The sequence below is a fragment of the Heptranchias perlo genome, chromosome 9, assembly GCF_035084215.1.
Source record: "Heptranchias perlo isolate sHepPer1 chromosome 9, sHepPer1.hap1, whole genome shotgun sequence".
NCBI lineage: Eukaryota > Metazoa > Chordata > Chondrichthyes > Hexanchiformes > Hexanchidae > Heptranchias > Heptranchias perlo.
This window is the reverse complement of record NC_090333.1, coordinates 12,698,411-13,203,739: the sequence shown is the minus strand read 5'-3', so window position 1 is coordinate 13,203,739 and position 505,329 is coordinate 12,698,411. Positions and strand designations below refer to the sequence as shown.

At 44.6% G+C, this 505,329-nt stretch overlaps 4 protein-coding genes across 9 annotated transcripts; 2 read left to right on the top strand and 2 right to left on the bottom strand.

Annotated features, from left to right (window-relative positions):
• The first annotated feature begins 37,674 nt into the window (after positions 1-37,674).
• On the top strand, positions 37,675-157,320 carry st6galnac5a (ST6 (alpha-N-acetyl-neuraminyl-2,3-beta-galactosyl-1,3)-N-acetylgalactosaminide alpha-2,6-sialyltransferase 5a). The gene is made up of 9 exons (XM_067990918.1): positions 37,675-37,765; positions 54,198-54,356; positions 58,204-58,326; positions 73,836-73,965; positions 89,033-89,222; positions 92,052-92,246; positions 116,106-116,515; positions 134,844-134,951; positions 156,434-157,320. The coding sequence occupies exons 1-9, from the start codon at positions 37,675-37,677 to the stop codon at positions 156,666-156,668; spliced, it is 1,641 nt and encodes a 546-aa protein (XP_067847019.1). The 3' UTR covers positions 156,669-157,320.
• Positions 157,321-169,567: 12,247 nt separating this feature from the next.
• pigk (phosphatidylinositol glycan anchor biosynthesis, class K) lies at positions 169,568-271,517 on the bottom strand. Its single transcript, XM_067989868.1, has 11 exons — positions 271,378-271,517; positions 260,999-261,052; positions 259,703-259,794; positions 258,512-258,647; positions 257,368-257,479; positions 256,351-256,447; positions 253,429-253,546; positions 251,533-251,643; positions 240,389-240,561; positions 218,111-218,186; positions 169,568-174,820 (listed from the first exon to the last, which is right to left on the bottom strand). The coding sequence occupies exons 1-11, from the start codon at positions 271,483-271,485 to the stop codon at positions 174,704-174,706; spliced, it is 1,194 nt and encodes a 397-aa protein (XP_067845969.1). The 5' UTR covers positions 271,486-271,517; the 3' UTR covers positions 169,568-174,703.
• Positions 271,518-287,905: 16,388 nt separating this feature from the next.
• ak5 (adenylate kinase 5) lies at positions 287,906-372,974 on the top strand. Its single transcript, XM_067989647.1, has 14 exons — positions 287,906-288,060; positions 301,552-301,738; positions 303,296-303,463; positions 305,051-305,223; positions 306,172-306,285; positions 316,674-316,865; positions 337,603-337,693; positions 338,830-338,906; positions 343,516-343,558; positions 347,628-347,663; positions 349,266-349,429; positions 350,905-351,003; positions 361,392-361,592; positions 372,525-372,974. Exons 1-14 carry the CDS (start codon positions 288,001-288,003, stop codon positions 372,642-372,644), a joined length of 1,725 nt encoding a protein of 574 aa, XP_067845748.1. The 5' UTR covers positions 287,906-288,000; the 3' UTR covers positions 372,645-372,974.
• An 11,143-nt stretch (positions 372,975-384,117) lies between these two features.
• On the bottom strand, positions 384,118-491,471 carry zzz3 (zinc finger, ZZ-type containing 3). Of its 6 annotated transcripts, XM_067989861.1 has the most exons (14): positions 491,379-491,409; positions 472,700-472,800; positions 460,436-460,495; positions 438,115-439,676; positions 414,547-414,685; positions 410,970-411,117; positions 410,452-410,582; positions 406,101-406,172; positions 405,152-405,253; positions 403,463-403,558; positions 400,946-401,101; positions 389,401-389,535; positions 387,935-388,035; positions 384,118-385,633 (listed from the first exon to the last, which is right to left on the bottom strand). In XM_067989861.1, the coding sequence occupies exons 4-14, from the start codon at positions 439,611-439,613 to the stop codon at positions 385,489-385,491; spliced, it is 2,724 nt and encodes a 907-aa protein (XP_067845962.1). In that variant the 5' UTR covers positions 439,614-439,676; positions 460,436-460,495; positions 472,700-472,800; positions 491,379-491,409; the 3' UTR covers positions 384,118-385,488. The 6 variants fall into 6 exon arrangements, with proteins under 6 accessions (XP_067845962.1, XP_067845963.1, XP_067845967.1 ...); XM_067989862.1 differs by lacking the exon at positions 472,700-472,800 and having other exon boundaries at positions 491,379-491,451; XM_067989866.1 differs by lacking the exon at positions 460,436-460,495.
• Positions 491,472-505,329: the final 13,858 nt, after the last annotated feature.

The window sequence follows — 505,329 nt, the reverse complement described above, 5'->3', positions numbered from 1 at the left end:
ATATCCCCTTGCAGGTTTTTTATGTCCTCCTCACTCTCTACTTTCCCTCCCATCTTTGTATCATCTGCAAATTTTGATATGTTGCACTCGGTCCCCTCCTCCAAATCGTTAATATAGATTGTAAAGAGTTGGGGACCCAGCACCGACCCCTGTGGAACACCACTGGTTACTGGTTGCCAGTCCGAAAATGAACCATTTATCCCAACTCTCTGCTTCCTGTTTGATAACCAATCCTCCACCCATGCCAGAATATTACCCCCAATCCCGTGATTTTTTATCTTAAGTAATAATCTTTTATGTGGCACCTTGTCGAATGCCTTCTGGAAGTCTAAATACACTACGTCCACTGGTTCCCCTTTATCCACCCTATACGTTATATCCTCGAAGAACTCAAGCAAATTTGTCAGACATGACTTCCCCTTCATAAAGCCATGCTGACTTTGTCCTATTAAATTATGCTTATCTAAATGTTCCGTTACTGTCTCCTTAATAATAGACTCCAAAATTTTACCCACCACAGATGTTAAGCTAACTGGCCTATAATTTCCAGCCTTCTGCCTACTACCCTTTTTAAATAACGGTGTTACATTAGCAGTTTTCCAATCTGCCGGGACCTCTCCTGAGTCCAGGGAATTTTGGAAAACTATCACCAAAGCATCCACAATCCCTACTGCCACTTCCCTCAAGACCCTAGGATGGAAGCCATCAGGTCCAGGGGATTTATCCGCCTTGAGTCCCATTATTTTACTGAGTACCATCTCTTGAGTGATTTTAATCGTATTTAGCTCCTCCCCCCCGAGAGTCCCCTGTTTGTCCAGTGTTGGGATATTCTTAGTGTCCTCTACTGTAAAGACTGAAACAAAATATTTGTTCAGCATTTTTGCCATCTCCATGTTTCCCACCATTAATTTCCCGGTCTCATCCTCTAAGGGACCTATGTTTGCCTTAGCCACCCTTTTTCTTTTTATATAACTATAGAAACTCTTGCTATCTGTTTTTATATTTTTTGCTAATTTCTTTTCATAATCTAACTTCCCTTTCTTAATCAATCCTTTAGTTACTTTTTGCTGTCTTTTGAAGAATTCCCAATCTTCTATCCTCCCACTAAGTTTGGCTACCTTATATGTCCTTGTTTTTAGTCGGATACTATCCTTGATTTCTTTACTTAGCCACGGGTGGCTGTCATTTCTTTTACACCCTTTTTTCCTCAGTGGAATATATTTATTTTGAAAGTTGTAAAATAACTCCCTAAATGAACACCACTGCTCATGTACCGTCTTACCCTTTAATCTATTTTCCCAGTCCACTTTAATCAATTCCGCTCTCATACCATCATAGTCTCCTTTATTCAAGCTCAGTACGCTTGTTTGAGAATCAACCTTCTCACCCTCTAATTGGATATGGAATTCAACCATGTTGTGGTCGCTCGTTCCAAGGGGATCCTTAACTAGGACATTATTAATTAATCCTGACTCATTACACAGGACCAGGTCCAAGGTTGCCTGCCCCCTTGTAGGATCAGTTACATACTGCTCAAGAAATCCATCCCTGATGCACTCAATGAACTCGTCCTCAAGGCTGCTCTGCCCAATTTGATTTGTCCAGTTAATATGATAATTAAAATCCCCCATAATTATGGCTGTTCCCTTATTACATGCCCCGACTATCTCCTGATTAATACTTCTTCCAGCAGAGTTGCAACTATTAGGAGGCCTATATACTACGCCCACTAATGTTTTTTTTCCCTTATTATTCCTTATCTCCACCCAAACTGTTTCATTATCTTGATGCTTTGTCCCAATATCATTTCTCTGTATTACAGTGATTTCTTCCTTTATTAACATAGCCACCCCACCTCCCCTTCCTTCCTGCCTGTCCTTCCTGATTGTTAAATACCCTGGCATATTTAATTCCCAGTCGTTGTCACCCTGCAGCCATGTTTCTGTAATGGCCACAAGATCATACCCATACGTAGTTATTTGTGCCGTTAACTCGTCCATTTTATTACGAATGCTACGTGCATTCAGATAAAGAACTTTCAAATCTGTTTTGTGACGCTTAGTTCCTGCTTTTTCCTTTTTTAACACTTTACCTATTACTCCATACCTTCTGTCCCTTCCTGTTACGCTTTCCTCTCTCTCCCTGCTCAGGTTCCCAACCCCCTGCCACTTTAGTTTAAACCCTCCAAGTTGTAAGGGGTTTCTTTTTTTACTGTTTCTCGGGCTTATAATAGGTCAGCCAGTTATGTTTTCCTGAGCTGCCCTGCCCGCAGTGCGGTTGCGAATCGCTTACCCCTTCCTGATTCTGAGCTGAGGACTTATCGAGTGGTAACAAAGACAGACAAACAGACCAGTGGATTGGTACAAGGAAAAACAATGTTTATTAATAAGAAAACTAAAACTACAAGGTAAACAGTATAATACAGAAGATAAAGAAATCGCTATGGATGTAATACAGTCTTACACTTATCGGGTTGAAAGAAACGGACACATCGAGGGAAAATTCTAAAATCACAAGTTTAGCAATATCCCTTAACCCCCAACCTTACACTTATGCTAGGTTGTCTTGTGGCGGCCAGAAAATTAATGCTCACCGGTGAAAACAGATGAAAAGGCCTGGCCCCTGTGCCTGCTGCTGCCGTCGACATGTGGTTGCGAGGTTTACTGGATGGCTTCCTTCTTAGTTGCTAGCAGACAGACAGGATAGGGCCAAGAGGCGAAGAGAACAGCTCCAGAGAGATATCCTGGGCAGCCCCAGTTATACCCTCTTGGTAACAGGTTTTTTCATACCTTATCAGCTTGCTTCATTGTTTGATTTAAGCACGAAACGTAAGACAAAGGACCCCATCTCTGGCCCATTTACATTAATGGCCATTTCCTGTATCGATCTGTTCGCTAACTGCTTTACCATTGTTCCGAATGTACCTTGATGGTTCACCTTTTGTCCTGCGATCACTTCCTGCTCGAATTTTGATGTGTTGGCCGGCCATGTTGATAGCTTGCCTCAGGGCTAGAATGCAGCTGCATTGTTTAAAGAAACCTGTCTGAGACACGAAGCCTGCCAAGTTGTTGAGAATGCAATTTCAAATCTGCCGGTCCTCGGCCATGTGTCTGACTGCAGCCATTTTGAGAGACCTTGGATTTTTAAAACAGTCACACCAGGGTTTCTTTAATAACTCCAATAAATCTTCGGGGTGGGGGGAACATGTGAAATTTTGCGAATCCCTTCACTCCCCCCTGTGGATACTTAAACTTGCTTGAAGTGTCCATGCAAGGTGAGCAAAGATTTCTGACCGTCGCAAACAACCTTCCCCTTTATTTACCTATCCCTAATCCCTCGACACATACATTCCCTTACTTGGAGAGAACCCCAGTGTATGGCAGGCATTCGGATAGAAAACAAGGTTGAATTACAACAATCCCAGCACGGAGGGGTCCAAATACCCCTGCACCACTTGGGATGAAACAGTATTTCGCATACTATACAACACAACAATGAACAATCTTTATTCAAAATAACATCAAAACGTAAACTTACTTTATTGAAAACAACAAACGGAAGGGACCATCTTTATTAAAATAATGAAACAGGCTGCCATCACTCGCAAGGGATGCGTCCCCGAACTCACGCGGGTGTTTCGTCTACCCGAGCATACTGGTCCTTCCATACCCTTTGTGTTCTAACTACTACCTCGAGACCCCTATTCTTACACTGGACGCAAACCAGGTAGAGGACGATCCCGAGCTGACAGATTACTAGCACGTGTGATGCCAGACGAATCCAGGAGGGGACCTCTATATTCTCAAAGATGTCCCACCAGGGTGGGGTCGTAATACTCAGAATATCGGCCCCTATCTGGACAGTCTTCTGTTCCAGCGTGTAAAAGTGTTTTTGGGACACCCCTACTGCTTTTAATAATTTAACGAGGTGTTCTGGGAGAGGGGGGATCTGATAGCCAAAGTGGGCTACATACTTTTGGAGGTTGGTGAAATTCTCTTTCACAGTGAGGTGAACAGTGGATGGTTCAGGGATGGGGACAATTCGTGTCTGTGCCACTTGAACTTCTGCCTCGGGTTTAAAGCAGAAACTGCTGTCACTCACCGCGCACCAGCTGTGCTGGCCGTGCTGGTAGTGAGACGCTGCTGTGGTGATGCAATATGTCCCACCTCCTATATACGCCACCTGTGGGGGAACATGGCCTTGTGCCATGGCATCCATGGTGCAGTTTATAGGCTTCGCATCAGCAGCTCTGAACCCGCACTGCGGTTTTGAATAGGCGTTCAAGTGCTGGGGACACAGGATTATGTGTGATCCCCGGCTCTGGCACCCCGAGAGGTCAGTACCCGTCATACCATGCTCCCACTTTATGACGTAGGGCGGGACCGCTGTGAAACGAACGTGTGCACCCCCCTGAATGACACCAATGTTCTCCACCCTGTACACCGGCTTAAATTGCATTTTTAAACCATTAATCTGGGTCTGCAGCTCGATGTCATCTAAGCTGTTGATGACAGGAGACCCCGTGTTAAAACCAGTTAAGACATCGTTAAAAACACCCCTTCTTTGTCTCCCAATCCCGTCCAAAAGCTCGTGGGTGTTTAGTCTGGTTCTGTCACCATCTGAAAAATCAAACTGATAAAATTTAACATCTGGCCGGGCCCCATACAGGCTGCCTGGCTTGGGTGAAGTGTGAGCGGGTCCCTCGACCTCGGCTCACGTAGACAATACTGGAACGGTTCCATCTTAAAATTACATTACGGTTCCACACCTTATAATAAACCTATACATCTTAACTTAAAACTACAAACTTAACTGCTAAAGTTATATACATCCGCCGCCCGTCTCCGAGCGGCCAGCTCAAATTCTGTCAGGACTGCTGCAGGCTGCTCCCTGCGGCTTGGCTGTCCTGAGCTTTACTTCCGGTCCCTCACAGCCCGCGACTGCTGGCTGAGGACCTTTGTCTTTCGACTTAACTTTAGCACGGGAGGTAGCCCTTTTAAACTGGGGAGCCGGCGACCATGTCTTCCTAGGCTGGGGTGTCCGAGGGGACCTCCTTGGAAGTGTTGTTGGTGGGGCTACCCTGGCGAGCGGACCCTTGCTGTGGGTCGCAGCCCTCGCTGGCTGGGGACTTTTCCCCTGTGGCTCCTCCCTTCCCAAGTCTGAGCTGGGGACAGGCAACCCTTCGCTGCCTGCTGCCGGAGGCTGAGAGTCTTCCTCTCCAGGTTCAAAACCTAGGTCGGGGGCGGGGCTACCTGCCTCGGGCTCATCCTCCTCCCCACCTGAGTCCCAGAAGAGAGGGGGAGTGGTTTGGACAGGGGTCTGGGTGACTGCTCCCCTGACTGCACCTGCAGGTGCTGCCTGTGAGCGACCTGCTGGGAGCTGGGGATTTCTAACCTCGGTTTGGATCCCAGCTGCCTGCTTTTTCGCCTCCACAGTACTGGGAACTGGTAGCTCTTTGACCGCTTCCCTCCTAGCCTTGTCTATGGCTCGTTCCCCTGCGCGGACGGTCAGGCCCAGGAATTTAACTTCCTGCTGGCCGATCTGCGCTTTCTTCTCTAGTCATAGCGGGGCATCATCAGGGGGGGCTGAGGGAGCTACCACACCGGTAGTGGCTGCTATTCTTCCCTGGCTGGCCATAAAAGATCGCATGGCCTCAAAAAAATGACTCCATGGCAGCGGGGGCAATCCCTGCCTCTGCCTCCCCCGTCGCTGCCTTTTGGGCTGGGGCGGTGGGATTCTTTCCCTTAGTATCCTTCCAGGGGTTTTTACAATCTTTGCGCCAGTGGCCGTTCTTCCCGCACCCAAAGCAGTTTAACTTAGCCTGGGCGGGACGATTCCCTTCCTGGTGCCATTCCCTTTTATGCTGGGCCCCTGATTTAACCTCGTGGACTTTCCCCTTGGGTTGGGGCGTCTCGATACCCCTGATATTTTTAAATGCTATCGTGAGCTGGCGGATCACCGTTTCCTCGGTGGTCTGGGGGCTACGGGGGTCAAACCAGGCCGCAGCTCGTGTTCGAATTTGGGGCAGGCAGTTTGTCATGAGACAGCGGAGCCAGTGGGCTAATTGATCTCTGTTCAGGAGTGTCCGCCCTGGCATTCCCGGGCATGCGCTCCGGTAGACTGGCCACAGCCTGTCTGCGAAAGCCTGTGGGGACTCCCCAGGGAGCTGTACCGTTTTTCCCACCCGGGCGAACGGACTCCCATCATTTAGTCCCATGGCCTCCAATATCTCATCCTTTAACTCCTCGTAATCTTTCTGCCCCCTTTTGCACTCATCTGATAAGGTTTGGAGGAGGTCACCCCCCAGAGAAAACAGCAGCATTTTTGCTTGTTCTGCTTCATCGCAGTCATTAACGCACGCTGCCTGCTCTATCTCACGGAAGTGTAGAGAGGGGTCTCCCCTCACTGTAAGCTTAGGGATATGGCTAACCATGGCCCTGAGCTGTGGGGTGCCATGCGGCACTACAAACTGGTTCTGGATGGCCCCTAGGTCCTCGCCATCGGCGGGCGGGCTGTACCTCTGTTGTCGGAGGGGGTACACTGGTCCCGGTCCTGGTCTATCTGCCAGGAATTGCTGGGTCTCCCCTAATGCTTCATCCTCCACCCCCCCTTGCTGCCAGACCTCCTGAAAACTCGGGGCTATGGGTGATGGCCGTGAAGCCTCTGGTTCCCTAACCAGTGTCGTTCTGGGAGCTGCCTCTGGGACTTCCCTGCTTGGGTTGCCGGTAAAATCCGACTGGCCCGCCTTCGGGCTAAGGAGGCATACCATGCCCTTCGCCCTCGCTAAGGCCATGCCCAAACGTTCTATTTCTTGCCTGCAGGGGCGATGATCTGCGTCCTCAAACCCCTGGGCGCAGGCCAGCTTATATGCTGCCTTTACCTCACCTACTTTCTCCTCCTGCTCTTTTAATTCTTGCGTGAGGCTGTGGATCTTATCCATTAACCTAGCCTCACTGCCTCTCGCCTCTCTGACCTGGTATTCCAGGTGTTCCATTCGACCTCTAGCGCTACTTTTGAGCTCAGCGATCTGGTATTCCAGGCGCTCTACCTTTGCCTGGTGGTCCCTTGCCATCTGCGCCCTTTCTTGGCTTATTGCCTGGAGCGCTGCTACCCCTTGCTCTTCGGCTGCTGTCTTTTCCTGCAGCTCTAGGGTCAACTGTTTAATCTTGGCTGCTCGCGCTGCTACAGCACGGTCTAGTACAAAGACCTGCTTTTTAAAACACAAGAGCCAGACCGCCTTCTCAATACCTTTCTTATACTGTTTACTTGCTGTCCACTGGATGGCTGCATCTATGGGACGCTCGGCCTTTAACATATCGCCCACCCACTTTTTCGCGATATTTACCTTGCCGCACACATAGGCAGACAACCTTATCTCCATTGCGGATTCCTCCTCCGCACCACTGTCTGTCTTGTTACACACTTTCGCCTCAGCTCCTGCCTGACTCGCCATTTCTGTAAGGGGTTTCTTTTTTTACTGTTTCTCGGGCTTATAATAGGTCAGCCAGTTATGTTTTCCTGAGCTGCCCTGCCCGCAGTGCGGTTGCGAATCGCTTACCCCTTCCTGATTCTGAGCTGAGGACTTATCGAGTGGTAACAAAGACAGACAAACAGACCAGTGGATTGGTACAAGGAAAAACAATGTTTATTAATAAGAAAACTAAAACTACAAGGTAAACAGTATAATACAGAAGATAAAGAAATCGCTATGGATGTAATACAGTCTTACACTTATCGGGTTGAAAGAAACGGACACATCGAGGGAAAATTCTAAAATCACAAGTTTAGCAATATCCCTTAACCCCCAACCTTACACTTATGCTAGGTTGTCTTGTGGCGGCCAGAAAATTAATGCTCACCGGTGAAAACAGATGAAAAGGCCTGGCCCCTGTGCCTGCTGCTGCCGTCGACATGTGGTTGCGAGGTTTACTGGATGGCTTCCTTCTTAGTTGCTAGCAGACAGACAGGATAGGGCCAAGAGGCGAAGAGAACAGCTCCAGAGAGATATCCTGGGCAGCCCCAGTTATACCCTCTTGGTAACAGGTTTTTTCATACCTTATCAGCTTGCTTCATTGTTTGATTTAAGCACGAAACGTAAGACAAAGGACCCCATCTCTGGCCCATTTACATTAATGGCCATTTCCTGTATCGATCTGTTCGCTAACTGCTTTACCATTGTTCCGAATGTACCTTGATGGTTCACCTTTTGTCCTGCGATCACTTCCTGCTCGAATTTTGATGTGTTGGCCGGCCATGTTGATAGCTTGCCTCAGGGCTAGAATGCAGCTGCATTGTTTAAAGAAACCTGTCTGAGACACGAAGCCTGCCAAGTTGTTGAGAATGCAATTTCAAATCTGCCGGTCCTCGGCCATGTGTCTGACTGCAGCCATTTTGAGAGACCTTGGATTTTTAAAACAGTCACACCAGGGTTTCTTTAATAACTCCAATAAATCTTCGGGGTGGGGGGAACATGTGAAATTTTGCGAATCCCTTCAAAGTTCGCTGACAATACAAAGCTAGGTGGAAAAGTAAGCTGTGAGGAGGACACAAACAGTCTGCAAAGGGATATCTCAATACCATATTCCCGCTCTCTCCCTATAGCCCTTGATGATGCCTTTTGTGTCTAGAAATCTATCTAGCTCCTTCTTAAATATATTCAGTGTCTTGGCCTCCATAGCCTTCCGTGGTAGAGAATTCCACAGTTTCACTACCCTCTGAGTGAAGAAATTTCTCCTCATCTCAGTCCTAAATGTCCTACCCCGTATCCTGAGACTGTGACCCCTCATTCTGGACCCCCGAGCCAGGGGAAACATCCTCCCTGCATCCAGTCTAGCCCTGTTAGAGTTTTATACGTTTCAATGAGATCCCCTCTCATTCTTCTAAACTCTAGTGAATACAGGCCAAGTCGACCCAATCTCTCCTCATACGACAGTCCTGCTATCCCAGGAATCAGTCTGCTGAACCTTCACTGCACTCCCTTTATGGCAAGTATATCCTTTCTTAGGTAAGGAAACCAAAACTGCACACAATACTCCCGGTGCGGTCTCACTAAGGCCCTGTATAATTGCAGTAAGTCATCCTTGCCCACTCACTCAATTTGTCTAAATCGCCTTGAAGCCTCTTTGCATCCTTCTCACAACTCACGATCCCACCAATTTTGTGTCATCAGCAAACTTGGAAATATTACATTTGGTTCCCTCATCCAAATCATTGATATATATTGTGAATAGCTGGGGCCCAAGCACTGATCCCTGCGGTTACCCCACTAGTCACTGCCTGCCATCCTGAAAAGGACCCATTTATTCCTACTCTCTGTTTCCTGTCTGTTAACCAATTTTCAATCCATGGGCCTAAACTCTCTGGAGTTTCGAAGAATGAGAGGTGATCTCATTGAAACATATAAGATTCTGAGAGGGCTTGACCGGGTAGATGCTGAGAGGTTGTTTCCCCTGGCTGAAGAGTTTAGAACTAGGGGGCATAGTTGCAGGATAAGGGGTCGGCCATTTAAGACTGAGAAGAGGAGGAATTTCTTCACTCAGAGAGTTGTGAATCTTTGGAATTCTCTATCCCAGAGAGCTGTGGATGCTGTGTCATTGATTATATTCAAGGCTGCGATAGTTGGATTATTGAACTCTCGGGGAATCAAAGGGATATGGGGATCAGGCAGGAAACTGGAGTTGAGGTTGAAGATCAGCCATGATCTTATTGAATGGCGGAGCAGGCTCGAGGGACCATAAGGCCTACTCCTGCTCCTATTTCTTATGTTCTTATTGATGTCAAGGGCAGTCACTCTCACCTCACCTCTGGAATTCAGCTCCTTTGTCCATGTTTGGACCAAGGCTGTAATGAGGTCTGGAGCCGAGTGGTTCTGGCTGAACCCAAACTGAGCATCGGTGAGCAGGTTCGATTGATAGCACTGTCGACAACACCTTCCATCACTTTGCTGATGATTGAGAGTAAGCTGATGGGGCGGTAATTAGCTTTACAGCCAATGAAGTACTTTTGAAGTGTGGTCATTGTTGTAAAGTAGGAAACGCGACAGCCAATTTGTGCACAGCAAGCACTTTGCAACAGAGGGTCAGGGAGAGGTGAATCAGTCAGGATTCCTGCTCCGGATCATTATCTGTGGATCACTGCTGGAAAATGCACAGGGAGAGAAAAGGATCAGGTTTAGACTAGGCTTGTATTCCCTCGTGTATAGATGATTTGAAAAATGGTTACTTGGGTTTAGATACTGGAAGGTACGGGACTCCCAGTCCGAACTCAACTCTCTTAGCAGAGGAAGGGTGTCCCCCTGTTAAGTTGTCAGGTCTGTGCTGAGTTAACTGGGCTAAATCAGCGAGGCAGTATAATTTATCACAATGCATAAAAAACAGCCTGCAGTATTTCTTGATGTAAATGCTGAATTTTAATTGCTGACTTAAGACACTATTTTATCTCATAATATTAAAAAAAATACTGCTCAGAACATTATATATGTTGAGCGCTGCTGAGAGCATGTTTTCTGCACGACATTTGAGGCAGGAAGTCATATTTTGCTTTTTACGGAAACAAATATTTTTCCGAATTGACATTTTGAAAAAACTGCTGAACAGCCAGGAACATTAAAATGTGAAGAAAGTCCAGATAAAGTAAAGTGTCGTGAGAAGAAATGGAAAACTTGTAATCATATACTTTAGAAACGCCCAGCACTCTCGTCTCTGAGTCAGAAGGCTGTGGGTTCAAGTCCACAACTCCAGGGACTTGAGTACAGTATCTAGGCTGACACTCCAGTGCAGTACTGAGGGAGTGCTGCGCTGTCGGAGGTGCAGTCTTTAGGATGATACGTTAAACCAAGGCCCTAACTGCACTCTCAGGTGGATATAAAAGATCCCATAGCCCTATTTCGAAGAAGAGCAGGAGTTTCCCCCCTAGTGTCCTGGCCAATATTTTTCCCTCAACTAACATCACTAATACAGATAACCTGGTCAATATCTCATTGCTGTTTATAGGACTTTGCTGTGTGCAAATTGGCTGCCGTGTTTCCTACATTACAACAGTGACTACACTTCAAAAAAGTACTTAATTGCCTGTAAAGCACTTTAGCATGTCCTGACGTTATGAACGGTGCTGTAAAAATGCAAGTCTTTTTCTTTTATTGGCAAAAGTTCAGTGTACATCATTTGAACAATGGGAACGAGTGCCGACCGAGGGAGTTAGTGTTTATCAATTATCCGATAAAGACTATTTTATTCTCTAGAGATGAGGAAGTTGGAATGTGATCTGACCGAGGTGCTTAAAATAATGAAGGAAGTTGTAGAGAGGAAACTCTTACAATCTCATAGGGGAATCCAAGACAAAGGGGAACCAGAATCTTAGAATTCGAGCCAAAAGCAAATCCAGGAAAAGTTTCTTCACGTAAAGGGTTGGGAGAATATGGAAACCATTGCCTCGGGTGGCTGTCGATGCAGAATCATTTAAAAGGGAAATAGCCTCCTGGGAAGTAAGGGTGTTGAGAGAGATGGAGGAAGGGCAGAGAATTGGGATTAACAAGATTAAGAGCTGCCGTGACAGATAAAGTGGTGGAGTAGCTTCGGTGGGCCTTTTTTAAAAAATTCATTCTCGGGACGTGGGCATCGTTGCCAAGGCTGGCATTTATTGCCCATCTCCAGTTACCCAGAAGAAAGTGGTGGTGAGCCTTCTTCTTGAACCGCTGCAATCGTTGTGGTGAAGGTGCCTCCCACGGTGCAATTATGTGCTGGCCAACATTCCTGCCTCAAACGATCACCACCAAAAAACTGATCAACTGCTCATTCATCTCATTGCTGTTTGTGGGATCTTACTGTGCGCTAAGCAACCGCCGTGCATAACAATAGTGACCGCACTTCAAATAATTGTTTCCGGGGCACGCTATATAAATGCAAGCCTTTCTAATATTTCACGAGTTCTATTATGAGCTGTACATCGTTAATGTAAATTTTAAGCATTTGAAACTTTTGATAAATTATCTGTATTACCCTCGGCAATTTTCAGCAGCCTTAAATTGTTACAGCTTTTCTTCTTCAGACTTACCAGGTGATAACTATTTCATTTTAAATTTTAATACAACAGCCTTCAGGTTGATATATTGTTAATTGTTTTTAATTTTGTACAGTACATCATCTAATTTTTCTGTCCTGTGTTTTAATAACTCCAATTTTCCTTCCCGATCCACTTGTCTAATTTTTGGTATGTGTGTGCCTGCTAAAGATTGTGCCTGTCAGTTTTTTATTGAAATAATAAAAAAGTTGAAAAGGTAAATTGTGTTTAAATATTTCAGGCAATTTTTTTTTTGGTCTCAGTCGTTTTTTTATTTTGCAGTTACCAAAGATGCAGTTTTTACTCGTTGAGTTATAAATACCAAACATCATAGGACAAATCAACAACATTTGTGGTCTGTCAATACTCCCTTTTTACAAGAAAAGTTGCATTGCTTTTAGTGTGACTCACCTCTGCTGCTCAGAAGAGAAGGAAGAAAGCGTAGTTTAAACCATCTTAGTTACCCAGATAGGCTCAAAGAGCTGGGTCTCTACAATTTAGAGAAGGGTAGACTCAGGGCTGATCTGATCGAAGTTAATAACAATAACAACTTGCATTTTTATAGCGCCTTTAACGTAATAAAACGTCCCAAGGCTCTTCACAGGAGCGTAATCAGGCAAAAAAAAATTGTCACTGAGCCAAAGAAGGAGTGTGTGTCAGTGAACTATTCGACTGCAAAGGGCATCACAGCCCAGCTTGGTACTGCTCTCACCCAGCGTCCCCACCTGCTCACTTTTCCAGCAGGGGTCACCAGCTGATACTCTGCTCACTAAGAGGCACTGAGGAGCATCTTTCTGTCACCCTGACTGAGATAACCTAAACAGGTATCAAACTTTGGACCCTCTGGTCTGTATGGGTCAACGCCTTTACCAACTGAGCCCTTTGAGGGAGCTCAGAATGAAGAAAAAAAACATTTTTTTTTAATGCCCCTATGATTTTTTTTCCTCCTGGGTTGCTCGAAGCAGTATCTGGGAGATCAATCTTTAATTCCTGAAGCCTCCAGGGTAATTCTGGAGGGTCGACAACCCCAAGGCATTCTACGTCCTTTATTCAAGCTTTGCAAAGGCGGACCCATTGAAACCTACACTGCCTGGCTGTGTTCTGTAAAACTGAGATATCTGTTCAATAGCATTCTGTAAAGTAACAAGAATGTCTTGACTTTATGGGTTGATAGATGTTCTGCGAATGGACAGACCATAATTCAACACTCTCGGCTTTGAAATAGATTGGCTTAAGTATGATTGCCACAAGAAACAAAATTCTCTCTGTCCTATCTCATTTTGATTGAAATACTGTATCATCATGGACAGATACTCGGAAGAACTCCTCCAAGCTGGATGTGAGGTGTTGCTTTTATTCATTTGTTTCTTATATTTCCTGCCGCAGATGTATTGTTGCTATGGCAGCACTTACACCATGGAGATCACAGAAGATGTGAAACTGTGTCTGTTCCTTGATTTCCAATTTCAACAACAACAACTTGTATTTACATAGCGCCTTTAGTAATTAAAAAATCAAATGTCGCAGGACAAATTGCGAACATTTGCGGTCTGTCAATACTCCCTTTTTGCAAGAGAAGTTGTGTTGCTTTTGGTGTGACTCATCCCTGCTGCTCAGAAGAGAAGGAAGTGCAGTTTAAAACATCTTAGTTACCCAGATAGGCTCAAATAGCTGGGTCTCTACAATTTACAGAAGGGTAAACTCAGGGCTGATCTGATCGAAGTTTATAACAAAAACAACAATTTGCATTTATACAGCGGCTTTAACATAATAAAACGTCCCAAGGCGCTTCACAGGAGTGTTATCAAACAAAATTTGACACCGAGCCACATAAGGAGATATTAGGACAGGTGATGAAAAGCTTGCTCAAAGAGGTGCGTTTTAAGGAGCGTCTTTAAGGAGGAGAGGCGGAGAGGTTTAGGGAGGGAATTCCAAAGCTTAGAGACTAGTCGGTACGGCCGCCAACGGTGGGGTGAATGAAATCGGGAATGGACAAGAGGCCTGAATTGGAGAGATGCAGAGATCTCGGAGGGTTGTAGGTCTGGAGGAAGTTACACAGATAAGGAGGTCATGGACGGGTTTGAATTTACTTTCAAAATCACTAAAGATGCATCTACGTAGGACGTGCTGGACCAGGCTGGTTTTGAACAGAAGTGAGCGACAGGGCAGAGGCAGAAACTGTGCACAAACCCCAGTTTGTTTCCCATCAATCGCATTGAAAATCAACTGCAGCTCCCCCTGGTGGCCCAGCCTGTTACGGTTCGGATTTTCCTCGTGTTTGGGAAATGAATGACGAGAAGAATCGTCAGTGAAGGAACAGCTGGCAGCAGCCGATGACCAATCTGAACAAAGGCTGATGCTTTTCCTGTTGGAGGAAAAACCTGAAAGCCTGCGATATCGCAGACTCTCCCAACAGCTCAATACCGGGCGACGCTCGCTGGAACCAATCCTGAGGCCTTCCACGGTCAGTGGGCATCGTTAACTTCATCATTGACCGCGAGATTGTGATCTCGTTTTATTCACTTTAATTGGACTATCTGCAAGCTTGGTTTATTAGTGGGGCCATGGTCAGGTTGAGGGGGCGCTCGTGGTGCTGTTTTCGGTCCCCGTGACACTGGGTCAAAATCGCCAATGACCCCCTGTGTGACTGTGACCGTGGTAAACTATCCCTCCTCATCCTTCTCGACCCATCTACAGCCTTTCACAAGGTCGATCACACCATCCTCCTCCAATGCCTCTCCTCCGTCGTCCAGCTGAGTGGGATTGCCCTCGCCTGGTTCCATTCTTATCTATCCAGTTATAGCCAGAGAATATCCTGCAATGGCTTCTCTTCCCACTCCCGCGTTGACAGGGTTCAGACGGAAGGGGTATAGTTTGAGACCAGGTGAAATAAATTGGTGGACTACCCTTCAGGTTATAAAAAGGGAGAGGTTTGCGACTAAGAGAAATAAATTAGTGGACGGTCTCTCGGTCACAAGTTGAGCCCAGGAGGACGGCGCCATGGCTGAAGAGTTAGTCAGTATTATTCAGAAATACGTGCACAAGAAGCTAGGAGCGTGCAAATCATTAGTATCTGAGGTAGACCTTCTGGGACAGATGTCAGAATTGCACAAAAGGTCACGGAAGGAAAAGAAAATTACACAGTGTGATTGGAAAGCCTTGATTATTCTGTGACAAACGCAGAAAATAACCAAATTAAAAGAATTGTAAACAATTTTACAACACCAAGTTATAGTCCAACAATTTTTTTTTTAATCCCACAAGCTTTCGGAGGCTTCCTCCTTCCTCAGGTGGTGTGGAAATGACATTTTCGAATCCTTCGCATTTTAAAATCACAGAACAATGCCTGGTGATTACTGCCCGTTGCCAAGGCAATCACAGTGAGCAGACAGAAAGGTGTCACCTAAAAAGGCCACCGAATATACAAACCCCAAAAAACAAAAAAAAAGAGAGAGAGATAAGGAAGACAGTCAATGACCCGTTATATTAAAAACAGATAACATTTGTTCGCTGGTGGGGTTACGTGTAGTGTGACATGAACCCAAGATCCCGGTTGAGGCCGTCCTCATGGGTGCGGAACTTGGCTATCAATTTCTGCTCGACGATTTTGCGTTGTCGTGTGTCTCGAAGGCCGCCTTGGAGTATGCTTACCCGAAGGTCGGTGGATGAATGTCCATGACTGCTGAAGTGTTCCCCGACTGGGAGGGAACCCTCCTGTTTGGCGATTGTTGCGCGGTGTCCGTTCATCCGTTGTCGCAGTGTCTGCATGGTCTCGCCAATGTACCATGCTCCGGGGCATCCTTTCCTGCAACGTATGAGGTAGACAACGTTGGCCGAGTCACAGGAGTATGAACCGTGCACCTGGTGGGTGGTGTCCTCTCGTGTGATGGTGGTATCTGTGTCGATGATCTGGCATGTCTTGCAGAGGTTACCGTGGCAGGGTTGTGTGGTGTCGTGGACGCTGTTCTCCTGAAGGCTGGGTAATTTGCTGCGAACGATGGTTTGTTTGAGGTTGGGTGGCTGTTTAAAGGCGAGTAGTGGAGGTGTGGGGATGGCCATAGCGAGGTGTTCGTCATCATTGATGACATGTTGAAGGCTGCGGAGAACATGGCGTAGTTTCTCCGCTCCAGGGAAGTACTGGACGACGAAGGGTACTCTGTTGGTTGCATCCCGTGTTAGTCTTCTGAGGAGGTCTACGCGATTTTTCGCTGTGGCCCGTCGGAACTGTCGATCGATGAGTCAAGCATCATATCCCGTTCTTACTAGGGCGTCTTTCAGCGTCTGTAGGTGTCCAACGCGTTCCTCCTCGTCTGAGCAGACCCTGTGTATTCGCAGGGCCTGTCCATAGGGGATGGCCTCTTTGACGTGGTTAGGGTGGAAGCTGGAAAAGTGGAGCATCGTGAGGTTGTCCATGGGCTTGCGGTAGAGTGAGGTGCTGAGGTGCCCGTCTTTGATGGAGATTCGTGTGTCCAAGAAAGAAACTGATTCTGAGGAGTAGTCCATGGTGAGCTTGATGGTGGGATGGAACTTGTTGATGTTATCGTGTAGTCTCTTTAGTGATTCCTCACCGTGGGTCCATAGAAAGAAAATGTCGTCGATGTATCTGGTGTATAGTGTTGGTTGGAGGTCCTGTGCAGTGAAGAAGTCCTGCTCGAACTTGTGCATGAAAATGTTGGCGTATTGGGGTGCGAATTTGGTCCCCATGGCTGTTCCGTGTGTTTGGGTAAAGAACTGGTTATTGAAGGTGAAGACATTGTGATCCAGGATGAAGCGGATGAGTTGTAGGATGGTGTCTGGAGATTGGCTGTTGTTGGTGTTGAGTATTGATGCTGTCGCAGCGATGCCGTCATCGTGGGGGATACTGGTATAGAGTGCCGAGACGTCCATCGTGGTGAGAAGTGTTCCTGGTTCAACAGGTCCGTGGGTACTGAGTTTTTGTAGAAAGTCTGTAGTGTCGCGACAGAAGCTGGGGGTTCCCTGCACGATGGGTTTCAGGATGCCCTCGATGTATCCAGAGAGGTTCTCACACAGGGTTCCATTGCCTGATACGATAGGACGTCCGGGTGTGTTGGCTTTGTGTATCTTTGGGAGGCAGTAGAAGTCTCCCACGCGGGGAGTACGTGGTATGAGAGTGCGTACGATGTTTTGAAGGTCTGGATCGAAGGTCTTGATCAGTTTGTTGAGCTGATGGGTGTGTTCTTTGGTCGGGTCTGCGGGTAACCGTCTGTAATGTTCCTGGTTGTCCAGTTGTCGGTATGCTTCTTTGCAATAGTCCGTTCTGTTCTGTATGACTATGGCTCCTACTTTGTCCGCTGGTTTGATGACGATGTTGCGGTTGGTCTTGAGAGCTTTGATGGCGTTGCGTTGTGCTCGGGTGACATTCTGGACTGTCTTCCGAGTGCGGCTGATGAATCTGGCATAGACGCATTTCCTGACAGCTTGAGCATACATGTCAAGCTTAGGGCAGCAACCCTCTGGAGGAGTCCAGTGAGACTCTTTCCTCTTCGGTTGCTGTATCGCGGATCCCTCTGTCTGCTGTTCCGGATCGTTGATTGTCTCATTGGGTTCGCTGCTGAAATTTTGTGGTTTGTGGTAGAAAGAAGAGTTAGAAGAAGAGTTAGAAGGTCAAAAAGGAGTGGCGGAGACGAATAAGAGTAGGTTGAGCAAGATTGAGAAGAAGTTAGAGGGCAAAAACCAGCATTGCGAGTCTCTGCCTGGATCACTATCTTATTTACGGGTTGAGATTAGTGATAAGATCTGAAAATTGATGCATGTGCGAGGCAGAGCTGGGAGAAAGGAAAGGGCTGGTAGAACGGGACCAAAGGAAAACCAATGACCTGGGCGCTGCCCTAAGAGGTGTTCATAAGCAACAAGTGGAGGGCCAGAAAATTGCTGGAAAGGGAGACAATCGTGAGATGTGTCAAAAACAGATTCGGGAATTGAAAGATCAGTTGAAGCAATGACGGGGTCTTATGTCCGCTGTATCTGGGCAACGGGTTGCGGAACAGGAAGATTCAGCAGGAGAAGTAGAGTGCAACGATCTCACATGGGCTGCGTGGGAACATGAACATAAATGTGAAGCACAGGGCGACCTGGATGAGGCCGGTGGAGGCGTGGACTTAGAGGATAAAGGGGTAATGATGCCCCAAAGAAAGACGCAAGAGGGGAGGATGTGGGAAGCACCACAGTATCATTTGACGCTCTTCAATTAAAAGAGATAGCCCAGAATATCCCATAGATTAAGCCTAGGGAGGACCCGAGTCCTAGTGTAACCACAATAGAACAAGTAGCTGACCTACAAAATTGCAATGAGGGGGAAAGGGTGAAATTGGTATTCCACGTGTGTCATCCAGACGTGATTAAGACTTTTTTTTAATTCATTCATGGGATGTGGGCGTCGCTGGCGAGGCCAGCATTTATTGCTCATCCCGCCTCAGTTAGGAAAGGCTCTGGTACCTGGAGAGGGGTGGAAGAGGCAGTGTGGAAAGTCACTGGCCATGGGTTGGCATCCAATCGTAATTCCCTAAAAGGCCTGCTGGAATGCAAGCAGGAGGCCAGTGAGCATCCGAATGTGTTTGCAGACCGATTATGGAATCATAATCAGGCGCGATCGTGATAGTGACAATCGTTCTGAAGTAAAGCAGTGGACTCAACCTGATTGGGGCCGTGCATGACAGATATAATGCAATTAATGATGATTACCATCCCACCAATGAAAACCACAGTGAGGAGTGGGTAAGGGGGTGGATGAACCAGAAGTGGGAACAAGTAAAATTCCAAAAGGCAAAGATCCATGTGATCCAACCCCCAGGTGAACGTCCCACTCCCCCCTCCCCCCAACATGGAGGAACAAATGGCGCCCCGTCCAGCATTCCCCTAAAACCCAGACTCAGTCAGCTCCAGAGTGTTGGAACTGTGGGCAAATTGGCAGGGAACTCCTTCTCCATGGAAGTAGCTACCAACGATGAATCGCTGTCTGTGGTCGTTCTGCAGGAAAGACATGGGACATTGGTTCCTGTGGCATATGCATCCCACGGCCTATCGCCTGTGGAACAGACGTATAATGCATGTGAGTGACACCTACTGGCTGTGTACTGGGCCACTAACAAGTTTGCATACATTACTGGTTTGGAGGAGGTGCTCCTCCTCACTGCTCATACTCCTACTGAAATGTTACTGTCCGGGTTGTTGCGGGACGGGTCGGTATCCAGTAATAGGATTACGCGATGGACGTTAGGTTTGCAGGAACGGCCACCCCCTTGTATTTAGCGGCCGGCCTTCTGATACCAGGGAAACCCCATGAGTGCACTTTGGTGATACCAGAACCGGGTAAAGGGCGGTTTGGCACCCATCCTATACCTGACTCACTGCACGTCTTTGCGGGTGGGTCTAGTATCCTTACACCAGAGGGTCCTGTGTCAGGATTTGGAGGTTAGGGCATAGGAAAATCGGTTAAATTGTTGGGAGGCCGATCGGCACAGCACGCTGAACTGGTGGCAGTAGCCAACGCCCTCCAAATGCCAGCCGGGATAAAGCCTCTAACTACTTTCTCTGATAGTCACTTCACCTGTCTATCTCTGACCGATTATCTACCCATCTGGGAAAAAAGAGGCTTTGCCTCTGCAGATGGCAAACTACTCCCTACGGCTGGATTATTGCAATATATACTTAGCCCATCGAGGGAGCGGCAACATCCTGTAGCCATAGTGAAGGTTAAAGCACATTCCTTAAGCACTCCCTGGGCAGATGAGAACTGAAAGGCTGATGAAATGGCCAGAAGCTTCCAGGAGAGGAATGGACAGCCCCGACCGTGGCTAGGGCTCCCATGGCTCCGGTGCAGTCCACTTGTCGGAATAACCCGACATTGGTGGAAGTGCAGAGCCAGGACCCTTGGACTGAAGCAATCAGGCAAGCCATGAAGGGCACAATGCCATGGTCCCCAGGGTCTCCCAAAAACAGGGAGGACATCGCATGCGAACCAGATCAATTATTCCAAAACCTGGTGATAATCCCCCACTCTCTATGGGCCAAAATTGTCCAATGGGCACATGTCTCCAGTGGACATCAGAAGGGAGAGAGTCTAACACAGAGATTACTCCAAAATATGTGGTACCTAACATAAGGCAAATGGTGGACAAAGTGGTGGATCTGTGTATTGTCTGTGCCCACTATGATCCAGGCCCAAAAATTAATGTCCCGCCAGGCCACATAAAAGCCACAGGACCCCTGACTATACTGGACCCCTGCCTCGTGCCTCTAGGGGCAAAGCGTTTGCCCTGGTAGTAGTAGATCGTTTTTCAAAATGGGTAGAAGTTTTCCCGGTCACCAAGGCCACTGCAAATCAAACTGCAAGAGTCCTGATTGAGCATGTTTTCACCCGGTGGGACCTGCCAAATAATATCAAATCTGATCAAGGTTCCCATTTTACAGGGTCAGGCGATGAAACAAACTCTTAAGTTGTTGGAGATTAATTCACGTTTCCTCATTCCGTATAAACCCCCAAGCAGCAGGAATAGTGGAACGAGTGAACCGAAGCCTTAAAAATCTGTTAGTGAAAGCCCTCACTGATTCAGGGAAGGAGTGGGACCGTCTGCTAACCCTCCTTCTAAGGGCTATTAGGGCAACTCCCTCCAAGAACACAGGGTTTAACCCCTACAAAATTACGAATGAGAAGCGGCTGCCAGAAGTGTGGGTGGCTGGTTGTCTGTCCGGCCCCCCAGGTGGAAGGAGTCCACATGGATCAAAGAATGCAATTGCACCAAAACCGTCTGGAGCAGGTGCAGCGATCCACAGCCCATAACTTGGGTATGGCCAGAATAGGATCCTCTGGGTGTTTGTCAGCCGACTCTGAAGATTATGAGGTGGGAGACCAGGTGATGGCCTGGGTCAATCGTCAAGAGGGGAAATGGAACCCAAAGTTCGAGGGTCCTTACCCGATCATTGACAAATTACATCCACAAGTGTACAAAATACACTGTCAAGGATCGAAGTGGAAAAATGGGGACCGGTGGATCCATGTTAACCAGCTGAAACTGTATAAAGGTCCTGTGCCTAAGGGACAAGTAGATAGCTTAAAGATTATCATGCTGGATAATGCCGATGAATGGTGGCCACATGGTGAACTAATGGCCGTTACCGACAGGGAGCTGCGGCCCGTCCAACTAGCCGGCCTGGGTGGGCACGGTCCATGGCTATACGGCCCCGGGACCCTCTCCCTCACCCCGGTTATCCTCACACTGGCCAAAACAGGGTAGGAGACAAGGCCAGAAGAAACAGCAAACAAACTGATAGGTAACCAGATACTGTGTTTGATCATTTCCCAGGTATGGCGAGACTCGTTGGGTGGATGCGTGTGATAATCGAGTTGGGCTTGCCTCAAATGTGTCACTCAGCGGTGATTAAGGGTTAGTGCCGGCATGGCCCTCAAGATAAACGGTATAAATATAATCAGACGAGAGAAGAAGGGTGAGAGAAATCGCGGAACGACTGAGTCGACGATGTAACTGCCACTGGGAGGTGACAAGCCCTGGTTATGTGGAAGGAGTGTTGTATGGGAATCGAACTATTGGCGCGCTCATGGAGGAAGGGAGGGGGATTTGGGGTAAAATGCATCTGTAACGGGAATGGAACAGCGGTGGGGATCCGGTGTGGGTGGTTTCAAGACCAATTTGGCATGTTTGCCCCTCCTGTAGGGGTCGTCGGGGTGCCCTACAAGGGGAAAATATCCCGACAACCTGATGGAAAGAATGGCCTGGTACCATTTCAGACGTTAAACTGGCCCCAGTTCTGGAATAGGCACAGTGGTAACGTCCGTTGCGAAACGGGTGATGACAGTGCCTATGGCAGCTCTCGTGTGAGGTTAGAGGCCATCGGGAAACCAGGTAAAAATGCTGCCGGGAGTTCGGGTCCCCCTTGTCCCATGTTACTCCTCAATCCACAAACAAATGGTTTAGAAGTGATGGAATCAGGAGATTCGTTATATAATGATGTGCGCTTTGGAATTGTTCCGGTTGTTTTTAATTTAAACTCTCTGCATACGCCTGATGGATTGTGCCACAGTAGCTCCCTTAATTTGTTTCACCTCATGTTGAAGGAAGTGGCAGGAGACTCACAGTTGAGGAACCAAAGGACAGATTGGAGGAGCCCTGACCCAAACATGGGTGAAGGGCCGAAGGCCCGTCGCAAACGAAGAGGTCGAGCCGAATGGGTGGGGATAGGAGCCACCTCCGGCGTGGCCGGCCTGAATCGTATAGATGTCGAATCTATGTGGCACCATGACGAAGTCATGCGGAGGCAACTAAAGGGGCTTTTAACCAAATTAAATGGGGACCTAATCCACGAACAAGGGGAAACTCTGTTAACCACCCAAGAGATAGTGGTGGCCGTGCAGTCCATCTCGGATGAGGTCAATGAGATTATTGGGGAAAACAACCAGGAGTATGTGCAGCAGAACATCTCCGAAGCAGTCACCTGTAGTACGTATGGAAACTTTGCACTTACCTTACTACAAAAAGGATTGCCTGACCTCGATTCTAATCGTATCCCTGCCTTTGTCAAGAATCACCATTTGACCACCTGGTTAGGGGCCAATAAGACAGAGGAAGAATATAAACGCATCAGATGGCACGGCCTGGCCTTTTTTGCCCCTCGGGCCCACTCTCTGGGCAGCGATTGCTAAGTCCCGGTGATATTGACAGTCCCGATCATTGTGAACTCTACAGCCCCCTCCTGTACAGTTGTATCCATGGGAGTCATTGAACATTCCGATGACGATACTATCTTTAAGGAATTTCGGGACCATCCTCGATCTTTGATTATCGAAAAGGGCACGTGGTTAGCCCCAGACCTAGAGTGTTGCCAACAAGTTGGAGACGGGTGGGTGTGTAGGTGTGATGTGTACCAGCACGCTACAACCGCGTGTGGCTTCACATTGGACGAGCGGTCTCCAAACTGCACGGTCGCCGTAAGCCGATGGAGTCCTGGCCAGGCGAGAGCTGCCTTACATGGGCAGGGGGAAGGTACTGCGTTACAACCAGGGCCTCACACCTACATCATGGGAAAACCCTTTGCCCCATTGATACTCCTATGCTCTGTCTCTCCCCAGTTGAACCAGTCATGGTTGGAGGTAAGACGTTATTACCAGTTCACCTGCACAACGTTACAGAAATACAGTTGGAGCTGCCCCTTCATGAGGAAGCTGTAAGGTCGGTGGTCCACCTCGGCCGCCCAAACCCCACCCTATCTCTTAGTCTGAAGTCAATCCTTCAACGTACAGCTACCTCACAAGAATATTTGGTCCGTATGCAACAGGATAATAAAGATAGCAAGAAAGGAATCAAAACCTTAGGAGGCCACAAATGGTGGGACGTGGTATATAATGTGGGGCAATCCGTCTGGGCTCGTATGCTGTCTTATGCTTTCTTGGTTGTTCAATTCGTGTTGACCATTACTGTCATTATTGCTTTGATATATATACGCGGTATGTGCCGCAGGTTGGAGAATCAGCTGCAGGTCCAGCAGACTCTGCCTATTTATGTGGGCCTCATGAGTATGCAGAGCTTCCACGCAATTAGCAAAATCCACAAAATTATTAGTAAATAAGTTAGTGCTGTGTGATCTGTAAGTTTGTAGACTCAAGGTGATCAGGCTGTGGAGTGAACACAATTGGAGAGGAAAGAAACAAAAAAAAATGAACCAGAGTTTAATACTAAGGTTCATTTGAAGGAAATGTTAGAATTTGCTTTATGTCCCGTCAAAGTTAATCACATCTCGATGTGATTACCAGATAAGGATATGAGTTAGCTGGATCAATGGAGGCCAGCCAGTCATTGCATTATCTATCCCAGGGCATCTCCTGTCCCTTTATATTGCCAGGCAGGCGACATCAGATTAAACTGATTAGCAATTAAACTGTCAACATGGCCATTATGTCGAGATCCGGAGGAACCTCACTTCAATATACATTCTGGGCATCATGTGAGATGACTCACATTAAAGGGGAAGGTTTTGGACATGTAAGGGCAAGATATAAGAACAAGTAGCAGGCTTTTCGGAGTTAAGCTGACAGGATGGGCGGAAGTCCAACCTACACAAGCCAGGCTGAATCACCTTGGGTCTGCAGGAAGCCAGGTTGTATGAGTTTATTGTATAACCATAATAGTTATTATACTATTAGTGTCTGAGTAATAAACTTGCATTTGGACAATACGCTTGAGCCTGAATCACGAGGAATCATTTAATTGAGTTTAAGAGGTCTCCTTACATTAACACTCTGCTAAAGTATTGGGGAAATAGAATGTTGTATGACCATTACTATCACCAACGATAGGCTTGTTTAAAACAAAGTTATTCTGAATGTTGCATTTATTGAAACTGGCCTTTTTAATGGGGGAGAGAGAAAGATGTCATACAGTAACATGGATGAATATCAAATAACCAGCCAATGACAGCCATGGGAATTGACTGGCACATCTGTGTATGCAGGTATCTCTGGGAGTACCAGAGGGAATCAGTTGGAATGCAATGGAGAATAAATAAAGGCAATTCTCCTGAATAGTCAGAATTTGTTATACCTTTTCTAATTGTTACAAAGCCCACTCATATTTATACAGGCCATATTTCTGCTGAGAAGGATTGCTAGCATGCTTATTATTCCTCTGCTGCAGCAGGTTGGCAAATGTATTCCTTGACCTCTGAACCAATGCTACTGTGTCCCTGGAGAGAGCCTTTGGGCTTAGTGGTAGCGTTCCCACCTCTGAGAGTAGGAAGGTACAGCTGTTCAAATCCTGCTCCAGGCAGTTCCACTGCATTGGGACCAGAGTTTTGGTTCTGAATTCTGGGTTTACATCTATCAGGATGCTTGAGCCCAATGGGTGTGGATGCCCCTCCCCCTCATCATTGGGGTTGTGGAAGTTCATAAAATCCTCCTGCTGTATAGGACTAACCATCCTATTGGCTGGCATAAAGATGGTAACAACTGTGGAAGGAGCATTCATGTTGCAGCCTGAGAGACTGAGAATCCTTCCACTACCTCATACTATTCTCCTAAGGAAACAAGTGTGAAGATGCAAAAACAACAACTGTAACAGTGTCATTATACTGAACTTGACCATGTCAATGCTGAGGGGCTGGTTGGCCCAAGATAGCAGGTGGCCCTTTACTTTGTGTGTGAACTCTGCTAATGGTCATTATTTCTAGATGATGTATGTTTTCAAATCCCTCCCTGGCCTCGCCCCTCTCTATCTCCGTAACCTCCTCCAGCCTTATATCCCTCCAATAACTCTGCATTCCTCCAATTCTGGCCTCTTGCGCATTCACAATTTCCTTCACTGCACCATTGGCGGCCGTACCTTCAGCTGCCTAGGCCCTAAGCTCTGGAATTCCCTCCCTAAACCTTTCACCTATCTACGTCTCCTCTAAAGTACTCCTTAAAACCTACCTCTTTGACCAAACTTTGGTCATCTGTCTTAATATCTCGTTATGTACCTCGGTGTCAAATTCTGTCTGACAATCCCTCCTGTGAAACGCCTTAGGACGTTGTACTACGTTAAAGGCACAATATAATTAAAGTTGTTGTTGATGGATGTGACATTATGCTTCTTTAATCTGGATCCTTTAAACAAAATATTCCATGGATATATGCCTCCAGCCTCTGTTGATGCATCCATCAGAAAAGAGATGTATCTCCTCTTTGTCTGTTTTTGTACTGTCAATCCGCCTACCATTAAAAAGTATAATGGAGTTCACCAGCTGATTGGAACCTCTTGTCAAAAGGGTGAGTATTTGAGAGAGCAAGATCAGATTGAGTGGGATGCATGAAAAGTCTGGTATTGTGGACACACAAACAATTGAAGTTTATAGCCCCTACACGCAATGGAGGAAAGATAGTGGAGGAGAGCCTCCTGTGGGATCTTCTCCCCCACTTCAAAGATCTTCGACATAATGTAGAAGCCCAGAAAGTATTCAACTGGGATTCAAGTCCTACATCTCTCAGGAAGAATGCACCTAAAAACACAATTTGAAGAAGGACCCAATTTGCATCTATGTGCATTTGAATCTAACATTGTGCTGCCTGGTATGATGGTGTCCTTATATGCTGTGTCGAAGTAGGTCTTTACTTGGCATATTTCTCCTCAATAGATGGGCAGACCCCATCAAAAATACATTTTGTATGAGACCATGTGACCAGGGTACAGTAGCCTAGTGGTTGTGGTACTAAACTAGCAGCCTAGGGATTGTGAGTTCAAATCCCACCAGGGCAAGATGTGGAACAGAATTTGTGGGTTAGCACCATTAATGTCATTCAGGGAATTGAGCTTGCTACCCCTACCTGGTCCTGCCTACATGGTGTGACTCCTGTCCCACACTAACTGATGCTTAATGCCAAGGATGGACAATAAATATACCGACAACCCAAGAACCAAGATCCCAAACATATATGTTTTAAAAAAGCAGAGTCTGGTGTCTATGATAATTGGTTTGCATAGAGGCAAACAGATGTTGCTGAACCTCTATGCCTCCAACTAGTAAAGCAGCCAATTAACCATGGCCAGCACAATGCTAGCAATGCATTCATACATTTTTTTTATTCGTTCATGGGATGTGGGCGTCGCTGGCAAGACCGGCATTTATTGCCCATCCCTAATTGCCCTTGAGAAGATGATGGTGAGCCGCCTTCTTGAACTGCTGCAGTCCGTGTGGTGAAGGTTTTTGGCTGTTTTCTATTGACCAGACCTGTGGTTGGCCGTTCTCTATTGACCAGACCTGTGGTTGGCCGTTCTCTATTGACCAGACCCGTGGTTCTCAGTTCTCCATTGACCAGACCCGTGGTTCACAGTTCTCCATTGACCAGACCTGTGGTTCTCAGTTCTCTATTGACCAGACCCGTGGTTCACAGTTCTCTATTGACCAGACCTGTGGTTCACAGTTCTCTATTGACCAAACCCGTGGTTCACAGTTCTCCATTGACCAGACCCGTGGTTCACAGTTCTCTATTGACCAGACCTGTGGTTGGCCGTTCTCTATTGACCAGACCCGTGGTTCACAGTTCTCTATTGACCAAACCCGTGGTTCACAGTTCTCCATTGACCAGACCCGTGGTTCACAGTTCTCTATTGACCAGACCTGTGGTTGGCCGTTCTCTATTGACCAGACCTGTGGTTCACAGTTCTCCATTGACCAGACCCGTGGTTCACAGTTCTCTATTGACCAGACCCGTGGTTCACAGTTCTCCATTGACCAGACCCGTGGTTCTCAGTTCTCTATTGACCAGACCCGTGGTTCACAGTTTTCTATTGACCAGACCCGTGGTTCTCAGTTCTCTATTGACCAGACCTGTGGTTCACAGTTCTCTATTGCCCAGACCCGTGGTTCACAGTTCTCTATTGACCAGACCCATGGTTCACAGTTCTCTATTGACCAGACCCATGGTTCACAGTTCTCTATTGACCAGACCCGTGGTTCACAGTTCTCCATTGACCAGACCCGTGGTTCACAGTTCTCTATTGACCAGACCCGTGGTTGGCCGTTCTCTATTGACCAGACCCGTGGTTCACGGTTCTCTATTGACCAGACCAGTGGTTCACAGTTCTCTATTGACCAGACCCGTGGTTGGCTGTTCTCCATTGACCAGACCTGTGGTTCACAGTTCTCCATTGACCAGACCTGTGGTTCTCAGTTCTCTATTGACCAGACCCGTGGTTCACAGTTCTCCATTGACCAGACCCGTGGTTCACAGTTCTCTATTGACCAGACCCGTGGTTGGCCGTTCTCTATTGACCAGACCCGTGGTTCACGGTTCTCTATTGACCAGACCTGTGGTTCACAGTTCTCTATTGCCCAGACCCGTGGTTCACAGTTCTCTATTGACCAGACCCATGGTTCACAGTTCTCTATTGACCAGACCCATGGTTCACAGTTCTCTATTGACCAGACCCGTGGTTCACAGTTCTCCATTGACCAGACCCGTGGTTCACAGTTCTCTATTGACCAGACCCGTGGTTGGCCGTTCTCTATTGACCAGACCCGTGGTTCACGGTTCTCTATTGACCAGACCGGTGGTTCACAGTTCTCTATTGACCAGACCCGTGGTTGGCTGTTCTCCATTGACCAGACCTGTGGTTCACAGTTCTCCATTGACCAGACCTGTGGTTCTCAGTTCTCTATTGACCAGACCCGTGGTTCACAGTTCTCCATTGACCAGACCCGTGGTTCACAGTTCTCTATTGACCAGACCCGTGGTTGGCCGTTCTCTATTGACCAGACCCGTGGTTCACGGTTCTCTATTGACCAGACTGGTGGTTCACAGTTCTCTATTGACCAGACCCGTGGTTGGCTGTTCTCCATTGACCAGACCTGTGGTTCACAGTTCTCCATTGACCAGACCTGTGGTTCTCAGTTCTCTATTGCCCAGACCTGTGGTTCACAGTTCTCTATTGACCAGACCCATGGTTCACAGTTCTCTATTGACCAGACCCATGGTTCACAGTTCTCTATTGACCAGACCCGTGGTTCACAGTTCTCCATTGACCAGACCCGTGGTTCACAGTTCTCTATTGACCAGACCCGTGGTTGGCCGTTCTCTATTGACCAGACCCGTGGTTCACGGTTCTCTATTGACCAGACCGGTGGTTCACAGTTCTCTATTGACCAGACCCGTGGTTGGCTGTTCTCCATTGACCAGACCTGTGGTTCACAGTTCTCCATTGACCAGACCTGTGGTTCACAGTTCTCTATTGCCCAGACCTGTGGTTCACAGTTCTCTATTGACCAGACCCGTGGTTGGCCGTTCTCTATTGACCAGACCCGTGGTTCACGGTTCTCTATTGACCAGACCTGTGGTTCACAGTTCTCTATTGACCAGACCTGTGGTTCACAGTTCTCCATTGACCAGACCCGTGGATGGCCGTTCTCTATTGACCAGACCCGTGGTTCACGGTTCTCTATTGACCAGACCTGTGGTTCACAGTTCTCTATTGACCAGACCCGTGGTTGGCCGTTCTCTATTGACCAGACCCGTGGTTGGCTGTTCTCCATTGACCAGACCTGTGGTTCACAGTTCTCCATTGCCCAGACCTGTGGTTCACAGTTCTCTATTGACCAGACCCGTGGTTCACAGTTCTCCATTGACCAGACCCGTGGTTCACAGTTCTCCATTGACCAGACCTGTGGTTCACAGTTCTCCATTGACCAGACCCGTGGTTCACAGTTCTCTATTGACCAGACCTGTGGTTCACAGTTCTCTATTGACCAGACCCGTGGTTGGCCATTCTCTATTGACCAGACCCGTGGTTCACAGTTCTCTATTGACCAGACCCGTGGTTCACAGTTCTCTATTGACCAGACCTGTGGTTCACAGTTCTCTATTGACTAGACCTGTGGTTCACAGTTCTCTATTGACCAGACCCGTGGTTCACAGTTCTCCATTGACCAGACCCGTGGTTCACAGTTCTCTATTGACCAGACCCGTGGTTCACAGTTCTCTATTGTCCAGCTAGTGATTATTCTCCTTGGGAGAGGGAGGAAAACAAAGGCAAGTAGGGTCTCTTTGGATTGAGGTGGCTCCAAGGTGACACAACTGGCAATGACAAGTTTCGGGATCAAGTCAACCGTCTGTGGCAGATTCAATAATCTGATATGAGCATGCAAACTTAACAGTGCGTCAGCAGATAAGGCTAGAGGTTGCAAAAATATTAAAAAGACAGCACTAAAGGCTTTGTGAATTGACAGCTCAAATAGAAATAAATATGTACGATCTGATAGCCATTGCAGAGACATGGCTGTAAGATGACAAAGGCTGGAACCTGAACATTCAAGGGTACTTGACATTTCGGAAGGATGGGGAGCTAGGAAAAGATGGAGGGGTAGCTCTGTTAATTAAGGATGACATGAGTATAATAGAGAGAAATTACCTTAGTTCTAAACACCAAGATGTAGAATCAGTTTGGGTAGAGATAAGAAATAGTAAAGGCAAGAAGTCACTTGTGGGAGTAGTTTATAGGCCCCCTAACAGTAACCCCCACACTGTAGGACAGGGTATACAGGAAGATTGTGTATACAGGGGGTTTGTGAGAAAGGAACAGCGATAATCATGGGTGATTTCAATCTACGTATAGTTTGGAAGAATCTGATTTGAAAAGGTAGCCTGAAAGATGAGTTCATAGAGTGCTTCAGGACAATTTCTTAGAGCAGCACATTCTAGAGCTAACCAGAGAGCAGGCTATTCTAGATCTGGTAATGTGTAATGAGACAGGATCAATTAATGACCTCATTGTAAAGGAGCCTCTAGGTAGCAGTGATCACAATATGATTGAACTTCACATTCAGTTTGAGGGAGAGAAGAGTAAATCTAAGACTAGTGTTTTAAACTTAAATAAGGGCAATTATGAAGGCATGAAGACAGAGCTGGCTAAAGTGAACTGGGAACTTAGGTTAAGGGATCTGTCAGTAGACATGTAGTGGCAGGCATTTAATGAGATATTTCATAACACTCAGCAAAGATATATTCCAGTGAGAAAGGAAGACTCTAGGGGAAGGACATACCATCCGTGGCTAACTAAGTAAATTAAAGATAGTATCAAATTGAAAGAAAAAGCATACAATTCCGCGAAGTTTAGTGGCAGGTAAGAAGATTGGACTGAATATAAAAAACAGCAAAGAATGACTAAAAGAATAATAAGGAGGGAGAAATTCAAGTACGAGAGAAAGCTAGCTAGAAATATAAAAACAGATAGTAAGAGTTTCTACAGGTATTTAAAAAGGAAAAGAGTAAGTAAAGTGAGTGTTGGTCCTCTAGAGAGAGTCTGGGGAATTAATAATGGAGAATAAGGAAATGGCGGGTGAATTGAACAGATATTTTGCATCTGTCTTCACTGTAGAGGATACAAATAACATGCCAGAAATAATTGTGAATCAAGTGGTGAAAGGGAGGGAGGAACTCAAAACATTTACAATCACCAGGGAAAGGGTTTTGAAAAAATTCTTAGAACTAAAAGCTGACAAGTCCCCAGGTCCTGACGGACTTCATCCTAGGGTCTTAAAAGAAGTGGCTGCAGAGATAGTAGATGCATTGGTATTAATTTTCCAAAATTCCCTAGATTCTGGAAGGGTTCCATCAGATTGGAAAAAAGTGAATGTAACTCCTCTATTCAAGAAAGGAGGGAGATAGAAAGCAGGAAACTACAGGCCAGTTAGCTTAACATCTGTCATAGGGAAAATGCTAGAATCTATTATTAAGGAGGTTATAGCAGGGCACTTAGAAAATCTCAATGCAATCAGGCAACGTCAACATGGCTTTGTAAAGGGAAATCGTGTTTGACTAATTTATTAGAGTTCTTTGAGGAAGTAACAAGCAAGTGGATAAAGGGGATCCTGTGGATGTGGTGTACTTGGATTTCCAGAAGGCTTTTGACAAGGTGCCACATCAAAGGCTACTACACGAAACAAGAGCTCAATTGCTAAATTTAAATGTGAGATAGATAGCTTTTTGGCAACCAAAGGTATTAAGGGATATGGGCCAAAGGCAGGTATATGGAGTTAGATCACAGATCAGCCATGATCTTATCAAATGGCGGAGCAGGCACAAGGGGCTGAATGGCCTACTCCTGTTCCTATGTTCCTATGGTGTAGGGGGTAACATATTAGCATGGATAAAGGATTGGTTAGCTAACAGGAAACAGAGAGTAGGCATAAATGGGTCATTTTCAGGTTGGCAAGATGTAATGAGTGGAGTGCCACAGGGATCAGTGCTTGGGCCTCAACTATTTACAATCTGTATCAATGATTTGGATGAAGGGACCGAATGTATGGTTGCTAAATTTGCTGATGACACAAAGATAGGTAGGAAAGTAAGTTGTGAAGAGGACATAAGGAGTCTGCAAAGGGATATAGATAGGTTAAGTGAGTGGGCAAAAATTTGGCAGATGGAGTGTAATGTGGGAAAATGTGAACTTGTCACTTTGGCAGGAGGAATAGAAAAGCAGTATATTATTTAAATGGGGAGAGATTGCAGAACTCTGAGGTACAGAGGGATCTGGATGTCCTAGTACATGAATCACAAAAAGTTAGTATGCAGGTACAGCAAGTGATTAGGAAGGCAAATGGAATTTTGTCATTTGTTGCAAGGGGAATGGAATATAAAAGTAGAGATGTTTTGCTACAGTTGTACAGGGCATTGGTGAGACCACATCTAGAATACTGTGTGCAGTTTTGGTCTTCTTATTTAAAAAAAGGGCTTAATTACTTTGGAGGGGGTTCAGAGAAGGTTCACTCAACTGATTCCTGGGATGAGGGGGTTATCTTATGAGGAAAGGTTGGACAAGTTGGGTCTGTATACATTGGAGTCTAGAAGAATGAGAGGTGATCTTATTGAAACATACAAGATCCTGAGGGAATTAGAAGGGGTAGATGCTGAGAGGATGTTTCCCCTTGTGAGAGAGACTAGAACTAGGGGCAACAGTTTAAAAATAAGGGGTCTCCCGTTTAAGACGGAGATGAAGAGAAATTTTTTCTCTCAGAGGGTCGTGAGTCCGTGGAAGTCCCTTCCCCAGAGAGCGGTGGAGGCAGGGTCATTGAATATTTTTAAGGCTGAGTTAGATAGATTCCTGATTAACAAGGGAGTCAAAGGTTATAGTAGGTAGATGGGAAAGTAGGGTTGAGGTCACAATCAGATCAGCCATGATCTTATCAAATGGCAGAGCAGGCTCGAGGGGCCGAATGGCCTACTCCTGCTCTTAATTCATATGTTTGTATGTACCTGAACTAGACCTGTCACCGGAGGGTGGCATTCTTCCCACTTGGCATCAAATGATCCTGCAAACCAATCACCTAGCTGGATAAAGAGCGGGAAGCTTACCTGTGCTCTGGACTGGTAGGCTGTATGGTTTTAGTTGGTTAAAGTCCAGCTCACACTTAGGGGTTCCTGTGCTTACAGGCTCCCAACCTGCGTCAAATCAGAGAGATGGAACTAATGGGTTGAATGACCTGCAAACTGCAAATAACATAAGAGATCAGCAGTGAGGTGATGGTGAGACATAAAAAGAATAAAAAGTGAGAAAGACTGGAGCACGTAATCCAGGCTGACAATTCAGTGCAGTACTGAGGGAGTGCAGCACTGTTGGAGGCGCCGTCTTTCAAATGAGACCTTAAACTGAGGCCCCCTTCTCCCTCTCAGGTGGACGTAAAAGATCCCACGGCACTATTTCAAAAGAGGAACAAGGGAGCTCTCCATAGTGTCCTGAGCAATATTTATCCCTCAACCAACATCACTAAAAAAAACAGGTTATCAGGTTGTTATCTCATTACTGTCTGTTGGACCTTGCAGTGAGTAAATTGGCCACTGCGTTCCCTACATTACAACAGTATCGACACTTCAAAAAGTACTTCATTCAATGTAAAATATGTTGGGACATCCCGAGGTCGTGAAAGGCGTTATATCAATTCAAGTTCTTTCATTCGTTCCTTCTTTCCTGAGTTCAGCGCTGCTGGCTATGGAAGCAGAATCTTACAGCACAGGAGGAGGCCATTCGGCCCATCGGGGCTGTTGCGTTGGGATGGGCTCCACTTTAAACTGGGCTGGGACCAGTGTCCCGGCGAATCGAATAACTGGGGCTGTAGATAGGGCTTTAAACTAAAAAGGAGGGAGAAGGGGTCAGGCGAGGGGAAATGTAGAAATCTAATGAGAAAATTTAAAGCAACAGAGCAGTGTAGTGATTTGGGTAAAGATAAGCAGAGTGTGGCAGGAAGGGATAGAGTTTACCGGTAATAGTGCATCAGCAAATAAGGTCAAAGCAGGGAAAAATGGTAAAAAGTTAAAATTAAAGGCTCTTTATCTGAATGCACGGAGCATTCGTAACAAGATAGATGAATTAGTTGCACAAATAGAGATAAATGGGTTTGATCCAATAGCTATTACAGAGTTGACCAAGGTTGGGAACTAAATATTCCAGGGTACTTGGTGATTCGAAACAACAGAGTGGAAAAGGAGTGGGGTAGCCCTGATAATAATGTATGACATAAGGACAGTGGTGAGAAAGGATCTTGGCTCAGAGCATCAGGAAGTAGAATCAGTATGGGTGAAAATAAGAAATAACAAGAGGCAGAGAACACTGGTGGGAGTAGTTAATAGGTCCCCTAATAGTGTCTATACCATTGGACAGAGTACTAATCAAGAAATAAAGAAATAATAGGAGATTGTAACAAAGGCAATGCAATAATAGTGGGGGATTTTAAACTGCAAATAGACTGGACAAATCAAATTGGCAAAGGTAGTCTGGAGGATGAGGTCATGGAATGTATTTGGGATGGAACAATATGTCATGGAACCAATCAGGGAACCGGCTATTTTAGATTTGTACTGTGTAATGAGACAGGGTTAATTAGTAATCTCACAGTAAAGGATCCTCTGGGGAAGAGTGATCATAATATGATAGAATTTCACATTGAGTTTGAGAGTGACATACTTAAGTCTGAAACTAGAGTCTTAAACTGACAACCCTGGTGGAACAACATTCCTGCCAACCATGGGCGGTCTGCTAGGGCTCCCATTGGGCATTGAACATGACTGGGAGCGTGCAGAGAGGCCACGCCCAGCAGGTCAAGCTGCGAAGAGACGGAGGACGAGGAGGTGCAGGGCACTGAGCAGGAGACCCTGCCCAATGAGAGCCTTCAGGGATCAATTCTCTTACCTCAACATGACCGAGGAGGATTGCATCCGACGCCTAAGGTTCACCAAGGAAGCCGTCACCGAGATCTGTCAACTTGTGTGGCCACAACTGCAGCCTCAGAGCAGGGCGAGGACAGCATTGCCTGTGGCTGTGAAGGTCACCGTGGTGCTGAATTTCTACAGCTAAGGAGCATTTCAGGCCTCTGCTGGCGACATGTGCAACATCTCGCAGTATGCAGTGCACTGCTGCATAAGGGAGGTCACAGATGCACTGTACCAGATGAGGAACAGGTTCATCACCTTCCCTCTCGACAGACACAATCAGAACAAGCAAGCACGGGGGTTCGCCCACATTGCTGGCTTCCCCATGGTGCAGGGCGCCATGGACTGCACACATATTGCCCTGCGTGCCCCGCACATCAACTCAGCTGTCTTCGTCAACCGAAAGGGCTTCCACTCCCTCAACGTGCAGCTGGTGTGTGACCACACGCATCGTATCTTGGAGGTCGATGCCCGCTACCCTGGGAGTAGTCACAACGCCTTCGTCATGCGGCAGTCCAACGTGCCAGCTATCTTTCATCCGACTCGCCAAGTCAAAGGCTGGCTACTAGGCGACAAGGGCTAGCCCCTCATATCGTGGCTCATGACACCGGTCAGGAATCCACGCACACGTGCAAAGCAGACCTATAATGAGAGCCATGCTGCCACACACAGCATCGTGGAGCACACTATAGGCCTCCTCAAACAACGCTTCCGCTGCCTAAACCGGTCTGGAGGAGCCCTGCAGCACTCCCCTGAGCAGGTGGGTAGATTTGTGGTGATCTGCTGCAAGCTGCACAACCTCGCCATCATGAGGGACCAGCCTTTGCCACCAATGACTGCAGAAGATCCTGAGCCAGAGGTGGAGGAGGAGGAGGCTGAGGAGGAAGAGACGGAGGAGCAGGAGGAGGAAGAGGCTGAGGAGGAGCAGGAGGAGAGGGTGGAGCCGGAAGAGGTGGTGGAGGAAGACGCAAGGGTGCAACAGGAACCACATGCCTTGTCTGCAAGGGCTGTGCCTGCTCGCCTGATCCGTGCCCGCTATCAATAATTGGAACTACGTCCCCCAACACACCAACAGTCCTACGTCCCCCACCTTTCCCCTCCCACAAGACAATCAAATCGCCCTCCATCAGATTACACATTGGTGTCCCTCTCAGCTCATTGCATGAACAAAAACCACCACCAAATGCAAAATCAAACTATGGATTAATAAATGAAAATATGCAAACATAACAGAACTATTCACCCTTGTGCATTCCCTTAGTGCCTGTTGTCCGTGTGCCTTTACCTATCCTAGTGCTCCTACGAGGTGCTTCCCCAGTGGCTGGAGCATGGGTGGTGGAAGGCTGCTGGCTTTCAATGGAGGAACTTACAGATGGTCTTGGAGAACATCCTCGAGCAGCTCTGGGCCTGGAGGTCCTGCCTTCAGACTGCACCATCTCAGCTTGGGCTGCAGCAGTCTGGCCTGGCTGGCTGATAGGCAACAACAGGGGCACTGGTGGAGCAGCAGGGGTGGGAGCAGGAATGCTGTCGTCCTGAGAGAGGACAGCAGGTCCGACTGCCATGGCGCCACTGCCACTCTCCCGGGGCGACGCCTCAGCACTCCTGGTGATCGGCAGGAGAACGGATTGCTGGAGAGCTGTGATGCCCTGGAAGCTCCATTCCACAGTGGTCCCCAGAGCCACGATAGCAGCAGTCTGAGCTTCCAATGCAGCAGTCAGACCTTGGATGGCAGATGTTTGTGCTGCAATGGATGATGTGACATCAGTCATCAGACGCTGCATCATGGTGGGTTCCACAGGTGCGCTGATGGAGGTGACCACCCATTCCATGTTGGAAAGGATGGGCTCCAAGCTCTGCGCAAAGCCCTGCGCCAAGTTGGAGCTGGACTCCTCCATGCCCCTTCTCATTATGCTCAGGCTTTCTGGCAGGTTTTCCAGTGCTCCAAGCATTTGTTGGTGTATGCCCATCAGCCGTCTTCTGCAGCCTGGCCCATCGAAGTCCTCATCTGACTCCTCTGTAGCAGAACGAGTGAGCAACCTCGCCCTCCGGCGAGTTGGCTCCTGTGGTATCCATTCCCTCCGCCCCGGCTCCTGCGCACTTGTGCTCGGTGTCTCACCACGTGCAGATCCCTCCTCTAACCTAACCTCTAAAGGACGCCCAGTGTCAGACTCTGAGCTGGTGGAAGCAAGTGTCAGATCAAATGACGGTGTGGCTTCAGTATCCTCCTCCTCCCCCTCCTTCTCCTCCTCCTCCTCCTCCTCCTCAGGTGCCGCCACGTGTTCTTGGGTATCTGCAATGACATAGGGAAACAGGTTGAGTTGTGGAGTGGGGAGAAGAGCAAGTTCGAGGTGCGTGCTGGCAGCATGTGCATCACGTGAGTCAGAAAAGATTATGGGAGGAGGGAGATGTGGAAAAGGAGAAGGAGCATTAGATATGCAGAGATCCCCTTGAACGGGACCTCCAGCGAGGCACGTTGTAACGGCTGCAGCGACGGCCCGCCCAATGATCCTGAGCACCATCTCCTCTGGGGGGGTGAAGACATCTAGTCGTGCCCGTCCAGCCTCAGGTCCCTCCTGCTGGCAGGTGTTATACGCCGCCTTCTCCTGCAAGGCAGAGGACAGTGTGTGAGTGAGTGTCCTGCAAGGTGTGTGGGTGAATGCCTGTCATGGTCGAATAGCTGCCAGTTCGTGTGACTTGAGTGGTGGTTGTGTGGCCTGCAAGTGTGGTATTATGTGTGGTTGAGATGCAGCATTGCGTATGGATGGCAGTGTTTGTTGGTGGGTGGGTGGGTGACGGGAGGTTTGTGCATGGAGTATTGGTGCAGTTGGTAGGATGTACCACTTGACACTTGCATTCACTCACCTTGACTACTCGTGTCAAATCATTAAATTTCTTGCGGCACTGCACCCGCGTGCATGGTGCAATGCTCCTCGCATTCACCTCCTGTGCCACGGCCCGCCAATGCCTACGCAGCCGTAGTCAAGAAGGTCACCGGCCACCCTGCGGGTACATGCCTGCCGTCCTTTGGTCCACACCTTCCACCAGGGCCTCCAGAGCATCATCTGAGAATCTTGGTGCCCGCTCTCTTGCTGGTGCAGCTACTCGTGATGCCATTCTCCCTTCTCCTACTTGGCTGTGTATCTGCCATTGGAAATGCGCCTGCGCCTTTAAGTAGTGCAGGCAGCTGATGACGTGCGCTGTGCACGTCCCATTTCCAACTTCCTCATTCTTCGTGCAGCCTCTCAGCAGCGAGGGCTACGCTTGCTGCACGGAGATTTCATGGTAAGTATCAGGCAGCACAAAGTTCACGTGCTTAAGTGAGTGAGCAGGAAGGTGACAGATGGAGTATAATGTGGGGAAACGTGAGGTTATTCACTTTGGTAGGAAGAATAGAAAAACAATATTTTTTAAATGGTGAGAAACTATTAAATGTTGGTGTTCAGAGAGATTTGGGTGTCCTCGTACAAGAAACCAAAAAGTTAACATGCAGGTACAGCAAGCAACTAGGAAGGCAATTGACATGTCGGCCTTTATTGCAAGGGGATTGAAGTACAAGAGTAAGGAAGTCTTGCTGCAATTGTGGTATGACTTCACCTGGAGTACTGTGTATAGCTTTGGTCTCCTTATCTAAGGAAGGATAGACTTACCTTAGAGGCGGTGCAACGAAGGTTCACTAGATTGATTCCTGGGATGAGAGGGTTGTCCCATGAGGAGAGATTGAGTAGAATGGGCCTATACTCTCTGGAGTTTAAAAGAATGAGAGGTGATCTCATTGAAACATATAAGATACCGAGGGGGCTTGACAGGGTAGATGCTGAGAGGTTGTTTCCCCTGGCTGAAGAGTTTAGAACTAGGGGGCATAGTCGCAGGATAAGGGGTCGGCCATTTAAGACTGAGATGAGGAGGAATTTCTTCACTCAGAGGGTTGTGAATCTTTGAAATTTTCTACCCCAGAGGGCTGAGTTGTTAAGTATATTCAAGGCTGAGATGGATAGATTTTTGGACTCCAGGGGAATCAAGGAATATGGGAATCGTACGGGAAAGTGGAGTTAAGGTCGAAGATCAGCCATGATCTTATTGAATGGCGGAGCAGGCTCGAGGGGCCATATGGCCTACTCCTGCTCCTATTTCTTATGTTCTTATGTTCTTATCATGCCTGTGCCGGCTTTTTGAAAGAGTTATCCAATTGGTCCCACTTCCTCTGCTCTTTAGCCCTCCAAATTTCTCCTTTTCAAGTATATGTCCAATTCTTTTTCGAAAGTTACTAATGAATCTTCTTCCACTGGCTTTCAGGCAGATCATTACAACTCGCTGCGTAAAAAACATTCTCCTCATCTCCCCTCTGGTTCTTGGAAATACATCGCAGTTCCTTCATCGTCACTGGGTCAAAATCCTGGAACTCCCTACCTAACAGCACTGTGGGAGAACCTTCACCACACGGACTGTAACGGTTCAAGAAGGCGGCTCACCACCACCTTCTCAAGGGCAATTAGGGATGGGCAATAAATGCTGGCCTCGCCAGCACCGCGTAAATCCCATGAACAAATAAACAAAAAACTTTTGCCAATTATCTTAAATCTGTATCCTCTGGTTACCGACCCTCCTGCCAGTGGAAATAGTTTCTCCCTATCTACTCTATCAAAACCCTTCATAATTTTGAGCACCTCTACTAAATCTCCCCATAACCATTTCTGCTCTAAGGAGAAGAATCCGGGCTTCTCCAGTCTCTCCGCATAACTGAAGTCCCTCATCCCTGGCACCATTCGAGTAAATCTCCTCTGCACCCTCTCCATGGCCTTGACACCCTTCCTAAAGTGCGGTGGCCAGACTTGGACACGATACTCCAGCTGAGGCCTAACCAGTGATTTATAACATCAATTTACCTACGAATTAAACAATCTAAGACAAGAGGCCACGAGCTGAAGATAAGCACTAGATAAGTGAAGAGGGGAAACAAAAAGAGATATTTTCATACCGAGGGTTTCCAGAATAAGGAATGCTTTGCTACTGGATAATCACTTGAAGAATATAAAACGGTGCGGGGAGAAAAGAAGACATTGGATTCATTTGGGGAGAAAATGCGTGTAAACTGTGTAAAATCAGGCCGGAAGAGGAGCCTAAGTTCAGCATAGGCAAGTTGGGCTGAATAGCCTCTCCCTTTGCTAACATTTCTGTTTCAGTTAATGGTTAACTCTCAGCATAATTTGTATTCTATATCCAAGCATTCTATTAACCTTTTTATCGCTTCACCACATTTTACGATAAGACTATGGAACATTCGTAAGTATTCGCCCTCAGGCTGTGGTACTCAATTATCAAACAATATTTGCACAAAATGCATTAAATACATCAAAAAACATATAGTATGTGATAGATTGTTTAATATTTCCTCTGAGTAACATCCATGAATATTTACTAAATCTACTTTATAATGAATCCATTTATATTTGCAATATCTAGCGCACTCATTACCTCCAAAGGCACTGTTCAAATTGTTGATTACAGAAAATTAATTATATAGGACTGAAAAATAAAGAAGCATTTTAGTTGGGTTGAAAAAGTATAGTGAGAAAAGGGGGAGGGATTAGGGTTACAGATACACCAAGTCAGAGAGGCAGAGTTAATGGGTCAAATAACCTGTAAACTGCTTAGTAGAAGACTATTATAGGGCTTAAATGACCAGCACTAAGGTGATGGTGAGACAGAAGAAGGATAAAAAGTGAGAGAGACTCGAGGACATAATCTAGGCTGACACTACAGCGCAGAACTGAGGGAGTGCTGCACTGTTGTAGGTGCCGTCTTTCGGATGAGATGTTAAACCGAGGCCCCATCTGCCTTCTCAGATGAACGTAAAAGATCCCAAGGCACTATTTCGAAGAAGAGCAGGGCAGCTTTCTCTGTTGTCCTGGTCAATATTTATCCTTCAACTGACATCACTAAAACAGATTATCTGGCCATTATCACATTGATGTTTGTGGGAGCTTGCTGTGCGCAAATTGGCTGCTGCGTTTTTTTATATTGCAACAGTGACTACACTTCAAAAGTATTTAATTGGCTCTAAAGCACTTTGGGACATCCTGAAGTCAGGAAAGGTGCTATATAAATACAAGCTCTTTTTCTCTCTTTTTCAAAAAGGCAGAAAATAGAGATAGGGAAAACAAAAGACAAGTTGCAAAAGCAGAACATCTAAAATTAAAACAGAAAACAGGATGGTGGGTGAGCAGGACTTGGTGCTGGATAAGATATTAGCAGCAGAGTTCTGGATGAGCAGACATTTACAGAGAGTGCAGGATGGGAGTCTGGCTGGGAGAGCATTGGAATAGTTAGATCTGGAGGTGACAAAGACATGGATGAGGGTTTCAGCGGTAGATGGACTGAGGCAGGCAATGTTACAGAGATGGGAGTAGGTGGTCTTTGTACTAGAGAGTATATGAAGAAAGAAGTTGCATTTATATAGCGACTTTCACGACCTCAGGATGTCCCAAAGCGCTTTACAGACAATGTACATTTAAAGTGCAGTCACTGTTTTAATGTAGAAAAATGGCATAGAATTGCATTGAATGTACAGCACAGAAACAGGCCATTCGGCCCAACAGGTCCATGTGGGTGTTTATTATAGGGTTCCACATGAGCCTTCTCCCTCCCTACTATATTCAACCCTTTATTCCTTTCTCCCTCATGTATTTATCCAGCCTCCCCTTAAATGCATCTATGCTATTCACCTCAATCACTCCTTATGGTAGCGAGTTCCACATTCTAACCAGTCTCTGGGTACAGAAGTTATGGGATCGGAAGCTCAGCTTGGGGTCGGATACGAGAGTGAGATTGCAAACAGTCTAGTTCAGCCTGAGACAACGGCCAGGGAGGGGGATGGAAGATTACAGAGTCATGGCATGGTCCGAAGACCATGATTTCAGTCTTCCCAACATCTAACTGGAGGAATCTGTGCTTCACAAACAAGCAATCTGACAACACAGAGGCAGTGGAGGGGTTGAGAGGTAACTTGGCATTCTCTAGGTGCAAGCTTCCACTATACGTTTTCACATCAGGATCCACAGGAAGATGCGGGGGGGGCGGGGGGGGGGGTCCCTTAGTACTACACTGAAGTATCAGCCTAGATTGTGTGGTTAAGGCCTGGAGTCGGGCTTGAACCCACAACCTTCTGGCAAGAATGTTGCCTAAGGAGCCAAACTGAGACTCCAGTCCGTAATTCAACTGAGGGGTTCTCACTAGATTATTTTGGATTAAAAAAAAGGCCCATTTGATCTTATCCTTCTGAATTTCTCCTTACTTGGCTTATTAGTATGTTATTTCTCTTCCTGTATACTAATGAAACGTGTGTTCTACAATAAGAAAGAAAAACTTGCATTTATATAGTGCCTTTCACAACCTCAAGGCGTCTCAAAGCGCTTTACAGCCAATGAAATACTTTTGAAGTGTAATCACTGTTGTAATGTAGGAAACGCGGCAGCCAATTTGCGCTCAACAAGCTCCCACAAACAGCAATGAGATAATGAACAGATCATCTGTTTTAGTGATGTTAGTTGAAGGATAAATATTGTCCAGGATACCAGGGAGAAAGCCCCTACTCTTCATTAAAATAGTGCCTTGGGACCTTTTACATCCACCTGAGAGGGCAGATGTGGTCTTGGTTATCGTCTCATCCGAAAGACGGCAACGCTGACAGTGTAGTGTCCCCTCAGTACTGCACTGGAGTGTCAGCCTAAATCTTGTGTACAAGTCTCTGGAGTGGGACTTGAATCCACAACCTTCTAACTCAGCAGTGAAAGTGCTACCAACTGAACCAGGACTGACAACTCTGATAGCAGTGTTTTCCTTTTGAGTAGCTATTGTTGCTTTTTGAAAACTAAAACAGAATATCACATGGAAGTGAATCACTTCTTTGATGGTCTCTGGAAGTGTGTTAATATTTACAGAAGTTCCAACACAGAGAAATTTGAAAATCACTACATGTCTCACCCGAGTATCAACCCTGTTATCTCCCAAAATCTACAACTGCATATTTCCCAGCGAAGTTACATGGAAAACCTGCCTAATTTATTTTTCCCCTTCCCTAACCCAAGTGTTCAAAATTATGAAGAGTAAATAAGGAGAAAATGTTTCCACTGGCAGGAGGGTCGGTAACCAGAGATAATTGGCTAAAGAAGCAGAGGGGAGATAAGGAGATAAACATTTTACGCAGCAAGTTGTTATGATCTGGAATGCTCTTCCTGAAAGGGTGATGGAAGCAGATTCAATAGTAACTTTCAAAAGGGAATTGGATAAATACTTAAAAAGGAAAAATTTACATTGAATTACATTGGATTACATCGAAACTAGAGCACAGAAACAGGCCATTCAGCCCAATTGCACAGTGTTCAGTTCTATTTGCATCCCCTCAAATAATGAAGCAGTCCGTGCCTGCATGCAGCAAGACCTGGACAACATCCAGGCTTGGGCTCATAAGTAGCAAGTAACATTCGCACCACACAAGTGCCAGGCAATGACCATCTCCAACAAGAGAGAGAGTCTAACCACCTCCCCTTGGCATTCAACGGCATTACCATCGCCGAATCCCCCACCATCAACATCCTGGGGGTCACCATTGAACAGAAACTTAACTAGACCAACCACATAAATACTGTGGCTACAAGAGCAGGTCAGAGGCTGGGTATTCTGCGGCAAATGACTCACCTTCTGACTCCCCAAAGCCTTTCCACCATTTACAAGGCACAAGTGTGATGGAATACTCTCCACTTGCCTGGATGAGTGCAGCTCCAACAACACTCAAGAAGCTCGACACCATCCAAGACAAAGCAGCCCGCTTGATTGGCACCCCATCCACCACCCTAAACATTCACTTCCTTCACCACCGGTGCACCGTGGCTGCAGTGTGCACCATCCACAGGATGCACTGCAACAACTCGCCAAGGCTTCTTCGACAGCACCTCCCAAACCCGCGACCTCTACCACCTAGAAGGACAAGGCCAGCAGGCATATGGGAACAACACCACCTGCACGTTACCCTCCAAGTCACACACCATCATCCTGACTTGGAAATATATCACCGTTCCTTCATCGTCGCTGGGTCAAAATCCTGGAACTCCCTACCTGACAGCACTGTGGGAGAACCTTCACCACACGGACTGCAGCGGTTCAAGAAGGCAGCTCACCACCACCTTCTCAAGGGCAATTAGGGATGGGCAATAAATGCTGGCCACATTGCATGAATGAATAAAAAAAATGTTTAAAACTGGTCTATGCCGGCATGCCAGCTGACACCTGTAACCACAAACTCCTCCAGTCCTACATTCCCCCCACCCCATCCTCCTGAATTCTCCATTCCTCTCATGTATCCCCCCATCTCCGGGCCCTACCATTGATGACAGAGCTTTCAGCCACCTAGGTCTGAACTGGTCTGCTCTCCCACCTTTCTCTCTCACTTCTTTATGCATCTTCTTTAAAACCCATCTCTTTGATGAAGCTTCTAGTCACCCCTTCTAATCTCTCTTTTCTTGGCTTGGCATCTACTCTCTTGACATCTTCTTGTGAAGGGCCTTGACGCGTTCCTGGTGCTATATAAATGCAAGTTAGTGTTTGTTGAACTAATGGGGAAGCTTCAGACAACTTTTCTTTATGAGTGATTTCTGACATTTGTCTTCTAACGAATGATTCATATGTTGACTTCAGCAATGATCGATGATCCTGTAATTCATTTTACTCCTCAAGTAAATTAAAAAAACAACATTAATCTGACGATGGCACACATGCTACTTCTAAAATTAAGTTACTGCAGTTTTATATTGGAAGCATTGGCTCAGAGATAATAACAAGTTGTAATGAAGACATTACTCTCCATGAAATGGAACTGAAATAATAAGATTTACCCACAGAATTCTTGTCAAAATCTGACTACAAGGAACATGTGTTCTGTGAACGTGTCAGAGCCAGTGGTAGTGTGTGCTCGCACTTTAGTTGTCTGATGTTAAGTTGTTAAGGTGTCAGCCTCAGCTCAGTTGGTAGCACTCTCACCTCCGACTCAGAAGGTTGTGGATTTAAGTCCCACTCCAGTGATTTGAGCACAAAATCTAGGCTGACACTCCAGTGCAGTACTGCAGTGCTGCGTTGTCGGAGGTGCCATCCTTTGGATGAGACTTTAAACCGAGGCCCTGTCTGCCCTCTCAGGTGAACGTAAATGATCCCACGACACTATTTGAAGAAGAGCAGGGGAGTTCTCCCCGGTGTTTTGGCCAATATTTATCCCTCAACCAACATCACTAAAACAGATTATCTGGTCATTATCGCATTGCTGTTTGTGGGACCTTTCTGTGCGCAAATTGGCTGCTGTGTTTCCTACATTACAACAGCGACTACACTTTGAAAGTAAGTCATTGGCTTTATAAGCGCTTTGGGACGTCCTGAGGTCATGAAAGGTGCTCTGTAAAAGCAAGTCTTTCTTTCTTTTGATGCAATTTTGGCAGCCTCTGATCAACAAAGGGCCATCTAACGAGTGCCCAGAAGAGTTTTAGTGGACTATCAAAAAAGGGCTTGCGTTCCAATCAACTTACCTTTGGAGACTTTATTTAAACATAATTACACTTCGCCAAGGAATGGGTAATGCCTGGCCCAAATGGCTATGGACCGCAGAACAGAGGTCGGTCAAAAGACTTGACGCTGTCAGCCTTAGGGAATTTGGTGAATGGACAAATGACAAGCAAGTTACAGAGACAGACGGGGAAGATGTGAGACTGGTGAAGTCTGAATCCTAACATAGGGAAGCTGGAAGAGTTTAGTACCATTAGCAGATGCAGTGTTGAAATGGTTCGGTTTCCTGTATTTTAAACAGCTTCCGTAATGAGGCCCTTTGGGAGAAACGTCATATTGGCTGACATCTAAGGTCAGAAATAGTGCCAGCATGAATATTTCAGGCGGTTAAAGATTATGTTTACTTTTCTTTAGTTTTTTTAAGACGCTGTGTTAAAGCATTCCCTTCCTGACGATGATCTTAGCCAATTCCAAGTCAACTTAATGAACTTGGATTGAATAAACCCAGTGTTTTCGAAATCATTTGTTGAACATTTAAGTCGGGTGCCATGGGCTCTTAAAACAAAGATGGTTAAGGTAACCTAATGTAACTGAGGCACACTTTCAACAGGTTCATTTGGGCTAATAACCAAGTGGCCAAATTCTAATTTACAATTTGATTCCAAATGTAAGTACATTTGAGTTGGATTATTAACAATATTATTGCCATAAAATTTAGATCACTTTTAACTGAAATAAGATTAGAATGAAGTAATAATAACCATCTATACATCAGGAGGCAAATTGGTACATAGTTCAGTCGGAAATCTATAAAGTCCTTGGACACTGTGCAACTGGGAATAGACTGGTAAAGGAACTGCTGCAACATTTGTTAGGTTTACCCTAGAATCATAGAATTTTACGGCACAGAAGGAGGTCATTCAGCCCATCATGCCTGTGCCAGCTCTGTGAACAAGCTATCCGCTTAGTTCCATTCCCCTGTCCTATCCCCATATCCTTTTAAACTTTTCTTTTCAAAATATTTATCCACTTCCCCTTCGAAAGTTATTACCCATTCTGGTTCCACCACTGTTTGTGGTGAGGCATTCAATGGGAAACATAGGAAATATAGGAACAGGAGTAGGCCATTCAGCCCCTCGTGCCTGCTACGCCATGGCTGATCTGTGATCTAACTCCATATACTTGCCTTTGGCACATATCCCTTAATACCTTTGGTTGCCAAAAAGCCAAACAAACTTCTGCATGTTTTTTATTTAAAGTCTCCTACCCTCTCCCTTTGTTCTTTTGGTAATTATCTTTTATTTATGCCCTCTAGCTAATATGTCAACAACTCGTGAAAGTAATTTTCCCATATTTACCTGATCAAAACGTCTCATAATTTTGAATCGGTTTATCAGATCTCCTCTTCATTTTCCTTGTTCTAACAAAAAGAGCCCCAGTTTCTCTAGCCTAACTAAACCCCCTCATTCGTGGTGAACTCCTCGTGAATTTGTATTCTCTACTGCCGTGGTAGGTTAGAGTGAAGATTGTGGCTTACAATTGAATCCATCACATGGCATCTGATCCATTGTTGAACTTAGACGGGGCGAGGTGGCCTTCTGGAAGGCCTTGGGCTTCTTGACCTTAGTGCATTATGGAGTCAAACTTCAGAGATTTGCTGGCATTTTTGCGCTGGTACACTCTCCAATCTTCAAAAGCGAGACGGGCCTTGGTCTTTTATCATTCAGGATTTCCTATGTTTCCTACGTAGACTTACATCGAGTTACATCAAAACTACAGCACAGAAATAGGCCATTCGGCCCAATGGTCTATGCGGCATTTATGCTCCACACGAGCCTCCTCCCTCCCTACTTCATCTAACCCTATCAGGATACCCTTTTATTCCTTTCTCCCTCTTGTGCTTATCTAGCTTCCCCTTAAATGCATCTATGTTATTTGCTTCAACTGCTCCTTGTAGTAGCACGTTCCACATTCTTACCACTCTTTGAATAAAGAAGTTTCTCCTGAATTCCCTATTGGATTTGTTAGCAACTATTTTATATTTATGACCACTAGTTTTGGACTCTCCCACAAGTGGAAACATTTTCTCTACATCTATCCTATCAAACCCTTTCATTATTTTAAAGACCTCTATCAGGTCACCCTCAGTCTTCTCTTTTCTAGAGAAAAGAGTTGCAGCCTGTTCAGCCTTTCCTGATAAGGATAGCCTCTCAGTTCTGGTATCATCCTTGTGAATCTTTTTTCACCCTCTCCAATGCCACTATACAATTTCGATAATATGGAGACCAGAACTGTGCACAATACTCCATATGTGGTGTAGCCAAGGTTCTATACTAGTTTAACATAACTTCTTTACTTTTAAATTCTATTTCTCTAGAAATGACCCCTAGTGCTTTAGTGTCGTCCACAAATTTTGAAATTGTACTTCCGATTCCTGAATCCAAATCGTTAATGTAAATTGTGAACAATAGTGGTCCCAGCACCGATCCCTGTGGAACACCACTTTCCATCTTTTGCCGGTCTGAGTGGCTAACCCCTACTCTCTGTTTTCTGTTTTGTAGCCAGTTTGCTATCCATTCTGCTACCTGTCCCCTGACTCCACATGCTCTGACCTTAGCCATGAGTCTACATTACGGGACCTTATCAAAGGCCTTTTGAAAATCCAAATATATTACATCTACTACATTACCCTTGTCTACTCTTTCTGTTACTTCTTCAAAGAATTCAATAAGGTTGGTCAAGCACGACTTTCCCTTCTGAAAGATTGCAGTTATACGGGTGCTTTTGAAGGTTGGAGAGTGTAGCAGCGCAAAAATGGCAGTATAACTCTGAAGTCAGGTTCTGATCTGACTCAGTAGCACACTAAGGTCAAGAAGTTCAAGACCTCCCAGGTGGCCATTCTCGCCCCACTCGGTTCTTGATACTCTGTGGAGCTGGATGTAAAGCTAGGTTTATAAAGTGCTCAGGCTGGACTGGTCTCCTCACCACTTTAATAACTTACCGGAGAGTCTTTTCAATGTTAGGGGAAGACTGATCCTTCCAATCATGCTTCCCTAACATTAAAAAAATAGCCACTGGGGGAGAAGAGCTGTGTGCTTGTTTGCGTTCTCTGCTGGTGAGCAATTTGAAGCCCAAAGTATAACGGGTCTTTTTGGCCGCTCTTTGTATTCTACAGTTTGACTCAGTTGGTAGCATTCTAACCTCTGAGTCGGAAGGTTGTGAGTTCAAGCACATTATCTAGGCTGACACTTCAGCGCCCTACTGAGGGAGCACTGGAATGTCGGAGGTGCTATCTTTCGGATGAGTAATTGTGTTGAGGTTCTTTCTGCCGACTCAGATGGTCATATAAGATCCCATGGCAGTATTTGAAGAAGGGTACTGAGTTCCACTGGTATCCCTTAATCAAAACTATCAAAACGCAGACTTGCCTGGTCATTCATTGACTTGCTGTTTGTGGGACTTTGCTGTGTGCAATCTGACTGACTTGTTTGCCCACATAGGAACAGTGACTGAACTTTAAATGTAATCCACTTGTTGTAAAGCGCTTTGGGATGTCCTGAGGGAATGATGAGTCTCTGCATGAATGCAAGTTCTTTCTTGGCAGCGATTGCCCCTTGACCAACAGAGGATTATGAGTGCAGCCTCAGTGAGCCTTCCTACAAACTGAGGCTCCATCACTTTTACCCTTTTGGAAACACATCTCCAGATGACTTGAGCTTGGAACAGGTTGGAACACACTTGAACACAAGGATCAGAATTTTAAATTTGAGGCCTTGGTGGACCAGGATCCAATGTAGATCAGCAAGCAGAGGGGTGATGGGGGACTTGGTGTGATTTAGGATAAGGGCAGCAGAGTTTTGGATGAGCTAAAGTGGAATATGGGAGGCCAACCAGGAGAGTATTGGAATAGTCAAGTCTGGAGGTAACAAAAGCATGGATGAGGGTTTCAGCAGCTGATGGGCTGAGACAGGGACAGAGACTAGCGATATTACAGAGTTGGAAGTAGGCAGTCTTGATGATGGAGAGGATATGGGGTCAGAAGCTCAGCTGAGGGTCAATTCAGATACCGAGGTTGCGAACAGTCTGATTCAGCCTGATTTCGCAATAGCTTTTATCTATTAATGGGAAAATGACTGAGGAGAGAAGAAAATAGCACTAATTCTAAAAAGGTACAGCAGTACAATAAAGTGCAGGGGAATTCTATACTTATACAAGTGAGCATATCTTGAAAAATTCTACAAACCATTTAATATGGATCCGATCGTCTCAAGTTGCCCACAATAGCAGCAGCCACATTTACAAATTACATTTAGATGTCATATATTACAAGAATTATACTTTAATATTTTAGGTCAGCTTCATGAATTTGGCATCAAGTTCATTCTTGATGGCCGCAGGGGCAATTGATGCTGTGAATATTGTTCAGAAATTCAGTGCGCAGCAGCAGCAGAAATATAATCCCACCCACACTGCACACCAGGGCGAGGAAGGATTACTGCGGGGTTAACTTCATTAGCAAAAGATTGGAACCAATTTGTTGCTATGAAACAAGACCCTGCTTATAGCTAAAGTTGTGTTAAGCAATCGCCATGGATCGAGGTCATATTTTGAAACTGTAAATATGAGAAGTTTCATAGAATTATAAAATGATGCAGCACAGAAGAAGGTCATTCAGCCCATTGTGCCTGTGTCGTCTCTTTGGTAGAGCTATTCAATTAGGCCCACTCCCCTGCTCTTTCCCCAGAGCTATATTATTTTTTCCCTTCAAGTATTTATCCAATTCCCTTTTGAAAGTTATTATTGAATCTGCTTCCACCTTTCAGGCAGTGCATTCCAGATCATAACAACTTGCTGCATAAAAAAGAACATTCCTCGTGTTCCGTCTGGTTCTTTTGCCAATCATCTTAAATCTGTGTCCTCTGGTTACCGACCCTTCTGCCACTGGAAACAGTTTGTCCTTATTTACTCTATCAAAACCTTTCATGATTTTGAACACCTCTATCAAATCACCTCTTAACCTCTCTTAACCTAAGGAGAACAACCCCAGCTTCTCCAGTCTCTCCACATAACTGAAGTCCCTCATATCTGGTATCATTCTAGTAAATCTCTTCTGCACCCTCTCTAAGGTCTTGACATTCTTCCTAAAGTGTGGTGTCCAGAATTGAACACAATACTCCAGCTGAGGCCTAACCTGTGTTTTATAAAGGTTTAGCATAACTTCCTTGCGTTTGTACTCTATGCCTCTATTAATAAAGCCAAGGATCCCATATGCTTTTTTAACTGTCTTCTAAACTTGTCCTGCCAGTTTCAAAGACTTGTGTGCATACACCCCCAGGACTCTCTGTTCCTGCACCCCCTTTAAAATTGTACCATTTAGTTTAAATGAACTAATTCAAAAACGCGTGGAGGTGTTGGACAAGGAAAGACTATAAACCATCCGGCTGGTCCCATAAGATAGCGGCCTAGAAATTGGAGTGCACAGCACCCATTTTTTAGGCAGAAAATGGGCTCCGAAGGGTCTAATAGGACCTCCCAACCTCCCAAATTTCAAGGCTAATGTGTTTAATTGCCAGGCTTGAACCCATGATCTTTGGATTATAGAGGCAAGAGCATTACCAGCTGAGCCAAGACTGACACAAACAGTACACTGAACTCTACTTTGTGTCAGGAGCAAGTGGCTAGTGTTACAACAATCATACAATGCCAAGAACAATTCCAAATGCAACGAATGGAAAGAAAGGAGATGCAACGCATAGGTTTAATTAAAATAGATCATCAGAAAATTCAGAGTAAGAAAAGACCATCAACCCCATTCCATCTGAAGTCCACGTCTAATTATACTTTCATCAGACTCCTCCCTCCTCCCCTGCACTACCCCCCCCCCCAGTCCACCATTAACTCCTGCTTTGCCCTACTTAATCCCCTACTTTCAAAGAGCCAGAACAGGCACAGCGGGCTGAATGGCCTCCTTCTGTACTGTATAATTCTATGCTTTAGTGGACTCTAATTTCCTTCCCCTACCTCCCTTGATTCAAGCAGTCAGCCAATGACCTCTGCTATGGGAAGGTGGGAAGTGTTTCTTGAATGTTGGCAAGGCTGTCAGAGGGAGGCAGAGAGCAAATCTGAACTGCACCCCACTGTGAAGGATGAAGGGGAGAATTTCCAAGGAGTCACGCTGAGTCCTCGAGGCACCTGTCAAAAGGGCAGTGCAAGATTGGTGTTGGCAGAGAGTTTGGAGCAGGTCCAGAAAATGGTGTATAGCACATTTTTAAAAAAGGGGGATAAATTAAAGTCAAATATAAATGCAGACTGCAGTGGAATAAAAAAAAAGCTTACGTTAATATTGCACTTTATCAAATCTACCTAATGTCTCAAAGCGCTTCACATACAATGAACTACCTTGAAGTGCAGCGATTTATGTAGGCAAATGTGCACAGTAAGAGCACAAAAACAAGATTGAATCTGGTTTTTTTTATGGTGTTTGTTACATTTTTGTCTCTTTTCCACCCTTCTACAATCTGGACTGCACTGCCTGAAAGGGTGGTGGAAGCAGATTCAATAGTAGGTAATTGAATATATACTTGAAAAGGAAAAATTTGCAAGACTATGGGAAAAGAACAGGGGGAATGGGACTATTCGGATAGTTCTTTCAAAGAGCTAGCACAGGCCTAATGGGCCAAATGGCCTCTATCTGTATGATTCTATGATTGTATTCTAGATTATTTTGGCTCCTGCATCTTCGATCACTCTCGGTCATTCCATACATTTGAGATGTAGGTAAGCTTTCCATAATACACCCAGGACAAAAAAACCATGTCTGTTAATTACTTTTAGCTACTGGTCTTATCCGATTGTAAGATCTGCCTCACCTTCAACGAGTGAATAGAACACCACTCCTTCTGACCTCATTTTAAGTTTAAGACTACTAAGCAAATTCATTTAACACAAGACAAACAATTGAATAAATAGCAGACACAGAGTACAGTTATATATTTACATTAAACGTCCTTCCACCTAACTCAAGTGGAAAAGCAATAAAAGGATCACAACTCTAAGTGCAAAGGTAACCCTTTATAAATAACTTTTATATTACAGTCTTTCTTTTCAACAACAACAACTTGCATTTATGTTGCACCTTTATTGTAGTTAAAACATTCCAAGGTGCTTCACAGGAGCGTAATCAGACTAAATTTAATACCGAGTTACATAAGAACATAAGAAATAGGAGCAGGAGTGGGCCAATCGGCCCCTCGAGCCTGCTCCGCCATTCAATAAGATCATGGCTGATCTGGTCCTAACCTCAAATCTAAAATCATGTCCAATTTCCTGCCCGCTCCCCGTAACCCCTAATTCCCTTTACTTCTAGGAAACTGTCTATTTCTGTTTCTGTTTTAAATTTATTTAATGATGTAGCTAAAGAGATATTAGGACAGGTGACCAAAAGCTTGGTCAAAGAGGTAGGTTTTAAGGAGCATTTTAAAGGAGGAGAGAAAGGTAGAGAGACGGAGAGGTTTAGGGAGGGAATTCCAGAACTTGGGGCCTAGGCAGCTGAATGCACGGCCGCCAATGGTGGAGAGATTAAAATCGGAGATGCGCAGTAGGCCAGAATTGGAGAAGCGCAGAGATCTCAGAGGGTTGTAGGGCTGGAGCGAGGTGACAGAGATGGGGAGGGGCGAGACCATGGAAGGATTTGAACACAAGGATGAGAATTTTTAAAATCGAGGCGTTTTCGGACCGGGAGCCAGTTTAGGTCAGCGGGCACAGGGGTGATGGATGGACGGGACTGGGTGCGAGTTAGGATATGGGCGGCAGAGTTTTGGATGAGCTCACGTTTACTGAGGGTGCAAGGTGGGAGGCCGGCCTGGAGAGCATCGGAGTTTATTTATTTATCATTGCAGGAGTCGATACAAATCTAGACTATCTGTCAGAAGTTTCAAACTGATCGGTTCCTTCTGTCAGATTTTCATATTGATTCTCCTTCTTGATTTCAGAAATGTTCAGACTGACTCTCAGATTCAAATAGAACAACTACTTTTTATATCTCAGAAATAATTAGCTGAACTTCCTGAATTGGACAGTTCCTTTTTTAGATCTGAACAATCAGTTATATATAAACTGAAGTGATCACACAGCCTTGTTTAAGTTTGAATTATTCCTCCCTCAAGTCTGTAAATTACAAAAAACTGCGACATTGTATATTGAGTTAAGTTTGGTACAAAAATTTGAACTGCAGCCAGTTTTTCTTAAACTACTTCATTGGCTGCAAAGCACTTTGGGACGTCCTGAGGTCGTGACAAGGGCTATATAAATGCAAGTTTTTCTTTCTTTTTGCTTAAAATCGAGTGTTGTGTGAAGAAATCTCTGGGCTTTGGGATATTGGACTGTGGGAGCCGGTAAATTTTAATGATTCAATGCTGTCTAAAATAAGGTACTCAGGCAATAACCTCACATAACCTCATCACAATTACCAACAGATTGCAGCACATCATGCTCCTGAGATGATAAACACAAGGGCAGGCTGCATCTGGGCCAGAAACCACTGCAAGACTACCTCGTGAGAATTTCTAAACTGGCTTTGATATCCTTCATTAGGGACGGCAGTGTGCTTCCTTGTATTCAACTGGGCTTTATATGCAATTTAATAACAACAACTTGCATTTATATAGCGCCTTTAACATAGGAAAACATCCCAAGGTGCTTCACAGGAGTGTTATCAGACAAAATTCGACAAAATATTGGGATAGGTGACCAAAAGCTTGGTCAAAGAAGTAAGTTTTAAGGAGCAATGTGAAGGAGGGGAGAAGGGTAGAGAGGCAAAGAGGTTTAGGGAGGGAATTCCAGAGCTTAGAGTCGAGACGGCTGAAACTTGACTCCAATGTGTCCATTCCACTAGAGCAAGTGCAGTGGAATGGAACTCCTGTGAGCCCAAACCGAAGGCCACTGTCTCCTCGTCTCAAAGCCGGGGAGCACGGTTGTTTATGTGTTCAGGACATGGTCGACCTGTGGGCCTGTAGGGGAGCTCCAGAGTCACCCATCTCCGATCTAGAGGCAGGTATTGCAACGGCCCACAATCATTTTGACAGGTTAACCCAGATACCCCATCTTGGCCAAAGACACAAAAGTTGTCAATACCCCTTCGGCTCCTAAAGAAAGAGAAAAAGAAAGAACTTGCATTTATATAGGGCCTTTCATGACCTCATAAAGCCCATTAAGTACTTTTGAAATGTAGTCTCTGTTGTGATGTAGGGAAACAAGGCAGCCAATTTGTACGCAGCAAGGTCCCACAAACAGCAATAAGATAATGACCAGATAATCTGTTTTAGTCGGTTGAGGAGTAAATATTGGCCAGGACCAGGGACAACTCCCCTGCTCTTCTTCGAAATAGTGCCATGGGACCTTTTATGTCCACCCTTGAGAGCAGACAGGGCTTCCATTTAACGTCTCAGCTGAAAGACAGCACCTCTGACCACGCAGCACTCCCTCAGTACTGCACTTGAGTGTCAAACTGGAATATGTGCACAAGTCTCTGGTTCTGATTCAGAGCTTTCACTGAGCCAAAGCTGACACCAGGGTATCTTATTATAGGTAATCGTGTGGGTTTGAGCGCCTTTGCTTGGAAATCTTTTATGGGGCTTTCCCAATGGCCTCCAAAGAACGCATGCCAGCTCCTGGTTCCACCGAGACTTTACAAGGGCCCCTAAGCTTATTTCTTGTGCCTCAGTTCTCTGGGTTTAATTGAGTGGGGTGTGTCCCTACAGGGGAGAATTTGCCTTTTTCCACTCAACCAGAATTTACTGTGAATTTTACAGAATCTGGTCTCTGTTGGACGATCTGCCCATTCTCCTCCCTAGATTTGATTCGCAATTTTGGGGCCTTGAAGTTTCAAAGACCGATTTAGTCAAAGAATTCCAGGCCTCCTATGTGTATGATCCAAGGAAAGAAAGCAACTGGATCCATCTCCAGACTCCAGACTAGGAGCATGACCATGAACCCTACTTTTAACATTAGCTGCTTTAAAACATGATTTTTATTTCTAAATGTTAGCTGGATGTCTGACATATGTGGAAATCGGTCACCATGTTTAACCATCTCCAAACCAAATGACTGAGAAATTACTGAATGGGGCTTCTGCCTGGCTAATGGGAGTGCATTACCATCCCCATAGGGACACACCCCACTTAATTAGGAACATAGCAACAGGAGTAGGCCATTCAGCCACTCAAGCAGATTCCAGCATTCAATTAGATCATGGCTGATCTGTATCTTAACTCCATTTACTCACCTTGGTTCTATATCCCTTAATACCCTTGTCTAACAAAAATCTATGAATCTTAGTTTTGAAATTTTTAATTGACCCCCAGCCTCAACAGCTTTTTGGGGGAGAGAGTTCCAGATTTCCACTCCCCTTTGTGTGAAGAAGTGCTTCCTGACATCACCCCTGAATGGCCTAGCTCTAATTTTAGGGTTATACCCCTTTATTCTGGACTCCCCCACCAGAGGAAATAGTTTCTCTCTATCTATGCTACCAAATCCTTTAATCATCAAAATTAGATCACCTCTTAATCTTCTATACTCGAGGGAATACAAGCCGAGGCCAGTTAAACCCAAAAAGCTCAGGCGACAGGTGGAGATCAAAGTTTAGGGACAACAAGGAGTGTGTAGGGGTACTGCGGATGTTTCTAATAAGCTTCTCGCTGCTTGTTCAGCTAAAACCATCCTACTCAATGACAATGTAGCCACTACTTTGTTTTCCAGAGATGAGATTCATACGAACATATGTAAATGACTGGCAGGAAGAGACCAGCTGGTCCATCAAGCCTGCCTCACACTCATGATGGCTGGAGCATCATGACTAGACATTTCCTACACCTCACCCCCTCTCCCCTCCCCCCCCCTCCCACCCCCGCATCCATGTAATCTCCTGAGAGAGGCAAAAAAACACAAAAACCCAGGGCCAATGAGGGAAAAAATACTCTGGAAAATTCCTCTCCAACTCCCCCAGGTGATCGAAATCAGTCCAGGAGATCACATTTTTTAAAATTCGTTCATGGGATGTGGGCGTCGCTGGCGAGGCCGGCATTTATTGCCCATCCCTAATTGCCCTTGAGAAGGTGGTGGTGAGCCACCTTCTTGAACCGCTGCAGTCCGTGTGGTGAAGGTTCTCCCACAGTGCTGTTAGGAAGGGAGTTCCAGGATTTTGACCCAGCGACGATGAAGGAACGGCGATATATTTCCATGTCGGGATGGTGTGTGACTTGGAGGGGAACGTGCAGGTGGTGTTGTTCCCATGTGCCTGCTGCCCTTGTCCTTCTAGGTGGTAGAGGTCGCGGGTTTGGGAGGTGCTGTCGAAGAAGCCTTGGCGAGTTGCTGCAGTGCATCCTGTGGATGGTACACACTGCAGCCACTATGTGCCGATGGTGGAGGGAGTGAATGTTTAGGGTGGTGGATGGGGTGCCAATCAAGCGGGCTGCTTTGTCCTGGATGGTGTCGAGCTTCTTGAGTGTTGTTGGAGCTGCACTCATCCAGGCAATTGGAGAGTATTCCATCATGTTCCTGACGTGTGCCTTGTAGATGATGGAAAGGCTTTGGGGAGTCAGAAGGTGAGTCACACGCCACAGAATAGCCAGCCTCTGACCTGCTCTTGTTGCCACAGTATTTATGTGAATTGACCAGTTACATTTCTGGTCAATGGTAACCCCCAGGATGTTGATGGTGAGGGATTTGGTGATCGTAATGCCGTTGAATGCCAAGTGGAGGTGGTTAGACTCTCCCTTGTTGAAGATGGTCATTGCCTGGCACTTGTGTGGTGCGAATGTTACTTGCTACTTATCAGCCCAAGCATGGATGTTGTCCAGGTCTTGCTGCATGCGGGCATGGACTGTTTCATTATCTGAGGGCTTGCGAATGGAACTGAACACTGTGCAATCATCAGCGAACATCCCCATTTCTAACCTTATGATGGAGGGAAGGTCATTGATGAAGCAGCTGAAGATGGTTGGGCCTAGGACACTGCCCTGAGGAACTCCTGCAGCAATGTCCTGGGGCTGAGATGATTGGCTTCCAACAACCACTACCATCTTCCTTTGTGCTAGGTATGACTCCAGCCACTGGAGATTTTCCCCTGATTCCCATTGACTTCAATTTTACTAGGGCTCCTTGGTGCCACACTCGGTCAAATGTTGCTTTGATGTCAAGGGCAGTCACTCTCAACTCATCTCTGGAATTCAGCTCTTTTGTCCATGTTTGGACCAAGGCTGTAATGAGGTCTGGAGCTGAGTGGTCTTGGCGGAACCCAAACTGAGCATCGGTGAGCAGGTTATTGGTGAGTAAGTGCCGCTTGATAGCATTGTCAACGACACCTTCCATCACTTTGCTAATTATTGAGAGTAGACCGATGGGGCGGTAATTGGCCGGATTGGATTTGTTGTGGAATCGCTTAGCTCTGTCTATAGCATGTTGCTTCCACTGTTTAGAATGCATGTAGTCCTGTGTTGTAGCTTCACCAGGTTGGCACCTCATTTTTAAGTACGACTGGTGCTGCTCCTGGCATGCTCTTCTACACTCCTCTTTGAACCAGGGTTGATCCCCTGGCTTGTTGGTAATGGTGGAGTGAGGAATATGCCGGGCCATGAGGTTACAGATTGCGCTGGAATACAATTCTGCTGCTGCACATGGACCATGTGATATCTGTATAAAGCCACTTACCATCTTGTATGATGCCATCTTTGCCCCAATGAAGAATCGGTCCAGCTCCCTTTTGAAGGCATGCAGAGAGTCACGACCCACCACACCAGCTGGCAATGCAGTCCAGACGCTCACTACTCTCTGGAAAAAGAAGAACCATCTAACATCCAGTCTATTCTTACTCTTGTGAGCTTAAACAAATTTCAAAAAGCTAGTTGCAGTTTTAGCATCTCACCTGAAGGACATCACTTTCATCAATGCAGCACACCTTGACTGGAATGTTGAGCTGGACTATGAGACTCAGATCCTGGAGTGGAGCTTGAACCCACAACCGCAAGGTGAGTGAATTGCCAACTGAGTGGAGCTCCTGCCAGTTTGGCTCCAGTGAGTTTGATTCAGAAAGCACTGCCGAGGGTAGAGAAGATGAACCACATGGCTTAATTTCAAACAGCTTTGAATGTGATCAGCCTTTTCATATTCATCTGTTATTCTCCCTTATGTGATATTACAAGCTTCAATGCTGATTGTATTTGTGACTAACATGCAAAATATGATACTTTAACGTATCGTGTTAAACTGGACAGATTTGTAGTGAAGTTAATTCGTGATGTTAGTATAAATGCTGTCTCTGGGCTGCTTTAGCCATTTTAGTCTTTTTCTAGATGCTGCTTACTGCAGTGTGTAAGAGGAGTTCCTGGATTCAATATAACCATGATTAGACGGTAACACATTTTAAACAATTTGAAACTGAACAGTGCTTAGTGGATAGCACTCTCACTTCTGAGTCAGAGGTTCTGGGTACAAGCCCCACTCCAGAGGCTTGAACACATAATCTCGGCTGACACTTCAATGCAGTACTGAGGGAGTGCTGCGCTGTTGGAGATGCCGTCGTACGGACGAGACATTAAACCGAGGCCCCGCCTACCCTCTCAGGTGGACGTAAAAGATCCCATGGCATTATTTCGAAGAAGAGCTGGGGAGTTCTCCCCGGTGTCCTGGCCAAAATTTATCCCTCATCCAAAATCACTAAAGCAGGTTATCTGGTGATTATCACACTGCTGTTTGTGGGAGCTTGCTGTGTGCAAATTAGCTGCCGCATTTCCTGCATTACCACAGTGACTACACTTCAAAAGTACTTCATTGGCTGTGAAACACTTTGGGACATCCTGAGGTCATGAAAAATGCTATATAAATGCAATCCTTCCTTCCCTCCTATACAACTGATACTAGACGGTAATGCATTTCAAATAGTTTCTACGGCCCCTGTGACAAGATACAATACTCTTCTACTTTCCTGTAGAGACTTCATCAGAGGTTACATGTTTCATTTTGTAGTGCAGCAAATTGGGTGTATAACAATTGGCATGAAGTCAAAACCTAAACTGCCGCCAGTAATGTACCTCCTTGGAATCAGCCCTCAATGGAAATAGGCAGAAAATCTTTTTAACCGAGCAGTATAAATTGCAGGTATGGGAATAGGGATCCCGGTGAGATGTTTAACTGATCTCCCCCTCTGCCAAGTTCAGGTGGACGTTGAAGATCCCACATTGCTATTCGAAAAGGGACTGAGTTCTGCCAGCATCCTGGTCGATACATTTTTAAAAATTAGCTCTCAGGATGTTGGCATTGCTGGCATTTATTGCCCAACCCTAGTTACCCTGAGAATGTGGTGGTGGGACTTCTTCTTGGACTCAGTGGTTTGATATAACTGGGTGGCTTGCTAGGACACTTCAGAGTCAACCACATTGGTGTGGTTCTGGAGTCACATATAGGCCAGACTGGGTAAGGACAGCAGGTTTCCTTCCCTAAAGGACATCAGTGAACCACTTGGGTTTTTACGACAATCCCACAGCTTCATCGTCACTTTTATTTCCAGATATTTTAAACTGAATTCAGATTCTCAAACTGCCAACGTGGGATTTGAACTCATACTCTCATGGATTATTAGTCCAAGGCCTCTGGATTACCAGTCCAATAACATAACCACTACCGCAAAGCACCTTGAGACATTTTGACATGCAATAAGGTGTGATTTTATGGGATACTATCTTGGTTTCAGGCGCTTCACTGAAAAAATGCACAATTTGCCATCTAATCCATTTGTTTTAGTTGTCAGTGTGTGAATTCCTGACTTGAGGGACTGCACGGGAACAAGTGATAAAACCAAGATTCATGCTGACAAATATGAAAAATCACTTTGCATCAAGCACATATAAATTCAAGACAACAATAAGTCAACGTAGAGACCAGACCACTGATCGCACTCAGACTAATCCAAAAAGATTGATCGAAGTATGTTGTGAGGTTAAGAGTCTGATCGCTGTTAGAAATCTTAAAACATTTCAATTTTTTTTTGTTATGAAGCTGAAAAGAAAATAACAACAACAACTCGCCTCTACATAGTGTCTTTAAAGCAGTAAAATGGCCCAAGGTGCACAGGAGCATTATCAGACAATGATTTACACCCAGCCAAAGGAGGAGACATTAGGACGCGTTACCAAACACTTGGTCAAAGAGGTAAGTTTTAAACAGCATCTTAAAAGAGGCGAGAGAGGCGGAGAGGTTTAGGGAAGGAATTCCAGAGCTTCGGGTCTAGATTGCTGAAGGCACGGCCACCAATGGCGGGGCAAAGGAAGTGGGGGATGCACAAGAGGTCAGAGTTGGAGGAGCGCAGAGATCGCGGAGGGTTGTAGGGCTGGAGGAAGTTACAGAGATAGGGAGGAGCGAGGCCATGGAGGGATTTGAACACAAGGATAAGAACTTTAAAATCGAGGCGTTGGTGAAAAATTGAACATGTTGGCGGCACTGAAACATTTAACATGAGTTTTCGTCTGGCAGGCAGATTTACTGACAATCCTGGGACTGGCACAAGCAGACAGCATCAAAAGAAATTCCCACTATCATTTGCAATCTGTAAATTTAAACATGTAACTAAGCTGTAACTAAGGTGTCAGCTGTAGCTCTGTGGGTGGCACTCATGCCTCTGAGTCATTGGAGGTTGTGGGTTCAAGACTTTCTCCAGAAAATCAAGTACAAAATCTAGGCTGACACTTTGTCTTTTAGATAAGACATTAAACTGAGGCCCTTATCTGCCCTCTCAGGTGGACATAAAAGATCCCAAAGAGCAGGGGAGTTCTCCCTGGTGTCCTGGCCAACATTTATCCCCCAGCAAACACCTGAAACAGGTTTTCTGATCATTTATCTAGTTGCTGTTTGTGGGACCTTGCTGTGCGCAAATTGGCCTCCGTGCTTCCTACATTACAACAGTGACACTTCAAAAAAAAAGTACACAATTGTCTGTAAATTGCTTTTGGAAGTTCTGAAGTCATGAAAGGCACGATATAAATGCAATTCCTTTCTTTTTTCTGTTAACTTGCCCAGGAAAGATTTTACATTTTTTTTTACTGCTGGGAAACAGCAGGCAAGCAGTCTGCACACGCAGTAAGCAAATTGGCTTTAAATGAAAGCAGTGGGTTTTTTTTTAACTGGTTAATCTTCTGCTGTATACCACTAGAGTCACTTCCCACTGCAAACCAGGCCCCACCCCGGGCTGTGATTGTGTCCACAAGGATTGAATTTATCCATGAGCTAGACATAAGAGCAGATTTTCACAGGCTGATCTGCACTATTGACCCTGACATTAAAACTGTTACGTGGCTCCGTGATAAAATATTATGTGCGATTGCTTCACAGAGATGGAAAATCATAACTGGGTTAGTAATTTAACTGTTATTGTAGAAGACACTTTACAGCCTTCTGGCATCAATATCGAGTTTAACAACTTTAGATCACAACCACCGGTCCCAAATTCTCTTATACATTCTGTTGCCATTTACAGCTCTCCTAGACCCATCTTTCGTTCCTTTACTTGTTCCATGAAGGGTTTAGATAAAGTAAGTAAAGAGAAGCTGTTCCCATTGGCAGAAGGGTCGAGAACCAGAGGACACGGATTTAAGGTGATTGGCAAAAGAACCAAACGGGACGTGAGGAAAAGCTTTTTTACGCAGCGAGTAGTTATGATCTGGAATGCGCTGCCTGAAAGGGTGGTGGAAGCAGATTCAATCGTGGCTTTCAAAAAGGAACTGGATAAATAATTGAAGGGGAAAAAATTGCAGGGTTATGGGGAAAAAGCGGGGGAATGGGACTAACTGGATTACTCTTACAAAGAGCCGGCATGGGCTTGATGGGCCGAACGGCCTCCTTTTGCGCTATAACCATTCTGTGATTACCACCCTCTTTGCCTTGCACTATCATCCCTTTTGTCATTTAATCACTCCTGCCCTCCACCCTATCACAGACCTTCCCCTTTTGTTCTTCCCCCCCCCCCACCACCCCCATCTTGAGCTCTGTATTCGCTTAAAAACTATTAATCTCTATCATCTTCCAGTTCTGATGAAAGCTCACATCAACTCTGTTTCTCTCTGCGCAGATGCTACCTGACCGGCTGAGTGTTTACCAGCACTTTTTGTTTTTAATTTCTGATTTCCAGCCTCCGCAGAATTTTGCTTTTAAGAATATAAGAAATAGGAGCAGGAGTAGGCCATACGATCCCTCGAGCCTGTTCCGCCATTCAATCAGATCATGGCTGATCTTCGACCTCAACTCCACTTTCCCGCCCGATCCCCATATCCCTTGATTCCTTTAGTGTCCAAAAATCTATCGATCTCAGTCTTGAATATACTCAACGACTGAATTCTAAGTGTTGGATAATAAGTTTTGCCATTTATCTAGTTACATAGGAACATAGGAACAGGAGTAGGCCATTCAGCCCCTCGTGCCTGCTCCGCCATTTGATAAGATCATGGCTGATCTGTGATCTAACTCCATATACCTGCCTTTGTCAATTACCTTAAATCTGTGTCCCCTGGTTACTGACCCTCTTGCCATTAGTTTAATGAGAGTGAGCTGGGCTGTCCTATTGCAAGATAAGAGCCACTGGGCGTAGAGACAACTAGCAAAGTCGGAAACGTGTTGTGAAACTCGAGTTTCCGATTTTGCGAGAAACACTGAGCATTGGGAACTGGATGGTGCAGTGGCCTTTCACCTCTGGGACCTGGCTTCAATCCAGCCCAGACTGAGGGGAGCACAGTCTCCCATATCTGATAGCTGTGTTATATGAGGTGGAGCAGTCCAATTCAGTCCCTGGAGAACATGGACCAACAGCACAAAACTGTCCCTATGTGGAGAGATCGGACAAGCTGGGATTATTCTCCTTAGAGCAGAGAAGGTTATGGAGAGATTTAATAAAGGTAATCAGAATTATGAGGGGTTTTGACAGAGTAAACAGGGAGAAACTGTTTCCACCGGCAAGAGGGTCGGTAACGAGGGGACACAGATTTAAGGTAATCGACAAAAGAACCAGGGGGAGATGAGGAGAATTTTTTTAACGCAGCGAGTTGTTATGATCTGGAATGCACTGCCTGAAAGGGTGGTGGAAGCAGATTCAATAGTAACTTTCAAAAGGGAATTGGACGAATACTTAAAGGGGAAAAAATTGAAGGGCAGTGGGGAAAGAGTAGGGGAGTGGGACTAATTGGATAGCTCTTTCAAAGAGCCAGCACAGGCACAATGGGCCGAATGGCCTCCTTCTCTGCTGTAAGATTCTATGAATTCAGCATTGAATGGAAATGACACTTGAATAGACATGGGACAGCTGGTGTGAGAAACGCAAACAACGGCACATACAGTGCAGTAAAGGGGTGGTTCTGAGGTTGAGACTGAAATATGTCTTTGGGACAGGATCAATGGAACTTTACTCTGTATCTCGCTGTGCTTTGTCTGAAATGGGAAGGGTTCCACTTCCCCAACACCAATAGGGTTCAACCTGAGCACAAAGTCATCAAAAAGGCTAATGCAATGTTGGCCTTTATCTCAAGGGGACTGGATTACAAAAGGGCAGGAAATTATGCTTCAGTTGTACAGAGCCTTGGTCAGATCCCATCTGGAGCACTGGGTTCAGTTCTGGGCACAACGTTTCAGGAAGGATATATTGGCCTTGGAGAGGGTGCCGCGCAGATTCACCAGAATGACACTGGGGCTTAGAGGGTTAAATTATGAGGACAGGTTGCATAAACTTGGCTTGTATCCCCCTGAGTTTACAAGATTGAGGGGTGACAGGGTAGTTGGAAAGAAACTATTTCCTCTGGTGGGGGTGTCAATAATGAGGGGGCCTAATTTTAGAATTAGAACTAGGCCTTTCAGAAGGGAAACCAGGAAGCACTTTTTCGCACAAAGATTTGTAGATATCTGGAACTCACTCCCCCAAAAGGTTGTGATGTGGAGATGCCGGTGATGGACTGGGGTTGACAATTGTAAACAATTTTACAACACCAAGTTATAGTCCAGCAATTTTATTTTAAATTCACAAGCTTTCGGAGGCTTCCCCCTTCGTCAGGTGCACATCGTTCACCTGACGAAGGGGGAAGCCTCCGAAAGCTTGTGAATTTAAAATAAAATTGCTGGACTATAACTTGGTGTTGTAAAATTGTTTACAATCCCCAAAAGGTTGTGGATGCTGGGGGACGATTGGAGCCTTCACGACTGAGATAGATAGATTTTTGTTGGGTAAGGGTATCAAGGGATGTGGAGCAAAGGCAGGAAAATTGAGTTGAGGTGGAGATCCAATTGAAAGGCAAAGTAGGACCAAGGGGCCGAGTGGCCGACTCCTGTTCCTAATTTTACTAAAGAAATGCTGAGCAGAGGAGTTTGCACCAACACATTCTCGATGTTACTGCACACGGCAAGCAGAGACATCTTGTCGAAGGGGAGGTTAGAAAGGGTTAATGTACTGGGGCGATGAGCCTCAATTGATTGACTCATTCCTGACTTCTCTTATGTTCTAGTGTCATTCAAGCTTAATAGTGGAGGCAGCCAGCACAGATCTCTGCATGGGTAATTCTAATCTGCATTAGCACCCGGCAGAAAGGATTTTTATAAAGTACATTTGGTCTTTCATTCTAAATTTCTACAAGCCATTGTTATCCTGCCGCACAGATTTAATTGTTCGCTCTGATTTCATTATAAATAATAAAAAGGCGATTTCCCCTCATTTGAAATATATTAAATTTCATACTATGGGCGGTGTGGAGATAGTGAAGAGACTGTAGCTAGACAATACATGTATAATCTGTAGTATTAATCTACATCTACATCACTGTCATACAGGCCTGATTGTGCTCTGGGTTAATTGCCTTGTAACAGTCACCGCACTCCAAAGGTAATTCATGGTGTGAAGTGCTGTTGGATGTTTTAACAACACAATAAGGTGCGATAGAACTGAATATTTTAAGGGGAGGAGAAAGCGTTTGATTTGATAGAACATATATCACATCCATAGAACTGCACAACGCACTTCACAGACAACAGCGAGTGCTTTTAAATGGCACTCGCTCTTGTTGTAACTTAGGCAACCAATGGGCGCACAGCAAAGTCCCACACGCACAACATTGGGATGAATGACAAGATTGTCTTTTTTAATGGATCGTGGTTCGGGGGGGGGGGGTCTGAAGATTGGGAGGGGAGAGATCATATCGCGGGGGGGGGGGGGGGTCTGAAGATCGCAGGGGGTCTGAAGATCGCGGGGGAGAGATCGTATCATGGGGGAGAGAAGATTGTATTGTGGGGGAGAGATCGTATCACGGAGGGAGAGATCGTATCACGGGGGAGAGAAGATTGTATTGTGGGGGAGAGATCGTATCACGGAGGGAGAGATCGTATCACGGGGGCTCTGAAGATTGCGGGGGGTGAGGTCATATCGTGAGGGGAGAGATCGTAACACGGGGAGAGATCGTATCCCGGGGCTCTGAAGATCGCAGGGGGAGAGGTCATATCGTGGGGGGAGAGATCATATCGTGAGGGGAGAGATCATATCGTGGGGGGAGAGATCATATCGTGAGGGGAGAGATCATATCATGAGGGGAGAGGTCATTTCATGAGGGGAGAGATTGTATCGTGAGGGGAGAGATCATTTCATGAGGGGAGAGATTGTATCGTGAGGGGAGAGATCATTTCATGAGGGGAGAGATTGTATCGTGAGGGGAGAGATCATTTCGTGAGGGGAGAGGTCATTTCATGAGAGGAGAGATTGTATCATGAGGGGAGAGATCATTTTGTGAGGGGAGAGATCGTAACACGGGGAGAGATCGTATCCCGGGGCTCTGAAGATCGCAGGGGGAGAGGTCATATCGTGGGGGGAGAGATCATATCGTGAGGGGAGAGATCATATCGTGGGGGGAGAGATCATATCGTGAGGGGAGAGATCATATCATGAGGGGAGAGGTCATTTCATGAGGGGAGAGATTGTATCGTGAGGGGAGAGATCATTTCGTGAGGGGAGAGATCATTTCGTGAGGGGAGAGGTCATTTCATGAGAGGAGAGATTGTATCATGAGAGGAGAGATCATTTTGTGAGGGGAGAGATTGTATCATGAGGGGAGAGATCATTTTGTGAGGGGGGAGATCATATCATGAGGGGAGAGATCGTATCGCGGGGGAGAGATCATATCACGGGGGGAGAGATTGTATCACGGGGGAGAGATCGTATCACGGAGGGGAGAGATTGTATCGCGGGGGAGAGATCGTATCACGGGGGAGAGATTGTATCACGGGGGGAGAGATTGTATCGCGGGGGAGAGATTGTATCACGGGGGAGAGATCGTATCACGGGGGGAGAGATTGTATCGCGGGGGAGAGATTGTATCACGGGGGGAGAGATCGTATCACGGGGGAGAGATCGTATCGCGGGGGAGAGATTGTATCACGGGGGGAGAGATTGTATCACGGGGGAGAGATTGTATCGCGGGGGGAGAGATCGTATCGCGGGGGGAGAGATCGTATCGCGGGGGAGAGATTGTATTGTGGGGAGAGATCGTATCGCGGGGGGAGAGATTGTATCGCGGGGGAGAGATTGTATCGTGGGGAGAGATCGTATCGCGGGGGAGAGATTGTATCGTGGGGAGAGATCGTATCGCGGGGGAGAGATTGTATCACGGGGGGAGAGATCGTATCGCGGGGGAGAGATCGTATCGCGGGGGAGAGATTGTATCATGGGGAGAGATCGTATCGCAGGGGAGAGATTGTATCGCGGGGGGTTGATCGTATCGCGGGGGAGAAATTGTATCGCGGGGGGAGAGATTGTATCGCGGGGGGAGAGATCATATCTTGGGGGAGAGATTGTATCGTGGGGAGAGATCGTATCGCGGGGGGAGAGATCGTAACATGGGGGAGAGATCTTATCGCGGGGGAGAGATCTTATCGGGGGGGAGAGATCGTATCGCGGGGAAGAGTAGATCATACCGTGAGGAGAGAGATCATATCGCAGGGGGTCTGAAGTTCGCGGGGGTGAGATCGTATCACGGGGGAGAGATCGTATCATGGGGAGAGATCCTATCATGTGGGGGGAGAGAAGATCGTATCACGGGGAGAGATCGTATCATGTGGGGGGAGAGAAGATCGTATCGCGGGGGAGAGATCGTATCGCGGCGGGAGAGATCATATCACGGGGAGAGATCGTATCGCGGGGGGAGAGATCAAATCACGGGGAGAGATCGTATTGCGGGGGGAGAGATCGTATCATGTGGGGGGAGAGAAGATCGTATCGCGGGGGAGAGAACATATCACGGGGAGAGATCGTATCGCGGGGGGAGAGATCAAATCACGGGGAGAGATCGTATCGCGGGGGGAGAGATCGTATCATGTGGGGGGAGAGAAGATCGTATCGCGGGGGAGAGATCGTATCGCGGGGAGAGATCGTATCGCGGGGGGGAGAGATCGTATCGCGGGGGGAGAGATCGTATCGAGGGGGAGAGATCGTATCGCGGGGGGAGAGATCGTATCATGTGGGGGGAGAGATCGTATCATGTGGGGGGAGAGATCGTATCACGGGGGGGAGAGATCGTATCGCGGGGAGAGATCGTATCACGGGGGGAGAGATCGTATCACGGGGGAGAGTAGATCATACCGTGAGGGTAGAGATCATATCGCAGGGGGTCTGAAGATCGCGGGGGAGAGATTGTATCACGGGGAGAGATTGTATCACGGGGGGAGAGAAGATCATATCATGGGGGGGAAGATCGTATCGCGGGGGTCTGAAGATTGCAGGGAAGAAATCATATCATGGGGGAGAGATCATATCATGGGGAGAGTAGATCATATCTGGGGGAGAGATCGTATTGCGCGGGAGAGATCGTATCGCGGGGGAGAGATCGTATCACGGGAGGTGGTCTGTAGATCGCAGGAAAAGATCGTATCGCGGGAAAAGAGATCGTATCGCGGGGGGAGAGATCATATCATGAGGGGAGAGGTCATTTCATGAGGGGAGAGATTGTATCGTGAGGGGAGAGATCATTTCGTGAGGGGAGAGATCATTTCGTGAGGGGAGAGATTGTATCATGAGGGGAGAGATCATTTTGTGAGGGGAGAGATCGTATCATGAGGGGAGAGATCGTATCGCGGGGGAGAGATCATATCACGGGGGGAGAGATTGTATCGCGGGGGAGAGATTGTATCACGGGGGGAGAGATTGTATCGCGGGGGAGAGATTGTATCACGGGGGAGAGATCGTATCACGGGGGGAGAGATTGTATCACGGGGGGAGAGATTGTATCACAGGGGAGAGATTGTATCGCGGGGGGAGAGATCGTATCGCGGGGGAGAGATCGTATCACGGGGGAGAGATTGTATCGCGGGGGAGAGATCGTATCGCGGGGGAGAGATTGTATCGCGGGGGGGAGATCGTATCGCGGGGGAGAAATTGTATCGCGGGGGGAGAGATTGTATCGCGGGGGGAGAGATCGTATCATGGGGGAGAGATTGTATCGTGGGGAGAGATCGTATCGCGGGGGGAGAGATCGTATCATGGGGGAGAGATCTTATCGCGGGGGAGAGATCTTATCGGGGGGGAGAGATCGTATCGCGGGGAAGAGTAGATCATACCGTGAGGAGAGAGATCATATCGTAGGGGGTCTGAAGTTCGCGGGGGAGAGATCGTATCACGGGGGAGAGATCGTGTCGCGGGGAGAGAGATCGTATCACGGGGAGAGATCGTATCATGGGGAGAGATCCTATCATGTGGGGGGGAGAGAAGATCGTATCACGGGGAGAGATCGTATCATGTGGGGGGAAAGAAGATCGTATCGCGGGGGAGAGATCGTATCGCGGCGGGAGAGATCATATCACGGGGAGAGATCGTATCGCGGGGGGAGAGATCATATCACGGGAAGAGATCGTATCGCGGGGGGAGAGATCGTATCATGTGGGGGGAGAGAAGATCGTATCACGGGGGAGAGATCGTATCGCGGGGAGAGATTGTATCACGGGGGGGAGAGATCGTATCGCGGGGGGAGAGATCGTATCGAGGGGGGAGAGATCGTATCACGGGGGGAGAGATCGTATCACGGGGGGAGAGATCGTATCGCGGGGGAGAGATCGTATCGCGGGGGAGAGATCGTATCACGGGGGAGAGATTGTATTGTGGGGAGAGATCGTATCGCGGGGGAGAGATTGTATCACGGGGGAGAGATCGTATCGCGGGGGAGAGATTGTATCGCGGGGGGGAGATCGTATCGCGGGGGAGAAATTGTATCGCGGGGGGAGAGATTGTATCGCGCGGGGAGAGATTGTATCGCGAGGGGAGAGATCGTATCGCGGGGGAGAGATTGTATCGCGGGGGAGAGATCTTATCGCGGGGGGAGAGATCGTATCATGGGGGAGAGATTGTATCGTGGGGAGAGATTGTATCGCGGGGGGAGAGATCGTATCACGGGGGAGAGATTGTATCACGGGGGAGAGATCTTATCGCGGGGGAGAGATCGTATCGCGGGGGAGAGTAGATCATACCGTGAGGAGAGAGATCATATCGCAGGGGGTCTGAAGTTCGCGGGGGAGATATCGTATCACAGGGGAGAGATCGTGTCGCGGGGAGAGAGATCGTATCACGGGGAGAGATCGTATCATGGGGAGAGATCCTATCATGTGGGGGGAGAGAAGATCGTATCACGGGGAGAGATCGTATCATGTGGGGGGAGAGTAGATCATATCGCGGGGGAGAGATCATATCACGGGGAGAGATCGTATCGCGGGGGGAGAGATCATATCACGGGGAGAGATCGTATCGCGGGGGGAGAGATCGTATCATGTGGGGGGAGAGAAGATCGTATCACGGGGGAGAGATCGTATCGCGGGGAGAGATTGTATCACGGGGGGAGAGATCGTATCACGGGGGGAGAGATCGTATCGCGGGGGGAGAGATCGTATCGCGGGGGAGAGATCGTATCACGGGGGAGAGATCGTATCGCGGGGAGAGATCGTATCGCGGGGAGAGATCGTATCGCGGGGGAGAGATCGTATCGCGGGGGAGAGATCGTATCGCGGGGGAGAGATCTTATCGCGGGGGAGAGATCGTATCGCGGGGGAGAGTAGATCATACCGTGAGGAGAGAGATCATATCGCAGGGGGTCTGAAGTTCGCGGGGGAGAGATCGTATCACAGGGGAGAGATCGTGTCGCGGGGAGAGAGATCGTATCACGGGGAGAGATCGTATCATGTGGGGGGAGAGAAGATCGTATCACGGGGAGAGATCGTATCATGTGGGGGGAGAGAAGATCGTATTGCGGGGGAGAGATCATATCACGGGGAGAGATCGTATCGCGGGGGGAGAGATCAAATCACGGGGAGAGATCGTATCGCGGGGGGAGAGATCGTATCATGTGGGGGGAGAGAAGATCGTATCACGGGGGAGAGATCGTATCGCGGGGAGAGATCATATCGCGGGGGAGAGATCGTATCACGGGGGGGAGAGATCGTATCGCGGGGAGAGATCGTATCACGGGGGGAGAGATCGTATCGCGGGGAGAGATCGTATCACGGGGGGAGAGATCGTATCACGGGGGAGAGTAGATCATACCGTGAGGGTAGAGATCATATCGCAGGGGGTCTGAAGATCGCAGGGGAGAGATTGTATCACGGGGAGAGATTGTATCACGGGGGGAGAGAAGATCATATCATGGGGGGGAAGATCGTATCGCGGGGGTCTGAAGATTGCAGGGAAGAAATCATATCGTGGGGGAGAGATCATATCATGGGGAGAGTAGATCATATCGGGGGGAGAGATCGTATTGCGCGGAGAGATCGTATCACGGGGGGGAGAAATTATATTGCGGGGAGAGTAGATCGTATCGTGGGGGGAGAGATCGTATCGCGGGGGAGAGATCGTATCGCGGGGGAGAGATCGTATCACGGGAGGTGGTCTGTAGATCGCAGGAAGAGATCGTATCGCGGGAAGAGAGATCGTATCACGGGGGGAGAGATCGTATCACGGAGGAGGGATCGTATCATGGGGGACAGATCGAATCGCGGAAGGGCATTCTGAAGATCACAGCAGGTTTGCTTGGAAGAGGTCCGGTGGGGTGGGGGGAGTACTCCTGCTCCTCCTGACCCACAAGCAGTGCTGGAAAAGCATTATCCGCTGGATCCGGCAGTCCTCAACTCCCTTTAGCTGCCGGGTTTCCCGTGGAGGCATTATATCCAAATCGCAGACAATATCTGAGGCACACAGCCTCATTAACATATTATAAAGATTGACCCGCCTCTCGAGAGCAGGTTACTCCCCTGCCCCTGCAATCCACCCCAGTTAAACCGGAAGTAGGTGCGTTCGCGATGGATTGGGTTGAGTTTCCCATTTTTAACAGGTTAACCCCCACCAACTCCCGACCCTCTCCCGCCTGTCCTGGGGGGGAGGCTTAATATTACCCCCATAGTGTCCATTTACACACTCCAATATTCTATTTGCTTTGCCAATTACTGCTGTGTTAATGTTAACAATTCTTTCCAACGCATGGTCAACTAGCACACGGAAACCTTTCCCCCTGCTACCCTCTAATTTATGATATGTTCTTCCTTGTGTAATCGAATTTCCTATTTTAAGCACCAATGTGAATTGCCCAGCCTTTCTCAATGTTAGAAGCACGATAAATCGAACAAGTCATCGGCAGCATGCAGGCTAATAATAAATCTCCACTCGTGAAGCTCGGGAGCATTATATTTGTTCGTGAATTATCTGCGTAGATTCACTCTAGGAATATTTCTAACAGTTGTGAGGAGAAATTCCCGTAGAGGAGAGGAGCAGAGGGACAGATACACAAATCACTAAAAATAGCAACGCAGGTTAATAAGTTACACCCATCAGGAAAGATTGAGTTAGGGCTCTTTTCTCTCGAAGACTGAGGAGTGACCTGATAGAGGTCTTTAAGATTATGAAAGGGTTTGATAGGGTAGACGTAGAGAAGATGTTTTCAGTTGCAGGGGAGACCAGAACTAGGGGCTGTAAATATAAGATAGTCACTAATAAATCCAACAGGGAATTCAGGAGAAACCTCTTTACCCAGAGAGTGTTTAGAATGTGGAGTCATTTAGACTTTTATTATCCAAGCAGTATGTGGCCCCCTTATTCTTCCTACCAAAATATAATACCACTTATCTATATTGAAATTCATTTGCCAATTACACGCCGATTCTGCAAATTTTTAAACGTCTTCCTGTATTTTGTTGCAGTCCTCCTCGGTATTAACTATTCCCCCCAATTTGGTGTTGGCCGCAAATCTTGAAATTGTACTTCCGATTACAAATCGTTTATGTAAATGTTAAACAACAATGGTCCCAGCACCAATCCTTGTGGAACATCACTTCCTATCTTTTGCCAGTCTGACCTTTAACCCCTACTCTCTGTTTTCTGTTTTTGTAACCAGCTTGCTATCCATTCTGCTACTTGTCCCCTGACTCCACATGCTCTGACCTTAGTCATGAGTCTACTATCTGGTACCTTATCGAAGGCCTTTTGAAAATCCAAATTTATTACATCTACTGCATTACCCTTTTCTATCCTTTCAGTTACTTCTTCAAAGAATTCAATAAGGTTGGTCAAGCATAACTTTCCCTTTTGGAATCCGTGCTGAATGTTCTTTATTATATTTTCAGATTCTAGATGTTTTTCTATTACATCTTTGAGTGAGGATTCCATTATCTTTCCTACCACTGACGTTAAGCTAATTGGTCTATAGTTCCCTGGACTGGTTCTATCTCCCTTTTTAAATATAGGAATCACATTAGCTGTCCGCCAGTCCTCTGGCACTATTCCCTTTTCTAATGAATTTTTATATATATGACATAGTGCCTCTGCTATCTCTTCCCTAACTTCTTTTAATATGTGCGGATGCAATCCAGCCAGACCAAGTGTTTTATCCTCTCTAAGTCTGATTAGTTTATCAATCATCTTCCCCTTTCTATGTTATTCTATCTTGGGACAATTTAACTGGACTACAAAACTAAAGGGGTTCCTATTAATTTATTCTCGGCTGAAAAGAAATAGTACAGTTCCAGGTGTGAAAGAAAGGAAGACTTGCATTTATATAGCGCCTTTCACGGCCTCAGAACGTCTCAAAATGCTTTACAGCCAACCAAATACTTTTTTGAAGTGTAGTCACTGCTGTAATGTAGGAAACACAGCAGCCAATTTGCGCACAGCAAGGTCCCACAAACAGCAATGAGATAATGACCATATTATGGGATAAATATTAGCCAGGACACCGGGGAGAACTCCCCTGTTCTTCTTCGAAATAGTGCCCTGGGATCTTTCACGTCCACCTGAGAGAGCAGACGGGGCCTTGGTTTAACGTCTCATCCAAAAGACAGCACCTCTATCAGTGCAGCACTACAATGAAGCATCAGCCTGAATTTTTGTGCTCAAGCCTCTGGAGTGGGGCTCGAACCCACATCTTCTGATTCAGAGAGTGAGAGTGATACCTACTGAGACACAGCTAACACCTAAAAACTCTTCTGAACATTGTTTTGGAAGTTCTGAACCGCAATGAAACCCATGCACTGAATCGGAGGCAATTCAAAAAGCTGATTGAAGACTCAGTGATGAGAATCTCCCTTCAGACCCCGTGCATCACTGGGCAATGCACTGGCTTCCTGGAGGAAAAGTAATGGCTTGTTTTCTCTCAATTGATCCTGGCAAAGCAGTCATGGAAGGAAAGGGCAAAGAGTAATCCGTATTGCTTCTCCAGCAGACGTGTTGCTGCATGCGAACAATATAAAACATAGAGCTGAAAGGGAAAGATGAACTTAGCGATAAAGCATTAAACATTGTGTTTAAAACTACTACGTAGTTTGCAGCCTTCCGGTCTTAACATTGGGCCAGATTTTCCTGTAGCAGGACATCTAACGGTGCCTGCCGATAGTTAGACTTACTCCTGCACCCTTCAGCTCAAAAAAATTTTGCTCACAAAGTTGCTGAAAGTGCGAGCTGATAACGGGGCAGCGAGGGAAACAGGGTATCTGGGACCTGAGTGAAGAGGGCCAGCAACAGGGTATCTCCGTAAGCAAACAGGTTGAAGCATTGAGAAATAAACACAGGAAGGACTGAGAGGGAGGGTGAGTTAAAGTGGGTGAATTCAATGTCAAATCAGGTACAGAAAGAGAAATAAAGAGAGGGGAAGAAAGATTGGATTAAGAGAGAGAGAAAAAAGAGACAGAGGGGAAAAGTAAGTTATAAAATTTATAATTTGACATTTTTTAAATCTCCCTGAAAAAGTCAAAACCTGAAGGAAGGAGATTCCACACTTGTAATAGTTCATTTTTGATGCCAGAGAGGTTGATTGGCAATAATTAACAATTATCACATCATTAAAAGGGTAGTTACACTTGTAATTATTAGCCCTAAATATCTGCGGCAAGTTTAGTTTGTATCCACCGTGCAAGTTCAGCAACTTCATGCCGTTCAATGCATGTCAATGGTGAGGCAGACAGTGAGATGCTATTTTCACAGAGCTAACACTAGAGCTGCGCACTTCGGACAGTCACTTTTGGATATCCGCGTTTAACCGCACATCTGCTCCTCGTCTGAAGTCGCTGTACCATTTACCCATAAATAACGGCGAGCGCCATTAGCCACACCGTTATTTTGACAGTAAAATCTGGCCCATTGAGTTTAACAACTTGAAATCTTAACCACTGCTCTCATTTTCTCTTGGGCATTCTATAACCATTTACACCTCCATCTGTTGTTTCCTTGTTTATCCCAATATCATCTCCTTTTGCCTTGCATCGCCATCCTTTATGACATTTAATCACTCCTGCCCTCCGCCATATCACAGACCTGCCCCTTTTGATCCTCCCCCCACCCCCCACTTTTTCCCTGGCTATGTACTTGCTTAAAAGCTGTTCGTCTCTAACATCTTCCAGTTCTGGCGAAAGGTCATCGACCTGAAACATTAACTCTGTTTCTTTCTCCCCAGATGCTGCCTGACCTGCTGAGTGTTTCCAGCATTTTTTGCTTTTATTTCAGATTTCCAGCATCTGCAGTATTTTGCTTTTGTCTTATGAAAAAGCGAGTTTGCATTTATAAACAAACTGAAGCTGTTTCAGACTCTGCTGCGAGGAGGTGAACCGAGACACTTCCCAACATTATGATCTGGAATGCACTGCCTGAAAGGGCGGTGGACGCAGACTCAATAGTAACTTTCAAAAGGGAATTGGATAAATACTTGAAAAGGAAAACTTGCAGGGCTATGGGGGAGTGGGACAACAACAGCAACAAAAGCCAATTAAGTACTTTTGAAGTGTAGTCACTGTTGTAATGTAGCCAACACAGCAGCCAATTTCCACACAGCAAGATCCCACAAACAACAAGGAGATAATGGCCAGATAATCTGTGTTTGGTAATGCTGGTTGAACAGATAATCTGTAAAGCGCTTTGGGACATCCTGAGGTTGTGAAAGGCGCTATATAAATGCAAATTCTTTTCTTTCTTTCGGTCCTTTCTTTCCAATGTGTTTTTATTGCCAGACTGAGATGATCTTTTAGAAAAATGTAACAGATTCGCACTTCTCTATTTAGCAGTTTGCAGATCGTTCGATCTATTAGCGTCCTCTCTGGTGACTGGACTATCTGTTGTCTCTTTTCCTCCTCCCTCCTTCCTCTTTAATTTTTCTTCCACCCGACACAGGGGGTTTGCTTACCTTTCGGTCTTCATTTCTGATGAAGGGCTCGGGCTCGAAACATTGACCCGTCTTTTACTCTTTGCAGATGCCGAGGGACTTGCTGCATCCCTTCCAGCATTTTCTGTTTTTACTTTGGGCTTTTAAAAGCCTTTAGACTGTATGAGTGGACGGGGAGCCAAGCGAAAACGACAGACAAGAAACGACCAGCTGGTCCATCAATAACAACAGCAACGTATATTTATAAATCCTTACCTAAGAAAGGATATACTTGCCATAGAGGGAGTGCAGCGAAGGTTCACCAGACTGATCCCTGGGATGGCAGGACTGTCGTATGAAGAGAGATTGGGTCGACTCGGCCTGTATTCACTCGAGTTTAGAAGAATGAGAGGGGATCTCATTGAAACGTATAAAATTCTGACAGGTCAAGACAGACTGGATGCAGGGAGGATGTTTCCCCTGGCTGGGGGGGTCCACGAGGGGTCACAGTCTCAGGATATGGAGTAGGACATTTAGGACTGAGATGAGGAGAAATTTCTTCACTCAGAGGGTGGTGAACCTGTGGAATTCTCAAACACAGAAGGCTGTGGAGGCCAAGTCACTGAATATATTTAAGAAGAAGCTAGATAGATTTCTACAAAAGGCATCAAGGGGTATGGGGAGAGAGTGGGAATATGGTATTGAGATAGAGGATCAGCCATGATGATATTGAATGGCGGAGCAGGCTCGAAGGGCCGAACGGCCTACTCCTGCTCCTATTTTCTATGTTTCTATGTTTCTAAAGTGCCTTTAACATAGTAAAAAGTTCCCAAGACGCTTCACAGGAGTGATTGTCAAACAAAATTTGGCACCGAGCCACATAAAGAGATATTAGGGCAGGTGGTTTGGTCACAGAGGTAGGTTTTAAGGAGTGTCTTATAGGAGGAGAGAGACAAAGAGGTTTAATGAGGGAATTCCAGAACTTAGAGCCTAGACGGCTGAAGTCACGGCCACCAATGGTGGGGCGAAGGAAATCGGGGATGCGCAGGAGGACAGAATTGGAGGAGCGCAGAGATCTGAGGGGGTTTCAGGACCGAAGGAGGTTACAGAGATAGGGAGGTCATCCGATACTGTCAAGGTGTAACTTACGCACGCCGTGAGTGCTCTCATTGTTCTTCGGGCGCTGTATTGCGCAGCCTACTCAATACCAACCAACAAAAAGAACTGCGAACGCTGGAAATCTGAAATAAAAAGAGAGAAGGCTCGACAAGTCTGAAATGGGGAAAAGGGATCCCTTCTGTCTCCATTCCAGTTCAGACAAACAGTATTTTTGTAGCAAAACGTTGCAGGTGCTTCGCTGGGCGGTGGAGAGGAAGCGAGGATTGGACATCACGTTGGAGTTGGGAGAAGAGTTCCGGGCGGGGGGGCGGGGGGTGGTGAGGGGGTGAGAGGGCGACCAAAGGCATGAGTGAAGGGGTCAGTTCGGAAGAGGCTCTTAAAAGTGGGTAAAGATGTGGCAAGACAGAGGGCTTTAGGAAAGGAGTTCCAGAGTGCCAGAGCTGTAATGGCTGGCGGATCTGCTATTGATGGTGAAGTGAAGGGTAATTAACATAAGGAGCTCAGCAGTGGATTTTGAGGAGAACAAGAAATCCCTACAATGAGGAGTTGATTCTCTTTGTTTTCAAACTCTATAATTTTAAACCAGCAAAATTTAAACTGTCATGGGTAACAAATGAGGTGCAAGTTTACAAAGGGGATTAAACAATCAAAAGAATTTCCAAAAAGGTCAGAGATAACAAATTAATCTGGGTAATTACTGGGTAATTATCTGTCGACTCATTCCCTTAGTGAAATTATCCAAGGAAGGAACAATCAGTAATGAAACTATCACTGATCAATAGAGGGACATTTTATCACATTATCATGTCGGTGGGGTTCTCAGGACAACTCCCTAACGATTAAGGCTGAAGTTATAATGCCACAGTTGCATTGCGGTGAAGCACATTAACGTCTCTGTGTTTAGACGGGATTCCTTTACACAGAGAATAGTGAGAATGTGGAACTCGTTGCCACCAGGAGTGGTTGAAGCAGGCAGCGTTGATGCATTTAAGGAGAGGCTTGGTGCATGCACGAGGGAGAAGGGAGTAGAGGGCTATGGGGGGCGGGGGGGGAGAGGAGGAGGCTCGCGTGGAGTATAAACACCGACATAAACCAGTTGGCACGAATGGCCTGTTACTGTGCTGTAGATTCTGGGTAAAAGTGGAGAGGCAGAGGATTTTAAAGGGAGGATTGCAGAGTGCAAGGTCGAGACAGATAAAGACTCTGTCGCCAATGGTTGGGTAAAGCAAGGAGGGGGGGTTGCACCTATGACCAAATATAGAGGAACAAAGAGTGTGGGACAGGGTACAGGCAGCTCAGTTTTGAACAAGTTGGAGAAAATGGAGGGCAGGAGGCTGGTAAGGAGGACATTGTAGAAATAGTGTCTAGAGGTGATTGTAGCACGGATAGGAGCTTCATTGGCAGTAAGGGGAGGTGGTGTGAAGGTCTTGGACTTCTTCACCTTAGTGCATTACTTCATATAGACTGAGCAAACTAACTTGGCAAAAATAGTTTGGAGGACGAGTTTGTGGAATGCATTCGAGACAGTTTTCTAGAACAATATGTTGAGAAACCAACTAGGGAACAGGCTATTTTAGATCTAGTATTGTATAATGAGACAGGGTTAATTAGTAATCGTATAGTTAAGGATCCTCTGGGCCAGAGTGATCATAATATGATAGAATTTCATATTGAATTTGGGAGCGATGTAGTTAAGTCCAAAACTAGGGTCATAAATTTATTCAAAGCCAATTGGGTAGATATGAGGGGCGAGTTGGCTAAGGTAGATTGGGAAATTAGGTTAAAAGATATGATGGTAGATAAGCAATGGCAAACATTTAAAGAAATAAAACATAATTCTCAACAAATATACATTCCATTGAGGAATAAAAACTCCACAGGAAATGTGATCCAACCGTGGCTAACTAGAGAAGTTAAGGATAGCATTAGATTAAAAGAAGAGGCTTACAATGTTGCCAAAAAGAGTAGTAAGCCTGAGGATTGGGAGGGTTTTAGAAATCAGCAAAAGATGACCAAAAAATTGATAAAGAGGGAGAAAACTGAATACGAGAGTAAACTAGCAAGAAAAATAAAAACAGATTGTAAGAGTTTCTACAACTACGTAAAAAGAAAGAGAGTAGCAAAAGTAAACGTGGGTCCCTTAGAGGCAGAAACAGGAGAAATTACAATGGGGAATAAGGAAATGACAGAGACATTAATCAAATATTTTGTATCTGTCTTCACAGTAGAAGACACAAAAAACATACAGGAAAGAATGGGAACCAAGGATTTAATGAGAGTGAGGAACTTAATGTAATTAATATTACTAAAGAAAAAGTTCTGGCGAAATTAAAGGGACTAAAAGCTGACCAATCCCCTGGACCTGATGGCCTACATCCTAGGGTTTTAAAGAGGTGGCTGCAGAGATAGTGGATGCATTGGTTTTGATCTTCCAGAATTCCCTAGATTCTAGAACGGTCCCCGTGGATTGGAAGGTAGCAAATGTAACCCTGCTATTCACGAAAAGAGGGAGAGAGAAAACGGGGAACTATAGGCCAGCTAGCCTGACATCAGTAGTAGGAAAAATGCTGGAACCTATTATTAAGGACATAGTAACATGGCACTTAGAAAATCATTATATGATAAGGCGGAGTCAACATGATTTTATGAATGGGAACTCATGTTTGACAAATCTATTAGAGTTTTTTGAGGATGTAACTAGTAGGGTAGATAAAGGGGAACCAGTGGATGTAGTATATTTGGATTTTCAAAAGGCATTTGATAAGGTGCCACACAAGAGGTTGTTACACAAGATAACGGCTCATGGGATTGGGGGTAATATATTAACATGGATAGAGGATTGGTTAACGGATCGAAAACAGAAAGTAGGAATAAACGGGTCATTTTCGGGTTGTCAGGTTGTAACTAGTGGGGTGCCGTAAGGATCAGTGCTTGGGCCTCAATGACTTAGATGAGGGGACCGAGTGTAATGTATCCAAGTTTGCTGATGATACAAAGCTAAGTGGGAATGTAAGCCGTGAGGAGGACGCAAAGAGGCTGGAAAGGGATATGGACAGGTTAAGTGAGTGGACAAGAAGGTGGCAGATGGAGTATAATGTGGGGAAATGTGAAATTATCCACTTTGATAGGAATAGAAAAGCAGGATTTTTTTAAAAGGTGAGAGTCTAAGAAATGTTGGTTGTCAGAGTGATTTGGGTGTCCGTGTACACGAATCACAGAAAGGTAAAATGCAGGTACAGAAAGCAATCAGAAAGGAAAATGGTATGTTAGCCTTTAATGCAAGGGGCTTGAAATATAAGGGTAAGGAGCTCTTGGTGCAATTATATAGGGCTCTGATGAGACCACACCTGAAGTACTGTGCACCAGTTTTGGTCTCCTTTCCCAAGGAACCATAGAAAAGATACAGAACAGAAGGGGGGCATTCGGCCCATCATCTCCGCGCCGGCTCGAAGAACAACCAGGTGCCCGTTCTAATTCCACCTTCCAGCACCCAGTCCGTAGCCCTGCAACTTACAGCACTTTAGGTGCAGGTCCAGGTACTTTTTAAAAGAGTTGACGGTCCCTGCCTCTACCACCAATTTGGGCAGCGAATTCCATACACCCACCACCCTCTGGGTAAAAAAGTTTTTTCTCATGTCCCCTCTAAACCTTCTGCCAATCAGCTTAAATCTATGTCCTCTAGTTCTTGATCTCTCAGCTAGGAGAAACAAATACTTCATGTCTACTCTACCTGGGCCCCTCATAATTTTGTACACCTCAATCAAGTTACCCCTCAGCCTCCTCTGCTCCAAGGAAAAAAACCCCAGCCTGTCCAATCTCTCCTCGTAGCTGCAATTTTCAAGCCCTGGCAACATTCTTGTAAATCTTCTCTGCACTCTCTCCAGATCAATTACATCCTTCCTGTAATGTGGTGACCAGAAATGCGCACAATACTCCAGTTGTGGCCTTACCAGCATTTTATACAGTTCCATCATTACATCCCTGCTTTTGTATTCTACACCTCGGCTAATAACGGAGAGCATTCCGTATGCCTTCTTCACAACCTTATCTACCTCTACCCCTCTCAATATATTCCCATTTACTGCGCATTCCCTTTTACTGTTTGCCCTCCCTAAGTGCATTACCTCACACTTCTCCAGGTTGAACTCCATTTGCCACTTTTCCGGCCACTCCACCAAACCATTGATACCTTCTTGGAGTCTGCAGCTATCCTCTTCACTATCAACTACTCTGCAAATTTTCCAATCATGCCCCCTACATTCAAGTCCAAATCATTAATATATACCACAAACAGCAAGGGACCCAACACTGAGCCCTGTGGCACACCATTGGAAATGGATTTCCATTCGCAAAGACATCCATCGACTTTTACCCATTGTTTCCTGTTACTGAGCCAATTTTGGATCCAATTCGCCGCATTTCCCTGTATCCCATGGGCTTTTACCTTTCTGACCAGTGTGTCATGTGGGACCTTGTCAAATGCCTTACTAAAATCCATGTAGACAACATCCACTGCACTACCCTCATCAATCCTCCTTGTCACTTCCTCAAAGAATTTAATCAGATTTGTAAGGCATGACCTTCCCTGAACAAATCCATGCTGACTATCCCTGATTAAACCATGCCTTTCCAAGTGACAGTTTATCCTATCTCTCAGTATTGATTCTAATAGTTTGCCCACCACCGAGGTAAGACTGACCGGCCTATAATTGTTCGGCCTTTCCCTCGTACCCTTTTTAAACAATGGTACTACGTTTGCAGTCTTCCAGTCCTCCGGTACTTCCCCTGTATCTAGTGAGGATTGGAAAATGATCCTCAGAGCATCCTCTATTTCCTCCCTGGCTTCCTTCAATAGCCTAGGAAACAATCCATCCGGCCCCGGTGACTTATCAACTTTCAAGGATTCCAGTCCCTCTAATACTTCCTATCCCGTAATGTTTACCTTATCCAATATTTCACACCTCTCCTCTTTAACTACAACGTCCGGATCATCCCTTTCCTTTGTGAATATGGAGACAAAATATTCATTTAAAACCCTACCCACATCCTCTGCCTCGACACACAAGTTACCCTTATCGTCCCTGATAGGTCCCACCTTTTCCTTGGCTATCCTCTTGTTCTTAATGTACTGATAAAACATCTTTGGGTTTTCTTTAATCTTACTAGCTAATATTTTTTCATGCCCTCTCTTTGCTTTCCTCATTTCCTTTTTTACGTCATCCCTGTACTTTCTATACTCACCTAGGCTTTCTGCAGTATTTAGTTTTCGGTGACAGTCATAAGCTTTCTTTTTCTGCTTTATCTTGCCCCGCAAACTTCTAGACAACCAGGGGGCTCTAAATTTGGCAGTGCCACCCTTTTTCTTTGAGGGGACGATATACTTACCTTAAAGGGGGTGCAATGAAGATTCACTAGATTGATTCCTCGGATGAGAGGGTTGTCCTATGAGGAGAGATTGAGAAAAATGGGCCTATATTTGCTGGAATTTAGAAGAATGAATGGTGATCTCATTAAAACATATAAAATTCTTAGCGGGCTTGACAGGGTAGATGCTGAGAGGCTGTTTCCCTTGGCTGAAGAGTCTAGAACTAGGGGTCATAGTCTCAAGATAAGAGGTCAGCCATTTAGGACTGAGATGAGGAAACAATTCTTCACTCAGAGGGTTGTGAATCTTTGGAATTCTCTACCCCAGAGGGCTGAGGATACTCAGTCGTTGAGTATATTCAAGATTGAGATCGATAGATTTTTAGACACTACGGGAATCAAGGGATTTGGGAATAGGGCAGGAAAGTGGAGTTGAGGTAGAAGATCAGCCATGATGTCATTCAATGGCAGAGCAGGCTTGAGGGACTGTATAACTTACTTCTGCTCCTATTTCTTATGTTCTTATGTCCCTAAGCAATTTAGAGCCAATAAAGTACTTTTGAAGTGTAGTCACTGTTATAATGTAGAAAATGCAGCAGCCAATTTGCAGACAGCAAGATCCCACAAAAAAAGCAATGTGATAATGACCAGATCATCTGTTTTAGTGATGTTGGTTGAGGAACAAATATTGGACACCAGGTAGAACTCCCCTACTCTTCTTTGCAATAGTGCCATGGGATCTTTTATATCCACTTGAGAGGGAAGACAGGGCCTCATTTAACATCTCATCTGAAAGACAGCACCTCTGACAGTGCAGTGATCCCTCAGCACTACACTGGATTATCAGCCTGGGTTTTAGGCTTCAAGTCTCTGAAGTGGGACTTAAACCCACAACCTTCTGAGTCAGAGTCAAGAGTGCTACTGACTGAGCTGGTACCTAATTATGACTTTGGCCAGGGTGGTCTTGGTTCTGAGAGCAGGACAGCAGCCAGACTGAAGGGTGTTGAACTGGGAGTTTTGGGAGAGGTATAGAGCTAGGAGACAACACATTCGGGGCTAGCAAACCGTAAAGCAAAATATTACGGTCTGAAGCTATGTTTAGAATGACTGTTGGTTAAAACAGAGAGCCACAGCCTGGTTTGTGTGCATTAGTTTGTGTAATAGGGTCAGCTAAATATAAATTTTTAGATTACGTGATCCTGGGCTTTATAAATAGACGCATAGAGTAGAAAAGCATGAAAGTTATGTTGAACCTTTATAAAACTCTGGTTTGGCCACAACTGGAGTATTGTGTCCAATTCTAGGCACCGCACTTTAGGAAGGATGTGAAGGCCTTAGAGAGGTTGCAGAAAAGATTTACTAGAATGGTTCCAGGGATGAGGGATTTCAGTTACGCAGATAGACTGGAGAAGCTGGGGTTGTTCTCCTTACAGCAGAGAAAGTTGAGAGGAGATTTGATAGAGGTGTTCAAAATCATGAGGGGTTTAGATAAAGTAAATAAAGAGAAACTGTTCCCATTGGCAGAAGGGTCGAGAACCAGAGGACACAGATTTAAGGTGATTGGCAAAAGAACCATAGGCGATGTGAGGAGAAACTTTTTTACGCAGCGAGTAGTTATGATCTGGAATGCGCTGCCTGAAAGGGTGGTGGAAGTAGATTCAATCATGGCTTTCAAAAAGAAATTGGATAAATATTTGAAGGGAAAAAATTTGGAGGGCTATGGGGAAAGAGCGGGGGAATAGGACTGACTGGATTGCTCTTACAAAGGGCTGGCACGGGTTCGATGGGCCAAATAGCCTCTGTCTGTGCTGTAACAATTCTATGATTCTATGCTTCTATAATATCTGTAGCTGTTTTCTGAGGCAAATACCCATTCCCTATTGTATGTGTTCCAGCCACAGGCTGACTCATACCTAAATGTTCGTGTGTGAGAGAGAGAAAGAAGTGCGTACGTGTATTTAAAAAGAATAAACAGAAAAACAACTCAGGCTATGAGGGTAAAAGACCAAAATCCTGGCTTTGTAGTGTAAAGTGTCTTCACCAATGCCAATATCACAATCGGAGGTTAATTACTGATTTATGTAACCGCGTGAGAGGAATACATTTATTTATTTCTTTATATTTCCCTCTACCGAGTAAGGAACATGTTACTTTGGTGTCAGCTGTGGGTAGCCCTCTTGATACTGAATCAGATAATTGTGGGTTCAAATCCCACTTCAGTGCAGTATTAATCGAGTGCTGCTCCGTTGGAGGTGCTGCCTTTTGGATGAGATGTTAAAATGAGGCCCTGTTTGCCTTCTCAGGTAGATGTAAAAGATACCAGGGTACTATTTGATGAAAGAATGGGAAAGTTCTCCCCAGTGTCCTGGCCAATATTTATCTCTCAACCAACATCACTTAAAAAACACAGATTAACTAGTCATTATCACGTTGCTGTTTGTGGGACCTTGCTGTGTGCAAATTGGCTGCTGTGTTTCTTACATTACAACAGTGACTATGCTTCAAAAAGTATTTCATTGGCTGTAAAGTGCTTTGGGACGTCCTGAAGTCATGAAAGTTGCTACATAAATTCAAGTCTTTCTTCTTTACTTATTTTCCAGGAACCAATGAAAATACAATGGACCCGAAATTTCTTTGCATTTCCAGCGGATTCCCGCCTTAACTCTGACAGGGGGTCCCGTTGATCGGCAGCAAACTCCGTGCCTATGCTGGGTCCCGGATTTAAACTGGAGTTTCCGATTGGTCTAGTAAAGGGCGAAGCCTTCACCTGCCACTCATGAGGCCAATCACCAGGGACGGTGATCCCTCATGTCGGGGGTCCCCATGATCTCAGCTCAGAAGGAGGTCGGCATTTCTTTGGAGGTCTAGCGCCCTCTTCCGTGACAGATGTTGGGGGCCACGCAGGGGTGGGTGGGAGGTGTTCAGGTCCGGGAAGTGGCCTGGACCCCCGAAGATTTAAGTACATCATTTTTTTTCCCAATTTTAAATGCAGGCCCCAGACAAAGACGACGCAAAGGGCCGAAAATAATTGCCCCCAGCCTGGGCAGAAAGGCCTCGCTTTGTGGCATCCTGGCCGGAGCCCAATATGTGCCCATAGTGGTGTGGGTGCCGTCGCCTTTATTTAAATGTGGTGACCTCCCACTGATCCTGTATGCTCCAGCAGAGTCAACACTGGAGGTCACCAGAAGGCATGGTCCCGGCATGAATGCCAGGATAGCAGCCTGAATACTTTTGGGAGCAATAACTTTCAATGCACCAGTGACATAACATCTTTACCAACTCAGGTATTTTATATGTATATATAGATGTCACAAGTGGCTTTGGTGCTTCCGGGCTAAGCCGGGCACAGATCAGTTAGGGCTCTTGTTCCTAATTGTTACCCCTTCACTCCTGCTGGACATGTGAGGACCAGGTTGAGGAGGACTCCCACGGTTGAATACACTCACTAGGCTCACGCATGATGTCCTGCCCACTTGGGTGAGGTAGAAAAGCATTTGTGGAACCCCAGTAGTGCCATCAGGGGAAGGAGGCAGGGCGAAAAATTGGTCAAAAAAAGAGAAGAGCTTTAAGCTTCCAACTGCTGCCATTACATCCAGCAACCCACATAGCAGTAGGAGAGCAACCCTTACCTTTTGAGCTCTGAGCCAATTATCTGTTCCATAGATTAAATTACAGTATTCTGTGACCGTTGATGATAAATTCACAGCTTCAGAATGTGATAATTAACTTCTTCATAATGTCAACCTCGGCATGGTGGGTAGAACTCTTGCCTCCTGAGTCAGATAGGCTGTAGGTTTAAGTCCCACTCCGGAGATTTGAGCCTCATAATCTAGGTTCACACTCCCAATACAGTACTGATGGGAGTGCTGCACTGTCAGATGGTGCTGTCTTTTGGATGAGATGTTAAAGTGAGGCCCTGTCTGCCCTCTCAGGTAAATGTAAAAGATCTCAAGGCACTATGCAATGAAGAGCAGGGGAGTTCTCCCTGGTGTCCTGGCTAATATTTATCCCTCAATCAAAAAACAGATGATCTGGTCACTATCTCATTGCTGTTTATGGGACCTTGCTGTGCGCAAATTGGCTGCCACGTTTCCTACATTGCAATAGTGACTACACTTCCAATAGTACTTAATGGCTATAAAGCACTTTGGGATGTCCTGAGGTCATGAAATGTGCTGCATAAACGCAAGTTCTTTCTTTTCTTTCTTCTTTTACTAAAGCTGGAACTGATTCCAATTGATTTACACTAAAGAGTTAGACTGCGTGATTCATTCCAGAGCCAACCGATAGAATAAATGGGACACTGTGCCACTCACGCTGTTACAGATGTTCTAGTCATATCTCACAAGAACATATGAATGCGTGGAACAAGAATATCCATTTAGCTGAATTGATCTATCCCTATCTTGCAGGACGACGATGCAACGCCATCTGTTGTTGCCTGATCACTTGAAACTTCCTTCCCATTAATCACCATCATGCCAGATTTAAGCACTTGCCTTCCTGCATTTTGCTGTAGGTATTAGTCTTGGCTTAGTGAGGTAGCATGCTTGCTTCTGAGTCAGGTGGTTATGAGTTCAAATCCTACTCCAGAGACTTTAAGCAAAAAATCTGCACTTTGGAATAAGAGTAGGCTATTCATTTAGATCATGGTTGATCTGTACCTCAATTCCATTTACCTGCCTTTGCTCCATGTCCCTTGATACCCTTATCTAACAAAAATCTATCCACCTCAGTCTTGAAAGCTCCAATTGACCCAGCAGCCACAAGCTTTTGGGGAGTGAGTTCTAGATTTCTACTACACTTTGTGCAAAAAAGTACTTTCTGGTTTCCCTCCTAAAGGCCTAACTCCAATTTTAAGATTATGTCCCTGGTTTTTGACCCCACCCCCATCGGAGGAATTAGTTTCTCTGTTGAATCCTTTTAACATTTTAAACACCTCGATCAGATCACTCCTCAATCTTTTATACTCCAGGGAATACAGGCCAAGTTTATGCAACCTGTCCTCATAATTTAACCCTCTAAGCCCCAGTATCACTCTGGTGAATCTGCGCTGCACCCCCTCCAAGGACAATAAATCCTTCCTGAGGTGCGGTGCCCAAATCTAAACCCAAATCTGACCAAGGCGCTGTTCAACTAAAGCTTCACTTCCTCCCCTTTGTAATCCGGCCTCCAAAAGAAAAGAGATGTTGGATGAAGTTTAATGTGGAGAAATGTGAGGTGTTGCATTTTGCAAGTAAGATAAAGGAGAGACATATAAACTAAATGGTGAAAACATATAAACTAAATGGTGAAAACATATAAACTAAATGGTGAAAGGGGTAGAAGCAGGGAGACTTAGAGATGCAGAGTCACAACTCTTTAAATGTAGGAGGAAAAGTTGATAAAACTCTAAAAAAAAATTAGGTGCATAGGATCCTAGCTTGTATAAATAAGGGCATAGAGTACCAGAGAAAAAGAGGTAATGCTAAACCCATACGAATCATTCGATAGGCTACAGTCGGAACATTGTGCCAAGTTTTGGGTGAGGTTCTGTACGACGGATTTCAAGGCCATGGAAAGAGTGCAGAAGAAATTCACAAAAAGACAATTCCCCCAAACCCTCTAGTGTAGCCGGAGCGATATGACCATAAATAAATGTACATGTCATAACCTTGTACTGCTGTGTAACGTCATAAATTCTTCCAGTCTTGCCATGGTAACAGCTTGCTATAATGGACTATCATTGTAGGCCGGTGAGATTCTGCTAAGTTGGCCAGTATGTTGTTGTACTGTTATGCATTTTTCCTAGGATGGAAACATTACTGGAAGGTAAAACTGTTACTGTTATCAGGGTGAAGTGTACTGTTAGTGTTATCAGGGTGAAGTGTACTGTTTCTGTTATCAGGGTGAAGTGTACTGTTTCTGTTATCAGGGTGAAGTGTACTGTTACTGTTATCAGGGTGAAGTGTACTGTTACTGTTATCAGGGTGAAGTGTACTGTTACTGTTATCAGGGTGAAGTGTACTGTTTCTGTTATCAGGGTGAAGTGTACTGTTACTGTTATCAGGGTGAAGTGTACTGTTTCTGTTATCAGGGTGAAGTGTACTGTTACTGTTATCAGGGTGAAGTGTACTGTTACTGTTATCAGGGTGAAGTGTACTGTTTCTGTTATCAGGGTGAAGTGTACTGTTACTGTTATCAGGGTGAAGTGTACTGTTACTGTTATCAGGGTGAAGTGTACTGTTACTGTTATCAGGGTGAAGTGTACTGTTACTGTTATCAGGGTGAAGTGTACTGTTACTGTTATCAGGGTGAAGTGTACTGTTACTGTTATCAGGGTGAAGTGTACTGTTACTGTTATCAGGGTGAAGTGTACTGTTTCTGTTATCAGGGTGAAGTGTACTGTTACTGTTATCAGGGTGAAGTGTACTGTTACTGTTATCAGGGTGAAGTGTACTGTTACTGTTATCAGGGTGAAGTGTACTGTTACTGTTATCAGGGTGAAGTGTACTGTTTCTGTTATCAGGGTGAAGTGTACTGTTTCTGTTATCAGGGTGAAGTGTACTGTTTCTGTTATCAGGGTGAAGTGTACTGTTTCTGTTATCAGGGTGAAGTGTACTGTTACTGTTATCAGGGTGAAGTGTACTGTTACTGTTATCAGGGTGAAGTGTACTGTTACTGTTATCAGGGTGAAGTGTACTGTTACTGTTATCAGGGTGAAGTGTACTGTTACTGTTATCAGGGTGAAATGTACTGTTACTGTTATCAGGGTGAAGTGTACTGTTACTGTTATCAGGGTGAAGTGTACTGTTACTGTTATCAGGGTGAAGTGTACTGTTTCTGTTATCAGGGTGAAGTGTACTGTTTCTGTTATCAGGATAGCTTTGTTAAAGCTGCAATGTCTGTGTGTGTGTAGTTCTATTCCCGGATTGAGGTTACTGTTAATTCTTTCTCTATTTTGCAGTGCTGTTCAATAAAGGTATTAAACAAAATTGTTGTTGTGAGTTTGATTACCTGGCGTCGGAAACCCCAACACCTCCAACTGGTCAACACCTCCAATTTAATATTCTCATCCTCGCGTTTAAATCCCTTCATGGCTTCGTCCCTCCCTATCTCTGTGACCTCCTTCAAAAATAGAGCCCCCACCCCCCCCCCCCCCCAAGAACTCTGCGTTCCTCTGACTCTGGCCTCTTGTACCTCCCCTCCCTTCACCTACAATTGGAGGTCGTGCCTTCAGCTGTCTAGACTCTAAGCTCTGGAATTCCCTCCCTAAACATCTCCACCTCTCCATATCCCCTTCCTCCTTTAAGACCCACCCCAGACCAAGTTTTTGGTTATCCCTCTGAACATCTCCTTCTTTGGTTTGGTGTCCATTTTTCTCTGATTATCGGATTTTTTTCTACGTTATGGGCATTATATAAACGCAAGTCGTTGCTGTTGAGGAGAGACCAGAGAAAATGGGGCTCTTTTCACCAGAACAGAGAAGATTAAGAGGAGATCCAATAAAGGAGTTCAAAATTATAAGGGATTTTCATGAGGCAAATAGGAAAAAACTATTTCCACTGGTCAGTGGGTCGTTAGTTAGAGGGCATAAATATATAATCATCATCCAAAGAACGAGAGGTAGGAGAATTTTTTTTAAGCAGGGGTTGGTTAAGACATGGAGTTTTCTATCAGGAACACAGGTGAAAGCAGAATCCTTAACAGCTTTTAAAAGAGAAGTTGGTAAATATTTAGAAACAAATGAATTAAAGGGGTATAAGGAAAGGGCAGGGGAATGGGATGCCCAGAGATTTCAGAAAGCCGGCACGGGTGCAATGGACCGGACGGCCTCTTTCTATGCTGCAAAATGTTATGATTCTAACAATGTTCTCTTGTTACTCTGATTGTCATGGTATTTTACCACTGCACAATTCAGATGCAATTTTCAAATACCATCCACAATTTTATAAGAAAAAACCTTGTAGTCTGATAGGCAATCTCTCTCTCACCACCTGCCTCAAACTTCTCTCTCTCTCTCTATTTTAAGAAATAAAGTCTTGCATTTATAAAGTGCCTTTCAGGACGTCCCAAACCGCTTTACAGCCAATGAAGTATTTTTGAAGTTTAGTAACTGTTGCAGTGCAGGGAATGTGCAGCCAATTTGCGCACAGCAAGGTCCCACAAACAGCAATGTGATAATGACCAGATAACCTGTTTGAGTGATGTTGGTTGAGGAATAAATATCCGTCCAGGACACTGGGGAGAACCCCCCAGCTTTTCTTTGAAATAGTGCTGTGGGATGTTTTATGTCCCAACCTGAGAGGCAGACAGGGCCTTGGTTTAATGTCTCATCCAAAAGATGAGTAAAGAATGCAATTAACCTGGAATGATTGCAATTAGTTGTAAGGCAGATCACTGACTGTAAAGGAATAATAATGGAACAATGCTGAGATCAGAGCTGCTTCTCTCTGTCATCTTTCAGCATCACATGACCCCTTAATACACATTTTGGGCCATCTAGTGATCTATTTTAATAGATCAGACAACTTTCTTACACTTGCCTCTCTCCTCAGTAGATGATCTGAATGTTCAGTACCAGGCTGACAAATTCCCACTGGGCCTTTTATTAAAGATAATTTGATTGCTCACAGGCAAAGGAAAGGTTGGAGGTTTAGAGAGGATTTGAAGCAGCACTGGTTTTGATAATTAAAAGACTTGCATTTATACATCTCTTTATCACCTCTCCCTGAAGCAATTCGAAGCATTTCAGGTACAATGAGTTACTTTGCAACGCAGTGGTCGTTATATAGCGAAATGTTGGTTCACTTGTCTTTGTGTTGTGTTTTAACGTTAAATCAAATTTTCTACTTTTGGAGTGGTAACAAGATTATTTTCCTTTGTTTTACACCAGAGAGCCGTCGCTTCTGCTTCTTTGTTTTATCTTTTAAAAAAATAATAAAACGTCCATGATTAAACCAAGGTAGGCAATACTGACCCGATAGTGTGGGAAGGGACGGGGGAATCTAACAACTTTATTGGCAAGTCTTATAAGGCAGCCGGGCGCTGGGACCCAGCGGAGTCCGCTCGACTCTCCAAGTCTAGAGGGTTGAGTGCAGCACGAAGCGTAGAGATGCTGCTGGAGAGAGAGACACACAGAGAGAGAGAGGGAGGGAGGGAAGGAAGGAACAGTGTGAGATTCCCAGTCAGTAAAAGAGCAGCGTGCTGTCCATCGCATCGAGGGCAACATTTGCAGAATGAGCGTATGATTCCTTGCATATTCCCTGCCTAAGAACCAGCTGATGGAGAGGTACAGATAGAGAGATGGGATCAAAACCCAGGAGCTGGGCAAAGCAGCATAATGAAGAAGCTGGTGGTAATTTATATATATCTATCTATCTATATATTAAACTAGTTGTTAATTGCACTTTGGATGCAAATTGCTCATTTCCACTGCGTGCATTTGCAGGTCAGAATATAGAGCGTGTTAAATTAGTGAATCCAAATTAAACTTTTAATATAAATGATTATTTAAACAGTTACGATAGTGTGCAAAAAGAAATTGCCTCTTAAAATACTTTCATGGGATTTTCTTTTGCATATACTAAACTGATTTTTTTTTTGCATTTGTGTGTTTGTTTGTTTAGCGACATCTAATCGTAGTGTTATTGGGCATTTCCACGTGTGGGACACTGCTGGTTCTCTACACTTCCAATAGTGATCGCAGTGCTGGCTCCCTGGTGTCATTTAGCGCAGGGGGGACGAGGCGAGACACACACGGGCGCCCAGAGCCCCGTCCACCGCCAGTGCTAACGGGATACATCAATTTCATCGACCGCAAGGTAATCGGGGAAAGACATCCGGCTCGGTTCGGGCTGGCCTGTGTCATGTACAGTTCGTTTTTAAACAAGAAATACAACCCATTTACTAGAATGGTATCAGGGGATGAGGGACTTCAGTTATGTGGAGAGATTAGAGAAGCTGGGTTTTTTCTTCTTAGAGCAGAGAAGGTTAAAGGGAGATTTAATAGAGGGGTTTTGGTAGAGTAAATAAGGAGAAACTGTTTCCACTGGCAGGAAGGTCGGTAACCAGAGGACACAGATTTAAGATAATTGGCAGAAGAACCAGAGGGGAGATGAGGAGAATTTTTTTTTTACAGCAGCGAGTGGTAATGATCTGGAATGCACTGCCTGAGAGGGGAAATGGAAACAGATTCAACAGTAACTTTCGAAAGGGAACCGGATAATTACTCGAAAAGGAAACATTTGCAGGGCTACGGGGAAAGAGCTGGGGGAGTGGGGCTAATTGGATAGCTCGTTCAAAGATCCGGCACAGACACGATGGGTGGAATGGGGGAACTGCTGAATAAACCAGGAAGGCTTGTCTCCAATATTCCCCCCACTCTGTGCATTAATGTCACCAATGTTACAATAACTAAATTATTACACAATAATGACACAATCTTATTTATGTCACAGTAGCAACAACAACTTGTTTTGTAACTTGGTTGTATACTATTAAATGTTTTTCCTTTGACAGGGTCCCCCAGGAGCGCGTCAGTATTTTCAGGGGGCCCCCAGGAGCGCGTCAGTATTTTCAGGGGGCCCCCGGGAGCGCGTCAGTATTTTCAGGGGGCCCCCGGGAGCGCGTCAGTATTTTCAGGGGGCCCCCGGGAGCGCGTCAGTATTTTCAGGGGGCCCCCGGGGGCGCGTCAGTATTTTCAGGGGGCCCCCGGGGGCGCGTCAGTATTTTCAGGGGTCCCCCGGGAGCGCGTCAGTATTTTCAGGGGGCCCCCAGGAGCGCGTCAGTATTTTCAGGGGGCCCCCAGGAGCGCGTCAGTATTTTCAGGGGGCCCCCAGGAGCGCGTCAGTATTTTCAGGGGGCCCCCAGGAGCACGTCAGTATTTTCAGGGGGCCCCCGGGGGCGCGTCAGTATTTTCAGGGGGCCCCCGGGGGCGCGTCAGTATTTTCAGGGGGCCCCCGGGGGCGCGTCAGTATTTTCAGGGGGCCCCCGGGAGCGCGTCAGTATTTTCAGGGGGCCCCCGGGGGCGCGTCAGTATTTTCAGGGGGCCCCCGGGGGCGCGTCAGTATTTTCAGGGGGCCCCCGGGGGCGCGTCAGTATTTTCAGGGGGCGCGTCAGTATTTTCAGGGGGCCCCCGGGGGCGCGTCAGTATTTTCAGGGGGCCCCCGGGGGCGCGTCAGTATTTTCAGGGGGCCCCCGGGGGCGCGTCAGTATTTTCAGGGGGCCCCCGGGGGCGCGTCAGTATTTTCAGGGGGCCCCCGGGGGCGCGTCAGTATTTTCAGGGGGCCCCCGGGGGCGCGTCAGTATTTTCAGGGGGCCCCCGGGGGCGCGTCAGTATTTTCAGGGGGCCCCCGGGGGCGCGTCAGTATTTTCAGGGGGCCCCCGGGGGCGCGTCAGTATTTTCAGGGGCAAGAACCAGAGGACATAGATTTAAGGCGATTGGTTCTTTTGCCAAAGGTGACAAGAAGAAAAACTTTTTTACACAGCGAGTGGTTAGAATCTGGAATGCACTGTCCGAGGGGGTGGTGGAGGTAGATTCAATCGTGGCCTTCAAAAGGGAATTTGATAAGTACTCAAAGGGAAAAAATTTGCAGGGCTACTGGGAAAAGGCAGGGGAGTGGGACTAGCTGGATTGTTCTTGCAGAGAGCTGGCACGGACTCAACAGGCCGAATGGCCTCCTTCCATGCTGTAACCATTCTATTCTTCTATCATAAGGCAGAGTCCCAGGTGTGCGTCACTATTTGCGGGGAGTTCCCCGAGAGCGCGTCCGCGTTTGCGGGGAGGTCCCCGAGAGCGCGTCCGCGTTTGCGGGGAGGTCCCCGAGAGCGCGTCCGCGTTTGCGGGGAGGTCCCCGAGAGCGCGTCCGCGTTTGCGGGGAGGTCCCCGAGAGCGCGTCCGCGTTTGCGGGGAGGTCCCCGAGAGCGCGTCCGCGTTTGCGGGGAGGTCCCCGAGAGCGCGTCCGCGTTTGCGGGGAGGTCCCCGAGAGCGCGTCCGCGTTTGCGGGGAGGTCCCCGAGAGCGCGTCCGCGTTTGCGGGGAGGTCCCCGAGAGCGCGTCCGCGTTTGCGGGGAGGTCCCCGAGAGCGCGTCCGCGTTTGCGGGGAGGTCCCCGAGAGCGCGTCCGCGTTTGCGGGGAGGTCCCCGAGAGCGCGTCCGCGTTTGCGGGGAGGTCCCCGAGAGCGCGTCCGCGTTTGCGGGGAGGTCCCCGAGAGCGCGTCCGCGTTTGCGGGGAGGTCCCCGGGTATGTCATTATTTACAAGCAATGGTGTCCCTGGGAGTCGGTGTTTGTAGGAGCCCCCACCCCCTCCCCAATACATGCACATAACTTTGAAAGCCACTGGCTTAAACAGTGAGTGTCGGCGGGGTATTCAACTGTGGAGGGCATCATAGCGGAGGCTGATTCTATTGTCACCCGTGCCCATATGTGTACAGTTTGCAGTAGGGATAACAGGTTAAGCATCAGGACCAACCTATCATTAAATCCCCAGCCCAAGAACACTGACTCATGTAGTAGCCCATCCTCAATTCTTTTTCACTCTCCTCTGCTAAGATGCCAAAACTGGTTCATGCAGAGAGCAGGTGACTTGTTGTGACAAAATTGCTAAGTGTTGCAGTATCTCTTGGGTGAGTTGTCACTAGGCTGGCATTGCCTTACCCCAAATGCTGCTCACTCTCTGCACTTGATCGTTCACCCCTGTTTTTCTACTCTGCGAGTGCTGGTGATCCTGTGCTAGCTCTGTCCCAGTGACTACAGGTATCAGCCATATTAGCTCTCTCGCCTCTGAAACAGAAGGGTTCAGGTCCCATTCCAGAGCACAAAACCTAGGCAGGTGCTCCAGTGCTAATGACCAAATAATACGTTTAAGTGATGTTGGTTGAGGGATAAATATTGGCCAGGACACCAGGGAGGACTCTCCTGCACTTCTTCGGATAATGCAGTGGGATCTTTTACATCCACCCAAGAGGGCAGACAGGGTTTAAACATCTCATCCAAAAGTCAGCACCTTTGACAATGCAGCACTCCCTCCGTACTACACTGGAGTGTCAGCCTAGGTTACATGCTCAAGTCTCTGGAGTGGGACATGAACCCACGCCCTTCTGACTCTGAGGCCCAAGTGCTACCAATGAGTCACAGCTGACCCTACTCTACTTGACCCCAACAGTGTGCTTTAGCTGCAACCTCTGACGAGTGCCCCGATACACTCGTGTGTCATTTTTCCATATGCCACACTATCCATGGCTGAGTCTGATTGCTGAATTAGGGGCAGTCTCCTGATGTGGGCTCGTGCCCATTAGGCACTGGACGGAGGCTGTTCAAACTCATTTCACGGCCAGCAGACACCAGAGACTTTCATCCCATTGGTCTTGAGTTGGATTCAAACCCAGGCCAGCGTCTGACCTCAGCGACACCTCAACTCAATATTAAAATCTCTTGCGCAAAAGTAATTGCTTTTTTTTTTAATTGCAATCTCCCCAAATTGTAGGGATTATACTAATGGATGTACAGTGCATGCTTGTTAATGAAGTACCCCCTACATTATAATAAAGCATCAGAAGGGAAGGACGGGATTCCAAACACCTCACTTGTCTTTGATCATAGGAACATAGGAATTGCTAGAGGAAGAAAGATCAAGGTCCATCTAGTTCACCTTCTACCACCCTGGTAGTTGTTTGATACAATAATAATGGAGTTGTTGACTAATCACAGCAATCAATCGCCATCAATTTGTCTACAACAGACCCCGACATGACACGAGCAAAACTTCAGTGGAGGAGAGCTTCGGCAACCAAAGGTCCAAATTCACCTGTTTCTCCCAAACATTCTACACTTACCACATTCACGTCTCAAATTACTCATATGCCATATCCCAAAATATTTCTTTCAAAAAATAATCTAATCTAGTTTGCATTTCAATGAATCAATACGAACTGCTTTCACCGTCTCCCTAGGGAGCCTGTTCCATAGATTGACCACTCACTCACTGTAATATTATATCCGGAGATTAGCTTTAGCATTTACCCCCTTTCAAGTGCAGGCCGTATCCTCTGGTTCTTACTGTTCTGGACAAGGTGAAATAGCTTGTCATGGTCTGAATTATCTAGTCCCTTTAGAATCCTCAAAAACAGCAATCACATCACCAGCGAGCACGTTTCTGTTTTGTATTACAGTCACTGTTACCTGCCTTTACGTCTGGGACCAACACATCTAAGGTACATGCTTCTTATGTTAAAAAGTAAAGCACGTGCCCAGCAATTTGCACTACCAGGAGTTATTCCTGCACTTCCCCACGGAGACCAATGCTAATTGACACAAGAGCATTTTCGCCTGCTTTGATAGAGGAATCTTCATTAACATATTCATCAAGGTCTGTTTAAGGATTTGTTTTGATCTAGACATCACAATTGAGATCATGTGTACATTCATGTGGCGCTGACCCAGCGGTATAATTTCAACCAAGACCAACTTCTCCAATTTGACTGGGATACAAAATAATTACTAAAACCTTTGAAAAATTAAAAAATACAGGCTTTTTAAACAAAAAGTACCGAATGCCCTCAGATTGTCGCTCCGAAGCAAGAGGTTTAAGTGTTCTTGCTTATTGTAAAAGGCCTGGGTGGCACTGTAAGTCGTGTAGATGGGAGCAGAAAGTTACAAAGGGAATTATAGAATAAGTGAGTGGGCAAAACCTTGGCAGATGGAGATCAATGTGGGGAAGTGTGAGGTCATCCACTTTGGACCTAAGAAAGATAGGTCAGAGTATTTTTTAAATGGTGAGAAGTTAGGAACTGTGGAGGAGCAGAGAGAGTTAGGGGTCCATGGACAGAAATCACTAAAAGCTACTGGACAGGTACAAAAAATAATTTAAAAAGCTAATGGAATATTAGCCTTTATGTCAAGGGGGCTGGAATACAAAGGGGTGGAAGTTATGCTACAGTGGAATAAAGCTCTGGTTAGACCGTATAGGGTAATGCGATCAGTTCTGGGCACCGCACCTCAGGAAGGATATATTGGCCTCGGAGGGGGTGCAGCGCAGATTCACCAGAATGATACCGGGGTTAAAAGGGTTAAATTATGAGGACAGGTTGCATGGTCTAGGTTTCTATTGCCTTGAGTATAGAAGATTAAGGGGTGATCTAATTGAGGTGTTTATGATTATTAAAGGATTTGATAGGGTAGATAGAGAGAAACTATATCCTTTGGTGTGGGAGTACATAGGGGGCATAACCTTAAAATTAGAGCGACATCGTTCAGAGGTGATTTCAGGAAGCATTTCTTCATACAAAGGGTAGTGGAAATCTGGAACTCTCTCCCCTCAAAAAGCTGTTGAGACTTGGGGTCAATTGAACATTTCAAAACTGATGATCAATCTAATTGAATGACTAAAAGGGTTGAGGAGCTGATTGGCCTACTCATGTTCCTATGCGCTCCCTGCGAGCGTTACTTCCCGCTGGGACCAATAGCTCATGGAATCGCTGCTGGTATACGTTGAATAAAGCTCTTCGTCTCTCCCCGCTGCCCTCCAAAAAAAAAATTCCCACACATGACAGATTGCTGAAGGAAACTTTCAGAAACGCTCTTTAATTAGAAGGCAACAATGGACTCTGATCCGAACACTGCGCCATTATAATGGGTCAGTTGTCGTACTCGCGCCTCTGAGTCAGAAGGTCGTGGGTCCCGCTCTCGAGACCTGAGCATATAATGCAGGCGGACACTCCAGTACAGTACTGAGGGAGTGCTGCATTGTCGGAGGTGCCGCCATTTGGATGAGACGTTAAACCGAGGCCCCATCTGCCTTCTCAGATGGATGTAAAAGATCCCATGACACTGTTTCGAAGAAGAGATGAGGAGTTCTCCCCAGTGTCCTGGCCAGCGTTTATCCCTCGAAAAGCACTAAAATGGATGATTATTGTCATTATCACATTACTGTTTGTGGGATCTTGCTGTGCTCAAATTGGCTACCGCATTACCTTACATTACAAAAGCGACTACACTTCAAAAGGGAACAATAGACCACTTAGCTTAATGTCGGTGGTAGGAAAGATAATGGAATCTTTACTCAAAGAAGTAATAGAAAAACATCTAGAAAACAAAAAATAACAAAAAGTAGTCAGCACGGATTTCAGAAGGGAAAGTCATGCTTGACCAACCTTATTGAATTCTTTGAAGAAGTAACAGAAACAGTAGACGAGGGTAATGTAGTAGATGTAAAATATTTCGATTTTCAACAGGTCTTCAATAAGGAACCGCATTATAGACTCATGACTAAGGTCAGAGCATGTGGAGTCAGGGGACAGGTAGCAGAATGGATAGCAAGCTGGTTACAAAACACAAAACAGAGAGCAGGGATTGAGGGTAGCTATTCAGACTGGCAAAAGGTGAGAAGTGGTATTCCACAGGGATCGGTGCTGGAACCACTGTAATTTACAGTTTACATTGGCGATTTGCACTCAGGAATCGGAAGTACAATTTCAAAATTTGCGGACTGCATGCAGTTGAGGAGTGTAGTTAATACAAAGGAAGAATCCATCAAGATGCAAGAAGGCATTAATAAACTTGCAGAATGGGCGTGTAATTGGCAAATTAATTTCAATGCAGATAAGTATGAAGTATGGATTTTGGTAGGAAGAATAAGGAGGCGACATACTGCTCGAATAATAAGAGTCTAAACGGGATAGAGGAGCAAAGAGATTTAAGGGTACAGATACACAAATCACTAAAAGTAGCGATGTAGGTTAAAAAAGGCCATAAAAAGGCAAACCAAGCACTGGGGTTCATTTCTAGAGGGATAGAATTGAAAAGCAGAGAACCGATGGCAGACTTGATGGGCCGAATGGCCTCCTTCCATGCTGTAACCTTTCTATGATTCTATGTTAAACCTGTATAGAACCTTGGTTAGACCACACTTGGAGTACTGTGCACTGTGCTGGTCTCTATAATTATACAAAGGATATATAGGCACTGGAGAGGGGGCAAAAAAGATTCACAAGGATGATACCAGAACTGAGAGGATATACCTATCAGGAAAGACTAAACAGGCTGGGACTCTTTGCCCTAGAAAAGAGAAGTCTAAGGGGTGGCCTGATTGAGGTCTTTATGATAATGAAAGGCTTTGATAGGGTAGATGTAGAGAAAATGTTTCTACTTGTGGGGGAGTCCAAAACTAGAGATCATAAATATAAGATAGTCGCTAATAAATCCAAAAAGGAATTCAGGAGAAACTTCTTTACCCAAAGAGCGGTGAGAATGTGGAACGTGCTAGCACAAGGAGTAGATGAGGCAAATTGCATAGATGCATTTAAGGGGAATCTAGATAAGCACATGAGGGTGAAAGGAATGGAAGGGTATGCTGATAGGATTAGATGAAGTGGGGGGGAGGATGCTCATTTGGAGCATAAAGACCGGCGTAGACCATTTGGGCCGAATGGCCTGTTTCTGTGCTGTAGACTCAATGTAACTCGATGTAAGTACTTCATTGGCTGTAAAGCGCGTTGGGACGTTCTGAGGTTGTGAAAGTCGCTATATAAAGGCAAGTCTTTCTTTTGCACATTCCTGTTTATCACAGTTTGGTGGTGTGCATGTTACATAGATTTACATAGAATTTTACAGCACGGAAACAGGCCATTCGGCATGCTCATACTCCACATGAGGCTCCTCCCACCTTACTTCATCTTACCCTATCAACATATCATTAAAGTGTCATAGAAGTTATATCTGTTATATAAGGTTTTTTAAATATCAACGATTTGTGATCGCAGGAAAGGTTTAGATGAAGAAATCACATTGACTCATTGAGTTCCCTTGCAGCTTGCACCGCCTGACGTTTCTGTCTGATGACGCTCCTATGAAGCACCTTGGAACGATTTTCTACATTAAAGGCGCTATATAAATGCAAGTTATTGCCTCTTACTTTTCATCTGCTACACTCCACTCGATTTATAACCTAGCTAAAAATCTGACAGTCGGGAGTTGCTGCACTGAACCATTCCCTCATTTACTTAAAAATGGCTGGTCTGTCTCATCCATGTTAAACTGTTCAGAAGGTTATTTTGGGGCATTTACGTTTGCCTCCTCGCACCTTTCAAACTGGAAACCTTTGAATAAGTCTGTGCATGGCTGCAAATGACCAAAGAAAGATTTACGTTTATGCAGCACGGTTTATCGTCTCAGAAACTACTGCAGAAGTGCAGTCACTTATGTAGACACATGCAAGCAGCCATTTTGAGCACAGTAAGATCCCACAAACAGCGATGCGATGAATGAATCTGATTTTGTATGGTGTCAGTTGAGGGAAGAATGCTGGCCTGGACTCGGGGACAAGTCCTGGCTCGTCGTGTTGTCCGCCTCACCAACCCAAAGAGTAATGCAGGACCTCAGATTAACGTCTATTCTGCAGGGCCAACTTATTTTAGTTGCGGGTTGTACATTAAGGACTGGGACGCAGGCTATTAGTTTTATTTTGGAAACTCTTTGTATGGGGGCCATAGAGCAGTTACAGAGATGGTCAAAACAGAGGCTGGTCTTGAGTGCAAGGCCATTAATAGACGCTATACAACTTCACCCGCACATGTGTAGGGGTTTGTAGCATCTCTCTACTGACCTCTTAGGCCTAACAGGGTAATTTACTAGGCAAAGTGGACAAGGTGAATAGGTTTAAGAGGCAATTCAATTAATTTCAGGAGACAGGAGGGGGATAGAGATAGAGGAGGGCTTCATCTCTGAAATGGGGACGGGTTTGGTTGGAATATTTTGTATCCACCTGAACAGGCAGGCGGAGGCCTCAGTTTAATATCTCATCTGAATGGCACCAGCTCCGATAACGCAGCACCCCATCTGTACTGGAGTGTTAGCCTAGATTACTTACACATTGTGAGGCTTCAACCCATTAAGTTCCGACTCAGAGGTGAGACTGCTACCAACTGAACCACACTAATTTGCTTCATGGCTCTTTCGTGTTCCTAAAATTTCTTAGGTGATAACTTAACCCCAACCTAAAGTGGAGATTATCAGCCGAAATGTTGACCTGGCCAACTGAGAGCAGTCGTGAACTGATTTCCAATTATGCTGTTTTAAGTGATGTGTGGAAACAAAGTTCATGCTGTCACTTCATTCCCTGCAGCAGACTGTACATCTAGAAGTAATGACGTACTTTAGGAAAGATGGAGAGGGCACAGGATGATACCAGTGATGAGAGGCTTTAGTTATGAGGAGGGGACACTCGAAAAATTTGGACTCTTCTCACTAGAACAGAGAAGAGGTCTTCAAATTTCTGAGGAATTTTGATGAGGTGAAAGGGGTATGAGGAGAGTGGATGGGAATGGGAATAGGAGGTTGGCTCTTTCAAATAGCCAGCACAGGTGCGATGGGCTGAATGGCCACCTCCTCTGCTGTAAATTGCTGTGATTCTATAAGAAAAGCCAAAAATGAGAAGAAGGATAATGAAAGCACATATATCCTAACCATTCAGGCTCTTCAGAGTGGGAAAATGGAGAGGCCCAGGGATGCTGATATACAGATCTTAAAAGGTGGGAGTGCATGTAGGGAAGACATATGGGATTTTGTGTTTTATACAAGGTGCATTAAATATAAAAGCAAGGAAGTACAAGACATTGGTTAGGCCACACAGTTGGAGTATTGTGTACAGTTCTGGGCACCCCATTATAGGAAGGAGATTGGAACCATAGAAAAGGTACAGTGAAGTTTCACTAGAATGAAAGGATTTGAAAGGGTAAATAAGCAAAATAAAATTCCACTGGCTGGTGAATCAGTAACGAGGAGCATTGACTCAGGATTATCATCAGAAGAATGATTTTCATCAGAAGAATGCAGGGGAAACATAGAGATGTTTTCACACAGTGGGTTATTGAACAGGTTAATAAACTAATTTAAGTTATTAAATTTAATAAACTAACAGCAGTTTTACGCTCCCAGCTTTTCCTTTAATTTTACACAATTCCCTAACTCAGAAGGAAAAAAGAAGCTGTAAAACTTACCAGCCAAAAACCCAGAAATATTGGAGAACCAAGGGTCTGGCGAGAATGAGGAACTGAAGGAAATTAGTATTAGTAAAAAAAATAGTACTAGAGAAATTAATGGGACTGAAAGTCGATAAATCCCAAGGGCCTGATGATCTACAGCCCAGGGTTTTGAAAGAGGTGGCTGTAGAGATAGTGGTTGTCATCTTCCAAAATTCTATAGATTCTGGAATGGTTCCTGCAGATTGGAGGGTAGCAAATGTAACCCCACTATTTAAGAAAGGAGGGGGAGAGAAAACAGGGAACTACAGACCTGTTAGCCTGACATCAGTAGTAGGGAAAGTGCTAGAATCTATTATAAAGGATGTGATAACAGGACACTTAGAAAATAATAATAGGATTTGGCAGAGTCAACATGGATTTATGAAAGGGAAATCATGTTTGACAGACCTATGGGAGTTCTTTTAAGGATGTAACTAGTAGAATAGATAAGGGGGAACCAGTGGATATGGTGTATTTAGATTTTCAGAAGGTTTTCGATAAGGTCCCACACAAGAGGTTGGTGAGCAAAGTTAGAGGACATGGAATTGGGGGTAATATACTGGCATGGTTTGAGAATTGATTAACAGACAGAAATCAGAGAGTAGGAATAAATGGGTCTTTTTCAGGTTGGCAGGCAGTGACTAGTGGGGTAACCGCAGGGATTGGTGCCTGCGCCCCAGCTATTCACAATATATATCAGTGATTTGGATGAGGGGACCAAATGTAATATTACCAAGTTTGCTGATGACACAAAACTAGGTGGGAATGTGAGTTGTGAGGAGGATGCAAAGAGGCTTCAAGGGGATATAGACAGGCTAAGTGAGTGGGCAAGAACATGGCAGATGGAATATAATGTGGGAAAAATGTGAAGTTATCCACTTTGGTAGGACAAACAGAAATGCAGAGTATTTTTTAAATGATTAGAGATTGGGAAATGTTGATGTTCAAAGGGACCTGGGTGTCCTTGTACATGAGTCACTGAAAGCTAACATGCAGGTGCAGCAAGCAATTAGGAAGGCAAATGGTATGTTGGCCTTTATTACAAGAGGATTTGAGTACAGGAGTAAAGATGTCTTACTGCAATTATATAGGGCCTTGATGAGACATGGAGTTTTGTGGACAATTTTGGTTTCCTTACGTAAAAAAGGATATACTTGCCATAGAGGGAGTGCAACAAAGGTTCACCAGACTGATTCCTGGGATGGTGGGATTGTCATATGAGGAGAGATTCTCTAGAGTTTAGAAGAAATGAGAGATGATCTCATTGAAACTTGCAAAATTCTTACAGGGCTCGACAGGGTAGATGCAGGGAGGATGTTTCCCCTGGCTGGGGAATCTAGAATTAGGGGTCACAGTCTCAGAATAAAGGGTAGGCCATTTAGGATTGAGAGGAGGAAAACTTTCTTCACTCAGAGGGTGGTGAATCTTTGGAATTCTCTACCCCAGAGGGCTGAGGAGGCTCAGTCATTGAGTACATTCAAAACAGAGATCGATAGGTTTCTAGGTATTAAGGGCATCAAGGGATATGGGGATAGTGCAGGAAAATGGTGTTCAGGTAGAAGATCAGCCATGATCTTGTTGAATGGCGGAGCAGGCTAGAGGGGCCTGATGGCCAACTCTGGCTGCTATTTCTTATGTTTTTATGTTCTTACAAGGGGATATTGAAGCAGAGACATCATATTATTGAAAAGGGAATTGGATAAGGATTGGAAAAGGAAGAATATAAAAGGTTATGGGGGGTGGGGGGGAAGAACAGGGTTTTAGGATTAGAGTAGACGGCTCCAATTGAAGAGCTGGCACAGGCACGATGGGCTGAATGGCCTCCTGTGCTGTAAATTGCATGGGCCTGAAATTCCGAGGGTGGCGCCTTAGTGGAGCAAGTGTTGCCGAGTGGACTGCTAACTCAATACGGAGACCCCTGTCCCAAATCCCAGGGGTGGGTTAGTTTAAATGACCAGGGTGGGGCGCTAACTCTGGCATCTTGTGAATCCCACCCCCCCCCCCCCGCACCTTCGCCCCACTATTGGCTGCCGTACCTTCAGCCATCTGGGCCCCACACTCTGGAATTCTCTCCCCAAACCTTTCTGCCTTTCCACTTCCCTCTCCTCCTCTTAAGACCCTCCTTAAAACCCACTCCACTTTTGTTCACCCCTCCCAATATTTTCTTCTTCAGTTTTGCACCCAATTTTTTCCTCACTACTCCAAGAAGTGCCTTGGGACATTTTTCTACTTTGAAGGCGCTATATAAATGCAAGTTGTTGCAGTATTTTCTTCAGTGAGGACAAAGGGCTCGATTTTCGCACCCTCGAGCGGGTGCGTTCGTGGCGGGGGGGGGGGGGGCTGTGAAAATCGGGGATTCCCGGGGCGGGTCCGGAGCCCGGCTCCAACCCGCCTACTTCCGGGTTCCCCAGTGACGCGCTGACATGCGCGTGCAGCCCCAGCATGTGGGACTCCCGCCGGCAATTAAAGCCATTTACAGACCTGATTGACCTGATATTTTAGGAGGGGTGGGATTTTGAAATGAACTGGGACTGTTTCCCGTACTGGGGGAAACACTCCCAGTTCAAATGGACGTATTGCAGCCATCAGCCTGTGGCAGCTGTGAAGGTCCATTTGACAGGTGGGACAGAGGGAGACCCTCACTCATTGCAGGAGGCCACTCTGTCACTTTGGACAAAGTTTGGCCTCCACCACCCTCCTCCTGACAAGAAAATTCACAAACTTGCACACTTACCCCGGTTTCCAGATCCCGGACCCCCTCAAACGTACATCTTCCGGATGGGGGCCGCTGTAGCTGCAGTCATGACCTCCTTGGAGGGCGAACAGCATCACCAGCCTCGCCGGCCTCGCCGTCCACCTCTGACACGTGGAGCTCCACAACACAGTGCTGTGACACATCCACCTGCGCAGCAGGAGGGAGGGCAACCGCAGAGAGAGATGTGTCGCAGAGGGCACTACCCTCGCCACAGGGTCTACAGACCGAGGCTCAGCCTCCTGGACCTCTCTGAGCAGCAGTGCACACGAAGGCTCAGAGTCACTCGACATGTAGTCGTGGACATCTGCAGCCTCCTTCATGTCGAGCTGCTCCCAGCTGGCCCAAGCACCATCTTCTTACCTTTCGCTGTCAAAGTCACCACTGCCCTCAACAACTTCTCCTCCGCATCCTTCCAGGGTGCCACCGGGGACATCACCGACGTCTCTCAGTCGTCTGCACAAAAGAGCCCTGCAAATACACCTACACCCACTCTGCAGTGACGCAATGGGTGGCATCAGTTGTGTGTCTTCATGGTGATCCTCAGGAAAGGGTGTTATTGCACAAACCAGACAAGATTCGCAAAGTCGTGGCAGTAGTGGTGCCAATATAATATGTTATGTGAGTTGATCAGAAATTAAATATAGGTAAGCACCATGACAAACCCTCAAACACCCTTGTGCAGCCCCTTCATGCTCATGATACGTTTACCTTACACTTCCTACTGCACATATCTGATGCATGCTCTGTGGCTGCAGCACAGGTAGTGGCAGGTTGAGTGAGGCTGACCGTGAAAGAAATGCATGAGAGGGTGAGTATGAGATAGAGCCATGAGATTGTATGAGGATTGGGTTGAGTGGTAGTGGTGGGATGAGTACTGGCGAGGTGAGTGAGTGCAGGTAAGATGAGGATGAGATTTGAGTGGGTGTGAGGGGTGATGTGACAGAGTAGTGTTGGCAGTGCAGAAGGAGATGTGGGGTGGGGGCGGTGATGTGGCAGCCGGAGTGTAGGGGAATGAGTAAGTGTACTCACTTTGGCTGACCTACTTAGGTCATTGGAGCGCCTCCTGCACTGTATGCAGGTACGCGATATGTTGGTGGTGCAGGTGACCTCCTCTGCCACCTCGAGCCAGGCCTTCTTGGTGGCAGAGACAGGCCGCTTCCTCCCCCCCTGCCGGGGGGGGAAGATCTCTGTCCTCCTCCTCCTCCTCACCCCATCCAATAATACCTAGAGTGAGGCATCATTAAACCTGGGAGCAGCCTTCCCCCTGGGCTGTAATTTGGATTTGCTGTAATTTTTCCTATTTCCTGCAGCATCAGTCAGTGGAGGACTGCCCCTTTAAATAGGGCTCCTCCAGCTGACAGTCTATGCTGCGCATGCACAGTCCGCCCGCTGCGCAGCTTTCCAGCGCGAAACCCGGAAGCAAAGGTAAGTGGATCCAATTAGCCTGTGATTCCGTGTGGAGCAACCCGATTTAACTGGGCGCATTACCCACGCGTCCAGTTGACTCCCCCGCTGCTAACCGGCCGCCCTCCTAATATCGGGCCCAAAAACTCAGAACAAAATTTGTGATGACGACTAAGAACAAAGTTCGAGATAAAGAGACGGGAATAAAATTAAAATCCTTTATCTGACTGAAACCGGCACTGGTCGGTAGTTCACAGCTTTTTAGAACAGATGTTGGAAATCAAACTGGACAAGTTAAGTCTCCATTATTATCAAGGCCCCAGTTTCTTGTGGCCTTGTGAGGAATGTAACAATGGCCCAGAATTTGCTGGAATGGGACATATCACGGTGTGCCTGTTTGTTAGATATTTTTCTTGCCCTTCAGCTCAAATTTTTTGGGCCTTAAGTTGCTGGAAATGCGAGCTGATAACGGTGAGGTCAACAGGGCATCTGGGATCTTGGTGAACGATGGGCCCAACATTCTATCTCCTTAACAAATGAGATTTGAAGATAAAGAAACAGAGGAACGACGGAGAAGAGGATAGGATGAATTCGTGTCAAATTAGATATAGAAAGAGAAATAGAGGGAAAGAAAGATTGGATTAAGAGAAATTTTAAATTTTAAAAACCTCCAGGAACAATTTGCTACCTATAGTTTCAATTGTTCCTTTTCTGGGCCCGAGAGTTTGAGTGGATTTGCAGGAACATAAATCTCCTCATTAAAAGGGTCCTTACGCCGTTGAGTACCAGCCCTAACTTTCTGCGGCGAGTTTAATTTGTTTTAACAGTGCAGAAACAGCAATTTCTTGAAACTCACGGGGAGGTTGAGGGCGAGCTGCCGTTTTTGCGAAGCTGACGGTGGAACGGGGCAAATCGTCCAGCAACTTGTGGCAATTCACAACTCATGGGGTATCTCTTCCTCGCCACAAATTGCTGGGTTATTTACACACCAATAACGGCATGGTTAAAAACGCTGTTATTTTCCTAGCAAATTCTGGGCCAATATTTGGGGGTATTTTACTTTGAAAGAAACCCTGGTAGGGAGGGTGGAGCCCTGAAAGGACAAGGGCAAAAAGACGGAAAGCGAAAACTGAAATATTTTTTTTCCAAATTAGAATATTTGGCGACGGATGACTAAGCTGATGAGGTGATTTTACAAAATCAGACTCCTGCTCATAACAGATAAGAATTGACAGCGAGCGGCTGTCTGACCCTGCGATATGCACAAGGCTTTCAGGAGCGTGATTTTGTAAAGTTGACCCCATAAAACTTGAACTAAATTTCTTCTGAAGGCTACAAATAAATTTTGAGGTCCAGAGACGAGAGTAAAACTTTTAACATTATTTCCAGGACTGTGCCAACATTACAGAAACATTAGACAACCAATCTCCTATTGCAGTTGCAGTTTGGTCAATAGACTGTATCCTCTTCATGTCGTTCTTTGACAACCTTTCTGGCAGTTGTACATTAACGAGATGTATTTGCTTTTTCCTCTCTTTTTCTGTCCTTTGTCTCCTCGTATTCTTTCTTTCCTGTGATTGCTTTCCATTTTTGAAACATCGCTCTCTTTGATCAATTTTTTTTTTTATCCTGTCATGGAATTCAATAAAATCCCTGCTGATTCTAATCTTATAGGGTTTGTGTAATGGATTACTTTTTAATCGCAGGGACCTTAGCTCGCTGGTAGCACTCTCGCCTCTGAAGTCAGACGATTGTAGTTTTAAGTCCCACTCCAGACTTGAGCACATAATCTAGGCTGACACTCCAGTGTGGAACTGAGGGAGGTGCCATCTTTCAGATGAAACATTAAACTGAGGCTCTGTCTGCCCTCTTAGGTGGATGTAAAAGATCCCATGGCACTATTTGAAGAAGACTAAGGGCGATCTCATGGTATCCTGGCCAATATTTATCCCTCAACCAACAAAAACCGATTATCTGGTAATTTAACTCATTGTTTTGTGGGACCTTGCCCTGTACAAATTAGTTGCTGCATTTCCCTACATTATAACAGTGACTACACTTCAAAATTACTTCATTGGCTGTAAAGCGCTTTGGAACGACCTGAGGTCATGAAAGGCGCAATATAAATCTTCTCTCTCTCTCTCTTTCTTTCACTTTCTCTTTCTCCGTTGTATTTTGTTCTTTTTCTTTCTTCCTTGTATAGAGTAGGTGGATTAATAGCAGGTGGTGTTGTATAGGGTCCTTCTTTCTATCTTTTCTTTTCCTTTCCTTCCTTCCTCAGTCTCTGCTTCAAACTGGGAGAGACACCCACTGGTAAAACAGCCGATTGTCTCAACCTCGAACCAGCCCTCGATTGCAGTGACTTCATTACATCGTCCCCTTCCATTTGCCTGTCAAGCTACAAATGAATGTTTTCCACTGATTGGAAGTCAAAGTACACCTCGAGCCAAGGGCCAGTGACGATTGAAGACCCTGGAAAGGTTTCACGCACGATGAATACATTTTAAGCTAGACCAGCTACAGCTGTCATTACAGTAACTAAACTAACCTGGTTCAGTTCACGTTAATGAGAGGGGTGAAATTATGTTCAGATATGTGTTTACCGCACTTAAATGTGTGGAGTGTAATTCATAACAACAACAACTTGCAACAACGTCGTAAAACGTCCCAAGGTGCTTCACAGGAGTGATTATCAAACAAAATTTGACACTGAGCCACATAAGGAGATATTAGGACAGGTGACCAAAAGCCTGGTCAAAGAGGTAGGTTTTAAGGAGCATCTTAAAGGAGGAGAGAGAGGTGGAGAGGTTTAGGGAGGGAATTCCAGAGCTTAGGGCCTAGGCAGCTGAAGGCACGGCCGCCAATGGTGGAGCAATTAAAATCAGGGATGCGCAAGAGGCCGGAATTGGAGGAGCGCAGAGATCTATGGGTTGAGCTAAGAAATAAAATAGGGGCAGTCACACTACTAGGAGTGTACTATAGATCCCCGAATAGCGAAAGGGAGATAGAAGAACAAATATGTAGGCAAATTTCTGAGTGCAAAAATAAGAGGGCAATAATAGTAGGGGACTTCAACTACCCTAACATCAGCTGGGATTCAAACAGTGTGAGGGGCACAGAGGGCGCAAAATTCTTGATCGGTGTCCAGGAGAACTTTTTTAGCCAGTGCGTGACAAGCCCAACAAGAGGGGATGCAATTCTCGATTTAGTCCTGGGAAATGAAGATGGGCAAGTGGGTGAAGTGACAGTGGATGACCATATTGGGGATAGTGACCACAATTCAGTTAGTTTTAGCATTATTATGGAAAAGGACAGAGTTATATCAAGAGTAAACGTTTTAAATTGGGTAAAGACAAATTTTACAGATCTAAGAGGTGATTTAACAGAAGTGGACTGGACACAACTACTTTAGGAGAAATCAGTGGCAAGCCAGTGGGAGGCACTAAAAAGTGAAATTCTACAGGTACAATGCAGACACATCCCCTCAAAGAAAAAGGGTGGCTCTGCCAAATTTAGAGACCCCTGGTTGTCTAGGAGTATATGGGACAAGGTAAAGCAGAAAAAGAAAGCTTATGACTGTCACAGAAAACTAAATACTGCAGAAAGCTGAGAGGAGTATAGAAAGTGCAGGGATGACGTAAAAAAGGAAATAGGGAAAGCAAAGAGAGGGCACGATAAAATATTAGCTAGTAAGATTAAAGAAAACCCAAAGATGTTTTATCATCTTCAGCTGCTTCATCGATGACCTTCCCGCCATCATAAGGTCAGAAATGGGGATGTTCGCTGATGATTGCACAGTGTTCAGTTCCATTCGCAAACCCTCAAATAATGAAGCAGTCCGAGCCCGCATGCAGCAAGACCTGGACAACATCCAGGCTTGGGCTGATAAGTGGCAAGTAACATTCGCACCAGACAAGTGCCAGGCAATGACCATCTCCAACAAGAGAGAGTCTAACCATCTCCCCATGACATTCAACGGCATTACCATCGCCGAATCCCCCACCATCAACATTCTGGGGGTCACCATTGACCAGAAACTTAACTGGACCAGCCACATAAATACTGTGGCTACAAGAGCAGGTCAGAGGCTGGGTATTCTGCGGCGAGTGACTCACCTCCTGACTCCCCAGAGCCTTTCCACCATCTACAAGGCACAAGTCAGGAGTGTTATGGAATACTCTCCACTTGCCTGGATGAGTGCAGCTCCAACAACACTCAAGAAGCTCGACACCATCCAGAACAAAGCAGCCTGCTTGATTGGCACCCCATCCACCACCCTAAACATTCACTCCCTTCACCACCGGTGCACCGTGGCTCCAGTGTGTACCATCCACAGGAAGCACTGCAGCATCTCGCCAAGGCTTCTTCGACAGCACCTCCCAAACACGCGACCTCTACCACCTAGAAGGACAAGAGCAGCAGGCACATGGGAACAACACCACCTGCACGTTCCCCTCCAACTCACACACCATCCCTACTTGGAAATATATTGCCGTTCCTTCATTGTCGCTGGGTCAAAATCCTGAAACTCCCTTCCTAACAGCACTGTGGGAGAACCTTCACCACACGGACTGCATCGTTTCAAGAAGGTGGCTCACCACCACCTTCTCAAGGGCAATTAGGGATGGGCAGTAAATGCCGGCCTTGCCAGCGACGCCCACATCCCATGAACGAATAAAAAAATAGTACATTAAGAACAAGAGGATAGCTAAGGAAAAGATGGGACCTATCAGGGATGATAAGGGTAACTTGTGTGTAGAAGCAGAGGATGTGGGTAGGGTTTTAAATGAATATTTTGTCTCCAAATTCACAAAGGAAAAGGATGATCCAGACGTAGTAGTTGAAGAGGAGAGGTGTGAAATATTGGATAAGGTAAACATTACGAGAGAGGAAGTATAGAGGGACTGGAATCCTTGAAAGTTGATAAGTCACCAGGGCCGGATGGATTGTTTCCTAGGCTTTTGAAGGAAGCCAGGGAGGAAATAGCGGATGCTCTGAGGATCATTTTCCAATCCTCACTAGATACAGGGGAAGTATCAGAAGACTGGAAGACTGCAAACGTAATACCATTGTTTAAAAAGGGTATGAGGGAAAGGCCGAACAATTATAGGCCGGTCAGTCTTACCTTGGTGGTGGGCAAACTATTAGAATCAATGCTGAGAGATAGGGATAAACTGTCACTTGGAAAGGCATGGTTTAATCAGGGATGGTCAGCATGGATTTGTTCAGGGAAGGCCATGCCTTACAAATCTGTTTAAATTCTTTGAGGAAATGACAAGGAGGATTGATGAGAGTAGTACAGTGCATGTTGTCTACATGGATTTTAGTAAGGCATTTGACAAGATCCCACATGGCAGACTTTTCAGAAAGGTAAAAGCCCATGGGATACAGGGAAATGTGGCGAATTGGATCCAAAATTGGCTCAGTAACAGGAAACAAAGGGTAAAAGTCGATGGATGTCTTTGCGAATGGAAATCCGTTTCCATTGGTGTACCACAGGATTCAGTGTTGGGTCCCTTGCTGTTTGTGGTATATATTAATGATTTGGACTTGAATGTAGGAGGCATGATTGGCAAATTTGCAGACGACACAAAAATTGGCCTTGGATAGTGAAGAGGATAGCTGTGGACTCCAAGAAGATATCAATGGGCTGGTGGAGTGGGCGGAAAAGTGGCAAATGGAGTTCAACCCGGAGAAGTGTGAGGAAATGCACTTAGGGAGGGCAAACAGTAAAAGGGAATATGCAGTAAACAGGAATATATTGAGAGGGGTAGAGGAAGTGAGAGACCTTGGAGAGCATGTGCACAGGTCCCTGAAGGTGGCAGTACAGGTAGATAAGGTTGTGACGAAGGCATACGGAATGTTCTCCGTTATTAGCCAAGCTATAGAATACAAAAGCAGGGATGTAATGATGGAACTGTATAAAATGTTGGTAAGGCCACAGCTGGAGTATTGTGCACAGTTCTGGTCACCACATTACAGGAAGGACGTAATTGCTGTGGAGAGAGTGCAGAGAAGATTTACAAGAATGTTGCCAGGGCTTGAAAATTGCAGCGACGAGGAGAGATTGGACAGGCTGGGGTTGTTTTCCTTGGAGCAGAGGAGGCTGAGGGGAGACTTGATTGGGGTGTACAAAATTATGAGGGGCCCAGATAGAGTAGACAGGAAGTACCTGTTTCCCCTAGTGGAGAGTTCAAGAACTAGAGGACATAGATTTAAGCTGATTGGCAGAAGTATTAGGGGGGAAATGAGGAAAAACTTTTTTACCCAGAGGGTGGTGGGTTTTTGGAATTCGCTGCCCGAATTGGTGGTAGAGGCAGGGACCCTCAACTCTTTTAAAAAGTACCTGGATCTGGACCTAAAGTGCTGCAGGGCTATGGACCAGGTGCTGGAAGGTGGAATTAGAATGGGCACTTGGTTGTTCTTCGAGGCGGCGCGGACATGATGGGCCGAATGGCCCCCTTCTGTGCTGTATCTTTTCTATGATTCTATGGTTCTATCTTGGAGGGTTATAGGGCTGAAGGAGGTTAAAGAGATAGGGAGGGGTGAGGCCATGGAGGGATTTGAAAGCAAGGATGAAAATTTTAAAATCGAGGCATTCCTGGACCGGGAGCCAACGTAGGTCAGCAAACACAGGGGTGATGGAAGAATGGGACTTGGTGCGAGTTAGGATGAGGGCAGCTGAGTTTTGGATGAGCTCAAGTTTATGGAGGGTGGAAGATGGGAGGCCAGCCAGGAGAGCATTGGAATAACCCAGTCTGGGGGTAACGAAGATACGGATGAGGGTTTCAGCAGCAGATAAGCTGAGGCAGGGGCAGAGACGGGCGATGTTACGGAGGTGGAAGTAGACCGCCTTCGTGATGGAGCAGGTTGTGGTCGGAAGCTCATCTCAGGTTCAAATAGGACGCCAAGATTGCGAACGGTCTGGTTCAGCCTCAGAGAATGTCCAGGGAGAGGGATGGAGTCGGTGGCTAGGGAACGGAGTTTGCAGCTGGGACCAAAGACAGTGGCTTCGATCTTCCCAATATTTAGTTGGAGGAAATTTTTGCTCATCCAGCACTGGATGTCAGACAAGCAGTATGTCAAAAGAGAGACAGTGGTGGGGTCGAGGGAGGTGGTGGTGAGGTAGAGCTGGGTGTCGTCAGTGTACACGTGGAATCTGAGGTCATGTTTTCGGATGATGTCGCCGAGGGGCAGCATGTAGATGCGAAATAGGAGGGGGGTCAAGGGTAGATCCTTGAGGGGACTCCATAGGTAACAGTGCAGGAGCGGGAAGAGAAGCCATTGCAAGTGATTTTCATTCAATATATTGCCTTGTCACCCTTGCTCTGTGTGAAATGTCGTTGGTAGAATTGTCTCAGCTTAGCGTTTTCTCAATGACGGGCACAATACATCAAAGTTACTTGCAATTGCTGAGAGGGAATTGAATGTAAATATTGCATTAAGAATTTCCATTTAGGAATCATGAATACTTTTTTTTTAACTTGAATCATAAATTGCATGCCAAGTTTGTCTCTAAAAATTTATTGAACATCTAGCTTTACGAGATTTACCAGAATGGTCCCAGGGATGAGGGACTTCAGTTACGTGGAGAGACTGGAGAAGCTGGGCTTGTTCTCCTTAGAACAGAGAAGGTTAAGGGGAGATTTAGTAGAGGCGTTCAAAATTATGAAAGCTTTTGATAGAGTAGATGGGGAGAAACTGTTTCCACTGGCAGGAAGGTCGGTAACCAGAGGATACAGATTTAAGGTAATTAGCAAAAGAACCAGAGGGGAGCTGAGGAGAATTTTTTGTTTACACAGTGAGTTGTTATGATCTGGATTGCACTGCCTGAAAGGGTGGTGGAAGCAGATTCAGTAGTAGCTTTCAAAAGGGAGTTGGATATATACTTGGAAAAGGAGAAATTTGCAGTGCTATAGGGAAAGAGAGGGTTGGGGGAAGGGAGTCTATTTTGATAGCTCTTTCAAAGAGCCAGTACAGGCATGATGGGCCGAATGGCCTCCTCCTGTGCTGTATGATTCTAGCTGCCTTGGATTGAAACAGCTGCCCCTTTTTCGCTGACTGCTCTGGGTTTTAGTGTGCCTCAGAGTTCTGTAGTACCCAGTGTATGATACACATAAACCATAATAGATAAGACATTACAACAGCTGTTGAATGTGTGGTAGGATTAGTTTGGGCAAGCGTTTGCACATTTTCAGTGATTTAGGCCAGTTGAATCAGGTTCCTGGTGCGTACAGTGCCAAGCTGGCACTGCTTAGCAGTCTCACTCGTGCTGCGTTTTACAGTAGGATCTGTAGTGAAGCAGTTTGGATTCACACCAATGCTATAATTCTAGTATAAAAAACTTGAGCTCATCCAAAACTCTGTATCCTGACTCACACCAAATCCCATTCTCCCATCACCCCTGTGCCCACTGACCTATATTGGCTCCCGGTCCAGCAACGGCTCGAATTTAAAACCCTCATCTTCGTGTTCAAATCCCTCCATGGCCTCACCCCTCCCTATCTCTGTAACCTCCTCCAGCCCTACAACCCTTCGAGATCTCTGTGTTCCTCCAATTCTGGCCTCTTGCGCATCCCCGATTTCCTTCGCCCCACCATAGGCGGCTGTGCCTTCAGCCATCTAGGCCCCAAGCTCTGGAATTTCCTCTCCGCTATTGTGGAGAGTGTGCATGGCGCCTTTCCCTCGCAAAGATGGCATCTGTACCTCAATCATTCTCTTTCTCAACGATAGCCTCCGGGGTTCAGCGTCTGTGTCCAGCTGAGCAGAGCTTGGAGAGGAGTGCACCTCCTGACGTGGACTCTCCACAGCTGCCCCTGCCACCAGCGTCTGCTCGTGCACGCTTGTGAGTGGTGAATCACCAGATGACAACCCAATTCCACCGTTCCCCCCCTCCTCCCCTTTAACCAGTACCCACAATGCTGCCTCCTCTCTCGATGGCCGAGTTTGCCCCTGCATAGGTGCAGGTGGAGCAGTCTTTGTGGGGGGGGGCCCTCACGGGCTCCAAAACTCAGAGGTCGTAGGCCGAAAGCATCTCAGCAGTCAGGTCAAGAACTACCTCTGCTGAAGCCACAGGGGATGCAGCACGTAGAAGCAGTAGCAAGAGAAAGGCTAAGCAATTGTATTTCACCAAGGGTAGGCACAAGGGTGTTTGATCAGCTGTCATCTTGTTAATTTATATATATTTTTTTGTTATGGCACATTAAATTTAATAATTATCACCACCACTGCCACGTCTTGGTCGTTATTGAGTCCCTTTTGTGAATTCGTCCTTTCATGTGCTTCATCATGAACGCCAAGACATGATGCCACCCTTGGGTGCGCATAGAATGGGTGTATGCGTGGTTGAAGGACTGATTTGTGCAAGCGGAGGTGGGAGGGGTGGGTGTTGTTGGTGTTTGTGGTTGTTCCAGGCGGCCTGAGTATTTGAAAGCCTTCAATTTGCACGTCTCATTATGAGAACCTGTTAGAGATGAGAGTGTTGTTATTTTCCTTTCTTGTTCCAGGGTCTGCAGGTGCACTGTAAGGACTGCGCTCTGGTCACTAGCTCCGGACACCTGATCGGGAGCCGGCGAGGCGCCGAGATCGACCGCGCGGAGTGCGTCATAAGGATGAACGACGCACCGACGCGGGGCTACCAGGAGGACGTGGGCCAAAGGACCAGCCTCCGGGTGGTGGCTCACTCCAGCATCCAGCGGCTCCTGCAGAAGGGCGGCGAGCTGCTCAACGCCAGCCGGGACGCGGCCTTCATCTTCTGGGGCCCCAGCAGCTGCATGAGGAGGGACGGCAAGGGGCGGCTTTACAACCACCTGCTGCTCATCCACCGCATCCTGCCCAGGCTGAAGCTGCACACCATCACGCGGCAGAAGATGCTGCACTTTGATGAACTCTTCGAGAGAGAGACCGGGAAGGACAGGTACAGGGGCGGGGAGGGTTGGGTGGGGGGGGGAGGATTGTTGAAGCCCGCGATCTGCCGTGCAAATCTGGAAGTCCCGTTCACCCATCACCCTCCTGTGCGCAACGACCTATACCGGCTCCTGGTCCGGCAACACCTCGATTTTAAAGTTCTCATCCTCGTGTTCAAACCCCTCCCTATCTCTGTAACCTCCTCTAGTCCTACAGCCCTCTGAGATCTCCGTGCTCCTCCAATTCTGGCCTCGTGCGCATCCCCGATTTTCATCGCTCCACCATTGGCGGCCGTGCCTTCAGCTGCCTAGGCCCTAAGCTCTGGAATTCCCTCCCTAAACCTCTCCGCCTCTCTCTCCTCCTTTAAGAAGCTCCTTAAAACCTACCTCTTTGACCAAGCTTTTGGTCACCTGTCCTAATATCTCCTTAAGTGGCTCAGTGTCAAATTTTGTTTGATAATCGCTGCTGTGAAGCACCTTGGGATGTTTTTACTAAGTTAACGGTGCTAGATAATTGCAAGTTGTTGTTGTTGAAGAAGGATATTAAAGGGGTACAGGGAAAGAGCAGAATAATGGGAGTGGAGTAGGAAGCTTTGATGCATAGGGATGATAGGCTGAATGGCCTCCCTCTGTGCTGAAACCTGTGCATTTTCCGACTGGGTAACCAGTCACCTGGCACCAATCATCAACGGCCAAACAACATGTGACCAACGAGCCCAGGCATCTTACCTGCGGCACTCAGGCCTGCGTCTCACCTGCGGCACTCAGAACTGCGCCTTACCTACGGCACTCAAGCCTGCGTCTTTGCTGCGGCACTCTGGCCTCCCAGCCCCTTCCAAGCTCTGACCATCTGACCCTAGAAGGCCAGGCAACTAGGTTTCCATTTGAGCTCATAACTCTTGCTTGCTGGGTTGCCCTCTTTCAATCTTGCAGGCCTGGAGGGTTTGAAGAGGGCTGTTCTTAATGATGTTGCTTCAATTGTGAAACAGAACACCAAGATCTGTTAGCATCAGAGGGTTAAATTACGAGGACAGCTTGCATAGACTAGGCTTGTATTCCCTCGAGTGTAGAAGATTAAGGGGTGATCTAATCAAGGTGTTTAAGATGACTCAAGGATTCAATAGGGTAGATAGAGAGAAACTATTTCCTCTGGTGGGTGAGTCCAGAACACGTGGGCATAAAAGAGTAGTGGAAATCTGGAACTCTCTCTCCTCCAAAAAGCTGTTGAGGCTGGGGGTCAATAGAAAACTTCAAAACTGAGATTGACAATTTTTTGTTAGGTATGGGGATTAAGGGATGTGGAACCAAGGCGGGTAAAAGGAGTTTAGATAAAGATCAGCCACGATCTAATTGAATGTTGGAACAGGCTCGAGGGGCTGAATGGCCTGTTCCTATGATCCGATCAGCAACTCCAAGAATGCAGATTAACAAGAATATGGGTTTAAGCTCTAACTGTGTCCCCCGAGTCTCAATAGTACGACCCGTGAGAATAAAAGGTTGGACATCCCTGGATTAACCCATTAACAGGGGTACTGGCTTTACTGTAACTGAACAAATTTGTTTTTATTACGCAGGATGGGGGGAGGGATTTTATTTACTGACATTCCACAATTCTGCTCACCTTCTCAAGAAAGAAAGAACTCGCCTTTATATAGAGCCTTTCACATCCTCGGACATCCCAAAGCACTTCACGCCAATTAGTTATTTTTTGAAGTATAGTCATTGTTATGTAGGCAAACGCCGCAGCCAACTTGAGCACAGCAAAATCCATCAGGCCACAATGAGACAAATGACCAGGTAATCTGTGTTTGCTGATGTTGATTGAGGGATGAATATTGGCCAGGACACTGAGAGAACTCCCCTGCTCTGTTTCGAATAGTGCCATGGGATCTTCATACATCCGCCTAAACAGGCAGACGTTAGTTTAACGGCTCATCCGAAAGACGGCATCTCCGACAGTGCAGCACTTCCTCGGTACTTGTCAGCCTAGATTATGTGCTCAAGTCTCTGGAGTGGAACTTGAACCCACAACCTTCTGACTCAGAGCCAGAGTTCCCTGTCCATTGATTGTAGTTATGCCGCAGCTGATACCGAAGCAATATTTCAGTGAGCGAGTGGTCAATCTATGGAACAGGCTCCCTCGGGAGACGGTGGAAACAGTATTGATTCGTTCAAATGCAAATTAGATTAGATTTCTTTCAGAAAATAACATTTTGGGATACAGTACATGAGTAATTTGAGACACAACATGAGGAAACTGTCCATGCTTGGGAGAAATGGGTGACTTTGGACTTATGGTTCCCAAAGCTCTCGTCAACAAAAGCAACAATAACTTGCAATTTTATAGCAGGTTTGATGTAGTAAAATGTCCCAAGGTGCTTCACGGGAGCATTATCAAACATAGAGCTACATAAGGCGATATTAGGACAGGTGACCAAAAGCTTAGTCAAAGAGGTAGGTTTTAAGGAGCGTCTTAAAAGAGGAGAGAGAGGCGGTGAGGTTTAGGGAGGGAATTCCAGAGCTTGGGGCCTAGGCAGCTGAAGGCATGGCCACCACTGGTGGAGCTGGAGACCTGGAAGAGGTTATAGAGGTAAGGAGGGGCGAGGCCATGGAGGGATTTGAAAACAAGGATGAGAATTTTAAAATCGAGGCCTTGCCGCATCGGGAACCACCAGGTCAGTGAGCACTGGGGTGATGGGTGAACAGGACTTGGCATAAGTTAGGATATGAGCAGAGGGGTTTACGTCGCATCATGGCACAGAGATTTAGGGAGGGAATTCCAAAGCTTAGGGCCTAGGCGACTGAACAATGATGGAGCGATGAAAATTGGGGTTGCGCAAGAGGCCAGAATTGGAGGAACGCAGAGATCTCGTGGGGTTGTAGGGCTAAAGGTATTTACAGAGGTAGGGAGGGGCGAGGCCATGGATGGATTTGAAAACAAGGATGAGAACTTTAAAATCGAGGTGTTGCTGGACTAGGAGCCACTGTAGGTCAGCAGGCACAAGAGATGATGGGTAAACAGGACTTGGTGCGAGTTAGGATACGGGCAGCAGAGTTTTGAATGAAAGTGGAGCCCAGGAGGCGGTCCTCCCAAGTTTGCACTCCATTTAAAGAATCAGGCCCTCATACCTTACAGCCCAACTGCACCACAGATGACACCTGACGGCATATGTAAAAAAAAAAGGAGGGAGAATGACGCACAGGACGAAGCAGTAATTAGGGAGCAAGACTTGGAACTGTGAGCTGGGGACAGTTTCAAAAGGCTTCTGCGTCATGGTCTTAAACAAAGAGCGAGTGAGGAACATCGCCCACAGCCCATGTTCTATTGTAGCACACTTGCTGGGGTGCCAAGTTCCCATGACAACAGAGTAATCTTTACTTCAGAAAAAGTGTTTTGAGTAGGAAGTGATGATGCTCACCAGATTTAATTAAGAACATAGCTGAGCACCCATTGACCCGATGGTGACCAAAATATCCAAGGCTACGCCTTTTCTCATTTCATAAAAAATATCTTGGGCAAGTTTACAGTGACGAATGTTCTCAACTGCAGGAAAATTGCCAATGAGCAGATCTTATTTCTTAAGTTATTCTCAAAGAATTAGTTGGGGTCTAAGTTACGATTCTGTTGTTGTCCATATTTGGCTGCTGCTTTTAAGGACACTTAAGGATTGGGTTAAGGAAAGGAGAAAACCCTCCAGGAAACCCGAAAGTTTTCCCGAGACCCCTGTTGGAAATGTGCGTGTGTGGAGATTGGACGAGGAGAGGATTGGCCTCGGCCAAGGTGTCCTCTTCCTCCTCCCCCCTCATTGACCGGTGACCTATCGACACTCGGTGTCCAGGCTCATGCTCACTTGTAAGGAATCTTACAACACCAGGATATAGTCCAACAGTTTTATTTGAAAATCACAAGCTTTCGGAGGCTTTCTCCTTCGTCAGCATCCCACTCACCTGACAAAGGAGAAAGCCTCCGAAAGCTTGTGATTTCAAATAAAACTGTTGGACTATAACCTGGTGTTGTAAGATTCCTCACATTTGTCCACCCCAGTCCATCACCTGCATCTCCACATCATGCTTACTTGGGTGAAGGCGAGTTTTTGGCTAAAGAAATTGGAACATAGGAACAGGAGTAGGCCATTCAGCCCCTAGAGCCCGTTCCACCATTCAATTAGATCACAGCTGATCTGTATCCGAAATCCATTTACCCGCCTTGGTTTCATATCCCTTAATCCTTACCTAACAAATTCTAAAAATCTCAGTTTTGAAATTTTCATTCGACCCCCAGCCTCAACAGCTTTTTGGGGGAGAGAGTTCCAGATTTCCACTGCCCTTTATGTGAAGAAGTGCTTCCGAGCATCATATATGAATTTGTAGCTTAATGTCTGCCAGCACATTCTTACTGGGTCATTGTTTTATTTATTTTGTACCATCTGTATAGTATGCAAAAACAAAGACTCAAAAAATCCTATTCTCATGAAATGTATCTACGTGCTGAGTTCATGGAAATAATTATTTGTTAAAATGTAACATTCAGAATCTATTTTATTCTGTGCACATTAATGTATTTGGAAATTGATATTAATCAATGGAAGCTGAGGGGGAGGTAAGTGAGTGAATGCATATATAAACATAAATATATAAAATTGCAATGACCTGATGGGACAAACTACAGCCAATGTGATATCAACTACCAGGTGTACATAGGAACATAGGAACAGGAGTAGGCCATTCAGCCCCTCGTGCATGCTCCGCCATTTGATAAGATCATGGCTGATCTGTGATCTAACTCCATATACCTGCCTTTGGCCCATATCCATTAATACCTTTGGTTGCCAAAAAGCTATCTATCTCAGATTTAAATTTAGCAATTGAGCTCACATCAATTGCCGTTTGCGGAAGAGAGTTCCAAACTTCTACAACTTAGCAAAGTTGGGAAAGAACGGGGAAATAGGACTAACTGGATAGCTCTTACAAAGAACCGGCACGGGCTCGATGGGCCGAATGGCCTCCTCCTGTGCTGTAACCATTCTGTGATTCTATTCTATGCTATCACTGCTGTATGGCCTACTTCTAATGTTAAGGTGATGCCCCCTTGTTCTGGACTTTCCCACCAGAGGAAATAGTTTCTCTCTATCTACCCTATCAAATCTTTTAATCATTTTAAACACCTCTATCAGATCATCCCTTAATCTTCTATACTCAAAGGAATATAAGCCTAGACCACGCAATCTGTCCTCATAATTTACCCCTTTTGGCCTCGGTATCATTCTGGTGAATCTGCGCTGCACCCTCTCTAAGGCCAATATAGTTTTACTAAGGTGCGGTGCCCAGAACTTTTCTTTTTATTCGTTCATGGGATGTGGGCGTCGCTGGCAAGGCCAACATTTATTGCCCATCCCTAATTGCCCTCGAGAAGGTGGTGGCGAGCCGCCTTCTTGAACCGCTGCAGTCCGTGTGGTGAAGGTTCTCCCACAGTGCTGTTAGGTAGGGAGTTCCAGGATTTTGACCCAGCGACAATGAAGGAACGGCGATATATTTCCAAGTCCGGATGGTGTGTGACTTGGAGGGGAACGTGCAGGTGGTGTTGTTCCCATGTGCCTGCTGCTCTTGTCCTTCTAGGTGGTAGAGGTCGTGGGTTTAGGAGGTGCTATCGAAGAAGCCTTGGCGAGTTGCTGCAGTGCATCCTGTGGATGATACACACTGCAGTCACGGTGCACCGGTGGTGAAGGGAGTGAATGTTTAGGGTGGTGGATAGGGTGCCAATAAAGCGGACTGCTTTGTCCTGGATGGTGTCGAGTTTCTTGAGTGTTGTTGGAGCTGCACTCATCCAGGCAAGTGGAGAGTATTCCATCACACTCCTGACTTGTGCCTTGTAGATGGTGGAAAGGCTTTGGGGAGTCAGGAGGTGAGTGACTCGCCGCAGAATACCCAGCCTCTGACCTGCTCTTGTAGCCACAGTATTTATGTGGCTGTTCCAGTTAAGCTTCTGGTCAATGGTGACCCCCAGAATGTTGATGGTGGGGGATTCAGTGATGCTATGTCAAGGGGAGGTGGTTAGACTCTCTTTTGTTGAAGATGGTCATTGCCTGGAATTTGTCTTCTGCCAATGGGAACAGTTTCCCTTTATTTACTTTATCTAAACCCTTCATGATTTTGAACACTTGTATCAAATCTTCTCTCCACCCTCCCTGCTCAAAGGAGAACAACCCCAGCTTCTAGGAACATAGGAACAGGAGTAGGCCTTTCAGCCCCTCATGCCTGCTCCACCATTTGATAAGATCATGGCTGATCTGTGATCGAACTCCATATACCCGCCTTTGGCCCATATCCCTTAATACCTTTGGTTGCCAAAAAGCTATCTATCTCACATTTAAATTTAGCAATTGAGCTAGTATCAATTGCCGTTTGCGGAAGAGAGTTCCAAACTTCGACCACCCTTTGTGTGTAGAAATGTTTTCTAATCTCACTCCTGAAAGGTCTGGCTCTAATTTTTAAGACTGTGCCCCCTGCTCCTAGAATCCCCAACCAGCGGAAATAGTTACTCTCTATCCACCCTATCTGTTCCCCTTAATATCTTATAAACTTCGATCAGATCACCCCTTAACCTTCTAAACTCTAGAGAATACAACCCCAATTTGTGTAATCTCTCCTTGTAACTTAACTCTTGAAGTCTGGGTATCATTCTAGTAAACCTATGCTGCACTCCCTCCAAGGCCAATATGTCCTTCCGAAAATGCGGTGCCCAGAACTGCTCACAGTACTCCAGGTGCAGTCTAACCAGGGTTTTGTATAGCTATAGCTATTTGTATAGTTTTGTAAGGCTTCTCCAGACGTAACTGAAATCCCTCATCCCTGGAACCATTCTAGTAAATCTTTTCTGCACCCTCTCTAAGGCCTTCACATCCTTCCTAAAGTGCAGTGTCCAGAATTGAACACAATACTCCAGTTGTGGCCGAACCAATGTTTTATAAAGATTCAACATAACTTCCTTGCTTTTGAACTCTTTGGGCTCGATATTACCAGGGCGGTGGGTTCGCGGCGGGGGGTAGATTGGGCGCGTGGGTAACGCGCCCGGTGAAATCAGTCTGCCCCGCCCGCAATCACAGGCTGATTGGATCCACTTACCTCTTGTTCCGGGTTCCCCGCTGCTGAGCTGCGCGTCGGGCGGTCAGCGCATGTGCAGTAAGGTCTGTCAGCTGGAGGAGCTCTATTTAAAGGGGCAGTCCTCCACTGACTCATGCTGCAAGAAATAGGAAAAATTACAGCATGGAGCAGCCCAGGGGGAAGGCTGCTCCCAGGTTTAATGATGCCTCACTCCAGGTATTATTGGATGGGGTGAGGAGAAGGCGGAGGACAGAGATCTTTCCCCTGGCGGGCGGGAGGAAGCGGCCTGCCTCTGCCACCAAGAAGGCCTGGCTCGAGGTGGCAGAGGAGGTCACCTGCACCACCAACATATCGCCCACCTGCATACAATGCAGGAGGCGCTGCAATGACCGAAGTAGGTCAGCCAAAGTGAGTACACTTACTCATTCCCCTACACTCCGTCTGCCACATCACCGCCCCCACCCCACATCTCCTTCTGCACTGCCAACACTACTCTGTCACATCACCCCTCACACCCACTCAAAGCTCATCCTCATCTTTCCTGCACTTACTCACCTCGCCAGTACTCATCCCACCACTACCACTCAACCCAATCCTCATACAATCTCATGGCTCTATCTCATACTCACCCTCATGCATCTCTTTCATGGTCAGCCTCACTCAACCTGCCACTACCTGTGCTGCAGCCACAGGGCATGCATCAGATATGTGCAGTAGGAAGGGTAAGGCAAACGTATCATGAGCATGAAGGGGATGCACAAGGGTGTTTGAGGGTTTGTCGTGGTTTTTACTTATATTTAATTTCTGATCAACTCACATTGCATATTATATTGGCACCACTACTGCCATGTCTTTGCAAATCTTGTCTGGTTTGTGCAATAATGCCCTTTCCTGAGGATCACAATGAAGACCCACAACTGATGCCACCCATTGTGTCACTGCAGAGTGGGTGTAGGTGTATTTGCAGGGCTCTTTTGTGCAGACGACTGAGAGACGTCGGCGATGTCCCCGGTGGCACCCTGGAAGGATGCGGAGGAGAGGTTGTTGAGGGCAGTGGTGACTTTGACAGCGACAGGGAAGAAGATGGTGTTCGGGCCAGCCAGGAGCAGCTCGGCATGAAGGAGGCTGCAGATGTCCATGACTACATGTCGAGTGACTCTGAGCCTTCGTGTGCACTGCTGCTCAGAGAGGTCCAGGAAGCTGAGCCTCGGTCTGTGGACCCTGTGGCGAGGGTAGTGCCCTCTGCGACGCATCTCTCTCTGCGGTTGCCGTCCCTCCTGCTGTGCAGGTGGATGTGTCACAACACTGTGTTGTGGGACTCCACGTGTCAGAGGTGGACGGCGTGGCCGGCGAGGCTGGTGATGCTGTTCGCCCTCCGAGGAGGTCATGACTGCAGCTACGGCGGCCCCCATCCGGAAGGTGTACATCTGAGGGGGTCCGCAAGGTAGGTACATGTCTTTGGACCCCGGGGTAAGTGTGCAAGTTGGTGAATTTTGTTGTGAGGAGGGTGGTGGAGGCCAAACTTTGTCCAAAGTGACAGACTGGCCTCCTGCAATGAGTGAGGGTCTCCCCCCACCACCTGTCAAATGGACCTTTGCAGCTGCCACAGGCTGATAGCTGCAACACGTCCATTTGAACTGGGAGTGTTTCCCCAGTACGGGAAACAGTCTCAGTCAGTTGCAAAATCCCACCCCTGCTAAAATAACAGGTCAATCAGGTCTGTGAACAACCTGAAGTACCTGTTCAAGTACTTTAAGTGGCACCCTGCCGGCTTTAATTGCCGGCGGGAGTCCCACATGCGGGGGCTGCGTGCGCATGTGAGCGCGTCAGTGGGGAACCCGGAAGTGGGCGGGTTAGAGCCGGGCTCCCGACCCACCCCGGGAATCCCCGATTTTCGCAGCCCCCCCCCCACCACGAACACCCCCAATCGCGGTTGCGAAAATCCAGCCCTTTGCCTCTATTTATAAAACCCAGGACCCTGTATGCTTTTATAACCGCTTTCTCAACCTGTTCTGCATCTTCAAAGATTTGTGCACATATACCCCCAGGTCTCTCTGTTCCTGCACCCCCTTTAGAATTGTATCCTATAGTTTATATTGCCTCTCCTCGTTCTTCCTGCCAGAATGTATCACTTTGCACTTCTCTGCGTTAAATTTCACCTGTCATGTGTCCACCCGTTCCACCAACCTGTCTATGTCCTCTTAAAGTCTATCACTATCCTCCTCACTGTTCACTACACCTCCAAGTTTAATGTCATTTGCACATTTTGAAATTGTGCCCTGTACACCCAAGTCCAAGTCATTAATGTATATCAAGAAAAGCAACGGTCCTAGTACTACCCCTGGGGAATACCACTGTATACATTCCTCCAGTCCAAAAAACAACCGTTCACCACTATTTGCTTGCATTCAATAAAGAAGAAAGACTTTCATTAATAGAGCGCCTTTTACAACCTCAGAACATCCCAAAGCACTTTACAGCCAGTGAAGTACTTTTGAAGTGTAGTCACTGTTGTAATATGGGAAACATGGCATGAAATTTGCGCACAACAAGGTCCCACAAACAGCGATGTGATAATGACCAGGTAATCTCTTTTAGTGATGTTGATTGAGGGATAAATATTGGCCAGGACACTGGTGAGAACTCCCCTGCTCTTCTTCAAAATAATGCCGTAGGATCTTTTATGAGAGGGCAAATGGGACCTCGGTTTAATATCGCATCCGAAAGATGGCACCTCCGACAATGCAGCCCTTCCTTAATGCTGCACTCGAATGTCTGAATTTTGTGTTCATGTCGCTGGAGTGGCACTGAGCTGACACCGTGTATTTAGAGGGGTCCTTGGGAATGGTCAGTGTTTGCAGCCCCCCACCCACCACACACACATCGAGTCAAATCGAAACTACAGCACAGAAACAGGCCATTCGGCCCAACTGGTCTATGTTGCCGTTTATGCTCCACAAGCCTGCTCCCTCCCTACTTCATCTAACCATATCAGCATACCCTTCTATTCCTTTTTCCCCCATGTGCTTATCTAGCTTCCCCTTAAATGTATCTATGCTAGTTGATTCAATTACTCCTTCTAGTGGCACGTTCCACATTCTTACCACTCTTTGGGTAAAGAAGTTTCTCCTGAATTCCCTATTGGATTTATTAACGACTATTTCACATTTATGACCTCTAGTTTTGGACTGCCCACAAGTGGAAACATTTTCTCTATGTCTGCCCAATCAAACCCTTTCATAACCTTAAAGACCTCTATCAGGTCACCCCTCAGCCTTCTATTTTCTAGAGAAAAGAGCCCCAGCTGGCTCAGCCTTCCGTGATAAGTATATCCTCTCAGTTCTGGTATCATCCTTGTGAATCTTTATTGCACCCTTTCTAATGCGACTACATCCTTTCTATAACATGGAGACCAGAACTGTGCACAATACTCCAAATGGTCTAACCAAGGTTTTATACAAGTTTAACATAACTTCTCTGCTTTTCAATTCTAACTCTCTAGAAATGAACCCCAGTGCTTGATTTGCCTTTTTTATGGCCTTATTAGCCTGCATCGTTACTTTTAGTGATTTGTGTATCCGTTCTCAACATCCCTTTGCTCCTCTATCCAATTAGACTCTTATTATCTAAGCAGTATGTGGCCTCCTTATTCTTCCTACCAAAATGCACCACCTCACACTTATCTATATTGAAATTCATTTGCCAATTACACGCCCATTCTGCAAGTTTATGAATGTCCTCTTGCATTTTGACGCATTCTTCCTTTGTTTTAACTACACCCCCCAATTTGGTGTCATCTGCAAATTTTGAAATTCCGATTCCTGAATCCAAATCGTTAATATAAATTGTGAACGACAGTGGTCCTAGCACTAATCCCTGTGGAACACCACATCCCATCTTTTGCCAGTTTGAGTAGCTACCCTTAACGACAACTCTCTGTTTTCTGTTTTGTAGCCAACTTGCTATCCATTCTGCTAAGAGGTCCCCTGACTCCACATGATCTGACCGTAGTCATGAGTCTACAATGCGGTACCTTATCGAAGGGCTTTTGAAAATCCAAATATATTACATCTACTACATTACCCTTGTCTACTCTTTCTGTTACTCCTTCAAAGAATTCAATAAGGTTGGTCAAGCATGACTTTTCCTTCTGAAATCCATGCTGACTACTCTTTATTATATTTTCGTTCTCTAGATGTTTTTCTATTACATCTTAGATTTAAAAAATTCCATTATCTTTCCTACCACCATCTATTTATAAAGCCCAGGATCCCGTATACTTTTTTAACCATTTTTTCTACCTGTCCTGCCACCTTCAACGATTTGTGTACATATATCCCCAGGTTTCTCTGTTCCTAAACTAATTGGTCTATAGTTCCCTGGACTTGTTCTGTCTCCCTTTTTAAATATAGGAATAACATTAGCTGTCCGCCAGTCCTCTGGCACTATTCCCTTTTCTAATGAATTTTTATATATATGTCATAGTGCCTCTGCTATCTCTTCCCTAACTTCTTTTAATATGTGTGGATGCAATCCATCCGGACCAGGAGTTGTACCTCCCTTAGTTTGATTAGTTTATCAATTATCTCCCCCCTTTCTATCTTAAATGATTTTATGTCTTTTTTTGATCTCTTCTTCCAATGTCATGCCCACCATGTTAGTCTCCCTGGTAAATACTGAAGCAAAGTAACTGTTCAATATTTCCGTCATTTCGCCGTCATTACCTGTGAGTTTATCTTGTGCATCCCTCAGTGGCTCGATCCCTATTCTGATTTTTCTTTTCTTATTTATGTGTCTGTAAAATACTTTACTATTTCTTTTTATATTCCTTGATAATTTAATTTCATAGTTCCTCTTTGCTTTTTCCTAACTTCTTCAAATTCCCTTTTGTCATCCTTTCTTTTACTATCTATAAACTTAGAGTGTGCCTTTTTCTTTAGTTTCAATTTTACCCTTATCTCTTTATTCATCCATGGTGTTTCATAATTGGCTGGTTTGTTCTTACTTTTTAGAGGAATATATTTCTCCTGAACTCTGCCACCGTTTTAAATATTTCCCACTGCTGCTCCATTTCTTTGTCAAAATTTTTTTCCAGTTTACCATCCCTAGTTCCATTCTCATCCCCTCAAAATTAGCTTTTTTCTAATTTATTACTTTGGCCTTTGTCTGACTTGTACCTTTCGCAATCATTATTTTAAACCTTATTGTATTATGATCGCTATTGCCTAGATGATCCCCTACGCTTATTTCTCTTATTTGCTCATGCACACACACATATATTCGAAAACCGCTATACTACAGAGTGCTTCACACCTGCCACCTTCAAAGTACTTGGGACATTACATCTGAGTTATACTGCCACTCCTTACTCTGAATCACTTCATATAATACAACAGCACTGATAATCGTGCACACTTCCTCACCTGCGTTGGGAATCATTAATCTCTAGCATTAATCTCTTCCCCGCTGCTGCAGCTCCTTCCCTATTAATGACATATATCTGTGTTGGAATAGATTATTCCTTGGTCAGCAGTAACTTAGAATCATAGAAAGGTTACAGCACAGAAGGAGGCCATTCGGCCCATCGAGTCTGTGCTGGCCCTATGCAATATCAGTCCAGCTAGTCCCATTCCCCCGCCCTATCCCCGTACCCCTGCAAATCTTTTTACTTTCAAGTACTTATTGAGTTCCCATTTGAAGGCCATGATTCAATCTGCTTCCACCACCCCCTCAGGCAGTGCATTCCAGATCCTAACCAGTTGCTGTGTAAAAAAGTTTTTCCTTATGTCACCTTTGGTTCTTTTGCCAATCACCTTAAATCTATGCCCTCTGGTTCTTGACCCTTCTTCCAATGGGAACAGTTTCTCTCTATCTACTCTGTCTAGACCCTTCATGATTTTAAATACCTCTATCAAATCTCCTCCCAACCATCTCTGCACTAAGGAGAACAACCCCAGTTTCTCCAGTCTATCCACGTAACTAAAATCCCTCATCCCTGGAATCATGCTAGTAAATCTCTTCTGCACCCTCTCTAAGGCCTTCACATCTTTCCTAAAGTGTGGTGCCCAGAATTGGACACAATACTCCAGTTGTGGCCGAACCAGTGTTTGATAAAGGTTCATCATAACTTCCGTACTTTTGTACTCTATGCCTCTATTTATAAAGCCCAGGATCCCGTATACTTTTTAAACCGTTTTTTCTACCTGTCCTGCCACCTTCAACGATTTGTGTACATGTATCCCCAGGTTTCTCTGTCCCTGTACCACTTTTAGAATTGTGCCCTCTAGTTTATATTGCCTCTCCTCGTTCTCCCTACCGAAATTATCACTTTGCATTTTTCTGCGTTAAATTTCATCTGCCACATGTCCGCCCATGCCACCAGCCTGTCTATATTCCCTTGAAGTCTATCACTATTCTCCTCAATGTTCACTACCCTTCCAAGTTTTGTGTCATCTGCAAATTTGGAAATTGTGCCCTGTACACCCAAGTCCAAGTCATTAATATATATCACGAAAAGCAGTGGTCCCAGCACCGACCCCTAGGGAACACCACTGTACACCTCCCTCCACCACTACTGTCTGTTTCCTGTCACTTAGCCAATTCTGTTTCCATGTTGCTACTACCCCCTTTATTTCATGTGCCGCAATCTTGATGATAAGCCTACCATGCGGTACTTTATCAAATGTCTTTTGAAAGTCCATATACAGCACATCAGCTGCATTGCCCTCATCTACCCTCTCTGTTACCTCATCAAAAAACTCGATCAGGTTAGTTAAACACGACTTGCCTTTAACAAATCCGTGCTGGCTTTCCCTAATCAATCCACACTCGTCCAAGCGACTGTTAATTCTGTCCCGGATTATCGTTTCTAAAAGTTTCCCCACCACCGAGGTTAAACTGACTGGCCTGTAGTTGCTGGGTTTATCCTGAGAATCCCTACGTGGTCAGTTTTCGGTAAAATATTAAAATGCCTACGTGGCAAAGAAGCAGAATGCAAAATGGTTAGAAAGGGTTAATTAGTTAGTAACTGAGATTGGTACAGGTGGCCTGGCCTCCTGCTGGGCCATATGTTTGCGTAGTCAGCAGGTTTGCATTGTCTCATCAATGTAGAGTCTTTGATGTGATTCAAGGACTGGTCTGAATGTCTCCATGCTTATGGCAGATCAATATAGGTAACGAGTTTAGCCAAAGTTGAAAGACATTCCAGGTTGGGAGATAAGGAACAGAAGGAACAGGGAAGAACATTCCAGGTTGGAAGGTGAGGAAGTATCCCCTTTGATGTCTAACAGCAACATGGTCAGCACATGGACGATCTATGATTGGCCGGCAATAATGTAACCTCGCATGGCAACCTGTGCCTGGCTTATGATTGGTGTTGACTCTTGTGTTAATGATGTTCCAACCCCTATCGATCTGTATAAAGGTATGAGTTTTTGTCTTTGTCTTTGTCTCCTTATTCTGTTAGAATCGTTCGGATTCTCTCAGGAATCTGAATTGAAGCTACAGACTAAGACCTGCTATTAAAGTTGTGATGAACTTTAAAATGTATTCGACTTCAGTTTTTACTGAACCAGACTGAGGGGAAAGAATCCGGATCGTCAATCCTTGCTCCCTTTTTTGAACATGAGGGTAACATTTCCAATTCTCTAGTCCTCTGGCACCAACCCCGTATCTAAGGATGTTTGGAAAATTATGGCCAGCACCTCCGTAATTTCCGCCCTTACTTCCCTCAGCAACCTAGGATGCATCCCATCCGGACCAGGTGACTTACCTACTTTAAGTACAGCTAGCCTTTCCAGTACCTCCTCTACATCAATTTTTAGCCCATCCAATATCTCAACTATATCTTCCTTTACTGAGACTCTGGCAGCATCTTCTTCCTTGGTAAAGACAGATGCAAGTGCTCATTTTAGTACCTCGACCGTGCCCTTTGCCTCCATGAGTAGATCTCCTTTATGGTCCCTAATTGGCCTCACCCCTCCTCTTACTACCTGTTTACTATTTATATGCCTGTTGAAGACTTTTGGATTCTCTTCTATGTTGGCCACCAATCTATTCTCATATTCTCTTTGCCCCTCTTATTTCCTTTTTCACTTCCCCTCTGAACTTTCTATATTCAGCCTGGTTCTCACTTGTATTATCAACTTGACATCTGTCATATGCCCCTTTTTTCCACTTCATCTTACTCTCTATCTCTTTTGTCATCCAGGGTGCTCTGGCTTTGGTTTCTCCCCTCATGGGATTGCACCTTGACTGTACCCAAACCATCTCCTCTTTAAAGGCCGCCCACTGTTCAATTACAGTTTTGCCTGCCAATCTTTGGTTCCAATTTACCCGGGCCAGGTCTGTTCTCATCCCACTGAAATTGGCCCTCCTCCAATTGAGTATTTTTACTTTAGAGTGGTCCATGTCCTTTTCCATAGCTATTCCTCCCTAAATGCTCCCCCTCTGGCACTTGCTCCACTTGGCTCGCCTCATTCCCTAGAACCAAGACCAGCAATGCCTCCTTCCTCGTTGGGCCGGAAGCGTGCTGGTCAAGAAAGTTAACCTGAACACATTTCAAAAATTCCTCTATCTCTTTGCCCCTTATATTATTACTATCCCAGTCTATATTAGGATAGTTGAAGTCCCCCATTATCACGATTCTACAGCTTTTGCACCTCTCTGTAATTTTCCTTCCCACTAGTTGGTGGCCTATAAAATGCACCCAGTAGTGTAATGGCACCTCTATTGTTTCTTTATTCTACCGTTCTTCATTTTATCTTCTTGTTCCCTCGATATCATTTCATTAACGCTGTATTTCAAATCGTTAACTGAGCAAATATAGTTCATTGCAAGTCAGGATAATTGCCTGTCAGTAAAATAATAGACTAAAGCGACTTTTGAAATACCCCTGCTCAATGTAATTCTAAAAGAAAGAATATAGAAAGACTTGCATTTATACAGCACCTTTCACAACCTCAGGATGACCAAAAGCACTTCACAACCAATGAAGTATTTTTTTGAACTATATTCACTGCTGTAATGTAAGCAATGCAGCAGCCAATTTGCACACTGTGTTGCACTCTTGCCTCTGAGTCAGAAGGTTGAAGCCCCCTCCAGAGACTTGAGCATAAAATCTAGGCTGACATTCCAGCGCAATACTGTGGGAGTGCAGCGTTGTCGGTAGGTGCTGTCTTTTGGATGAGACATTAAACCAACGTCTCCGCTCTTAGGTAGACATAAAAAGATCCCATGACACTATTTCGAAGAAGAGCAGAGGAGTGCTCCCTGGTGTCCTGGCCAATATTTATCTCTCTACCAGCATCACTAAATCAGATTATCTGGTCATTATCTCATTGCTGTTTGTGGGACCTTGCTGAGGGCAAATTGGCTGCTGCATTACAAGAGAGACTACACGTCAAAAAGTATTTCATTGGCTGTAAAGTGCTTTGCGAGGTGCTGAGGTTGTGGAAGGCGCTGTATTTGTTTTTGTGCAAGTCTTTGTTTTTACTTTCTAGGCTTGAAAAGCAAACATGGTTTTCTCTCTCTTTTTTATTCCTTAAATAAGTTTCCCGTTGTTGTTAGCCATCTCTGTACAGGTTATTTTTACTCATTGCATGTTAGACGTTTTAATACAGCGTGGCCTAGATTTTCTGGTGGTAACCTCGATTGAAGCATATGGGAAAAATATGCCGTCAAAATCAGTGGAAACTCTAGGCTAGTGTTTCTTTTTAATTTATTCTTTCTTGTAAACGTTTTGACACATTTACACAAGAGGGAGGGTAGGGAGGAAACACTTAGAATCAGGATCTCAGTAATTGTGGGTGGTTGAGATTTTCTTAAGCTACCGAGTTGCTGCACCCAATTGTTCGATACACGCGCGGTGGTGGGCGAGATTTAGGCTGCTGTGTCATCTTGAACTGTGTCAGTCGTGGCTCAGTTGGTAGCACTCCTGAGTCTGAAGGTTATGAATTCAAGTCCCACTCCAGAGACTTGAGCACATAATCTAGGCTGAAACTCCAGTGCAGTACTGAGGGAGTGCTGCACTGTTGGAGGTGCCGTCTTTTGGACGTCCCAAAGCGCTTCATTGCCAATGGAGTACTTTTGAAGTGTCGACACTGTTGTAATGTAGGACACGTGGCAGCCAATTTGCGCACAGCAAGGTCCCATGAGCAGCCATGTGATAAGAATCTAATTGGTCCAAGGGCATTGTGATGGCCAAGTTTTTGCTCTATTGTTCTTGTTAACCACTTTTCATTGGGTTGCTGCTGCATGCTAATGTCTTCTTATTGCTATACTGCTAATGAGCCTTTTTGTTACTGGCAAGGTTATTATTTTTTTGCCCATCCCTTAGTTGCTCTTAGAAGGTGATGGTGGGCCTCCTTCGAGTGATTATTTTTTAGCTCCTATTATCCAGTGTCTATTTTTGATGCCACACTTAGTAATGGCTGACTCACCACCATGACAGAAATAAAGACTTGCATTTATACGATGTCTTTCACAATCTCAGGACGTTCCAAAGCGCTTTACAGTGGCCTTGAATCCACAACCTTCAGACTCAAGAGGCGAGAGAGCTACTGTCTGAGCCACGACTGACACAGTTCAAGATGACACAGCAGCCTAAATCTCGCCCACCACCAACGCGTATCGAACAATTGGGTGCAGGAACTCGGTAGCTTAAGAAAATCTCATCCACCCACAATTACTGAGATCCTGATCCTAAGTGTTTGAAGTGTAGTCACTGTTGTAATGTAGGAAACGTGGCAGCTAATTTGAGCACAGCAAGGTCTCATAAACGGCAATGAGATAATGACCAGATAATCTGATATAGTTATGTTGGTAGAGGGATAAATATTGACCAGGACACCGGGGAGCTCTCCCTTTCTCTTCTTCAAAATAGTGCCTGAGAAGGCAGATGGGCCCTCGGTTTATCGCCTCATCCAAAAGACGGCACCTCCGATATTTCCTCAGTACTGCACTGGAGTGTCAGCCTAGTATTTGTGCTCAAGTCTCTGGAGTAGGACTCTGAACTCACAACCTTCTGACTCAGAGGCAAGAGTGCTACCCTCTAAACCACGGCTGACACTATAGGATCTAATATTTCCAGAAGTCCAAGCCTACCAGCTTCCCTTGCTTTGTCCTGCTGTTTCTTCAACGAGCACACCCAGGGTCCTAGTTTCACCCACCCTGTAAAGTGTAAATGCTTTTGTCACTGTGGTGATATGAAAGAACAAAATGTTTGTTTTTTTTTTCTAGGAGAACCTCCAATTCGTGGTTAAGTACCGGATGGTTCACCATGATCATCGCTCTTGAACTTTGCGACAGAATTGACGTCTATGGCATGGTCCCTCCTACCCTCTGCAGGTAGGTGCCAGCTGTTGTTGTTTATTTCGCGGTGTGAGAGAGGGGTGTGAGTTGACTCCTTGTACTTTCCCCCAAGCGGTCGATCACGATGCGCGAGCCCTGAAGTTGGAGGGCACCACCACTGAGTTCGACCCTGCCCTCACCCATCCGCTGCACTTTTCAGCAGATGTTATTTGGATATCGATCAGAAACTGATTTCACCCCTCGATGGGGGGACTGGGACAAATCGTGGATCTCATATCTCAACCCCAACGAACCCAGCATAGACTGCGAATCAAACCTGGGACCTTCTAGTCTGTTTTTCTTAAATTAATCATTTTCGGAACGTGGGCATCGCTAGCAAAGCCAGCATTTATTACCCATCCCCACTTGCCCTTGAGAAGGTGTTGGTGAGCCGCCTTCTTGAACTGCTGCAGTCCGTGTGCTGAAGGTTCTCCCACAGTGCTGTTATGTAGGGAATTCCAGGATTTTCACCTTATGACAATGAAGGAACAACTATACTTTTTTTTTATTCGTTCTTGGGATGTGGGCATCACTGGCGAGTCCGGCATTTATTGCCCATCCCTAATTGCCCTTGAGAAGGTGGCGGTGAGCTGCCTTCTTGAACCGCTGCAGTCCGTGTGCTGAAGGTTCTCCCACAGTGCTGTTAGGAAGGGAGTTCCAGGATTTTGACCCAGCGACAATGAAGGAACGGCGATATATTTCCAAGTCGGGATGGTGTGTGACTTGGAGGGGAACGTGCAGGTGGTGTTGTTCCCACGTACCTGCTGCTCTTGTCCTTCTAGGTGGTAGAGGTCGCGGGTTTGGGAGGTGCTGTCGAAGAAGCCTTGGCGAGTTGCTGCAGTGCATCCTGTGGATGATACACACTGCAGCCACTGTGCGCCGGTGGTGAAGGGAGTGAATGTTTAGGGTGGTGGATGGGGTGCCAATCAAGTGGGCTGCTTTGTGTTGGATGGTGTTGAGCTTCTTGAGTGTTGTTGGAGCTGCACTCATCCAGGCAAGTGGAGAGTATTCCATCACACTCCTGACTTGTGCCCTGTAGATGGTGGAAAGGCTTTGGGGAGTCAGGAGGTGAGTCACTCGCCGTAGAATACCCAGCCTCTGACCTGCTCTTGTAGTCACAGTATTTATATATGTCCAAGTCGGGATGGTGTGTGACTTGGAGGGGAACTGATTCGGTGTTTGGAAATTGTTTGGTCTTGCATTCACCCTTGATTGCATCCAACAAGCGAAAGAAAAGGAAAAAAAAACTTGCATTTATATAGCACCTTTCTGACCTCAGGGTGTCCCAAAGTGCTTTACAGTCACTTTAGAAGTGTAGTCACTGTTGTAATGCAGGAAACACAGCAGCCAATTTGCACAGAGCAAGATTCTATAAACAGCAGTGTGATAATGACCAGATAATCTGTTTTAATGATGTAGCCAGAGGCATAAATGTTGGGCAGATAGGGCCTCACTTAACATCTCATCCAAATGACTGCACATCTGACAGTGCAGCACTCCCTTGCTTCTGCACTGCAGTGTCAGCCTAAATTACATGCTCAAGTCTCTGAAGTGGGGCTTGAACTGACAACCTTCTGAGTCAGAGGCAAGAATGCTACCCCGTGAGCCAAGGTTGCTGGTCTATCAAACTGTAACAACAGAATTGAGTTTGGCAAGTGTAATCAGATTCTTACGCTTAATTAAACCAAGTATACTTAAAAAAAAACATTTCTAGATGGCCATCGTTACAGAATTTGACCACAAATAACTAAGGAACCCGTTACCGAGACACTCCAAAGTGAAATGATCTACGGTACAGATCAGAATATTTAAAAGATTTTATTAATGTTTTCAGAGCTCGATCGGCATACTGGAAGGTGCCACGTAGAAGGATTCAGATTTACATATGCTCTAATTGGCAGTTTTCATCCTTAATTGTCGAGAAAGCATGGGGACAACTCATAATGCCTGACTGGTGTGACAGCTTTCACATTAATACAACTCCTGCAGGTTTCACCCTGTCATCACTCAACTTACTTGAATGGAATTTTTTTTTAAAGTGCACATTTAAACCCTTTATCAGAACAAAGCAGGCAACATTTTGCAATCATTTGTACCGGAGGCAGGAGTGTTTAATTAAATAATAAGTCATGTTACTCCCCTGTGTTTAGATCATAAAGTAGGGTTTTATAGAAATATATTAATTCATTAGGACCAAGTCTGCAGTGTTTAGTTAATATCGATGCAGAAGGAACTTTAAAGACATTTAGCACTTAATTGGAAATGTATCTTTAAACCAGTTTTCTCTCCTGACAATGATTACAAAGAAACAGGCCTTTTGGCCCAACAGGTCCACGCCGGTGTTTAAGTTCCACACGAGCCTCCTCCCGCCCGACTTCATGTAACCCTACCAGCATCTCCTTCTATTCCTTTCTCCCTCATGTGTTTATCTAGCTTCCCCTTAAATGCATCTATGCTATTCGCTTCAACTACTCTTTGCGGTAGCGAGTTCCACATTCTAACCACTCTCTGGGTAAAGAAGTTTCTCCTGAATTCCCTATTGGATTTATTAGTGACTATCTTATAAATATGGCCCCTAGTTCTGGTCTCCCCCTTAAGTGGAAACATCTTCTCTATATTTACCCTATCAAACCCTTTCATAATCTTAAAGACCTCTATCAGGTCACCCCTCGGTCTTCTCTTTTTCAGAGAAAAGAGCCCCAGTGTTCTCAATCTTTTTTTTTTCAAAATATACTTTATTCCATAAAATCTAAAGCTACAGACGGTTTACACACAGTTCAAATAAAGGGCACAAAAAGCAGTACAGCGCTTCAAAGCAATACAGTGCAAATCATATACACTATGATCATTGTTAACAGTTTTAAAATACAGTACATATATTCAAATACATTCTGTACAATACAGGGTGGAATGGCTTTATACGGCCTTTCCCCATAGAACATTTGCATAGGTCGCACCTCGCTTCACTGCGTCCCGCAGCACGTACTCCTGCACCTTGGAGCGTGTTAGTTGGCAACACTCGGTCATGGACAGCTCCTTCAGTTGGAAGACCAGCATGTTTTGGGCGGACCAAAGGGCCACCTTCACCGAGTTGGTGGTCTTCCAGGCACAAGTGATATCTGTCTCGGTGTGCATCCCGGGGAACAGCCTGTAGACCACAGCATCCTGTGTTACCGAACTGTTGGGAATGAACCAGGACAGATACCAACACATCTCTCGCCACACCTTCTGCGCAGAGGATCAGCCCATCAGGAGGTGGACGATGGTCTCCTCCCTGCCACAGCCTTGAGGGCAGCTCGCGGTGGTGCTGAGATTCCGTGTGTGTTGGAAGGACCACACTGGGAGGACCTTTCTCACCACCATCCAGGCTACATCCTGGTGCCTGTCGGTCAGTTCCGATGACAAGACGTTCTGCCAAATGGCATCAGCCGTCTGGTCGGTGAAGAAACCGATCAAGTCCACCCTCTCCGTTCCTTGCAGGACTCATAGAACATTTCATGTCGACCACTGTCTGACGGCCTTGTGGTCGAAGGGGTTCCTCCTCTGGAACTTCCAATCTTTCCTGATAGGTAGAACTTCTCAGTTCTGATATCATCTGAGTAAATCTTTTTTGCACCTTCTCCAGTACCTCGATATCCTTTTTAAAATATGGAGACCAGAACTGTTAACAGTACTCCACAAGTGTGGTCTAACCAAGGTTCTATACATCTTGGTTATGAAGATTTCATAAACACATAAAATCTGGAGAGAGAGAGAGAGAGAGAGAAAAGGCCATTTGGCCCACGATGCCCACTCCACCAGGAGCCCAAGTATCGTTATTCAGTCGCGGACCTCTCCCCCCACTCCCCAGCACCCATCAATCCACTACTTCAAGGAACATTGACTTCTTTACCTCAAAAGTCTCTAGTGCCGCTAATACCTTTCCAAATTTCAACCACCGCCCCCATCAGATATCGATCCAGCTCCGAGATAAAGGTGTCAGTTCATCCTAAATCAGGTAACTTCTCCAGGAGTCTTTTCTACAGCAGTTATACAGGGGTGATTCTTTATTTAGGGGTCTGTTCTATAGGGGTGATTCTTTACCTTGGGTTCTGTTCGATAGGAGTGATTCTTTATCTCGGATTCTGTTCTATAGGAGGGATTCTTTATCTCGGACTCTGTTCTATCGGGGTGATTCTTTATCTAGGATTCTGTTCTATAGGGGTGATTCTTTATCTAGCATTCCGTTCTATAGGAGGGATTCTTTATCTCGGATTCTGTTCTATCGGGGTGATTCTTTATCTCGGATTCTGTTCTATCGGGGTGATTCTTTATCTAGGATTCTGTTCTATCGGGGTGATTCTTTATCTCGGATTCTGTTCTATCGGGGTGATTCATTATCTAGGATTCTGTTCTATAGGGGTGATTCTTTATCGAGGATTCTGTGCAATAGGGGTGATTCTTTATCTAGGATTCGGTTCTATCGGGGTGATTCATTATCTAGGATTCTGTTCTATAGGGGTGATTCTTTATCTAGGATTCTGTTCTATAGGAGTGATTCTATATCTAGGGGTCTATTCTATAGGAGTGATTCTTTATCGAGGAGGCTGTTCTATAGGGGTGATTCTTTATCGAGGATTCTGTTCTATAGGAGTGATTCTTTATATAGGATTCTGTTCTATAGGGGTGATTCTTTACAAAGGATTCTGTTCTATAGGGGTGATTCTTTATCTAGGATTCTGTTCTATAGGAGTGATTCTTTATCTAGGATTCTGTTCTATAGGGGTGATTCTTTATCTCGGATTCTGTTCTATCGGGGTGATTCTTTATCTAGGATTCTGTTCTATCGGGGTGATTCATTATCTAGGATTCTGTTCTATAGGGGTGATTCTTTATCGAGGATTCTGTGCAATAGGGGTGATTCTTTATCTAGGATTCGGTTCTATCGGGGTGATTCATTATCTAGGATTCTGTTCTATAGGGGTGATTCTTTATCTAGGATTCTGTTCTATAGGAGTGATTCTATATCTAGGGGTCTATTCTATAGGAGTGATTCTTTATCGAGGAGGCTGTTCTATAGGGGTGATTCTTTATCGAGGATTCTGTTCTATAGGAGTGATTCTTTATATAGGATTCTGTTCTATAGGGGTGATTCTTTACAAAGGATTCTGTTCTATAGGAGTGATTCTTTATCTAGGATTCTGTTCTATAGGGGTGATTCTTTATCTAGGATTCTGTTCTGTAGGAGGGATTCTTTATCGAGGATTCTGTTCTATAGGGGTGATTCTTTATCTAGGATTCTGTTCTATAGGGGTGATTCTTTATCTAGGATTCTGTTCTGCAGGAGGGATTCTTTATCTAGGTTTCTGTTCTGTAGGAGGGATTCTTTATCTAGGATTCTGTTCTATATGGGTGATTCTTTATCTAGGTTTCTGTTCTATAGGGGTGATTCTTTATCTAGGATTCTGTTGTATAGGAGGGATTCTTGATATAGGATTCTGTTCTATAGAGGTGATTCTTTATATAGGATTCTGTTCTTTCGGGGTGATTCTTTATCTCGGATTCTGTTCTATAGGAGTGATTCTTTATCTAGGATTCTGTTCTATAGAGGTGATTCTTTATATAGGATTCTGTTCTATAGGAGTGATTCTTTATCTAGGTTTCTGTTCAATAGGAGGGATTCTTTATCTAGGATTCTGTTCTATCGGGGTGATTCTTTATCTAGGATTCTGTTCTATAGGGGTGATTCTTTATCTAGGATTCTGTTCTATAGGGGTGATTCTTTATCTAGGATTCTGTTCTATAGGAGTGATTCTTTATCTAGGATTCTGTTCTATAGGGGTGATTCTTTATCTCGGATTCTGTTCTATAGGAGTGATTCTTTATCTAGGATTCTGTTCTATAGGAGTGATTCTTTATCTAGGATTCTGTTCTATAGGGGTGATTCTTTATCTAGGATTCTGTTCTATAGGAATGATTCTTTATCTAGGATTCTGTTCTATAGGGGTGATTCTTTATCTAGGATTCTGTTCTCTTGGAGTGATTCTTTATCTAGGATTCTGTTCTATAGGGGTGATTCTTTATCTTGGATTCTGTTCTATAGGGGTGATTCTTTATCTAGGATTCTGTTCTATAAGGGTGATTCTTTATCTAGGATTCTGTTCGATAGGGGTGATTCTTTATCTAGGATTCTGTTCTATAGGGGTGATTCTTTATCTAGGATTCTGTTCTATCGGGGTGATTCTTTATCTAGGATTCTGTTCTATAGGGGTGATTCTTTATCTAGGATTCTGTTCTATAGGAGTGATTCTTTATCTAGGATTCTGTTCTTCAGGAGTGATTCTTTATCTAGGATTCTGTTCTATAGGGGTGATTCTTTATCTAGGATTCTGTTCTATAGGGGTGATTCTTTATCTCGGATTCTGTTCTATAGGAGTGATTCTTTATCTAGGATTCTGTTCTATAGGAGTGATTCTTTATCTAGGATTCTGTTCTATAGGGGTGATTCTTTATCTAGGATTCTGTTCTATAGGAATGATTCTTTATCTAGGATTCTGTTCTATAGGGGTGATTCTTTATCTCGGATTCTGTTCTCTTGGAGTGATTCTTTATCTAGGATTCTGTTCTATAGGGGTGATTCTTTATCTTGGATTCTGTTCTATAGGGGTGATTCTTTATCTAGGATTCTGTTCTTTTGGAGTGATTCTTTATCTTGGATTCTGTTCTATAGGGGTGATTCTTTATCTAGGATTCTGTTCTATAGGGGTGATTCTTTATCTAGGATTCTGTTCTATAGGGGTGATTCTTTATCTCGGATTCTGTTCTATAGGGGTGATTCTTTATCTAGGATTCTGTTCTATAGGGGTGATTCTTTATGTTGGATTCTGTTCTATAGGGGTGATTCTTTATCTAGGATTCTGTTCTATAGGGGTGATTCTTTATCTAGGATTCTGTTCTATCGGGGTGATTCATTATCTAGGATTCTGTTCTATAGGGGTGATTCTTTATCGAGGATTCTGTGCAATAGGGGTGATTCTTTATCTAGGATTCGGTTCTATCGGGGTGATTCATTATCTAGGATTCTGTTCTATAGGGGTGATTCTTTATCTAGGATTCTGTTCTATAGGAGTGATTCTATATCTAGGGGTCTATTCTATAGGAGTGATTCTTTATCGAGGAGGCTGTTCTATAGGGGTGATTCTTTATCGAGGATTCTGTTCTATAGGAGTGATTCTTTATATAGGATTCTGTTCTATAGGGGTGATTCTTTACAAAGGATTCTGTTCTATAGGAGTGATTCTTTATCTAGGATTCTGTTCTATAGGGGTGATTCTTTATCTAGGATTCTGTTCTGTAGGAGGGATTCTTTATCGAGGATTCTGTTCTATAGGGGTGATTCTTTATCTAGGATTCTGTTCTATAGGGGTGATTCTTTATCTAGGATTCTGTTCTGCAGGAGGGATTCTTTATCTAGGTTTCTGTTCTGTAGGAGGGATTCTTTATCTAGGATTCTGTTCTATATGGGTGATTCTTTATCTAGGTTTCTGTTCTATAGGGGTGATTCTTTATCTAGGATTCTGTTGTATAGGAGGGATTCTTGATATAGGATTCTGTTCTATAGAGGTGATTCTTTATATAGGATTCTGTTCTTTCGGGGTGATTCTTTATCTCGGATTCTGTTCTATAGGAGTGATTCTTTATCTAGGATTCTGTTCTATAGAGGTGATTCTTTATATAGGATTCTGTTCTATAGGAGTGATTCTTTATCTAGGTTTCTGTTCAATAGGAGGGATTCTTTATCTAGGATTCTGTTCTATCGGGGTGATTCTTTATCTAGGATTCTGTTCTATAGGGGTGATTCTTTATCTAGGATTCTGTTCTATAGGGGTGATTCTTTATCTAGGATTCTGTTCTATAGGAGTGATTCTTTATCTAGGATTCTGTTCTATAGGGGTGATTCTTTATCTCGGATTCTGTTCTATAGGAGTGATTCTTTATCTAGGATTCTGTTCTATAGGAGTGATTCTTTATCTAGGATTCTGTTCTATAGGGGTGATTCTTTATCTAGGATTCTGTTCTATAGGAATGATTCTTTATCTAGGATTCTGTTCTATAGGGGTGATTCTTTATCTAGGATTCTGTTCTATAGGAATGATTCTTTATCTAGGATTCTGTTCTATAGGGGTGATTCTTTATCTAGGATTCTGTTCTATAGGAGTGATTCTTTATCTAGGATTCTGTTCTATAGGGGTGATTCTTTATCTCGGATTCTGTTCTATAGGAGTGATTCTTTATCTAGGATTCTGTTCTATAGGAGTGATTCTTTATCTAGGATTCTGTTCTATAGGGGTGATTCTTTATCTAGGATTCTGTTCTATAGGAATGATTCTTTATCTAGGATTCTGTTCTATAGGGGTGATTCTTTATCTTGGATTCTGTTCTATAGGGGTGATTCTTTATCTAGGATTCTGTTCTATAAGGGTGATTCTTTATCTAGGATTCTGTTCGATAGGGGTGATTCTTTATCTAGGATTCTGTTCTATAGGGGTGATTCTTTATCTAGGATTCTGTTCTATCGGGGTGATTCTTTATCTAGGATTCTGTTCTATAGGGGTGATTCTTTATCTAGGATTCTGTTCTATAGGAGTGATTCTTTATCTAGGATTCTGTTCTTCAGGAGTGATTCTTTATCTAGGATTCTGTTCTATAGGGGTGATTCTTTATCTAGGATTCTGTTCTATAGGGGTGATTCTTTATCTCGGATTCTGTTCTATAGGAGTGATTCTTTATCTAGGATTCTGTTCTATAGGAGTGATTCTTTATCTAGGATTCTGTTCTATAGGGGTGATTCTTTATCTAGGATTCTGTTCTATAGGAATGATTCTTTATCTAGGATTCTGTTCTATAGGGGTGATTCTTTATCTCGGATTCTGTTCTCTTGGAGTGATTCTTTATCTAGGATTCTGTTCTATAGGGGTGATTCTTTATCTTGGATTCTGTTCTATAGGGGTGATTCTTTATCTAGGATTCTGTTCTGTCGGGGTGATTCTTTATCTAGGATTCTGTTCGATAGGGGTGATTCTTTATCTAGGATTCTGTTCTGTCGGGGTGATTCTTTATCTAGGATTCTGTTCTATCGGGGTGATTCTTTATCTAGGATTCTGTTCTTTTGGAGTGATTCTTTATCTTGGATTCTGTTCTATAGGGGTGATTCTTTATCTAGGATTCTGTTCTTTTGGAGTGATTCTTTATCTTGGATTCTGTTCTATAGGGGTGATTCTTTATCTAGGATTCTGTTCTATAGGGGTGATTCTTTATCTAGGATTCTGTTCTATAGGGGTGATTCTTTATCTCGGATTCTGTTCTATAGGGGTGATTCTTTATCTAGGATTCTGTTCTATAGGGGTGATTCTTTATGTTGGATTCTGTTCTATAGGGGTGATTCTTTATCTAGGATTCTGTTCTATAGGGGTGATTCTTTATCTAGGATTCTGTTCTCCTGGAGTGATTCTTTATCTAGGATTCTGTTCTCTTGGGGTGATTCTTTATCTAGGATTCTGTTCTATAGGGGTGATTCTTTATCTAGGATTCTGTTCTCTTGGAGTGATTCTTTATCTAGGATTCTGTTCTATAGGGGTGATTCTTTATCTAGGATTCTGTTCTATAGAGGTGATTCTTTATCTAGGATTCTGTTCTATAGGGGTGATTCTTTATCTAGGATTCTGTTCTATAGGGGTGATTCTTTATCTAGGATTCTGTTCTATAGGGGTGATTCTTTATCTAGGATTCTGTTCGATAGGAGTGATTCTTTATCTAGGTTTCTGTTCTATAGGGGTGATTCTTTATCTAGGATTCTGTTCTATAGGGGTGATTCTTTATCTAGGATTCTGTTCTATAGGGGTGATTCTTTATCTAGGATTCTGTTCTATAGGAGTGATTCTTTATGTAGGATTCTGTTCTATAGGGGTGATTCTTTATCTAGGATTCTGTTCTATAGGGGTGATTCTTTATCTAGGATTCTGTTCTATAGGAGTGATTCTTTATCTAGGATTCTGTTCTATAGGGGTGATTCTTTATCGAGGTTTCTGTTCTATAGGAGTGATTCTTTATCTAGGTTTCTGTTCTATAGGGGTGATTCTTTATCTAGAGGTGTGTTCTATAGGGGTGATTCTTTATCTCGGATTCTGTTCTCTCGGAGTGATTCTATATCTGGGGTGTGTTCTATAGGGGTGATTCATTATCTAGGATTCTGTTCTATAGGGGTGATTCTTTATCTAGGATTCTGTTCTGTAGGGGTGATTCTTTATCTAGGATTCTGTTCTATAGGAGTGATTCTTTATCTAGGATTCTGTTCTATAGGGGTGATTCTTTATATAGGATTCTGTTCTGTAGGAGGGATTCTTTATCTAGGATTCTGTTCTATCGGGGTGATTCTTTATCTAGGATTCTGTTCTGTAGGGGTGATTCTTTATCTAGGATTCTGTTCTATAGGAGTGATTCTTTATCTAGGATTCTGTTCTATAGGGGTGATTCTTTATATAGGATTCTGTTCTGTAGGAGGGATTCTTTATCTAGGATTCTGTTCTATAGGGGTGATTCTTTATCTAGGATTCTGTTCTGTAGGGGTGATTCTTTATCTAGGATTCTGTTCTGTAGGGGTGATTCTTTATCTAGGATTCTGTTCTGCAGGAGGGATTCTTTATCTAGGATTCTGTTCTATCGGGGTGATTCTTTATCTAGGATTCTGTTCTATAGGAGTGATTCTTTATCTAGGATTCTGTTCTATAGGAGTGATTCTTTATCTAGGATTCTGTTCTATAGGAGTGATTCTTTATCTAGGATTCTGTTCTATAGGAGTGATTCTTTATCTAGGTTTCTGTTCTATAGGAGTGATTCTTTATCTAGGATTCTGTTCTATAGGAGTGATTCTTTATCTAGGATTCTGTTCTATAGGAGTGATTCTTTATCTGGGATTCTGTTCTATAGGGGTGATTCTTTATCTAGGATTCTGTTCTATCGGGGTGATTCTTTATCAAGGATTCTGTTCTATAGGAGTGATTCTTTATCTAGGATTCTGTTCTGTAGGGGTGATTCTTTATCGAGGATTCTGTGCAATAGGGGTGATTCTTTATCTAGGATTCTGTTCTATAGGAGTGATTCTTTATCAAGGATTCTGTTCTATAGGAGTGATTCTTTATCTAGGATTCTGTGCTATAGGAGTGATTCTTTATCTAGGATTCTGTGCTATAGGGGTGATTCTTTATCTAGGATTCTGTTCTATAGGGGTGATTCTTTATCTAGGATTCTGTTCTATAGGAGTGATTCTTTATCTAGGATTCTGTTCTATAGGGGTGATTCTTTATCTAGGATTCTGTTCTATAGGGGTGATTCTTTATCTAGGATTCTGTTCTATAGGAGTGATTCTTTATCTAGGATTCTGTTCTATAGGGGTGATTCTTTATCTCGGATTCTGTTCTATAGGAGTGATTCTTTATCTAGGATTCTGTTCTATAGGGGTGATTCTTTATCTAGGTTTCTGTTCTATAGGGGTGATTCTTTATCTAGGGGTGTGTTCTATAGGGGTGATTCTTTATCTAGGGGTGTGTTCTATAGGAGTGATTCTTTATCTAGGATTCTGTTCTATAGGGGTGATTCTTTATCTCGGATTCTGTTCTATAGGAGTGATTCTATATCTGGGGTGTGTTCTGTAGGGGTGATTCTTTATCTAGGATTCTGTTCTGTAGGGGTGATTCTTTATCTCGGATTCTGTTCTGTAGGGGTGATTCTTTATCTGGGATTCTGTTCTGTAGGAGGGATTCTTTATCTAGGATTCTGTTCTATTGGGGTGATTCTTTGTCTAGGATTCTGTTCTATAGGAGGGATTCTTTATCTAGGATTCTGTTCTATAGGAGTGATTCTTTATCTACGATTCTGTTCTATCGGGGTGATTCTTTATCTCGGATTCTGTTCTTTTGGAGTGATTCTTTATCTTGGATTCTGTTCTATAGGGGTGATTCTTTATCTAGGATTCTGTTCTATAGTGGTGATTCTTTATCTAGGATTCTGTTCTATAGGGGTGATTCTTTATCTAGGATTCTGTGTTATAGGGGTGATTCTTTATCTAGGATTCTGTTCTATAGGGGTGATTCTTTATCTTGGATTCTGTTCTATAGGGGTGATTCTTTATCTAGGATTCTGTTCTATAGGGGTGATTCTTTATCTAGGATTCTGTTCTATAGGGGTGATTCTTTATCTTGGATTCTGTTCTATAGGGGTGATTCTTTATCTCGGATTCTGTTCTATAGGGGTGATTCTTTATCTCGGATTCTGTTCTATAGGGGTGATTCTTTATCTCGGATTCTGTTCTATAGGGGTGATTCTTTATCGAGGATTCTGTTCTATCGGGGTGATTCTTTATCTAGGATTCTGTTCTATAGGAGGGATTCTTTATCTAGGATTCTGTTCTATCGGGGTGATTCTTTATCTAGGATTCTGTTCTATAGGGGTGATTCTTTATCGAGGATTCTGTTCTATCGGGGTGATTCTTTATCTAGGATTCTGTTCTATAGGAGTGATTCTTTATCTAGGATTCTGTTCTATAGAGGTGATTCTTTATCGAGGATTCTGTTCTATCGGGGTGATTCTTTATCTAGGATTCTGTTCTATAGGGGTGATTCTTTATCGAGGATTCTGTTCTATCGGGGTGATTCTTTATCTAGGATTCTGTTCTATAGAGGTGATTCTTTATCGAGGATTCTGTGCTATAGGGGTGATTCTTGATCTCGGATTCTGTGCTATAGGAGTGATTCTTTATCTCGGATTCTGTGCTATAGGGATGATTCTTTATCGAGGATTCTGTTCTATCGGGGTGATTCTTTATCTAGGATTCTGTTCTATAGGAGTGATTCTTTATCGAGGATTCTGTTCTATCGGGGTGATTCTTTATCTAGGATTCTGTTCTATAGAGGTGATTCTTTATCGAGGATTCTGTGCTATAGGGGTGATTCTTGATCTCGGATTCTGTGCTATAGGAGTGATTCTTTATCTTGGATTCTGTTCTATAGGGGTGATTCTTTATCGAGGATTCTGTTCTATCGGGGTGATTCTTTATCTAGGATTCTGTTCTATAGGAGTGATTCTTTATCGAGGATTCTGTTCTATCGGGGTGATTCTTTATCTAGGATTCTGTTCTATAGAGGTGATTCTTTATCGAGGATTCTGTGCTATAGGGGTGATTCTTTATCTAGGATTCTGTTCTATAGGAGTGATTCTTTATCTAGAATTCTGTGCTATAGGAGTGATTCTTTATCTAGGATTCTGTGCTATAGGAGTGATTCTTTATCTAGGATTCTGTGCTATAGGGGTGATTCTTTGTCTAGGATTCTGTTCTATAGGGTTGATTCTTTATCGAGGATTCTGTGCTATAGGGGTGATTCTTTATCTAGGATTCTGTTCTATAGGAGTGATTCTTTATCTAGGATTCTGTTCTCTTGGAGTGATTCTTTATCTAGGATTCTGTTCTATAGGGGTGATTCTTTATCTAGGATTCTGTTCTATAGGGGTGATTCTTTATATAGGATTCTGTTCTATCGGGCTGATTCTTTATATAGGATTCTGTTCTTTTGGGGTGATTCTTTATATAGGATTCTGTTCTATTGGAGTGATTCTTTATCTAGGATTCTGTTCTATAGGGGTGATTCTTTCTATAGGATTCTGTTCTTTTGGGGTGATTCTTTATATAGGATTCTGTTCTATAGGAGTGATTCTTTATCTAGGATTCTGTTCTATAGGGGTGATTCTTTATCTAGGATTCTGTTCTATAGGAGTGATTCTTTATCTCGGATTCTGTTCTATAGGGGTGATTCTTTATCTCGGATTCTGTTCTGTAGGGGTGATTCTTTATCTAGGATTCTATTCTATAGGGGTGATTCTTTATCTCGGATTCTGTTCTATAGGGGTGATTCTATATCTAGGGGTGTGTTCTATAGGGGTGATTCTTTATATAGGATTCTGTTCTATAGGAGTGATTCTTTATCTAGGATTCTGTTCTATAGGGGTGATTCTTTATCTCGGATTCTGTTCTATAGGGGTGATTCTATATCTAGGGGTGTGTTCTTTTGGGGTGATTCTTTATCTAGGATTCTGTTCTATAGGGGTGGTTCTATATCTAGGGGTGTGTTCTTTTGGGGTGATTCTTTATCTAGGATTCTGCTCTGTAGGAGGGATTCTTTATCTAGGATTCTGTTCTGTAGGAGGGATTCTTTATCTAGGAGTTTGTTCTATAGGGGTGATTCTTTATCTAGGTTTCTGTTCTTTAGGGGTGATTCTATATCTAGGGGTCTGTTCTATCGGAGTGATTCTTTATCTAGGAGTTTGTTCTGTAGGGGTTATCCTTTTATCTAGGAGTCTGCACTCCCGATAAGAGACACTCCCCACTCTGAGAACTGGATCAGGGAAGCCCCGTCGTATGTAAACCACAGGGTTACTGCATCACAGATGCCGACCTCCTGTCGTTCCTTCACCACGTAGCCATTCTTCACGGGCGAGCTCAAGGTGTGAGAACAAAAAAAATCCTTTTTGCATACCCCGCTGCCATGTGTGACTCTTAAGGATATGGTTATGCGTACACTAGGTGTTAGCCCAGGCTCAGCGGTAGCACTCTTGCCTCTCAGTCAGAAGGTCGTAGGTTCAAGCCCCAATCCAGAAACTTGAGCACATAATCCTGACTGACATTTCTGTACAGTGCTGAGGGAGTGCTGCACTGTCGAAGGCGCTATCTTTCAGATGAGACGTTACATTGGAGCCCATCTACCCTCTCAGGTGGACCTAAAAGATTCCATGGCACTGTTTTGAAGAAGAGCAGGGGACATCTCCTGGCCAATATTTATCCCTCAACTAACACCTAACAACATATCTAGTCATTATCACATTGCTGTTTGTGGGACCTTGCTGTGGGCAAATTGGTTGCTGCGTTTCCTACATTATAACAGTGACTACACTTCAAAAGTACTTCATTGGCTGTAACGTGTTTTGGGATGTCGTGTGACCATGAAAGGCGCTATAGAAATGCAAGTTCTTTTTTAAAGGACACAAGAGCTGGATTACACTGTTGGAAGGTTGGAACTGCTGGCAGCAGCTAAAGTCCACGAAGCACAACACATAATTCTGAGAAAATTCATAGTGGTAGGATCTCTGTGTAAATCGGCAATAATAATATGATGAAACAAGAAAAGCAACGAAGGAAGCCCAACCAGCAAACACCTTAATATCTGGAATAAAGACAAAGCCTATTAACATTATCAACTGAAGAAAGAACTTGCATTTATATAGCGCCTTTCACATCCTTTGGATTTTTGGTAACCAATGCATTATTTCTTGAAGTGCAGTCACTGTTGTAATGTAGGAAACGCGGCAGCCAATTTGTGCACAGCAAGGTCCCACAAACAGCAAATGTGATAAATGACAAGATAATCTCCTTTTGATGGTGTCGGTTGACGGACGAATCTTGGCCAAGACAGTTCTGTGGGATATTTTGCATCCTCCTGAGCAGGCACAGCCTCAATTTACCCATAGAATCATACAGCACAGAAGGAGGCCATTCGGCCGATCATACCTGTGCTGGCTCTTTGAAAGAGCTATCCAATTAGTCCCGCTCTCCTGCTCTTTCTCCATAGTCCTCCATTTTTTTCCCCTTCATGTATTTATCCAATTCCTTTTTGAAAGCTACTATTGAATCTGCTGCCACCACCCTTTCAGGCAGTGCATTCCAGATCATAACAACTCGCTGCATAAAAAAAATTCTCCTCATCTCCTCTCTGGTTCTTTTGCCAATTACCTTAAATCTGTGTCCGCTGGTTACCGACCCTCCTGCCAGTGGAAACAGTTTCTCCCTATTTACTCTATCAAAACCCCTCATCCTAACATCTCATCCAAAAGACGGCATCTCTGACAGTGCAGCACTCCCTCAGTACTGCACTGAAGCGTCAGCCTAGTTTATGTAGTCAAGTCCTGGAACAGCTTGATCTCACAACTTTCTGTCTCAGAGGCAAGAGTAATAACAGCTGAGCTAAGTTAAGACTGACGAAACATTATAAAAAAAATGTTTTAAACAAAAAAATGTCCATGTAAATTCTAGGTGGCCTTTTGATTCACTAAAGTCTTCCATTGTGGAGAGATTAAAAAAACAATAGAAGGTAGACAGGTGAATAGCAGAAGGCAAATCAAAATACAAACTTGTAGCAGTCCCCTGTAAACGTCCGTGATGAAAGCATTTCCATAATATGGATGTGAATTCCAAGTTAGTCACAAGTATTGATCGGCAGACTGTAGACTTCTGCCACATAACAACATAACCACCTGGAGACTGTCTTTTTAGAAGTTTTTGAGCCGTTCTTGCCCACTTTAGAGAACCAACAAGTGTACGGATTGCCTGAAACCTCCAACGTGAAAAGTGTGATATTTAAGAGCTCTTTTTGTTTCTAGATTTATACGGTTTATGTTTCTGGCTTAGCTTCAAGTTGTGACATAGAACAGGAGCGCACAAGAGGTTCATTGATCAAGGTGGAGGAACAAGATCCCAGAAATTACAGAATCAAGCCCAAACTGAAGGGGGGTGATTCATTCATTTTCGGGATGTGGACCTCGCTGGCAAGACCGGTGTTAATTGCCCGTCCCTGGTTGTCCTGAGATACAACTGAGTGGCTCACCAGGCCACTTTAAAGGGCAGTTAAGAATCAACCACGTTGGTGTGGGACTAGAGTCATATGGGAGACTGGGTAAGGACGGCAGGTTTCCCCCCTTCAAAGATACTCACTGACTGTAAAGCGCTTTGGGATGTCCTGCGGTCTTGAAAGGCACTGTAAAAACGCAAGTTCGTTCTTTCTTTGACAGCCTGTCAAGCAAACAATGAATTAAAGCTGCTACTGAAGGCTCCACTGGGTATAGCATTTATTAGCCGAGCCTCTTATGTTCTAAGGTCCTACGTGCGGTCCCGTCAGTGGGTCTTTTAGTGAGGATGATACAGGTAGCATTAGGAGTTAGTAGGAATGTAGTGTTAGTAGGGGACAGTATAGTCAGGGGGATAGACACAGTTCTCTGCAGCCAGGAACGAGAGACAGGAAGGCTGTGTTGCCTGCCTGGTGCCAGGATTCGGGACATCTGCTCTGGGCTGGAGAGGAACTTGCAGCGGGAAGGGGAGGATCCAGCTGTTGTGGTCCACGTGGGTACCAACGACTTAGGTAGGACGAGGGAAGAGGTTCTGCTTAGGGAGTATGAGCAGCGAGGAGCTAAATTAAAAAGCAGAACCTCAAAGGTAATAATCTCTGGATTATTACCTGAGCCACGAGCAAATTGGCACAGGGTAAATAAGATTAGAGAGTTAAATTCGTGGCTCAAAGATTGCTGTGGGAGAAATGGGTTTCGATTCATGGGGCACTGGCACCAGTACTGGGGAAAGTGGGAGCTGTACTGTTGGGACGGCCTTCATCTGAACCGTGCTGGGGCCAGTGTTCTGGCAAATCATATAACTAGGGCAGTAGAAAAATTCAAACTAAATAATGGGGGCGAGGGATCAAGTAAGGGAAGATGTGATAAATTAAAGAAAGAAGACAAGGCAAGAGAGCAAGGTAGCAATAAGGGAAATGATAATCAGAGAGTGGCAGGAAGGGACAGAGCATGCAAACTTAAGAATGTGCCAGCAGATAAGACTAGAGGTTGCAAAAATAGTAAAAAGACAGCACTAAAGGCTTTGTATCTGATTGCACGTAGCATTCGTAACAAAATGGATGAATTGACAGCTCAAATAGAAATAAATATGTACATATACAGAGCTGTCAATACAGAGACATGGCTGCAAGATGACAAAGGCTGGAACCTGAACATTCAAGGGTACTTGACATTTCGGAAGGAGAGGAAGCTAGGAAAAGGTGGAGGGAGGGGTAGCTCTGTTAATTAAGGATGACATGAGTATAATAGAGAGAAATGACCTTAGTTCTAAAGGCCAAAATGTAGAATCAGTTTGGGTAGAGATAAGAAATAGTAAAGGCAAGAAGTCACTTGTGGGAGTAGTTTATAGGCCCCCTAACAGTAACCACACTGTAGGACAGGGTATACAGGAAGAAATAATGGGGGCTTGTGAGAAAGGAACAGCGATAATCATGGGTGATTTTAATCTACATATAAATTGGAAGAATCTGATTGACAAAGGTAGCCTGGAAGATGAGTTCATAGAGTGCTTTCAGGACAGTTTCTTAAAGCAGCACATTCTATAGCCAACCAGAGAGCAGGCTATTCTAGATCTGGTAATGTGTAAAGAGACAGGATTAATTAATGACCTCCACTGTAAAGGAGCCTCTAGGTAGCAATGATCACAATATGATTGAATTTCACATTTAGTTTGAGGAAGAGAAGAGTAAATCTAAGACTAGTGTTTTAAACTTAAATAAGGGCAATTATGAGGGCATGAAGACAGAGCTGGCTAAAGTGAACTGGGAACTTAGGTTAAGGGATCTGTCAGTAGAGATGCAGTGGCAGGCATTTAATGAGATATTTCATAACACTCAGCAAAGATACATTCCAGTGAGAAAGAAAGACTCTAGGGGAAGGACGTACCATCCGTGGCTAACTAAGGAAGTTAAAGATAGTATCAAATTGAAAGAAAAAGCCTACAATTCCGCGAAGATTAGCGGCAGGTCAGAAGATTGGTCAGAATATAAAAAACAGCAAAGAATGACTAAAAGAATAAAAGAGAAATTAAAGTACAAGAGAAAGCTAGCTAGAAATATAAAAACAGATAATAAGAGTTTCGACAGGTATTTAAAAAGGAAAAGAGTAAGTAAAGTGAGCGTTGGTCCTCTAGAGAGAGTCTGGGAAATTAATAATGGAGAATAAGGAAATGGCGAATGAATTGAACAGATATTTTGCGTCCATCTTCACTGTAGAGGATACAAATAACATGCCAGAAATATTTGTGAATCGAGGTGAAAGGGAGGGAGGAACTTAAAACATTTACAATCTCCGGGGAAAGGGTTTTGAAAAAATTATTAGAACTAAAAGCTGACAAGTCCCCAGGTCCTGACGGACTTCATCCTAGGGTCTTAAAAGAAGTGGCTACAGAGATAGTAGATGCATTGGTATTAATTTTCCAAAATTCCCTAGATTCTGGAAGGGGCCCATCAGATTGGAAAAAAGTGAATGTAACTCCTCTATTCAAGAAAGGAGGGGACTGAAAGCAGAAAACTACAGGCCAGTTAACTTAACATCTGTCATAGGGAAAATGCTAGAATCTATTATTAAGGAGGTTATAGCAGGGCACTTAGAAAATCTCAATGAAATCAGGCAGAGTCAACACGGCTTTGTGAAAGGGAAATCGTGTTTGACAAATTTATTAGAGTTCTTTGAGGAAGTAACAAGCAATGTGGATAAAGGGGATCCTGTGGATGTGGTGTACTTGGATTTCTAGAACTCTTTTGACAAGGTGCCACATCAAAGGCTACTACACGAAACAAGAGCTCATGGTGTAGGGGGCAACATATTAGCATGGAGAAAGGATTGGTTAGCTAACAGGAAACAGAGAGTAGGCATAAATGGGTCATTTTCAGGTTGGCAAGATGTAAAGAGTGGAGTGCCACAGGGATCAATGCTTGGGCCTCTACTATTTACAATCTATATCAATGATTTGGATGAAGGGACCGAATGTATGGTTGCTAAATTAGCTGATGGCACAAAGATAGGTAGGAAAGTAAGTTGTGAAGAGGACATAAGGAGTCTGCAAAGGGATAGAGATAGGTTAAGTGAGTGGACAAAAATTTGGCAGATGGAGTATAATGTGGGAAAATGTGAACTTGTCCACTTTGGCAGGAGGAATAGAAAACTAGTATATTATTTAAATGGAGAGAGATTGCAGAACTCTGAGGTACAGAGGGATCTGGGTGTCCTAGTACATGAATCACAAAAAGTTAGTATGCAGGTACAGCAAGTGATTAGGAAGGCAAATGGAATGTTGTCATTTATTGCAAGGGGAATGGAATATAAAAGTAGAGATGTTTTGCTACAGTTGAACAGGGAATTGGTGAGATCACATCTAGAATACTGTGTGCAGTTTTAGTCTCCTTATTTAAAAAAGGACATAATTGCTTTGGAGGCGGTTCAGAGAAGGTTCACTCAACTGATTCCTGGGATGAGGGGGTTATCATATGAGGAAAGGTTGGACAAGTTGGGCCTGTATACACTGGAGTGTAGAAGAATGAGAGGTGATCTTATTGAAACATACAAGATCCTGAGGGGACTAGAAGGGGTAGATGCTGAGAGGATGTTTCCCTTGTGGGAGAGACTAGAACTAGGAGCCACAGTTTAAAAATAAGGGGTCTCCCATTTAAGATGGAGAGGAGGAGAATTTTTTTCTCTCAGAGGGTCATGAATCTGTGGAACTCCCTTCCCCAGAGAGCGGTGGAGGCAGGGTCATTGAATATTTTTAAGGCTGAGTTAGATAGATTCCTGATTAACAAGGGAGTCAAAGGTTATAGTAGGTAGATGGGAAAGTAGGGTTGAGGTCACAATCAGATCAGCCATGATCTTATCAAATGGCAGAGCAGGCTCGAGGGGCCGAATGGCCTACTCCTGCTCTTAATTCATATTTAGAAGTCCCAATTTAAGGAGGGAATAATCAGACAAGGTTCCCCATTCTGAGGAGATCCAGTGACCTCCCCTCATGGAACGAAACAAAGACTTAAATTTATATAACGCATGTTCCCAACCTCAGGACATCACAAAGCACTTTACAGCCAATGAAGTACTTTTGAAGTGTAGTCACTGTTATTATGTCGGAAACACAGCAGCTAATTTGCGCACAGCAAGCTCCCACAAACAACAATGTGATAATGACCAGGTAATCTGATTTAGTGATGAAGTTTGAGGGATAAATATTGTCCAGGACACCAGGGAGAACTCCTCTGCTCCTCTATCAAATAGTGCCTTGGGATCTTTTACATCCACCTGAGAGGGCTGACGGGTCCTCGGTTTAACTTCTCATCCAAAGGACGGTACCTCCGACAATGCAGCACTCCCTCAGTACTAGCAACTCTCTGGAGTGGGACTTGAACCCACGACATGCTGACTCAGAGGCGAGAGTGCTGCCCACTGAGCCACGGCTGACACCGTGGAAAGTGGACGTTGGTGCGTGATGCTGCGATGGCCCTCACGGTGCAATATACTCAATAACGCATGGCCACTTGGGCAAGGTTCTAGAGGGCAGCCGGCCCCAGCATAGAGTCGGCGTCTTCGGGAGAGGAGGAAAGCTGAATTAAAATGTTCTTGGCTGGCTTAACAACGTACAAAGCAACTTTGACGCAGAAAGAAAGAACTTGCATTTACATAGCACCTTTCACGAACTCCGGACGTCCCAAAGCGATTTACAGCCAATGAAGTACTTTTTGACGTGTAGTCACTGTCGTAATGTAGGGAGCTGGTGTAAACCTACAGGATTACTGTTTCTTCTTATTCAGGGATCCCACTCAGCGTTCGGTTCCATACCATTACTACGAGCCTTCGGGTATTGACGAGTGCACGATGTACATCTCGCACGAGCTCGGGCGCAAGGGGAGCCACCATCGGTTCATCACGGAGAAGCAGGTGTTCGCCAGGTGGGCAAGGAAGCACAGCATGCACTTCCACCAGCCAGAGTGGGGGCCGGAGTCGGTGGCCGCCAATCACACGGAGAGCGAGGCCAGGCGGAGATGAGGGAACCCAAGGGTGACCAACCAGCAGAGCCGCGGAGCTCGAGGGGACTGCCTTCTATTTATTTATTTATTTATTTTAAAGATCGACGTCCCGTGAAAGAAAGAAAGGAAAGAACTCGCATTTATATAGTGCCTTTCACAACCGCAGGACGTCCCAAAGTGCTTCACAGCCAGTGAAGTACTTTGGAAGTGTAGTCACTGTTGTGATGTAGGAAAATAACTGAGGAGAGTACCGGATAGCTGCTTCTGCAGGTCACTCGGTTCCGATCGCACACCCCTCCCAGCAAACGGAGCGAAGGGATCCACGAGGCAGGGATCTGTTCAGACCTGGGCAAACAGTGACCGTTTGTTTTTTGAGGAAAAGAGAGTAAACGACGTTTGATTTGTTAATACCCATTTTGTTAATCCTGCAGCCACTACAATCCTTGCAGTTTTTTTATATATATATATATATACACACATTTGTCACAGTCCCTTCGCAATCACTGACCTGTAATATTATTTGTATTGAAGGTAATTTATTATCCCACTGGGCTGGAACGTGTCACTTTTGAACTTTTGCTGACATTTTAACCAAATACCGCAGGCAATCTTCCTGTGTGCCGAGGATTCCTTGCACTGTGAGAATGTACTGGCGGAAAAATAAAGGTACGTGGGGAGAAACTTGGCTTCGACGGCTACTGTTTTGAGGTTAGGAACATTAGGAACAGGAGTAGGTCATTCAGCCCATCGAGCCTGTTCCGCCATTCACGGCTGATCTGTATCTTAACTCCATTTACCCATTTTGGTTCCATATCCTTTACTATCCTTGCCTAACAAAAATCTATCAATCTCAGTATTGAAATTTTCAATTGACCCCCAGCCTCAACAGCTTTTTGGGGAGAGAGTTCCAGATTTCCACTCCCCTTTGTGTGAAGAAGTGCTTCCTGATATCACCCCTGAACAGCCTAGCTCTAATATTAAGGCTATGCCCCCCTTGTTCTGGACTCCCCCACCAGAGGAAATAGTTTCTCTCTATCCACCCTATCAAATCATTTAATCATCTTAAACACCTCAATTAGATCACCCCTTAATCTTCTACACTCCAGGGAATACAAGCCCAGTCTATGCAACCTGTCCTCGTAATTTAACCCTTTTAACTCTGGTATCATTCTGCACTGCATCACCCCTCTGAGGGCCATTTATCCTTCGTGAGGTGCGGTGCCCAGAACTGAATGCAGTAGTTCAGATGAGGTCTGACGAAAGCATAACTTCCACCCCCTTGTCTTCTGGTCCCCTCGAGATAGAGTCCAACATTCCGTTAAACCTTTTTAATTATCTAATTATTTGTAGGAGTCTCTACCACGTGGCACAGATCCCCGAGTGCTGCAATGGCCAAACCACGGAGAAGGCCAGAGCTGCAGTATCGGCAGCCGGAAAGGGGAGAGAGGCCTGGAAAGGGAGAGAGGCCCGAGAGAGGCCTGGAAAGGGAGAGAGGCCCGAGAGAAGCCTGGAAAGGGAGAGAGGCCCGGGAGAAGCCTGGAAAGGGAGAGAGGCCTGGGAGGGGCCTTGAAAGGGAGAGAGGCCCGAGAGGGGCCTGGAAAGGGAGAGAGGCCCGAGAGGGGCCTGGAAAGGGAGAGAGGCCCGAGAGGGGCCTGGAAAGGGAGAGAGGCCCGAGAGGGGCCTGGAAAGGGAGAGAGGCCCGAGAGAAGCCTGGAAAGGGAGAGAGGCCCGAGAGAAGCCTGGAAAGGGAGAGAGGCCCGCGAGGGGCCTGGAAAGGGAGAGAGGCCCGAGAGGGGCCTGGAAAGGGAGAGAGGCCCGAGAGAAGCCTGGAAAGGGAGAGAGGCCCGAGAGGGGCCTGGAAAGGGAGAGAGGCCCGAGAGGAGCCTGGAAAGGGAGAGAGGCCCAGGAGGGGCCTGGAAAGGGAGAGAGGCCCGAGAGGGGCCTGGAAAGGGAGAGAGACCCGAGAGAAGCCTGGAAAGGGAGAGAGGCCCGGGAGGGGCCTGGAAAGGGAGAGAGGCCCGAGAGAGGCCTGGAAAGGGAGAGAGGCCCGAGAGGGGCCTGGAAAGGGAGAGAGGCCCGAGAGGGGCCTGGAAAGGGAGAGAGGCCCGAGAGGGGCCTGGAAAGGGAGAGAGGCCCGAGAGGGGCCTGGAAAGGGAGAGAGGCCCGAGAGGGGCCTGGAAAGGGAGAGAGGCCCGAGAGGGGCCTGGAAAGGGAGAGAGGCCCGAGAGGGGCCTGGAAAGGGAGAGAGGCCCGAGAGAGGCCTGGAAAGGGAGAGGGGCCTGGTGAAGGAGAGAGATTTGGAAGAGGCCTGGCGAGGGAGAGAGGCCTGGAAAGGGAGAGAGGCCCGGGAAGGAAGAGAGGCCTGGAAAGGGAGAGAGGCCGGAGAAGACCCTGGAAAGGGAGAGAGGTCCGGAAGAGGCCTGGAAAGGGAGAGAGCCCTGTGTCAGCTGATCTCAGCACAGGCTAGCAGTAACTAGGGAAGCCAGGGTTCCTGCTCCCGATTGGCATCCAGTCACCCCCACCCTACAGACATGTAGACATCAGCTGAGATAGAGTGTGGTGCTCGGCTGTGATGTCCCCCTTCGGTCAAATATCCAGCTGACCTTCACAGATGAATAATGGCCACGTTCGGGCAGCTGGTGCCTGTGGAACCCCAATAAGGAGCTGGCGACTTCAGCAACGGCGGGGGAGAAAATGGGCGAGGAGAGTTTTTTAAAAAAGCAAATAAACGAGATATTATCATGAGGTTGTTAGGACTGTTTTTCCTCTTGATGCTTAAACTGTAATAAACAACAAACGGTGATCTCGGTGTGTTCGACAGATCGCAACCGCCAGCTGCTGTTTATATTCAGCAAATAACAGTGAGTAAAATTCCAAATCCGTTCATGTGCAGTAACATAGCTCATCGCAAGGTGCTAATTGTTACAATCATGCATCTAATGTCATCTCATTGACTTTCAGGGCCCTGTTTCAGCGCACAGTGCTCCAGTTCTCCCTGAGCTGCAGGAATTATATATTCCGGATAAGCTAGCGAAGATGTTGTCCTATTAATCAGCAGCCACCTTTGCCCAGCGATGTACGTTTGATTGCAGTGTGAGATGCAAATCGTGAACCAGGTGCAGGCCCTTCACATTAAGATGGATCTATACCTTCACGGGAGAGTCTCTCGCTCCCTCTCTCTCCGGCCAGGGCACAAGGCTCTGTTGGCGGAGGAACCATGTGACTGATCCGAAGGACCTGGCTTCGATTCCCGGTCTGGATTGAGTTAGCTGATCTCAGCCAGAGTGCAGTTGTACAGTGACTCCCCACCCACTAACCCACACTCACTGCCAATGTAACTCTATGCTGGTATCAGGACCGGTGCAGTGACCCTGGTATTTAATGGTTGTGGCATGTTTATCCCAGCAGACTGCTTTTTCAAATTACTTTGTCACATTGTGCTAAATTCTACTTGCTGAATGTCTCCCAAAAACATACACGAGCTGAATCCTCTTTAGAATTCATTGTGAAGGACATGGAGTGGTAGAAGAAGGGGAGGAGATAGAGGAGGGGGTGGAGATAGAGGAGGGGGTGGAGATAGAGGAGAGGGTGGAGATAGAGGAGAGGGTGGAGATAGAGGAGAGGGTGGAGATAGAGGAGAGGGTGGAGATAGAGGAGAGGGTGGAGATAGAGAGGTGGTGGAGATAGAGGAGGGGGTGGAGATAGAGGAGAGGGTGGAGATAGAGGAGGGGGTGGAGATAGAGGAGAGGGTGGAGATAGAGGAGGGGGTGGAGATAGAGGAGGGGGTGGAGATAGAGGAGAGGGTGGAGATAGAGGAGGGGGTGGAGATAGAGGAGGGGGTGGAGATAGAGGAGGGGGTGGAGATAGAGGAGGGGGTGGAGATAGAGGAGAGGGTGGAGATAGAGGAGAGGGTGGAGATAGAGGAGAGGGTGGAGATAGAGGAGGGGGTGGAGATAGAGGAGGGGGTGGAGATAGAGGAGGGGGTGGAGATAGAGGAGAGGGTGGAGATAGAGGAGAGGGTGGAGATAGAGAGGTGGTGGAGATAGATATAGGAAGGGGGAGGAGATCGGGAGCAGATAGAGGAGAAGGGAAGGAGTTAGAGAAGGGAAGATACAGGATATAGAGGAAGGGGGATAGAATTACATAGAATGTAACACACAGAAGCAGGCCATACGGCCCAACAGGTCCATGCCGGTGTTTATGCTCCACACGAGCCTCCTCCCTCCCTGGAGATAGATGAGAGGTAGAGAAGAGGGGAGGAGATAGAGGAGAGGAGAGGAGAAGGAGATAGAGGAGGGGGAGGAGATAGAGGAGAGGGGAGGAAATAGAGGAGAAGGGAGAAGGAGACAGAAGAAAGATGGAAAATCACGGTTATAGAGGAAGGGGAGGAGACAGGAGAGGGGAAGGAAATAGAATCATAAAATGATAGAGCACAGGAGACCATTCAGCCCATTGTACCTGTGTCAGCTCTTTGAAAGAGCTATCCAATTATTCCCACTCTGCAGCCCTTTCCCCATAGCCCTGCAAATTTTTCCCCTTCAAGTGTTCATCCAATTCCCTTTTGAAAGTTACTATTGAATCTTCTTCCACCACCCTTTCAGGCAGCGCATTCCAGATCATAACAACTCACTGCGTAAAAAAAAATTCTCCTCATCTTACCTCTGATTACCTTAAATTTGTATCCTCTGATTACCAGCCTTTCTGCCACTGGAAGTAGTTTCTCCTTATTTACTCTATCAAAACCCTTCATGATTTTGAAACCTCTATCAAATCTCCCCTTAACCTCCTCAGCTCTAAGGAGAACAATCCCAACTTCTCCAGTTTCTCCACATAATTGAAGTCCCTCATCCCTGGTACCATTCTGGGAAATCTCCTCTGCGCCGTCTCTAAGATATATAAAGCTAGAGAGAGAGAGGGGATAGAGAGTAGGGGGAATAGATAGAGAAGAGGAGAGGAGGCAGTCTAGCACCATTTGGGTTTGACATCACATGCAGTATAATTCCAGTGGGTGTCAAACTGAGTTCACAGAGAGATTGTTTGTTTGGTCAATTTTTTGTGGAATGTACTGGGGGAGAGAGGAGCAGAGAGATCCGTTCACCCCTGAGCTCACTGACCTTCATTGGATTAGGGAACAGCAACGCCTCGAATTTAAAATTCTCATCCTGGTGTTCAAATCCCTCCAAGGCCTCATCCCTCCCTGTCTCATTAACCTCCTCACCGTATCTCTGGCGGGAGATCAGCGTAACCCCTGGAGAAACGGCAAGAGATCCTCTGAGGAAATTCGAGCTGCAAAGCGCTTAAACTTATTAATTTTTTAAGTAGGAAGCGAGAAGCTTGCTATCGGAACGTCAAGCAAAAAAAAAATGGGCCTGTGTAAGAGTGTACAATGGGGAACAACAGCAATTTGCATTTATATAGCGTCTTGAACATTGTCAAACATCTCAAGGTGCTTCACAAGAGCGTAATCAGACAAAATTTGAGACCGAGCCACATAAAGAGACATTGGGACATGTGACCAAAAACTTGGTCAAAGAGGTAGGTTTTAAGGAGCGACTTAAAGGTGGAGAGAGAGGTAGAGTGGCAGGAAGGTTTAAGGAGGGAATTCCAGAGCTTAGGGCCTAGGCAGCTGAAGGGACGGCCACCAATGGTGGGGCGAAGGAAATCAGGGATGCACAAGAGGCCAGAATTGGAGGAACGCAGAGGTCTCAGAGGTTTGTAGGGCTGGAGGAGGTTACAGAGATAGGGAGGGGTTGAGGCCATGGAGGGATTTGAACACAAGGATGGAAATTTTAAGATCGAGGCATTGCTGGACCGGGAGCCAATGTAGGTCAGTGAGCACAGTGGTGATAGGTGAACGGGATTTGGTGCGAGATAGGATACAGGAGAGTGGAAGGTGAGAGGCCAGCCAGCAGAGCATTGGAATAGTCGAGTCTGGAGGTAACAAAGGCATGGATGAGGGTTTCAACAGCAGATAGATTGAGGCAGGGGGCAGAGACAGGCTATATTACGGACGTGAAAGTAGGCCATCGTGGTGATGGAGAGGATATGGAGTCGGAAGCTCAGTTCAGTCATATAGGATGCCGAGGTTGTAAACAGTCTGGTTCAACCTCAGACAGTGGCCAGGGAGAGGGTTGGAATCGATGGCTGGGGAATGGAGATTGTGGCAGGGACCGAAGACAACGGCTTTGTTCTCCCCAATATTTAGAGGGAATTTCTGCTCATTCAATAGTGGACGTCAGAAAAGCAGTGTGACAAATCAGAGACAGTGGAGGTGTCGAGGGAGGAGGTGGTGAGGTAGAGCCGGGTGTCGTCAGCGTATATGTGGAACCTGATGTCGCCGAGGGGCAGGATGTAGATGAGAAATGGGAGGGGATCAAGGATGAATGCAGTGCACGTGGGTTATCAGAAGAAGTGGGATTGAGGGCCTGATTTTGGAGGCAGAGGCGGTTGAATTTACATATGGGCGGGCTTCCATCTTCTGAAGTGTGTCAGGGTGATCTGTCCCAGGCAGGGCAAGGACAGGTCACTTAATCCGACACGCACACCTCAAAAAAAATTGATAGGTTCTACCGCCGTAGGCTGGACAACCTTCTCTTGCTGATCTCCTCTAACCTTCCAAATTAAATGTTCAGCAGGTGCGCCATCTGTGACAATCTAAATAAGGCTGCTCTCTCTCTCTGTAAGAGCAGCTAGCGTCTTTAAGCACATAGAGGCACTGGAGAAGGTGCAAGAAAGATTTACGAGGATGATACCAGAACTTAGACGGTATAACTATCAGGGAAGACTGAACAGGCTGGAGGTCTTTTCTCTAGAAAGGAGAAGGCGACCTGATAGCGGTCTTTAAAATTATGAAGCGTACATTGAGTTACATCAAAACTACAGCACAGAAACAGGCCATTCAGCCCAACTGGTCTATGCCGGCGTTTATGCTCCACATGAGCCTCCTCCCTCCTTACTTCATCTAATCCTATCAGGGTAGATGTAGAGAAGGTGTTTCCACTTAGGGGGGAGTTCAAAACTAGGAGGCATAAATATGATAAATCCAAAAATGAATTCAGGAGAAACTTCTTTACTCAGAGAGTGGTTAGAATGTGGAACTCACTACCACAAGGAGTGGTTCAATCAAATAGCATAGATGCCTTTAAGGGACAACTAGGTAAGCACATGAGGGGGAAAGGAATAGAAGAATACGTTGATAGGGTGAGATGAAGTAGGGGTGGGACGCGGCTCGTTTGGAACATAAACGCTGGCAGAGACCTTTTGGGCTGAATGGCCTGTTTCTGTGCTGTAATTTCTATGTAGTTCTAGTTTGATTCAAATGCTAAATCTCATATTTTGATTGAAACTGGAGGAGGCTAATGTATCAACAGAATGGACGGAGAAACGAGTTCAGTGAGGGCCAGTAAACAACACCATGCCACTTAATCAATGCCTATCCTGCAGTCGCAGCCCAAGAGTTTTCGCTATCACTGTTACACCTGACGAAAGCCAATATATCTGGAGAGAAAGAAGTCGAACCGTATTAATCTCTTATTTTATTGGAGTTCTGACAGTGGTAAATAAAGCTTCTCTTTACTTAAGTGCCTCCTTGCTAATCAACTCAGCAAGCCCAGCGCTAACACAAGGAGAGAGAAAAAAATCACACGGAAAAAAACAACTGTCAAAATACTTACATTAGGATTTCTTTTTGTACACTGGATTTATTAATGTCCAAAGCAAAACTCCCAATACTGAAGTGTGAGACTGCAGTAAGTGTCACAACACTAACTAAAGTCTCAGATGTTAAACTTGGTAGCACTCTTGCCTCTGAGTCAGAAGGCTGCAGATTCAAGTCCCACTCCAGAGACTTGAGCACGCAATCTAGGCTGACACCTCAGTGCAGTACTGAGGGAGCACTACTGTACTGTCGGAGGTACTGTCGTTCGGATGAGACATTAGGCCGAGGCCCTGTCTGTCCTCTCGGGTGGGTGTAAAAGATCCCATGGCACTATTTTGAAGAAGAGCATGGGAGTTCTCCCCAGCGTCCTGGTCAATATTTACCCCTCAACAAACATCACTAAAAAATGCTTTGGGACGTCCTGAGGTCATGAAAGATGCAATATGAATGTAAGTCCTTTTCTTTTAACACATTACGTGGAGCGGGGGGAGTCCCATTTGACATCTTCCTGGGAGTCTGACCTGAAGTTACATTTGTCACAAAACAAATGCTACTTTTGTGCAAGATTCAACATGTAAGGTTCAAGGAATGCTGTCAAACCATATTAGCCCATATCATCTCTCTTAAGAAACAGCCCAAAGTATTTCACACACACAACAAATGACTTTGCAGTGCAAGGACAGTTGTTACACGGGCAAAGGCTTTGGCGACGTCTGAAGCAATAATACAGTACAGGAGGAGGTCATTCGGCCCATCCTATCTGTATTGGCTCTGCTGGAGCAATCCAAAACTGATTCCCCCTGCCCTTCTCTCTGCCTGTAATCCTGCAACTTCAGTCTCAAGTATTTATCCAATTTTCCCTTAAAAGGTGAAATAGTCTCTGGTACAATGACTCACTGTGCAAAGCATTCCATGTTCCACCAGCCTTCTACATCAAGAAATTTCTCCTGACCTCTCTCCTCACTCTCTTAGTGACAAAGAAATTGTTGACCCCTTGTCACTGACTCCCCAACCTGAGGAAATAGTCTTTCCCTGTTCACCCTATAAAAATTCTTCATGAATATTAAAACCCTCTATTAAATCTCTAAGCCTTTGCTGCTCCAGTGGAAATAGTCCCAGTATCCCAAGTATTTCCTCATAATTGTAATACCCATCCCTGGCATCATCCTGCAGGGTCTACGTTGATGGCTTTGATGTCATTTCTATAAACTGTAGAGTGTACTTTTTAAAGATGTCCTTACCAATGTTTTGTACCAATTTATCATTACTTCCTAACTCTTCTATTCCATCCCCCTCTCAATAAAACCCAAAATGCTTTTGGCCTTTTTGTTGGCGTTATCTGCTCATATTTTCAGGGAATTATACATTTGAACTGCTAGGTCTTTCCAAAGGTCAGGTAGTAATTTATTACCAGGCCTTCTGATATAACAAAATACAGTACCATTAAATATGGACTAGGATGTTGAGTTAAGGGCCTTTTTTTAATTATTCATTCTTGGCATGTGGGCATCATTGTCAAGGCTGGCATTTGTTGCCCATCCCTAGTTGGCCTTGAGAAGGTGGTGGTGAGCTGCCTTCTTGAACCCCTGCAGTCCGTGTGGTGAAGGTTCTCCCACAGTGCTGTTAGGTAGGGAGTTCCAGGATTTTGACCCAGCAACGATGAAGGAATGGCGATATATTTCCAAGTCAGGATGGTGTGTGACTTGGAGGGGAACTTGGAGGTGGTGGTGTTCCCATGCGCCTGCTGCCCTTGTCCTTCTAGGTGGTTGAGGTCGCGGGTTTGGGAGGTGCTGTCAAAGAGGCCTTGGCGAGTTGCTGCAGTGCATCCCGTAGATGGTACACACTGCAGCCGGTGGACCGGTGGTGAAGGGAGTCGATGTTTAAGGTGGTGGATGGGGTGCCAATCAAGCGGGCTGCTTTGTCCTGGATGGTGTCGAGCATCTCGAGTGTTGTTGCAGCTGCACCCATCCAGGCAATTGCTTCATGCTGCAGTACTGTAGCCTGCATCTGGTTCTCAATGCTCAAAAAAAAAGACCTTGGCAAGATGGAGCTACTGACTGCAGCTGTGGTGCTCTGAGATGAACAATCTGCCCAAAGTACCTGGAGACAAGCCCTATGTGGTTGGAGGGCCCTTTTGAACATAAATCCTGCATCCCAGGGTGTCCATACCTTTTGAATCTCACTCTGGTGATTCAGGATGAGCCTTGTGGGTAACTGACTCCCTGTAAGGATGACGATTCAGTCAACAGGCAGCATGTGAAGTCAGCCAATCAGGGGTGCGTCCTATTCAACCACCCGAACCAAAAGGATTGACCCGAAAGCTTCCTTACATCAGACCACACGCAGCACCATTTGCCCAAAAGGACAAGGGCATGAGAAACCCATTAAATATGAAAGGCTGGTGCAATATCTGACTCTACCTGAGCAACTGGGGCCCTCGAGAAAAACAGCATTTAAATCCTATGCCACCCAGGCGTTCGTCAGCTCAGTAAAATCAACACTTGTTTCCTTCCAAATACTCGCAGGATGGATATATTGAAAGATAAAAGACTTGCATTTATATAGCGCCTTTCATGATCTCAGGACATCCCAAAGTGCTTCACAGTCAATGAAGGACTTTTGAAGTGTAGTCACTGTTGTAATGTAGGAAATGCAGCAGTCAGTCTGCACACAGTACGATCCCACAAACAGCAATGTGATAATGGCCAGATCATCTATTTTAGTGATGTTGCTTGAGGGATAAATGTTGTCCAGGGCACTGGGGGAGAACTCCCCTGCTCTTCTTCGAAATAGTGTCATGGGATCTTTTACGTCCACCTGAGAGCATAGACAGGGCCTCAGTTTAATGTCTTAAATGAAAGATGGCACTTCCGACAGTGCAGCACTCCCTCAGTACTGCACTGAAGTGTCAGCCTGGGATTTTGTGCTTAGGTCTCTGAGATTTGAACCCACAACTGCCTGACTCAGAGACGAGAGCGCTACCACTGAGCCACGGCTAACACCCATAATGGGATGCGGACAGAAGTTATCTGCATGCAATGCTGTTGCTGTTGTCAGGTTTAAAGTGGCCATCAGTAGCTGTTGCACACATTTGTGCACTTGTCTAGGTACTTAGAGAGCACTGAAGTGAAGACTAAAAGCACTGCCCCCAATTAAGGATTCACATTCTACCCGACAATGAACTTATGCTAAAAGAATGCTAAATTATCATGATTATTGCTGATCCATAATATATGAAGTAACAGGAAAATCAGAGCGGGGACAGGTCAAGCCAATGTACTGAACTGGAACTCTGACTAGTCAGTCACTGCTTAAATCGACACGGTACATAGAACACGGTGCCTATTAGGTTATGTAGGTATTTAAGGGATAGTTGCATCATACAGCGCTCCTAACAGAGAGTGGCACTCGGAGAAAATGCATTTCAGGAAATTCCAGGCATCCAGCCTGGGATTCTCTGTCCGTTTGAGCAGCTTGGCACCTGTGGAAACCCCAGCGAGGATTCGGGGGGGGGGGGGGGTGGAGAATTGGGAAGAAACTAAATAAAATAAATTTTAAAACATCTCAAATTTGGTTGATCGTGGTATGACTGGGGTCAGTGGAAATCTATAGTGAAGGAATTTCTTTGAGAATCAAAGGTCTTAAAACTTTCAAATAAGTAAATACGTACGACTTGTATTTCTATAGCGAGCCTCGAATGCATCCCCTCTGCCTTGGTCCCACCACAGACAGCCATGCATTCAGTCACCTATGCCCCATGCTCATTAATTCCCTTGCTAATCCCGTCCATCTCTCCACCCTCCTCTCCTCCTATAAGACGCTCCTGAAAACCCTCCCTTGACCGATCTTTTGGTTACACCTCCTGATCTCTCCTTTACCTAAGTGTCCATTTTTTTTGTGTCTGATTACGCCTCTGTGATGCGCCTTGGGGCGTTACCCTACGTTAAAGCTGCCATATTAATGAAAGTTACTGTATAGAAACCGGCTACTGCCCAGTTAGAACCCGTACTGGTGGCCTCGGACAGGTAGCTATATAGTAAATGCATCTTAAGATCCACTCAGACATCGCACATTGGATTTACGTCTGACTGCATATTTCCTATGTTTTAGGTCATTGTGCCGAATTTGAAGTTTAGCTAGACAGTGAATATTGACCAAGGTCAATGCAAAGTCACCGGCCTGAGAGTCACAATGGCGGCCACTGTTATTGTCATGAATGAAGTGACAGCTTGGTTCAGTTGGTAGTACGCTCGTGCTGCAGACTAGGGGTTTGAGCTCTAAGACAGACCTTGCAGTGCAGCGCTGCAATGTGAGGGCCAGCAACCCATCAGCATGGGTGCTCTACCAGTGTCCTGACCAACACTCCTCCTTTAACAAAAAACAAATTAACTGGTCATTGCAGTGTTGGCTCAGAATGCCTGCTATGTTTGCCCGTATAACGACAGTAATTTCAAGGCTGCGGGGAGAGAGCAGGGCAGTGGCAAAAGATTTTGATTGCTCTAGCAAAGAGCTGCCACAGGCCCAATGGCTGCCTCCTATACTGTAAACTTCAATGGTTTTAATTCGTTGCAAGTAAAGGGCTTTGAGACAGGCCTCGATCCTGCCCTCTCTCAACCTGTGCACGCACTTTTCAGCAGATATTTTTTGGTTACCCCACGAACCCAGCAAAGACTGTGAATCAAGCCTAGGACCTTCTGGTCTGTTTTGTTTTTAATTCGTTCTCGGGACGTGGGCATCTCAAGTTGCCCAAAGAAAGCGGTAGTGGGCCTTCTTCTAGAACGGCTGAGAAATTTTGATACAACTGGACAGCTCGCTAGGTCACCTCAGAGGGCGGTTAAGAGTCAACCACATTGATGTGAGACTGGAGTCACATATACGCCTGGACCGGGTAAGGACGGCAGGTTTCCTTCCCTAAAGGACATTAGTGAACCTGTTGGGTTTTTACAACAATCCGACAGCTTTGTGGTCACTTTTACTTTTTTTTAAGAAAAACTGAATTTAAATTCTGAAATGGTGAAGAGACCTATAAATACAACTCTTAATGTGTGACACTTATACTATGGACTGATTGAAGACTCACTGTTATACACAGAATAGCAGTGACTAGATGCACTGAATCGTTGCTACATCGCAGAGCTGTGTAGCAGATATATGGATAAAACAGCCCTTTTCAAGATTGCTACGTTAAATGAATAAATCATTTGTACAAATACGATAGTTAATTAAGATGTCACTTGTTAAATAAATTAATCTAGTAGCAATTTTCATAGCTGCAAGTGCTTTTATTATCGTCAAGATATGGTACATCAGTTTTATTTCTAAGTAAACATATTTTAGGTCTGAGGGGAAAGAAAGATTCCTCTACACTTCACCGAGCACCACAACAGAAACAAACTTTCACACAGATTTCCATCGTCATGTACGTCACTGGTTTGTGTTTATCCGGGCACCGTAAACCAATGGTTCAAAGGTCAAGGAGGATTGGCACTGCAGACCGGTTACCAAATCCTCTTAGGAACAGGAGTAGGCCATTCAGCCCCTCGAGCCTGTTCAGCCATTCTATTAGATCACGGCTCATCTGCACTTGAATTCCATTTACCCGCCTTTGCTTCATTTCCCTTGATTCCCTTACCGAACAAAAATCCCTTGATACCCTTACATTCGCAAGATAGGTTAGCTGAAGAAGGCTCTTCGGCCCAATTGATCTCACCCCTCCAGAATATCAATCGTGCCATCTCCCCATTACAGCATCCAGCTCGATCTCCCGTAAGCGCAGTCTCCTGGCCTCAAAAACCCCCCACCCCACCCCACTCTTTCCCCTCAACAACAGGTAGAAATTGGTCTTGAGAAAGAAATCTTCAAACTCTCAATTCTCAAGGCTGCAGTGGCCAAGTAATCCATAAAGTTAAAGAAACAATGAATTTAAGTTCAATTGAATTTTTCTTCACTCAACTGTTGCTGCCTAAATCCTTATTTAAACCTGAAGCAAGTCAAAAATACTTGGAAAACACTTCGAACTAGACACACAGCATGGCCATTTCTAACAATCGGGGAAAAGTGGAGCATGTTTCCCTATGTTTGCTATTTTTAGTGAAAAAAAAGACAAGTAGGAGAATAGATGGAGAGTGCAGAGAGGGGTTAGGAGAGTTGTTGGAGCATGGATGCTTTACCATAGGAACAGTTGAGGCAGAGACCGTTGCATCTTTTAAGGAAAGAGTAGAAAAATATTTCAAGAGGAATTTACAGAGCAATGGGGAAAGATCCACGCAATTAGTTTTGATGTCTTCTAGTAAAGACTTGGCACAGAAATGATGGGCCGAATGGCCTCCTTCTGTGCTGTAAACTTCTAAGGGTCGGACATCTTAGGGATGGACATCTTCACGGAATGGTCAATAGCAAGAAGAGTCTCTGGGTACATAGGAACAGGAGTAGGCCATTCAGCCACTGTCCCAGGGCAGTGTCCTAGGCCCAACCATCTTCAGCTGCTTCATCAATGACCTTCCCTCCATCAGAAGGTCAGAAATGGGGGTGTTCGCTGATGATTGCACAGTGTTCAGTTCCATTCGCAACCCCTCAGATAATGAAGCAGTCCGTGCTTGCATGCAGCAAGACCTGGACAACATCCAGGCTTGGGCTGATAAGTGGCAAGTAACATTCACGCCAGACAAGTGCCAGGCAATGACCACCTCCAACAAGAGAGAGTCTAACCACCTCCCCTTGACATTTAACGGCCTTACCATCACCGAATCCCCCACCATCAACATCCTGGGGGGGTCACCATTGACCAGAAACTTGGCTGGACCAGCCACATAAACACTGTGGCTACAAGAGCAGGTCAGAGGCTCAGTATTCTGCGGCGAGTGACTCACCTCCTGACTCCCCAAAGCCTTTCCACCATCTACAAGGCACAAGTCAGGAGTGTGATGGAATACTCTCCACTTGCCTGGATGAGTGCAGCTCCAACAACACTCAAGAAGTTCGACACCATCCAGGACAAAGCAGCCCGCTTGATCGGCACCCCATCCACCAACCCTAAACATTCACTCCCTCCACCACCGGCGCACAGTGGCTGCAGTGTGTACCATCCACAGGATGCACTGCAGCAACTCCCCAAGGCTTCATCGACAGCACCTCCCAAACCCGCGACCTCTACCACCTAGGACAAGGGCAGCAGGCACATGGGAACAACACCACCTGCACGTTCCCTTCCAAGTCACACACCATCCCAACTTGGAAATATATCGCCATTCCTTCATCGTCGCTGGGTCAAAATCCTGGAACTCCCTACCTAACAGCACTGTGGGAGTACCTTCACCACACGGACTGCAGCGGCTCACCACCACCTTCTCAAGGGCAATTAGGGATGGGCAATAAATGCTGGCTTTGCCAGCGACGCCCACAGCCCATGAACGAATAAAAAAAAAGCCCCTCAAGCCTATTCTGCCATTCAATTTGATCATGGCTGATCTGCATCTCAACTCCATTTACCTGCTTTTGTTCCGTATCCTTTGTAGAGGCAAAAACTCAGGAAGTTTTCAAGAAGCGGTTAAATGCTCTAATTGAATAGTGGAAACAGGCTCAAGGGGCTGAATGGCCTACGCCTTTTCCTATGTACATGCTATGAGGGGATGACCATGGATGTCCATGGAAGGTCGAATGCCTCCCTGATTTCTACTGTGTGAGGTTTGCGAGAGTGAAATGCATTAGCTGCTTTAAGTGTCAGCTGTGACTCAGTAGTAGCACTCCCGCCTCTGAGTCAGAAGGTTGTGGGATCAAGCCCTTGAGCACATAATCTAGGCTGACACTTCAGTGCAGTACTGAGGGAGTCCTGCACTGTCAGAGGTGCCGCCTTTCGGATGAGACGTTAAACAGAGACCCCGATTGCCCTCTCAGATGGCTGTAAAATATCCCCTGGCACTATTTCGAAGAAGAGCAGGGGAGTTCTTCCGTTGTCCAGACCAACATTTATCCTTCAACCAACATCACTAAAACAGATTATCTGTTGTGGGACCTTGCTGTGTGCAAATTGGCTGCGACGTTTCCTACATTATAACAGTGACTACGACAAAAGTACTTCATTGGCTGTAAAGCACTTTGGGACATCCTGAAAGGCGTTATACATATGCAAGTCTTTTTTTCTTTATTTGCACATCCACTTTACCATATGCTCCGTAGATGTATTTTACTGCACTCCCAATATTCTGTAAACCCTACTGGAGCTGCTCCCCGTAGCTGAACAGTCCCTGCACCATATTAGGGGGTAAGGCCGTGGTCTCCACTTGTGCTTCTCAACCAGGTGAGTTTTCAGTCTTGGGGTGGGTGGCACGGGACTCCCAACAGGTGGTGTGATAAATCGGAGAGAACATTGACCCGAGGTACTTGCGCATGTTCTTAGAGGCTGTTTACACAGCGGCATTTACAAAGGTCAAGGAGTGGATTAGACACTATTCTCCCAGGTGAAGGTTCACACCTGTACGTAGAGGAGAAAAACTAAAACACGGGATAATCATAACCATTGCGCTAAATTAAAAAAAACAAATGCCGATTTAAGTAGACTGTCACCTTCCACAGAAAGAAACGTGTTTGAAGAGACTGGAGAAGCTGGGATTGTTCTCCTTCGAGCAGAGAAGGTCAAGGGGAAATTTAATTGAGGTGTTCAAAATTGTGAAGGGTTTTGATAGAGTGAATAAGGAGAAACTGTATCCACTGGCAGAATGGTCGGTAACCAGAGGGCACAGATTTAAGGTAACTGTCAAAAGAACCAGAGGGAAGAGGAGGAGAATTTTTTTTGAAGCAGCGAGTTATGATGATCTGGAATGCACTGCCTGAAAGGGTGGAGTAAGTAGATTCAATAGTAACTTTCAAAAGGGAATTGGATAAATACTTGAAGGGAAAAAAAATTGCAGAGATATGGGGACAGAGCAGGGGAGTGGGACTGAATGGATAGTTCTTTCAAAGGGCCGGCACAGGCATGGTGGGCCGAATAGCCTCCTTCTGTGCTGTAAAATTCGATGATTCTAAAACATACCGTTAATGGGATTTAAATAAAACAAAGTTGAACAGAGCCTGAGAAAGAAAGAACTGCATTTATATAAAGTCATATCACATCCAACAAACAAACTGCATTTTCTGTTATGTAGGTAAATGTGGCAGCCAATCTATGTGCGACAAGGTCCCAGAAATAGCAAATGAGATAAATGATCTGTTAATCTGTGTTTTGGTGGTATTGTTTGAGAATGGGATATTGGCCGGGACACCTGCTCTTCATTGAATAGCACCGTGGGATCTTTAACAACTACCTGAGAGAGCAGATTGAGCCTCGGTTTAACGTCTCATCTGAAAGACGACATCTCTGGACACTGCAATGCTTCCTCAGTACTGCACTGGAGCGTCAGCCTAGATGATGTGCCCAAGAAACCCCAGCTCCTGATTCAGAGGCGAGAGTGTCACCAACTCAAGGGATATGAGGATCGGGCGGGTAAGTGGATTTGAGGTAGAAGATCAGCCATGATCTTATTGAATGGCGGAGCAGGCTCGAGGGGCCATATGGCCTACTCCTGCTCCTATTTCTTATGTTCTTATGTTGGCACTTATTTCAAATATTTGCAAAAGCATAACTTGCAAAACTGGAAGTGACTCAGTATCCATGGCCCACGGAACACAGGAGGCGTCAGAGAGCTCTGCCCTGGTGAAATGACTACATAGCCCAGGAAACAGCATGGTCATAAGTGAGGTCTGATTAAAACAGACAAAAATTAAATCATGCAGACTTCCGTCATTACCTTCGATTCTTAATCATGATTTTTGCATTTTGAGAGGTCGGGACAGAAATTAAATCTTGTGGGAAATATTGCTGCATTATTTGTCAGATGCTTCAGAATAAATTTTATTTCCATAGCCAACTTATTATTAACCTACATTCAAAGCTTTTTTTTTTCCGTCTTCTAGAAGAAACTTCAGTAGAACAAATGCAATGTTCTTGCATTGGCATCTTTCGCCTTGTACCAATGCTACAGTTCATGGTGTAAATGGAGCCCAAATCCAGAGTCAGGGCCCGACTTAACACCGGAGATAAATGGAGCGAGACTCCCTGGAGGCGAAAGTCTCATTCTGCTACAGTCAGTTCGGGACTTTACACCCAATTTGCACTCCATAAGTTTAGCTTCCCCCCGACTCTAGACCCATAAAGTAACTGCACCCTCAAACTCGCCCCATTCCCGTTATTTCCACCTTCCCACTCTTTTGCCTTCAAGCCACATTCCAAAAAAAAAATCCCCTCATGAAGATTGATTACAAATAATTTACAGCAGTGCATCGCGTTGACAGACTCTGGTGCTCCAATCCTTCTCCAAGGGCCAAAGAATCGGATCCTCTTATTGCCAGCTCAATAAAACCTCTCAGAATATATGCTTGAGGTGCTTCAGTCCATAGCTTTTGAAGAAGACCAGAAGGATCAGCGTCCAGAGGCCCAGGATAAATCCGTTCGGAGGGTGCCAGTCTTTCTGCTTTGGTTTCTGTAAAAGAAGTCAGCACAAATTATCAACCGGCCTAGCGTTAGCATTTAAAAAACACACTTGTGAAGGATTTGGGACTTTTCAATATGGAATTCTAACATCGGCTTTTAAGGAAAACTAAAAGGATGGGGGCTAGGAACCCTGGAGTACTTGCTAAAAGAGCACAATTTGGTTAAAATTATTAATGTAAGGAATCTTACAACACCAGGTTATAGTCCAACAGTTTCTAGAAGAAACTTCAGTAGAACAAATGCAATGTTCTTGCATTGGCATCTTTCGCCTTGCACCAATGCTACAGTTCATGGTGTAAATGGAGCCCAAATCCAGAGTCAGGGCCCGACTTAACACCGGAGATAAATGGAGCGAGACTCCCTGGAGGCGAAAGTCTCATTCTGCTACAGTCAGTTCGGGACTTTACACCCAATTTACACTCCATAACCTGGTGTTGTAAGATTCCTTACATTTGTACACCCCAGTCCATCACCGCGGTGGCATCACCACACCATAAAATTATTAACAAAGGGATAGAATACAGAACTGTTAAACTTGACCGAAATCAGAAGGCATGCTGGGAAGCTTGACCAAGTTGGTAAAGGTATCGTGGATTATTATTGCTTCAGGTTGTTGAAGAGAGACCTAATTGTTGTTGTAAGATTTGCTCTACTTTTGGGGAGATAAAACCAAGGTTAGAGATACAGCTTTACAACATTGATTTCAGTAACTTCAGATCATAACCATTGCTCCCATTTTTTTGTACAGCAGGTGCTGGTAATGGTTCTGCTGTTGCCCATTTGCAGCTCCTATAGAACCATCTTTTGTTTCTTTACTTGTCCCATTACCACCCTTTTCTTCCTTGGCTCCATCATCCCTTTTGTCATTTAATCACTCCTGTCCTCCACTCTATCACTGACCTTCCTTTTTGCTCTTCCCTCTCCCCCCTCACTTCTTTCCCAGCCTCTGTACTTGCTTATAAACTGTTAAATCTTTCACTTCTTCCCGTTCTGATGAAAGGTCAGCGACCTGAAATGTTAATTCTGTTTCTCTCTCCACAGATGCCGCCTGACCCGCTGAGTATTTCCAGCATTTTCTGTTTATATTTCAGATTTGCAGCAGTATTTTGCTTTTGTGTTAGAGGTACAGCTGCCTGGATGGACCTTGGGAAAACTGTCATACACATCAGAAGTTGTTTTTGCAGCAGCAGCAACGGTACAAAAACATCAATCAATTTTTAAAGAGATTTCAAGGAGACCGAATCAGGAGCAGTTCAAAGGAGACAGCAATGAAGAATTAACCCCTCAGTCTCCCGGAAGGAAGGAGTGATCACCTTTGTTTCTGAGTTGTAACCTCCTCCAGCTCTACAACCCTCCGAGATCTCTGCGCTCCTGCAATTCTGGCCTCTTGCGCATCCCCGATTTTCATCACTCCACCATTGGTGGCCGTGCCTTCAGCTGCCTGGGCTGTAAGGAATTCCCTCCCTAAACCTCTCTGCCTCTCTCTCCTCCCTTATGACGCTCCTTAGACACTACCTCTTTGACCAAGTCACCTGTCCTAATATCTCATGTGGCCCGGTGTCAAATTTTGTCTGATAACACTCCTGTGAAGCACCTTGGGACTTTTCACTACATTAAAAACACTGTATAAATACAAGTTGTTGTGCATCCCCGGATGAGGTTGTGAGCATCTTTATCTGTAAAACTGTTGTGACTTAATATCAACAAAACCAATTATTTGGAAGAGTTTTCAGCCTAGGTTGATTCTTGCCTCTCAATACCTAAAGAGTTAAAAAAAAACATAAAATCGCTTACAGTTCAGGCAGAAAAAATATGAGGAGATTGTTTTATGCATGCTCACTGGGTTAGCTCAGCCACCGAATCCAGCAAGTCAGCGTGTGCCATTTGAAATGATAGCATCGAACTCATTGGAGTCCAATCTAGTCTGTGTACAGCTGGCTGCGACACACAATTTGACCATATTCGACGGAAGATCGCTCTTTAAAACGCTGCGTCTGCTCGGCAAGGTGTACAGAATTTTTTTTTTTTTTTGCAAATGCATTTTAAATCCTACTGTGGGATTAAATTGAACTTCAGCTCCAATTATGCAGCAGCAGCCACCTGTTTTCATTGCAACGCTTCACACTTCAAATATTTTTGAAAATGGTGCATGTATTTATATATATACACTTTTTTTTAAATCGGAAGTCACAGGCTATTAAAATTCTGATGGGATAGCCAGTCTCAAACAGTAATCTATATTGTGCGACTGCTGCATTTAAAATCTTCCAATTAACATGCGAGTCCACTGTGCAGGTTGCATTGCACTTTTCATCATCCACTTTGTCCCATCAATCATACCATTTATTAACATCAGATGTGCGCTCCCCTATAAGTGCCACCTGACCTCAGTGACAAATTGCCTCTACCTTTGGCCATTTTGCTGCTAAGCATCTTCACATGATGCAGCCTAAACAATCTAATCGAGGACCTTTTAATCCGTCCCAGTCTCTTAGCTGTTCCTCCGGAAGGATTCAAATGTTTTCCTTTCAATCACTGGGCGCACATCAGTGAGCTCAATCACTTCAGCAGGAGGCATCGCAGCTGACGCTAAGCTGATTTTTGGCTAATGAAAGAAAGCACTTGCATTTATATCGCACCTTTCACAACCTCAGGTCGTCCCAAAGTGCTTTACAGCCAATGAAATTCTTCTTGAAGTGTAGTTACTGTTGTAATGCAGGGAAAGGCAGCAGCCAATTTACGCACAGCAAGCTCGCACAAACATGCAGTAACAACCAGATAATCTGTTTTTAGTGATGTTGGTTGAGGAATAAATATTGGCCAGGCTGCGCTGCCTCAGTACTGCACTAGATTTTGAGCTCGAGTCTCTGGAGTGGGACTTGAACCCACAAGCTTCTGACTCAGAGGTGAGAGTGCTACCCACTGAGCCACAGTTGACAGAGTTAGGGAGGGATAAGGCCACAAAAAGATTTCAACAGAGAATGAGGATTTGAAATTCGAGGCACTGGGGACCACGAGCCAGGATACGGACAGCAGAGTTTTGAAGGAGCTGAGGTTTACAGAGGGCGGAGGATAGGAGGCCGGCCAGGAGCACATTGAAATAGTTATTATGGAGGTGACAAAAGCAGGTGGGCTGAGGTAGGGGCGGAGGAAGGCTATGTTACGGAGGTGGAAGTAGGCGGTCTATATGATGGAATGATGGACAGGATATGGGGGGCAAGGGTGTGCATTTTGTGGCGGGGACCGAACGCGACGGCAATGAATATTGCAGTGTAAAACAATTTAACATATAGTACTTTTTGCAGGAATATTTCAAAGATTGTAATTTTATCCGATATATCTGTGGAACAGCGTGTATTCCAATAGTTCAGCTCTATGTATTTCCACTGAGAAAGCAAATCTTTCCTCTGCCACTTCACTTAAAATATATCGCCTCAACATGTCATTGAGGCAAATGGTATAGATGCATTTAAGGGGGACGCTAGATAAGTACATGAGGGAGAAATTAACAGAACGATATGCTGATAGGGTTAGATGAAGTAGGGGTGGGAGGAGGCTCGTGTGGAGCATAAACACCAGCACAGACCTGTTGGGCCGAACGGTCTGTTTCTGTGCTGTACATTCTGTGTAATGTCATTGTCCATTCAGTGGTTTCATACATACGTCAAAAAGGTAATGGGGATGTTGGGCTTCATCACAAGAGGTACAGGATCTGAAAGGAAGGGTGTACATGGTGCGGCTCAGACCTCATTTGGAGTTTTGTGTTTGGCTTTGAACACAAAGGAAGCAGACACACGAAGGTCCATCAATGATTCACCAGGGGTGGAAATTATGCTCTGGTCAGATCCCATCTAGAGTACTGCATTCAGTTCTGGGCATCACACCTCAGGAAGAACATATTGGCCTTGGAGGGGGTGCAGCGCAGATTCGCCAGAATTATATCAGGGCTAAAAGGGTTAAATTATGGGGGCAGACTGTAAAGACTAAGCTTGTATTCTCTCGAGCATAGAAGATTAAGGGGTGATCTAATTGAGGTGTTTAACATGATTAAAAGGAGTTGATAGGGTAGATAGAGAAGAACCATTTCCTCCGCTGGAGAAGTCAAGAACAAGTAGGCACAACCTTAAAATTAGAGCTAGGCCGTTCACACAAAGGGGCATGACAGAATAAACATGTTCCCACAAAGAAAAAGGGTGGGACTGCCAAATCTAGAGCCTCCTGAGGTAGGGGTGGAAGAAGGCTGAGCTAAGGAACAAAAAAGGGGGCAGTCACACAACTGGGAGTGTACTATAGACCCCCAAACAGTCAGAGGGAAATAGAAGAGCAAATATGCAAGCAAATTTCTGAGAAGTGCAAAAACAGTAGGGCAGTAATAGTAGGGGATTTCAACTACCCGAATATTAACTGGGACACAAATAGTGTGAAGGGTATAGAGGGCACAAAATTCTTAAATTGCATTCGGGAGAACTTTTTTAGCCAGTACGTAGCAAGCCCAACAAGAGAGGGGGCAGTTCTGGATTTAGTTTTAGAAAATGAGACTGGGCAGTGGATGGAGTATCAGTGGGAGAGCATTTTGGTGGTAGTGATCATAATTCAGTTAGTTTTAGCATTGTTATGGAAAAGGACAGAGATAGAACAGGAGTTAAAGTTCTCAAATGGGGAAAGGCCAATTTTACTGAGCTGAGAAGTGATTTAGCAAAAGTGGACTTGAAACAGCTACTTGAAGGTAAATCAATGTCAGAGCAGCGGGAGGCATTCAAGGGGGAGATTCAAAGGGTTCAGAGTAAACATGTTCCCACAAAGAAAAAGGGTGGAGCTGCCAAATCTAGAGCCCCCTGGGTGACAAGGAGCATACAGGAGAAGATAAGGCAAAAAAGGAAAGCTTATGTCAGACACCGAGAACACAATACTGCAGAAAGCCTAGAGGAGTATAAAAAGTGGAGGGGTGAAATTAAAAAAGGAAATTAGGAAAGCAGAGAGGGCATGAAAAAATATTGGCAAGCAAAATCAAGGAAAACTCAAAGATGTTTTATAAATACATTAAGAGCAAGAGGATAACTAAGGAAAGAGTAGAGCCTATTAAAAACCAAAAAGGTAACATATGTGTTGAGGCGGAAGATGTTGGTATGGTTCTTAATGAATATTTTGCGTCTGTCTTCGCAAAAGAGAGGGATGATGCAGACATTGTAGGTGAGGAGGAGGAGTGTGAAATATTGGATGGGATAAACATAGTGAGAGAGGAAGTATTAAGGGGATTAGCATCTTTGAAAGTAGATAAATCACCAGGGCCAGATGAAATGTATCCCAGGTTGTTAAAAGAAGCAAGGAAGGAAATAACAGAGGCTCTGAACATCATTTTCTAATCCTCAATGGATACAGGCATGGTGCCAGAGGATTGGAGGACTGCTAACGTTGTGCCATTGTTTAAAAATGTAAGGAATCTTACAACACCAGGTCCAACTGTTTTATTTGAAAATCACAAGCTTTCGGAGGCTTTCTCCTTCGTCAGGTGAGCGAGTGTGGGATTCCATGGAAGATTACCGCATTTATATTCAGAGAACAATACCTGGTGATTACAGATAATCTTTCCAACCGCCCGTTGTCAAGGCAATCAATGTGTTCAGACAGAGTGATGTTACCTACAGGACCACCGAATACACAAACGGCCAGAACACAAAACAGAGAGAGAGAGGGAGAGAAACATCCGAAAGGAAGAGAAAGACAGAGAATGACCCGTTGTGTTAAAAACAGATAACTTTTTTTTCCGCTGGTGGGGTTACGTGTAGCGTGACATGAACCCAAGATCCCGGTTGAGGCCGTCCTCATGGGTGCGGAACTTGGCTATCAATTTCTGTTCGACGATTTTGCGTTGTCGTGTGTCTCGAAGGGCGCCTTGGAGAATGCTTACCCGAAGATCGGTGGCTGAATGTCCTTGACTGTTGAAGTGTTCCCCGACTGGGAGGGAACCCTCCTGTCTGGCGATTGTTGCGCGGTGTCCGTTCATCCGTTGTCGCAGTGTCTGCATGGTCTCGCCAATGTACCATGCTCCGGGGCATCCTTTCCTGCAACGTATGAGGTAGACAACGTTGGCCGAGTCACAGGAGTATGAACCATGTACCTGGTGGGTGGTGTCCTCTTGTGTGATGGTGGTGTCTGTGTCGATGATCTGGCATGTCTTGCAGAGGTTGCCGTGGCAGGGTTGTGTGGTGTCGTGGACGCTGTTCTCCTGAAAGCTGGGTAATTTGCTGCGAACAATGGTCTGTTTGAGGTTGGGTGGCTGTTTGAAGGCGAGTAGTGGAGGTGTGGGGATGGCCTTAGCGAGGTGTTCGTCGTCATCGATGACATGCTGAAGGCTGCGGAGAACATGGCGTAGTTTCTCCCCTCCGGGGAAGTACTGGACGACGAAGGGTACTCTGTTCGTTGCGTCCCGTGTTAGTCTCCCGAGGAGGTCTATGCGATTTTTCGCTGTGGCCCGTCGGAACTGTCGATCGACGAGTCGAGCGTCATATCCCATTCTTACGAGGGCGTCTTTCAGCGCCTGTAGGTGTCCATCGCGTTCCTCCTCGTCTGAGGCCGTTTGTGTATTCGGTGGTCCTGTAGGTAACATCACTCTGTCTGAACACTTTGATTGCCTTGACAACGGGCAGTTGGAAAAATTATCTGTAGTCACCAGGTATTGTTCTCTGAATATAAATGCGGTAACCTTCCATGGAATCCCACACTCGCTCACCTGACGAAGGAGAAAGCCTCCGAAAGCTTGTGATTTTCAAATAAAACAGTTGGACTATAACCTGGTGTTGTAAGATTCCTTACATTTGTCGACCCCAGTCCATCACCGGCATCTCCACATCATTGCTTAAAAAGGGAGCGAGGGATAGACCGAGTAATTATAGGCCAGTCAGTCTAACCTCAGTGGTGGGCAAGTAATTGGAATCAATTCTGAGGGACAAGATAAACAGTCATTTAGAAAGGCACGGGTTAATCAAGGACAGTCAGCATGGATTTGTTAAGGGAAGGTCATGTCTGACTAACATGATTGAATTTTTTGAGGAGGTAACAAGTAGGGTTGATGAAGGTAGTGCTTTTGATGTAGTCTACATGGATTTTAGCAAGGCTTTTGACAAGGTCCCACATGGCAGACTGGTCAAAAAAGTACAAGCCCATGGGATCCAAGGGAGAGTGGCAAGTTGGATCCAAAATTGTCTCAGTGGCAGGAAGCAAAGGGTAATGGTCGACGGGTGTTTTTGTGACTGGAAGGCTGTTTCCAGTGGGGTTCCGCAGGGCTCAGTACTAGGTCGCTTGCTTTTTGTGATATATATTAATGATTTGGACTTAAATGTAGGAGGCATGATTAAGAAGTTTGCAGATGATACAAAAATTGGCCATGTGGTTGACAGTGAGGAGGAAAGCTGTGGACTGCAGGAAGATATCAATAGAAATATAGAAAGTAGGAGCAGGAATAGGCCATTCGGCCCTTCAAGCTGGACTAGTCAGGTGGGCAGAAAAGTGGCAAATGGAATTCAATCCAGAGAAGTGTGAGGTAATGCATTGGGGGAGGGCAAACAAGGCAAGGGAGTAAATGGGTGGGTAGAGGAAATGAAAGGTGTAGAGGAAGTGAGGGACCTTGGAGTGCATGTCCACAGATCCCTGAAGGTAGCAGGATAGGTAGATAAGGTGGTTCAGAAGGCATATGGAATTACTTTCCTTTATTAGCCGAGGCTTAGAATATAAGACCAGGGAGGTTTTGCTGGAACTGTATAAAACACTGGTTAGGCCACAGCTTGAGTACTGTGTACAGTTCTGGTCACCACATTACAGAAAGGATGTAATTGCACTAGAGAGGGTACAGAGGAGATTTACGAGGATGTTGCCAGGACTGGAGAATTTTAGCTATGAGGAAAGATGGGATAGGCCGGCTTTGTTCTCTTTGGAACAGAGGAGGCGGAGGAGAGATTTAATTGAGGGGTACAAAATTCTGAGGGGCCTGGATAGAGTGGATAGGAAGGACCTATTTCCCTTAGGAGATCAATAACCATGGGGGCACAGATTTAAAGCGATTGCTAGAAGGATTAGAGGGGAGCTGAGGAAAGATTTTTTCATTCAGAGGGTGGTGTGGGTCTGGAACTCACTGCCTGAAAGGGTGGTGGAGGCAGAAACCCTCAACTCATTTAAAAAGTACCTGGATGTGCACCTGAAGTGCCGTGACCTACAGGGCTACGGACCAAATGCTGGAAAGTGAGATTAGGCTGGGCGGCTCATTTTCGGCTGGTGCGGACACGATGGGCCGAATGGTCTCCTTTTGTGCCATAAATTTTCTGTGATTCTATTCTATGATTCTAAGTCTCTCCCCAAAAAGCTGCTGTGGCTGGGGTTCAACTGAAAATTTTAAAACTGGAGATTGATATCTTTTTGTTAGGCAAAGGTATTAAGGGTTACGGAACCAAAGGGGGTAAATGGAGTTGAGATACAAATCAGCGATAATCTAGACCTAGACCCATTTTTTTTTAATACTTTCCTTGTAGGTCCTCCTCCTGATCCGACAAGGAATGTTTCGGCCCTCCCCTACCCCTGGTCCCCCCCATCTTCCCTCCTTACCTTACCTTCAGTGCCGACTAACAGCTTCCTGCTGCCTAACCTTATTTTTAAGAAGTGTTTTGGTAGGTGTACCGTATCTAAAACTCAGGTGAGGAAATATGTAAAGTCATAATTCTAAATTGCCATGCAAGAGACTGCGGCGGGCATCATTTGCAGCCAACTTTTTGGAGGCAACGTGAGGAATGACAATGTGGGAGCTCCATTTGCAGCAAGAGGAGGTTGTGAGGCCAAGGATATCAATGGGCGGAGAGAAGAACCAAGGACCCAAAAGGCAAGAGCTTTCTGTTGGCTAGACTTCTGAGAGATGTGAAAATTACATCTTTGAGTAACTGGAAGATGATTTGCATAGCCTGCAGGACATGGAGGAGATCCAAGATATAGTGTTTCAGCCACTGCACTGAAGAGAGGATTGCGGGTTTCCTGCAGGAGGGTGGGCAATCTGAAGTTGATGAACGTAGAGAGCTCAATCACCGGGGAGTGGATCGGCTTGGATAATGAGCTCGCTGATAAGGAGGAACAGAATGGGAGCCATGGGAGGCTGCTGAATTAATGGAAAGAGTCAGGAGATGAAATATCATCCACAGCACAGAGTCAACTACACAGCCATGAGCATAGTTTTAGTGAGAGGCTGTGTGATGGTAACGTGCTCGGTAGTGAATGGTGCCAGTCCCAGGCGAAGACTTGTTGATACCCAAAACAGGCAGACAAGCAAGTCAGACATGTGTTTGGTTTATTCACAACTTCCTACTTCTACCAACAAGAACTAAACCGTACTAGGTGTCAGCCATGGCTCAATGGGTAGCACCCTCGCCTCTGAGTCAGAAGGTCGTGGATTGAAGACCCATTCCAGAGATTTGAGCACAAAACAGAGGCTGACACTCCAATGCAGTACTGAGGGAGTGCTGCATTGTTTGAGGTGCCGTCTTTCAGGTGAGATGTTAAACCGAGGCCCCATCTGTTCTCTCAGGTGGCCATAAAAGGTCCCATGGGCACTATTTGAAGAAAAGCAGGGGTGTTCTCCCATGTGTCCTGACCAATATTTATCTCTCAATCGACATCACTAAAAAACAGATTAGCAATTATTACTTAATTGGCTGTAACGCGCTTTGGAACGCCTTGAGGTCATGAAAGGCGCTAAATGAGTGCAAGTTCTTTCTTTCAAGTTAAAAGTCCTCGTCTGCAAATCTCTCTATTGATTCATCCCACCCTACTTCTGCAACCAGATCCTACCTTGTAGTCCCTTCCAAAACCTTCGATCCTCCAGCTCTGGCCCAGCCTTCTGGGCAGTCTCCCTTTTCCCCACCACTGGTCTTCAGCCATCTCAGCCTTATCTCCAGAACTCCCTCCCTAAACCTCTCTGCCTCTCCACTTCTTTCTCCACCCTTAAAAACCTGCTTGAAGCCCAACTGTTGTAATGCAAGAAATGTGGCAGCCAATTTGCACACAGCAAGATCCCACAAACAGCAATGTGATAATAGTGAGAGAATCTGTTTTAGGTGTTGGTTGAGGGATAAATATTGGCCAGGACACTAGAAGAACTCCCCTACTCCTCTTCAAATAGTGCCATAGGATCTTTTACATCCAGCTGAGAGGGCAGACGGTGTCTCGGTTTAACGTCACATCCGAAAGACGGCACCTCCGACATAGCAGCACTCCCTCACTGCTGCACCGGAGTGTCAGCCTGGATTTTGGGGCTCAACTCCCTAGAGAGGGACTTGAACCCACAACCTACTGACTCAGAGGAGAGAGAGTGATACCACTGAGCCACAGCTGACACACCAATGTTTCACTGTAGGTAAGCTGATGCTACCTTTTGGAGTTTAGAATAAGAGGGTGGGGGTCTATATAAATGTGTCCACCCGCATACAAAAAATGCAACAGTGGAACTTGCCCAGCTATTCTACTGTTAATAAGAATGCAATAAACTTTAACCAGCATGAGAGAATACCACTGATCACTGTTCTCTCAAATTGTGCATCCCATCAATTTCTCACAGCACGTCCCACACTGCGCTTGCAGTAAGAGTAAAGTGTTTGATTTGTTTGCTCAGCAGGTCTTACTCTTACTGCTTCCAAGAAATAAATCAAAAATGACTCGCAAACAGCAGGGACCCAGCCCAGTTTTCCAATCAATTGCGCTCGTCAGATGTATCAGAGAATTAACACGACACAATTATACAAACCCTCAACTATCTGGAATAGATTCTCTTTTAAATTCATTCTCAGCTTGTGGGCGTCACTGGCAAGGCCAACATTTATTGCCCATCCCTAGTTGCCCTGAGAACATGATATACAACTGAGAGCCAATTCAAAGGGTAGTTAAGAGTCAACCGCATTGGGGTGGGACTGGAGTCACATATAGACCAGACCGAGTAAGGACAGCAGGTTTCCTTCCCTAAAAGGACATTAGTGAACCTGTTGGGTTTTTACGACAACCCGACAGCTTCATGGTCACTTGTTCAAAACTGGTGGGTTTTGAACTCGCACCCTCTGGATTACTAGTCCAGTCGCATGACCACTACACTACCATACCCTGACATGGCCTCTGAAATTCTCTACACCTTCATTTTGAAAACGTTTATTTAATTGGGTCAGTGCTCTGGGCAAAATATATCAGATGGATATGATACCAGTAATAGCTGCCTCCTATCCTCTCTCTAATTATATGTTTCCACATTAAATCTCTTTTTATTCTCCCTTTTGTTTGCTTCCCGGCAATAACTGTTAATTCAAATGCTCTCTGAGGGCCAGGTGACAATCTCAAGATGCTTGACCTGATTGGTTAAAATAATCACTCAGCTTCACAAAATTCCAAGCTCTCCCTTGGTTTCTTCCGATTGGATCCAGCCAATCCTTTTCTACAATTTGTATTTTTAAGACATTGGCATTGAGTTTCGGGAGACAGGAACAGGGGTAGGCCATTCAGCGCCTTTCGGGCCTGCCTGATCATGGCTGATCTGTACCTCAACTCCATTTACCTGCCTTTGCTCCATAAGCCTGATCTAACAAAAATCTCAGTCTTGAAAATTTCAATTGACCCCCAGCATCCATAGCCTTTTTGGAGAGCGAGTTCCAGATTTCCACTGTATTTTGTGTGAAAAAGTGCTTCTTGATTTCACTGCTAAATGGCCTCGCTCTAAGTTTAAGATTATGTCCTCTTGTTCTGCATTCCCTTATCAGAGGAAATAGATTCTCTGTATCGACCCTATCGCATCCTTTTATCATTTTAAACACCTCGATTAGATCACCCCCTCGATTTCTAAACTCAAGGGAATACAAGCCGAGTTTATGCAACCTGTCCTCATAATTTAACCCTCTAAGGCCTGGCATCATTCTGGTTAACCTATGCTGTACCTCCTCCATGGCCAATATATCCTTCCTGAGGTTCAGTGCCCAAAACTGAACGTAGTACTCCAGATGGGGTTTGACCAAAAGCATCACTTCCTCACTTTTGTATTCAAACCCCCTGGAGACAAAGGCCAACATTCCATTAGCCTTTTTGATTACTTTTTGTACCTGTGCATTAGCTTCTAGTGATTCGTATACATGGACACGTAAATCCCTTTGCTCCTCCACAGCTCCTAGTCTCTCACCATTAAAAAAAATTCTGATTTGTCTTTCTCAGACCCAAAGTGATGACCTCACACTTCCCTAAATTGAACTCCATCTGCCATGCTTAGTCTGTCTCTGTCCCTTTGTAACTTCCTGCTCCCATCTACACAGTTTACTGTGCCTCCTAACTTACTGTCATCTGCAAACTTGGATTGACAACTCCCTAGTCCCAGTACAGATCCCTGGGGAACACCATTTGTCACATCCTAACAGTCAGAGAATCCTCACAACTAATTACCAACCCATGTCACAAGGTTACCTCCATTTCCATGCACTCTCATTTTTGCTAATAATCTCTTGTGCAGAACCTTATCAAATGCCTTCTGGAAGTCTATATAGACAACATTCATGGACCCCCGCCTATCCACCATGCTATGACTTCAAAAAAATTGAACTAGATTAGTCAGACATCCACTGCTGATCTCGCAAGCCTCATACTAAAACAGATGGTGAGAGAACTTCCACATTTGTGGGACACCCTGACTCCTTCAGAGACGCAGCGACAATTCTCTTATTTCCCTGTCAGAATTTAGTATAATAATTCTGGGATAGACAAATAGAATTGGCCAAGTTCTAGGATACAAGTTTGTCAAAGTAGAACAGTGGGCATCCCACGTGACAGTACAGAGCGCGGATAGAATCTGGGGAGGAGGTGTTCCCGACCATTCGATAAGTCAGTCGCTCTCCAATAGTACAAATCTCAAAATTGTCAATTTTCAAAGGGCAGACTGGAAAGAACTTCTTCCTGGGTTACCAGGATATAGGGTGTTTGACAACCCTGCTTCATGCCTGTGAAAGTTGGACAACATATTCATGCTACATTAAGAAACTGAATCACTTTCACCTAAGCTGCCTGAGATGATTAATAAGGATCAGATGGCAAGACCAGATCCCTGACACCAAAGTTAACAAAAGCTGACATGACACGGATGTTCTAATCACAAAGGCACAGCGACGATGGTCGGGTCATATGGTGCGAATATGCTGATGAACAAACGCCACCTCTCTCGCCTCCGAGTCAGAAGGTTGTAGGTTCAAGTCCAACGCCCTTTACGGCACGTTGACAACTGGGAAGCGATTTTGTGGCGCTCAGCATTAGAGATATAATGACTGCTTAAAAGCGACTCTGAAACAGTGCAAAATTAACATCCATAAATGGAAACAACTTGCCCTAGAGAAACCATCCATGAAGGCACCTCTTATTATGAAATCAGTCGCATTGCTGATGCTGAATGTAAAGACCAGCTGAGGAAGTCTCGCCTGAAAAATTAAGATCCCTCAACCTGGTGTATCCGGGATCCAACGTTCAAATCTGTGGCACTCATTCCAAACAAAAATAGTCCTCATCAGTCACCAAAGAAGTCTGTGCAGAAAATGAGATGATATTCCGGCTGTCTTTTTCGATATCGAAGAATGAAGGACAAGGGCAACGACCTGGAGCAGACTCAATCTGGGTGTCAGCCCGTGGCTCAGTGGGTAGTTCTCTCCTCTGAGTCAGAAAGTTGTGGGTTCAAGTCCAACTCCAGAGACTGAGCACAAAATCTATTGTAAACAATTTTACAACACCAAGTTATAGTCCAGCAATTTTATTTTAAATTCACAAGCTTTCGGAGGCTTCCTCCTTCCTCAGGTGAACTAAATGAAATCCTCGAAATGAAATCGCATTTATAATTCACAGAACAATGCTTGGTGATTACAGACAGTTTTCTCAACTGCCCGTTGCCAAGGCAATCAGTGTGCAGACAGACAGGTGTTACCTGCAAGGTCTCAGAATATACAAATCACCAAAAAAAAAAAAAAAAAAAGAGATAGAGAGGTAGAAACATAGAAAAGACAGCAACTGACCCGTTATATTAAAAACAGATAACATTTGTTCGCTGGTGGGGTAACGTGTAGCGTGACATGAACCCAAGATCCCGGTTGAGGCCGTCCTCATGGGTGCGGAACTTGGCTATCAATTTCTGCTCGGCGATTTTGCGTTGTCGTGTGTCTCGAAGGCCGCCTTGGAGTACGCTTACCCGAAGGTCGGTGGATGAATGTCCATGACTGCTGAAGTGTTCCCCGACTGGGAGGGAACCCTCCTGTTTGGCGATTGTTGCGCGGTATCCGTTCATCCGTTGTCGCAGCGTCTGCATGGTCTCGCCAATGTACCATGCTCTGGGGCATCCTTTCCTGCAACGTATGAGGTAGACAACGTTGGCCGAGTCACAGGAGTATGAACCATGCACCTGGTGGGTGGTGTCCTCTCGTGTGATGGTGTTATCTGTGTCGATGATCTGGCATGTCTTGCAGAGGTTACCGTGGCAGGGTTGTGTGGTGTCGTGGACGCTAGCTTTCAAGAGAACAGCGTCCACGACACCACACAACCCTGCCACGGTAACCTCTGCAAGACATGCCAGATCATCGACACAGATACCACCATCACACGAGAGGACACCACCCACCAGGTGCATGGTTCATACTCCTGTGACTCGGCCAACGTTGTCTACCTCATACGTTGCAGGAAAGGATGCCCCAGAGCATGGTACATTGGCGAGACCATGCAGACGCTGCGACAACGGATGAACGGACACCGCGCAACAATCGCCAAACAGAAGGGTTCCCTCCCAGTCGGGGAACACTTCAGCAGTCATGGACATTCATCCACCGACCTTCGGGTAAGCGTACTCCAAGGCGGCCTTCGAGACACAAGACAACGCAAAATCGCCAAGCAGAAATTGATAGCCAGGTTCCGCACCCATGAGGACGGCCTCAACCGGGATCTTGGGTTCATGTCACGCTACACATTACCCCACCAGCGAACAAATGTTATCTGTTTTTAATATAACGGGTCAGTTGCTGTCTTTTCTATGTTTCTACCTCTCTAGCTCTGTTTTTTTTGTTTGTTTTTTTTTGGTGATTTGTATATTCTGAGACCTTGCAGGTAACACCTGTCTGTCTGCACACTGATTGCCTTGGCAACGGGCAGTTGAAAAAACTGTCTGTAATCACCAAGCATTGTTCTGTGAATTATAAATGCGATTTCATTTCGAGGATTTCATTTCGTTCACCTGAGGAAGGAGGAAGCCTCCGAAAGCTTGTGAATTTAAAATAAAATTGCTGGACTATAACTTGGTGTTGTAAAATTGTTTACAATTGTTAACCCCAGTCCATCACCGGCATCTCCACATCACAAAATCTAGACTGACACTCCTAGTGCAGCACTGAGGGAGTGCTATTTTGAAGAAGAGCAAGGGAGTTCTCTCCCGTGTCCTGGTCAATATTTATCCCTCAACCAACATCGCTAAAACAGATTATCTGAGCATTATCACATTGCTGTTTGTGGGATCCATGCCTTTGTTACCTCTAGTCTTGACTATTCCAATGCTCTTCTGGCCGGCCTCCCATCTTTCATCCTCCATAAAATCGAGCTCATCCAAAACTCTGCTGCCCGTATCCTAACTCGTATCAAGTCCCGTTCACCCAACACCCCTGTGCCTGCTGACCTACAATGGCTCCCGATCAGGAATGCCTCGATTTTCAAATTCTCATCCTTGTTTTCAAATCTCTCCATGGCCTCGCCCCTCCCTATCTCTATAACCTCCTCCGGCCCTACAACCCTCCGAGATCTCTGCGCTCCTCCAATTCTTGCCTCTTGCGCATTCCCAATTTTAATTGCTCCACCAGTGGCAGCCGTGCCTTCAGCTGCCTAGGACCTACGCTTTGGAATTCCCTCCCTAAACCTCTCCGCCTCTCTCTCCTCCTTTAAGATGCTCCTTAAAACCTACCTCTTTGACCAAGCTTTTGGTCACCTGTCCTAATATCTCTTTATGTGGTTTGGTGTCAGAATTTGTTTGAAAATCACTCCTGTGAAACGCCTTGGTACTTTTTAATACGTTAAAGGTGCTGAGGAAATACAAGTTGCTTTGTTGCTGTGCTCAAATTGGCTGCCGCGTTTCTTACATTACAACTGCGGCTCACTTCAAAAGTACTTCATTTGCTGTAAAGCACTATGGGACATCCTGAGGTCGTGAAAGGCACGATCTTAATGCAAGTCTCTCTTTTAAGGGAGAATTAGAAAATTGAAGAGGAGATATTAAAGGGCAAGGGAAATGGGATTATAATAGACAGCTCTGAGTGTGGGAGCTCGCACCAAACTTCATCTCCAAAATTTAAGATTTTCTATCTTTTTTTTGTTTTGCTTTAATTTTTCTATGCAAAATTAAAGCACATGGGATTGGTGGTAATATACTGGTATGGATTGAAAATTGGATAACAGTCAGGAAACAGAGAGTAGGAATAAATGGGTCTTTTTCAGGGTAGCAGGCTACTAGTACTAGTGGGATACCGCAGGGATCAGTGCTTGATCCCCAGCTATTCACAATATATATCAATGATTTGGATGAGGGAACCAAATGTAATATTTTCAAGTTTGCTGACGACACAAAACTAGGTGGGATCGTGAGTTGTGAGGAGGATGCAAAGAGGCTTCAAGGTGATTTAGACAAGTTGAGTGAGTGGGCAAATACATGGCAGATGCAGTATAATGTGGATAAATGTGAAGTTATCCACTTTGAAAGGAAAAACAGAAAGGCAGAGTATTATTTAAATGGTGATGGATTGGGAAATGTTGTTGTACAAAGGGACCTGGATGCTCTTGTACACCAGTCACTGAAAGCAAACATACAGGTGCAGCAAGCAATTAGGAAGGCAAATGGTATGTTGGCCTTCATTGCCAGAGGATTTGAGTACAGGTGCAAGGATGTCTTACTGCAGTTATACAGGGCCTTGGTGAGACCACACCTGGAGTATTGTGTGCAGTTTTGGTCTCCTTACCTAAGAAAGGATATACTTGCCATAGAGGGAGTGCAGCGAAGGTTCACCAGACTGATTCCTGGGATGGCAGGACTGTCATATGAGGAGAGACTGGGTCGACTCGGCCTGTATTCACTCAAGTTTAGATGAGAGGGGATCTCATTGAAACATATAAAATTCTAACAGGGCTAGACAGATTGGATGCAGGGAGGATGTTTCCCCTGGCCGGGGTTGGGGGGTCCAGAACGAGGGGTCACAGTCTCAGGATACAGAGTAGGACATTTAGGACTGAGATGAGGAGAAATTTCTTCACACAGAGGGTGGTGAGCCTGTGGAATTCTCTACCACAGAAGGCTGTGGAGGCCAAGTCACTGAATATATTTAAGAAGGAACTAGATAGATTCTAGACACAAAGCATCAAGGGGTATGGGGAGAGAGTGGGAATATGGTATTGAAATAGAGGATCAGCCATGATCATATTGAACGGCAGAGCAGGCTCGAGGGGCCAAATGGCCTACTCCTGCTCCTATTTTCTATGGTTCTATGTTTCTTTAATAGGAATAGAATTCAAAAGCAGATAAGTTATTTTAATCTTGTATAGAACCTTGGTTAGACCGCACTTGGAGTACTGTGCATAATTCTGGTCTCCATATTACAAAAAGGATACAGAGGCACTGGAGAAAGTGGAAAAAGGATGATATCAGAACTGAGAGTTTATAACTAACTGGAAAGACTGAACAGGCTGGGGCTCTTTTCTCCAGAAAAAAGGCAGAGGGTATCCTGTTAGAGGTCTTTAAAATTATGACGGGGTTCGATAGGGTAGACATAGAGATGATGTTTCCACTTGTGGGGGAGTCTAAAACTAGTGTCCATAAATATAAGACAGTCAGTAATAAATCCAATAAAGAATTCAGGAGAAACATCTTTACTCAGAGAGTGGTGAGAATGTGGAGTTCACTATCACAAGGAGCAGTTGAGGCGACTAGCATAGATAAACACATGAGGGAGAAAGGAATAGAAGGATATGCTGATAGAGTTAGATGAAGTAAGGTGGGAGGAAGCTCATGTGGAGCATAAACATTGGCATTGACCTTTTGGGCCGAATGGCCTGTTTTTGTACTGTAAATTCTTTGTAATTTTGCAGTAACAGGGACTATTCGGGGGAACTGGGATGAACAGTATGAGCAAATACAACCCTGGCCATCCAGAAAAAATACATGCGGATCATCTCCATCTGCACGGATTCCATTTGCTCCTGACCGATTCTTCATAGCAGTCACGTCGAAGACCGTAAAGCAGTCTCGTCTGTCCTCACAGTCACAGGCAACACTGTGGTGGAGCTGTCTTCTAGGTCCCAGCACTACTTAAAATATTCCCTGGCTGCGGCGACAGCGGAAAGTGCAGTTAATCATCCCTCCAAATTATGTATTCAACTCCCTACTATCAAAAACCTTCAGCTCAAAATTGAATACAATCCCCAGTGGCTCCAAATGGAGCGTCGCATTTTTCTGGCTGTTAATGGTTTTTAAACTAGGTGATCTCAACCAAATTTTGTGCCCTACTGTCTACTAACTAACTGATTCCATTTGCAACACCCAGCATGGTCACATGCAAATCAAGCTGAGCATCAGCAGCACATCTCTTTTATTCTCTCTCATTTAGGTCCTCATTGATTTTCAAGACCGTAAAGAAACCCCAGGGGCCCTTATTCTGAAGCAGATTTGTGATGAGCACGACTCCTGTAAAACTCAAAGGAAAGCAGTAGCGTGCGAGCTGGACGATATGTATTGTCCTCGCTACTTTAAACATACATACAAACATTTCACAATCGCAAATATAATATTTTTTGATATTTTCAGAACGTGGTTGGTGGGGTGGGATGATTTTAGGATCCGAGATAAGCTGGCTAAAAGAGAATCCAGGAAAAACTCCTTCACGCAAAGGGTTGGGAAGATAAGAAAGATAGATTTGCATTTATATGGTGCCTTTCACGACCTCAGGATGTCCCAAAGCACTTTACAGCCAATGAAGTACTTTTGAAGTGTAGTCACTGTTGCAATGTAAGAAATGCAGCAGCCAATTTGTGCACAGCAAGGTCCTACAAACATCAATGTGATAATGACCAGATAATCTGTTTTAATGATGTTGGTTGAGGGATAAACATTGGCCGTGACACTGGGGAGAATTCTTCTGCTCTTCTTCGAAACAATGCCACGCGATCTTTTACGTCCACCTGAGGGGAGACAGGGCCGCGGTTTAACGTCTCATTCGAAAGACAGCACCTCCAACAGTGCAGCATTCCCTCAGTACTGCACTGAAGTGTCAGCCTAGGGTTTGTGCTCAAGTCTCCGGAACAGGGCTTGAATCCACAACCTTCTGACTCAGAGGCAGGAGAACTACTAACTGAGCCACGGCTGACACCCAACAGATAGGAACTTACTTGAGAAGTAAGAATGTTAAAGGACATGGAGAAAGGGTTGGGGGAAGTGGAATTAAGAAGATATGGAGCATGTATGACAATGTAGTACTTCCTCAGTACTGCATATGAGTGCCGGCTTAGCTCAAGTCCTGGAGTGGGGCTTGAACCCATGACCTTCTGATCCAGAGGTGACTGTACTACCAGCTGAGCCTGTTGTTTTGGATTTGCTTCAGGTGTCTGTTCACATGTTGTTGCATGCAAGGCAAGGACAAGTGCGGCTCTATGGATAGCATAATCACCTCCAAGTCAGAAGGTTGTGGGTTCAAGTCCCAGTCCAGACACTTGAGCCCATAACCCAGGCTGACTCTTCAGTGCAGCACTGAGAGGATGTTACACTGTCGGAGCTGCCGTCTATCGGATGAGACATTAAACCTCTCTGGTGGACGTAAAGGATCCCATGGCACTATTTCGAAAAGCAGGGGTGTTATCCCCGGTGTCCTGGCCAATATTTATCCCTCAACCAACATCACTAAAACAGATTATGTAGTCATCCAATTGTTGTTTGTGAGAGCTTGCTGTACCCAAATTGACTGCAGCGTTTCCTACATTACAAGTGACTATACCTCTAAAGTACTTCATTGGCTGTAAAGTGCTTTGGGACATCCTACGGTTGTGAAAGGTGCTATATAAATGCAAGTCGTTCTTTCTTTTAGTTTAACAAGGTGTTCATATTGTACCAGGATCATCGAATAGACCAAATGACCAAAGGTGCTCCATGCACAACCTGTATCTATTCTTTGCTAACAGGATATCCATGGGAACATAAAACCCCATCAGCACTTATTCAATGCAAAACAGACATTTAGGCCAAGCAGATGGGATATGGCATATGGGATCTTTGGCTTTATAAACAGAAGCACAGAGTACAAAAACAAGGAAGTCATGCTAAACATTTATAAATTACTGGTTACACTTCAACTGGAGAATTGTGTCCAATTCTAGGCACCACACTTCAGGAAGTGTCAAGGCCTTGGAGAGAGTGCAAAGGAGATTTACTAGAATGGTACCAGGGATGAGGGACTTGAGTTATGTGGAGTCACTAGAGAAGCTGAGATTGTTGTTCTTACAGCAGAGATGGCTAAGGGGAGATTTGATAGAGGTGTTCTAAATTATATGGGTTATTGATAGAGTAGATAGGGAGAAACTTATTCCATTGGCAGAAGGGTCGGTAACCAGAGGTCACAGATTTAAGGTAATCGGCAAAGGAACCAGATGGGAGAGGAGGAGAAATAGTTTTACGCAGCAAGTTATGATTTGGAATGAACTGTCTGAAAGGGTGGTGGAAGCAGGTTCAATTGTAACTTTCAAAAGGGAATTTTAAAGCATGATGGGCCGAATGGCTTCCTTCTGTGCTGTATGATTCTACAGCATTGGCTTGCAGGATTATCTGGAGCCGTGTGGGAAGAATCCCAGCTCTCATTGGCAGGTCTACCACTCCAAGTCCCTTTTAATGAGCCTGGTTCGTCAATCATCAAAAGCACCTTGGAGCACTGAGGCTGCTTGGCTCAAGTCTACCCCAGAAGGTTGACTCATTTGTAGTCTTCCCATTGCCAGGTGCATCACCTTAGAGCCATCTTGACCTCAAAGAGAAGTTACTTACCTTTCGTTTCGCCCCACCCTCCCAAGAAGGATGTCCACTGGTTGTCATTAAACAAGTAGCAAGCATGGGATTGAGCCCTCAGCAAGCGCACACCGTGCTCAAGAGGAAACGGGAGAATAGTAGACATACTGAATAAGTTAGCAGTGAAGGACATTGAAGCAAATAATGCGAATGGGTTCAAGCAACAGCGAGATCTGTCTCATGAAAGTTGATTACGGGGTCTGGTGAGAAGGTGGAAAGATAGGGTTGACGTCAATCAAAATGGGGTGGGCTTGATGGGCTAAATGTCCTGAGCTTGCTATGCTGTCCTAGTTCTGCTCCTTCAACCCAAACCAATATTGATTGAGTGTGGAGCTTAGATCTCTAGAGCAGGAAGTGGGCTCTCAGTGACTCAATAAATCCAATACCTTAGCCAACACTTCAGCAACATCAATATTTGCCTTAATAATTGAGGATAGCCATTGTGTGCTTTTGGCAGAATACTCTTCCCATTACAGAAGACTACATATATATGTCTACAGTACTACACTCCAGTATGACTTTGCCTTCTGTTTGACTTTGTGCGATCTTGCTGTGCGCAAATTGTCTGCCACGTTTCCTACATTACAAAAGTGATTTCAAAAGTATTTCACTGGCTGTAAAGCGCTTTGGGACACCCTGAGATCGTGAAAGGCACTATAATTGCAAGATCTTTCTTTTTGAGGCATGCTCCTGCAGGAAGTATTACAAGGTAGGAGCCAGCTAACTGATTGATTTTCATTCTCTCTCTTGCTCTCTGCTAAAGCAGCTTAAATGCCAGAAATGACAAAATCCAAATTCATCAGAATCTAGCTGTGATGTTCCTCATTAGTTGCTCTGCCCCCAATTTTATTTTTTTTTAAACTCAGTTACCAGACTCAGTGCTGCTTGCTCCAGAAACAAATCGCAGCGGCTCCAAGTCTTAAAAACATTCGGATGCCCTTTTTGAATGTTACAGATTGGATGAGTGACCTTGTACTGAGACGAGATCAATAGCGAGCAAGGGGAAAAAGAAACTAAATCATCCATCCTACCTTTCCTGAGGCACTTCTGCTAAAATCACCAGTCAACATTTTGAAAAAGAGCCTGCCAGAAAGTTTACAGAACTGTGGCAGCAGGCCATCAAATCCCAAGATCCTTTCAAATGTCAAACGGCTTACATTATAGAGGATCTAAACAACCTGCCCGGCAGCTCCCTGTGCTCTACCGGGATTGGTTTTATGACTATGCATTTAGCTCTGCCTTTGATGGCCCATGGTCAACTTTGTGGATTTATAAATCAGAGAAACCGTGAAATCCATCCTCTGACACATGATACGTGCACGTCTGTGGGGTGCCCTGAATCTCTTGAATACTGTTAATCTTCCTCAGTACTTCCACTTCTGGTTTACCGGACATATCTCCATCAATATTTGTCTATTCAAAACGGTGGGTGACCGCAACATTCTAGAGATATAGCTGCAGCCTGTCTGGTTCCGTGCAATGCAGTACAGTCCCCACCTAGAGTTGTCAACTCTGGTTGGACATATTCCTGGAGGTGTCATCACAAGACCTCCTGCCTCTGACACTCCCGCCATTGGTCGCCAGACACATCTATACTTGCGTACTTCGAAAGAATGCTATGGGGTCTTTAACGTCGACCCTCTCAGAACTCGAAGAACGACTCTCCTGCATATTCCAAACAAATGACCCTCCCCCACCTCAACATGGGCTATGCCACAATGACCAACCCCCTCTCCCCACCCCCCCCAAATATTGGGCAATGCCACAATGACTTTTGCAACTACCCAGCTGTTACTGATCACCTCACCAGTTCCCCTCACCCGATTCTCAACATCCGCACACTTCTTGAGGCCTTTCGAAGAATAAATTGAGTTTGGATCCAATCAATTTTTCTTTCAACAGCTACAAACAAATATTTGCTAGAATTTATGGCTCTGGTCATCAGAGCAATTGAGTGGGAGGAGATTTGGCAAACTGGCACAGTCTGTATCCCTGAGTAATAGAATGAAAAACAAGTTTACATTTCGTACAGAACTCCATCAACCCATTGATCGCTTTACTTGTTGGAAACCAAGTCTTTCTTCTGGGAGTGGCCAGTCCTATACGATCAATAGATTTTAGTTAGGTAAAGTTATCAAGGGATGTGGAGCAAAGGTGGATAAATGGAGTTAAAGTATAGATCAGCCATGATCTAATTGAATGGTGGAGCAGCTTGAGGGGCTGAATGGCCTACTCCTGTTCCCACAGGCCTCCTAGGCTATGGTCATCACTATGACCTATTACGACAGAGAGATTGCCATCCTCATGATTTACTATATAGAGTGGGCACAATGTACATTACCTACGCAGTGGAGATTGACTTAGAATCATAGAATGGTTACAGCACAGGAGGCCGCCATTTGGCCCGTCCAGCCCGTGCCGGCTCTCTGCAAGAGCAATCCAGCTAGACCCACTCCAGCGCCGGTTCCCTGTAGCCCTGCAAATTTTTTCCCTTTAAAGTACTTATCCAATTCCCTTTTCAAAGCCACAAATGAATCTGCCTCCACCGCCCTTTCAGGCAACGCATTCCAGATCATAAGAACTCACTGCATTAAAAGGTTTCTCCTCATGTCGCCTTTGCTTCTTTTGCCAATCACCTTAAATCTGTGTCTTCTGGTTCTCGACCCTTCTGCCAATGGGAACAGTTTCTCTCCACTCTGTCTAGACCCCTCGTGATTTTGAACACCTCTATCAAATCTCCTCGCAACCTTTTCTGCTCTAAGGAGAACAACCCCAGCTTCTCCAGTCTATCCACGTAACTGAAGTCCATCATCCCTGGAATCATTCTGGTAAATCTTTTCTGCAACCTCTCTAAGGCCTTCACATCCTTCCTAAAGTACAGTGCCCAGAATTGGACACAATACTCCAGTTGTGGCCGAACCAGTGCTTTATAAACTCATCATAACTCTATTTATAAAGCCCAGGATCCCGTATGCTTTTTTTAAAAACCGCTTTCTCAACCTGCCCTGCCACCTTCAATGACCTGTGCGCATTTACCCCCAGGTCTCTGTTTCTGCACCCCCTTTAGAATTGTACCCTTTAGTTTATATTGCCTCTCCTCATTCTTCCTACCAAAATGTATCACTTCGCACTTCTCTGCATTCAATTTCATCTGCCATGTGTCTGCCCATTCCACCAGCCTATGTTCACTGGAAGTCAATCACTATCCTTCTTACTGTTCACTACACTTCCAAGTTTTGTATCATCTGCAAATTTTGAATTGTGCTCTGTATACCAAAGTCCAAGTCATTAATATATATCAAGAAAAGCAGTGGTCCTCACACCGACCCCTGGGGAACACCACTGTATACATTCCTCCAGGCCGAAAAGCAACCGACCACCACTATTCTGTTTCCTGTCATTTAGCCAATTTCGTATCCATGCTGCCACTGCCCCTTTTATTCCATGGGCTTCAACTTTGCTGACAAGCCTATCATGTGGCACTTTATCAAACTACTTTTGGAAGTCCAGATACACATCAACCGTATTGCCCTCATCAACCCTCTCTGTTATCTCATCAAAAAACTCAATCACGATTTGCCATTAACAAATCCGTGCTGGCTTTCCTTAACTAATCTACACATGTCCAAGTGACTGTTAATTTTGTCTCGGATTATCGTTTCTAAAAGCTACCCCACCATCGAGGTTAAACTGACTGGCCGGTAGTTGCCGGGGTTTATCCTTACACCCTTTTTTGAACAAAGGTGTAACAACTGCAATTCTCCAGTCCTCTGGCACCACCCCCATATCTAAAGATGATTGGAAGATTACGGCCAGCGCCTCCGCAATTTCCACCCTTACTTCCCTCAGCAACCTAGGATGCATCCCATCTGGACCTGGTGACTTATCTACTTTAAGTACAGCTAGCCTTTCTAGTACCACCTCTCTCAATTTTTAGCCCATCCAGTATCTCAAATACCTCCTCTTTTACCGTGACTTTGGCAGCACCTTCTTCTTTGGTAAAGACAGATGCAAAGTCCTCATTTAGTACCTCAGCCATGCCCCTCTGCCTCCATGAGTAGGTCTCCTTTTTGGTCCCTAATCGGCCCCACCCCTCCTCTTACTGCCCGTTTACTATTTATATGCCTATAGAAGACTTATGGATTCCCTTTTATGTTAGGTGCCAGTCTATTCGCATGCTCTCTCTTTGCCCCTCTTATTTCCTTTTTCACTTCCCCTCCGAACTTTCTATATTCAGCTTGGTTCTCACTTGTATTATCAACCTGACATCTATCATACCCATTAGAAAGCCAATGAGCCTCCCCATCAACAACTTATATTTCTATAGTGACTTTAACGTAGTAAAACATGCAAGGCGCTTCACAGGAGCATTATCAGACAAAAGTTTGACACGGAGCCACATGATGCGATATTAGGACACGTGACCAAAAGCTTGGGTCAAGGAGATAGATTTTAAGGAGCGGCGTAAAGGAGGAGGGAGAGGTAGAGCGACCGGAGAGGTTTAGGGAGGGAATTCTAGAGCTGAGGGCCTAGGCAGCTTAAGGCACAGTCGCTAATGGTGGGGTGACCGAAATCGGGGACGCGCAAGAGGCCAGAATTGGAGGACCACACAGATTTCGGAGGGTTGTAGGGCTGGAGGAGGTTACAGAGATAGGGAGGGGCTAGGCCACAGAGAGATGTGAACATAAGAATGGGAATTTAAAATTCGACTGGGAACGGTATGTAGGCAGTCATTGCTTGATTCCCTCTCCTTTGATAAACCATCGCAATGGAACTAATTACATATGCTAACTGCTTGAGGCAGAACCCCTTCTCATAGTTAATTTAAAAAAATGCAATCCTACCACAGCTGTAAAGATTAATTAACACTCTCAGCCCACTGATCCTGAGCTTTATGTTTCTAAACTATTCAGTGGCCCACATTCTCCAATACAAAAGCGTCTCATTTCACAATTCCTTTAGTCTCCTTGCTGCTCCAAATCCTTTATGCCATCCTCTTTCAACTTTTTAAAGAGTGGGAAGACTGTCCTCTCTTACGGCTCGGCTCGTTAGTTCAAGCACAGTATATATCTGACCAATGCGACTGATCTGAATTATACATGTACCCTGTAACAAAAGATCCCACAGCACCATTCCAAGAAGAGCGCGATTCTCCCGGTACCCTGGCCAACATTTATCTCGCAACCAACATTACGAAAAACAGGTTATGAGGCCATTTATCTCAATGGTGCTTGTAGGACCTTGCTGTGCACAAATTGGTTGCCATGTTTGCCTACATAACAACTGTAACTACACTTCAGAAAGTAATTCAACGGCTGTGATGCACTTTGAGTGTTGGAGGAGGGTTAAATGTATGTGCATTCTTACTGATAATTTACTCCTCAGATGAATAGGGCTCGCAACATTGAATGGCTTTATTAAGTATTCAGTGATTATACATACACTTGAAGCAGTAGTAACCACAATACCTTGCGAGTTTAATCGGAGGACTCAAATGCGAAAGGCGCTATATAAATGCAAGTTTGTTCTTTCTTTCTGGGAAAAAGAGTGTGGATATACACTTGTTCTTGCAAGTACGCTCAAAAAACAATGAAGCAATTTTTTAAAAATAATAAATCGTATGCAGCTCCTAAGACAAAAGTTGCTAGCTATTTTGTGCCATAAGTAACACACATTGATTAATAAATGGTATAGATAAGGTAAACCAAGAATATTATTTCAAATTAAGTCAATGAAACATAACAAAATAGGGCATCATTGGATATTAAAGAGTGAGAAATGTTTGGAATAATCTACCAGATGGAGTAATGGAGGCAAAATCAACAACAACTTACAATTATATAGCGCCTTTAACATAGTAAAACATCCCAAGATGCTTTACAGGAGCGATTATCAAACAAAAATTTGACACCAAACCACATAAGGAGATATTAGGACAGGTAAGATCGGTTTTAAGGAGCATCTTAAAGGAGGAGAGGGAGGTAAGCAAGGCGGAGAGGTTTAGGGAGGGAATTTCAGAGTTTAAGACCTAGACGGCTGAAGGCACGGCCACCAATAGTGCAGCGATGAAAATGGGGGATGCACGAGGCCACAATTGGAGGCAGTAGACTACATCACCAGGCGACCAGCCTTCACACAACTTAACGCCAAGCATGCGTTTCCTGCATCAATTCAGAAATCACAGAGGACAATGAGGATATTCAAAATACAACTGGATGCTACAGCGGGAGAGTGAGGATACTACCCTTTAGGCACCCATACCTCCTATAATTCCACCGCTGACGGATAAGCTTTCGGCCACCTGAGTCCTGTGCTCTGGAATTCCTTCCCCAAGTATCTCCACTTCACTCTCTATCTTTAAAAATGTTCTCACCTTTTCAGCCAAGCTTTCACCTCACTTAACTCTCTTGCTTCTGTGCCCATTCCTTTTATCTCTTTTCTTTTCCCTTCCCTCTCTGCATACCATCTTGGGACGTTTCCTTATTTAAGTGCATGTTGCCATTGTTGTAAAGGAATGAGCTCTGATGGGGCCAAACTTTTGTAATTCACCGCTATTCTTGCTGAAGTCACTCATTTGAATACCAACTTTTATTTGCAGCTTTCACACATTGTTTGAAACATGCAATTTCACTCCCCACTCCTCCACACCCCCCCCCCAACCCTATCCCCTTAATCACCTCTGATTGTTCTAAACAAGTGAACACTTTACTGGTCCAGGAAAGGTGACAATCATTCTAAAATCTGATAAGCCAACTTTTCTGAAGTAGAAAATAATTGTATTGTACTTTCCAATTTCTAGCACAAGTTGCTGGCAAAGTTTATATAAAGAAAGACTTGCATTTATATAGTGCCTTTCACAACCTCAGGACGTCCCAAAATGAAGTACTTTTAAAGTGTAGTCACTTTTCTAATGTAGGGAAATGCAGTAGCGAATCTTTGCAGAGCAAGGTCCCACAAACAGCAATGCGATGACGACAACATAATCTGCTTTTCGTGTTGGTTAAGGGGTAAATATTGGCCAGGACACCAGGGAGAACTCCCCTGCTCTTATACAAAAAACACCATGGGGCCTTTTAAACCCACCTGAGGGGGCAGGCAGGGCCTCAGTTTAACGTCTCATCCGAAAGACGGCACCTCCAACAATGCAGCACTCCCTCAGTGGTGTCAGCCTAAATTTTGTGCTCAAGTCTCTGGAGTGGGACTTGAACCCACAAACTTCTGACTCATAGGCAAGAGTTCTACCACTTAAAGAATACTTTAAAAGCACTGGGAATACATTTCGTTTCACATAATTGTAGAGCCGTCTACTGACATGGCAACACTGATTTTCTCTTTGACTGTAATAACTTCAAATTATTAAATTAAACCTCACCAATTTGCCTATGCAACTACCAATCATGAAATTGGGTACAACCAGATGAGACTCGAGGGGGGTAATTTTAACCCCCAAGAATGGGTGGGCTGGGGGCGGGTGGGCAGTAAAAATAGTTCATTTTTTGAGCGAGGCCGCATCACTGCACCAACACACCCCGCTTCCAGGTTTAACCCAGGTGCGTTAGGATGCAACAGAAACCTGGAAGTGCCCACTTAAAGCCGGAGGGCCGATACTTAACGGAGCAATGTACCTCATTGCGATACTTGAGGCACTTAATTTTTTGTATATTAGAAACGTCAAACAAATTTAACCGTACCTGTATGGGTTTCCCATCGCTTCCGATTCACGTCGGGTGAAAGCAGGCGAGAAGGGCCGGATCCATGAGGTGAGTGCCTTTTTGCACTGCTTGTGGGCCTCCCGGAGGAGCAGGAGTGCTTCATCCAGGCCCAACAAGCTCATCTGGTGCGATCGGACCCCTCCGCGATCAGCTGCTGCTCACCTCCTTGGTGGACCCCACCCCTACAATTCCTTCCAGATCTCACGATCGATCTCTCCCTCCCTCCTCTCCGATTCGTGGCTCCTTTCCATCCCGACAAGCAGCCAGCCTGTCTCAATCTGACTGCCTGGCGCGTGGGAAACCCGGAAGCACAAATACTTCCCTTCAATTGAATTGCAATCGCAGACTGTGACACACTCATTTGGCTTCCAGGTTCCCCAAGTGAATATCTCCGGACGCGCGGGGTTCCCGCCTCCAAGCAAAAAAATCATGCCTGCCAGCAGGCCTTTGATCTTCTGCTATATCTGCAAACCACAAATTAAATTTCATGTATGGCATTCCGCCAGCATTGCACGGTCTCAACAGAAATTTATTTTTCTGCTCAATGAGGCAAGGAATGTTAGTTCTGGAGAATGGAACACTTTCCATTTCAGGCACCCATTGTTGACATCAAACACCGCCAGGACAAGGACAGCAATGTTAGATGCGTAATGAAGCTCTTTCTACTCATCCCCAACAATGTGCCCCAGGCCCAACCTCAGCAGTCCTTCAGTGTGATATTTTCTTCAATTCCCACACCAGCCATTCTGTGGCCCCTCGGTGCAAGTTTGCCAATTTAGTGCAGCATTAGGGACAGCACACCCTCACAGTACTGCACTGAAGTGTCAGCCTGAATTTTGTGCTCAATTCTCTGGAGTGGGACGTGAACCACAACCTTCTAACTCAGAGGTGTGAGCGCTACCACTGAGCCATGGCTGACAGCATTAGCAGCAAAAATTGTTTATGACAAGTAAATCCTAATCCTAATCACTGGTCACTCTTGGGAAAATAGTTCCCCATATAATTCCACCCGCCCCCTCCCTCCTCACTGGTTCTACAGGTACCCTTACCACTCTCCACGTATGAGCAATGGGTTCGCTGCATCACCAAGCCCTGCCCTGCACTCTCTGCAACACCCCCAGCAATGATCAGCAGACCATGATCAGAAGCTGCAACCCCGGAGTGTCAGCCTAGAATTTGTGCTCAAGTGTCTGGAATGGGACTTGAACCTACGACCTTTTGACTCAGAGGTGAGAGTGCTACCAACTGAGTCAAGGCCGCCTACTTCCATCTCCGTAACATCGCCCGTCTCCGTCCCTGCCCCAGCTCATCTATGCCTTTGTTATCTCCAGACTCAACTATTCCAATGCTCTCCTGGTAGGCCATCCACCTACCACCCTCCGTAACCTTGAGCTCATCCAAAACTCTGCTGTCCGTATCCTAACTTGCACCAGGTCCCGGTTCATCTATCACCCCTGTGCTCGCTGACCTACACTGGCTCCCGGTCTGGCAATGCCTCGATTTTAAAATTCTCATCCTTGTGTTCAAATCCCTCCGTGGCCTCACCCCTCCCTATCTCTGTGACCTCCTCCAACCCTCCGAGATCTCTGCGCTCCTCCAATTCTGGACTCTTGCGCAACCCCCGTTGGCGGCCGTGCTTTCAGCTGCCTAGGCTCTAGGCTCTGAAATTCCCTCCCTAAACCTCTCCACCTCTCTACCGCTCTCTCCTTCTATAAAATCGCTCCTTAAAACCTACCTCTTCGACCAAGCTTTTGGTTACCTGTACTAAGGCTCGGTGTCAATTTTTTTCTGATAACGCTCCTATGAAGTGCCTTGGGACATTTTCACTACGTTAAAGGCGCTATATAAATGCAAGCTGTTATTGACTTGGGGGAAAAAGTCCCAGCTAGGAACTCTATCTAACGAGCCCTACTTGTGTGCGCATGGGTGGGTGACACGTGAGGACTTGGACTTGTGTCCCCACCCCGTGTTTGAATAACCTGCCTACACTTGCGCACAAAGAACGGCCATGCGAGCGGAGGCAGCGTCTGTGGAACAAAGTCCCACCGTGAGTCAACACCTTCCAGGAAAACAACGTGACATTCCGAGCCTGTATTGGTCACGCGATCCGTTTACTAAACCGGCACAGAACAAAGAGCGTGTAAAAAAAAAACAGCAGACCATATTTTCCCGGCTGCTTGCTACTCAAACTGAAAAAAAGCATGCAAGCCTACCCTTTCCCACAGGTGTCTGTCGGATGCATTTTTAATTGACACGAAACAGGGCCCAGGGTGATTTCATACACAACCGAATGCTTATAAATCTTTTTGCCGTCAGTGATATCTAACTACACAGGCTTGTATTCACAATAACTTTTAAAACCAGCCTCAAGCAATGATAATGACAAATGTGAATGTAATTTGCTGCTGCTAAAATTCTAATGCAATATGAAAGCAAAGTTGCGATCCTACTAATCTATCATTAAAAAAAATCGGTATTATTTCACAGTTGACAATTTAATAGTAATTATCTTTTTTTCTTCTTGTTAAGCGACGACTGCCCAAGGCAGTTTGGGGAATTGGCAGTTAATTGCAATATAATTAGCTATTTAGACGAAAGCTAAATTCTGACATGGTAAGCACCATTCTTTTTAACCCGCTGACAACTTCAATTGCAACCTGCAGGCTGTCAAGAAATAATTAAAGAACCTGAACTTGCTGTTGTCCTTTGCAGATACCATAGCTCTGATTGTGTCCTTAATACAATGGAACCTACATTATCCACCAGAATCTCCGTGAGACAAGGTCTTGCGCGAAATTAATAAATCTGTATTTTTGTTGTGCATTTCTTCGTTACATTTCTCTTGTGCATCCCCATTGTCCTTCGCCCCACCTCTGGCGACTGTGCCTTCAGCCGCCTCGGCCCTATTATTTGCTCCCTGAACGTCTACTTCGCTCTCCTCCTTTAAAACGCTCCTTAAAACCTACCTCTTTGACCACCTATCCCAATATCTACTTACGTGGCTCGGTGTCAACTTTTGTCTGATAACGCTCCCGTGAAGCGCCTTGGGACGTTTTACTATGTTAAAGGCGCTATATCAGTGTACGTTGTTCTTGTTGTTTGATGTTTCAGTGGACTAGCAACCCGGGGGGGGGTCGTGAATTCAAATACCACGTGGCAAGCTACAAAAACTGAATTCAATATATCTGATAATTTTTGAGCAGATACCAGAGAAATGACCATGAAAGTTGTTTTTCTTTTGTAAAAAAAAAACCCAATCGGTTCACTCATGTATGTGCTTCAGGGAAGGGAGGCTTACCACCCCTACCTGGTCTGGCCTACACATGACTTCAGTCCCACCATCTGCGGTTGATTCTTTGGTCGAGAAAGCCTGTCGTCAGGTGTCAGGGAAATAAACGCTGCCTTTCCAGCTTCAACCACATCGTGAGAACAAATAAAAGAAATCTCCTTTCTTGGTGAATAAAAGTACATAAAGTCTCTTATTTGCAGTGTATTTGTCCAATCCCGTGCCATATATTTAAGACCAGAGTTCAGGGACTCCAGGTTGGGGAGGAGTTCACAAGACAGATTCTAAAGCAACTGCTTCAGCCTCAGCTCAGTAGTCACACCTTCGCCTCTGAGTCAGATGGTTGTGTGTTCAAGCCCCACTCCAGAGACTTGAGCACATAACTTCAGTGCAGTACTGAGGGAGTGCTGCACTGTCGGAGGTGCCGTCTTTCGGATGAGAGGTTAAACCGAGGCCCCATCTGGTTGACGCAAAAGATCCCATGGCACTATTTGAAGAAGAGTTGGGGAGCTTTCCCTAATGTCTGGCCAATATTTATCCCTCAACCAACATCACCAGAACAGATTATCCAGTTATTTCTTTCATTGCTGTTTGTGGGACCTTGCTGTGCGCAAATTGACTGCTGCGTTTCTTACATTGCAACAGTGACTACACTTCAAAAGTACTTAATTGGCTGTAAAGTGTTTTGGGACATCCTGAAGGAAGGTAGGAAGGAAATAAAAAGAAAGGGGATAGACAAAACTTGCATTTATATAGCGTCTTTCACAACGTCGCAAACTGCTGTACAGCCAATGAAGTACTTTTGAAGTGTAGTCACTGTTGTAACGTAGGAAACGTGGCAGCCAGAGAGTCATACAGCTCCATCGCTTTCCATTATTAATGAATCAACATTAATGCGATGAACTGAACTTAAGATTGAAGAAAACCTTCAGCCTGGAGGTGCCATGGAATGCAATTATATTCAACTGTCAAAACAGTCCCCAAATCTTATTAAATTCATTCACCCCTTCCAATTTTTACAGACATTTCTCTAAAGGCATCATTTCAAACCATTACGCAACCATTTCTGAAGGAGAGGCTGGCTTCTCCTAATATCAAAATTATTCTTAGGAGCAAAAGACAGTAAAGGATTAGCTGAATTTAGAACTTGGAATCAAATAATTCTGTGGGGTCGCCCAACATCCCCAAGATACAGTCCGGCAGATTAAATGTGATCAATTATCACAGGAGCTCTCAAGAAATTCATTACATTCTCCCAAAAGGGAAGAGCTTAAAGTCACTCCAACATCAAGTGCTTGGGTAACCTTTACATTTCTGGGATCACGAATCAGCCCTCAATCAAACCTATCGTTAAATTTAATGGGGATTGGATCAATTTAACAAAAAAATTAAAATGCTTTCAATTACAGAGCATCGAAAATCTCAAAGCACTTCACACAATGACCTACTTTGAAACGCAATGACTGGTGTTATGTTGGCAAACAAGGCAGCCATTCTGCACTAGCACAGCCCCATGAACAGCGGTGAGATAAATGACTGTTTTTGGTGGTGTTTGGTTAAGGGAGGAACCATGGCCAGAACACAGAGAACACCCTGCTCTTCTTTAGCACCTGAACAGCTTACAAATAATGAAGGGTCAAAAGCAAAATACTGCAGATGCTGGAAATCTGAAATAAAAACAGAAAATGCTGGAAATACTCAGCAAGTCAGGCAGCATCTGTGGAGAGAGAAACAGAGTTAACGTTTCAGGTCGATGAAATTTCGTCAGAACTGGAAGAAGTTGAAGATTTAACAGTTTTTAAGCAAGTACAGAGCCAGGGAAAGGGCGGGGGGGGGGGGGGGGGGGGGAGAAAGGGGAGGGGAGGAAAGAGCAAAAGCGAAGGTGTCTGATAGAATGGAGGGCGGGAAGTGATTAAATGACAAGAGGGATGATGGTGCAAGGCAAGGAGGGTGGTAACGGGACAAGTAAAGAAGCAAAAGATGGGTCTAGAGGAGTTGTAAATGGCAACAGCAGAACCATTACCAGCACCTGCTGTCCAAAAAAATAGGGGCAATGGTGATGATCCGAAGTTATTAAAATCAACGTTGAGCCCCGGAAAGTCGTAAAGTGCCCAATTGAAAGATGAGGTGCTGTTCCTCGAGTTTCCATTGAGCTTCATTGAAACAGGGTAGGAGGCCGAAGACAGAGAGGTCAGAGTGGGAGTGGGTCGGGGAATTAAAATGGCAAGCGACCGGCAGGTCAGGGTCACGCTTGTGGACTGAGCGGAAGTGTTCTGCAAAGCGATCACCCAGTCTGCATTTGGTCTTCCCAATGTAGAGGAGACCGCATCGTGAGCTCCGCTGATAGGGTAGATAGAGAGAAACTATTTCCTCTGGTAGGGCAGTCCAGAACAAGAAGGCATAATCTTAAAATGAGAGCTAGGCCATTCAGGGGTGCTGTCAGGAACCACCACTTCACACAAACGGGAGTGGAAATCTGGAACTCTTCGCCTCCCCACCCCCCCCCCCCCCCAAAAGCTGTTGAGGCTGGGGGTCAGTTGAAAATTTCAGTGCTGAGATTGATAGATTATTAGGTAAGGGTATTAAGGGATATGGAACCAAGGCGGGTAAATGGAGTTAAGATACAGATAAGCCATGATCTAATTGAATGGCAGAACAGGCTCAAGGGCCTGAATGGCCTACTCCTGTTCCTAACTATCTTCCTCAGACCTGGAACAGGGTTCAAACCCGCAGCTTTCTGACTCGAGTCGAGAGAACAACTGGCTGAGCTTATAATTTACATCGTGGCCAGGAATTTTCTCGGAGCTGCTCCCACTCCGCCACCATAACTTCGCCAGCGGAGCGGGTGTGGCTCCGAGGGAATTCCCGGCCATGGTGTAAATTTTAAGCGTCATCCCAGCTCAGGGCACCAAGAGTCAAACCGCAACGCGTAGGACTGGAGTCATGTGTAGGCCCAGACCGGGTATGGGTGGGAGGTCCCCACCCTAAAAGGAGATTACTGCACTATTGGATTTTTCTGACAAGCCAGCAGCTTTCGTGGTTATTTCCTCAGTGCATCAGATAAGGAGACTTCCTTTGAGAAGAGTTTGTTTTTATTCGTTCATGGGATGTGGGCGTCGCTGGCAAGGCCAGCATTTATTGCCCATCCCTAATTGCCCTTGAGAAGGTGGTGGTGAGCCATCTTCTCGAACCGCTGCAGTCCGTGTGGTGACGGTTCTCCCACAGTGCTGTTAGGTAGGGAGTTCCAGGATTTTGACCCAGCGACGATGAAGGAACGGCGATATATTTCCAAGTCGGGATGGTGTGTGACTTGCAGGGGAACATGCAGGTGGTGTTGTTCCCATGTGCCTGCTGCCCTTGTCCTTCTAGGTGGTAGAGGTCGCGGGTTTGGGAGGTGTAGTCGAAGTAGCCTTGGCGAGGTGCTGCAGTGCATCCTATGGATGGTACACACTGCAGCCACTGTGCGTCGGCGATGAAGGGAATGAATGTTTAGGATGGTGGATGGGGTGCCAATCAAGCGGGCTGCTTTGTCCTAGATGGTGTCAAGCTTCTCGAGTGTTGTTGGAGCTGCACTCATCCAGGCAAGTGGAGAGTATTCCATCACACTCCTGACTTGTGCCTTGTAGATAGTGGAAAGGCTTTGGGGAGTCAGGAGGTGAGTCACTTGCCGCAGAATACCCAGCCTCTGACCTGCTCTTGTAGAAGGTCGGAGGCTGGGGAAATTATATCTCGGGGACCCAGTGCCAGCATCATGTTAACATGCAGGTCAGGTGATAACAGTCAGATGCAGAGTAACGAAAGATGGAGGTGAATTTGCACTTATGCAATCTTGTCTCTTATGTGCAAACTACTGCACGTGGAAAGAAAAGGGGCAACATAACCACTCCATGAACAGTGTGGAAATACCGAAATTAGCTGGGACAGGATTGCCAGGACAGTTCAAGGCAAATATTTAAATCCAATTTTAATAGATGTAGAGAAGGCAGTTTGGTCCACCAATCGCCCATTCTTGGATATGTACTTAAAAAGGAAAAAATTGCAGGGCTATGGGGAAAGAGCAGGGGGAGTGGGACTAATTGGATAGCTCTTTCAAAGAGCCGGCACAGGCACAATGGGCTGAATGGCCTCCTTCTGTGCTGCAAGATTATATGACTGTTACCGCGCTGAGGCGCGTCCACGACAGGTTAGAATCACAGAATCACAGAAAAGTTACAGCAAGGAAGGAGGCCATTCAGCCCATCACGTCCATGCCAGCTCGATGCAAGAGCAATCCAGCTAGTCCCACTCACCCGCCTGACCCCTGTAGCCCTGCAAATTTTTTCCCTTCAAGTACTTATCCAGTTCCCTTTTAAAGGCCATGATTGAATCTGCCTCCACCACCCCCTTGGACAGTGCATTCCAGATCTTAACCACTCGCTGTGTAAAAAAGTTTTTCCTCATATCACCTTTGGTTCTTTTGCCAATCACCTTAAATCTACATCCTCTGGTTCTTGAACCTTCCGCCAATGGGAACAATTTCTCTCTATCTATTCTGTCTAGACCCTTCATGATTTTAAATATCTCTATCAAATCTCCTCTCAACCTTCTCTGTTCCAAAGAAAACAACCCCAGCTTCTTCAGTCTATCCACGTAACTCACGTAAAGTCCCTCATCCCTGGAATTATTCTAGTAAATCTTTTCTGCACCCTCTCTAAGGCCTTCACATCTTTCCTAAAGTGCGGTGCCCAGAACTGGACACAATACTCCAGCTGTGATCGAACCAGTGTTTTATAAAGGTTCATCATGACTTCCTTGCTTTTGTACTCTATGCCTCTATTTATAAGTAGTGTAGATGAAAACATAAAATTACGAAAGGATATTGATAGATTAGGTGAATGGGCAAAACTGTGGCAAATGGAATTCGATGTAGACAAATGTGAGGTCATCCACTTTGGATCAAAAAAGGACAGAACAGGGTACTTTCTAAATGGTAAAAAGTTAAAAACAGTGGATGTCCAAAGGGACCTAGGGGTTCAGGTACATAGATCATTGAAGTGTCATGAACAGGTGAAGAAAATAATCAATAAGGCTAATGGAATGCTGGCCTTTATATCTAGAGGACTGGAGTACAAGGGGGCAGAAGTTATGCTGCAGCTATACAAAACCCTGGTTAGACCACACCTGGAGTACTGTGATACTGTGAGCAGTTCTGGGCACCGCACCTTCGGAAGGACATATTGGCCTTGGCGGGAGTGCAGCGTAGGTTTACTAGAATGATACCCAGACTTCAAGGGTTAAGTTAAGAGGAGAGATTACACAAATTGGGGTTGTATTCTCTGGAGTTTTGAAGGTTAAGTGGTGATCTGATTGAAGTTTATAAGATATTAAGGGGAACGGATAGGGTGGATAGAGAGAAACTATTTCCGCTGGTTGGGGATTCTAGGAGTAGGGGGCACAGTCGAAAAATTAGAGCCAGACCTTTCAGGAGTGAGATTAGAAAACATTTCTACACACAAAGGGTGGTAGAAGTTTGGAACTCTCTTCTGCAAACAGCAATTGATACTAGCTCAATTGCTAAATTTAAATCTGAGATAGATAGCTTTTTGGCAATCAATGGTATTTAGGGATATGGGCCAAAGGTGGGTATATGGAGTTAGATCACAGATCAGCCATGATCTTATCAAATGGCGGAGCAGGCACGAGGGGCTGAATGGCCTACTCCTGTTCCTATGTTCCTATAAAGCCCAGGATCCCATATGTTTTTTTAACCGCTTTCTCAATCTGCCCTGCCACTTTCAAAAATTTGTGCACATATACCCCTTTATTCCATGTGCTTCAATCTTGATGACAAGCCTATTATGTGGCACTTTATCATACGCCTTTTGAAAGTCCATATCCACCACATCAACCTCATTGCCCTCATCGACCCTCTCTGTTACCTCATGAAAAAACTCAATCAAGGTGGTTAAACACGATTTGCCTTTAACAAATCCATGCTGGCTTTCCTTAATCAATCCACATTTGTCCAAGTAACTGCTAATTCTGTCCTAGATTATCATTTCTAAGAATTTCCCCACCACCAAGGTTAAACTGACTGGCCTGTAGTTGCTGGGTTTATCCTTGCACCCTTTTTTGAACAAGGGTGTAACACTTGCAATTCTCCAGTCCTCTGGCACCACCCCCGTACCCAAGGATGTTTGGAAGATTATGGCCAGTACTTCCACAATTTCCACCCTTACTTCCCTCAGCAACTTAGGATGCATCCCATCTGGACCGGGTGACTTATCTACTTTAAGTACAGCCAACCTTTCTTGTACCTCCTCTTTATTAATTTTTAGCCCATCCAGTATCTCAACCACATCTTTCTTTACTGAGACTCTGGCAGCATCTTCTTCCTTGGTAAAGACAGATGCAAAGTACTCATTTAGTACCTCAGCCATGCCCTCTGCCTCCATGAGTAGATCTTTTTGGTCCCTGATCAGCCCCACCCCTCCTCTTAATACCTGTTTACATGCCTGTAGAAGACTTTTGGATTCCCTTTTATGTTAGTTGCCAGTCTATTCTCATACTCTCTCTTTGCCCCTCTTATTTCCTTTTTCACTTCCCCTCTGAACTTTCTATATTCAGTCTGGTTCTCACTTGTGTTATCAACCTGACATCTGTCATATGCCCCTTTTTTCTGCTTCGTCTTACTCCCTATCTCTTGTCATCCAGGGAGCTCTGGCTATAATTGCCCTACCTTTCTCCCTCGTGGGAACGTACCAAGACTGTACATGAGCCATCTCCTCCTTAAAGGCTGCCCATTGTTCAATTACAATTTTGTCTGCCTATGTTTGATTCCAATTTACCTGAGCCAGATCAGTTCTCATCCCACTGAAATTGGCCCAACTCCAATTGAGTATTTTTACTTTAGAGTGGTCTATGTCCTTTACCATAGCTTTTCTAAACCTTATGATACTTGGGCTATAAAAACAACAGCGTAAACTTAAGTAGGCCTGCCAGCACATGGAACAAGTCAATTTAAATGCAGAGCCAGTGTAAGCCCACTAACAACTGAACAGTTCTTAACTGCGTGCAAGCCTGTCTAACGTGGCTACTCAAATGGAAAGAGAACAGCAGCCCATCGCAGCATGCAAAAATGTAATGACTAATCTCTAAATGTGAGCAGTACTATCCCTCTTGGTTGAAATACAATTATTAATACAATACAGTCCCCACTGTTTCTGGCGGGACCATGTGCATGAACGCAATTTGCCCGTTATACACAATGGTTGGTATAATGGGATAGCGCTGTGTAACAAGAATGTTGGTGTCGCTGATTTATCATAGGTGTTGACTTGACAGTGAAAGCTCCAAACTGATGTATAACCACTGGGAATTAAATTACTTTTATTATTTGAATTTGTTTGGGTGGTGCTTTTTTTTAAAAAAATCAGCCTGAGTTAGTTGTATATACGTGCAGGCTATTGACACGGAACAGCAGTGGCTCAGTGGCAGCACTTTTATCTCCGAGTCAAAAGGTTATGGGTTCAAGCCCCACTCCAAAGACTAGAGCACAAAAGTCTAGGCTCAAACTCCAGTGTAGTACTAACAGAGTGCCGTCTTCCAGATGAGATGTTCAACCGAGGCCCCGTCTGCCCTCTTAGATGCATGTAAAAGATCCCATGGCAGAGGAGCTGTGGAGTTCTCATGGTATCCTGGCCAATATTTATCCCTCAACATCACTAAAACAGATTATCTGGTCATTTGTCACATTGCTATTTGTGGGACCTTACTGCACACAAATTGGGTGCGACGTTTCCTACATTACAACAGTGATTATACTTAAAAGTGAATCATAGGATGATACAGCACAAAAAGGAGGCCATTTGGCCCATCGTGCCTGTGCCAGCTCTTTGAAAGAGCTATCCAATTACTTCCATTGCCCTGCCCTGACCCCATTGTCGTGAAAATTTTTCCCCTTCAAGTATTTATCCAATTCCCTTTTGAAAGTTATTTTTGAATCTGCTTCCACCATCATACAGTGCAGTCCAAATCATAACAACTCACTGCGTAAAAAAATTCTCCTCATCTCCCCTCTGGTTCTTTTGCCAATTACCTTAAATCTGTGTCCTCTGGTTACCGACCCTCCTGCCACTGGAAAGTGTTTCTCCTTATTTACTCTATCAAAACCCTTCATGATTTTGAACAGCTCTATCAAATCTCCCCTTAACCTTCTCTGCTCTAAGGAGAACAACCCCAGCTTCTCTAGTCTTTCCGCATAACTGAAGTCCTGCATCCCTGGTACCATTCTAGTAAATCTCCTCTGTTTAAAAAGCCAAGGATCCCAAGTGCTTTTTTTTCAAAAAAACAGCCTTCTAACTTGTCCTGCCACCTTCAAAGATTTGCGTGCACACCCCCCCAGCTCTCTCTGTTCCTGCACCGCCTTTTAGTTTATATTGCCATTGGCTGTAAAGCGCTTTGGAAGTCCTGAGGTCGTGAAAGGTCTTTCTTTTCTGTTAACAAAATAATGCTAACTTTGAACTATTATCATGTGCAGTAACTGAACACGATAGCTCTAGCTCTAACCTTGATAAATCTGATCGACTCTGTGCTAATAGCTGACTTGTGAACCCTGGTCATTAGTGAGTAAGCAAAGCTGTTTCTGCCCAAAATAAACAGAGCACTTATGACGCTATAACAGGCAACTTTGATTTTTGACGTTGGCTAATGGCTATCGTTTTTTGGCTGATATAAACGACTGCCTGTTTTAAGTGTGGCGGACTGTATTAAACTATTGAAGTCTTGGTACATCCTTTAAGAATGACATTAATCGCTGGAGGTCCAGTCGACCTTTGGCTCAATAACAATTTTTTGTAAGCAGCCCTCCTGTCAAACGAATTGAGTGCCCCTGCTGCGGGCCCTTTAACCTGCTAGCACATCAAAAGCCATAGCCAGATGCAACATTTGCTGGCTGCTTTTTAAGATTCCAGAAGCAGAGTTGCAACTTTGACACCGGTCAACCCTGATACACATTTTAATGCCATCTCCAATTCCCTGCGCGACACAGCAGAGTCGCAGCCAGACCGCTATTTCACGCGGCTTTGCAATCCATTACTATCTTCACTCTTGCTTATGAAAATATATTGACAACTCGCCTGTTCTGCTGTTCATTTCATTTACCGGATGATCCAGCCGTGAAGAGTGAATTTTAAGTAAGTGACATTTACAGCGGGTTAGGTCACTGGAAGCTCCGAGAACCTCTGGGAGTTTCTGTCACACAAGACGTCTCAGATTTTCAATCTTCCACTTGCTAGGCGCATAAATTATTTTCCCTAAGGTGAAACTGTCAGTCAAAGACCCAGAAACCCCTGGAGTCAACAGTTTCAAGTAAAAGCTAAAGATTCAACACATACTTTACATCAACCAACACCAATCTCGTGGACAGTAAAATCTATATCCCTTCTTGCGCCATTACCTTTTTGAAAGAAAGACTTGCATTTACAGAGCACCTTGTCACATCTCAGAGAAATGTCCAAAAGCTCTTCACATACAAATGAATTACTGCGAAGTGGAGTGACTGTAGTTATGTAGGCAACTCCCTCTGCTCTTCTTGAAAACCTCCCAACCTCGTGCTTCCCCCACTGTTCCATGCTGGTCAGGGCTTGGTCCTGACTCCTCACTTCCCTGCGCTCGCTGAAGCAAAGTTTCACTCACTGGTACTTTTTGATTCATCCACATTTAGTCAATCGGATGTTTGGTTGGTAATTTGACAGAGAAGTAGTTATTTGAGCCAATCGTAATTCTTTGTCCGACAAACATGTGATACGTTGGCGGTGCGGCTGAACGTGGCTTACACTAGTGCATCATCCAAATGTTTTAAAAGTGCTTCACAGTGACTGTCATGTTGGCATAAGTGGTAGAAATTCTGCACCAGCAAATATCCCACAGACAAGGATTGGATGAACGACCAGTTAATCTGTTATGAGTGATGTTGCCTGAGGGAGGAATGCTAGCCAGGACACTGGGACAACTCCCTGCTCTTCTTCAAACTGTGGCAGCAATAACTTGGTGTCAGCTGTGGCTCAGTGGTAGCACCCACGCCTCTGAGTCAGAAAGCTGTGGGATCAAGCCCGGCTCAAGAGGCTTAAGCACATAATCTAGGCTGATACTCCAGTGCAGTGCTGAGGGAGTGCTGCACTGTCGGAGGTGCCATCTTTTGGAAGAGACGACAAACCAAGACCCTGTCTGCCCTCTCAGGTGGACGTAAAAGATCCCATGGCACTATTTCGAAGAAGAGCAGGGGAGTTCTTCCCGGTGTCCTGGACAAAATTTATCCCTCAACCAACATCACTAAAACAGATGATCTGGTCATTATCACGTTGCTGTTTGTAGGACCTTGCTGTGCAAATTGGCTGCCACATTGCCTACAACAGTATCTACATTTCAAAAGTACTTCATTAGTTGTAAAGCACTGTGGAATGTCCCGAGGTGGTGAAAGGCACTGTATAAATGCAAGTCTTTCTTTTCTTTAACTTGCATTTATATAGCACCTTTAACATAGTAAAACATCCCAAGGCTCTTCGCAGGAGCATAATCAGACAAAAATTGACATGAGATTCTCTGGCTACGACTGGATAGGTAAGAATGGAACCAGGCGAGGGCAGTCCCACTCAGCTGGATGATGGAGGAGGGGTGTTGGAGGTGGATGGTGTGGTTAACCTTATCAAAGGATGCAGACAGGTCGAGAAGGATGAGGCGGGATAGTGCACCACGGTCACAGTCACGTAGGATGTCATTTGTGACTTTGATGAGGGCCGTTTTAGCTCTGTGGCAGCGATGAAAATCTGATTGGAGAGGTTCAAACATGGAGTTGCAGGAAAAAGATGGGCACGGATTTGGGAGGTGACAATATGTTCAAGGACTTTGGAGAGGAAAGGGAGGTTGGAGATGGGGCAGTAGTTTGCAAGGACAGAGGGGATCTATAAAATTCCCCAGAACCAGTGGAACAGGCAGACGAGACCTCCTTTCTAGCTCCGTCTCTGGATCCATCGTGAGGTTAAAAAAAAAAATCACACAGATATAGTATTCTGAACCCATCTATCACAAACTACCTAGATAAGTACGTACATGATGTGTTGAAACAGAATCCTTTTAAAGAATGGATGGGCCCTGGAGTTAAATCAACTACTACTGCGTTTAAAAGTGAAGGTTTAATCATACCTGATGTATTATCTGTGCCACAGCGAGCTGATCCACATGTTTCAGTGCTTGAGCTGTCTGGCTTTCTGGGATATGGCTAAAAATAAACACAGAAATATTACAATTGTTCATTAATAAACTGCTGCAGCAATTAAAGCCCTTGTTTAAAAAAAATCGTAAATGTAGTTCCACGTGTGAGCAGTCTCGAGCCATTCCCCAATGGACAAGGCCCAAAACGCAAAATGGTTTCTAATTTGCAATTAATTGGTAACGTCGCTCAAGTGAAGCCACAAGACAGCTGATGTGGGATAGGGGGAAAATGCCATTCTAGTGCTGCAGGGGGAGTGCTCTGGGGGTACGGCATAGAGATATTTTTGGGCAGTGAAGAGGGAATTTTACTCTGCATCTGGAAGTGCCTGATGGGGCAAGTGCAGAGGGAACTCTCTTCTGTATCCAAGGAAATGGTCCCCAGCAGTCAGGTAAGCGTGTCAGGGGGTGGGGAAGGGAGGGGGTAGTCAGGTTGCCAGGGGAGAGGGTGGGAAGCCTGGGGCAGGGGAGGTCCAAGGTTTCCTTGTGGGGCCCGGAGGAGCACTCCTGCTTTTTGTGGCCTGCAAGAAAATCTTTTTTTTAAAAATTACATTTACTTACTTTCTTGGCCCTCTTATGGACCTGTATCCCTGGCGAGGCCGGCATCAGGCGCCAAACATACGTTAAAATATTATTGGGTTTGAATGACATCATCAGACCCTGACTGTTACATATCAACAAGGACCTCGCCTGCCTAAGTAGACATTGGTGCAGTGAGCAGGACGCTGCTCCAATCTTAAACCCCGGATGCCCCATTTTAAACGGGCGCACGATGGTGGGGGGGGGGGGGGGGTTTAAAGCCGGGTCTGGGGTGTCCCATGAGTTCCATTCTCTAGCAACAACATCCATCTCTTTGACCAGCACAAAATTCCTCAGAAATTTAACAATTTTTCTTTGCTTTAAAAAGGAATATTGCACAAAATGTAGAAATCAAAGCGGAGAACTTACGGGCTGTGTCTATTTATAGCAAATTCAGTATGGAAAGAATGTAATTATATTTCTGTGCCATGCAGAAACGTACAGGCATTCTCTTAAGGTTAAGGCAAAGAGGAGCTAGCAGGGAAGTAATTACGTTGATCCATTGCAAGTGCCATTAGTCGGATATTTTCTCACTATTTAGTTTCTAGTTCGGTTTGCACTGCAAAAACTGCAGCTGCAGGAAGGGAAGATATCAGTGCAGCTGCTGCACACCCAAGGTTGGTGGTTCGAAATGAGCTCTCCGTAAGATCCACTGACCCCACCACCTCCACCTCCCCCGCCACTTCCTATTATATGTGCAAACCCAGGACTGAGAGAATCAATTCTCTTCAACCACTGGCCCCGCTGTTTAAGATCAGAAACTGGTTTCTTCCAAATGCGTATTCAGGAGTTGCTATCATTTAATTCCACCTTTGAACTTTCCCTTTTTAAAAAAAGATAGATAGATGCTTGTTAGCAAATCTCCGCAGATAATTAAATCATTCTTCTTGTCGCATGCAGCACGCGACCTGTTTCGCGCTGCTTTATAAACCTATCGAGTGAATCAACATTATTCATGATCCATCCTGCTGGATTTTTTAACTGGAGCTTATTACCTAGTCCCACAAGCTCACGCATTATCTAGTTACCGTGACTGATGGGAGAACCGTACACTTTATAAAAAAAAACCACACACACAACACACCCTTTTCAGCAGGCCGTCTTTGGTTCCGTCCCCTCAGATAAGCTACGTTTATTTCTGCGCTTGTTCCTGGGGTCCTGTTTCCGGGACCACCACGAAACGCATGGGCAGAAGTAAAAGAGCTTTATCGGAAGGTGGACCGCCGTGAGTTCCTCTCCCGCTTCCAGGCGGCGAGGTGGGAGCGGGTCTCCATCGTGCTGGCAGGCTTCACTGCGAATCGTGGAGACACAGGAGTATGAACACGGGTAGGGATCCTCGTGTATTTCACAGAAGCTCTCTCACTTAACGCAATAGAACATTCAAAGGCCTGCATTATAATGGGTCTATGATCCCAACTGCTCCCAAAACCTGAGCCCTTTACACTACAACAACAACTTGCATTCATATAACATCTTTAACATCCCAAGACGCTTCACAGGAGAGTTATCAGGCACAATCTGACACCGAGCCACGAAAGGAGATATTACGACAGGTGACCAAAAACTTGGTCAAAGAGGGAGGCTTTAAGGAGTGACTGAAAGGAGTAGAGGCAGAGGCAGAGGGAGATCAGGGAGGGAATTCCAGAGCTTAGGACCGAGACAGCTGAAGACACGGCCGCCAATGTTGGGGCGAAGGAAGCAGAAGATGCACAAGAGGCCAGAATTGGAGGAACGCAGAGTTCTCAGAGGGATGTAGGGCTGGAGGAGGTTACAGAGATAGGGAGGGGCGAGGCCATGGAGGGATTTGAACACGAGGATGTGAATTATAAATTCGAGGCAACAGAGCACTATTGATGAAAGCAGTCCCAGGAAAAGTGCCTGCAGACTAAAGTTCATTATTGATTCCTTGCTCATAGAGAACTAAACTGATTGCCCTTCAAAAACCATCCATCCCCTGATGAGATTTTCTGTACAGTTCCCAATAGGTGTTATGAAGCTGGATTACTAATTAATGTATTTGTTTTTGTTCTAAACTGTCAATAAATGTTATGGTGTCTAGGTAAAGAATAATGGATACTATAAGAGCAACAGATGAGGTCATAAACTAAGACAGCAATGCTCAAAATGAGTACTGCAGCCAGGTGTATATATCAAAGTAACAACAGGGGGAAACAACAGCTCAATCAAAAGCCAAAAGATGCTGAAGATCTGCTTCAAAATCACCTTAGAAACAGTTGACAGAAATCACCTTGATATTGTAAAAGATCGCAGGTCAAAGTATCAAAACTGCTCAAGAGCATCCCTGAGCCACACAACGTATAATTCACAGAAAACACTTTTTACTTCACGGCCTTACGATAAATGGGCAAGACGTGAAAGTCTCCATGCCCAACACTGTGTGGCGCTTCTGAGTAAATAAATGAACTCAGTGTCCACACGATCCTGCAGTACTAGCACGAAACACAGAAGACAACAATCATGAGCTGAATTGAAGATCGAAATAGTCTGTGCAGAAGTTTTTTTTGCAAGACACGCTCTGAGGGTAGCACTCGTGGCTCGGAGTCAGAAGGTCACGGGTTCAAATCCAGGCTGACACTCCAGTGCAGTACTGAGGAAGCGCTGCACCGTCAGAGGTCGTCTTTCGGATGAGACGTTAATCCGAGGCCCCATTTGCTCTCTCAGGCGGAAGTAAAAGATCCCATGACGCTATTCGAAGAGGAGCAGGGGAATTCCCTCGGTGTTCTGGTCAATATTTATCCCTCAATCATGACTAAAAACAGATTATCTGATCATTATCACATTGCTGTGTGAAGGACCTTGCCGTGTGCAAATTGGCTGCTGTGTTTCCTACATTACAACAATGACTACACTTCAAATGTACTTCATTGGCTGTGGTTGACACACAACGTTCTCAGAGTCCTGCAAGGAACGATCGGTTTCTTCCCCGACCAGAGGTTCGATGCCATTTGGCAGAACGTCTCGTCGAAGGAACTGACCAACAGGCACCAGGATGCAGCCTGGATGGTGGTGAGAAAGGCCCTCCCCTGTGCAGTCCTTCCAACACACACGGAATCTCAGCACCACTGCAAGCTGCCCTCAAGGCTGTGGCGGGGAGGAGCCCGTCGTCCACCTCCTGATGGGCTGCTCCTTCGCACAGAGTGTGTGGAGAGAGATACATTGGTATCTGTCCCGGTTCATCCCAAATAGTTCGGTAACACAGGACACTGTGCTCTACGGACTGTTCCCTGGGACGCACACCGAGACAGATATCACCTGCGGCTGGAAGTCCATCAACTCGGTGAAGGAGGCCCTTTGGTCCTCCTGGAACCTGCTGGTCTTCTAGCTGAAGGAGCTGTCCATGACCGAGTGTTGCCACCTGGCACACTCCGAGGTACATGCTGTGGGACACACTGAAGCGAGGTACGACCAACGTAAAGGCTCTATGGGGCAAGGCCACCGTTTAGAGCCTCCTGCCATTGTATACCAAGGGGCTGGAATCAGGGAAAAATCCTCTCAGGCGGAATGTAAAATGATAAATGAACGAAACAAAATGTACTGTATCTAACCGGTAACGACTGTAATGCAATGAGGCACCCTAGGGTGCCATGAACTGTATGTACAATGTATGGTGCGTAACTGCATTGATTGTACCGGGGATGTTGAACTGTACTGTATGTACCGTTGCAAATTGTATGACCTGTATTGTATTGTTTGAAGCATGACTTGAAATTGTATTGTATGTATCTTTACAAATTTCATGAGTAAAATTTATTTTGAAATCTAAAAGAAGGCTGCAAAGTGCTTTGGGACGTCCTGAGGTCATGAAAGGCACCATATAAATGCAAGTCTTTCTTTCTTTATACAATCACTTTCCCCACAATCATCTACCCTGGCTGCCCATTATCCACCAGGACTGCCAAGCAACAATCCATGATTTCAGCTCTGACTTCCCACCACTAAACGTCCCTTACATATTGCTGCACCTGAAAGGCGAGCCTCATGCTGGAAAAGAACCTGTGGTCAGTGGTCGGCAGAAGATGGCAGCAGCTCATTAGGAGCCTACCATAGACCCGGTTAGGAAATTCACTGAGCGGCAGGAGACAGAGAGTAGGGATAATGAGCAGGATGTGACTAGTGCTGTCCCACAGGAATCTGTGTTGGGGCCTCAACTATTCACTGTATTTATTAACGACTTAGATGAGGGGATAGAGAACCACATATCCAAGTTTGCCGATGACACAAAGATAGGCAGCATTGTAAGCAGTGTAGATGGAAGCATAAAATGAGAGAGATTTTAATAGATTAAGTGAATGGGCAAAACTGTGGCAAATGGATTTCAATGTCGGCAAGTGTGAGGCCATCCACTTTGGACCCAAAAAGGATAGATTAGAGTATTTTCTAAATGGTGAAAAGCTCGAAACAGTGGAGGTCAAAAGAGACTTAGGGGTTCATGTATATTGATCATTAAAATGACATGCACAGGTGCAGAAAATAATCAAAAAGGCTAACAGAATGCTGGACTTTATATTTAGAGGATTAGAATACAAGGGGGTAGAAGTTATGCTACAGCTGTACAAAGCCCTGGTCAGACCATACCTGGAGTACTGTGTTCAGCTCTGGGCACAGTACCTTAGGAAGGATATATTGGCCTTGGAGGGAGTGCAGCGCAGATTTACTAGAATGATACCTGGACTCCAAGGGTTAAACTAAGAGATTACAAAAAAAAAATAGGGTTGTATTCCCTGGAAATTAGAAGATTAAAGGGTGATTTGATCAAAGTTTTTTTTTTAAGATATTAAGGGGAGCTGATAGTGTAGATAAAGAGAAACTATTTCTGCCAGTTGGGGAGTCTGGGACTAGGGGACGTAGCCTAAAAATTAGAGCCAGGACTTTCAGGAGTGAAGTTAGGAAACACTTCTACAGGCAGGGAGGGTGGTAGAAGTTTGGAACTCTCTTCTGCAAATGGCAGTTGATGCTAGCTCAATTGTTAATTTTAAATCTGAGATTGACAGATTTTTGTCAACCAAAGGTATTAAGGGATACGGAGCTAAGGCTGGGGGGGGGGGGGGGGGGGAATGGAATTAGGTCACAGATCAGCCATGACCTCACTGAATGGCGGAACAGGCTGGAGGGGCGAAATGTTCCTATGTACCAACATTAATGAAGCTCTATGCGAAAATATAAATTGAAGTTCTCCAAGTACTGGCCTCTCTTCCAAGGAAGACAGATGAACCCGAGCAGATGTATCTACTAATCTTCATATAAACTCCACATTATAGTAATTAGAATTAAATGAAGAGCATCTGGCAAGTCATTTAATACACCATTTTGTCTTGGAAATGCATCTACATTTCTAGACATGGATAGAATATCAATCATATTGCATAATTTATGGGATTTTAATGTTTCCTTTTTTTCTCCTCTCTCCAAGGTGTCAACTCCTTTCTGGCATGGATCCAGGGTCACCCTCCAGCACCCCATTCGAGGGTCAATCTTCTTGCGTGATCCTAGACAGAGTATACTGGGAGGTTATTCAGCCGCTGGGGGCATCACATATTAATCTAATTCGCTGGCCGCATGCACAATCTCAGCAGCTGGGGGCGGGGGGGGGGAGCCGCTGGTATCAGTCAGGAGTGGAAACCTTGGCTGATGTTCCCTTCATTACTTCGGGGCGTCAAGTCAAACGGACCTTGCCTACCAGCCTCTGGCTGCGATCAGCTGATTCAGCGCAGACAAGAGATCGAACCCAGTCAGCAACTCACTGCCTTAATCAGCTGAGCCATTAGGAGGGCCCACAATATTTCCGTTTAACAGTATATCGCTAAGAAGGAATGCAACGGGAATATTCAGTGGCGGTACATCATTGGAGAACCGATAGTTCCTCAGTAATCGTGGTGGGTGAAGGACATCAAGGATGTGGATGTTTGTTTCTGTGGACGGCGTGGGGGGGGGGGGGTCTATATTAGGGAGAGAGAGAAAAAAAGAGAAAAGAGAGAGAAAGAAAGAGAGAGAGAGAGAGAAAGAAAGAGAGAGAGAGAAAGAAAGAGAGAGAGAGAAAGAAAGAGAGAGAGAGAAAGAAAGAGAGAGAGAGAAAGAAAGAGAGAGAGAGAAAGAAAAAGAGAGAGAGAAAGAAAAAGAGAGAGAGAAAGAAAAAGAGAGAGAGAAAGAAAAAGAGAGAGAGAGAAAAAGAGAGAAAAGAGGGAGAGAGATCGCCTCTGAGCCCGAAGGTCGTGGGTTCAAGTCCCACTTCAGAGACTTGTGCACAAAATCTAGGCTGACAGTCCGGGAGTGCAGCACTGTCGGAGGTGCTGTCCTTCGGATGAGACATTAAACCAAGTCCCTCTTAGTTGGTCGAAAAAGATTCCACGGCACTATTTTGAAGAAGAGGAGCAGGGTAGTTCTCCCCAGTGTCCTGGCCAAAATTTATCCCTCAACCAACATCACTAAAAACAGATTATCTGGTCATTATCACAATGCAGTTTGTGGGAGCTTGCAATTTGGTTGCCATGTTTCTTACACTGCAACAGTAGCTACATTTCAAAGGTGCTTCATTGGTTCTAAAGCCCTTTGGGATGTCCTGAGGTGGTGAAAGGCACTATATAAATGCAAGTCTGTCTTTCTTTTTTTACAATTACCTGGATTTGCCTACTTAGACAATTTCCCTGCAAGGAACACTTCAGCAATGGCCTTAACAGGGGCAGGCCAAGCTAAACTCAGCTCAATCCTAGCAGATAAACATCACAGCCACACTCCACATGAAACTAGCTGGGAGCAATGCCTTGGGAGATCCACTAGTATGCTTGTTATGAAAATTGATATGATAGTTGTCTCAAATACTTGGATAAAGTAACGCAAAACAAATGCGCTTGAATTACTACTTCACAACATGATCAAGTAAAATGTCTTCAACATTTACATAAAGGATTCAAAACTAAGCAATGATTTGATAAACAGGCCACCATCAGGCCCAATAAATCACCAGCTCTGTAGGTGAGTGAGTTATAGGCCTGACTCATAAAATGGTCCGTTTCCTGGGAAACCATTGCTCTCCATTATGCATAATAAACAGCAATGTAATCTCAATGCCAGCTTATTTTAGAAAAAATGTATTTTCTTAAAAACATAAATCTTTTTGAGTCCACTTACTGAGAAGCCTACGCGTGCGTGTGATATGCCAGAGAGAGGTCTTTAAAATTATGAAGGGGTTTGATAGGGTAGACATAGAGATGTTTCCACTTGTGTGGGAGTCCAAAACTATGGGCCATAAATATAAGGTAGTCACTAATAAATCCAATAAGAAATTCAGGAGAAACTTCTTTACTCAGACAGTGGTGAGAATGTGGAACTCGCTATCACATAGTGGTTGAGACGAATAGCATAGATGCATTTACGGGCAAGCTAGTATTACTCAGTATTACAGCACAGAAACAGGCCATTCAGCCCAACAGGTCTATGACGTTTTTTATGCTCCACACAAGCATCTCCCACTTTATTTCATCTCACCCTATCAACATATCCTTCTATTCTTTTCTCCCTCATGTACTTATCTCTAAATCTATCCTATTGAACCACTTCACAATTTTAAAGACTTGATCAGGTCACCTCTCAGCTTTCTCTTTTCTAGTGAAAAAGAGTCCCAGCCTGTTCAATTTTTCCTGGTAGTTATAACCTCTACCAAAACTTGGTATCATCCTTGTAAATCTTTTTTGCACCTAATCCAATGCTTCTATATCCATTTTGTAATATGGAGACCAGAACTTTTTTTTTTATTATTCGTTCATGGGATGTGGGCGTCGCTGGCGAGGCCGGCATTTATTGCCCATCCCTAATTGCCCTCGAGAAGGTGGTGGTGAGCCACCTTCTTGAACCGCTGCAGTCCGTGTAGTGACGGTTCTCCCACTGTGCTGTTAGGAAGGGAGTTCCAGATTTTGACCCAGCGACAATGAAGGAACGGCGATATATTTCCAAGTCGGGTTGGTGTGTGACTTGGAGGGGAACGTGCAGGTGGTGTTGTTCCCATGTGTGTGCTGCTCTTGTCCTTCTAGGTGGTAGAGGTCGCGGGTTTGGGAGGTGCTGTCAAAGAAGCCTTGGCGAGTTGCTGCAGTGCACAATACTCTGAAAACATGGTTTAACCGAGGTTCCATACAAATTTAACATTAACTTCTCTGCTTTTGAATTCTATTCCTCTAGAAATGAACCCCAGTGCTTTGTTTGCATATTATAATAGCTTTGTTAACCTGTCTTGCTACTTTTAGTGATTTGTGTATCTGTAACCCCCAGATCCCTTTGCTCCTCTACCCCATTTAGACTCATATTTTCCAAGGAGTAGGTGGCCTCCTTATTCCTCCTACCAAAATCCACCACCTCACATTCATCGATATTGGAATTAATTTGCCATTTACACAAGTGCATGAGGGAGAAAGGAATAGATGGATACATGATAGGTTGAGATGAAGTAAATAGAATGGGAGGAGGCTCTGTGAAACAAACACCAGCACAGACCGAATGGCCTGTTTCGGTCTGTAAATTCTATGTAATTCTCTGCCTCATGTTACATTTGCCCAGAGTTTCTGCCGTGTCTACTGAGATTGAGATTGACGTTATGGGCAAAATTGCTCTTGATCAGGAACTGGGCAAGGCGTGGTGGGTGAAGTTGAGAAGGCTGTTCAAAAAGCATACGGGCTCCTTTGCCTCTATTAATAGAGGCAGAGAGCACAAAAGCAAGAAATTTATGCTAAACCTTTATAAAACACTGGTTAGGCCTCAGCTGGAGTAAATGTGAGCAATTCTGGGCACTGCACTTTAGGAAGGATGTCAAGGCCTTGGGGAGGGTGCAGAGGAGATTTGCCAGAATGGTACCAGGGACAAGGAACTTCAGTTATGTTAGAGAAACTGGGACTGTTCTTCTTAGAACAGAGAAGGTTAAGGGGAGATTTAATAGAGGTGTTCAAAAATCATGAAGGTGATTTTCTAGAGTAAATAAGGAGAAACTGTTTCCACTAGCTGTAAGGTCATCCGTGGGACACGGATTTAAGGTAATTGGCAGAAGAACCAAGGGGGAGATGAGGAGAAATTTTTGGAGTTATGATCCAGAATGCCCTGTCTGAAAGGGTGGTGGAAGCAGATTCAATAGTAACTTTCAAAAAGGAATTGGATATATGCACGAGAAGGAGAATATTGTAGGGCTATGGGGAACGAGCATGGGAGTGGGAATAATTGGATAGCTCTTTCAAAAAGGCGGCACAGACATGATGGGCTGAATGGCCTCCTTCGGTGCTGCAAGATTCTACGATTGTAAGGTGTGTACAGGATGGGAGTAAAGGGACTGCTTTGTTCAGGGAAAAGGAGTAGCTCCCCAGGGCTCACAGTTGGTAAAGGAAACCTATTGTTAATCGTCCAAACCAGAAGAAGGTCAATCTTCAGGTTCAATTTGCAGTCTGCGCCAAGTTAGCTGAATTCAGCCAGGGGCTGTAAGGTGCGATGGTTGATCATAGAAATTTACAGCACAGAAGGAGGCCATTCGGCCCACTGTGTCTGTGCTGGCCGAAAAAGAGCTAACCAGCCTAATCCCACTTTCTAGCTCTTGGTCCGTAGCCCTGTTGGTTATGGCACTTCAAGTGTACTTTTTAAATGCAATGAAGGTTTCTGCCTCTACCACCCTTTCAGGCAGTGAATTCCAGAAACCCACCACCCTCTGGGTGAAAAAATTCTCTTCAGCTCCCCTCTAATCCTTCTACCAATTACTTTAAATCTATGCCCCCTGGTTATTGACCTCTCTGCTAAGGGAAATATGTCTTTCCTATCCACTCTATCTAGGCCCCTCATAATTTTATATACCTCAATTAAATCTCCCCTCAGCCTCCTCTGTTCCAAAGAAAACAACCCCAGCCTATCCAATCTTTCCTGATTTCAGAGTCCCCTGGGCTATAGGGAGGAGGGAATGACCCCAAGGTTTCCCCGCTCTTGATCTCCATCCATTGGCATTCCGTTGGAAAGCACACGAGTCTCAGCTTGTACAAGAAGAACGGCCAGTACCGCAAGGGTGACCAGCACATTCAGGAGACAAGGGTGCAAATCTGGCCCCCCCAAAAAATTGAGGTTTAATTTAAAAGGAATACAAAGGGTTGGAAGTTATGTTACCGTTGTATAATGCTCTGGTTAGACCACATCTGGAGTACTGTGCTCAGTTCTGGGCACCGCATCTCAGGAAGGATATATTGGCCTTGGAGGGGATGTAGCGCAGATACACCAGAATTATACCAGAACTCGGAGGGCTATATTATGAGCACAGGTTGCATAGACTAGGCTTGTATTCCCTTATAAGCGTAACAAAATGTACTGTATCTGTAACCAGTAATTAATGTAATGCAATAAGGCACCCAAGGGTGCCATGAACTGGTATTTACAATGTATGGTGAGTAACTGTTGATTGTACTGGGGTTTTGTACCGTTACAAATTGTATGACCTGTATTGTATTGTTTGAAGCGTTACTTGAATTGCATTGTATGTACCTTTACAAATTTTATGAATAAAGTTTATTTTGAAATTTAAAAAAAAAATTCCCTTGAGAATAGGAGATTAAGGGGCGAACTAATTAAGGCGTTTAAGTTGATAGGGTAGATAGAGAGAAACTATTTCCTCTGGTGGGAGAGTCCAAAACAAGGGGGCATATCCTTAAAATTAGAACTAGGCCGTTCAGGAGTGATGTCAGGAAGCAATTCTTCACACAAAGGGCAGTGGAAATCTGGAACACTCCCCCAAAAAGCTGTTGAGGGTCAACTGAAAATTTCAAAACCGAGTTTAATAGGTTTTTGTTAGGCAAGGGTATTAAAGGTTACGGAATCAAGGCAGATAAACGGAGTTAAGATACAGATCAGCCGTGATCTAGTCGAATAAAGGAACAGGCTCGAAGGGCTGAATGGCCTACTGTCATCAATCAGGAAAGAAAAACAGCTGCAAATATCAAACTGCTGAGGCTTCACGCACAAGCCATGCAATTGTATTTTTTGACATGTGACGACACATACTCGTCATATTCTGGCAGCCCAGTGGCTCAGTTGGTAGCACTCTTGCCTCCAGATCAGAAGGTAATGGGGGTTCAAGTCCCGCTCCGGGAATACAGCGCACTGTCAAGACTGACACTCCATCACAGCACTGAGGGAGTGCTGCACTGTCGGAGTTACCAATATGTGAAACCAAGACCCCCGTCTACCTCTTCAGGTGGTTGAGGTGGATGATAAAGACCCCGTGGCGCTGTTCAAAGAGGGGCAAGGAGGTCTACCCGTGTCCTGCCCAACATTCCTCCCTCAACCAACACCATCAAAAATCAGATTAACTGGTCATTCATCTCACTGTGGCCTGTTCTAGTGCTAGCTCTTCAGCCTGCTCTTCTCCACCCCCCCCCCCTCAAATGATCTGTACCCTTTTAAAAGGATCCCTCTTCAAATCCTTATCCAACTCCATTTTAAATGGCATTATGGTCTCTACATCAATAGCCATTAGTGGCAAAGCATCCCATGTTTTCTGGGGTCAAGTGACTCCGGCCCAGCCCTCAGGCCAGTTTGAGATCAAGGCCCCTCTACCCCCTCCCTCCTTTGCTATTATGATCTGAAGTTGCCACTCCAGAACACACAGCGCATCTCTTCATTATTGATGTGAGTGGACCTGCCGAGCAGGGAGGGAGGCAGGTTTCTGCAGTGAAAGAAAATTAAGTCTTTTTTTAAAAAAAAATCACAATTGCTTTTTAATCTGCCCAGTTCAGAGAACATGCAAGGAAATGGGACCAGAGGGCATCGATTTAAAGGAGTGAAAAAATGAATTTAAAAACAGGTATTAGGAGGAAGCTCTTTACTCAGAGATTAATAAAGGTTTGGAATAATCTACCTGGCAGGCTAATGGGAGACAAAAACACTAGGTGTTCCAAGCATTGATGTAATGCTCCTAATCTCTCTATCTCTGTAAACTCCTCCAGCCCTACAAAACCTGCACAAACTCTGTGTTCCTCCAACTCTGGCCTCTTGCGCATCCCCCACTTCCTTCGCCGCACCTTCAGCCGTCTAAGCTCTGGAATTCCCTCCCTAAAGCGCTCCGTCTCTCTTTCCTCCTTTAAGACGCTCCTTAAAACCTACCTTTTTGACCCAGTTTTTAGTCACCTGTCCTAATATCTCCCTCCTTTGGCTCGGTGTCAATTTTTGTCCAATTACGCTCCTGTGAAGCGCCTTGGGACGTTTTACTACGTTAAAGGCGCTATATAAAAGCAAGTTGATCCGAGGCAGATGACCTTTAGTGGACCAAATGGCTTTTTCTTGTCTTTAACTCCTCATGCTCTGATGTTTGGAGTCCTGTTCCAATGGCTTGTACAATGAGGAATCACTATGAAAGGTTAGCCTGGAAAGACACAGTAGCCGATAAAAAGGGGTGATGAGGCCACCTAATGGATAGCAGATGTAAGCACACTATTATTTGGTGCACTTTGTAAAGGTCCCTTTTTTAAAAAAAAAGTTTGTCTAATATAAAAACAGATGACTTAAATTCAAGGCAGCAAATATCTTAGACCATCACTGGAATCCAGAAATTAAGGCAGCATTTCCATTTCCTGTTGATGTCTAGACAATTAGACAGTATGAAAATTACATCAGTGTTTTCATCTAATAACACAGAATCATGCAGCATAGCAGGAGGCCATTCAGCCCATCGTGCCTTTGAAAGAGCTATCCAAATTAGTCCCACTCTCCTGCTCTTTCCTCGTGGCTCTGCAAATCTTATCCAATTCCCTTTTGAACGTTGCTATTGAATCTGCTTCCACCAACCTTTCAGGCAGTGCATTCCAGATCATAACATCTCACTGCACAAAGAACTTTCTCCTCATCTCCCCTCTGGTTTGTTTGCCTTAAATTTGTGATCTGTGGCCCTCCTGCCAGTAGAAACAGTTTCTCCTTATTTATTAATCTATCAAAAGCCCCTCATAATTTTGAACACCTCTATTAAATCTACAGTTTAACAGATAAGCAATTGCAGTTAGATTTTAATTTGTGATACCTTTAACCAGTTTAGATTTTCACAAATAAAAACAGAAAATGCTGGAAATACTCAGCAAGTCAGGCAGCATCTGTGGAGAAAGAAACAGAGTTAATGTTTCAGGTCGATGACCTTTCGTCAGAACTGGAAGAAGTTAAAGATTTAACAGTTTTTAAGCAAGTACAGAGCCAGGGAAAGGTGGGGAAGTAGACAAAAGAACAAAAGGGAAGGTCTGTGATAGGGTAGAGGGCAGGAGTGATTAAATGACAAAAGCGATGATGGTGCAAGGCAAGGCGAGTGCTAATGGGACAAGTAAAGAAACAAAAGATGGGTCTAATGGAGCTGTAAATGGCAACAGCAGAACCATTACCAGCACCTGCTGTACAAAAAAAAACAGGAGCAGTGGTCATGATCTGAAATTATTGAAGTCGATGTTGAATCCAGAAGGTTGTAAAGTGCCCAATTGAAAGATGAGGTGCTGTTCTGTGAGCTTCATTAGAACTATTGTAAACAATTTTACAACACCAAGTTATAGTCCAGCAATTTTATTTTAAATTCACAAGCTTTCGGAGGCTACCGCCTTCGTCAGGTGAACGAAGGAGGTAGCCTGACGAAGGAGGTAGCCTCCGAAAGCTTGTGAATTTAAAATAAAATTGCTGGACTATAACTTGGTGTTGTAAAATTGTTTACAATTGTCAACCCCAGTCCATCACCGGCATCTCCACATCATTAGAACAGTTTAAGAGGCCGAGGTCAGAGTGGGAGTGGGATGGAGAATTAAAATGGCAAGATGGTCAGGGTCACGCTTGCAGACTGAATGGAGGTGTTCAGCAAAGCGATCACCAATCGGCATTTGGTCTCCCTAATGTAGAGGAGGCCGCATTTTCAGCAGCGAATACAGTATACTAAATTGAAAGAAGTACATGTAAATCGCTGTTTCACCTGGAAGGAGGAGTGTTTGGGGCCCCTCGACGGTGGGAAGGGAGGAGGTGAAAGGGCAGGTGTTGCATATCCTGTGCTCGCACGGGAAGGGGAGCAGGTGTGAGAAGAGTGGACCAGGGTGTCGAGGAGAGAACAGACCCTTCTGAATGCTGAAAGGGGAAGGAAGGGGACAATGTGTTTGGTGGTGGGATCGCACTGGAGGTGGCGGAAATGGCAGAGTATAATACGTTGAATGTGGAGGCTGGTGGGGTGGAAGGTGAGGACAAGGGGGACCCTATAATAGTTCTGGGAAGGGGGGGGGTGGGGGGAAGAGGGGTAAGAGCAGAAGTGCGGGAAATGGGACGGGCACAGTCAAGGGCCCCGTCAACTACAGTGGAGGGGAATCCTCAGGTGAGGAAAAAGGAAGACATATCGGAAGCACCGGTTGGAAAATGGCATCATAGAACAGATGCGACGGAGAACAGACACACCCTGGTCCACTCTTCCATCACCCCTAACACCCGCTCCCCTTCCCATGGCATCTTCCAGTGCAAGCACAGGAGATGCAACACCTGCCCTTTCACCTTTCCCACTGCTCACATTTTTTTGGACAGCAGGTGCTGGTAATGGTTCTGCTGTTACCATTTACAGCTCCTCTGGACCCATCTTTTGTTTCTTTACTTGTCCCATTACCACTCTCCTTGCCTTGCACCATCATCCCTGCCCTCCACCTTATCAGACCTTCCCTTTTATTCTTTCCTCCCCTCACTCCCTTACCCTTGCTCTGTACTTGCTTAAAAACTGTTAAACCTTTAGCTTCTTCCAGTTCTGATGAAAGGCTAAACGTTAACTCTGTTTCTTTCTCCACAGATGCTGCCGGACTCGCTGAGTATTTCCAGCATTTTCTGTTTTTATTGCAGATTTCCAGCATCCGCAGTATTTTGCTTTTGATTTTGATTTTCACCGACAGCTGTTTTGTTGATCCATTCAGCTGCCTTCATTGTTTTTGTAACGAAATTCAGAGTAAAATTTGCATGTTTTTCATAAAAACAAACAAGTGTTTACAGTAGGGATCCTGCATGCCACAGGTACTTGAAAGCAGTCATGCTGATTTATATAATGCCTATCACAACCTCAGGGCATCCCAAAGCACTTTGCAGCCAATGAAGTAGTTTTGAAATATAGCCACTGTTGTAATATAGGAAACATGGCAACCAATTTGCACAAAGCAAGCTCCCACAAACAGCAATGTCATAATCACCAGATAATCTGTTTTAGTGATGTTGGTTGAGGGATAAATATTGGCTGGAACATCAGGGAAAACGCTCCTACTCTTCTTTGAAATAGTGCCGTGGAATCTTTTACATCCACCTGAGGGGGCAGATGGGGCCTCGGTTTAATGTCTCTTCCGAAAGACGGCACCTTCCACGTTGCAGCACTAGAATGTCAGCCTTGATTTTGTGCCCAAATCTCTGGAGTGGAATTTGAACCCACAATCTTTTGACTCAGAGGCGAGAGTGCTACCCACTGAGCCACAGCTGACACCGTGCTACTATGCCCACTTAAAACATGCAAATGGTACTAGGCTTTCTCTGTTGTGTCTACTTTTCCAAATGAGAGTGCCTTTACCAAATTGTTTTGACAATAAAGTTTTGTTTCAAAATCAATGAAACGCACTGAAGCACCTGAAGCTCAAAGATCGCAGATGTAATAACCCAAAGATTTGAAACATTCTTTGCCAAAGCACATAAACAGGATATATCTGTATGAGTTGTTAATTAATTTCAGAAAAGATCAATGAAAATCCACACCATGGGCACAGATTACAATGTGGGGTCTTCTTGGGACGAAATGGTTCGACAGAGAATCCCATCCATAAATATAAGTTTGCTACACTTCAAAAATACTTCACTGGCTGTGAAGCGATTTGGGACGTCCTGAAAACAAGAAAGGCGCTACATAAATGCAAGTCTTTCTTTCAAGGACAGTTTTCTGTGGAAGTTAATTCAGAATTTGAATTCTGTTATATATGCTTATATTATTGCTCGGCAGTTGTACTGTTCTATTTACGTTGCTTTCTGTATTAAGCAATATGTTATTTGAGTTGAGAAAATAAAATTCCCTTGTTCTATGCAGAAAAACTGTTTCTTAGAGGGTGTGCATGGGATATGAATCTCCTAAGGGAGGCTCAGCAAAAAAAAAGTTTGGGAACCTCTAAATGGACTAATTAGCTAAAAGTGAAATAAGGAAGAATGACCTCTACAAATAGTGCAGGGAGAAAAGGGGAAGGTGTTCACTGGGACAAACACAGGAACGCACAGAAAGAGGTTAAAGGGGTGGTCTGAGGGGTAAGAGGGGGATTTGGAAAAGAGAATAGCCGCAGATACCTAATGGTAGCAAGACATTCTTCCGGTACATCAGTAGTAAGAGGGCAGTCAGAGAAGAGGTGAGCGCTATAAAAAATAAACGAGCTTGTAACAGGAGGATGAATGCAAAATAGTTAACAATCCTCAATAATTAATACCTCTAAGTATTCACAAAGAAAGGCATGAACAACATGCTCTCCCCCCAAGCAGAGAGAACCTACGTAGAATTAATGATGAAAGTCCTGGACAGGTGAAACCAGCTCAAACCAAATAAATCCCTGGGGATAGATAGTATTTATCCCAGAGCACCAAGAGAGACAAGGCAGGAGATTTCGGAAACAATGACTGCCGTTAGGAGAGTCGCTGGACACTGGGTACATAGTCAATAGATCGGAAACGGGGTAATTGATGTCCATTTTCAAAACAGGTGACAAAATAGACACTACATTCCCATTTGTCTTTCTTTAATCCTGAAATTGATCCGGTCACTTGCCATTTTAATTTTCCGTCCCACTCTGACCTCGGCCTCCAACACTGTTCCAGTGAAGCTCAACAGAAGCTCGAGGAACAGCACCTCATCTTTCGGATGGGCACTTAACAACCTTCCGGACTCAACACTGAGTTCAACAATTTCAAATCATAACCACTGCTCCCATTTTCTCAGACAGCAGGTGCTGGCAATGGTTCTGCTGTTGCCATTTACAGCTCCTCTAGACCCATCTTCTGTTTCTTTACTTGTTCCATTACCACCTTCCTTGCCTTGCACCATCATCCCTTTTGTCATTTAATAAGTCCTGCCCTCCACCCTATCACAGACCTTCCCCTTTGACCTTTCCTCCCCCTTCTTTCCCTGGTTCTGCACTTGTTTATAAACTGTTAAATCTCTAACATCTTCCAGTTCTGACGCAAAGTCATTGACACTATCCACTCCACTTTCATTGTCCACTATCCACTCCACTTTCAAGGAGCTATGAACCTGTACTCCTAGATCTCTTTGTTCTATAACTCTCCCCAATGCCCTACCATTGACGGAGTAGGTCCTGGCCCGATTCGATCTACCAAAATGCATCACCTCACATTTATCTAAATTAAACTCCATCTGCCATTCATCGGCCCACTGGTCCAATTTATCAAGATCCCGTTGCAATCCTAGATAACCTTCTTCACTGTCCACAATGCCACCAATCTTGGTGTCATCCGCAGTATTTTGCTTTTGTGAAATAACTGAATTGATTATCAGGCGTAAGCTTAAGAAATATCTATTTATAACAGCCTAGTAAAAAACAATTCTAGATTTAGAAACTCAATGCAAATTAGTTACACGCGCAGATATCATCACACTGGGAGAGGCAGTTGATTTGCAAAATGCAGCTCAAATTACAAGATGAGTTGGACAAAATATTTAAGTGGGCAGAGAAATAACACATGAAATTTAATGTGGGCAATTGTATTCCATAAACGGTATTGAAATAGCTAATGAAGTTGTAAGAGACTTACAGGTCCTAGCAGTCTCAATGTTAAACATTGTCCAACCAATTCACAGCAACAAAGCTAAAAGAATGTTAAACATAACCAAAAACTAGAGTAACAGACAGAAATACTCTCATCTGTAACATTAACAGACTACAAAATTCTCAGTCGTAACAACGTAACAGACAGAAATATTTGCACCCATAATACTGTAACCGGTCTGGCCTATATGTGACTCCAGACCCACAGCAATGTGGTTGATTCTTAATTGCCCTCTGAAATGGCCGAGCAAGCCACTCAGTTGTACAATCTCGCTAAAAAAAAGTCATAAGAATAAAACCGGACGGACCACTAGGCACCGGACACGACAATGGCAAACCAAGCCCAGTCGATCCTGCAAAGTCCTCCTCACTAACATCTGGGGACTTGTGCCAAAATTGGGAGAGCTGTCCCACAAACCAGTCAAGCAACAGCCTGACATAGCCATACTTAGAGAATCATACCCTTCAGCCAACATCCCAGACTCTTCCATCACCATCCCTGGGTATGTCCTGTCCCACCGGCAGGACAGACCCACCAGAGGTGGCGGTACAGTGATAAACAGTCAGGAGGGAGTGGCCCTGGGAGTCCTCAACATTGACTCTGGACCCCATGAAATCTCATGGCATCAGGTCAAACATGGGCAAGGAAACCTCCTGCTGATTACCACCTACCGCCCTTCCCTCAGCTGATGAATCAGTCCTCCTCCATGTTGAACACCACTTGGAGGAAGCACTGAGGGTAGCAAGGGCACAGAATGTACTCTGGGTGGAGGACTTCAATGTCCATCAACAAGAGTGGCTCGGTAGCACCACTGCTGACCGAGTCCTGAAAGACATAGCTGCCCAGACTGGGCCTGCGGCAAGTGGTGAGCGAACCAACACGAGGGAAAAAACTTACTTGACCTCGTCCTCACCAATCTACCTGTCGCAGGTGCATCTGTCCATGACAGTATTGGTAGGAGTGACCACCGCACAGTCCTCATACAGACGAAGTCCCGTCTTCGCACTGAGGACACCATCCAACGTGTTGTGTGGCACTACCACCGTGCTAAATGGGATAGATTCAGAACAGATCGAGCAGCTCAAAACTGGGCATCCATGAGATGCTGTGGGCCATCAGCAGCGGCAGAATTGTATTTCAGCACAATCTGTAACCTCATGGCCCGGCATATTCCTCACACAACCATTACCAACAAGCCAGGGGATCAACCCTAGTTCAATGAGAAGTGTAGAAGAGCATGCCAGGAGCAGCACCAAGCGTACCGAAAAATGAGGTGCCAACCTGGTGAAGCGACAACTCAGGACTACATGCATGCTAAACAGCGGAAGCAACATGCTATAGACAGAGCTAAGCAATTCCACAACCAACGGATCAGATCAAAGCTCTGCAGTCCTGCCACATCCAGTCGTGAATGGTGGTGGACAATTAAACAACTAATGGGAGGAGGAGGCTCTGTAAACATCCCCATCCTCAATGATGGCAGAGTCCAGCACGTGAATGCAAAAGACAAGGCTGAAGCATTTGCAACCTTCTTCAGCCTGAAGTGCCGAGTGGATGATCCATCTCGGCTTCCTCCCGAGATCCCCACCATCACAGAAGCCAGTCTTCAGCCAATTCGATTCACTCCACGTGATATCAAGAAACGGTTGAGCGCATTGGATACAGCAAAGGCTATGTGCCCCGACAACATCCTGGCTGTAGTGCTGAAGACTTGTGCTCCAAAACTAGTTGCGTCTCTAGCCAAGCTGTTTCAGTACAGCTACAACACTGGCATCTACCCGACAATGTGGAAAATTGCCCAGGTATGTCCTGTCCACAAAAAGCAGGACAAATCCAATCCGGCCAATTACCGCCCCATCAGTCTACTCTCAATCATCAGCAAAGTGATGGAAGATGTCGTCGACAATGCTATCAAGCCGCACTTACTCACCAATAACCTGCTCACCGATGCTCAGTTTAGGTTCCGCCAGGACCACTCAGCTCCAGACCTCATTACAGCCTTGGTGCAAACATGGACAAAAGAGCTGAATTCCAGAGGTGAGGTGAGAGTGACTGCCCTTGACATCAAGGCAGCATTTGACCGAGTGTGGCACCAAGGAGCCCTAGTAAAATTGAAGTCAATGGGACTCAGGGGGAAAACTCTCCAGTGGCTGGAGTCATACCTAGCACAAACGAATATGGTAGTGGTTGTTGGAGGCCAATCATCTCAGCCCCAGGACATTGCTGCAGGAGTTCCTCAGGGCAGTGTCCAAGGCCCAACCATCTTCAGCTGCTTCATCAATGATCTTCCCTCCATCATAAGGTCAGAAATGGGGATGTTCACTGATGATTGCACAGTGTTCAGTTCCATTCGCAACCCCTCAAATCATGAAGCAGTCCAAGCCCACATGCAGCAAGACCTGGTCAACATCCAGGCTTGGGCTCATAAGTGGCAAGTAGCATTCGCGCCAGATAAGTGTCTGGCAATGACCATCTCCAACTAGAGAGTGTCCAACCATCTCCCCTTGGCATTCAACAGCATTACCATCGCCGAATCCCCCACCATCAACATCCTGGGGGGGTCACCATTGACCAGAAACTGAACTGGACCAGCCATATAAATACTGTGGCTACAAGAGCAGGTCAGAGGCTGGCTATTCTGCGGCGAGTGACTCACCTCCTGACTCCCCAAAGCCTTTCCACCATCTACAAGGCACAAGTCAGGAGTGTGATGGAATACTCTCCACTTGCCTGGATGAGTGCAGCTCCAACAACACTCAAGAAGCTCGACACCATCCAGGACAAAGCAGTCCGCTTGATTGGCACCCCATCCACCACCCTAAACATTCACTCACTTCATCACCGGCGCACAGTGGCTGCAGTGTGTACCATCCACAGGATGCACTGCAGCAACTCGCCAAGGCTTCTTCGACAGCACCTCCCAAACCCGCGACCTCTCCCACCTAGGACAAGAGCAGCAGGCACATGGGAACAACACCACCTGCACGTTCCCCTTCAAGTCACACACCATCCCGACTTGGAAATATATCGCCGTTCCTTCATCGTCGCTGGGTCAAAATCCTGGAACTCCCTTCCTAACAGCACTGTGGGAGAACCGTCACTACACGGACTGCAGCGGTTCAAGGCGGCGGCTCACCACCACCTTCTCAAGGGCAATTAGGGATGGGCAATAAATGCTGGCCTCGCCAGCGACGCCCACATCCCATGAATGAATAAAAAAGACAAATATTTGCACCCATAATACTGTAACAGATTGAAATTTGTTTTCTCATGTTTACAATAGCGTCACACTAGAGGGAGCTGTATACAGTTTTACACACTGTATCTGACGATCTGCTTCTAAAAGCCAACTATTAAATAAAAGTATTAAATAAAACTTCTTTCGCTAGTCACATAAAAGCTTCCATACAAGCTCTCTCAAGGGTACTGTTAAAACAGGCACTGCTGACGGAACCAGATTATCCAGAGTTAAAGCAGGGTCAACTCATCTACATATAGTCAGCCGTGGCTCGGTTGGTAGTCAGAAGGTCGTGGGTTCGAGTCCCACTCCGGACACTTGAGCATATAATCTAGGCTGCCACTTCAGTGCAGGGAGTGCTGCACTGTCGGAGGTGCCATCTTTCGGATGAGATGTTAAACTGAGGCCCCGTCTGCCCTCTCAGGTGGACGTAAAAGACCCATGGCATTATTTTGAAGAGGAGCAGGGGTGTTAACCTGCTGACTCAAATGCAAGAGATCACCAACCGAGCCATTAGTTAAATTAAGCTCTGCAGAATCTCATCCCAGACAACTGCCATGACATACACAAGCGTTCACCTCAGTTCGGTTTCGGTGTCATTCGGGGTCAACTGGACGACGTCGGCCGTTATTTCCACCTTGCGCACGCTGCCGAAGAAATCTGTAATGAGAACGCTGCTGGGGTTCCTCTGAAACAGGTCGGTCCTGTGCCCCGGGGTAGAAACGCACAGACTCGTGGGGCAGACCTTGAACTGCAAGGTAAGAGAAGCCAACGGTGAACAGAGAGGCAAGAAGCTCCTCGCAAAGACATTAGAAAAAAAAAAGGGAAGTTGTCAAAGGCTTACAAGTACACAGGAAACGCAGCTCATAATTGGCCCTGGAATTTCCTGAATCGGCGTAACCGGTATAAATATGTCGATATTCCTGTCGGCGAGTTACGCCGAGCATAGGAACAGGAGTAGGCCATTCAGCCCCTCAAGCCTGTTCCACCATTCAATTAGATCATGGCTGACCTGTATCTCAACTCCATTTACCCACCTTTGCTCCATATCCCTTGATACCCCTACATAATAAAAATCTGTCAACATCAGTCTTGAAAATGCCAAGTGACCCAGCATCCAGAGCCTTCTGGGGGAGCAAGTTCCAGAATTTTACAACTGAGTGAAAAAGTGCTTCCCGACTTCCCTCATAAATGTCTTAGCTCTAATTTTCAGGTTACGCCCCCATGTTCTGGATCTCCCCCACGAGAGGAAATAGTTTCCCTGTATCTACCCTATTGAATTCCTTTTATCATTTTAAACACCTCAATCAGGTCACCCCTCAACTTCTGAACTCAAGGGAATACAAGCCAAGTTTATTCAACCTGTCTTTATAATTTAACCCTTTAAGCCCTGGTATAATTCTGGTGAATCTGCGCTACACCCCGTTCGAAGGCCAATATTTGTATAACCTGAGGTGCAGTGCCCAAAACTGAACGCAGTACTCCAGATGGGGTCTGACCAAGGCTCTGTGCAGCTGAAGCATATCTTCCTCACTGTTGGATTCCAACCCACCTGAGATAAAGGCCTAATGAGATTCTCTCCTGAGAATCTCATTAGCATACACCAGAACTTTAAAAAAAGTGTAAAACAAGTAGAAATCACAGTATACAATCAGGGCCTGAGGAAAGCACTGAACTTATGCCATATTCCTTCTTTAAATTGCTTTTTATGCATGAAAATTAACGTTTGAGGTCATCAAACCATCATTGATGTATATTAAGTACAGTATGTTTGAGAAAGGCAATTGTGGGAGTTTTTCAATTTTTAACACAAATAATTCTGATGCCAAAGATACAGAAAATAGAATGTAGGTCTCAGTGAGGAATGGGAAAAAAAAAAAAAAATCACCATAAAACGCCAGGAAAATGACTCAGGGTCCTGTTGCGCCTGAAGTTTTAGGTGCAAATTTACACCCCATTCAGAACTGGCATAAATTCAGGAAGTTCGCATGAGTAGCACTTTTGCTGAGGGTTGATGGACAATGGAGGGTTGAGGGAGAGGTTTTGCGGAATCGGCATAAAAGATCAAGGAAATTTGAGTGCAGCATAAAAACGGGCACCAGTCACTTATGCCCAAAATTTCCTTGATTTCGTGCACCGAAAATCGGCATTACATCGTACTTACGCCATAGCTAGTTTTCAACAAGTTCCGGGCCAATGTATACATAAATATATCTAGTATATATACTAGACATGTCAGCTTGGCTCAATAGGTAGCACTCTCCCCTCCAAGTCAGAAGGTTCTGTGTTCAAATCCCACCCCAGGACCTGAGTGTGTAATCTAAGCTCACACTTCAGAGATCTTACCTTTCAAAGGAGAAGTTCAATCAAGGCACTGTCTGCCTCTTCCAATGCGTCAGAACATGAAGAAGCCCAGGGCACTATTTAAAGAGCAGGGAGTTCTAGCATTCTGGCCAACATTCCTTCCCAAACCATCATAAAGAACAGATTATTCCCTCAGTGATTGCTGTTTCTGGGACCCTGCAGTTTGCAAAATGGCTGCCACAATTGCCTACATAATAAGTAAAAGATCCCATGGCACATTTCGAAGAAGAGCAGGGGAGTTCTCCCCAGAGTCCTGGCCAATATTTACCCCTTAACCATCATTATTAAAAAACAGATTATCTTGTCATTTATCTCATTACTGTTTGTGGGACCTTGCTGTGCGTAAATTGGCTGCCGCGTTTCCTACTTGATAACAGTGACTTCAAAATGTACTTCATTGACTGTAAAGCGCTTTGGGACGTCCTGAGGTTGTGAAAGGTGCTATATAAATCCAGATCTTTCTTTATTGAACCTCAAAGTATATGAAGTGCTTTGAGGCATTTCTGAGAAAGTCTCATTTAAATGCAAGATCTTCTATTTAAATATTGCACTTTTAATAGCTTTTAAAAATCCAAATAGGCTAGTTATATATAATTTACAGATCAATAAAGCATCATCGCCCCAAAAATCTTCCAAAGAGAAGCCACTGCTTTGATCCATGGTCTTTGATTCAATAAAATATCAAAACCAATCCTGCTCTGAAAGGTCCATTTCACAGTCAGTCACTTCAATTCAAAAGGACCTTTCAAAGTCTCCTGCCCAAACTGCTTACACATTCCTTTTCATCTAAACTAGCTGGTAAATATGACTATTGTCTTTCCTTTAGAAATTTATCACTAGCTCTGCCAATGGCTGGCTCAATTGGTAAAGGCAACCTGTAACTGAGCCATAGAGACAATGCTCCAGCTCCAATTCCCAGTCTGTGCTGAGTTAGATGATCTCAGGAGCGAGGCCAGAATTCACCTCAGCATACCAAGGTGACGGAGGGAGAAAACCGGTCAGGGATCTCCCGAGAGAGAGAGAGAGAGAGAGAGAGAGAGAGAGAGAGAGAGAGAGAAAATGAGAATGCATGTGTCGAACACAAATGGGCTTTTTTTGCTCCCTACAAGGTCAACCATCACTCACCATCTAAGCTCGTACAAGGCCGCATGGAGGGGTGTGGGGGGCAAAAAGAGGGACTGACCTAGAGGGTACTGAAATGTCCCGTCATGAACCATCACCATTGATCTCTGTCAGGCCTGAAATGTCTCCCCGGCCAATACCTTACAGTTATTTGTGCATTAAGAACTGGTTTGAAAACAGTCAAATGTTGATGATTTTGCTGATTAGCAGCCATTTCCACACTTCAAACAAAGAAAACATGTTCTACTCCAAGTAAACCAGCAGTACAGCACTACTGCGGTCACAATATGAAAAGCAAAGGAGCAAAAAATAAAGAACTTGCTTTTCTATAGCAGCTTTCATATCCTCAGGAGGTCCCAATGCGCTTTACAGCCAATGAGCTACTTACTGAAGTGCAGTCACTATTCTTGTATAGGCCAACGAGGCAGTCAATTTGCACACGGCAAGGCTCCATGAACAGTAAATTAGATAAATGAGCAGTTAATCTGTTTTTGGTGGTGTTATTTGAAGGAGGAATGTTGACTGGGACACCTAATGGTGTATACATTCAGGTGTTTAAGATGATTAAGGGATTTGATAGAGTTGATAGAGAAACTATTTCCTCTGGTGGTGGGAAGTCCAGAAGAAGAGGGCATAACCTCAAAATTAGAGCTAGGCCGTTCAGAGGTGATGTCAGGAAATACTTCTTCACACAAAGGGCAGCTGAAACCTGGAATTCTCTCCCCCAAAAAGCTGTTGAGGCTGGGGGTCAATTGAAAATTTCAAAACTGAGATCGATAGATTTTTGTTAGGTAAGGGTATTAAGGGATATGGAGCAAAGGCGGGTAAATGGAATTAAGATATAGATCAGCCATGATCTAATTGAATAGCAGAACAGGCTCGAGGGGCTGAATGGTGTACTCCTGTTCCTATACAGTTCGCATACAGCACTGTTGCTCTCCTAATGAAGCACTGCTTCGCTTGCAGGTGAGAATTTGAAGGTGCGATCTGATGGACACCTTCATAATTATGAAGGGCTACGAGAAGGTGAATAGTGGTACATCATGTACTCAGGTCAGCAAAACAGTAATGAACAGAATTAAACTGGAAGGTATGAAAGCAAAATTCTAATACGCAAAGGGTGTTCAGAAGGTGAAATTCTCTGCCACAAACCATTGTAGAAGCACAGTCCATAAATTCTTTAAAAAGGGAATAAGATAATGGCCCAAAAGAGAGAAATATTAATTGCTTTGGGGAGCCGAATTAGACTAAGCGGCCAGTGGAGAAAAACAATGGCTTAGGCTTGATGGGCTGAATGGCCTGTTTTTCCTGCTGTAACACTGTGATTCTAATGGATTATTTATAAGCTGGAAACTCTCATGGTACGTATTAAACACTCCCAACACCTTCTGAACTCAATGAAATATCATGTGGGGTTAAGCCAGCTCTCCAGGTCCTTCAAATTCCAATGTAAAAAATGATTAAGAACGGCCACTGTGGTATTTAATGCGGTTAAAGGCTTGGATTGCAAAAGCCAAAATGTAGGAGGCAGGGAAGACTGAACGAGGTGATGAGATCCACAGTTTTGAGGTCCTGGGAAAGAATGAGTTAGAGTTGGACACATTGTGAGTCTTGATCCCAACACCATGAAATCAATTTTTTTTTTGCAAAAGATCCATTATAGTCAGTCTATTTCATAGAATCATAGAGCACAGGAGGCGGCCATTTGGCCCATCGTGCCTGTGCTGGCTCTTTGAAAGAGCTATCCAATTAGCCCCACTCCCCTGCTCTTTCCCCATAGCCCTGCAATTTTTTCCACTAAGTAATTATCCAATTCCCTATTGAAAGTTACCACCGAATCTACTTCTACCACCTTTCAAGCAGTGCATTCCAGATCGTAACAACTTGCTGCCTATTTAACTGGTAAATGGAGTGCTCAACTAAATTAATCCAAATTACTTTAGTGGATGTCAGCGGAACCATTTAATGCCTAACAGTGAAAATTAGGAACACCCAAGGGACTCAGGTGTCCTTCATTTGCACATGACCTTATTTTCAAAATAGCCAGTGTATGTAGAGTAAACCGGATGAGCCAAATATCCTGGGATTGGCTGTATCTCCTGCAGCATTCCTTTTATCACCCTTACCTGGGATTGTGCCAACAGGGTGTGATTTCAGTTCATTTTCTGTTTGTTGAGTTTCCCAGTTCATTGCCATCCCAGGGTTCTTTTCCATTGAGGGAGGGATGTCCTAATCCTGGGATCTGTTACGTTGGCAGCCTGCACAGGGTGAAGTGGCTGCTGTACCTGGGAGATCCCAGCCAAATTGGGGGGGGGGGGTGGAATTAACATCCTGCCGACCCCTGTCCGGGACCCCCTTCCTCCGTGTGCTGCAGTTGCTAATTTTTGTAGTGCTGGGAGGTAGATAGGGGACTGTTAGCAGCTAATCAGTACCTGACGTACTGGTGGAGTGAGATGTGGTGTTGCCCGGTGCAGTTCCCGGCTTTTGTGGAATGGGGAGCATTCATTCCCAAAGATCGAGCGGTTTCTCTGCCACTGTGGATGCTGGGTAAAGCTCGCAATTCCACAAAAGCCGTTTCTTTCACCCATGTTTTAAGTTGCAAATGGACTTGGTGCATTGAAGGCATTCAATAGTTTGTAATTTGTGAATGCCAGTGGTTTCAAGGTGCAGCTTGTATCTATTACAATGCAAGTTATTTGGGACGGTCAATAAGTGTCCATTTTTTGGGGATGTCCGTGGCTATTCATGAAAAATGGGACAGAACCGCAGAATGTCGTTCCAGAAACACTGGTAGAAATCCTGGAATCCTGTGTCATAAAGTCAGAATTTAACTTATCCGGTCACGGTGAACCGGTGCGCTGCTCATCGCGCAAATCACCACAATAAAGACCTCAAATTTAATAAAATTCTCCTCCCACTGTGGTTCAGTCTGTAACTCGGTCAAACGCAACAGAAAGTCCCAGTTATCATACCGTTAGCTGATCTCAGCCCAGGTGGCAGCAAGGGGGCTAGATGGCTGTGGGGGGGGGGGGGGGGGGGGGGAGGGAGGAAATCAGTCACCCAATTTCTATCCAATGACCCCCTGCTGGAAGGTGCGTGTGCATGGACATCAGGTAGGATTGGGCTCAGCTGTGCTACCCCTTCACTACTAAATAGTCTGGGGGCACTCACTCTCCAGAATAGGCACATGAGCAAATAATCAGTGGATGCCCGGCGACAGTGGAACAGTATCATAACAAGGACTCAGCCCCTTCAGGAGCAGAAATCACTGACTCACATAGCACAGAAGGAGGGCATTCGGCCCATCGTGCCTGTGCCGGCTCTTTTAAATAACTATCCAATTAATCCCACTCCCCCTGCTCTTTCCCCAAAGCCCTGCAAATTTTTCCTTTTCAAGTATATTCCCTTTTGAAAGTTACTATTGAATCTGCTTCCCCCACCCTTTCAGGCAGTGCATTCCAGATCATAACAACTCGCTGTGTAAAAAAAAAATTCTCATCTCCCCTCTAGTTCTTTTGTCAATTACCTTAAATCTGTGTCCTCCAGTTACCGACTCTCCTGCCAGTGGAAACAGTTTATTCTATCGATTCTATTAGAACCTTTCATAAATGGAAAACGGAGAAAACTAACTAAAAGGAATGAATCATGGAAGAATATCTAGGAATGCATTTGATAACAACAGAGTAAGAAAAATCTAGTGATTTGGCTTTTCAGGTTTCAAGTGCAATATTTATAGCAAAAGCTGGATAGGTGCAATGAGAGGAACAGGCTCGAGGGGCTGAATGGCCTACTCCTGTTTCTGTGAGAGGAAGTTGAAAACGAGAAAGGATTTCTACCTCAGGTATTAACTTGTCATTTTAGGAGCTAAGTACATTACTTCAGTACAGTAAAATAAAAAGGAACAACTGCAAATCTGAAATAAATACAGAAAGTGCTGGAAATACATAGCAGACTGAAGATTTCACACACAAAAGGTCATAATCTGTCTCTTCTCTTTACCGATTAACAACTGACCTCCTGTGTAATTCCAACATTTTCTACTCCAGTGCAGTACTGAGTTATGCTGCACTGTCAGAGGTGCTGTTTTTTCAGATGAGATTTTGAACTGAGGGCCTGCTGCCTTCTCAGGTGGATGTAAAAGATCCCATGGCAATATTCAAAGAAGAGCAGGAGAGTTCCGATGTCCTGGCCAATATTTATCCCTCAACAAACACCACCAAAAATAGATTACTGATCGTTTATCTAATTTGTTGCTTATGGGACCTGGTTATGTGCAACTTGGCATTTGCCATTCATAATAATGACTAATTTTCAAAGCACTTCATTACCTGTGAAGTGCTTTGGGACTTGCCATGGGTGAGAGAGGCTCTATATGAATGCAAATTCTTTCCTATTGTACATCTGCAGCATTTTGTATTTATTTCATACATCCAAGATTTGCAACGTTTTTTTTTTAAATCGCTCTCATAACACCCGCTCCCTTAAGGGAGCTGTGAAATTATTCATGTGCTGCCAACGACCTGAGGTCTCCTTAATTAATAAGATGCAGAAATCACTCCTAGACCTGCTGATTTTCAGTGTCAGGTACTTCACAAAAACTTCATACTGATAAAAATCTTTATTTTATCTACGTTTCCCCCAACTTCCTCACCTGGGACCTCAAATCTTCATTAATTAGCTTAATTCAACTGGCAAATCGAGCCACTTTCATATTTGGGCACAGTTTTAACTCGGATACCAAGGAAACAGTTACCAGTCAGCATTTTCTTGACTAGATTCGATTCTCTTATCTTGGCAGTAGATTTGTAACCAGTGAAAAGCTTGATCTACAAGTCTGCCACTCGAATACGCGAGCCGGATTTATCAGGAAAGGTGGTTGCTTGGAATCAGAAATAAAACGAGCGCTGGTATAAAAGCATGTGTGGTCTCCAAAACGACTCGTGTGTGTGCAGTGCTCCTCATGTGAAACAAATGTTTCAGAGCACCTGACGATGCATCAGCAGTTGGTCGTGTTTCAAGTCAGCAAACAATATCTTTCAATCTTTCTTTGTGGGTTTCTTCTATGTGCTGTGTTTTTTCGCTTAAAGATAGCTTTTTTTTAAATGTAAGAAAGATACCACACTTAAAATGACCTCTAGAGCTATCTGCTGGGAGTTAGCTTCTTTTCTTTTGGGTCAGCACAAAGCACAGTCAAGACAATACAGTTTGTCGCTGATGGGAGGGTTACACTTGGGCAATTGGGTCACCAAGCACTCAGAATTACAGCACTGAAGTATTACAAGACATGCTACTACACGAACGAGTGGTAGATTCCTGGAATAATGCTCAATTCTACGTCGTGCATTCAAGCCCCATTCTTTAGATTTGAGCACCTAATCCAGGCTGCCACTGCAGTGCAGTACTGAGGGAGCGCTGCACTGACGGAGCTGCCACCTTTCGGATGAGACTTTAAACCGTCTGCCCTCTCAGGTGGATGTAAAAGATCTCTTATTTGATTGTAAAGTACTTTGGGACGACCTGAGGTTGCGAAAGGTTGAGATATAAATATAAATCTTTTCATTTCATTTCCCATTCCCGCTCCTTCATTACACACAAAAAAAACACGCAATATGGGCATTCTCCATCCAATTCCTATGAATCCACTGTATAAAACTACCACTAACTCGACACTAAACTGGCAATCTCGCTCAGAAGGCTCAAGGTGGCTAATGCAGGAAATGCAAAAATGTCACAGTGGTGCGGTAGGGGGCATTCTGGAGTTTGGGGCTGAGAGACTTTCTTGAGGCAGAATAGAGGTCGCTATAATCTGCATCAAACCTTAAGAGTATTTGATGCCAACACTGGTGGTCGAAAATGGAAAGGGCGCCCGTTCCCCAGCACTAACATCTCTCACCGTGAGCACAACATTAATAAAATCTATCGCTGTGTCTATAGCCTTATTAACACAGGGACTGAAACCAGCTAATTAAACCAGAGCTCAGTTATTAAGTTTAATCCACAGTCTACATTTCATCAAGTTTTTAAATCACCTATTATTGTGAATACTAATTGAGAATTTTAATGACAGAAACCTTGCCAGTAAAATCCCACTGAAAGGCATTAATATTTCAGGCTTTCTATGTATTAGCTTTCAAAATCTTTTATAGATATACGCATTAACTGAATTACGTGAGGATGAGAAGGTTGCCTGGGGTGGGAAATCACTTCAATAAAAAGAAAGACTTGTATTTATATCGTGCCTTTCGCAACCTTAGGCCAGCCCAAAGCTCTTTACAGCCAAAGGAGTACATTTGAAATGTAGTCGCAGTTGTAATGTAGGAAATAATAATATAATGTTCTGTAGCAGAAAAATGGATGCTCGTGGAGTTCAGGGAATCAGGTGGCTTTAACACAGGAAGCTGTATGAAGCTGCAAATAGGAGGCTGGAATATGACAGCCGGGCTAATGAATCACAGGCCAAACAGGATACATTTCAAACATTGAAAAAAAGGAAAGAGATTTGCATTTGTACAACGCCTCATCACATCTCTCGGAAACGTCGCCAATTAGTTCATTGTATGTGAAATGCTTTGAGGACAGTGACTATTATTGTGTTGATATAACTATGTTACACACAGCAATATCCCAGCAATGAGATGAATGACCTGTTTCTCCCGGTAGTGTGCGAGGAAGAAATGTTTGACCAGGAGAACTCTGTGCTCTATTTTGGGATACAGTACGTGAGTAATTTGTGACATGACCTGTAGTAAGTGTAGCATTCCTGGGAGGAACAGGTGACTTTGGACCTATGGTTCCATTACTGGGGAATTCCCTTGTCTCGTGTCTGGGTCTGTTGTAGACAAATTGATGGAGATTGATTGCTGTGATTAGTCAACAACTCCATTATCGTTGTATCATGCGACTAGCAGGGTGGTAGAAGGTGAACTAGATGGACCTTGGTCTTTTTCCGTCTGACAATTCCTATGTTCTTCAAATAATGCCACAGGATCTTTTAACATCCACCTTAACAGGAAGAGGGCATTGGAGGACTGTCCACCCGCCGCCGCCCCCCACCCCACCCAACCCACCCCTTGGCATTGCAGTGCTACCTTAGATTATGCACTCCAGTCCTGGAGTAGCGCTCAACCCCACAACCTAACTCAGAAGCGAGCGGTCTTTCAACTAAACTAAGCTAACACAATTGCGGAGGAATTAGGGAGTGACCAGGTGGTCTGTCAGGACTGGCCCCTGGAACCTGACTGTTTGGTTAACCAATCTGTGTAGTCATCAAGAAAAGAACAATTTCTACAGCGCTGTTTCAAAAATATTGTATACTTGAAACGGAAACATTTGCAGGGATGTAGGGAAAGTACAAGGGAGTGGGACTAATTGGATAGCTCTTTCAAAGAGCCGGCACAGGCACGATGGGCCGGATGGCCTCCTTCTGTGCTGTATGATTCTAACTTTGGCATTGCTGTACTACTGTAATATTCCTCAGCAGAATTCTCTCCCTGCCCACGCCTGCTTCCCTCCTCCCCTGAAACCAACAGTAGCTAGTGGCACAGTTTCATGGGCAGCTGCAGTCCTCCACTACTTTGCCATTTTTTTTAATGAGGCTAGAGATCTCTGACACTGCTCGCCAGCACTCCCCCCACCACCACCCCCCCCCCAACCCACCAAAGTGAATGAGTGTAAAATCCCGGTCTCAGCGTTAGAATTCTATTCTCATCACCGAGCCCAAGCGTATACACATGGAAAGATAGAAAAACGACCGACTTGTATTTATAGAGCGCCTTTCATGACCTCAGGACGCCCCGCAGTGCTTTACAGCCAATGAAGTACGTTTTGAAGTGCAGTCACAGTTGTAATGTAGGAAACGCGGCAGCCAATTTGCACACAGCAAGGTCCCACAAACAGCAATGGCATAATGACCAGTTTCTGTGATGATGGTTGAGGGATAAATATTGGCCAGGACACTGGGGAGAACTCTTCTTTGAATAGTGCCATGGGATCTTTAACGTCCACCTGAGGGGCAGACAGGGCCTCAATGTCTTATCCAAAAGACGGCACCTTCAACAGTGCAGCACTCCCTCAGTACTGCATTAGAGTGTCAGCCTACCTTATGTGATCAAGTCTCTGGAATGGGACTTGAACCCACGACCTTCTGACTCAGAAGCGAGTGCGCTACCCTCTGAGCCACGGCTGACACCATCATAGGAATAACCCACCACAAACTCCCTGCATTAAGGTTACTTACCAAGTCATTCATGTTATTTTGACTAGCTGGGCGAATATCTTCTAAAAACTCAAGGAGATAGTACGTGTATCTGTCCATCAGATGGACCCCAATGGCGAGATCTGGCTGGTGCTAATAGAAAGGCAGATAAAACGTTAAATAGTCCGTGGGGAAAGAAGTGAGATTTCTGTCAGTATGAAAGCCTGTGAGATAACTAGATTATTTAGAATCAGTGTCACCCTTCAACGAAGAAGAATCAAACTGTTCACAAACTAATACACCATTGCAGTCCTGGCGAACTAACCAGCCCCTGCTGACAGTGATTGCTGAAACCATCCAGAAATTATGCCAGGGATGCCAGCCTTCCCCTCCCACTTGTCTAACCCCTTAAAATGTCTTTATTCTCTCTGCAGTCTTTCTTCGAGCAAAAGGCAGGTTGCCCCACCCCGACCCGAGTCATACTCCTCTCCGTAACTGCTACTGGTGCTTCCCCAAGTGGACCTGTATCACACCTTTGAGACAGCACAGTACCCGCCTACAGGTCTGGCATCAAGTGCTGGATAAGCCGAAATTTCCGACAGCTTAAAAGTGAAGACAGCACTCTTATGTCCCTGGCTTTGACTCCATCAACCTGCCTGAGACTGAACCAGATGTTGTGCAAGCATAGGCTGTTATGTTGTGTCAAACATCTGGCGCAAAACCACTCACATCTCCATCTCATTTCCCCACTGCCTAGTTTGTGCACTCATCCCCTCGAAGATCATTTTTTCCCAAATGTTCTCACCAGCCCTTCCACCTTTCCACTCTTCGCTAACTTTAGTTCACCTCCTTGGGCCTACACAAAATCCCCCCCACCTCCCACCCATCCCCCATCCTTGCCAGATTCTAAGGATCCCTGCGGCTCAGTCTTCAAATCCTTCGCTAGCCTCACTCCATCATCTGGGAAATCTTGCACCCTAACCCATTTCCTTCTATCCCTCTTACTATTGATTTCTCCCTGTTCCACCTTCAGTTATTAAATATTTCAGTCTCTACAACCCTTTAGAACTTTCTTCCAAAACTATTCTGTCTTCAAAGTCTCCTGAAAAACCTCTCTCCTAAAGTCTTCCACCACTACCTCAAAAGATTCATTTCACTTCCTGATCAGTATCCATCTCTCTCCACTTCTCAAGCACAAGTATAGATTATGCGGTTAAGTCTCTAGAGTGGGGCTTGAGCCTCTGACTCAGAGGCAAAATTGCTACCAACTGAGCCAAAGCTGACAGCATCCAAAGAGAGAATAGACAGGTTAACATTTTGGGTGCAGATCCCTCATCAGACTAGAAGATTTACCTTTTAGTTTCCAGCTCTAATAATAAAGGACTTGCATTTATATTGTGCTTTTCACGACCTCAGAATGTCTCAAAGTGCTTTACAGCCAATTAAGTTCTTTTGAAGTGTAGTGACTGTTGTAATGTAGGAAACGCAGTAGCCAATTTGCACACAGCAAGCTCCCACAAACAGCGATGAGACAATGATCAGATAATCTGCTTTTTAGTGATGCTGGTTGAGGGATAAATATTGGCCAGGACACCGGGGAGAACTCCCCTGCTCATCTTCAAATAGTGCCATGGGATCTTTTACATCCACCGGAGAAGTTTAACGTCTCATCCGAAAGACTGCACCTCCGACAGTGCAGCATTCCCTCAGTACTGCACAGGAGTGTCAGCCTAGATTATGTGCTCATCACTGGAGAGAGGCTGAAACCTAGGACCTTCTGACTCAGATGCAAGACTGCTAGCAGAGCCACAGCCAACACCTTAAGAGTCGAAACCAGAAACGTCTGTCTTTTCTCTCTTCAGATGCATACTTTCTCCATTTCCTGTTCTATACATATTATCATCATCAATCATATATTCAACAGAGCTGCAAACTTACAGAAAGGGAGTCCTCCCCAATCTGGCTGCTGGCCAGAGCCATAATGTTAGGAGAGTAGAATTTTTCGTACATGGAGGCCCCCTGGCAAGTGTCAATGATGAAAAGCAACTCGTGGTACCTGGAGAAAGCAAATGCTCATCAGCCTTACAGCAAATACGCTGCCTCTTTTCATTATGTACGTCAAACAAGTCTCCGCAGGCCCTCCTCTTTCTTAGAGCATTGAAACAGAAAAGAAAATAGCCGATGGCTCTCCAGTGATGCAGATACGTCTGCTCACTAGATGTACTCAGAAAGACTTACATTTATACAGCGCCTTTCAAGAGCTCAGGACGTTCCAAACTGCTTTACAGCCAATGAAGTACTTTTTAGAAGTGAAGTCACTGTAGGAATCCAAAATTGGCTCAGTGGCAGGAGGCAAAGGGTAATGGTCAACGGGTGTTTTTGTGACTGGAAGGCTGTTTCCAGCGGGGTTCCACAGGGTTCAGTATTAGGTCCCTTGCTTTTTGTGGTATATATTAATGATTTAGACTTAAATGTAAGAGCCATGATTAAGAAGTTTGCAGATGATATAAAAATTGGCCGTGTCGTTGATAGTGAGGAGGAAAGCTGTAAACTGCAGGAAGATATCAATGGACTGGTCAGGTGGGCAGAAAAGTGGCAAATGGAATTCAATCCAGAGAAGTGTGAGGTAATGCATTTGGGGAGAGCAAACAAGGCAAGGGAATCCACAATAAATGGGAGGATACTGAGAGTTGTAGAGGAACAGAGAGACCTTGGAGTGCATGTCCACAGATCCCTGAAGGTAGCAGGACAGATAGATAAGGTGGTTAAAAAGGCATATGGAATACTTTCCTTTATTAGCCAAGGCATAGAATATAAGAGCAGGGAGGTTATGCTAGAACTGTATAAAACACTAGTTAGGCCACAGCTTGAGTACTGCGTACAATTCTGAGCACCGCATTACAGGAAAAATGTGATTGTACTAGAGACGGTACAGAGGAGGTTTACGAAGATGTTGCAAGGACTGGAGAATTTCAGCTGCGTGGAAAGATTGGATAGGCTGGGGTTGTTATCTTTGGAACAGAAGAGGCTGAGGGGTGATTTAATTGAGGTATATAAAATTATGATGAGCCTAGATAGAGTGGATAGGAAGGACCTATTTCCCTTAGCAGAGGGGTCAGTGACCAGGGGGCATAGATTTAAAATAATTGGTAGCAGGATTAGAGGGGAGCGGAGGAGAAATCTTTTCGCCCAGAGGACGGTGGGGGTCTGGAACTCACTGCCTGAAAGGGTGGTAGAGGCAGAAACCCTCAACTCATTTAAAAAGTACTTGGATGTGCTCTTGAAATGCCGTAACCTACAGGGCTACGGACCAAGTGTTGGAAAATGGGATTAAACTGGATAGCTCTTTCTCGGCCGGCATGTACACGATGGGCCGAATGGCCGCCTTCTGTGCCATAACTTTCTCCGATTCTAAGTGCAGTAGCCAATCTGTGCACAAACAGCACTGAAATAAATGACCACATCATCTATCTTATGTGTTGGTTGAGGGATAAATATTGGCCAGGGCATTAGGGAGAACATCCCTGCTCTTCTTCGAATAGTATCATGGGATCTTTTATGTCTGCCTGAGAACACAGATGGGGCCTCAGTTTAATGTCTAATCCAAAAAGGCAGCACCTCTGACCAGTGCAGCTCCACCTCAGTACTGCACTGGAGTGTCAGCCTGGATTATGTGCTCAAATCTCTAGAGCGGGACTTGAACCTACAACCTTCTGACTCAGAGCAAGAGTGCCTCACTGTTGTAATGTAGCCATGGCTGACTCATACAACTCACCCTGTACACGGTCAGTGTTAATTTAGTCCTTGAATAATTTTAATTTTATTTTCGTATCTGGACCTCACGTTTTAGTCTTATTTATTCATAGAAGCCGATTCCCCGATCAGGCACTCACAGGGAGCGCTGGCTGAGAAATTGCAGCTCGATGCCCCTGGTTTGCTATTAACTTAAATGGATGGAAAATGCGATTTCCCTGCGAGCACTCCCATCGAGAATGCCTGATCGGGAAACCAGCTCCACAATCTTCAGAAGAAATGCCACCGTTGGTTTTCATCAACTTTTTTTTAGCTCCCAAACTTTAGTCAGTACCTTCAGCTTGGGGAAAAAATTTTAGTCAGAAATTTGAGGTTTTGATTTCACCCGAGACTTTTCACAAGTCTTTTCAAAGTTTCAGTCGCCATTATTGTTTCACTCTGCTCATAGCTCACAAGGGCAGAAGTGATGAAAAAAAATTAAAACCTGGGTTTCGATGAAAACTTTTACTCATCTATTTCAACCACCAACATCTGGTCCAAAAGTTGTGGACGACTGACCAGTATTTGATTCTGGAATTAATCAAAGCTAAAATGTTGGTCCATCCCGAAGGCTCATCTGGTGGCTCCATTTTAGTTTTAGTCATCGTATGAAAATTTAGATCGGATTTTAATTAAGTGACGAAAATACATTTAATTGTGATGAACGACCATTTATCTTCTCATTTTAACCGACTAACAGTACACATTCGAGAGAGAGGAAGGGCCAACTATTCCTGTTAAACTGTAGATTCTATTTGCCTCTCGACAGGACACGGGTTGGTAGGAGTGTGTGGTACACAGATGATTCCTTGACCCTGCACTCACAGTGGAGAGCAGCGCCCGCACGCAGCGCATCTGAGAAAACCGGACGTAGATAATGGGCGACTTTCTGCTCGTCAAAAATTAACAGCTGTAAAAACAATCATGGACTGCAATGTCCGCGATAGCAGGGGATGTGATACCCGCGAACACCGTGCTCCCTGGCAGTGCCCGATTGTGGAATCACTCCTCATACGTCTATCCAGCCTAGAATGGCGTATTCAGCCAGCAGCGCACCCAATCTTTTACCTTCTTTTTTGCCACATCTGCTCAAATGCATCTCCAAGTTCAACATTTGTAATTTCTTCGGAATCCTGGAATTTTAGGAACCCATTACCGCCGTGCCCTTTAATTTTAAAAGAAAATTGATAATCACACATATAATAAGGAAATGCACGTAAAAGCCATTGTCTGTTGGCAGCACTCTTGCTTCTAGGTCAGAAGGTTGCGGGAGCAAGCCCAACATCAGGACTTGAGTACGCAATCTGAGCTGACACTACAGTGCAGTATTGCTGGAATGCTGCACTGTCGGAGGTGCTTTTTAGATGAGACGTTAACCTGAACAGGGAGACCAGGATTTTAGTTTGACAGTGAAAGCTTAATAGGAAGAAAGCGGTGTTGGTATTGAGAGGAGAACAAGTTTGCTGAAAGGATCTTAGTCATCCAAACCAATCTAGTGATAATGATCTCTTTATTTTCTCTCCTCAGTTTATTATATAACAGTCTCTCTTTTTTTGAAACCAGCAGCAAGAAAGAAAGCGCTTGCATTAATATAGTGCTTTTGATAGCCTCAGGACTTCAAAAAGTGTTTTGCCACCAATTATGGACAAATGGGATTCTGTTGAGTTCAGCATATGCTATTGTACTGCTATATTGTAAAAGACTTGAAAGGCTTGCATTTATATAGCGCCTTTCATGACCGCAGGACGTATTAAAGTGCTTTACAGCCAACAAACCACTTTTTGAAGTGTAGTCACTTTTATAATGTAGGAAACGCAGCAGCCAAAATGATGCGCAGCAAGGTCCCACAAACAGCAATGTGACAGTGTGCATGAACAGAACAATCTTGTGTCATAGTTGAGCAAAGCCACATCACAAATGCTAACGAGTTACATATAAATACAGCTAGGATAGCCGCAGTTTCTTAAAGCAGACTCAAGAAGATAGAGCACTGAAACCGCTGTACTTCTGTTCATGGATTGAACTGGCAACCTCTAGATTACTAAGTCCAATATGCACGAGCCCCCCTCCACCCATCGTACCTACCAGTCATATAGATGAGAATGTTACTTCTATCATCTGAAAGTAGGCGTTTGGATCGGGGAGTGCTGGGAGGAAGACGGCCTGTTAACACCCGTAAGAAGTTCTCAACAGTAACCTGAGAATAAAGCAGAAATAATTGATGCCAACATTCCTCCTTCAACCAACACCACCAGAAACAAATTAACCCGTGATTGCTCTCACTATTGTTTGTAGGATCTGGCTGCTGCATTTGCCCACATCGCAAAGTAAATCATTGAATGTAAATTGCTTTTAGACATTTGAGAAATGTGATAATGTGCAAATAAGTGCTATTCTTTTTACTGTAAGTAAATTTGGGGTGACAGAGGTCAGTGTTGGGCACCTGGTGTCAGCATCAAACACTCCCAGGTCAGGTGCAGCACAGCCAGATGCAGAGTGAAGCTCCCTTTACTCTACCCCAACAATGTCCCCCCGCCCACCCCCTCAGAGAGGCCCCTTCCCCCCCCGCCCACCCCATCAGAGAGGCCCCTTCCCCCCCCCCGCCCACCCCAGAGAGGCCCCTTCCCCCCCCCGTCCACCCACTCAGAGCGGCCCCTTCCCCCCCCGTCCACCCACTCAGAGCGGCCCCTTCCCCCCACCCCGCCCACCCACCCCATCTGAGAGGCCCCTTCCCCCCCCCGCCCACCCCCTCAGAGAGGCCTCAATGACAGACAGGAAAAGACCCTCTAGTCAATCCAGCCTCTCCCTCACAACTGTGATGCCTTGTGCATTACAATATAGACACTCCCCACCGCACCCGCCATAATCTGCTGGGAGCGGCAAAAAACTGGTTTAAAAGCTCAGGCCTATTGAGATGTGGGGGTGGGGGTAGAGGGAGGGCGGGAGAGAGAGAGAGAGGTGAAATCTGGAAAATTCCTCTCCGACCACTTTAGGCTACCTTTTGTACTGGGTGATCTCCACCCCAGCAACTGGTGCAGCTTAGAGCAATTTAGCAAACTGCCCAAACCCATTTCGCACATGGCCCATACAGTCGTGGCTCGATTGGAACCCAAAGGTGAAACTCCAGTGTCTAACCCACTGTGCCACCTAGTGGTATAATTTTATTCTATTACTGAATAAGCCAAAAATGCAATTTTACTCCAGCAAACGATACAATGAGCTCTCCTACCTCATAGCCCCGGTAGTCGACTTCGACATTGTCTCCGTAAACATTCAGCTCCATGTTCTTGTGGCTGAAGACGGTGGCGGGTTTGGGATTTCGAGGGTTACACGCCATGTCATCCGCAAGCATCAACACAATGTGACTGAAATAAAAAAAGATTTTGGCTGGACACTGAGTTCAGTGAAAATTCACAGGCACAATATGCTACAGGAAAATTCTTGCCTAGCAAACACGTTCAACTGTTGCACGGTAAAGCTTTGTGCGATACTCTTCATTCATCACCTTTGAGCTGCGCACTGGTGGTAAAAGAGCTTGTCACTGGTAGTGGCAGCAGGAGGAGTCATTTGAGAGGATGAATTACAAGTATCATAATTGAATCAGGAGTACGTGGGTTCAAGCCCCACTTCACAGAGAGCACTACATTGTTGGAGGGACTGCCTTTCGGATGAGATGTTAAACCAAAGTCCCACCCGTAAAAGATCCCATGGCACTAATTGATTGAAGAGCAGGGAGTTCTCCTGGTGCCTTGGCCAACATTCCTCCCTCAACCAACAGCATCAAAAACAGATTACCTGGTTACTTATCTCGGTGCTGTTGGTGGGATTTATCGTCTGCAAATTGGCTGCTGTGTTTGCCTCCGTAACTACACTTCAAAAACCAAGAGAAAGAACTTGCATTTATATGGCGCCTTTCACAACCTCAGGATGTCCCAAAGCGCTTTACAGCCAATGCAGTACTTTTGAAATGTAGTCACTGTGTAATGTAGGAAACACAGCAGCTGATTTGCGCACAGCAAGGTCCTAAAAAAGGCAATGTGATAATGACCAGATAATTTGTTTTTAAGTGATGTTGGTTGAGGGATAAATTTGGCCGGGAGGGGCAGGAAGAGGGAAGTGGAAAGGGTCAAAATTGCTGGGGGGAAAATTTTGAACAAAGTTGCATTTATTTAGCATCTACATCTCTCAAGGCAACCCAAACTGCTTAACATACAAAGAATTGCTGTGAAGTGCAGTCATGGTTGTTAAATAAGTGAAGCAAATAATCTTAATGAGAAGAAAAACAAACACAGGTGCACATCCAACACCAGACTGTACTGTGCATTTACAACTCTGTCTAATGTCTCCCATTTTCACAGTTTTTTGCCTCCAGATTGAAGAACAAGTTGGGCGGTACAACAACTACTATAGTTTTTCTTACCTGTCTGGGATCCCTAGTCTCTTGACGCTCCTATAAATTGACAAGGTATTGGCAACATGACGATAGTTGAACCAGAATCTGGACGTGCACACCTTGGGAGTAAAATCAGAAGAGCAGAGCAATTAACGGCACATCACAGCCGGTCCATCAAGTTCTGACGAGGTGCGATATCTCACGCAGCAAATTAAGCTCCTAAAGCAACTGTAAAATTATCAGCAAGAATTTTACAGCAGGGGATATTTCAACTAGCAGCTGGACGAGGCATCCGTTGAGACTGCTAAATTTATAGTTCAGAGAGAGTAGCCATTCTAATACTAAGAAAGGCCTAACAAAAGAAATTCAATTGAATGTTCTGAAGAACCAGAATACAGCTGAGGGCTTGAGAGCACATAACCATGGGCAAAGAGGAGAAAGGAAAAAGGGGAAGGTGGAAATCAGGCTGGGGAGAAGGGGGGGAAGCCTGGCTGGGCAGACAAGAGGCAAGAGGGTGCCGGCTTCCACCTTTTTTGCTCTGATTACTAGGTCAGTACCTCTGAGACTGAGGCAGTGTAGAGGGAGCTTTATATCACACAAACTATACTACACCTGACCTGGGAGCACTTGACAGAGCAATGTAGAGGGAGCTTTATATTGCATCTCATCGTGCTGCTCCCTGACCTGGGTTTGCTTGTTAGGACACTGTAGAGGGAGCTTTACTCTGCTTCAAACCATTATACTTGACCAGAGAGTACTTGATGTGGACACCAGGGTGCTGGAAACAGATAGTCCTCCAATCCCCAGCACTAGCATCTCTCACCTCATTCAACAAGAACAATTTGCATTTATATAGCGCCTTTAATGCAGTAAAATGACCCAAGGCGCTTCACAGGAGCGTAATCAGACAAAAATTGGCATCGAGCCCAAGGAGACGACATTAGGACAGGTGACCAAAAGCTTTATCAAAGAAATAGGCTTTAAGCAGCGTCCTAAAAGGAGGAGGGGGAGGTGGAGAGGTTTCAGGCGGGAATTCCAGAGCTTAGGGTCTAGATAGCTGAAGGCACGGCTGCCAACGGTTGGGGGAAGGAAACTGGGGATGTGCAAGAGACCAGGATTGGAAGAGTGCAAAGCACTCAGTTACAGGGCTGGAGGAGGTTACAGAGATAGGGAGGGGCGAGGCCATGGAAGGATTTGAAAACAAGCATGAGAATTTAATTCATATATTAAAAAAAGTCTGAAAACAAGCACAAGGCATTGGGACATGCTACAATGACCAATGTAAAACTGCTGCGAGCTTTCCAGTAGTTTATTAAATCTCACCAGTACAGCCCAATTGTTCGTGTGACCACTTCTGAAGAACTGCTTTACTCGAGGCTGTATGAACAAAAAAAATTTATTAGGAAATAAACTCAACTACTAACAGAAAGCTTAGCATTACCTGTGGTTTGTTTGCTTCTGTTTAATCTTACATTTGCTGGTCACAAACAGTCAGACATTCATGTTTCAATCAGAACTTTTCAAACTTTCAATTACTTTCATTTACGTTTGGGAGCGTCACTGATGGTCTGTAGTTAAGCAACTCCACCTATGTGATGAAAACCGGACAGGGCTGAGATGTTCTTACAGGTGCCATGGATGCCGGTCGGCCTTTGGTACCTTGTCTCAGCTGCTAACCTTCACGTATGAGCCTTAACCAGAAGTGTCAGCAGGTTGTTGACTCATGGGGAGTGCAGAGTGTGCTGTCTCATAGGCAGGCAGACACAGGCAGGCATAATTTCCATCAAGTAATTTCATTGGATAGCAATCAGGAGCAGGATCCCTGGCTGATTTCCCACCCCCACCAAATCAAAGGGACTATGGAGAAAATTATACTGTCCCTATCGCATGGCTCAGCTAATCACGGCCTTCACCAGCTGCCCCATCAGGGAAGCCTCCTCAATGGCTTTCATTCGGGATTCCCTTCTGTGTTGAGTAGTGTATCGTTAATGCCAGAGTCTCAGGTGAAGCAGGGCATTTTGAGACACCTCAGGCTGAACTAAAATGTACCATCTGGTGGCCTCGGACTGAAATAACTTGGGAGGAATTCCAAAAGAAAAGCTGGTCTTTATTTCCTTAAATATTTGACTTCAGTGAATAGAATTTTGTACTTTCAAACTGACAGGACGCGGCCACTTACGCCTCAGTTGTGGTCAACCTTAGCAAAGCTAGGCCTTCTGAGCTTGGTGCTTCCAGCGTGCAAAGATTTGGCTACAGCTGGAGAAGCAAGAGATTTAAAACATACTCACGTCTGGCTGGGATTTAACCACAATTAAAGCAAATCATTTCTCGAAACAACAAAAAATTGCAAGAGCCAGTTTTGCTGTCCCCTTAAGTCAACACTTGATGCGTAGTGCAAGTATCTCTCTCCTCCTCGATCCTACAGACCATGTACGCTGACACCATGGGCACTCTTTCTCTCGTCACCCCTCGTGCTCCTGCAGCGTCCACACCTACAGCCCCCAGCCTCCCCCTGCTCAAAGGGGCATTTTCGCTGTTCGCCCAACCTCCTTGCGAAATTACAGTGCTCAAGCAGCAAGTCTCTCTACGTGCAGCAAGCGTAGAAATTCAGGTGGTTTGTCACAGGATGGCACGACATGCTGAGTCATTACCACAACCAAATAGAGAATGTGGCTGGGGAATTGGAAGTCTGACATGCAAAGTGCAGGGACAGGAGACATAGTGGCTTTTTTTTTAATTCATTCTGGGGATGTGGGCGCCGCTGGCAAGACTGGCATTTATTGCCCATCCCTAGTTGCCACGAGACAGTGGTGGGTCGCCGTGTTGAAACACTGCAGTCCCTGTGATAAAGGCATTCTTTGTAGCAGTTTGATAAAGCTGAGTGGCATTGATATAGCTCCTCTAAAATAGTAAAACTGTCAGTTTGAAAGTACAAAATTCTATTCACTGAAGTCAAATGTTTATGGAAATAAAGGCGCTTCGCAGGAGCGTTATCAAACAAATATTTGACACCGAGCCAAAGGAGGAGACATTAGGACAGGCTTGGTCAAATAGGTAGGTTTTAAGGAGGGTCTTAAAAGGATGAGAGGTGGAGGGGTTTAGGGAGGGAATTCCACAGCTTTTATCATCAATGAAGATTTGCCTTGGCAACTCATAATAAGCTCACACCTGAGATTCCATCAAGAAAGCACTAAAATACAAAGCTCGTTTTGCCAGAACAGCATCTATTATGCTTCAAACGGATCTCGAAAATCTACGCTTAAAATAAATTAGGGTCACTGCAACTAGACGTATCTGAGCCTCATCATTTTCCTAGAAATTAGATTCAGAATTTAATTCCTGGGTGGGGGGGTCGTGTCCCAGTTGATCCACTACCTCATTTGTATGGTGGCAATTTGATTAACTCCAGCCAGCTGTGCTCTCTCCAGTAATTACTACAGATTGCTTAAACCTTCTGTGCAAATCCAATTAGGTCCCTTACAATACATCTCTATAACTCCACTCTTTAATAAGTAAATTATTTTTAAACTTTTCTTCACTATCCATGTCCCTGGAGCGACTCACATTATCAAATTATACTTACCGGAGTGGGGGTGATAATTAGAATGGAACATTACAAACGGTCTCACACTAAACATGCTGTGTGCTAACGAGTTCACCATTTTGTGTTCTTCTGCAGTTTTAGAAGGTCAATTAATTTCAGCGACTACAACTTTGCAAGTGTTTTCATATAATCATTCTCAAGAGGTCTTCAATATTCATCCTGCTCCCACTCAATTCGTTCCAGTTGTCTCACTGTCATTTAAAACAAATTCCAGGCAGTCCAGTGGTAATTTTTCTTCAACATGAGGGATGTCGGCTCTACGGAGTCTAACCTTTTCTATTTTGGCCAACACTGTCAGCAGCAAACACTCCCAGGGCAGATACAACATGGGTTAGACAGAGAGCAAAGTTCCCTCCACACCATCTCATCAAACACTCCCAGGACAGGTACAACACGGGCTAGATACAGAGCAAAGTTCCCTCTACACCATCTCGTCAAACACTCCAAGGGCAGGTACAATACAGGTTAGATACAGAGCAAAGCTCCTTCTACACCATCTCAAACACTCCCAGGGCAGGTACAACACGGGCTAGATACAGAGCAAAGTTCCCTCTACACCATCTCATCAAACACTCCCAGGACTGGTACAATACAGGTTAGATAAAGAGCAAAGCTCCCTCTACACCATCCCATCAAACACTCCCAGGGCAGGTACAACACGGGTTAGATACAGGATAAAGCCCCCTCTACAGTGTTCAATCAAACATTCCCAGGGGAGGTACAACATGAGTTAGATACAGAGTTAAGCTCCCTCTACAGTGTCCCATTAGCCCTGCAATATTTTCCTTTTCAAGTATAAATCCAATTCCTTTTTGAAAGTTACTATTGAATCTGCTTCCACCACCCTTTCAGGCAGTGCATTCCAGATCATAACAACTCACTGCCTAAAATAATTTCTCATCTCCACTTCGGTTCTTCTGCCGATTACATTAAATCTGTGTCCTCTGGTTACCAACTCTCCTGCCAGCAGACACAGCTTTTCCTCATCTACTCTATCAAAACCCCTCATAATTTTGAACACCTCTGCCAAATCTCCCCTTAAGCTTCTCTGTTCAGAGAACAATTCTAGCTTCTCTAACCTCTCCACATAACTGAAGTCCCTCATCCCTGTACCATTCTGGTAAATCTCCTCTACACTCTCTCCAAGGCCTTGACATCCTTCCTGAAGTGTGGTGCCGAGAATTGAACACAATACTCCAGCTGAGGGCTAACCAGTGATTTATAAAGATTTACCATAACTTCCTTGCTTTTGTACTCTATGCCTCTATTTATAAAGGCAAGGATCCATATGCTTTTTTAACAGCCTTTTCAACTTGTCCTGCCACCTACAAAGACTTGTCCACCCTCAGGTCTCTCTGTTCCTACACCCTCTTTAAAATTGTACCATTTCATTTATATTGCCTCTCATTCTTCCTACCAAAATGTATCACTTCACACTTCTCTGCATTAAATTTCATCTGCCATCTTCAGCCAGAAGTGCCGAGTGGATGATCCATCTCGGCCTCCTCCCGATATCCCCACCATCACAGAAGCCAGTCTTCAGTCAATTCAATTCACTCCACGTGATATCAAGAAACGGCTGAGTGCACTGGATACAGCAAAGGCTATGGGCCCCGACAACATCCGGCTGTAGTGCTGAAGACTTGTGCTCCAGAACTAGCCACATCTCTAGCCAAACTGTTCCAGTACAGCTGGAACACTGGCATCTACCTGACAATATAGAAAATTGCCCAGGTATGTCCTGTCCACAAAAAGCAGGACAAATCCAATCCGGCCAATTACCACCCCATCAGTCTACTCTCAATCAGCAAAGCGATGGACAATGTGGTCGACAGTGCTATCAAGCGGCACTTACTCACCAATAACTTGCTCATCGATGCTCAGTTTGGATTCCGCCAGGACCACTCGGCTCCAAACCTCATTACAGCCTTGGTCCAAACATGGACAAAAGAACTGAATTCCAGAGGTGAGGTGAGAGTGACTGTACTTGACATCAAGGCAGCATTTGACAGAGTGTGGCACCAAGGAGCCCTTGTAAAATTGAAGTCAATGGGAATCGGGGGGGGAAAACTCTCCAGTGGTTGGAGTCATACCTAGCACAAAGGAAGATGGTAGTGGTTGTTGGAGGCCAATCTTCTCAGCCCCAAGACACTGCTGCAGGAGTTCCTCAGGGCAGTGTCCTAGGCCCAACCATCTTCAGCTGCTTTATCAATGATCTTCCCTCCATCATAAGGTCAGAAATGGGGATGTTCGCTGATGATTGCACAGTGTTCAGTTCCATTCGCATCCCCTCAGATAATGAAGCAGTCCGTGCCCGCATGCAGCAAGACCTGGACAACATCCAGGCATGAGCTCATAAGTGCCGGGCAATGACCATTTCCAACAAGAGAGAGTTTAACCACCTCTCCTTGACATTCAACGGCATTACCATCACTGAGTCCCCCACCATCAACATCCTGGGGGTCACCATTGACCAGAAACATATCTGGACCAGCCACATAAATACTGTGGCTACAAGAGCAGGTCAGAGGCTGGGTATTCTGCAGCGAGTGACTCACCTCCTGTCTCCCCAAAGCCTTTCCACCATCTACAAGGCATAAGTCAGGATCGTGATGGAATACTCTCCACTTGCCTGGATGAGTGCAGATCCAACAACACTCAAGAAGCTTGACACCATCCAGGACAAAGCAGCCCGCTTGATTGGCACCCCATCCATCACCGGCACACTGTGGCCGCAGTGTGTACCACCCACAGGATACACTGCAGCAACTTGCCAAGGCTGCTTTGACAGCACCTCCCAAATCCGCAACCTCTACCACCTAGAAGGACAAGGGCAGCAGGCACATGGGAACAACACCACCTGCACGTTCCCCTCCAAGTCACACACCATCCCGATTTGGAAATATATCGCCATTCTTTCATCGTCGCTGGTTCAAAATCCTGGAACTCCCTCCCTAACAGCACTATGGGAGAACCTTCACCACACGGACTGCAGCGGTTCAAGAAGACGGCTCATCACCACCTTCTCAAGGGCAATTAGGGATGGGCAATAAATGCTGGCCTTGCCAGCGACGTCCACATCCCATGAACGAATAAAAAAAAAATATTTCACCAGTCTGTCTGTCCTCCTGAAGTCTGCTACTTTCCTCCTCAATGTTTACCGTTCAGAGTGTCAGCTGCAAACTTTGAAATTATCCCCTGTGTACCCAAGTCCAGATCATTAACATCAAAAAGGGCTGTGGTCCCAATACTGACCCCTGGGAAGCTGGGATTGTTCTCCTTCGAGATTTAACAGGGGTGTTTAAAATTATGAGGGGCATTGATATAACAAATAAGGAGAAACTGTTCCCACTGGGAACAAATGAAGCAGAGAGGAGATGATGAGAATTTTTTTTTAATGCAGTCAGTTATGATCTGGAATGCACTGCCTGAAAGGGTGATGGAAGCAGATTCAACAGTAACTTTCAAAAAGGAATGGATAAATACTTGAAAATGGAAAATTTTCAGGGCTCTGGGGAAAGAGAGGAGTGGGACTAATTAGACAGCTCTTTCAAAGTGCCAGCACAGACATGATGGGTCGAATCACCTTCTGTGTTGTATGATTTTATGATAACTATCTGAATATTGTACATGCTTGCTTTTAATGAAAGGTTGTGCCATGTGTAGATACCAGCACCAGAGAGGGGCTGCGAATTCTGTACTGAGGGCAGAGTAACTACACAGAGACTACGACAGGCAATTTTCCAAACCTTTCTTTTTCATTTGGCGTGTATAATTTGTATTTTTCTTTTTGCGCTTACCGAGGTGGAAGGTGCCAGTGGTAAAGAATGCCACCCTTTTCATTTTGGGCACCTTGTGCCACCTTCCAGCAGATCAATTGCAGAACAGTGTAAGAATCCCTCTACCCAGACCTATCTGCAGAAAAGCCCCCACCAGTGCATTAGTGTGTCGCTCCTTCTTGTGGTCTCCGAGTGAGATTTCTTAACATGGGGAAGTTTTATGCTGGAGGGTATGTTCAGGAGAAACTGGGTTGGCTTTTTATTTATTTCATCTCAGGTTGTGGGTGGCATTGGCTCATCCGCATTTATTGCCCATCCCCAGTTGTCCTGATTGTTTTTACAACTGAGTGGCTTGCTAGGTCACCTCAGAGGGCATTAAGAGTCAACCAAGTAGTGTGGGATCTGGAGTCGCATGTAGGTCAGAACAGGTAGAAATGGCAGGTTCCCTTCCCTGAAGGACAGTGGTAAACCAGTTGGGTTTTAATGACAAACTGCAGCTTTCATTGTCATTTTATTCCGGTACCAGCCCACAAATTACCAGATTTAATGGGATTTGAACTCACGATCTCTGGGTTGCTTGTCCAGTCCCAGTGGTTCTGGTCACATAGGACTCTTGCAGCCAGCAGACAGAGGAAACTTCCATCTCACTGGTCTGGAATTTTCCAGATTGTTAGTTTTAAAGCTAAAGAACAGGGGAATGGCACTAATTGGATAGCTCTTTCAAAGAGCCAGCACAGACATGATGGGCTGAATGGCCTCCTTCTGTGCTGAATAATTCTATGATAGTCTCTCCACATAACTGAAGTCCCTGATCACTGATACCATTCTAGAAAATCTCCTCTGCACCCTCTCTAAGGCCTTGACATCCATCCATGCCCAGAATTGGACACAATACTCTAGCTTAGGTCTACCCAGTGATTTATAAAGATTTAGCATAATTTCCTTGCTTTTGTACTCTATCCAGATATGGATACTGTGGATTTGGCAAGACATAGGCAATTAAGTTTCATAAATGTCACATTGGCTCAGAGGCAGCACTCATTTCTGAGTCAGAATATCATGGATTCACGTCTCACTCGGGACTCGAGCACAGAATCTAGGTTGACACTTCAGTGCTGCGCTGTCGGAGGTTCCGTCCTTCGAATAAGATGTTAAACTGCCCCCTCAGATGGATGTAAAAGATTCCATGATACTATTCAAAGAAGATCAGGGAGCTCTGAGTACGCTGGCTATCTTACATCCCTCAACATAGGACTTGCTAGACGAATAGGGACCAAGGTCCAACTAGTTCATCTTCAACCATCCTGCACAATACAACGACAATGGAGTTGTTGACTAATCGTAGCAATGAATCTCTATCAATTAGTCTACAACAGACCCAGACTGACAGATTAACTAGTTAATCATTTCATTTAATGTCCGTTGGACCACATTGTGCAAAAATTGGCTGCCACGTACTCCTATAAAATGACAGCACCCCAAAAGTAATTCATTGGATGTTAAGCATTTCAAGGTGTCCTGAGGAAGTGAAAGGTACTATATCAATGCAAGTCCTTTCTTTCCCTCAAGTAGTTTAATTTGCCCAGATTTCACCCAATTTTTATTTGAATTAGACGTTCAATATCATATTCACCAACACCTTGCACCTTTAATCCAACAAGAACATCCCAAGGCGCTTCACAGAAGGGTTATCAGGCAAACGGGTAGATAATAGATGGGGTGACAAAAAGCTTGGTCAAAGGGGTGGGCTTTAAGGAGGCTCTTAAAGGAAGAGAGGAAGGTGGAGGTGTTTCGGGAGGGAATTCCAGAGTGAAGAGATGTCTGTACTAACACAATCAGAACACAGTCACAGTTATATATTTTACACCAGGCAGCAGGAGGAACAGTTTGCTGTGACGTCACCAGCACCACTTTGGAATCTGCACAATGAGTTTGTTCACCTTAAATTATTTTAACCATTGCTGTTTTAACTAAATGGATGGCAACAGTCAGAGAAACAGGTTAAAGTGGGATACGAGGGTGGAAGAAATCTTAGCTGAGATGATATACATCTCACAAGGAGGCCATTTGGCCCATCGTGTCTGTGCCGGCTGAAAAAGAGCTATTCAGCTTAATCCCACTTTCGAGCACTTGGTCCATAGCCTTGTAGATTACGGCACTTCAATTGGTCATCCAAGTACTTTTTAAATGAGTTGAGGGTTTCTGCCTCTACCACTCTTTTAGGCAGTGAGTTCCAGATCCCCACCACCCTCTGGGTGAAAACATTTCTCCTCAGCTCCCTTCTCATCCTTCTACCAATTACTTTAAATCTATGCCCTCTGGTCACTGACCCCTCTGCTAAGGGAAAAAGGTCCTTCCTATCCATTCTATCTAGTCCCATCATAATTTTATACACCTCAATTAAATCATCCCTCAGCCTCCTGTTCCAAAGAAAACAACCCCAGCCTTTCCAATCTTTTCTCATAGCTAAAATTCTCCAGTCCTGGCGACATCCTCGTAAATCTCCTCTGTACCCTCTCTAGTGCAATCACATCTTTCCTGTAATGTGGTGACCAGAACTGTACACAGTACTCAAGCTGTGGCCTAAGAAGTGTTTTGTACAGTTCTAGCGTAACCTTCCTGCTCTTATATTCTATGCCTCGGCTAATAATGGCGAGTATCCCCTATGCCTTCTTAACCACCTTATCTACCTGCCCTGCTGCCTTTAGGGATCTGTGGACATGCACTCCAAGGTCCTTTTTTCCTCTACACCTCTCAGTATTCTTCCATTTATTGTGTACTCCTTTGCCTTGTTTGCTCTCCCCAAATGCATTACCTCACACTTCGCTGTTCTGAATTCCATTTTCCACCTTTCTGCCCACCTGACCAGTCCACTGATATCTTCCTGCAGTCTACAGCTTTCCTCCTTACCATCAACCACACAGCCAATTTTTGTGTCATCTGCCAACTTCTTAATCATGCCCCCTTCGTTGAAGTCCAAATTATTTATATATACACACACCACAAAAAGCAAGGGATCTAGTACTGAACCGTACAGAACCCCACTGCCTTCCAGTCACAAAAACACCTTTGCTTCCTGCCACTGAGCCAATTTTGGATCCAACTTGCCACTCTCCCTTGGATCCCATGGACTTTTACTATGATGGATAAACAGTTCTGGGATATGGTTCATTTCCCACATGGAGCACTGGACAGCATTTTGTTCTGCTCGCAGATGCGATATAAACTGCACCCACCGGGTCCTCCTCACACAGACTTGCCAATCTTTGCTTATTAGCAGCAGCAACAATTTTTTTTGACAAGCAACCTATCCTGATCCCAGGCCATGCTTGAAAAAATAATTTCCCTATCAGCCCCCTCCCTCCTTCCTCTCTGGTTCTACAGGCGCTCTCACCACTCTCCTTGTATGAGCAATGGGCTATTCAACTCTACAGTGCATCACTACAAAAGCTCGACACCATCCAGGACAAAGCAGCCCGCTTGATCGGCACCCCATCCACCACCCTAAACATTCACTCCCTTCACCACCGGCGCACAGTGTCTGCAGTGTGTACCATCCACAGGATGCACTGCAGCAACTCGCCAAGGCTTCTTCGACAACACCTCCCAAACCCGCGACCTCTACCACCTAGAAGGACAAGAGCAGCAGGCACATGGGAACAACACCACCTGCATGTTCCCCTCCAAGTCACACACCATCACGACTTGGAAATATATCGCCGTTCCTTCATCATCGCTGGGTCAAAATCCTGGAACTCCCTACCTAACAGCACTGTGGGAGAACCGTCACCACACGGACTGCAGCGGTTCAAGAAGGCGGCTCACCACCACCTTCTCGAGGGCAATTAGGGATGGGCAATAAATACCGGCCTCGCCAGCGACGCCCACATCCCGTGAACGAATTTTTAAAAAATCAGCCCCCTCCCTCCTCTCTGGTTCTACAGGCGCTCGCACCACTCTCCGTTTATGAGCAATGGGCTATTCAACTCTACAGTGCATCACTACAAATCCCCGACCTGTCGTCTTCCCAACACTCCAGCAGGGTGATCAGGAGCAACAATCCTGAAGTTAATACCTTCCCACAACCGTCTCCACACCCACCAAACCCACCAGGGGCACTGAGGCCAAACGTGGCCCCACCCTCACCTGACCCAGGCTATCAACGAACCCGAACCAACAGGCCGGGAATGGAGGCCGGAGCTTCCCAGTCCGTGTGGCCCAGGCACTCACCACATTCGGCCGTTCCTGCCGCACAAGGCCCAGAATCGCCGGCCCTTCGGCGAAAACTAACCCCGCAGGCCCGGTGTGGCGCTTCCTACCTGCACTCCTTCCGTTCCAGAAGCGATGCGGCTGACGAGCGAGCCCAGCACAATCCCCAGGCTCCACAGGTAGAACGGCGGCCTCAACCCGGCTCTGGGGGCCGCCATCTTTACCGGAAGTAGAACCGACGCCCTACGATCGTCCGGCGACCTCCGCCGCACGCAGACTTCAGTTCCGCGCTGCCTGCGGGCCTCACCCACTCATTCACTCTGTTCCCATTGACATTTAATATCCTTTTAACCGCATAATTTGTACTTCAATATTAACAATCGAATTCCTTTGCTGTGAAGTGTACTTAGCTGAATCTATATTGGAAGGAATCTTACAACACCAGGTTATAGTCCAACAGTTTTATTTGAAAAAACCGTTGGACTATAACCTGGTGTTGTAAGACTCCTTACATTTGTCCACCCCAGTCCATCACCGGCATCTCCACATCATGGAATCTATATTGGGCCAGATTTTGCTGTCAAAATAATGGTGAGGCTAATGACGCTTGCGATTATTTATGTGCAAATGGTACAGCCGTCTAGGCCCTAAGGTCTGGAATTCCCTCCCTAAACCTTCCCGCCTCTCTACCTCTCCTCCTTTAAGACGCTCCCGAAAACCTACCTCTTTGACCAAGATAAAGATTGTGAGAGCGTCATCATCACAAGGACTACAGTGGCTGAAGGAGAAGACCCACAGCACCTTCTCAGGGCCACCAGGAATGTGCAATAAATGTGGCATCACCCACATTGTGAGAACAAATTTGAAAAAACAATGGCCATGAAGCCACACTGTAGGATACCAGTGGAGTGACCCCCTCAACACATCCTGTTCAAATTCCTCCTCTCCCTGATCCAAATGTTTAAAATAAATGATTTAAGGTCTTTACTAAAAGCACGTTGAGTACTCATACAATGGAATCGCACAGGATCATTTCAAGGCCACTGTTAGTCCTGATGGCAACAATAACAAGTACGGTGTAACATAGGGATGGAATCACATCAAAGTCATCGAATTCTTCATTGGATAAACTAGATGTCTGGCAAGGGCCTGTCGGTTCATGTACAGAGATGAGACTGAAGAAGCCAATTTGACCAGTAAAACTGGGCTCATGTGAGAGAGGATTAAAAAATCACCATCGTCCCCCAGCAGTAAAACTTCCTGCACTGTAGCAGGACCAAACATAATAGAACAAGCAATCAAATGCAAAATACTGTGGATGCTGAAAATCTGTTTTTATAATAGAACATGGAGTTGTGATCACCAACGGCTTGTGGTGGAAGGAAGGAAATGAAGATGCAGCTCCTCGGTGTAAAAATCCTTGACTGTCATAGTTATTGGATCCCTAAAGATCACCAGGGTGATCTTCCACAGCCATACCACACACAGTATCCGAGGAACATAAGAGATAGGAGCAGGAGTAGGCCATTCGGCCCCTCGAGCCTGCTCCATCATTCAATGAGATCATGGCTGATCTGATTTTGGCCTCAACTCCACTTTCCCGCCTGTTCCCCACATCCTTTGACTCCCTTTCTGATCAAAAATTTGTCTAACTCAGCCTTGAATGTATCCAGTGACTCAGCCTCCACAGCTCTTTGGGGCAAAGAATTCCAAAGGTTCACAACCCTCTGAGAAAAGAAATTTCTCCTCATCTCCGTCTTAAACGGGCGATCCCTTATTCTGAGACTATGCCCCCTAGTTCTAGATTCCCCCATGAGAAGCCCCAGGTCTGGACGAGATTATCCTAGCGAAGACGCGGGGAGTACTTCATTTTTTTCTCCCAGTCCGTTTACCACCTCCGATATTTTTGTAACTAAAAGTGTTCAAAGAAAATGAAGAAAAAAATCAACTAACTTTTTTTTAATGTCCCCTATGATATTTTTCTCTTGGGGTTCGCTCACAGCAGTGTCCGGGCGATTAATCTTTAATTCCTGAAGACTCCGGGGTAATCCGGGATCAATAAGAAACGTACTCAAATGGATCTTAACCACCGCTCCCATTTTCTCTCGGACAGCGGGTGCTGGTAATGGAGGAAGGCTGCACCGGAGCCACTGGGAATGGAGGAGGCGTGGGCTGGTGCTTGGGATGGGGATCCCCTATCGGTACACAGCCGGCGGGATGGACCGCACCCCCTGGGATCTACCCGCCTTTCTTCAGCCACATTCCCGGCCCGCAGGAGCCTTCTCCTCTTGGCCAGATTTTCCAAGCTTCTCTCTCCCTCTGTTATGCTGTAACCACTTACACCTTCCTCTGGACCCATTTTTTGTTTCTATATTTGTCTCATACCATCTGATTTTGCCTTGCACCATCACCCTCTCTCATATTCCCTCCATGTGCCCCCCACCCCACTTTTCCTCAGTCTGCATTTGCTTAAAAGCTGGTAATCTCTTAACACCTTCCAGATCTGACGAAAGGTCATCGACCTGAAACGTTAACTCTCTTTCTCTCTCCACAGATACTGTGGATCCACAGTATTTTCCTTTAGTCCTACTAAAATGGGATTTCATGCCCAGTGCCAACATCCCTCATTTTAATCAGCACAACATTTTTTTAAAAGCAGGTTTATACACAGCACACTGAGGAAATCTTCTCCTGTTGTCGCTTAATTTCACAATCCCAGTCGAACTCCCGGTATTGTATGCTACTTGGAATAATGTATTTACATACTTATTCCTTTCGATGAAAACCAAACGTTCCCTTCTACTTTTAAACCACACCCAGTGGTTGCATGTTGAATAGCCTGAGGCAGAACTGCCACCCACCTCGTCCGAAGCCTTACGCACCAGATAATAGGACCATTGTTTTATCTGTCATTATATCTGGAAGCACAAGAGAAAAATCGGGACAGATGGGTTGAAAAAGGCCCCAAGTGAGTGGATAAGGGTGACCCAGTAGACATTTTTTACCTGGCCTTTCAAAAAGCCTCCAATAAGAGGCTTCTGGACAAGATAGAATCTTATGAAATTAGTGGTAATCTGTTGCAGTGGATTGAGAATTGGCTGAATGCCAGTAGACAATGGATCATAGAATCATAGAATGGTTAAAGCACAGGAGGAGGCCTTTCGGCCCGTCAAGCCCGTGCCGGCTCTCTGCAAGAGCATTCCAGCTAGTCCCACTTCCCCGCCCTTTTCCCGTAGACCTGCAAATTTTTCCCCTTCAAGTACTTATCCAATTCCCTTTTGAAAGCCACGATTGAATCTGCCTCCACCACACTTCCAAGCAGTTAATTCCAGTTCATAACCACTCGCAGAGTAAAAAAAGTTTTCCTCACGTCGTCTTTGGTTCTTTTGTCAATCACCTTAAATCTGTGTCCTCTAGCTCTCAACCCTTCTGCCAATGGGAACAGTTTCTCTCTATCTACTCTGTCTAGATCCCTCATGATTTTGAACACCTCTATCAAATCTCCTCGCAACCTTCTCTGCTCTAAGGAGAACAACCCCAGTTTCTCCAGTCCATCCACGTAACTGAAGTCCCTCATTCCTGGAATCATTCTAGTAAATCTTTTCTGCACCTTCTCCAAGGCCTAAACATCCTTCCTAAAGTGCGATGCCCAGAACTAGACACAATACTCCAGTTGTGGCCAAACCAGTGTTTCATAAAGGTTCATCATGACTTCCTTGCTTTTGTAATCTATGCCTCTATTTATAAAGCCTAGGATCCTGTATGCTTTTTTAACCGCTTTCTCAACCTGCCCTGCCATCTTCAATGATTTGTGCACATATGCCCCCAGATCTCTCTGTTCCTGTGCCCCTTTTAGAATTGTACCCTTTAGTTTATATTGCCTCTCCTTGTTCTTCCTACCAAAATATATCACTTTGCACTTCTCTACGTTAAATTTCATCTGCCATGTGAGTGCCCATTCCACCAACCTGTCTATGTCCCCTTGAAGTCTATCATTATCCTCCTCACTGTTCACTACACTTCCAACTTTTGTGTCACCTGTGTTGGCCAGGGGCTACAGAAACTACTGAGTTTATTCCGAACTGCTGACACACAGGCAAAAGCAACTTTTGAATTGAAGTAACCTGAGTTCAGTCGCTGGCCTGAGCTGGCTGGAACCGGTTTGAATTAGCTAAGTTTTGTGAAAGACAAAGGAGATGTGATAAGACACAAGTCCTTATTTAGAAAAGGAGTAATGAGGTAATGCTACCTAAGTCCTTGGGACAGAGCCAATGAGGAGAAGACACAGACTAGGCGAGAAAGCCTAAACCAACGGGAGAGAGAGACAGCACAGCTTGAAGAGGTAAGATTCGGAATAAGAATGAAGAATCTCGGCGTGGAGCCAGAGCGAAGACTCAGGAGACCAACCATCGCGGAAGTGGAAGGACCTACGTCAGGGACGTAGAGACAACGTCGAGAGAGAGAGAACGGAACGCCTGGCCAGCGTCAGCTCTCCTTTTCGGGTATTATCCTTTATATTCTGTGACCACTCAGGGAGTGTCAGAGAAACCTAGTGGGTGTGCGTTTAGATCCTAGTTTGGGTGTAAAACTGTATAACCTGGTGTAAACTGCATGTCTATATCTAACCAGACGTATAGCGTTTAGATCCTAGTTTGGGTATAAAACTGTATAACCTGGTGCAAACTGCATGTCTATATCTAACCAGACGTATAGCGTTTAGATCCTAGTTTGGGTATAAAACTGTATAACCTGGTGCAAACTGCATGTCTATATCTAACCAGACGTATAAGCTATATGTATATGATCTAACGACGTGAATAAAGCAAATTGAGAGTTAAGAGAGAATTGACCCTTCTCTTTGTACTAAGTCAATAACCGTAACCGGTGACCTCCGGTCAACACCTGCAAATTTGGAAATTGTGCCCTGTACACCCAAGTCCAACTCATTAATATATATCAAGAAAAGCAGTGGTCCTAGTTCCGACCCCTGGGGAACACAACTGTACACCTCCCTCCAATCTGAAAAACAACCATTCACTACTCTCTGTTTCCTGTCACTTAGCCAATTTCATATCCATGCTGCCACTGCCCCTTTTATTCCATGGGCTTCAACTTTGCTGCCAAGCCTATTATGTGGCACTTTATCAAATGCCTTTTGGAAGTCCATATACACCACATCAGCCGTATTGCCCTCATCAACCCTCTCTGTTACCTCATCAAAAAACTCTATCTAGTTAGTTAAACATGATTTGCCTTTAACAAATCCATGCTGACTTTCCTTAATTAATCCACCCTCGTCCAAGTCACTGTTAATTTTGTCCCGGATTATCATTTCTAAAAGTTTCCCCACCACCGAGGTTAAACTGACTGGCCTGTAGTTGCTGGGTTTATCCTTACACCCTTTTTTGAACAAGGGTATAACATTTACAATTCTCCAGTCCTCTGGCACCACTCCCGTATCTAAGGATGTTTATAAGATTATGGTCAGTACCTCCACAATTTCCACCCTTACTTCCCTCAGCAACCTAGGATGCACCTCATCCGGACCGGGTGACTTATCTACTTTAAGTACAGCTAGCCTTTCTTGTACCTCCTCTTTATCAATTTTTAGCCCATCCAGTATCTACCTCCTCTTTTACCGTGACTTTGGCAGCATCTTCTTCCTTGATAAAGACAGATACAAAGTACTCATTTAGTACCTCAGCCATGCCCTCTGCTTCCATGCGTAGATCTCCTTTTTGGTCCCTAATCGGCCCCACCCCTATTCTTACTGCCCGTTTACTATTCATATGCCTATAGAAGACTTTTGGATTCCCTTTTATGTTGGCCACCAGTCTATTTTCATACTCTCTCTTTGCCCCTCTATTTCCTTTTTCACTTCCCCTCTGAACTTTCTATATTCAGCCTGGTTCTCACTTATATTATCAAACTGACATCAGTCATACGCCCCCTTTTTCTGCTTCATCTTACTCTATCTCTTTCATCATCCAGGGAGCTCTGGCTTTGGTTGCCCTACCTTTATCCCGTGTGGGAATGTACCTAGACTGTACCCAAACCATTTCCACTTTAAAGGCCACCCATTGTTCGATTACAGTTTTGCCTGCCAATCTTTGATGCCAATTTATCCGGGCCAGATCCGTTCTCAACCCACTGAAATTGGCCCTCCTCCCATTAAGTATTTTTACTCTAGATTGCTCCTTGTTCTTTTCCACAGCTAATCTAAACCTTATGATACTGTGATCACTGTTCCCTGAATGTTCCCCCATTGACTCTTGCTCCACTTGACCCACCTCATTCCCCAGAACCAGACCCAGCAATGCCTCCTTTCTTATTGGGCCAGAAATGTTCTGATCAAGAAAGTTCTCCTGAACACACTCAGAAATTCTTCCCCCTCTCTGCCTTTTACACTATTACTATCTTGGATAGTGGTCAATGTATTTGGATCTGCTTGGAGACCGGTTAGCAGTGATGACCCACAGGGGACAATGTTAGGACATTTCCTATTTACTATTTTCATTAATAAAGAAGGAAAGAACTTGCCTTTGTATAATGACCTAGATGTAGGTGTTGGGGAAATGATCCGCAGGATTGCAGACAACATCAAGACGTGTGCGAGTGTTAGGACTGTAGAGGCTGCTCGACTACTGCAAGCTGATCTCGATGTGTTGGGAGAATGGGCCAGTGTTTGGCAAATGACGTTTAACTGAGAAAAGTATAGTGTTATGCATTTATGCAGGTCTAATGCTAAATACACATATGCTCTACAAGGAACAGAATTCAAGCCAAAAAACTATTGTGCAATGTTCTCTAAAGGTTCATGACCAATTGTAAGGAAATATAGGTTTTAAAAGGTATTTAGGGGAGCTAGGCTGAACTGAAGGGGTTAAATAGTCAAAGCTCTGGTTGAAATTGCTGTGTCAGCAGATAGAATTCTTTTGAATGAACTTGCTAAGGCTGCAGGATGACTAAAAGCCCATGAGCATCCTGTTATTGCAAACTAGGTGGGGGGATGAACACAATGGTATTTTCACTCCACGATGGTATCTTCACTCCTTCAGACATACTAGAATGCTGAAGCTAGCTAGAACTCCCGTTAGCTTCAAGGTCTATAGGCTGATCCATCAATGCAGGAACTAAAGAACATTGTGCTAAGAATAAGGAGAGATAAGGGGATTCCAAGGTCTTGTCCCATAGTACGTGTTGTTTTGCGAAATACGTGATTGGATATATTTTACTGCAGTTCCGTTCTTTTGGGGTATAACTGGAGGAGTCTGAGACATTGTTAGTGTAGATGCAAGAGGAGCGAGAAGCGGACACACCTTCTACCCAGAATGGAACGGGTAATATAATTCTTTGTTCTGTACTGATAACCACTGCTTAGACACTTGAATGTGTTGATCCTTGTGTGAAGTTAATAAAGTATCACTACATCCAATTGGAGTCAGGTCAAATCTTGCCAAGAAACAGGCGACTGCGGCAGGACCTGACATATAGTGATATTTGTTTTCTTTGAACGAAGTCCCAGGGCTGACCTATTTGATCAATACATCAGTTTGGGTAGGAAACCTTAGGGGCATGCAGGAGACTTGCATTACCTGCCAGTAGTCAACGTGTTCCATAATGGCCAGCTGCATGGAGGTAGAAAATGCATTATTAAAGCAACTAGAGTATCTTTTCGTAGCGGAATTATTGTCTATGATGGGGAATAATGAGGAAAAAAACCTATAAAAAGGTGGTTAATTATGTCTGGAAACAAGTGGACGAGAAAAAGATTAAAATGGAGAAAGGTGGGCAGTTGTTGGTCTCTGCTGCATATTTCTGTGCGCATCAGGGCGACCAAATAAGAGGCGACCTGGAAAAAGAGCTTTGCCAGGTAAAACAAGAAGTCAATAGGTCACAGGACCTATCAGTAATGTTACAACAACAGCATAATAGTAGTTGTACCACTGCTGCACTCACGGTTAGGGCACAAGGAAATAAGGAGGAAATCAGGAAGTTAGAGAAGGAGAATGTGATTTGAGGCAAGAATTGGAGAACGTGAGGGGAGCCCTTAAAGAAATAATGGATCAACCAAACAGGGAGGCCGATCACACTTAAAGCAGACTTATAGTCTACGAGTTACAAGGTAAACTGGGACGCCAATCCACTATAGTGTCGTCTATCACTACGGGGAGTCCAGGGGACGATACAGACTGGGATCAACTAGATAGGGAGGCTGCGTGTTGTCACAATCCGGACCGTGGCAATTGGGAATGTCCTGTGACTGTGATTGTAACCCGGACAACAACCCCCCAGGGAGGAGGAGCAGTCATACTGGTCCAGGAATCCGTCCCTTTTAAACCTGACTCAGCCCAGGCGTCGGCGAAGGAATTGGGACTCATCAGGGACGGAGACAATCCTATAGTGGTCACTCGAGCCTGGGGAGATTTTAAAAGAGCTCACACCGAACTAGAAGATGCGGACCTTAAACGGGTGCTGCTGACCACTGTAGAACCTAAATTTTAAAAAATGCATCCTGGCAGCTGGTGGCTGTCAATTCGGATGCCCTACTAGCAGAGGAGAAGAAGAAAACTTTTAAACAGGAGAGCCAACACAAGCCTGGTAAAAGGTCTTTCCCATGAGAGATTTTAAATTGGTTCAGAATTGAGTTAAGTAGGAAACATTGGAGGTTGAAAATGGAGTGCAGAGATAAAGGATAAATGATTTAAAACAGGAGAAAGGAGACAAGGGAAGATTCTGTCTCTCCTCTTCTGTTACAAAATGGAGAATTTTCTTTAGTTTGAGTGTTTTTAGTCCCTGCAAGACTCTGAAAGAGTGTTTGTGAGGTGTGAAAGTTTGCTGTTGGCTGCTCTGCCCCAGAGCATGGTACATCAGCGAGACCATGCAGACACTGCGACAACGGATGAACGGACACCGCACAACAATCGCCAGACAGGAGGGTTCCCTCCCAGCCGGGGAACACTTCAGCAGTCATGGACATTCAGCCTCCGATCTTCGGGTAAGCATTCTCCAAGGCGGCCTTCGAGACACACGACAACGCAAAATCGTCGAGCAGAAATTGATAGCCAAGTTCCGCACCCATGAGGACGGCCTCAACTGGAATCTTGGGTTCATGTCACGTTACATGTAACCCTACCAGGGGGGAAAAATAAGTTATCTGTTTTTAATACAACTGGCCATTCTTTGTCTCTCTCTCTCTGTCTTTGTAATCTGACCGCTTGCGTATTCAGTGGTCTTAGGTGTAATGTTCCCCTGTCTGAACACCATCCATGCAGAGGTGTGATAACAGGCAGTTGGAAAGATTATCTGTAATCACCAGGCATTGTTCTCTGACTATATATGCGGTGCTTTGATGGAAACCTTCACACACCTGACGAAGGACGAAAGCTCCGAAAGCTTGTGATTTTCAAATAAAACTGTTGGACTATAACCTGGTGTTGTAAGATTCCTTACAATTTTCATAGCTTGTTATAGGAGAAAGGGAGAGGACCACAAGCTACAGAATGTGTTCTTTTGATTTCGGTGTACTGTCTTTTTAAAAAGCCTGTCCTCATTGTGAGTGTTTTCTTTTCGCTGTTGTGGGCCATGCCCCTTTTTAATGCTCGTTATGTGTTTTCCTCTTTTGTGTAATGTTACAAAGATTTTTGTTTAGCTGTGAAATCAGTTTTATTCAGTATTTTTACATTTTCTTGGAAAAGTGTGCCCAAAGAAAGAACAAAATGAAAGATGATGTAATTTTCTGAGTTTTAGTAAAGCATGTGCTATATTGATAACTTTATGTGCTCTGTCTTGTGGTTCAGTTTAAGATATTGCTGAATGAAATTGGAGTTATTGAGGTTAATTAATCTATTAATTTGTGAAAACCAGACTTTTATTGTGGTCACAGTGAAATTCTGGTTACGGTAATTTATGTGATGATTTCTAATTCCAGATATGAAATTAACATTTATATAACAAATTGGCATTTTGAATTTCTTAAATGCTTAATGATTTGAAGTAAATGTTGAGTGATTTGAAGTTTAAGTTGTGTTGAGTATTGGTGAGTGTGAATTGATGTGTTAAAATATTAGGACATTTTGAAGTAGTTCTATTTGTTTAATCATGTTTTATGGTATACTGGAATGTGATAGCTGTTAGCAAACTGACCCTTTAATCTTGTGATTGATGGTGATCAAACCAAAGTGACCATGAAGAAGGAAAAAAGAATGGTTAAAGGATCTCCGCTAACTCTGTGATAACAATCTGGAGTAGTTTCATAGAATGCTTAGGGTTAATAGAAGGAAATACTATTGATTTTCTGCTGTTTATAATGGATTTTCAATTACTAAGAATGGATAAAAATTGGTAAATCTTTTGTGCCTTCATGGCTCATGCTTTGAAAATTGGAAGTTAGAGAAGCTGATATTTATTATCCAGAGTTTAATTGTATTAGGATCTTTGTGCAAGTTATCACTGTTAGAAAAGCACAAAGACTTTTTGGAAAAAGATCCATTTCAACTTCTTTAGAGCACTTTTTGTTTTAATGGAATTACAGCTAATAAAAACTATTGTGATTGACTCCTCCCCATCCCCTGAACTTCCAGCATGTTAATCTGCTGACTTAAGAGGAGTTTTACTGTTGCTTAATGAGAGAGAGGGAGAAAACTTGGGAGAATGGTTTCCCCATGTACTTCTGGCGCAGTGCTTTGGTCAAGCATATAACATTTTTAAGTTTCTTAATTTAATTGGATATTTCCCCACGGTGATAGAAGGAAATCGTGAATTGACAAATTAACCCCTTGGGCTCTCAAGAAGAGCCATAGTGGATTTCCTGTTATTCTTTTCTTTTGCACAGGGAACTATGGTTTTCGGGACCGCATAAGTGTTAATGGTGCAGGATTACCAAGAGTAGTTCTTCGACATACAAGTGGCTTCACAAAGTTACGGAGCAACCTTTGCTGGAGGAATGATGGTGCAGGATATGGTCCAGTGGTGTGAAGAATTTAAGACCTAAACTGCAGACATCGGCAGATATTCAATATCACAGCGTGGTGACGGTTTGGACTGAAACTTTGCCTCTCAATGGCTCGGTTTTAACCCATTCATGGTTATTTATTGTCTTCCGAGACAGAGTGCTCGAGGGGACGGGGGAAATATGGGTTACATCCAAAAGTAATTACAAGCACTTCTGTCTCTACTGTAAAACCACCAAGGCTGGGCGTAATTTGTTTCTGAAATTGGAATTGATAAGTTAAATTGAAGTGAGTTGCTGTTCAAGCACTCGAGAAGGGAAAATTTACCTGTAGATTAAGGGGATAATCAAATTATATTTTAAAATAAAAGAAGTCTAAATGGTTCCTGTCCAATGCTGTGTATCAAGGAAGAAAGTATTTTGGGGGAAATAAAATTGTACATTGACAAATTCTGTCAGTCCAACAATTGGGAAATGAAAAGCGGTCCAAGAACAATTTAAGTAAAATAAACCAAAAATGTATTGATTTTGGACCAGACTGTAAATATTGAATTGGACAGTAAAGCTCCTCCATGAATGAGATGAAATGGTAATAGAATGGGATGTGTAAAATTGGATGAGAGGAAGTGATTGAGAATATAAGATAGAGACAGGGAAATTACACCACCAAATGGGAATTTCTCTAAAGTCATCACCCTGGGTGATTATGGGTAAATGAATCACCTGGGCATGATTTACCAAAAGATATCAATCTGGTCTAAATGTACAATCTAGTGAAAGTCAGGGAAATGTAGTTGAGAACAGTAAATTGATAGCTTTCTCATGGAGATATTTGTCTATTCTGAACAATGAGAAAACTGCATTTGATAGCCTGGCCACTATCCGAGACATCGAGACCCTGCAGGGGGGAGATAAGCGAAAACCTCCAGACACCCCCCGATCTTTTGATAAGATAACCTGAAAGCCCAAGAATGGCTACTGTGGACATGAAAGATACAAATGTTGCCATCAATTGGAAACAGAGGCCAGGATGAAGATCATCATTACAAAGGCCTATGGTCTGATGAGCTATTGGAACCATTCTTCAAACAGAGCAGTTGCTCTTACAGGATTGAATCTTACTGGACATATGACGTGTGCCATGGAAAATACATTCGGAAATACCATAAGGAGAAAGAAACTGGCCAGCAGAAAGTTAATATCCAAGAACATTACCTGTGATATGTTGCCTGTGAGGCAACTAGTATGCAGGAATACATGATGAAGATGTATTGAAGAACGGGTCTCAGACATGCTCAGTTACTTGTCAACAGCATGACATGAAATGGTTAATGTGGCTCAGGAGAGTGAGAAAACCTTTTAAGCAAGGCACTGACACATGCTCCATAGAGAAACCGACTAATTAATGAAACAATCAGAAAACACCGGTACCAATCAGAGGGATTGAAATTAAAGAAAAGAGGGACATAGTAATTTGGATTTCCAAAATTCAGGTATAGGTTCCTTTCAGTTAATAATGAAATTGAGAGAACTGAGCAAAAATATCAACAAGATGGATATTAGTACAAGGAGAGCTGGAGAATCTTTTAGGTCCATGATTTCTTGATAATATGGTACACTGTAGTTTCTGTACAGTGTATTATGATTTTCTTTGTCTATATCACGACGTGTGACATTAACCAAATGAAACTTAGGAGCAATATGTATACTTCTACATGTGTTTATGTGATAAAATGTAACTCAAGATGATCTTAGACAAGATCAAGAAGAGTTACAGGATAACATTAGATGAGGCCATGTGCCTGTTGAAGATTACAATTGAAAGACTGAAATGAAACAACGCAATGTTGACACTGAAAAGGGGACATCTACCCTTTCAAATTATGAATGATGGGAGGTAGCATACAACGTTGGGCAGAATCCATGGGTAAAATTACTCTCATATGGCTTTGTGCTCGTCCAAGGGATCATGATAGTCATTTTAATCATACTACTGAGATGTGTGAAGCGAACCTTGAAGAAAGTTAACCGTAGACAGCAGACCTTAGAAACCATAGCTTTGCTCAGAAGTAACTCGGATTGGTGTGAGGACTTGAGAGCCAGACTCTCTCGGCCTCAAAGTGGGGACTGTAAGGAAATATAGGTTTTAAAAGGTATTTAGGGGAGCTAGGCTTAACTGAAAGGGTTAAATAGTCAAATCTCTGGTTGCTGTGTCAGCAGATAGACTCCTTTTGAATTAACTTGCTAAGGCTGCAGGATGACTAACAGCCCATGAGCATCCTGTTATTGCAAACTAGGGGGGGATGAACCCAATGGTATTTTCACTCATAATGGTATCTTCACTCCTTCAGACATACTAGAATGCTGAAGCTAGCTAGAACTCCCGTTAGCTTCAAGGTCTATAGGCTGATCCATCAATGCAGGAACTAAGGAACATTGTGCTAAGAATAAGGAGAGATAAGGGGATTCCAAGTCTTGCCCCATCTGGACAAGTACGCGTTCTTTTGGGAAATACGTGATTGGATATATTTTACTACAGTTCCGTTCCATTTGGGTATAACTGGAGGAGTCTGAGACTTTGTTAGTGTAGAAGCAAGAGGAGCGAGAAGCGGACACACCTTCTACCCAGAACGGAACGGATAATATAATTCTTTGTTCTGTACTGATAACCACTGCTTAGACACTTGCATGTGTTGATCCTTGTGTGAAGTTAATAAAGTATCACTACATCCAATTGGAGTCAGGTCGAATCTTTCCAAGGCAATGATATGAGGGATGAGGGACCTCAATTATGTGGCGAGACTGGAGAAACTGGGGTTGTTCTCCTTAGAACAGAGAAGGTTAAAGGGAGATTTGATAGAGGTGTTCAAAATTATGAATGGTTTTGATAGAGTAAATAAGGAGAAACTGTTTCCAGTGGCAGAAGGGGCGGTAATCAGAGGTCACAGATTTAAGGTGATTGGCAAAAGAGCCAGAGGCGACATGAGGAAACATTTTTTTACGCAGCGAGTTGTAATGATCTGGAATGCACTGCCTGAAAGGGTGATGGAAACAGATTCAATAGTAACTTTCAAAAGGGAATTGGATAAACACTTGACAGGAAAAAAATTACAGGGCTATGGGGAAAGAGCAGAGAATGGGACTAATTGGATAGCTCTGTCAAAGAGCCAGCACGGGGACGATGGGCCAAATGGTCCCTTCCTGCACTGCACCTACTATGATACTATGAATGCCGTGAAGCTATGGCTAAAGCAAGCAGGGTTCTAGGATGTATTCACAGGAGAATTCAATACAAAACAAAACAGGTTCATAGCTCCTTGAAAGTGGAGTCACAGGTGGATAGGGTGGTGAAGAAGGCATTCAGCATGCTTGGTTTCATTGGTCAGAACATTGAATACAGGAGTTGGGATGTTTTGTTGAAGTTGTACAGGACATTAGTAAGGCCACACTTGGAATACTGTGTACAGTTCTGGTCACCCTATTATAGAAAGGATATTATTAAACTAGAAAGAGTGCAGAAAAGATTTACTAGGATGCTACCGGGACTTGATGGTTTGACTTATAGGGAGAGGTTGGATAGACTGAGACTTTTTTCCCTAGAGAGTAAGAGGTTAAGGGGTGATCTTATAGAAGTCTATAAAATAATGAGGGGCATAGATAAGGTAGATAGTCAAAATCTTTTCCCAAAGGTAGGGGAGTCTATATCGAGGGGACATAGATTTAAGGTGAGAGGGGAGAGATACAAAAAGGTCCAGAGGGGCAATTTTTTCACTCAAAGGGTGGTGAGTGTCTGGAACGAGCTGCCAGAGGCAGTAGTAGAGGCGGGTACAATTTTGTCTTTTAAAACGCATTTGGATAGTTACATGGGTAAGATGGGTATAGAGGGATATGGGCCAAGTGCAGGCAATTGGGACTAGCTTAGTGGTATAAACTGGGCGACATGGACATGTTGGGCCGAAGGGCCTGTTTCCATGTTGTAAACTTCTATGACTCTAACACATTTTGTATATTTTGTACAAGCCCTTGGTTAGGCCTTAGTTAGAATACTGTGTCCAATTTTAGTATCCTCCCATAGTGGGGGATATTGAGGGTTTGGAAAGGGTGCAGAGGAGGGCCATGAGATTAATTCCCAGTTAAAAATATCTTAGTTACTCAGATAGGCTCAAAGAGCTGGGTCTGTATATTCAGAAAAGCATAAGCTCAGGGGCACTTTGATCGAGGTTTATAAAATAATGAAGGGAGTAGATTGTTTTCATGTGGGCTAATAATTTAGATTAGGGAGGACCAGGGGGTCATGGTTCCAAGTTATGTAAGAACAGGACTAGGTTGGATGTTGGGCAGTACTTCTTTTCCCAGAGAATAATGGACCTGAGAACAGGTTGCTGTGCCTTTAAATGCTGATTCATTGCATTCCATCAAGAGAGAGCTGGATCAAGAGAGTTTCTGACTGGGGTGGAGATCACCTTGTACAAGAGGTAGGTATCCCATAATATAAATCAGGGTCAATGTGATCTCTGGGATTAATTTCGATCACCTAAAGGGGTCGGAGAGGAATTTTCTAGATTTTTTTTCTCTAATTGGCCTGGGTTTTTAATCTCTTTTTTTTTCCTCTCCCAGAAGATCAAATGGCTCCAGGTGGGGAGGGAATGTTTGTATCATGATTCATGCGGCATCACAATTGTATAGAACAGGCTATAGATGGACCTCGTCTTTCATTGTCCGTCATTTTTGCACGTTCCCATGAAGTGTACCAATACAACCATTTCAAGGTTCGACTTCATTTTTAAAGAAAGACTCTGATTTTGGATTCGAACGTAAATAAACAGGATTCTAATGGATCCATCAAAAGTTCAAACAACAGAAAAACATCGCAAATGTTTGGAAACCTGAAATAAAACCATAAAATTCAGAAATACACAGGTCAGCCAGCAGCTGTAAAAGTGAAAAAAAGCACAGGATAAAACCAGTTCTGATAAAGCTCTGATTCTCTTGTGCAGCCCCCCACCCATTTCCTTCTCTCCACCATTGGCGGCAGTGCCTCCAGCTGCCTAGGCCCTAAGCTCTGGAACTCCCTCCCTTAGCCTCTCCACCTCTCTTGCCTCCTTTAAATCGTTCCTTAAAACCTGTCCTAATATCACTTTACGTGGCTCAGTGTCACATTTTGGCTGATATCGCTGCTGTGAAGCACCTTAGGACAATTTACTACGTTAAAGGCGCTATATAAATGCAAGTTGTTGTGTCAAATAATTTTGGGTAGCGACAGAATGTATAATTGGGGGAGTATTTAATCTGTAATTAAACCCTGTGAATAAACTGTAATTAAATACCCCAGGACGACATAACCAGGGCTGATCTCAGGGAGGGTTGATTAAAGAAAAATTCATTCTTTTAAAAAACAATTTTAATTATTAGTTTGGGCTTAATGTAGGCAAACCGTCACCACAATTCTTCAGAGATCGCTGCTATGAACTGGGTCACAATAATTATCCGACATTGTAACGTCAAAAATAAAAGCTGTACGGTTGTTGTCGAGAGGCCAGCAACTGTCAGTCTACAAGAATATTTCCATTTGCAAATCAAAAGGGGCTGTTCCAGTTCCTTCACACGGTTGAGCTGGGGGGGGGGGAGGGAGGTTAGTATAAAAGGATGTGCAGAAACATCCGACGAAGCAAATCAGTGGGAAGGAGGAAGCAGGTTGTGGGAAGAGTTTAGCTGCTTCGCAACTGCGGCTCAGTCCCTCTCACCGCACATCACAGGTGGAGCAACACCGCTTCAGGGAGCCATGAGCACAGCCGAGGCGAAGGACTATCTCTCCAAGAGGCACATCCCCCAGCTGTTTGAGGTGAGCTATAGCTGTGTTGGGTGGGTGGGCTGGTTCTGATCTTACCACAAAGTGATGGCTTTTAACTCCCGCCTATTCTAAAAATTAAAGTTCAATCTCCAGCAACTCTGAACTCAAACTGAACGGGGTCGGTGGCTAAGATCCTGTCTCATTGAACATTTTATGAATCGTGACTTTATTTTCGGTCTGCAGTTTCCTTATTTCGGGATTTCGTGGTATTTTTTTTAAAAAGACACTTGCAGACAAGTAAAGTTCGCAATATGCGATTTTGTAATTAACAAATGTAATTAACACCGTTAATGACACCTGATGTAATTTCAGATTTGACGGAGGGGGACATGAAGCTGCAATCAGGATTTGGACGCTGCTGTTTGGTCACTTTGGGAGGGAGGTGGGGCGGGGGGGATGTTGTTTTATACCCGTTCTTCACAGGGGAAGTTGGGCCGGGAACTGATGTTTCTGCACTGCACATTTGGAAGTTGGGGTGAGGTGGGGGAGGGGTTCTGTGTGGAGTAGCTTCCATTGATTGCATTCCAGGCATTGGTTGGCACTATGTGGGGAACGTCAATGGTTAGCAGGTAAAAGAAAGAACTTTTTTTTTTATTCATTCATGGGATGTGAGTGTTGCTGGTGAGGCTGGCATTTATTGCCCATCCCTAATTGCCCTTGAGAAGGTGGTGGTGAGCTGCCTTCTTGAACCCTGCAGTCCATGTGGTGAAGGTTCTCCCACCTATTTATAGGATGCATTTATATAGCACCTTTCATGACCTCAGGATGTCCCAAAGTGCTTTACAGCCAATGAAGTACTTTTGAAGTGTAGTCACTGTAATGTAGGAAACAAAGTTAGTGATTGAGGGATAAATATTGACCAGAACACTGGGAGAACTCCCCTGCTCCTTGTTGACCGGATGTAGGATCTTCTATGTCTGGGAGGGCAGATGGGGCCATGGTTTAACATCACAAGTAAAAGGCAGCACCTCTGATAGTGCAGAGCTCCCTCAGTATTGCACTGGAGTGTCAGCCTAGATTTTTTTTGTGCTCAAGTCTCTGGAGTGAGATTTGAACCATGACTTTCCCTCTCTGAGGTGAGAGTGTGACCCACTGAGCCACAGGTAGCACCTAGGCCTCAAGATCACCGATACAGGTGACCGTCCAAGTGTTCAAAATCAACCCCCCTTGTTCCAGTGCGGATGTTGCAAGGATGTAAAAATTGTATAGACCGTGCACTCATTTCAATGTTGTAACTAAGAAATTGAAAGGGGCTTGCAAACCAGAACAGAAAATTAGATGGGTGTTTAATGGGTGGAGCTATGGTGGAAGCAGTCTCCAGCCCCTCTCTACAACTGGTTACAACAACTTCCATCGATATTGTGCCTTTAATGTAGAACAGAGGTCTCAAGGCACTTCACTTTGATGTAATCAAAAAAATGTACTCCAAACCAAAGAAGGAAATATAAGGAGGTGGGGGTTAGGAGTGCTTAATGAGGTGGGTTCTTAAGAGTCTTAAAGGAGGTGGCAAGGTTTAGGGAGGGAGTACCAGAGCTTTAAGCCTAGACACCTAGGCACTGCTGCCAATGGTTGGGAGAAGGGGGGGTGCACAAGGGCAGAGTCAGAGGAATGGAGAAATGGGGTGGGTTTTGTAGGGCTGGAGGAGGTTCGAGGTAGGGAGGGGGTGAGGCAATGAAGAGATTTGAACACCAGGATGGGAATTTTAAATTTGAGGTGTTGGGGGGGGCGTCAGTGAGCATGGGGTGATGGGTAAATGGGTCTAGGTGTGAGATGCACCCACTTTACACCAGTTTATCTGTAAAATCATCTCTAGGGATTACTGAGTTCTGATTAGAAACGTGAAAAACTAGGGCTGCGTTCATTAGAGCAGGGAAAGTAAGGGAGATCCAACGGTAACGTAAGACTGTCCTGAAGAGTTTGAGAGAACATAAGAAATAAGAGCAGGAGTAGGCCCCTCGATCCCACTCCGCCATTTGGTAAGGTCATGGCTGATCTTCGTCCTCAACTCCACTTTACCATCCTTTCCCCATATCCCTTGATTCCACTAGAGTCCAAAAATCTATCAATCTCTGCCTTGAGTATACCCAACGACTGAGCATCCACAGCCCTCTGGGGTAGAGAATTCCAAAGATTCACAACCCTCTGAATGAAGAAATTCCTCCTTATCTCAGTCCTAAATGTCTGACCCCTTATCCTGAGACTATGCCATCTCTGGTTCTAGACTCTCCAGCCAAGGAAAACAGCCTCTCAATATCTACCCTATCAAGCCCTCTCAGAATCTTATATGTTTCAATGAGATCATCTCTCATTATTCTTAGCTCCAGAGAGTATAGGCCCATTCTACTCAATCTCTCCTCATAGGACAACCCTCTCAGCCCAGGAATCAATCTATTGAACCTTTGTTGCACTGCCTCAAAGGCAAAATATCCTTACTAAGGTAAGGAGGCCAAAACTGTACAAAGTACTCCAGGTGTGGTCTCACTAAGGCCCTACACAATTGTAGCAAGACTTCCTTACTCTTGTACTTGAACCCCCTTGCAATAAAGGCCAACATACCATTTGCCTTCCTAATTGCTTGCTGTACATGCATGTTAACTTTCTATGTTTCATGTACAAGGACACCAAGTCTCTCTGAACACCAACATTTAATAGTTTCTCACCATTTAAAAAATATTTTGTTTTTCTATTCTTCCTACCAAAGTGAATAACCTCACATTTCCCCACATTATACTCCATCTTGCCCATTCAATTAAACTGTCTACATCTCTTTGCATCCTCCTTACAACTTACTTTCCCAATTAGCTTTGTATTGTCAGCAAACTTGGATACAATTCACTCAGTCCCTTCATCTAAGCCATTAATATAGATTGTAAATATCTGAGGCCCAAGCACTGATCCTGTGGCACTCCACTAGTTACAGGCCTGCCAACCTGAAAATCACCCGTTTATTCCTACTCACTGTTTTCTGACCGTTAACCAATCCTCTGTACATGCTAATATATTACCTCCAACGCCATGAGCCCTTATCTTGTGTAAAATCTCCACGTGATATCAAGAACCGGCTGAGTGCACTGGATACAGCAAAGACTATGGGCCCCGACAACATCCCAGCTGTAGTGCTGAAGTCTTGTGCTCCAGAACTAGCTGCGCCTCTAGCCAAGCTGTTCCAGTACAGCTACAACACTGGCATCTACCCGACAATGTGGAAAATTGCCCAGGTATGTCCTGTCCACAAAAAGCAGGACAAATCCAATCCAGCCAATTACCGCCCCATCAGTCTACTCTCAATCATCAGCAAAGTGATGGAAGGTGTCGTCGACAGTGCTATCAAGCGGCACTTACTCACCAATAACCTGCTCACCAATGCTCAGTTTAGGTTCCGTCAGGACCACTCGACTCCAGACTTCATTACAGCCTTGGTCCAAACATGGACAAAAGAGCTGAATTCCAGAGCTGAGGTGAGAGTGACTGCCCTTGATATCAAGGCAGCATTTGACCGAGTGTGGCACCAAGGAGCCCTAGTAAAATTGGAGTCAATGGGAATCAGGGGGAAAACTCTCCAGTGGCTGGAGTCATACCTAGCACAAAGGAAGATGGTAGTGGTTGTTGGAGGCCAATCATCTCAGCCCCAGGGCATTGCTGCAAGAGTTCCTCAGGGCAGTGTCCTAGGCCCAACCATCTTCAGCTGCTTCATTAATGATCTTCCCTCCATCATAAGGTCAGAAATGGGGATGTTCGCTGATGACTGCACAGTGTTCAGTTCCATTCGCAATCCCTCAAATAATGAAGCAGTCCGAGCCCGTATGCAGCAAGACCTGGACAACATCCAGGCTTGGGCTCGTAAGTGGCAAGTAACATAAGTGCCAGGCAATGAACATCTCCAACAAGAGAGAGTCTAACCACCTCCCCTTGGCATTCAACGGCATTACCATCGCCGAATCTCCCACCATCAACATCCTGGGGGGGGGTCACCATTGACCAGAAACTTAACTGGACCAGCCATATAAATACTGTGGCTACGAGCGCAGGTCAGAGTCTGGGTATTCTGCAGTGAGTGACTCACCTCCTGACTCCCCAAAGCCTTTCCACCATCTACAAGGCACAAGTCAGGAGTGTGATGGAATACTCCCCACTTGCTTGGATGAGTGCAGCTCCAACAACACTCGAAGCTCGACACCATCCAAGGCAAAGCAGCCCGCTTGATTGGCACCGCATCCACCACCCTAAACATTCACTCCCTTCACCACCGGTGCACAGTGGCTGCAGTGTGTACCATCCAGAGGATGCACTGCAGCAACTCGCCAAGGCTTCTTCGACAGCTTCTCCCAAACCCCCGATCTCTACCACCTAGGAGGACAAGAGCAGCAGGTACATGGGAACAACACCACCTGCACATTCCCCTCCAAGTCATACACCATCCCGATTTGGAAATATATCGCTGTTCCTTCATCGTCGCTGGGTCAAAATCCTGGAACTCCCTTCCTAACAGCACTGTGGGAGAACCTTCACCACACGGACTGCAGTGGTTCAAGGCAGCTCATCACCACCACCTTCTCGAGGGCAATTAGGGATGGGCAATAAATGGTGGCCTTGCCAGTGACGCCCACATCCCATGAACGAATAAAAAAAAACAATGATAAGGGCTCATGGGGTTAGGGGTAATATATTAGCATGGATAGAGGAGAGGGTAAATAGTGAAAGATTGGAGTAGAATTTCCACAGGCATTCTTCCCATCACCTGCAGAAATGGCGTAAACAGCTGTTTCTACAGGATTTTTCCACGGCTCCAGTGGGAGATGAGGAAACGCCCCCCCCCTCCCCCGACCATGGGAATTACACTGCATTATCCCTACTAGTCGGTGAATCGGGTGATAAACTCGGGATTAATACTCTCAGGATGTTGGAAAAAATGTTTTCACACAAAGTGTCATAAGATGATTTAAAGGATTTGATAGGGTAGATGGAGAGAAACTGCTTCCTCTGGTGGGAGAGTCCAGAACAAGGGGGCATCACCTTAATATTAGAGCTAGGCCTTTCAGGGGTGATGTCAGGAAGCGCTTCTTCACACAAAACGAGGTGGAAATTTGGAACTCTTTTCCCCCAAAAAGGATGTTGAGGCTGGGGGGCAATTGAAAATTTCAAAAACTGAGATTGCCACAAGTAGCCATTGGAGCCTAGTCAATCATGACATTTAAAGGGGGAAAAAAATCTTAGGATCTAAGGAAAGAGTAGTGGAACAGGATTGGAGTGGCTGGCTGCGAGTAGAGCTCGGACTAGCATTGCAAGGATGGGCCTACTGGCCTAATGCTGAAATTTCTATGGTAATACCAGCAGCCCCGTGTCCCTATCACCTCCGTTTAAAGATACATTAATAGTTTCTGACAGGTGCTGATTTGTGCAATGATCTCCATGCCAATCCACAGGGAAATCACAGAAATGTCAGGAAAATGTCTCCTCATATGTCACCACTGTACACAATGCAGCATGAACTTTTTGGGAATCATTAGTGGGATGAAACGTGAGGTGAAAGTGATCAGGAGAGGAGCAGCAGCTGATTGCAGGAACTTTTAAAATCCGACCGGTTGGCTCTGTTCAGTGCCCGTGATGTGTTGTTTATACGTTGAACTGAAGAAAGAAACCCAAATCCACAAGAAGCTGGAGAAAACCTTGATCTTACTCTGTAGCAAAGCTTAAAGTATTTATATGACAGTTTTTTTGTCCACAATTCTAATGGAATTTAAAGTCCCCAAGACTTCCCTTTTCCTGCTGCAAGCTTCAGGCCATTAAAATTCAAGCATAGTGCCACCAAATCACTGATTCGCCTCATCTTCTCTTGGCCTTGGTGTCCTGCACCATGGGCCTTGGCCTTTTCCCTTCAGTGTTTCTCAAAAAAATGTTTGTAGGCACATCAGTTGGCAACTGTAAACACTGAGAGAAAATGCTTCTGTTTAAATAGGAGGCGATGGCATTTTATATAGCCCCGTTTAACATAGTAAAATGTCGCAAGGCACTTCACAAGAGCGAAATCAGCCAACGATCAGCACTGAGCCAAAGAAGAAGACATTAGGACGAATGACCATAAGCTTAAGGAGGGTCTTCAAGGAAGAGAGAATTCCAAAGCTTAGGGCCAGACGGCTGAAGGCACTGCCACCTGTGGTGGGGCTAATTGCATGTTTGTGCCTTAATATTGCATCGTGTAATATTACTTTGTGTAACTTCAGAGTTGAGTGAACAGAGCTAAACATAAATTGAATTCCCTGTGTTATTTATTAAATAATTTCACTGCCGGTCACTTTTGAAGTTGGTGGGGAGGTAATTATCAATGTACAGATGATGACTGAGGCTGTACCTTTAAAGTAGGACCATCACACATCTAATGGGTGGCAGATCTTGAATCTCCTGGTGTGGTATCACCTATGCCTGCTGGACAGGGCTGTTTCCCAGTGTCCTCAGGCAGTTGCCTGATCATCTCTCCCTCTTCTTCCCCTGCGCACTCCCGCCGCCCCATTTACTCTTGAACTTTATCTTCCCTCCCCTTTCTGGTTCTTCAGCTCTTTGTCCAACTTTCCCAGTACAGTTCCCACCTACTAAAACGTCCACATTTAAAATAGGCAGTCACTTAGTTTGGCTAAAAAGCGACAATGCAAATAGCTAATGTCAATTTCAAAGTTGCCAGTTACAGCATCTTAAGCGCTCCAATTATTTTGGCAAAGAAACAGCATTGCTTACTCATTATTTAGCACCTCATTACACCGAGCTATTTCTTGTTGCCTTTCTCGCTCTTGTTTTTATTTATGTTTCAGCTATCTTTAGTGGTGTGAATTTTAACTGCCTCTCTCTGGAGGTACACGATCTCATTTCCTGTGCATTAGTATGTGAAGCAAGCCAGGGTGTGTGCTCTGGGTTAAAGTCCTTTGTCAAAGATCTCCACTCTATGGCTCAGTGTATTAGTATACAAAACCTATTGTGCCACTGGGAAGGTTCCAAAAAATGTACGGCTCCACAATAATGAAACGCCACGAATGAATAAAAGAGATAAGGGTAAAATTGAAACTAAAGAAAAAGGCACACATAGACAATAAAGGAGAGGATGACAAAAGGGAATACGAAGAGGTTAGGAAGAAGTCAAAAAAGCAGAGAGGAACAACGAGATTAAATTATCAAGGAATATAAAAAGAAACAGTATATTCTACAGACACATAAATAACAAAAGAAAAATCAGGATAGGGATAGGGCCACTAAGGGATGCACAAGATAAACTCACAGGTAACGACAGCGAAATGGCAGAAATATTGAATAATTACTTTGCCTCCGTTTTTACCAGGGAGACTTAACCAGGTGGGCAGGACATTAGAAGAAGAGATTGAAAAAGATATTAAAACATTTAAGATAGAAAGGGGGGAGATAATTGATAAATTAGTCAAACTTAGGGAGGATAAGACCTCTGGTCCGGATGGATCGCATCTGTGAATATTAAAATATGTTAGGGAGGAGATAGCAGAGATACTATTACATATATTAAAGAAATTCATTAGAAAAGGGAATAGTGCCAGAGGACTGGCGGACAGGTAATGTTATTTCTATATTTAAAAAGAGAGATAGAACAACTCCAGGGAATTATAGACCAGTTAGCTTAATGTCGGTGGAAGGAAAGATAATGGACTCTTTACTCAAAGATGAAATAGAAAAACATCTAGAGAATGAAAATATAATAAAGAATAATCAGCCTGGATTTCAGAAGGGAAAGTCATGCTTGACCAATGTTATTGAATTCTTTGAAGAAGTAACAAAGAGTAGACAAGGGTAATGTAGTAGATGTAATATATCTGGATTTTCAAAAGGCCGTTGATAAGGTACCACATTGTAGACTCATGGTTAAGGTCAGCGAATGTGAAGTCAGGGAACAGGTAGTAGAATGGATAGCAAGTTGGCTACAAAATATAAAACAGAGAGTAGGGATTAAGGGTAGCTACTCAGGCTGACAAAAGCTGGTGTTCCACAGGGATCAGTGCTGGCACCATTGTTGTTCAGTTTACTTTAACTATTTGGATTTGGGAATCCAATGTACAATTTCAAAATTTGGGGACGACACCAAATTGGGGGATACAGTTAATACAAAGGAAGAATGCGTCAAAATGCAAGTCATTAATAAACTTGCAGAATGGGCGTATAATTGGCAAATGAATTTCAATACAGATAAGTGTGAGGTGGTGCATTTTGGTAGGAAGAATAAGGAGGCCACATATTGCTTGGATAATAAGAGTCTAAATGGGGTAGAGGAGCAAAGGGATCTCGGGGTACAGATACACAAATCACTAAAAGTAGCAACGCGGGTTAATAAGGCCATAAAAAAAGCAAAGCAAGCACTGGGGTTCATTTCTAGAGGGATAGAATTGAAAAGTAAAGGAGTTATGTAAAACTTGTATAGACCACACTTGAAGTATTGTGCACAGTTCTGGTCTCTATTATAGAAAGGATATCGTGGCATTGGAGAGGGTGCAAAAAAGATTCACAAGGATGATACCAGAACTGAAAGGATAGACTTATCAAGAAAGACTGAACAGGCTGGGGCTCTTTTCCCTAGAAAAGAGAAGGCTGAGGCGTGACCTGATGGAGGTCTTCAAGATAATGATAGGATTTAATAGTGTAGACGTAGAGAAGATGTTTCCACTTGTGGGGGAGTCCAAAACTAGAGGTCATAAATATAAAATAATCGCTGTTAAATCCAATAGGGAATTCAAGAGAAACTTCTTTACCCAAAGAGTGGTGAGAATGTGGAATGCGCTATCACAAGGAATAGTTGAGGCAAACAGCATTGATGCATTTAAGGGGACACTAGATAAGCACATGAGGGAGAAAGGAATAGAAGGGTATCCTGATAGGGTTAGATGAAGTAGGGAGGGAGGAGGTTCGCGTGGAACACAAACGCCGGCATAGACCAGTTAGGCTGAATGGCCTGTTTCTGTGCTGTAATTTTGATGTAACTGAAATGATTTTCAATGTTATTAACACTACCCTGTTATACCGTATGGCGGGCAAATTGCATTCGCACAATCGCACCCACAATGAGCGGTGGGGACAGTACCTCAGGGCACCTATGGAACTCCCTACCTCCCTCGGTCTCCCCTTCCTCCTTGGCTTTTAAAACCCAAGTTGTTTTTTTTTTGTCACCTCACCACTACCTCCTGGTTTAACTAACCTTCTCTGCCACTCGTTCCGAGCTCGGTGGTGTACTGCACGTCAGGCTCTGGCCCTTCACCTGGGAGTCGCAGTAACAGATACTTTAGGTGAAGTACTCGGTTTCTGCAGACCCTTCTGGAGGCAGAGCCCCCATGTGGTCACTAGGGGTCCTGACACCATAAATCCGTTCACAAAGACTTCCTCTGTTCTCCATTGTGTAGCAAAATTGTAAGTGTGTTCTTTTTCAACGCCTATGTGATTTTGCTGGGTTCTCCCCTCTTCCTTCATAGCTCAGTCCATTCTCACTAGAGATCAGCCTTGTGGCTCTTCTCTACTGCCTCTGGCACTTAAATGTCTCCCCTGTATCTCGGTGACCGTACGTGGACACAGGTGTGGTCTGACCACAACAACAACTTGCATTTATATATCGTCTTTATCATAGTAAAACGTCCTAAGGCACATTACAGGAGCCTAATCAGGCATAAATTGGCACTGAGCCAAAGAAGGAGACATTAGGGCAGGTGGAAACAGTTTCTCCCTCTCTGCTCTATCAAAACCCCTCATAATCTTGAACACCTCAAAAAAACGTGGTCAGAGGTAGGTTTTAAGGAGCGTTTTACAGGAGGAGAGAGGTGGAGACATTTAGGGAAGGGATTCGAGCTTGGGGGCCTAGTCGGCTGAAGACACGGCCGCCAATGGTGGAGTGATGAAATCGGGTATGCACAAGAGGTAAGAATTGGAGGAGCATAGAGATCTCTGAGGGTTGTAGGGCTGGAGGGGGTTACAGAGATAGGGAGGGGGCGAGTGATTTGAACACAAGGATGTGAATTTTAAAATAATGTATAATGAACACTAGAGGGCCTCCTACTGGGAGTAAGCATATTGTAGCAATTTCATTCCGGGGTCTCCTCTTCTCTTCTACTTTACATTATATCTAGAAGAGAATGTTCGAGAGTCCAAAGTAAAAGCAGCCTTTGTATTACCACACCAACTTTGGTGTTTATTCAGACATAACATTATGGATAATAATTATTGTCAATCTGTAATACACAGCTGATCCCTTGGCATCAGGGAAGGGACAAGACAATTGGGTTTATTCAGTGCATCCAGCATTGTCATTGGGGAATCCATGCTTGCAGGGGTCGCAAGTTGGAAATAGGGCTACAATATTGTAGCCCCATTCTCTGCGTCCCACCCTGATACCTGAAGGCATCAGTTATGTGGAGTGACTAGAGAAGCTGGGATTGTTCACCTTAGAACAGAGAAGATTAAGGGGAGATTTAATAGAGGTGTTGAAAATCATGAAGGGTTTTGATAGAATAGATAGGGAGAAACCATTTCCACCGGCAGGTAACTAGAGGATGCAGAATTAAAAGAACCAGAGGGTAGATGAGGAGAATTTTTTTTTAAGCAGCGGGTTGTTATGATCTGGAATGCACTGTCTGAAAGGGTGATGGAAGCAGATTCAATAGTAACTTTCGAAAGGGAATTGGATAAATACGTGAAAACTAAAAATTTGCAGGGCTATGGGGAAAGAGCAGGGGAGTGGGACTAATTGGACCCGGCACAGACACTATGGGCTGAGTGGCCTCCTTCTGTGCTGTATGATTCTAACAGTGACAGGACTGCAGAATTACCCCTGATGGCTAATTGTAAGTGAACGGGACATTAAACTGTTTTTATTTTCTCTCTTTTCAGATTGAGGCTGGCTTGCTGTGTACTTGCAGCATTTTCTGTTTCTTTCAGATACTTGATATTCACTTATTGATGATCTGTGAAAAGCTGTCTGTTCTCAAAATTGCATTCCTTTGTGCTTTTTTTTCCCCACAGTGCAGATACTTGTGCCCAGTTAGTCATTTCTTTCTGTGCTTATCATGGTGAGGGACGTTAGTGTTGGGATTGGTGCCAAGAGCAAAGTATTTCATGTTATGTTTTCTACATTGTTTCTGCATTTCTGTCTTTGTTCCAGACAGTGGTGTGTCGGTGTTTGCAGGGGGGGGTCCCCGGGAGTGTGTCGGTGTTTGCAGGAGGGGTCCCCGGGAGTGTGTCGGTGTTTGCAGGAGGGGTCCCCGGGAGTGTGTCGGTGTTTGCAGGGGGGGGGTCCCCGGGAGTGTGTCGGTGTTTGCAGGGGGGGGGGTCCCCGGGACTGTGTCGGTGTTTGCAGGGGGGGGGGTCCCCGGGAGTGTGTCGGTGTTTGCAGAGGGCGGTCCCCGGGAGTGTGTCGGTGTTTGCAGAGGGCGGTCCCCGGGAGTGTGTCGGTGTTTGCGGGGGGGGTCCCTGGGAGTGTGTCGGTGTTTGCAGGAGGGGTCCCCGGGAGTGTGTCGGTGTTTGCGGGGGGGGTCCCCGGGAGTGTGTCGGTGTTTGCAGGAGGGGTCCCAGGGAGTGTGTCGGTGTTTGCAGGAGGGGTCCCCGGGAGTGTGTCGGTGTTTGCGGGGGGGGTCCCCGGGAGTGTGTCGGTGTTTGCAGGGGGGGGTCCCCGGGAGTGTGTCGGTGTTTGCAGGAGGGGTCCCCGGGAGTGTGTCGGTGTTTGCAGAGGGCGGTCCCCGGGAGTGTGTCAGTGTTTGCAAGGGGGGGGTCCCCGGGAGTGTGTCGGTGTTTGCAGGAGGGGTCCCCGGGAGTGTGTCGGTGTTTGCAGGAGGGGTCCCCGGGAGTGTGTCGGTGTTTGCAGGAGGGGTCCCCGGGAGTGTGTCGGTGTTTGCAGGAGGGGTCCCCGGGAGTGTGTCGGTGTTTGCAAGGGGGGGGTCCCCGGGAGTGTGTCGGTGTTTGCAAGGGGGGGGGTCCCCGGGAGTGTGTCGGTGTTTGCAAGGGGTGGGGGGGGGTCCCCGGGAGTGTGTCGGTGTTTGCAAGGGGGGGGTCCCCGGGAGTGTGTCGGTGTTTGCGGGGGGGGGTCCCCGGGAGTGTGTCGGTGTTTGCAAGGGGTGGGGGGGGGTCCCCGGGAGCGTGTCGGTGTTTGCAGGGGGGGGTCCCCGGGAGTGTGTCGGTGTTTGCAGGAGGGGTCCCCGGGAGTGTGTCGGTGTTTGCAGGGGGGGGTCCCCGGGAGTGTGTCGGTGTTTGCAGGAGGGGGGTCCCCGGGAGTGTGTCGGTGTTTGCAGGAGGGGTCCCCAGGAGTGTGTCGGTGTTTGCAGGAGGGGTCCCCGGGAGTGTGTCGGTGTTTGCAGAGGGGGGTCCCCGGGAGTGTGTCGGTGTTTGCAGAGGGCGGTCCCCGGGAGTGTGTCGGTGTTTGCAGGAGGGGTCCCCAGGAGTGTGTCGGTGTTTGCAGGGGGGGGTCCCCGGGAGTGTGTCGGTGTTTGCAGGAGGGGTCCCCGGGAGTGTGTCGGTGTTTGCAGGGGGGGGTCCCCGGGAGTGTGTCGGTGTTTGCAGGGGGGGGTCCCCGGGAGTGTGTCAGTGTTTGCAGGAGGGGTCCCCGGGAGTGTGTCGGTGTTTGCAGAGGGCGGTCCCCGGGAGTGTGTCGGTGTTTGCAGGAGGGGGGGTCCCCGGGAGTGTGTCGGTGTTTGCAGGAGGGGGGGTCCCCGGGAGTGTGTCGGTGTTTGCAGGAGGGGTCCCCGGGAGTGTGTCGTTGTTTGCAGGAGGGGGGGTCCCCGGGAGTGTGTCGGTGTTTGCAAGGGGGGGGGTCTCCGGGAGTGTGTCGGTGTTTGCAAGGGGGGGGGTCCCCGGGAGTGTGTCGGTGTTTGCAGGAGGGGTCCCCGGGAGTGTGTCGGTGTTTGCAGGAGGGGTCCCCGGGAGTGTGTCGGTGTTTGCAGGGGGGGTCCCCGGGAGTGTGTCAGTGTTTGCAAGGGGGGGGTCCCCGGGAGTGTGTCGGTGTTTGCAGGGGGGGTCCCCGGGAGTGTGTCAGTGTTTGCAAGGGGGGGGTCCCCGGGAGTGTGTCGGTGTTTGCAAGGGGGGGGGTCCCCGGGAGTGTGTCGGTGTTTGCAAGGGGGGGGTCCCCGGGAGTGTGTCGGTGTTTGCAAGGGGGGGGTCCCCGGGAGTGTGTCGGTGTTTGCAAGGGGGGGGTCCCCGGGAGTGTGTCGGTGTTTGCAGGAGGGGTCCCCGGGAGTGTGTCGGTGTTTGCAGGAGGGGTCCCCGGGAGTGTGTCGGTGTTTGCAAGGGGGGGGTCCCCAGGAGTGTGTCGGTGTTTGCAGGAGGGGGGGTCCCCGGGAGTGTGTCGGTGTTTGCAGGAGGGGGGGTCCCCGGGAGTGTGTCGGTGTTTGCAGGGGGGTCCCCAAAAACAAAAGTTCAAAAACCATTGCTGTACAATGTTTCCTGTGGTAAAGTCCAGTGTTACTGATGGGAATTCAGTGGAATATTCTGGCTCTTTCTGTGCAGAGCATGCTCACAGGGTTGATGTACTACAGGCCGGACGACCCTGTTGATTACTTGGAAAGCTGCCTGAAGAAAGTGAAGGAGCTGGGCGGATCAGACAGAGTGAGATGGGACACCTTCGTGGCCCAGGAGAAGAGAACATTGCCTCCTCTAAACGGTGGCCAGGCCAGGAGATCGTTCATCAGGAACGGTAAATGATCTGCTTTCACCCTCTCGGGGTGGGAAACCATCCAAACCTATTCACTTGGGATTTAGCAACTCTCCAGCAGATAGTTTGTCCACGCTCAGAAATATGGTTAGCGTACCATTACCCACTGGTGTCAGCCGTGGCTCAGTTGGTACGACTTTCGCCTCTTGATGTCAGAAGGTTGTGAGCTCAAGTCTCACTTGAGCACATAATCTAGGTCGACACTCCCGTTGCTGTACTGAAGGAGTGCTGTACTGTCGGAGGTGCCGTCTCTCGGATGAGACATTAAACCCTCTCAGGTAGATGTAAAAGATCCCATGGGACTATTTCGAAGAAAAGCAAGGGAGTTCTCCCCAGTGTCCTGGCCAATATTTATCCCTCAACCAACATCAATTTTAAAAAAAACAGATTACCTGGTCATTATAACATCGCCGTTTGTGGGAGCTTGCTGTGCGCAAATTGGCTGTTGCATTTGCTACACCACAACAGTGGCTACACTTCAAAAGTACTTCATTAGCTGTAAAATGCTTTGGGACGTCATGAGGTTGTGAAAAGCACTATAGAAATGCAAGTCTTGGTGTGCGAAACCGTCCCCTTTATTGAACCCTGAGTGGACCATGAGGGGGGGCATAAAACATAGCCATGGTGGGGATAAAGTGTAGCGATCTACATTCTGCTTGCTTCACTTTGCTGTGAAACCAGGAGTTAAGGCCGCATTCTCTCCAACCAAAACGCCCAGTTTCTTCTCTCTGACATCATTTTATTTTTTTACATAGAATCTGCAGCACAGGCTCAGGCCATTTGGCCTAACTGGTCTATGCCGATGTTTATATTCCACACGAGCCTTCTGCCACTGTATTTGCCTTTTCCCAACCTGACCCCAAAATCCCTCTATTCACTTCAATTTGGATTTGGAGACAAGCGGTCACTAAAAGATTAAGGAGAGAGGTTGGGAGAAATTTCTATCGGGAGAGAGTTGTTAGAGCTTGGAATGAATCACCAATAGATTAATGACCAATTAACCTCTTTTTGATGGTGTTGTTTGAAGGCCAGGACCTTGAGAGAATTCCCTGCTCCTCTTCAGATAGTGGGATAGATGAATGGGATTTTTAACTTCTGCTGAAGCACTGAAATTGGCAGATGGGGCCTCAGTTTAACGTCTCATCCGAAAGATGGCACCTCCGGCAGTGCAGCATTCCCTCAGTACTGCACCCGAGTGTCAGCCTGGATTATGTGCTTGAGCCTCTGGAGTGGGACTTGAACCCGTGACCTCCTGAGCCAGACAATGGTGCGATCGACCAAGCCAAGCTGACACATCAGAATGAATGCATGAAGCTACACCAGCAAAATCAACTCCAGATTCACCAAGAAAAAATCAATGAGAACAGAGAGCATTTTGAAAGCAAGTTTTCTTTCTTCACATGTGGAAAAAAAATTGTTTGAAGAGGGGTGATAAGAGTTGAAAGGATCATTAAATGTCAAGAGCTTGTGATGAATTGATTAATGAAGAGGTACAGAGGATTGTTACTTACATGTCCTTTCCTGCTGTTCTGATTGCAGTTCTGCCAGACAGTCCCAATTTCCCTTACCGACGCTATGACCGTCTGCCTCCCATTCATCAATTCTCCATTGAGAGCGATACAGATCTGTCTGAAACTGCCGAACTCATTGAAGAATACATGGTGTTCGACCCAACCAAAGCTCGGCCATGGATCATACTGCTCATAGGTAACACTGGGCGTCTAGCGTATCGTTGGGATGAAGGGGAAAAGGACAAGAGTTTTAAAAAAAAATTAATTCTAAGGATATGGGTGTTGCTGGGTCTTTTTCTTGTACTGGTTTGATACAACTGTGTGGCTTTGGAGGCCACGTCAGAGTCAACCATGTTGGTGTGGGACTGGACTTGGGGTAAGGATAGCAGGTTTCCTTCCCCAAAGGGCATTAGTGAATCAGTTGGGTTTTTATGATAAAAAGTTAGTATTAGTAAAAGTGACCATGAAGCTATCAGATTATCTTAAGGTGTTTTTTTTAAAACTGAATTCAAATTGCTATGGTGGGATTTGAACTCGCGTTTTACTGGATTACTAGTCGAGTAGCATGACCACTACACTACCCCAATGTGCAGCAGGAGCTTGCAGTATATGTGGCCCGCTTTGGACCCCACCTTTAGTGGAGTTTTAGCAGGTCCTTTGCCGGTTGATACAGAAAAGCAGCCAGTCACAAATCAAGCAGAGGAGAGATAAAGACTCCAGTGCAACCTATTGCAAGGGACTCTCTGCACACAGCTTTCTCCGCAGGGTCCAAGAGAGTCAATGTTTTGAGGGGAGGGGAGTGGAGGGCAAGAGAGAGAGGAAAACGCTGCCACAACAAAAGATTGAATGGAAGCTTGTGAACCGAGATCTGCACAAGCATCCAAGTTGTGTGTAAGGTTCCACTTTGCCTGACTAAACAGGGAGTGATATGCAGCCAGCAACTGCCAGGTCATGTCACTTTAAGCAGGTACCAGTCTCAAACTGTAACCTACAGTATAACATTATGACCCTTTTTATAAATTTAAAGAGATGTTTTTATTGAGCTGTGGAGAGGTTACACACTTTAAGTCATGAGAATTTGTAAGGGGTGACCCCCCCCGGTCCAAGATGGGAAGTTAAATTCCTGGGGAGCGTGGGTTGGAAATGGGTCTGTAACTTTGTATCCTTAATTCAAACCCCATGCTCCCAGCACACAGCTCTCTGCTGGGAACTTGGATCACAGAATCACCACTGTAGATCCACACAGTAATTGATTGCATGGCCTTAAACTCTAACATGGAAAGGTATTAGCTGTGGCTCAATTGGTAGCCCTCTTGCCTTGGCATTAGAAGGTTTGTAGGTTCAAGTCCTACTCCAGAGACTTGAACAAATAAGCCAGTCTGATACCTCAGTGCAGTACTGAGGGAGTGCTGCACGGTTGGAGGTGCCATCTTTTGGATGAGACATTAAATCGAGGCCCCGTCTGCCCTCTCTGGTGGACTTGAGATTCCACGGCACTATTTTGAAGGCGAGTCGGGGAATTCTCCCTGGTGTCCTGCTTGATATTCATCCCTCAACCAACATCACTAAAAACAGATTATCTGGTCGTTATCATATTGCTGTTTGTGGGATCTTGCTGTGCGCAAATTGGCTGTCGTGTTTCCTAAATTGCAACAGTAAGTACACTTCAAAAGTACTTAATTGGCTGTAAAGCACTTTGGGATGTCCTGAGATTTTGACAAGCGCTGTATAAATGCAAACCTTTCTTTCTTTGACCCAATATTCCTGTCTGTTCCTCTTCCAGGTGGTCCCGGCAGTGGGAAGGGGACACAGAGTCTGAAGATCGCTCAGCGTTACCACTTTGAATACATTTCGGTGGGAGACCTTCTCAGAAGGAAAATGATCCGCAATGCAACTTGCAATCGGAAGTGGAGCTTAATTGCCAAAATTATCACCAACGGGGAATTAGCACCGCAGGTAAAAGCCCAAATCTAAACAACGGCTTTTGTGTCAAAAAAAACAATGGCTTTGGAGTCCAGTGACTCTTGTTATGTAGTTATTCTGCACCAGTAACATTCCTCGGGCAAAACCAACCCATTCAAAGGGCTTTGGGCAGTCTTAATCCAGTCCCCAGTGGGCCCTTTGACGTAGGGCCCTTACAGTCAGCAGAGAGAGGAGACTTTCATCCCATCAGTCTGGATGTGGGTCCCCCACCAGTCACCCTCAGTCATTGAGTGAGGTTGCCAATCAGCGTCAGCCATGGTTCAACTCTCACCTCTGTCAGAAGGTCGTGGATTCAAGTCCTATTCCAGAGCACAAAATCTAGGCTGACGTTCCCGGGCAGTACTGAGCGAGTGCTGCACTGTCGGAGGTGCTGTCTTTCGGATGAGACGTTAAACCGAGGCCCCGTCTGCCCTCACAGATGAACGTAAAAGATCCCATGGCACTATTTCAAAGACGAGCAAAGGTGTTCTCCTCTGTGTCCTGGCCAATATTTATCCCTCAACCAAATCACTAAAACAGATGATTTGGTCTTTATCACATTGCTGTTTGTGGAATCTTGCTGTGTGCAAATTGGCTGCCGCATTTCCTACATTATAACAGTTCACAAGTACTTCACTGGCTGTATAGTGCTTTGGGACGACCTGAGGTCATGGAAGGTGCTATAAAAATGCAAGTCTTTTTTTAAAAAAAAGTGTAACAGAGGGGCAATAAATGCAATGAAAATGTTAACTCTAGCATTTTACTTTTATAATTTTTGTACAACCGTACATTAAATAATTATTGCATGTAATGGGGAGTGGCACAGGTCAAGATTCTATAACTGAAGAACTCTACCTCATTACGATCTTGACTTTTAACGTTCTTATGGACAACACAAGGATATTTTGATGGATTGTCATCTGATGTGTATTTCCTTTGAAGGAAACGACTATCACTGAGATCAAACAGCGTTTAATGCAGCTCCCGGATGCCCAAGGGATTGTCATCGATGGATTCCCGAGAGACGTTGCCCAGGTGTTGTCCTTTGAGGACCAGGTATGGAACCCCTCCTGTGTACGGCTCTCCTTTCAGGGGCCTTGCCCGGGACTATAGACTATACATTATGCCGTGGCTGCTCTGAGTGTGTGCTCTGATTCTCCATCCACCTGATAATAAGGCTCACCAGCTACATCTCCATTTGTTATGGTCCCCCATTAGTGTCGCCAACCTTCCAGGATTGTCCTGGAGTCTCTAGGAATTAAAGATTGATCTCCTGTACACTGCTGCATGCAAACACCTGGGGGTGGGGGGGAAAGATCATAAGGGGCATTAACAAAAATGTTTTTTTTTTCATTTTCATTGAACACTTTTTTGTTTATTAGTAATAAAAATATGGGGGGGGGATGTGGGGAAAGGCTGTTTGGGCTTGGAGGTGGGCAGTCATGTGACCAAACCTGCAGGAATACGTCCAACTAGAGTTGGCAACTCTATCCCCCCTTGGAAGACCCCCCCACCCCCGCCCCTGCCAGTTGTCATTGTCTTGATGTGGGGTGGAGGTGGGCTTGTTGCCAGAACTTGCACAGCTGGAGGCCCACTCGTCCTTTTGCAACCGATTAAATTAACAGATTCGACCCTGCACCCGCCCCCTCTCCACCGCAGCTACGTTGACTGGCCATAGGGCACAGGTTCCAGCAACAGGCCTATCGCCCAGTTCAGACAATATTAACACTCTCTGGCCTGCTACCCGGGTATGGGTTTAAGTTGAGTAGCAGAAGGACTTCGGACTACAGCCAATGATGACTAGGCTTGTCTCCGCCCCTGCCTCAGCTCATCTGCTACTGAAACCCTCATCCATGCTTTTGTTACCTCCATACTGGACTATTCCAATGCTCTCCTGACCAGCCTCCCATCTTCCACCCTCCATAAACTTGAGCTCATCCAAAACTCTGCTGCCCGTATCCTAACTCACACCAAGTCCCGTTCACTCTTCACCGCTCCACTCGCTGATCTACATTGGCTCCCGGTCCGTCAGTGCCTTGATTTTAAAGTTCTCATCATTGTTATTCAAATCCCTCCATGGCCTCGCCCCTCCCTCTCTGTAACCTCCTCCAGCCCTATCGCCCTCCACGATCTCTGCGCTCCTCCAATTCTGGCCTTTTGTGCATTGCTGATTTTAATCGCTCCACCATGGGCGGCCGTGCATTCCGCTGCCTGGGCCCTAAGTTCTGGAATTCCCTCCCTAATCCTCTCTGCCTCTCCACCTCTTTACCTCTCTCCTCCTTCAAGATGCTCCTTAAAACCTACCTCTTTGACCAAGCATTTGGCCACCTGTCCTAATATCTCCTTATGTGGCTCAGTGTCAAATTTTGTTTGATAGCGTGCCTGTGAATCGCCCTGGGACGTTTTACTATGTTAAATGCGCTATATAAATGCAAGTCGTTATTGAGAAAGTGGAACAAACCTAGTCTTGGGCTTGGAGAACGAAACCCTTAAGGGTAAATCTAAATTTTCCCCTGGAAGTGCAAGGTTTTTGGGAGATGGGGTGTGTCCCAAGGTGACAGGGTCATTTGACTAATCGAGGGTGGGGAGACTTGCTGTTTATGGTGCTACCGGGGTGCCCCCTCCCCAACCCAAAACAAGGGCAATGGAATTTCAGAGCGCCATCTTGCATTGTGGGCCGCACAATATGCAAAACTGGCTGGATTTCTGGAGGAGCTTGAATTCCGCCAAGTCCCGCCTTTAAATGTGATGTCACAACGGAGGGGGATATGGATGGAAGCCGTTCTCCCTCCCACCGATGGGATTTCTGAGCCCAGGAAGGGAAAGAAACCAATTCAGCCCCAATTTACCTCCCCTCACTTCCCAGAATGCGCTCTCAGGCCAGAATTTCTAGGCCCAGCTCTCACCCGTTACACGTTCAGTCCTTCATATAATGTGCCCGATCCCTGTGGAAACGTAACCCAGCACAGAGACCACACCTTGAGGAGGAGAGAAAAGGGGGCAACACGCTAACGTTTCTCGGAAAACTTTCAGAGTTTGAGGAAATTACAAAAGCCGGATGGTTGAGCGTATGTGACATATCTTCTGATCAGCTTTAAAAATACAACTTGCATTTATATAGTGCCTTTTAACGTAGTAAAATGTCCCAAGGCACGTCACAGGAGCAATTTTATCAGACAAAATTTGACACCGAGTTACATAAGGAGATGTTAGGACAGGTGACCAAAAGCTTGGTCAAAGAGGTAGGTTTTAAGGAGCATCTTAAAGGAGGAGATAGAGGTTTAGGGAGGGAATTCCAGACCTTGGGGCCAAGGCAGCTGAAAGCATGGCCGTCAAAGGTGGAGCGATGAAAATCGGGGATGAGCAAGATGCCAAAATTGGGGGAGCGCCTGAATCTTCCACCTGTGGGACCGAGGCAGATCCGATCAAATCAGGAACTGTAAGAACGAAGTTTAAACGCTGTATAGGGTTCGTTCTACGGTCGCGGTCTTATGTGGCAGCCGTGGCTCAGTGGTAGCACTCTCTTGAGTCTGAAGGTTTTGGGTTCAAGACCCACTCCAGATACATAAACACAAAATCCAGGCCGACACTCCAGTGCAGTGCTGAGGGAGTGCTGCACTGTCGGAGGTGCCGTCTTTCGGATGAGACATTAAACCGAGGCTCCATCAGGCCTTTCAGGTGGACGTAAAAGATCCCATGGCACTATTTTGGAGAAGAGCAGGGGAGTTCTCCCCGGCGTCCTGGCCAATATTTATCCCTCAACCACATCACTTTTAAAAAAAAAAAGCAGATTTGGCCATTGCTGTGCGCAATTTGGCTGCTGCATTTCCTACATTACAACAGTGACTGCACTTCAAAGCTGCTTCGTTGGTTGTAAAGCATTTTGGGATGTTTTGAAAGGCGCTATATAAATGCAAGTCTTTTTCGTTTCTTTTCGGGGGAGCCAAGTTCAGGGGTCGGAGGTAGGGCCACTATATTCCATCCCCGATCCTCTCTCCTACCTTCCGTGCGAGCAGGGCTGCCCAGTTGGGAATCATGCAATCGCCCCTTGTATGCGGACTGCCGTCTGTGATTATTACATGCTGCTCTCCGATAAAGATTATTATTCACAATATAAATAACCCCATGTTTCTAGGTGTTTGCTCTGGTTTTGGCTCAGTTCCGTGACAGCAGCAGCTGTTGGTGTGAACAGTTTAATGCCCTCGACGCCTCATGATATTTCCACAAGACTGATGAGGAGGAGGAGGAGATCATTAGTGCAGGATTATAGAGAAGTAACTTGTAGTTCATTGCCAGAAATCTCAATGTCCCTGTAGGTACAATTCAGGCTGCAGTTATTCTGAGACTGTTGCTGCACCATCAATTTGATTCATACTGCCTGGCTGGGATTTTGAGTCTTGTGGATGTAAAAGATCCCATGGCACTATTTCAAAGAAGAGTTCTCCCCGGTGTCCTGGAAAATATTTATCCATCAACCATCATCTCCTGAATAAAACAGATTATCCGGTCATTATCACATCGCTGTTTGTGGGACCTTGCTGTGCGCAAATTAGCTGCTGCGTTTCTTACATTACAACAGTGACTAAACTTCAAAATGTACTTCATTGGTTGCAAAGCGCTTTGGAACGTCCTGAGGTCGTGAAAGGTGCTATATAAATGCAAGTTCTTTCTTTTCTTGTGATCAGAAGGAGTGTGAGTGAAAGTGAAAGATAGTATAAAACTAAAAGAAAGGGCTTGTAGAGATCCGGCAGACTGGGAGAGATGTAAGGGATACAAAGAACGTCGTAAGAGCTGCAAAAAGGGAATACCAGAAAAAACGTATGAGGGATATCAAGGACAACACTAAAGGTTTTTACAAATGTATTCAGAGAAAGAGGGTGGCTAAAAGTAATGTGGGCCCCTTAAAATCAGACGCAGGTGATACTGTAATTGGAAATCAGGAAATGGCAGACTTGCTAAATACTTACTTTGTAACGGTCTTCACAGTAGAGGGTGAGGATAAAGTACCAGAGATACGAGGAATACTAAAACTTACTAGATTTAATATAAGGTTTTTTTCAAATGGTAAAGGAGAAAATAACTCGACTGAAGATGGACAAATCTCCAGGACCTGATGGTTCCCACCCCAGGGTTTTAGAAGAAGTGGGTAAGGAAATTGTAGATGCTTTAAGTCATGATCTTCCAAAACTCTTGATTCAGGAATTGTCCCTTTGGATTGGCAAACTGCTCATGTCACTCCATTATTTGAGAAGGGTAGGAGAGATAAACTAGGAAATTTTAGGCCTATTAGTCTAACATCTGTTTGTGGGGAAGTTACTTGAATCTGTTACTGGGGACAGTGTGATTGAGCACGTGGGCAAACATGAACTGATCAGAGAGAGCCAGGATTTGTAAAGGATCAGTCATGTCTAATATAGAAAGTTACGGCACAGAAGGAGGCCATTCGGCCCATCGTGTCAGTGCCAGCCGAAAAAAAGAGCTATCCAGCTTAATCCCACTTTCCAGTACTTGGTCCATAGCCCTAGTGCATTTCAGGTGCACATCCAGGTACTTTTTAAATGGGTTGAGGGTTTCTGCCTCTACCACCCTTTCAGGCAGTGAGTTCCAGACCCCCACCATCCTCTGGGTGAAAACATTTCTGTAAGCCCCCTGGTCACTGACCCCTCTGCCAAGAGAAATAAGTCCTCCCTATCTGCTCCACAATCTAGTCCCGTCATAATTTTATATATCTCAATTAAATCTCCCCTCAGCCTCCTCTGTTCCAAAGAAAACAACCCCAGCCTATCCAATCTTTTCTCATAGCTAAAATTCTCCAGCCCTGACAACATCCTCGTAAATCTCCTCTGTACCCTCTCTAGTGCAACCACATCTTTCCTGTAATGTGGTGACCAGAACTGTACGCAGTACTCAAGCTGTGGCATAACCAATGTTTTATACAGTTCTAGCATAACCTCCCTGCTCTTATATTCTATGTCTCAGCTAAAAAGGAAAGTATCCTGTATGCCTTTTTAACCACCTTATCTACCTGATCTGGTACCATCAGGGATCTGTGGACATGTATTCCAAGGTCCCTCACTTCCTCTACACCTCTCAGTATCCTCCCATTTATTGTGTACTCCCTTGCCTTGTTTGTCCTCCCCAAATGCATTAACTCGCACTTCTCTGGATTAAATTCCATTTGAACTTAATTGAATTTTTTGATGAGGCAACTAATGTGGTAGATAAGGGAGTGTCTATGGATGTTATTTATATGGACTTCCAAACAAGAGACTGATAACAAAAATGAGAGCACAAGGAATTAGAGGCAACCCATTGACATGGATAGGGAATTGGTTATCAGGTAAGAGACAGAGTATGTACTCCAATTGGTAGGATGTGACTAGTGGTGTCCCTCAGGGATCTGTACTGGGGCCACAGCTTAGATGAAGGAATAGAGAGTCATATGTACAAGTTTGCTGATGACCCCAAGATAGGTGGCACAGTAAATAGTGTAGATGGGAGCAGAAAGTTGAAAAGTCATTGATAGATTAAGTGAGTGGGCAAAACTATGGCAAATGGAGTTCAAAGTGGGGAAGTGTGAGGTCATCCACTTTGGACCCAAGAAAGATATTTTCTAAGTGGTGAGAAGTTAGAAACTGTGCAGGAGCAGGGAGATTTAGAGATCAAAGTACAGAAATCACTAAAAGCTAGTGGACAGGTACAAAAAATAATTTAAAAGGTTAATAGAATGTTGGCCTTTATCACAAGGGGGCTGGAATACAAAAGGGTGGAAGTTATGTTAGTTATATAAAGCTCTGGTTACACTTCGTAACAATTGTTTACAAACCGGGGGGCTTGCTAGGCCACTTCAGAGAATATTACACTTACTCACCAATAACCTGCTCACCGATGCTCAGTTTGGGTTCCGCCAGGACCACTCGGCTCCAGACCTCATTACAGCCTTGGTCTAAACACAGACAAAAGAGCTGAATTCCAGAGGTGAGGTGAGAGTGACTGCCCTTGACATCAAGGCAGCATTTGACCGAGTGTGGCACCAAGGAGCCCTAGACAAATTGAAGTCAATGGGAATCGGGAAAAACTCTCCAGTGGCTGGTGTCGTACCATTTCTGGACACTACATCTCAGGAAGGATATATTGGCCTTGGAGGAGATGCAGTACAGAATGGTACTGGGACTAAAAGGGTTAAATTATGAGGATAGACTAGGCTTGTATTCCTTTGAGTACAGAAGATTAAGGAGTGATCTAATTGTGGTGTTTAAGATGATTAAAGGAGATGATAAGGTAGATAGAGAGAAACTTTCCTCTGGTGGGAGAGTCAAGAACAAGGGGGGATAATCTTAAAATTAGAGCTAGGTCATTCAGGGGTGTGTGCGTGTGTCCGCTCTCTTAAACACTCCAGTCAGCCTCGCTAAAGCTCATGGGTTGTCCAGGGATGTCGGACAGTCTCCCTGAGCCCACTGGAGCCATACTTCATTCGATGTCGGACAGCAGGGGTTTTGAGACCAGCTCCTGATGGAAGGGGGTAGATCCCATGCTGTTCCCCTCCAGAGTGAGAGCAGGTTCTAGGTCTATAGTTATACTGTCACTTCATCGCTGAAACCATTTCAAAACCGTACAAGTGGCAGTATAACCACACCCCTAATCTGTGTGTGAAAGTGATATTTCAACAAAAGCTTTCTGCCAATTTTTTTAAATTGTTCTCAGCAAGGCCTGCATTTATTGCCCATCCCTGGTTGCCCTCAGAAGGTGCTGATGGGCCTTCTTCTTGGGCAGCTGCAGTGTAGCGGTATGATACGACTGAGTGGCTTGCTAGGCCACTTCAGAGGGCAGTGAAGAGTCAACCACACTGGTGTGGAACTGTAGTCACATATAGGCCAGACGACAGGTTTCCTTCCCTAAAGCGATATTGAATGCGTGTTCTCTGGATTATTCATCCAGGCCTCTGGCTTACTGGTCCATTAATAGAACCACTACACTACCATACCCTTTGGTGGTGGGTCATTTCCTTGCAGTTCTTGTGGTGATGGTGCTCAACTTCGTAACAATTGTTTACAAACTGGGGGGCTTGCTAGGCCACTTCAGAGAATATTACACTTACTCACCAATAACCTGCTCACCGATGCTCAGTTTGGGTTCCGCCAGGACCACTCGGCTCCAGACCTCATTACAGCCTTGGTCCAAACACGGACAAAAGAGCTGAATTCCAGAGGTGAGGTGAGAGTGACTGCCCTTGACATCAAGACAGCATTTGACCGAGTGTGGCACCAAGGAGCTCAAGTAAAACTGAAGACAGTGGGAATCGGGGAAAACTCTCCAGTGGCTGGTGTCGTACCTAACGCAAAGAAAGATGGTAGTGGTTGTTGGAGGCCAATCATCTTAGCCCCAGGACATGGCTGCAGGAGTTCCTCAGGGCAGTGTCTTTGGCCCAACCATCTTCAGCTGCTTCATCAATGATCTTCCCTCCATCAAAAGGTCAGAAATGGGGATGTTTGCTGACGATTGCACAGTATTCGGTTCCATTCGCAACCCCTCAGATAATGAAGCAGTCCGTGCCGGCATGGAGCAAGACCTGGACAATATCCAGGCTTGGGCTGATAAGTGGCAAGTAACATTCGCGTCAGACAAGTGCCAGGCAATGACCATCTCCAACAAGAGAGAGTCTAACCACCTCCCCTTGACATTCAAAGGCATTACCAGCCCCGAATCACCCATCATCAACATCCTGGGGGTCACCATTGACCAGAAACTTAACTGGACCAGCCATATAAATACTGTGGCTACAAGAGCAGGTCAGAGACTGGGTATTCTGCGGCGAGTGACTCACCTCCTGACTCCCCAAAGCCTTTCCACCATCTACAAGGCACAAGTCAGGAGTGTGATGGAATACTCTCCACTTGCTTGGATGAATGCAGCTCCAACAACACTCATGAAGCTCGACACCATCCAGGACAAAGCAGCCCGCTTGATTGGCACCCCATCCACCACCCTTAACATTCACTCCCTTCACCACTGGCGCACAGTGGCTGCAGTGTGCACCATCCAGAGGATGCACTGCAGCAACTCGCCAAGGCTTCTTCGACAGCACCTCCCAAACCCACGACCTCTACCACCTAGAAGGACAAGAGCAGCAGGTACATGGGAACAACACCACCTGCATGTTCCCCCCCAAGTCACGCACCATCCCGACTTGGAAATATATCGCCGTTCCTTCATTGTCGCTGGGTCAAAATCCTGGAACTCCCTTCCTAACAGCACTGTGGGAGAACCTTCACCACACGGACTGCAGCGGTTCAAGAAGATGGCTCACCACCACCTTCTCGAGGGCAATTAGGGATGGGCAATAAATGCTGGCCTTGCCAGTGACGCCCACATCCCATGAACAAATAAAAAAAATTAAGAGGCAGCCTCGTAGAGTGGGACTCGAGTCACACGTAGGCCGGATTGGGTGGAGGTGGCAGGCTTCTTCCATCATTTTATTTACAATCTCACGAGCTTTTCCGGCAACCAAAAGGCCCAGCAGGCATGGTTCTGTTGCTACAAACCACGAATATCGGAGTAACTCGTTAATAAATCATTGCGGGGAGGGAGTTAAACATGGGTCTGGTTGAGTCGTGTAAATTCTGTGCAGTGAACTGTATGTTTTTACAAATCAGGAATCCCAAATGAAATATTTTTGTGTTGAAATATAGATTCCATTCAAATAGATTCTGTAAATCATAGAATCATAGAAGTTTACAACATGGAAACAGGCCCTTCGGCCCAACATGTCCATGTCACCCAGTTTATACCACTAAGCTAGTCCCAATTGCCTGCACTTGGCCCATATCCCTCCATACCCATCTTACCCATGTAACTGTCCAAATGCTTTTTAAAAGACAAAATTGTACCCGCCTCTACTACTGCCTCTGGCAGCTCGTTCCAGACACTCACCACCCTTTGAGTGAAAAAATTGTCCCTCTGGACCCTTTTGTATCTCTCCCCTCTCACCTTAAATCTATGCCCCCTCATTATAGACTCCCCTACCTTTGGGAAAAGATTTTGACTATCTACCTTATCTATGCCCCTCATTATTTTATAGACTTCTATAAGATCAATCTTTAACTATCCTACTTTGTTGTGGATCAGCGAACACATCTTAGTCTTGGGAGTTATGATGACTCCTGTGTTTTTAATATTATTTCTTGCTCCGGTTCCTAATGACCCAGAATTAAAAGAAAAAAGAGAGAACTTCCATTTATATAGCACCTTTCACGACCTTAGTATGTCCTAAAGCATTTCACTACCAATGAAGTACCTTTTTTAAAAAAAATGTAAGCAACGCGCTAGTCAATTTGCGCACAGCAAGATCCCACAAACAACAATACTATAAATGACCAGACCATCCGTTTTAAGCATTGGTTGAGGGATAAATGTTTTCAAACAACTTTACATTCAGCTGCTTAACATCTGATTATAACCTCCGTCCTGCAGACTCACCTGCTCCTCCACTCTGGATCCAGCCGGTTGCTTCAAATTGAATCATTGATTCACATGTTAAGAGAAAATCTGTAAATTCTCGTCCTCAAACCGATACATCATCACTGCTGCATCTAATTCAGGAAATCAGTTGCACATCTCATTCCATACTAGATCATTAGGAACCTATTGCGTCATTAGAACTCTCCCAGTCACGAATGTGCAACTTCTAATTCAGGAAACAAGTCTTTTTAAAGCTTCACTGTTTACTAAAAGTAAATAACACATTGTTGTGTGCATATTGATAAATTGCTCTGACTGCATAGCAAAAGAACCAGGGGGGAGATGAGGAGAACTTTTTTTTTTATACACAGCGAGTTATTTTGATCTGGAATGCACTGCCTGAAGGGAATTGGATATATACTTGAAAAGGAAAAATTTGCAGGGTGATGGGGAAAAAGGAAGAGGAAGGGGACTAATTGGATTGCTCTTTCCAAGAGCCGGCACAGGCAGGATGGGCCGAATGGCCTCCTTCTGTGCTGTGAGATTCTGTGATTGTGTGTAGAAGATTGAGGGGTGATCTGATCGAGGTGTTTCGAATGTTAAAAAGATTCGAAAGGCTAGATACAGAGAAATTATTTCCTCTGGTGGGGGAATCCAGAACGAGGGGACAGAATCTTATAATTAGAACCAGGAGAGAAATCACTTTTTCACACAAAGGGGTGGTGGAAATGTGGAATTCTCTCCCCCAAAAGGCTGTGGATACTGGGACAATTGGAGCTTTCAAGATTAAGTTAGGTAGATTCTTGTTGGGTAAGGGATATGGAGCTAAGGTGGGTAAATGGAGTTGAGGTACAGATCAACCATGATCTAATTGACAGGCTTGAGGGGCTGAGTGGCCTGCTGTGTTCCTATGATTCTATAATTAGGCCCTTAATCTTTCTTTCTTTCTTTCTCTCTCTCTCTCTCTCTCTAATCTCGTTCAACAGATCTGCACCCCAGATTTAGTGGTCTTCCTTGCATGCGCCAATCACCAATTGAAAGAAAGGCTGGAAAAGCGGGCAGCGCAGCAAGGTCGCCCTGACGACAATCCTAAAGCCATCCAGAGACGACTGACCACCTTCAAGCAAAACACCATCCCATTGGTCAAGTACTTCCAGGAAAGGGGTTTGATTGTTACAGTAAGTGTTTGTTTCAAACGGTCCTCTTATCTTTTGAAAGGAATACGATACCTACATTATCGTTCCTAAGCTAATATAATTTTGACTTTTCACATCAATTTTGTGTTATGCGCTGTTAACATCTCATTTTCTGAAGCTTTCATGGAACTGCCTACGGAAATGAACACACTTCCAGTAATCCATGCCCCAAAATAAGAGTCGTAACTACACTCTGCTCCTCTCTGTTGTAGCTTTTCATGTTTAGTCAATATCCACTGCTCCTCTCACCTTTTCTTCTCTCCTTCCTTCTAAGCTCCAACAATGTCCTCCTCCCTCGATCCTCATTGTGTTGAAAACGAGATTTGTAACATGTTCTAAAGTGGTTTAAAACCCAAGCTTGTCGTCACTTAACCACTAGCTCTTCATTTATCTCCTCTTTTCATTTCAACCTTGATGATATCTTGAAATCATAGAATCATACAGCACAGAAGGGGCTCCTTCTGTGCTGTATCATTCTATGAGGCCATTCGGCCCATCATGCCAGTGCTGGCTCTTTGAAAGAGCTATCCATTTCAAAATGTGATCAAATATCCCACTCTGGAAAGCAAAACAATCTGTCATAAGACTAGGGAAAGGATTAAATGGTAAGATTTTTAATGGAGTAGAGGGACCTCAGTGTGCAGGTCATTGAAGGTGGGGTTTCAAAGTAGATTAGGCCAGAAGAAAGGCCAAAGGAATCCTTGGTTTTGTATCTAGAGGCATACAATACAAAAGCAAGGGGTTTATGTTGGATTTGCACAGGATCTTAGTTAGGCCACAGTTGGAGTATTTTTGCAGTTTTGGGCACTTCACGATAGGAAGGTTAGAAAGGCTTGCATTTATATAGCGCCTTTCACAGCCTCGGGACTTTCCAACTCGCTTTACAGCCAACGAAGCACTTTTAATGTGTAGGAAACACGGCAGCCAAATAAGGTCCTGCAAACAGAAAATGAGATGAATGACCAGATAATCTGTTGGTTGAGGGAAGAATGTTGGCCAGGACACCATGGGGAGAACTCCGCTACTCTTCTTTGAATAGTGCTATGGGATTTTTTTGCATCTACTTGAGAGGCCAAATGGGGCCTTGGTTTAATGTCTCATCTCATCCAAAAGATGGCACCTCCGACGTTCAGCACTTCCTCAGTACTACACCGGAATGTCAGCCTAGATTTTTGTGCTCGAGTTTCTGGGGTGGGACTTGAACCCACATAAGAGCAATGGAAAAGGTGCAGCACAGATTGACTGGGATGTCATCAGGGATGAAGGGTTACAGTAATGAAGAGGGACTGAAGAAGTTAGGGTTTCTTTCACTGGAGCTGAGAAGTTCAAGAGGGGACCTGATGGAGGTCTTCAAAATCACAAAGGGTTTTGATAAGGTCAATAGTGAGAAATTGTTTCCACTGAGACAGAAATGAGAGGGCACAAATTTAAAATAATCATAACCAGAATTAAAGGGCGGTTAGAAAAAAAGAGGATGGTGAATTCTGTGTCACAAACCTCTTAAAACATAGTTAGATAGTTGCTCGTGAAAAGGGAAATATTAAATGGTATGAGGACAGACCAGTGGACTGGAGTTAGTCAAGGTGGTTCATGTAGAGAAAAACAATGGGTCGAATGGTCTATTTGTGTTGGCCTATTCTATGATCACCATGCAAATAATATAGGAACATAGGATCATTAGGAACAGGAGTAGGCCATCCAGCCTCTCGAGCCTGCTCTGCCATTCAATTAGATCATTGTTGATCTGTACCTCAACTCCACTTACTCGCCTTTGCTCTACATCCCTTGATACCCTTACCTAATAAAAATCTATCGGTCTTAGTCTTGAAAGCTCCAATTGTCCCCCAGCATCCAGAGCCTTTTGAGGGAAGAGAGTTCCCGATTTCTACTACCCTTTGTGTAGAAAAAGTGCTTCCTGGTTTCGCTCCTGAATAAGTATTGGAAAACCCTGGACATGCAGAAGACAATGCTTCAAATCTAATACAGGAGGCAAAATCTTACAACACATAAGCACCTGAAATTTCTAAGGGGTTTCTTCCGCTCTCCCACCACAACTCTAGCGAAAGATCAGTGGGATCCCTGGAGAAATAACGAAAACCGTCCTGTTTCTGCCCTTTCTCTGGTTTCTGCCGACATTCCGCTGCAGTAGATCAGGAAAGCCAATAAAATTCTCCCGCAAGAGTTTAAGAACTGTCAAACAGACTTTAGCTGGTACTATCGCTATAAGAGCAAAAAAAAACCAACCGAGGTATCACTGAACAATCATTACAGGAATCGGACACTCCAGCCAGACTTTATATATGTATACGCATGAATTGAGACGTAATGCGTTCAACAACTACCACATGGATTTATATAGTGCCTTAAAGGTAGTAAGATGTCCCAAGGCACTTCATAGGAGCGATTATCAAACAAAATTTGACACCAAGCCAAAGAAGAAGACGTTAGGACAGGTGACTTGGTCAAAGAGTTAGGTTTAAAGGAACATCTTTAAAGGAGGAGAGAGAGGTTTAAGGAGGGAATTCCAGAGCTTGGTGCTTAGACAGCTGAAGGCACAGCCACCAATGGTGGGGCAAAGAAAGTGGGAGATGGACAAGAGGCCAGAATTGGAGGAGCGCAGAGATCTCGGAGGGTTGGAGGAGGTTACAGAGGTAGGGAGGGGCGAGGCCAAATTTGAACACGAGGATGAGAATTTTAAAATGGACACATTCGGGGACCGGGAGCCAATGCAGGTCACTCAGCATATTGCACGCACCAGACAGTGATGAGCTACATCGGCTGTTGCCAGAAGCTTTGGTTAAGATTAGTGAGGCTGGAATGAAGCAATTACTGCTCAGCATGTCACTTAATCAGCAAAAATAGGGAAAAGGACATCAAGTTCCCACTGACACATATTACTGAAAAGTGCAATTTTTTTTTTTTGCTCAGTGTAATGGAAAATAGTTTTGATAATCCAACAATCCTGAATGTGAATGTCAATGGTACTTAAAGCAAACTTTAAATCGAGTAAGGGAATGGAATATTGGTTGAGATCGCGGACATCAAGTAAGGACGGGGCCAGTCTTGGCAGTGACTCCCTCCACGGTCAAATACCTCACCGACACTGACAGTCCGTCTGAGCATCAGAGTCATGACATTTTAACTCAGCAATTTCAACAAAGATTTTGGAATTTTATATCCCCTTATCACACTTCTCAGAATCATCCCAAAGTATTTCAAGATGGGTGGTTATGTTACTCAACTAGTAATCCCAAGACCTGGGCTAATAATTCAGTAGGTGGTGAGTTCAAATCCCCACCATAGCAGTTTGAGAACTTGAATTTTTAGTTTTAAAAATCTGGAAATAAAAGTAAAAGTGATCATGAAGCTGTCGGATAAAGGTTCGCTAAAGTCCTTTAGGGAAGGAAACCTGCCGTCCTTACCCGGTCTGGCCTATATTTGGTTGACTCTTAACTACCCTCTGAAGTGGCCTAGCAAGCCACTCAGTTGTCAGGACAACCAGGGACGGGCAATAAGTCCCTATAGAATGAATTTTTAAAAGGCATAAAGAAAGAATAGCGCCTTACACGACCTCAGGACATCCCAAAACACTTCACAGCCAATTAAGTACTTTTGAAGTGTAGTCACTGTTGTAATGTAGGAAATGCGGTAGCCAATTTGCGCACAGCAAGGTCCCACAAACAGCAATGTGATAATGACCAGATAATCTGTTTTTTAGGCGTTAGCCGAGGGATGAATTCCAGGACATTGGGGAGAACTCCCCTGCTCTTCTTCAACATAGTGCCATGGGATCGTTTACATCCACCTGAGAGGGCAGACAGGGCCTCGGTTTGATGTCTCATCCAAAAGACAGCAACTCCTACAGTGCAGCACTCCCTCAGTACTGCACTGGAGCATCAGCCTAGATTTTGAGCTCAAGTTTCTAGAGAGTGGGACTTGAACCCTCAACCTTCTAACTCAGAAGCAAGCATGCTACCCACTGAGCTATAGCTGACACACAACAAATTGCTGCAAAGCGCAGTGACTGTTATTCTGCGGGTGATAGGGGAGAGCAGTGTTTGAACTGGGAGGAAAAAACAATAAGAAGAAGGTGCTCGTATGTCTAGCTGGCACAAACTTACCACAGTTAGAAGGTTAGCAATGGCTTGGAGCATTTAAGTGGATGAAGCTAATAAGATGCAATAATGTGACTTGTAATTTAAATAGTGCCGCGTGTATTGCACTCAGCAGTGGCTGCAAAGCAAATTATAAAGTTCTTTTGAGCAGTGTTGCATATTCAATAGGTAATCATGAGAGGAGTGCAATAAGTGAGAAGGAGCCACTTAGGATTAGACAGTCGACCTTTCAAGGAGACGACACCAATCCCTGAATAACAAAGACTTTATGAGAATGCAGAACAAACAGCTTGTAGTTAACAATGGAGGAATCAAACAAATACTTTGACATTGGTCTCTCTTAATATTGATTACCGCCAGACAAAGACACTCCATACGGATACATCAAGTGTTCGTAGTATTAGATCAAAGCAAAAGAATGTTGCCAACAAAGGTTTGGTGCAGGCTAATCTGGCCTCTCGCGCATCCCCGATTTTCAGCGCTCCATCATTGGCGGCCGTGCCTTCAGCTGCCTAGGCCCTAAACTCTGGAATTCCCTCGCTAAAACTCTCTGCCTCTCTACCTCTCGCCTCCTTTTAAGGCGCTCCTTAAAACCAAGCCTTGGGTCACCTGTTCTAATACCTGAGGAGATTGATTGAATTGAACATGTAGGTACAGGAGGGATATAAACAGTATGGCTTTGGTTTTGCCATTATTCAGCAGAAGGAAATGTTGGCTTGCTGTCAGCCAGGCAATTGATAAGTGTAGCAATACTTTTTGGATTGGCAGAGGTATAGAGCTGTGTGTTGAACATGTAGAAGGAACCTACATGCTTCTGGATGCTGTTGTCCAGGGATTCATGAGGAGCACTAGGGGAAAGCAAGTCGTTGTTGTATTTGTCTGGCCGTGGCATCAAAATCGCAGTCAATTTTTTTAAAACATGAGTTTGAATTCTGATCAATTCCAGTCAGTGGAGTAAATTAAATTTGGATGATTTTTGATAACACCAGAGGCCTTTCCCAAGCCATGTGCAATCTGATCTCTGGAGCCTGAAAGTGTATTAGTGCAGAGTAATTTCCCAGCAGTAATAAACTGCTCTGTGTCGTGAGAGTCTTAATTTATGCACTTTTCGATTAGTTTTTAAATTAATTCTCTTTATATGGGCATTGCTGGCAAGAATGGTATGTATTGCCCATCACTGGTTGCTGAGAAGGTGGTGATACAACTGAGTATCTGACTAGGCAGCTAAGAGTCAACCACGTTGGTGTGGGGCTGGAGTCACATATAGGCCAGACCGGGTAAGGACGGCATGTGTCCACTCTGTTCCCTTTATCTCCCTTTTACTTATAGAATCATAGAATCAAAGTTACAACATGGAAACAGGCCCTTCGGCCCAACATGTCCATGTCGCCCAGTTTATACCTCTAAGCTAGTCCCAATTGCCTGCACTTGGCCCATATCCCTCTATACCCAGCTTACCCATGTAACTGTCCAAATGCTTTTTAAAAGACAAAATTGTACCCGCCTCTACTACTGCCTCTGGCAGCTCGTTCCAGACACTCACCACCCTTTGAGTGAAAAAATTGCCCCTCTGGACCCTTTTGTATCTCTCCCCTCTCACCTTAAATCTATGTCCCCTCGTTATAGACTCCCCTACCTTTGGGAAAAGATTTTGACTATCTACCTTATCTATGCCCCTCATTATTTTATAGACTTCTATAAGATCACCCCTTAACCTCCTACTTTCCAGGGAAAAAAGTCCCAGTCTATCTAACCTCTTCCTATAAGTCAAACCATCAAGTCCCGGTAGCATCCTAGTAAATCTTTTCTGCACTCTTTCTAGTTTAATAATATCCTTTCTATAATAGGGTGACCAGAACTGTACACAGTATTCCAAGTGTAGCCTTACTAATGTCCTGTACAACTTCAACAAGACATCCCAACTCCTGTATTCAATGTTCTGACCAATGAAACCAAGCATGCCGAATGCCTTCTTCACCACCCTATCCACCTGTGACTCCACTTTCAAGGAGCTATGAACCTGTACTCCCAGATCTCTTTGCTCTATAACTCTCCCCACACCCTACCATTAACGGAGTAGGTCCTGGCCCGATTTGATCTACCAAAATGCATCACCTCACATTTATCTAAATTAAACTCCATCTGCCATTCATCGGCCCACTGGCCCAATTTATCAAGGTCCCGTTGCAATCCTAGATAACCTTCTTCACTGTCCACAATGCCACCAATCTTGGTGTCATCTGCAAACTTACTAACCATGCCTCCTAAATTCTCATCCAAATCATTAATATAAATAACAAATAACAGCGGACCCAGCACCGATCCCTGAGGCACACCGCTGGACACAGGCCTCCAGTTTGAAAAACAACCCTCTACAACCATCTTCTGTCGTCAAGCCAATTTTGTATCCAATTGGCTACCTCACCTTGGATCCCATGAGATTTAACCTTATGTAACAACCTACCATGCGGTACCTTGTCAAAGGCTTTGCTGAAATCCATGTAGACCACGTCTACTGCACAGCCCTCATCTATCTTCTTGGTTACCCCTTCAAAAAACTCAATCAAATTCGTGAGACATGATTTTCCTCTCACAAAACCATGCTGACACTACAGATGTCAGGCTCACCGGTCTGTAGTTCCCAGGCTTTTCCCTGCCGCCCTTCTTAAACAAAGGCACAACATTTGCTACCCTCCAATCTTCAGGCACCTCACCTGTAGCTGTCGATGATTCAAATATCTCTGCTAGGGGACCCGCAATTTCCTCTCTAACCTCCCATAACGTCCTGGGATACATTTCATCAGGTCCCGGAGATTTATCTGCCTTGATGCGCGTTAAGACTTCCAGCACCTCCCTCTCTGTAATATGTACACTCCTCAAGACATCACTATTTATTTCCCCAAGTTCCCTAACATCCATGCCTTTCTCAACCGTAAATACCGATGTGAAATATTCATTCAGGATCTCACCCATCTCTTGTGGTTCTGCACATAGATGACCTTGTTGATCCTTAAGAGGCCCTACTCTCTCCCTAGTTACTCTTTTGCCCTTTATGTATTTGTAGAAGCTCTTTGGATTCTCCTTTGCCTTATCTGCCAAAGCAATCTCATGTCCCCTTTTTGCCCTCCTGATTTCTCTCTTAACTCTACTCCGGCAATCTCTATACTCTTCAAGGGATCCACTTGATCCCAGCTGCCTATGCATGTCATATGCCTCCTTCTTCTTTTTGACTACGGCCTCAATCTCCCGAGTCATCCAAGGTTCCCTACTTCTACCAGCCTTGCCCTTCACTTTATAAGGAATGTGCTTACCCTGAACCCTGGTTAACACACTTTTGAAAGCCTCCCACTTACCAGACGTCCCTTTGCCTGCCAACAGACTCTCCCAATCAACTTCTGAAAGTTCCTGTCTAATACCATCAAAATTGGCCTTTCCCCAATTTAGAATTTTAACTTTTGGGCCAGACCTATCATTCTCCATAGCTATCTTAAAACTTCAACCGCAACAATAACAACTTGCATTTATATAGTGCCTTTAACGTAGGAAAACGTCCCAAGGCTCTTCACAGGAGCGTTACCAGATAAAATTTAACAACTAGCCACATAAGGAGACATTAGGACAGGTGGCCAAAAGCTTGGTCAAAGAGATCGGTTTTAAGGAGTGTCTTGAAGGAGGACAGAGAGAATTAGGGAGGAAATTTCAGAGCTTAGGGCCTAGACAGCTGAATGCAGGCCATCAGTGGAGGGGCAAAAAAAATCGGGGATGCGCAAGAGGCCAGAATTGGCCTATGTACCCTGTTCTTAAATGTTGACATGGTCTCGGCTTCAGTCACTAACTCTGATAGTGCATTCCACAGCCTCAACACTGCTTTAATAAAAAAAAAAGTTTCTCCTGCTCTCTGTCCTCGATCTCTTGCATTTAATCTTGTATCTATATCTTGATACTTGAGTCTCTTAATTGGCAAGTGAGCTATTTGCTAATCTTAAGATTCTAGGTTACCTGGGGCCTGTGCTATTTTAGTTGTAGATTAACCTAATTATAATTTGGGATGATGTGGCTTGGGAGCAATCATCTCATTTGCATTAATAAGCAGTTAGATAGTTTCCTCCTGATCTCCGTTTGAGTGAAGCTAAGGAAATAACTGTATGAAATACAGTTGTTCAGAGTGCTTCCCATCCAAATAGCAGTCATGATGGGACAGCTTTGACGGGACTCGGGTTAGATTCTTCTGCTTGAGAGACCACTCCATAGTTCAGTTACCCATATTGAGGTGCAGTCTGGTAAGATGCCAAAGTTTGGTAATGGACGAACATCACGTCATCGAATTCTACCAACATTAACATAATGTGGAGATGCCGGTGATGGCCTGGGGTTGACAAATGTAAGGAATCTTACAACACCAGGTTATAGTCCAACAGTTGGACTATAACCTGATGTTGTAAGATTCCTTACATTTGTCAACATTAACATAAAGAGCAGGAAAGTCTTGAAGGAATACTCATAGAATCATACAGCACAGAAGGAGGCCGTTCTGCCCATCATGCTTGTGCTGGCTGTTTTGAAAGAGCTATCCAATTAGTGCCACTCCCCTGCTTTTTCCCCATAGCCCTGTAATTCTTCATTTTCAATCATATACCCAATTCCCTTTTGAAAGTTACTATTGAATCTGCTTCCACCACTCTTTCAGGCAGTGCATTCCAGATCACAACAACTCACTGCGTATATAAAAAAAAATCTCCTCATCTCCTCTCTGGTTCTTTTGCCAATTATCTTCAATCTGTGTCCTCTGGTTACCAACTCTCCTGCCAGTGGAAACAATTTCTCCCCATCTATCCCGAGGGACAGGATAAACTGTCACTTAGAAAGGCACGGATTAATCAAGGACAGTCAGCACGGATTTGTTAAGGGGAGGTCATGGCTGACTAACTTGATTGAATTTTTCAAGCTGGTGACCAGGAGGATCGATGAGGGTAGTGCGCTTGATGTAGTCTACGTGGATTTTAGCAAGGCTTTTGACAACGTCCCACATGGCAGATTGTTCAGAAAAGTAAAGGCCCATGGGATCCAAGGGAATGTGGCAAATTGGATCCAAAATTGGCTCAGTGGCAGGAAGTAAAGGGTAATGGTCGACGGGTGTTTTTGCGACTGGAAGGCTGTTTCCAGTGGGGTGTCGCAGGGCTCGGTACTAGGTCCTTTGCTTTTTGTGGTATACATTAACAATTTGGACTTAAACGTAGGGGGCATGATTAAGAAATTTGCGGATGACACAAAGATAGGCTGTGTGGTTGATAGTGAGGAGGAAAGCTGTAGACTGCAGGAAGATATCAATGGACTGGTCAGATGAGCAGAAAAGTGTCAATTGGAGTTCAATCCTGAGAAATGTGAGGTAATGCATTTGGGGAGAGCAAACAAGGCAAGAGAATACACAATAAATGGGAGGATACTGAGGGGTGTAGAAGAAGTGAGGGACTTTGGAGTGCATGTCCACAGATCCCTGAAGATAGCAGGATAGGTAGATAAGGTGGTTAAGAAGGCATATAGAATGCTTTCCTTTATAAGCCGAGGCATAGAATATAAAAGCTGGGATGTTATGCTGGAACTGTATAAAACACTAGTTAGGCCACAGCTTGAGTATTGCGCACAGTTTTGGTCACCACATTATAGGAAGGATGTAATTGCACTAGAGAGGGTGCAGAGGAGATTTACAAGGATGTTGCCAGGGCTGGGGAATTTTAGCTATGATGACAGATTTGATAGGCTGGGGTTGTTTTCCTTGGAACAGAGGAGGCTGAGGAGTGATTTGATTGAGGTGTATAAAATTATGAGGGGCCTAGATAGAGTGGATAGGAAGGACCTACTTCCCTTAGCGGAGAGGTCAATAACCAGGGAGCATAGATTTAAAGTGATTGGTTGAAGGATTAGAGCTGAAATGCGGACAAAAAAATTTCACCCAGAGTGTGGTGGGGGTCTGGGACTCACTGCCTGACAGGGTGGTAGAGGCAGAAACCCTCAACTCATTTAAAAAATACCTGGATGTGTACCTGAAGAGCCGTGACCTACAGGGCTACGGACCAAAAGCAGGAAAGTGGGATTAGGCTGAGTGGCTCGTTTCTCAACTGGCGCAGACACGATGGGCCGAATGGCCTCCTTCTGTGCCATAAATTTTCCATGATTCTATACTCTATCAAAACTCTTCTTGAGGAGGGAATCTCTTAATACAAAGCACAAAATGTACCGGATGTAATTGTTTCCCTGGCTATAGCCTTGAAAGGTAGAGGAAAAAACCAATTCTGGCAATAAATTAGCATCTATTTTTATTTTTCAGTGGGTCTCCCGTGGAATTGCTCAGAGTAATTCAGACGATGTACTGTTTTAGAAGCAGGGGAGTAATGCATGTGGTGTTAGTTAGTTGGCAAGGCACATCTCTGTCCCTTTAAGACTGCAAAGTCTAATTGTTATGTGAACAGAGCCTCGGCTCAGAGTTTAATTGTTGTTCGGTCAGGGAACTATGACCAAACAACAATCAGCTTCAGGCTCCAGCTGAGAAGCACAAAGCATTTTAAAATTGCACACCTGAAAAAGTGCACGCTGATATACCGTTTTTAAAATATAATCTAGACGATGCGATTGGAATATTTTGCTAATTTAAGGTTAGGGTGTCATTGCCACTTCAGAGGGCAGTTAAGAGTCAACCACATTGGCGTGGGACTGGTGTTACATATAGGTCAAACTTCGTAAGGACAGCAGGTTTCTTTCCCCAAAGGAACATTGGTTGGGCTTTTACTGATACCAGTTATTTATTACCAGATTATTTTTTTAAACTGCCATGGTGGGATTTGAACACATATTGATTGAATTTTTTGAGGTGGTAACAGGGAGGGTAGATGAGGGTAGTGCATTTGATGTAGTGTAAATGGATTTTAGCAAGGCTTTTGACAAGGTCCCACATGGTACACTGGTCAAAAAAGTACAAGCCCATGGGATCCAAGGAAAAGTGGCAAGTTGGATCCAAAATTGGCTGATTGGCAGAAAGCAAAGGGTAATGGTCGACAGGTGTTTTTGTGACTGGAAGATGTTTCCAGTGGGGTTCCGCAGGGCTCAGTACTAGATCTCTTGCTTTTTGTGATATATATTAATGATTTGGACTTAAATGTAGGGGGCATGATTAAAAAGTTTGCAGATGATACAAAGATTGGCCGTGTGGTTGATAGTGAGGAGGAAAGCTGTAGACTGCAGGAAGGTATCAATGGACTGGTCAGGTGGGCAGAAAAGTGGCAAATGGAATTTAATTCAGAGAAATGTGAGGTAATGCAGTTGGGGAGGGTAAACAAGGCAAGGGAGAACACAATAAATGGGAGGATACTGAGAGGTGTAGAAGAAGTGAGGGACCTTGGAGTGCATATCCACAGATCCCTGAAGGTAGCAAGACAGGTAGATAAGATGGTTAAGGAGGCATACGGGATACTTTCCTTTATTAGCCGAGGCATAGAATATAAGAGCAGGAAGGTTTTACTGGAACTGTATAAAGCACTAGTTAAGCCACAGCTCGAGTACTGTGTACAGTTCTGGTCACCACATTTCAGGAAAGATGTGATTGCAGTAGAGAGGGTAGAGAGGAGATTCACGAGGATCTTGCCAGGACTGGAGAATTTTAGCTATGAGGAAAGATTGGATAGACTGGGGTTGTTTTCCTTAGAACAGAGATGTGTTTTAATTGAGGTGTACAAAATTTTGAGGGGCCTGGATAGAGTGGATAGGAAGGACCTATTTCTCTTAGCAGAAAGGTCAATAACCAGGGGGCATAGATTTAAAGTGATTGGTAGAAGGATTAGAGGGGAGCTGAGGAAATTTTTTTTCACTGAGTGGTAGGGGTCTGGAACTCACTGCCTGAAAGGGTGGTAGAGGCAGAAACCCTCATCTCATTTAAAAAGTACCTGGATGTGCACCTGAAGTGCCGTAACCTACAGGGCTATGGACCAAGTGCTGGAAAGTGAGATTAGGCTGGGTGGCTCTCTTTTCGGCCGGCTCAGCCACGATAGGCCGAATGGCCTCCTTCTGTGCCGTAAATTTTCTGTGATTCTATAGATTACTGGTCCAGGCCTCTGGATTACTAATCCAGTAACATAATCACTCCATTACCATGCCTGTAAAGTATATGACCCAGTTTGTGCTGGAGTAAAGCCAAGACCTCTTTGCTGTGCATTAATTGTCATAATGCAACAATACAAAAGCAAATTATGTAGTGATATTACTTCCACTCTTTATCATGGATTAATGCTGAACAATAACTGCATTGTCTCTCCGAACTGATTCTTAATGAATCGTGAAATCAGTTTTCATTTGGCTGTACATAAATTAACAAGAAATGTGCTGCTGAATATCCAGTTATTGATTTTAATTGCAATTAAAGCTTGCCATTAGCAAAAAGTTATTGAACACTCAACTGTGTCGCTCATCACTACATACCAACTGTGCACACTGAATTATTTTTAGGACTTCCCCAACAGGGGTTGAAGAACTGATCAGTAGAGGCCAGGAATGGCCTAGGCGCAATTTCCCAAGTCTGTGTGAAGTTATTTGATCCCAGCAGACGGGCACTTTAATTAGGCTCAGAAACCTTGGGCTATAAAAGCCAGAAAAGGGGGAGTGAAAGGGGTCATGTATGGACATTGGGTAAGAACAGGATCGGGCTGGTCTTTGTGATGCCCCTGTGGTCAATTAGCCTGTTGACCATCACTGGGCTCGTGTATGAAGAATGGACGAGGTATCATTGGGGCTGCTAGCGACTGTAAGCCTTGAGTCAGCGCTTTTGGAGGCGGGGAGGAGAATTGGAGATACCATAGAACCATAGAAAAGATACAGCACAGAAGAGGGCAATTCGGCCCATCGTGTCCGCGCCAGCTCGAAGAACAGCTGCCCATCCTAATCCCACCTTCCAGCACCCGGTCCGTAGCCCTGCAGCTTACAGCACTTTAGGTCCAGGTCCAGGTACTTTTAAAAAGAGTTGAGGGTCCCTGCCTTTACCACCAATTCGGGCAGCGAATTCCATACACCCACCACCCTCTGGGTAAAAAAGTTTTTCCTCAGGTCCCCTCTAATCCTTCCACCAATCAGCTTCAATCTATGTCCTGTAGTTCTTGAACTCTCCACTAGGGGAAACAGGTATTTCCTGTCTACTCTATCTGGGCCCCTCATAATTTTGTACACAAATACTGACTGATCAATTAGGGATGGTGCTTTGGTCCAATGTGTTCAGTTCTCATACTTAGCTTTGCACCAAGGAGTAGCATTTTAAATCTTAGCACAGGCTTAAAATCTTAATTCAGATTTAGAGCAGGTTCACTAGAGTGATACCAGGGCTAAAAGGGTTAAATTATGAGGAACAGATGCATAGACTAGGCTTGTATTGCCTCGAGTATAGAAAATTATGGGGTGATCTATTTGAGGTGTTTAAGATGATTAAAGGATTTGATAGGGCAGATACAGAGAACGTATTTTATCTGGTGGGAGAGTCCAATACAAGGGCGCATAACCTTAAAATTAGAGCTAGGCCGTTCAGGGGTGATGTCAGGAAACACTTCTTCACACAAAGGGGAGTGGAAATCTGGAACTCTCTCCCCCAAAAAGCTGTTGAGGCTGGGGGTCAATTGAAAATTTCAAAACTGAGATTGATAGATTTTTGTTAAGTAAGGGTATTAAGGGTTACGGAACCAAGGCAGGTAAATGGAGTTAAGATACAGATCAGTCGTGATCTAATTGAATGTTGGAACAGGCTCGAGGGACAGAATGGCCTACTCCTGTTCCTATGCTCCTAAGATGTAAAAATGTATTGGGGTCATACAAGTACTTCATGCGGTCATGCCAAATTCCCTGAAGTGCTAACCCATACATTGCAGAACACAATTTGATCCGAAAACATTTGGTATTCATTTGCGGATTTTCCCCATTACTGTCGCAATTATGGGTTGTTAATCCTTCAACAATAACTTCCACTTGATTCTAGCCTGAGTGGTTATAAAATAACAAGCTTTTAATAGATTGACTCACAACAGATATTTTTATAATACAACTGTCTACTGATTAAATTAAATGCCAAGCAATCAATACAACCTGATCCGACCTTGAATTCAGGGTGATCAGACCTGACCTTCAGACTGCCTCTGGCAATGGACTTCCAACTGTCCCTCTAAGAGTTCTAACTTTGGGAGGTAGCATGTCGTGTCTTTATACTATTCAGCTGCGTTGTTCTGCATTTATGCACCTCGGTCCTTACCTCCTGTTTGTGAACTATCTTACTTTGCTGACTCTGTCAAAAACAACCAAAGACGGTTAGTGTGGCTACCTTATCCCTTATCTCTGCTGCATAAACAGTTTGTTCCACGTCAGCCTTGAAAATGGCTCCTGCAATGTCTCTTGTTTACGTAGCCTTCCACTGTTATCCGGTCTTAGTATGTGGTTTCTTTAGCCAGCTTTAGCTTGTTTTGGTGTAAACTACCTTCTGATGTTATAGCAACTAGAAATGGGCCATCTCTCGACCTTTGTGTGTTAATAGTTCTAAAGTTTCACCATTCTCTGTCTTTTACAAACTGTCTTTGTTCATACACACCGAGACACATCTTCGCCCCCTTCCTAGTAACATCCGCCCTCTTGCTAAGATGCTTGGGAGCTTTATGCGAGATGGGATATTTGACCATGCTTGTTTCAAATCATATCCTTAGTGTTTGTGTGAGATCAGCATTAACCAGGAATCTTACTACTGTGTGCAGTTCAAAATGCATAATTTTTCAGCTATAATATATTTGAATTTGTCACAACTCAGTGGGTAACAATAATGACAACACCTGCTCTTCCTACTTCCTCCTATGGTGGCACGTTACTTCGAAAATGGCTTTGGAGAGGGTGCAGAGAAGATTTACTAAAACGGTACCGCGGATGAGGGACTTCAGTTAGGTGGAGATGAGAGAAGCTGGGGTTGTTCTCCTTGGAGCAGCGAAGGTTAAGGGGAGATTTGATAGAGGGGTTCAAAATGATGAAGGGTTTTGATACAGTAGATAGGGAGAAACTGTTTCCACTGGCTGGAGGCTCGGTAACTAGAGGACACAGATTTAAGATAATTAGCAGAAGTACCAGAGGGGAGATGAGGAAAAATTCTTTTACGCAGCAAGTTATTATGATCTGGAATGCACTGCTTGAAAGGGTAGTAGAAGCATATTCAGTAGGGAATTGGATATATACTTGAAAAGGAAACATTTGCAGGGCTATGGGGAAAGAGCGATGAAGTGGGACTAATTGGATAGTTCGTTCAAAGAGCTGGCATAGGAACGATGGGCCGAATGACCGCCTTCCATGCTCTATGGCTCTATGATTCTATGAGCTAACCTAGGAGTGTTTGATGGGACAGTGTAAAGGGAGCTTTAGAACCATAGAAAAGATACAGCACAGAAGGGAGCCATTCGGCCCATCGTGTCCGCGCTGGCTCGAAGAACAACCAGGTGCCCATTCTAATCCCACCTTCCAGCACCCAGTACGTAGCCCTGCAGCTTACAGAACTTTAGGTCCAGGTCCAGGTACTTTTTAAAAGAGTTGACGGTCCCTGCCTCTACCACCAATTCGGGCAGCGAATTCCAAAAACCCACCACCCTCTGGGTAAAAATGTTTTTCCTCATGTCCCCTCTAATCCTTTCGTCAATCAGCTTAAATCTATGTCCTCTAGTTCTTGAACTCTCCACTAGGGGAAACAGGTACTTCTCGTCTACTCTATCTGGACCCCTCATAATTTGGCACACCTCAATCAAGTCTCCCCTCAGCCTCCTCTGCTCCAAGGAAAACAACCCCAGCCTATCCAATCTCTCCTCGTAGCTGCAATTTTCAAGCCCTGGCAACATTCTTGTAAATCTTCTCTGCACTCTCTGCAGAACAATTACGTCCTTCCTGTAATGTGGTGACCAGAACTGCGCACAATACTCCAGCTGTGGCCTTACCAGCGTTTTATACAGTTCCATCATTACATCCCTGCTTTTGTATTCTATACCACAGCTAATAACGGCGAGCATTCCGTATGCCTTCTTCACAACCTTATCTACCTGTACTGCCACCTTCAGGGACCTGTGCACATGCACTCCAAGGTCGCTCACTTCCTCTACCCCTCTCAATATATTCCCATTCACTGCGTATTCCCTTTTACTGTTTGCCCTCCCTAAGTGCATTACCTCACACTTCTCTGGGTTGAACTCCATTTGCCACTTTTCCGCTCACTCCACCAACCTATTGATATCTTCTTGGAGTCCACAGCTATCCTCTTCACTATCAACTACACGGCCAATTTTTGTGTCGTCTGCAACTTTGCCAATTATGCCCCCTACATTCAAGTCTAAATCATTAATATATACCACAAACAGCAAGGCACCCAACACTGAGCCCTGTGGCACACCACTGGAAATGGATTTCCATTCGCAAAGACATGCATCGACTTTTACCCTTTGTTTCCTGTTACTGAGCCAATTTTGGATCCAATTCACCGCATTTCCCTGTATCCCATGGGCTTTTACCTTTCTGACCAGTCTGCCATGTGGGACCTTGTCAAATGCCTTACTAAAATCCATGTAGACAACATGCACTGTACTACCCTCGTCAATCCTCCTTGTCACTTCCTCAAAGAATTTAATCAGATTTGTAAGGCATGACCTTCCCTGAACAAATCCATGCTGACTATCCCTGATCAAACCATGCCTTTCCAAGTGACAGTTTATCCTATCTCTCAGTATTGATTCTAATAGTTTGCCCACCACCGAGGTAAGACTGACCGGCCTATAATTGTTCGGCCTTTCCCTCATACCCTTTTTAAACAATGGTACTACGTTTGCAGTCTTCCAGTCCTCCGGTACTTCCCCTGTATCTAGTGAGGATTGGAAAATGATCCTCAGAGCATCCGCTATTTCCTCCCTGGCTTCCTTCAATAGCCTAGGAAACAATCCATCCGGCCCTGGTGACTTATCAACTTTCCAGGATTCCAGTCCCTCTAATACTTCCTCTCTCATAATGTTTACCTTATCCAATAATTCACATCTCTCCTCTTTAACTATTACGTCTAGATCATCCCTTTCCTTTGTGAATACGGAGTTAAATTTTCATTTAAAACCCTACCCACATCCTCTGCTTCTACACACAAGTTACCCTTATCATTCCTGATAAGTCCCACCTTGTCCTCAGCTATCCTCTTGTTCTTGTACTGATAAAACATCTTTGGGTTTTCTTTCATCTTACTAGCTAATATTTTTTCATGCCCTCTCTTTGCTCTCCTTATTTCCTTTTTTATGTCATCCCTGTACTTTCTATACTCCTTTAGGCTTTCTGCAGTATTTAGTTTCCGTGACAGTCATAGGAATATAGGAACAGGAGTAGGCCATTCAGCCCCTCGTGCCTGCTCCGCCATTTGATAAGATCATGGCTGATCTGTGATCTAACTCCATATAGCCGCCTTTGGCCCATATCCCTTAATACCTTTGGTTGCCAAAAAGCTATCTATCTCACATTTAAATTTAGCAATTGAGCTAGTATCTTCTACCACCCTTTGTGTGTAGAAATGTTTTCTAATCTCACTCCTGAAAGGTCTGGCTCTAATTTTTAGACTGTGCCCCCTACTTCTAGAATCCCCAACCAGCGGAAATAGTTTCTCTCTATCCACCCTATCTGTTCCCCTTAATATATCTTATAGTCATAAGCTTTCTTTTTCTGCTTTATCTTGCCCCGTATACTTCCAGACAACCAGGGGACTCTAGATTTGGCAGTACCACCCTTTTTCTTTGAGAGGACGAGTCTGCATTGTACCTGTAGAATTTCGCTTTTTAGTGCCTCCCGCTGGCTTGCCACTGATTTCTCCTCAAGTATTTGTGTCCAGTCCACTTCTGCCAAATCACCTCTTAGTTCTGTAAAATTTGCCTTCCCCCAATTTAAAACGTTTACTCCTGATTTAACTCTGTCCTTTTCCATAATAATGCTAAAACTAACTGAATTGTGGTCACCCACTGTCACTTCACCCACTTGCCCATCTTCATTTCCCAGGACTAAATCTAGAATTGCATCCCCTCTTGTTGGGCTTGTCACAAACTGACTAAAAAAGTTCTCCTGGATACCGATCAAGAATTTTGCGCCCTCTATGCCCCTCACACTGTTTGAATCCCAGTTGATGTTAGGGTAGTTGAAGTCCCCTACTATTATTGCCCTCTTATTTTTGCACTCAGAAATTTGCCTACATATTTGTTCTTCTATCTCCCTTTCGCTATTTGGGGGTCTATAGTACACTCCTAGTGGTGTTACTACCCCTTTTTTATTTCTTAGCTCAACCCATATGACCTCGATTGATGATCCATTTAGCATATTATCCCTTCTCACAACTGTAATTGATTCTTTAACCAATATGCTACCCCTCCTCCTTTTTTATCACCCACTCCAACCTGCCTAAAAACTCTATATCCAGGGATATTAAGCTGCCAATTATCCCCCTCTTTAAGCTAGGTTTCCATTATAGCAATGATATCATGCTGCCATGTGTCTGTCTATGTCCTTAGCTCATCTGCTTTGTTTGTAATACTCCTTGCATTGAAGTATATACCCTTTAACCCCAACAAATTCCTGTGCTGAACACTATTTAACCTTTGCTTCTTTTTCCTTTCTAAGTCGCTAATTATGTCACTAACTGGTTTTCTATTTCCCGTTTCCTGGTCTGAATTTGTCCTATCCGTACCTGCCCTTTGGTTCCCATCCCCCTGCCATACTAGTTTAAACCCTCCCCAACAGAACTAGCAAATGCTCCCACGAGGATAGTAGTCCCGGTTCTGTTTGGGTGCAACCCGTCCAGCTTGTACAGGTTCCGCCGTTCCCAGAATCGGTCCCAATGCCTCAGGAATTTAAACCCCTCCCTCCTACACCATCTCTCAAGCTACGCATTTATCTGGTCTGTTCTCCTATTTCTGTTCTCACTAGCACGTGGCACTGGGAGTAATCCTGAGATTACTACCTTAGAGGTCCTGCTTTTTAATTTATTTCCTAACTCCCTATAGTCTGCTTGCAGGACCTTATCCCTTTTTTTACCAATGTCGTTGGTACCGATATGGACCACGACCTCTGGCTGTTCACCCTCCCCCTTCAGAATGTCCTGCAGCCGCTCCGTGACATCCTTGACCGTAGCACCAGGGAGGCAACATACCATCCTGGAGTCACGTCTGTGGCCGCAGAAACGTCTTTCTGTTCCCTTTTCGATGGAATCCCCTATCACTATTGCTCTCCCATTCTTTTTCCTCCCCTTCTGTGCAGCTGAGTCACTCGTAGTGCCACAGTCTTAGCTCTTGCTGCATTCCCCTGATAAGCCATCTCCCCCAACAATATCCAAAGCGGAATATCTGTTTGAGAACGAGATGGCCCTCCCTCTACTCCCTTTACTCTGTATCTAACCCGTGCTGTACCTTCCCTGGGAGTGCTTGATGGAACGGTGTAAAATGAGCTTTACTCTGTATATAACTCGTCCTGTACTGAACTGGTTAGATCACAGTTGGAGTACTGTGTACAGTTTTGGGATCTCCATTATAGAAAGGAAAATGGAACCACAGAAAATATAAAGCTAGGATGTTACTCAGGATTAGAAGATCTGGTGACGATGAGAATTTTGAAAACTAAACCACTCATCACCGGCGCTGAGCAGGTTAAAGGGAGATCTAATAGAAGTGTTCAAAGTTCTGAAAGGGTTTGAGAGAGGAAATAGTGATGGATTATTTCCTCTGATCGGTGAATCAGACATCAAGTCAGATTTGGTGCGACTGGTGGAGGAGGTGAAAAGAAACGTTTTAACACAGTTGATAATTAAAATACAAAGTTGACTCTATAAACAGCATTTGAGGGAATGAGATCAACACTTAATGAAGAAAACACTAAAGGGTACGGGGAAAGAGCAGGGAAGTGAGATTAGAATAGAGAGTTCTGATGTGGATCTGGCACCAGCAGAAACGTAATAGGACAAATGGCCTCCTTCCTGGCTAACATTTCAATAATTCTATGCTTGTGATTCAGGATTGTTTTGGTCAATTAAGTTGATTCTGACAGGACAGTACTCACAAATCTAATGTCAATTTACATAACCCAACAAGCTAGATAACTGGCTAAACACAAATGAAAGGCCGTGTCTACTACATCATTACTAGCATTAGTCTTCTCTAGTCTGAAACCCTGGGTGGTAGAGATGGATGCATAAACAAGACAATGTCTGGCATGATTCATTTAAGCATCTGTGTTACACGGTGGCATTGAAATGTGGAACTTAGCTCCCAGTACAAGATCACCGACATTATTAAATATGGAACTTAGCTCCCAGTACAAGTTCACCGACATGATTAAATATGGAACTTAGCTCCCAGTACAAGATCACCGACATTATTAAATATGGAACTTAGCTCCCAGTACAAGTTCACCGACATTATTAAATATGGAATTTGGTTCCCAGTACAAGATCACCGATGTTATGAAAATGGAACTTAACTCCCAGCACAAGATCACTGACATTGTTAAATATGGAATGTAGCCGATGACATGACTTTTTTCCAATTTCTACTCAGCTGGATGCAGACCGAGATGAAGAGGAGGTGTTTTACGATATATCTGTGGCAGTCGACAACAAGCTGTTTCCTACCAAGGAGCCCGTGGCAGGTATGCTAGAAGTCCTGGGCACCAATTTTGTATTCATACTGGAGGGTGGGAGATGGAGGAGGTGGGCAGTTGATGAGAGACATGAGATATTTGTTGACAGTCACGAAGCCTGGGTCTCAAATAATATTATCAGCTTCACTCCTCAGTAACAAAATAATATTCAACAACACAGGAGAGGTCGCATGACTTTTCCATGATGCGTCCTGGAGAAACTTGGGCTTTCCAGCCTCAAAAGGAGGTGACTGAGAGGGGATCTCAGAGAGGTCGATTAAGGTATGGAAAAGGTAGACCCAAATAATGACACCAAACTGGATTGCCCGAGTAGGACATGGGGACACAGGTTCAAATTAACAAGAGCCAAGTTTAGGACCGATACCAGGAAGTTTTTCCACACATCGATCAACGCTTGGAATGGACTTCTGGCAGAGTAGTGGAGGTGAAAACAACTTGATACCTTAGCGGTGGGAGAGGCTGTAGGGTCTTTCTGGATGGGTGAACTTAATGTGGGCCAAACAGCCTTCCTTGTCCGTATTCATCTTCTGATCTTGGAGCTCTTCAAATGTGTCTCCTCTCCCAAAGGCATGGATTCCCTCACTGGGATACAGTTGCATGGGCACTGGTTGCCCGAGTTCCTGTTGGAGTGCAAACCTGTCACTGACTGATGGCAGGCTATCCAACCATCTAGTGCATCACAGCTGAGTCCAACCCTGTAATGGTTACTGGGTAGCAGTCAGGTTCAGGAACCCTGACTGGTTTTCTGTCCTCTAATTTAGGACAGTTGTGAAGGAAAGCTGGCACAGGCACGATGGGCCGAATGGCGGCCTCCTGTGCAGTAAGATTCTATGAAAAAAAGAACTTACATTTAGATAGCTCCTTTCCGGACGTCCCAAAGCGCTTTACAGCCAATGAAGTACTTTTTGAAGTGTAGTCGCTGTTGTAATGTAGGAAATGCGAGACCCAATTTACACACAGCAAGGTCTGGGAAGCGCTTTGGGACGTTGTGAAAGGCGCTATATAAATGCAAGTTTTCTTTCTTTTACCTTGAGACACTTCTGGATTTCGATAGGAGTCTGGTTTCTCTTTGTTCGTGAGTTCTTTCCCTATTTTCTGACATCTTATTTCCTCAAACATACCAGGCCCCAGTGAACTCGACCTCAGCTTGCTCGTGGATTCCACAGATGCTATTGGTATTGAGTCGGACTCTGAAGATCAGGTGATAAGATTCGGTTGTATCTTTTTCTTTCCCCCTCCTTCCTTTCATATCCTGAATCCCACGTTTGTAAAGTAATCTTCATAGCTGCATATTTTCTAGATTGTTCCTGGGTAGAATGTTTACAAACAAATTCATAAACTAATTCCTGTAATGTTGTCCCTAAGTATAGTATTTCTTGTAACATGCCAATGTGATTGTTGCGCTGAAAATATTTATATTACTTTTTAAAATTTGATCAACTTTATTTCTGGGTAACCAGAGGCAGCTTTTGTTTTGCTTTTAATGCTAAAGTGATGAAGTTTGGTCAACACTCATCATAATTCAATATCCTCACAGAGTGAGGATAAGTGTCACTTGTTAAACATTTATGTTGTGTGGCCTCGATGGGGTTAAAGTAGTCAATCACGCACTATGGGGTGCGGTAGTGGAGAGTAAGTGTACACCACTGTACCCTCTGCTCTTCACCCGTTTCCCCCCCCTCCCCACCCTTTACCCCAGCCTCTACCAATGCCTCTCTCCCATTGCTCTTTATTCTCCCCCTCTCTTCCTCTGCCTCCTTCTACTCCTCAGACATTCCCCCCTCGCAGCCTCTAAAACCTTCTCATTCTTTACCGACACATGGTCCTCTCTTTAATCTTCCGTGTTCTCCCCGAGCCTCTGCCTCTTTCCCTTTACTCCCCTCACCTCCACCTCCCTCTCTCTGCTCCTCATTCTCCTCCTTTCCTGGCCTCCATCTCCATCCCTTTGCTCCTTCCCCCATCCCTTGGCCTCTACCTCCATTTGCTCATCACTCTTTTCCCTCTGATCCATCCTTTCCCAGTGACCCAGTTTCCTCTCCTTAGACTTTTGCCAGTTGGGATTACAGTATGAAAGGACAGTCTTATCCAACCGTTGCACAAATCAGTCTCTGCCATAACCGCAATGTAAACCCTTTCATGTTTCCTCAAAACACAGTGTTCTATTTCCATCGACCCCCGGCCACTGGGAGCTAGAATTCTATTATTTTCACACCTTTCTAAAAGGCGACTGGGAAAACCCAAGCGTTAACATTGCTAATTCCAACCAAATCCCTCCCCTCACTGAACACTGGCTCCAAACACCACTGTGAGGCTGGTCTCCGTGACATTAACAACGCTACCTGCGTCAATGGAAATTTTTTTTGCTGAAGTGCGTGTGTAAAAAAAAATTTGAAATGTCACTTGACTTCTATTACCACTGAGTCCGACTGTGAGAAATATGGCAGCTAATGCAGAATGCTAAAGACTATTAAAATCATCTGTGTGAGTGGATGAAAGCATCTCTCATTATCCCTGTTCTTTTTTTTTTCTTTACGTTCTTGTCTCAGAGCCTGTCAAAGGCTTGTATTCAGATGAGTAAAGCATTTTTAAGAAATTGTCCCTTTTCAGAATTGAATTAATTTTCTACTGAAAGCTCCTTTTGTTGCACAATTCTGTGTGCATGCCCTAATAGGCTAAATCAGTGCGCTTCAAACTTTGATGTATCGGGGATTCCCTGCAGACCATAGCGTCTTACAGCACAGAAGGAGGCCATTCAGCCCATCGTGCTTGTGCCAGCTCTTTGAAAGAGCTATCCAATTAGCCCCACTCCCCATCTCTTTCCCCATAGCCCTGCATTTTTTTCTTTTCAAGTACTGTATTTATCCAATTCCCTTTTGAAAGTTATTATTGAATCTGCTTCCACCGCCCTTTCCAGATCATAACAGCTTGCTGCGTTTAAAAAAAATTCTCCTCATCTCCTCTCTGATTCTTTTGCCAATTATCTTAAATCTGTATCCTCTGGTTACCGACCCTCCTCCCAGTGGAAACAGTTTCTCCCCATCTACTCTATCAAAACCCCTCATGATTTTGAACACCTCAATTATAACACGCTCCCAACCAACCCCTTATCCTAAAACTTACAAAAGGACGCCTTGTGACCCGACCCCCTCTGGGAATGCCATGTCCTCGGTTATGTATCAGCGGGAGACTGAAATTAAACTACAGTGGGTTTATTCGTCATTAGACATTCATATAATTGACATGGCCATTTTGTGTTTCATTGATTATCTGGTCATATATCTCATTGCTGTTTGTGTGTCCAAATTGGTTGCGGCATTTCCCACATTGCAACAGTGAATACACTTTTACAAAAGTACTTCATTGGTTGAAAGACGCTATATAAATGTCTTTCTTTTCTGCCTCGTCTCTCAGTTGTATTTCTGCTCGCCTGTATAGGTACCTGAGGACACTCTGGGTGTCACTCGTGAACCCTCCCATTCAGCACATTGCACCTGTGCCAGTAACCCTTCAACTGGAGCTGCCTACTCTAACCTCATTACCCTGCCCTTTCTCTGTATACTTTTTATATTCTTCCTTTTCAAATCCTTCCTCAAATCCCTTTGAAATGATACAAAAGCAAAATACCGCAGATGCTGGAAATCTGAAATAAAAGCAGAAAATGCTCAGCAAGTCAGGCAGCATCTGTGGAGAGAGAAACAGCGTTAATGTTTCACCTGTTTCTCTTTTAAATGATGGTATAGTCTCTGCCTAAATAGTTACTTATGTTAAAGCAGTCTATGTTCTAAAGACCCCCTGTGTGAACAAAGTCTCTGACTTTGCCCCTCCATTCTTCCAGTGATAATCCTGAGTCTTTGCCCCCTTGTTACCCATTTGCTATTTACCCTCTCAAAACCTTTCATAATCCTAAAGCCCTCTATTAGACCTCTCCCCCCTCCCAACCTTCTCTATTCCAGTGAAGAGAAGCCCCAAATTTTCCAGTCTTTCTTCATAACTACAATTTCTCATTTCTAGTGAATCTTCACTGTCCCCTTTCCATGGCTCTAATATCCTGCCCGGAATGGAATGTTTTTTAAAACTGGAATGTTTTTATTTTACAGAACAAATGATTATAGTGTGCTGCAGGACTGACCATTACTGTGCTATTAGTCCCTTGAGTGGTCAGGAACTTTATATTCCAAAATATTGGTCTACAAATCCAGAATTTGCACCCATGAGATAAGCCCATTGGACCCATTGCACCTGTCCGACTGTTCATTCACTCTAATCCCACAATATAAAAAAGAAAAAATCTGCTAATTTCCTTCCCACATCTCCTGAAGGTTCCAATTCTGACTGGCGTCCATGTTTTCTACAGGCTCTGGTACCTCTCCCAAATGGCCATCTTTGGCGATCTCTACCGTCCCCGCCCAGCGTCCACCAACCCTCACTCCCTCTCCACCCAGCTTCCTCCCCCTTCACCGCCCGGCGTTCCCCCCCCGCCCCCCCAGGCCCGGCATCCACCCTCCCTTCCCCCCCTCCCCGCCCAGCGTCCACCACCCCCCTCCCCGCCCAGCGTCCACCACCCCCCTCCCCGCCCAGCGTCCACCACCCCCCTCCCCGCCCAGCGTCCACCACCCCCCTCCCCGCCCAGCGTCCACCACCCCCCTCCCCGCCCAGCGTCCACCACCCCCCTCCCCGCCCAGCGTCCACCACCCCCCTCCCCGCCCAGCGTCCACCACCCCCCTCCCCGCCCAGCGTCCACCACCCCCCTCCCCGCCCAGCGTCCACCACCCCCCTCCCCGCCCAGCGTCCACCACCCCCCTCCCCGCCCAGCGTCCACCACCCCCCTCCCCGCCCAGCGTCCACCACCCCCCTCCCCGCCCAGCGTCCACCACCCCCCTCCCCGCCCAGCGTCCACCACCCCCCTCCCCGCCCAGCGTCCACCACCCCCCTCCCCGCCCAGCGTCCACCACCCCCCTCCCCGCCCAGCGTCCACCACCCCCCTCCCCGCCCAGCGTCCACCACCCCCCTCCCCGCCCAGCGTCCACCACCCCCCTCCCCGCCCAGCGTCCACCACCCCCCCCCCCTCCCCGCCCAGCGTCCACCACCCCCCCCCCCCTCCCCGCCCAGCGTCCACCACCCCCCCCCCCTCCCCGCCCAGCGTCCACCACCCCCCCCCCCTCCCCGCCCAGCGTCCACCACCCCCCCCCCCTCCCCGCCCAGCGTCCACCACACCCCCCCCTCCCCGCCCAGCGTCCACCACACCCCCCCCTCCCCGCCCAGCGTCCACCACCCGCCCGGCTTCCACTCTCCCACCCCACCACCCAGCATCCATCCCCCTCCCCGCTCGGTGTCCACCTCCCCGCCCGGCGTCCCTAAACAAAAAGAACTGTTGCTCATTCTTTGTGTGAAGACATCATGAAGACATGGAATGGAGGCAAAACAAAACTGGAATCTTTTGAGAAACAGTCGGGTGCTTGATTCTATAGTTCTTTATACACAAAGTGGGTCAGGATCTCCTGATGGCTTTCATGCCATGAAAGAAACCTGTGGTTGTTTTTGTTTGCTGCACCACAAAAATGATCCTTCCCCAAACTCTTGGTTCAAATACATCGCAATGATCCTGTATCTATTCGCAGTATTACCTACACTCCGATTTGATTGGGGCATTGTGATACTCAGGCCTTTGCTTAAAGCCAGTGCTTGCTTCAACTAAAACTACGTGATTGATAAATGATAGCCCCCTATAATTATACTTACGCGACTCAAAACCTGTGTAGCAACCATCTACTTTCAATTAAGATTTTCCATTTTACCTTTGCATTTGGCAGATGGATGACCGGTTCACAGCATCTGAAGATACCAAAACGGAAGGTTAGTATTGACTCTAACTTAGAATCGCAGGTGAAGGGCCAAGGCTTATAGTGCAGGACACCACCCAGCTCGTAGGAGAGAAGATGAGGCACATTAGGAAGGTGACCCAAGTTTGGGTTTTAAAAGATTGTAAGTGGAAGAGAAGACAGAGGGAGGTGAGGAGTTCCACAGTTTTGAGGTCTTGGGTAGAAGGAGATCAAAGTAAAAGAAACATAGATTGTTACAGTGCAGAAACTGGTCATTCACCCATTAAATCTGCATTGATGTTTCTCTCCACATGACCCACGTGGTCTAATCCCACCCTCCTGCTCACTCCCCATGCCAACTATCTAATTCACTTTTAAAAGAATTCATGGACTCTGCCTCAACAATGCTTTGTAGCAGAGAACTTTGCGGAAAGGTTGGCAGAAATCTGGAACGCGCTCTCTCCCCTCCCCCCGACCCCACCGCCCCCACCACCACCACCACCAAAAGGCTGTTGGATGTTGGGTCAACTGAAACTCTCAAGGCTGAGATAGATAGATTTTTGTTAGGTCGGAGTATCAAGAGATATGGAGCAAAGGCAGGTAAATGGGGTTGAGGTTCAGATCGACCATGATCTAACTGAATGGTGGAACAGGCTCGATGTTCCTTTGTTCATTAGTTCCTATGTAGAACTCCAGGTTCTAACTACTCTCTGTGTAAAGACATTTTTGGTAACCTCCCCTTTAATTACTCTTGTGATTATCTTAAATTCCTGCCCTCTTACCCTTCATACACCATACTGTATGTTGAGTCTTAATTTTAACACAGTCAGGATGTAGGGACAAGGGGGACCGTGTAGAATGGGACGGATTTTATTGTTGCTGCACCTTAATTTATCGGATTGCCTGCGGGTGACGCATGGAGGAAAATCGAGTGGGAGGATCATAGGTCAGTAACAGAGCCCGACCAGTTTTCCTCTGTGCACTGCAACAAGGTGGTCCAATATGTCCAGGCACAATAGCAGGAGAATCTGCCCCTATATGTACTGTATGGTTTTGGAACAAGATTCTTTGTCTGTTTGTCCTAGCAAATGTTTCTTTGTAATGAGGAACAGGCTGTAGTTGTGGGTTTTGACATGAAAAAAGAAAGACTTGCATAGAATTACAGCACAGAAACAGGCCATTCGGCCCAACAGGTCTATGCTGTTGTATATGCTCCACATGAGCCTCCTCTCATGTTACTTCATTTCACCCTGTCAACATATCCTTCTATTCCTTTCTCCCCCATGTACTTATCTAGCTTCCCCTTACTTGCATTTATATAGTGCCTTTCATGACCTCAGGACATCCCAAAGCACTTTGCAGCCAATGAAGTACTTTTGAAGTGTAGTAACTATTGTAATGTAGGAAACAGGATAGCCAATTTGCACACTGCAAGGGTCCCACAAACAGCAATGAGATAAATGATCAGAGCATCTGTTAATGATGTTGGTAGAGGATAAATATTGTCCAGGACACTGGGAGAACTCCCCTGCTTTTCGAAATAACGCCAAGGGATCTTTTATGTCCACCTAAGAGGTCAGATAGAGCCTCGGTTTAATGTCTCATCTGAACGACCTCCAACAGTGCAGCACCCCCTCAGTAACTGCACTGGAGTATCAGCCTAGATTTTGTGCTCAAGTCTCTGGTGGAGTGGGAATTGAACCCGCAACCTTCTGACTCAGAAGACAAAAGTGCTATCACTGAGCCATAGCTGATGAGAAGACCTGCATTGACTAAGGGACAGAAAGCAGAGAGTAAAGGTGAACGGTTGTTTTTCAGATTGGAGGGAAGTATTCAGTGGTGTTCCCCAGAGGTCGATATTAGGACCACTGCTCTTTTTGATCTATATCAATGACCTGAACTTAGGTATAGAGGGTATAATTTCAAAGTTTGCAGATGACACGAAACTCAGGAATGTAGTAAACAATGTGGAGGATAGTAACAGACTTCAGGGGGACATAGACAGACTGGTGAAATGGGCAGACACATGGCAGAGGAAATTTAACGCAGAGAAGTGTGAAGTGATACATTTTGGTAGGAAGAATGAGGAGAGGCAATATAAACTAAATGGTACAATTTTAAATGGATTGCAGGAACAGAGATACCTGGGAGTGTATGTACACAAATCTTTGACGGTGGCAGGACAAGTTGAGAAAGCAATTTGAAAAAAGCATATAGGATCCAGGGCTTTATTAATAGAGGAATAGAGTACAAAAGCAAGGCAGATATACTAAACCTTCATAAAACACAGGTTAGGCCTCAGCTGGAGTATTGTGTTCAATTCTGGGCACCACCCATTAGGAACGGCCTTTGAGAGGGTGCGGAAGAGATTTACTAGAATGGTACCAGGGATGAGGGACTTCAGTTATGCGGAGAGACTGGAGAAGCTGGGGTTGTCTTTCTTAGAACAGAGAAGGTTAAGGGGAGATTTGATAGAGGTGTTCAAAATCATGAACGGTTTTGATGGAGTAAATAGGGAGAAACTGTTTCCAGTGGCAGAAGGGTCGGTAACCAGAGGACACAGATTTAAGGTGATTGGCAAAAGAACCAGAGGCGACATGAGGAAACATTTTTTAACGTAACGAGTTGTTATGATCTGGAATGCACTGCCTGAAAGGGTGGTGGAAGCAGATTCAATAGTAACTTTCAAAAAGGAATTGGATAAATACTTGAAGGGGAAAAAAATTACAGGGCTATGGGGAAAGAGCGGGGAATGGGACTAATTGGATAGCTCTTTCAAAGAGCCAGCACAGGCACAATGGGCCGAATGGCCTCCTTTTGGGGTGTAACATACTGTGATACTATTTAAATAGCACTTGATCACATCTCTCCAAAATGTCCCAAAGTGCTTGACCTACAATAAATTACTTTGAAGTCCACTGACTGTCATGTAGGCAATTGCGGCAGCACAGCTAGATCCCAATCATGAGGTGACTGACCAGCGGGATGACCAATGTGGTGCCAAAATGCTGCTTTGGGTTTATACTGCAGTGTTATCAATCTCCTATGAGATGCTACGATGGAGTTTAACTCAGCAGGGGTTTACCCTAGCAAGTTCTTGCCCAGTGGTTCTCACATAGAATTAATCTGGCACAAATTTGGCAGCATAAATAGAATAACATATTGCCATACCGAACAGAACAACGCCATTTGGCCCATCGTGCCGATGCCAGCTCTTTGCCACGCCGATCCAAAATTAATCCCACCGCCCTGCTCCCTCCCCATATCTTCCTCTGCTTCACATTTGTTGAATAATAATTGGAAAAATTCTCTCACCATAACCACTGAGGTTAGGAGCCCGCGTATTTGTCTTTTATGACTAAGCTATTGAGGAACTTTAGCAATACAACGACAGTCTGTTAATAGCTGATTAACAGCACACACGATGGGATAAAATAAGCGCGGTCACCTTTGATTATTGGATTATACTGCGCCTGTAGCTCAGTATGCAAGAACAAGAATGGGTCATTCAGCCTTTCGAGCCTGTTTCGCCATTCAGTTAGATCAGGGCTGATCTGAATCTTAACTCCATTTAACAGCCTTGCTTCCATAGCCTATAACCCTTACCTAACAAAAATCTATCAATCTCAGTCTTGAAAGCTTCAATTGACTCCCAGCCGCAATAGCTTTCCAGATTTCCACCACCCTTTGTGTGAAGAAGTGTTTCCTGACATCACCCCTGAATGACCTAGCTCTAATTTTAAGGTTATGCCCCCTTGTTCTGGACTCCCCCACCAGATGAAATAGTTTCTCTCTATCCAACCTGTCAAATCCTTTAATCATTTTAAACATCTCAATTAGATCACCCCTTAATCTTCTATACTCAAGGGAATACAAGCCTGGTAAAAATGGTTTGATGTGTCACTTATCAGAAATTTGGCACTAAATTGCCACCTTGAACAGAAGTATGATTAATATAAAAGTATTCAAATCGAGCCACTTTTCTCCTGCTCTGTTTGATGCCTTGGCCACAAAAACTGAAATATGAAGAAAGCTCAGAAACACAGCTTCTGTGATATGTTTGCTAACTGTCTTTTTTTTAAAAATAATTTCCATTTTTGCAGAAAGTTTGAAGAAAGCCAAGATCATCTTTGTTGTCGGTAAGCAGCATTTACAGCAGGCGCGGCCAATGGGCCTCTCCTGACTCTCATGTGACTCGTCCGTTGCCGGATCATGGCTATTTGTACCTACCAACACATTCCTGATGTGAGAGGTGCAGACTACACCAGGGTTACAATCAACCATTATAACAAAAAGAACGAACTTGACTTTATATAGCGCCTTTCACAACTTCAAGGTGTTCCAAAGAGCTTTACAGCCAATTAAGTATTTTTTTGAACTGTGTGCACTGTTGTAATGTGGGGAATTCAGCAGCCAATTTGCGCACAGCAAGATCCCACAAACAACAATGTGATAATGACCAGATAATCTGTTTTTTTTTAGTGATGTTTGAAGGATAAATATTGACCAGGACGCCAGGCAGAACTCCCCTGGTCGTCTTCGAAAAAGCGCTGTGGGACCTTTTATGTCCACCTGAGAGGGCAGATGGGGCCTCGGTTTAATGTCATGTCCGAAAGACCTCCTTCCATTCTGAACTCCAATAAACAATATATTTTGAATTAATTGGAATGTAAACTATTAAATTTGACCTGAATGCAGCACCATATCAGGTGGCATGGCCTGCCATGTACATTTGGCTCTTAAGTATTGGGAGCCTATCAAAGGAGCTAACGATTGCTACTACCACAAGCGGGTAACTGTAGGAGGTTGCTGGCCTCTGCACTAGAACAGAAGCCTCAGCTTGTGAAATTGGGATTGGAGGCAAGAGTGAGGGAGGGAATGACGCTATATAAATGCAAGTGCATTCATTGCACTCCTAGGAACGAATGTGTTAACAAGTTTGTCTGTCTGCTATTTTAACCAACACCCCCCCCCCCCCCCCCCAGAAACCGGTTAACACCTTCAGTGAAACAACAGACGGTTTCACATGAATACAGTGACATGTTCATTACTTACACAGCAGTGTGGCTCTGAGGGTTATAACATTTCTATCAGTATCACAGCAGGTTTTGCTCCAGACTACATTAGTGGAAGCACAGCAAGCAGTGAGTATCCATCATTTTATCATTTTGTGTCCGGGATTACATCTTTCAGCTTGGTCATTGCTGTAAAGAATGGTGACCCTGCAGACATCTGGTTAACAGCCTTGAAGAATAAGATTATTGCACACAACATTCATTTTGTTGACTTGCATCCTCTTTCTGAATTCTATAAACAAATTAGGATTAATTCTGGGTACATTTCAGGAAACCACTTCACTTGCAGCAAGGTCTCGAATAAATCTGAGCCGGCAATGCTTATATGAAACCGTAGCTAACTCCCACAACCTTTTTGGAAAGACGTTTCTGCCAATGTGAGATAATTGGCACTCTTCCCCACATAGGAATTGCTGGAAGATAAAAGTCCATCTAGTTCACCTTCTACCGGCCCTGGTAGTCGCATGATACAACGGAAACTAATCATAGCTATCAATCTCCATCAATTCGTCTAGAACAGACTCAGACATGAGGCGAGGAAAACCTCTGGTGGAGAGCTTTGGGAACCATAGGTCCAAAGTCACCTGTTCCTCCCAAGCATTCTACACTTAGCACATGTCATGTCTCAAATTATGAACATACTGAATCCCAACATGTTATTTTAAGGTGGTCCAGGCTCAGGGAAAGGTACTCAGTGCGAGAGGATAGCAGCAGAGTTTGGGTTCACCCACCTATCCGCAGGAGACATTCTACGTAACAAGATGGCAGTCGGCGCAGAAAGGAGTCAAGAGATTCAGGAAACCATGGAGCGTGGGGAGCTGATACCAGAGGTGGGTAAAATCAGGCTTTCCCGAAACAGCACACATTACAAAATAATAACTTAAGCCTAAACATTTTGAAATAGAATGGATGAAGATTTATTTTTAAATTTAAAGCTCGACATTTTTTTTCGAAGATTAAATAGGCCATTCACACTCCGCAAGTTTAGCGTCGGTGTGAAGTTGAGACAACTAAACTTGGGAGTGTAAATTGGGTGTGAAGGCTAACTGACTGAGAAGCAAATTAGAGTGAGGCTCTGTCCTTGGTATTTAATTTCACTTGGTCCCAATATCAGGTCGGGCCTTCACTCTGGATTCAGGCAGTGTCAGTGCAAAGCAAGACCACTTCCCACCAATGCTAATACTGCAGTGTGAATACACCCCCGGTGTTTTAAAAGGTTGCGATAGATTACAGCACATGTAAGTGGTGATAGCTTTCTAATCTAAAACTACTTACTTAATCTCAATGGTCGAGTGAGTCAATACAGAGTTTGGTGTCGTTCTGAGACGTACAGATCAGAAGCATTTAGGTATGGTTCCTGACTTGTGCTGCATTGTTGGAGCATAGGAACAGGAGAAGGCCATTCAGCCCTTCGAGCCCGTTCTGCAATTCAATTAAATCATGGCTGATCTGTAGCTTAACTCCATTTACCCCCCCTTGGTTCCATATCCCTTAATAACCTTACCTAACAAAAATTTATCAATCTCAGTTTTGAAATTTTCAACAGACTACAGCTTTTTGGGGGAGAGTTTTCCAGATTTCCACTGCCCTTTGTGTGAAGAAGTGTTTCCTGACATCACTCCTGAACGGCCTAGCTCTAATTTTAAGGTTATTCCCCCCCTTGTTCTGGACTCTCCCACCAGAGGAGATAGTTTCTCTCTACCTACCCTATAAAATCCTTTAATCATCTTAAACACCTCAATTAATTCACCCTTTAATTGTCTGTACTCGAGGGAATACAAGTCTAGCCTTTGCAACGAGGTGCCATCTTTTCATGAGATGTTAAACTTTGAGAACCTGTCCAACTGGTCAGGTTGAATTTTTTGAGGAGGTCACTAACCTGGTGGTTGGGGGAGTGTCTCCAGATGCTATCTATATGGACTTCCAGAAGGCATCTGTTGATCTCATCTAGGGCAGTAGAGGGTGCCAAATTTGACCTCAACACTCCTAGGCAAGGGAGGGAGTAAATCAGCCAAGGTCCCTGTTCTTGAATCGAGCTCCCATGTAGATGTTGGTTGAGAACATGATTAGGCTTGGCTATGAGGCGCACCATGATCAAATGGCCTGCTGATACTGTGCAGACACATATATGGTGAGTTGGCAGCTCCCATAGAACCGGAGAGGAGGGCAGGAAATGAGGGTGGGGAGAGAAATTACTTTACAAGCAGAGAATTCTTTTCACCAACTGTCGTTGAATTCCTGTGAAGTTAGTCCCGTGTTCACAACCACTGACTCTTTACCCTCTGCTTTTTTTTTTGTTCTGGAGATACTGAAAAAAGCCATGGCTTCTAGCATGGACACCAGTGGGTTTCTAATTGATGGCTATCCTTGGGAAGTGAGGCAGGCAGAAGAATTCGAGAAGAAGGTGAGTAGGTACAACTGGCCATTCCCACCAAATGGGAGCAGGGAAGGGGCTACACAAGTATTCAATGGAATCATTCAAAATGGTGGTGGAAGATTGCTCTGGGCAACATGTGTAGCAACACGTGAATGCTCTTCATGAAGATTTCCTCTGGTTGGTATTCCTAACAAAATCATAACCAGAACACTAACCTTTTTTTATTATTTGTTCTTGGGAGGGTCACATTTATCACCCATACCTAATGGCCCTGAGAGCATTAAGAGGCAATCATGTAGAGTGGGACTGGAGTCATTTGTAGGGCTGCTTCCCCTGAAGGACATTAGTGAATCCATTGGGTTTTCATGGTCACTTTTCTTGGTACCCACAAATTACCAGATTTATTGAATTCGACTTCAAAACTTGCCGTAGCTGGATTTGAACTCACGACCTCTGGTACCACAACCACTACACTAGCATACCCGGTAACGGCACATGTTGCGTGCAGCATCCAAAGCAATTCTTAAGCCACTGTGTTTCTCATGTAAGAGATTAATTTATACTTCAAAACTGTGATGGAAAAAAAAATAATGGCAGTGGATTAATGGATAAAGGTTTTAGTTGTGGCTCAGTCGGTAGCACTATTGCCTCGGAATCTGAATGCTATGGGTTCAAGTCGCACTCCAGATACTTCAGCATATAATGTAGGCCAACGCTTCAGTGCAGTACTGAGGGAGTGCGGCACTGCCAGAGGTGCTGTCTTTCTGATGAGACATTAAACCAAGGCCCCATCTAGCCTCTCAGGTGGACGTAAAAGATCCCACGGCCCTATTTCGAAGAAGAGCAGGGGAGTTCTCCCCGGTGTCCTGGCCAATATTTACCCTCAACCTACATCACTAAAAATGATTATCTGGTCATCATCACAATGCTATTTGTGGGATCTTGCTGTGCGCAAATTGGCTGCTGCGTTTCCCTACACTACAACAGTGACTATACTTCAAAAGTACTTTATTGGCTGTAAAGCGCTTTGGAATGTCTGGAGGTCGTGAAAAGTGCTATATGAATGCAAGTTCTTTTCTTTTGCATTAGCATCCCCACTGTAACACTGCCTGATCTCCCCCTTTGGCACTGGTAGGCTCCCTCTTACCAGCTAATCCCGCCGGGAGCCTACTATGCATGGGAAATGACCCCTGACCTAGAAATATGGGTCGGCACTGGCACGGAGTCAGAACACCGTCATTGAGGAGAATCCTGTCCTAGATGTGGGGGATATTTGGCCCATACAGCTCGTCAGCAACAACAACTTACATTTATATAGCATCTTTAACGTGTTAAAACCACCCAAGGCATTTCACAGCAGAGTTGTCAATACAAAATTTGACACCGAGCCAAATATGGAGATATTAGGACAGGTGACCAAAATCTTGGTCAAAGAAGTAGGTTTTAAGGAGTGTCTTGAGGGAGGTGAGAGAGGTTTAGGGAAGGAATTTCAGATCTTAGGGCCTAGACAGCTGAAGGCATGGTAGTCAATGGTGGAGCAAAGGAAATTGGGGATGCCCGAGAGGCCAGAATTGGAGGAACGCAGAGATTGTCGGAGATTGGAGGAGGTTACAGGCCATAGAGTGATTTGAACGCCAGAATGAGAATTTTAAATTCGAGGTGTTGCTAGACCGGGGTCTCGAGGGTCAGCAAGCACAGGGGCGATGCGTGAATGGGACTTGGTACGAGTTAGGATACGGGCAGCAGAGTTTTGGATGAGCTCAAGTTTACGGAGGGTGGAAGCTGGGAGGCCGGCCAGGAGGGCATTGGAATAGTCCTTCCATAGAAACCTAAGGGAGGGTTAGTGAAGGGCAATCAGCCAGGGTTCCTGCTCCTGGTCACTATCCAGTAACTTGTATGGACATCAGGGCACGACAATATTATGCACCCTGCAGTTGAATAGCATGCCGACGCTCGCTGTCTCGCCTTGCAGCTAATGAAAGAGCAATTAGGTGAATTATTGGGAGAGACATGGCAGCTGTGTAACTGTATCCAAACTAGGAGATGAGAGGAGAAAAAAGTTTGATGAGAAAAGAGGGACCCCCCTCAATTCTGTGCTTTTAAAATTACTGGGCTTTAATGGTAGAAGCTGTATTGCTTCCATTAATCCTACTGGGATTTATTTTTCATGGATTGTTCTACACAGCCAAATGAAAATCCCTACAGAGGTGGGTTTTATACAGGATGCTTGTGCCACAAATTAATAGAACAAGCAAACACATACATACATACCCACACTAACACACACACACACACACATACCCACACATTAACACACACATACATACATACCCACACATTAACACACACATACATACATACCCACACATTAACACACACATACATACATACCCACACATTAACACACACACATACATACCCACACATTAACACACACATACATACATACCCACACATTAACACACACATACATATATACCCACACATTAACACACACACACATACATACCCACACATTAACACACACATACATACATACCCACACATTAACACACACATACATATATACCCACACATTAACACACACATACATACATACCCACACATTAACACACACACATACATACCCACACATTAACACACACATACATACATACCCACACATTAACACACACATACATATATACCCACACATTAACACACACACATACATACATACCCACACATTAACACACACATACATATATACCCACACATTAACACACACACATACATACATACCCACACATTAACACACACATACATACATACCCACACATTAACACACACATACATACATACCCACACATTAACACACACATACATACATACCCACACATTAACACACACACATACATACCCACACATTAACACACACACATACATACATACCCACACATTAACACACACATACATACATACCCACACATTAACACACACATACATACATACCCACACATTAACACACACATACATATATACCCACACATTAACACACACATACATACATACCCACACATTAACACACACACACATACATACCCACACATTAACACACACACACATACATACCCACACATTAACACACACATACATACCCACACATTAACACACACATACATATATACCCACACATTAACACACACATACATATATACCCACACATTAACACACACATACATATATACCCACACATTAACACACACACATACATATATACCCACACATTAACACACACACATACGTAAATACCCACACATTGACACACACACATACGTAAATACCCACACATTAACACACACATACATACCCACACATTAACACACACACATACGTAAATACCCACACATTAACACACACACATACGTAAATACCCACACATTGACACACACATACATACATACCCACACATTAACACACACACATACATACATACCCACACATTAACACACACATACATATATACCCACACATTAACACACACATACATATATACCCACACATTAACACACACACATACATACATACCCACACATTAACACACACATACATATATACCCACACATTAATACACACACATACATACATACCCACACATTAACACACACATACATACATACCCACACATACGTAAATACCCACACATTGACACACACATACATACATACCCACACATTAACACACATACGTAAATACCCACACATTAACACACACATACATACCCACACATTAACACACACACATACGTAAATACCCACACATTAACACACACATACATACCCACACATTAACACACACATACATATATACCCACACATTAACACACACATACATATATACCCACACATTAACACACACATACATATATACCCACACATTAACACACACACATACATATATACCCACACATTAACACACACACATACGTAAATACCCACACATTAACACACACACATACGTAAATACCCACACATTGACACACACACATACGTAAATACCCACACATTAACACACACATACATACCCACACATTAACACACACACATACGTAAATACCCACACATTGACACACACATACATACATACCCACACATTAACACACACACATACATACATACCCACACATTAACACACACATACATATATACCCACACATTAACACACACATACATATATACCCACACATTAACACACACACATACATACATACCCACACATTAACACACACATACATATATACCCACACATTAATACACACACATACATACATACCCACACATTAACACACACATACATACATACCCACACATACGTAAATACCCACACATTGACACACACATACATACATACCCACACATTAACACACATACGTAAATACCCACACATTAACACACACATACATACCCACACATTAACACACACACATACGTAAATACCCACACATTAACACACACACATACGTAAATACCCACACATTGACACACACATACATATATACCCACACATTAACACACACACATACACACACACCCACACATTAACACACACATACATACATACCCACACATACGTAAATACTCACACATTGACACACATACATATATACCCGCACATTAACACACACATACATATATACCCACACATTAACACACACACACATACATACCCACACATTAACACACATACATACATACCCACACATTAACACATACATATATACCCACACATTGACACACACATACGTAAATACCCACACATTGACACACACATACGTAAATACCCACACATTATCAAATGAATACTGATGCTGCACACAACATTCTTTTAACTGTACAAGAGGGTTTTTCTTCAATTGCCACTATTTGAGTTTTTACCAATAATTAAAGGGCCAAAATAAATCCTGGAAAAAAAGCAAAATGTGCAGCTCTAATTTTGATTAATAAAAGCAGTGTAACTGTATCCTTGGAGAAGCTGCAGTGGGTGTGTCGTATATTTACGCTTCACCTAGTTTGTCATTTTCACCCCCCCAAAAAAGGGGGTAAATTCAACAGTCTAATGTGCAAAGCAACTGGCAGCAAACTGAGACATTTTTATGAACAGCGATCTTGATTTGGCTTTTTAAAACAAGGCTAACAAAACCCGATTTCCACCCCCACCCCCCACAATATCCAGGATTGGACAACTTCACAGCAGGTTCAGCGTGTAGGCTGCAGGTTCCTGCCTTCATTACCAAGTGCAGATGTGTCAGTGACGGGGATGAAAGGCCTATAATTGAGACGGAAGCTGTTCAAATCGACACTCAGATCATATTCCGACAATACTGCATATCAAACTGAGCTTTCCAATTTTAATAACTGCTGTCATACGTCCGATAGATCATGACTGTAAATTCCGTGCAGGTCTGCATTACCAGCAGTGGCTCAGTGGGAGCACACTCGCCTCTGAGTCAGAAGATTGTGGGTTAAGCCCCACTCCATAGACTTGAGCACAAAATATAAGCTGACATGCCAGTGCATAGGAACATAGGAACAGGAGTAGGCCATTCAGCCCCTCGTGCCTGCTCGGCCATTTGATAGGATTATGGCTGATCTGTGATCTAACTCCATATACCTGCCATTGGCCCGTATCCCTTAATACCTTTGGTTGCCAAAAAGCTATCTATCTCACATTTAAATTTAGCAATTGAGCTAGTATCAATTGCCGTTTGCGGAAGAGAGTTCCAAACTTCTACCACCCTTTGTGTGTAGAAATGTTTTCTAATCTCACTCCTGAAAGGTCTGGCTCTAATTTTTAGACTGTGCCCCCTACTCCTAAAATCCCCAACCAATGGAAATAGTTTCTCTCTATCCACCCTATCCGTTACCCTTAATATCTTATAAACTACAATCAGATCACCCCTAACCTTCGAAACTCCTCGTAACTTAACCCTTGAAGTCCGGGTATCATTCTAGTAAACCTACGCTGCACTCCCTCCAAAGCCAATATGTCCTTCCGAAGGTGCGGTGCCCAGAACTGCTCACAGTACTCCAGGTGCGGTCTAACCAGGGTTTTGTATAGCTGCAGCATAACTTCTGCCCCCTTGTACTCTAGTCCTCCAGATATAAAGGCCAGCATTCCATTAGCCTTATTGATTATTTTCTGCACCTGTTCATGACACTTCAATGATCTATGTACCTGAACCCCTAAGTCCCTTTGGACATCCACTGTTTTTAACTTTTTACCATTTAGAAAGTACCCTGTTCTATCCTTTTTTGATCCAAAGTGGATGACCTCACATTTGTCTACATTGAATTCCATTTGCCACAGTTTTGCCCATGCACCTAATCTATCAATATCCCTTTGTAATTTTATGTTTTCATCTACACTGCTTACAATGCCACCAATCTTTGTGTCATCGGCAAACTCAGATATGAGACTTTCTATGCCTTCATCTCAGTCGTTAATAAATATTGTGAAAGGCCCCAAGACAGTTCCCTGCGGGACTCCACTAGTCACATCCTGTCAATGTGAGTACCTACCCATTATCCCTACTCTCTGTCGACTTTCGCTCAGCCAACTTCCTAACCAAGTCCGTACTTTTCCCTCGATTCCATGGGCTTCTATCTTAGCTAACAGTCTCTTATGTGTGACCTTATCAAATGCCTTCTGGAAGTCCGTATAAATAACATCCATTGACATTCCCCTGTCCACTACTTTAGTCACCTCTTCAAAAAATTCAGTCAGGTTTGTCAGGCACGACCTACCTTTCACAAATCCATGCTGGCTCTCTCTGATTAACTGAAAATTCTCGAGGTTTCAGTCACCCTATCCTTAATTATAGACTCCAGCAATTTCCCCACAACAGATGTTAGGCTAACTGGTCTATAATTCCCTGGTTTCCCTCTCTCTCCTTTCTTAAAAAACAGAGTGATATGTGCAATTTTCCAATCCAAAGGGACAGTTCCTGAATCTAGAGAATTTTGAAAGATTATAGTTAGGGCATCTGCAATCTGCTCACCTACTTCCTTTAAAACCCTGGGATGGAAACCATCTGGTCCTGGGGATTTGTCACTCTTTAGTGCTATTATTTTCTTCATTACTGTTGCTTTACTTATATTAATTTTATCGAGTCCCTGTCCCCAATTCAATATTAGTTTTCTTGGGATTTCCGGCATGCTATCCTCTTTTTCTACTGTAAATACTGACGCAAAGTAATTGTTCACCATGTCCGCCATTTCCCCATTGTCAATGACAATATCCCCACTTTCAGTTTTTAAGGGGCCAACACTGCTCCTGACCACCCTCTTTTTCCTAATATAACTATAAAAGTTCTTCGTATTGGTTTTGATATCCCTTGCAAGTTTCTTTTCATACTCTCTTTTTGTAGCTCTTACTATCTGTTTTGTGACCCTTTGTTGATCTTTGTATCTTTCCCATTCGCCAGGATCTGTGCCATTTTTTGCCTTTTTGTATGTCCTTTCCTTAAGTCTTATACTGTCCCTTACCTCTTTAGTTGTCCATGGCTGTTTTTTTTGGCAAGTAGAGTTCTTGCCCCTCAGGGGTATAAACCGGTTCTGTATCACATTAAATGTTTCTTTAAACATTTCCCACTGATCATCAGTCGTTTTACCCATTAACAGATTTGCCCAGTTTACTGTGGACAGTCTCTGTCTCATCCCTTTGAAGTCGGCCTTACCCAAGTCTAGAATCTTAGCAGCTGACTCACTTTTTTTCCTTTCAAACACTACATTGAACTCGATCATGTTATGATCGCAATTGGATAGATGTTCACGCACAGTTAAGCCATTAACTAAATCTGGTTCATTACTCATTACTAAATCTAGTATGGCTTGCCCCCTTGTTGCCTCCAGGACATACTGCTGTAGAAAACTATCCCGAACACACTCAAGAAATTCACTACCTTTCCGACAGTTGCTAGTCTGCTTTTCCCAATCTATGTGAAGGTTAAAGTCCCCCATTAAGACCACTATGCCTTTCTTACATGCTTGTCTAATCTCTGCATTTATACAATCTAGCACTTCAGAGCTGCTGCTAGGGGTCCTATACACAATTCCCACTATAGTCTTAGATCCTTTCCTATTTCTCAATTCAACCCATAAGGTCTCTGTTGGCTGCTTACCTCTCGTTATATCCTCCTTTATCATTGAAGTGATTTCATCTCTAATCATTAAGGCTACTCCTCCCCCTCTTCCATTTTCCCTGTCTCTCCTGTAGATCTTATAACCCGGTATATTTAGTTCCCAATCCTGACCATCCTGCAGCCATGTCTCAGTGATAGCTATCATGTCATACACTCCAATTTGAATTTCAACCTGTAGTTCATTTAATTTATTCCTTATACTCTGTGCATTTGTATATAGAACTCTTAGTTGGGCCACACACCCTAGCCTGACCTTCAGCTTTGATGCTGGATTAATTGCCTTACACCTTCTAGTTTTCACTTTATCTGTAGTGTCTAAAGTACACTTTCTTTCTGCTGCTCCAAGCTTTTCCCTTTCACTTGTTCTTGAACAACTGTTTGTACTACTTGTATCGTAAATTTCCCCTGGGTCTTCCCCTCTCTTGCTGCTCTCAACTTTACTCCCTTCTGACTCCCTGCTCAGGTTCCCATCCCCCTGCCACTCTAGTTTAAACCTTCCCCAAAAGCACTAGCAAACACCCCTGCGAGGACATTGGTCCCGGTCCTGCTCGGGTGTAACCCGTCCCACTTGTACAGGTCCCACCTTCCCCAGAACCGGTCCCAATGTCCCAGGAATCTAAATCCCTCCCTCCTACACCACCCCTGCAGCCACGCATTCATCCTGTCTATTCTCCTGTTCCTATACTCACTAGCACGTGGCACTGGTAGTAATCCTGAGATCACTACCTTTGAAGTCCTGCTTTTTAATTTATCTCCTAACTCCTTAAATTCACCTTACAGGACCTCATCCCTTTTTTTACCTATGTCGTTGGTACCAATATGGACCACGACTACTGGCTGTTCACCCTCCCCCTCCAGAATGTCCTGCAGCCGCTCCGCAACATCCTTGACCCTAGCACCAGGGAGGCAACATACCATCCTGGAGTCACGTTTGCGGCCACAGAAACGCCTATCTGTTCCCCTTACAATTGAATCCCCTATCACTATAGCCCTGCCACTCTTCTTCCTCCCCTCCTGTGCAGCAGAGCCACCCGTGGTGCCCCGAACCTGGCTCTTGCTGCTTTCCCCTGATAAGCCATCTCCCCCAACAGTATCCAAAGCAGAATATCTGTTTGAGAGGGAGATGGCCCCAGGGGACTCCTGCTCTACCTGCCTAGTCCTTTTATTCTGTCTGGTGGTCACCCATTTCCTTTCTGCCTGTGTAATCTTTACCTGCTGTGTGACCACCTCACTGAACGTGCTATCCACGATAGTCTCAGCATCGCGGATGCTCCACAGCGAATCCACCCGCAGCTCCAGCTCCGAAATACGGTTAACCAGTAGCTGCAGGTGAACACACTCCCTGCACACATGGTCGCCAGGGACACTGGTAGTGTCCATGACTTCCCACATAGTGCAGGAGGAGCATATCACGGGTGCGAGCTGTGCTGCCATGACTTGCCTTAGATTTACACTGCGTTCACCTCTCAGACTCTCCTCCTGCTCTCGGACTCTCCTTTTACACTGTGCTCATCTCTCGGACTCTCCTGCCTCACCTGTGATGTCGCACAGTAGTTTTCTCTTGTTGCAGGTCTGCTGCTGCTTTTATTCCCCACCCAGGTCCACCGCTGCTCTGCGGAAAAAGTTAGGAAAAGCAAGGCAAAGCAGCACCTCCTTCCCCCACTTCACCGGACTCCCACACGCACCAAACTCTGAGCTGTTCACTCTGTGCCCCGTTGCACGAACAGGCTCCTGTATTTCTACAGTTTGTGACTCAGATGAGTCAGGCCTGCCCCACCTTCAGGAACCAGTTTAATCCAGCTAACCAATTAACTTACTACAGCAGCTCTCTCTGCTGAAGCCTGACAGAAACTTAAAAATTTAAACTTTAAAATTGAACTTAAACAGTTGATAGCAATTTATACTAGATTTTAAAGAGATTAACCCTTAAACTCCCACACTCACCAAACTCTCAGCTGTTCACTCTGTGCAGTCAGAGGTGCCTTCTTTCAGATAAGACATTAAACTGAGGCCCTCAACCAACATGACTAATAACAGATTATCTGGTCACTATCTCACTGCTGTCTATGGGGGCTTGCTTTGCACAAATTGGCTGTCACGTTTCCCTACATTACAACACTGACCACGCTTCAAAAGTAGAGCATTGGCTGTAAATCGCTTTGGGACGTCCTGAAGTCGTGAAAGACATTATAAATGCAAGTCTTTCTTGAATTTTCCTTTCTTATTTCTTCCTCAGATAGCTAGGCCCAGCCTTGTGCTTTTCATGAACTGCTCCATAGACAGAATGGAACAACGGCTTCTCAAACCAACTCAAACAAGTGTCCACGTCGATGATGACGATGACGACGACGAGCACGTCGCCAAACTGCTCGAGACTTACCACGAGGTGACTCAGCCAGTTATTGAAAAGTACCGAAGGGAAAACCTTATACATAAGGTATGCTTAGTAATTTCTGAAAGGTTTCTCAAAGGGGATCATTTGACAATGCAAAACACTGGCATTTATATAGCGCCTTTCACAACCTCAGGTCATCCCAAAGCACTTCACAGCCCATGAAGTACTTAATTGAAGTGTAGTCGCGAAATTCGGCAGCCAATTTCCGCACAGCAAGATCTCACAAATAGCAATGTGATAATGACCAGATAATCTGTTTTTAGGTGTTGGTTGTGGGATAAATATTGGCCAGGACACCGGGGAGAACTTCCCTGCTCTTCTTCAAAATAGTGTCATGGGATCTTTTACATCCACCTGAGAGGGCAAACGGGAGCCTCAGTTTAACGTTTCATTCGAAAGACGGCACCTCCGACAGTGCAGCACTCCCTCAGTTCTGCACTGGAGTGTCAGCCTGAATTATGTGCTCGAGTCTCTGTTGTGGGACTTGAACCCACAACCTTCTGACTCAAGAGGCGAGAGTGTTACCACTGAGTCGCAGCTAACACATAGAATCATAGCATGGAAGGAGGCCATTCAGCTCCTCGAGTCCATGCTGGCCCTCTGCGAGAGCAATCCAGCTAGTCCCACTACCCGTCCTATCCCCGTAGCCCTGCAAATTTTTTCCCTTCAAGTACTTATCCAATTCCCTTTAGAAAGCCACGATTGAATCTGCCTCCACCACCCCCTCAGGCGGTGCATTCCAGATCATAAACACTCACTTTTCTTCACTCAGAGGGTGTTGAACCTGTCGAATTCTCTACCACAGAAGGCAGTGGAGGCCAAGTCATTAAATATATTCAAGAAGGAGATAGATATATTTCTTAATGCTAAAGGGATCAAGGGATATGGGGAAAAAGCGGGAAAAGGGTACTGAGTTAGATGATCAGCCATGATCATTTTGAATGGCGGAGCAGGCCTGAGGGGCCGAATGGCCTACTCTTGCTCCTATTTTCTATGTTTCTATTTTCTATGTTTCGTTGTGTAAAAAAGTTTTTCCTCATGTCACCCTTGGTTCTTTTGCCAGTCACCTTAAATCTATGTCCTCTGGTTCTTGACCCATTCATCAATGGGAACAGTTTCTCTCTATCTACTCTGTCTAGACCCTTCATGATTTTGAACACCTCTATCAAATCTCCTCTCAACCTTCTCTACTCGAAGGAGAACAACCCCAGCTTCTCCAGTCTATGAACGTAACTGAATTCCCTCATCCCTGGAATCATTGTGGTAAATCTCTTCTGCACCCTCTCTAAGGCCTTCAGATCTTTCCTAAAGTGCGGTGCCCAGAACTGGACATAATACTCCAGTTGTGGCCGAACCAGTGTTTTATAAAGGTTAATCATGACTTCCTTGCTTTTGTACTCTATGCCTCTATTTATAAAGCCCAGGATCCCATAGGCTTTCTTAACCGCTTTCTCAACCTGTCCTACCACCTTCAACGATTTGTGTACATATATCTCTTTCCTGCACCCCTTTTAGAATTGTACCCTTTAGTTTATATTGCCTGTCCTCATTCTGCCTACCGAAATGTATCACTTCACGCTTTTCTGCATTGAATTTCATCTGCCACGTGTCCACCCATTCCATCAGCCTATCTATGACCTCTTGAAGTCCATCACTATCCTCCTCACTGTTCACTACCCTTCCAAGTTTTGTGTCATATGCAAATTTTGAAATTGTGCCCTGTACACCCAAGTCCAAGTCATTAATATAGATCAAAAAAAGCAATTGTCCTAGTACCGACCCCTGGGGAACACCACTGTACACCTTCCTCCAGTCCGAAAAACAACCGTTCACCACTACTCTCTGTTTCCTGTTACTTAGCCAGTTGAAGCTTTCATTCCATAGGCTTCAACTTTGATGACAAGCCTATTATGCAGCACTTTATCAAATGCCTTTTGGAAGTCCATATACACCACATCAACCGCATTGCCCTGATCAACCCTTTTAGTTACCTCATCAAAAAATTCAATCAAGTTGGTTAATCACAATTTGCCTTTAACAAATACATGCTGACTTTCCTTAATTAATCCACACTTGTCCAAGTGACTGTTAATTTTGTCCAAGATTATAGTTTCTAAAAGTTTCTTCACCACCGAGGTTAAACTGACTGGCCTGTCGTTGCTGGGTTTATTCTTGCACTCTTTTTTGAACAAGGGTGTAACATTTGCAATTCTCCAGGCCTCTGGCACCACCCCCGTATCTAAGGATGATTGGAAGATTATGGCCAGTACCTCCACAATTTCCACCCTTCTCTCAGACCATAAGAGATAGGAGGAGGAGTAGGCCATTCGGCCCCTCAAGCCTGCTCCGTCATTTAATGAGATCATGGCTGATCTGATTTTTACCTCAACTGCACTTTCCCACCCTTTCCCCATATCCTTTGACTCCCTTGCTGATCAAAAATGTGTCTAACTCAGCCTTGAATCTATTCAATGACTCAGCCTCCACAGCTTTTTTGGGTAAAGAATTCCAAAGATTCACGACGCTCTGGGAGAAGAAATTCCTCCTCATTTCCGTCTTAAACGGGCGACCCCTTATTCTAAGACTACGCCCCCTAGTTTTAGATTCCCCCATGAGGGGTAACATCCTCTCAGCATCTACCCTATCGAGTCCCCTCAGAATCTTGTATGTTTCAATAAGATCTCCTCTCATTCTTCTAAACTCCAATGAGTATAGACCCAACCTGTTCAATCTTTCCTCATAAGACAACCCTTCCATACCCGGAATCAACCTAGTGAACCTTCTCTGAACTGCCTCCAATGCCAGTATGTCCTTCCTTAAATATGGGCACCAGAACTGTACGCAGTACTCCAGGTGTGGTCTCACCAGCACTGTACAGTTGTAGCATGACTTCCCTGCTTTTATACTCCATCCCGCTAGAAATAAAGGCCAATATTCCATTTGCCTTCCGGATTACCTGCTGCATCTGTATGTTGACTTTTTGTGTTTCATCTACAAGGACACCCAGATCCCTCTACCGCAACATTTTGTAGTATTTCTCCATTCAAATAATATTTTGCTTTTTTATTTTTCCTCCCAAAGTGGATGACTTCACATTTTCCCACATTATATTGCATGTGTCAAAGTTTTGCCCATTCGCTGAACCTGTCAATATCCCATTGAAGACACTTTGGGGTCGATTTTAGCACCCGCGATCGGGTGCGTTCGTGGCGGAGGGGGCTCTGAAAATCGGGGATTCCTGGGGCGGGGCAGGAGTCCGGCTCCAACCCACCCACTTCCGGGTTTCCCACAGACGTGCTGACATGCGCGCGCAGCCCCCGCATGTGGGACTCCCGCAGGCAATTAAAGCCAGCGGGGTGCCACTTAAAGTATTTATTTAGGTATTTCAGGTCGTTTACAGACCTGATTAACGAGATATTTTAGGAGGGGTGGGATTTTGCAAACAACTGGGACTGTTTCCCATACTGGGGGAAACACTCCCAGTTCAAATGGACGTGTTGCAGCTATCAGCCTGTGGCAGCTGCAAAGGTCCATTTGACAGGTGGAGGGGGGAGACCCTCACTCATTGCAGGAGGCCACTCTGTCACTTTGGACAAAGTTTGGCCTCCACCACCCTCCTCCTCACAATAAAATTCACAGACTTCCACACTTACCCCGGTGTCCAGAGACATGTACCTACCTTGTGGACCCCCTCAGATGTACATCTTCCGGATGGGGGTCGCCGTAGCTGCAGTCATGACCTCCTCGGAGGGCGAACAGCATCACCAGCCTCACCAGCCACGCCGTCCACCTCTGACACGTGGAGCTCCACAACACAGTGCTGTGACACATCCACCTGCACAGCAGGAGGGAGGGCAACCGCAGAGAGAGATGCGTCGCAGAGGGCACTACCCTCGCCACAGGGTCCACAGACCGAGGCTCAGCTTCCTGGACCTCTCTGAGCAACAGTGCACACGGAGGCTCAGAGTCACTCGACATGTAGTCATGGACACCTGCAGCCTCCTTCATGCCAAGCTGCTCCCGGCTGGCCCGAGCACCATCTTCTTACCTGTCGCTGTCAAAGTCACCACTGCCCTCAACAACTTCTCCTCCTCATCCTTCCAGGGTGCCACCGGGGACATCGCCGACGTCTCTCAGTCGTCTGCACAAAAGAGCCCTGCAAATACACCTACACCCACTCTGCAGTGACACAATGGGTGGCATCAGGTGTGGGTCTTCATTGTGATCCTCAGGAAAGGGCATTATTGCACAAACCAGACAAGATTCGCAAAGACGTGGCAGTAGTGGTGCCAATATAATATGTAATGTGAGTTGCTCAGAAATTAAATATAAGTAAAAACCATGACAAACACTCAAACACCCTTGTGCATCCCCTTCATGCTCACGACACGTTTGCCTTACGCTGCCTACTGCACATATGTGATGCATGCCCTGTGGCTGCAGCACAGGTAGTGGCAGGTTGAGTGAGGCTGACTGTGAAAGAGATGCACGAGAGGGTGAGTATGAGATAGAGCCATGAGATTGTATGAGGATTGGGTTGAGTGGTAGTGGTGGGATGAGTACAGGCAAGGTGAGTAAGTGCAGGTAAGATGAGGATGAGGTTTGAGTGGGTGTGAGGGGTGATGTGACAGAGTAGTGTTGGCAGTGCAGAAGGAGATGTGGGGTGGGGTCGGTGATGTGGCAGACGGAGTGTAGGGGAATGAGTAAGTGTACTCACTTTGGCTGACCTACTTAGGTCATTGCAGCGCCTCCTACACTGTATGCAGGTGGGTGATATGTTGGTGGTGCAGGTGACCTCCTCTCCCACCTCGAGCCAGGCCTTCTTGGTGGCAGAGGCAGGCCGCTTCCTCCCGCCCGCCGGGGGGGAAGATCTCTGTCCTCCCCCTCCTCCTCACCCTCCTCCTCACCCGATCCAATGATACCTGGAGTGAGGCATCATTAAACCTGGGAGCAGCCTTCCCCCTGGGCTGCTCCATGCTGTAATTTTTCCTATTTCTTGCAGCATCAGTCAGTGGAGGACTGCCCCTTTAAATAGAGCTCCTCCAGCTGACAGACCTTACTGCGCATGCGCAGTCCGCCCGACGCGCAGATCAGCAGCGGGGAACCCGGAACAAGAGGTAAGTGGATCCAATCAGCCTGTGATTGCGTTCGGGTCAGACTGATTTCACCGGGCGCGTTACCCACACGCCCAATCGACCCCCCGCCGCGAACCCGCTGCCCTGGTAATATCGAGCTCTTTGTGTCCTCATTGCAACTTGCTTTTCCACCTATCTTTGTATCAGCAGCAAATTTGGCCACAAGACACTCTGTTCCTTCATCCAAGTCATTGATATATATTGTAAATAGTTGAGGCCCCATCACTGAGCCCTGTGGCACCCCACTAATTAGATTGCCATTTTGAAAATGACCCTTTTATCCCGACTCTTTGTTTTCTGTTAGTGAGCCAATCCTCTATCCATGCCAGTATATTACCCCAGCACCATGAGCTCTTATCTTCTGCAGTAATCTTTTATGTGGCACCTTATCGAATGCCTTTTGGAAATCCAAATATACTGCACCCATCGGTTCCCCTTTATCCACCCTGCCCATTACTTCCTCAAAGAACTTTATTAACTTGTCAGACACGATTTCCCTTCATAAAACCATGTTGACTCTCCTTGATTGTATTATGAGTCTCCAAATGTCCTGCTACTACTTCCTTAATAATGGATTCTAGCATTTTCCCAATGACAGATGTTAAGCTAACTGGTCTATAGTTACCGGCTTTCTGTCTCACTCCCTTCTTGAATAGGGGTGTTACGTTTGCGGTTTTCCAATCCGCTGGGACCTTCCCAGAATCTAGTGAATTCTGGAAGATTACAACCAATGCATCCACCATCTCTGTAGCCACTTCCTTTAAGGCCCTCGGATGCAAGACATCCAGTGCAGGGGACTTGTCAGCCTTTCGACCCATTAGTTTACCTAGTACTTTTTCTCTAGTGATAGTGATTGTTTTTAGTTCCCCCTCCCCTTTGCCCCTTGATTATCTACTTTATTGGTATATTATTAGTGTCTTCTACTGTGAAGACAGATACAAAATATCTGTTCAATTCCTCTGCCATTTCCCTGTTTTCCATTATTATTTTCCTAATCTATCCTCTAAGGGACCAATGTTTACTCTAACTACCCTCTTCCTTTTTACATACTTGTAGAAGCTTTTACTGTCAGTTTTTATATTTCTTGCTAGTTTGCTCTCATAATTTATTTTCTCCCTCTTTATTATTCTTTTAGTCGTCCTTTGCTGGTTATTTAAGTTTTCCCAATCTTCAGGCTTACCAGTAATCTTTGCCATGTTGTATGCTTTTTCTTTTAACCTGATACCATCCTTGACTTCCTTCATTAGCCATGGTTGGTTCACCCTTTTTGTGGAGTCTTTCCTCCTCACAGGGATATATTTTTGTTGCGAGTCATAAAATATCTTTTTAAATGTTTGCCACTGCTTATCCACCATCATACCATCCAATCTGTTTACCCAGTCCTCTTTAGCCAATTCCGTCCTCATTCCTTTATAATTGCCCTTATTTAAGTTTAATACAGTAGTTTCAGACCCAAGATCCTCGCTCTCAAACTGGATGTGAAATTCTATCATGTTATGATCACTCCTTCCCAAGGGATCCTTTACTTTGAGATCATCAATTAATTCTGTTTTGTTACCCATTACCAGATACAAAATGACCTGTTCCCTGGTTGGTTCCCTGACGTATTGGTCTAAGAAACAGTCCCTAATACACTCTATGAACTCCTCCTCAGGGCTATTTTTGCCAATTTGATTTGTCCAATCTATGTGAAAGTTAAAATCGCCCATTACCTTTTTTACAAGCCCCCCTTATTTCCTGATTTATATTTTGCCCTACAGTGTAGCTACTGTTAGGGGGCCTATATACTACTTCCACCAGTGATCTTTCCCTTGTTATTTCTTACCTCCACCCAAATTGATTCGACATCTTGATCTTCTGAGCCAAGATCATTTCTCACTATTTTACCAATTTCATCCTTTATTAACAGAGCGACCCCACCACCTTTACCTTTTTTCCTATCCTTCCGAAATGTTAAATAACCCTGAATATTTAGCCCCCAACCTTGGTCACCTTGCAACCACGTCTCTGTAATGGCCATGAGATCATACCCATTTGTTTCTATTTGTGCCGTCAATTCATCTATCTTATTACGAATGCTGCGCGCATTCAGATAAAGAACCTTTAATTTTGTCTTTTTACCATTCTTTCCTACCCCGGCCTCATTTGCTAGTGCACTCTTATGTTTGTACGCTCTGTCCCTTCCTGACACACTCTGTTTATCATTACCCCCATCACTTTCCTGTACTACTTCCTTGTCTTTTCTCTTTATCAATCTAAACTTCACCCCACCTGAGCCCTCCCCCCCCCTCTATTTAGTTTAAAGCCTTCTCTACCGCCTTAGTTATTCGGTTTGCCAGAACACTGGTCCCAGCATGGTTCAGGTGAAGCCCATCCCAACGGAACAGCTCCCTCTTTCCCCAGTACTGGTGCCAGTGCCCCATGAATCGAAACCCACTTCTCCTACACCAATCTCTGAGCCACGCATTCATCTCTCTGATCTGATTCACCCTGTGCCAATTTGCTTGTGGCTCAGGTAATAATCTGAGATTATCACCTTTGTGGTTCTGCTTTTTAATTTAGTCCCTAACTGCTCAAACTCCCTCAGCAGAGCCTCATTCTTAGTCCTACCTATGTCGTTGGTATCTAGGTGGACCACGACAACTGGATCCTCCCCCTCCAAGTTTCTTTCCAGCCCTGAGGAGATGTCCTTAACCCTGGCACCGGGTAGGCAACACAGCCTTCGGGGCTCTCGCTCTTGGCTGCAGAGAACAGTATCTGTCGCTCTAGCTATACTGTTGCCTATCACAACCACATTCCTTTTTACTCCTCCCACTTGAATGGCCCCCTGAACCATGGTGCCGTGGCCAGTTAGCTCATCCTTCCTGCAGTCCCTGCACTCATCCACAAGGAAACCTAGGATGCATCCCATCCGGACCGGGTAACTTATCTACTTTAAGTACAGCCAGCCTTTCTAGTACCTCTTCTTTATCAATTTTTAGCCCATCCAGTATCTCAACTACATCTTCACTTATTGTGACTATGGCAGCATAGAATCATAGAAGTTTATAACATGGAAACAGGCCCTTCGGCCCAACATGTCCATGTCGCCCAGTTTATACCACTAAGCTAGTCCCAGTTGCCTGCACTTGGCCCATATCCCTCTATACCCATCTTACCCATGTAACTGTCCAAATGCTTTTTAAAAGACAAAATTGTACCCGCCTCTACTACTGCCTCTGGCAGCTCGTTCCAGACACTCACCACCCTTTGAGTGAAAAAATTGCCTCTCTGGACCCTTTTGTATCTCTCCCCTCTCACCTTAAATCTATGCCCCCTCGTTATAGACTCCCCTACCTTTGGGAAAAGATTTTGACTATCTACCTTATCTGTGCCCCTCATTATTTTATAGACTTCTATAAGATCACCCCTAAATCTCCTACTTTCCAGGGAAAAAAGTCTCAGTCTATCCAACCTCTCCCTATAAGTCAAACCATCAAGTCCCGGTAGCATCCTAGTAAATCTTTTCTGCACTCTTTCTAGTTTAATAATATCCTTTCTATAATAGGGCGACCAGAACTGTACACGGTATTCCAAGTGTAGCCTTACTAATGTCTTGTACAACTTCAACAAGACATCCCAACTCCTGTATTCAATGTTCTGACCAATGAAACCAAGCATGCTGAATGCCTTCTTCACCACCCTATCCACCTGTGACTCCACTTTCAAGGAGCTATGAACCTGTACTCCTAGATCTCTTTGTTCTATAGCTCTCCCCAACGCCTTACCATTAACGGAGTAGGTCCTGGCCCGATTCGATCTACCAAAATGCATCACCTCACATTTATCTAAATTAAACTCCATCTGCCATTCATCGGCCCACTGGCCCAATTTATCAAGATCCCGTTGCAATCCTAGATAACCTTCTTCACTGTCCACAATGCCACCAATCTTGGTGTCATCTGCAAACTTACTAACCATGCCTCCTAAATTCTCATCCAAATCATTAATATAAATAACAAATAACAGCGGACCCAGCACCGATCCCTGAGGCACACCGCTGGTCACAGGCCTCCAATTTGAAAAACAACCCTCTACAACCACCCTCTGTCTTCTGTCGTCAATCCAATTTTGTATCCAATTGGCTACCTCACCTTGGATCCCGTGAGATCTAACCTTATGTAACAACCTACCGTGCGGTACCTTGTCAAAGGCTTTGCTAAAGTCCATGTAGACCACATCTACTGCACAGCCCTCATCTATCTTCTTGGTTACCCCTTCAAAAAACTCAATCAAATTTGTGAGACATGATTTTCCTCTCACAAAACCATGCTGATTGTTCCTAATCAGTCCCTGCCTCTCCAAATGCCCGTAGATCCTGTCTCTCAGAATACCCTCCAACAACTTACCCACTACAGATGTCAGTCTCACCGGTCTGTAGTTCCCAGGCTTTTCCCTGCCGCCCTTCTTAAACAAAGGCACAACATTTGCTACCCTCCAATCTTCAGGCACCTCACCTGTAGCTGTTGATGATTCAAATTGTAGCTGTCGACGATTCTTCTTCCTTGGTAAAGACAGATGCAAAGTACTCATTTAGTGCCTCGGCCATGCCCTCTGCCTCCATGAGTCGATCTCCTTTTTGGTCCCTAATCGGTTCCACCCCTCCTCTTACTACCCGTTTACTGTTTACATGCCTATAGAAGACTTTTGGATTCCCTTTTATGTTTGCCGCCAGTCTATTCTCATACTCTCTCTTTGCCCCTCTTATTTCCTTTCTCTCCTCCCCTCTGAACTTTCAGTATTCAGCCTGGTTCTCACCTGTATTATCAATCTGACATCTGTCATATTCCACTTTTTTGTGCTTCATCTTACTCTCTAACTCCTTTGCCATCCAGGGAGCTCTAGTTTTAGTTACCTTACCTTTCTCCCTTGTGGGAATGTGTCCAGCCTGTAGCCGAACCATCTTCTCTTTAAAGGCTGCCCATTGTTCTATTACAGTTTTGCCTGCCAATCTTTGATTCCAATTTACCCGGGCCAGATCTGTTCTCATCCCATTGAAATTGGTCCTCCTCCAATTGAGTATTTTTACTTTAGAGTGGTCCATGTCCTTTTCCATAGTTAGTCTAAACCTTATGATACTATGATCGCTGTTCCCTAAATTAGGTAATTTAAATTCCTGAAAGGTTTCTTGAGGAAGATTATTGTTTTAAAGAAACTGATTATACATCACCAGTCACAGAATTATCATGAAATGAATTAAAACGTAGAACTGGGCATATCAGGCGATGCCTTCGGACGTGCAGAAAAAAAACTACTGAGGTAAGCTGTTAAAAGCAGTGAATTCAGCCCCCCACCCCCACCTAAACAACAATATGGTTTAAAAATTAACCACGCTGTGCTGTTGCCCAGGTAACTGCACCTCCGACAGTGCAGCCCTCCCTCAGTACTGCACGGAAGTGTCAGCCTGGATCATGTGCTCGTGTCTCTGGAGTGAGACTTAACTCACGCCCTTCCGACTCAGAGGCAAGAGCGCTACCCACTGAGCCAAGGCTGACAGAAGAGGTCCTGTTTAGAGACTTAGTGGGGGTGGGGGGTTGGGGGGCGGTTGGAATTTTAACTTAGACGATGGTATAAAATGGGCGATATCGAATTAGCCGACCATTACGTACCATGTCCGATTTCCCTTTCCATTGGAGTCAATAGAAGGGAAAATTCGGCGGGGCCTATAATTGGCAGCAATTCAAGTCTACCCGTTTTGTACCCTGACCGAAAGTAAAATGACCCCCTTGCACTCTTATCGAAGTTACTGCACTTTAGTGCCTTTGAATCATGCAAACTGTAAATCCTTCTCCTTTAACAGATAAATGCAGAAGAATCACCTGACAACGTCTTTCATCAGATCTGTGAAGCCATCAATTCTATTCAACAGAGCAGCAAAATCGATGCGACTTTCGATGGATTCCTGTGTAGAAAGAAATAGGAGTTTCCAGGTCACCTCTGGGTATCAGAGGCTTCGAATCACCGAATGTTACACCACAGTAAGAGGCCATTCAGCCCATTGGGCCGATGCTGACTCTCTGAAACAATCACCCACTTAGAATAACAACTTGCATTTACATAGCACCTTTTAATGTAGAAAAACATCCCAAGGCGCCTTGCAGAGCTGTAATCAAGACAAAAATTGACGCTGAACACAATGGAGGAGATATTGGGGTGACCCAAAGAATATTACACCCATCACTATAATTGAAAGGAAAATCCGCGAAAAAGTTTTTTGTGGTTGTGAATTTATTAAATGCTATTTTAAAAATCTGTCTTTCTGTTTCAGTCTCTGGCGATGACCATTAGAAAGCAGAGGTGTTTATACACTTCCCCCTTTTTACTGGACTGTATCCGATTCCATCTTTTACACTTCTGCTAAAAGCCGATAATTTTAGTGATAATTTTATGACCGCGATAAAACATCTATCTTAGTGTCCCGAGAGCACAGCTCAAGTTTACGGACATACCCATACTGATGGACACGAAAAGACCCTCTGGTCCATCCGTCCAACAGTGACGCCTTGTGCACACAACATAGACACTCTGCACCAAACCCAGAAGCCATGTGATCTCCTGGGAGAGGCGAAAAAAGATTAAAAACCCAGGCCAATTAGGGGAGAGAAAAAGTCTGGAAAATTCCTCTCCGACCCCCTTGGGTGATTGTAACTAGTCCAGGAGATCTCTCTAACCCTGATTAATGTTAAAACTCTTAAGTCGACATGAGTTGTGGGACTGCGTAACCATCTGCAATACTTAATTCTTCACAAGTAAAAAGAAAGAAAGCCTTGCATTTATATAGCACCTTTCACTACCTCGGGATGTCCCAAAGCACTTTGCAGCCACTGAAGTACTTTTAAAGTGTAGTCACTATTGTAATGGAGGAAACACAGCAGAAGCTCCCACAAACAGCGACTTCAATGTCACACAAAACCTTCCCCCCTCACACTCAAGAGTGGCTTGATGGCACCATTACTGACCGAGCTGGCCGAGTCCCAAAGGACATAGCTGCCAGACTGGGCCTGCGGCAGGTGGTGAGCGAACCAACACGAGGGAAAAACTTATTTGATCTCGTCCTCACCAATCTACCTGTCGCAGATGCATCTGTCCATGACAGTATTGGTAGGAGTGACCACCACAAAATCCTTGCACCGAGGACACCATCGAACTCCAGTGGCTGGGGTCATACGTAGCACAAAGGAAGATGGTAGTGGTTGTTGGAGGCCAATTATCTCAGGCCCAGGGCATTGTTAAAAGAGTTCCTCAGGGCAGTGTCCTAGACTTAACCATCTTCAGCTGCTTCATCAATGACCTTCCCTCTATCATAAGGTCAGAAATGGGGAAGTTCGCTGATGACTGCACAGTGTTCAGTTCCATTCGCAACCCCTCAGATAATGAAGCAGTCCGAGCCCGCATGCAGCAACACCTGGACAACATCCAGGCTTGGGCTCATAAGTGGCAAGTAACATTCGCGCCAGGCAATGACCATCTCCAACAAGAGAGAGTCTAACCACCTCCCCTTGACATTCAACGGCATTACCATCAACATCCTGAGAGTCACCATTGACCAGAAACTTAACTGGACCAGCCATATAAATACTGTGGCTAAAAAAGCAGGTCAGAGGCTGGGTATTCTACGGCGAGTGACTCACCTCCTGACTCCCCAAAGCCTTTCCACCATCTACAAGGCACAAGTCAGGAATGTGATGGAATACTCTCCACTTGCCTGGATGAGTGCAGCTCCAACAACACTCAAGAAGCTCGACAACATCCAGGACAAAGCAGCCCGCTTGATTGGCACCCTATCGACCAATAAACATTCACTCCCTTCACCACCGGAGCACTGTGGCTGCAGTGTGTACCATCCACAGGATGCACTGCAGCAACTCGCCAAGGCTTCTTCGACAGCACCTCCCAAACCCACGACCTCTACCACCTAGAAGGACAAGAGCAGCAGGTACATGGGAACAACACCACATGCACGTTCCCCTCCAAGTCACACACCATCCCGACTTGGAAATATATCACTGTTCCTTCATCGTCGCTGGGTCAAAATCCTGGAACTCCCTTCCTGACAGCACTGTGGGAGAACCGTCACCACACGGACTGCAGCGGTTCAAGAAGGCGGCTCACCACCACCTTCTGAAGGGCAATTAGGGATGGGCAATAAATGCCGGCCTCGCCAGCGCCGCCCACATCCCATGAACGAATTTTTAAAAATCTGTTAGTGATGTTGGTTTAGGGATAAATATTGGCCAAGACAGCAGGGAGAAGTCCTGTCCTCTTCTTCGAAACAGTGCTTTTACCTGAGAGGGCAGTCGGAGCCTCGGTTTAACATCTCATCCAAAAGATTGCACCTCCGACAGTGCAGCACTCCCTCAGTACTACACTGCAGTGTCAGCCTGGATTATGTGCTCAAATCTCTGGAGTGGGAGTTGAACCCATGACTTCTGGCTCAAAGGCAAGAATGCTACCACGGAGTCACGGCTGAAACCTGTGGTGGTAAAACCATAGAAAATTGAAACAAAGCTCAGTTCAGGGCAAGAATAACTCAAGACACCAGACCATCACAAATCCCACTCTCAGAAAACTAATTTGGCAGGGGGTTGGACACCAGGCTGAAACATTAGATAGGAGAAACAAGGTGCACACAGGACTGGGGAGAGACAGATTGCACTAGAGTAAAGAATAGTTCAGAAATAGGAGGGATCAGACAGCAAATGCGAGGCAATCTAAGATGTGATTGGAATGCATGTGCGTAAATGCACGTAGCGTGGTAAATAAGGGTTGGTGAGCTGCAGGCACAAGTCCCCACGAGGGTCTATGATATAGGGGAAGATTGGGAACTTAATATTCCTGGACAGAAGGTAATCAGGAAAGATAGGGAAGGAAAGAAAGGGGGGGGGGGGGTGGCAGTCTTGATCGAAGAAACTATTATAGCACTGGAATGGGATGATGTAGTTGAGGGGTCAAAGACAGAATCTATCTGGTTAGAATTAAGGAACAATCAAGGAGCTCTTACGTTACTGGGCCACCAAATAGTTTGAAGGAGATAGAGGTGCACATTTGCAGGCAAATTACAGAAAGATGCAAGGACTATAGAGTAGTGATAATGGGGGAATTCAATTATCCCAATATAGACTAGGATAGTAACAGTGTAAAGAGCAAAGATGGGGAGGAATTCCTGAAATGTGTACAAGAGAATTTTCTTGATCAGTGGTGTTTCCAGCCCAACAAGAAAGGAAACAGTGCTGGATCTAGTTCTGGGGAATCAAGTGGAGCATATTTCAGTCAGGAAGCATTTGAGGAACAGTGATCATATCATCATCAGGTTTAGAATAGTTATGGAAAAGGACAAGGAACAATCAAGTGTAAAAATACTTAACTGGAGGACAGCTAATTTCATTGAGTTAAAAAGGGATCTTGCCCTGGTGGATTGGAATCAAAAATTGGTAGGCAAAACAGTAATTGAACAATGGGAGCCTTCATGGAGGTACTGAGTAGACACATCTTTACGAGGGGGAAAGAAAGGGCATCCAAAGCTAGAGCTCCCTGGATGACTAAAGATTTAAAAATTAAAATGATACAGAAAAAGGAGGCTTATAATGAATTTAAGGTTCATAATACAGTAGAGAACCAGGCTGAATACAGAAAGTACAGAGGAGATCTAAAAAAGGGAGCAAGAGGAGCAAAGAGAGAGAATGAGAGTAGATTAGCAGCTAACATAAAAGGGAACCCAAAAGTCTTTTATAAACATATAAATAGTAAAAGAGTAGTCAAAGAAAGGGTGGGACTGATTAGGGACAAATAAGGAGATCTTGTGAAGGCAGAGGTTATGGCTGAAGCAATAATAGGAATGGGAATGGGAACATATGAACAGGAGTAGGCCATTCAGCCCCTCGTGCCTGCTCCGCCATTTGATAAGATCACGGCTGATCTGTGATCTAACTCCATATACCTGCCTTTGGCCCATATCCCTTAATACCTTTGGTTGCCAAAAAGCTATCTATCTCACATTTAAATTTAGCAATTGAGCTAGTATCAATTGCCGTTTGCGGAAGAGAGTTCCAAACTTCTACCACCCTTTGTGTGTAGAAATGTTTTCTAATCTCACTCCTGAAAGGTCTGGCTCTAATTTTTAGACTGTGCCCCCTACTCCTAGAATCCCCAACCAACGGAAATAGTTTCTCTCTATCCACTCTATCTGTTCCCCTTAATATCTTATAAACTTCGATCAGATCACCCCTTAACCTTCAAAACTCCAGAGAATACAACCCCAATTTGTGTAATCTCTCCTCGTAACTTAACCCTTGAAGTCCGGGTATCATTCTAATAAACCTATGATGCACTCCCTCCAAGGCCAATATGTCCTTCCGAAGGTGCAGTGCCTAGAACTGCTCACAGTACTCCAGGTGCGGTCTAACCAGGGTTTTGTATAGCTGCAGCATAACTTCTGCCCCTTGTACTCCAGTCCTCTAGATATAAAGGCCAGCATTCCATTAGCCTTATTGATTATTTTCTGCTCCTGTTCATGACACTTCAATGATCTATGTACCTGAACCCGTAGGTCCCTTTGGACATCCACTGTTTTTAACTTTTTACCATTTAGAAAGTACCCTGTTCTATCCTTTTTTGATCCAAAGTGGATGACCTCACATTTGTCTACATCGAATTCCATTTGCCACAGTTTTGCCCATTCACCTAATCTATCAATATCACTCTGTAATTTTATGTTTTCATCTACACTGCTTACAATGCCACCAATCTTTGTGTCATCGGCAAACTTAGATATGAGACTTTCTATGCCTTCATCTAAGTCATTAATAAATATTGTGAATAATTGAGGCCCCAAGACAGTTCCCTGCGGGACTCCACTAGTCACATCCTGCCAATGTGAGTACCTACCCATTATCCCTACTCTCTGTCACCTTTCGCTCAGCCAATTTCCTAACTAAGTCCGTACTTTTCCCTCGATTCCATGGGCTTCTAACTTAGTTAATAGTCTCTTATGTGGGACCTTATCAAATGCCTTCTGGAAGTCCATATAAATAACATCCATTGACATTTCCCTGTCCACTACTTTAGTCACCTCTTCAAAAAATTCAATCAGGTTTGTCAGGCACGACCTACCTTTCACAAATCTATGCTGGCTCTCTCTGATTAACTAAAAATTCTCGAGGTGTTCAGTCACCCTATCCTTAATGATAGACCCTAGCAATTTCCCCACAACAGATGTTAGGCTAACTGGTCTATAATTCCCTGGTTTCCCTCTCTCTCCTTTCTTAAAAAGTGGAGTGACATGTTCAATTTTCCAATCTAGAGGGACAGTTCCTGAATCTAGAGAACTTTGAAAGATTATAGTTAGGGCATCTGCAATCTGCTCACCTACTTCCTTTAAAACTCTGGGATGGAAACCATCTGGTCCTGGGGATTTGTCACTCTTTAATGCTATTATTTTCTTCATTACTGTTGCTTTACTTATATTAATTTTATCGAGTCCCTGTCCTTGATTCAATATTAGTTTTCTTGGGATTTCCGGCATGCTATCCTCTTTTTCTACTGTAAATACTGACGCAAAGTAATTGTTCAACATGTCCGCCATTTCCCCATTGTCAATGACAATATCCCCACTTTCAGTTTTTAAGGGGCCAACACTGCTCCTGACCACCCTCTTTTTCCTAATGTAACTATAAAAGTTCTTCGTATTGGTTTTGATATTCCTTGCAAATTTCTTTTCATACTCTCTTTTTGTAGCTCTTACTATCTGTTTTGTGACCCTTTGTTGATCTTTGTATCTTTCCCATTCGCCAGGATCTGCGCCATTTTTTGCCTTTTTCTATGTCCTTTCCTTATGTCTTATACCGTCCCTTACCTCTTTAGTTGTCCATGGCTGTTTTTTTTTGGCAAGTAGAGTTCTTGCCCCTCAGGGGTATAAACCGGTTCTGTATCTCGTTAAATGTTTCTTTAAACATTTCCCACTGATCATCAGTCGTTTTACCCATTAACAGATTTGCCCAGTTTACTGTGGACAGTCTCTGTCTCATCCCATTGAAGTCGGCCTTACCCAAGTCTAGAATCTTAGCAGCTGATTCACTTTTTTCCCTTTCAAACACTACCTTGAACTCGATCGTGTTATGATCGCTATTGGATAGATGTTCACGCACAGTTAAGCTGTTAACTAAATCTGCTTCATTACTCATTACTACTCAATACTTAGCATCGGTCTTCACTAAAGAGGGTGCTGCCAACATAGCAGTAACGGAGGAGGTAGTAGTGATATTGAAGAAAATGAAAATTGATAAAGAGGAGGTACTTAAAAGGTTGGCAGTACTGGTAGTAGTAAAAGTAGAAAAGTCACCCAGTCCAGATGGGATGCATCGAGGTTACTGAGGGAAAGGTGGAAATTGCAGAGGCTCTGGCCACAATCTTCCAATCCTCCTCAGATATGGGTGTGGTGCCAGAAGACTGGAGGATTGCAAATGTTACACCCCTGTTCAAAAAGGGGGAAGAGAGATAAACTCTGCAATTACAGGAGAGTCAGCCTAACGTGAGGAAACTTTTAGAGACAAACTAGCCAATAATGAAACACCATGGATGAATAAAGAGATAAGGGTAAAATTGAAACTAAAGAAAAAGGCACACTCTAAGTATATAGACAATAAAGAAGAATGACAAAAGGGGTTAGGAAAGAAGTCAAAAAAAGTTAGGAAAGCGAAGAGGAACGATGAGATTAAGTTTTCAAGCAATATAAAAAGAAATAGTATTCTACAGACACATAAATAACAAAAGAAAAATAATAGGGATAGGGATAGGGCCACTAATGGATGCACAAGATGAACTCTCAGTTAACGACAGCAACATGGTGGGCAGGACATTGGAAGAGTTTGAAAAAGATATTAAAAAATTTAAGATAGAAAGGGGGGAGATAATTCAGAAACTAATCAAACTAAGGGAGGATAAGACCCCTTGTCCAGATGGATTGCATCCACGAATATTAAAGTTAGGGAGGAGATAGCAGAGGCACTATTATTTATATATATATATATATAAAAATTCACTAGAAAAGGGAATAGTGCCACAACTGTTATTCCTATATTTAAAGAGGGAGATAGAACATGTCCAGGGAACTGTAGACCAGTTAGCCTAATGTCAGTGGTAGGAAAGTTAATGGAATCTACTCAGATGTAATGTTAAGATATCTAGAGAATATAATAAATAAATAATCAGCACAGATTTCAAAAGGGAAAGTCATGCTGGACCAACCTTACTGAATTCTTTGAAGAAGTAACAGAAAGGGTTGACAAGAGTAATGCAGTAGATATATATTCGGATTTTCAAAAGGCCTTCGATAACATCAGAGCATGTGGAATCAGGGGACAGGTAGCAGAATGGATAACAAGCTGGCTACAAAACAGAAGAGAGAGTAGGGGGTTAAGAGTAGCTACTCAGACTGGCAAAAGGTGGGAAGTGGTGTTCCCCAGGGATCGGTGCTAGGACCACTGTTTACATTAACTATTTGGATTCGGGAATCGGAACTACAATTTCAAAATTTGCAGACGACACCAAACTGGGGGGTGCAGTTACTACAAAGGAAGAATGCATCAAAATGCAAGAGGACATTAATAAACTTGTAGAATGGGCGTGTAATTGGCAGATGAATTTCAATATAGATAAGTGTGAGGTGGTGCATCCTGGTAGGAAAAATGAGGTCACATACTGCTTGCATAATAAGAGTCTAAACAGGATAGAGGAGCAAATGGATCGAGGGTGACAGATACACAAATCACTAAAAGTAGCGACGCGTAGAAACACAGAAAATAGGAGCAGGAGTAGGCCATTCGTGTGTCTAGAAATCTATCTAGCTCCTTCTTAAATATATTCAGTGACTTGGCCTCCACAGCCTTCTGTGGTAGAGAATTCCACAGGTTCACCACCCTGTGAGTGAAGAAATTTCTCATCTCAGTCCTAAATGTCCTACCCCGTATCCTGAGACTGTGACCCCTCGTTCTGGACCCCCCTGCCAGGGAAAACATCCTCCCTGCATCCAGTCTGTCTAGTCCTGTCAGAATTTTATGTTTCAATGAGATCCCCTCTCATTCTTCTAAACTCAAGTGAAAACAGGCCAAGTCGACCCAATCTTTCCTCATATGACAGTCCTGCCATCCCAGGGATCAGTCTGGTGAACTTTCGCTGCACTCCCTCTATGGCAAGTATATCCTTTCTTAGGTAAGGAGACCAAAACTGCACACAATACTCCAGGTGTGGTCTCACCAAGGCCCTGTATAACTGCAGAAAGACGTGGTTAAAATGGCCATAAAAAGGCAAACCAAACACTGGGGTTCATTTCTGGAGGGATAGAATTGAAAAGCAGAGATGTTAAACTTGTATAGAACCTTGGTTAGGTCTCACAGTGCACAGTTCTGGTCTCCATATTATAGAAAGGTTATAGAGGCACTGGAGAGAGGGCAAAAAAGATTCACAAGGATGATACCTGAACTGAGAGGATATCCTTTTAAGGAAAGGCTCAACAGGCTGGGGCTCTTTTCTCTGGAAAAGAGAATGCTGTGGGGTGACCTGATAGAGATCTTTAAGATAATGATAGGGTTTGATAGGGTAGACGTGGTGAAAATGTATCCACTTCTGGGGGATTCCAAAACTAGAGGTCATAAATATAAAATAGTCGTTAAAAGGGAGTTCAGGAGAAACTTCTTTACCCAAAGAGTGGTAAGAACATGGAATGCGCTACCGCAAGGAGTGGTTTAGATCAATAGCATAGATGCATTTCAGGGGAAGCTAGATAAGCACATCAGGGAGAAAGGAATAGGAGTATATGCTGTTAGGGTTAGATGAAATAGGGAGGGAGGAGAATGGTATGGAGCATAAACACCGGAACGGACCAGTTGGGCCAAATGGCCTGTTTCTGTGCAGTGGTTTCAATGTAACTCAGTGTAACAATAATCTGAGACAAAATTAATTGAAACTTGGAAAAGTTTCGGGTTAATAAATGATAGTCAGCACAGATTTGTTAAAGGTAAATCATGTTTGACTAACTTGATTGAATTCTTTGATGAAGTAACGGAGAGGGTTGATGAGGGTAGTGCAGTTGTTGTTTGTGTATATGGACTTTCAAAAGGCATTTGATAAAGTACCATATAATATACTTGTTAGCAAAATTAAAGCCCATGGGATTAAAAGGACAGTGCAGCATGGATACAAAATTGTCTAAGCGTCAGAAAGCAGAGAGTAATAGTGAAAGGTTGGTTGTTTTTCAGAACGAGAAGGAAGTATACAGTGGTGTTCCCCAGGGGTCGGTATTAGGACCACTGCTCTTTTTGATATATATTAATGACCTGGACTTGGTATAATTTCAAAGCTTGCAGATGACACGAAACTCAGACATGTAGTAAACAATGTGGAAGATAATAACAGACTTCAGGAGGACATAAACAGACTGGTGAAATAGGCAGACACATGGCAGATGAAAATTAACGCAGAGAAGTGTGCAGTGATACATTTTGGTAGGAAGAATGAGGAGAGGCAATAGAAGCTAAATGATACAATTTTAAAGCAAGCACAGGAACAGAGATATCTGGGGATGTACGTAAATCTTTGAAGGTGGCAGGACAAGTTGAGAAGGCTGTTAAAAAAGCATATGGGATTCTGGGCTCTATTAATAGAGGCAAAGAGTACAAAAGCAAGGAAGTTATGCTAAATCTATATAATACACTGTTTAGGCCTCAGCTGAAGTAGTGTGTTCAATTTTTGGCACCGCACTTTCAGGAGGATTTCAAGGCCTTGGAGAGGATGCAGAAGAGATTTACTAGAATGGTACCAGGGATGTGGGACTTCAGTTATGTGGAGAAGCTGGGGTTGCTCTCCTTAGAGCAAAGATGATTTAAGAGATTTGACAGAGGTGTTCAAAATCATGAACAGTTTTGTTATAGTAAAGAAGGAGAAACTGTTTCCAGTGGCAGAAGGGTGGGTAACCAGAGGACACAGATTTAAGGTGATCGGCAAAAACGAAGTAACATTTTTTACCCAGCGAGTTACGATGATCTGGAACGCACTGTCTGAAAGGGTGGTGGAAGCAGATTCAATAGTAACTTTCAAAAGGAAATTGGATAAATACTTGGAGGGAAAAAATTTGCAGGGCTATGGGGAAAGAGCAGGGTAGTGGGACTAATTGGATAGCTCTTTCAAAGAGCTGGCACAGGCACGATGGGCCGAATGGCCTCTTTCTGCGCTGTACATTGATGATAGAGAGAGTTGGGGTATAGCTTTTCTGTCTCTAGATCCTACTAATGTTCTTTGTGTAAAAAAATACATTGCAGACTTTTTAAAAAGAGCAATGGACACATCTAGTGGCAGTAGAGGAATAATACATAATTCATTTTTGAATCTGAACTGAAGTCTTGACGGCAGCAGGACTGAAGTGCTCTATATAGCAGCCAAATGATAACTTATAATGTGCTAATACTGCACGATTAATGCACACAATTTATTTAAAAAGGGGAAAAACCTGCATCTATATCGCGCCTATCATCACCTCACAATGTCCCAAAGTGCTTTACAGCCAATGAAGTACATTTGTGAAGAGTAGTCACAATTGTAATGTAGGGAAACACGGCAGTCAATTTGCACACAGCAAGCTCCCATGAACAGCAATGAAATAATGACCAGATAATATATTTCAGTTGTTGGTTGAAAGAACTTGCATTTATATAGCGCCTTTCACGACCTCAGGACGACCCAAAGTGCTTTACAGCCAATGAAGTACATTTTTGAAGTGAAGTCACTGTTGTAATGTGTGAAACACGGCAGTTAATTTGCATACAGAAAGGTTCCACAAACAGCAATGAGATAATGACCAGATGATCTGTTTCTAATAAATGATGGTTGAGGGATAAATATTGGCCAGGACACCAGGGAAAACTCCCCTGCTCTTCTTCGAAATAGTGCCATGGGATCTTTTACATCCACCCGAGACGAAAAACAGGTCCTCGGTTTAACGTCTCATTTGAAAGACGGCACCTCCGGCAGTGCCCGCCTTGATTATGTGCTCAACCCATGACCTTCTGACTTAGAGGAAAGAGTGCTACCAACTGAGCCATGGCTGACAATTGTGGATTAGTGTTGGTACAAAATGGCTGCCACATTTACCTTCATAACAGTAGTCACTGCACTTCGAAGTAGTTCATTCGATAAGGGATTTGAGAGGTGTGATGAGCCACTTATATGAATGCGTTTTTTCCTATCCATCAAAGCAAACAGAAGATAAATTTCCACTTAGTTCAGGGTATGAAAACTATACATGAAACTTACTGAACGAGTAACCCAGCCAATGGAAATCTGCTAGTCACCTAATTGGGTGTTAAGCCTGTGAACTAAAGGTGACAGGGACTATAATACAAGACTAGTTCCACATGGTTTTTATTTCTCACAGCTCTCCTGACAGTTGTACAGATCTGTATAAGAACATATTGCATACACACAGATATGAGGCCAGAAACTGAAACCGTACAAAAATGGTCTAATCAATGCACGACTACTAGTATAAAAGTTTGCAGCTGAACCCCGTGCTCACTGCTGACTAGTTTCGATCAATCATTTAAATACATAGTAAAAATACAATCTTTCAGCAAGTGGAGCTTTTTGTGCAGACTACAAAAAAGGGAATTTATTATAATACTTGATTATCTTTATTAGGCAGTTTTGTTATTGAGTTGTGGGGACAACTCTCATTTTAAGGGGTAAGGGGGGGGGGGGGGGGGAGGGGGCTCTATTTGATTCTGAAGTGGGTGGAGGTGTATATATAAAGTGATGTACACTGTTGCTACCACTGTACTTTTTTTCACCATATTTTTGTACACATTACATAGTCGTTTTATATCACGTTACATCTAAAAACACTTTCACTGACGACTGACTTGTATTCAAACTTCGACCGTGCAGCTTTGTTTGGTGGGTGGGGGGTGGGGGGGGGGGGGGGGGAGGAGAAGGAAACAAAGCCACAGTTTTTTTTTTGTTGTTGCCCTCCACCCTCCCTGACATTCTTTGCCTCACGTAGTGCTTCGCTGTTGCTGAGTGGAGGGGGCTGATAGAGACAGAAGGTGAAAGGCCTACTTGGGAGTAAGCAGCTGATTGTGTTAGGCAGGCCCAACGCACAGGATCATAACCAGGTCCAGCATCTTTACTGTCGACCGCACTAGTTCATTACGATTTCTTTCTCTCGTCTAAAACCTGGCCTTCCTTTCCAGCAACAAAAGGCAGCCCCTTCTTGTGCCGATAGGACTGTACACTACACAACATAATAGCAAATCTAATGTATCTTGTGGTTCCATAAATACTCGTCTACACAGACATTTATCTACATCATATTATGGTTAAGAGAAAAGTCTTTGTCACAGAAACCGATCTCGCCTTTGGAATTAAATAACCGGGCCGACACACAGTTTGCACCCATCTCGCCTTCCCTTCCCTTCCTCCTCCGTGTCCATCGGCAGATGGGAACTGAACTTTTGAGAGTACGTGGAAGGCGTCTTGAGGAAACCTGCTGTACGTTAGGAATGTTCACCTGCCGTTGAATGACTAAGGACCGCGGGAGCGTAGGGCCGTGGTCGATGAGGGTGTCCAGTGAAGCCATCGGCTGCGGACACTTTTTGGAAAGCAGCAGGACGCTTCCGATCTGTGCACGGAATCAACAATGGAGCCTTTTTGTAATGCACTGATGAGCATAAAAACCCACTGGGGGTTTTATTTTTCCTCCCCAACTATTGCCCTCTTTGTCATCTGTTTGCCGGGAAGTAGTTCGGGTCAAGGTAGTTGTAACTGCTGTCCTGAGACATGCAGTAATCTCTGTCCAGAAATGTCTCAATTCTGTAGACAGGGTCCAGTTGGTGGTCGCCCTTGTGAATCTCCGTTTCATATAGGCTACAGACATAGGAGAACAAACAAAATAAAGAAAATAAATCGGTAACATGGTAAGATTTGAAATTGCAATTTAGACATCTGTCAACTCCAATTATTTGTAACGTACACACATACAAAGACTGCCATGGTAGGATTTGAAATCAAGCTCCAAGGCCAATATATCCTTCCTGAGTTGCAGTGCCCAGAAATGAATGCAGTACTCCAGATGCAGTCTAACCAGAGCTTTATACAACTGAAGCATAACTTCAACCCTTTTGTATTCCAGCCCTCTTGAGATAAAGGCTAAAATCCCATTAGAATTTTAAATTATTTTTTGTACCAGTCCACTAACTTTTAGGTGATTTCTATACATGGACCCTTAAATCACTCTGACCCTCCACAGTTCCTAGCTTCATATCCCTTGATACCGTTACCTAACAAAAATTTATTGGCCTTGAAAGCTCCAATTGTGCCCAGCATCCACAGCCTTTGCAGGATGAGAATTCCAGATTTCTACTATCCTTTGTGTGAAAAAGTGTTTCCTGATTTTCCTCCTAAATGGCCCAGCTCTATTTTTAAGATTACGTCCCCTCGTTCTTGATTCCCACACCAGAGGAAACAGTTTCTCTATATCTACCCTATCGAATCCTTTTACCATTTTAAAAACCTCGATCAGATCACCCCTCAGTCTCCTATACTCAAGGGAATATGAGCCAGGTTTATGCAACCTGTCCCTATAATTTAACCCTCTAAGCCCTGGTATTGTTCTGAATCGAACTTGCCATTGGAGACAACAAACAGCCGCTTGGGACAGACCACAGTCTACCTTTCAGTCCAACAGGCCATCGTTACCATCTCACGACGAGGTCAAGGGTTTGTTTCCTTGACTGTGCTCAGTGCCCTTAGTGCAAAGCTAACGTTGAAGAATAGAAGAGATGCAATACTCCTCCAGAAGGTTTCCAACAACAACTTTCACTTATCTTCAAACAATGGACCGCAGGATTATCGACCAAGTCCACATTACCATGTGCTTGTAAACCCCAGATTAATATTTTCAATCACTCGTTTGTACCACAGTAGTTGCAAGTCGACCTTTTTAAAACACTTAATTTTAGTGCACAGAATGCAATGTAATAATTGAAAGCTGTTTAACAGCTTTTAAATAAACACTGAAAATAAATGCTGGGAACTGGACATTTTAAAAAAATGCTGCAAACGCACAGCAGATCCGTCAGTATCAGAAGGAGAAAAGAAAGGTTAATACTTGGGGCAGACTCGTCAAAACTCCTTACAAAAGTCATCAATATAAGGGACTAAATTGGACAGCTCTTTCAAAGAGTCGGCACAGGCACAACAAGCTGAATGGCCTCCTTCTGTGCTGTAAGATTCTATGTATTAACCTTATCTTTAAGGCCATGGGTTTTCATGAAAAAGGGGGAAGGAATCACAGAAAGTGATGCCCAAAACTCCAGTAAAAAAATCCCTGAACACCACATAATGAAGTCTGAATTTATCTTATCCAAACCACTGCCAATTAGTGGCCCTCCCCATCTTCTCTTTTCAGAACATGGGCCTCCTGTGTATTTCTAGCACTTTTTCCACACATTGCAGCATATCTTTCCGTAACCATTACAACTCGCATTTATACCGCACCTTTAAACATAGTAAAACGTCCCAAGGCGCTTTACAGGAGCGTAATCAGACAAAATTTGACAACAAGCCACAAAGAGAAATTAGGGCAGGTGACCAAAAGCTTGGTAAAAGAGGTAGCTTTAAGAAGCGACTTAAAGGATGAGAGAGAGAGAGAGACCGGCGGAGAGGTTTAGGGAGGGAATTCCAGAGCTTAGGGCTTAGGCAGCTTAAGGCACAGCCGCCAATGGTGGAGCGAAGGAAATCGGGGATGCGCAAGAGACAAGAACTGGAGGAGCGCAAAGATCTCTGAGGGTTGTAGGGCTGAAGGAGGTTACAGAGAGAGGGAAGAGCGAGGCCATAGAACGATTTGAACATACGGATGAGAATTTTAAAACTGAGGCGGTGCCAGTCCGAGAGCCAATGGAGGTCAGCGAGCACAGGGGTGATGGCTGAACGGGACTTGGTGTGAGTTAGGATACGGGCAGCAGAGTTTTGGATGAACTCAAGTTTACGGAGGGTGGAAGATGGGAGGACAGCCAGGAGAGCACTGGAATAGTCGAGTCTGAAGGTAACAAAAGCATGGATGAGGGTTTCAACAGCAGATGGGCTGAGGCAGGGACGAAAACTAGTAATAGGCAAACACTGACTGAACTGTTCAGTGATTTACATCCTGCAATCGCTGTAACTTACCAGTCAGAACAACTGTCGCAGAAGTCCACCGAACTGTCCTGGGGACAGTCTTGGCAATGCCACCGTAACCCGAGAATCGGCTCCGTGCCGCAGTTGTCACACTGCCAATTAAAATCGCAATTAAAAAGACATTAGTAGAGGTAAACATTTACTGCAGCACAATTGTTATATATTAAAAATAAACCGTGCGAGTACCAGAAACTAAAAATAGAAACAGAAACTGCCAGAACGCAGGCACATTGGCATCTCTGAAAGAGAAAGGATGGGTTCACATTTCGGTAGAGACCGTCCTTGGTTCTAAAGAAGAGTCTCCAGCCATATCGTGAACCGACTTGTTCTCTTTACAGATGCTTTCCTTCTGACACAATATTTGGTCAGGCTGTAAAAAGAAAGAAAGACTTGCACTTATACAGCGCTCTTTATGACCTCAGGACGTCCCAAAGCACTTTACTTGGGGACAGTCTTGGCAATGCCACCGTAACCCTAGAATCGGCTCCGTGCGCAGTTGTCACACTGCCAATTAAAATCGCATTTTTGAAGTGCTGTCACTGTTGTAATGTAGGAAACGCAGCTGGCAATTTGCACACAGCAAGGTCCCACAAACATCAATGTGATAATGGCCTAATTATCTGTTTTTCTTTACTGATGTTGGTTGAGGGATAAATATTGACCAGGACATCAGGGAGAACTCCACAGCTCTTCTTCGAAATATTGCTGTGGGATCTTTTACGTCCACCTGAGAGGGCAGATGGGGCCTCGGTTTAACGTCTCATCCAAAAGACGGAACCTCCGACATTGCAGCTCTTCCTCAGTAGTGCACTGGAGTGTCAGCCTAGATTTTGTGCTCAAGTCTGTGGAGTGAGGCTTGAACCCATGACCTTCTGACTCAGAGATGAGGGTGCCACCAGTGAGCCACAGCTGACACCTCTAACCATATATTTAGTGAGAGAATACTGTACCTCAATAAGGTTTCAAACTGGGGGGCCTGGACTCAATCTAGGGGGTGCATCACGCTTCATTACAGATACAAAACAATGAGCAAAAAGGCACTGACTTAAAGCTGCTTGCTTCTGACCTGCATCTGAAACTTACCAGTGCTTTCCAATCCACAAAATAGCCTAACCAAACAATAATTACATTTTGATCTGTCTCGGAGTCTTGTTTATTTAATGGTCGACTTTGTGGCTTTACATAGAAAATGCCATTCTGACCTTTAAGCAACCCCATCATTCAATTCAAGATGACAGTACAATTCCATAAAGCGTCACACACCTGAGCGGCAGCAGACTACGTTGTGCCTTACACAGCCTGGTACTCCAGTCCTCATCAAGCAACACATCCTCCCAACTTACTGTGAGCAGCTCTGCCAGCGTTCACGTTTTACGGAGGGGCTTTCGGAGGCTTTCCGCACCAGACTTTACCCCAGTGGTCAGAGGGGTTCAATATTATACAATATTTCAACCCACCTTAAACCCGATGTGCTGCACAAAACTGCTCTCCGCCTGCATCAGCTCAAGTTTCTGCTTTTTCAATTTCTTCAAGCACAGCAGCTCTTTGTATTCTGCCATGTGGCGATATGAAGGTGGAATGCTTTCGTCGTCCTGCAAAAGAAAGAGAAAGCAGTTTGCATTTAGTATTAGAAAGGATTTATCCGTCCTTTTATTGACTCTTTTCCCCTACAAGATGGGGAGGGTTGTGGTGCATTCTTGGGGTTGGGTAAAGGGAGCTTCACTCTGTGTCCATGCGTGCTGTACATGACCTGGGAGCATCTGATGCCGACACTAACCGCCCAAAATGGGGAAGCTTTCCATTGCCCAGGATTAACTATGCTCACCTCAACAAGCACAATATTCACGAGAAAGTTTTAAGCAAGAAATTCTAGCCTCTCCACCATCTACAAGGCTCGAGTCAGGAGTGTGATGGAATACTCACCATTCGACTGGGTGGGAGCAGCCACAACAATAATTGAGAAGCTCAACACCATTCATGACGGGGCAGTTTGCTTGATCGGTTTCCCTGCTATTAGACTCAATGTAAGGAATCTTACAACACCAGGTTACAGTCCAACAAATTTATTTTAAAATCACAAGCTTTCGGAGATTATCCCCTTCGTCAGGTGAATGAGTGAAAAGGTTCTCAAATCGCACATCTTATACTAGGCTGGGACAGCATCACACCAATCAAAAGGTGTCGTTGTTATTCAAACAGGCCAGTCACGGAGAACAGCACGTCCCAGTACACTGGATATACATTATGTCAATTACACAGACAGACGGAAAGAAACCCAAATGGCAGGGAGAGAGAGAGAGAGAAAGGGAATATTAAAAACATAATTTTTTTTCCCTTTTTGCTGGTGGGGTTACGTGTAGCGTGACATGAACCCAAGATCCCGGTTGAGGCCGTCCTCATGGGTGCATGTCACGCTACACGTAACCCCACCAGCAAAAAGGGGGAAAAAAATTATGTATTTAATATTCCCTCTCTCTCTCTCCCTGCCATTTGGGTTTCTTTCTGTCTGTCTGTGTAATTGACACAATGTATATCCAGTGTACTGGGACGTGCTGTTCTCCGTGACTGGCCTGTTTGAATAACAACGACACCTTTTGATTGGTGTGATGCTGTCCCAGCCTAGTATAAGATATGCGATTTGAGAGCCTTTTCACTCATTCACCTGACGAAGGGGATAATCTCCGAAAGCTTGTGATTTTAAAATAAATTTGTTGGACTGTAACCTGGTGTTGTAAGATTCCTTACAATTGTCCACCCCAGTCCATCACCGGCATCTCCACATTGGACTCAATATTCAACCCCTCCATCACTGGGTACGTTAGCATAGTGGTTATGTTACTGGACTAATAATCCAGAGACCTAGACTAATAATTCCGGAGTCATGAGTTCAAATCCCGCCACGGCAGCTGGGGAATTTAAATTCAATTAATTAAATAAAAATCTGGAATTAAAATACTAGTATCAATAATGGTGGCCATGAAACTACTGGATTGTTGTTAAAAACCCATCTGGTTCACTAATGTCCTTTAGGGAAGGAAACCTGCCGGTCTGGCCTATATGTGACTCCAGACCCACAGCAACGTGGTTGATCCTTAATAGCCCTCTGAAATGGCCTAGCAAGCCATTTAATTGCACAATGTCGCTACAAAAAGTCATAATAAGAATAAAACCAGACACGACAAAGGCAAACCAAGCCCAGTCGACCCTGCAAAGTCCTCCTCACCAAAATCTGGGGACTTGTGCCAAAATTGGAAGAGCTGTCCCACAAACTAATCAAGCAACAGCCTGACATAGCCATACTCACAGAATCATACCTTTCAGCCAATGTCACAGAATCATACCTTTCAGCCAATGTCCCAGACTCCTCCATCACCATCCCTGGGTATGTCCTGTCCCATCGGCAGGACAGACCCACCAGAGGTGGCAGTACAGTGATATACAGTCAGGAGGGAGTGGCCCTGGAAGTCCTCAACATTGACTCTGGACCCCATGAAATCTCATGGCATCAGGTCAAACATGGGCAAGGAAACCTCCTGCTGATTACCACCCTCCCTCAGCTGATGAATCAGTCCTCCATGTTGAACACCACTTGGAGGAAGCACTGAGGGTAGCAAGGGCACAGAATGGACTCTGGGTGGGGGACTTCAACGTCCATCACCAAGAGTGGCTCGGTAGCACCACTACTGGCCAAGTCCTAAAGGACATAGCTACTAGACTGAGCCTGCGGCAGGTGGTGAGCGAACCAACACGAGGGAAAAACGTACTTGACCTCGTCCTCACCAATCTACCTGTTGCAAATGCATCTGTCCATAACAGTATTGGTAGGAGTGACCACCGCACAGTCCTCGTGGAGACGAAGTCCCGTCTTCACACTGAGGACACCGTCCAACGTGTTGTGTGGCACTACCACCGTGCTAAATGGGATAGATTCAGAACAGATCTAGCAGCTCAAAACTGGGCATATCCATGAGGCGCTGTGGGCCATCAGCAGCAGCAGAATTGTATTCCAGTACAATCTGTAACCTCATGGCCTGGCGTATTCCTCACTCTACCATTACCAACAAGCCAGGGGATCAACCCTGGTTCAATGAGGAGTGTAGAAGAGCATGCCAGGAGCAGCACCAGGGGTACCTAAAAATAAGGTGCCAACCTGATGAAGCTACAACTCAGGACTACATGCATGCTAAACAGCGGAAGCAACATGCTTTGGACAGAGCTAAGTGATTCCACAACCAACGGATCAAATCAAAGCTCTGCAGTCCTGCCACATCCAGTTGTGAATGGTGGTGGACAATTAAACAACTAATGGGAGGAGGAGGCTCTGTAAACAACCCCATCCTCAACGAAGGCGGAGTCCAGCACGTGAGCGCAAAAGACAAGGCTGAAGCGTTTGCAACCATCTTCAGCCAGAAGCGCCGAGTGGATGATCCATCTCGGCCGCCTCCCGATATCCCCACCATCACAGAAGCCACTCTTTAGCCAATTCGATTCACTCCACGTGATATCAAGAAACGGCTGAGTGTACTGGATACAGCAAAGGCTATGGGCCCCGACAACATCCCAGCTGTAGTGCTGAAGACTTGTGCTCTAGAACCAGCTGCGCCTCTAGCCAAGCTGTTCCAGTACAGCTACAACACTGGCATCTACCTGACAATGTGGAAAATTGCCCAGGTATGTCCTGTCCACAAAAAGCAGGACAAATCCAATCCGGCCAATTATCGCCCCGTCAGTCTACTCTCAATCATCAGCAAAGTGATGGAAGGTGTCATCGACAGTGCTATCAAGCGGCACTTACTCACCAATAACCTGCTCACCGATGCTCAGTTTGGGTTCCGCCAGGACCACTTGGCTCCAGACCTCATTACAGCCTTGGTCCAAACATGGACAAAAGAGCTGAATTCCAGAGGTGAGGTGAGAGTGACTGCCCTTGACATCAAGGCAGCATTTGACCGAGTGTGGCACCAAGGAGCCCTAGTAAAATTGAAATCAATGGGAATCAGGGGGAAAACTCTCCAGTGGCTGGAGTCATACCTTGCACAAAGGAAGATGGTAGTGGCTGTTGGAGGCCAATCATCTCAGCCCCAGGACATTGCTGCAGGAGTTCCTCAAGGCAGTGTCCTAGGCCCAACCATCTTCAGCTGCTTCATCAATGACCTTCCCTCCATCATAAGGTCAGAAATGGGGACGTTCGCTGATTATTGCACAGTGTTCAGTTCCATTCACAACCCCTCAGATAATGAAGCAGTCCGAGCCCGCATGCAGCAACACCTGGACATCATCCAGGCTTGGGCTCACAAGCGGCAAGTAACATTCGTGCCAGACTGGTGCCAGGCAATGACCATCTCCAACAAGAGAGAGTCTAACCTGGACATTCAACGGCATTACCATTGCCGAATCCCCCACCATCAACATCCTGGGGGTCACCATTGACCAGAATCTTAACTGGACCAGCCATATAAATACTGTGGCTACAAGAGCAGGTCAGAGACTGGGTATTCTGCGGCGAGTGACTCACCTCCTGACTCCCCAAAGCCTTTCCACCATCTACAAGGCACAAGCCAGGAGTGTGATGGAATACTCTCCACTTGCCCGGATGAGTGCAGCTCCAACAACACTCAAGAAGCTCGACACCATCCAGGACAAAGCAGCCCGCTTGATTGGCACCCCATCCACCACCCTAAACATTCACTCCCTTCACCACCGGCGCACCGTGGCTGCAGTGTGTATCATTCACAGGATGCACTGCAGCAACTCGCCAAGGCTTCTTCGACAGCACCTTCCAAACCCGCGACCTCTACCACCTAGAAGGACAAGAGCAGCAGGTACATGGGAACAACACCACCTGCACATTCCGCTCCAAGTCACACACCATCCCGACTTGGAAATATATCGCCGTTCATTCATCGTCGCTGGGTCAAAATCCTGGAACTCCCTTCCTAACAGCACTGTGGGAGAACATTCACCACACGGACTGCAGCGGTTCAAGAAGTCGGCTTACCACCACCTTCTCAAGGGCAATTAGGGATGAGCAATAAATGCCGGCCTCGCCAGCGACGCCCACATCCCATGAACGAATAAAAAAAAACTGGCGCACTGCGTATGCAGTATGTACCTTCTACAGGATGCACTGTAGTAACGCACCAAGATTACCTCAACTGCACCTCCCTCCCCTACAACCTCTACCACCAAGAAGGACAAGAGAAGCAGTATCATGGGAGCACAGGGTACTGAGAATGTGTCAACATTTGCTGGGTGACCCTGGGAGTGTGTCTATTTTTTTACACAGGGGGCCAGAAATGTAACAGTATTTGCAGGGAGCACTGGGAGTGTGTCAGTGCTTTCAGGGGTCCCAGGAAGCAGAGGGTCACCGAGACTGTGCCAATAGTTGTAGGGGTGCCCATTACTATATAAGAACATAAGAACATAAGAAATTGGAGCAGGAGTAGGCCAATCGGCCCCTCGAGCCTGCTCCGCCATTCAATAAGATCATGGCTGATCTGATCCCAACCACAAATCTAAAGAACACAAGAAGTCGGAGCAGGACCCGGCCACATAGCCCCTGGGCCCTCTCCGCCACCCACAGGGCATTGACCGATCCGAACTCAGCTTCATGTCCAATTTCCTGCCCGCTCCCCATAACCCCTAATTCCCTTTACTTCTAGGAAACTGTCTATTTCTGTTTTAAATTTATCTAATGATGTAGCTTCCACAGCTTCCTGGGGCAGCAAATTCCACAGACCTACCACCCTCTGAGTGAAGAAGTTTCTCCTCATCTCAGTTTTGAAAGAGCAGCCCCTTATTCTAAGATTATGCCCCCTAGTTCTAGTTTCACCCATCTTTGGGAACATCCTTACTGCATCCACCCGATCAAGACCCTTCACAATCTTATATGTTTCAATAAGATCGCCTCTCATTCTTCTGAACTCCAATGAGTAGAGTCCCAATCTACTCAACCTCTCCTCATATGTCCGCCCCCTCATCCCCGGGATATGCCTAGTATGATGCAACTGTTATTAAGTAAGTTACAAGTCACTTCTGTAAAACTTCAGTCTTAATCAAATTTATCCCTACAACTTTAATTTTTTTTAAAATTCTTCTATGAAATTCTAGTTTGATTACTAGGAAGATAACTATAAACAATTTTTAAAAAATATTTGTAAATGCACCAAGTGTAGTACTGAGCCATATGCAGAAGACAGCAGGTTCAATACTCTGTCTGTGCTGAGTAGGCTTATCTCAGCTGGGGCAGCACAACTGGTCGGGGAACAAAGGAGTGGAAAGATGGGGGTTTGATGGGAGTGGGGGGGGGGAATGAGTATGGCTTCCCCCTCCAGATGACAGTCCAATGATCCCAACTGGAAAGTTCATGTGTGTGGAATTCAAGTGAGTGGCAGGACCGGGGTTAGCTGTGATGCCTCAGCAGTTCAATAGCCTGCCGACACTCACTGCCATGACTCAGGCGGGATGGCCATTTGGATGGGGTCATCGATGCCTGCAGGTACAAGTACAAATGGAACCATATCCCGGCAAAAGTGACTCCCTTCTCAGGGAGAAGGCTCAGAAAATCAGATAGAGAGGGGAAAAAATAATAATTTTAAATGTTAGGCAACGGGCTCCTGGGATATAAGCAGTTGATCACTAATGGCTGTCCACTGTCAAAGCTTTAATCCTTCAAAGCCTAATCACAAAGTGCAGCGAGTTATGAATTGCATTCAGCACGACTACTTTGCAATAATATCTAATAACATTTATAATTTTTACAAAAGGATTGAATGAAAAATTAAGATCGGGGCAGTTTATTTTCACTATATCCTGATGCTTAGGGCTGCCAAAGAGATGGGACCAAACAGAATATCAAACAGTTCCCTGCTTGGCATTGACGATAGACGCAGTAAGTTTCAATGAAACAGAAGCAGCTTTGAAATCAAAATGATCGCTTAAATGTTGCGGTAGTTTTTCTGGAACCTTCTTCAGAGAAATGGAAACAAAAATATCAAAATGAGTTTGTAGCCACAGTTAAAAGAATTGACGGCATTGTACACACTACAAAAATTCCATTTTCCCTTTATTAATTTCATGTAGAATAGGCTAAAAAAAAGGCCACGGTTTTATAAATAGGGGCATAGAGTAAGTACAAAGAAGTAATGATAAACTTATACAAGACATCAATTAGGCCACAGTCACTGTGAGATTGTGGCCTAAGAGACTGTGAGAGCACTGTGTCCACTTTTGGCTGCCCGATTATAGAAAGGACACTTGAGCCATGGAGGCATACAATGTAGATTCACCATGGCTGGCAAACCATAGCTATGAGGGGAGATGTGAGATAAAGGGACTAGTTCCACAGGAGCAGAGAAGCTAAATGGAGAATGAACAACTTTCAGAATTATGATGGGTTTTGACAGAGTGAATAGGGAATGTCTATTTCATTCGGATGGGGAGTCATCAAAGAGAGGTTATCAGTTTAAAATAGTCTCCGAGAGTGAGGAATGGGGTTCGGAGAAATTCTTTGCACGGAGGGCTGTTGGACATTAGTATGGTATGCCTCAGAGAATACAATCATACATGCACATAATACACACACACACACACATATATATATATATTCACACATGCGCATATATTGTAGAACCACAGCACAGGAGGCGGCCATTCGGCCCATCGTGCCTGTACTTGCTCACACTCAGAAAAAAATTATATTTTGAAAGCTGAAGATCTTTCAGTGCTCAAAGGGCATCACTTATGAATCCTACATCCATTGCATTGCTAAACCTTCCCCTCACATTCTTTTAAATATGCCAATCTACAAGCGATTCCTCCTATCCTCATCTTCACTGTGTTGAAATCCAGACTCTAGTTCATTCTTTCACGGGACCTCCATACTGTGCAACTTCTCGTATCCTTTCCTCCTGCAGCCCACAGGTTTTTAAAAACCCAAGCTTGGTGTCACTACTTCACAATATGTCTCATCTTCTCTCTTACTGTTTCCAATTTTGGTGATGCCCTACAATCGGGATGGATGACCCTTCACTTAGATTTCTCAATAAAAAAAATCTAAACCTGTAGCTGAACACTACAACATCATGCAGCCTATCTTTATAGATATGCAACTGAAAACATAAATCACACATTCTGAAGACATAATCAAAGTTTGTCACACTAGGTCCTGAAAGAATTAATCATTTTAAAACACAACCTTTCTATAAAATTGATAGAAAAAAGAAAAAAAAAAGGCATTTATATAGCGCCTTTCACGACCATACGACATCCCAAAGCAATTTACAGCCAACAAAATATTTTTGAAGTGTAGTTATGTTGTAATGTAGGAAACGCAGCAGCCGATTTGCGCACAACAAGGTCCCACAAACAGCAATGTGATAATCTGGTCATTGAGGGATAAATATTGACCAGGACACCAGGGGGAACTCCCCTGCTTTTCTTCAAAATAGTGCCATGGGATCTTTTACGTACACTTGAGGCAGATGGGGCCTCGGTATCTCATCCGAAAGACGGCACCTCCGACAGTGCAGCACTCTCCCAGTACTGCACTGGAGTACATTTACGGCGTGCATTTCTCTCCTTGTTTTACTGGCTTTTGTCACTGCCACACATGATGGGTTAGTAGGGGATCGGAACTTACCATGTGGAGTCCTGTACCTACAAACCCATAGGAAGAAATACGAATTTCATTTATATAGGACCTCATAATGTCCTCAGAACATCCCAAAGTACTTTACAGCCAATTAATTACTTTTCTGAGGTACAGTCAGCTTTGTTCAGCCAATTTGTACATGGCAAAGTCCCACAAAGAGCAAATGAATGAATAATCAGTCACTTTGTTTTGGTAGTGTTGGTTGAGGGAGCAAAGCTGGCCCTGCTCTTCATCGAATAGTGCCACATGATTCTTTATGTCCATCTGAACAGGTAGACATGACAGTAGTTTAACAATGCTGCACTCCCTCTGTACTGCACCGGCCTCGGTCATGTGCTCAGATGCTGGAGTGAGGCCTGAACCCTACAACCGTCTGACTCAGAGGGGAGTGCGCTACCACTGAGCCAAGCTGACATTGCCAAAAATTCCATGGCACAGCATTATGGGAGCCTCCAATGTAAAGGTTCTTTCAGACAAAGCGATTGTCACTAACTTTACACGTATCACTTTTTTTTTGAAGAGCACGGTGTTCTCTCCGTGCCCCGTGCTCCCTCAAACCCCGGCACCAAAAAACAGATGAACCGATCGTTCCTCTTACTGCTGTGAGTGGGATCTCGCTGTGTGCAAAATGCCAGCCACATTTGCCTAGAAAATAACAGTTGCTGCACTTCAAAAGTAATTATTTGAATGTGAAGAACTTTGAGATATTTAAGATGTGATAAGGCGCAGAACAATTTAGACAGCCTAAGAATCAATCAACGCTGAACATTAAAAACTCCCTTTAAGCCTTGTGTTTTTAACCTATACTTGCCCCGGACAGACAACAATAACTTGTTTATATAGCGCCTTTAACGTAGTAAAACATCCCAAGGGGCTTCACAGGAGGGTTACCAGACAAAATAAAGATATTAGGACAGGTGACCAAAAGTTTGGTCAAAGAGGTAGGTTTTAAAGGAGTGTCTTAAAGGAGGAGAGTTAAAGAGGCGGAGAAGTTTAGGAACTGAATTTCAGAGCTTAGGGTCTAGACGGCTGACGTCACAGCTACCAATGGTGGGGTGATGGAAATCGGGGATGCACAAAAGGCTAGTATTGGAGGAACGCAGAGCTCTCGGAGGGTTGTAGGGCTGGAGGAGGTTACAGAGATAGGGTGGGACGAGGCCATGGAGGGATTTGTACACAAGGTTGAGAATTTTAAATTCGAGGTGTTGTGGACTCCAATTGATTTATGACATGAGGAAATAAGAAAGAGGAAAGTAGTATCAAATTTCTCACAGAGCAACTCTGATCCAAGATATATTCGATGTTTATTTGTAATGTAGCATCAAAAAACCCTGAAAAGGTCACACGGATCAGATATTTGCCTTTGTAGCTCCAATTTTAGCTCGGTGACAGTTTAAATGTCAATAATTACGTAGGTTTGAAAGGCAAGAAATTCAAGGAACACAGAAAAAGGCTTCTTTCTTCAATAACTAATTCAGTCTCAGTAAACTGGTCAGTCAGTGAACGAAGTGAAAGTGATATGAAGTGAAACATCGAGCAACAAATCCTATGCAATACAACCTTTAGCAATTAAAGGTCACAGGCTTTTTTTTAAAAAAGGGTCAGGCCGCTTTTCTTTTTGCTCTCCCTTCCTCAAAATGAAGACACTTACTGGGAATACACCAAGGGCACCAGATGCCCCCAGGATCCTGTGAAGTGGCAATTTTACACGTGAGCTGGTGTAGCGAGTGTTGGCAAACCATTCAACCGTGCACAGCGTCACAGCTGAGTCCAAACATTTACTCAACAACCACTTGTGCAAAATTTTTAGCAAGGATTCCTGGATAGCAAAACAGTAGGAGGAATATTCGTTGGAAGCAAAAAGAACTTTACCGTTCTCAAAAGGGTACATTTACAGATGGGCAACTCTCAAGTAAACTAAAATCTACTTTTTAATAGGTAATGAACTTCCAAAAAGGGTGCAATGAATGTTAACTAAAATGCAAAGAAACTAATCAACACACAACAAAACTAATTCAATTGATATCTGACTGCACCAACACGGTCACATCTGTTTTATCCACTTCATATGAATTTAACCAACCCTATTTTGTATAGTACACTAGTATCACTTGGTGTTGGTTTCCCTGTGAAATAATGGCCCAGTATTTGCTGCCAAAATAACAGTGAAATTAATGACGCTCGCCATTATTAATATGTAAATCGTCCAAAACTTGATGTGAGGAAGAGATACCCTGTGAATTGCGAATCACCACAAGTTGCTGAAAGATTTGTGCTGCTAGCCTCGCGAAAATGGCAACTCACCCTCAACCTCCTCGTGAGTTTCATGACGTTACTGTGTTTGTGCATTAATTGCCAATTAAACTCACCACAGAAAGTTAGGGCTGGTAATTAACAACGTTAACAACGTTAAATGGAGGAGATTTATGTTCCTGCAATGCCAATCAACCTCTCCAGACCAAAAAGGGAACAACTAAAATTGTTGTTAGAGATTTTTTAAATTTAAAATTTTTATCTTACTTTTCCTTTGTCTCCTTTCCCCCTCTCTTAATCCAATCTTTCTTTCCCCCTCTTTCCGTACCTGATTTTTTTTTATTAGTTCATGGGATGTGGGCGTCGCTGGCGAGGCCGGCATTTATTGCCCATCCCTAATTGTCCTCGAGAAGGTGGTGGCGAGCCGCCTTCTTAAACCGCTGCAGTCCGTGTGGTGAAGGTTCTCCCACAGTGCTGTTAGGAAGGGAGTTCCAGGATTTTGACCCAGCGACGATGAAGGAACGGCGATATATTTCCAAGTCGGGATAATGTGTGACTTGGAGGGGAACGTGCAGGTGGTGTTGTTCCCATGTACCTGCTGCTCTTGTCCTTCTAGGTGGTAGAGGTCGCGGGTTTGGGAGGTGCTGTCGAAGAAGCCTTGGCGAGTTGCTGCAGTGCATCCTGTGGGTGGTACACTCTGCAGCCACTGTGCGCCGGTGGTCAAGGGAGTGAATGTTTAGGGTGGTGGATGGGGTGCCAATCAAGCAGGTGCTTTGTCCTGGATGGTGTCGAGCTTCTGGAGTGTTGTTGATTTGAGTCTAATTCATCTACTCTAATTCACCTTCCACCTCCGTCATTCCTCCGTTTCTTTCTCAATCCTTAAATCTCATTTGTTAAGGAGATAGACTGTTGGTCCTGTCGCTCACCAAGGTCCCAGATGCTCTACCGTCCCCGTTATTAGCTCGCAATTCCAGCAATTGGTGGCGCTAAAATCTTTTGAGCTGAAGGGTGAGGGATAAAGTCTAACGAACTGGGCATGCAGCAAGATGCCCCGCTCCAGCAAATTCTGGGCCAATCCGCTCTCTAGGGGAACTTACCGAGACCTCGTCGTCAGCAGCCGTATCGAGTTGACTGCTATAGAAGCTGCTCCTGTCGTCTTCATCGTCCATATAGACGGGAGGTTCGTGCGACGTCATGAAGGTGGACGGCCGGAAGAGGTGCTTGTTGAGAGGATGCTGACGCCTGTTTGAAGACTAAAATTTTGAAGGAAAAAAAAACACAAATTTAATCTTGTTTATTCAGCCTCTGCCGTGTCGTTTCTGCAAAATAACCTGAGGCCCATCGTAGCAACCACTTAAATTGGATTAGCTCTAATCTGTATAATTCTGCCATTAAACAACCTCTATTACAAGATAATCAAGATTATACCATGTATGGCATCTCTCCCTGAAATATTCTTCTCATTTCTCAGAAACATTATCATAATTAAGAATAAGCAGCTCCACTCCATTAACTGCATCAAATTAGTTCACATTTGAAGTTAACATTTCTATTCAATTTTTTATAATTTGAAGCTTACCTACCTACCTAAAAAGTGTAGAATAAATAAATATTTTATGCTATGCAAATCCCATATTATAGTCTGTAAATTGCCCATGGCAATATTGGCCCAGAATGTTTCGGGGTAAAAGTGAGTTGAGGAGATTTTCCCCTCGCTGAGGAAATTTGGACAGAACTGATTTAAGGCAGTTTTATGCCGAAACATCAGTACGTATGAATTTCCTCAATCATTTGCGCTGCTCCTTTAGTTACAACCACCGAAACCGTACTTGGCTCATTAACATAGCTCTGACCCCATGCAAAAGACCAAAGAACTCAAGTTTCCTATATTTACGCTAGTTCTGAACGGGTGTAAATTACCCCCCAAATTTAAGGCGCAGCAGGACCCAGAGTCACTATTTCTGGTGTTTTATAGCCATTTAAAAAAATTCTCCTTACTGAGACTGCACCATACTTCCTGTATCTTTGAATGCTTTTTTACAGCATCAGAAGCTGTTACATTAAAAACAGAAAGGTTCCATAATCACACTTTCATAAACATGCTGTGCTTAATGTGCATAAATGATGGTTTGATGGCTTCAAACTTTAATTTTCACATCAATAAGATGAAGAGGGACTTAAAGAAGGCAGATGGTATATATTCCTCGCTTTCCTTGGCCCCAATTTATTTACGCTGATTTCTGCTCGTTTCATGCCAGTTTTTACATTTCTCCATTTACTAATGCAAGTTCCCATCGCCGTAATTTCTGTGCAAGTGTGATCGAGAAAATTCGGGACCATTACGAGTAGAATCATAGAGCACAGAAGGAGGCCATTCGGCCCATCGTGCCAGTGATGGCTCTTTGAAAGCTATCCAATTAGTCCCCACTCCCCTGCTCTTTCCCCAAAGCCCTGGAATTTTTTCTTTTTCAAGTATTTTACACCTAATAGCTCCCAATAATGAAGAAAATCAGTGAGAAAATCATCACCCTGCACAAAACAATACTGGACAGCACAGACTGGGAGACAGCACATTAATGCATCTTTTATATTACAGAATCACTTCAGACTGAAGCAGTTTTGTAGCTTCCTGGAGCTTTGTAATCTGCCCAGATTATTCTGGAGTGGGTGGATTTCACTGTACTGGCAGCAGCTGAGAAGCAAATGCACATGTTCAAGCTTTACACAGACAGAGTTGTTTAATGATGATGAATTTGCCACCACCAGCCTTGGTATTTCTGAATACAGCTCTTTAGTTTGGCTCCCCGAGCCTGCAGACAAAGCAGCACCCCCCTCAGTTATGTTACAGTACTGCCACCAGCAGCACTGTGCAATTATGAAGGGGCCATAAATTTCAAACAATGCTTACACGGAGAATTACTGGATGATTTCCTCGGCCAGAAACAGAAAATTAAATCCATCATCAACAGTAGGGTTTGTATAAATAAAAGCCAAATCTGAATTACATTTCTGAGCTCAAGCACCCACACAAATCAGTTTATATAATTCACTTCAGCACAAGTAGTTGTATTCAGTTCATTTGTTACAGTGACAGACTCCGATCTGCTTTTGTATCCGTGTAACTCAGGAGGATGAAAAGAATCTATGCATTTCTTCACTTCTACTCGATAATATTCAACATTAAATACTTTGGGAGAGTATTGCAAGAGGATCCATTTCACATAATGATGTATTTGAAAACAAAAAGTAAAATGCAGCCTAACAGCTACAATACTGGAGTCTCAAACAGAGTGTGACTGGCTGTTACACTCCGCTTACCCCATGCCCCATTAGGCAGTCTTCATTAAATCGTCTAGAGAATAGAAGACTGCCCAGACAGCACTTCAATCCTGCACTGTGCAAGCACACCTCCTAGTGGATCAATCAGGGAATGGCAGCAACAGCATCTGTGGAGATTCCTATTGGCTGGACAACCTCAAGAGTAAGGAGTGAAGTTAAAAGAACCTAGGAAAGGACAACTTGAAAAAAAAAACCAACCAACGTTAATGGGAATGAATAGAGGAAAATGGCCACCCGCATTATCTGCTTAGTCTTACGAACAAAAACCACAATACCTTTTTTGAATGCAGGTACACGTTTGGAGTTCTTCCCGGAATAGGGATCCCAGCTTTAGCTAACTTAATGAAATATTTCTGCACTCTGCTGGCAACCTGAGTGAAAGGAGAGATACAAAATAACTAGGCTGAAAGAACAACGCAGACAATTGGCATTGACGGGGAAAAGATAGGCTAATGTTTCAATCGTGACCATACATCAAACTCAGCATTCATGCATTTCTGTTTACCTCTATACCGTATAATGATAAATTCATACTCGTGCAAAAATACCATCTCAGTGTAATATTCATAAAGAAAGAACTTGCATTTACATAGCGCCTTTCACGGCCTCAGGGCGTCCCAATGTGCTTTACAGCCAATCAAGTACTTTTGAAATGTAGTCACTGTTGTAATGTAGGAAACGTGGCAGCCAATTTGCGCACAGCAAGGTCCCACAAATAGCAGTGTGATAATGACCAGATAATGTTTTTTTAAAAAAAAAGTAATGTTGGTTGAGGGATAAATATTGACCAGGACACCGGAGAGAACTCCCCTGCTCTTCTTCAAAATAGCGCCATGGGATTTTTTATGTCCACCTGAGGGGACAGACGTCTAATGGTTTAACGTCTCATCCGAAAGGCGGCACCTCCGACAGTGCAGCACTCCCTCACGTTCTGCAGTGAAGTGTCAGCCTAGACTTTGTGCTCACGTCCCTGGAGTGGGGCTTGAACCCACAGCCTTCTGACTCAAGAGGAGAGAGTGTTACCAACTGAGGCAGAGCTGACACCTAAAGCTTTCAGCACGGGTGTAAAAAGCATCAAAACATAAATATAATTTCTGCTTTACTGTGATGCTGGTCAAGTGTTAGCCACAGGCCAAGGTGTTCAAACTGCAGCCCCTGAATCCTGGCAATCTCGATTTGAAGTGCTGGTGATACAGCCATATTTGTACTTATACGTCTTACCTGCTGTTGTGTCCTGTTTGAATTTTGAAAGCCTGGTTTACAAAAGGCTGTAAATTTAGTAAATAAATCTAATTCTTAAAAAATTTATTTGCTTTCAGAATGTGAGCGATGTTGGCACGGCCGCATTTATTGCCAAGAAGGTGGCAGTGGGCCTAAAAGCAACTGGTGGGGAGGGGGTGGTCATGGCTGGGCTACTTCACAGAGCATTATGAATCAATCAACCACGTAGTGTGGTTCTGAAGTTACGTCAAGGCCAGACCAGGTAGGGGAGGCAGCCTCCATTCCCAGAAGGACATCAGTGAACCAGTTAGGGTTTTACGGTAATCCAGCAGTTTTCAGTCCTTTTTTTCTGGTGCTAACCCGCAAATTTATCAGATTTACTGAATTTGATTTCATGGTAGGATTTGAACTCACAATTTCTGGGTGATTAATCCGGTACCATAACCATTATGCTGACGCACCTAAATTGAATCACTACACGTAGATCTGTTAGTATCATATCAGCAACCTGATAATGAAAACATGAATTTGATATGTGGGTCCCAGGGCTGTGAGGTATGCATCTGGTGCAACCCATGAAGATAAAAAGCTTGGACAACTTGTGATAATTATTACAAAAATCAAATAGTTTAATATTTACACAGTCTGCACTACAATATAATAAAATATAATAAAACATTGATGGAAATGAGCTTAAGCTTATACTGAAGACCTGCAACACCCCTGCTGAATACTGCAGTTACCTGCTTGGCAGTTCGGTTGCCTAGTTTGTCTGCTATCTTCTGCCAGCGTCGCGTTTCCACTTCTTCTGGGGGATACTTAAGGAGCAGTTCCTCTAATCTTTTCTTTTAAAAACAAATGAAAAGACACAGGGTATATCACAGTCTTCAGTCAATATTCACTACTGTACTGGTTCAGAATCGGTTGGCAAGGTAAGTGCTGCATTTCCACAACTTCTTGTACAATGGATGTTTTTACGGTATCTGGATAGCACTAGTAAAGGGGAGGGGGATGCAGGGGTGGTCACAGATTTAATCCACACAGTGAGGGAAGCAAGAATCGGGAGAGTCGTTTCCACGCCATTCATAGAAAGTTATAGAAAGCTACGGCACAGAAGAAAGCCATTCGGCCCATCGTTTCACAGTAGCATTAGCAGAAGCCTAGAAATCAGTCACCAGCCATCCATGTCAGCCATAGCTGATGTATGAATTGAAGATCCCAGAAAAGAAAAGGAACGGGATGTCACAGAGCAACCTGGCCTAACCTTGAGTGAGCTTCCTGACAATTAAGAAAAATAACTTTTCTTAAAAAAAAATTCAAACGAGATTTTTGAGAAGTCTACTTTTTGCCAGTATAAAATGAGGGAAGGGCGATCTTCAAATAAAACTGACGCTCCCGGCGTCCCTTCCCCTTTAAAGGAATACCTTAATGCCTGAAAACCTATGGAATAGACCCCCACTGACTAGAGTAAATACTTACTCTCTTCAAAAAGGAATTGGCTCGATTCCTGATTCAAATGGAGAGTAAAGGGCTACAAGTTTCAGGTTGAGAAACAGTCAACTCAGATCCTGAAACAAGATCTGGACGACAGACCCAGGTGGATGGGCTGAACGGATGGTGATTTCTGACTCTTGCATCTTCATGTTCATGCTGCTCGGTACCAATACATTTCACTGAGAATGGAAAGCTTACCTGTTCTTCTACACTCCACAGTTGGTTAAATGTTTCTGACTTGGAGTCATCACAAATCCTTCCTCTTATTACCTGAAAAAGTTCAAGCAAAAAAAAAATCACTTAAGATGTCACCTTCAGAATAAAGTATTGAAAATAAACAGTTTCATTTTCAAAGTCCTATTAGTAAACACAATATTCAATTTGAGGTGTAGCAAGTCATTCGCCAAAAAAAATTGCTAAGCACCTGGATCCCACCTCTTAGTTATTCCAAGTTTCTGCTTTCCAGATTACCACAACACAAATTATTTGAAGCTGGTCCAAACATTTCCCATACCTGCAGGAAAAACTCAATGTTCCTATACCATACAGCAAAAAAAGTGTCCAAATTAACAACTTGCATTTATGTAGCACCTTTAATGTAGTAGAACATCCCAATGCGCTTTACAGGAGCAAAATCAAACAAAATTTGACACTGAGTCACATAATCACATAAGGAGATATTAGAACAGATGACCAAAAGCTTGGCAAAGAGGTAGGTTTTAAGGAGTGTCTTAACGGAGGAGAGAGTTTTAAGGAGGGAATTCCAGAGCTTAGGGCCTAGACTGATGGCACAGCTGCCAGCAGTGGGGCGAGAAAAAAAAATCAGGGATGCACAAGAGGCTAGAATTGGAGGAATTCAGACACACATGAAGATGACAAAACTGAACAAAGCTTTTCTTGTTCTCTGCCTAGTTCCAAAATGGTTAGCTTGTTTCCAGAATCTCCCATTACACCACAAGTTCACATGAATCATGTCACAGAGTAATTCAGCATTTCAGACATATTTAAGAAACAGTTGTAATTTTTGCTAAATGGTAAAGAAATGCAATTGACACAATTTCCCCAACTTTTCTTGGGGCTTTTTCACTTTTAGGTACGTTCGGAAAAACAACTAGAGGTATACAAGAAAACTATTTATTGAAAATAAGGCCTGATGAGAATCTGGAAACACTGTTGCACTCACAGGATCATCCCTGATCTCATCAAGGAACTAGTTGATAGCAGAGGTTGGTACTACCAACCAGTGGCTTAGGCTATACATTTTTTTTTTGAAGATAAGGAAAGCCAAGAAACTTGGTCACCACACTGTCAGCCATGGCTCAGTTGGTCGTACTCGCGCCTTTGAGTTAGAAGGTCGTGGATTCAAGTCCCACTCCAGAGACTTGGCCACATGATCTAGGCTGACACTCCAGTGCAGCACTGAGGGAGCCTACACTGTCGGAGGTGCCGTCTTTCAGATGAGATGTTAAACCAAGGCCCCGTCTGCGCACTCAGGTGTACGTAAGAGATCCCATGACACTATTTCAAAGAAGAACTGAGGAATTCTCTCCGGTGACCTGGCCAATATTTATCCCTCAACCAAAAGCTAAAAACAGATTATCTGGTCATCATCACATTGCTGTTTGTGGGACCTTGCTGTGTGCAAATCAGCTGCCACATTTCCTACATTACAACAGGGACTACACTTCAAAAGTACTTCATTGGCTGTAAGGCACTTTGGAACGTCCTGAGGTCATGAAAGGCGCTATATAAATGCAAGTCTCTCTCTCCACAAAACATGAATTAGAGAAGATTTTCTAGGGCCCTTTGTCCTTTTGACAACCACACAGTGAAGTGGGGCCCTCTTCTAAAGTCACTAATTGCTGGGAAGAAAGAAGTGTGACTTTTCAGCAAAATTAAATCTTTCCCACCTCAGTGACAAAAGTTGGTGCTTCCAGCACATTTGGAGGCCAACAGGACTTACAGCCTCCAAAATATAGACACACTGTCACTCCAAGCCAAGACCAAAGATCTAACTCATACAACTGCCTGCCAGTATTGTAAATTCCTGGGTAACATTTTCTCACAGACGTCTACTCCTGTGAAGTGAGCTTGGAGCTCAATTTGGAATACTTGCATCGAGATTCTAGGGATGACCTCCTTGTGTCTCCTACTTACTACATAGTGGGAGGCAGAGATAGTTAGCCCATAAGCCAGAATGAAACTGGGCTTAATCTAGTTATCCTTGTAGCTTAGCCTTGTAGATAATGCTGCACTGGATGAACCGCAAATACTAATGGTGAGTGGACGGTGGAACCGAAGGGGATGTCGGTAATGCTCAACAGGTGGAGGACTGCACTGGCACAAGACAGCACTGAGCATCTGACTGCAGAGATACATAAAAGTAACGTTTCTATTTTTCTGTGCAACTAAGAGCCTTTCTAGCATATGAACACAGCTTATTGAGATACACTTTGGGAAAATTTTATTTGGGTGGCAAAATAATAATAATTATTACTGTGATTTTAGAGTTGAGAGCAGACAGTGAGTATAAGCATGAATACAAATATACTGTTATTGCCGAACAAATTAAACCTTGCAGGTATTACCAAGCTGAAGCAGACAACTGTGATCACTTCCCCATATATATGACTCTATGCAAATAATTTAGTGATGCCGACACACATTACTCTACATTGCTGCCAATTCAAGCCCCATCTTGCTTCAGTCCCTGATGTATTGGCTCGTGTGGAGCATGAACACTAGCATAGACTGGTTGGGCCAAATGGTCTGTATCTGTGATGTAAATTCTATGTAATATTACAGAAATACAATACAGAAAACAAACATGTTTAAAACCAAGCGATCTTTATATGCAACATATAATGTGTATCATTGCTTCAGTGGTTTTATTTTGCATTCATCGTGTGAGGGATTTTAGCCTTGAGAATATGCTCCCATTTCAGGCACCCAGTTTCAACTATTCCAAGGTCAGGTATAGCACAGCCAGTTAGAGAGTGCAATTCCCTCTACTTTGCTCCAACAATAGGGTGAGGTTTCATATGTGCAATTGGTGCAGTGGAATTGCAAACACTTTCTTTATAAACCTGTTTACAATTTTGCTATACTGAGCACGCAGAGAAAATCTTAGCCCAATGGGTCTTCACTCATATGGCACCATTTAGTGCCAAATTAGGGCAGCTTTCTCACCGTGGACCTACGACAACCAACAACTGGATTGAGACTGCCCAAGTACATTTCACACAAGACCCTTCCAATAACTTACATTCATATAGTGCCTTTAACGTAGCAAAATGTCCTATGACGCTTCACAGGAGCATTATCAAACAAAATTTGACAACGAGCCACATAAGAAGATATTAGGACAGGGTGTCCAAGAGCTTGGTCAAAGAGGTAGGTTTTAAGGAGCATCTTAAAGGAGGAGAGTGATGTTGCGAGGCGGAGAGGTTTAGGGAGGGAATTCCAGAGTTTAAGGCCTAGGCAGCTGAAAGCAAGGCTGCCAATGGTGGGGCGAAGAAAATCGGGGATGCATACGAGGCCAGAAGTGGAGGAGCGCAGAGATCTCGGAGGGTTGTAGGGCTGGAGAAAGTTACAGCCACAGAGGAGACTTTCAGCCAGTTAGTCGGGACTGGATTCAAAGCTAGGTCCCAGAGGTCAGTATAGCTGTTAACTGTGGCACCTAGTCCCCTTCAACACACATCACGTATTTTATAACCACCAGTGTTTCAGTGTCAACAGGTACCAATTTTTTTTTTTTTAAAACACTGACCGTTCAAGGATCAACATGTAGCACCGGGAGGGATGTTGATAAGAATACGAAGAGGAACAGACCGTTCAGCCCAACAAGCCTGCTCTGCCATGTGTCTCCACATCCCTTAATGCTCTTACTTTTTAAAAAGTGAATATCCAGTTCCCTTTGAAACATTTCAATTGTGTTCCGTATTTTCACAACTGTGTGTGAAGAAGCCTTTTCTGGATTTGCTTTTTAATATGCTTAGATTGAATTTTAAGATTGCTTCCCCTTGTTCTGAGTAGGAAGTCATTCCTATCTACCCTATCAATGCACATCACACTTCAGTCAGATCACCTCTGATTCTACAATGACAGATGCTTGCCTGATAAGCCCACCATAGCTCATGCCCCAAAATAGCAGCTTCCCTATCAAGCAGAATAAAAGGAAATTCACAGTTTCTCCTTATAGATTGGAGAATTTTTCTAAAGAAATTGTTTGGAGGAAAGAGGTCTGTGTGTACCTAAGGACTGTAGTGTTGCTGCAAAGCAGTTTTGCTTTTCGCTGTCTTATAGTGTAAGTGAGCCTGAATCCAGGGGCATGGTCCAACATGACACCAGAGCGAGACTCCCGGTCAGTTTGGGCCTTAATGTGCGATTTATACTACGCAAGTTTAGTGTTGGTGCAAACCTAAAACCACTTTGCACCATTGCCAAACTTGCATCTCCTTTAGAAGCAATATGTCATGAAAAGACTGAATTAAAATATTCATTTTCATTTCAATTCATTTTCACTATTTCTCTGGAAGCATTTACTCACCTGTGCGCGACTGTTTGTTGTCATTACTTCTGGGGCATCACTTGAAGGCAACATTGAAGAGTAAAAAGAAGTGGATGATGACTCTGCATCCTTCTTGGAGTCCATGGGACTTTTTGGTCTCAAAGGCAAACCTAGCCCAGGCAAGAAAACTTTCAGATATTAAACAAAATTTGAGAAAAAAAACTAAATTTAAAAAATATATGCAAGTTCCAAAAGGGAATTGGATATATACTTGAAAAGGGAAAAAATTTGCAGGTCTATGGGGAAAGAGCAGGGGAGTGGGACTAATTGGATAGCTCTTTCAAAGAGCCAGCACAGGCACAATGGACCGAATGGCCTCCTTCTGTGCTGTAAGATTCCATGATTCAAAAACAACAAGTCATTTTACAACGCATTTCTAAAAAGACTGAACGACCCCAGAAAGAAAATTTCACAAACTTCACGGGATTTTATCAACATCTAAATGAGCTCTCATGACGAAGTGAGTTAAGAAGCAAACCATACAAACAAGCACATACCTTTGTCAAAGATGAGTTTTAACCGCCGTGTGTTGTGTTTCTTATTTCTGTATTCTTTCTCAAAATTGCCGAGTCCAGACGTATAATGGTCCCAGGGGATCTGAGGCAGCTGAACCACTCTTTGTGGACATGGGAGCCCCATGTCAACCTATGTTACAGGCAAGTTTTCAACCGTTAAAAAATGATATCCACATTCAGTGCATCAGATTCTTTTTTACCAGCTATCGTAAAACAAATGCTCAAAAAAAGTGAAGAAAATTATGAAGGGTTTTGATAGAGTAGATAGGAAGAAACTGTTTTCTCTGGCAGGAGGGTCAGTAACCAGAGGACACAAATTTAAGATAATTGGCAAAAAATCTAGCGGGGGGAAGATGAGGAGAATTTTTTTTATTCAGCGAGTTATGATCTGGAATGCATGGCCTGAAAGAGGAGAGGAAGCAGATTCAATAGTAACTTTCAAAAGTGAATTGGATATATACTTATAAAGGAAAATTGCAGAGCCATGGGAAAAGAGCAGGGAATTGGGACTTTTAAAAAAAAAAATTTGTTCACGGGACGTGGGCATCACTGGCAAAGGCGGGCTTCTTTATTGCCCATCACTAATTGCCCTTGAGAAGATGGTGGTGAGCCCCCTTCTTGAACCGCTGCAGTCTGTGTGGTGAAGGTTCTCCCACAGTGCTGTTAGGTAGGGAGTTTCAGGATTTTGATCCAGCGACGATGAAGGAGCGGCGATATATTTCCAAATCAGGATGTTGTGTGACTTGGAGGGGAACGTGCAGGTGTGTTGTTCCCATGTGCCTGCTGCTCTTGTCCTTCTAGGTGGTATAGGTCGCGGGTTTGGGAAGTGCTGTCGAAGAAGCCTTGGCGAGTTGCTACAGTGCATCCTGTAGATGGTACACACCGCAGCCACGGTGCGCCGGTGATGGGAGTGAATGGGGTGCCAATCAAGCGGGCTGCCTTGTCCTGGATGGTGTCGAGCTTCTTGAGTGTTGTTGGAGCTGCACTCATCCAGGCAAGTGGAGAATATTCCACCACACTGCTGACTTGTGCCTTGTAGATGGCGGAAAGGCTTTGAGGAGTGAGGAGGCGAGTCACTCGACGCAGAATACCCAGCCTCTGACCTGCTCTTGTAGCCACAGTATTTATGTGGCTGGTCCAGTTAAGTTTCTGGTCAATGGTAACCTCCAGGATGTTGATGGTGGGGGAATCGGCGATGGTAATGCCGTTGAATGTCAAGGGCAGGTGGTTAGACTCTCTCTTGTTGGAGATGGTCATTGCCTGGCACGAATGTTACTTGCCACTTATCAGCTCAAGCCTGGACGTTGTCCAGGTCTTGCTGCATGTGGGCATGGACTGCTTCATTATCTGAGGGGCTGCGAATGGAATTGAACACTGTGCAGTCATCAGCGAACATCCCCATTTCTGACCTTATGATGGAGGGAAGGTCATTGATGAAGCAGCTGAAGATGTTTGGGCCAAGGACACTGCCCTGAGAAACTCCTGCAGCAATGTCCTGGGGCTGAGATGACTGGCCTCCAACAACCACTACCATCTTCCTTTGTGCTAGGCATGACTCCAGCCACTGGAGAGTTTTCCCCCTGATTCCCATTGACTTCAATTTTACTAGGTCTCCTTGGTGCCACACTCGGTCAAATGCTGCCTTGATGTCAAGGGCAGTCACTCTCACCTCACCTCTGGAATTCAGCTCTTTTGTCCATGTTTGGACCAAGGCTGTAATGAGGTCTGGAGCAGAGTGGCCCTGGTGGAACCCAAACTGAGCATCGGTGAGCAGGGTACGGGTGAGTAAGTACCGCTTGATAGCACTGTTGACGACACTTTCCATCACTTTGCTGATGATTGAGTGTAGACTGCTGGGGCGGCAATTGGCCGGATTGGGTTTGTCCTACTTTTTGTGGACAGGACATACCTGGGCAATTTTCCACATTGTCGGGTAGATGCCAATGTTATAGTTGTACTGGAACAGCTTGGCTAGAGGTGCGGCTAGTTCTGGAGCACAAGTCTTCAGCGCTACAGCAGGGATGTTGTCGGGCCCATAGCCTTTGCTGAATCCAGTGCACTCAGTCATTTCTTGATATCACGTGGAGTGAATTGAATTGGCTGAAGACTGGCTTCTGTGATGATGGGGATAGCAGGAGGAAGCCGAGATGGTTCATCCACTCGGCACTTCTGGCTGAAGATGGTTGCAAACACTTCAGCTTTGTCTTTTGCACTCACGTGCTAGGTTCCGCCATCATTGAGGATGGGGATGTTCACGGAGCCTCCTCCTCCCGTTAGTTGTTTAACTGTCCACCAACATTCACGACTGGATGTGGCAGGACTGCAAAGCTTGGACAGCTCTTTCAAAGAGCCGGCACAGGCACGATGGGCCAAATGGCCTCCTTCTGTGCTATAAGATTCTATGAAATACAATATTATTCCCTATTTCAGGCTGCTGTTCCGGGTCTCTTGAAGTTTCTTAAAAAGCTGAATCCTAGTTTTGACTAGTTATTTTTTCACCTAGGTGCTGGGCAGGGCTCTCCAGCTCTCAGCCAATTATTTGATACTGCATTGTAGCTCAGTCAAACTGCTTCCTTCAGGTAGGACAAAGTGGGCCACAGAAGGTAATAGTAATGAATCGGAAGGGGTAAAGATTTATGCCATCGCTGGATTGCTTAGACCATGAAACAACACCAGTCTACAATTTCCACTGGATCCATTCCTTCCCCACATACACTTGGGAGCTAAAGACTGTACTTAGATGAGGATAGCAGCCTAATGCTGGACCAGCAACCCAGAGGTCATGAGTTTAGATCCCACCATGGTGCAGTGTGAAATTGAATTCAATAAAGCTGCACCAGAAAATGACCATTATGGCTGTCAGACTATCGTTAAAAATTCAGGTAGTTCACTAATGCCCTTCAAGAAACAGAACCTGCCACCCCGACCTGGTCTGACTCCAGTTCCATGCTGTGCGGTTGACTCTTAATGCCCTAATGTTAGCTAGAGAAGAGCAATAAATACCGCCTTGCCAGTGTTACCTATGTCCCAAGAACAAATGGAAACAGACAGCTTCAGGTGAGGTAAGCTCTTCTGCCCATTTGATCTCGTCCAGCTAATCGACCACCTTCCCATTACAGATTTGATATCCCTGACCTCTGATCAACAACTCATCTGCACTTCCGAGAATGCAGCACTCGGCCGCAATGCAGCGGAATGTCGGCCCAGTTTACGCATTCAGTTCTGGTGCAGAAGGCCTGGACAGATCATGCCCTCCATCGTGTCACAAAGTCTCCGTGTGCAATGACGCATCCATAAGGATGCCTTTGCTTACATCTATGTTAATCATTTTTAAATATCTTACAGACAATGGAATGAAACAAAAATGGACGGGGTTCACTCACTGGATATGTAACTATCCAAATAACTGATCTGTGTGTTATAATTAGGGATTTTAGTGAAAATCAAGAGATAAAAATACACAGGTGAAAAAAACTGGGGAAAAGGGTCCCTACTACTCCTCTAACGAATACAATAAAAAGCCTCCCACACATTTATTAAGGGCCAGTTTATGACCTACCTTCTGTTGGAGATTTTCTACAAATGTGATGGGTTCCTTCAACCCTTCCTTCTGATGTTTGCTTAAACATTCCAGGTCTTGAATGGCCTGGGCCCGCTGAGCTTCCAGTACAGCAATGGTCTGTAGCAGCCTCTGGTAACTGAGTAAAAGATAACACAGGACAAAACATTACATAAGAGTTATTCTGAAAAGCAAGAGTTACATGTATAGAAACTTCTTATGATGAGAAAGATGGTCAGGAACTTAAATGAGGTTCCCCAATATACTTTCTTAAAGTACACTATCAGTAACTTTTAACATGTAACATTATTTTATACTATAACCCTCTAGATCTTAGGAAGTAACATAGCATGGTACAGCACAGAAGGAGCCATTCGTCCCATCGTACCTGTGCTTTGAAAGAGCTATCCAATTAGTCCAATATGCAGAATAATTGTAAATTCTACATGGCTTTGAATCCAGTCTGGATTGATGGCATGAAAATCTTTAATTTGCCTACTTGTCCAAATTCTCAGAAAGCATAAGTTCCAAGTGAAGAAAGCTCACGCAGTCTTAAGTGTACTGTCAGTAATCAGATGCTCAACACAAATTGACCTTCATCCTCTCAAAAAATGCAAGGAAGGCCATATAGGAAATGGGAGGGTCACAGTGGCACAGGAGAAGGTGCTGATAAGGAGCTAGCCTGATACAATGCTATTAGGGCAAAGTACAGGAGCTTTGAATCCATGCTGCACCAAGTCAGAATGTCTGGATCTTGATGCCGGGTGCCAGAAGTACAGAAAAGTTCCAATCTCAGCATTGGCACCTGCATCTCAATGAGCACTAAAAGGTAAGCAGAATTTGGGAAATCCTAGGAATTCAACATGTAATGCAGGATTTTGGGGAGTATAGTCAATCATGGTCCTTTTTAGCAGCATACATTTGATGGCTTTAGTATTCTTTCTATAATGGAGTTCCCAAAACTGTACTCAGGACTTTTAACAATGGCCTAACCAATGTTCTGTATAAATTCACTCTTACTTCTTTAGTCTTGTACTCTATGCCTCTATTTCTAAAACCCAATTTGAAACTTTCAGATGCGTCTTTCTTGGATCCAAAGTGGATGACCTCACATTTCCCCACATTGAACTCCATCTGCCATAGTTTTACTCATTCACTTCGTCTGCCTATGTCCCTTCGTAATTTCCAGGTCCTATCTGCACAATTTACTATGCCTCCTAACTTAGTGTCAGCTTCAAACTTGTATGTACAACTCCTGATTCCTTCATCCAAGTCATTAATATATATGGTGAAAAGCTGATCGCCCTGTACAGATCCCTGGGGAATATCACTTGTCGCATACCACCAGAGAACATTCCCTTTAGTCCTACTCTATTGTCTCTTACCTCCCAACCAATTACCAACTAACGCAGAGTAACCATGAGCACTGCCATGGAAGATCCGTTTGTGCATTTAATAATGCACATGCTGGAAATCTAATACAAAATGACCGCCTTTACGAAGACGTTCTGCACTGACAATGCAAAGAATTTCACTGAGTTCCTCAAGTATTCAGGCAAGTAATAGATGGTGTTGACTCTCTTGACCTACATCATGGAAATTAACTATGGGATTGAAGATGCTTTGAGGAGCCTGCCACCTAGACCTTCACACAGCCTTTTAGATCAATGCCATGACCACTTACATAAAGCTAGCCTGGGACTTTACAAACACTTTCAGAACTTCAGATGTGGGATTCAGCTTCTTTATCGTCACAGCGCATCTACACAACCAACTTTGCACCGATGTAAAGCCTATGGAGTGTAAATCGGGTGTCAAGATGTTAGGTCAAGCTCTGACAATGGATTCAGGCTAATTTATGTTATTACTGCACGTCATTGTGAAACAAAACCATTTCATACTGATGCTACAGTTGAGCTGTGAACGCAGTGTGAATGCAGACTTAAACTAAGGTCTTGGTACAGTCCCACTGTGGTTCTATATAAGAAAGACTTGCATTTATATAGCGCCTTTCACGACCTGAGTACATCCCAAAGTGCTTTACAGCCAATTAAGTACTTTTGAAGTGTAGTCACTGTTGTAATGTAGGAAACACACCAGCCAATTTGTACACAGCAAGTTGCACAAACATCGATGTGATAACGACCAGATCATCTGTTTTAGTGATGTCGGTGGCGAGATAAAAATTGGCCAAGACACAGGGGAGAATTGCTGCCGAATGGCGCTCCTCTTGTGCTGTACCTACTATGATAACTCCCCTGCTTTTCTTCAAAATAGTTTGATGGGATCTTTTATGTCCACCTGAGAAGGCAGATGGGACCTCGGTTTAACGTCTCATCCGAAAAACAGCACCTCCGACAGTGCAGCACTTCCTCAGTACTGCACTGAGGAGACAGCCTGGAATATGTGCTCAAGTCTCTGGAGTGGGACATGAACTCACAACATTCTGGCGCAGAGCCAAGAGTGCTGCTGCTACTAAGCCATGGCTGACACCATAGGCAGCTCCACGAGCCATTCAATATTTTCTTAATCAGCTAACCTTAAAAGTTACTGGGTTTAAATCTTGTCTTATTCCTTTTGACACCCCGACTATGGATAGGCCTGTGTGGAGTTAGGACAGTGAGATCTTGCAGAATATGCTGGCTGGAGTTTCTAGCTATCTGCCAACAACTTAAAAAGAGGAATACATGTTAAAACTAGAAAGTATAGAATAAGAAGCAAAGTCAGACGATAACTTTTTGAGTTGTGGAACGTTAAGAGGGAAGGCCAATGAAGCGAGCAATAAATGAGCTCAGGAGGAAGTTAGACCTATTTCAGGAGAAGGAAGGGGTTGAGAGATAGTGAGAAGGATGATAGGTGGGGTTGACCCATGAAAAGGAAGGGGTTTGTTTTTCCTGCTGCTATAAATTCTCATGTTCTAACCAAAATGTGATGTGCAATCATATAAATTAGGAACTTATTTCCCTGACCAGAGATGGTAGCAAACTCTGGTCACAACCGCACAGCCATCAGAGCAGGCAGTAAAGTTTTGCTTTGGATTAATGAGCGCAGGTTCCTTCCCCAGAAGACAACAGTTCACTGTACATATTTTCTCACAAATCCTGACAATGACAAATGGCGTCTGCCGGTCAAAGGACCACACATAACGCTTCCTCATACAGCTCACTGTCTGGACACCATCTCAACTATGCCACTTTATTGCAGCTGTTAAATAGATCTCTGTCTTGATCACACAATACGCCGTTTGGTCAGTGATCAGATAAATGTCTAGCCCAAATGCCCAAAGAAGAACTGTGGTGATCCCCAGGCATCCTCCACTACTTGAATTAAAAGGAGGCTTTTCTCCAGATCAAATCTATAGTCTGGAGTATGTTAAAGCCCGTGTCTGAATTAAATATTGCTCCCTACATGTTTTTCAAGACTGCCAAGCCAATTTCTGTTCATTTTGTCTTCAAGTTTCACTGTACTCACGTGACGCAGTTCGAACATGCATTTCAGAATATCATACAAGTGTGTGAATTAATTACAGTGCTTTTAAAAAAAACTAAGGTGAAGGCCCATAGTGCAGGACAGCACCAGTTTCAAATTAAAAGGATAAATTTGCAGGGCTATTGGGAAAGAGCAGGGGAGTGGGACTAATTGGATAGCTCTTTCAAAGAGCCGGCACAGGCACGGTAGGCTGAATGGCCTCCTTCTGTGCTGTATGATTCTAAGATGGTGTAAGTCAGATAGTAATGATTAGGTGCTGCAGAGTTTGAGGCTGAAGTTTATAGAGGAGAAAAAAATAAAAACTGTAGATGGAGGGATAAAGGCATTCCACAGCTTTAAGGATCTGGGAAAGAATGAGCTGGGAGTAAGAGACGTGGTGAGTCTCAATTTCAACATTATGAGGATGAGAGAATGAGGAAAGATGAGTAGGGACGGCATATTTGGAGCTTAGAGGAAATTAGAAAGGAAAGTTCAGCAGATCACTGAATTTAAGAGGATCTGAGAAAAAGTGGAAGACAACATGGAGTTACCACAGTTCTATAGTAATAGATAAACGAGAAAGGTCGATAAAAGATATGATGTGGAGATGCCGGTGATGGACTGGGGTTGATAAAAGATATGAGGGAGAAGGATCACCCAATAGATGACTAGCTTTACTGTATTCCTGGACATACCAACCTGTACTGCTAAAAGGTTAATTATGGTCAGATAGTACTGCCCATGTACTTGTCTTTACTGTCATGTGACCAACTATACAATACATTGGCTGGCGTAACCTATAACTACAACTACAGCAACAATCTCAAAAACAAAAAGGTAAAGATACTGCTCAAAGCTCCTATTTTACATTTCTTTGTTGAAATAACACTTTTATGATAGTTACTCTGTATGTTTTGTTTCTATGAAGCTCTTTTAAGACTTTATTAGAACTGTAAAAATGCAAATGGCTGTTGTTGTTGTCTAATTGCAACCAAACTGCTGACTTTTGGGTTCAGGTGCAGAAGCATTTACAGGAGGGAGTGGTCATTGTTTCAGCTTCACACTGACTGCAGCTAATTGCAACCAGAGCCAAGCAAACTTTCATTTCGAAGTTCAAAACGTTCCCGCAAAGTCCACTATTTTACAATTGTGAACGCTAGCAAAAGGCCAGCAACACAGTCAACTCTTCACCAGAACAAGTAAAACTTTCACCAGCATTCCAATGCTGGTTAGCAGAGCCCTGTATGCACACTTAAATATGAATGGCAAAAGAACCAGAGGGGAGATGAGGAGAATTTTCTTTTTTACTCAGCGATTTATGATGATCTGGAATGCAGTGCCTGAAAGGTTGGTGGAAGCAATAGTAACTTTCAAAAGGGAATTGGATAAATACTTGAAAAGGAAAAAAATGCCAGGCTATGGGGAAAGAGCAGGGGAGTGGGATTAATTGGATAGCTCTTTTAAAATCCCTGCCCTATCAACACCCCACACTCATCAACATCCTGCACCTTGAGCACAAAAAAAGTATTAAAAAAAGCCAATTGTGTCACTGTCCAAATAGTTCTGTGACTCATTCTTTGTTTGCCAGCAATGGAAAAAAAACATTACTTATAATCTTACTTTGGAATCTTCCCAATAACAGTTTTAACAGCGCCAGCCCAGTTCCCAAATGGCATTCATCCATAGCATATACAAAAAAATGCTCAGAAATTCAACACAATTAGCACCAATTCAGCAAGCTCATTTGGACAGGCCACAAGAATACAGTGTGGGAAATTGAAATCTTCATCTTGGCAAGAGATGGGTTGATCTTTTAAAGAGAGGCTGGATTGAGAAGCTCAAGGCAGTATTTGCATTCTGCTACTGGATGCAGAGTAGAAAAATATTCTAGCCCCCTGCAGAGCTTTCTCTGGTCTGTAGGAGCGGAAACACATTTAAAAAATACTAGAGAAAATGGACAATCATAGACTACAGGTTACATGCATCTGCAACTATTATTTTTCAACATACGATGGGACGCACCTTCCCCCAGACCCCTCCTCGGCTCAGGCCTTAAGAGCTGACAGGACCTTCCATTAGGATGGAAAACTGAAGCATCCGATCACTAGAGGAGAGGAGAGAGAGGGCGAAGGATGCATCAACAGGAAGTTTAAGATAAACTGTGCTACTGAACTTTAACTCCACTGTGCCCATTAAATCAGCACCACAAAACTAGTGCTGTAGTCTTGGTTATTGATTTTTAAAATATTACTTTCTTTGTGTATAACTAGAGATCTGCGGATAATAGCCATTTCAGATGGGGCGGCACTATTTCAAGGAAAAGCAGGGGAGTTCTCCCCGGTGTCTTGGCCAATATTTATCCCTCGACCAACATCACTAAAACAGATTATCTGCTCATTATCACATTGCTATTTGTGGGACCTTGGTGTGCGCAAATATTCCTACATTACAACAACTACACTTCAAAAGTACTTAACTGGCTGTAAAGCACTTTGGGACGTCCTGAGGCTGTGAAAGGCGCCCCATAAATGCAAGTCGGTCTTTCTTTCCAGACGGATGGAACGAACACCTCTTCTGTCCACCCCAGTCCATCACCGGCACCTCCACATCATGTATGAATTTAGTTTGGTCAGTCTCCGAGTAGGCATGGGACCACAGCAAAAACGTGCCACTGAATCAGCACACACTCAGAGGGGCCATAGCATGGCTAATGTGAGCAATGGAAAAGTGTCAAGCTTAGTGCAAGATTGAGATACATCATTGGGGCAGTGTAGCGAGAGCTTTACTGTGCAAACACTGAGTGACTGAAATGAAAGATGTTCTATTTCCCAACTTTGATGAGCAAAAATTTCACAACATTTAAAAAAAGGCATTAACTGAACAGTAAGCACAAATTTAACTTAAAAACTAAAATTAAATGGAAAATTGGACTGTACTGAACTATGTAATCTTAAATGTTAATTAAGGGAGATGTTGATGCATTTACCCACTGTCACTATGTTGTATGCTTTGAAAATGCTATTCAGAGGGAGCCTGGGAACAGGCATTTAGGGTGGAGCTTCCACTGAAACAACAGTGCCACAGGCCATTGCAGTGACTGTATGAATGGAGCATCATGTTAAGGCCACTATGCTCATTCAAAATGCAACAATGGAGAACATGCCATGGAAAATATCTTCCCAAGTTGCCAACGATCAATTTTGAAGCATAATAAATAAAATGGTGACAATTGTTAAATCTAATCTTAATCTCTCTCCATAATATTTAGAATAAAGTATGATTTTATAGAATACACTGCCTATTCAAGAAGATTTGCCTCAACAGCCCTCGTGCTACTTAATAAAGATGCGACATAATACAACTCAAGGTCTGATAGGATTTCTTGGGGATGCAGTAAATCCCAATCTTAGCAATTTTACGAAGAGACTCAGTAGTAGCACTCTCACTTTGGAGTCAGAAGATTGGGGGTTCAAGACCCTCACAGAAGAACTGAGCCCACAATCTAAGCTGGCACTTTAGTGCAGTACTGAGGGAATGCAGCACTATCAGAGGTACCATCTCTCAGATGAGACGTTAAACCGAAGCAGCATCTGCCTTCTCAGGTGGATGCAATAGATCCCACAACACTATTTGAAAAAGAGCAGGAGAGTTCTCCCCGGTGTCCTGGCCAACATTGATCCCTCAACTAACACATAAAACGGATTATCTGATCATTTATTTCATTGCTGTTTATGGGAGCTTGCTGCGCGCAAATTAGTTGCCTCATTTCCTACAACAGTGACTACACTTCAAAAGTACTTCATTGGCTGTAAAGCACTTTGGGACGTCCTAAAGTAGTGAAACGCGCTATATAAATGCAAGTCTTTCTTTCTTTTAAAGCATCAGTTAGTTGGAAGTCGCAACTAATAAATCTCAAGAGAAACCAAGATGAATTGTAATTTTAAAATTAACAAATGCATTTACACTTATAAAAGTGCTAATTCAGGGTTTTCAAACTGCAGGCTGCCTGGGAATTCAGCCTTCAAAGCTCAGGGCAACTCTGTGCTATTTGGGCATTTATTTGACCTGTCTGAATTAGTGGGTTTTGGGAGGTTTGGAAGGGTGCTGCCTCATTACTGGATAAATTCCAAATCAGAACACCAATAGCTTCTGTTATCAGCAACTTGAGATTGATGGGAGCACGGAATTTAACTTCATGTGCGGCCCCTAAAGCTCCATGGTATACCCCTGTGGAGCTCACAAAGACAAAAGGATTGGATACCCTTGCACTAGACACTAGCATTTCACAAATATATGAATCTGAATAGCGATTGTTTTTGTTTTAAGCATACTAAACCTTTAAATGGGGCTTCACAATAGAGATAAAGAAACAGAGGGGTGCCAAAGCTTGGACAAAATGATGTTTTTTAAGGTTTTTTTTGGTGGAGTGGGACAAGGCAGCTGAAAGCTCAGTTACTGAGGATGGAAAGAAAGGGGTGGACGGGTACACATGTGGCCACAGTCTGAGGACTGAAGGGTCTGGAGGGTCCAGGAAGGGATATTGAGCTCGAGGAGACTGCAGAGATCGGGTGGAGCAAGACCATGGAAAGGATATCTAGATAAGAATGATGATTTTACATTGTATGTTTTAGGGGACAGGGAGCCAATTGAGGTCATAGAGGATTGGGCAAGCAGTACTTAATGCAGGATAGGATATGGGTAGCAGAGTATTGGACGAGTTGGGGGTTTAAGAAGGATGATGGGTAGAAGGCCAGCAAGGAGGGTATTCAAGATTAGAGGTGACAAAAGCGTGGATTAGGGTTTTGGAGGCAGAAAAGATGAGGTGGTGTGATGTGCAGATATTAGAAATAAACAAACAGTCTTGGTGATGGATAGAATGGGGTGTTTGAAGCTCAGCTTAGGGTAGAACAGAACACCAAGGTTTTGCATGGCCTGGCTCAGCCTGAGAGAATGGCAGAATGGGAGGGATGGAATACGTGGCAAGGGAGTAAAGGTTGTTGGGAACCAAAAAAAAAACCATGACTTCAATCAACCCAATGTTCAGCTGGAGAAAGTCATCCATGATTTTACATTGAACAAGCAGATGATAGCATGGAGGAGAGAAGTGGTGGACAGGCAGAGTTGGGTGTCAGTAGCATACGTACGAAAGCAGACACCAGGCCTGCGGATGATGTTGCCGGGGGCAGTATATAGATGGAAAATGGAGGTGCTATGTGTCCCTAAAACAGCATTCCAAAGAAAAACAAATAAATAATCAAAGCCTTTCAGCATGTGTATTACAAAAATAATGTACAAATTGCATTTATATAGAGCCTTTAACGTAGTATAATATTCCATAGCACTTCAAAGGAGTGTAATCTGACAAAAATATAGTGAGTACCTAGCCTGTACTGATGCATACTACATACAAGATATTACTCTATTGCCATCTTGTGGTAAAAATAGACAGCATTATCAAGTTCAACCCAGAAAGGACAGCATTCAAAAGCTTTTAGAATCTTACAGTTCTGGTCACCCTATTATAGAAAGGATATTATTAAACTAGAAAGAGTGCAGAAAAGATTTACTAGGATGCTACCGGGACTTGATGGTTTGACTTATAGGAAGAGGTTGGATAGACTGGGACTTTTTTCCCTGGAGAGTAGGAGGTTAAGGGGTGATCTTATAGAAGTCTATAAAATAATGAGGGGCATAGATAAGGTAGATAGTCAAAATCTTTTCCCAAAGGTAGGGGAGTCCATAATGAGGGGACATAGATTTAAGGTGAGAGGGGAGAGATACAAAAGGGTCCAGAGGGGCAATTTCTTCACTCAAAGGGTGGTGAGTGTCTGGAACGAGCTGCCAGAGGTAGTAGTAGAGGCGGGTACAATTTTGTCTTTTAAAAAGCATTTGGACAGTTACATGGGTAAGATGGGTATAGAGGGATATGGGCCAAGTGCAGGCAATTGGGACTAGCTTAGTGGTATAAACTGGGCAACATGGACATGTTGGGCCGAAGGGCCTGTTTCCATGTTGTAAACTTCTATGACTATGACTCTAAGGAGGCCCCCAGCAAAGTTCAGCTAATGCAATACAGACTGGGGACTGAAATTGGGATCTGACTGATGTGTATGGCTCAGCCACTCACTGAACAATCAACAAAGCTTGTACAGGGATACACAGGACACGTGGAAACAATCAAGAATTGTTAGAGATAGTCACATCAAAGGCAAATTAACAAAAACGGGTATTTACAATGTCTGCACTTCAGGATGACACGTCGATGCTTTTAACGCCAGTATATGAATCAATGCCAGAATTTATTATTCTGATATCTAGTTTAGAATATATTACCAATATAACTTTGCCAAATCAAACAACTTTTTGAAATACTAAACTTTGCAAATAAATGAATTTCAAGTAGGCCAAGGCACCCCCTTAAACTTGGGGCTCTGACCCAAATCGATTCAGGAGGTCTGATATGTTCTAGTGCAGTGAACAATTGCATAGGCTCCAATCCTGAATCATGTATACCAAGGGAAAGCAGGTTAGCACTCCCTCAATCACTCAACCTTTGCAATGCCAGCCCACATCCCTATGTGGAAGTTTCTATCCTGATTCACTCAGCCCTGCATCAAGCTAAAATGGTGCTTATTAAAAAAAAGACAATTGCACATGTACAGTGCTTCCAAAAGCATAGCTCTCCCTCTTCTCTTGTAATCAAGATTTCTTCAGATGGTTGAGATGGGGAACAGCTTCGCAAGGAAGGAGTTCAACAATGGGAGGATAATAGCAGTGGAGCAGTCGGAGTGGAAATGATCAATTTATCCCAACCCACGAGCGCCAATACTTTCAAATTAAATGGGGTGTTTGAGAGAGCCAGTGGAAATCCACTTCTTGCAGATTCCTTTTTTCCTTCTTTGAAGAGACTACAATTGCAATTTCTCTGCAGGTTTTCCTTTTGAAATAGAACAGCCGCCGTCTGCCCAGCTGGTGGGGAGCCCCTTCTCCACCCTCTAAAACCTGATGGATAATGAAAATTGACCAGTAGTCCTCAAGATCTGGTCTTACACAAATGGTACCCCAATTACAATAAAGCTAGATATGCAAAACATAGAAAGCGAAATAAATATTATGCAGTTTTGCTCACCACGAAAAGAAGATATAGATGCAAACAGCATAAAGATACTTTTATTTTGGTGTAGTGCCGTGCCAGTGCTACCGGTATCATGGCAACCCTGAAGGAAACTTGCCAGGTTTGCTACGACCAGCAACCAGGGGGATCAATTTTTTTTTTAAACTGGGTCTCACGGGCCACTGGCCTTAATGAATCCGGCACATTGAATGTTTTATCATTGAATGGTACAGCACACTTTGAAAGAGCTTTTAAATTCGTCCCATTCCCCTGCCCTTTCCCCATAGCCCTGAAAATGTTTCCTCTTCAAGTGTTTATCCAATTCTCCTTTGAAAGTTATTATTGAATCTGCTTCCACCACCCTTTCAGGCAGTACATTCCAGATCATAACTTGCTGTGGGAAAATATTTCTCCTCATATCGCCTCTGGTTCTTCTGCCACTGGCTGCACAAGAACCCCAGTGCAGTGGGAGCTGGCAGCTCTGATGATGGCACCAAGAGCGACATAAAAGGAGCTTAACATGAACACAGCACGAACGTGCCACAATTTCTGTTACTGTAGGCAGTTTATAATAATTTAATTTTTCTATCTTGCTGTTCCAGCTGCAACTGCAACACTGCAATGTTTACTTTGGTCGATCAGAAAACACTTCCTGGGTTGTTAGGTGGTTTTAGCCACCCATTTGCTGCCTTTCCCTTTGTGGAGGCTTCTTTTTCTGCTCTCCCCTGTTTTACTGAGTTCTCAAATTACACCCCATAACCAGATTCCTTCATCTCTTTTGTTATCACAGACTTCCGCATTACTTCCTGCTCGTTTTTAAGTAAACGTTTACTGAAGCTATGAACAATTGGTCTGTGCACAAGATTCCCCAGTGCTGATTTTATTTGAAAGCTGGTCTGGGTTAGCTCACTTTCTACATATAGGTGTCTGAAATTTTCACTGTCTTATTAACGGGCTTATTTTAGCATATTGTTTATCATATTGTCACCAATAAGCCATAAGAAAAAAATTGTACTTAAGCCAATGCACATTAATATATACCCCACCATACTTCTTGTGTGATACTCTTAATTGGACTTGGCATAAGTGAGAACGATAGCCAGCAGCACTTCATCCTAGTGTTATCTAGCTCAAAATGCACTCTCCAGATTCAAGCCAACTTTGGCAGACAAGGTTTATAATTGTATCTTTACAGTGTCAAATGGATATGTACTATGAAAATGTCACACTCCACCATTATGTTTTCTAAAATACTAGTGATAATGTTGCACTGAATGCCTGAAATCCAGTGTCTAAGCATGCCAATATTTGCAGCCGATCCTCGTGCGTGTGTCAATAATCATGGCTGATCCTCATGAATGAGCCAGTATTTGTGTCCAATCCCCAAGAGTGTGCCAATATTTGCAGCTGTTCACACTCATTCGCTCAACCACCCACATGTTTGAAAACCACTGCACTAAAGTACTGGTGAGTACAGGTTTATCACTGGTAGTGGTGTCACGAGTAATTTAACGTAATGAATTAGCACAAGAGAAAATTATTGGCACAACATTAAAGAACACTGACTTAAGTGTGATTTTTTCTATACTGCATACGTCTACTGCCAAAACTGAGAAACTAAAAGTAACTGCTTTCAGTTAAGTATTTGATTGGCATAAACTGACTTCACCAGTTCTAAACCAAACATCAGAAATTGTCAGATCAAGCCCTTGAAACTCAATTTATCCACAGAATATTCAACTTCTGCTGAACTAAAACTTTTTCAACCTGCAAGGGCACAAAATGTACTCTGGGTGGGGGACTTCAATGTCCATCACCAAGAGTGGCTCGGTAGCACCACTACTGACTGAGCTGGCCGAGTCCTGAAGGACATAGCTGCAGACTGGGCCCTGCGCCATGTGGTGAGCGAACCAACACGAGGGAAAAACTTACTTGACCTCGTCCTCACCAATCTACCTGTCGCAAATGCATCTGTCCATGACAGTATTGGTAGGAGTGACCACTGCACAGTCCTCGTGGAGACGAAGTCCCGTCTTCGCATTGAGGACACCATCCAACGTGTTGTGTGGCACTACCACTGTGCTAAATGGGATAGATTCAGAACAGATATAGCAGCTCAAAACTGGGTATCCATGAGGCACTGTGGGCCATCAGCAGCAGCAGAATTGTATTCCAGCACAATCTGTAACCTCATGGCCCGGCATATTCCTCACTCTACCATTACCAACAAGCCAGGGGATCAACCCTGGTTCAAAGAGGAGTGTAGAAGAGCATGCTAGGAGCAGCACTAGGCGTACCTAAATATGAGGTGCCAACCTGGTGAAGCAACATGCTATAGACAGAGCTAAGTGATTCCACAGCCAACGGATCAGATCAAAGCTCTGCAGTCCTGCCACATCCAGTCGTGAATGGTGGTGGACAATTAAACAACTAACGGGAGGAGGAGGCTCTGCAAGCATCCCCATCCTCAATGATGGCAGAGTCCAGCACGTAAGTGCAAATGACAAGGCTGAAGCATTTGCAACCATCTTCAGCCAGAAGTGCCGAGTGAATGATCCATCTCGGCCTCCTCCCGATATCGCCACCATCACAGAAGCCAGTCTTGAGCCAATTCGATTGACTCCACGTGATATCAAGAAACGGCTGAGTGCACTGGATACAGCAAAGGCTATGGGCCCCGACAACATCCCAGCTGTAGTGCTGAAGACTTGTGCTCCAAAACTAGTTGTGCCTCTAGCCAAGCTGTACCAGTACAGCTACAACACTGGCATCTACCCGACAATGTGAAAAATTGCCCAGGTATGTCCTGTCCACAAAAAACAGGACAAATCCAATCCGGCCAATTACCGCCCCATCAGTCTACTCTCAATCATCAGCAAAGTGATGGAAGGTGTCATCGACAGTGCTATCAAGTGGCACTTACTCACCAATAACCTGCTCACCGATGCTCAGTTTGGGTTCCGCCAGGACCACTCGGCTCCAGACCTCATTACAGCCTTGGTCCAAACATGGACAAAAGAGCTGAATTCCAGAAGTGAGGTGAGAGTGACTGCCCTTGACATCAAGGCAGCATTTGACCGAGTGTGGCACCAAGGAGCCCGAGTAAAATTGGAGTCAATGGGAATCAGGGGGAAAACTCTCCAGTGGCTGGAGTCATACCTTGCACAAAGGAAGATGGTAGTGGTTGTTGGAGGACAATCATCTCAGCCCCAGGACATTGCTGCAGGAGTTCCTCAGGGCAGTGTCCAAGGCCCAACCATCTTCAGCTGCTTCATCAATTACCTTCCCTCCAGCATAAGGTCAGAAATGGGGATTTCGCTGATGATTGCACAGTGTTCAGTTCCATTCGCAACCCCTCAAATAATGAAGCAGTCCGAGCCCGGATGCAGCAAAACCTGGACGTCATCCAGGCTTGGGCTCACAAGTGGCAAGTAACATTCGCGCCAGACAAGTGCCAGGCAATGACCATCTCCAACAAGAGAGAGTCTAACCACCTCCCCTTGACATTCAACGGCATTACCATCGCCGAATCCCCCACCATCAACATCCTGGGGGTCACCATTGACCAGAAGCCATATAAATACTGTGGCTACGAGATCAGGTCAGAGGCTGGGTATTCTGCGGCGAGTGACTCACCTCTTGACTCCCCAAAGCCTTTCCACCATCTACAAGGCACAAGTCAGGAGTGTGATGGAATACTCTCCACTTGCTTGGATGAGTGCAGCTCCAACAACACTCAAGAAGCTCGACACCATCCAAGATAAAGCAGCCCACTTGATTGGCACCCCATCCACCACCCTAAACATTCACTCCCTTCACCACCGGCGCACAGTGGCTGCAGTGTGTACCATCCACAGGATGCAATGCAGCAACTCGCTAAGGCTTCTTCAACAGCACCTCCCAAACCCGTGACCTCTACCACCTAGAAGGACAAGAGCAGCAGGCACTTGGGAGCAACACCACCTGCATGTTCCCCTTCAAGTCACACACCATCCCGACTTGGAAATATATCGCCGTTCCTTCATCGTCGCTGGGTCAAAATCCTGGAACTCCCTTCCTAACAGCACTGTGGGAGAACCTTCACCACACGGACTGCAGCGGTTCAAGAAGGCGGCTCACCACCACCTTCTCAAGGGCAATTAGGGATGGGCAATAAATGCCGGCCTCGCCAGCGACGCCCACATCCCATGAACGAATTTTTAAAAAATTCCTCTGTGCGAATTTCGCTCCCTCCCAGACTCTTCTGCAAATAAAAATGGCCAAGTTAGGAGTCCCATGCTAGAAGTTTGAGTTCATAATCTAGGCCCACATTCTAGTGCAGTACTGAGGGACTGCAGCATTTTTGGAAGTGCCATCCTTTGGATGAGATGTTACAATGCAAAAGGCAGTTTATCAGGTGGATGTTAAAGATCCCACGGCACTGTTTGAAGAAGAGCAGTGTTTTCTCAGAGTCATGTTCAACATTCCTCCCTCAACCAACGCCAGCCGATATAAATTAATTGGTCATTCATCTCATTACTGTTTGTAGAATATTGATTTGTACAAAATAACTGTCATATTTGCCTATAGTAACAGTCAGGGAACTTCAATGCAATTTATAGGACATGAACAACTTCGAGAGGTTTCCCAAGGAGGTGATGATGGGTTATATCAATGCAAGTCTTTCTTTCACAAGTCTAAAGTCTTAGATTTTTTATACCAATATGCTATAGGAAAGAACGATCAAAGTCAAGCCAGAACTAGACATAGTATGCAAGGAGCAGTCTGATAAGAGCACTATAAAGTCTGATCATTGCCTCTGTGACTTATATTCTACTGCTTGGTTATGTGTTCAATATTCAATTGGCTTTGTTGATTGCTGCTCTGTATTGGTTGGACATGTTGAGCAGAGAGTCTGCTAAGACTTAGGACTCTTTCGTATTCATCCTCCGCTATTTCAGCACCGTGCACTGAGTACTTGTGGCTGTTTATTTTTTCCTTCCTGTTCATAACATTTTACATTTTTCTGATTAAATTTCATTTGCCATTGTTCTATCCACTTGCGTATCTTGCCCAACTCATTCTGTAATTTGAGCTGCCTCGCCTAGTTTGGTATCATCTGCAAATATGACCACTTTGCATTTTGTTTCTGAATCCAGGTCATGATGCAAATTAGAAAAAGATATGGTCCCAGTACTGAATTCTGAGGCACCCCAACCCCACTCTGATGTAACTCCTCAAACGAGTACCTTTTGTTTCCTACCCTTCAACCAGTTTCTTATCCATTCCCAGCGTTTACCATGAATCCCCGCAGCTTTGAGTTTAATTAATAACCCCAGTGATACTTTTGTCAAAAGCATTTTGGAAGTCGAGACACAATACATCATAGGGCTTCTCACAGTCTACCTGGGTTGTCACTTCCCTGAACAGGTTCAGGTGGTTGGTCAGGCAGGATCTTTCCCTTCTGATTCCATGTTGACTGCTGTTTGCTAGAGTGTTATTGTACAAATGGTCAAGTTTATTCCCGATGGGTGCATTCTATGTAAAATAATAGAATTGATTAAGGCTATTGGGTCTGTCGTGCCCGCGTCTGTTTCAATCACACTTTTTAAAGATGGGAACCACATTGAAAGAGTGATAAAACAGACACAGGCAACTACAGACCCATTAGTCTTGTTTGTATCCCACGTAAAATAATGGAATTGATTGTTGCCTGTTTCCAATCTTCAGGGACATCTCCAGTGTCCAATGAATCCCTCAATGATTTTCAGTGCTTCACAAATCTCTTCTCTAGCCTCTCACAGAGCTCTGAGATAAATACTATCTATCCCTGGGGATTTATTTGTTTTGAGCCTGATTAGTCTGTCTAGGTCTTCCATCTCATTTATAACAAAGTCACTGATTTTACTTGGGATATCCATATATGGGGAGGGCAGGTTGCTCATGTCTGCCGTGTGAATAGTTGGAGGAAGTATTCATTCAGAACATTTACTATGTTGTGCATATCCTCAGTTCCAAGTCTATTTACATCTTTTATAGTTTTCACCTCTTCTGTGACCGCCCTCTTGGTATTGTGGTACCAATTTTTTTTTATTGTTATGGTTAGCTTCAGCTACAATGCTTTTTTCCAGGCCTCTCTTTGCCTCTCTAATTTCAGTGTCAGCTGTGGCTCAGCAGTAGCATACTTGCCTCTGATTTAGAAGGTTGTGGGTTTGAGTCCCATTCCAAAGACTACAGCCTATAATCTAGGCCGACACTCCAATGCAGTATTGAAGGAGTGCTGCACTGTCGGAGGTGACATCTTTCGAATAAGACGTTAAACCAAGGCCCCATCTGCCCTCTCAGGCGACACTATTTCAAAGAGGAGCAAGGGAGTTCTCCCGTGCCCTGGCCATCATTTATCCCTCAACCAACACCTAAAACAGATTATAGAATCATAGAACCCTACAGCACAGAAAGAGGCCATAGATTGAAAATGTATTTATCCTGCGTGCTCAGTATTTTACTTTAAAGGTGTCCAGATGTCACACTTCCAAGTGTCAAAAGTAATTTAAAAAGAGAGACAGAGAGACAGACAGGCAGACAGAGAGAAAGGCAGCCTGTGTTTTTTGACCTGGAGTCAGAAATTTACAAGCACCTGACAATCTGTATATTTCTGTCACCAAATGGCAACCGTACTCTAATTGACTTCAGGACTGATTCAGACCACTTCCCCGCAAGTGGTACCTGAGCAGTGGTCTTAAACGGATCAGTTCAGATTGACAGCTAAATATCAGAACCATTCTCCAGGTCCCTGATTACCTGCAAGTAATGTTATGGGAGAACTGCCAGTATAAAGGCATCTTTAATGTTGCAGTATTGTCACTAAGCCTACTTAATATTGGTACCAATACAGTATGGGAGAAGGGAGAAGAGATAAAAATCGCACTTAAGCTAATACCCCCTTTTTTTAAAGTTATAAATATTTATGCTGACAGATGGTGGCACACCACCTTAAATCATACTAGTCACAGCAGCAACGGGAGAGAGAATAAAGGCATTACAATGCATCGTCACCTGTGAATACGTTTGTAATGTCAACTTTAAAAGCATTGCAGACAATGACAATGTTACAGGAAATAAGCCATTCTTTTGATAGAGATCTTAAGTATGATTTTACCAATGCCTGCACTTCCATATCAAAATGGTAATCTGGCACTAGCTGACAGAAGTCAATTTTTCATCATTAGGTCACTAAACAGTGAGAATAGTATCTGAAAACAATGTGCGATCTTCTAAACATGTTTATTTGCAACATTTAAATCAGATTCATTTTGTTAAAATGTTGGAACAACGCCCTTATGAAACTCTGAATTCATCATCTTAAATTGCTCCCACCAGTGACAGACCAATAACCACCAGTACTTCACATTCCTTTAAACTAGAGCTTATCCTAAGAAATATTAGAACAGAACCCAACATGCATTAAGAGTCCATTTGTCTTGAGTCAAGAATCATGGAATTTTACAGTACAAAAGGAGATCATTTGGCCCACTGTGCCGTCAATAGTTCTCACGTAGTTCACAACCACTGAATCCTATTTCCCTGACCTTTCTCCATACCCCCTGTTAAAGATTGGAAAACTGCTAGTCTTAAAACATCATAACTCTCAATTTAAAGCAGCACATTAAAGACATGTGTCAAACACACAAGTTAAGAAAAACATCCAGCTTCCTGTCCCCTGCGAACAATTATTAATTAATTAAATTTGCCAGTCAAAAAAACATATCAGCCAAAGTTGAAGCTCAGAATTCAGTCAACTCAGTAAATAATACTTCAAACAATGTAGAGTAGAAGCCACATTTAAATTGGTGTATAAATCCTACACAAGCAACTGGCAAGCGACCAAAACGGTACGACTAAACCCTTCATACATTTAAGCCGGTATTTTCAGGATTTAAAAAGCATTTTAAAGACGATAATGTATACATAAGTACCTGTATATCTATTGCTTGGGTCATACCAAGAAATTGACCTCGTTGAGTGCTTTGTTCTGTTGCCACCGGCAACCATTCATTCAAACTGGAGCTCCATTTTAAAGTCGTCAGAACAAGCTGAAGTGAGTGCATTTTTGCACAATAAAAACATCCCTTTCTTAAAATGCTTCAAATACTTAAGTCTGCTCTAAAGAAGAAGAAAAAAAAACATTTTTCCTGCACAGGTAAGGATGCCCTGGTTTAGTGGACAAATGTAAGGAGTCTTACAACACCAGGTTATAGTCCAACAGCTTTATTTGGAATCACAAGCTTTCGGAGCTTTCCTCCTTCGTCACTCACCTGATGAAGGAGGAAAGCTCCAAAAGCTTGTGATTCCAAATAAAGCTGTTGGACTATAACCTGGTGTTGTAAGACTCCTTACATTTGTCCACCCCAGTCCATCACCGGCATCTCCACATCATGGTTTAGTGAACAAAGAGGGCTAGCGGAAGATAAATCAAAAATGAAAATCCGTAATCAATTGATCGATTTTCTTGTAGCTGATCTAATTTTGCTTATACGTAAAGAATGAGGGGAGGGAATGGGAATATGCGACACTGCCCTTCATTAATAACTTAAAAGCCTGACACCTGCTCCCGTCATGGGTTAAGGAAGGGGGAGGGGGTCCCTGAAACTAATTACCGTCCAGTGGCTGCTCCGAGCATGGAAGCGGGTGAGACAGGTCTCAGCCAACCAGTAGGCTGACACTCGCTGCCTATGAAGAATGGCAATCCAGGTAAGGGAAGGACCCGGAGAATGCTGCAACGCACGCTGTTGTTAATGCGCAAATCGGCCAGCAACTTTGTGGCGAGGAAGTTACCTCATGAATCGTCACAAGTTGCTAATCGATTTGCGCTGCTCCGCTGTTAGTTTCTCGAAAACCACATCTCGCCCATAACCTCCCCATGATCATCATGAAGCTGAATTATTTTCACATTAATTATCCATTAAGCATGCCGTAGAAAGTTAAGTCTAGTAATTAACAGCGTAAATACTCTTAACGATGTGGTCATTGTTAATGACTGCCTCTCTTGCCCAGAAAGTGAACAATTACAAGTGTGGCGGGTCATTCCTTCAGGTTGTTCATCAAGGTCCCAAATGCCCTGTGGCTCTTGTTGCACTGTTATCAGCTTGCACTTCCAGCAACTTTGTAGGAAAAAAATTTTAAAACCTAATCATGCACGAACAAGTTTAACTAACAGGGCACGTTCCAGCAAAATCTGGGCCAAAGTCCTCGGGGGAGAAGGGGGGAAACTGACAAAATAAAAAAGGGAAAAAAATCATTAATTCTATCTAAAGCTTTATCTTTATAAAAAAAACTCAGAAGGGTAAAACTTTTAAGATTATTCAATAAACAGGCCCAACTTGCATGTGCAGATGACCTTCCTGCCTGACTGCAATATCACAATTACTTATTATATGTACAGAGTGCCAGGACAAAGCTACATTGTTTTAGAACAAGATGTAAAAGTGTTCTGAATCCTGCAAAACCATAAAACACGGAAAGTGCTGCCTTCAACAACAACGACTTGTATTTATATAGTGCCTATAACATAGTGAAACAACCCAAACTGCTTCACAGGAAGCTTATCAGGCAAAATTTAACACCAAACCACATAAAGGGATATTAGCATAGGTAACCAAAAGCTTGGTCAGAGGTAGGTTTTAACTAGCATCTTAAAGGAGGAGAGCGAGGTGGGCAGGTTTAGGGAGTGAATTCCAGAGCTTAGGGTCTAGGCAACTGAAGGCACAGCTGCCAGTGGTAGAGAAATAGAAATCAGGGATGAATAATTATGCAAGTGAAAACTTTACATGACAGGCCATTAACACTTTTATTCCTTAAGCTTGACAATTTGCTATTGGCAGCACCCACTGTGGTACGACTGCCACTGTCAGTGCTCTTCCATCTAAACGACTAGAGTTCCATACCTCTAGGGGTATTATAGGCATAGGTTTCCATGGGTCTCAAGACTTGTTGGCAATGCAAAAAGCAGGGCGCATATGGGCCCATATTAGGATCAGTGATACACCACAAGGCAAAATGGAGAGAGTGGCATTTATACAAGTGTCAGCCGTGGCTCAGTGGTAGCACTCTCCTCTGAGTCGGAAGATTGTGCGTTCAAGTCCCACTCCAGAGACTTGAGCATTGAATCTAGTTGACATTCCCAGATGAGACGTTAAATTGAGGCCCCGCCTGCCCTCACAGGTGGACATAAAAGATCCCACAGCACTATTTTGAAGAAGAGCAGGAGTGTTCCCCCGGTGTCCTAGTCAACATTTATCCATCAACCAACGTCACTAAAACAGATTATCTGGTTATTTATCTCATTGCTGTTTGTGGGAGCTTGCTATGTGCAAATTGGTTGCTATGTTTCCTATATTACAACAGTGACTACACTCAAAAGTACTTCATTGGTTGTAAAGGGCTTTGGGATGCAATTCTTTCTTTCTAGTCAAAAGCAAAATACTGCAGATGCTGGAAATTTGAAATAAAAACAGAAAATGCTGGAAATACTCAGCAAGTCAGGCATCATCTGTGGAGAAAGAAACAGAGTTAACGTTTCAGGTCGATGAACTTTCGTCAGAACTGCACGAAGTGAACGATTTAACAGTTTTTAAGCAAGTACAGAGCCAGGGAAAGGTGGGGAGGAAACAACAAAAGGGAAGGTCTGTGATAGGGTGGAGGGCAGGAGTGATTAAATGACAAAAGGGATGATGGTGCAAGGCAAGGGGAGTGCTAATGGGACAAGTAAAGAAACAAAAGATGGGTCTAGAGGAGATGTAAATGGCAACAGCAGAACCATTAGCAGCACCCGCTGACTGAGAAAATGGGAGCAGTGGTTATGACCTGAAGTTATTGAAATCAGTGTGGAGTCCGGAAGGTTGTAAAGTGCCCAATCGAAAGATGAGGCACTTTACTTATTTCAAATTTCCAGCATCTGCAGTATTTTGCTTTTGACTAGAAAGAAAGAATTGCATCCCAAAGCCCTTTACAACCAATGAAGTACTTTTGAGTGTAGTCACTGTTGTAATATAGGAAACATAGCAACCAATTCCTTGAGCTTCATTAGAACAGTGTAGGAGGCCAAGAACAGAGAGGTCAGAAAATTAAAATAGCAAATGACCAGAAGGTCAGGGTCATGCTTGTGGACTGAGCGGAGGTGTTCAGCAAAGCGTGAAACAGCGATTTACTTGTACTTTCAATTTAGTATACTGTATTCGCTGCTCACGATGCGGTCTCCTCTGCACTGGGGAGACCAAATGCAGATTGGGTGATCGCTTTGCTGAACACCTCCACTCAGTGTGCAAGCGTGACCCTGACCATCGGTCACTTGCCATTTTAATTCTCCATCCCACTCCGACCTCTCTGTCCTCGGCCTCTTACACTGTTTCAATGAAGCTCAAATGAAGCTTGAGGAACAGCACCTCATCTTTTGTTTAGGCACTTTACAACCTTCTGAGCTGAACATTGATTTCAATTACTTCAGATTATAACCACTGCTCTCATTTTTTCCTGACAGCAGGAATGGTTCTGCTGTTGCCATTTACAGTTCCTCTAGACCCAGCTTTTGTTCCTTTACTTGTCCCATTAGCACTCCCCTTGCCTTGCACCATCATCCCTTTTGTCATTTAATCACTCCTGCCCTCCATCCTATCACAGACCTTCCCTTTTGTTCTTTCCTCCCCCCCTCCTTTACCTGGCCCTGTACTTGCTTAAAAACGGTTAAATCTTTCACTTCTTGTCATTCTGACGAAAGTTCATCGACCTGAAACGTTAACTCTGTTTCTTTCTCCACAGATGCTGCCTGACTTGCTGAGTATTTCCAGCATTTTCTGTTTTTATTTCCTTCTTTCTAGTTCTGTATTATCAGTGTACTATGAGGCATCTGGTAACATTACTGGCTGATAGCCAGGTGGAGCAAGGACTTATGAATACCTAAATGCATTGGCTACCAAGGCAAGGTGGCTTTGTGTAGAAAAATATCACTTCAAATTACCTATCACGGAGGTGCTGGAACTTTCAAAAGTGACTACAAATTTATTTTTCAATCCATTTACCAGGAGCATCACCTTTCTACCAACAAACTCACAAATTCTGCAAGCTAAATCAAAAGCAAAATACTGCGGATGCTGGAAATCTGAAATAAAAAACAGAAAATGAAAGGTCTTCGGCCTGAAACGTTAACTCTGTTTCTTCACAGATGCTGCCTCACTTGCTGAGCTTTTCTAGCATTTTCTGTTTTTAATTCTGCAAGCTAAGTAGCAGTGCTGAGGGAAAAGAATCCACCTCAAGTACAAATGAAGGGAATACTGCTGCAATGCCACCATACACTTTGAGGTCCATACTAATTAGTCTGGGGACCTTCATTATCCCAGCCAAGAGTATACTAGTACAAAAGGGCATTTGTTACACAAACGTGGAGTCAAACTAAAACCAAGAAATACAGGTCTCACACTGTCCTTCAGTAAGCTCCATGTCCACGAATACATCCTGACCTCTGTAATAATAGTCAAGGTTACTGTGTCTCCATTTAGGCACACTCCGTGGGGTGGATATAGAGACAAGATTGGCTGCAGTAAATCATTGTAATAGCACGGTCTCCACTTTTAAATGGTTCTACATCTTTGGAATGAACTTGTGACTACACTTCACGCTCCTCTCAACAGAACTACTCTGTCCCGTGCTGCATTGCCCCGCCACCTCCAGGATCTCAGCCGTCAGGTTATACCAGCTACCGCATATAGCTGACAAATTGCGTGGACACCAACACGCCCGCTATAAGCGGTGGGGACTGTATAACCATGTGCACAAGCGATCAGTAAACAGCTACATTTTGCTCCTCAATATGTACTCAGGTCATCTCACTTTAGATAGATTGTGAAACGACAGGGAGAGAAGTAATTCTATTACTGTGAAAATAGACAAAACCTGACATTGTTAAAAAAAGGAACAAAAAAAACAGATGTCATGGTTACCATGGTTACACATACTCTTTGTTGTGTTTCAGTGCCACATGATCTGATTCAAAGTAGTACACATCAGGCTCTTCCTCCTCCTCTTCTCTAGATTGCTGGCTGTTACTCTCCCTGCTCGTGGGCAAGTACCCATTGTCCAGGTCCCGCTGTGCAGGCGAGTCAGGTACATTTCCACTGAAACAGTCACCAGTCCCATCCTGAGGCAGGTCTCTCTTAGCCTGAGAGTTGTCGTCTTCCAATTTCGCACAGTGTTCCCTGTCTGCAACCACCACTGCTCCTCCGGCCTTTTCACATTCATTAAGACAGGGAGATCTGTCTTCCACCTGCCCATTGTCCCTGGTAGGCGAACTTATCTTTTGAGGACTGCACTTGTTAACTGCAGCCCTTCTGGGCGAAGTTCTCAGTGCATATCTGTGTTCTTGAGGCTCAACCAAGGGACCTAGTCCAGAGTCCGGCACTGCAGAAGAATCAGGCACCCCTGAGATCTGTTCAATGTCCCGAGCAGCATCAATACTGCAACTGGCATTTTCAAAACACTGTTCCTTCGAATGGGACGAACTATACCCCACAACATCGACCTCTTCCTCAGATTCCCTGATTTGCAATGGGTTTTCAGTTGCTAGAATTGTGGTAGATTGTTGTGACTGACTGGTTTGCGACACAGAGTGGCAGTCACTTACTGTCCTGTAGTCTTCCCACTCTGAATCTGTAGAAGGCACGTCAGGCTCTGAAATGGTGGCTACCTTACTGCCATTAAGCAGCACCGAGCAGCCAACTGAATTGCCGTTTTCAGTTTCTGTTGGTAAAATGGATGCACACGTATCAACAACATCAACACATTTTGGTTTATTGTTCAAACGAAGAGGTTCACAATCGCTACACTCCGGAGCAGCAGCAGCATCTTTTTCATTGATCCCATTGGCAACCTGGTGAGTGGACACCTCTTTCAGCAGCGATGAATCGTCATGTCCACCATCCAAGTCTTTCGCCTTTTTGATCTCCCTTTTGTCACAATCATCCAGTAAAAGAAAGCGTCGAGCGCGCTGGAGCTGCGGCGAGTCCCCGTCGTTGTTTGCGGCCGAGCCCTTTCGCTCGGGCACTGTCTTTTCAGTTTTAACAGGCGACAATGCATCCTCCGGGCCGTCTGCAGGCTCCGAGCGGGAGCATCGCTTTACCCGTTTAAAGACGGGCAATATCGGGTCACACGTGTCCAAAGGCTTTTTCTCGTGATTATCCTTCTCGGAGCACGACAGTCCCCTTTTTCTGGGGCTCGCCCAGGACTCGCGAATGCTGTGCTGTTTGCCTTCGGTGATCTTCCCGCTGTTGGCGCCCTTCTGCTGCGGTATGGCGTCTTGCTTCTTTTTCGGCGATCGCGATCTCAGCTGAGGAAGAGGGGAGGAATCGTCAGAGTGAACTATGCTACGATTCCTCAAGGTTCGCCCGCAGAAGTTTTCATCCAAACCGTTCGACCCAACTGACGATCTTGTGACACGCTGGGATCGAAAAGCAGCCATACTATGGCAAATCCCTAAAATATCACCATCATGATTCACTCATCAGCACCAAGTGAAGAAAACCTTGAAAATACAAAAGAAACAAGAAAAAGTTAAGCTTTATGTGGAAAACAAAAGAAAATTGCACTCAAAAACTATCTAACTGCAATTTGACTTTATCATGTGTGGCACAGTACTGGCCTGTTTTGTTTTCAGCTATTCATTATTTTCTCCTTCAATTGAAGGATAGCAATTGCAAGAGAGTTGTTAGAGCATGGGCTGTTTTGACACAGGAAGTAGTCGAGGCACCTACACATGGAAGAGTAGATAAACATTTGAAGCAGAGGAAGAACACAGTGGTATGGGAAGACAGCAGGGCAGTGGGATTAGTTTTGGATTGATCTAGCAAGGAGCTGGCACAGACATGATGGGCTGAATGTCTCCCTTCTGTCCTGTAAACATCTGTGGTTCCAACATGAAGTTTTTTCTGTGCAACTGTGAAATCAAACTGGAGACAAAAAATGAAATGTTTGAGCGTTATACATGGCCAACAATTTGGATAAATGTGAGAGCTGGACCTTGAACACTGAAGAAAGAACAAGGGAGCAATAATTTCGACTAAGCTTACACAAACATGGTGAAAATTAGTTGGGCAAGAAGAATGACTCATCAGATGTCCTTTAATCAGAGCAAGCAAGAGAAGTAATAAGGTTGATTCAGATTAGTGGACATACTTTGGGCATATTATTCAGGTTGCAAGGAAAGTTGCTGAGATTGTAACTGGCAATAGATCAAGAGGAAGGCAAAGACTGGTGAAGTTTCAAGGACTGATACAATTACATGTGCAGAGACTGAAAATCACGGAGCACGATGATTAACACCCTCTAGCTGGAGAAGGCCAATAGAAAAAAAAGCATGGAACATTTTCTCACCGTTTCCATTTCTAAGCCTGCCCCTCACCCCACACCACATCCCAGTCAAGATGGTATCCAGGAGACCTGCTTCCAGGCCACTGTATAATGGAACATAGGAACAGGAGTAAGCCATTCAGCCCCTCGAGCCTGTTCCGCCATTCAAGAGACCATGGCTGATCTGTATCCTAACTCCATCCACCACCATGGCTCCATATCTCTTAATACCCTTGGCTAGCAAAAATCTATCAATCTCACATTTAAAATTATTAATTGAGCTAGTGGGAGAGTGTTCCACACTTCTACTACCCTTTACGAGAAGAAGTGTTTCCTAACTTCTCTTTCGAATGGCATGGCTTTGATTTTAATGTTGTGTCCCCTTGTCCTAGACTCCCCTACCAGCAGAAAAAGTTTCTCTCTATCTATCCTATCAATTCCTTTCAAAACCCTAAAAACCTCAATCAAATCACCCCTTAACCTTCTATATTCCTGGGACTACAAGCCAAGAATATATGTGTTCTCTCCTCGTAATCTAACCCTTGGAGCCCTGGTAACCTTCTGGTGAATATGCGCTGCACTCCTTCCAAGGCCAATATCTCCTTTCTAAGTTGCAGTGCCCAGAACTGTACACAGTACTCCAGATGTGGTCTAACCAGGGCTTTGTATAGCTGTAGCAAAACTTCCTCCCCTTTATATTCTAGCCCTCTAGTTATAAAGGCTAAGATTCCATTAGCCTTTTTGATTATTTTTTGTACCTGACACTACATTTTAGTGACTTGTGGACATGGACCCCTAAATCTCTTTGGACCTCCACTGTTGTTAGCTTTTCAACTTTAAAAAAAAACTCATCTATCCTTTTTTTGGTCCAAAATGGACGACCTCACACTTACCTGCGTTGAAATCCATCTGCCATAGTTTTGCCCACTCACTTAATCTATCAATGTCTCTTTGTAATTTCATGCTCCCGTCTATACTATGCCACCAATCTTTGTGTCATCGGCAAACTTGCATATATGGCTATCACGTTATCTAAGTAATTAATAAATATAATGAATAGTTGAGGCCCCAGCACTGATCCACTGGTCACTTCCTTCCAATTCAAGTACATACCCATTATCCCTACTCTGTCTTCTACCGCATAACCAATCTCCTAAACAGGTCAATAATTTGCCTTCAATTCCATGAGCTTCAACTCTAGCTAACAGTCCCTTATATAGAACCTTATCGAATGCCTTCTGGAAGTTCATATAAACTACATCCATAGACATTCCCCTCCGTACTACTTTAGTTACTTCCTTGGAACATTCAATTAGGTTCGTTAGACATGACCTACCCTTTACAAATCCATGTTGGCTCTCTCTACATGCTCAATCACACTGTCGTTAATTATAGATTCCAAAAACTTCCCCACATCAGATGTTAGACTAACAGGTCTATAATTTCCTAGTTGCTCACTCTCAACTTTCTTAAATAATGGAGTTATATTTGCAATTTTCCAATCTAGGGGACAATTCCTGAATGGAGAGCGCTTTGGAAGGTTATAGCTAAAGCATCTGCAATTTCCTGAACTACTTCCTTTAAAACCCTGGGGTGGAAACCATCAGGTCCTGAGGATTTGTCAGTTTTTAGTGCCATTATTTTTTCTAATACTGTTTTCTTGCTTACATTAACCCTAGTGAGTTCCAGTCCTTGATTCATTATTAGTTTCCCTGGAATGTCAGGTATATTATCCTCTTCCTCTACTGTGCAGACTGACACAAAATAATTATTCAACAAGTCTGTCATTTCCTTATTTTCATTTACAATATTTTCCGCATCTGTTTTTAAAGACCCCACATTACTCTTGACTACCCTTTTTCTAATATACTTGTAAAAACTGTGTGTTAATCTTGATATCTCTCAAGTTTCTTTTCATCTTCCCTTTTTGCTGCTATTATCTTTTTTGTCTTCATATCTCTCCCAGTCCCCTGGATCTGTACTATTCTTCACACTTTTATATACTCTTTCCTTTTATGTTATTTCTCACCTCTTTTGTCAACCAAGGCTGTTTTATTTGGTAAGTAGTGCTCTTACTCCTTAGTGGTATATTAGGGTTAGGGTTTGAATATTTCCCCTGTTCATCTGTGGTTTTACCCAATAACAGTTTTGACCTATTTGCTGTCGTCAATCTATGTCTCATCCTGTAAAGGTTAGCCTTCTCAAAATCTAGAATCTTAGTACCCATTAAGTTTCTCCTTTTCAAACCTAACATTGAATTCAATCATATCATAATCTAGCAGTAAGAGAACATTTACCCAAGTCTGACTCATTACTAAATCTAGTATGGCCTGCCCTCTGGTTGGTTCTAGAACATATTGCTCCAGAAAACCATCTTGAATGCACTCAAGAAATTCACTACCTAGGAACATAGCAACAGGAGTAGGCCATTCAGCCCCTCGTGCCTGCTCCGCCATTTGATAAGATCATGGCTGATCTGTGATCTAACTCCATATACCTGCCTTTGGCCCATATCCCTTAGTAGCTCTGGTTGCCAAAAAGCTATCTATCTCGGATTTAAATTTAGCAATTGAGCTAGTATCAATTGCCGTTTGCGGAAGAGAGTTCCGAACTTCTACCACCCTTTGTGTGTAGAAATGTTTTCTAATCTCACTCCTGAAAGGTCTGGCTCTAATTTTTAGACTGTGCCCCCTACTCCTAGAATCCCCAACCAGAGGAAATAGTTTTTCTCTATCCACCCTATCTGTTCCCCTTAATATCTTATAAACTTCGATCCGATCACCCCTTAACCTTTGAAACTCCAGAGAATACAACCCCAATTTGTGTAATCTCTCCTCGTAACTTAACCCTTGAAGTCCGGGTATCATTCTAATAAACCTATGATGCACTCCCACCAAGGCCAATATGTCCTTCCGAAGGTGCAGTGCCCAGAACTGCTCACAGTACTCTAGGTGCGGTCTAACCAGGGTTTTGTATAGCTGCAGCATAACTTCTGCCCCCTTGTATTCTAGTCCTCTAGATATAAAGGCCAGCATTCCATTAGCCTTATTGATTATTTTCTGCACCTGTTCATGATACTTCAATGATCTATGTACCTGAACCCCTAAGTCCCTTTGGACATCCACTGTTTTTAACTTTTTACCATTTAGAAAGTACCCTGTTCTATCCTTTTTTGATCCAAAGTGGATGACCTCACATTTGTCTACATTGATTTCCATTTGCAACTGTTTTGCCCATTCACCTAATCTATCAATATCGCTTTGTAATTTTATGTTTTCATCTACACTGCTGACAATGCCACCAATCTTTGTGTCATCGGCAAACTTAGATATGAGACTTTCTATGCCTTCATCTAAGTCGTTAATAAATATTGTGAATAATTGAGGCCCCAAGACAGGTCCCTGCGGGACTCCACTAGTCACATCCTGCCAATGTGAGTACCTTCCCATTATCCCTATTCTGTCGCCTTTCGCTCAGCCAACTTCCTAACCAAGTCCGTACTTTTCCCTCGATTCCATGGGCTTCTACCTTAGCTAACAGTCTCTTATGAGGGACCTTATCAAATGCCTTCTGGAAGTCCATATAAATAACATCCATTGACATTCCCCTGTCCACTACTTTACTCACCTCTTCAAAAAATTCAATCAGGTTTATCAGGCACGATCTACCTTTCACAAATCCATGCTGGCGCTCTCTGATTAACTGAAAATTCTCGAGGTGTTCAGTCACCCTATCCTTAATTATAGACTCCAGCATTTTCCCCACAACAGATGTTAGGCTAACTGGTCTATAATTCCCTGGTTTCCCTCTCTCTCCTTTCTTAAAAAGCGGAGTGACATGTGCAATTTTCCAATCTAGAGGGACAGTTCCTGAATCTAGAGAACTTTGAAAGATTATAGTTAGGGCATCTGCAATGTGCTCACCTACTTCCTTTCTGACTTGAGCTACTCTGGTCTTCCCAATCTATATGAAAATTAAAGTCGCCCATTAAAACAACTCTGCTTTTGCCACAAGCCTCTCTAATCTCCAAATTAATACATTCTGTACTTCATTGTTGCTATCAGGAAGCCTGTAGACAACTCCCATTACAGTTTAAGTCCTCTCTTATTCCTCAATTCTAACCATAGAGTCTCCGCTGATTGCTTTCCCTTACTAATATTGTAATAGTATCTTTAATCAATAAGGCTACCCCTCCTTCTATTCCAATTTCCCTATTCTTTCCAAAAACCATATTACCTGCAATATTTAACTCCCAATCATGACCAGCTTGCAGCTATGTCTCAGTAATGGCCACCATGTCATACACTGGAACATCGAAACAGGGGTAGCCCATTTAGTCCCACAGTTAAACTAAGGCCTCATCTACCCTCTCAGGTGGATGTAAAAGATCCCTTGGCACTATTTCGAAGAAGGGCAGGGGCGTTTTCCCAGTGCCCTGGTCAATAATTATACCTCAACCAACACCTAAAACAGATTATCTGGTTATTATCATATTAATATGCACAAATTGGCTGCTGCATTTCTTACATTGCAACAGTGACTACACTTTAAATGTGGCTGTAAAGCGCTTTGAGATGCCCTGAGGTCGTGAAAGGCGCTACGTAAATGCAAGTCATTCTTTCTTTCTGATCCAAGGGCACCCTTACCTAGCTGAGGTCAGACGGAATGGGGGAGGGAAGAAGAGCCTGAAGCCATCGTGCAGTTATATAAGTTGTCAACTGGTAAAAAGTATATTTAAGTCAACTGTATTGGATGTTGGGCTCGGCATTAAGTTGCTTTCATTAAAACAGCATTTCCCACTAGAAAAGTCAATCTGAATAAATTACTGAAAATCTTCATGGATAAAATATGGACTAAATTCTAAGACACAATGTTGGAATTCCACAAGAAAATTCTGCAAATCGTTGAAATACTGACCAGCAAAACTGAAAAGCTCCTAAGTAACCCACAGAGAACTGTGCACTAACATGATATATCTGGTTATTTCTGTGGTTTTTTTTGTCTCTTCCAGGAGATTACGTGGCAGCTGGTGGGTGGGAGCATTGTGGGGGGAGTGGGGTAATGAAGCTGAGTTGCAACATGACTGTATGGGACAGGCTCGATGGACCAGCTGGTGTTTCCCTGTCCGTTATTTTTGTATGATAGTGGTGGGGTCTAAAAACTTCTATGTCCATCTTCAACTTTAACAAAGTTTCTGTGTATCAAAGATATGGGGTGCATGTTTTGTTTATTCCACTTTTGCCTTCCCCATTCATCGTTAAATGAAATGTTTATGTGGGCACTCACCAAAGAAACAGGCTGTTTATTAACTGCTAGATGATCAGATCCGTGTCATCACTATGGTTCATCACTAGGCTCCATGTCAAACATACAACACTACAAGGATGTATTACTATGATCTCAAGTAGCCTTGCATGGCACTGTATTCAATGGTTGCTAGTCAATATGGATAACAACAGATCATGACTACGGTATACAAATAAAATCAGTACAGAACCTGTAAAGGGGATAAACAAATGACTCCAAAGTTCCTCGGTATTTTCTCAATTGAGTTAGAAACAGATGAGCAAACACCTGAAAAGTTGAGTTCTATGTATCGAAGAGTAGCCCCACACAATCTTTGATTGAAGGCATGTGATTTAATTGTCCGACATAAATACAGAAACCATGAGAACACCATTTTTGTAGCACAAACGGCATCAACATTTTTTTGCAATATATTATTGATTTTATTGCCATAACCAATCACTGTTAATGCAGCAAGTACTTCAATTTCCTTCATTTTATGGGATGCAAACAGTACTTATGCCTTTCTAGCATTGTATTGATATAAGGTTTAAACATCTCAGTACTCCACAGTTTTGGTGCAATGGAATACTTACCTACATCCTAAAGTTATAAACATTCTTGGGATTATGAGTGCCTGATGCATTAATTATGTCGTTATTGTATGGCTTTCACACAAGTAGTGTTGGATGCACATTGATGCAAAGAGCAGCAGTATAACTTGGGAGCTAAGTCTGCATCCAGGGCCTGGGTGCACTCAAGCCAAGAGGTTAAGACCGTCTCAAGTCAATCGTCTGACATGGCTTGGACTTCACACCAGGTGTAGTATAACGACAGTCCACTGAGAAGCAAAGTTTAAAAAGTTCCCAGGCAGACTATTGGTCCACTCGCAAATTCTTTTTTTAATAACTTGAAAAAGCAAAAAAAAATGCTGGAAATACACAGCGGTCTGATGACAGGTCTACAACCGAAAAATTAACCATTGCTTGCTCTTTTTGGAGTACAACAACATGCATTTATAATGCGCTTCGTAGTAAAACGACCCAAGGCGCTTCACAGGAGTGTTAACAGACAAATCTTGACACCAAGCCATATAAGGAGATATTAGGACAGGTGACTTGCAGATATTAGGACAGGCTTGGTCAAAGAGATAGGTTTTAAGGAATAGAATCATAGAGTCATAGAAGTTTACAACATGGAAACAGGCCCTTCGGCCCAACATGTCCATGTCACCCAGTTTATACCACTAAGCTAGTCCCAATTGCCTGCACTTGGCCCATATCCCTCTATACCCATCTTACCCATGTAACTGTCCAAATGCTTTTTAAAAGACAAAATTGTACCCGCCTCTACTACTGCCTCTGGCAGCTCGTTCCAGACACTCACCACCCTTTGAGTGAAAAAATTGCCCCTCTGGACCCTTTTGTATCTCTCCCCTCTCACCTTAAATCTATGCCCCCTCGTTATAGACTCCCCTACCTTTGGGAAAAGATTTTGACTATCTGCCTTACCTATGCCCCTCATTATTTTATAGACTTCTATAAGATCACCCCTAAACCTCCTACTCTCCAGGGAAAAATGTCTCAGTCTATCCAACCTCTCCCTATAAGTCAAACCATCAAGTCCCGGTAGCATCCTAGTAAATCTTTTCTGCACTCTTTCTAGTTTAATAATATCCTTTCCTTAATAGGGTGACCAGAACTGTACACAGTATTCCAAGTGTGGCCTTACTAATGTCTTGTACAACTTCAACAAGACATCCCAACTCCTGTATTCAATGTTCTGACCAATGAAACCAAGCATGCTGAATGCCTTCTTCACCACCCTATCCACCTGTGACTCCACTTTCAAGAAGCTATGAACCTGCACTCCCAGATCTCTTTGTTCCATAACTCTCCCCAATGCCCTACCATTAACGGAGTAGGTCCTGGCCCGATTCGATCTACCAAAATGCATCACCTCACATTTATCTAAATTAAACTCCATCTGCCATTCATCGGCCCACTGGCCCAATTTATCAAGATCCCGTTGCAATCCTAGATAACCTTCTTCACTAACCATGCCACCAATCTTGGTGTCATCTGCAAACTTACTAACCATGCCTCCTAAATTCTCATCCAAATCATTAATATAAATAACAAATAACAGCGGACCCAGCACCGATCCCTGAGGCACACCGCTGGTCACAGGCCTCCAGTTTGAAAAACAACCCTCTACAACCACCCTCTGTCTTCTGTCGTCAAGCCAATTTTGTATCCAATTGGCTACCTCACCTTGGATCCCATGAGATTTAACCTTATGTAACAACCTGCCATGCGGTACCTTGTCAAAGGCTTTGCTGAAGTCCATGTAGACCACGTCTACTGCACAGCCCTCATCTATCTTCTTGGTTACCCCTTCAAAAAACTCAATCAAATTCGTGAGACATGATTTTCCACTCACAAAATCATGCTGACTGTTCCTAATTAGTCCATGCCTCTCCAAATGCCCGTAGATCCTGTCTCTCAGAATACCCTCTAACAACTTACCCACTACAGATGTCAGGCTCACCGGTCTGTAGTTCCCTGGCTTTTCCCTGCCGCCCTTCTTAAACAAAGGCACAACATTTGCTACCCTCCAATCTTCAGGCACCTCACCTGTAGCGGTGGATGATTCAAATATCTCTGCTAGGGGACCCGCAATTTCCTCCCTAACCTCCCATAACGTCCTGGGATACATTTCATCAGGTCCCGGAGATTTATCTACCTTGATGCGCGTTAAGACTTCCAGCACCTCCCTCTCTGTAATATGTACACTCCTCAAGACATCACTATTTATTTCCCCAAGTTCCCTAACATCCATGCCTTTCTCAACCGTAAATACCGATGTGAAATATTCATTTAGGATCTCACCCATCTCTTGTGGTTCCGCACATAGATGACCTTGTTGATCCTTCAGAGGCCCTACTCTCTCCCTAGTTACTCTTTTGCCCTTTATGTATTTGTAGAAGCTCTTTGGATTCTGCTTTGCCTTATCTGCCAAAGCAATCTCATGTCCCCTTTTTGCCCTCCTGATTTCTCTCTTAACTCTACTCCGGCAATCTCTATACTCTTCAAGGGATCCACTTGATCCCAGCTGCCTATGCATGTCATTTGCCTCCTTCTTCTTTTTGACTAGGGCCTCAATCCCCCGAGTCATCCAAGGTTCCCTACTTCTACCAGCCTTGCCCTTCACTTTATAAGGAATGTGCTTTCCCTGAACCCTGGTTAACACACTTTTGAAAGCCTCCCACTTACCAGACGTCCCTTTGCCTGCCAACAGACACTCCCAATCAACTTCTGAAAGTTCCTGTCTAATACCATCAAAATTGGCCTTTCCCCAATTTAGAATTTTAACTTTTGGGCTAGACCTATCATTCTCCATAGCTATCTTAAAACTAATGGAATGTCTTGAAAGAGGAGAGAGGTGGAGAGGCAGAGGGGTTTAGCGAAGGAATTCCAGAGCTTAGGGCCTAAACAGCTGAAGGCACGGCCGCCAATGGTGGGGCGAAGGAAATCAGGGATGCACAACAGGCCAGAATTGGAAGAATGCAGAGTTCACAGAGGGTTGTAGGGCTGCAGAAGGTTAGAGATAGGGAGGGGCGAGGCCATGGAGGGATTTGAACACAAGGATGAGACGTTTAAATAATTTTAAGTACTGTCGGATCTGATGTGTATGTCCAGCATTTTCTGTTCTTATTTCAAATTTCCTCTTTTCATCTCTACTTCTTAATATTTATGAACTTCACAAAATCCTCCCTGCTCTCACAAAAAAAATGTAATTGGTCAGGAGTGGTGAACAGCACGTCAGAGTTCCGTTGTCGCCAGCTAGAGTACAATGCACAGCCAGCAGTAGAACTCTGGTCTGCCAACTGTGCCTTATTGGTCTGAAAATAACAGCACACTATAATAAACAAATGTGTCACAGTAATAAATGGTAGTGATTGAATTCCCCGAATTATGCCTTCAACGTGCTGCCTGTCACGCTATGCTGTGGCTTACTAAAATTTTAAAATGGCACTCTCTTATTCATTTCAATAAGCGTGGTTTGAGGCTTACTTCTTCTCATACTACAAACAGAATTGAATGTGGCAATAAAAATCAGTAACATATGTCAGAAAAACCCCAAATTCAATACATCTGTGCAAGATAGGACATGCGCTGCATTGAATGAAAAGCTGTCAAGTAATCTGTTACCAGTACTGCACAAACTAGAACCATAAATGCTACTGTCTCATATCGGCAAAGTGCTGCATTAAGAAAACCTGAACAGGCTACAGTGTGTCAGTGGGATTATCCAGGAAGTAGCCGAGCCATTTGGGTTCAGTCAGTGATTTGTACTAAATTAGCTGAATCCGGCTGGGGGTAAAGAGGGGGAGGAACATTTCTGTTAGATCAGGGTATCAAAGGATATGGAGGAACAGCAGGTAAATGGGGTTGGGGTACAGATCAGCCATGATCGAATGGAATGGCGGAACAGGCTTGAGGGGCAGAATGGCCTACTCCTGTTCCTAATCAACTTCAGTACCCCTGGATTAAGGAGGGAACAATGCATCCAGCTTAACTGGAAGATCAGTCTCAATTGACAAATATGCGATTCATTTGGCCCTTAATTGAAAGATGGACTCAAAAGCTGTCGTTACATTGTAGCCTGGGTTTTGGAAGAGCAAAGTAACTGAGTCCCTCTCCTGTGAACTGGATGCTGGTTGGGGTTCCAACATTCTGCACCTGCACTGAGCTGGCCAGGACATTTGTGCAGAGTAACGATATCGCGATGCAGCTTCACAATGGCAACCGCCATAACGGGCTGCTGCTGTGGCACCTGCGGATTTGCTAGCCCTGATAAGACTGGCAGCAGCCAGGAAGCTCCAGTGACAAATGGGCTTTCCTTTCTGCAGCCTGAGAAACAAATCCAGCAGGTTTAGGTTGAGAGTTGCTGCCATCTACAGAAGACCAGTGTTACATGGGCATCAGCAGCCAAACAGCAATACAAAAGTGACTAAAATCAATTACTCCCCAGCTTCACTTCAGAGAACACCTCTCAAACATGGTGTCAGTCAGCCGTGGCTCAGTGTAGCACACTTGCCTCGAGTCAGAAGGTCGTGGGTTCGAGTCCCACTCCACAGACATGGGCACATAGCCTCGGCTAGCACAGCAGTGCAGTACTGAGTGAGTGCTGCACTGTCGGAGGTGCCGCCTTTCGGATGAAACGTTAAACAGAGTCTGCTCTTTCAGGTGGATATAAAAGATCCCAAGGCACCATTTCAAAGAGCAGGGGCGTTCACCCCGGTGTCCTAGCCAATATTTATCCCTCAACCAACATCAATAAAACAGATTATCTACTCATTTATCTCATTCCTGTTTGTGGGGCCTGGCTGTGCGGAAATTGGCTGGCGCATTTCCTACAATACAACAGTCTCTATACTTTAAAAAGTACCTCATAGGCTATGAAGTGCTTTGGGACATCTTGAGACTGTGGACGGCGCAATATAAATGCAAGTCTTTCTTTTCTTTCTTTCAAAACGCCTGTTCAGTAACAATTCTTTGCAAGAACTGTTTGAAAAAGATTCTCTTTTGTCTCCAAGTGAGTTGAAGAGTAGGGCACCAATCTCTTTAAAATAACATTAAATTACAAAAAATGGGAGGGCTTCTTGCAGCAACAACAACTCTCATCAGAAGTCCTATTTTTGATTACCCTTGCCTGCCATTTTCAAGAGAAGAGGGCTGGCGAGCACCCTGCTCCCATGCTTTCACTAGGCATGATGGAGTCTTCAGATTTACCCTTCCTGCCTCTAACTGTTTGCTTTGTGGTGGGTATTGCGGCCGTCACCCGGTGGAATGCTTGTGTGGGAAAACGTTGCGGGAAGCCAATGATTTACTACTCCTCCCAACTTAAATATAGAGAACAAAATGGAAAACAATTGGGCTGACTAGTTTACAGAGCTGCAACAATGCTGCTGTTTCATGTAAGTGGATTTTAGAATTGCACTCGCTGGGAAATAAAGAAAAACTTTTATGACTAGCTGATGTAATTGTATCGCAAGAGCAACTGTTGAACGAGCTTTGTAGAGCATCGAGCTCCTCCCCGAAGTCTAGTTGAATAGAAGTCTCATTTTTTCTAAAACAATTATTTACATCAGAACACAGCAGGCACAAAACCACATATCATCCTACTCTTCCTTTTCCAAAAATTCATGTAATTAACAGCTTTATTTAAAAAAAACTAAAACTGTGCTCATCTCATTGTGCATTAACATGTGTCTGCATCGAATTATGAACAAAGCAACATGATGATGTGTGAATCAAAGCGCCGCACCCTCGATGAATCATACCATTCTTCACAACAGAATTCAACAACTTAGATTTCTACAGCGTGCTCAGTGTAGGTCCCTTAGACTGCAGTGGATAGCGAGTAGCCATCGAGCAGGAGGGAGAGGGCAAGGAAGCAAAAGCACTGAAGAGGAATGTCTCCGGGAGTTTTGAAGGAAAGAAGGAAGGTCTAGGAGCTGAGGGAGCTCCAGAGCATGGAGGCATAGTGACTGATAGAGTGACCGATGATGATGGAGTGGAGAACGGAAAACAGGCCGGTGTCAGAGAGAACAAGCAGACACATGGCGTGAGGGAAACAGGAATGCAAGCGGGTCTAACAGAAGAGATAAAGCTCTTTCTATGAGTAGGATAGATTGGTATTCCCATTCCCTCATTTAAGATGGTTACATTGAAACGACAGCACAGAAACAGGCCATTTGGCCCAACTGGTCTATGCCGGTATTTATGCTCCACATGAGCCTCATTCCTCCCTACTTCATCTAACCAATCAGGATATCCTTCTGTTCCTTTCTTCCTCATGTGCTTATCTAACTTCCCCTTAAATGCATCGGTGCTATTTGCCTCAACCACTCCTTGTGGTAATGTGTTCCGTATTCTTACCACTCTTTGGGTAAGGATGTTTCTCCTGAATTGCCTATTGGATTTATTAGCGACTATTTTGGATTTATGACCTCTAGTTTTGGACTCCCCCACAAGTGGAAACATTTTCTCTACGTCTACCCAATCAAACCCTTTCATTACCTTAAAGACTTCTATCAAGTTAACCCTCAGCCTTCTCTTTTCTAGAGAAAAGAGCCACAGCCTTTAGTCTTTCCTGATAAATATATCCGCTCAGTTCTGGTATCATCCTTGTGAATCTTTTTGCACCCTCCCCAATGCCTCTACATTCTTTGTATAATATGGAGACCAGAACTGTGCACAGTACTCCAACTGTGATGTAACCAAGGTTCTATACATGTTTAACATAACTTCTCTGCTTTTCAATTCTACACGTTTATTAATGTGCTCTTGCATTTTGATGCATTCTTCCTTTGTATTAACTACACCCCTCAATTTGGTGTCATTCAAATTTTGAAATTGCAATTCCGTTTCCCGAATTCAAAACATTAATGAAAATTGTGAACAACACCGATCCCTGTGGAACACCACTTCCTATCTTTTGCCATGATGTGGAGATGCCGGTGATGAACTGGGGTTGACAAATGTAAGGAATCTTACAACACCAGGTTATAGTCCAACTGTTTTATTTGAAAATCACAAGCTTTCGGAGGCTTTCTCCTTCGTCAGGTGAAGTGTGACGTTCACCTGACGAAGGAGAAAGCCTCCGAAAGCTTGTGATTTTCAAATAAAACAGTTGGACTATAACCTGGTGTTGTAAGATTCCTTACATTTATCTTTTGCCAGCCTGAGTAGCTAGAAACATAGAAAATAGGAGCAAGAGTAGGCCATTCGGCCCTTCAGGCCTTCTCCGCCATTCAAAATGATCATGGCTGATCATCTAACTCAGTATCCTGTTCCCGCTTTTTCCCCATATTCCTTTAGCATTAAGAAATATATCTATCTCCTTCTTGAATACATCTAATGACTTGGCCTCCACTGCCTTCTGTGGTAGAGAATTCCACAGGTTCACCACCCTCTGAGTGAAGAAATTTCTCCTCATCTCGGTTCTAAATGGCATACCCCGTATCCTGAGACCGTGACCCCCGGTTATGGACTCCCCAGCCATCGGAAACATCCTCCCTGCATCTAGGCTGTCTAGTCCTGTTAGAATTTTATATGTTTCGATGAGATCACCTCTCATTCTTCTAAATTCTAGTGAATATAGGCCTAGTCGACCCAATCTCTCCTTATACGACAGTCCTGCCATCCCAGGAATCAGTCTGGTAAACCTTCGTTGCACTCCCTCTATGGCAAGGACATCCTTCCTCAGATAAGGAGACCAAAACTGCACACAATACTCCAGATGTGGTCTCACCAAGGCCCTGTATAACTTGTCTTTTTAAGATTGCTAGTCATCTTAATTTTATTTTGCACTATGGCCCTATTTGTTTTTGGCCCTTGTTTTCTCTGCCTTCCACAATTGCTTTTTCCCTTTCTGTCTTTTGTTTCTATCCTTGTTTCCCGCTCCTCTGCCTCCCTGCTCAGGTTCCCATCCCCCTGCCATTCTAGTTTAAACCTTAACCACAACTCTCTGTCCTCTGTTTTGTAGCCAACTTGCTATCCTGCCCCTGACTCCACATGCTCTGACCTTAGCCATGAGACTACAATGCAGTACATTATCGAAGGCCTTTTGAAAATCCAAATATATTACATCAACTGCATTACCCTTCTCTACCCTGTTACTTCTTCAAAAAATTCAATAACGTTGGTCAAGCATGACTTACTCTTCTGAAATCCATGCTGACTATTCTTCATTATATTTTAGTTTTCTATATATTTTTCTATTACATCTTTGAGTAAAGATTCCATTATCCTTCCTACCACCGATGTTAAGCTAACTGGTCTATAGTTCCCTGAACTTGTTTTATCTCCCTTTTTAAAAATAGGAATAACATTATCTGTCCGCCAGTCCTCGGGCACTATTCCCTTTGCTAATGATTTTTTATACATACGTAATAGTGCCTCTGCTATCTTCTTTTAATATTTGTGGGTGCAATCCACCATCCTAAACATTCACACCCTCCACCACCGGTGCACTATGGCTGCAGTGTGTACCATCCACCGGATGCACTGCAGCAACTCGCCAAGGCTTCGTCGACAGCACCTCCCAAACCCGCGACCTCTACCACCTAGAAGGACAAGAGCAGCAGGCGCATGGGAACACCACCACCTGCACATTTCCCTCCAAGTCACACATCATCCTGACTTGGAAATATATTGCTGTGACCAGGGTTTTATTATCTCTGAGTTTGATTTGTTTGTCAATTAACTCCCCCCTTTCTATCTCAAATGTTTTTATATCTTTTTTGAACTCTTCTTCCAATGTCATATCCATCTTGTTCTATGTCTAATTTAGCATTTGCAACCATCTTCAGCCAGAAGCGCCGAGTGGATGATCCATCTCAGCCTCCTCCTGAGATCCCCACCATCATATAAGCCAGTCTTCAGCCAATTTGATTCACTCCACGTGATATCAAGAAACGGCTGAGTACACTGGATACAGCAAAGGCTATAGGCGCCAACAATATCCCGGCTGTAGTGCTGAAGCCTTGTGCTCCAGAACTAGCCGCGCCTCTAGCCAAGCTGTTCCAGTTCAGCTACAACACTGGTATCTACCTGGCAAAGTGAAAAATTGCCCAGGTATGTCCTGTCCACAAAAAGCAGGACAAATCCAATCCGGCCAATTATTGCCCCATCAGTCTACTCTCAATCATCAGCAAAGTGGTGGGAAGGTGTTGTCGACAGTGCTATCAAGCGGCATTTACTCACCAATAACCTGCTCGCCGATGCTCAGTTAGGGTTCCGCCAAGACCACTCGGCTCCAGACCTCATTATAGCCTTGGTCCAAACATGGACAAAAGAGCTGAATTCCAGAGGTGAGGTGAGAGTGACTGCCCTTGACATCAAGGCAGCATTTGACCGAGTGTGGCACCAAGGAGCCCTAGTAAAATTGACGTCAATGGGAATCAGGGGGAAAACTCCAGTGGCTGGAGTCATACTTAGCATAAAGGAAGATGATAGTGGTTAATGGAGGCCAATCATCTCAGCTCCAGGACATCACTGCAGGAGTTCCTCAGAGCAGTGTCCGAGACCCGACCATCTTCAGCTGCTTCATCAATGACCTTCTCTCCATCATAAGGTCAGAAGTGGGGATGTTCGCTGATGATTGCACAGTGTGCAGTTCCATTCGCAACCCCTCAGATAATGAAGCAGTCCGTGCCCGCATGCAGCAAGACCTAGACAACATCCAGGCTTGGGCTGATAAGTGGCAAGTAACAATCGCGCCAGAAAAGTGCCATGCAATGACCATTTCCAACGAGAGTCTAACCACTTCCCCATGACACTCAACAGCATTACCATCTCCAAATCCCCCACCATCAACATCCTGGAGGTCACCATTGACCAGAAAATAAACTGGACCAGACACATAAATACTGCGGCTACAAGAGCAGGTCAGAGGCTGGGTACTCTGCGGCGAGTGACTCACATCCTGACTCCCCAAAGCCTTTCCACCATCTACAAGGCACAAGTCAGGAGTGTGATGAATACTCTCCACTTGCCTGGATGAGTGCAGCTCTAACAACACTCAAGCAGCTCGACACGATCCAAAATAAAGCAGCCCGCTTGATTGGCACCTCATCCACCATCCTAAACATTCACACCCTCCACCACCGGTGCACTATGGCTGCAGTGTGTACCATCCACCGGATGCACTGCAGCAACTCACCAAAGCTTCCTCGACAGCACCTCCCAAACCCGTGACCTCTACCACCTAGAAGGACAAGAGCAGCAGGCGCATGGGAACACCACCACCTGCACATTCCCCTCCAAGTCACACATCATCCTGACTTGGAAATATATCGCTGTTCCTTCATCGACGCTGGGTCAAAATCCTGAAACTCCCTACCTAACAGCACTGTGGGAGAATTTTCACCCCACAGACTGCAGCGGTTCAAGAAGGTGGCTCACCACCACTTTCTCAAGGGCAATTAGGCATGGGTAATAAATGCTGGCCTTGCCAACGACGCCCACATCCCATGAATGAATAAAAAAAGTCATACCCACCCCGGTAAATACGAAAGCAAAGTAACTATTCAATATCTCTACTATTTCACTGTCATTACCTGTGAGTTTATGTTATGCATCCCTCAGTAGCCCTATTCCTAACCTGATTTTTCTTTTGTTATTCATGCATCTGTAGAATACTTTACTATTGCTTTTTATATTCCCTGATAATTTAATTTTTTTAGTTCTTCTTTGCTTTCCCAATTGTTTTTCCGACTTCTTTCCTAACCTCTGCAAACTCTCTTTTGTCATTCTCTCCTTTATTGTTTCTAAACTTAGAGTATGCCCTTTTCTTTAGTTTCAATTTTATCCTTATCTCTTCATTCATCTTTGGTGTTTCATTATTGGCTAGTTTGTTCTTGCTTTTTGGCGTAATATATTTCTCCTGAACACTACTGATCACAGTTTTAAATATTTCCCACTGCTGTTCTCTTTGTCTGTCAAATGTTTTTACCCAGTTTATCTTCCCTAGTTCCATTATCATCCCCTCAAAATGAGCATTTTTCCAATCTATTACTTTGGTCTTTGTCTTACTCAATCATTATTTTAAACCTTACAATCTTACCATCAGTATTGCCCAGGTGTTCCCCTATGCTTTCTTCGCTCATCTGCTCTGGTTCATTTCCCATTACTTGCTCCAGCAGTGGTTCCTCTCTTGCTGGGCTTCTCACATAATGGGTAAGAAAGTGGTCCTGCACACACTGTAAAAACTCAATTCCCCCTCCCTACCTCATCTTGCCAGTTTATTTGGGGGTAGTTGAAATCTCCCATGATTATTATTCGATTTTATTTTAAAACTCATTTCATAGATTTATCTACATTTTTCTTCCTCCACTTCCCTTCCACTATTAGGCAGTCCGTAGAATATACCCGTTAATGTGATCTATCCCATCTTATCCTTTGTCACAATCCATATGGATTCTGTTTCTATCTTAATATTACTCATGTCTCTTTTTTCTATTGCCATTATGTTGTCCCTAATTAGTGCAGCTACCCCAACTCCCTTCTTCCTTCCCTATTTTTTCTAAAATACATTATATCCTGCAATATTTAACTGCCAGTCCTGTTCCTTATGTAGCCATGTTTCAGTTATCCCTACATCTGGCTTCTTGTTACGAATTATTATGTCCAGTTCCCCATTTTGTTTCGGATGCTGTGCACATTGCTGTACAGGTAATTTAATTTGTTTTTAATAACTATTCCCCTCACTTTATTGTTAACGGTCATTTTGTACTTAAGTTCTCTGACCTTTACTCTCATTCCTATTTCTTCAGACTTAAGTTCTCATCACCAGGTCACTCCTCCCCCTCCCCCCCTCCCCCCCACGGCTTACTAGTTTAAAATCCCATCAACAGCCTTATTTATCCATTCCGCTAGGACACTGGTCCCATTCCAGTTCAGGTGGCACCTATCCCAGTTCAGGTGGCGCCTATCCCAATGATGCAGCTCCTTCCTATCCCAGTATTGCTGCCAATACTGGGACAGGAAGGAGCTGTATCGTTGGGATAGGCTCCTTGAAATGGAACCCCCTCCTTCCCACACCAGTCTTTCAGCCACGCATTCACCTTCCTGATCTGTTTATCCCTATGCCAATTAGCACGTGGCTCAGGTGGTAATCCCAAGATTACCACCCATCATGTCCTTCTTTTTAAAAAAAAAAATTTTGTTCCAAACTTCTCTTAGCAGGACCTCCTCCCTTTTCTTTCCTATGTCATTGGTCACAACATGGACCACGACAACTGGATCTTCCCCCTCCCTTTCCGAGTTCCTCTCCAGTTGCTTCAAGATATCTTTTACCCTTGCACTAGGTAGGCAAAACACCCTCCTGGACTCTCGGTCACGACTGCTATCTATCCCCCTAATTATCAAATCCCCTGTGACTACAACCATTCTATTCTGCTCCTCCCTCCCCACCTTGGACTGCCTCCTGTTCTACAATGCCATAGTTAGCATTCTGGCTGTCCAACCCACAGACTACATCCTTATCCTCACTGGTAGAAAGTACATTGTACCTGCTGGATTGGACCAGTGTGTGCGGGACCTCCTTCTGTACCTCCTCTTGGTTCCCCTTACCCTGCTGACTTATGTGTCGGAGTGTCTCTAACTCGCACTCCAGCCCAAGGACTCTGAGCTAGAGTGACTCAAGACAGAGACATTTCCTGCAGATGTGGCAATCAGAGACAGTCTCGCTGGTGGACTCACTTAAGAAACAGCTGGATGTAAAATAGGAAGATGACAAATGGGCTGAATGGCATCCATCACAAACTATCATCTGCTCCTCAAACGGTTATTCCACAAAAAAATATACTAAACGGTTTAATTTCTGTTTTATCCAATATCAAGTGGGTACTAACTAAACAGAGAAATGATTTTAATACTTGTTCTTGTATCACAATGCTGTCAGCAGTCTTCTTTGTGTTAACTCCTCAAAATCTGTCTCTGAGTTTGCTTCCAGTCAACTCCACTAATTCATCTCTCACCACATCCATTTTTGGAACATTTTGCTACATTAAAGCTGCTATATAAATGTAACTTAATGATACCAATATGTTTTACAGGGGAAAAAGCTTGTTGGAGCCAAAGTTTTAACACTGTGCAATACTCTTAACCCATTTTTTGAAACTGTTCACCAACGACAGGTCTGCAATCACTAAGCGTAATCCAACTCAAAGTGCTCTCGCCAGACACAACAAAATTTGGACGGACAAAGTCTATAACTGGGCAGTTGGGGGTTTTCAATTCGAGTAGACAAGTACAAAAATCTCACATCCATTCTGCTTTACTGGTGTGTCTCCCTCTTCTGCCTTCAATCTATGCTTAGATCCAGCTGTTAGTCTCAATAGAAGGGTTTCCAAACTTTGTTGTGCCAGGACCCCCTGCAGCTACTGACAATCCCAGGAACTCCCCGTAAGTAACTGACACACACTGCAGTTATGAGTATCCCATGTAAATATCGACACACCATCGACGTCATTACTTCCAAAAAGACTGTGTCGACTACCCAAAGTAAACAGTTCTTTCATAGTTTTTATTAGTATACATTAGCAAAATAATAAGCTTCCAAGTCAAGTACAGAAAAAAGAAAATTACTGACAGATGGGAGAGAAATCTGATGACCTTTCCGATCCCCTTCACTCCAGGGACTCCAGTTTGAAAACCTATGCTCTTACAGAATGGGATCGGTCAGTCCCCTTTTAGACCACCCAGTTAGTCAGTCTTTCTCTCCACTACCAGATTCTCCGCACTTCTCATTTTCACTGCATTTATTCTCGCTTCCATCTTAAAATAACTCCTATTACATACGCCTGGTGTATTTTTTAAAAAAAATCTACAATCATAAAGTACAGACACATCATATTAAAACAGCCCAACAACTACCACCCGCAGTACTTCCCACAAGCGTAATCCAGCTCAAGTTATCACTTTGCATTCTGTAATGCCTTAAACGCAACGAAACATAAATGCTCTCTCCAAACACAACCCAGGTTTTGGTATAACCAAATCTATAATTATACAGCTGGGCGGTTTCACTTCATGTGGACCAGTACAAAAATCTCACACACCCATTGTACTTTACCTCAGGATCTCTGTCTGTCTGTCTCTCTCTCCACCACCACCTCTAGTTGAAATGTCTGATCTTTAGAAAGAAAAATAAATTCTAAATGAAGAGTTTTAAAAAAAAGCTCAAACATTTCACCTAATTCTCTAGTCAAGGCTTTCAAACCGCTAACAAGGCTCGAAGAATTTAAAATCTTTTTAGATTGACATGAAATATTTTAGTATGTAGGGCACATGACCTTCCTAAGCAGATTTACAAACTGACCTGCCTAATACAGTGAGACTGTGTGTGCCAGAAGGAGCAATGAAATCCTGCCAAGATTACATTATAACCCAAGAGCACCGTTATACTGCCACTTTAGAATATCTGAAAAATGGTTTCTGATTTGCAGCGATACAAAGCTGGCAATACAACTCCCAAATCAAACAAATGTTACACCCTTGTTCAAAAAAGGGTGTAAGGATAAACCCAGCAACTATAGGCCAGTCAGTTTAACCTCAGTGGTGGGGAAACTTTTAGAAACGATAATCCGGGACAGAATTAACAGTCACTTGGACGAGGGTGGATTGATTAGGGAAAGCCAGCATGGATTTGTTAAAGGCAAATCGTGTTTAACTAACCTGATAGAGTTTTTTGATGAGGTAACAGAGGGGGTAGATGAGGGCAATGCAGTTGATGTGGTCTATATGGACTTTCAAAAGGTGCTTGATAAAGTGCCGCACGGTAGGCTTATCACGGAATAAAGGGGGCAGTAGCAACATGGATACAGAATTGGCTAAGGGACAGGATAGTGGTGAACGGCTGTTTTTCGGACTGGAGGGAGGCGTATAGTGGTGTTCCCCGGGTTCAGTGCTGGGACCACTGTTTTTCTTGATATATATTAATGATTTGGTCTTGGGTGTACAGGGCACAATTTCCAAATTTGCAGATGACACAAAACTTGGAAGGGTAGTAAGCAGTGAGGAGGATAGTGGTAGACTTCAAGAAGACAGAGGCAGGCTGGTAGCATGGGCGAACACGTGGCAGATGAAATTTAACACAGAAAAATGCAAAGTGATACATTTCGTTAGGAAGAACGAGGAGAGGCAATGTAAACTAGAGGGCACAACTCTAAAAGGGGTACAGGAACAGAGAGATCTGGAGGTAAATGTGCACAAGTCGTTGAAGGTGGCAGGGCAGGTTGAGAAAGTGGTTAACAAAGCATATGGAATCCTGGGCTTTATAAATAGAGACAGAGTACAAAAGTATGGAAGTCATGATGAACCTTTATAAAACACTGGTTCGGCCACAACTGGAGTATTGTGTCCAGTTCTGGGCACTGCACTTTAGGAAGGATGTGAAGGCCTTAGAAAGGGTGCAGAAGAGATTTACTAAAATGATTCCAGGGATGAGGGACTTTAGTTACATGGATAGACTGGAGAAGCTGGGGTTGTTCTTGGAACAGAAACTGTTGCGAGGAGATTTGATAGAGGTATTCAAAATCATAAAGGGTCTAGACAGAGTAGATAGAGAGAAACTGTTCCCATTGGCGGAAGGGACAAGAACCAGAGGACATAGTTTTAAAATGATTGGCAAAAAGAACCAAAGGTAACATGAGAAAAAACTTTTTTTTTAAAAACACTGCAAGTGGTTAGGATCTGGAATGCACTGCCCGAGGGGGTGGTGGAGGCAGATTCACTCATGGCCTTCAAAAGGGAACTGGATAAGTACTTGAAAGGAAAAAATTTGCAGGGCTACGGGGAAAGGGTGGGGGAGTGGGACTAGCTGGATTGCTCTTGCATACAACTGGCGCGGACTCAATGGGCCAAATGGTCTCCTTCCGTGCTGTAACCGTTCTATGATTCTATGAAATCAGACCTTGACCTGACTTCAGAGAGAAGTGGTGCAAGAACCTCAAATATCTTGCTTGGGTTGGTGACTGTGAGCAAAGCTCTATGCATGTGCATGGAGGCACACATGCATGGAGCTCTCTCCTGGTCCTGGGGATGTGATTTGGGGCCAGGTATTATAAACAAGGCATTGTCCAGTCTATGACAGGTCGCTCCAGAACAAATGTACACTGCAACAGGGTTGTCCAAACTACGACCTGTAAAAACAGGTCAACATAGTCCTAATTTTGCATATATTTTTTATTTGTTGCTTTGTTCTGTTTCGATTTTGAGGGCCTGGAGGTTTGCAACGGTCTGTTCCTAATGCTGTTACCTTGTTGGTGGATAATCCCTAAATCAGAACTCCTAGTTTGGTTGTCAGCTACTTGAGATATATGCAAATACTAGTTCATAGGAACAGGAGTAGGCCATTCAGCCCCTTGAGCCTGTTCCGCCATTCAATTAGATCACGGCTGATCTGTATTTTACCCGCCTTGGTTCCATAACCCTTAATATCCCTACCTAACAAAAATCCATCAATCTCAGTTTTGAACTCGATTCAGTCTGCTTCTCTTCCCTGCACGTGTAATGACTGCTCTGCGGTCTGCATATACAAGGATGGGCAATGACTTGCCCCAGATTCCTATCACCAGCACTCAATAACCAGAGGGGATGTAGTTCACTCTCCTCCCTTCCAAGTGTTACATTCTAGTATCCCTTAAACAATTGGAGCTGGACTTTTAGGGCTTCATGCATTTAATACATGAAGTTGTATTTTGGGGAGTTTAATGTCACCAGTTTGAAGTAGAAATAGTTTGATTCAGATTTTGGCATTTGATTTTAACTACTGGCATTATATAATCGGCATTAAGACTGAAAATTTATGTCCTGGTTTGGGGCTAAAAGTGGTGGGTGAGGAATCATGTTACAGGAGTCATATTTCGCCCCTGAGGTTGCTCTCCTGATGAAGCAATTTCACTAAGGACACAGCAGCACCATACCAATGCATTCCTTTCAGCCCTTGCCCCTAAGCATCAATCCAAGCTCCTGCTACCGATTAAAAAATCGGAGACGGCCCAGAGGAGAGATTTAAAATTGGAGAGAGTCAAAAGGGAGCGTTCAATATTGTAGCGCTGGAGGGTAGGGCAACAGCTGATAGGACGGTGCTGGTTGAAATGAGAAAGACGACAGAGAGAAAAGTATTTGTGGGTACCAGCCGTCAGGCAGTTGACAATTTTGGTAGATATATGCTTTTAAATGTCGATCCTAGCCATATATGAGTGATTTGGATCTTTTGGTTTTGAAGTGTATGGGTTGTCTTGTATAATTATTGCTTTATATGCAAGTACACCAATTAGCAGTATATGCAGCTTTAAGGAGGAGGCTTACAAACTTCACAATTAATCAATACATTTCTTGCTAAGCTAATTTTATGACTAGGAATATTTTAAAGAAATGAGAGGTGTGTAGAATGAGACAATATCATACAAAAGTTTGTAGATAATAAGACTTCTACTGCAGAGGAAACAAATATCACATTTGTCATCAGTTATAAATAAAGGATTAAATCTATACCCTAAATCTCATGTTTCCCAAGTTACCCAACAAAAGCATTTCATTAAAGCTATAGAGAATTTTTACAACTGCAGAGCAGTCAGCTGGTATGGGGAAGTGAGAATTACACCTTTTCCCAAACAAAAAGTCTCCACTTTTGCAAATGAGAAGTCACGCAGCTGCATCACATTAATCACAGTCTAACATGAGTAGATTGATGAATATCATTAAAAAATTTTAAAACTAATTCAAAATAATATTTAATCTTTTATCATTATTTTTGAACTGCTCCAGCAGGAATTCCTCCCACCACATTCCATCTAAATATGGAATGACCTCAAACTTCTGCAGCTTTCAGAATATAACTTTAAAAGAAATAATGTGTAAAATGAAAACAACAGATTAACTGGTTATTCACCTCATTGCTGTTTGTGGGATCACGTGCAAAATAGCTGCCATATTGCCTTCAGAACAACTGTAAGTGAACAAAGGTTCTTGACCAAGGTACTAATTTTTTTTAATGGGGTGGGGGGCGGGGGGGTAAGGAGGAACTTGGAAGAGAAGCCCAGGTTTCAAAAGTACTTCCAGGGCAGGCACATGAAGAAATGCAACAAGGGAAAAACTCAAAAGGAATGAAAAACATTTACTGCAAAAACAAGAGGACACGGCGGGGGGGCGAAATTAAGTGATGCGTGCCACTGATCCATCTCCCTCAGACACACATTCTGCAAGAAAACTTGCTCCCCCGTTTTTCCTTACTGGTGCACGGTTCTGAGTGTGCTGGGTTAAATGGCCATTAATCACATGAATCTTGACAATGAGTGTCGGCACACTATTCAATAATTAACGGCATCACAGCCTAGTCCAATTCTAAACAATTTTACAACACCAAGTTATAGTCCAGCAATTTTATTTTAAAACATTTACTGCAAAAACAAGAGGACACGGCGGGGGGGCGAAATTAGGCGAGTCCAATTCTGTCCTCACCTAGGGTTGCCAACCCTTCAGTATTGTCCTGGAGTCTCCATAAATTAAAGATCAATCTCCTGGACACTATAACCCAGGAGAAAAATCATAGGGGCATTAAAAAAAAGTGGTTTTTTTTCCTTCATTTTCTTTGAACACTTTCGTTCATTAGTTATAAAAGCACTGAAGATGGGAAAAGGACTGTTTGACTGGGGTGGGGCAATTGGAGGTGAGAAGTCACGTGATAAATCTCCAGGAATACGCCCAACTAGAGATGGCAACCCTATCCTCACCCAACATCCACAATTGCAGCTGCAGTCGCTGGATAGGGCTCAGGAGCAGGAACCCTGGATGATTTTCCTTTCCCTAGCCTGAGTGCTGAGGCCACTGCCTCAGCTGTGATGAGCTAACTCAGCCCACACCAGGGATCAAGCCTGGCACTTTCCTGGTCAATATGGGTTAGCTACTCACTGCCTAAACCAGCTAAGTCACCGGGGGAGCCCAGAAAATTACTTTCAATACAAATACGAAAAAGGAAAAGGCACCAAGGTAAATTAAACTTTACCTATCATTCTAATGCAAGCACAGCTGTAAATGGGAGGATAAAATCTTGACAAATTCACTAAGTCTAATATGAAGAGCAAAATCTAGACTGACACTTCAGTGCAGCACCGAGGGAGTGGAACATTGTTAGAGGCGCTGTCTTTTGGATGAATGTTAAACCGAGGCCCCATCAGCCTGTTTAGGTTTACTTCAAAGATCCCGTGGAATTATGCAACGAAGAGCTGAGAGTTCTCCCCACCCTGGCCAATATTCATCATTCAACAACCACCAAAAAAACAAATTAAGTGGTCGTTTTTTCTGTTGTTTGTGGGAAGTTGCTGCCTAGGATGGCTGCCACATAACAGTCGCTGCACTTCTAAAGTAATTCACCGTGTGAAATGTTTTGTAACATGTCAACATGATACGGTGTTATATAAATCCAAGTATTTCTTTCAGTAGAGGAACTATAAAGGTCCGGTAGACAAAGTTACAACCCAAGTCTATAATTAAATGCTGTACCGAGTGAGTTATTATGTCGCAGTTGACAAATTTACTTGACAACATTTTCTACTTCATACCATTAAGCTTTATAACCCTCCAAGTGTATGCATGGCACTTTCAATATTTATGTCCCTTCCCAAGGAGAGTTATTCTGCTCAGATCGATTGCTCAATAATCTCTTCTATGCTAGAAAAATATGCGGACGGCAAGCCTTGGATAATTCAGCATGGTACTTGATGAGTAAAAAGGATTGTATAAACTGGGCACTTGTGGGTTACTCGGTTTAAGGTTCTGATCATGATTTTTTTTAAAAAAAGGACTACCATGCAGAGTAAATTCCAATGATTTGAAGATTTGAAACATCTCATGATGAATTAAATTAAGTCACCCTCATTAAGCACTTGTGCTACTGTGACCTTATGCCACCTCATTCAAAGGAGTTCACTTATACATTGTTCTTATCATTGCATATAGACATACAGTTATCATAATGGGGCGGTGCTCACTTGTGCATAAATCTGAATAGTCAAGCTGGGCAAGGACTCCCCTATTATATGCATTCTTTTTAAATCAATGCACTATTTCTTCTCCTCCCAAAGCGCCTTTCAAATGAAGATCAGGCAAGATTTTGTGCAACATAAATATAAAACATGCATGACAATCTGGACCAAGAGTAGAATTACGCAATCCAAATATACAGGAATATGCTATCCAAACATATAGGAAAGTGCATTCACATTGTTGCAACCGTTTTGTGACACCTCACTACATAGCAACACTGAAATAGTCCCTTTTAAAGACGAGATGAACATTTGAAATCTTAACATCAAAACTATGAGACTGACAAAATGTTTCCATTCCCAACTTCTTTCAGAGTCAGAAGTTAAAACTGTAAAAGACATGTCAGTTAAAGGGTACCCCAGATTCTGAATACTGGCAGATCAAAGAATTATATAAAATTTACAGCACACAAACAGACCATTTGGCCCAACAGGTCTATATGCTCCACCTTACATCATCTCACCCTATCACCATATCCTTCTATTCCTTTCTCCCATGTAACTTATCTAACTTCCCCTTAAATGCATCTATGTTATTCACCTCGACCACTAATATGGCAGCGAATTCCACATTCTAACCAGTCGCTGAGTAAAGAAGTTTCTCTCGAATTCTTTATTGGCTTTATTAGTAACTATCTTATATTTATGGCCCCTTGCAGCAGGGGAATGGGGAGAGTTGCATGAAATTGTTTGGGTAGCAGTAGGTATTGTCCTGCTGACCCATATTAAATAAGCCTCCAGTACAATATCAAATGCCAAGCTCAAAGTCATTATGTCCTTTACACAGGAAAAAAAACTGATCTCCCCCCATGGCTCAGTAAGGTTATCTAGTGACTGGCTGAGCCATATGGAACAGGAAGATCCGAGGTTCAATTTCTACTCTACTGAGCTGGATGATCTCAGCTGGTGATGCGTCAGGGCTATATTTTGCCTCAACATCCTTGATTAGGGAGGTTTCCCACTCTTGAACGCTACCCAGCGAGCACTGACGAGGGTGTGCCTGTGTGTACATCAGGTGAAGACAGGATTCCCCCTTCCCTCTCGGATGAATGGCCTAATGACATTCGCTGGTAAGACTCACACATGAATAATGGTCATATAGGACAAAGCCCAGGACAGGGCACAGTAGTCCACTGGTTATGGTACTGGCCTAGTAATCCAGAGGTCCTGAAATCAAATCCCACCATGGCAAATTGTGAAACTAAATTCAATAAATTTGGTGATTTATGGGCTAGCACCATGAAAGTTGCTGGATGGTCATAAAAACTCAACAGATTCACTAATGTCCTTCAGGAAAGGGAACCGGTCACCCTTACCTGATCTGGCCTATGTGTGTAATTCTTGCTGTGCGCAAATTTGCTGTTACAACAGTGGCTACACTTCAAAAAGTATTCAGGGGCATCTTCAGGTCATGATAGACACATTGTAAATGCAAGTTGTTTCTTTCGTTTATACGAGAGTCCAGTCCCACATTACATAGTTGACTCTTAATGCCCTCAAGGCATCGAAGGATGGGCAATAAATACTGCCTTGCCAGAGTCACCCAGCACACAAACCATCAAGAAGTCAACATCTTTGGGAGGGGAGAAGAGGAGAGAAAACTGGGAGAAAGGAGCAACAATAAAGGAATTTCAAAGTGAAAGATAGTATCTATTTGCCGCTTTGAGAGACTGCAGTAACCTGTAAAGGTGCCACATTTCTTGCTGCGTGGGTTAGAAAGAAAATGTATATGTCAACACAGCTTCTTTTAAATTAAGAGATTTCAAGGGGGAAAAAAAGTATTGACTTGTGATTAAACAGAAGTTTTTGATACATTAATGGCAATCCTGAACTCCAGGGTAGACGGTTAAAAAAATATCAACTTTAAGAAGGAAAGTAGCCTTGAATTCACATTCACTTTCAGTCAGTAGCAAGCAGAGAAACATTACAATCTGGTAACAAACGGCTTCTAACAATCTCCCCAAAGCAACCAATACCAACGCTCAAAAATACTCACTGAAAGATTCAACAGAGTAATGGGCTCGGCGCCAAGCAAATCAAAATGGTCTGACTGCTGTGAGTATAACAGGGTGATCTGGGATAGGCTGCATAGTTTCTTCTCTTTCCTACCTTCTAATGAGGCCCCAGTTAGCTGCCTGAATTTAGGAGAATATTAAAAGAGAAGGCATGAAAGGTTCTTTCATTAAGGCAGAAATTTGTACAAAAAGTAAAACTCGTTTGTAAACTGCAATTTGATTCCAGTATGACTCCAAACTGAAAACATCATGCAAAAAAAAATCTTTAAATTATTTGCGTTTTCCTCACTGCATGGATTCAGGCACTCAAGGGTATCAGTGCAGTCGTGGAATGTTTCACTGCGCACTGCCCTGAGCAGAAATGGACACTGGAATCTTAGCCATCTCCGATATACAGCAGCGTTAGCAGAACTCTCAGCCAAGGCACAGCAAAGTGAAAGAGTATAAACCCGAGTAGCTGTGTTGTGAATGGTGGGAATTATCCTTTAAATCCATTCATAATACCCTCGAGACTGAAATGCAGAAGAGCCTGTCAGAGTTGGAAGACACTGCCCACCAATTGAGGTAAATGAGCAACAGACAAGACACTGTTTGCCCACTGACATCACAAAGTGCAAGCTGCAGCCTCTGCAAAATGGAAGTGTTTTTATTAAATAAACAAAAAGCCCAGAAATGTCATATAACAGTTGTTGTAGATACTGGCTGCAGTTTCCAGACTTTATGATAAACTATCCCTCAAGCTACAGAAAGATCTTGCCAAACAACCCACAACAAGTATTCATCTGGCCTTTAAATTTGTCCTTTTATTTGCACTTAAGTGGCCCTGTACAGCTGAGGTTATTTCAAGCATCACAGACTGCGTTCACTTCTTACAGTTCTTGTTGTTTCTCTTGCCCTTCAGCCTCGATAAAGCTCTGATTCCTTTTCAAGTGCTCTCCTTTCTGTTCATACCCTGCTTGGTTCAATAAATTTCTATTGTGATCCAATATTTATCCTATTTTGCCCTTTCCTTCCATGACATTGTAAAACACCCATATCCTCTCGTCATTTTCTCAAAAAAAAAACCCCAGCAAAACCCTTCATCTCACAGCTCTTTCGTATCATTCAGCTGTGGCTCAGTGGTAGCACACTCACCTCTGAGTCAGAAGGTTGTGGGTTCAAAACCCACTCCAGAGACTTGTGTACAAAATCTAGGCTGACATTCCTGTGTAGTACTGAGAGAGTGCTGCACTGTCAGTGGGGCCATCTTTCGGATGAGACGTTAAACCGATGCATTGTCTGCCCTCTTAGGTGGATGTAAAAGATCCCATGGCACTATTTCGAAGAACAGCAGGGGAGTTCTCCTCAGTGTCTTGGTCAATGTTTACCTCTCAGCCAACATCACAAACAGATGATCTGGTCATTATATGTCATTGCTGTTTGTAGCAGCTTGCTGTGCGCAAATTGGCTGTCACGTTTCCCTGTATTACAACAGTGACTATATTTCAATGGCTGTAAAGCGCTTTGGGATGTCATGAAAGCCGCAATATAAAAGAAAGTTCTTTCTTTCTTTTAAGCTGCTAGAGTCTGACTTGCCGTTTTCTGCTACCTGAAATGAGACGCATCATTGTGTCATTGATACATCAGGTCTCTTGGCATTCATATGCTTGCACTGGGAGCAATGCAGATCAAGAGGTTGATGCAGCTTATTCAGCCTTGGTTTGTGGGGGATTAGTTATGCCTGGGGATAGGAGGAGGTTGGGGAGAATGCCCAGCATACTATCAATTAAGTCATTGCCCTTTTGAGGTAGCCATGCTTTGGGGGAGGGGCAGGTTGTGGGTCCCAGGCTGCTTGCTATCGCTCCAGTTCCCAGAGGCCAAACATCACACATTCTTATTGGAATGTGCCCCGCACATTTTAGCCAGATGTTTGTTGTGGGGAGGGCTGCACTTTAAAGAAGGGGGCACTTTCTTGCAGCTAGCAGAATGCTCAAAATGCTAGTGATCCAGTTGCTCAGTGTGCCGGGACACATATGAAACAGCAAAAATACTTTTCCTCACCACCCAAAGTCTGCTGCAAGTCTGACGTTGCAGGTTGATTTTATTAAACAAACAAATGCATTGTATTGTAGCAAGCAGAAATTAGAACAGATCCAAAATAGTATCTCTCTCCACATTCTTTGTTTGTGTCCAATCTCCTGTACCACAACACTCAATGTGAGTTTTCAAAACCTATGCACGTCCATCGAAAGACAGGGACTGATGCAAAAAGTCAACCACGTCCTACAACACAGTTGCTCAATTTTGATCATATTCAGTCACATAACCGATTTACACATCTTGTTCCAATACTTTCACATTACTCCTTTGTCACATATTCCTCATCTGCATTTTCCGAGCCCTGAGCTTTCTTCCTATGCATACATGCATAGGAATTCAAGGGGCATTTGGGTAAAAGACTTCGATTTAACTGAAACGACTGCCAATTTTGAGGTATTGAGAGGAAAGACTCTTTTTATTCATTCATGGGATGTGAGTGTCGCAGGCAAGACCAGCATTTATTGCCCATCCCCAACTGCTCTTGAGAAGGTGGTGGTGAGCCACCTTCTTGAACAGCTGCAGTCCGTGTGGTGAAGGTTCTCCCACAGTGCTGTTAGGTAGGGAGTTCCAGGATTTTGACCCAGCGACGATGAAGGAACGGCGATATATTTCCAAGTCGGGATGGTGTGTGACTTGGAGGGGAACATGCAGGTGGTGTTGTTCCCATGTGGCTGTTGCCCTTGTCCTTCTAGGTGGTACAGGTTGCGGGTTTGGGAGGTGCTGTCGAAGAAGCCTTGGTGAGTTGCTGCAGTGCATCCCGTAGATGGTACACACTGTAGCCACCATGCATCGGTAGTGAAGGGAGTGAATGTTTAATGAGGTGGATGGGGTGCCAATCAAGTGGGCTGCTTTGCCCAGGATGGTGTGAAGCTTCTTGAGCGTTGTTGGAGCTGCACTCATCCAGGCAAGTGAAGAGTAGTCCTAACTTGTGCCTTGTAGATGGTGGAAAGGCTTTGGGGAGTCAGGAGGTGAGTCACTCACTGCAGAATACCCAGCCTCTGACCTGCTCTTGCAGCCACAGTATTTATGTACTTGCACTTATATAGTTCCTTTCACGAACTCAGGAAGTCCCAAAGCACTTTCCAGACAATTAAGTACTGTAGAAGTATCGTCACTGTTATAATGTAGGAAATGTGGCAGCCAATTTGCGCACAGTAGGGTCCCAAAAACTGCAATGCGATAATGACCAGATCATTTGTTTAAGCGATGTTGGTTGAGGGATAAATCATGGCCAGGACACCGGGAAGAACTGCCCTGTTCTTCTTCGAAATAATGTCATGGGATGTTTTATGTGCACCCGAGAGGGCAGAAGGGGCCTCGATTTAATGTCTCATCAGAAAGACGGAGCCTCTGACAGTGCAGTACTCCCTCAGTACTGCACTGGAGTGTCAGCCTAGGAACATAGGAACAGGAGTGGGCTATTCAGCCCTTAGAGCCTGTTCTGCCATTCAATGGGATCATGGCAGATCTGTAGCCTAACTCCATCCACCCACCTTGGCACCCTATCCATTAATAACCTTGGCTAGCAAGAATCTATTGATCTCAGATTTGAAATTATTAAGAAATGAATAATTGCTGCTTTTTGTGGAAGAGCTTCACACTTCAACCAACTTTTGTGAGAAGAAGTGTTTCCTAACTTCTATCCTAAATGGCCTGGCTCTGATTTGATTGTCCTAGGCTCCCCCAACAGCAGAAAAAGTTTCTCTCCATCTACCATAGGAACATAGGAATTCCTTTCAAAATCCCAAAAGCCTTAATCAAATCATCCCTTAACCTTCTATATTCCAGGGAATACAAGCTTAGTTTATGTAATCCACAGAGATGAGACAAGTTACTTCTACTGAGGGTACCAATAGCCCAAAAATGTAGTATATGTATGTGGGTGTTGCGAGGACATGACCTAGCTCAGTTCTGATGCCCCCACAGTTTGATAGCCTGCTAACACTCACTGTCTAGGCTCAAACATGAAGGTACCGGAGAGCGCAAGTGGAACTGTACCCCAGCAAGGGGTCAATGCCTTCAGGAGTAGGAGGGAACGGAGAGGAGAAAAATTGCAAGGAAAATAAAATCAAAAAGTATGTCAAATCAAAGATGAGATAACAGAGGTACCAACGTATTGTCACCATGCAGATACATTTCCCAAAGTTCCGCAAACTCCACTTTAAACAGCTTAAAAGAAACGTCTCTGGGACCCACCTGAACAACTTCCAGGCATCCCAGATGAAACGTAGGTGTCCCTGGACCCGAGACCCGAGGTTAATGGAAACTTTCGGTAATCTCGCAAAAATCCAGCTTTCCTGTCACATGATGCAAATAAATCACAGTCAACTTTAAAGACAGTTTCACTCTGCATCACAAAAAATCCATGCCTCTCTCTATCCCCTTCCACCAGCTCTTGGTACCCATCAAAGTTCCAATGTTCTCCTTCAGCAGATCGTGTGACACCTTGAAGTAGCACCACTGATTGCTTTTTAAAAAGGTACCGCTACCCAATGCCATTGGTAACGTCCTCCAGCCTTACAATCCTCAGATCTCTGCACTCCTCCAATTCTGGACTCTTACGCATCCCCGATTTTCATCGTTCCACCATAGACTCAGCGGCCATGCCTTTAGCTACTTAGGGCCAAAGCGCTGGAATTCCCTCCTCCTGTAAGACGCTCCTTAGAACATAACACTTTGACCAAGCTTTTAGTCACCTGTCCTAATATCACCTTATGTGGCTCGGTATCAAATTTTGTTTGATAACACTCCTGTGAAGCACCTTGGGACATTTTACTACGTTAAAGGCGCTGTATAAATGCAAGTAGTTGTTCAAGAAAAAAATGCGACAAAACCTTGGAGAGCAATGCCAGATCTTAACTTAACAACTGCTCCTATTTTCTCTCGGACAGAACCAAAGATGACATGAGGAAAAACTTTTTTAACACAGCGAGTGGTTAGGATCTGGAATGCACTGCCCAAGGGGGTGATGGAGGCAGATTCAATCATGGCCTTCAAAAGGGAACTGGTTAAGTACTCGAAAGGAAAAAATTTGCATGGCTACAGGGATAGGGCAGGGTAGTAGGACTAGCTGGATTGCTCTTGCATAGAGCTGGCGCGGACTCGATGGGCCGAATGGCCTCCTACCATGCTGTAATCTTTCTATGATTCTATGACAGCAGGTGCTGGTAATGGAGGATGGCTGCATCAGAGCCACTGGGAGTGGAGGAGGTGTGGGCTGGTGTAAGGGGTGGGATCCCCTGTTAATTGTATGATTTATATCAATGTGTTAATTGTATTCAGGTGGTGGGTATCAATTGGGAACTCTGTGGTATCCTTTTTATAGGAGTTTATCTAGGGTGGGGGGGGTGTGTGTGTGTGTGTGTGCGCGCAAGTAAGGGGAATCTCTAGTTGTTTCCAAGCTTTTATTCATAAAGACCAGGCTCCAGTATTCTATTCTTCACCACATGGCTATCCATTTATAACATCCCCTATCGGTATACGACTGGTGAGGTGGTCGCATCCCTGGGTTCGACCCGCCATTCCATTGCCATGTTCCTGGGCCACAGAGGCCTTCTCCTCTACCAGATTTTTGAAGCTTCCCTCCCCCTCTACTATTCTGCTGTAAACATTCACACATACAATCATAGAAAATAGGAGCAAGAGTAGGCCATTAGGCCATTCAAAATGATCATGGCTGATCATCTAACTCTGTTCCCGCTTTTTTCCCCATATCCCTTGATCCCTTTAGCATTAAGAAATATATCTATCTCCTTCTTGAATACATCTAATGACTTGGCCTCCACTGCCTTCTGTGGTTGGGAATTCCATAGGATCACCACCCTCATCTCAGTTCTAAATGGCATACCCCGTATCCTGAGACTGTGACCCCTGGTTATCGATTCCCCAGCCATCGAGAACATCCTCCCTGTATCCAGTCGGTCTAGTCCTGTCAGAATTTTATATGTTTCGATGAGATCACCTCTCATTCTTCTAAACTCTAGTCAATATAGGCCTAGTCAACCCAATCTCTCCTCATACATCAGTCCTGCCATCCCAGGAATCAGTCTGGTAAAACTTCATTGCACTCCCTCCATGGCAAGGACATCCTTCCTCAGATAAGGAGACCAAAACTGCACACAATACTCCAAATGTGGTCTCACCAACGCCCTGTACAACTGCAGTAAGTTGTCCGAGCCCGCATGCAGCAAGACCTGGACAAGATCCAGTCTTGGGCTGATAAGTGGCAAGTAACATTTGTGCCAGATAAGTGCCAGGCAATGACCATCTCCAACAAGAGAGAGTCTAACCACCTCCCCTTGACATTCAACAGCATTACCATCGCCGAATCCCCCACCATCAACATCCTGGGGGTCACCATTGACCAGAAACTTAACTGGACCAGCCATATAAATACTGTGGCTACGAGAGCAGGTCAGAGGCTGGGTATTCTGCGGCGAGTGACTCACCGACTGACTCCCCAAAGCCTTTCCACCATCTACAAGGCACAAGTCAGGAGTGTGATGGAATACTCTCCACTTGCTTGGATGAGTGCAGCTCCAACAACACTCAAGAAGCTCAACACCATCCAAGATAAAGCAGCCCGCTTGATTGGCACCCCATCCACCACCCTAAACATTCACTCCCTTCACCACCGGCGCACTGTGGCTGCAGTGTGTACCATCCACAGGATGCACTGCAGCAACTCGCCAAGGCTTCTTCGACAGCACCTCCCAAACCCGCGACCTCTACCACCTGGAAGGACAAGAGCAGCAGGCACATGGGAACAACACCACTGCACGTTCCCCTCCAAGTCACACACCATCCCGACTTGGAAATATATCGCCGTTCATTCATCGTCGCTGGGTCAAAATCCTGGAACTCCCTTCCTAACAGCACTGTGGGAGAACCGTCACCACACGGACTGCAGCAGTTCAAGAAGGCGGCTCACCACCATCTTCTCAAGGGCAATTAGGGATGGGCAATAAATGCCGGCCTCGCCAGCGATGCCCACATCCCATGAACGAATTAAAAAAAAATCCCTGCTCCTGTACTCAAATCCTCTTGCAATGAACGCCAACATACCATTCGCCTTCCTAACTGCTTGCTGCACCTGAATGCTCGCTTTCAGCGACTGGTGTACAAGGACACCCAGGTCTCGTTGCACCTCCCCTTTTCCCAATCTATCACCATTCAGATAATAATCTGCCTTTCTGTTTTTACAACCAAAGTGGATAACCTCACATTTATCCACATTATATTGCATCTACCATGTCTTGCCCACTCACCCAACTTGTCTAAATCACATTGGAGCCTCTTTGCATCCTCCTCACAGCTCACATTCCACCCCAGCTTTGTGTCGTCTGCAAACTTGGAAATGTTACATTTAGTTCCCTCATCCAAATCATTGATATATATTGTGAATAGCTGGGGCCCAAGCACTGATCCCTGTGGTACCCCACTAGTCACAGCCTGCCACCCGTTTATTAAAGGACCCGTTTATTCCTACTCTCTGTTTCCTGTCCGTCAACCAATTCTCAATCCATGCCAGTATATTCCCCCCAATCCCACGTGCTTTAATTTTGCACACTAACCTCTTGTGTGGGACCTTATCAAAAGCCTTCTGAAAATCCAAGTACACCACATCCACTGGTTCTCCCCTATCTATTCTACTAGTTACATCCTCAAAAAACTCCAGTAGATTTGTTAAGCATGATTTCCCTTGCTGACTTTGTCCAATCCCATTAATGCCTTCCAAGTGTTCTGCTTTCACATCCTTTATATTGACTCTAGCATTTTCCCCACTACTCATGTTAGGCTAACTGGCCTGTAATTCTTTGTTTTTTCTCTCCCTCCTTTTTTTAAATAGTGGGGTTACATTTGCCACCCTCCAATCTGTAGGAACTGTTCCAGAGTCTATAGAATTTTGGAAGATGACCACCAATGCATCCACTATTTCCAGGGCCACTTCCTTTAGTACTCTGGGATGTAGATTATCAGGCCCTGGGGATTTGTCAGCCTTTAGCCCCATTAATTTCCCTAGCACTATTTTTTTACCAATACTGATTTCCTTCAGTTCCTCCCTCTCACTAAACCCTTGGTTCCCTAACATTTCCGGGAGGTTATTTGTGTCCTCCTTTGTGAAGAAAGAACCAAAGAATGTGTTTAATTGTTCTGCCATTTCTTTGTTCCCCATTATAATTTCCCCCATTTCTGACTGTAAGGGACCAACATTTGTCTTCACTAATCTTTTTCTCTTGACATATTTATAGAAGCTTTTACAGTCAGTTTTTATGTTCCCTGCTAGTTTACTCACTCTTTTTTCCCCCTCTTAATCAATCTCTTTGTTCTCCTTTGCTGAATTCTAAACTGCTCCCAATCCTCGGGCTTGCCGCTTTTTCTGGCAATTTTATATGTCTCCTCTTTGGCTCTAATACTATCCCTAATTTCTTTTGTAAGCCACGGTTGAGCCACCTTTCCTGTTTTATTTTTGCGCCAGACAGGAATGAATAATTGTTGTAATTCCTGCACCTCTGGACCCACCTTTTGTTTCTGTACTTGTCTCATTATCACCCTCTTTTTGCCTTGCACCATCATCATCATTATTGTCATTTAATCACTCCTACCCTAATGAGCATAGAAAGTGCAGGGGTGAAATTAAAAAGGAAATTAGGAAAGCAAAGAGAGGGCTTGAAAACATATTGGCAAGTAAAATTAAGAAAAACCCAAAAATGTTTTCTAAACACATAAAGAGCAAGAGGATAACTAAGGAAAGAGTACAGCCTATTACAGACCAAAAAGGTAGCCTACGTGTGGAGGCGGAAGATATGGGTACAGTTCTTAATGAATATTTTGCTTCTGTCGTCACAAAAGAGGGGTTCGATGCAGAGATTGTAGTTAAGCAGGAGGAGAAGTGTGAAATAATGGATGGGATAAACATAGTGAGAGAGGAAATATTAAGGGGTTTAGCATATTTGAAAGTAGATAAATCGCCATGCCCGGATGCCCAGGCTGTAAAGAGAAGCAAGGGAGGAAATAGCGGAGGTTCTCACCATCATTTTCCAATCCTCCCTGGCTACAGGCATGGTGCCAGAGGATTGGAGGACTGCTAACGTTGTACCATTGTTTAAAAAGGGAGAAAGAGATAGACAGAGTAATTATAGGCCAGTCAGTCTAACCTGGGTGGTGGGCAAATTATTAGAATCGATTCCGAGGGACAGCATAAATAGTCACTTAGAAAGGCACAGGTTAATCAAGGACAGTCAGCATAGATTTGTTACGGGAAAGTCGTGTCTGACTAACTTGATTTAATTTTTTGAGGAGGTAACAAGGAGGGTCAATGAAGGTAACACGTTTGATGTAGTGTACATGGATTTTAACAAGACTTTTTACAAGGTAGACTGGTCAAAAAAGTAAAAGACCATGGGATCCAAGGGAAAGAGGCTAGTTGGATACAAAATTGGCTCAGTGGCAGGAAGCAAAGGATTATGGTTGACGGGTGTTTTTGCGACTAGACGGCTGCTTCCAGTGGGGTTCCGTAAGGCTCGGTATTAGGTCCCTTGCTTTTTGTGGTATATATTAATGATTTGGACTTGAACGTGGGGGGGGGCTTGATCAAGAAGTTTGAAGATAATACAAAAATTGGCCATGAGGTTGATAGTGAGGTGGAAAGCTGTAGACTGCAGGAAGATATCAATGGACCGGTCAGGTGGGCAGAAAACTGGCAAATAGAATTCAATCCAGAGAAGTGTGAGGTAATGCATCTGGGGAGGGCTAACAAGGCAAGGGAGAGCACAATAAATGGAAGGATACTGAGAGGTATAGAGGAACAAAGGGACCTTGGAGTGCATGTCCACAGATCTCTGAAGGTAGCGGGACAGGTAGATAAGATGGTTAAAAAGGCATAAGGGAGACTTTCCTTTATCGGCCGAAGCATAGAAGAGCAGGGAGCTTACGCTAGAACTGTATAAAACATTGGTTAGGCCACAGCTTGAGTACTGTGTACAATTCTGGTCACCACATTACAGGAAAGATATGATTGCACTAGAGAGGGTACAGAGAAGATTCACGAGGATTTTGCCAGGGCTGGAGAATTTTAGCTATGAGGAAAGATTGGATAGGCTGGGGTTGTTTTCTTTGGAACAGAGGAGGCTGAAGGGAGATTTAATTGAGGTATATAAAATTATGTCAGGACTAGATAGAGTGGATAGATAGGACCCATTTCCTTTAGCAGAGGGGTCAGTGACCAGGGGGCACAGATTTAAAGTAATTGGTAAAAGGATTAGGGGGGAGCTGAGGAGAATTTTTTTCCACCCAGAGGGTGGTGGGGGTCTGGAACTCACTGCCTGAAAGGGTGGTAGAGGCAGAAACCCTCAACTCATTTAAAAAAGTACTTGGATGTGCACTTGAAGTGCCATAACCTACAGGGCTACAGACCAAGTGCTGGGAAATGGGATTAAGCTAGGTAGCTTTTTCGGCCTGCAAGGATACGATGGGCCGAATGGTCTCCTTCTGTGCCGTAACATTTTATGATTCTATAATCCACCCTATCACAGAACTTTTCCCTTTGTTCTTTTCCATTCCCATCCCTCTTTTCCCTGGCTCTGTATTTGCTTAAAAACTGTTAAATCTCTAACATCTTCCAGTTCTGATGAAAGGTTATCAACCTGAAAATGTTAATGCTATTTCTATCTTCACAGATGCTGCCTGGCCTGCTGAGCGTTTCCAGCATTTTCTGTTTTTATTCCAGATCTTGACTCATTCAGTCACTGTGTACCAGCGGCTCTCCACACAGCCTATCCAAACAGATTCTAACATGCGGCACATCTTCCAAGTTTACTTATTTGAGTGACATTTCTGAAATACCGAGCAACAGGAGGACTAAGATTGAGGGGTTGCGAAAGGAGAGTGTTCACTGCCCTTTCCTAAGCTAATTATCATCTTAAATGTCAATGTAAACTTCATTCTTGCAAAGTTGAAATAAAATAATTTGTGGCTTAATCCTCATTCTGGGTGTTAATTGTAACCAACAGTTTTCAAATAACATTACGTGTTACATTTAGAAACAACATTGCTGTAAATCCAAAACCTGGTTTATTGGAGTGTAACAATTTACTCCCATGTATCAGGCTGATCATTTTTTGCTCAAACGTTTATTTCAATGTAAGTTTCCCGTGAAAGAGGGCGGCGGCGGCTTGGGGTTGGGGGGGCGGAAAACAGATGCTTAACAGACACAGGTGTGCGGCATAGTTAATTAAAAATGGAATCAAAACTCTGCCTGTATCCAGAGCATATAAAGCTGGTCACACAAGCTGCGCAGATTTTTGTTTTTTGTTATGGTCTAGTTGTTACGGTAATAACAGTTTTAGAAATTTTGCTGCTTGTTGTAAAACTGCTGCAGGTGTTTTATTCCCCAAAAAAAGTAGCAATGACTGAAAGACACCAATTTAGGAGTTCCTGATGCAATCTACATTCTCAGTGAGAAACCAGAATGCAAGGAATGCCAGGGATGAAAAAAGGCCATTTCTCCAAACCAGATCCTTCCAGTATATTAACTCGCTTTGGCAACACATATACTAAAATTGGAACGATACAGAAAAGATTAGCATCTAATTGTATTCTAAGTAACTCCCATGCTTCTGCTCTACTACCTTGTGATTTATCATCCTTGAGAAAAAGTTTTCCTGGATACCTATTCTAAATTTACCTTCATTATATCTTGTGGCTCCACTTTCAAGTAATAATCTGCCTCCACCTTATCTATACCATTGTCTATTGTCATTGAATATAGTGGATTGATCCAGTTCAAGTCTTTGCATAGCGTAAATTGGACTCAATTACTCCTGAAAATAGCTTAACCTACCAGGCAGCACTGTTGATGGGAGTCGACAATTGGATTGAGCACTCAGCCTAATTTAATATGGCAAAGCCAAGTAGAACATACATCCATCATAGTGTTGTCACCAGGTTTACTTGGTTTATTGGCGCCAATACGTTATTGGAAAAATTGTACTTAAAATGTTTAATGGATTGCAATTTATTGAGATGCTCTGCATCCATCACCCCAAACTGCTCCCACCATTACCTTACCGTAATATATCTTGCAACACTATCTCCAAACACAACCCAGGTTCAGAAGGACAAAATCTATAACTGCACTGCTGGGTATACAGTTCAGGTTTACAAACTCATTGGAACAGGAGTAGGCCATTCAGCCCCTTGAGCCTGATTCGCCATTCAATGAGATCATGGCTGATCTGTATCGTAACTCCATCCACCTGCCTTGGCTCCTTATCCCTTAATACCCTTGGCTAGCAAAAATCTATTGATCTCACATTTAAAATTATTAATTGAGCTAGCATCTACTGCTTTTTGTGGGAGTCCCACACTTCTACCACCCATTGTGTGAAAAAATGTTACCTAACTTCTCTCCTGAATGGCCTAGCTCTAATTTTAAGGTTATGTATCCCTGTCCTAGACTCCCCACCAGCAGAAAAATTTTCTCTCTATCTACCCTATCAATTCCATTCAAAATCCTAAAAACCTCAATTGGATCATCCCTGAACCATCTATATTCCAGGGAATACAAGCCTAGTTTATGTAATCTTGCCACATAATTTAACTCTTGGAGCCCTGGTAACATTCTGGTGAATCTGCACTGCACTCCTTCTGATGCCAATATATTCTTTCTAAGGTGCGCTGCCCAGAACCGTACACAGTACTCCAGATGTGGTCTAACCAGGGCTTTGTATAGCTGTTGCGAAACTTCCTTCCCTTTATATTCTAGCCCTCTAGTTGTACATTCCATTAGCCTTTTTGATTATTTTTTGTACCTGACCACTACTTTTTAAGTGATCCGTGTACATGGACCCCTAAATCTCTTTGGACCATCAATGTTCCTAGCTATCCACCATTTTTAAAAAACTCAGATCGATCCTTTTTTGGTCCAAAGTGGATGATCTCACACTTACCTGCATTGAAATCTACCTACCAGTTTTGCTCACTCACTTAATCTATCAATGCCTCTTTGTAATTTTTTTATGTTCTCGTCTACATTACTTACTATGCCATTTATCTTTTGTGTCATCGGCAAACTTGGATATATGGATTTCTATTATGTTATCTAAGTCATAAATAAATATTGTGAATAGTTGAGGCCCCAGCTCAGATCCTTGAGGGACACCATGAGTCACTTCCTTCCAATTTGAGGACATATCCATTATCCCTACTCTGTCTTCTGCCGCCTAACCAATCTCGCAACTCCACACAAGACAATACCCCGCCCCCTAGATTCCAGCCAAAACATCCAATCTTCAAAAAGCAGCAGATTCAAATTTCAACCAGAATTCCAAAGAGGCTCCCATAACAACACCACAGGTGCATTTAGAAAAAGTGTGTGGTTTCGGTGCAAAGCAGTTTCATTTCACACTGATGCTACAATTGATATTGTAAATGCAGTCTAAATCCAGAGTCATGGCTACAGCCTGGCCCTGGTCCAAAGCAGAGCAAGACTCCCCGGAATATATGAATACAAAATTAAGGGGCAAGGAAGAGACCAGCTGGTCCATCAAGCCTGCTTCAGCAAGCTTACTGCCAGCACAGAATTGCAAATGCTTTGTACTGACACTGAACTTGTGAGTAAATGCAATCCATGTTCTGGTCATTTAATTTGAGCAACAAGAAGCTATTTATTTCAGTCTCAGAATGTTGCAACGATTTATTTACGCAAGGTGGAAACACTACTCAAGTTAGAGCATATCATAAGATTTTTTGGAATTTTCAAACAGTTGTCCAACTTTATAATAAGATCTTAAATAGCTGAACAAAAACAATGTTCATGAGGTCCTTCAGCTGTTAGGATAATCATCTCTCTGTTGCAAGGTCTCCAGCACATCTTGTGCTGGCTCCAGGTGTCCTACTCCCCCCATTATCAGTCCCCGTGGCTCCCAGGAACACAGGAAATTTGATTTTAATCCTCGCTGACTGTTCCATACAACCACAATCAATAAGTGTGAGAGAAGCAGATGACAGACTAGGAACTAGAAACAGGCTGCTGGGAGATTGAGGGGGGAGGGTCGGCCCACGAGCAGGTAAGTGCAACAAATTTTAACACATACCAATATCCTTAACTGAACTGTTAGTGACACTGCTGTATCATAGATAGCAGGCTTTTATATAGCCATTGCTCCTATGAATGGAAACTTCTCTACTTATTTGAGATAATCCCAAGCAGACTCAAAGATTGGTGTTGGTGATGCTAGCCAAGCATAGCATTAGAGACTTGAGTACAGAATCTAGGCTGACACTTCAGTGCAGTACTGAGTGAGTGCTGCACTATTGGAGATGCCGGCTTTTGGATGAGACGAGGCTCCATCTGCCCTCTCAGGTGGACATAAAAGATCCCATGGCATTATATCGAAGAAGAGCAGAGAAGTTCTCCATGGCGTCTTGGACAATATTTATCCCTCAACCAACATCGCTTAAAAAAAATTATCTGGTCACTATTACATTGCCATTTGTGGGACCTTGCTGTGCACAAACTGGCTGCCATGATTCCTATATTACAACAGTGGATTACACTTCAAAAGTACTTCATTGGCTGTGAGGCACTTTGGGACGTACTAAAGTCGCGAAAAGCGCTATATAAATGCAAATTCTTTCTTTTTGCACCCGTGGGCAGAGTATTTTTCCATCTTGAAAGGAATGATTGGGGAATTGTTTTTAGGATTCCAATATCAGATGGGGGACTTTCCAAATAATGTGTATCACCCTTTTTGGAACTCTATGAATTACCATTCACCATCAGGCTTTACAAATGTACTACATCCATTGTTATTCTCCCAAGTTCTGAGGGACAGAATAATACGTTACCTTGAATTACAGTATTTCGAGTGTTGCTGACATGTGACAGAACAATTTTGAAGTTAAACTCAGAGAATGCAGATTAATGACCAAATTAAAAGTGGTAACACGGTGGGTGAACCTTGCTGTTAAAATACTGGACATACAAAGTACTCGTAGATGTTGAGACTCTTGGGATTACTTCCTTATTAAAAACAAGGCTTCCTTTCAGGTTAAAAGGTACATTGCACCATTTCTGCTAACCCAGTGGGTCTCAGCAGCCAGTTATTCTACATCAATGAAAACAGCTCACATACCATATTTAGAGAAAGGAACCTTCAATGAACCGGTGTCCTTTTCATAACCCATAAATCAGATCTAGAACTTTTTTTTTTAATTGTAGCTAACATATTCTGGTTCTCTTTCAACTTTTTCAAATTACTTCCTATTACTGAAAGCTATGTGGACAATTCACCCCCCCCCCTCAAAATACCTCTAAAATGCTGATTCACTCACAGAAGTTTTTAAAAAACCCTTTCCATGCTCAATGAGATTTAGCAATATGCTTAGGTAATTACTAACAATTGTAAACCATTTGCGATACTTAATCGATTCCCAGAGCTAAAATTTTGCGATATTCCTCCATTATATCCAACTTGAAGAAGATGTGACATTATGAACAATGCTGGAATTCCACTACTTGCATATTGCAGGATAACGAGGTGCACGATCAAATTTGGGATTGTGATCTTCTGCCTCCGATGCTGACCATCAGCCGAAATCGTATTCTTCATCCGAAACCCCCAAAACTCCTTGAATCATAACTACATTACCATCAACCAAGCAACAATTGGTTTCAAAGCCCTTGGGCTTAAGATCACTATCCAATAACTCTTTGGGTGAAGAGTTAAACTCGTCACTGATGCCCTACACAGTCAAATAGTTGCCCACAATCCAACCTAACGGATAAAGAATAGCCACTTAGCGAGGTGCGGGAGGGTAGCCAGGATTTTTGACCCAATTCATATTCTCACATTAACTTGCATTCATATAGTGCCTTTAACATAGTAAAATGTCCCAAGGCACTTCACAGGAGCATTCAGACAAAATCTGACACAAGGAGATATTAGGAGACTGGTGGAGAGGGAATTCCAGAGCTTAGGGCCTAGACAGCTGAAGGCACAGCCGCCAATGATGGGGCAAAGGGAGGGGGTGGGGGGAATGCACAAGAGGATAGAATTGGAGATTTCTCAGAGGATTTTACAGGGATGGGGAGGGGCAAGGTCATGGAAAGATTTGAACACAACGATGAGAATTTTAAATTTGAGCCAATGTAGGTCAGCGAGCACAGGGGCAATGGGTGAACGGGACATGATGCAAGTTAGAATAGGAGCAGCAGACTTCTGGATAAGTTGAAGTTTATGGAGGATGGAAAATTGGGAGGTCGGCCAGGAGAGCATTGGAAAAGTCGAGTCTGGAGGTAACAAAATACATAGGTGGCCTGATCACCCAGGTTATTCCATGGCAGGATATGACACTGTGATCACAGCTCTCCACATTGCAAAGTTTCCGAACCTCATCCAGCTGCTCAGGGTGGAGGCTCGAAATCTTTCCACAGCATTTCGAGGGGGAAACAAAAAAACAGATCACTCTTGCAAAATTTTTAATAGCAGGTTTGAAATCAGGTTATCTGCTTGCCTTTTAAAATATTATCAGAGGCAACATGAGTCCTAGGCTCAACTCTTGGTCTGTGCCGAACTACCTAATTGCAGCCTGGGCAACAGTAGTAGCGCTGCAAATTAGACTCAAGTATCCATGGGCGAGACAGCAGGGAAAAAAAGTGTGTGCTAGAGAGGAAGAAAGAAAAAAGTGTGAGGGCTCCCATCCAGTTACCCCCTACTGGAAGGAGAGTGCATGCAAGGAAGATATCACAAGCTTTGTTGCGATGCCTTCCATGGTTTAATAGCTGCCCCACTTACTATATAGGCTCACATATGAAGATTGGCCATTTGGGCAAAGAACCAGATGGCAGCTGCTGGTGTCTGTGCGAACATACTTCAGCATAACTTGAGGCATTAGGGATAAACAAAGATGCGTAGAGACAAATCACCTTTAACTTCATCCTCCCTCTCCCTCCCAAACCCCCCCACCCCCTGCCACTCTCCCAACGTAGGATTCTACAGGAGCAATGGCAGACAAATAGGTAAGCGTATCAAGGGGTATGGATCAAAGGTGGTAAGTGCAGTTGAGGTACAGATCAGCCATGAACTAATTAAATGGCGGAAAAGGCTCGAAGGAATTGAATGCCCTACTCCTATGTTCCTAATAGAACGTGGACCCCTCAACTACTTTTGGTGCCAACACCATTACATGCTCGCCCAACAAATGTTGCATGGCAAGATACATTAAGATTATTAATCTTACTTCCCTTGGACACCCCGTTATGATGTAGAGAAAGGACGTTTCTGGTTTCTATGGCTCAGCCCCACCCCCTCGCTCCACCCACTGTAACTTTTAATTTCAAGCAGAGTACAACAAAAACTGCAGAACTCCAGCTCAGTCAAAACATCTGGCAAACAAATCCTTTTCCTACTTTGCAGAGAATTGAAACCCTGTAAGTTTTACTAGTGTATATATCATTCCTATAATAGAACCATAGAGGTTAGCAGCACAGAAGGAGGCCAATCAGTCCATCATGTTTGTGCCAGCTCTTTGCAACAGCTATCAAAAACTAAACCTCTCTCCCTGCTTTCAGGCCACACCCCTGTATTTCCTGTTTCAATTCTACTCTTCTCTTGAACTATACAGTAGTCACTAGGCAAGTTAGCATAAAGGCACTAATGCGTTATAGGAAAAACTGCACACAGCAAATAGCTGTACTCAACATGTTTGTTGTGTGATACTTGTAATTAATTCATTCATTAAATTTCTCCCATCGCTGCCCACAGATGCCAGACTTGTAACCACCAGAACTCAGCTGGTTAAGACAGATAGTAGCTGAGCCATAGCAACCGGAAACATTGTTTCCCTACATTACAACAACGACTTCACCTCAAAAGTACTTCATTGGCTTTAGGATGTCCTGAGGTCGTGAAAGGCACTATATAAATGCAAGTCTTGTAAGTTCCTTCCCCGGTATGTGCTGAGTTAGCTGCTCTACACGTGCTACAATTGGCCACGGTGCCTTTGGATTAGTGTGGGGAGAAAATAATTGTTTAAAAAATTGGCCAAGATTTCTGCATGTGGTCAGCAACCAGAAGTCCTTGCTGGAAGTGTACGTGTGTGGATATTGGTGTGATGTGGAGATGCCGGTGATGGACAGCTGCGCTCCCTTTCCACACACACACTCTCTCTCTCACTCTGAGGGTAAGGTTCAGGATGCACACTGGTGGCGGGGAACCTTGGTCACATCGCACCCCCCACCCCCCACCCCCCCCACAGCACGTGTTGGAAAAGCATGGCATGTGCTGCCTGCGATTTGTCAATACACATTGGCAACAGGCAAGACCCCAGTTGCACTCAGAAATTTATCCCATCTGTACAGGCTTACACCACTGGAGCAAAGTAATGGAGAGCAACCAGTGGAGCTGTAGGAATCCAGGAGAGTAGAGAATATTGGCAGGAAAAGACACACCATATGACAGTCTGTAGAAACAATGGAGTTCTTAAGGATTCATTTTCATCTGAATTCCTGAGAATCATTATAAAAATTTGAATACTTTGCTACAGATGGTACAGTAATATCATCCCCCCAACCCGCCTTCTCCTGTGCTTTTTGACAAGACTGCGTGCGCAGAAAACATAAACCTCACGAGATTCGAAACCTGCAGAATCTAAGAATCAAACTGAATAGTAATTCTCTTCAACAGTTTCAGATTTGGCTGATAACTTAAAAGAGAGATGGGAAATTAGGGCTATGCCAAATAATCTACTCAAAGTATAAAATTTAAATAACCGGTTAGTAACTAATGTAGTCAAGGTAAAATGTGCACAGTACCGTACACCACCTTGATTCTATCATCCACATCCTATTCTATAGAAGATTGATGAGCACTTTTTTTTTTGCAACAAAAACTTCATTGTGTGGTCACAAATATTTTAGTAAAGCATAATGGTGGGTGTGTGAAATGCCAATACTATGTTCACTTGAACTGCGGAAAAACACACAGCAGGACAATTATAGATTTTCTCTTCTAACACTTAGGCTGTGTCTAAGAACATTCAGAGTTATGTAACATTAGGAGGAAGTTCTGCCGATTACAACTCAATCACCAGTGGCGCTAATGGTAGGAGCTATTTGAAGTGATTAAGTAAGAACATCACACAACATTAAAGTATACCTGCTTACTCTGGAGTCCCTAAGGATTGGCCCCCCTCCTAATTCTCATTTACATCATCCGAAAACACGTCAGGTTCCATATGTACACTGACGACACCTAGCTCTCCCTCGACCACTCTGCTGCCTCTGATTTGTCGCGCAACTTGTCCAACAGTATTGGATGAGCGTAAATTTCCCGTAATTGTATATTGGGAAGACCGAAGCCATTGTCTTCAGTCCCCACCACAAACTTCGTTCCCTAGCCACCGACTCCATCCCGCTCCCTGCCCACTGTCTGAGGCTGAACCAGACTGTTTGCAATCTTGCTGTCCTATTTGACCCCGAGTTGAGTTTCCGACGCCATATTCTCTCCGTCACCAAAACTGCCTACTTCAACCTTCGTAACATCACCCGTCTCCGCCCCTGCCTAAGCTCATCTGCTGCTCAAACCCTCATCCATGCCTTTGTTACCTCTAGACTCGACTATTCCAATGCTCTCCTGGCCAGCCTCCCACCATGCACCCTCCATAAACTTGAGCTCAGCCCGTATCAAGTCCCGTTCACCCATCTGCTCGCTGACCTACATTGCCCCCCGGGCCGGCAATGCCTCGATTTTAAAATTCTCATCCTGGTTTTCAAATCCCTCCACGGCCTCACCCCTCCCTATCTCCATAACCTCCTCCAGCCCTACAACGCTCCGAGATCTCTGCACTCCTCCAATTCTGGCCTCTTGCACATACCCGGTTTTCTTCACTCCACCACTGGCAGCCGTGCCCCAAGCTGTGAGATTCCCTCCCTAAACATCTCTCTCCTCCTTTAAGCTGTTCCTTAAAACCTACCTTGGACCAAGCCTTGGGTCACCTATCTCCTTATGTGGCTCAATGTCAAATTTTGTTCGATAATCGCTCCTGTGAAGCACTTTGGAACGTTTTACTCTGCTAAAGGTGCTATAGAAATGCAAGTTATTTTGTTGTTAAATGCAAATGTAATAGTTCCAAAGTACTAAGCCCGGTGAAACACTGCTTAGAGATAACAAAGAAAAATTAAATGCTGCAAATCTAAATAAAAACAGTATGCTGGAAATACACAGCATCCGTCAGCTCCTAAATTGAGACGGCATCAATTTGAGTAAGGCCCTTCTACCATCCGAGAAACTGATCTGTCTCTTTTCTTTTTAGATAATCACAGGCCTGTTTCATAATTCCACCATTTTTTTTTGTTTTTGCCACAAATATACTCCTGACCATTACTGTTCTTAACTAGGCAAACAATGTAAAATGTAACCTGAACATGCAAATTCACTCAGCACAGCTTTACTGGGTAACACTATAAGCACATTTTTAACTGCAAAGTTGTGACAGTTTCATGTTTCAGAATAGAATAGAATTGATCATCCAAATACCTGGTTGGAACAATGCCAATATCTAGGCCGGAAGGATCCAAGGATTTTTGACTTCTTGGGCTGTAAAGGTGTGTACCATGGAGCCTAGGAGCCACATACAAAGTTTGAATCCCTGATCCCATAACTTGTATGGATCTGTTGGCAAGTTTCTGATACTAACAGATCTTGAAGTTCTGGTTTAGAGTTTAATCGACTAACGAGGAAACAGCACTAACAGTCCTTTTCAAACTTCCAGGCCCACAAAATTCAAACAGGACACCAACAAAATAGGCTACGTACAAACAGGGCTGAGTTGCCTGTATTTCTAGGGCTAGACTGCCAGGGCTCAGGGGCCCTAGTGTGGACACCCTTGATCTAGACTTTAGAGAGACAGGAACAGAAGAGAATTAATCGAAACAGAAGAACAAAAAACGATCAGTTACCCAGATGGTTATTTGTACATTACTTGGATACATAATGTATCAGCCCGAAAATTAAGTAGTAACGAGTGATACTGTTACTGAAGTAGCAGGGAAGGTGAAGTTACAATCAGATTTCAATTTATTACAACCTTCGCTTTCACAATGCGAAAAAAAAACGCGATTGGATTTTGCTGCTCGGTATTTTTAAGACGCTACTAAACACATGGCCCAACCGAGTGCCTCGTTCACACACGTGCAAACTTCCACCTGTTTCAGACAAAAAGGACTGTTCAGAGACGTTTCCGATTGCAAACTGACCTCAAAATGACCAATCTCCCAACATGTGCGAAGGACTGATTCGCAACCGCGCTCAGTTGCACCCCCTCCATACACACAAAAAAAAATACCGAATACCAGAGACTTTTAAAAACAAAAATCAAACAACCTTCCCCGGGAGTAGGAGCTGCATCTGCCGAACCTGCTCTAAGCACACGTGTTCCGCATATTTATCACCAAATAAAACGGGTTACTTCACCATAAAGTGCACACAAAGCAGAGCAGTGAGACACACTGGCCACTCAATCTACTGCAAGTAGAATTAATGCACCAGCTGGGTACTCCGAGTGGAAAAGGAAGTTACACACACATATTATACAGATTATATATAGTGTAAATATATATGTAAATGCACACGTGTAAATATATATGTAAATGCACACGTGTAAATAACGTATGCATCATATATACACACACGTGTATACATATATTCAAAAAATATAGGTATAACACACTATACATGAAATCATTTGAAATATGGTTGTTCCCTGAAAAAAAATAAAGCAAGTGAATTGAAATCCCTTTAATCTTGAGATTTTAAATATGCAGAAGCAGCCCCAGTAAGTGACAAAGAAGCAGATTCCAGTGTCAGACAATACTTTATTTTCTCCCTCAGGGGTCTTTTTGTCGGGGAGAAGGGAAACTTGTGGCTGTTGAGAAAATGATATTTAAACTGACAGTGAGGGGAGGGGGGGAAATCTCTCTTGGAAATGACTTGAGAAAAAGTTTAGTGGCTGGGCCGGGGTGGGGGGATTTGAGGGGAAAGCTGCTGACAGCCATCATTTGCCGTGTTATGTTGTGTTTGTTTCTCTCTCCGGACCCACCAGAAAGAAACTTCCCTCTCCCTCTAACTGGGAGACACGCGTAGGCCTCTCGGAGTCACGGAGGAATCCCCGGCCTCGCCTGATACCAACCCCCCCCCCCCGCCCTATCTCCCCTTTATGAGGGGGGAGGGAAATAAAATCTCCACAGTGACTGGGAGGAAACAATCGAGGCCAAATTCTGAAGGGAATAAAATGGAGGGGAGGGAGGGAGGGGGGGGGGAAGAGATAGGTTAGCAACAGCTTCAATAAATAAATAAATACACCCCCTCCCCTCCCCTCCCCTCTCCTCTCCCTCTCCCTACAGGACGGGTTCGCACCCTGCACCACATTTACCTCGGGGACATTCGCGCGTCCAATTTAATTCCTTATTAAAAGCGGATCTTTTATTGCCCCTCATTAAAATAATATTTTTTTTTCCCCCCGCCCGACCGACCGAGCGGTGATTGAAAGCCACCCATCGGCCGCGGGGGGAGGAGGGCCCTCCCGCACAAAGCTCGCTCGCTCGCTCGCTCGCTGCCTCACTCGGCGCCGCGGTTTTAAAGCCGCGTGAGCCGCTTCCTCTCCCCACCCCCCTCCCTCCGCCGCCTCGGGCTCTGCCACGGTACCCGGCCGTGAGTTTTGATTGTTGTTAATTATATATTTTGTTTTGATGGGAGGGGGGGGGGTTTGTTTTTTTTTTCTTTTCTCTCGGATTCTCCCCCCCCACCTCACACTTTCCTCTCTCCGAAGGAGGGAAGCGGGGAGACGCGGCCATGGGGGCCCCCCGTGCACTTACCTCACTTCCGCAATGTTTTGCAGCGGCGCCATCTTTGCCCTGGCCATGCAGCCTCCCAGAATCCATTGCGGCGGCCAGCGGCCAGGCTCGGCTCGGCTCGGCTCAGCCCTGCAGTGCTCAGATACACAGAGCAAGGTTCAACACTTAATACCAGGGCATGCAATGCATTTCTCACCCGCTTAAACCAACACCACCACCAAACCAAGAAAAAAAATCTATATTTTTTTTTTAAAAATTATTATTATTGAAATGAATTTCATTTTGGATTGAAAATCCCAGTAAAGCAATAATTATTAAAATGACTTGTTCCTTTTTTTGGGGGGTTTGAAATGCCCTTTTGTTAAAATCACTCAATCATTTTGGTTTAAACTTTTAGAAAAATAAAGTCTTAAAATATTAAATCATTCATTTTGGTTTTGAGAAGTCACTTTTTTTTTAAAAAAAAGTCAAATCATTTTTAAAAGTCATTTTTGGTTTATGATGCCTTTGTATTTGTTTGTGTTTTGGTGTTAAAAGTCACTTGGAAATATTGAAGTGATTCTAAAGTGAAAACAAAGAGTGCTGGAAATTGACAACGGGTCAATCAGCATCTGTAAAGAGAAAAGACAGGTTAACATTTGGGATGTGCAGCTTCCGTCATAAATATTGGTTCAAAAAATGTCACCATGTTAAAAAAAATCATTATTAAGGTCTCATGCATTTTGGTTTAAAATGTCTTTATTAAAACTAAAAAAATTATTCAATGACTCATTCACTTACAATATTAAAACAAATTAATTATCAAAAGGAATCATTCCTTTGTTTTAAAAAATACCAGTATATTAAAAATGAATAATAATCAAGGCCACCAATTAACAGTGACTAAATAAGTCAAATTCCTTTTTTATTACATGGAATTCATGGAATTTTACCAGCTTTGGGGATCGCATTCCTCAACTCCATTTATTTTTCTGTAAAATACACAAAGCTATGGGCTTCATAAGAATTATTAAAATGACTCACTCAAATATCTTCAAAAATAATTGTTATTGTTGTACTGGTGGCTCAATGAGTTTGACCAGTGAGTAGCTGAGCCATGCAGAGCATGTGTTAGCTGATCTAAGCTGGAGCAGTGTTTTTTTATATTTCAAAATATACTTTATTGCGTAAAATTTAAAGATACACACAGTCCAATGTAAAAGGACACAATTTCAAGCAATATAGTTCAAACCAATACAATGCAGATTGTACATACAACAACAGCAACTTGCATTTATATAGCGCCTTTAATGTGGTAAAATATCTCAAGGCACTTCACAGGGGCGTTATCAAACAAAATTTGACACTGAGCCACATAAGGAGATATTAGGACAGATGACCAAAGAGGTAGGTTTTAAGGGGCGTCTAAAGGAGGAGAGAGAGGTGGAGAGGCGGAGAGGTTTAGGGAGGGAATTCCAGAGCTCAGGGCCTAGGCAGCTGAAGGCACGGCCGCCAATGGTGGAGCGATTAAAATCAGGGATGCGCAAGAGGCAAGAATTGGAGGAGCGCAGAGATCTTGGAGGGTTGTAGAGCTGGAGGAGGTTACAGAGATAAGGAGGGGCGAGGTCAAGGAGGGATTTGAAAACAAGAATGAGAATTTGAAAATCGAGGCTATCCCAGACCAGGAGCCAGCGAGCACAGGGGTGATGGGTGAACAGCGTTGGTCCGAGTTAGGATATAGGCAGCAGAGTTTTGGATGAGGTCAAGTTTATGGAGGGTGGAAGATGGGAGGCCAGCCAGAACATTGGAATAGTCCAGTCTGGAGGTAACAAAGACATGGATGAGGGTTTCAGCAGCAGATGAGTTGAGGCAGGGGCGGAGACGGGCGATGTTACAGAAGTGGAAGTAGGCGGTCTTGGTGATGGAGCGGATATGTGGTCAGAAGCTCATCTCAGGGTCAAATAGGATGCCAAAGTTGTGAACGGTCTGGTTCAGCCTCAGACAGTGGCCAGGGAGAGGGATGGAGTCGGTGGCTAGGGAACGGAGTTTGCAGCGGGGACCAAAGACAATGGTTTCGGTCTTCCCAATATTTAGTTGGAGGAAATTTTCCAGTCAGACAAGCAGCGTGACAAATCAGAGAGAGTGGAGGGGTCGAGGGAGGTGGTTGTGAGGTAGAGCTGGGTGTCGTCAGCGTACATGTGGAATCTGACGTCGTGTTTTCGGATGATCTCATACTACAATCTCATTATTACAATTTAAAACACAATACATATCTTCTAATATATTCCATACAATGCAGTGGGATGGCCTTACACGGTGGCCTTTCCTCACAAAGTCTTTGCGCAAGCCGCATCTCGCTTCAGTGCTAGTGACACTACAAATGCCTGGTGTCCCTGGGACAGGGAAGGGAAAATTAACCCAGGTTCACACTTAACTACATGCAATGACCTCTGCTGAGAGTGTGCATTGATAGACATCACTGTTTTACTTTAGGATTTGACCTCAAATGTCTTGCTGAGCCCTTTTAGGTACTTTTAAATACCACTCTGTGCAAATTAACTGAGAAGTAACAAACAGCAGTGTTTTTAGTCTGTAAACAATATTCTAACTTGAAACTTTTTTTTGCCCTACCTGTTACTTTCTTAGACTCTTATCTCACATCTTGTTCTTGAGCATCTTGCTCAATAGCAAAGATCGCTCCCGTAAGCCCTCACTCCCTACAAACCAGAGTGCGTGTTTACACTTCCAATATCCAGTTAGTTTCAGCGATCCCAGGGGTCAAATAGAAACTCTTGTCACTGTATTTTAGCTTGCTGATGTCAGCCGTGGCGCACTCACCTCTGAATCAGAAGGTCATGGGTTCAAGTCCCACTTCAGAGACTTGAGCACAAAATCTAGGCTGACACTCCCAGTGCAGTACTGAGGGAGCACTGCACTGTCAGAGGTGCCATCTTTCAGATGAGCTCGGTCTGCCCTCTCAAGTGGACTGAAAAGATCCCATGGCACTATTTTGAAGAAGGGCAGGGAAGATCTTATGGGTGCCCTGGCCAATATTTATCCCTCAGTTAACATCATTGAACAGATTATCTGGTCATTATCTCGTTGTTGTTTGTGGGACCTTTCTGTTAGCAAATTGGCTGCCATGTTTCCTACATTTCAACAGTACTTCATTGACTGTAAAGTGCCTTGGGATATCCTGAACTCATGAAAGGTGCTATATAAATGCAAGTCTTTCTTTTTTCTCTAAAATAACATGCTAACAGAGTGCTCCTAGACCACAGGGCCCTCGGGTCCTATTCTCACCTCCACCTGACCGGCCTGGTGCCACCAACCTCACTGTCACCAGCTTTTTGCCACTTAGCACCTGCTTCAAATGTCCCCAGCTTCTCCTGTCAGGCCTCAGCGTCTGGCCTCCTGCTCTTCCAGGCTCACCACCTCTCTTTGGGCCTGGGTCCACTCCACTCCCATGAGGCTGGCATCTGTTCCCTATTCATTATCAGAAAATTTGTGTATATAATATTGGAATCATTCATCTGTTGGGGATTTATATAACAATTTATAATATTGGAATCATAATAATTTATTGGCTATTTATATAATTTAATATTTACAGATTTAATAGCAATTTGTAATATTGCATTGGAGATTAAGATAAACAGTTGCAATATTTTTTTAAAATTTTGCCACATGTGTGGCAAAATTTAGTGTTTTACTAAAAAGATCAGAAGCAATTAATTTTGGTTTAATGTCAATAATTAAAAAGTATTAAAGTGACTCACTCTTTGATTTAAAGATACAACCTAGTTTAATATATATATATGTATCCCACATGCCTTCACTGTTGGCCACGCATGTCAAACAAAAACAGCAAAAACTTGCATTTATATAGGGCCTGTAACATAGAAAATAGCCCAAGGCGCTTCGCAAAAAGTTAAGGAATGGACACCGAGCCGTGGAGGGAGAGATTATGAAAGGAACATAGGAACAGGAGTAGGCCATTCAGCCCCTCGATCCTGTTCCGCCATTCAATTAGATCATGGCTGATCTGTATCTTAACTCCATTTACCCACCTTGGTTCTATATCCCTTAATACCCTTACCTAACAAAAATCTATCAATCTCAGTTTTGAAATTTTCAATTGACCCCCAGCCTCAACAGCTTTTTGGGGGGAGAGAGTTCCAGATTTCTACTCCCCTTTGTGTGAAGAAGTGCTTTCTGACATCATCCCTGAAAGGTCTAGCTCTAATTTTAAGGCTGTGCCCCCTTGCTCTGGACTCCTCTACCAGAGAAAATAGTTTCTCTCTATCTACCCTATCAACTCATTTAATCATCTTAAACACCTCAATTAGATGACCCCTTAATCTTCCATACTCAACGGAATACAAGTCTAGTCTATGCAACCTCAGAATTTAACCCTTTTAGCCCCGGCTTCATTCCAGTGAATCTGCGCTGCACACCCTCCAAGGCCAATATATCCTTCCTGAGGTCCAGTGCCCGGAACTGAACACAATACTCTAAATGGGGTCTAACCAGAGCTTTATATAACTGTAGCATAACTTCCACCCCTTTGTATTCCAGCCCTTTTGAGATAAAGGCCAACAATCCATTAGCCTTTTAAATTATCTTTTGAACCTGTCCACTAGCCTTTAGTGATTTCTGTACTTGGACCCCTAAATCTCTCTGCTCCTTCTCGCCATTTAGAAAATACTCTGACCTATCTTTCTTAGGTCCAAAGTTGCTGACCTCACACTTTCCCACATTGAAATCCACCTAGAATCATAGAAGTTTACAACATGGAAACTTCTATGATTCTATGTCCATGTCGCCCAGTTTATACCACTAAGCTAGTCCCAATTGCCTGCACTTGGCCCATATCCCTCTATACCCATCCTACCCATGTAACTGTCCAAATGCTTTTTAAAAGACAAAATTGTACCCGCCTCTACTACTGCCTCTGGCAGCTCGTTCCAGACACTCACCACCCTTTGAGTGAAAAAATTGCCCCTCTGGACCCTTTTGTATCTCTCCCCTCTCACCTTAAATCTATGCCCCCTCGTTATAGACTCCCCTACCTTTGGGAAAAGATTTTGACTATCTACCTTATCTATGCCCCTCATTATTTTATAGACTTCTATAAGATCACCCCTTAACCTCCTACTCTCCAGGGAAAAAAGTCTCAGTCTATCCAACCTCTCCCTATAAGTCAAACCATCAAGTCCCGGTAGCATCCTAGTAAATCTTTTCTGCACTCTTTCTAGTTTAATAATATCCTTTCTATAATAGGGTGACCAAAACTGTACACAGTATTCCAAGTGTGGCCTAACTAATGTCTTGTACAACTTCAACAAGACATCCCAACTCCTGTATTCAATGTTCTGACCAATGAAACCAAGCATGCTGAATGCCTTCTTCACCACCCTATCCACCTGTGACTCCACTTTCAAGGAGCTATGAACCTGTACTCCTAGATCTCTTTGTTCTATAACTCTCCCCAATGCCCTACCATTAACGGAGTAGGTCCTGGCCCGATTCGATCTACCAAAATGCATCACCTCACATTTATCTAAATTAAACTCCATCTGCCATTCATCGGCCCACTGGCCCAATTTATCAAGATCCCGTTGCAATCCTAGATAACCTTCTTCACTGTCCACAATGCCACCAATCTTGGTGTCATCTGCAAACTTACTAACCATGCCTCCTAAATTCTCATCCAAATCATTAATATAAATAACAAATAACAGCGGACCCAGCACCGATCCCTGAGGCACACCGCTGGTCACAGGCCTCCAGTTTGAAAAACAACCCTCTACAACCACCCTCTGTCTTCTGTTGTCAATCCAATTTTGTATCCAATTGGCTACCTCACCTTGGATCCCGTGAGATTTAACCTTATGTAACAACCTACCATGCGGTACCTTGTCAAAGGCTTTGCTAAAGTCCATGTAGACCACGTCTACTGCACAGCCCTCATCTATCTTCTTGGTTACCCCTTCAAAAAACTCAATCAAATTCGTGAGACATGATTTTCCTCTTACAAAACCATACTGACTGTTCCTAATCAGTCCCTGCCTCTCCAAATGCCTGTAGATCCTGTCTCTCAGAATACCCTCTAACAACTTACCCACTACAGATGTCAGGCTCACCAGTCTGTAGTTCCCAGGCTTTTCCCTGCCGCCCTTCTTAAACAAAGGCACAACATTTGCTACCCTCCAATCTTCAGGCACCTCACCTGTAGCGGTGGATGATTCAAATATCTCTGCTAGGGGACCCGCAATTTCCTCCCTAACCTCCCATAACGTCCTGGGATACATTTCATCAGGTCCCGGAGATTTATCTACCTTGATGCGCGTTAAGACTTCCAGCACCTCCCTCTCTGTAATATGTACACTCCTCAAGACATCACTATTTATTTCCCCAAGTTCCCTAACATCCATGCCTTTCTCAACCGTAAATACCGATGTGAAATATTCATTTAGGATCTCACCCATCTCTTGTGGTTCCGCACATAGATGACCTTGTTGATCCTTAAGAGGCCCTACTCTCTCCCTAGTTACTCTTTTGCCCTTTATGTATTTGTAGAAGCTCTTTGGGTTCTCCTTTGCCTTATCTGCCAAAGCAATCTCATGTCCCCTTTTTAACCTCCTGATTTCTCTCTTAACTCTACTCCGGCAATCTCTATACTCTTCAAGGGATCCACTTGATCCCAGCTGTCTATGCATGTCATATGCCTCCTTCTTCTTTTTGACTAGGGCCTCAATCTCCCGAGTCATCCAAGGTTCCCTACTTCTACCAGCCTTGCCCTTCACTTTATAAGGAATGTGCTTACCCTGAACCTTGGTTAACACACTTTTGAAAGCCTCCCACTTACCAGACGTCCCTTTGCCTGCCAACAGACTCTCCCAATCAACTTCTGAAAGTTCTTGTCTAATACCATCAAAATTGGCCTTTCCCCAATTTAGAATTTTAACTTTTGGGCCAGACCTATCATTCTCCATAGCTATCTTAAAACTAATGGAATTATGATCACTGGTCCCAAAGTGATCCCTCACTAATACTTCTGTCACCTGCCCTTCCTTATTTCCCAAGAGGAGGTCAAGTTTTGCCCCCTCTCTAGTCGGGCCATCCACATACTGAATGAGAAATTCCTCCTGAATACACTCAACAAATTTCTCTCCATCCAAGCCCCTAATGCTATGGCTGTCCCAGTCAATGTTGGGAAAGTTAAAGTCCCCTACTATTACCACCCTATTTTTCTTGCAGCTGTCTGTAATCTCCTTACATATTTGCTCCTCAATTTCCCGTTGACTATTTAGGGGTCTGTAGTACAATCCTATCAAAGTGATCTCTCCTTTCTTATTTTTCAGTTCTACCCATATAGACTCAGTGGGCGAACCCTCGGATATATCCCCTCTCACTACTGCCGTGATGTTCTCCCTAATCAAGAACGCAACTCCCCCTCCTCTCTTACCTCCTGCTCTATCTTTCCTATAGCATCTGTACCCTGGAACAGTCAGCTGCCAGTCCTGCCCCTCCCTTAGCCATGTTTCAGTAATAGCTATAACATCCCAGTCCCATGTACCCATCCATGCCCTGAGTTCATCTGCCTTGCCCATCAGACTTCTTGCATTGAAATAAATGCAGTTTAATCTAGACTTCCCTTGGTCTTTGCCCTGCTTTCTCAGACCATCTGTCCGGTCATGTTTTGTACACTCTCCCTTACTGCCTTTTGTTTCCGTCACCACTTTACTTCCCACTGACTTCCTGCATCGGTTCCCATCCCCCGCCACATTAGTTTAAACCCTCCCCAACAGCACTAGCAAACACTCCCCCTAGGACATTGGTTCCAGTCCTGCCCAGATGCAGACCGTCCAATTTGTACTGGTCCCACCTCCCCCAGAACCGGTTCCAATGGCCCAGGAATTTGAATCCCTTCCTCTTGCACCATCTCTCAAGCCACGTATTCATCCTAGCTATCCTGTCATTCCTATTCTGACTAGCCCGTGGCACTGGTAGCAATCCTGAGATTACTACCTTTGAGGTCCTACTTTTTACTGCTCCTCGACACCAGTTCTTCTGCTACCCACTGTTCAGTGGAGGTGACTGAGCCGACTTCTCCCAGAATGCCCCTCTGTCTCCTCTGCCACAATTTTGCCCACTCACTTAATCTACCAATGCCCCTTTGCAACTTTCTGCTCCCATCTACACTATTTACTGTGCCACCTATCTTAGTGTCAACAGCAAACTTAGATATACGATTCTCTATTCCTTCATGTCATTTATATAGTGAAAACTGAGGCCCCAATACAGATCCCTGGAGGACACCACTAGTCACATCCTGCCAATTTGAGTACATACTCATTATCTCTACTCTCTATCTCCTACCTCCTAACCAATTCCCTATCCAAGCCAATAGGTTGCCTCCAATTCCGTGTGCTCCCATGGAGAGGTGACCGAAAGCTTGGTTGAATAGATGGCTTTTGAAAAGATTTTTCAAGGCGGGAAAGAAAGAATTCCACTTCCTCGAAATAGTGCCATGGGATTTTTTACATCCACCTGAGAGGGCAGACTGGGCCTCAGTTTAACGTCTCATCCAAAAGATAGCACCTCCGACAGTGCAGCACTCCCTCTGTAGTGCACTGGAGTGTCAGCTTAGATCATATGGTCAAGTCTCTGGAGTGGGACTTGAACCCACAACCTTCTGACTCAGAGGCAAGAGTGTTAATACAGAAGAGAAGTGGAGAGGGGGGACAGGTTTAGGGAGGGATGTCCAGAGTGTGGGGCCGAGGCCGCTCAAGGCTCTGCCACCAATGATGGGCCACAAAAGGCCAATGTCGGAGGCATGACAGGAGCAGTCGGGCATATAAGGCTAGTGGAGAGTTGCAGAGATAGGGTTGGGTCAAGGCCATGGAAGGCATCCGTGCGGGAATTTTAATGGATGGAAAATAGACGGCAGCATGCCTGTGATTTCCTGATATGATTGGCCGGCTTCCTACCAACACCACAAGCTCAGAAAATCAGCTCCAATCTGCCTCATTTACTTAAAAAAAATTACTCCTGATATTTTCTTTTTATTCTGGGGAGCAGGGAGGGATTGGGATGTCACTAGCTTCATATTTATGTAATTATATACTGGACATTAAACAAACTGTGTGCAAGCTTTAACACAAAAAACATTCCTGCTGCAGATTGGTTTATGATGGGCTTTGCATGGTGCGTCCATATAAGGTGAGGAAATAGCAACTATTTTACTTATCAGGGACATGATATCATGATCAGCCAATGCACATTTTTAAAGTGTTTTTTGCATTTTATTTTAAAAAACAAGAGTAGATTCAAAGAAAAAGTCCAAATGCTGGAAATCATAGTATCATGGTAGGTTCAGTACAGGAAAGAGCCATTCGGCCCATCGTGCCTGTGCCGGCTCTTTGAAAGAGCTATCCAAGTTAGTCCCATTCCCCTGCTCTTTCCCCATAGCTCTGTAAATTTTTTCCCTTCAAGTATTTATCTAATTCCCTTTTGAAAGTTACTCTGGCATCTGCTTCCACCACCCTTTCAGGCAGTGCATTCCAGATCATTACAACTCGCTGCGTAAAAAATCGTTTCCTCATGTCGCCTCTGGCTATTTTGCCAATCACCTTAAATCTGTGTCCTCTGTTTACCGACCCTTCTGCCACTGGAGACAGCTTCTCCTTATTTACTCTATCAAAACCAGTCATGATTTTGAACACCTCTATCAAATCCCCTTAACCTTCTCTGTTCTAAGGAGAACAACCCCAGCTTTTCCAGTCTCTTCACATAACTGAAGTCCCTCATCCCTGGCACCATTCTAATAAATCTCTTCTGTACCCTCTCTAAAGCCTTGACATCCTTCCAAAAGTATCTCCAGAATTGAACACAATACTCCAGCTGAGGCCTAACCAGTGTTTTTTAAAGGTTTGGCATAACTTCCTTGTTTTTGTACTCTATGCCTCTATTAATAAAGTCCAGGATCCCATATGCTTTTTTAACAGCCTTCTCAACTTATCCTGCAATCTTCAAAGATTTGTGTACATACAACCCCAGGTCTCTCTGTTCCTGCACCCCCTTTAAAATTGTGCCATTTATTTTATATTGCCTCTCCTCATTCTTCCTACCAAAATGCATCACTTCACATTTCTCTGCGTTAAATTTCACCTGCCATGTGTCTGACCATTTCACCAGTCTGTCTATGTCCTCCTGAAGTCTGTTACTATCCTCCACATTGTTTACTACATTTCTGAGTTTCGTGCCATCTGCAAACCTTGAAATTATACCCTCTATACCCAAGTCCAGGTCATTAATATAGATCAAAAAGAGCAATGGTCCTAATACCTGGGGGACACCACTGTATACTTCCCTCCAGTCTGAAAAACAACCGTTCACCACTACTCTCTGCTTTCTGTCCCCGAGCCAATTTTGTATCCACGCTGCCACTGTCCCTTTAATCCCTTGGGGTTTAATTTTGCTAACAAGTCTATTATGTGGTACTTTATCAAATGCCTTTTGAAAGTCCATATACACAACATCAACCGCACTACCCTCATTAACCCTCTCCGTTACTTCATCAAAGAACTCAACCAAGTTAGTCAAACATGATTTTCCTTTAACAAATCTGTGCTGACTTTCATTTATTAGCCCATACTTTTCCAAGTGCCAATTAATTTTGTCCCGGATTTCTAAAAGTTTCTGCACCACCGACGTTAGGCTGACTGGCCTGTAATTGCCGGGTTTATCCCTTTCCCTTTTTGAACAGGGTTGTGACATTTGCAATCCTCCAGTCCACTGGCACCGTCCCCATATCAAAGGAGGATTAGAAGATTGTGGCCAGACCCTCCGCAATTTCCACCTCTCAGTAACCTAGGATGCATCCCATCTGGACCAGGTGACTTTTCTAGTTTGAGTACTGCCAATCATTTAAGTACCTCCTCTTTATCTGTTTTTATCCTATGCAATATCACTACTACCTCCTCCTTCACTGCTGCATTGACAGCATCCTCTTCTCTAGTGAAGACAGATGTGAAGTATTCATTTAGTAGCTCACCCAAGCCCTCTGCCTCCACAAGAAGATCTCTTTTGTCCCTAGTCGGTCGCACCCTTCCTTTGACTACCCTTTTAATATATATATGTTTATAAAAGACTTTTAGGTTCCCTTTTTATGTTGGCTGCGAATCTATTCTCATTCTCTCTCTTTGCTCCTCTTATTCCCTTTTTTAGCTCTCCTCTGTACTTTCTGTATTCAGCCTGGTTCTCTACTGTATTATGAACCTTATATTCATCAAAAGCCTCCTTTTTCTGTTTCATTTTAATCTCTATATCTTTAGTCATCCAGGGAGCTCTAGCTTTGGATGCCCTTCGAATCTAAAACAAAAGTGCTGGAAACATACAGCAGGCTACAGAGAAAAGGCAGGTTAACGTTTGAGGTGGAGTTCATTCATCAGGATCCCGAATCTCTAAACTATCTCTGATGGACCCTTGCTACATGTATTCTGTCAGCTCTGATATCATGGTCTAGTCCCGGAATGCTGGACATGTTGATAGGAAATTCCTCTGACCTCTGTTTATTAATGGAGCCTTTAACCTGCTCAGAATAAATGGATTCATGCTTCTGTTAAAATAGAAAAAGAAGGAATTTCGTGCAAATGGGTTTGTGCACCAGTGTGGCCCACCGTGATTCAGGTTTTTGAATGGCTTTTTAAAATCTGTATCACTCTTTTTGAGCACAGCTCTCACTCCTAACTTATCCCTGATGCTGAAAGTTCCGTGCCACGAGCTTTGCAAAGCTTTGCATTTATTTGATTAACTTGGGATACAAACAATTTGACGATTGATATTATGTAATGATTAAATCGGAACATGTACACTCTTTATAATGGGTACTTCATTACAATGGTTACGGTACTGGACTAGCACACCTGAAGTCAAGAGTTCAAATCCCACCATAGCAAGTTGCACATACGGACATATGAAAATGATGGATAGGAAAAGATCAGTTGGTCCATTGAGACTGTCCCGTTCGGTCATGTGGTGACCGCGCATCATGATCCCGAACGGCCACCAGCAGTCACATAATCTCCTGGGAGAGGCAAACATTGTGAAACTAAATTCAATAAATCTGGACATTTGTGGGTTGGCATCAGGAACACGAAAATACCCACAAAAGTTGCTGGTTTGTTGTAACATAAGAACATAAGAAATAGGAGCAGGAGTACGCCAATTGGCCCCTCGAGCCTGCTCCGCCATTCAATAAGATCATGGCTGATCTGATCATAACCTCAAATCTAAATTCATGTCCAATTTCCTGCCCGCTCCCCGTAACCCCTAATTCCCTTTACTTCTAGGAAACTGTCTATTTCTGTTTTAAATTTTTTTTTTTATTCGTTCACGGGATGTGGGTGTCGCTGGCAAGGCCGGCATTTATTGCCCATCCCTAATTGCCCTTGAGAAGGTGGTGGTGAGCCGCCTTCTTGAACCGCTGCAGTCCGTGTGGTGACGGTTCTCCCACAGTGCTGTTAGGAAGGGAGTTCCAGGATTTTGACCCAGCGACAATGAAGGAACGGCGATATATTTCCAAGTCGGGATGGTGTGTGACTTGGAGGGGAACGTGCAGGTGGTGTTGTTCCCATGCGCCTGCTGCCCTTGTCCTTCTAGGTGGTAGAGGTCGCGGGTTTGGGAGGTGCTGTCGAAGAAGCCTTGGCGAGTTGCTGCAGTGCATCCTGTGGATGGTGCACACTGCAGCACAGTGCGCCGGTGGTGAAGGGAGTGAATGTTTAGGGTGGTGGATGGGGTGCCAATCAAGCGGGCTGCTTTATCTTGGATGGTGTCGAACTTCTTGAGTGTTGTTGGAGCTGCACTCATCCAGGCAAGTGGAGAGTTTTCCATCACACTCCTGACTTGTGCCTTGTAGATGGTGGAAAGGCTTTGGGGAGTCAGTCGGTGAGTCACTCGCCGCAGAATACCCAGCCTCTGACCTGCTCTCGTAGCCACAGTATTTATATGGCTGGTCCAGTTAAGTTTCTGGTCAATGGTGACCCCCAGGATGTTGATGGTGGGGGATTCGGCGATGGTAATGCCGTTGAATGTCAAGGGGAGGTGGTTAGACTCTCTCTTGTTGGAGATGGTCATTGCCTGGCACTTATCTGGCGTGAATGTTACTTGCCACTTATCAGCCCAAGCCTGGATGTTGTCCAGGTCTTGCTGCATGCGGGCTCGGACTGCTTCATTATCTGAGGGGTTGCGAATGGAACTGAACACTGTGCAGTCATCAGCGAACATCCCCATTTCTGACCTTATGATGGAGGGAAGGTCATTGATGAAGCAGCTGAAGATGGTTGGGCCTAGGACACTGCCCTGAGGAACTCCTGCAGCAATGCCCTGGGGCTGAGATGCTTGGCCTCCAACAACCACTACCATCTTCCTTTGTGCAAGGTATGACTCCAGCCACTGGAGAGTTTTCCCCCTGATTCCCATTGACTTCAATTTTACTAGGGCTCCTTGGTGCCACACTCGGTCAAATGCTGCCTTGATGTCAAGGGCAGTCACTCTCACCTCACCTCTGGAATTCAGCTCTTTTGTTCATGTTTGGACCAAGGCTGTAATGAGGTCTGGAGCCGAGTGGTCCTGGCGGAACCCAAACTGAGCATTGGTGAGCAGGTTATTGGTGAGTAAGTGCCGCTTGATAGCACTGTCGACGACACCTTCCATCACTTTGCTGATGATTGAGAGTAGACTGATGGGGCGGTAATTGGCCGGATTGGATTTGTCCTGCTTTTTGTGGACAGGACATACCTGGGCAATTTTCCACATTGTCGGGTGGATGCCAGTGTTGTAGCTGTACTGGAACAGCTTGGCTAGAGGCGCAGCTAGTTCTGGAGCACAAGTCTTCAGCACTACAGCTGGGATGTTGTCGGGGCCCAAAGCCTTTGCTGTATCCAGTGCACTCAGCCGTTTCTTGATATCACGTGGAGTCAATCGA

Bases quoted from the DNA above. Each gene is read 5' to 3' on its own strand.
- st6galnac5a (XM_067990918.1), top strand. From the start codon at position 37,675: ATGGTGCAATGCTCCTCGCATTCACCTCCTGTGCCACGGCCCGCCAAT. The intron at 58,327-73,835 runs GTGAGTGAATTG...TTGTTTTGGAAG, and splicing joins CTTGAACCCACAACCGCAAG to TTCTGAACCGCAATGAAACC. The intron at 73,966-89,032 runs GTAATGGCTTGT...TTCTGTTATCAG, and splicing joins ACTGGCTTCCTGGAGGAAAA to GGTGAAGTGTACTGTTACTG.
- pigk (XM_067989868.1), bottom strand. From the start codon at position 271,485: ATGGCGGCCCCCAGAGCCGGGTTGAGGCCGCCGTTCTACCTGTGGAGC. The intron at 259,795-260,998 runs GTGAGATTTAAT...TTTACTCCCAAG, and splicing joins CGAACAATTGGGCTGTACTG to GTGTGCACGTCCAGATTCTG. The intron at 218,187-240,388 runs GTGAACGCTTGT...GTTTATTTTTAG, and splicing joins GACACCGAAACCGAACTGAG to CCATATCCCAGAAAGCCAGA.
- ak5 (XM_067989647.1), top strand. From the start codon at position 288,001: ATGAGCACAGCCGAGGCGAAGGACTATCTCTCCAAGAGGCACATCCCC. The intron at 303,464-305,050 runs GTAACACTGGGC...TTCCTCTTCCAG, and splicing joins ATGGATCATACTGCTCATAG to GTGGTCCCGGCAGTGGGAAG. The intron at 316,866-337,602 runs GTAAGTGTTTGT...ATTTCTACTCAG, and splicing joins AAAGGGGTTTGATTGTTACA to CTGGATGCAGACCGAGATGA.
- zzz3 (XM_067989865.1), bottom strand. From the start codon at position 439,613: ATGGCTGCTTTTCGATCCCAGCGTGTCACAAGATCGTCAGTTGGGTCG. The intron at 410,583-410,969 runs GTATGTGCTTGT...TGCCTGGGCTAG, and splicing joins AAAACTCATCTTTGACAAAG to GTTTGCCTTTGAGACCAAAA. The intron at 405,254-406,100 runs GTAAGCTTTCCA...TGTTTTTAAAAG, and splicing joins TGTGGAGTGTAGAAGAACAG to AAAAGATTAGAGGAACTGCT.